Source organism: Grus americana, chromosome 6 (assembly GCF_028858705.1).
Source record: "Grus americana isolate bGruAme1 chromosome 6, bGruAme1.mat, whole genome shotgun sequence".
In the NCBI taxonomy this organism is placed as follows: domain Eukaryota; kingdom Metazoa; phylum Chordata; class Aves; order Gruiformes; family Gruidae; genus Grus; species Grus americana.
The window spans coordinates 3,005,243-3,554,167 of record NC_072857.1 but is presented as its reverse complement, the minus strand read 5'-3'; the positions used below and the strand labels follow the sequence as shown (position 1 = coordinate 3,554,167).

Sequence of the window (548,925 nt, the reverse complement as noted above, 5' to 3'; positions counted from 1 at the left end):
AAATTTTCATATGTAAATTACATGTATTAAGATCAAGATACTTATGTAAATGTCACTTGCCTTAATGTTTTGTGTTACTGTTATTAACATCTAACCATCAGCTTGTAATCTTCTTGTATTGCATTACGCTGGCATGCACTACATGACTAAAATAAGTAGATTTATATCTTAATAACAAACAAGTTTTTAAAAGGAACATCTTACTATGTAATTGAGATGTAGATAAAAAATAAAAAATAAACTGTCGAGTGTGAACCGCTGTAAATTTGAGAACCTCGTTGGTTTGAGCCATGTCCGTTGAATGCCTCCCATCTGTCAGCAAACAACTGCTTGAATAGAAGTTCACTGGGAGCAGCGTTTTTAGCTACAAGGGCCAAGCACAGACCCCAGGGGCAAGTGTGCTACTTACACTGCTGGGAGAGAACTGCATAGGTTCATCGCACGCGCCCTGAGACCAAACCAGATTTTACCTGGCCATCAAGGATCTATACGTCCACTTAGAATAACTCTCCCATCTACCTTTTAGCAACTGAGGGCATAAAGTTTTATTTTCTATTGTCACTGTCAAATAAAACCCAGAATACTATTATATTTCTGATATTAACACTTTCTAAACAGCAACAAAAAAGATTTACATTTCAAGAAGAAAAAAATGCTCAAGAGTCACCCACATCTATTTCCAACAACCGAAAGAAACCCTTAACAGATCACAAATGTTTCTTTAGCAACAGTACTTTAAAAGCCTGGATCGTATAGAGAGTCAACGAAAAAAATCGCTGGGAGTTCCCATTTGCTAGATTTTCCACATTTTTTCCTACTTTTTCTGTACACTTATAAGTATTATTCTCATTCCCTTTGATGATAAAGATTAGCAACAACTTGGAGTGAAGAAATAGGAAGATCTGCCTTCTGATCATAGTTATTAGAGAGAGGGAAGTTCTTAATATAAAAACATGCAACTCCAATGTAAAAAAGACTTTTCATTATGCCAGTCATGCTTGGAGCCTACCGAAAGGCAGACACTCATTGAGAGCAGGAAATCAAATTCATCATTTGCAAAAACAAATTAAGAGACCAAATTGCAGTAGGCAATACACAGAAAATGAGATAAAAATGGTTAGGATTAATTTCTTTTGAGGACTCTATAGGTTATATATGATCTCAGAGTTTGCATTTGTTTGTGTGATGTGTAGGAAGAAAGGAAAAGATCATTGGGAGGTGGGGGCTTCATTTTCTTACATTGTCATCCAGGAGGCATGCCACTATCAAACGAGAGTACATTATCTCAATGATCTACTCAAAAGCAATGAAACACTTTGAAGATGCCCCAAATAATTGTATGGATGCTCTGATGGGCAAATTGAAGATGAGCATTGTCTAGGGGCTTAGAATAAGTTCAATAACTCTCTCAGCAACACGATGAGCTTTGAAGAAAGTGCAGTCAGCTAGTTTGGCAGCATAAGAAATTAGCAGTTATTTTAATGGGTACGATCCCTCCGTGCTAATAACTTCATCAGATGACAGTCTGACTTTGTACTCATAGGGTGTCATGTAGGCATCCTCCTCAGCTGCTGTAATCTGCAAATTCATTCTGAGTTTCCTTTTTATTTTAGAGGCTTAAATTACATTCCAAACACTCTTTTGGGATTAATTCAATTTACTTACAAAATTTTCTATTTCCAAATTAAAAATACCCAATATATCTCCTTTAAATCTAGTCACACATTAAACTGTTAGAAAAGTGCTTATTCTTTTTCCCAGCACCATATTTCAGGTCTTTACAGAGGACGCTTGCAACGTTCAAATTCTCCTAAAGTCTGTGTCAGTGGTTTGGGTTTGATTGCTCCCGGACATCTCAGCTGCTCTCCTCTACCTCTGACACCTTATTCCATGAGTCCTACCTTCACTTGTTAAGCTAACGAGCTGGGAGTAACATTTTAGAGAGTTCCTACCTTCCTTTAAGAAATGTGGTAAATTCGAGGAAGAGGTGTCCAGGAGGAATTGGTGCCGCAAGGCGTTTCACTCACTCATTTACTCTGAGGTCCATTGCAAATTTACCCTTACAAATTTCTTTTTCAAATTACAATAACTCAAATTCCAACAATTTTTTTTTTCCAATGAAATAAAGTCAGATTACATCAACTTCTGGGTTTGCAACTACTCCTTCCCTTGGAAAATCCATCGTGGCAGAAAAATAAATCTTTGCAACTTTTATAGACAGTCACATCTCCAATTGATTGGGAATACAATTTCTGGATATTGTAACAGTTTGGGTTTGGGGTTTTTTTTAATCTACTGTTTTTAAAACTGCTTCTCAGCAATGCAATGCTATTGACAGCAGCTTTTCTCTCCTGCGCTGAGCACACATCTTTGATGAGAAACTGCAACCCGCGACACTTTACTGGCTGAAATGGGATAGCATTTTTACGGCAGCTGAAAGACCTAATACGGAGAAGGAAAGCTGCTGGCACGCTCCAGAGTGCCGCCTCCAACGTGAGAACCCAAGTCTCGCAGGCTACCAAGGGGAAGGACAAAGACCACAAGCTCGTTTCTCAGACCCATCTTCACCGGCAGCTCCTGACTTGGGTGGATTTCTTGGGCAATGAAGTGTCATTCAGCCTAAGTGAAGGATTCCTCCTTGCATGCATAAGTGGATGAGTTTTCTACTGCTAAGATGTTTGCAGCAGCTCGGTCTGGAGTGTCTCGGTTTATCACTATTACAGCCACCACCATGGTATAAAAAATGGAGTGTGGGACCATAAAAAGACAGAGAAAAGAGGGCCAGGATAATTGTAAGGGAGAAAGCTTGTACTTCCTCACGCGAATCTCACTAATCATCAACAATCAGGGACAAAGAGTGAAATACTGTTTATAGGGGGTTTGTAAATTACTGCATTATCATAAAGATTGCCTGAATCTCTCAGCAGCTCTTAAACACAAACAGATCATGATGAAGTTCACCAAGAGGCATTTCTCTTCAACATGAAAACCTTCTCGTGCTATTTAAGTTTAGTTTGCCATAAAACTTCCTATATTCATTGGCTGACTGTCTACTGAAAATAATAACCCTGAATAATGATCATAGCCAGGATAGTTGGCAGCAGATCCACTACAATTACCAAAAGTTAATTAGAATTATTAAAATAACAAACACAAGGCCACCGATATTATAAATCTACATTTAATAATGGAATCCAACAGTGCATCTGATTCATGAACTACATTATATTATTTTAAAGCCTTTTCTTTCTTACCAAATTAAATATTGATGGATTATCCTCTCCAAATCAGTCGGTGGATTGAATTCTATTTATACAGGCCCTAAAAATTAAGCTATAGAGCAGAACTATAAAGAGCCTGTTGTCTCTCTGAACAGTAAAATAACTTGCAGTGCTTTTTTGCTGCTTGTTTCCCTGTCCACAGTAAATGTTTGGAAAAAGAAATTCCAGACTTAAAAGCAATTGGTCAGGCAATTTCATCAAACACAGTTTCACCTCCTATTGCTGATTTAATATAAATTTATTTAAGGCCATGCCTAAATAAATTTCAAGTTTGTCAACATCTTTGCACCCACATGAACGCTAATAATTTTAACACGCCGTATATATGCACGATGTCTCACAGCTTTAATTTTCACGAGCATTACAACAGCCCTTTGCTCTCAGAAACCCTCGCCTGTGGCCCCCCTGCCTTCTTCCTTCACACTAAGATTATTTTAGTCGGAGACCTCAGAGCAGATCTAACACGTGTTTACTTCACTTCTGCATGTGCACAGCATTGTAAAGAACCTCGCTTTATTTATAGATCCTAAACTGAATTATGCAGCACACGTTATCAGAAGAGAACTTTTGAGCTTTTATATTGGCAAATTTGAAGAGGAATTGCTGACACATATAATGCTGCTTTACGCAAACAAGCGTTGCCAAGGCCACACATAGTCCTATTTTCTGTTCACTTTTTCAACAAAATCAACACCATTTCAGGCCACTGTTCTCCTTGGTCATTTGGCAAAATGCAAACATCAGGTTTATTGCTGTAATTGAAAAGATATGGAGCTCCCTGAGCTGCTCAGAGGGTTTTCTTTCAAGTCACAAGAAAAAGTGCAATTCTGTCCCTAACCAGCTATCTTAGCCATCAGCCCTCCCAACTCTGCCATCCTGCATATATACAAAGAAAATATATAAAGAGTTTTAATATTTTAAAGCAAAATATTCCCAAAGGCCATTAGGAACATAAGCAAGAAACCAAATATTGTCTATTAGGATAAAAAAAAATTACAAGCCAGGTAATGGATTTGCATGTACTCTCCCCTCTGTTAGTTATCATGGGTTTAAATGACACCAATTGTTTAAGAAAGAAAGAATATAAGATTCCACAGAATCCTTAAAAATGCTCAGACGTCTTCTGGCTGTAAATTGCTTTTCTGAACTTCACATATATAGCAGGAGTGAAAGTGTGGCAGAGGTTGGAGATGCAGCTCCACTACAATCACTTGAAAGTAAAGATTGCCACTTCCTATATGAGTGCCTTCTCTCCAAATTATTTTCAGATCTTTAATTCTAAGTAGTTGCAAGGTTATGAACCCAAATTTCCCTTGTGATGCTGTACTGATGATTGCTTTGAAAAAATCCTTTGAACAATAACCACAAGCTTAAGTTACAGTTAAACTGTCCTGCAGCAATTGTAGTTTAGGAAAAAACAGTGAAACATAACCCAGTCATGTCCAGATTTTGACGGTAAAATGTAACAATTCTGTAAAGTACTATTACTCTATGAACAAATCCTACAGCATATTAGATGAAACATAATCAAATGTATCAACTGCTGCATTTAATACAGGTACAAAAAAATAAGATGTATATTTTAAGTGACTTAACGTAGATTAATTAAAAGCAAAGCCATAAGCATTGAAATAAGATTTGTACGTATTGTGACTATGTCTCCTCTTTCATTTGCTATTGCAGCCACAAGAATATGGAAAATCAAAGCGGTTACCTGGCAAATCAGCCAAAGAGAATTTAAATAAGGTGACCAACTCAAGCTATCTAATCACATTTCCTTCCTCACGGTCCAGGTGATGAAAAGACTGAAATAAAAGTGCAGCGTTGTATATTAAAGGTTAAAAGTAACAGAGGAAGAAAAGAGCAAGAGGGAAGAGCTTTCTCTGCTGCTGGAACTTGAACCACATTTTAATGCCAAATATAGTCTAACCAACCCATCCAGGCGGCTGGTAGAGCAAAACACACTAACCACTTGAGAACCCGTCAAGCTTCTACCTGTATTCTGAGAGGAAATACATATGAGCCTGAGCAACAGGTTGCTGCGAGGACAAGTTAGAAACTCTCAATCTTAAAAAAAATTAATGGAGAGCTCATCAACAACTTACCATAGCCTTATCTGTAGAAGCCCTAATAAAGATCAGCCTCTAAACAGCAGCTCTCCAAAATGAGTAACAGATGAAAAATTATAAAATTGCCAATAACAACCGTAAAGCATAGGAATAATGTAGACATAGCATCAGGTGCTGGGGAAAGGGAGATGTCAGGAAGGGCTGATAGCCTGGTCCAGCACAGGAGATGCGCCTGCGGTGCGCATGGACACCCAGCTGTACAGACGTATCGTTGTACCTGCGTGCCAATTCCTCACCATGCACGTACAACGCAGTGAACGTGACTCCAGCTCACCAGAGGACAAAATTTGCCCTTTTTCTCACTCCCTGAGTAACAATATGAAGCCATGGAGACTCCCTCACTCATCTCCTTGACCACCTCGACATTGCTTCTCTTCCAATCTGCTCCTTTTTGTTTCCCAGAACATCTAGGGATTTTTACTAATTAAATAATTTCACACCGTATTATCTATAGTTAACATGAAACCAGGCTTTACTAATTTGATCTCCATATGTCTAGCACCATTTATTCATGCTGTATCACCATCTCTGAACACAGATTACAAGTGACCTCTTGGTCTCTGTTCTAAAGCTTTCACAACACTCACAGCTATGGAAAGTCAAAAGGGTTGAACATAACCCCGTGAAGCCAGGATCGGGAGTTAGCTAAATATCTAGCTGAATTGCAGATTTAGAAGCTAGATGTATTTTTTGTTAATAAATTTACATAAATTTTCCAGGAAGTTTGTCCTTCAAGTGGGGCACTGGAAAAGGAGCAATTTGGGGACTTCTTTCTCCTGCCTTTTCCCCTCCCTCTCTCTCTTCCATGCTCTCCATTTCTCTTTCCTTGTTTCAAATCTTGGCCATTGTTAGTGACCATTTCTTTTGCCTTTTATTATTGTGAAAAGACCTTTTTGATTTCCATGCCATCGTGAATTTTTCATTTTTTCCCCGCTGTATGCGCAGTGTCCCCTCCCCTGTACGGCATGAGGATGTGCACATCCAACATGGGCTCCCCTCCATGTAGGGAATGACCCAATTTATTCAGCTTTTGCCTCAAGTGGACATGTGGATTCCCTTCCTCTTACTTTTAAAATGTCCCTTTCTAAATTTTCAAGTGGTGGTATTGGTTTTTGGTATCATCATTCCCTGAGGATGCTAAATTTAATTATATTGTTTTTACTTATCTCTAATTAAAAAAGCCACTCTGCATTTCCAAGAGAGCTGTTCTCTCTTGGAAAACAATTAAACGGTACTTGAAACATGTCCAAACTGTGTTTGGGGCGTCATGGTTTAAACAGTTGAGAAGTTTTAAAAGTTGGATCCCTCATTAAATCCTGCACAGTGAGTTTTCTGAAGACCTAAAATAACAAGCCGCTGAAACTTTAAGGGGAAATGTCATTTTTAACATTGATTTCCACTGCTACGACTGAGTCAAAAGGAGTCTTGTCACTGACTCAGAAGCTTTGATGAAGCCAGGCCTTCATGTACCAGTTACTGAATCAAAATTCCACCCAACAGAAGTGTGAAAATATTTTCAGCATATTTATCAGCACCTCCTCTCGCTCAGAACGAAAACAAAACGAGTAGATTATAGGGGAGTGAAAGAATATTAGTTGCCTGTGCTGCCAGTGCCCCCAGATTTCTGCCAATACTTGTCACTCCCAGCCAGAGCGACCTCATGCTATTTTATTTAATCAGCCCATTTCCAAATTCTTAAAAAAACCCAAATGAAGTTAAATAACAAATAGCATAAATATTTTAATAGGCCTTCACATTACCAACTGCCAGACCAGCTGTCTAAATTGCAAGAGTTTTGGTGGCTTTTTTTCTTTTTTTTTTTCTTTTTTTCTTTTTTTTTTTTAATAAATCAGAAACACATACGTCTGCGTCGCGAAAGGCATCTGTCTCGGGAGTGATCCCTGGCCCCAGGCGGAGCAGCACAGATGGATCCGTGTGGATGCGGTGCTGGGTCCCATCCCTGCATCTGTACCAGCATCCCTCCCCGGCCTCCCTCCGCTCTCATGCCGAGGAGGGAAGAGGACAAAAAAGAGTCCTGGTCTCAGCACATCAAGCTCAGCTTCCTTCTCAAATAATTTCCAACTCTACAGAGAAAACAAAATGGAATAAATCATTGTAATACTGTGTATTTACCTGCAAACCATAGGACAGCGGTCTCTTACGGGGCCAATAAAAAGCAGTTCTGCTCATGGTTCTCCACTTGGGGAAAATCTTGTTTTGCACAGCCATCCTCCAAAAGAGCAGGCTCGGCTTCCTCCAGCTAATATTTTGGGAATGTGATGGCTTTTGACACAGATGCTTCTTTATTTGGAGTATTTTACAACATGCTGTTGGAAAACACGAGGAAGACGATGCTTGGAACACTATACCCCAAAGCTCAGATCAGGAGGCGAGTTAAGTATCTACGGCTGCATATGTAATGGTATGTGCATAGAGACAAACATGCTTTGAATCTGTAAGTGAAATACCTCTGATATTGCATTAAAAAAATATTTTAAAATCTTAATTTAACACTCCCAGTCTAGTCTTTTTTAAGGTAAAAGTAACTTCATGTATTCATGAAACTAGGAGAGGAAACATTAATTTCCCAAAAGCAGAAAAGAACTATCATTAAAAAACCAGATGATACAAACATTGGCTATGAAATACGAAGAAGAACACACACACACATACACACACACCCCCCCATGACACTTCACACGGATGATGATGACAATTCACTCGCCCCTGTGTGTGTCGTGTAGGCTAACCTCCAAAGCAAGGTCAGTTTTTAAAGACAGGCATAATGCCCACTGAATGTAAAAGAGAGGCTCACTAGCTGAATTTTAAGGAAAAATAGCTGAAATTTTTTTCCACTACAGAAACTGGAACTCTCACGGAGGCAATGCAAGAGCAGCACTGCACACCGACTGGCTCCGACTTGCATAGCATGCAGGTGTGCATGCACACCCACACCACAGGTTTCATTCTGAACTTTGTATTCGATTACTTAATAAATAGACCAAAGCTATATACTGATTTCATTTAACTAAGTTATATACTGATTTCATTTAATTAATATTTACTAAGCTACAGTAGTTGACTGTAAAATTTTGGACTATTCTGAGGATACTGATTTTCATTAGGAATACTGATTCTCCTGTAACACCGTACTAATAACATGCTCTCTATTTTCGACAACTTAACATTAAGATAAAAACTTATCTGGAGCCTCAGGAACAGTTTACATTCAGCTAAAAATATGCTTACTATTGCTTACCCTCAGTGTTCCCTAGACTTCCGTATACTACCACGACTATTTTATTTATTTATGATTTTCCTGCTCAGCTAAATTACTCCCCTGCCCGCCGGTAAAGCACTGCACTAATAACCGCTCTGAACATGGAATCCCCAATAGCGAGGTTTCCCAGCAGGTTCATGCAGTGAGATTGTTCATCGTGCTTTAACAAGAACTTTATGGTCGGGTTTGCACCTCTTTCTCAAATGCGAGTGATGGATGAGACGATGGCCCTGAGCCCAACAGAGGAATACAGGAGTCCAGCAAGGTTGCTCTCCTCAGCCTCTCGAGCAGTGGAAAAGGTCCCTATGTGGCTGGGTTAAAACTGTTATCATGGTAAAAAAGAATAATTTTGGGTTTTCTTTCAAGGGGAAGCGGGAGATGAGGTTTGTGTGCTGTCACCACACGAGGGAGCCATCTCCTCAAAAATTCACAAGTTTAGAAGAGTTGAACCCAAGGCAAGCACAACCCTGCAGGTCCTGGGTGACCCCAAGGGGAAAGCCATGGAGAGATGAAATCCTCAGCTGGGGAGAAAAAAACATTTTTTTGCACTATTCTCATTCAATACGAGTGAACGCAGAGAAAGTTTATAGTAATAATCGTAAGAGTGAGGTACATTATTTCTGCCCAAAAAGCAAGCTCAAGATGATAACAGCAGTGATCAAATTCACAGGCAATGCATGGCAAAGAGTAACACAAATCTGACCCTAGAAATCTGAGATGAGAGGCATGAAACTTTTCTGGTTTGCCCCATAAATTGTGCCGCCATGGCCGCTGTGCCCCCAGTGAGGCAGCTGGCCGGCAGCTTTCCCTTGCCATCATCTCACACCACCTCCAGCATCGCTGGCAGCTTCAGTGCTGCCATCTCCTCATTTTTAATTGTATTTTTTAAGTATTTTTTAAGAAGCGCTTAACCACACAGCCTGAATCTCTCCTGCCATCCTGTTACTGACATAATTCATTACCAAGTAGGCACTAAAGCGGCCAAGGTGATTTCTCACTCCAAATTGCACAAAGCTTGTATGCATACAGAAACATTTAAAACATTTAAATCACAAATTCGAATGATTTGAATTGAGCTTGCTTCAGTATCTTCATCCTCCCCTCGCTGCTGCTGTCATGTGCACCGAATATGACTGGGTTCCCATGGAGAAGGTGTAATTACAGACTACATCACACCACGTGCAGAGAAGGGAGCTGGATGAAGTTCACACAGCCTTGAATCCAGTCCTTCCTGCTGTCGAATGCTTAATTTGAAAACTAAATAACAGTGCTTTCCTACAATCCAGTTCTGTTTCCACTGCAGAAGACCCCGCAATCAACTTCTGAGTATTCATCCACCACCGTCACCACACAGATGGCAAGAGTCACGGAAAGAAAAGGTTATCACCACTCAACTGACGGACACGACGTGGTGCAGAGATGCGGCATCTCCCCAGTTTGAGGGCACCCCCCTCCCAAATGTCAGACCCCCAAGGCCAGAAGAGGCAAGACCCAGAAACCAGAGTGAACGCCCGTAATGGAAGGTGCTGCTGTGGTCCGTCCTGGTTCCTCTTAGAGGAATTAAAGCAGGTTATAGGGGAGAAGCATTTTGAAACAGAAAATCATCATGAAGTAAAGGTATAATTTGTCAAGACTCTTCTTAAAATATTAAAATACAAGGACGTTTCTCCTACTTTATATTCCTTTATAGCAGCTTCACATAACTTTACATGTTTTGCAAACTTTAAGTATAACGATTAGCTTAAAGAAGGTGCCTTCACATGGTAAGCCAAAATATTAGGAAACGTTATTACGTATCTGTCCTCAGTCTCTCACTGATTGCAAGGCCATGTGATCTGAAAGCTTAAAGACAAAACTTCTGAGACACAACTTCCACCTACATGGAACTCAGCTGCTCCCTTATTTAAAACTGTGTATACAAACGCGTATCATGGAATGAGGGTGGCAGAACGGTGAAGCACCACACTATTGTACCTACTAATTACATTACATGGGAAAAAATTTGACAGGATAGTGTATGCTTCTCAGAAGAGGTCTCATTTTCTTTACTTTTATTAACTAGCGCGGTCTATAATTAAAAGAACAGCTTGAATCCTTGTGATAAAGCCACACGACTGCTTTACTGTTCACTTTTGCGTTGATGCGTTGCATGCATTGTACCATGCATGATGTACTGTTGTATTTCCTAATCAACAGAGGATCAAAGAGCATTTCAGCTGGGTTCAGCAGCAAGAAATCCTGCACTTCTCCTCTGCCTTACCTACAAATCTTGTGCTGTGGTGATGTGCACAGCAAGCAGACTTGGCAATGGGACTTTCGTAGCTCCGGGCAGAGCCCAGGCAAGCCAAGGATGCCTTCACAGGAGCAGTGCTGTGGGTCTGCAGACGTTTAGCTGTTTATGTGAATTAAACATCTTGTGAAGTCAGCACTGCATACACATGAAGGAATGGAAAGCAAAGCTTTCCCGAGATCAGCTAGGCTCCTTTCCTCCACACACACACATTTAATTACAGCAGTTGGATCAAGCTTGGGTGTTGATTGATGAGAAGCTCAACATGAGCCGGCAGTGTGCTCTTGCAGCCCAGAAAGCCAACCATGTCCTGGGCTGCACCAAAAGAGGTGTGACCAGCAGGTCGAGGGAGGGGATCCTGCCCCTCTACTCCACTCTTGTGAGACCCCACCTGGAGTACTGCGCCCAGCTCTGGGGGCCCCAGTACAGGAGAGACATGGAGCTGTTGGAGAGAGTCCAGAGGAGGGCCACAAAGCTGATCGGAGGGATGGAGCACCTCTCCTATGAGGACAGGCTGAGAGAGCTGGGATTGTTCAGCCTGGAGAAAAGGCGGCTCCGGGGAGATCTAATTGCGGCTTACCAGTATCCGAAGGGGGCCTACAGGAAAGCTGGTGAGGGACTGTTTATCAGGGAGTGTAGTGACAGGACAAGGGGGAATGGGTTCAAGCTGAAGGAGGGTCGATTTCGATTAGATGTTAGAAAGAAATTCTTCCCTGTGAGGGTGGTGAGGCCCTGGCACAGGTTGCCCAGAGAGGTTGTGGAGGCCCCCAGATCCCTGGCAGTGTTTAAGGCCAGGCTGGATGGGGCTTTGGGCAACGTGGTCTAGTGGAGGGTGTCCCTGTCCGCAGCAGGGGGGTTGGAACTAGATGATCTTTGAGGTCCCTTCCAACCCAAACCATTCTATGATTCTATGATAAGCTGTCAGTGCCTTGTGCTCTTTTTCTCCCCATACATGATATGGAAAAAGACTGGACAAAGAAACATCCTCTTGGTTTTCTAAAAGATAATTTTTTCATTTTTCTAAATTAACCATTAAATACATTGTTGTCATCTCATCAATCTTTACCTTTCATGTTAGACTCTCAGTCTCAGGATGCAACGTGAACTTTGCAGGAAGCTTTCATAATGCTGCCCATCCTTGACCACATTGTTTGGGAGAGGATGCTGCTCACGCCATCGCATTGAATTCCTGCGGTTTCACCCTGAGTAAGAGTTATTTGCAAACTCTTCCTTGAATGCAAACGGGGAACTGAGCAGATTTATGTATGCCTGTAGGTATGTACATATGCACACAAATCATATGCTATATTTTACCTCCCTTTAATCTTCCTCATTCTATTAATTCAGCATGTGCTCTCAGGATGGGACTACCGGAGGGAGGATGGGTGTGCTGAAGTCCTGGCAATGCAACTGGCCTCACCGCACTCCCATTGTAGGCAACACATCATAAATCAAAATTTCATAAGCGGATGATGAACTGCCATTGCTACCTGAAACTGCCTTCCAAAAGCAGGAGTGGAATGAATGAGCAAGGAAGCCTTCTCTAATTCATGCACTTCTATAATGTCAGAAATGATGTAGTTGACGCTTCCATTCATCTGAATTTGCCTGGCAATAAGTCAGGCTGCCCACAGACTTTTCTTTTAACAATTACACATGCACGGCTGCAATTACGGCTTTGCCCACGCTGTTCACCTAGTGCTGGATAGTGCCAAAATAACTCTGTGTGTATAGACGTAAACATCCATTTTTCAAGCACAGCATAAAATTTCATCACTTTATCCTGAAATCACTACTAAAATTAAATTTTTAAGGTCATCTAATCTGCTCTTGTATCTCATGCACTTTGGTAGCTCTTCCTGCTTCAGGAAAAATGAAAGTAGGTTTAACAGACCTCACGGACAGGGATCCTTTCTTAATTTCATCCTATTACTCTGAAGTCCTTTTACTCTGCCATGCAGACTAGCCAAGTATTTCTCTAAATATTTGCTTAGCATAAGGCCTACAAATTCATATCTAACACCTAGGAATAGGAAGCCAAGACTGGAGAACTCTCAGATAACTGATAAATACCAGTGACATCTATCTTTCACAAGACCAGTGATGTAGATACTTAACTACCAATGATAAGTTTCCAGAAATTTCATTTACACATTTGTCCAGGACTCACATTTGTCTGGGAGCTAAAAGTAAATGGCTTTGTTGACATTAATGGATAATGACTGCTTGAGTAAAGAGTTTTGGATATGAAACATCTTGATTTTACGGAAAGGGTCCCAGTACCATCGCCTGGCACAATTTACATGGATTTATCATTTGCCTATCAGAAACAAAATTTACAATTTGAAAAATAAGTAGAAAGAAAACAAAAATTTAGCCCATCCTAAAGACAACGTAATTACAAACATCATTTCATTGTTCACTTTTTAATAAAACGTAAGGGTTGTGATTGCAGCAGATTTCGCACAGTATTTGGAGAAGTATCATTTATCTTTAGGTCAAGTGGTTTTTTTACATCTCTTAAGACACCACACCAAGAGAAAAAAAAACCAACTAGGAGTGAAACATCATCATTCATGGGCAAGAACATAAATTTCTAGATACCCAAAATGTTCTTTTAAATCACCTATTCTTCACCTACTAATACAGTTGCCAGGTCTTCCTCCTCTTTATAAAAGAGAATGCCTTCTACATCAGCAATTAATTTGGCCTTGTCTTCATCCACCGCAAAAAGAAAACAAACAGTAACAAAAATATTTCCCGATCCAAAATTAATGCCTTTACCCTGAAAAGAAAGTAAATATTGGTTTGCACCAGAAGTCACTGCAGGGTGGACATGAGCAACCCCAGTCTGACCAGGAGAGACTCGGTGCCCCAATGCAATGCAGTGACTTGCACAATGACAAATGTCATGCAGATAAACACTAATTATGGTTATGCTGGACTTTAAGGGAAAGCGTTCAGTACAATCACTGCACTGCTGCAGCTCAGATTAAAAGTTGTTTCTCTTAATCAACCAACTCTACTAATTCCAAAGATGACCTTTTTGGAGAATATTTTTATTTTAATTTTTTTCATTAATTGCTGTCTGAATAGTCAGCTTCGAAAATAAAAGACAAACAACTCTTCCCTCCCCCTGTAACAATTAGCAGAGACGATAAAGCTCAAATTTCTAACTTAGTTAATTTAGCATGTCAAAAACCAATCTTTCCCTGGTAATTTCAATACACTGAATGTCACAGAAAGGCTAAGTGACAGATTGCTGCATTTCAGTCAGAACACTCATCCTACTAAAAATGTAATCACTGATGTTCAGATTTCATTTGACTATGCACTGTACAATATTTGCTCTGTGGGTAGCCTTTGGCACCTTCTTTCCTCCCCCCCTCTCATATAATACAAAACTGAATTAATGTTGCACACGGAGTTCCAACATAAGTTTTGAGAACTATATGGACAGGTAAGCCTAGACCATGATACTTTAAGTTAATTCCAAGTTCAGATTTGGCACTGATTAATACCGAGTTTGGTATTATTACTGAGTAATACTGAGTTCAGAGTCAACAATGTTGGTGAGAACTGGAAGTATGTTTCCAATTCATACTCAAGAGACTACAAAGTCCATCAAAAATAAATTAAAATCCTTTACCAATCATTATCATGTCCTGTGTTTAATCACATTCCTACAACTGCCTGAACTTCATTACTGCAGTATGAATAGGCTCCAGCTGTAAGCTGAATTTCAGGGCTCTCTCATCTTTATTGTGCCCCATCTTTCAACAAGCCCTCCATGCATCTATTTGCTACAAATGATTTTGATGTACAGGAAATGTATTTGTATTCTTTTCCAAGAATGGTTTCATAACCTCACTATGTTCCAAAGCTAAATAACACATATGGTTCGTGTTTAACAACCTCCATTTGGTGCTTCATATGTGTACGTTTCCTTTTTGCTTCCAAGTGTATGGCTGCAGAGCACTGAGGATCAGGCACCAGCGTGGGTGAACGCTCTCTGAATAGGCTTGCTTTTCAATTGTCAGACAGCAATTGACTGAAATCAGGGAAAAAAATGATTATTCTGACAGCCTTTGATAAGTCATTGGCTCAAAACCTCTTTCTGTTCAAAGTCTCCTATGTCTATCAGATATTCAGCGAGGCATATGGCATCTTCTTGATGCGATACCCATTGTTGATATGAGATGGTAACCTCTATGTTCTTGAACAAGCCTCCCATAGCTCTGCCCATGCTTTACTTTCCGTAACAGCTTCCTCCAACCAGTCTGTGCAAACAGGCCTGAGGCCACCCTCATCTGCCATGCACACTGATGTTTGTCATTTTAATTTGCACTTCAGGTGTGCCGAAAGTTTGATAAATAATTGACTTTTTGGCCCAAACTGAAGGTATTCCAGCTGAAGCTATTGTCAACATGCAAGTGCCGGAGGTAGAAAAAGGAGCCACAATGGAGGATGAAGAGCTACAACAGTGAGAACATAAGACGTGGTCTTTTATGCAACACCTTGTTCTAACTGTTTTTTAATATTTACATTAAAATATAGGTCAGCTGAAATGATGGGCAGGAGATCAATCCTTCGAGGAAGGGCTAACTGCGTGTCAGAACCTGTACACAGGAAAGTGGCACGGCCAAATTATCCCTCTTCAGGCTCTGCTTTACACATGTCTTATCTTTCCCAGTTTCCCTACATGACCTTGCATACCCGTGCAACCCCACCAGAAAACTAATTAAGCATTAAGATGAGTCCTGGATGGAGCAGTATTAGACAGGACCACTTCCAGCCTCTAGACACCAATGTACGCAGTAGCATTGGAAACAGGCGCTTTTCATTACAGCCCTTGTTAATAGCCTAAGGAAGTGCCTCCTGCAAAGTATCAGATCATAAGTTGTAATGAGCATTTTAATTAATACTGTCCCACTGCCAGGGAAAAATATTCTATGTAAATTCAATAAATTATTTGCACTGGGGAATTGTGGCTGTTTCTTCACAGGCAGTGTCAACGCAACCTGAGGACCAAAAACGTTGGTGTGTCTCAAACACGTTAGTTCCCCACAGTGTAAACACGTATGTGCATCAAAATTTCGAGATACCTTCACAACTGGCTTCTGAATCCAGATCTCCTCATGTATAGTCATTTTTACTCATATGTTCACAATAAAAGAGTTCAAGGGTCAAGGGGAAACAATAAGAAAAAAGGAAAGAATGGAGGAATTGCCATAATACCCTAAGATTCATGGCGAAAGCTTCCTAGATAGGTTATTTTACAAGAGACAGCAGCCATAAATGCATATTAAGTTTTGTATCCTTTCTTGTTGGGTAGAAAGAACTGCACCTCTAAGTAATATGAAAAACTTTAGTTCATTAAACAAACCTTGAGGGGAAGCATAAATGAGAAGTGTTTTATATTCAGTGTCATCAATTCAGCTGAAAACATGTTTGTACCACTCCATGAAATGAATGCTTTTTATAGTGCCTTTCCTGCCAACGTTGCCTCATGAACATAATAAAATTAAACATGTAAAACCAACTCTGGAGCTGGCAGTTAGCAAATAAATTCCCGAGAAACAGTAATACACATTTCTAAACAAACAACTCTTCAAATAGGAGGGGAAAATATAGGGAAACTGAGGAAAGCATAATGCAGAGGGTGTGTTGAATATAAATATAGGTCAGAGGAAAGGGAAAGAGATTCTTTAGCAGAAGAAGAAACTTTCTCCCCAGATGCCACAAATAACCGCTTTAGTCCCTGGGGTCAGTCTTTCCACACGTATTTCCGAAGCCGCCTGTGTTACAGCATTGGCAGCAACACCATAGCCCACAACAGTGATTAATGTGCAGATGTTTCTGCAATAGATCCACCAACGGAGGTCAGTTACTGTGGAAGCAAGCTCAACTCGAGCCCCCGAAGCTTGGCTTCCCATCACCACCACAGAAGTGACCCTGATGGCCACTGAAGGGACCCTTGTCCCAAGGGACCATGTGCATCACACCGTGCAGGCAAGGCCACGGCCAAGGGAAGGGCTCAGCCCCTGCTGCCCTTGCTCATGGACATCCTGATGGCGATGCAGGTGAGGACCTTATGCTCCCTTCCTGATGCTGAGCAGCCACCCTTGATGTCCCACAGAAATTGGGACATAATTCTCCTCTTGCTGTTTTCTATTCCTTAGCAAAACAAAAAACTCTAGGCTAAAAGGAGGAGGGGGTGGTTTTGTTTTAGGTTTTCTGTGGATGCTTTTTGGCATAGAAAAAGCCCACCTTCCCTCCATCCCCTTCCACTCCAGCAACAAACCCTCCGAAGGCAGCGAAGCTTGAAGGACGCTGCCCTCAACTGCCACCCTTTCACATCAGTTGATCTCAAAACAGCTGAAAGGAGGAATATAAAGCTCTCAAAGATTTCCAAAGTTATGCCACAGTCATCAAATACCAGAAGCATTTGGAAACCACTCTTGTGGCCCCGAGTAGGAGCAAACTTCTCCAAATAAGGAAGCATTTCTCCTCCAATGTGCAGAAATTGGCAGCTTCCCTCCTGGAGTTTATGTAAGATTTCTCAAACAGATTAGCCAACAAACAAATGTCAAATAGCCTCCTTTCTGGCTTCGGAGCAAAATCAGCAGGCTTTCATCTGCAGAAATGGATTCTGATAAGATTTCAAGTTAGGACACAAGTTTCCATGTTGCCATGATGGAGTTTAAGGAAATTGCCAACGACGCTATAATGAGCAACCGACGATGAACTGATGAGGAATTGCCACGCTGCCATTCTGAAGTGCCCCCTCGCGCATCCCCGTAAGGGTAATGCGCATTTACAGAAAAATGTGGGTTCACGGTCACGTTACAGCAACACTACGTTAAACAGCAATAGGATCAAAAATAGCATGGCATGACAAATATGAAATACTAATGGAAAAAAGTTATTATGTAGACAAAATGTTCCAGAGCGCTCTCAGAGGGGTCAAATAATGCTGTATTTTTAATACCTGGCTATACCTATTTCTCTCAGAAGGCTGACTAAGTAAATGCCGCTTCACTTTCCAGTAAAAGGCTGCAGGACAGCTATTGAAAACCTTTTGGAGAGGAGATCTTAAAACCAGGCTATCCTGGGTGCTGGTTAACCAAGAGATGATATGGCAAGTGCTTAGCAACGATCTTTCCCATTTTTTTTTTTAACCTCCACCAGCCTCCCACAGAGAATGACAAGGAGTTATTACCTACTGACAATGAGCTCTTTCTTCTGCTTCTTGTCCCATTAGGCCCTGATCTTTGATGCTGCTGCACAGAAGTTACTCTGAATATCTAAATACCTAAAAGACGTGATTGTGTGCACAAAAGGCTCTTCACAACGGTGAGAATTTGGGGCTACTGAATACAAAATCTCAGGATAAGGGATCCAGCTTGTTTTGCCTGTAAAGTGCTCAGCAGTGATGGTGGCACTGAAAAATATCGTTTCAGTTATTTATTAAACTGGCTATCAGAATTAGTGATGTTTATATACACATGCACTTACATATTTTCACTTTCTGAACAGCAACTAAAAATAAGCAATGGATCACTCATAAAGTCCAATAAAATAGAGAGAAATTCCTTCCTTTGAGGCAAAATCCAGTTTTGTGGGCTTTGAAACCTCGCAGTGTATCTATTGCTTTTTCTTTCAAAATATAAAGCAAGTAACACAGAGGCCAGGCCAGCATCTGTTTCACTGACAAACCTCAATCCTGACAAAATATTCACACACAGACAGCAAAGAAAAAAGGTACCAAAGATAATCAGGCATTTGGAGGCACTGAATAAAACAGGCTTTGATCCACGTTCACCGAAGAAAGCTACGATGGGCATTTACCAGTGTTTAAAGGAACTAAACACAGAGAAGCGAAATCCGGAGGATAGGTTTAATTCTGCTTTTGCCACTTAAAAGCTTTTTCCACGCCCTGCATTAAGACAAACACACAGCTGATGGCAAAACCGGGCATGGAAAAATACATCTGGGAAATGCATGAAAAAGTGGGGTTTTTTTCTGATAGCGTTCTCTGCAAACTCCACTCTGCTCTGATCATCCCTTCCACCCGCATGATGTCAGTCCCAAGTTCTTTTATGTGGGCAATTAAGAACTCTTATCCATTACTTGATTTATCTTTCTTTAACATGTGTAGATCACATGGAGATGAACTGTGTGAATTATTACTCTGTGGAGGCAAGCAAAGAATTTTGTTTTTACTCTCCTGAAGTACTTATTTCTTAACTTGAATGAATAAGAAATGCCATATTTATATATTTCAAGAGGGACACAAGAAACTTCCTTGCCTAAACACATGCTTTTCTCTTGATTTATTATTCAGATTTATAAATGTACTCTCTTCAGTGTTTGAGTTACAGAATTTTCCTCTGTTAAAAAACAAGGATTAAATCTTAACCACAGTGCCTTGATTTAAGCTTAATTTTCCTGAGCACCATTTTCTTCCTTGCTTTTCTGCCTCCTGCAAATCAGAGGTTACATGACTAAGTTCTTCCTGCTGCCACAAACTGATTTTTCAAACACAAGATTTCTCTTGTTTGGCTCATGCATAGAATACCATAAAATCCAATCATAGTGTCTGCATTGACTAAACCTTTGTTTAAAACTAACTATGGAGGCTCAGCATGCCCTTTTCCTCCAGAGCACACTGGAGACAGCTCTGAGGGAGGCAAAAACTGACAGGATTCCTCCAAGGACATTTCTAAATCAGCCCCAGAAAAGGGGCACTGAGCAAGCAGGGACTTCAAAAGCTCAGCATTCAATCTTTCAGTTACACTTTATGAAAAACAAGTTCTCATCCCAATATAGCACAATCAATCACTACATAGCATGGAGGAGTTTTCAGGTCAAAGGTGCCTTTCCCGTACGGCTGGCAAAGATAAATGTGAGAATCAATCTCGGATACCTTCTCACTTTCATGACCCTGGATCTTCACCTTTGCCTTCAAGTCCAGAGAGAGCTGATTACAGAGCCACGATGCCAAGGAGGCCTGAGCAGTATTTCTCCTTACGTGGCTGTGGCAAGTACATTGAGTCTAGTTTATTAATTAAAAGCCATCAATGAATGCAAACTCCAAACTGTGAAGGTTTCTTTAGCTCTACTTCCAAAATGGAGTTAGGCCTCACAAGGTCAAATAAAAATGCAAGAGTAGAAGTTCTACATTAAATTTATCAATGTTATTCCCTATCTAGACTACAGCAGCTGTAGCCAGCAGCAATTTCATTCAGATTGTATCCACAAGGTATTACTGCTTCAGAGTCACTCTGACATCTTCAGAAATTTTCATTGTCATTTACTCAGATAAAACTGAGAATATCACAATGGCAAGCCCCAGGGCTCTCTGAATTTGATTTTTTTTTTTTAAGTTGAAGGACTGGCAGTGAGTCTGTCCATGAGGGTCAGCATTGACAATATTAGAACAAACTGATCTTCCCAGATCTGCATGAAGCCAGAACCATCCTCACTAGAAACTCTTTATCATTCCAGACCAAGTCCTTTCTCAGTGGAGCTTCAGTTGGACTGTCAGGTTTAAAAGCCCAAAGCGTTGCAGACTAATACCCTAGTATGGTTTGCATAGATTTAAGAAAGGTACCAAATTCAAACTCACACCTGAAGGAGCCTGCGGTTCGTGGAGGAAACGCACTCCGGTTACTAATTACACCGAGTTAGATAACCCTCCTTTGGTCACCAAAGCTGGTTAGAGGGCAGAAGGCTTTTGAAAAACTCTGCATGTTGAAGAGAATCTATGCCCTCTGGAGAAAGGGGCATCTGGTCCATCAGATATAAAGATATATTTTCATTGTAGTCAACATTTAGCCTTTTCCGGGCTTTATTTTCCATCTAGTCAAACTGACCTGCAATGATTAATAAGCCATAAGAAAAATGGAGAACAAAGAATAAAAGTGCACTCACACTTAAGCCCATATGTAAAATTAGAGATGGTGCTTGTATCTGTAAACTTAGAAATTAATCTGAGCTTATAGAAAAGCCCATGTTAAATTTAATACCTCGATTACAATTTCACAGGAGTAGAAACAGCCAATTGAACATATGCCATAGTGCCTTTCTGTAACGGACACAGCTTCCAGCATGAACCTGATATACAAATTGTGCAATGACAGCCTGCTCAGCAAACAGCGTTTTCTTTGTGATAATTTCTGTACCAACATACTTTTCAGGGAGATGGTTTGATGTTTCCCACAGACCTTTTTTTAAGAGAATGCTGAACAACATGGTAATTAACAAAAGTATTTTTAAAAAGCAATAGAAACTATGCTAACCGAAGACACATAACGTGTAAAGCTTTTCTGTGCTACAATAATCTTGTGGCTATATGAGCTAGTGGATAATATAAACAGAACAACCCTGATAAGCTGAAGAACTGGATAGAGATTAATTAAATCAGAAACAATAAAGACATATTAAAAAGATTTCTAGAAAGAAGAAATCAAATCACAAATACATTATTACAGAACCTGGGGTCAGCAATAATATTATTGGAAAGGATCTTTGTATTAGTCTCTCCTTGCTTATTATCTAAGCAATTATATGGTTCACATCACTGAAGTATCTGAGTAGCTCCCAGCTGCTAGTAGATCGTCCTTCCTAATGCCCTTACACAATTGGGAGAGTAGCATTTGCTCTTTACAGGTGGAAAACAAACAAATGAAGGGTTAAATCACTTGTCCAAAGATACACAGGATCTGAGAGAGTAGGATATTCAGGAAAGAAATTAGCTCTTCTGCATCCTATTTAGCAAAGTGCTTGCCAGTGTAAATAAATCTTGTAAAATTAGCTTTGCCAAATTGGTCTCTTTTCCAAGTTCACGTCTCTCTGTGCTTCCCCAAGCTTGGGTTATTCACTTGCGATGACCTACTCACACAGCTTCATGGGAGTGAGAAAAAAAATGGCCTAAAAGCCTTATCCGCCATACAAGCAGTAATGTCCTGACTAAATTGGTTTGGTACCTTCTCTGATATTTGGTTGACATGTTTTATCGTAGTCGTTTTCATTACTAAAACCACTTCACCTTCTCGGCATAAAAGATCGTGTGTCAAGCATTAAAAGTACACGACACCCCATAAAAAGACCAGAATCCTTCCTAAGCAAGCGCTAACCCCAGATCGATGCCTAAGACAGGTAGATATTATCAGAACATCTTAGCTTGAAGTGTTAATTTTGTTTTCAAGTGAAATTCCTGAAAGACTTTCTGACATTCACAGTGAAAAGATCCCAGGTCAAGACTTTGCTCAGCAATTTCATTCAGCTTGCTTTGTTGTATCAGTTGTTTGTTCCGTATTTATTCCCGGGTTTTATTTTCATCTCACCTCCATACCCACTCTGCTGCCCTTGTTTATCACATGGGTTTCTACGCACCCGTAATTCTTTGAGTTTCCTTTCAAGTAGCTTGAAAAAAAAAAAAGAAAAATCTCAGTATGAGTTCATTAAACAATGCATGAATAAGTCATTTCCTGCTTTAAATACACCTCTGAGTAAATGATACAGAGACTTTTCAAGAACCATTTACATAACAGTTGCTGATACAGTCTTCAAATTTTCATGTCAATCTCAAAATGGCATTTTAAATCACCCCATTTTCCTAAATGAGGTGAACAAATTTTAAGAGAAGATTTTCCAACTTCTAGAGCTCTTCTTTTAGTTACAAATCTTTAAATGTTGAATTCCCCTCTTCTTTCTTCATTAGGGGTAGTGCAGAAATGTCAGAAATGCTCTGTAGGCATAACCTATAATCCAAATGCAGTAGGGGTGCTACTTCAAATAGTACATTTTCTTTTACAGCTACAAATGCCATAAATTTCAGAAACTGTCAATCCCACTTCACAGTCTGCAGTTTGAAAATAAAATTCAGAGCCTTTGCTAGATGTGAATAACCATCTTCTGCAATACTACTGGGAAGACACCTATGAATCACAAGCCGCTCAGCTAGTTACAAATAAATTTAGGTAATTTCCAGGCATAATTCATAGACAAGTAAATAAGAGAGAGGAATTTGGCTTCCACATGGATTTCTGAAGTACTGTAAGAACACCTGTGCTTCACAGAATCATAGAGTCACAGAATCACAGAATGGTTTGGGTTGGGAGGGACCTCACAGCCCACCCAGTGCCACCCCTGCCATAGGCAGGGACACCCTCCACTAGCCCAGGTTGCCCAAAGCCCCATCCAACCTGGCCTTGAACACTGCCAGGGAGCCAGGGGCAGCCACAGCTTCTCTGGGCACCCTGTGCCAGGGCCTCAGCACCCTCACAGGGAAGGATTTCTGCCTCACATCTCATCTCCATCTCCCCTCCTGCAGCTTCAGGCCATTCCCCTTGGCCTGTCACTCCCTGCCCTTGGCACCAGCCCCTCTCCAGCTTTCCTGGAGCCCCTGTAGGGACTGGAAGGGGCTCTAAGGTCTCCCCGCAGCCTTCTCTTCTCCAGGCTGAACAAGCCCAACTCTCTCAGCCTGTCTCCATAGCAGAGGTGCTCCAGCCCTCGGATCATCTCCATGGCCTCCTCTGGACTCACTCCAACAGCTCCATGTCCTTCTTGTCCTGGGGACCCCTGAGCTGGATGCAGCACTGCAGGGGGGTCTCACAAGAGTGGAGGAGAGGGGCAGAATCCCCTCCCTCGACCTGCTGGTCATGCTGCTGGGGATGCAGCCCAGGACACGGTTGGCTTTCTGGGCTGCCAGTGCACATTGCCTGTTGAGCTTCTCGTCCCCCAACACCCCCTGAAGTCCTTCTCCTCAGGGCTGCTCTTCATCCATTCCTTGCCCAGCCTGTGGTTGTGCTTGGGATTGCCCTGACCCACGTGCAGGACCTTGCACTTGGCCTTGTTGACCCTCATGCAGTTTGTCCAGGTCCCTCTGGATGGCATCCCTTCCCTCCACCGTGTTGACCCACCACACACCTTGATGTCGTCGGCAAACTTGCTGAGGGTGCATTCGATCCCAGTGCCCATGTCGCCGACAAAGGTGTTAAACAGCGCCGGTCCCAGTACCGGCCCCTGAGGAACAGCACTCTTCATTGATCTCCACCAAGAACAGGCTCAAAGCCGAATCTCTCCCTCAAACCTTGTTGGAGTGGGAATAGCAGTAAGGAAGGTCAAACACCAGTTCCTGCAACAGCGTGATTGCTCCAAAGACACACAAAGGGATGCATGCTAATTCATAAAGCGGATCATCAAGGGGTCACAAGCTTCATGTGCTAAGTCCATACAGGGTGCTACAGGGCATTACTTAAAAGGGTTTTTTTGCCTCAGGGTGGTACAGGGCTGTGCTGAAGAGCTTCTCTTTCCCTTTGATTACACAGATGGAGTCAAGGACTTCTGCTGCCAGTCTGAGAACAGAAAGTCAGTGTTCAGATGGGTTTCTCTTGAAATGTCTTTGCGCTCAAAGGTCTTGGAGCACAAAAGAAAGGGCAGAGATAGAGATTGTGATCTCTGGCACTTTGAGAATCTCTTTGGAGACTAGCCTCTACATCTGCAACAGTCCTGATTAATTTTTTTGCTGAGCCAGGAGTTTAAGAGATGGAGGCATAAAAGAGCACATCCATAGCAGTTGGCACTTTCGTTTGATTGACCTAAAAGAACTCATGGGTTGGGAGACATAAATTCCCAAAGATACAGCCACATTTCTTTTTCTTTTGGCTTCAAGTCTGAATGCCAAAAAATAGGGCAGTTGACTTTGATGTGCCCTACTCCCAGACAGCAGAGGCAGCAGTTGTGACCCTGAGAGACTAAAACCCACAGAATAGCCTATTCTTCAAGTTCACGGAAGAGGTCATAGCCTTGTAGGTGTTGAATCCAGAAATACAATGTGATTTAAAACAGACCTAAATGGGAAGACAAAGCAACTGGGGGAAGGGAAGTTGCCAGAAGGCTAAGTCCAGGCTGAAGCATAAAAAGAAAAAGAAAAAGGCAGTGCAAGTTCACAATGATATTAAAAGGGAATCTGCAAAGAGTCAGAGGGTGAGGACCTGTGACCCTATCCTAATACAGCTGAGCATGAGCCCTGGGTCACCTCAGCATCTGAAAGGACCTGAGGAGAAGAGGTGCAATCCATTATTTTTATTACCAGTTACGCCGTGCACAGGGAGGAAGAGAAGCTTAGAGTGACCCCCGTGCTGGGTAATACTGGTAGGAATTCTCAGACAACATTCACACACAAGGCTTAGAAAAAGGGCAATACTGCCAGAGAAGAGGAAATGAAGAAAGACGATGACAAAATTAGAAAAAGGGGAAAGCAGTGGAAAAGCCAGCAGAAATCAGATGAAAAACTGCTTATTGGTTTTGTTACAGTAATCTCAGAACTGCCTCTTTCTGGTAGAAGTCATGATTTTATCAAATTTCAACAGGTAGTGGTGCCAACGCTGTTGCACAATAAACACTGGAGAAGAGAGTTTAGAGAACATATCAGTCATAACTACATGACATGTTAGTGATGCATGTTTCTTAGAGCGAGAACAAACAGTATAATTCAACTTCTAATGAAGTCAAACAACCCAAAAAGTGAAACAGCAAAAGGAAACACTCTCTCTCTCTCTCTCCTCCATCACAAAACACATTAGCAAAATGGAGTGTTCATGATTAATTCACATTCCTTTCCGATCGCCTATCTTGCTAAAGCAGCATAAAATTCAACTCATTGTTTCTTCTCTCTGAAGATATAGGAGACATGACATCATGGCATCTCATGTAACAGTCAAACCAGAAAGCACAGCTGAGAGGTTTTGAGGTTTCCTGGCAAATATCAGGATGTCTGCAGCAATTTTACCTATTTGGTGAGAACTTCAAACTGCCTCCACAAGGAAAGGATTTATTAGACACTTTGCAAAGAGCACAGCATTTGCTGCCCCCGCTGTGTGTTGATGGACAGAAAATTCTACAACATCACATTCTTTTAGGACTCAAGGCTCCTAAATGAGGCCATAAAAATGCAGAGAGTGGAGATCTCTACAACTAGAGAGAGAGACAGGGATACACGGAGATGGACTCCCTGGCTGGATAGAGAGATAATTAGAAGTTAGTGACAATTTGTACAATATACAAGGAGAGAAAAGGTTTTTCTTTTATAAAGAAGAAAGCTAAAACACTTCAAGTATACCATACTTCTTCATAAGAGCAAGCTTTTTGAAGTTATTTCAATTAAGCCTAGCAAACTCTTCAAAATCTTTCAGATTGTTCCAGATCTCACCTGACTCTGTTCTACATTTTCATGCAAGAAAAAGTTATTTTACTTTGAAAAATCTGCATAATTAAAAACGGTACTGTCTTCTGATTGATAAAGTTTCAAGTGACAGCTTTGCAGCAAGCTGCCTCCCACACAGAAGCAATTTGTAAAAGCCTTTCAGAGTTTTATGTAACTGAAAAATCCGAGTTGCTTTCATCCAGGTCTTTCTTTCCAGCACCAGTTTAAATGTGACTGCAAAGAACTGCAACAAATATATGCCTGAATATAAGATTAATTTAGATACCAATAATTTTGCCTGATTATGAGGCACCGGCTGACAGCAAAGGCTTTTTCTCATTCCTATTTTGTATTTGGCAAATTTTGAAACAATTTTCTATTTAAAGCCCAACTTAACCCTCATTTTTCAAGTGCATCTGGACACACAACACACATTTGCTATCAGCTCGAACGGGCTTTGCGAGTCCCAGGAGAGCAAACCCTAAAGGAACGTAAGCAAGAAAAAAAGAAAAATTACATTAATTCTTTCACTGGGTTTGGGTGAATGCAAATCTGTATTTGTTTTCTATTGTCAGTCATGTAGTACATTAAACACTAGAGGGAGTACAGAAGAAAGTCGAATATTTCCTTCGGACAAAAGTGGAGTACGATCAAAATTTGACCAAGAGTTGTAAAGGTTTCATCTGAATCCGTATATCTCAAAAGTTCCCAGGGATCTTGAAAGCTGGTAGGGGTAGTACAATTGCCCAGGTTAGATATAAATTTACCTGATGTCTGACAGGAATTCTACCTCTTAGATATAATCTAAAACCCAAACCAATAATTTGGATATCGGTATCTGCCTTCCCAAGCACATCTTTAGCTTTAAAGTAAAGTGCAAATGATGCACTTTGCACGGCAAAAAACCAGAAAGCAATGCAGCTGGATCAAAGTTTGCCCAATATAACTCAGTAAAACACATTTTTACTAAAAGAAAACATCACTAGTGGGTTTTTTTCTTTGTTTAATAAACTGATCTAGTTCCTATAACCAAATAATTGTGATATTTACAGAACAACCACTGTAACGTTACACAAATGTAGCAGAAACGGAGTGAAAAAATTAGCTTGAGTGTCTGTATTGAAAGATAAGAGAAAAAAGGTATTAATAAGAGTAAAATATAAAGAAAATTTAAAGATATTTCTATTTTAGTACTGTTAGATACGCCTAGTAAATTATTTTAATGCTTTAAAATTATAGTCAGCTCTTTCCTAAGGTTCGCAATAAGTATATCTCCAATCATCACGAATATGAATTTTAATTTACTTTGTATTTTGATCGTTCAACAGAAACAGGCTAAAATTAATAAAACAGAATTCATACCTTGGATGAGACTATTAGGACTAAAAGTCAAGTCAGAAGAAGAGCTGCCTGTATGTTATATTTTGCTTTATATTTTTCCTTTCCTTTGTGACAAAGAACCAAGACCAAAATTCAGTGCAATTTCAAAAAGGTCACAGTCAGATAACAACATAAAGGAAGTGTCAGGAGAAGACAGCTCTACAAACCATCTAACAGAGAAGCAAATCCGCAGGACAAAAATTTTGACCTCATAAAATAAAACTCTAGCAATTTCCCATTTTGGTACAGAACCGAGAAATCAGAGACTCACAGAACAATCTCATCTCTAAGACCTCTGGAGGTCTCTGGTCCAAACATCTGCTCAAAAGAGAGCCAACTTCAAAGCCAGATCAAGTCACTCGAGGCCTCATCCCCCTCCTGACTTCCCACAGCCTTTTAAATGCTTGAAGTGCTATTATCCCGAGGTCACTGAGCCAGGGCTGCCATTGACTTGCACATCCCCAGCCAGTTCCTTCTCATTCTTCTCTAGCAGATCCAGCAGAGCAGCTCCCCTAAGCAACCAGTCTGGGGGGCACATGAATAAGTTGTCCCTAACGCTCTCCAGAAATCTTCTACATTGCTTCTACCCTAACCAGTCGTCCTTGCAGCAGGTTCAACAGGAATTATGAGGCTTCCTCCAGCTGTTTGAAGACACCTTGGTCCACCTATACCTCAGCACCACATGCATCCCATGCTGTGCCCTCCAGCAGCTTCTCCACTTCTCCTGCCCCAGACCCTCTCAGCCAGCTCCATGCCTGCTCCCCAGCACAGCTCTGAGCTGCTCCTTTGAGCATGAACTCCCCTGTCCTCACCTCAAACTTCACTCCCAATCACCTGAAATGCCCTGTTAACACACAAATTCATGAGCAAAATGGAAGAAGAAAGATTTGTTTCATATTGATTTCCTGCCCTTATGCAAAGAAGACACCAGCCAATTAGCTGTACCCCGTGCCTGCAAGTCTGAAGGCTTTTGTTTCATACAGAAGATGACAGCAGCCTGGATGATGAGGTAAAAATGCTCAAGACAGCAAACCCAGCATACCCTTTTTGCCAGGCACATTTGAATGACTTGCTTTTTTACAGTCAGTAGACTTCTCTCTTTTGTTCCAGCTCTGTTGTGATCTTTCAATATCCAAGTATTACTTAATTCAGGAGTTTGTCAGATAAAAGAAGATTTTTTTCGAGGAGGTTTTCATTTATGAGTGATTTGTTCTTCCTGGGGAGTATTCTTAACAGCAAATCTGTATTAACTGTTGTATTATGCAAACCAGAGTGCTAAATACTTACTTCGAGCATATTTTTTGCTAGTTACTTGCAAGTGTAACTTGCTTTTTTGAACCTGCCCAGTAAAACAGGAATCAACCACTTACCTTCCATATCTTTGGGCTATACAGAGTCCAAATTCCCTTACACGAGAGACAGAAGGAGGAATTTTGACTCTCGTCCTGTACAATTTTGCTGCAAACTTTGTTGTGTGTGATTCCTTCAAAGAGTGAATGTGGAAAAAGAAAATATTTGTATCGTAGTAATGGTCTCATCTATCTGTAGCACTTGACACCACAGCTGCCAGCTGTACGGATAAATATCATGTTGCAGATAGATTGTGTCTGCAAAGCAGCGAAAATGGAATGTTAATTTAGGCTCAGCCGTGCTAAAACCAGGCAGGGCTCCGAGCGTGCTTGGGGTAAACAAGGTCTCCATGAAAGCCTGTGCCTTGTTCTGCGCCAAGGGCCTTAAACAACTTTAAATTACTAATTTCTCTAACTAACTTGACTACTGAGTCTGATAGCTATTAGAGATAGAAGCACACATACAGATTCATCAAGAGAATCACTCTTAGAAAATCCTTTTCATTATTTTGTCCATGTTCCTTGTTTCTTTTTGGCATCCCCTTTCTTGCTGGCTTGTCTTTTATAGTTTCCTAGAATGTATTCTCTGTCCTCATCCATCCTCTTTATCTCTTTGGAGATGAGGTTCTGCAATGGAGGGAATGACCCATCCTCATTACCCGACACTGCACAACACCTGCGTTGCTATTCCTCTGCACCCTCAGTGATCTTCATTGTGCCACAGAGAGACAAGACTTGACCAGAGCTCTGACCAGGTCAGAAGACCCATGACAATAGTGGGACCACCATATCATGGCAGTGAAGTTTGCAGCAGGACCTTTTGGTGCTCACTAGACATCCACAGAGCGCCGACCACTGGCAAATTCAGCATCATCGGTGCCTGCCCACAACAGCACCCTGGCATACGCTTTAAGCATTGCCTCCACCACGGATTGCCTGTTGGAGCCCAAAGGTGACCTACTATTCCTCCCTCTACTGTTACAACTTTCAAAGCCAAAGCTATGTTTGAAACCTTTTCCTTTTCTTCTAACCCAAGTGAAAATATTTTCCTTTCATCCAGTTGGCTGTCCATCCATCTGTGTGATTACGGGGATAGACCAAAGATAGCATCTACCACACCAACAACTAGAGCTCCATCGCTGTTTTCAAAGTGCAATACATCCAGCCCAGCACTGTTTTGCTTGGATTCATGCAGGCAAGTAGATTTCTGTGGCTTAATGAACCAATGTAATCCACCCGAACCAAAGTAAGTCCCTGCATGGGTTCTTGGCCATCAGAAGGTGAAGTGCAGTAATTGGTTACACTACAATAAGAAAATTGGGTATCTAAGCCCTCAGAAGTCATAACAATTATTCCAAATTAAGCCAAAAATAAGAGGGAGAAATACTCAACAGCTCCAGAAAGAAACCTGTTGTCAAAATGAACTACTGATGTCATCCTCACACCCAGCATCTAGGAGGAAAAAAATTAAAAAAAAGGGAAGTCAGCTCAACCTCGATATTTTAATTGCTTATGCTTCCCAACAGCTCTGAGCTAGTGTGCTTTCTGTTCTTCACGTGGCCAGACTTTGCTCTTCCCGAACAGCATCTCCTATTGCACTTTCAGTGACAGAAGGTTGGACCAAGATGAGCACTGGCCTGTTCCAGTAGGTCATTTCTTATTTTCTTATCTACTTGCATATACAAAACTAAAGCAACTGTTACTTGCACACTAAAATATGCAGCCAGAGAATGCACTTGTGTTGGGACAGGTTCCAATACATTACTGCTGACCATTAGAGCAAAAAAAAAATTGGACTTGCTTGCTGTCCTCCAGACTCCGCCACCGATCTACTGCACTTGCTTATGCAAACCCTCTCTGCAATCTCTGATTTCATCAAGATATATAAAATTGCCTCTGACCTTCAATGAGAAGCTCCCAGATGCTTTTCAAAACTTTGTCTTCATCAAACAAGCTTGCAAACTCATTGACTTTATCCACCTGAGGTCAGGCACTTAACTGAGACGCCCATGTGGAAAGGCAACTTATTCTAGACTAAATGAACTAATTTAAATTTCTGGTAAGTTCTTAGAGTGTCGGGACTAAATTAGGCTATATGGACCTCAGGAATTATTCACGTGCCTTCACAGAAGAAGTTAGGACTAAAACTACAATGAACTTAATGTTCTTCCTAAGTGCTCCAGGCTAGATGAGATGAATCTGGTCAGGTTGTATAAAACAAACACTTGGTTGAGACGGTGTCTGAACAGCATCAGGGTATCTGGGCACTACAACACTGCAAGAAATTAGAAGAATTATCCAAAGCACAAAAAAATAAAGCAGTAGCAGGGAAGGAGAGTAAGAAAGAGCATTGAAATGAGCAATGAGGATATGAGCAAGTCCTTCTTAAAGGACTGTTGTGGTAAAGTCCTTTCTATTATCTTTGCTGGGTTTTAAATCAATTCTGTCAAGTAAAGAAAGAGACTTTGCTCTCGGGTTACAGGCAGTGAATATCCTTGTTGTCAGTCAACTGTTACAGAACTTCTACTAAGCAGTGTTAATTATCTAATATCTAGGCACTTTTTCTACTTCATAGTAATTTTCCACCCTATTAGTTTTTATATCAGAAGTCATGCAGAACTGACTCTATTTATCTTTTGCACACTGGTATAGTTAGAGTTTCTTAAAATGCAGACCTGAATAAAATGGTAATATCCCTGTTAATTTGTCACTAATCTGAAAACTGAACTTGAAATACTTTGCAGAATCTCTTCCACACAGGTCTTTTGTTTTAATTGAACTTTTCTTTTTCCCACAGGAAAGCTAATTTTGTATGACTTGCCAGTAGTAAAATTGAAATTCTTTGGCTAATTAATTTTTGTACCTGAAACTGAACATAGCTGACATTTTTTTCCCCCCAGTTTTTAATATCTACCTCTCAAAAATTCAATCGTTGGCTCATGAAACCAAAAGAGAGTTAGAAAAGTTTTCAGAAATTAGAAGAGTTTACTGGAATTAAGGTTTAACAGGGAATACTTTATAGGGTTATAAAAGTTTTTCATCTCTACAGAGGAAATAGCTAAAATACATGCAAAGTCTGGAGCCAGTATGGGCTTCCATTATAGAAAAGTTGCATGGTAAGACAGGAACCCATGAACTTTTCAACCTCGCTTCCACCAGTAAAAAACAGGAGACAGGAGATGAGACACATTGGTTATATGATTAGATAAACCCCTAAGAGCTAAACGAAACAACTTTGATGTCCTTATACCCTAAAGGGTTAAATTTCACCCCAGGAGTACCACTGGAGGTGAACATGGTTTCAGGCATCAGGAGGGTTGCTGACCTTAGGCTTTTATACTAAAATGTTTGTATTGCACCAGGTTAGGCCATCTGCAATTCTCTATTTAAATACTGCCACGCCTTTAACACTCAAAAATCACCCCATCTTTTACACTAATGCTTACAGATATTTCTAACCATTCTACATCTTTTAGCAAATGTTCTTCGCTTTGGACCTTTTCCTAGCTGATAGAATAATATCTTACTGACTTATATTTGCCGATGGCAGAGTTAAGATCAACTCCGGTAATTGCAGCAAGACCGGTAATACGTTTAAGCCACTTACATTACGCATACAAATGCTTCTGTGCAATGCCTAGAATACATAAAAGGTCACATTTCACACCCAGGTGGGACACGGCACTTCTTCAGCAGCACAAAGGACCAGGGCTGAAGGCTCTCTCCCACCACACAGGACTCCCCGGTGTGCATCCAGCAGAATTCGCCTCCCCACCCTTGTTTTGCTTTCCTTAACGCACCGTGCAAGACCCTAGCAGGGCAATATAAGGAACTGATACACCCCGAGGCAGATGGCATCCTCGAGAACAAATGCGCCCAATAAGCTGCATGACAGTTGTTTTCTTTCTCATACACAGGTCTGGAAGCAGAAAAATCACTGTGTTTTCTTTTCCCTTTCCCTTTTCCCTTGTACATCTTTCTACCCCACTGGTGATCTGGCTGAAAGCTTTCAAAGAATTAATTTGAGACTTTGGAAGAGACAAAGAAGCACCTGCTGAATGCATGTTGGCGACGCTGTGCTGCACTTTGCTTCTTCATGGCTTCTTGACCAGTCACACCTTCATCCCACAGGTTTTGAGACTACAGCCACGGAAACCCCTACACTGCAAAATATGCACCTTTAACACTGCGCTGGTCCCCCACCAAAGTAATTCGTGTGCAATATCGCACAGGTTTACAAGGATAACAATGTCAGCTGCATATTTTACAAATCATCACTATATATTTGAACCTTTTGAACCTTCACAAATGAGGGCCAGCCCTCGGGACTGCTGCGATGCAGGTGGGCTAGCTCGGTTTTACAGGGTGAGACACGGAAATTCCTCCTGGAGACACTTGTCACTCTGGAGCAGACCCTCCAGAGCCGCCTCTCCAACCAAATGCAGCAGCCTGGAAGGTGATGCAAACAAGACATGACGGCAACACCCTTCACAGGCTTAGTTATCTTGAAATGCTAACTTAAAGAATGAGCAGGTGTCTGTTAAGTCTAGGCTTGCATTGCTTCAGATATGTGGGGAAGTGTCAGCATTACGCTCGCATTGATCTGGTTTTGGCTAGCAGGACAAGTTTGGAAGGAGAGAGCGGTCCTCTGTACATGCCCGAACATCCATCACCCGCAAAGCACAGTTCTCCCCTTCATCTCACCCTCCTTTGAAGGCTTCTTCTCTCTTTCACACAGCCCAAGTAGAGACCCCAACCCCTCCCAAGCATGCCCACAAACCAATGCTGATTCCCAGCAAACCAAAACACTCACCGAACTCACTTTTCAAACTCGTTTCCCAGTTTGGGAGCTCTGCTTATGCATTTGAATGCGTACATGGCCAACATACAAAGCATGATATTTATGCAGCTCAGGACATTTGAAGAAGCAACAGATAAATACGACTTCTTCACCTCACACTTCAAAGTCATCTTTTCACACGTGCATACTTGAGGGAAAGAAATGCCATTTTTTATAAGTGCATCCTATGCAGGAAACTACACGTGAAGTGCCTCATCGGTTGTGACCGTAAACATGCATTGCAACCAATAAAGCACTTCATCTGTTGTGCTTTCACAGGGAACATTCACCCGTGACTTATCACCTTCCTCAATCATTATGTCTATAGTAGAAAACACCTTTCTGAATCTAAGTGGTATCATAAGTACAGTACTGCATGAAATAATGAAAGTTACACTTATTAAATTAATCTGAATTCACAATATATCAATGTCCTGGCAAAAAGACATCTTTCAAGACATGTCACAAAATGCAAGTATTTAATGAAAATGGGAAGGAAAGTTTTGGAGTTTTTTTCTTCTAATGAAGCACCAGGAGGACTTTGCAGGGCTGTGAACTCACTCTGGTGCAGATACGTTACAATAACTTCAGCTTTTCTCCTGGATTCTGGGTTAAGAACAGACTTTTGGCAAAACATTAATATTTTTGAATTCTGCATAACTGAATTATGTTTTCTGTTGCATACTGTAAGCCTTTTTATCTAAATCTCACCAAAACTGAGGTGGCTTTGTCTTAGAGAGAGACTTAGATTTCAAGAGACATTCATCAAGTGGTACGTCACGTGTCAAACATAAATCAGCTAACCTCTGCTGAGGGATTGTTTTTTAATTACTTGAAAAGCAAAACCTTTAGAGGTATACATGCGACTTTTGGGGGTTTTAATAAGACACTCTTTTGCTATTTATATTTTTATCGTGGTCAGAAGCCTGGTGGTTTGCACGTGTGGGTTTGGACCTTATAAATAATCAATACTAAATAGCTAGATGCCTATAATTCAAGGATAGCACAGAATCCTGTCACTACTATGCCTGAGCAATATTTTAAAATGCAGCAGAGCGATACTTCTGTTATTTTCCAACCTGCAAGGGGAAGAAGTGACACCTAAGGCTATGTCTACATTATTTATACCACTTTGATAGATTAAATCTTTACCACAAGGATGAGCTTTTAAAACATGCCCGAAAATGTTTAAAGATTCCACAGGTGCTCTTCCTGAGTGCAAACAAAGGCTTCTCTTTGTAGTACGAAAACAAAATTAAAATGTAAGTCCTGGGAGCTATAGTTTCTGCTTAAAACAAATCCTTGATTGGACATGTTGGATATATTTATTTTTAACTAACATATCTTTGGAACTCACCAGAGTAATATCTATATACATATGGGGGGTGGGCATGTGTGTGTATATACATGCATGTATATGTTTGTGTATATATATGTATGTATATACGTATATATATTTGCAAAAAACTTTCAGAGATCCAGTCAAACTACTTGCTCTGATATCTTTTTTCTCTCCGTGTGACAGTCCTTGAAGACACCGGATTCTAGTATTAGAAATATTTGCTTTTTTAGCAATGTTCTTTGCACTTAGTAAAAGCCACTGTAGATAACGATAACACAGTATGGAGACTGATAAAGACCTTCACTAATAATTGATTAACCCTGGTACATTTAGTTTAATTGTTACGTATGTAGAACTGTGAAAACAAACTTCACACTCTTAGCTGAACCTCTCTTGTCTAGAAAGGCAGAGATGGTAACTTCATCTGAGATCTCGCGTACCAATTCTTTGGGCGAATTTCAGTTTAACAGCCCTACGTGGTATTACCAAAGACTCAACAGTATTACTACAGGAAGAAAGTATTTTTCAAATATTATGAAATACAGCTCACGGGTGAATATACAGCATAGAGATACCCAGGCAATATTTTTTAAGTTCATTTTTATATGTCTAAAAACCGTGTGCTTCCCCCTTATCCCTTATTTTGGAAGGAATTCAGTACTGGAAGAAAGTTCTAGTGAAGTATTCTTCCATCATAAAACTCCTCATCTACATTACCGTAGATGTCCGATGTCATTAGAGATCATGACAACACAACATGCTGCCCTCTGATTTAAAGGCCTTTAAGTTTTTGTCAAATCGTTAATGAATTACATTTCTCTGACAACATTAGCTTACACTGTAACGCCATCTACAGACAACAAGCTGCTTGAAATATAGCTGGAAACAAAGTAAATCAGTCCGTTTGAAATTTCAGGACATTTCATAAGCTGTCAAAAATATGTAAAATAAGAAATGAGATGTGGTGAGGCTCCTGTGTGGGACTGTGAAGCTAACAGAGAGACGAACATGAATGTCTCTGAAATCTGATTTATTCAAATATATTTCTTCAGTATTGCTGACATTATTTATACATATGGGGATTTCAAAGTGGCAAAAATTGTTACAATTAATGTACAAATATTTAGAGTAATTAGCAGGACCACAACTTCTGCTGTTTATGACCATGGATTACAGCAAGCAATGCAGAACTCAACGATGCAGTAAAAACTTTCTAGAGTGTCAACTTCTGTTGGCTCTTCAGAATATTAAATTTTCTAATTGCCACAAATATATCATTCATGCCATAGCTCTCCCAGTAGTGTAAAGAATTAGGTAACATGAAGATGAGACTGATGGAATGACTTTTGCCGTATCATACAACAGGCCCCATAGAAACCTGACTTCAAATAGTTCATCTCCAAAGAGAGTAGAAAATTTCTTCGATGTTAATTACAAAGGCCAGAAATCATCAGCTTCCCTAGTGACGCTTTTCTTGTTACGGAAACGAAACGCTTTGGGTTTTTTATGAGGAAGACTCGTTGAAATGGCATTTTCTTAATTATATAAAATAAGTAATATAATCATTATATTCTTCCAACTGCACATTTTGAATATTTGTATTTTTATAGTACACGGGTTTGGATCTAATTGCCCGAGATCTTAAAAAGAGCAAGAAATTTTTATAACATCTCTTGACTGATGTGAAAGCTGGACCAAGGGAGAACATGAGAAGTGATACAAATTCCACCACTACAAATGGCTCTGGACTCCTCCTGCCAAATCTTAAGCCTAGTTTTAATAGATATATACCCCAAAATATTAAGCACTTCTTTTTAATAAAGTATAGCTATTGTACCACTGACATTGATTTTGTTTCTTATTCTTAGGCTATTTAATCATTTCCAAATTTGGAGGCAAGCAAGAATTAAAAGATTAAAAACCTATAAACCATATCTGAATCTGCCATTAGAGCTAGAGCTGTCTTAAACAAATTACCTGTTAACTAGCTCCACAAATTACAGTGGTATTAATGGAACAAAATTTGGTCCTTGAATTTGCAAATGAAGAAAGATGCTGAGTTCCATTAAAGTCAGTAAAAGCTCAAGTAGAAGGAAGATCTGAAAATGTTCTTTATTCGGATCACTGTAACCTAAGGATGATCACCGGCTTCTCTTTCCTTATGCCTCCATGACAAAGAACAAAAGGCCAGAATTTTAGGACTCATTTCAGTATAAAATTGCTTTAAAATGTGCTTTCTGAAATAGATTTCTTCTTTCTAATTCCCAAGGAGTTCATAACCATATTTTTTAGAAAGGCAATTTGGAATTTAACAAATACAGATTCTTGGAAATGTCTTTGTGCTTTCTTACTTAAGGTAATTTTTTTTTTTTCCCCCCAAAAGTGGAGATTACTTTTGAGTGGTCGTAACCATGGCTACCAAATTCGGAACCAAATAAAACTGCTGAAATTGGAACCCAGCAAGATGTATATAATGCACATGATTTGATCCACAATAATTGTGACTCAAAACTATGGAAAACCTTCTCAGTGGCTATTGCAAGCATTCCCACATAGGGAAGAGGAGAGACCGACACCGCACCAGATTCATTAATGGATCTGCTAGCCCATTTTGTAACATCCACTCCAACGTTACTATCACCCCCACCCCTACTTTTTGTTTGATTTGAGGCTTCCCTGATCTGCCCTATAGTCTAAGGTCTTCAGTTTGGTTATCAGCTTGTTCTGCCCTCAGCGGAAGGACCATGAACTTCAGGCACCAGGAATCTGGTTCATTTAGTTCAAACTAAGTAAGTAGAAATGAGACAATCGGATGTCATCTGAGTTATTTAGAGAAAAAGGTACACTGCCCTTTTACATACTTTGTTCTATCGGCTTTCCTCTTATTTCAAAAAGATTCTTCTGTTACAGGATTCAGGACTCTTCAAAGTATGGCAAAGACTGAGACTTAAAGGAATAATAGGGGTGAGCTGACAGGTATATTCGTTTTCAAAGAGTGATGACACTGTTTTAAATATTTAATGCACTGGAAAACATATGGAAAGAAAAATAATGTGAAGTTGGCTTTTGCGCGATAATGTAACACCATATTTTCTGTATCTTTCTATGTTGCAGCCACATTATACAGAACTGTAAAAAGGAAAATGGCAGATTTCAAATCAGTTATCATGGTGCTATCAGCTTTAAAAAAATTAATCTTTTTTTCCCTTTTTTTTTTTTCATTTTTCCAGTGCAATCAATAAACAAGACATTGCTATAAATCTCCACACTATGTAGCAATATTTTATTTTCAAGCTGATAGCTTCACATGATGAATTATAGTCATTAGAAAGCACGATAGTCTGCTACAGTAGCTTCAGCACACTTGGAAGTGTTGCTGACAGAATAAAGTGGGAGGTTTTGCTTATTATTATTATCTGCATTTGAGATGTAAATATTACCCCGAATATGCACCATTCTTGACAGCCCATCAAAGCCAAATTTAAATTTTTCCAAACATTTGAAACGACATTTCAAGGCTATTTCCCCAATAAATATTTTGTACTTGCAACATCTGAATGCAGTTTTATGGTCAAATATTTGGATAGCTAACCATTTATGCTAGCAAAATGTGAAAAGAAAAAATAAAAATCACGTAAAGCATTTATCTGCTATCCAGGTACATTAAAATGTCCACAAAGACTGGGTTGTGACTGCAAAGTGAATTGTAACTAGGCACCTCTGACTTAGAAAGCGAGGCAAAGAATACTTTTAGTAAATAATTATGCACGTAGCGTAATAGAAGTCATCTCAGCAACATGGAGCTCCTGCGTTATGCAGCTTAACAAGCTGCCAAAAGTCTGAACTGAACTAGCAAAAGAGACTCTCTGTGCCAGTAAAACAGAACAGCTTTACCATCTTTGAGACCTTTCCTCTAAATCTTTTCTACGTAAAAGCATTTTTGCTCCTGCGCTGGTAGCAGCCAACATAAAAGCGAGGCGTCTTCAGATGGAGTGAGGGACTAGAAATTAAAATAGGTCTCTCCAATGCCTTTAATGTCACCAAAAAACGCCCTGACAGGAGGCACACTTGAAGGACAGACAGTGGAAATGGGTTTTGCGGCTGGCGAATTCGCTCTCTGGAGCCGCGGGATCGGCAGGGGGGAGAGGCGAGGTGGGAGGGTGAACAGCCGGACCAGGGGAGCTGGGGAGCAGAGCGGGATAAAAGCGCCGGGATAAAGCCTGGGAGAAAACTTAGGGAAGGCACTAGAAGTGGAGAAGAGGAAGGAAGGGAAAACCCCCCCCTCCCTTTTAGTTACAAGCCATCCGGAGCTGAGATTAGAGCTACATTAGATGAAAAAGCTTCCACTGTCAAACTTACTGGGCTTCAGATCCAAGACGTATCTGGACACCACGTTGTGCTCCTGGATCTGCTAATAAATAACATGTACAAAGATGATAGCTACAAAATCTGAGCACACGCTGCTTAGACGACTCTTACGCAATTATTATTGTTTTCTGTTACGTGATCTGCAGAGGATTTTGTGAACCTCAAGAAATGCCAGGAACATCTGAAAACAGGGGAAGAGGTTGAATTTAAAAAAAAAAAAAAAAAAAAACCAAAACACAAGAAGAAAACAAACCCACAACAACTTAACAAAAAAAACCAGGAGAGGAATGAAACATCAATTTTAATTTTGCACTAAAAAGAACGAGGATGCCCTGGCTAATGACAGGAATTCAGAGGTCTATTTTCTAGCTGGCTGCTGGGAGGGGGTCCAGGATTGCCACTGAAAGATGGATCAGTCACCCCCAAACCCAGGACACTGATTCCAGGTGAGATATTTGGAAACAATCAAAGCGGCAGCTTTTGACGAATTAACTGGGACTGAATTGTTTCTCTTGCAAAATCTTGCAACAAACACCAGCTTTGAAACTCTCCCCGATAGTTTTGCTAAGCTATGTTAAATAAACTCGTGCTCTGCGAAGGAGGCCAAAACCAGTCGGGCTCAAATGCAGTTTTTTGTGCCGAAACAACAGCCTTGTGCAAGCGGGAGCTGTGTTCAAAGGGACTGGCTTTGGGGGAGATATCGGGGAGCCTGAACGGGCCGTATCCTGCTAGTTCGCAGGGGTTTATCCAGAAACGCTGGCTTTACGGGAAACTTCCCACTGGCAAGAGCAAACAAGCACCATGCCCAGAAGAATGGAGAATAAAAAATTACTTCTTATCTCCAGGTAAACCTCTATGGCATCACAAACCTTTTAGCAGTGTCCAGTATTTATGTGAAGCACTAGTGGAGTGTCATAAATGAACGTTAGGAGTGTTAGGTATCAGTACTGTAACTGGGATAACTTTTTGGACATGAATAATAAAGAAATGTTCATGGAATTGATTTTAGCTGATTGATTCTAATTCTTACAAAAGTGACTTTCAAATGTCTATCTGCTAGTCAGAGGAACGAGAATCAAGCCTAATTGCTTCAATTTATAAGATAAGATATAAATATTCTTAAGTTTCAAGTATGTCCTCATCTGAAAAGTAAACATCTGGCATATTAAATTCCTAAGTGAGCACTGAGGCTTTCTGTCTTTTTACAGCAGGTTATGTTATATCCTACCTACCTCATGTTATACCAGTAGGTGATATGATAACCAATAGGTTACACTACGGCCTACTGTAAATGTAAAAATTACGTAGTACCATGAGCAGTATTTACAAACACAGTTATTACATCCTTACATAATGGATAACTAGTATCTACATTAAGTCATACATTCCCGGAATGCCTTCTGCACCTACAAAAGCCAACTAACTTTGCCCCATCTATGTCTAAAAAACGCTTAATGCCTCCATTGCATTTGCGTTCTCTGACACCAGCAAGAGCCAGACTAGGAGAGGCTGCAGATCCCAGCACAGAACTGCACCACTTCATCCGTTTCCCTCTCTCTGGTTCAAGAAGCGACTAGTTAAAAAGATAGAAATAACACAGCAGCTGTCAGCCATTGCCATAGTCTCATCTCCTTTTTTCCTTTACGTTTCCAGCTAGATGCAATGATCCACCTGTCTGTCCCTACTCCAGAATTCTGCTCTGGGCACTTCTTCTAAGTCTGCTACAGCCAATACTGAAGATTTCTATAACAAGCACAGCAGAAGTGTATTCAGCTCTGATACAGGCCAATATTAAGATCACTCCTGTTCCAGAACCTTGCTGCATTCACGCAGCAACGGCTCTAAGCCTATTGCACATTTTTTCATTACATGCAAGCTGCCATCTTGTAAGAAAGGAGGAATAAACATATGGATATGAAATATGTTGGAATAATCACTTGCTGCACTGATACTTGTCTGTCTGTGTAGACATCAGAGAACACATAATATCTAGCTTTCTACATGTTGTGTTATTTCACACCGCCTCCCATTTCACACGGAAAAGGCATTTGACTTGGTCTAATACAAGCTCGGTTTCTCATAGATTTACCACCAAGAAGAATCCAACTATCTACAGTCGTCCTATTTATTTCATCAACAAATATTGTAAATTTAAGGCATGAAATGTTAAAAGAGCATCAACATTAAAATGACTAATGAAGAAAGGTCACATAACTTGCTTGAGTGCACAGTTCACTACTTTTTCAAGGGAAGAAGAAAAAAATGGGTCTAGTGTGCAGCAGCTACAAAGCTGTTGACTAACACATTTAAGACTTACACTGTTCAGACTCAAAATTATATAAATTTAGAAACACTACTGACGTAACTTTATTAGAAACCACAAAAACATAGAATAACTAAGCACAACATTTAAGAAACTCATCTTGCTTTTCTAAAGACAACATGGAGTCAGTTAGACAGGAAACAACGATGCAGAGATTTATATCCTAAGTGATGCAGGTATTCAGGCAAGAAAGAACTTGGGGAGATGGAGAGAAGTAAGTGAGGAGCAGAGACATTACTCTGTCTGTTCTCCTATATGATTAATAAGCAAATTATACATCATCACTTCTCCTCCAACATTTCAGAAGCGTATCTGGTCTTTTTGGGAATCTATCTTAGTATGCCAAGTAGCTGCCAAGACTTCCACACTCTCCATGCAGATGATTAAACTGGTCAAAATATTGTTATGTGAAAAATGAGTAAGTCAGACTATAATGAATCTCTGGATTTTGAGTTGTCTGAAAAACCTCAGAAGAAATTTGGCAGCGTGGAACGTGCTCAGGATGAGACGGAGCAGAGGAGAAGACAGGCACAAGGTCTCAAAACCCAGTCCTGCACCAGAGTGCTCAGAGGTTTGTACCACTTTGTAGCTTGAACTTGCTCTGTTTTCTTCCTGTTTACTCTGTCTCCATTGAATAAATGTGGATACGAAGCAACAAAACAAACCTTTTCTAAAAAGCTACCCCTGCAACTGAGTGAGCTGACCAGTTTGGTAGCATCTAGCTACCACCAAGAGTTAGCGTTTGCACTTACTGCGCGCCCTGTCTGGAAGGAGCAAGTCAGGAACTTCACTTACCGTTCCCCCCATGCCACATGGTACGTGCATGGCACATCCACTTTGCTGCTCATCTCACCTTTTCTCACATGGAGAATGGATAAGATCTGCTGGCATCACAAGGATCTCGTTTTAATTAATTACCTCTTCTTGCAGCAGAGTGTTCAGCTCGCAATGCTATTATTATTATTGAAGTACAGATCCTTCACGCTAATGAGTATCCTGGAAACACGTGCAACTAAATGGCTGGATATACTTAATGTCCTCAGATGTTTTAATGAAAAACATAAAAGTTTTGAGTCGTCCTTTGACCTGGGTGTGCTTTCATTAATTAGAGCGAAGTATTGTGAAAGCCATGGAGGGTGGGGTGCAGCAGCTCGGCTCTCGGTCTGATGCTCTTCATGGTAGAGGGATGGCCACAGCTAATGTTTGCAGCTCCGCTGGTCAAAGAGCAAAGCTAGTAATTTCAATATTCATGGGCAATACTTTTCAAGTATTTTAATTTTTCCGAGTGTCCTCCTTCTCAAACCAATTAAACGCCCTCTCTAGAGAGCCAAGCCAAGCTTTGTCATTTATAGTACCTTGGAAATAGATGCACAAAATTCACCTGTTTCCCTTTTGTATTTGGAAGAGCGTTCCCCAGGACTGCTCAGTCTTTACAGGGATTTAAAAGCAAGCAATCTTCCAGAATGCAGAGTCACCGGAAACACATTTTGATCTGTAAATACTATCCTTAAAAACAAAATCCTCCAAACCTACATTTATAGGCTTATTTTCATGATGACAGTTTCGCTACATTTGTTGAATTGTAAACCATGTAAAGCTCAGCAATAAAACGTCTGCAATCTGTAGCAGTAATGGGAGGCATGTCTCATAAACAAGATAAGTTGTTTCTTGCCAATATTGTTACACTTCATAAATACGAACTCAAGTCTGTTTTGCGTTTCCTAGATCAGTAGCAGACTTTTATTTTAATTAAACACAACATATAAAATATTCATTTAAAAAACAAACATCATTGTTTTAAAGGCATTATACTAAATTAAATTATAGTGCTTTTGCCATAAAGTTCTTGCACAAAAGAACAATTCTGAATTCTGAGCGGACTGAGACAGCACAAGTGTCCATCAAAACCTATAGTAGGAAGATGGTAGCTGCCCTATGAATAAATAAACTATTTATATTTCCTGATAATGTAAGTGCTTGTATGAACTCATTCCAATTCTCAAAGACTACTCATTTCAGCTTTGGTTGTAATTAAGAAACTATATTACATGGCAGCAAGGAAGATGCTGCCAGTCCCACTTTATGCAGCAGAACTACTAAGTGTTTCACTTCACGCTGACATAATTTATAGTCTCATTTCATTAGACTAATGCTGGATATCTTTGATAGAGCCGTCTTTGACAGTCTCTATCCCAAAAGTACTTTAGTTTTTGAAATCTACGCTCTTGAGTACAGATTGACCAGGATCCCAGAATACGATCACAATACACAGCAGCTAGAGCCTCATTCAATAAAAATGCTATTTCTCATTTAGTAACACAAATCCAGCTTCTGGATTTAGAGTGGAATCCAAACACATTTCTTCTGACATGAGCCGCAGAGATGGTATAAATTACAGAAACCAAGTTTTTAAATTGTCAGTAAAGAGGAATTTTAGGAATTGAGAAGAAACTAGCCAGAAACATCCAAATACTGATTTGTCCTATAGAACCAGCAACGAATAACCATGACCTGAGAGGCAGCAGCCATCTACAAAGAGTTTCCTGCATGGTCAGCATAGCAGAATGCATCGCTCAGTTGCAAACCTACCAAAACAGTCAGCACCAGGAATTCAGTGTGTTACAGGAATAGGCAGGAGTTTACTTCAGGAACTCCTTAGCTGATAGCAGTAGCTTGGTCACATCACATCTCCCTCCTGCACCTTTAAACAAAAGTTTTAAAATAACTGAAATTACTTGATTACGGTTGCACATCACTGTTGGGCTGTCAACATCTGTACCAAGTTCATAATCTTCTCAGGTCACTGCCTGAAACGACTTTGCAAAACAGACCCGGAGCCAGAGCTTGTTCCAGACTGGCCAAAGCTGTATGTTGATTTAATTCCATCCTTCTACTCCGGGAGGAAACTGGAGGGAAAAGAATAGGCAAGAAGCAGCATTAATGTACTGCGAAAATTTCAGGCTTCTTAGGAATTTCAGCAGAGCAGAAATGGAAATATGAAATAATAGGAAAAATTAAAGTCTTGAGACGTGCCTGTGTCTTGGGTCACTGAAAAACAAGATATGCCTCAAACACATATTCTACTAGTAATTTTCCAGAAAGGAAGTTCTCAAACAGCCCCAAATTCAAGAAGATGAAGAAAAGATGCAATAAAATCCCTGTCCTGTCAGGGTAGACAACCTGGAACCTCGTGCAGTCCGGGAGTTTTCCAGCTTTGGTGCAAGATATGCGAGCTATTTATTTTTCAATGGTAAAATAAACACAACAGTCAATGGACTGAATGTGGAGCAGATTCTCAACAGGGATCTTCAGACCCTTCCTCAGGCCACCCTTCTCTAGGATTTGCCACGTTTCAAGCATGGCAAAAGATGAAAAGATGATGAAAATGGAAAAAGATAAAAAAGGTGGGTTTAAGGCTTGAAACCTGTCATTTTCACAAAGTAAAAAGATGAATAAGAAAATGCATAAAACCCTGACCATCACCTTTACTCTAAGTCTGATGGCTGATAAGCTAGATTCATTTCTCACAGCCATATGCCCCAAAAGAGCATAAACCATCCTTTCCTTTGTATGCTCATCGACAGCATGATTCACCTCAGCTCATTTTTTTCAGTTTATAATTTCTGAAGTTTTAATGACTGTTTCTAATAAGCAAGGTTGCAGTTTTTCAATTTTTTAAAAAATCCTTTCCTTTCAGATTTCTTCCTATTTTCTACAAATGAACTGTTTTTATTAAAAGCAGAACGGACAATTGCTGTTTGGCAACAGGCTTGATGCTTTTAGCTCATATATACTTTCCCTAATCTCTTAATTTGGCAAGGCATATAGTTTCATTCCAAATTGCTGCTAGTACCTCTACTGAGTCATTACACACAGATACGGTGCAAAAGTGAAGTCATTTTAGCAGGTTTCGGGTTTTATAATATTGTGGCATTCCTACGTTAAGTAGTCAGTTCTAAAAGACAAACCACATTGGGAATATTTCTGTTCCTAGTTGATTTACATTAAAATAAACAGGAGGTAATTGATATAAATGAACTGCAGTAATAAACAACTGGCACTAATCAAACCAACTATTGCATGGGGTGGGGATGGGGAGAAGGGATTAATTGTACTTCCAGATTGAGACGGAATCTGTGAAGTAGGATTCCTGCCTGTCTCCTATACTTAAAGCTTACCAAGAAGCAACTTTAACCCTGGCACAAACCCTTCAAACTCCTCAAGAGAGATCTGGACAAGTATTCAGTGAATTAATTTGGTCACTGCTTCCGGTAAGCCTGAGTTATCAGACTTGAAGTTTTAATCACACAGTCATTTATTTCTATAAAAAGTGTAAAATTTAAAATTACTAAATGAGACTGGTACTCAGTATAGCAACAAACTGGTCAGTAATTGCTGCTCATATGGATTCCCAGTTCAGGCTGTTTACTGATCAGTATTTTCCTCTAATGGAAAACTTCTAATGTTTTCAGATTTCGAGACAACAGAGCTATAAAAGCTGTCAATTCTGTCCCTTCCGTAGTCCGTGAGCTGTAAAATCACCAGATGGATCTTCTTTGTTTCCCCCAAAACCTGAACAAGATTTCTTCCACATAAATCACGAGCCATGCTGGCTCTGAAAGGACATCAATTCATTTTGCACTTCACCAAATCCATGTTTTCTCTCTCCTCCTTTTCAACACATCCAAAGCTGGTGCCGGTGGAGGGGAGCGGCGATGGATAACCCCGCTGGCTGGTAAGCTGTACGAGCAGGGACTGCAAAGGGCAGGAGATCTGATCTTCTCATAGGACCACACCATGAGCAAGGCAATATTAAACTTGTGTTTGGCTGAGAAATGCAGAATTTCAGGCCCGGTAGCTCCAAAGAGGGACTAATACGTCGCAATGCAAAGCGGCAGAGTCCAGATGCCTAATACTTCTGCACATTTTTTTCAACTCGCAGAGCTTTAGAGAGTCACCACCTTCTGAACAAAAGCTGGGCTTCTTAAAGCAAGGATTTGGGTTGGTTTTGGAGGACATTTTGTATCATCAAAGTCTTTCTGTTCTCCTAAGCAAATATGATCTCCCCAGTTTCTCATTCTCGGATGTCTAGCCTTTTCCACGCTAACCAGAAAAGTCTGTTTCTTGATTGGATATCATATTCTTTACAAGCCGTAAATATTTGCATCATGTGAAAGAAGCGACTCACCAGAGATATTTAATTACAGAGCAAACTGAGAGGATTATTCTTTATATTGCCACATGTAGTACAGATGCAGGTCTCCTCCACAGCACAGACTGTGGCCATCGCCACCTTAATTCACATCTTCAGCAAAGCAAGAGTTTGACCCTTACTGCCTTCACTGCAGAGTTTGATGTTTTCTTTCTGCGGCCTAAAATAAAACTGAAGCTACTGTGAGGATGTGTGCAAGAACTGGACCACATGCCGCTCAACAAGACCGAACAGAAGCCCAGCTGAACGCAACTCTGTGACCATACCCAGACAACAAAAAATTCCTCTGTATTTTTGCAATACAAAAGGTGCAGTTACGCCACATGACAGCTAAGGCACATTCTGCCGATCTCAGTATTAAGAAAACGGAGCAATGTGTTAGCAGGAAGACAGTACGCTGAACTGTAGGGTGGCTGTCCCATAAATGCTGATACAACCCAGGGCAATGTTAACACTTCTGCTAAAAGAGTTTGGCAGAGACAGCTACAATGAAGTGCTACAGAGCCTTCAGTTTTCCCTATTCAGTCCAGCACTATTGTGCTTATGCTGATATAATCAAATCGGAATAAATGACTCCTTCTTTAGTGGGTGTTATTCATCTTGAGTGGCTGTGTACTATGCTTTTGCTGATCTGAATGAATTGCTATTCTAAATAACAACTAAATTAACTTTTCGATTAGCATGGCGAGAGCCTTGAGCTGTTTATTTTATAATCATCCAAATAACATTTTCACTCAACAGCTTTATCATAACATTTTCATAAGCTGGAACTTGCATAGCATTTAGCAAATTGTGAATAGCTACCAACATCAATACCTACAGCAGGACACAATCAGTAGCTACAAATGCAAAGTTACCCCATTTTACAGATGGCAATGCAAGCAGTACGACGCAAAACTTCTGCACAGCCACATAGAAAGTTATTAGCTGAATGTATATAGCAATTATTTCTGTAAAAGTTAAGGATATGTTTAATAGGGAATATATAAAGCACCTACATGAAATTAAGCATGTTCACAATTACTGTGATGACTCAAGGAATGTTTCAGCAGGTGTGGAAGCAGAGTCACACCTACTGAATAGGAACGGGAATTTGCAATTGCCTTTTTATTATCATACTAGTTAGGCAAACAGCCATTTAGAAAAATACATACTAAAAGTTTCTGCCAAGTGAAATACTTTCTAGCATATTAACTATTATTAAAAATGCTTAAGCAAATCCCCAGGTACCTTTATTTTTCCCAAACGTGTACAATACGCCTCCAACACACTGTACATTCCTAATAAACGGTTACGTACCTTCTGTTACAAATATATTAAAGCACGGAGCCTACAACAGGATGTATCTGGGTGTAGGATTCTGTGTACGTATTCGGGAGAGGAAGGAGCGTGTCTCACGATTGCTTCGCTCTGCAGTTAGGAACGATGCAAACCTCTCGCAGGCTTTGGCTGGGGTCCCTGGAGCCAGTAATTCTCTACACCGTAGAGGTGGGATCAAGAAGCACCACTGATATTTTTCAGCTGGACCAAAGTCCAGCTCAGCAACATTTTCCAAAGTTAAAAAATTTACTTCCATCAATTCTAAATATATGTAGAGCTAAATATAGTAAACCTCAACTTGAAAAATCATGGCTAAAGCTAACATACACTCAGTCTCAGTCTGTGCACCAGCTGTGGATAAAAATGTGCTGAAAAGTAGAACATTTTGTCTCTTTTCATTTATCAAACATTCAGTTGCAAACACACAGTCATCTGTTTAAGAAGAGCTGAGAATCTGTTAAAATTATTCATTTGATGGTTTTGTGAATTTAAATCACAATTTTCTCTGGAATTTAAATTCTCAGGTAACTTTTTATGGGTAATGCTTTCAATCAAAAAACTTTCGTTACCGGGGGTCTTGTTTTTTAAAGGTACTTACACAATTTGGCAACAATTTTTCATTTATTTGTTCAAATAAGGAATTAATTAATATAAGCAATGTCATTTTGTTAGACAGCCGTAAAACACATATCTGCATCGTGCTTGCAGATTAATAAATCAACCTAACTGCTAGTATAAATTCAGATAGTATTTTATTTCTTTTTTCTATATGTTATCGCATATGACTGGCCAAAAATCATAGGTAGTGTGGATTGCTACTATGTTGTCAACTTTGACATTTCCATCTTTCACAGAGAAGGATTTACATGTTTAAACAATTAATTAAGTCCCTAAATGAATCTGTGTCATCAGGAAAAAAGCAACACAGGACCCAAGTGGACTCCAGGTTTTAAGCAGACCTAGGATTTTATTTCCTTTTCAAACCTGTAAGAATACTAAAGAAGGGTTCAGGGGTCCATCAAACTGGTGATTCTTTGAAAACCAAATCAAATTTTCACTGTCTAGAACACAGTTGTCTGTATCTGAGCCAATTCTGTATGCTCTCTTTAAGGCCATTAGATGATAGAAATATTTATTTCTCCACCTTGAACACTCCTATTTCCTTGCTGGCTGTGTCCCATTCGAGCCGCAATCCTAATCCTCCTCCTGATCACTCTTCTTCTCTTTTTTTCTTGCAAATTTCCATTTCTCCTTTTTTCTCCTTTCTCCTTTTGTCTCCTTTTGTCTCCTTTTTTCTGAGTTCTCTGGAGCTGCTTTGCCATCTCTCCCTGGTGTGCCTTCCCCCTAATTCTCTCCCACATCACCTCCCTCCACTTCCCTCCCCTAGGACTTCTTCAGCTCTGCTAAAGAACCACCTTCCAAGAACAGGAACGTTGCAGATCCCCCTTACCTCTTCTTAAACTCAAAAACCAGCATGACTTCATCTTTTTTTTAAACCACCAATTGCCTAATTTCCTTGCTAGTTTTTTTGGTTTTGGTTTTTTTCCTGACCTTAGCTTCCAAGGCTCCACCACCTTTTTTCTCCTCTCCACTCTCTGTCGGGGAGGATGAGGCTTCAGGACACCCCTACATTACATTTTCCGTAAGCAGCTTTGACGTAACTTTACATTTGAGGACACCATCCCACTCAACTACCTCCTCATCCTCTCTCAAATGCTTCCTAAAATCTCATGGTGTTCCTGGTGACAGGAAAAGAGTTCATCAAAGTGCTGGCACCAAACTGCTCTGCGAGTGAACCTCCTACGCCCTGGGATAAAAATAAACAACAACAGTCAGAAATATTGCTAAGAAACCATATGCTTCAAATTTTTGGCTATCACGAAAAGAATGGGAATCGTTGGTACTCTAGGTCCCTGAGAATCAAACCACACATAAAGTAAAAATAATAATAAATCTTTCAGATAAGTTTGAAGTATAGACAATCTGATGAAGTGCATTGGCTCTATTTTTTAATTCTTACCAAACTATTTTAGATTGTTAAAGTGTCTGTTATGTTATTTTTCCTCCCAACTCAGAGCTCCAGACAGCTGGAGGTGTTTAAAGAAAAAAGCAATCTGCATTTTTTCCACAATATGTAGAATTCCTATTCTTATATTAGTTTTTATTCTTAGACGCTCGAGCTGAAATTTGAGTTCCAATGCAATGCTCCCACTAATTGCCTTGAATAATTCAAATTTTACCACTCTCAAGGGCACAACTGGAGCCAGACTGTTATAAGCCATATTTGTTACTCTGGAGCCAACAAAATAAGTATGCTTTATGCTATAGAGCACGCTGAGCTTAAGTTACGTTATTTTGTTTGTTTCGAAATTAGACAAGTGAAAAAAAAAATCACAGTGGATTGGCTTGTCAAAGGAGCCTACCAATAAACACAGAAGCAGCCAAATTTTACTTTTAAAGCAGCAGGAATACGTCAAAAATCACAGTGTAACCCTGAAAATTGTACTTTGCCGAACAAAATTAGAAAAGGCCTAAACTGTGGGATCTCTCTATTTTTGGCTCAAGAGAGAAATTTTGAAGCTGCTGATGATTTGAAATGGGTCCTGAAGAGAAGGAAGGAAGGAAATTAGAATTTTTTTTAACTTACAAAATTGTCTTGCCTGTGTAATAACACTGAGCATGACTGTCACTCTGAAGACATATTAGCTCATTTAGGTAATTAGTGTGAGCAGCATGTTTCCCTGCTTATTCCATTCAATTATAGGGTGCTCACTTTGTCATTACTGGAGTATCTTAATGTGACTTGTAATTAGTGTAATTACAATCCAATGTTAATTATATCTGCCACTTAGACATAATTTTATATAGTAATGGTCTTATTCTCAATAACCTTATTATGTTGTTTATTCAAACAGGAATTTAGCCTTCTTTCATGCGTCAAATATGGAGATTACAAAAAGTACTGCCTGTCATTTTTGTAGTTATGACTAGGGGATCTTTGCATTGCAAAATCACATTTGGGGCAATCAATGAATGGAGAAAACCAAATTATAGAGACTGATTATTAGAGACATGCTGAACTAACAAAAATAATTTGCACAGGAGGCACATTAAGACATACGCTGGTTCATGAGCGCTGCAGAGAGAGAGGTCGGCGTCCATAAGTTAACAAGAGAACAAGAGACTGCAATATATAAAGTATACGTGGTGGTGCCTGTACTTCTAGCGGTGGTATCACTGTTTCTCTTATTAGCAGGGCAGTAAAATAGCAAGAAGAGATGTGCCAAACGACGCCCTGGGAAAAGCTTCTCAGTGGCAGTGACACCTTTTAGCACAGGGCTCAGGCGTTTGATAAGGGGGTTTATTTTATCACAGGCTTCCTTTCTCTGATCAACGGCGGTTTTGGGGGTACAGCCACACCATGGGTTTAATTCCGACAAGGAGTGGGGTTTTGCACAGCCTTCCCTGCTTCCTGAGCTTCACCTTGCGGCGCTGGACTTCTGGAGGAAGCAAAACTGAAAGGCATGTCCCAGAGAACCCCCGATGCTCTGGCAAAGGGTGCTCTCCCGTGGCACCAGACCACGACGAGTCAGAATAAAAAGCCACCAAACGCAGCCGGCGGGTTCTCAGCACCATCTTTACAGATCTGCTCCCACTGGGCCTCGCCGCTTCCTGTTACAGCTGTAAGCTCATTAGATAGTAAAGACAGAGTCGTTCCATAAAATAAAGTTTTCTAGGAATTAGCCCCGAACTGGAATAAACTCTTTGTGCAAGAGTGCTCCAGACCCAAATCACACTCTACCCTATGTGTTCTTACCTGCTATCTCTAACATATTTAGATTAAAAAACCCCCAAACAGCCAGTCAAAACAATGCACATATTTCTCCCTCCACTGGGGCCCGAAAGGACAAGTAACACATGACAAATATTAGTCATGTTATTTAATGCACTATGTTGAAGAGCGGCATAAGAACCGGAGGAGCGGAGAAGGGAATTTGGCAGCTCTCTGGGAGATGGAAACCGAGATCCTCCCTAATCCATGTCTTTACTGAGACTCTGAAAAGGGTTTCAAGCTTTGAGCTCACTCTTCGGAGGCTAATGAATCATTCAGATTTCCATGGCTCAGGGTGATGTCCCAAGACAGCTGGCAGCTTTCTTTGAGCTTAAGAAAATCAAGAAGTTTCAAAATGAAAGCAAAGACTCAGTGAAAATAAAAGTAAAGCAGGGGTATGTATACCAAAGAATGGTGTTATCGCTAACCCAGCTGGATAACCAGGAAACATTCTCCAGTACTGAAGAGAGGCTTAAGGAGCAAAATCCTATGTTGTGAGCTAAGCCCACTCTGCTCTCTGCTGCCGAGAAGCCTTTCTCCCAGGTCCGGGCGGTTCTCCATGCCACCGATCTCTGCCTGTTACCAGACACGCGATGCAAATTCAAAGGTTTGTTCTTGTTCGTCTTCCCAGCTATCGCCTTTTGGAAAACATGTGTGCACAGGAACGTTCCTGCATGGGCTACTGGAAGGAAACACTGCTTCTGCCTTAGGCTCCTTGGAATGGCTTTATTTCTCTGGGTCGTGCATAGCTTTTGAACTATTTTAGCAGTCTCACATGCAAGACATCACCTTAGCCCCTTTATGTTTCTTCCACATAAAACAGAATTATTTTTACTACTAAATCTGTTGCATTAAGTGGGTATGAAATCTGCTTAGATTTACTGTCTTTAAAACTTTCAGGCATTCCAGAATCACTCTATTGAAAAAATAAATCAAATTCAAGATACTTATTGACATTTTTAAAATGACCCAAAGGAAAAACAAAAATACTACTTCGTTGTTGTTTGAGTGGTTGCAAAGAACACATCTAGATTATCACAATTCTATAATCTTATTTTAACAAGATAGTTCCTATTAACCGTGACTGAAGTTCATATATAGAATCATAGAATCGTGAAAGTATCTCAAATGCTACAACTAACTTAGTGCACAACATTGCTTAGGAAGATACCTTGGCATTACACAATCAAATATATCGCTCAGTTATTGTATAACTGGAATCTATCCTTCATGCAGTATAAATTCTACTGGTACTTCTGCATAAATAGTGATTTCTCACTGGCTGCCAATTCAGTCGTGGTTTGCCAATAACGCAGAACCTTGCTGTCCTGCTAAAACAGTGCAAAGTTATGTGTGATAAGAGGTTAGCTCCCTACCTTCAGTATTTTTATAAACAAAGCACTGTTACTGGCCACTACAGCTATAGGTAAAATACATCTGAAAATGAATTCAAGATGATTGGAAAAAGAGAAGTCTGTACTAGCTCTTCATTCATTTTCTTAACCCTAGGACAGACTGGGAGCTGGTTACACCTCCAGGAAGTATTTCCTACCTGGATTCATTTGTTTCCCCTGGAGAGGTCAGGGGTGACCACATATGTGGGTGATCACATTGCACTGGTTACGTTGCCTGCTCAGGAGGAATTTCCCAGGCAATCGCCAGGATGGGTTTCTGTCTTCCAGATGATAGCCACCCAAATAGCAGGGTTTGCCCACCTGGAGTCAGAGGAATCAGGCTGGAGGAGGTGGCCAATTCAGCTCCATTCACCTGGTCCAAGGAGGGATGAAGCTCCATCATGGTGCTTCTCAGAAAGGTTTCCTCACATACTGTCCTGAGACTTCCAGGGAAGAATGTTTCACAGTCTCTGTAGGGAATTTATTCCAGTACTTAACTACCTTAGTATTAGAAACTGTTTCCTCATTTTTAACCGACTCTTCCCTGCTGTGATTTTTTGAAATCATTACTCTTCTATCACAAGGGGCATGGAGAACAGATTGGTTTTTTTCTTCTCACAGCAGCCCTTTCCATAACTGAAGACTGTATTACTGTCATTGAGTGTCCTGAAGCTAGAGGAGAAAACAGTGCAAGGACTAGATCTGGGAAATATGCTCAGCCTCTTCTTTCTTAGGCTCTTCCCATTCATAGAATCATAGAATCACAGAATGGTTTGGGTTGGAAGGGACCTCAAAGCCCATCCAGTTCCAACCCCCCTGCCACGGGCAGGGACACCCTCCACTAGCCCAGGTTGCCCAAAGCCCCATCCAACCTGGCCTTGAACACTGCCAGGGAGCCAGGGGCAGCCACAGCTTCTCTGGGCAACCTGTGCCAGGGCCTCACCACCCTGACACCACTCATTCCTTCAGGCTTCCCTCTCAGTCACCTTCTGCACCCAGTACACTTCTACAGGAACAGGGTGCAATGCCGCAGTCCTTGTTTCAGCAAAGATTGCATTGCTTTGTCTCCTCAGCAGCACGACAGCTCCTGAGCCACCCATACCCCTGATCCCACAGCTAGAGACGGAGTATCACCGGCAGGACATCTGTGAGGGCATCCAGCACATACACTGAGAGCTACCAGGGAGCTCACGGGCCATCAGTACAACATGACCTAGTGCACAACTGCAACTCTGGAGCTGGGCTGTGATGAAGACAAATGACAGCTATGCTCCATCAGTGGTCAGACATCCTGTCAGTCTGCATCTGAGCACCAAATTGCTGTCTTCTCGTACAGCTTCACAGCAACCACAATATCAAGTCTGAAACGAGTGATGAATTACGGCAATTACTGTATTGCAGACATACAAGTCACACTAATGCACAGCAAATACAGCACTCCTTTAATTACAGTTACAGACATGTACATTTGTTTTTCTTAGTAATTAAAATGTTCTATTGTACTTAATACTGTTATCTGTATTCTTTGGTTAAGTGCAATTTAATTTGCTTTCTTAAGAAAGCTGGGTATAATTTAAAATGAAAAATATATCTCTTTTGCTGATACTCTTTTTCTAATGATATTGCTTTCCATGACTGCAGATACAGAATGCGGTCACTCCTCCTGAGTTTGTTCACAAAGTTTCTAGAAGTTAATGCCGTCCTAAAGCCGAAGAAAAAATTTATTTGTGATCGGCTCAGGAAATTTCTGGTTTCTAAAGCACTTAATGCAATAAATGAGGTACCTGAAGCATTTGCAAGGCAAAGGCGCCTTCACAAGGAAAGCAGAGGTTGCAGTAGGGTACTCCCTTGAGTGCACTGTTCATAGCTGATGTGCTGTAATTAATTCAAGAACAGCTGTAGGAACTCCCCTTAAGCCCTCTAAGATGAAAAGTTCCCCTACAAAAGGGGGAAACATTTTAGGATGTTCCACAGTTGAGAAAAAAAATCGCAGTGGTGATGGAGGCAGTGCAGTCCCGCATCCACCTGCACAGGGAACCGGAGACTCTTTTTACTCATTATTTCTGTAATGCAGCTCACAACCGCACATGGGAAGGTCTGCAAATATAAATTGCGTCTGCCATTAATATTATTGTTATTTGACTTGTCACAGCACATAAAGAATTTCTTCCCTGCGGGAAATTGTTATATTCCTTCTCTGCATACCGTCCTCTCTGCGGCCACAACCCATCCTTAATCAGCTCGCCCAGAATGATCAAGGATGGAAAAAGTTACAGGAAGGAAAAGTATTTCAGCACACATCCAGGGATGAAACACTGCAGAGTGTAGTACTGACTACCATACATCCTACACAAACCAGGAAGATATCCAGACCAAGAGCTTTAAACCACAGTTTGGCTGACTTGCATTTCTAGAGAAAAGAGATTTTTTGTAAACACCATGAGCGAACAGCGGGCTCTTACAGACTCTCGAAGAATGTCCTCACTCGTGTTTGCTGTACAGGGAACAATTCATTTTGAAACGCGCTCTCCCCGACGGCTTGCCAACAGCAGACTTTCTCTATCTTACGGTGTCACAGAAACGGGGATATTGTGAAAGCGTTCACAAGAGATGACCTGTTTTAATCTCAGCTGTCATTTCCAATACTGTTTAAGTTTACACAGACTCTCTAGGAAGGATGGAGCAATGTTTAAACATTATCCACTCCCTTCCTGTAAATTCTTAAAACATTTTTATTCTTTATCTCAAGCTGGAGAATCTCAAACCAAATCTGAGATCCCATTCTCCCTGTATGACTCATTATCAGAACACAGAAATAATAATGCCAATATTCACCTAAAAGAGGTGATGGTCCGGTCCAGATTCACAAACTTCCATGTTTTCTGAGTTCAAGAACTGGAATTCCCCCAGCCCAATTTTCATGCACAGGCTTGATTTTGTCAGACTATGGAAATACTCTTCCAAAGTAGATTTTTGCTTAATATGAAACACAATGCTGTTCAAACCCAAATACCGATACCAATATTATCGCATACCAAACAGATTCAGACATTATGTCAGAAACCAGCTATCTTCCAGGATTACCAACTTACAGGCTGGGAAAGAGTCACCTCAAGCATTCAAAGAGCAGCAGCAAGTCATGGAGAAGTTGCTCCTGGCCCTTGGCTTTGAGCTTGAGACCTAGGCTGCATCATCTCCCCCGCCACCAGCTGAGTTCGTATTGCCCTGGAAAGACAGATCCCGCCCTGGTCTGCAGTTTTTTCTTGGATTCAAGGAAACCCAAGCCTTGCAAAATAATAATAATAAACATCATAAAGCCTCATGGTACAGAAATGGAAAATTGAGGGAGGAAGGCAGTGCTGTTAATTCAGAATAAACCCTCCTCCTCCCACAAAAGGTATCAAAACCCACACAGTTAATGAATTAAGTCTGTTAAATTAAGCAAGTTAAGGTCACTACTATGAACATTTCCCACTAAAGACAAAAAGGTAAACTTTCAAATGGAAAACTTGCAAATGGCATTAGGATATGTAACTGCCATTAACTAAGAGTTTCAGGTACCTAAAAATCTTTGCAAATCTCTTACAATAGTAATTTTTAGCCAAACAGTTGGAAAGGGAATTTACTTCATTACCAAATCTTTTGCTTTGCATGTTGAGAAGCCAGTTTTCATACAGGTATCGTAGCTGCACATGGTTAACAGGCCTTAATAATCTAAAACCACCAAAGAGATGACGATATCCTACGTAGGTGTCAGTCTAGTGTAATGTGAAGAACCTAAAGCGCTGCACTATGCTGTCCTTTACACCAGTAGTTGCATTTACGATGCCTCGGCCAGCCTAGCAGGGCTTTGTATTTCATCAAAACCTCACGGTGTTCCCAGGGGACTGCAGCCCAAAATCCACTGCCTACATCAACGGCCATAACGCCACATGTTAAGGACGTGTGGCTCACAAGGATGGACCCTTTCTGAATACGCCACGAGCAACTTACTCTTTCAGTTTTGTTTTTATACTAAGATCTTCCTCGTCTTGTGTGCTTAAGCTCCAAGCAATTCATCTACATTTCTCCACGACAACTCCCCAACTCTTCAGAGAGCACACCTTGGCAAACGCTATCACAGCCAAGGGAGAATGCAGCACTCTGATTTTAAAGCAGCGTAGTTTAAGCCCTCTAGCAAACAGGACGTCAGCTGCAGGCTCTCCTCTGCCTCGCTGCTTCCCGGCCATCGCCACCCTCACGTGAAAAAGCCCCTCCTGCCACGGGTGAATGTGACTCCTTTGACTCAAGTAGCTCTGAACCCATTTGCGCAGCTGGTGAATTTGCTCCACTTGCTATTATCTAAACCTAAACAAGAAAGGCACAGACACAGAATTCATTTCTTTTTTGTTGTTTTCTCTTTTCTCCTGGCAAACAAAACACTGCCAGAATACTATATTGCTGCAATACTCTAACTCAGCCAGTTGACACATACTAAAATTACAACTTGTATTCTCGGCATCAGGAATTTAACATGTGCTAATTAACCTCTGTTAAAAAAAATCTCCTGTTTTCCCCTGTGGCTGCAGGGACATATGTTTTCCCACAATGTGCAGTCACGGTATAAAAGTAAGAGCCCTCCTGGTCTGCAGACCATCCACCTGAACTGCCCGCGTGAATCCTTTTCTCTGGCCTAAGAGGAAGGGATAATATAATTAATATATACACAGTTATGTATAATTAATAATATAAAAAAAGCTTTCTCCTCTGAAAAGCAACAGTTAGATACCCAAGCTCTCTGTCAGGCCACATAATATACTTTGTAAAGCACTTTGCAATATGTACAGTTTCAATTTTCCAGCAGAGACCAAAACAAATTAGCAGCTTGTATTCCGTTGTGCTTCGATAATAATTTGCTTCCAGTTCTGTGTCGGTGATCAGGGTTAGTGTAATGAGGGGCAGGAAATAGTAATATCCTAATTAAACTGGAGTGTGTAGGAAGTAAACCATAAATCAGCTAGTTAGCTGGAGCTCAGTGGCAGTATTCCTCCCATGTGCCGAAAAGAAATGAATTAAAAAAAAAATAAAAAAATAAAGGCCAAAGCAGAAACAGAAAGAGAATTGCTTTGACCTGAATTGTATTTGCCCAAGTTATTTTTCAAAATCTTGTCCAAGACTGCATGCTATTACTTAGTACATACAGGTTCCCAGATGCCACAGAGAACAGTATATTCATCCCCAAACTTAAAGATCTACTTTCTTGCTTGGGGGACCAGAAAGATGATGCAAAAGTTGCATTCTCCTTTATGAAATTAAGCTAGTTTAAATTTACAATAACCCATGTACATTTATGGATCAAGAAATAACTGGCCTCAGCAGCAATACCAGAGATACAGAACCTACAACCAAGAAGAGCAGCATCAGCAAAACTACTTTTCACTAAGTTCACCTGCAGCACTTATAGAAAAATACTATATAAATTATGCCTCACCTGCACAAGGAAGTCTCTGTACTCTCCTATAGTTACATATACAGAGCCCTCAGAGTAGAAGCAGCATATGCTTATGGAAGGACTTTTTCTGCTGGCTCAGTAACATCAGCTTTTAAGTGAAGAGGAAAGGAGTTCCTTGGTCAGGGTAGCTGCATTCACGTCACAGACTTTGGCACAGTGATATCATCTAGAGGCATGAATTCTTCACAGTTGGAGCAAACACAGCTATGCCAGCAAAACTTTGCAATGAGGCCACATTTCAGTCTTCTCGCACCGCAAGGCAAACCTGTGCATGCCTATCAATGGGAGGGAGAGAGGAACAAACCCAAAGTGCCAAAATGTTTCAGGAGAATCAGTCCCTTATATGCTGAGATTTCCAGCTGCCTGGCCAGAGAAAATTTTGATTTTCTTAAGATTATTTCCACAGGAAAAGTTATCAGGCAAGCCCCAGATCCTGAACTGTACATGCATTCATGCAGCACTTTTGGCAAACACGGATCAGGACTTCATCACTGCCACATTGAGGCTTTTCCCATATTGCCTCCAGTTATTACACTGCTTGTTTTATTTGGATATAAACATGCTTAGGTGGCTTACATCAAAAATTGTGCTGAAATAACTGTCCATAGTATCAGCAGGAATACACCAAATGTCAATAGGAATATCATATATCTTCACAGCCACTGAAGAGAAAAAAAAAAAAAGAAGATACATTTAAAACCACATTGAAAACATTATCTCCTTCCACCACAGAAAGACTTTTGGGGGGACCTGCAGAACATTGAGCGTTTTTCCAGGTTGACTCAATAACTCCCATGTGACACTGAGACCTTCACATGAGGACTGCTGTGCCCATGCCATTTCACAGCCATAACCGGCTTCTCTTCATCCTTACCTAAGCTTTCAGCCTTATCAGTGAACAAAATCGGTTCAAGTTTTTGAAGCTACTTGAACATGAAAAAGAGCTAAGTGTATTTAAGTAAACACAAGAAGGGCTGAAATATCTCAAAGTCCAGAAGACCTCTGTAATGAGACTCCAGAAGCCCAATGTATCACTGCTCTACATGACAGAGATTGGAGATGATATCCTAAAAATCCCCTGCTGTGCTGCATTAACATTAAATCTCCAGCAGAGCATTTGCCCTGATCTGTCAGGGAGCTGGTCTGAACTTAGCCTTCATCCATCATTTATCTGATATTAAGATCTATTTATTTCAAAACTGATTTTGTAGCTTCAAGTATTACATGGTATTTTTTCCAAATAAATAGCACATCTGGTGGTAATAAATCCCCTGGGTTGCAGGCATTGGCATTGGCACAGCAGGTCTAATATACGATGTAAATAATACATACAAGATGTTCTCTTAAATCAAGTGTTAGACCATGATATTAAGACTTCTGCCTGAGGGCTCTAAACCCCTATGTAATATTCATTATAATTACTTCATTAAGCCTGCTTCTTTAGTACCTTTACAGCAACATGATATCACTGAAGGAATTTGAAGGAATCGCCTAATAACACTAAGGTAAGTCACGGTAGGGTCGGGACCTCTGTTTCTGAGGCATCCCAGTAAACGCCCCTCAGCAACACTTAAAGACAAACCCCAGTCCCAACAAGCTGAAAACTTGGGGTTCCAGACCCCGTCCATTACATGAGGTTTGTGATCAGAGACCGATGGTGTGAAGTTCCAAACATTCATTTAAAATGGCTTCACGTTGAGCTCCTGCGGTGGGCTCCCAGCAGAGGCAGGAGGACTTACTCAAACTAAGGAATGCTGCTCACAGCTTCACTGTCTCTTATATTAAACTTGTGCTTTACAACATTCACAGAAAAAGCATAACTATAAAAGTTAAGACAAGTGACCATTACCATGGCCTGTGTCACGCTGCCTGCAACGCTGCTCATCCTAAACATCAGGAGTACAAACACAACTCCAATAGCTGCCCTGGTTTGGCCAGACCTGGGGTATATTGCCTGCATCAAAGCTAGGAGCAAATAAAGCAAAGTTTATTACTGCATATAATATTAACAGTGCATAATATTATTTCTTTTTACTGTTTTGTTCCAAAAATTTGTATTTTTAAGAAAATATCTTCTTAAACATGTCTTAGATCTGTGGTGAAGCTGACACCATCTGTCAAAATATAATATCACTTCTAAGGTAGTAAATCCAAAAAGATCAGATAATTCATTATCTGCTGGGAAATTCCTAAAATGTCTGCTGTCTAGCAAGTTGCGGGATTCCCAAAAGTGGGGCAGTCGTGCCTAAACAGCAGAGGTCTAACCACGGGTGGTAACGTAGGCTGCCATGGTGCAAAACAGCACCTCTCCCAGCTGGCCTTGCCCCGAGCCTCTTGTTAACCCACAGGCTGAGACCTGGAAGTCAACACGATGCAAGTTTCATGTTTGGATGGCTGAAAAAAAACCCAAGAATGCTGTTTTATGAAGAGTCCTGTGTTTCTGACAGTTTTTTTCCCCTTCTATGTCAGTTCAGTCCCATGTCAGACAAGAGGGATCCTTCAGAGCTGTGGGGAATGTCCTGAAGATCTGGCTAGGAGTTATTCACTCCCTCTCGTCAGATACATACCAGTACATAGGAAGAAAAATACAGGTCTCATTGCTCTTCTATCCCCAGTTTTAAACTAAAGAGGAAAAATGGGTTGATCAGGAGAATTTGGACTATTACAGAAATTCTTACATCCACAAACTACCTGAGAACATTGGTTGGCAGAAAATATAGCTGGTATTTCAAACACATTAAACAGCAGTGACAGATTTGAACAGCGTTTAGCCTTCAGGTAATGCAGATAAGTTCAAGATGTAAAGCATGCTTTTCCAGAAGAAATCAACAGGAGTTACCTACCTAATCTGCTTAAACTCTCCATAGGACTCCTTATTTGCATATATGTTTAAAGTCTTTTTGAAAACAGAGCCCTTATTCTGCCACGGCCCCAGTCAGGATTGGCACTCCAGGGGCCATGCTTCATTTATACAACAGTTCACAAACATTCCCGTGCGGTTGTACCCCAAATGGCAAGTTACAGGTAATGAACATGGGAGAGAGACACAAAGCCATATAGGATCTGATACACGTTATCTAACTCTTAATATTTTTTTTTCCATTCCAGTCTTCGTTTTTCTCTAATCTGGTTTCAGACAAGCATCGTGCTGGCCTGGGTTGAAGTTAAAATAAGAAGCATTAGTAGCCCCAGGGTTCAGACCAAGACACAAAATGCCAGCCTGAAAAGCCACAGAGATATTTGAGAGGCCACCAGGTAAAGCCTGAACAAAAAGGCCTTCTCATAACATGCAGCAATCACCACAAAGAGGACAGACGTTGTCAAGACAGACCTGTTCAAGCCCAACGTAAACGTTAACAAAATCACATATTTTAATTCCCTTCTCTTCGTCACAGATCTCTTTTTAGGATCTTTGTGGTATTACTTGAGTTATCACGTACCTGTCAGAGATTCAGCTCTTCAGGTCTGGCACATATTCCAGCATTGACCTTGAAAACTTTTCATACTTATCAATCTATACACATAAAATACACGCATGCACATATATATAAATAAATACAATTATGGCACTATTCTGATAGATGAGCTTTTTGTAATACATTGCGAAGTCTTACAAGCGTCTTATCGAACGATGTTTTGAAAAAAAGTTGAATACTCAGCTCTGAACCAAGCTGTGTCAAACTTATTGCCAACTATAACAAAGGACTACTGTGAAACATAACTCTTCTGCGGAATATACTATAATTGTACTTTTTGAAAGCAATGTCAAATCATTGACATTGACTTGGTATTCTACGGTATGAGAAATGCAGAAAAGTTACAATATATATAAGCCGTAAATTAGATCCTAATCCAAACTTATCACTTTGATAGTTGTTAGACAGACTATTTGGGTGAGTATTTAGCTCTGTGAATTTTCTATTCCTTTTTCAAGCTGTTGTCTTTTTCTCAGATTTTCAGAATCAGATTTTTCAATAATCTTTAAAATAAATTGCATTACAGTTACAACAAAATACAGTTTAAATAAAGTTAAACTCAAGCCAAATCACAAACACAAACTCACCTAAGATTTACGAAGAGAAAAATCAGAGTCTGGCAGATGAAATCCAGAATGCCGTATTTGGGGCAAGTATTTATTAGTTGCCAAGCATATTCCTGAAGGTAAACATCTGAAAAACAAAATTCACTTAGGCTCAGAAGTGAGCGGTTATCCCATTTAGCATATACACTAGCATCTCTCTTTAAAATTCATCTTGTCTAATTGACACTTTGTCATTCACGATGCATGATGCAAGGAACAACCTAAGCTATGTCTGCATTAGTGAGCACCGGCAGCCAACAGGATCATCTCAATAGAGCAAAAGAATTGGTGCTGTGGGTCTCCAAGGTGCAAACGTAAGTGCAGAAATGTGGAGAGTCACACTCCCAACCCAGTCTAAAATACTCATGTAAACCTTCCTTTGAAAGTAGGAGAAATCCTGGAAGGATTCAGGCTGAGCAGACATTGGCGTGTAATGGATTTACATACACATATTCCTCCATGTGATAAACCAAGATCCTAAAAGTATCTTGTTAATCATCAGAAGATGTTTAATGTGTTCATTATCACCTACTTGGATGCTATTTCATAAAGCTACAACAAAGATTTCAGATGAAGATTGTACCTTCCAGATGGAAATGAAAACATAACAACACTTATGTGCAAATATAGGAGAAAAAAAGAAAGAAAAGCATATTTTCCAGAGAAAACAAGTTCTTGTTCTCTTGAGGATCCTCCCTCAACTGCCAAAACGATGACAACAAAACCCACTTTGGAGATAGATTTTAGAGAGATTTTAAAAAGATGTTTTGGTGGCATTTTTCTTATTCTGCCATTCCTCATAAAGTCATGTAGCATAATTAGCTACAGGCCAAACACAAACAGAAGTATGAAGCCCAACCTATATTTCCTATGCACTGTCATATCCTAGAACTTCTCAAACTGATGATACAGCATATTTAAGGCTTGCCCTGCAAATTTACATAGCATATTTACTCCTGCCCTGCCAACTACCTAAAGTCTACGGGACGCATTGAGAGTGCCGTGCCTGCTGACATCTTACTGGACTTGCTAGGTCTTACTGGAAGCTGGAGATGTCCTCCTTCTAGCTAAAAACAGCTTTCCTGTCCTGCCTTCTGGAAAAAGTCCCCTCAGGTCCCTCAGTATTTTTGCACCTCACACGCCCAATGTTTTACATTGGGTGTCTGCTGAGATCATCAAGACATGGTTTTAAATTGGGAAACTGGAAATACTCTGACATCTTGGTTATTTTTTAATATTTGAAGTTTTGAAATTGGTGACTAGAATGTGAAGTCTCTTACTGAGTTAAACACCAAATCCAGACGGAAATAGAACAGCGGACTGAGAACAAGTGAGATGAGTAAAGGTGCCCAACAAATTAATTTATCACAGTTTTGCAAGCTGTCACCTGAATCCCTCCTTAAATGACCATGATGTTTGTGCAACAGATCTTTCACACAGTTTTACAATACATCATGCACCTTTAACTGCTTGCTTTGCCTCCCTCCACCCACCATTCGATCTCTGCCTTGACTACTTCTAACATTTTGAACATCTGAAGAGCTGCCAAATTTTTGAAGCAACCTATTTCCAGAAATGTTTCTTTACCGCAAGATATGTAATTTCTCCCAAAACACTCCTCTGGAGCAAAGCCCAGGACTGCCAATATGTTACCCAGGATCAGTGAAAGGTTTACGTTTCAATACCTATTGCACCTGTCATGATAATACCAGGCATTTTCCACCCACGAGGCAGGAGAGAATCCAAACTTCCTGTGGGATGTGCAAAACTAGCACTCAGCCTTGGGAGCCATCCAGGCATGGTTATCAGGAAGAGAAAAGCTATTTCTGCTGGCTTGCAGGAATTGATGGCACCATTTAATGTCTTGTCTTTATATGCAAGTGTGTATAACCCAGTTTTTCCACAGCTGCTGTGACGTAAATAAATTCAGTATTATCTCCATTTTACATTGTAGGATGCAATATAAATAGTACTGGAATTTATGTTGGGCATAATTCAATATTTAAGACATTTACCCTTTTCAAGTACAAGCCACCCATATAGCTGCCTAACACTTACACAAAATATTTGACCTGCTTAAGGTTCGGTAAGGAGAAAAATATTATATGTATTCTGTAGATATATCTCCCTAAGTAGGATAATATTTCTGGAAATAACATCATTGTGGCAATCATTTTTTATCATTGGAAACTCAGACTTCACTCAAGGACTCTTTTTGAACAGTACATCTATACTGTACTGATCAATAAATATTAGTATATGTGATACATGAAGAAACTCTGAAATATCTACAGTTAGACACTTGCTTTACAGTATTAGCGACACTTGAATAGTACCTATGTATAAAATCCTGAATTTTTGCACATCCTATTACCTAATCAGACAAAATAATTTGCTTCATCTAAATTTAATAGACTGAAAATGTATCTCTTGGTACCTATATTTTTCTCCAGGCTTTCCCTTTTAAGGTAGCAGTACTTCAACTGCAGACTGCAGTGAGACCCCACCATTCCCAGAAAAATCTAATCCACCCTTAGAAATACCTAACACACAAAAGTAGACACAAACTGATAGTTTTCTTCACAAGAAATACAGCTATGGGCAGCAAAATGCCTTCTGTTTTGTTTCAGTAATAAATCACTTCCCTGACTTGAGTTAGTAATGAGATTTTTAATCATGTGGATTGAACATATCCTCAAGTTAATAAAAAAGTATGGCTTCCTCTTTATCTTTAATAAAAGATTTGTACACTGCTCAAATGATTAGTATTACATTTTTAAAGAACCTGAGATTGATGCTTTTCAATTCTCCTTCCTATTTTTCAAAGGTAATACAGGGAATAGTTAATAATTCATAAGGTAATTTTAAGTCTTTTATTCAGAAACCTTTTGCCTATTGACTTAAGGATGTGCCATAAAATATCCAGGTATTACAATCTTAGCAATTTGCAGATCTATACATATGAAATCTCTGAATTTATGCAAGTCAGGATTCGTGTTTAAGAATCAGAGCATATCATTACAGCCTCGGAAGGGTACAGGGGGAGGAAATAGCTTTACAGGACTATTTAAACCCGTATATTTCATGTCTTCACACAGTTCTGCTTTTTCGCCCTTGTTTGCAGGTTTATTCTTGATGGAGTTATTTTTGCAGTTGCCTAAGAGACAAAGGAGCTAGCTGCATTTTTTAAAAAGGTAAACTCCGCTGCACGAGTCCTCTGCTCCCCACCTGCATGAGATCCAGACCAAAACCGCCGCTCTGGGAAAGCTCAGCTGGACAAAACCCAGATTCTCATATTCTCTTAAAGCAACAACCAAAAAAATGGACTTGTTTGAGACAAAAACATCAAAACTGGCTACCGCTTAATACAATCCAAGTATATCCCATTTCAGTGCCTAATGGATGCAAAGTTGATGCCGTGTGTTGGCAGGGCCCTCGCTGCCTTCGGGAGGGGACGGCAATACCCACGCGGCCCCCAAAGCGGTGCAGCTGCCACCCAGCGCTCCCCAGCCTCTTGCGCACGGAGCAGCCTCCTCCGAACGGCTGGTAAATGAGCTGACTAAAGATTTCCCATCCAAGTATTTTTCAGAAAAGTGGCATTTTTGATTGAGCCCGTTTCTAGTTCAGAATGAAGAACGGAAGTCAAAATCAGATTGGGGGGTGTCAGTATTCGATCCTTGAAAATGAATTTTTTTCTATTTACTTTAACAAAATCTCACTTTAACTTCCTGTTTCCCTCAAGCAAGAATTTAATCTTCTTTCTGAGTTGCTCATCAGACGGTATTTGGCTGTCTCCACAAAATACGCAATTAACGGCAGTCAAGTTTCAATATATTTGGGTATAGCTTTTTTACCTACTTAAACGAAACAAAGCTTTTTTACCAGTGTGTGTCCTACTTTGGCGTACGTGCATAACAGCTCCTGCAAAGGAATCGCCCATCTCAGGCAAGCTTTCAGGTACTGCTAAGAAAGTAGTGAATTAGAGAGTAATGAAAATTGACAGTAGTTATTAATTCCACATCTAACAAAGAAAATGGAGTTGAGCTGTGCACATAGCCATCATTTATTGCCATGACAAAGTTAATAGCACCACCGCCTATATTAGCATTTCCTTACATATAAATCTGTGAGATCCTGCTGCCCATTGCTCTTAAGTTTGCCAAATGTTAGTACTTTAGGTAAGCGATTTTGCCGTTATCCGAGGGACACAAGTTTTACCATCCCAAGGAAAATGGTGTCTCTATGAAGAAATAGTAACGCTAACTAGATTATACTTAATTTCAGGCCAGCTCTGAGCACATCCTTTGTGCTTCATCTAATTACCATCTCTGCTAGAGCAGCTCTGAACTCCTCCTCTTGGTTTGACCTCCGAGTCCCAAAAACTCCTGACTAAAGCTTGCTGCCTCTATTCTCCAGCTCAAAAAATGCAAACTGCTGTCGGGTTCTTCAATTCCCTCTGCAAGACAGGCAGCATATGTCATGTGCATTATTCAGAGCCTTGCATTGCTTCCTCTCCGTGGAGGTTTAAAAATGTATAGCAAAATGTGTTATCAAAATCAAACCCTTTGCAACAATAACGATTATCATGAAATGAAGTCTAAAACTAGACAAGGGTAGGGTTTTACTTCTAAAGTAAGGGGATAGCAACACAATAAATTTACTTCTTTTTAGACGGACAGGTCTGAAGGTATACTTTACACAGTCCCAAACTGCTGAGGTCTTTTGCAGATGAAAACTTTGACTCAGGAAATAGTCCAAGAGGAACGACATGGAAAATATAGTTCACATTACCTTGAGGAGCAGGAAAACCATAGCAGCAAAGCACGATGAAAGGAGTTTCCTTTGTACTCAGCTAAAACAATAAATGCATGTACCCTGTAATGAGTGGTCTTCAAAATCCTGAGAGCATCTCTAGGCTCACGCACTAGAGAGGATCAGAGAGTTCAGAGGAATATCATGGTGGGCAAACAAAGTTTGCTAGCTACTAAACATTATTTGTCTTGGTCACCCATAGGCTTCTCTACTCTGCTTAAAGAAATACCCAGGAGGACCCAGACTAACAGAAACACCCCAAGAAGACCCATCCTTACAGGGACTCTCACTGGAATTTCTCCCTCCTGCATTTCCATGACAAAGAGAGACAAATAAAATGCTAAGGCTTTATGCAAAACTACAGTAATAACGATTCAGTACACAACAGCAGCTAAGCAAGCAACCTGTATAGGCACGGTAAGTATTACTACTACGATATTTGTTTATCTTCGCAGAAATGCAGACTCTGTGCAAGTGTTGAATGCTATTAGAAGCAGCCCAGCCAAATACCAAACCCCAAATCCTACCCCAACTAATATTTAAAAAAAAAAAAAAAAAAGCCCAAAACTTTGACTGACTCCTAGCACTCAGTCTACTAGTGCCTGCCAGGAAAAAGGGAATTTTGGAGATGGCATACCATCAATTTTCTTCATTTGTGTCAGAAGTTGAGCAGCTGTCTTCTTACCAGACTGAAGTGGAGCCAAAAACCTTGTCAGGCAGCCGAAGAAAAAGCACTTCAGAGGAACTAATCTCAAAGACCCAAAAGTATGTATCACATTTTTGAACAGGCATGTGTTAATATTACTACTACTTTATCAATTGGCAATGTTTTGCAGAAGTAGTGGGAAAAAAAAGACTGCTTTGTTTGTTTACACTGCTTGCTAAGGAAAAGCAAGATGCCACACATATTTGAACTCTGGACTTTGTTTATTTATTTACTTATGGCTAGCAAAAGATTTTTAGCGTTATCTTCCTCTAAGTTGGTGAGGAAAGTGAAATAAGATTCACCTCCATGGAAGAAAGGAGATGCACCTGGACTCTGTGTGGCAAACAGCTCTCGGTTCCAGCAAGCTCTGTTACTCCCCAGGCACTGCAGCAAGGGATAAATAATCCCATCGAGAGCCGCGTTTGAATCAGCTCATTGCTCCGGCAGCCGCGGATTGTGACAGACCGGGAAAACCCAGTTCACAATTTGTTTCTTTTCCAGTGTTGCTCCAGTAACTGTGTGCTGGGCTGAAGGATCCTTCAGGACAACCCTAAGAGAAACTTTGAACTTACCAGCACCAAGGATGTGATGAAGAAAGCAATCACATTACAAGAGTTATTTCACAAGGAGCTTTCCCAGGTGGGATTTATTACTGTAAGGCACGGTTTGGTCAAACCGAGAGTACTGCACTTACTGATCTTAATTCAGCCCAGAAGGCAAGGCAGAGAAGGTTGTGGCCTCCTCCCAATGGTGCGTCACCATCCAAAGCTCTGGGATCCCAACCACCCACTCACCATAATTCATATTGGTGTCTGACTTCTCACAAGACGTGTTTTGCGATCACGTTAACCTAAAAAATCACAAATCGCCCCTCTGTGTGTGACAACACCTGTGAAGCAGATCTCACTTGGCACAGGTTGGGGGAAGGCTTGCTCTTGGGAGCAGACAGCAACACCGTGGTAATTCCTACTCTCTCTTGGTGACATGGGTGCTTCTTCAGACCACGTTTTAGAGCGGGAAGAGCTGGAATTTGCAGCCATAGCAGGGCATTCTTTAATTGTATTTCGATTCTGGTGGATGAACCTGTCATTTGCCAACCATATAGATATAGGTGCCATAGACGAGGACAGAATTAAAGTGAATAAATAAATGAATAAATAGACATTCAAGATCCTACTTGGCTAGCCATCTTCTTTCAGCCAAAATGTTTATTTACTACACAGCTAGGCTCCTGGCAGCGTTCCCACTGCAAAATGTGCTGCCCAGATATTACAAAGTGAATTCTAAACAAGACCTTTTTTCTTAGGGCTCCCCTTCTCCCCCACAGATATCCCTTTACTTCAGAACTGTGCCTTTAAGGCACAGTTTTGCCCAGAATTTCTAGAATACTCGGTTTGAGAGAGATGCATTTATAGACCATTGCTAAAAATGAGATTTCAGCAAACTACTTTAAACAGACATTTTTGCTTCCTCCATTTACCAAAGAAATGCTTCCTTACTTTTCAGAGGTCTCCAAATGCAAACAAATTAATGTACATGAAAAATCACTGCTGTTGTATTTTTAACATGTTTAAATAAAAGAAAAAAATCAATTGTATAATAGCCCAACATTCTGCTATTCTGGTATTGCATGCTGGGGGATGAGGTTTCCTTAGAGCTAAACACAAAAAAGCAAAGAATAGAAAATAATGGTATTGTGAGTGGATGACATTCTCCTATTTCTGTATATATATTCAACGACTTTTCACAATGAGGTTCCAGTCATGATTAAGAGCTCTGGAAAATGAAGAAATATTAATGCAAACCAGTAAGAAAAAATTGTGTCTTAGATACTTTTACTATGGTCCAGCAGAGATTCTCTGATTAGCATTTGCAGACTGTACTAAGCATATCTAATAGAAAGGCAATACATATTGCACAGCTCTCAACAAATATTATCAAGATGGAAATGCCTACTGACAAATTCACAAGCTGCAAATGTACAGTCATGAAATTCAATAGCCTCACAGCTGCACACTTGTAACTTGTGAATGCAGAAAAATGTATGAATTGGCAGCAGGCTTTCTGGCAGATGATATCATTTTACAGATGACACTGTAGAGTCTGCCAGTTTGACGTTGAACTCTCCTCTTGCTTTTTGTTGTTGTTGTTGTTGTTGTTGTCATTTCATAGCTCTTTCTCTGAGATCTACTAGGATCACGGTGGCTGTTCTCATAAGAGTACGCTATTTACTTTTCTGACTCTTGCAAAGTGCTGTAATTGCTCAGCTCGGTTCCCTCGTCTCTGCTTATGTGTAGCTGACGTTGAACAGTGTTTATTCTGGAAAAACTTTGCCTTTCTCTACAGTATTTCAGATGCACAAACTGCACTATTCCATAGACATGTCCTAGGGTTTTTTCCCCTTATTCAGAATAGCTTGGATTTCACTGCGAGTGACCGCCTTTCATAAACAGTTGAAATGATTGTGCCTTGATACTTGTAATCTGCATATTTTCAGACCACTTAGAGAGAAGGAAGCATTCCGTAGAAAAGAAAAAAGGTCTCTACACGACCTGCGGTGTTGTCCAGTCAGGGCACTAAGTGCCAAGCTGGCCTGATTCCATCCAAAGCTTGATGACATAGGAGGCTTGTAAAAAAAAAAAAAAAAAAAAAAAAACCAGCTCAGAAAAAAATTTTAGCTGCTTTTTGTTTTTCCCCGCTCTGAGCCTTGTGCAATCATCACTGTCAGACTGGGATCTGTGACCAGATTCAAGCAAGACGTGTAAGCAGGGCACCCCTAAAATGAAGTGGTTCTTCATACCTTGAAGTCACACCTATACAGCAAAGGAATTCCTGAAGAGCCAGTAAGATGACATCATGGTGAACTGGGCTGCCTGGGGTTTTTTCATGCGTTTCAACTCTGAGGTTTTTATCTGCTGGCGCTGTGCTTCTCTTGCTGCCTCCATCCTGCTGGAAGGGGTGATCTCTGCACCTGCACGGTTTGCACTCTTTGACAGGTCACATCACAAAATGTGATGTGAGTACTTCAGTAGAACTGCATCAGATTTGCTTTAAAAAGCCAAATTTTAAGACATTTTATGAAAGGTTCAACATGCATGGCTCCATCATTGAACACCAAGGCCCTCCTTTCTGTAAACTTGTGCACTTAGCAAAATAAAGTACAGGAACCTGGGGGGGGGAAAAACCAAAAAACCCCAAACAAACACCACAAACACATAGGTGTGGGTAATCTCCAAAGAAGCTGAGAGAAAACTTAGCTTTTTTTCTTATGGTTGTTTTTTCTGATGCTGCTCCAAAAAGCATCTGAGATTTCAGACAAGGCTCTGCACCGCAGTTATCAGGGCTAGCCAAACTCTTCCCATTTATCTTGCCAGATGCTTGTTCGTATAGTCTGAACCACAAAAGCCTGTGAGCCACAGCAGCCTTTTTTTTTCAACACAACTCTAAGAGCAGTTTCCCTGGTTTACACCTATGCCACTCTCCTCTGAACTTATTATAACAGCAGTAACTCCCCAGTAACCTACACACAACCCATTAGTACTTTATCTATTGCTGCAGTACTTGTACTATTTTTCTTTAGATATTCATATTCAAGAAGTACAGGGCAAAAATCTCCAGCCTGTAGTGATATATATACCTAACATATTTATTGTGCCAGAAAAATATATTATTGGCATTTTAGCAAAGGTTGATTGAGATATTAACTGGTGTCCCTGTACAGATTTTTAATGTGAGAAATGTCTCATACATGCAAAGCTGCCTTTAATCACTAGACCTTGGGGCCTCACTTCTGAAAGCATTCACAACCCAGTAGCTTTCACTGTTCTGCTTAGAAAAAAAAAAGTGGATTTTTTTCCTTGAAAAACTCAGACTCTTTATATAAAGAATGAAATATTATTTACTGCGTTCTTTGAAGAACAGACACCATCCCCTTGGAAAAAAGTTCAAATTCAATACCTGTAACAGTTGGAATCGTTCACAAAATATTTTCACGGGAAGCCTTCAGGTTATTGCTGATGGTAAGAAATGTAGAGGGAAGAAAACTATCTGAACTCCCAAAATAACACGCTCTCTTTTGGTGTCTCTGATCTTTGAGAGAGTAATAAAATTGTTTTGCAATGCATGAATCACATCACCACAGTCACATTTGGAGCCACGATTAGGGGGCATTTCCTGCACGCCGCTTGCTTCGCTGCAGGAGAGAAACGTGAATTGGCCCCATGGAGCCCGTCTCAGCCTACGTGCAGTGAGAAGCGCATGGGAAAAAACCAGGGAAATGTTTTCCCTGTGTCCTACTCTCTGCACCAGAAGGAAGAACAGGCCAGAAACTACATTAAAATTGAAATAGCTAATAATTAACCTAAATCATTCTCCACTTTCCCTATTATTTCGAATGGACAAGAATCACATTTCACAGCACCTTCCTCACCCTTCTTTTGGGTTTTGATGCTCTTGAACAGGATGGAAAAATTTGCCTTGAAAGTGGGTTGAAGATATACACAATAAGCATTTGCTTAACAAGAGATTACGGACCGAACCAGAGAACAGTTCATTCCTAGCCTATTTCTTAAGACAGCAAACATACAGAAGCATTACTTATCCCCCTCCCTTTTTATCTTTCGAGAACTGTTGCTCAATCTGCTGTTTCACAGGATTTCAGCAAGAAGTATTCACCATTTTTAGGGCTTGTTTTTTATTCACCCTAAAAGCTTTAACTTTCCCTTCAAACTTTGTACGTCATCCTCATCAAATCATACACAGAAATGTGCGTTAAGTGTTTTGTTTACTCATAACTTGGCAGATCCACAAGAAAGAACAGAATGTAAAGAATGAATTCCCTTTGCAAAAGTCATTCATATCGAAATAAAAGACTTTACCTGCCTGAAACAGATTTTCTAAGCAGGCCTCCTATATTTCTGAATCGCCCAGCATTACAGTGACCTCTCAGATAGCTAAGAAACATTTGAAAGCCAATCTAAAAACAGAAGGAATGAGAAAGTTCTCCTGGCTCTGATTTTTCATTAAAAAAGCATTAAGAAAATATGGGCTTTTCAACACTGCAATCTGAACAAGCAACCGCTTTTCATGTAACATGTAGAAACCTGCTGAATTCAGACTATTTCTAACTTCCCCTCGGCTGCAGCACCTGGATAGATTTGTTTCCACCTGCTTTTACCATTTGTCATTACTGAGGTATGTTTCAGAAAGCCAATTTAGCTCTGAACTGTTAGTTTGGCTAAAGCCAAACAATTCATTTTTACTATTTGATCACCTTCCTTCCGAGCGTCTCACGTTCCTTTAATTCCCAGCTCCCCACACCTCTGCACCCAAAGCAAATATAGATGTTGTATGGGGTGTTTTAAACCAAAATGCCCTTTTCGAAAGCACTCGGAGTGCCACACGCGGTTGACGCTACGCACGTGCTCCACCGTTTGCTCCAGGAGCTGCAAACTTCTGTGGTCACTAGAGAAAAGACCACCCAAACGCAGCTTCAGATAGCAAATGGCTTCTGAAACAGATTAAGCTATTACCAAAAAAATTAAAACCCTTCTCCCCAAAACCCTGTCGAAGGCTGGCTGCCTCCATCTCCTGTGCCAGTGTTGGAAATAAGGCTGCCAGATATGTCTTCTACCATTCCCCCAGAATTTCAGGGGATAGGAGAGAGTGGGTGTGGGGAGGGAAGGTATCTCGAGTACAAGAAAGGATGATTATCAAGTCTAAAGAGAGCACGTCATAAAACGAAGAAATATAAGACTATTTTTAAAGCAATTATTTTGTTTTCAAGATTAAAATGTGCTGCAGTATTCCCCTCTGCTTGGCATTCCAGAGGAGGTGTTGCATTTAGCTAGCAACATTAATTCATTTGAATAAAAGAAAATTGAACCACTGGAAGCAAAATATAAAAACACATAAGATGAGAATTTTGTTTCCTACATTTCGAATAGGAAAGAAATTATGTTTTCAAAACTTGATTAACTCCAAGGCTCAGTTCTGCAATAACAACCACAATGATTCACTGAGACTGCTCATGTGCATAAACTCCCCCTGGTACAACTGCAGGAGTAGGACATAAATGTGTGAGTTCAGATGAATCTCTTAACCATACTATCTGCATAATTTATCTGGAGATATTTTGAAAGTTAACAAAACTCTCCAATAAGTTAGAAAGAGCTAGGAACTTTTGAAAAATGTGACCTGTTACATAAACCTGTATTTTAAGAAGTGAACTAGAGACAGGAGGAAGGATCACAGGGGTTGGACACATAACCAGCTGTCCCAATTTGGCTGAGCTGTTTTAGCTGTCAGCGTGTGAATTCTTAATGTGTGATGATTATAAAGTACGGAGAGATAGCTCAGCTCTCTCATTTGAATTATTTTGCCTTTGCCTCAGAATAACAGCACATACATGTGCTGCTACCCTAAAGCTAATGCTGGTGACTTCTACGTCTGAGACCCACATGCCTAAGCCACTTGCAAAGCTTAGACCTCAGAATATTTATCTATTAAGATCTAAAGTGATAAAAACATGCTTATCCCAGGCTCAAAATTTTCCTGACACCTTCACTAATTACACAATATAATGAAATCCCAGCAGCACTGAAATAATTGTTCCAGCAGGAACTCAGCCAGCAAAACACCTATGGAAGCTTCTTTCTATTCATTCATCGCTATGGGAAGCAATCTCACAGTCCTCTCCAAAAAACCTCCTCAAACAGATGTCTTGCAGCATATCAAGAAATTATCAAATTCAGACTTGGAGGGAGCATGTTCCAAAATCTCAAAGCCTTCTGAGGGAGTGTTTTGCCAGACACCCCTTATCATCAATAGGAAAGACAGCGGCATCCAGGGTGGGCACCTTCACCCAGATGGGAAGGCACAGGGAAGAGCAGGTATTTTGCCAGCCCGAGGCCAGGTATGACCAAATAACACCTCAAACCTACATAACATCACAAGTGGTGCTTCCCAGGGCTCAGTACTGGGGCCAGTTCTCTTTAATATCTTTATCAATGATCTGGATGAGGGGATCGACTGCACCCTCAGTAAGTTTGCAGATGACACCAAGTTGGGCGAGTAGGAAGGTTCTACAGAGGGATCTGGACAGGTTGTATCGATGGGCTGAGGCCAACTGTGTGATGTTCAACAAGGCTCAGTGCTGGGTCCTGCACTTGGGTCACAACAACCCCAGGCAACACTACAGGCTTGGGGAAGAGTGGCTGGAAAGTTGCCCGGTGGAAAAGGACCTGGGGGTGTTGGTCGACAGCCAGCCGAGTATGAGCCTGCAGCGTGCCCAGGTGGCCAAGAAAGCCAACAACATCCTGGCTTGTATCAGAAATGGTGTGGCCAGCAGGACCAGGGCAGTGATCGTCCCCCTGTACTCGGCACTGGTGAGGCCACACCTTGAGTGCTGGGTTCAGTTTTGGGCCCCTCACTACAAGAATGACATTGAGGTGCTGGAGTGTGTCCAGAGAAGGACAACCAAGTGTTAAAGGGTCTAGAGAGCAAGTCTTATAAGGAGCAGCTGAGGGAACTGGGGTTGTTTAGCCTGGAGAAAAGGAGGCTCAGGGGACACCTGATCACTCTCTACAACTACCTGAAAGGAGGTTGTGGCAAGATGGGTGTGGGTCTCTTCTCCTAAGTAACAAGTGATAGGACAAGAGGAAATAGCCTTAAGTTGTGCCAGGGGAGGTTTAGATTGGATATTCGGAAAAATTTCTTCACCGAAAGGGTTGTCAAGCACTGAACAGGCTGCCCAGAGAAGTGGTTGAGTCACCATCCCTGGGGGTATTTAAAAGACACGTAGATGTGGTGCTTAGGGACATGGTTTAGTGGTGGACGTGGCAGTGCTAGGGTAACAGTTGGACTCGATGATCTTAAAGGCTTTTTCCAACCTAAACAATTCTATGATTCAATGATTCTATCACAACCTCTATCTACAGATGAAATATCAGGCAAGATACAGCTCAGAAGGAGCCGCAGGGTGACTTCTAGATGATCACGAAGCTGAGATGATGGATGCTACATGTCATTACTCTCATTTGATAGCCTGAGTGGGTCACCCAAAGTGCCTGTGCTGAGAACATCCAGGAGAGATGACCCAGTCCCGGAGCAGGTATCTGTAGATGTCCATAACGAATGATCACAGCAGTCGCTGATCGGGCACTGACGTCCCCAGCAGCTCTGCTGAGCATGCAGCATCAGCGTGGGGGCCGTCGGCAGCAATATCCTTGCAAGGGGAGATGTACCATGCTCCTACTGAATGGGTGCCCATATCTATTACCAGGAAATACTAAGATAGGTTCTCAGCTTTCTCAAGAAAATATTTTCAACTGGGATTGATTTTTACTGTTTTAAAACTAACATTAACAAATGTGATTGCACGGTGCACAGATCTGTCAAATTTGTTCTCAGCTGCAATCCTGAAACATATCATTATCGTGTGCTGTGAGAGCAAAGCTGGGCTTGGCTTCCATGTGACTGAGCTCTAAATTAGTTTATGGATAATGTTCCTTTACAATGCATTCAATCTTTTGCTCCATCTTATCTTAATGAGTACTTAACCTCTTAAAAATAGGTTACTGCTAGAGAGACTAAATACAGCGTATTAAAGTCTCCAAGAAAACCACAGGAATGAATGTCCCTGCTCAGGTGGCTCTGTCCTCCTTGAACACAACTTCTTAGCATGAACTTTGCAGAATTTTTAACTGCACTGGAAAAAACAATCTCCCTGCATCCATTTTAAAACTCATTTCTAATTACGAGGTAGCACTATTTTTTATAAATACACGTGGAAAATGATAGACTGAAAAATGTACCTTTCTTCTGGAAAACTCCATGGTTCCTGCACTTGCAACCTCAACATTTTTGGTTTGGATACCTTTTAAAAATTGCCCATTTTTAGAACCCTTTAAAAATGAAAGTGTTAGTTTTTATAAAGTAGATAACATCTAAACCCTACGTTGGCAGGTTTCTGGCTTTTGGTTAGTTCACATGCACTACATCCCACAGAAGGATTTTAGCAGCTGACTGTGACTTTGGCACAGGATCACTGCCTGAACCCTCGCTATAACCCACAACAACCCCTCTCACCAGCCACTTCTGCTGGAAGGACATAAATCTCACGAAACATCACCCTGTTTGGCCTGAAAGTCCTCCAGATACCTACCGGAGTGGATCTGAGCGCACGCAGAGGTGTTGCAGGAATGGCAGGGAGAGGGCTCAGCGACCCGCTGGCGTCCAGCGCAGTCACTACCACAATTAACACATTGCAACGGGAGCAGCCGCTCTCCTAATTGGAACTGAAGCAGCTTCCATTTTAAAATTCAGCCAGAGCTGCAGCACACGTTACATAAAATAATTATATCATTTAATCCCCTCATATCCCTGGATAAAACTTCTATTTGAGAAACCGAGGAGCAGGCTATGGACCAGACGGTTCGCTGGATTTGTGCCACTCCAGCAAAAACTTATAAAACTTTTGAGCAGAAAGACAGCAAACAAGAAGGTGTGCAATTCTGGACTTCCTCTGTGAGGGTACCGAAACACGTGCTACTCCCATTCTGCGTGCATTTAATGGGAGTGTGTCGCTGGATTAGAAAAAGAAAAATGATGTTAGAATTTCCTTTTAAAACCCCTACTTTCTTCTGCTTCTCGTCTGGCCTATAATTCATGTTGGGAATTGCAAGAAGTGGAGAACAGACAAACTGTCCCCCACACCCTGTCTCCTCAGGAAATGCTCTGTCATGTGGAATTAATGACTTACCTTTTTTTTTTTTTTTAAATACATATAATTTCAAGTTCATGGTCCAGCATCTCTGATTCATAGTAATAAAAGTTGCACAACAGCAGCATTGTGTAGAACAAAGGTTAATTTGAGGGTAAAATATCCCTCCTAATGAAACACAACTGGAAACATATGCTGGTTTCAGAGACAGCAAATACCTGCAGCACTACTGATCTTTAATTTCTGATTTCAAGATTTAGAAATTCGGTGCGTTTAGACTGTGTAAGGGGAGGCAGGGGAAAAAAGCAGAGAGCTATTCAAACCCTGCAGTTTCTGGCCTGTGAGTCTCTTGAGATGTTCCAGGCTAATTCTTCTATGTCACATAACAGCTTTATGACACCTACATCTTCTTCACTTAAACGTTAGAGGTTTTAGGCAATATCAAAACCCAAAGATCAGAACACAGGTCTCTGTGCCAGCCTCAGATATTTAGAAACCAGAGCTAGCTCTTTCTCTAACTCCAAAACTAGGAGACAGTTTTAAAATAACACTTTTTAACTACTAGGTTTTATATTTTTGGATTCTCTCTCAAACCAGCGAGGACTGGAAGCGTCCTTTCTCCTTCAGTTCAGACTGAGAGCCTGACGCACTCGCAGGGCTGTGGCTTTGGAAAGAATACCATATATGATGAGACTCTGAACAACATTATGAGATCTGGCAGCCGCGAGATCATGCTCGAAAACATAAATGAAGCAAGAAAAAAGCAACAGAGAAGCAGAGGAAAGGACAGAAAAGCGACAGGAGAGTAAAGAATGGCATTTTCTAACCATGAAAAATTATTACTGCGGTCAAAACTCAAGCTGTTCCAGGAGTTTCTGATTAAATTCTGCTTTGTTGAAAAATGCTGACGTGCTGAAATCAAAATGATTTCGGGAACATATCAGTCTGATCGGACTTGTTCCTTTCGGGCCATTTGCCTACTTGTTTTACTAGAAATCTTGGCTCCTAGACAGCCTCTCAGATGGGCTATTGGGAAAGCCAGATTCCCAGGCTCCCCAGAATCTCACTATTAAAAGAAATTAATTATTGATACAAGTCTATGTTATGCATGTTTGCCTTATCAAATTATCTGTAGCTGTGCCCGTAGCATGGGAGTAGCACATCTGATATGCTTTAATGATGCAAAAATCTCATTCGAGTGGCAGGGAAGCCAAGCCGAGTAATGCTCCCGCTCTGTGCTCCCTCTCACTAAAAATGTTAAAATAAGGAGAGAAATAAGAAGCGCAATGCTTCCCTCCAAACATTATATAGAAGTTTTAAACAGTTAAAGCTTCCCCGTTTCTATTAGGCAAATCATTTGAGCCAAGCACTCTGTCTGCTGCTATGAATGGTTACTTTGTAGTATAATGCATTTACACGGTGAAATCATAATATCCTGGGCATTTGGAGCTGTATTATGCTATAAAAACGAAGGCTAACTCCCTCCAGCTATTACATTTTTGGACTGGTATTTGATCTATTAAGTTCTGCAGCTTTCTTCTGCTCGGAGCGATCGGCGGCGGAACAACGGGCAGCTGTTGCGTGGGGATGCGCGCTCTGCATTTTGCACCGATGCCATTAGGTGGTGCTTGAAACAGAAGATTGCAAGAAAGAAAAGCAAGGTCTTGTGTGCTGCCCAGGCAGCCTGCTTAATAAATATTTTATTCTAGCAATTTAAAAAAAAAAAAAAAAAAGAGAGAGAGAGAGAAAGAGGGAGGGGAAAAAAAGCTGCTTCTAGGATTCAGTTTATAAATCTAGCTGATTTCTAGGCTTTGGCAGAGCTGAGTAATTAAATAAATAAATAGTCAACTCTTCCTCCTGCCTCAAGCATCTCTGCTGACACACACACACTCCTTTAAATAAGCCTCCGATACCTCAGTGCTCAGCCAAACTTCTGCTCATCATGCCCTAGATCTCTATCTCTCTCCTAGGTTGATAACTGGATTTCCAGTAAGTTTTGAGTCAGAGATTAAAATACTATTTAATGTACCAGCTCCAACAGGGGTTTCCAGGAAAAACTGTCCAAGTGCAGAGCAGCATGAATACTTTTTACATATGGAAGATCTCACCAGCAATTATGAAGAAGTCCTGCTTTTGTCTGGAAAAGCAATAGCTTACTCCCTTTTTCCTTTATCAGCAAACACCTATAGACAGTCCTGATTCATAAAATGCTCTCCTCAGATATATTTATGAAGTTTCATGGTTTCCCTTTAACATTACATTCACGGAAACTGCCCTGTGATATGCACTAAGAAGAGGCCATCAATTAAGTAATTGCATCCTACTAGGGACAGCACACAACCCACCAGTCTAACCTTGGGTTCCCATTTTGTTCTTCCTTCCTTCCTTAACCAATCCTTCAATCATTGGCATTCACCTCTCTCGCAATGACCCGTAAATATCTCACAGCACTTTACCTCCATTTTCCCAAGTTCAGCAAAAAAATTCCTCCAACACTTTGGTTTCAAAGGTTGGAAGATCCCCAAAGAGCTGTAGTAGATATGGTCACAGGTTTGGTCCAACCTCATGCTGCACCTCGCACGGGACCAGTTCTGGGGCTCACGGAACGCACAGAGCACAGTGACTCTCCTCTTGTGTCCTTCCAGCCAGTGTAGGGACTGCCTGAGCAATCCACTATATCCAGATCACCATGTTCAGTACCCACAAATAAACTCAAATTTTGCCCAACCCTCTAGGCAACTCCTGACTTTCACCCTGTCGCGCTGAGATCCACAGTTCATTATAACTTCAATTCCTGTATTATTGAATTATCATGAAATAATGACTAATCATTCTTTATTCATGTTCTCTGTGCCACCCATGATTTTATAGTGACTATAGCGACCCAGCGAAAGACAAAAAGGCTGAAGGTAAAAAAAAAAATAATAACCTTCCAGTAATTGTTTATGATGCTATTTAGAAACCTATGCTTTGCTCACATACTACACAGAATGCTTAAAAAATAAATAGAGAGAAATACGGAGTTGAATATTGTACTTAACAAAGGAAGAACTGCTTGTCGCATTTGTATGAGGGCTCCGAGTTCACAAGTCCCTGGAAGTGGACCAAGCAGCTTTCTCACCTCTTCAGAAGTTATCTTAAATACCAGGAGGTGGGAGGTAGTTGGACAAAAGATATAAAGGCAGGCAGCTGATCCATTTTAAAGCCTCTCTCATTCCTTTTAGGCTTTGGATTTCACATAAATATTTCTTTAAATGCATACATCTATGTACCAAAACTAACATTTGAGAAGCTTCCAAAACTTGGCTTTTAATTAAACCCATGAAAGTATAATGCTCACACTGAATAAGTATCAAAAATAGAGACAAAACTGAGAAAATATGCAGGCATTTTTCTTGGTTTTTGTCAGGCACTGCAAAGACAATTAAGTTTCTTTTCTCCACTATACATATAATACTCAGAAGTGAAAGCTTAATTAACTTGTCAGAAACTATGGCATCTCTTTTCTTGAGCTGCTCAACCCACCTTCCCAAAAGACTTGAAAGGAAAATAAAAAAACTAAATGCTCTAGCTGAAATACCTGATCATGCATGACATTCCTGCCCTGTAACACAGTTTGTCTGTCATTACCAGGGGCTTTGTTATCCATCTGGGTGAGCACACTCTTTTTTCCATTTCTCTGGGAACATCTCAGCGCAGAATTGCAATTGCTCCGAGACGATGGATGTTGTGTGATGTGCTGAAGGAGCAGGGCACAGTGGCACTAATTGCATCGTACGGCACACACGTTTATCAGGCAAAGCCAGCAAAATATCTTTCACGACGTGGTTTTTCATGCCAATTAAAGGCCCTGAGCTGTTCTGTTAGGGGCAGTTGTGAAAGCAAAACTTTTTTTTACCCCTAAATACAATTTCCCCACTTTGCTGGGGAGACCGAGAGGGTTTCAGATGCATGGAGAAGCGGAGCCCAAAAAGTGAGGAGATTTATTTACGCTGCAGCAGCCAACGCAACGGGCCTGGGACTGCACTATTCTCTGCTGGCTGGCCTCTGTTTTTCTGCAGATTTTTTGCATTTCTTCTTGCTGAGTCCAGTGGCAGCTGTGGCAAATAAGTCCCTGTCAGCAAGCGTTGCCTGGAATTGTGCTCGCAGCAGCTGGAAGAGCCCCGGAGCGACTCCTGACCCTGCTTCCAAGAACCAGGAGGGTTTCGAATGAGGGTTTTAGTGAGAAGCGTGGGCTCAGCCCGGGGAGCCTGCAGAGCGTGCAACACCTCGCAGCGAACGCCTTTGCCCTGACCAGCGGATCCACTTCAGCAACAGACAGAAGGTCCTTCGTTTAGCAAAGGTTAAGTTAACAAACCTAACATCAACACTTAAATTTGGCAAGTGTAATAAGTGGCTTTCACATTTTTAGTTTTTTAATGCAGTCTATCAACCCGAGCTCACTTAAGTCTGAAAAATATTGTACTTTATCCTCCCGTAATCTCCTCTCCAAGATATGCATGTTTAAACAAAGTGCAAAGGTCCAGGTGCTTTACTGCATTAGTAATGACCCAACATCTCCTCTTTAATAATGCAACACAAAACAGAGCACAGCAGTCTTTTGCTTTCTCATTTTAAAAATGTATTAAAACTTTTCTCTGTGGGGCCGGGTGACAGTACGAAGGAACAGAAATTGTGGGTTTTTTTCAAGTCAGAAAATATTGCTGAGGCATTCATGGGATTATTTTTCACTTCCCATTAAATCACTATCTTTACTTCTCTTCTAACTTTGCTACTGCCTTTCCAGCACTATATCAGATTTTAGTGAGCTCTGGGATTTGGTGGATGTAACTCTCTGCTCAGCAGACCCAAAGCCTGTGCGAGTAATTCCGAGCCCATGCAATCCTACCTAACACATGATATTGAGAACCCTCTTCTCTTCTGATAGATATTAAAAACAAACACATACAATTATTAACCACTCAACATGAATTCATGCTTCAGGTCTTTCTTTAAATTAAGGTTTCAAGTTTTCTCTGTGACAGAGCGCTCCAGAGACTCACGCAGACGCAACCATACGAGTTTTCAGAGCAATCTTCATTAAGGTATTTCTCTTGATACAAAAGGAAGCTTTTCTGCCATGCATCATTATATTATCTGGCCTCTTTGGGCACTCCTGGTGACAAAAGATACGATAGCCTATTGGAGAATATATGTTATAAGCTCCTGTCTCTATCGTTTCATATCTACAATGACTCATAGTTCTTTGGTTAGCTGTGTAGCAGCTCACAGCTCTGGCTTTGCAGATACCTGATTCAGGTCTCTGTATCCCAGCCAGGACAGGAGTACAAGCACTGGCTACACGTCTGTATTTATCAGCTTAAACCAAAACCAGTCAATGGGATGAATTTATTGCTGGGAGAATCAGCGGCAATAAAACCTACAGGGCAGACCCCCAGCAACTGGAGCTGCTATGCGAGCTGAGTTAAAGACGGGAAGCATGCTTGAAGGCAGAAGGTCCTCCAGGAAAAGGGCAGCTCCTCCAACTCCCATGCGTGGGCCTCAGATGTGAAAACTGCAGCCGTACCTTTACTATGTGCACAGCAGGCCACACCTTTCTAACTATCATTTTATCTGCAAAATCCAAACAGAAGAATGACCCGGTTTCCCAGACGAGCATAAACACCGTAAAGCCCTGGATGGTAGTAGGGAATTTTCCCCCGACGTACATGCTCGCATAGGGCAATAATCCTTCTCCCCATAACAGATTTAGATTAGTAATGCCAGCAGTATTAAAAGAGGCCTTTTGAGCAGGGAAACATGTGCTGGTAGTCTGGGAAGGGTGTTTACAACATGTGTTTTGCAGGTATTAATGCTAGTGAGGCACAGTGGTTTGTAAAGGCATAATACATCCTGCCGTTTCCCTGGGGCCACCGCTCTCCTCCCCACCTCTCTGTCCCTTCTCTCTCTCCAGAGGCACAATTGAATCCTTAATTGTTCTGCCACAGGTACAGGCAAAGCCGTAAAATACACCAGTTGGGACACAATTAGCGTTCTAAAATACGGGAAAACCACATCTGGCAAACAAGTATGAGAGCCCAGGGATCGCTTTATTCAAAATCGAACTCTCCAAGGGGGAGAAATATGTTCTTAAGCATGTCTAAGCTTTCCAGTTGTGTTTTGGGCTCTCACTCTCCCTTCCAGGCTGCTGTCTTTTTTTGATAAAATAAACAAATCTCTTCTCACCAAGATGCTGCATAAATCCTGGTCACATTAAGGTTGGCTCTCATCCCATGCAGACAAATGCCAATACCAGCGAGGTTGCTGTGGTCACCACCGAGGCTTTTCCAAACAAGCCTAAAGGTGTTTGTTCATCAAAGCTGAAACCTCCAGCGAGGCCCTGCTGTAGCACTGGAAACGCATGTTTCCTAATATTTAACGCACCCAAAACATTGAAACTTAACCAAAGTAAACTTGGAAGTGGAAAGGGAAAATGGTCAAGGTTTGATACTGAAATGAACTGTCCTGAAGTTACTGCTTCATATTTTATGAAGATGTAGATTCTTCTGTCTGTTGACACTGCAGTTATGCCACTGGTAGGTATATATATCTATCTATCTCATAAAGCTTTCCTGTTTCTATCTACACCTTCCAGCATTTGCTATGACCTCAAAGGATATATTTGTCCTAGAAAAAAATGTACATTGAGGAAAGAAGGTAGAATCAAGTGGCCGATACTGAAGTGGACTGACAGACTTGTACGACAGACACCTCCCATTCACCTTGCGCTGCTTTGGGTGCCAAACTCCAGAAATTCAATCCCCAAACATTCTAATTTAGGGTTACTGTACTTGTGATCTGCCGTCTTACTGACAATGAAAATATACACACACCTTAAACTGCAGCTTATTTGGGTCCATAGTTACAAGTCTATAAAAAGAGCTGTTGACGGAAATAATCGATACCTTTGTGCCCAGATTCAGAGGAGAACGGCTTTTCGTTGATTTTTGTGATTCAGAGGAGGAACAGGAAGTTATTTATAAGAATTATGCAAAACATTGGCGCAAACAATTTCACCAACTGATCTTTCAAGTTTCTGTGTTGTTACTGTTTAACTTCATATGTGATTATATGTATGCACCACCTATAAGCAGAGTCAGGACCTGGTCCCTCAGCTGTAACTCAAGTGCCTCTCTCACATTAGTAACTAAACCCAGAAAATAAAATGCAAACAAGATGGATCTCTCTTAGAGTTATTCACACGTACAATCACTAGCAGAGCGCCTATCGTGTGCCTATATAAAGAACAAAATATCCCTCCTAGCATCTCGCTGAGGAAATAGCAAGTTTATGTTACTATCACACATGAAATCTGCCCATCAGAATATTAAAACCATATAGCCTATAGGGCCCACACTATACTGGGGGGGAGAGGAAACCCAACAAGCCTTTAAACCCCACAAGTATTTTAAAGAATGTGTCAAAAAAACCCCTAATTTCAAATTAAATTAGCCATTATAATTAATCTGAACTATGGTTATTCATTGACGCGAGCAGCACGCTGGTCTCATGGATGTGGTTAAGGATCACACAAAAAGCTATGATGTGATTTACAGTTTTTGCTGTTGGTACTGACATCAGCAGAAAAGCCCAAGAAGAGCCAAAAGTGTAGAAATGTCTTTTGTCTTTTTTCTACCATTCTTTAACAGATATGTCATTGAGATTCTCCCCTATGGTTCAAGCAGTTACACTTTGGTTTTCTGTCATTAATTAGAACAGCAGAAATCTTGCAAAATATGCTGGTAAGTATCTAAAAATCTTGGTGACTCACAATGAACATAAAAGTTTGATCAGTTCCCTTCACTTACTGATTCATTAAAAATAACTGTAAAGAATGGACTTGAATAGTTTTGGGCAGCAAAAATAGTTTAAATATGACTTTGATTAAATTGTTAGAAGTGATGACTGCACCTAAGTACTCTGAAATACTGGTGATAAGATGTTTGACATTGCCTCCCACAGAACTTGTTACAAAACACGTACCAGCCAGATATACACTGAATTAGTGCCAGTGGAGATTTACGATAAACAATTAATCCGCAGAGTTACGGGTCTAAAAGGACTGTTTCCATCATTCCTTTCACTGGTAACGAGCAAGTCTTCAGTGTTCAGCAGTTTCACACTCCTTACCACCTTTATATACCCCTATAGCCCTTACATACATTTATTTATGTATATATACATATGTACACAGTTTGTCTCTTACAATAAGTCTTCCACAGTAGCGGTGCAATGTTACTCAATAGCACCAGGGTCCACCAGCCACAATATTTACATCCGACTTCTCAGTTATTTTCTATCTTGCAAATAAAGATATTTGAATGGAATGGTGCAAGAGAATAAACTCCACCTCTTTTGTACATAAATTTATCTCTTTTTGCTTCAGTGGGTATTGTTGATAAAGAGCTCTGGTTTTCTAGGGAATGTTTTTTAGCAGGAGAAGGCTATTTTTCCGTGACAATGTTTAATTTGTGTCCCTATCTCCAAGTTATTAGTGTGCATGCATAGAGTGGTCCTGGATGAGCCGTGCTGTGCAAGAGGGAAGGGAGATGATAAACTTGCAGAAATATCTCATAGTAAAGAAATACTTGTGTAAGCTTGTATATTTTCTCCAGAATAAAAGCCTTTTGACCAAGTCAGTAGAAATAAGAATTCCAAACAGCACGCACTGTATAGATAAATAAGAGTATTGTTCACATTTGTCTACAAAACATGTTGCAAAATGCATTTAAAATGCAATTTGTGTGTTGAAGGAACACCAGCAGTTTATGTTTGTTATTTCAGAAAATTCTCAATGAAACTGTCAGTTCCAAGAGGAGGCTGAAGAAATCTACTTCAGACTCATGAAGATGACTGAACCAACAGTTTTTAATTGAATCTCAAACGACTGTAACTGTGTTTTGCTCAGTAGTCAGCACCCCATTCCATGTAGATACAGTTGGTTATAGGTAATAAGATTACTTCTGGGTTACTGCCTGTAGCCTCTAAAACACTGCCAAGAGTGAATACGCAACATGTTCTAGGGTTAAGGAAGCCTAACACGGTGCCAACATCATACTGTGACATTGCCTGCAGAGTGTGAAAGGATTATATCCTGTCTTAACATACCATTTCACCCATGCCAGAAAATGGAAAAGAGTCTAATCACTGAGTAAGTATGCAAGTCACTAAATATAAATCGAAACCGGTTTCTGCTGCTATAATATCAAGTTTCCCTTAAGAGCAGCTCTCCTCTGAAAAGTGGCTCTGAAAAGTTTATGCTGTAGGTTCTCATGTTTATGGTATCTTGGTAATTTCCAGTTGAAATCAAATCACACTATAAGTAAAGAAGAGGATTGGTGGTTTGGTTTTTTTTTTAATACGAGCTGTGCAAACTTACTCCAGTTCTGGATTCTTTCCAAGTCACGCATTACTAAACAACAAAGATTTGGCAGCCAGATTTTACAGCTAATTTTTTCTTCTGGCTGCCTGAGTCAGAACTGAATCCTAACTCCGCTCCCCTTCATATATACTGGGTCTGCAGAGGGAAAAAGTAGGTCATGAAAGATAAAAACAAGTAAAACCAGAACAAAACCGTGGCACTGCCAAAGTAAATGGCAAAGCACTAACTTCACTGGGGCAAGGGATTCGCTGGCAATATGTAAGGACTACATGATACAAAAGCAGCTCGAGTGAGTTACACTGAGGCCATCTTTCTACATTTCAGCACAGCATCGTACTTACTATCAAATATTTTAATTTTGGCATCGTAAGTCATGCGGAGCTGCCTTTCCCCCCTTCTCAAAGGGATGATTCGTAGCACCAGAGAGACCTCCTGACAAACCATGCCTAATCTTGCCACGGCCCAGAATGACTCCAACAGATCCTGAAAACTGTCCTAAGGAGCCAGGCGGCCATGCTGCCCCAGGCTAAGGAGATAATGCAGGATCATTTAGGATCTTCTCATGAATGTGCAGGGAATGGGACCATGGGTTCACCATGCCAAAGGGCAGAGAAATGGCAGGGCATCACGTGGGAAACCGTAACGTCGGGGAAATACCGCAGCAACCGAATCAGGGCTACAGTCGTACATCGATCGGAGTGGTTTAGCAGAAGACAGCTCTTTGGAGGACTGCTGAGGTTCACCTACCTTGCATCATTAAAAAAAAAACCCAACCAAAAACCTGTTATTAAAATAGCAGAGAAAAGAGTAGAGTTTGTATGCCTTTTTATACTGGTAAAAATATTTGGCTATGCTACGTAATTCTCTGCATCTTGATTTACTTAAAATCAAAATGTGGTGACCTTTAAAAACGTAAACAAAATGTGCTAGGGAAGTTTTATTGTTATATTATAAAATGATCAAAAATATGATTGGGAAGAAGAAAGGAGACACCTTTTTTTCTAAGTAACCATTAACTCTCATGACCTTTAATTCTAGTTATAATTCTTAGAGTCTTTTAATTTTCTCCTTAAGCCTATCTAATCAATGTTTTGCTTTCTTCTGTATTTTTTTTGTTTTCAAGAGTTAATCAAGTTAATGTTCCTCAAAAAGGTGCAAATTTGTACTCAGTTATACTGTAGCTGCTTCTGATAATGTCGTTTCATTTTCTTCTGACCTCTGATAAGGAAAACAATTTTAAACAATGTCAAGGAATATATATTGTAGCACAAAAAAAAAAAAAGCAATCATAATTAGAAACTAAAGATTTAAGATCTCCAAAATTGCATCAGACATTTTTCCGCTTAACAGTAAATCAAAACAATGTTTACCAATCAGACTTTAAAGTCAAGTTGAAATATCTTCAATAATTTGCACTTCTCAGAAAGATTTAAGTTTACCCACAAAAGAAAGTAAAAACAACCAACAGCTGCAGCAGAATACAATGCCTGAAAAAGAAACCACAAGATCATGTCTGAATGAAAGTGGAAAAGGCGAATTAATGAACAGACAGAATAAAGACAGAATAGACAGAGTAAAGATTATTGGTAACCTGAAAAGGCAAATATACTAGAAGATATCTATTGATTGATGTAAGTTGTTAGTAAATTTAGATTGCTGGTAAATAAAGATTGCTAGTAAACAAAGAAATCTCGATAAGGGTGTTTTCAGTTTTTGTGAGGTTTTCAAGGATGCCATAGATTTTTCTCATGTGAAAGTTCCACATTTCCCCTACATAATACTTGCAATCCAAATTTTGTTCTGATAATCAGAGTGAGTTACTGATGCATATGAAGAAAAATTTGCAGTTGATAATTTCGGTAAGATTAGGCAAGACTGTGTTCTATGGACTAGATCCAAAATGGAATTTGGATCTTTTGATACTAACCCAAAAGGCTACTACTTTCTTGCTTCAAAAGAGGTTTTCCAGATGTCTTAGCTGATCTACAAGCAGGTCCACCAGAATGGGACAGTCCTGCTCCCCTCCTCTTACTCCAGCTGTGTGTCCCCACTGCTTCCCTCTAACATTTATCTGACCCCCTCCATGAGCCAGTTAAGTTCACTAAACTGGCAGGAAACTAACACAGCAAAAAAAGGAACCATTTCCTACCAGTCCCTGTCCTCAAGCAGAATCAACTTATCAAGGGGAAAAAAAGACAGTTTTCACACCGACTAGAGAAGAAGGCATGGCAGGGAAAGGTCTTTGGTGGCCCTGATGCTGTGTGTCGGCTTCCCACACTCCATATACTGCTTTCAGCATGACTCTTGGGCAGGCTGACACTCAAACAGAACAGAACAATAATTTAAGGGTGATTTCACATTACACATTCTCGGCTATAAGTATTTTATCCTTGCATTGTAGGAAATCTGCTTGATATTTGCCAATTTTTGACTTCTGTTTCCTTTTTTAATACAACACACAACCAGAGTGGTGGGATCAGCTCTTACCACCCCAGTGAAACTTCATCTCTGAAACCATCCCTGAAACGAACCCTTTCTCTCTTCGGAGACAGAGGCAGCTATTCTTTTATTTCCATGAAACCAATGACTCAGGCACTGAAATACAGACAAGCCAAATGTAAACAATAAATTCAGTATTAATTAAAATATCAATAGTAATAACAGTAACTTGCAGTAACATTTATCATTTTCATGGTCTTTTTACATCAAAAGTTTTAAAGTTCTTTATAATAACTCTTAAAGACTATGAGGAACAGCCAGATCCTTGTGCAAACTATGGCAGCCCGCAAACACACAGAACGCCACAAAATTTAAAATCTAATTTCAGATTAAATTACTTCGGAACGAGTAAGAGACATGAGAAACGACACGGCTTGCAACTCAATGCTCACGCAAGTTATGCCAGTAGGAGCAATAGGAACTACACATTACTTAAGCTGTTTCCCTTTATGTCCACTATTACCATTGACAAGCGGTGCTTGGATTTTGATTTTCTTTCTAGGTGAAGGTGACGGAGGAAAGAGTATGGAAATGCGGCGGTAGTTAGGGATCCAGGAAATAGCAGGTGTTTGATCAGGGACAGCTTTGAGGTGGAAAAGGCAGACGTACCGAGCGGGGGGATGAGGAAAAGAAGTCATGCCTACGAGCAGGTGGTCCCCGGGGCCTGTCAAGTGACGGGATGGATGTGGACGTGATTGACAGCTTCTGTGCTGGCTGTCAGGGGGGCTTGCTTCAGCTGAAGGAAGTTGCCAGGGACATATGGCAGGAAAGGGACAGCCAAATTTTAGGAGCACGTTGACAATGTAGTCTATAAAAATACCTTCTCTGGAGCTTCTGGTGCCTGGAGGAGCTGCAGGAGGGGAGCGGAGAGGGCAGAATACCTCCCACCCCTGCGCCCTGACTACAGCGCGAGCCTCAGGTGAGCTCCCGCGAGAGGAAAACCAAGCTGGCTGTTCCCAGAGTCACGGCAGTGACTGCCCTGCTCTCAGGGCAGCCCACACACGCACCTACGCCACCGCCGCCACAGTACAGGCCTGTGAAAGATCCTCATCTTGTGATTAAAATCTGCCTGAGATAAGCCTGTAGGTAGCAGGAAGACAGACGCAGCTGAGGGTTTCCTGCTCTTGGGGAGCCTTGAGAAAATCTCCATCTCAAAGGGCAGGTGACTCTGGAGGGCTGCAGCAAATCTGGCGGGACACAGCACCACAGGGGACACAGCACCACAGGAGACACAGCCCCACAGGAGACATAGCCTTACAGGGGACACAGCCCCACACGGGACACAGCCCCACAGGGGACACAGCTCTGCAGGGGATACAGCCCTGCACAGGACACAGCCCCACAGGGGACACAGCCCCACAGGGGACACAGCCCCACACAGGACACAGCCCCACAGGGGACACAGCCCCACAGGAGACACAGCCTTACAGGGGACACAGCCCCACACAGGACACAGCCCCACAGGGGACACAGCTCTGCAGGGGACACAGCCCTGCACAGGACACAGCCCCACAGGCAACACAGCCCCACAGGGGACACAGCCCTGCACAGGACACAGCCCCACACAGGACACAGCCCTGCACAGGACACAGCCCCACACAGGACACAGCCCCACAGGGGACACAGCTCTGCAGGGGATACAGCCCTGCACAGGACACAGCCCCACACAGGACACAAACCAGGCCCGGAGCTGAGGCCGTGCCACGGCTGCAAGTTGGCATGGGGAAATCAAAGGTGTCCTGGCCTGTGGCCAACCTCACAGCAGTCCTGCAAACGGCACATATACACGCACACCACACTAGGCCATCTACCCCCACGCACTGAAACTCCCATGGAAGCAGAGACCCACAGAGTTTCCTTTTTCTTTTAATTAATAGAATTTGCCTACAGGCGTTTTGGAAGTATTCAGACAACCAGCGCTGCTCGTGTTCCCACACTTTCCCTTCCTCTGCTGCTTCTCTGCTGTTGCAAAACTCAGAGGCAATGACACAAAACAATGTAAGTTCAAAAAACTTAAGGAATGTCATCGTTTGTCCCAGAAGCTGGCTCAGGCCTCTCAGACTCTGCATAGACAGCACCTCAAAGCTTGCAAATGTCGACGCAGAGGCCAGCACTCAACTGGCTGCTGACAGATTAAATTCCTGTTCTTTCAATATATATTCTGCATAGATTTTGAATGCTTTATCAATCACATAGAAGATAACATCCAAACAAACAAGAAACGGGTTTAATGATAAACCCTATCGGAAGATATTATTTTCCAGATGTTAAGTAAATGCCTCAATGTTTGGCCAAAGCAAATGGAGACAAAGAAATACTTACATTAGCTTGATTACAGCGATCTCAATGGATGACTTGCATATGACTATGACAATCCTGTGAATACGGAAATTATCTTGCGGGGATGGATTATACATTATCACAGTCCATTAGGTTCATCTTCTAAGTCTTACCATTTTAATGGCACATTTAACATCAAGCAAATATTGGGAGAAAATACCAGTTTTCTCACTCTTCTCTCAGCATTTTGGATCCAAGACCAGCCTCAGAAAATTTGTATTTAAGTTAAATGAGATTCTACAATTCATTTCACTAGTGCAAAGAAAGCTATCGCATGACCCTATCAAAAAAACCTCCATGTACTGGGATATTTCACCACCAGAGTACAGAAGCTGATGGAGCAGCAGTGGCTCAGCTTGATAGATTTATTATAATCCTGCAGTTGAAGAACTGAAGGGTCTTTCCACCCATAAATACTGGTTAAAATATTAACTACAAATAATGGGAGAGAAGAGCCTCTGTAAAGCTGAGCACCAAAGCAAAGAACCCTGCTGCCTTCCAAAGCTGCTGGCAGACAACGGAGTAGAAAACTACCAAATTTCTCCCTACAGGGTGTTCTGAAAATACTTCCTCCAGTTTCACTCCATGAGAAAGTTAGTTGAAGTCCCCAAGTCTCTCCTGGTTTCTGGTTAAAGCCATGCAAAAATACAACTGTTGCCTGATTTCAACATATAATATGAGACAGACTTGATAAATACCAGGCTCAAGTTCATAGGCTTTAGAAAGCCGTTTCATTGCATGTTTAAAGGGCTTGATCCTGTTCCAGCTGAAGTCAATGGACGTTCTCCCATTTACCGCAGATCAAGGTCCCAAAGCCTTGAAGGAATCCAGCCTTGCAGTTATAGAACACTGTCTCTCGTGGACAGAAAAGTCACAGGCTCATGAAAAAGCTTCACTGACTGACTGACTGACAAAATGCAAATCAGTTACTTGGTGCAAAACCATTTTACAGTACAGTGCAAAATATGTAATTCCATTTGGATTTGGTTTGGCTCGCTCTGGTTTATCTCTTCTTGGATTAAGCATTCCCACCATTCTCACTATACTGTTCTTTAACGTCCTGCAGCTGGATCTGCTGGAAAGGACTGTCAAGCCCTTGTGCACAAACCTAACGTAACAAAAGCAACTTCTGAAGACAGGCTCAGGTACTAAGCACAGCAATGTGGCCTCAGTGGTTTATATTTGGTTGTACTTGAAGGGATAGTTTTAAAAGTTTAAAAAAAACAGATGCAAACTTGAACTGAAGCTAGTTTGAGCTCATTAAAGTTTCTATTCTGTAATATAAACCCATCACTTAACAAATTTAATTTTAGGCTAAAATTTGTTGTAGAATTCCTTATGAAGGTTCCCCCTAATGGGATGTAAACAAAATAAAACTCTTGGACCTGAACTTTTAGGACACTTATGTCAAGTTAGTACAAATTCATCACAGCTTACTGTGCTGTGTTCTCATAATTGAGAAATGGAATCTCTAAAATTTGGATTACTGCTAACATATGGTTCAAATAACAACTTTTGCTACAAAGCACAGAAAAGTTCATGAGAGAGTCAAGGCCAAGCAGCTCCTGAGTACAGGACCTTGACTCATGGGTGTGCTGCTTCCTAAAGGTGACAAGATATAAAGATGGATTTCTAGAGTACTGAATACCTGAGTCATACATTACAAATGCAGTTCTTCAGATGCAATGAAAGCAACAGCAGCCCGGGCAAATGCAGAAGGAGGGGTAAACGTGTTTCTGTAACTAGGGGTGGGTCTACTAAAAATAAGCATTTATGTTCCAAACTCTGACATCTTACTACTACCTTATCTTGTAAGTCACGCCATGAAAATGAAGAACTCAGATATAGAGGCATAATCTGATCCTCAAAAAGTGCAGCATACAGATGTTGAAAGGTCAGCACGTTACTCAACAGCTATCCCAATTTCTGTTCCTTCTTTAAAGAGAAGACCAACAAACCCCAAGTTTCTGATGACAAATGTCATCCTTTGGGAGAAATCTCTTCCTACTGCCATGGCACAATCCATGAATATGACAGGAAATCAATCACTACCACTGCAAGAGCATTTTAAAGAAAATCCCTATTGAATTCTCTAAGAAACTAAAGAGCATACCAAAAGAATCAAAAATCCCTAGCCCGAATTTCTTCTAAATGTACAACCTTCCAATGCTTTCTTTCGAAAATCAGAAACATCTTTGATAATTAATCAGATATTTCTCACCCATCAGCACTCTCCTCCCCCAGTAACGATAAGGACACTTAGCATTATGGGGATACACGTTGCTTTCCAATGTGCTCTGAATCTCCCACTGTGCAATTTGTCCAAACCTCTCAGCCCAGGAGATATCCTGCAGACACCATAGCTTTACAGATATGACCGTATTGAGATTTGGTCTTCCTTGATGAGTTGACACTTGACTTGTTGACACTTCAGACAAAAAGTAGTTGCAGTGATTTCAGCAGGACTATCTGGCAAGTAACAACTGGCGGGGGGAGATGGACAGTGCTGTCCTCAGGGAGAGCCAAGGGTGTTTTTAAAATCCTGCAGATCCTCAGACACCTAAAAGATCACAAGCACACAGCTTCTGGGCACATTATTCAGGGAGGTAGCAGGAATCAACACTTTTTAGATAATAACCAAGTCATCAGAGATGCTACATAGTATGTAGATGCTGACATCCTTCAAAGGCGGAAGGAGCTCAAAGTCCCCTTTGCAATGGAGTGCCTGAATCACTGTACCACCGACCTGGTGGTGAGAGGACTTTCTCTGCTTTTCCTTGTCCATTGTGATGCCATGTAACAAAAACAGAGGCGTCGTGGGACTGGAAGGAGAAAGGTTACGAAGAAAGCTAACTCTGTGGCATCAAGTCTTCAATAGCAGGTCCCAGGGTCTAACCTTGCTGCCAAGACGCGATGCATTTAACATACACATTTAACATCAAAAAGTTCTTAAAGTTTGAAGTCCAGTCTGCAGGATTTGCCTGTTGTGCCCACACATGGTAAAGATTAAGCTACAGACACATTCTTTTTTTTATTATTATTTTTTCAGTCTCTGCTGCAATACATCTTGTATTAATTCCGACACAGTGGTAAAACTCCCAACGAAAGCTTTAGAGTATCAATTCACCCAGTCTCGTCCACAGCCTACTGCTCTGACTGCTCATCCTGAAGATGGGCAATGCAGTGGTGACCTCCATGAAGATAAGAACAAGCTGGGTTACCTGCTTCTTGGCTGAATTTCTCTAAAAGCCTGGCTAGAGGGTATAGAAAAGGCAGCGCCACGACCATCTCTTCCATCAGTAACATTTGAAAAAAAAGAGAGTTACGGCAATCGAAGTCTGTGGGGACCGAGGCCTGCCAGCGTGTGGGAGGATGTGCTCTGAGGATCTACGTGCCGTTCCTCTTCCTTTCTGGCTTCCAGCGAGAGCCAGACATCTCGCAGTCAGGCTGAGGCAGCTGGGCACACAGGGAAGCTGAAAAACAGTGAAATTTCTGAGTAAAGGGGGGACGGCCAGTACATTTTCATTACTTCCACAGTTGAGCTGATGATATTTTGGTAGTGCAGTTTTGGATTTAGGCACTGAAGTCTGCCTCACTGCTAAATCCTTTTTTGGATTTGGCCTTAAAACCTTATGTTCAGCAGCATTTGTTTTATCTTCGAGACTTAGAACACAAGGAGAATTTGGCTTGACTATTTTCTTTCTTCATTCACACTAGGAATCCTGTGAATTCATGTGGATGGATATATGATAATAATCTCTCCTTTAAATTCATCGCCATTATAGGACACTGAAGCTGCACAGCCATACAGAGCAGAAAGTAAGCGATTAGCAGTTAAGGATGTAAAATATATCTCCAGATTTCTTGGTTTTCACTATAATATTTAACTAGACTTTTGGTAGCAGAATGTAAGCTCTTTTAAAAATAGTTTAGACAAGCCATTTTGTAGAAAATGTTAAAGCATATTAGCTAGTGAATAAAAACTAACATGGAATAATGTATTTTCTAAGCTATGTAGTTACTGAAGTCATGGCTGTGAGACCTGTAACTCAGTCTCAAAAGACTTAAACAAATTATATGCAATGGGCCAGGAAATTCTTAATAATAGGAACATTTCTGTTTTGTTTTATACTTTTCTTTTTAATTCATTGCGTAAGTGCAACAAAGCAGAAGTTAATGCTGTATGCTTCTGTTATTTAAGTGCTCATTAAAGAGTAAGAAAAATTCAGACTAAAAATACATTTCTAAAAGTAACTTAATAGTAAATATTACTGGCAGAGCTTTATCCCATGGCTGCTGAAATAACAGACCTGAAATTAGGACCACTTTGTTGATTAGAATACTTTTTTTTTTAAAAGCTTTGGAGTAAAATAAGTAATCATCAATGTGTAAGTATTTGCATTGAGTCACTGCATATAAAACCATACAATTTTCTACAGCATGGAGCTGCAACTGGAGCATGCATCCAATTGTGACTGTTATTCTGCAGGAATCTTTACATATTACAAGGACAGGCAGAATATACACGTTTAGTGAATTTAAATGATTTTTGTTTTTAGACAAACTGTCATAGATTTTCACCGAAGCGTAGTACGACAAAATAAATATAGTATGTTCAGCACTTTCATAAAATACTGTGATTGGGTGTCCCCAAGACAGATAGAGAGTACAGTAAAAGGTAATTAAGAGAGGAGTGGACAAATACTGTAAGAGATGGGTAAAGATAAAACAAGTTTCTGAAGTGCGATGGAAAGTCTCTTCAGTGAAGTGATGTCGTACAAGAAGAGAGTACCAGATGGCAAACTGGCAGAGTGTGCTCCTCTGCCAAAATGAGTGTGTCAGTAGAAGGAGAAAAGTAGAATTAGACGAACGGAAGGAGATAAGAAGTGATTTGATTTGGAACCACTAGAGCTGTCAGAAGATGAGGAGGAGTTTGGCTGAACTTTGTGAAAGTGAGAAGCATCCTGCAAAGCAGGGCAATGAGTTTATGCTCCTTCAGTAAAATCTAGTGCTGCGTGTGCTCCCAAGGTAGTCTGAATGTGCTTAGCTACCAGAAGAACTACACTGATGTTATAAGGGCATGAGAGAGTACGTCCTGCGTCATAACGGGACTAATTAACTTGTGTGTGCTCTGAATGGACATGGCTGCAATTGCAGCTCAGTGCAGGTACCGTTACCCAATACTTTCCTCTGCTGTGGAAGCCAGGAAAGCCACAACGGAAGGAAATGTTTCTGTCAGTGTAGCAGGAGATGGTGATGTAAAAGGGAATGCCAGTGAGGTCAAGGTGACGCAGTGATGGGCAATTCGGTGAAAAGTGATCCATAAACTTCAATCATGAGCTGAGATCCTCACACTTATGAATTAAATATTACTAACTATAAATATAAACTAGATCTTTCATTGCCCTCATTGTTGATCTAAATACATAGACTAAGTCTGGTATAGATGCCAGACAGGGAACATAATCGTTAAGTTCAATAACGAGGAGAGTATTTTTAGCGTTCTGCATCAATTCAATTCAACAAGGGCGATGCCACCCGTTCCAGTTAGCACAGAAGCCACACGACAGTCATACTCCAACATGCACCATCTATTACTCAGTATCAAAACCTTATGAAATACGTGAGCATTCACCCACTTTATTTCAGTTAATAATCTCTTTCCAATATTAGATTGTATTGGGCGATTAATCGGCATATTAATAGGCATAATAGACATTAATAACTATGTATACATGAAGCTTATGAGATGAAACCAAAACAATATCTTAATGAGGTTTACTGGAAGAAAGTACAGAGTAAGGATATCAAACCTTAAAAAATAATTAAATGATTGTCGAGTCCTAAATTCTCAACTGCTTGAAATAAACATATATGCAACCTTCAGAAATCTATCTCATGTTTGTATTTTAATTTTCTTATTCTTCTAAATGGTGATCATTTTTTCTAAATAGAAGGTAGCTCAAAGAATTTTTTTAAAGAAACAGAAAATTCCCTTTCAGGACAGATGTCATGAGATGAACAAACTGTCTTGTAATAAGAATTTGATGAAAAAGTGTATTTAGAAAGGAAGTGAGAACAATGGTGAAAGTGTAATATACATGATTTTAAACAAATTTTAGTATATGTTAATAGAAATTACGTTTGAAATACAAATGGCCTTTATTTTTGCAGCAGTGCTTTGGTGGAGTTACACATCTCTCAAGAACCGTTTCCTAGCTGTTTCTGCAAGCGGCTGCTTGCTCCCTTCCCTGGCTGCAAAATGGCATGTGGCTCGAGGGAAAGCTGACTATTCTGCAGACTTTAAGGAGGCCCTTTTCAATGTGAAAAAATAGAGAGAAATGGCAATGAGAAGAATGAAGTCAAACATTGCTCAACAAAACCTCACTCCAGAGCCCAGACAGTGAGGAAAGTCTCCTTTCTGCCACTATAAATGCAAGAAAACATCTACTAATAATTTGTATCTATGGCTAACGGTCAGCTTAGGGGCACGCAACAAATATTTCAAACGGGGTTTTCTAAGGTTTATTCTACAATCCTATTTACATAATCCTGTGCCAAAACTGATAATTACAACTGGTTTAGAACAGCGGGATCAAATCCTCACAAAACCATCCCAGTTTTCATGTTGAAAGAAATAATAAACTCTCTGGTACATAAACCATAAAGAAAAGTCTTACTTTTAGTTAGCATAAAACTCATGCATGTGCATGCCGCATTACCTACTGATTTATAACCCAACAGTCTTTAGTTCACTTAATATATGTTACTAACATCATAATCTTCCAAATTTCATTTCACCTGGAAAACAACACTGTGAGGCAACAAGGAATAAGCAGTTGGACTGTTTGGGATAAATACCAGCATGTGCATTGCTGTGGCTCCCGCTTCATCACAGTCATTAAATTCACCAGATTTGAATGTGGGTCTTAGAGCATTTTTAAAAAGGTGAAAAACATACCTTCTCTCCCCTTAGAAAAACCTCAAGTCTTTTTCTTAGTTCTATTTTAGACCATGCAAGTTCATACACAGTATGTATCTGAAAGATCTAGAAGGAAAAACCTTTAATCAGTATCATTGTAGATGACAGAGTAAAGATTTCTTTAATTAATGGTCCTTTCTGGCAACCTGTGCCACTGTAAAATTAGCTCCAAATTTGTTCTGCCATGTTTATGGGCTCCAGTTCAAAAATCTATGAAGTGTGGAGTATTTTACAAGCTCCTACAGCAACACAAAAAAGCAGGTGGTTGGACGCAGTATGAGAAGAAAATAAATGCAACCATTTATCTAGAACAATTTGCAACCCACCGGGACAGCTCAGATACCAAAGGAGTGACAACTTCAGGATATCCATCTAGCAGCACAGCTATGGATTGAGAAGAAATCTGCAAAACAATTATGCTGCCAAGGAGAAAGAAATGTGCATTGCACACGCACACTCTACTGCATCCATTACTCCCAGGTCTGTACATGAATTTACACATCGCATAACCTTAGTTTTCTTGCCAGGTTTTCATCAAGCTCTCTGCTTTTGACACTGGTACTCAAGTCTGTCAGTAACTCCGCAATAGTTAAGTAACTAATTAATTGCTTTGCATGCCTGAGTGGCAAGGAAAGCATCGCCAAGGCTGACTTTCTTTATATTGTGGAATATATAGCCATGGTCTGAGATGAGCATTAGTGCTCATTAGAAGCTGCTATCTACATACGGACCAGGCACCGCAACGGGAGGGAAAGCATTCGGGAGGGTAAGCTGCTCCCCGTCTTCCCCAAATAATTTCCTGTCCACAGAAGCCTGTTCAAAGCCCAGAGCCACTGAAATCATTGAACTACTGGGCTGCTCCATTGTGAGGCACTGTAAGGGCAGAGGGATGCCAAGGTTTTAGGGCAAAACGGGACTTACTTGCCTGTTCCTGCTCCCCAGCTCTTAGACTGACGACCAGAGGCTGCCAGTCTTCCCATCGCATGCTGAAGTTTTGTGGATTTAGGTTTTTCTGTTTCAAACACCACAGCTGCCTGGAGTTTATTCTGATGCTTTTCTCCGCTATTACATTTTCCCCCATGAAATAAAGCATTTTGCCTGCTTCAGATAGCACTTTGAAAAGCTAAATTTAGGCTGCCCCCGATACAGGTTCACACATCACTATTATCCCTCCGCATGCTGTGCAGGTGCCTTTGCGAGGATATTAGTCAACAAGATGGGACCTCAAAGCGGCAGTTTGAAATCCGTGACACCGTTCTCCAGAAATCACTAGGTACAGATGCAGGTGCAGATGCAAGTCCATCAGGCACAACTGAAAAATCCTTCAAGGCTTATAAAACACGCAGTACATCTGTTCCTAACATGGCTTCGTGCCTTTGCCTCCGCATCTGTGTAAAACCACACAACAACGAGGCACAGATCTATTTTATTTCTCTAGGCACACATCTTTTTCTTTTTTTTTCCTTTTTTTTTTTTTTTTGAAGTAGTTCTGAATGCAAAATCAATTTACACTACTCTATTGTTCGATCTTCTAAGCAAGTTGACTTGATGGTTCGGTATTGCCCTGGCGTAACCTATAACTTCTGAAGGGTAGATTCTTCTCAGAATACTTAAAATTCATTACCATGAGTCTACTCCATGCTTTGCTCCAACGTGAAGCACCACATGGAAGTTGCGCTACTGAACTTCTGTATTTGCTTCTAATAACGGAACATTGCAGGTGAAGTTGGGGCAGAAGAGTTACGTATTTCTAGCCCCTCGGTAAGATCGGCCATCCCTGCTTTGCTCTACTTTTGTGTCTTATTAGGCTCCTCCTATTAGAAGCTGTCACCTCTCTGCTACACTATTTTTTTGTTTTAATGCAAGCAGCTTGTTTCTGGGCAAATAATCAGATTAGGAAGTAAAACCACCATGTTTTGAGCTCACCACTTGTAAGATCCTTCAGCTCGGATGTGTCGTTCACCTCCCTATTACTCATTTTATGCATCTATAATAATACATGTCGTGATGCTCACATTGCTGTGTAAGCACAGCCAAGCAGCAGTACGTGGGAGATAAAGGTTATTTCCATGATTTTCTGCCCTAAGTGGAGAACAATTTTTCTCTGTCACTAGAAAGCCCCTCCCCAGGCTGGCTCTCAGCAGGAGGGACAGCAAATTTCTTGTGTTGTGGGACACGTTCCCTGAAGGATACTATGAAAAGTTCAGTGAACATAAACTTCAACAGGTTCATTAATAATTAGTTCGTTTAATGTCCTTTACATACTAAATGAACAAGTAGGTCATTGATACAGCCTCAAGTGACTTACTTGGCATAAGCAAACAACATTCATTTCGGCACACTGAAATTTAGGGTGTACTTCCAGGAACAAAGAACGCAGTCCATATTTATAGGATGGGGGATTCCTAGGAAACAGGGACTCTGAAAACAGTCTGCCAGACACCGTGGGCGTGAAGTTGAATAAGAGCTCCCAGTTCAGTGCTCTCTCTGAAAAGACCATCCCTCTGTTTTTGAATGCATAAGAAGAGAACATCCTTTGTAACCCAGGACTCTTTCCCACCATCAGGTCTGACCTGGCCACGTCTCCTGGAGAAATTGTACAGTGAAACAATTTGCAGAATAAATGTGTCAAGAGCATGACTTGCCTGTGGGTTTTTTGTTTAAAACCATCTTCCAGAGACTATTCTTACCATAGTTTAAAAAAAAATGCTTTCCTAATATAAAAACAGCTTATAAAACGAGACTAGCATACAAAAAATCATGGAAAGGAAGTAATGATACAATTTATCTATAATTAGAAAGACACTAACACTTCTTTCGTATATCTTGAAGAATAACAGAGATTGTAATCAACAACCTGGTTAAAATAAAGCTAGCCTTGTGCTGTTTACTAAATTTTCATCCTCCACGAGATTAGCTTTACTTCTCCCTATTCAAAACTTTGCTATGAGCTTGAGATAATGTCTTCACTTCAATAAACAGTTCTGTTTTTACTCAGGACTCCCATGTAACTCTCGTCTTTTTCTACTACTTATCAGAGGATGAAAAAAAAAAGCACCTAGATCGTACTTTGTGATTACTAATGTTTAGAAATCTGAATATACATCCCTCGAGCTTATGAACTAGGTTTTTCTGCATTGGGAAATAGACCAAGACCTCAGTCATTGAAGTATAAGAAAGCAAGGATTAAATACGTTCCTGTATACAGAACTATCTATCAAACTATCTACATGCATATGCACACACACACAATATATATTTCAGTCTCGCGTGCTAGTGCTAACAAGTTTTGTAGCCAAGCCACATTCCATTTCAAAGGGTTAGTTTTATAGATCCACATTCAGTGTCCCCTCTCAGGAATTTAGTTTTCAATTAAATCCAAGTACTTTGAAACTCCTCAGCTTTTTTTTTTTATAAAAAGGAGAAAACTTTCCTCAAAGACTACCACCAGCCTTTTTTACATGACTTGTACGAAATGGCACATTTGGGACTTTTGTCATGGTGCTCTGAAACACAATATGCTGTTCTTTAAGGCCTTGGGTGGGGAAAGTAGGGATTGAGAGCCAAGATAATGTATCCGGGGAATTTGGCAGTGTACAAAGACGTAGGAAAAACGAAGCAGATGTAGGGGATGCAGGATAATGCTGGACACAGGGTCTTGTCGTTTAAACTCGATACCGTTTTCAAACAAAATTTACCAACATCAGCTTTGAAGGGCCCAGGACGTGAGCAAACTACTTATTCTGAGTATAACATGCCAGTGAAAAAGAAGAGGAAAAAGAAAAGCACGATATCCACTACACATTGCTTATAAAAGCTTATATATTACTTCAGTTATTAATTACATTTGGTACTTAAACAGAAAAGGCACTTGGATGATTCCCTTAATTCTGATAAAACTCGCATTCATTGTATTCTTCTGTATTTATGCATTTATATTGCATTCCAAGAATAAAAAAATGTAATAATAATAAAGACATCACTTCAAAGGTTTGCAAACATTGCTAACTTGGACTCACATGAGAGCACATCATTTTTCCAGTGCCTTATTAAACATATTTTTAAAACAAAAAAGAATAATTCCCTTAAGAAAATGCATTGTTCAACATTCAGAAAATGAAAAATCTTGCGGGCGTTAAAAGCCAACATCTTTACTTGATGAAACTCCACTCGTGCTCTCTGTTCCTTGTAACAAACTGATGCAGTAAACCGCCCTGGATTGGGAGCATAAATATTACACAGACTTTCATTCATTTTCAACTTCTTGAGCTTTTCTTTTCCCCTGGGTCTAGAGGAAAATTCTCCTTTCTTACTTGAGAAATCGCACAGGTAGCATCTCCCCCCCTCTCCCTGGAAATGCCCCCTGCTCTTAGAAAGTTCTCGAATTAAATATTTGTCACAGCTGTTCCGCAGACACAGTATGTCTGCTGTCTACCCCGGAGTGAAAACAAATCGCAGCCAGTTTGCTGGCCACACGTTCCAACTGGGATTTTGCCATCTGTCATTGTGTTTGCAGAGCTATTTAGATTTCCAGCTCATACCAAACAAATTCCACCTCCAGTACCAGGAGGACTTCAAAAGGCGGCCGGAGAGATCATGTAGATGGGGAAACGTGCCCGAGAGTCGGGGGGCCCGCATCTGTTCGCAGCTTTAAATATTGTTCACCATAATTGCATTAAAGGCTCCTAGAGCGGGGTCGGATCGACGCGACCAGCTACAACGGCGCGATAAAAGTAAAAACGCCCTCGCCCGCTCGTTTCCTGGGCTATTAGCAGTCTACTCTCTGTTTAGGTACGTTAAACTGCGTTAGGCAGCTCACAGCTTTATACGCAATATAAAATTCTAATAAAAACATACTGATCTTAAATACCATTAGTTAAAGGTATTTTTAGTTAATTATGCCTGAAAATGGAGAATCTCAAAACATTTTACAGACATCTAAATTCTCTAAGGGTTTTAGTGTGAAGGAGATTAGAAAGCGAGGTTCTTTCCCCTTTCCTAGGGCTCTCTCAACAATACTTCATTTTCCAGACGGTGCCTATGGACCCTGGGCAGAGGAGAATTTTGCTGTTTTGACAAAAAGCCAACAGGGGCTGATTTGACGCCTATTTAATCTCACCAGCCCTCGCTGAAGAGGGAACTTCAGCCCTTGGTTGTTCCTCCTCCTCCCCCAAAAGCAAAGCTTGTGTGAAGCTGCCAACTCTCATTCTTTCGGAATGAGACACTCTCATTTATTGTCTCAATTTCAATCTGCCCAAGGCCGAAAATAAAGACAGTCACCATTGATTTCAGGCGGATATTTAGAAACACATTCGGATTCTTTCTAAGTCAATTAAATGATCATAAATTGGCAACTCAATAAATTTCCTGCTGGGGATTAGGTCGTTGCACCAAAACCTCCTACTCCCTTCACCCAAACTTTCACAGTTTTTCATAAAACAGTGTGCAGAGGGGGTGGCACTGAGTGGTAAATGGAATAAGGAAAGCTCCCTGCCCTTCAGAGCAAACTCTCCGACACGTCCCACCAGGTAATGGGACTGCTTCCTATGACCTAAAAAATGTAAAATTTTCCTAATTATATTTTGGACTGACTTCCCCTGCGAAGAGCTTGGCCTTGGAACTCGTCAGGAAGCAAAAAGCAGAACAAAATAATAAATCCGGATCCACCAGGGACAGAACTTCTGACCGTTTAAATACTTTGATGTGTACACAAACAAGTGGCACGCAGATGCTTGGCTTTTTCACTTGCCAGCTAGCTGGGAGCAGATGGGTTTGAAGGAGGATTCCAAAACTGCTGCACATAAGGACAGAGATCCCCAGAGGTGCTAATAATACTAATTTTCCTCCATAAGATGCTGTGCTTCAGCCACAACTACTGCTCCCAACGCTGTTTGATCAATAACTTTACATCTGAGAAACATTTAAAATCTAGGATGCAAAGTAGCTTCTGCTCGTGCAACTGGCTCATATTTAAAATGCAGCACAAATAAACGCACTGGTACAACAGGACTGAAGAAGAGAGCTGTGTTACAAGATGAAGCGTACTGTGAGATAGCATCACCTTAGCAAACACGGAGTCAAAAAAGCCAAGAAAAGAAAACAACCCCCAAAAAAGGACAAGCATTTGGAGAAGCTGCCCCAAACCACCCCACTCCGTATTTTTTCCATCTAGTAAGAAGAGTGCAAAGGGTTGCAGGCACGGATACCCAGCTTTGTACGCAAACAATAAAGCCCGATTCTCTTTATACGGTGCTGCTGCTCAGAGGGAAGCGCTAGCAAACGATTGCACCTTCAGCAATTACAGCTATGGCACACTCGTGTTATAAGCGAAGAAATGAAAGCAGTTTAACAAACAGTCATACTCACCTTTCCCTTGGCCATTTACAGTTTAACTTCCAACAGTGCTTTCAGATCTTCAGGTCAGTGAGTTTAAAGTTTGGGAAGACCCCAGCAATGTCGCATCTATTCTCCCTGCCCCGGGAGCGGACGGCAGTTTGCAAGGCAATGCCTCCCCAGCCCCTCGCCCAAACCGAGGAGGCGGCTGCGGGGAAAGAACTTTTGGGCAGGGCAGGTTTTATAACCGCTGATACCCCACTGCTTCCTCGGACACTCAGTAACAAGTTCGGTACACCAAACTGATCCCGCTCCGGTTCCAGAGTACCAGCTGGGCACATAAATCTGGACACAAATCATAACAACTCGTACAGGTACTTCATACATATCACATGCAAAAACAAAGAAAGAAAAGAGATGTTTCATTTGTTGTTCAAGTCCTACAAGCATTTTTCTTTGCTATTTTAATCATGTTTACTACAGTATTGCCTAAACGGCCAACCACGTATAGACTCATTTGATTATATTGAGGCATAGATAGTCCCTGCTTATTTTCTAAGCAGATGCTGCTCATGATTTTCCTGTTCATATTTGATCATTTCTTCAAATAACAGTTATAACTGAGAAAAGAATTGAGAAAACATTCTGTGACAGATTTTCATGTTCTGGATTAACTGAAAAGCATAATCTGATATTCAAGTTGTGCTGTCGAGGAGTGATTTGACACATAACTTGCATCTAAGTGTTTTATTTCCTGCCTGGATGAGTGAGCAAACATTTCTAAGTGGACATAATCACATACGAATGCCATCCACTGCTGTGCACAGGCTATCAGGCAGAAATTGCATTCTACGGGCTTGTGGCACTGAGGATTCTCACCCAAGGACGTACTTCAGATGCAGCATGCCTAAACAAATGCAAGTTAATTTTCCACCAACATTTATGTCTGTACATTTGGAAAGTATCGGTACACATGGAAAGTGGTTAGCAGGGTGCTCAGAGCTCACCGCGAGAGCACCGGGTAAGTTATGCATCAGATAGATATCGTCTGTGTCTTTTTGGTATTCGTTTAAAAAAAAAAATCTATACTGATGACAGTAGCAGAGAAGATCTGATTTCAAAGATGACAAACCCATTCCAAAAGGGTTGATACAGTGATTAAAATAGCTCTTAAAATAAATAAAACCAAAACAAACCCCAAAAATTAGCTTAAGATTTATGTTACATCTTACTCTGAGCTTTTTCCTTTAGCACATTAATCAAGCTAAAAGCAGGGCAAGAAGCATTGTTTGCATAAGTGGAGTCAAATATATTTCAGTAGTTTCTGTTGAAAGCAAAAAAATATTTTGCAGGGACTGAAGCTAAAACATTATAATACATGGCAAAAAAAAAAAAAAAAAAAAAGACCCCCAATTAGATTCCTTTATCCCTAGCATATGGTATAGAGGTATATGCTCTGTACTAATGTCTTTTCAGTGCTATTTTAAGATCATATGGGGCTGCAATCTGAGAGGAGTGGTGACAGATGCACAGGCACAACTGGGTTACATTCATCATGTATGCGACTTGATAACTCCTTGCAGAAAGGAATTTCACAGAAAGGATAATAAACTTCCCTCTTCAGCCCTGAAGTCTGTATTCCTAACGTTTTCTGGAAAATAAGAGGACAGGAGCAACGTTTAGTGGACAGAGAACTTCACGGTGAAAAAGTGTGACCAGTTCATTGGCACTTCATACACTCAGATGTGACAAAAGGATCGGTGACAAACGATGCTATGAGATGTCTCTTTATCTTTTTACAGCCTTTTTTCTGTAATCAGTTTATGTATTCAGGCTTAAATATGCAACTTTTTCATGCATTAATGTATCTGCTTTAGTCTAAACTTAGTTTAAACTTTAATCAGCAGAGTGAGCATATTGAACCCTCTTAGCATCAGTGTTACTTCTAACTGTTCATAGCTTGCACCAGTCTGACAGCACAGTAATATAAATATCTGAGGTATGTATGTTCCACTTACACAAAAGTAAACAGGTCCTTTTAGAGAAGCAACTTCAAAGCCTTGTAAAAACCTGCAAAGAAATCCGAGTTCCTCTGAAAACAACGGCAAAATTCCCAGTGATTTCAACAGGGACAGGATTTCGCAGTGATTTTAGCAGATGAGCTCAGAGGCTGAGCTATATATTCTGTTGGCTAATAACCTCCGGGACAGACCTAATTTTGTTATGGCAAATTTATTTTTGATGGAGGGAAGAAGAGGTCAGGTTCTCAGCAACGGCGAGAAGAGGACTGCAAGCAGTAATGGGCTTGCTGGTCTTTTCTTCATGATGGATACACAGCAGTGGGTTTTACCTCTTTCTATATTATTCTTTTTCCTGATTACCTTGGCAAAGGCAGAACTTTCCCCTGCTCCCTTATTACTTTTTTTCAATAGGGGAAGTCATACCCCATCGCAGGTCTCCATCTCTTTGGTTAGGAACACATTAGAAAGCAAAATAAATAGATCCTATTTCATCCGTAAACGTTTGGGTTTAAATACCTTTAGACCTCAGAGCACTGGAATGCCATCCAGCTTACAGGAGCTTACAATAGAGGAGGGGGAGAATATCTGCAGGAGTATGTATGGGGAACGAAATACCAACCTTTCCCCACGGCTTCCCAAGGTCTGGAAGCATGCACTGTTTACGAAACAGGTTCTGTCCCTCCCAGAGCAGCAGCTGCGCCCAAACGCATACCGATGGGATTTTATAGTCCGTGGGCAAGGTTATGGAGGGGAAAATAAGGAGGGATCGCACGCTGCCAGGTACCGAGCGCCGCCTGTTCCCGTTGGGTTCAATATGAGATGAGAATATCAGCGGCAGCGGGACTGTGTTTAAAAGATTAATAACATCCCCAGATAAATTTGCATAATATTTCATATACAATAAGAATGCATAAATCCCATTTGCCTCTATTAAATAACTTGATATTTATTCTACCTGATACAAGCTTGAGAACATACTCCCTGGGGAACAGCTACATCAGCCAGGACGCCCCTACGCCGCGTACACGGGCCTCTTCCAGATTTGTAAGCAAATATAAAAAAAGTCAAAATGTGAACCAATACTATATTGGGGAGTTCGGAGGAAGAGAATTGCTTTTTTATTACTAAATGCAAACCCCTACTTTATCTGTTATTGATGCCAGCTAGTCACTATCTGTGCATCCGTTTTATAAAAACATCACAACTTTAATTGCAAAATAATCTTTTAAAAGGCAGGGTTATTACGGCTGCTGAGTTATCTCTCTCACTTCAGCTCCTCAGAGGGTACTTTCTGGAACAACTTGCATGGCAGTCAAAGCATGCAAAAATTTATAAATACCAACACAGATGCCAACATGTCGGGAGAAATGTAGTTACAACATTTGAAAGCTAGGAAGAAATTAATGTTGATCCTGATTGGAACAGTCACTGTATTTGCAGTGTCTAGTAATTAAAAAAAACCCCAACAACATAAATTTGGTTTGTAGAACATACTCCATGTCCCAAACTCCATTTCTTGGCCCCAGCATGCCAGTGTTACAGGAAGAGAAGAATGGTTTATTTAAAACAGTTCCAGGATTTAAGGCTGAGCTGACATAACTAATTTTTCCATCCAAACATTGTGGGCTCTGATGTAGGCATCAGCTCCAAATAAGACATCCTGGAAGTTAAGCCTACGCTAAGAGTAGACAGTACTCCTGCTAGTACTGGTGTGATGGCACGAATGACCACACGCTGAAGAAAAGCATATCCTCACCCGAAGACTAAACGGTGTGGCTGCCTCCATTCTTTTAGCCTGTAAATAAGACACGGAGTACCTGAGGCTACGGAAGCTTCCTGGTATATAAACAAAAGTCTGTCTGTGTATGCAGGTTGAAGGCAAGGGAACTTTTTGGTAGAGCAATTCACTCAGAAGATCTCAAATACTTCATAGCTATTAATTAATTTCCTAGCAGAGCACTTAGTGGTAGGCAAAGCGATGAGTCGATGAAGGGATGAAGTTACGGGATTTACTTACAGAGCCCAAGGCAAATTTTTATTGAGTCCCTTAGAAGGTACGGCAAAATCCAGCATCATGCAGAAACAAGTTTCTGTCCCAAAATAAGTGCAGCACTTTCCTCAGTTTAACTAAGTTTATTTCAGCATTTCTAAACCCTTCCATGAGAACTGTTCACCTTGCTTGTTTGTTAAAGAACGTGTACGTAGAGTTGCACAGCCACACATCTGGAAAAAGGAATGCGAATCTTGACCCCCAGTTTTCCTCCCAGATACATAAAGTGCTCCTTGTTGTCAGTGCTCTGACATTTCTTCTCCTAGTTGAGTCAGCAGGACCTTCACCCTTGGCTCTGCTGCCCCAAAGACCTCTCATACCGATGGCAATGCTATTCTGCAAGTAATGCGACAACGTATGCTGGGTAAAGTTGGCCGGATCGTGCCTCCCACACACATCGAAAAACAAAGTGGAACAATAGTTTGCCTTTTTTCATTAATCCAGTCCTTATTGTCTGTAATAAGCGGAGGAAGCGGAGGCCAGCTGAGCCAGAGGAGTGTCAGGACGCATTAGGGCTCATTAGGACAGCTTAGACTACGAGCCTGGAGGACTTTGTTTTGCTGAGTCGGTAGCAAAGGTGAAAAACTAGTTTTGCTTCTAATTACTTATTATTCATCCAATAGAAGTCCCCTGGGTTAAACAGAAAAAAGAGATGCCAAACACAGAAATTTCGGAGTTTGTTTCTTTTTCCATTTCATCTTCGCCATCAACACTGTCCCTCTACAATCTTAAATACGGCTTTCACGGCACGCGCTAAGAGGCAATTCTGATTTATCGGATTAAAGCAAAAACGCATCAAAATCTCTCTGCTTCGAAGAATGGTTTCATGTATTTTGGAAAACCTGTAAGTTTAGGTGTAAATACTTTGAAATCATTCTGATGAACAGATTTAGATAACACATTATTCTGCATAGCAGGCTGAGATACAGTATCTATTTTCTCTCTCATTTCTGTGAGAACTGTTAAGAAAGTTAAATTATAAAACAGCTGATAAACAGCTTAAATTAGATTTGCAATCTTGGAGCTCAGACCTTTGAAACCTCATGAATGTAAATTGCTTTTCTATTTCGCCCTGGGCTTTGGGGACCTCTGTGGGGATGGGGACATCAGCCCGCGACATCGCACTGCATCGCCGGGGCAGGGACTGACGGCCACGGCTGGGCTAAAACAGGGTCCCAGGCCATGGGCAGGAGTTGTGGGGAGCCCGCTCAGGGCCGTTAGGACCTCTTAGTGTTGGTGACAGCATGATATCCCTTTAAAAGATGGGGCCTTGAGCTGGCATACTTGTCAACTAGTTGTCACACTGGCAGGAGAAGAGGGATGACAGGACAGTTCCACATGCCTAATGCCACGGTCCCTCTAACGATATTTCTTAATAAAAATCTTTATAAAAACTAAAATGCAATTTCTACAGTTAGTGCCAGACAAAATGTGCAAGCGGCTCTGTGCAGCTTTAGTCACTTGTTGCAGAGCCACGCTACCAAGGAGTTTGTTCGGCAATTCAGTTTGTCCAAAAACATGAACATCTACAGGCTCTTTGTTAAATTAAACACGCAACTAGAATAGCGCATACAAAACAAAACCAGAGATTTCTGATAAATGGGTTCCAAAAGCCATTCATAAACATTATGACTCACATATTTTCATCAATACATAAATTGCTGTGTTTAAATTTAAAAAGCTTGTGAAGTAATGGACTCTATATCTTACTTTGAAGATGTGTCAAAACAGAAATGAACTTCGGTATGCAATATCAAGGGTTTACTATATTGATTTTGGAAGCCAGTCTATATATACTTTTCTACAAACGTCACATATTTCACAAAGCAACTGCTTTATGCTATTTACACTGCATTAGAGACAGACAAATCGGTTTGGACAGACTGTGCCAAAGCTAAAACAAATTTAAGGTCTGAAAAAAGTTCAGTTAATTTTTACCTCACACATTTCTTGCCTGTGTCCGGTTCCAGGTACTAACCCAGAACACCGAAATACCATGAAGGTCTGTGTCTCCTTCTCGTTTGATGCTCAGCCCCTTCTGGCTGCCCTGAGAAGTTTAGTGACTTTGAAAAGGCAGTCAGACTTTTGGGATCTTGTCCACGTCACCGAAGTTAGCAGAAACGATCTGTTGGATGAAGTCCATCTTTACAATCACACAGTATTTCCCTTTAAAGAGCATCATCGCATCACTAAGCCATTGATTGTTTTCTAGCTGCCAAATAGTCAAAGGGATATACTCAAACCCTAAAAGGAATCGGAAAATCTCACCACCCCCCTAGCTGCAGTTTTCCAAATGGCTTTTTTTGATAAAACTCTAAAGTTCAGCTTTTCCTCAGAAACATCTCTGGTGCTTGGAGGATGATGGCATGTCCGAACAGCGCATCCACGCACCTCATCGTCAACTTCTTACAGTCCTGGCTGCTCTGAACTCAGAAGACAGTTTAACGTATCCACACCTGCATGTGTCCCTGCCCAGCGCTCCAGGGACAATCCAGACCAAGGCAACATCTCCAGCAGGCAGTCCAGCCGACACGGGCCTGCTGAAAGGTTATTAAAAAGCACCTGCTGACCATGGGGAGACATCACAGGGAAACCACGGTTTGTAGATCAGGTCAACCTAGCCAGTAAAGTTCCTCTTCTGGCTAAGACCATGAAATCCTTGCTATCCTCTAAATAAAGTTTTCATCTCAACAGTTTAAAACCATAGTACCATATGCTAAATGACACAAATAGCTTGTTCATCTTTATAATTAACTTTAACTCGCTTGAATTGTCTGCCTGCTTAGTTGTCTTTGGCTGCTACACTCCCGCCTTGTGTGATTAGCACTGTGCAAACCTATTTTGAAATTTCACCTTCACCAAGGTCATCCACATTCACGATTAATCAGAAAAAAGGCCCACGGTAGTGACCCCACTTGTTTCCCCTCCTCACTCTGAATTTTCTCTTTCACTGACACTCTCGGTTTCATCTCCGTAAGCCAGTTCATAATCCATTTCAATGGCTCTTCTCCGAAGCTATTTTTAATCTTAAAAAGCCCCATCAGTCTGCATCACAGGGTGTCTATTGCTCCTTTGAAATGAGGCAGCACTCCCCCTCTTATCTAGAGAGTTGGTATTTTCAAAGACATTGGGGGGGATTAATTAATTATTTATGCTTTTTTTTATTTCCTCCCTTTCGCTCCAGTGAAGCCACACACAAATACCTGATTTATGTCTTTCTTCTCTCTTTCATCTTCATGGTTTCTCTGAGCTAATGCTGCCGGTGGGAAAGCCCTAGTTCTCCAACTGCCCGTGGCTCTGCCTTCAGCTCCTTCATGGACCGGCCCCAGTTCTCCCAAAATACATTGGTGGTGCTCCTGGGTTTAGCTGCTGAGCCACAGGGAGGTCCTCAGGACAAGGCAGAACCGTGCCCACCGCAAGCATCCCTCCCACTCCTCAAAACCACGTCTGAAGGAAGCAAGCACAGAAAACATGTTGGACTTTGTACTGCCTCCCTTCTCTTCAGTCCTCCTAAAGATTTTGCAAAGCTTTGTCACTGAAAATGCTCATCTTCAAGACACAATCTTCCATTTTATCATTTACTTTGAAATAAACTGCATTGCAGGTTTTCTCCTTCGCTCTCTTCCTACTTTCCCCTCGGTCCTCATTCCCCATTGCTGAACTTTCTCCTCTTTTCAGTGGCAAATATGGGAAGAAGGAGAAAAAAGAGGTGAAGTAGTGGCAAACCAAACGTTTGGAATATTTTCCCCTTAAAATATCCAAAAATAAAAGCATTCTCCCCATTCAGCAAGAACAACAGAAAGAAAAGCAATTGAAAATGTTCAAGAATTGTCACAATTTCCTCATTTTTAACCATCCCTAGAAAATAAACGGGAGCTATTCAGCCATGAGCACATTTCACTGAAGTGACACTTAACAATCCAAAAATACGGCATTTAGTTTTGCATTTCTCTGAGCAGTAGATAATTTTATGGGTGGGTGCTGCAGCAGCTGCACTGGTCCACAAAAATTCATTGTTTGAGAGGAAAAAGGGGGTTAAAATCATAAATTGTGCTGGATTTCTGATTAATTTGTGTGGAAGTCAGACTTTCACATTAAAAAGATTATGAAAATTAATTTTCACAGACAAATGCTATCAAAATACAAATTCTATTTTCTTTTTACCTCTGACACTGAGGATGGATGATATTTGACACAAAACTGGAATCTGTGGCCTAACATTGCTCTGAAATTGCTCAGTAAGTGCTGGACACTGATAATTTCTGCTGACTCTGCATTTAAAGGTTACGATCCAAGTTTAATCAGTCTACTGAGAACAATGACCAGATCCAAGTTCAACTGCTGTTCTGCCAGGGGCATGAATCATTTTACCTGGTCCATAGTAGATTTTACGTAATATTAAATCCTCCGCTTTTGTTTCAGAGGATTTCGTGGGCAAAGAAGGGAAAGACGGGCGAAATCTCAAAGCAGGCACGGCATCTTGCTGGCACAGCAAAGGATGGATTTGTGGGCTGGCAATACAGCAGGGCAGCTAACTGGTGCTCTGCAAGGGAACGTATGTGTTTTCCCCAAAACCAGCACGCAATATATCCCAGTTGGCCAAAAAACATAAAAGGATTCTTATCGCCTAGTCATTGGCATCGGGGCTAATCAGTGCTGGCAAACACAGGAGACACATCTCCTGTCACCGTCCCTGGATGGGACCGGTGGCCAAGCGTTCCTGTTAACATTTTTAGCTACATATTAAAAGAATAAATAAATAAATACTGACGGGGGGTGGCAGGGTGGGGGGAAGGAAGGGGGAGGTCACAGTGACTGTACACAAGAAATATCCAATCGTTTATCCGAGCTGCAGCAGCTCTAACAAGGGCAATGAGAAGATCCCAGGCTAGAGTAGCCAGCACCCTGGTTCTTTAGGTGGTTACCAACTCCATGAAGGACTGAACTTCCACTGTCTGTTCTAAATGAAGTACATTGGGAAACAGAAGTGTTTCCTATACATCCTAAGAATGCAGCCAGGTAGATCCTTCTGTTTTTCTGATCCCATCCTAAACCATATTTTGTGGGTTTTCGGGCATTGTTTCTTTGTGCAAAGGTCTCACCTGCAATTTGAAGGCCAAAAGCACCTGGCAAAATTAAAATGGTTATTTTAATCCCATGGGGTTTTAATCTGGGGACTGACTTATGGTGTTTGTATGGCTAAAATTTAAAAATGGGCCACGCTTTCTTATGGTTCTCGAGTCCAGAAGTGAGATGGAGAGGGGCAGCAGCGTTGTGCTGGTTTGCAGTCATCTGAAAAAGAACAACTCCACCCCACCTCCATTGGCCTGAACAGCATGGTTCATCTCAAGGTCTTTTACAGAAAAAAAGCTGCATATATCAGTAAAACAAAACCCTCAGCAAAGAAGTAAGTATTTTCCTTACCAGTTTATTAAATTTTATGTAGTATTAATAAGAATCTCAGTGCCACAAAGCAGCAAGGTTAAACAGAACCTGTAGCCTCAACCTTTCTTGTGTGCTAAAAAATAACCCCCTTTAACTTTGGAAAACATAGTATATTTTAATAGCATAAGAGATGAGCCACAAAGTTTTATTTTAACCTTGAACCCTTACATATGATTTTTTTATTTACTTAGATAATATTAAATATTTGATGTCATAAACTGTGTTCTTGACATAATAGATGATTAAAGCATCTCCCTTTTCTGACCGATGTATGTATCCCAGTACACCGGCCAAGTTCAAAGACAGTCTAAACAACTTCCTGGCTCTGCCGCGCATTAAGACAGCTGCCAGCCCTGGTTTTTTTGCTCTATTTCACAGTTCCAACTTAAATTTCCAGTCATGTATGGTAGCTAGGATGTAAATAGTAAAATGTTCCATAGTATAGAGACATCTATACTTTTTTTTTTTTGCCTTATTGTCTAAATACTTTGCTAAATGGAGCAATCCATTCAATTTCTAGTAGAAAATGGCAGCAATGTGCATTATTTTTGAGCAAGAGTATATCTTTATGCTCTATTTAAGCAAAGATGGCTGCATGAAGATTATTTCCTGGAAATCAATATTCCACCAGGGAGAGCTGATGGTCTCAGATACATGGGAGAATCATTGACTCCAGCTGCATGTGACATGGAAAATAGTCTACATGGAGGCTGTCAGGGCTAAAAATAAAAGTATAGGCATATGGATTTTTATATGCATTATGCAGTTCACAATTGCAATACACTGCATGAGACAGTACCAGAAAATTAATGTTCTATATATTACTCAAATGACTCAAAATCTGTTCCGTGTATACTATTTCTCAATCACTCGTATTTCCGTAAAATATTGGTAATGTTTGCCAATATCATTTACATAAGATGAGAGGCTAAATTCGAGCAGTAGGTGTAAGCAAATTGTCAGGTTGCTCTCCTCCGTACCGCTTGCATCACGCGCTGAAATAAAGGCGATGAGACGGTGACCGGGTCCCAGAGTCAGGTATAAGATGGAACGACCCAAGGCCAACTCTAAATTACACGCTAATTTTTTTCTTTTTTTTAATTACAAATGTTTCTGTATTGGGAAAGCGGGACGCAGCACGTGTAATTAACTCGTTTGGGCAAGTTACAGACCTTCGCTAAAAAACTCCACCTACTTTATCTGATGTGTCCACACCCTTGTGTGCCTCCAGCGCTGCATGGGATGCGTGGGATTTCTCTCATGGCAGATTCCCAATTTTACATAATGTAAACAAAACGGCTACGTTCAGCAACTCTTTGGCTCCTCTTTAAAATTGCTTTAAGACCCAGGAGTGCAAGGGAAATCAAGCTGTGGCCTACGAGCCAGAGAAAGCGAAATTAAATCACTTTTAAAAGAGAACGTCTCTGGGGTGAGGGCAACACCTAGGAAGCAGAGCAAATTCCAAGAAAGAGATTTTATGCTGTTTAAAAATAACAACAAACTCAGCCGGCTGAACGCAAAATCCTCCGGCGTCGTGCGCACTGCCTGGGAAGGCAGCCTGAAGCCACAACGGGTTTACTAGGAGTGGAAATAACGTTTGTCCCTCGCTCTCCAGCCGAGCAGGAAATTACACTTGGGATATCGCTCGGGAATTTGAAAGTTTTTAAGATGCTTTAAAACTGCAATTAGGCATTCTGAATATCCACTGCTGGCAAGGACCCTCCATCGCTTTTCTCCGTTCGAGAAGAGGGGGGGCCACGGAAATCGAGATCGGCAAAGGCAGAAGGCCAGAAATCCCGGGCACGAAGCTAATTTAATATCTTCGCAGCCGCTCGGCAGCTCCAACCAGAAGTAAAGATAGGACAGGAAAAGTAATAACAAAATTCCAGTGAGAATCTGCTGCTGAAGGGCTGAAAATGAGGGCCTTTGCAGGGATACTCCCTCTGCAAAGCCAGGCTCGTTTTAATTAGGTAGGTGTTAAGGCGCCCGAGTAGGAAATACAGTCACGGCTCTCGACCGGTCTCCAAAGCAAAGCGGAGGGGGTTTTGCTTTCCTTCCCCCTCCTCCCGGTCTAATGAGTTAAAACCGGGTGAAGCGGCTCCTTCCTTATTAAACCAGCTAACACCAGATGGCTTGACACCTGGCTGGAGCTGGCTTTGGTGACCTTTGGAGCGACAGCAGGTTGATAGATTTCAAAGAGAGAGTCCTTGGGGGGATGCGGTGGGACACAAAGGATTTGAGACAGCAGTCGCAGAGGGTTTGGTGGGAAAGACACGCCGCTTCTTGCAAACGGGAGCCGACTTGCTCTGCTAAATCTCTCAAAGCCAGAGCGTGCACGCTCGTGCCGTTTTATCTAATCTTTACAGAAACGTTAATAGGAACTGTGCGAAATCTATAAATGACGAACGGATTAGGAAATGTCCGCAGCTGATTACCATTCACTTATCGCACAGGATTGATCCCCCTGGTACTGCTTCCATGTTTTTATGCCACTGCTTTGGCACTCTAACATTTGTCTTTGGCACTTCAGATATTTCTGACTGCTTTCTCAGCCTCTAGTGCTGGAAGAATTTTACCTAAAGAGTGGATAGAAATTCATTTTTTCTTTCCTTTTTTAACTTTCCATAGTCTTGGCAGCAAACTGTGTCATGATGATGTTGGCAACAACATATTTGTGGCAGAAGGAAGAAAGAGAATCATAAAATATATGAAAGAAAAAGTTGACATTTTAATGAAATACCTTGTAACTTCTTGGAAAAAGTTATTAAAATGCATTCAGTTTATAGCTGTTTGTACAGATAGGAGGAGTAGAATACTTTCTCCTGAAGTCTTTAATAAAGATTGCTTGTTAACAAAAAGTAATAGTGGCTAGAAGTCATTTTCAAAATTCATTGCTGGAGTGAATTTTAGGTTTGGGACATTCTGGGCTTTTCTGAGTGTACATGAAGATTGCTGGCACATGCCGAGTGAGTTTCTGGGAGTGCAGCATGACTTGTTCCCGCGAAGAGCGAGCAGAATGATGGAGCATCTCATGTTCCTTTCAACCGGCTACCAAAGCTGGCACTTACTTCTCGCGCAGATACAAATAAATGAATTAGTTTCTCTTAAATTCTACTTGGTTAGATTATAGTGCCCGGTATTCCCAGCCCCTGCAAAGGTTTTGTCTGCCTTTGAACCAGGAGCGATGGTTGCAGACCCCCTCAAGCCCAGGTCGGCGAGCCGGGATCCCGACACAGCTACGGCCGCGGAGGCTGCAGCAAAGGTCTCTCCGGGTGCTACGCAGCAGCGAGGGATCCACTCTTCAGCTCCTTAGTGCCAAAGAAGAGAGAAATGAAAAGCATTTTTCCTGTTGCATGCCGCCATCGCACCTAACCTCTGCCATTACGCATCTCATTTTAATATGACATAAATCTGAGGAAAAGCCTCCTACCGCAAAGCACGGTAAAGGCAGTACCACCGGCATCAGCTGCACGAGAGCGAGGGTAACAGATCGGCCGTACCTGGGAGTTCTTCACGCACCACCAGAGGAGGGAGGGAAAACATTCACAGCCAGCCATGGATTTACCAGGGTGAAAGAAGAAAGAGTTGAGGACTGTAGGAGCTTTGCTCCCCTGTCTTTTTTTCCCCCAAAACTGTATTTTTCCCTGACAATAACGGCATAAGAAAAAAATAAAGGGAAAATACTGACCACCCAACTGTCGAATACATTGGACTACCATCATTTAACATTTCTCCACAAAAAAATGTGCAAAGCAGGAACTTGGGACAAGAATACCAGACCTCCCTGTATGAAAAAGTGATTTCCAGACCCAAATAACCCGTCTGGTTCTGTGTCTCCTGTTCCACCTTTTCAAAATGTAAACTTGAATTACAGGTAAATCTTGGAAAATTATACTCCCAGTTGGTTTCAGCTACAGCTGTAGGAAGGACAGGTGTTGCATTTCTGGAAGGATTCTGACATTTTGATTCAGTTCCAAACCAAATAAACTTCCTCCATCTAACCAGACTCCATGATGAAAAAAGAACCTTCTTTACAGGAAGAGCTGAGACATCTCTGACATGGTTTGATATCATAAAGCAAAAAAAAAGTTTCAAATGGAAGAGTCATTTCATGAGCAGAATAGCAGGCACGACTGAAAAAAAATTGTAGAAATACAGAGCTTTATCGCAGCTGAAAATTCCCTTCTCCTCTTCTCCAGAATTAGCCTTCAGCCTCTGCCCAAGCAAAATATCATCAAATCATAGAATTGTTTTAGTTGGAAAAGACCTTTAAGATCATGGAGTCCAACTGTTAACCCAGCAGTGCCAAGTCCACCACTGAACCATGTCCCCAAGCACCACATCCACACGTCTTTTAGATACCTCCAGGGACGGTGACTCCAGCACTTCCCTGGGCAGCCTGTTCAGTGCTTGACAGCCCTTTCAGTGAAGAAATTTTTCCGAATATCCAACCTAAACCTCCCCTGGCACAACCTGAGGCCATTTATCCTTCCCTTGCACTAGCACTCACATTTGTGTAACACAGACTGGGGAGCTGATCCATGTTAAATGCAAACCCCACTAAAAAAATAGAGAGAAACACCAACAAAAGCCGAGTTTGCAGCATTGCTGGCTGCCTGAACCATCCCACTGCAGATGCCCGAGCAGCTCCCGGGCAGACACGTGAGTCCTGACCCACAGCAGCTCCCACCACCACGTAACGCTGCTCTCATTATTTTTAATTAGCTTTAGTTTCAGCTCTGACAGAGAAATTGTAATCTTAGCTGTGTCACACAATAACCAGGTTCGTTGGGTCTCCCTACCAATCTGGCACACGTTAAACTCCGGGCAGGTTAATTAACCGCGACTCACCGGGATGAGCGCTGCTGGTGGGACTCCACCTGGAGCGCTCCGGGGTGAGAGTGGGACACCAGGCTCGGCTCGCCACCGGATGGTCGGAGCGGGGAGAAAAAGCTGCTGTCGTTGAGGGTGTTATTTTTACAACTCACTTTTTCTGGTTAGTTAAACAAGACGCTACTACAAAAGATCTGATTCTGTGGCCCGCTTCCCTCACGCAAGGTCTAGATTTCAAATTCCCCGGCGATTGTCCCTCATCGCGTGTCTGCTCAGTGGTGAGTAGAAAAGGTCCCCGGCCTCACTGGGGGTACCACGACACCCACAACTGCCTCTGTACTGTATCAGCTTCCGCCACGAGACTCTGACGGACAAGGATTTGTTCTTACTATTATTATTAGGAGACAGCCATTCCAAAAATTATCATTAAAGATTTCAGGGGTAATACTTCTTCTACAATCAATGCAATTGAACATACCAGACATATAGATACTATACACTAGAATGATATATACCGTACGCTAGTATACCAAAGTGCATACCAAGCACAGATATACTTACGGGATTCTGTTGATATTGGTCCTGATTTAAGTCGTAAAAATGAAACAGAAATAGCACGTAAAAAGTAGAAGACAACTCTGATCAATTATTGGCCCTGAAGAATACAGACTGTTTTGGCAGATCATTTGAAAAATTCACAGCTTGGAGAAAAGCCTTGGTAACAAAATAAATTTTCTTCTATTGGCAACTACTTATAAAGATTTCAGACACTGGAGCGGTTAGCAGTGAATTTAAATGCATATTGACAATTAAAACTCTAGGTCACAATCACTGCGTACTAATGCCAATTTGGGAACGCTTCTGTTATTTTTATGTTATTTATGTTCTGTTTAAGAACGTCGTTATTAATTATTATACAAACTCCAGTTAATAATCAATTCATGCCACAATTATCGTATCAGTTATATTGTCTAATTAAGAACTGGTGAGTGATTGGAATTCCAATACAGTAATACAGGCACAGGCAGCAATCCTAAACAAATACAAGTATTACTGAACAAAAGATTATCTAAGATTTAATATCTACTGGCAAAACTCTTTCACTCTGGATCATTAGCTTCCAGTCCTATTATTACATACAAATGACCAATTTCTGCTAATTCCTAAAGCTAATTCCTTTAAACCATTATTTTGTATACATTGTGTTAAGGCTTTTCAGTTGTTTAAATTTGCATAATTATAGCAATTGTCTTCTAAGCTTACTGAAATCATTCTAAATTGGGATTTAGCCTATTTTTAAAGATTAGTCAGCTTCTAGAGAGCGATGTATCTGGAATTGGTATTGCCTAGATCTTCCGTAATTCAGCCCAACTACAAGGAGGCAGTTTGGAAGGGCCAGGAAAGGGTCAGAGTGGAGGACCAATATGTACATTGGTCAGCAAAAGATAGGCGAGTACAACGTAAGAAACAAAGCGTACATAGGATAACCTTTCTTTTATGGATGTACTATCCCGGTGTCTGTCATTAATGGAATTCTGGACCAGAAGTTGCTTCTCAGCTATCACCTCTGCTGAAAAGGTAGCATGTCTACTCTGGTTTGGAAATCATTTGTTGTTTTGCCGCTCTCTCCTAAGAGGACAGAGGTTGGCCGCAGGTATAGAGCTCCGCATAAGGAGAGGCTGGTCAAACCAAAGATGGTAGCTCTTGCTTCGAGAGCTCTGGAGTGATCAGACCAAGGTTCAGAGGCTCTCCCTGTAACTCAGGTGGGAAGGAGCCCCCAGAGTCTCTGCCCTGACCTCCTGTCCCAGCAGGACCAGCTCTGGGCTCTTCGATTTGAGACTGTTCCTTAAACGTGTCCCTCCCGAGGCGCAGCTCCAGCACAGAGCCGTCCTCAACCACCGCTGCAGCAAACAGCAGTCCAAACTCACCTCGCTTCCCCGCCATGGCCTTATCTTCCCTTAATGGTCCTCTTATGCCTTGATCATCTATCAGTCTGACTGCTTCTCTGGCAAGCTTCCTGCCTCTGATGTGTTCAAAAAAGTTTTTTGTTATTAGCTTTTCCACATTCAGTAAGTGCTCAAAATCTGTTTGGCTTGCCTTTTACATTTAAATTGAGAGCTGACTCTTTTTCCTTCAAAAAAACCCAAACCAAACCAAACCAAACCCCCAAATCTAATACTCCTTTGTATGTTGGTTTATATTTTATTTTTGGTGGATTTTCTTTAAAATTAGGATGTTATGCATATTTGTGCTGAGTAGTAAAATAAGTTGTTGCCTTTAAAGCATCTAAGCCACCTACAAACATATTCCCCTCTTAGCTGCTCCTTTAATTTCCTTTTAATTATCTTCCTCATTATTAGGCAGTTCCTCTGTAGGTACATTGATTTTTTTTTTTCCCCTCCTACAAGGATGTTCAATGTTGTTACGACTATTCCAAATTGGCTCTTTCACACATACTGATTGAAGTAGATGAAGAACTGCAGTGCTCAGAAGGAACTGAAGAATTATTCTTCCTCATGCCAACTGTTTTACTGTCAAAATGCGTTTCTGGGAGGGGGGACCCAGTGGTGGCATTGTCAGTCTGAACAGGAATAAACCAACTTACTCTTACTGTGCTTTTGAGTAATCCCATGGCAGTTTTATCACCAGGGCCATGTATTCTCCCACTCCTGGGGAACTTATGTTCTGGTATTCTGGTGATTACTTTCTCTGCCCCTCTACTCCACTCTGGTGAGACCCCCCTGCAGTGCTGCGTCCAGCTCAGGGGTCCCCAGGACAAGAAGGACATGGAGCTGCTGGAGCGAGGCCAGAGGAGGCCACCAAGATGATCCGAGGGCTGGAGCACCTCTGCTATGGAGACAGGCTGAGAGAGTTGGGCTTGTTCAGCCTGGAGAAGAGAAGGCTGCGGGGAGACCTTAGAGCCCCTTCCAGTCCCTACAGGGGCTCCAGGAAAGCTGGAGAGGGGCTGGTGCCAAGGGCAGGGAGTGACAGGCCAAGGGGAATGGCCTGAAGCTGCAGGAGGGGAGATGGAGATGGGATGTGAGGCAGAAATCCTTCCCTGTGAGGGTGCTGAGGCCCTGGCACAGGGTGCCCAGAGAAGCTGTGGCTGCCCCTGGCTCCCTGGCAGTGTTCAAGGCCAGGTTGGATGGGGCTTTGGGCAACCTGGGCTAGTGGAGGGTGTCCCTGCCTATGGCAGGGGGTGGAACTAGATGGGCTTTGAGGTCCCTTCCAACCCAAACCATTCTAGGATTCTATAAAACCCGTTGCAACATCTCCTGAGCTTTCAGACTTCTGCTGTTCATATAAAAGCACTCACATGGCTGGTTTTGATCTTATTGTCTACATCCCCAAGTTTGTCACAAACATGTTCTTTATGATTTCCTACCTGAGCTTCATCTGACTTTTTTCCAGAAGAAAATTTCCACAGCTTCGTCTTTCCAGGATGGTTTATCCTGAACTTTGTCCGTATCTCCTGGCTTCCTTTCACTCTACCCTCTTATCTGTCTAATTATTAGTGCCAGAAGAACAGAGCCCATCTCTGCTGTAGGTTATCTATATTTCAAAAGCTTCTCATCCCAATACCTAACAGACCCTTTTCTCTGTCTTCTGCCTGTCTGTCTGGCCTTTGAAGCATTTCATCTCACTTTCATCTGCTGCCAATACAACTTACTCCTTCCATACCTATGTTCAGAAATATGCTGTTGTACACATACAGATGAGATAGTACGCTACTTATTAAAACTAAAGCTATCAAAAGACAATCAGCAGCGCTCAATAACACAAGGCAGAGTCCCCAAAATTTTATGCAAATGAGATATTAAGAAGTTGTTCCTTTGAGAAAAAGGATAAAGTACTGCTTGGGTTATGATCTGTTCTGGGTAGGACGCACTTAAGAAAAACCCAACCAAACAAAAAACCCGTAGAGTTATATATTAAGTATGAAAACCCATGTTGCTGTCTAAGAATTCATAGTCATGTAAATAGCCATTTTCTTCATAAAAACTAGTAGCAATAAGTGTCATTTTCCCTTCCCACGCTATAACAAATTGCAGCATTAAACTCTGTCGTATTAGTGTCCTAAGTTTTCTTTGCCGATTTCTTCTTTTCAAAAGAACGGAAAAATTACTATTGCCCATTTCAGTTACCTTCTTCTCACCAAAACATCTGCCACACACTAGAAACAGGGTAAAACAATTAGGCTATATCCACATGAGGTTTATTTTATCTTATTTCAGGAGGAGAAGGAAAAAAAGGGATTTAACTTTGTGCTAGCTGCCCATCCCTACATTGAGTAAATCAAAAGAACGACTTTTGACAGCACCGATAAGCCCTGCTACGCATTGCTACGCGTTCTCACCGTGTATCATAGCATCTTTTTAAAGATCTTTATAAGATTTAAATGTAGTACCTCCGATAACCGTAATTTCAGTTATCTAAGACTCAGAGGCAAGAAAAGAATAGAAGACTTTTTGCATACAAAACAGTCCTCAATAATTTTTCAAAACAAAACATCAAATAACTCGGTTCCTTCAGATGTTGCAGATGAACGCAGCTTGTCACACTGCCAGCGTGGGAGTTTCGCCTCCCCAAGCCTCTGTATAAGCAGAACAAGGAGAATGAGCCCTCTTCAGCCATTTTTAAACAACTTTGCGCTGTTTATGTTGTACCAAGTTGACTGATCAGAGGATCTGTCCCCCTGCTTCTAGCCCTGCAGGGCCATAGGACATCAGACTTTAAAAGCCACGCTATTTGTCATTCATCAGGATTTTTGCTTCTCTTCAGCTTCAGGCAGTGGCAATTTGTGAGGCTGAGGAAGGGGAAAAAAAAAACCTCTAATGGATTTCTGCAGTGGGTTAATTTTTTTTAAATTAGTATCTTTCGAAAATAAGTGGCTGGGAGAGATCGATAACGGGCAGAGGACGAGGAAGCGCTCCAAGGTACATGACAGGCACATGTCCCACACAGCCCGAAAGTTTGTCATCATTTCCATATGAAAAGAAAAAAAAAAGTGAGCCAAATAATTTGTTCTTTTTGAGTTTTTCCACGTGAATTAACAAAACCAAAATTCTCTCCTAAAGACTCTCTTGTTAAAAATTCCCATTTCAGGAGAGGTACATCATTTTAAAAATATGGCTGAATAGGGACCAAAAAATAGTATCTTATTTGGTTTCTTTTTTAGTTTCCTCAGCTATAAAGATGAGTTCTAGGAGTTACCTCTCTGATTCTACCAGAAGTCTTTTCCTCACGATCAGAAAATTATTTCTGAAAAAGTATATAACGATGCAAATGAATCAATTTGCAAAAGGTCTGCTCTGATACAGAATGTACACGGCAGTAAAATATACATGAGGTACTCTGAATAGTAACTATGCAGTTAGTGAAGCAAGAAGTATAATTATCATCCTGAATTACTTCAAATACAAATTGCCATAAAATTCCAACAGCCAATACAAGTATAATGACAATTTTGTTTAGACACAATACTTTTTTGCCTTTGAATGGAAGATAACAAATACATGCAAAATGCAAAACCTCCTGGTATGAAGTAACTTCTAATTTAAATATCATATGTGGGAGTCCGGCTCACGTTGCTTTTAGACTTAGGGGTACCATTCACTTTCCTATTGCTTTTGTGGAAGAAGAGGAAGGCAAATAAATTTGGAATTAATTTGTATTGATTTTGTTAGATCTCTAACATTTGTTTGTATAAAATATCTTAGAACAGCTAAAATAATTTCCAGGACAAGCAATTAAATAGAAAATCTAAAAGTATACTTCTCCCCCATCCTTGCATTTGCTTAATGTACACAATGGCCAGATTTTAAACTGGGAAAATAGGTAAAGCTGAGTGATACGACTTTAAAATTCAGTCTTAAACTCATGGTTTCATGGAAGGTGCATATTAAAGAACAACTTAGGGATTTCTTTCATTATTCTTCCGATTTGTAACAAGCAAAGTCCTTTTGCTTTAATAAGTGTTAGCAAAGACAAAGCTAACCACGAAGTATTGAGCCCTGTCATCGCCTTGTGAGGACTTACGTTTTTGAGAAGGAGCTTCAGGACACCAAAGCCAAAACACCTAGTGAGACTTATGGATTCTGTGCACCTTCTTTCAAAAGATGCAGTCAAAGGTATTGTTAAGGAAATGCTTGCTACAAAAAATCGTCATGAAGCAATTTCAATTATTTCATTTATTGTCATGTGCTTTTCTGTTGCACAGATTGCTCCTCAGTTTTGGGGTTCAAGGATATCACCAGTCTCGATGCCCTGGGATACAGTCTGTTTTGTTTCCTCAGGAAAACAGAATTCCGCAATTTCCAGTTAGATACCAAATACAAAAATGATGGTTTTATGGAAAAGCTGACCTGACGTTAAAGTTGAATGGATCAGTACCAGTCTGAAGGGTAAAACTTTCTCGATCCCAGATGTGTGCTGTTCAGAGACCTTCATGCTTTGAACAGAATACTCTACAGAGGTTACTCTAAAACCTTTTTATTTTTTTAATTTTAAACCTAGTATATGCAATATGAAACGACTAGCTGCTTGGATTTAACAAAGCCACTTGAAACACATGCCAGAATTGCATTTGATATTAATAACCTTTTGATTATGAGCAGACAGTTTAAAAGATTTCTCTTTTTTTCTCATGTATTTGGGTGATTTGGTATGAAAAGTCCTTGCAAAGATTAGAATGTACTTTTATGGTTTATAATTTGGGACATTCCCAAGCAATTTTTTTTCTACTGATTATTTATGCTTTGTTTAGTGTCATATAACAGCACATACTTCTATGTTGTCTTTCTTGTTTGGGAAAACAGAACTATTGTTAGTACAAACACTCCACACATTTCTCTCATTGTCTGTGTAAAAATGCAAAATCGTTAAAATATTTTTTTCAGGTTATTGGCCAAAATTTCCCCTGAAGTGGGACATTTTAGCAATACATGTAACCTTCTCTTCAAGTGAAAAATCACGTTCATCATTGTCTTCAGGAATTAAAAAGTTAGCAGCAGTCATGCAACATGCATCTGCAAGCTATATACCCCCGCAAAAACACATCGTAGAAGGAGAAAAAATTAGAACAACAGAGTAATTGCAGTGAGAAGGGTCCCAGGAGGTCTCTGGCCAGACGTCCTGCCAGCAGGGCCAGCTCTGGGGTCCAACCCCATTGCTCAGGGCTTGGTCCTCTCCCGTCCTGCAGCCCTCCAAGGATGGAGATGGCACAACCTGGAGGCACGACTCCCATCCAGCCTGGACCTCTCTACCTCCAATTCAGGTCTGTTGTCCCTTTTCCTCCCACCCCGCACCGAGCTGGGTGAAGGGGGATAAATAACTGTGTCCCTCGACCTGTGGCCACGTCCCTGCTCCGGCAGCCCAGGATGCTGCTGGCTTTTCCCCGGGGCTGCTCTACGCACCCAAGAGACGTTTCGGAAGCAGCCAGACCCTTGCTGCCCTTGGCGATTTGAGCTTTCAGGGCCGAGCTGGCTGCCTGCAGGGCTGATGGCATGGGCAGTGATGCTCTGCCACCACCCGCCATCCTCCTCATCGAGCTACTCATTTGCCTGCCAGTGCAGCACAGTTTTAGCTATTATTAAATGAAGCTGCATTGTTCATTTACATATAGATTCGGAAGTCCTGCTAGTATCCTTAGGATGGCGGATAATAGCACTATATAATGACACGAGAAAGAGGAGCTATACTGCGACTGTGTGAGCAAGGGCAATGCTGACGAGAGTGATCGCTGACTTGTAGCTGACATCTTCCAAACAGCCATCCACAGAAAGTAATGATCTGGCTAACATGGATAATTACCAGAGAATAGAAAAAGGTTAAAACGGCATGATAAAGCAGGATTTGATCTGCAACATTCATGTTTCAGATTCCAAATGCAGAAACAGAAACTGCAGTAAGCTGTATCCTGCGAACGGCTGTTACCGTAGATAAATATTATGATCCGTAATTATTATTTGTTGTACACCTCTACAGTTATAGCATCTACGTAGCGTGCACTTCCATACGATTCCTCTGAGTTGAGGAGAAAATATTACTGCAATATTAATTACTTGCAAATTGTACTATACGAATTGTGCCGAGATAACACTTTACCTTCTAAACAGAAGTCATATATAACGCCACTGCTGGCTGCACCAGGGACAAGCCAGGATTTGTAACGAGAACCATGCACAGGTTGTACAAAATACAGCTGGGGAGCGCAATTTCTTGTCAACCCTTCTGCCAGCTAAAGAAATCAAGAAGTATATCCGACTCTGGAGGGCTTCATACTGAGTTACAATTTAAATGAAAATCCTTCCTACAACACACAGGCTGGGAGAGTTGCACAGATTTTAAACCATCAGGCTGATCTCAATTTAGGAAAGTTCTGCCCCTCCCACCTCAAAGTAAAATATGAGGAATCGCAGAATCTGAAAATGGGAAGGATCTGAGATGGGTAACAGCAAGTCTTAAATTTCTAAAATGCATCAACACAAGCTTGTATTAACTGAGCCTTTTTTGAGACACGAGAAAATTACCTCCATTTCACACACTGCAACTTTCTAGAGGTTGGCCTTGGGAATGACTGATAACTTGGGCTGAAACAGCTCTGCTGTGAAACACTGGGTTAGATCAGCTTCAACTGGTGACCCGCTCATAGGCCGCTCAACTTCACGTCTAACTATACCAAGACAACGTTCAGGGTCCACGGCAACTCAAACCCAAACACGAAGTTTTGAGAGGATTAAATGTGGCCCCAAGTGACACCGCAGGGCCAGGCTGGGAGGTGGTGGTCAGCTCAGCAGCCGAACATCCCCCAAAGGGACGGGTTTGTCCCAGAAAGCAAATCCTTTCTTAGCACCACGGGCCACAGGCACTACCTGGTGCAATTAGCTCTGTTCAGTTTAGGTTTTTGACAGTAAAGTAGTAGTTTAGCCGTTACGTACACAAACAGAATGACCCCAGAAGGCAGGATGGTCATTCCTTAGGGATTTCTGCTGCTGTTCTTTCTGCTTCTGCCCATGTCTCAGCAATATGGAAATTCTGATGGGAAATGGATGAAATTCATTACATGTCTTATAAATCATGTATTGTTTTGGATGACTGAGTATGCTAAAGAAGTTAAAAAATAAATGAGTGTACTTTGGCAAGACTGCATACAGGTATCACCTAGTTCTGAATAATATTTACATGGTTTAAGAATAGGCCATTCCATTGAACTGAAAATGTGAGTTTATTGTTGAATTAAAGAGGGTGGAAAATAATTAATGCAGACATACTGAAACAACAGGATGAAGGGCTAATCCTGCCGTATTTGGAATTATAAAAAAGTGAATAATTTCATGTAGCTGCCAAACTAGCTGACTCAGGAGACTGAAAAAAAGGCTGATTTATTTTTCAATTCTATGCTTTTAATCTGAATATAGATCAGATATTTGAATGCATAATACCAGATGATTAGAAAACCGGTTGTTTTCTAAGTCAAAATTCAGGCAGTAGGAAAGGTTACAAACTGTAAATCTTTTTGTGAGTGTACGGTGCTCCTTTTCTCAACATTAGCTCAAATATTATTCAGGTTCCTGCTTCTTACCAGGACTTCCCAGGCAACTATGGGAATGTATGGAGCATATTTCCTGCTCTTCTGTCGGCAACTCCCAAGTTTTACTGATCCCTGGACCTTTGTGCTGCTCCTGTTGACGCTGATATTGCAAGTTCAGGCCTGTAGATGATTGTTGCCATCAGAAGAGATCTGTTCTACCAGTTACACAACAGCTTGGGTCACGATGCTGTTATAATGGGCCTGAATGAGAATGACCTGGTAAATATATTTTTATTTAAAGAAAAAAGAAATCTTAGAAAATTGAAAGAAAATCTTTCATTTTGCACGAAATAGAGATTTTTCTGATTGGGCAGATAACTCCAATTTCCAACTTCTTTTATCTTGAAAAAAAAAACCAACCAAAAAACCAGTTTCAGCGACCACAGAGGAACAATGTTTTGTTCTCAGTCAAATGAATCCTCTGCAAACTGCCCTCCTCCCAAGTCGCCTCTCAAACTTGCACTCCACAACCAAATGCTTTTACAATCTGATAAAATTGTGCAAGGTGGACACCTAAACGACTCGCTACGTACGAAGCCCAAACCGAAGCCTTGCTTTGCGAAGGACAACGGATCATTTTGGATGAAGTATCAAATACCACAATCAAGTGGGATATTACTCATCCAGAAACATTAAATGCAATCTTATTATACGTGCGTGGTGTGCCATCTGGCACTGGAGTCAACGCGCGCTACAGCTGGGTAACGCGGAGAGCGAGCCAATTGTCATCACCTGAGATGCCAACTTTCAGCAAAAACTAGTCTTACTATTTCCAGCCAGCAGGCATATTTGTATACTCTATGGAAGGGAAAACATAACAAGCAATCTCTGAGGAAAGTCTAAAGCAGAAAATTAAGAAAACCCCTTTGACTACACACATGTATCGAAAAGGAGAGAACACAAGACTCGGAACATAAAAATATTTCATGAAAACTAGTATGTGCACATGATGTAAAGAATAAATACATTTCTTGAGTTGGTAATGGGAAAACGTAATAGGGAACTGTAACCTCCCCATACAGTAATTCAGGTGTTGCAGCTGCAGCTTCCCTTAAAAAAAAAGTAAAGTACTCACTAAAGGGGAGAAAGGTTTCAGCTTCTCATACAATAGCTGATAGATACGTGAGCTGCTTTGTCGGTTTTATGTTGTAACCGAAAAGATAAGCACCTGTTGCCTGAGGAAATACATCCCATTTCTTAACGCAAGGACATTCCACGCTTACTGAAATGAGCAGCAAAGAAGAAAAAAGTAAATGAAAAATGAACGTGCTAGCCAGGGGCTTGTTGACTGGCTGGTAAAAAAACCTGGAAAATACCAGAACGTCTTTTGCGTAAATGAGGAAACGAAGACAAACACAGAAAATGATCTTACTTTCATATCATAAAAATAACCAACAGAAAGATGAAAGGTGATTGCTAAAAGATACATATTTTAAAATGCTGCTTATGTTTCTGCCCATCTGAAACGATCGCTCTTGATTTATTGGTGCAGAATATATTGTTGCAGCAACTGAACTGATGATAATAGCCCAGGAAAAACGTTGATGCTGTTAGTTTGATGATCGATTGAAGCACTACTGAACGAGCGAGGGGATTTATCAATGTGCCTCTGAACTTTGTAAGTGACGCTTCTGGAAGTCCGTAAACAAACTAACCTGGAGGAGAACTGCCAGCGCCTCCCACCGCTGAGACGCACAAGGACTCATTTGGAGTATTGTTTCAATTAGGGATGATTAACTGTACAAACGATCTACACATTGCTACGCGGAGGCCGACGGGGCCAGTCAAACATGAGAGAGCTGATGCAAGAACATCAGAACGGGTTCGTGCGGCCAGTCCGCCCGTGGCAGTGAGCAAGGCTGGACGGACACAAGGAGGCACCTGAGGTGTTTTGAAAAGGTCAGCCTGGCCGTAACCGCCACGTAACCCCATCGCCCAGTCTGATTTTTCTAGTTACTTACTCTCCCAGTTTACTTGATCTTCTAAAAATGTTTTGGGCCTTCGCATCTCCCAAAGCAAAAACTCTCCAGTCAGCATGGCTACTTCACTTTTGTGTGCTAAATGTTGCATGAAAGGAAACAAAAATTTTCACTAAAAATTAGTAAAGAAAGATCGTTGTCTTGCCACCCGTTCGTCCACTACATGGAGTGGGAGTTACTTGCTTTGTTACTCAGTATCCATAGAAAGTTCACGCAATTGTAAAGCCCTTTACTAGAGGTGCAGAAATGAAAAAACAGAGACAAACCAGCACATTTACCAAGAGAAAGGTAAAAAAATTGCAGCCACGTGATGATCCTTGAGGACTTAGAAGCCAAGGCCCTTGTCAATCTGCATTTCTGAAATTTTTGCCCTTCTTGTCAATTGAAGACGAAGACTTTAAATACACAGCCTGTGCTGCAGCTAACGGCCAACGACTCCGCTGAACACCACTACAGAGGGAGGGCTAACTCCCAGCTTCTAGATTCATGTCAGAATGTGTGAGTCTCAGTTTTTGTTTTTATTGATACTGGCAGATAAAAGGATAAAAATAATCATCAGAAGTGTTAGAACAAGACAACAAATAAAAGAATCCCAGGAATTTTAGAATTGTGGGTAGACCTGTCAGATGAATGCTCGAGCTGACAACAGATGAATGCTGTATGTCAATACACAGAGATCCTTCGCATGTTGTCAAACTTCATAACAATGCAGATTCAAACAAATTAACGAGGCAACGGAATCCCGTGCTTCTAACTGCTCCCGTGGTGCTTTGTTTTAAACTTCTGTGTTCAAGGCACAGGAAGAGAAGCTGGAGCATCGAGGTGTTTGGTCGGTGTCGAGGGAGCTCCACCACTGACCTGTGCAAATGACTCCACACCACACAAGGCAGCAGAATGGTTGGACACGAGCTCAGGTCCCAGCAGCAACAAGCAGTAATTGCTCCTTCCTTGGCTAATGAGTCCTGCTGCGATGTAAGAGCAACGCTGATCTTGCAGATTCGTGCTGCTGAAACATAGAGCTCCCCGGTCCTCCTCATCCCTCCCTTCCCTGCAGCCTCCTGGACTTCTCCCAGGAACCAGGTCAACGCACAAGGCAGTGGAGAACTGAAGAGGAAACAGCTCTCTGCCAGGTTAAAACCACAAGCGAAGGATCTGACAAGCGCTGGAGCAGGGAAGGTGGAGAAGAAAGAGGAAGAGAAGGGGAAGCAAACAGGACCTTTTCTTCCTGCAGGGACAAGCTGTAGGATTCACGTTTCCTTGGCGCGGGCAGACCTCGGGGCTGACCTGACCTGCTGTAACACATCTCATCCAAGACTTGCTTGTTTGTTGCCACTCAGGTGTCTGTAAATAGTGTTCAGTGCGCAGAAAAAAACATAAATTCAACTGACCCATCTGTATCTTGGCTTATGAGAAAGATAAATACATTTCACCTGCTTAAAAGGAGCAAATTTCTGTTACCAGCAGTTTTTAAGCAATGACTGTGGCAGCCAAATGGATTAGCAGAATGGATAGCAGAAAGCCCCAAGAAGGATTTTTTTAGGGTGGAGAGGAGAACTGGAGAATCAGCAGAATTTTTTATATACATCAAATAAAATCGTACATTCAGATAATTGAAGCAGAGCAATTAAGTTACACTGTAAAAACGTGGGAAGGAAACACAGAGGAGCTCTCTCTTTCAGACGAAAGTAGGACGGGAAACAACCTGTTCTGTGATTTTTGCTCCCCAAGTGTACGTTCTCCCATTAGCAAAGGGAAAAGCACTCCAGCTTGCCGTAAAGTGTTCTGTCGGGTCACATTTTGCCGCACTCGAACACGTTGCATAGGACGTGACAGGACAAATGCCGTGACATAACACGACTAAACAAAGCGCAGCACTTCAGCGATCAGACGCCGGCCTTCCTTCCCCGGCCACTAACGATTGTCACTCTGGGTAGGAAACAGCTCACCTGGATTGTAAAGTGGCGTTGACTGGAAAGTGCTGGGAGGTTGGCTGGCGGAGCTGCTGCCCACAGACTGTCAGAAACCCCCCCGTTCACTTCTGGTACCTAAAGGTCCCTGCCGAGAAGAAGGGCAAACTCTCAGGCTGTTGACCCGAAAAAACCTATTTGCAGGCCTAAACGGCTGCAGAGTTACTCCAGGATTTTCATAGTCACAGATCGCAATCTTTTGCTTCTATTTTAGAAAAACAAAATGAAAATAATGATGAATTAATTTGAAAGGAAAAGCAGCCACCATTTACATATTACCTGACATTCAGGAAATGGCTGTTTCTACTGCAGGGACCTGAGAGCCTGAGGATAAATAAACAAATGGGCACAAGTAAAGAGACAAGATTTTTCTCTATATACATACAAATGACTTCTAGGAGGCGCCATGAGAGAAGTACGCTTTTTCATTTGAGTCCACGGTGCGCAATTAACCCAGGTGACTGGCACCTCAACGACACCCAGTGACACCAGGGTCACCCAAGGCGGGCATGAGGATCCTCATGGCTCCCATCTCACTGCATCCTCCCGGAGGCATCTCGGAGGCATCTGCACTCCCTTGCTGTGCCAAGATGCCTTGGCATTCCTCTGCAAATCAATGGCAAGAAAAGACTCGAAGAAAGGAGCGGAGGAGGTGGAAGGTGCTTGAGGTGAAGAGGAGAAGATGAAAGAAAAACGGGATTGGAGCACAGTTCAGATCAGAAAAAGTCCAGCAAAAACAAAAGAGGCTTCTCCAGGTGTCTTAGGGAGCTGCTCCCACTGGCAGAAATCTCTGCTGGCTTCACCCCGAAGATTTTTTTTTGTTAGTTTGTTTTAGGGTTTGGGATTTTTGAGGGGTTTGGGTTTTGTTTTTTGGTTGGGGTTTTTTTTTGGCCAGAGCTGAGGGGGTAGAAGGTAGCAGAAAGGAAGACAGCACTTTTTAAGATGACCTTAAAGTAGGGATGGATGTGTGGGCTCGGTTTCAGGGGTGATGGAAGTAGGGGTGACCTAAGCCACTCCCCACAGCTGTCACTTGTCATCGCTTTCCCCCTTCACCCCTAACAAATCCCAAGCTCTTTGGCTTCAGATGAGGGCCTGGCTCCTTAATGGTATTGAGGTTCCCTATAGACCACTTTATCTACAAAGTAATAAAGGTATTTGGTTCTTTAAATGTGTTGCGTTACTGAAAAATGTTTTATTTTGTAATGCATTGAACTCTAACTTTTAGACTTTATGCCGATAAGGAAAGCTCTTCACTGCCTGGAGGTCGAGCGTTAACATACGTGTTCATACTTTGCAATGGACTTGCTTGAGAAGAACTAAAATGTTAAGCCTTGATGTACACGAGAGTCAAGCATCCAAGATTTTTTTAAGGATCTGCCCTGATTTCTTTAGGATGTGGAATTTCTATGCGCTCTTACAGAGCCTACCCGGGCAGAACTTTAATCAACATTAAGACTTCTGCATATTCCATAGAATAAAACATTATTGACAGGAACAGCAATTTCACCAGAAAAAAACAAAACAAAACAAAACCAAAACCAAAACCTATTTAGTGTTCAATGAAGGAATACATTAAACTCAAGCCTCTGGATTTTTCTATCATTTCAATTTGGAAACATTAAAAGCCTCAAGTAAACCCGAAACAACTGTCAGTAATCTACCACACTTTCCCTCCCTGACAACTTAGGAGTTGAGTTGAAAAGTAGTGCGGTTTTTTCTATGCTGAACAAATTTCCCAACTTCAGAAGTTACCGAGCATATGTTTAAAAACTGGCACCTACGGAGGCGCACCAGGTTCTGCTATCTTTACCCTGCTGCACTGCGGCGAAGCCCGCAAATCCACGATACGCGGTGCGCCGGTGCTCAAGGGGTTAAAGTAACACGGTTGAACTTGTCAAGATATTTTTGCACTGTCTAGCAAAGTTGTTTGGTCTGTGGTAGATGCTGCAGGGTATCAGTCACTTTGAAGGAGAGGATGTCCAAGCAGTCCCAGAGTTAGACAGTGACTGGCACTGTCAGTAAATCGTTTTGGCAAGGATTCGTTTTGCAGCAATGCAGAGGAAATTGTGGGATTGTTTGAAACGAACTGAAGCATTTTGTATTTATCAGCATGCTGAGTCCACAACAAAATGATCAATTACGGCCTGTTAATACCAGTCAATAACAGTTTGGACAGGAGCTTTCGGACTTGCTTTGCTGTGGGTAGTTTCACAGTACAGCAGATCCTCCCTCATTTCGAAGTGGAACAGCGGTATCCTTTCTGCTCTGGGATATTTTCGGTACAAAGCAGAGAAGTAAAATGGTTTTCCACATACTTGTCTTCCTTCAACAGCTAGCATCTTCTGTCACATAGCTCTACACACACAGTATGAGCAATTTCTGAAAACGGGAGAGAAGCTGAGGCGCAGTGGGCGTGTTTTTGTGATTCCGGCCAGGTCCTGTACAAAATAACCAGAGGTAACAGGCTACAGACTATAAAGCTCTTAAAGAGTGTTGGGATCTCTGAATGTCAGTTTGCAGAGAAAGCAGGGTTTTGGTGCAATAGAAAGCTATCGCACATTTTGCTGGCCAGAGGTCGCACTTTTAAACTGTCATAGACATCCACGTACAACCAAAGTTATCTGCCACCAGATACCAAAGCATAAATATAAACTAGATCAGCTTGCAGAGCATTCAGCCCTTAACTATTATTTCCCAATCGGTATTTGTAAAATGTTTTCATACCACCTGTAGCACTTATTTCTAATTTACTGACTGACAAGTCCTCTGGGGCTTGAGGTATGCTAGAACTGCGTGAGGAGTTGGCCGAGTCCTATGCCGCGTTGAGTCCAGCTCTCCAGCTTCCCTCTGACAAGGTCCGCTAAAGCCAACGGAAGGCAGGGAGCAGATGAACGGCGACAATGAAATAAACTGGTTTTTCTATTAATTGGCTTTAGATAGCAGTAGGGTAACCTTCCTAGATCTCCCTCTAGGCAAAGAGGAAAAAGAGGAATATGAGACCAAAAATCAGCTTAACATGTAGAAGCTGGTGCCGCGGCTAAAGCTGTGCAATGGCAGTGATTCAAACTGTATTAACAGAGAGATTTCAACCCACTTTGAAAACTTTCAGTGAGAGACTTTCATTTTAGCCCATAAACACTCCAAATGACAATCCACAGACAAGTCAGAAGACTATGAAAACAGAAGTGAGGATAATTATTTCAGATATACACCAAAGCTCTGCAAGGGTTTAGAAAATTACAGTTATCAGTTCATGCTGATAATGAATGTGGCCTCCTTCCCTTGCTCTGGTTTTCCCAAAACTTGGGCATCGAACACACTTTAGGAAATAATTTTAACCAGCAAGCTACTGGCAAACTAGGCACAGAAAAAGAAAAGTCAAAGAAAAACATAGCAGCGGCTGTAGAGGTGGATACGGGGGAAATAATTAGAAGCATTTCAATTAAATACACATAGTCAAGCCAAGCAATACCTATGGGCAATATATCTGTCAACACACACATGAAGGATGTAAACAGAAAGAATGGCAAGGAAAGATTTAGTGCAACTCACTGGGCATAGCTAGGAGTGATGTGATTAAATTAAGAAAGATAATTCAGGTTGAATCTGAAGAACAACTTCCTGACAGTGAAATGTTTCAGCTTCAAACAATCTCCCAAGTAAGCAGTTAATCCCCATTCCTTAAAACATGACTGGGCAAGAGCTGTCGTACTTGCAGAATAGGGAACACTGCTGCTTTTGCCAAAAGATGGATTGGAAAATGAAGTCAGCCTCTAATTGCTTTGATATCTGTGAATCTACCATCCCAGTGGGGAGAGCATAATGGTGAAACGGAGGAAAAAGAGATGGAGGGGAGGCAGAGCTGTCCTAAACTCATAGTTAACCAGATTTCTTGGAGCAAATGCTTTAACGTTAATATAGAAGAAATAAAAGCTGATGTTAGGGAGGGGGGGTGAAAGCCCTGGGTGGGAGCTCAGCATACCCCCAGCAATGCATTACGGCAGATTCCCCAAAGTTTCCAAACAGCTGCCCCTCAGCCTGTGGCAGCACAGCTCTCCCTGGTTCCTGCTGTTTCACAGGCTTTCTTCTTCAGGCTGCCCTCAAACACAGGGTCCAGCAGCACAACGGCATGAAGACTAGGTCTGCATAACGCGCTTTTCTGGAGTGGGCTCCGTTGCGAGGTGAGGAGCCCGGTTCCTGCCCTGCTCGCCTCCGGCACGCTGCCAGCTGGGGCGCACGCTCCCATCTCCATCCCCCAGCCGCCCAGCCGGCTTCTCCTGATCCCCTCCACCAACACCCTAGCAAAAAAAAAAAAAAAAAAAAAAAAAAAAAAAGGATGATACTAGCTAAGTCTCATTATCCTGCTACACAAATTAAATCAACTAAGGAGAGGCAAACTTAAGAGCTTTGCCCAAGGTTACAATCATATTCAGAGGCAAAGCCAAGACTAGATCTGGAATCCTGCTTTCTCCTGTAATGTTTAGACTACAGCTCCTGCAGCAAATGCTTTCACACTTTATAGTGTTTACTAACTTCATAATGTCTGCTAACATACTGCTCTGCCTGAAGAAGCTACACAAGAAAGAATTTAATCAATGGAAAATAAATGCAGTTATTAGGAATTCCGCGAGACAGCACTTAACACAACACCTTGGATCAGTCGGACAATTTCTATTGTTTCAGGAGATGGCCAACAGTTTCGGTATTGCAGTAAGGAAGAAAATCACAGGGATTATTCAGGCTTCACTTGGAAGGTACTAGAAGTGCAAAGCACCATCCATCATCTTTATGGCACATCGCATCACCTGAGGCATGAAGTAATCATCTAAAAATGCACTGCCTGACGTGACCATCGTGTATAATCGATAGCCTCTACGATCAGAGAATATTAAGAAAAATCTTTTATTCTATTGATGTCTTGTTTTTATACAAAGATGTCCATTATCAGAATGGCACAACTGGAGAACTTACCTGACGTAGATTGAAAAGTACTCATTTTAGAAATAAAAGTGCATGGCTCAATAAATCTGTAAATCATCACCGAGAAGCTCCGGTTGGCTCTGTACATCACAATTAACTCCTGCAGTACAGAAAAGCTAGCTTCAAAAATCAGCTCGCTCTATGTCTCCATATAATGTTTGCCAATTTCATTCTTATAGATGTGCACTCAACAATACATTAAAAGAAAATGAAAAATGCCGCATTCCACACAAGTGGTGATCTCAAGGACCAGCCAACGTGCGCTCACAGATGATGCCGGCCGGCCAGCGCAGCCCAGGAAGGCCGGTGAACTGAACTGGCTGAAAGAAGGACTGACGCTGAAGTTTAAGCATATTTTTCTGTCTCTGTAATTCAGTTCACACGAACCAGAAGCTGTTTCTCAAACGGACAGTCTTGGAAACTGGTAGTTTTAAAGGACGTGAAACACCACTTTAATGACCCATTCGATACAGGTTCCTGGGAACGTCATGCCCAGAGTTCCTCAGGTTCGTGACTGAATTGCCACAGACTGTGACTTAGGGAGAAAAACGAAGTATTTTGGAATATATAGAAAACTATTCTCCACATAGGTCTAACGCACATGCAGTTCAGGCTACACACGTAAGTTAAAAACACTAAAAGACTAATGTCTCTTCCATCTGAAGCAAATGTTGTGTATACGTGGCTGTGTATGTGCGTGTTCTGATTTTTTTAAGGGAGGGGGCTTAATCGCTGTTCTTCGAGAAATGAGGCGAGCAGCAGGGAGATGAGATGGGCTGGGGGTGTGCCGGGGGACTATACAGACAGTGAAAATACACACTGGGCCTGGGACGGGAGGTCGTGGGGCTCCTCTCCTCTGGTTCTGGTTTCTAAAGGTAACAGTCGCTTCGTATTCAAGCTGCTGGGCGACGCAGGCTGCGAAGCGAAGTTTCCTGAGCAGCACCATTCAGCAGTCTGACCTGCTGCTACAAAGAAAAGAGCAGTCATTCAAAGTCTGACCAATGCTGGAAAACTCTTTGGCCCTCTGAACTTCTCTTCGTACTACTACAGCTCGCCAGAGAGCGTCCAAACGCAGGTGACCTGGATCCAGGCTGCACGTGGCTCCAGAAAACTTATGTCAGCCAGCCACGAACATTACAGACTGGTGTTTCCCTCCTCTAACTTTTTTACACATGATCAGACTTTCTCGCTCGCTCGCTCTCATTCTTTTTTCACTCTTGCAAAATACTCCCGGTTTAAATTGCAGTCTTTGGAGCCAACACGTCTGGCTGTAGCTGCTCTGTCATTCATAACCTTATTATGCAAATAAAACATAGACAAGCTGTAAGTTCCAATTGAATCCAAACACCCCGGAGCATCCAATAAATGGAGACATCTAAAAAACATAACTCCACGGATGACACACATTTGTCATCCAGCTGAGAAATCTTAGATAGAAAGATGAATAAGAGTGAATTTACAAATGTCAAGAAGCTTCAGGATCCTTTTCCCCATTTCTGTTGCCCCAGGGAAGAGTCGAGACCCAGAAAAAACAAAAAAATCCCTCTCATGAAATGAAATGGCAAGCTGTGTTTGCGCTTACTACTCTCCCTGAAAGCAGATCTAGGGAACAACAGGCTTAACTTGGGATTTACTGTTTTTGCAAATATTTCTTAGATTCCTAAATCAGAGATGAAGAACTTCAACAGGCCTGTTTCAAACGACACTTCTGCTGCTTTTCAAAAGGAAACAAAAAAATTAACAAAAAAAAAGTTGACAAGAGTTAAATATGTAAACATTTTCTTAATGTTTTGAAAGCATAACAGGTCATGGACTGAGACCTATGCAACAATAACTAATATTTTAGACAATGTATTTTGCTGATCACAAGCAAAATGGAAAAGAACGTGAGTCACAAAATATCAATTAACATTACTGGCCAATGGAAGAGATTCTAATCAATATCCTTAATTTAGCAATAATTTATTGTTAATATTGGCAATATTAACAAGGAAATCCCCAATTTCTAATTGGCAATATTAACGAGGTCATAGGGCCTACAAACAATTAAAGACACTGATTAAGCATGTCGATATTCCTACCGGCTTATGGAAAAGTCACGTTAAATTTCTGGATTTCTTTGCCCTCTGTCTGGCATTTCTGTTATTATATCAGGGATGAAATGAGTGTTTAGAAACCCAGCGAAACAATCTAAGGTTTGAAATGCAACCTTTTCATATTGCAACGTGTTTGAAAATTGCTGGGATGTCTTACTAGTACAGATTGGTCCATAAATACCATTGATTACAATCATGGAGATGTGATTCCAAATGCTGCTTCAGATAACCAGAAGGCTGTAGAGTAGGTAAGGATGTAGCGCTGAGAAGCGATAGTGATGATGGCTGCCATGAAATGAGTGTTTATAGAGGTTTGCAATTGCTTTTGGATCAAAGTCAATGGATCTATCAGTCACTTTCCAGTGCAGCGGATGGAACATTTGTGCCTCTTATGGAGGCAAAATAGCAGCGGAGATGAGCAAGCCAGGACTAACCCAAGAGTACTGAAAGATTTCAGGCAAATGCAGTGATTTGGTTTTTATTACACGTGTACTGGGACGTATTCACCGCACTGCTGGTATCCGGGTTAGCCCAACCGGGGTGTGAGTAGCCGCCTCCGTAGGTCTGTCCAGCTGCTCCGATGCCAGGGGTGCGGGGCTGGCAGGGCCCCCCGGATCCCGGGGCACTGGGGCTCCTCACCTCCCAGGAGCCTCCCTTATTCTTCTCCAGAGATGAAAGCATCTTATTAAGAAACTCATATATACTAGTTTGTTCCTGCCGGTCAGAGTAACATTATAAATGATTAAAAACATTAAGAACTACAATTTCCAGATCCTCAGCTGCTACGATAAATCAGCACAGCTCCAAATGCTTTAGTGCTGTCAGATCAGTTTACACCGAATGACAGCGTGGCTTTGTCTGCATTTAGTTTAGTGCCTGTAAGGCTACTTGCACTGGCAAAGTCACAGGTCAGCAATTAGCTGAAGGAATTGTTTTACACATTTGTCGTTAGCATATACTGTCACCCGAGTTGTTGCTAGCACTGCTTCCTACAAATACAAAATGAGAGCCATAATATAAATACGGAGGTGAGAGAAAATCAGATTCTAAGATTATTCACTGTCTCCAGCGGTTTACGGCAGGTTTACCACCGAAGCAAGTCTGTTGATACCCACTGACCAGGGCTGGTGTACATTCCGTCGGCAGGAGTGGTACCAGAATCAGATGCGCTTTGCAGCGTTACTTAGACCAAGTGTCCATAACGAGCATTAAAACCAAGGGGGTTTTCAAGCATATTCCACCATGTAAAGATGCAGACAGGGAAGTCGAAGTCTCTTGCATTTACTTTTACTGGAAAAGCATGACGGACGGGTCCTGACATCACTTTGTTTTACAAAGGCTAAGCTTAGCTATAATTACAGCGACAAAGCTACCCATCCCTTGGACGGGCTCCGTCACACTCCCCGGGAACTCAGGGATGCCTACGCTTCTGCCAGAAGATTTTTACAGATTACAGAGTAGTTTGAACTTGCACCCCGTGCAGCGGGGCTAACGCCACTACCCCAGCTCCCTACAAGGGCTAACCACGTCTGTTAGCGCTGCAAAGTCCGTCAGACCGTTGCTTCGGAAAAGAGACCTAGAGGTTTGTATTCAGCAGCACACCCTGAGAACTGCATGTCCGATCGCGGTCACTTATTTTCCAAAAGAGATCATTTAAACTACCAGTGGCTGAGTAATATGCTGTAGTAAAACTACGCTTAGAGCTGCAAGCTGCATTGCAACTAGTATAAATTGTTGCTTTTAATAATAGCAATTCTAAGTAAATTTAATCAATTTCATTGCTTCAAAGAAGGGACAGATTGAAGAGAGGGACTGAAAGGGGCATCTCCTGGAGAAGACCACCCGTATTCCCCTCAAGAGAGGAGGAAACCTCTTGTTCCTTCTCTGACGTAGTGAGCAGTGCAAGGACCCCAGGCGATGCTGTGTCCTGTGGCCGCACCAGAAGGGTCCTTTTTCTTCTTCTTCTTTCCCTCCTGTCTGCCCTTCATCTACTGCTCTTTTCCTTCTACTAACCGGTACCTTCATGAATGAGTTAGGACCTTTTCTCCCCCAAGCCCACACAAACCATCTCACTGTTGCTCCCTCATTCTTCACTCCACCTTTCCGCTGCCTCATCCCCGTAAGCCATTCGTTTTTCCATGACGGGGAACGTTTGTTACTCTGTGTTTGCACAGTCCTCAGCAAACAGGGACTTCCTTCTGGATAATTTGTAGGTTATTGTAATAACATGAACATTAAGGAATTATGACAGCATTAGGACTCAGCTGAGTGCTCACTGAGGTATGACTTAATGCTGTTGCCATTTTGGTTAGTATTAGATTATCCCGTTAGCTTCACGGAGTATCAAATAAGGTCCTGGCAACAGAAATGTACCAAAAAAGGTTAAGAAAAATCTTTAAAATGCTGAATGAAATTCATTAAAAATGTGTTTTATAAAAAAAATCATCTTCTCTTTGATTTCGTCACCATGTCATTTAATGAACTCAGAACATTTCCCAAAGCACTTGGTGAATCTTAGATTCCTGAGATCCTTCAGCCACAAAAAACTCTACCTGTGATTGACAAAATCTGAACAACTTCCTTGTATCACGAATGGGCTCGATGAAGGTTTCTGCCATTGCGTAGAGTCCTGAGTTTTTAGGCTTTCTCTTTTTTTTCTTTGTTGTTTGGTTTTTTTCCCCAAGAATGCTGACTTCCATGAACTCATGTTTCCCAAAAATATCACGTTTCCCAAAAGCAGCTATTTATTGCATCTGTTTGCCCTTTATTACTCAAAAAATAGAAAGCTTGTGTTTTCTTTTGCTGGGTAAAGGTGCTTCATAAGTAATCTAGGAAGCTACTTTCATGTTTGTTCAATAAGTATTTCAAGATGCTGCTATTTTGATAATGTGCTGACTGATACATAATTCACAGCAATGCACAGTTTAATAATATCTTCAAACTCAAATTCAAAATGAGCTCTCAATTCTGTCATGCTAAATCTAGTTCTAACGCATACTATTTCTCATTTGCTTTGTAAAAGGATATAGAACCGCTGTCACTCAATGTAATGCATGTGTTTCTCACACCAATGCATTAAAAAAAAAAAATTCACTTAATTCCTGAATATGTATATAAACATACTTCCTAGAAAGTGAAGCAGATGAAATGGTAATCACTCACGGAGAAGACCTCTGTCCATTACACGATGAACACTCACTGAAGAATGAATTGCTCAAGACACCATTCCCTCCCACGAATCCATTTACCAATTAATTCTCCCATCAGTAAGAATTTTGACAAGGAAGCTTGACCTGACCTCCGCAAGGAAATATGTTAAAAAACAAGAATCACAAATGACAATGTCATTGCCCGAGTTTCTTGGAGACTGTGCGGTCAGTAGATGTTTGCCTTTTGCCACCGGTTATGGTTCTTAAGCCTGCTGGAAGGGATTTATCTACCTTTAAACAGTTGCCATTAGATAGAGCCTACTTAAAATATATCTGAGGCGATGCCCCCCATCTTCCCTATTACTTCAGCTTCTGAGCTTCTCCGAGCCTTTTGTGCGCTTTTTCTCACAGTACACCACGCGGTAGGAAGGTATCGCTCTCCACATTTAATAGAGAAAAAGCTGAAATTTGGGAAATTTGCCACTTCCACGAAATGAGAACATTTCACAGGCAACGTTCAATTTTTGCCAAGTACAACCAGAACCCAGGAGGGTTTCTGAAGGAATCCTGCCTCATTTCCAACCATCTTCTCCTCCTGGAGGCTTGATAACTCCCAGGCAGGACAACAGAGACTCCTTTACCTCGTACGAGACTAAACCACATTTCAGCATCTGATGTTCTTCCACAAGAGGAGCAAAATTCTAGCACAGAAAAGATAAAAACTTGTCTAATGTTGTAGATCTTGTCAGCTCCTTATTCCCTGCCGCCCTCCTCCCCGCGACACAGCCGCGCTGAAGTTGCACACAGAAGCACCAAGGATCAGCAACAGCCGCAGGCATGACTTCATCTTGTTCCTGACTTAGCTTTGCCCTAACACGTGTAACTGCGGTGTGGGTTCAGGGCTGGGAAGGATCTGGGAGAGACGAGATGTTCTAGGTTCGGCAACGTCGCCGCGCGTGGCTTTTGCCTCTCTGCTCAAGTCATGAAACCCCATCTGTGTCTCAGAGTCCCCATCTGTCAAGCGGAGACGATTCTTCCCCGCCTCACGCAGATCTCTGTGACGATCACTTTATAAGCGCTCCCAGATCCATGGGAAACGCAGCACAGAGAAGCGAAAGGCATTACTGAGGCATTAAAAACATACGACGATTTATTTTGCAATATGTATTTGTAAAAAATCTATTCACTTATGAGGTGAAGGTGGGGGAAGAAATAAAGATACAAAACTAGAGTCCCGGTGCTCTTCCTTGCTCCTGTCTGTAATTCATCTCGTGCTGCTTTCAAGGGACTTGGATGTCCTGTCATCTACCCTCAAATTAAATATTTTCATTGGTGGGCAGATGAATGAATCAGAATGGGCTTTGCCTGACTGCTACAGCGCCTTTCTCCTTATTCCACTTGCCTCCTCTCCAATCCTCCGACTGCCTTTTATCAATCGCATTATAACACAGCTTAAAGAAAAACAGAAGCTAGACCACCTCATAGCAGGGATCGCGTCCTTTACCTAATTTGAAGCACTATGGCATTTGTAGTCCAGCACAAAATGCGGCAGTCGATGGAAGTACGGCGATTTACACAAGTGAGTCTGCTCCATCAAATACATTTTTCACTTTTTAAACTCATGGCGTGTAATGGACCTTCCCGAACACTCCTGATTGCTCCATCATAACCTAAACATTGCAGTCTCTAATGCTCCACAAGAGCTCCTCACCCATGAGCCTTCAGAAACTATTTATATGGTATCAATCTCTCCCTAGCTTTACATTATGAATGAGCAAGATGTAACAAATTAGAGAATGTTTTAAGAAAATTAAAATGCCAAACATATTTTTCTTCTTTGAAAAATGCTAAACAAAAATCTGGGTCTTCTGCCTCTCTGCATGCATCACTGCCAACAACTACAACCTGATCTGTAACACCAGAAAATTACAAACAGTAGAAAGAAAAAAAACCCCAAAACCTGCCTTGAATGAGAACCGCTCTCACTCTGCTGCTACAGGAATAAGCACATTAAAAATGTAAATAGGACTAGCATAAGGACAGGGTTATGAGGAAAAGAAACGATGACAGAGACTTCAATCATTCATATAACAAGTATTTCAGAGCATCACAACTAAATAAAACCTAGTTTTCCAGCCGTTCCAGCAATCATTTACACTAAACAAACCTTCATACTTGATACCTAAAACTACATAAAATTACCGAATTCTATTACAGATGGGAGAACCTATCTATAGTGCGGAAGGAAGAAGCGAGCCCTGCGTGCCCTCACCAGACTGTGCTTCGTTGGCAGTGCTGTGTGGGATAAATCTCTTCGGATATCTCTCTTTCCTTCCTGTGCTTATCTTATGCAATAAACACTAAAATAAGAGAGGTTGCTCGCCCTTTCCCAGCTGTCTTTTCACAAAGACACTGAACTGTTGGGTAATATCTGCCTTCTTGTAAACTTCATTAAAAGCAAAGAAATAAAAATGGAAAACGTTTTCGCCCCGCTGCCAGGATTTAGTTACGTGGAGGGTCCTGCGCCTGGACTCCGGTGCGGCTCCCCTGGCTCTACACGCTCCATCTGTTGGCGCAGACGGGTGGGACCAGTGAACGGCAGGGATGTATCTGCTTCTGTATAACACAGAGACATTGAAAACCCAACCGACAGGATTTTCAGACATGGGAAGAACCCAAAGCTTTCATTGGACACGTGAGTTCGAAAAATGGTTTGTATAAAGCCAGACAGAAAATCTACGGCAACAGCAGAAATTGAATCCAACTGATCAGAACCCTTGGCCAACATCTGACCACCTTTTATCTCGTGCAAAATGCACGATGATGTTAATTTTTCTATTTGCATTTAAATACAACGTATATACAGGGCCATTGTGCCTCCTCTACATGTTCCGGGGAACAGGTAGAAACCTCCCCAGAAAGAGGAGGGCTTTTGCAGCTGTTGGCCATCGCCGCAGCCGTGGCAGCTGAGGCAGAGTACAGGCAGCTGCCTGCTCAGCAGTCAGTTCAATCACCAGACACAAAAAGGTCTAGACATCTTAGCTGAGCCAGCCATTCCTAATATTCCTGCATGGGTCTTTCAGACCCCAGGATAAGTGATTTCTCTCCTTATCCTTCTCAAATATATAAAGCCAACCTGGAAATTGATGGCAAGGAAAATAAAGGAAACGAATTGGTTAGTCAGCTCTTGCACAACACCAAAATCCCATTGTTATTTATAATAACAAATGTTTGTTTATATTTAGGCTTGTTTCCCCTCTCTTTAGGTCTCTGCAGTTTCTGCTGCCAAAATAAAGCCCAGATGCTTCTTCCCTTTGTTACTACTGATGAATCTGCATTTCTAACTGCAAATTCCTGTACAAGAACCATTTGCTGTTTCATTTATTGAAACAAAACGAAAACTTCTTGAGGGAGCAAGAAAACCGGTGACCTTGGGTAACACCTGGCGCTGCCGAACATCACCGATGAAGAGCGACCCCAGAAAGCCTGACCCCCATGAGATGTGCTGCCGCTCCCCACCACTGGCACAGCCCAGAGCTTGCCCTGCCCTTCTCAGCCTATTCCAGAAGATCCCTGGGAACCCTCTGCTTACTGCAGAACAGCCTGTCCGTTCCGATACGGTATGTATTTCTAAATCTGTTCCCCGAAGGGACCTTAGAGGCAGCGTACTGATAAAGCCATATTCTTCTCAAGCCAAGCACGGGGGGAACCGACAGCTCACCAAGCAGCACGCCATCCGCTCATCTTCTCCAAACCAAAATGCTGTTTCAGACCGCACAGCACCACCTACTTACGATTACCCAAAGAAAGAGACTGTAGACGTGTACCTCTCATCATTTAATAACATCAGGGTGAACAATATTTGGCTAAATCAGGAAGAAAGCACTTTCAGTGCCGGGCGGCGTAAAGCGTATCCACGGTAGACTCCGATCACCCCGCGCTTACACAATTAACAAACAGCAACTTTTGGGAGAAAGCCGAGCACTGTTGTTGCAAACTAATAATGATGGACTTTCAGGAGGGCAGCTGCCGCACGTCTAAGTGCCTCATTCATAAACTCTCTTTTTATTTTGAAGATAGAACAACGTACTTAGCAACACTGCTGTACAGGCTAATGATAAACAGGACTCATCGTACATTTTGGTTTTCTGGAGCAATTGCTCTGTGTTAATGCTGCATCATGGTGCTCAGCACTTGCCTCTACAATCAGGTACTCCAGAGCCCCGAATAAATCTCAGCCGCACAACTGAATGCTTCGAAATGGCACATTATCCAAAGATCAGACCTGGATCTAAATCTTGAGGGTGCATTGTGAATCATGATAAAAATATGCTCCCTAGAGACCTGTGAATGCTTCAAGTGGGAGGAGGGGGAGGATAAGACATTCGGTTTAGAAAAAAATTCACTATGTGTAGTGAATTTTCTGTCTTGTTTTCCTTTCCCATTTTTATGACTTAGTAAGCATTCAGGAAAACTGGATCTTTGCTTTTGAGATATTCTGCACCTGCTGTCTAGCCTATAAAAATGCTGTTTTCAATTCAAAGCAATAAAACACTGCAATTAATCTAAATCACATCACTACTGTTGGAGCCTAGACTCACAAAACTGGCTCCCTCCACCTCAGCGTATACCACTTATTTTCAAAAATATTTCCAAAATTTATTTTGTTATTCTTACCTCTTTTAGCTTAATGTTATTACTCTTTATTTTATTGTTTGTAGTAGGACTCACAGGCTCCATTTAAGATTAGATGGCCTGAAGTGCACAGTAAGCATGAAGCACAGATCCCTGCCGTACCGGTTCAGATGCAGATATTCTCCAGTGCACCAAGCAAGTATCAGCCAGCAGGAGAATTAAAAACTGGAAGAAATACCGTGAGTACCCAGTTTCTACAAGACTGTGATGGTCAGAAGTTGTACCAGGGGCTTCCAGGCATGCGTGGGCTAACCATGCTGCCAAACGTTACAGAGGGGACCACTGCACTGTGCCGTAATAAATCCTTGCAGCAGTGGAAAAGCAACAGCCACCCTAAGCGCTGACAAGGGACAGTGCAGGAGTAGGCTGGATGTAGCTACGGTATTTCCACTGCCATGCCTGAGCAGCCGCGTATTCTCTCAACATGTTAAGTTACGTGCTACAAACCCAAAATATAAGCGGCTGCATCCAAATAGCTGATCCCATGGTGGTATTCAGCAAGAACGTTACATCACGTTCCATTAAAAAATACATGCGCCAAATAAAATGACCTTGTTTAGCCATTCTCGTGAATTGGTAATTCAAACCAGAAGTCAAATCAGAGGTAGCTTTTGCTTATATTTACTAACTCTGGAATTTCATACATAATAGTTTTGCTTTTTTTCAGTAAATTAATTTATTAACTTCCACATTCTCCATTCTTTAAGTCACGCATTACAAACTCTGGTTCCTGCTGTTACTAAGATACAAAAGCTGACCAACATCAACACGTGGTTCCACAATGTACAGGGACAGGAAAGAAATATGACAAGATTTCACAGGAGTTTCCACCGAACTTCACAAACAGGACTTCTCTCCAGGGGTTTACAGTGCCGGAGCGTAAGATATTACACCTGAAGCCATACAAATGAACAGGTAACAAAGATGCTTCTTGGGGCTACAGCAGAGGATGAATCATTCATTTTATCAGATTTCCTATCCTTACTTTGAATAAAGTTTGCCAGATTGTCTGGACTCAGATACACATATAAATTTTTATGCCGCACTTTCTGACATTAGCAGGAATGAAGAAGTTGGAAATTTGTATTAATAAGCTTAAAAGCAGAAGCAAGAGGTAGACTATTCAGTGGAAGGTCAATTGAGTAATGTCCAAGGAAAATAATTCAATTCCTCTTCTTTCCAGTACATGCAGGACTAGGACATAGCTGTGCCCCAAAAGATGACTTTTATTAATTATCAAGCAAGTTGAACATTGACCTGCGTCTGTGGCAAAGCCACTAACAGCTTAGACCACCGTACACCCACAAATAAGCAAAGCTTTCCAGACTTCAGTTTCAAATACTGTTATTAAGATACAAAAGCTTCTGACTTCTGTCTATATTTCACGTGGTATCTTCCAAAAGTCCCCAGGTGGTACAACTCTGTCTCCCAAGGCAATTTTACCATGGGTTTGGATAACTTAGCCTTTGCTAAGTGACTTTCAGAAGCCTGTTACACTTCTTCCATCACCGTGACAATTCTGACACTTGTTATTGCAAGTAACTTCTTAGGTCTCTTTTCTAGGTCTAACACATTTTGCATTGTTTTTCCCATAATGAACAGAGTTATCAGGATGATTTCCAGTTTGGATATAAAATGCTCTCACTACTAAGGAAATTGCTCTATGTGCATTGCCAAAATGGGGGTATAAATAAAGTGCTGAAGTGTATGAGATGAGACGCCTCACAGTGACGCAGAGGAAATTAAGTTGTCTCAGTTGCCCGTATTTCGTCTGATAGTCCATGTTGACACCTTGTCGTGAGACCTCCACACTCTCCAGAAGTATACGATACGAGTCTTCTCTCATTTTCTCTCTACTTTCTTCCTTTAATGATGTCATGATTCTTCTATTATTTCCTCTGTTTTCCAAATTAAGTTCTTTCCCCACTCTCGCAGGTCTCTGAACCGAGCCTCTCCTATTCAGAGGAGAGCCCATGAGAGATCATGATTTCCAAAATATTAGGGGAGAGCTTCCCTGGCCTAAAGGCTGCACAAGGTATTTGGGAGGAAGAAGTGCATCATGCTTAAAAGAGGAAGGCTGGAGTGCTGCAGAGGAGTCAGCTTCCCAGTTGTACAAAATTTGACGCTCGTTTTGAACTATCAAGATGAAACCAAGGCCAAAATGTCAAAAAACCGGGACTTCAGCAAATTTACAGGAGCTGGTAGCTGAGGGGTTCCTCAAGGCAGTCAGGAAAGAGCAGATCGTTTAAGCCGTAACTTTCCATGTTCAAAACAAGTCCTTTATTGGGCTACTGCCTGCACTAACAAACAGTAGGCTGTATTATTTTGGGGGAAAAATATGTTGTAGAAGCCAAAACTCAAACAAGAAGCCTTTAGCTACATTTTTTATAGAGCTTGCAGATTTTTTGGAGTGAGATGCTGTGGAAGTGTAATCTGGGGATTTTTTTTGAAGAAATATCATAGTCCTATTTATTTTTTCTCTGGATCTTTACATTATCAAGAACAAAGAATGCTAGAGGGACATTTTTATTTCCAAAATAACCAAGGTTCTCTTTACTACAGACCAAAAAGTTAGGAGAAGTTATTATAGAAATAAGTCCATCTGAAGCACAAAGTCTAATGCATTTCTTTCCCATCATATCTGTACGCTCAGGCCTAACTCAGAAGATTGCCAAACAGATTTTATACACATATTTGCTTCTGGTTTCTGAGATTTTTTTTCTGGCTGAACTCTCCTTGGCACTAGATCAGAGGATGGGAAATTCAGACTAGGTGGCTTTAAACTACTCGTTTCTCTGCAGTCTCAGGAACGCTAATGCGTGCTCTGTCCAGAGTGTGATGGACATCTGTACAGCTGCTGGTTACTGTGAGACAACAGAAAATACAAGACAGCCTCCGTATTCTGGGGAATTGAGGACAAAACAGATTAAACTGCTATGATGCATGTCAGTGGAAATACAGTAATCAAATGATACGTTCTCTCCCAAGTCTGAGCTCGACTTAGAACAAGCCAGAAGACACAAAAGAAGACAGTGAGAGAAGCAAACCGCAGTCAAGTATTTTGGCCTTAACATTCCTTTTTTGGTTAAAACGAAGACCAGAAATAGGAGCTGTGAGAAACTGAAGTATTTTAGAAAGAAAAAAAAAAAAAAAAAACCAACCAAAAACAAATCCAGGAAATTATTCCCATATCATATTCAATTTCTAAAAACATGAATGAGACTCTGATATAGGATAGGTAGGTTATTTTTTTCTTTTCTGTTAAGAGTCTTTCAAAAGGGCTTTCCAGAAACCCAAAGTCTCATAAATAGAACTATGCCAGCTTGAGTTTCTTGGCATTTAGCTACACTAATTGTCCCTTTTTTCCTTGCTGCTCTTTGCCATATTTCTTGGAAAACAACAGCTGTGTTTATTCAAATAGCAGTATCCTGATGACTCGATGATAGGCTAATCTGCAGGAATTTCAAGTGTGACTGTCCTGCAGGAATATTTGCAGAGCACCACACAATGGCCTTTGGATGACACAAATCCTTGGAAAGACTTCCATACTTTTGGCCACTCTGGAAAGTTACTCTTATCTTGGTTAGCTCACTGAATTTCTTACAGCATGCACCACGTTTTTCAGGTTTTGTGGAACAATTTCCTCATGCATCAATGTCAGAAAGCAATTCCACAACATAAACAGTTTCCCTGCCGTACGCTCTAAGCAGAGGGCTGTAGGCAGTACGCTGAATTACAATTGAAGCGAGCCTCAGCATTCGTCTGGAAATCGTGGCTATAAATTCAGCAGGACTGTCAGAGTTCTCCATGAAACAATGCAAGCTTCAGACTACATGATATCTTAGTAAGCAGTTTACATAATATATCAAATGATCCAGAAGAAAAGCAACCGTATGAGAGCAGCTGAATTAATCACATGTATTCAAAGAAGCAGCTTTCAGACAAGCGCTCAGCCAGCCAGACGCGTGTCTACTCTTTGTATCGGAGGGGGATGCCCGATGCCCAGCCAATAACTGATCACAAAATGTTGTTTACTCAGCACTTTTGCTAAGGAGGGGAAACTAGAGGACCAGAAAATTTTCTCCCCACCTAAATCCTGTGTTACTGGATTTCTATTTCAAAAATAAACTGTTAATATATATACATCAAATAGGAATGAGAATGAGGAGTGAGGTAGATAAAGAACAGGAATAGCGGCGCACGGGGCAGGATGGGTCCGTTGGGTACCGACATGCAGCAACACACAGCAGGACAGCAAGGGAGACAGGACACACACGAGATGGTCCCGCTAGCCCAGCTTCCCAGAAAAGCAGGTAGTCTTTATATATGTCAAAAACCAAACATGGCCTTTTTAAAAGATGGAACACATTCAGACCCATTCCCAGACAGAAGGCATCCTAGCTTCATTAGCTGCGTTTTAGGTAATTTGGGCAAACGTTCATTTATTCATCATTTATTGTGGAGTCGTTCCCTGATCTGTCCATCAGGATTACTGGTTTCTACAAAACTGCACCTCTCCGGCTGGTCCATTCAAAACTCTTCGGGGAACTCCAGAGACTCCCTGAGCGCAGCAAGAACGTGCCTGGAAAAGCCTTTTGCAACCCAGCGAAGCAGGGAGGTTTACAGATGTGGAACGGAGACCGCTGTCCTCCTTTAGCTTAACTTCCGGAATAACTCGGAGCACAGCTTCACAATGTATTTAATTTGATATAACCATACGCGGTCACCAAGAGGTCTGGGAACACAAGCAGATCTTTAAAACCAGACAGCAGTTAGATAAAAATCAGAAGTAATGTGGCACTGCACCCATAGACCATAAGAATAATGATTAATCACAGCCATTTGTAAAAAGCACACCCTTCATGCAGGCAAGTTTGCCTAGTTTCAGCTTCTAGTCCTGGATCCCTCTATACCTTTGTCTGCTAAATGATGTTTTATACACCACATAGTTTATTACGGATGAGGTCATTGCACAATTTTTAGTTTGGTAAGACCAATACATCATATTCTCCACATAAAGAGAATATATACTGGCTGGCTATAAAGCCATTTGCCAGCATCTTAGTGATGCTCTTAGATCTTCTGAACTCTTGTGAATAAGGACAGTGAATTTGAGGACTGAAACCGCACAGTCAGAGAGTTCACATCAGGGCCAAACACAAATCACCCAGTAACTGTGGTTGGAACGGGCCTCTGGAGGCCTCTGGTCCAAGCTCCTGCTCCAGGAGGTCTGGTTAGCTCCAGCTGCTCAGCTGCTGTCTGCAGGCAGCCGCCAGACCTGTCCTCGGCCTTCGCTGCCCTCCCGGCTCACGATGGCTCTCGGCATCTCCATGTGCCTCCCATGCTCCAGCCCCATCCGTGCCTGTCCCGGACTGGGGAACCCAAAGTGGACACACTCAAAGTCAATGAGCTGGCCTCTTCAACTGCGTGTTACTCCCCCGTTCTCTGTCGTACATGTGTGAGACCACGATACACACTTTGACGTAGAATATCTCCGCTCCATATGTATCAATATGCCATCAGAAATGATTTCTTGTCTCCTCCTAGGTCATTGATAGAAACGTGAAACAGCCGTGGGTCTAGAACAAATCTAGAAGTCTCTCTACTAGAAACTTACTTCTCAGTTACTATCTGTTTAAGCTACCCTTTGAAGCCAGGCAGTTAGTTAGCTCAACTTATTTAATGTGTGCCAGATAATGATTTATATTTCTTAATCAACATTTCATATAAGACTCATTTCAAATGTTTTATTTAAGTTTAGGTTTATTACATTCTCTTTTTCAGCCTAACCTGCAGTCTCAGAAAAACTCAAAATAGAATAAAAGATCAGGTTAGCTCGACCTTCTCTAATTCCATAAAACCCTATTGACTGGCCATTTATTGCTTCCATTTATTTCTGTATTCATGCCATTCTAGATTCTCTCCTATTATTTTTCTCTGAACTGAGGAAGCAATTTCATTTCTGCTTTTGTCTGTAAGTACGTATTTAATTACGTAGCCCCAATCTGCATAGAAATAGAGTCACTTAATCATTTCCTTGCCCATCTTCAAGACGTGATAATTCCGATTGTTTTCACATGTACACTGAATCCCCAACCAACTAAGGATTTTAAAACAAAGCTGATGTGCCCTTCTTGTTTTCCAGTATTACAGACCGGTCCTTATCTTACCTCTCCTAAAACAACAGCAAAAAAATAAATCACAAATACCCCTAAAAAGCACAAATCTCCCCAAGTGGTGATTCAGGAAAAAATGGCATGATTTACGTGTAGTTGTACATAAATACTATCTCATCGATGCAGATGGTTCTCTACAAGTGCATTATCAGTGCTGATGGCCTGAGTAAAATTGGTGTCGTTTTCCTTCACATGGCTGAGTTTCTCTTTGCTGGAAAATTAACTACAAGTAACATCTTTGAGCTTTCCAGATTAAAAAATAGGCAAGAGATCTCTCTTGCATTTAGAATACGCAGCCAAAAAAGTTTGCAAGCTTACAGAACCAAAGTATAAAACACCTTAGCTCTTAAAATAAATAAATAAGATCTTTTAACTCAGTTAGTAAATTTCTATGCTCGTGGTCCAGCCCTCCAGCATGTGTCCATCTAAAGTATTCATTTCAAGAAAGTTATTAGTTTAATAGTTTTACCATATATTGCCTTATATTAACCACAACTAGTAGTGGTTTTGTCAAAATGAAAAAAATGAAAAAAGCACTTTTTTGCTCCAGTATTGTCTGCGATGCCATCACGTAAGCAGCCAGTCAGCAAAACAAACTGCTCTAAAGGGCAGGATAAGTATATTTAATTATTATTAATGCACTGAACATAGCTGAAGTTCTCAGAATCGTAACTACGTTAAGATACATATTCTGCATGTATTCATTCCTTTCTTCTACTTCTTTTTCCCTACCAAACTTGCTCACACTCAGTTCAAACAGCAATTGGCCCCGAGCATCAGAGCTCACCTGCAAGAGCACAAAGCAGCGCTGCGTTCCAAAAGCACGAGCAGCAGTATGTTCTCTTTCCTGGAGAATCTATTTTCATATAAATGGTTTTAAACCGAGCTGCTGCCTGGCTTTGAAGAAATGAGTTATCTTGTGAGAGTACCAGCAAATGCTCTAGACTGTCCCCTCTGCTTTTAAGCCAGGGTTCCCATGCCGGCCACAGGATTTGCCTCGTACCTCACGGAGACGCAGAGGACAAAGTCCACTTTGGAGCCCTCTAGGTACATAAATCAACTCGAAAGTTTAAATCTAAACCAGAAGGGGATCAGTTACAAACTTAGAGTGCAACCAAGGCCTCAAGAACGTGCACAAAGAGAAGCAAGGATCCCACAACATGATACCCTACAGCTCTCGGCAGCAAAGCCCGTCCCGCTCTCCGGCCTGGCTCCAGGCATCCATCTCCCAGGAATGCCACAGCCCTGGGACTCCTGTGCCACTCCTACGCTGTGCTCACGGAGCTGATCACGTCTGCCTCTACCTTCTCTGACGATTTCTGAAGTTTCTCGTTCCTTTCTGAAATCCATCAAGCCTGGATTTCCAGGGAAGCAAGGGGGCTTTGGTAGCCCCGACAACTCCCATCTCCTGCGCCAGCCCGACGCCGAGGCCCAGGTCAGCCGCCTCCGCAGGCAGAAGGCTTCTCACTCTCTCTGAAAGAGTGAATGCAGATAATTAGATAATTTACAACCCACTCTATAATTAAAATACAGAATGACCTTAATGCCACAGTTCATGTTCACAGTTCATTATTCACCAGGCAGCACTCGAACAATGTCAGCCATCTATTTTTTATATTTCCAGTCTATTCAGGAGCCCACACCGGGCACTCCGCAGGGTCTAGGGCCTCCAGCTGAATTGCTGTTGCTTCTGAATTGGGATCTTCTCCTACTCTTCTCCAGATATCTTCCTAAGCAGGAAACACTACAACTAGTCAGGCCGCATTTTTTCCAAGGGAATTAATTGTTGCACAATTCTCAGGTGCTTCCCATCCATTCAAATAAACCGAGGCTCCGTGCTGTAGGAGCTGCCTCAGTAGTTTCGCCTGCGGCAGAGTTTGCAACAGCTTAATATACTGAAGTGGTTATCTGAGAAGCCACACTAATACCACAGCATCTCTCCTAACCAGGAGAGATGTGAGCGAGACTTCCCCTGCAGAGATCCAGCATCTCTGCAACCCAGCGACTGGGGACTGTGCCAAGCGCTTGGGTCAAACGCCTGCGCTTGGAGGACATCACACGCATGTCAGAAATGTCACCGGACAGTGTCTGGAAGGCAAGGAGGGTATTATCCTTAAATAACTTGTGTATCTATCTGCTTCACAATGGATCCATTCAATTATTTTTCCTGCTGGGGTATTCATTTTTTCTTGCAAGTTTAACATTAATGACTCCAAAACCATTTTTTTTTTCACATTGATAGTAAATAACAACATAAAGTCATACCAAGTGAGAAGAAGAGCAGCATGTAGTATGATGGGATTCAAAAAGCACATATAAAACTCTTTCAGCATCAGATTCTAAAAGATGGTTAATGTTTCTTAACGTCACTGAGGCCTGGGTTTCTTACCGCTCCTGTATAAAGCCCCAGTTGTTACAGCTGACATCTATGCTGAAGGCTCTTTTGCAGTATTGTAATACAAATGAGAATAACAAGTAATACAATGTATATTTATGCTATAATTTGAATCATTAAATAAAATGTCACTGCATACACACAGCTGCTTTTTGGAGAGCAACAGTAATTTTCTGCTTTTCAATGACTTGAACAAATGTGGTAAGTTTTATTTAAAAGTCTTTTTGCTTGTTTCTTAATTGGTGAATTCTTGTGTCAAAGCACCCAAACAATTCAGAGAATTGAAAAAAAAAAAACCAAAAAACAAAAAACCCCAAAAAACAACTGAATTTTAGCTTTGAAACACTTACTGGCAGAATACATCTATAGAAGTTGGAAAACCACAAGTACATGCAATAATCTCCTGCGTTACTTCTTGCTACTGATCCTAGGCTGGCTTGGAAAGGGTTGTCACACTTTTAGTGTAACAAACAGTTGACTAGAGCCCAGTTATCTGTGTGTTCTCTTCAAGATGATGTGATCACATTGTCAATGCCAGAACAGACTTTCCCATTTTGTCATATTTCCTAATCCTAAAATACCTGTTTTCTTTGCAAAGAGCAAAAAAAAAACCCTTTATGGAAAGTGACAGTGCTGAAAAGAGTAAACATTTCTTAGTGATACCGCATTCATGAAATACGCAGAGGCGACAAGGACCATTTTCCACGAGAATCAGAGTTTCACATGTTCACTACTTAAACACTGTTCAGTTTGGCTGCGAAAACATGAGAAAGGAATTGCCAAACTGTAGTTTAAGGAGATCATTATCTGACCCCATAGTCACGGACAAACACCTGGAGAACGAGGTTTTACTTGAAAGATGGAGTGGGGTTGGTAATTCCTGAAGGACCTCAGTCATTTGCCCTTCGCCGCCGATGAGGTTGGGTCCACCTGGAGGAATCGGCCAAAAGGCCACTCCACATCATTTGGACCCAGCAACTCTATGTAGATATATCACCAAGTTGTACCTAAACACAGCTCGATGAAGAACACAGCGTGCGTTCCCCACCATCAGGGAGACAGCACATTTTGTCGGAGAGAAACGGGACAGTAAAGCGGGACCTTGTAGTCCTGTCCCAGTATGAATCCCCAGGACGTACAGATGAGGCAGAGATCAAAACTGTAGTGACTACATCATGTCTCTAGCCTTCAGAGTCACCTGAAATTTATAAAAATCCTTGACACAAGTTTACAAATCAGTCTGAATAAGACATGAGTATCTATTAATGTTCAAAAAAGGAACATTCATAATTAAATTATTAACCTTAGTTTACTTGCCTTCTCTCAATTCCACACTGAAGGCTTAACTTCTGTTTAATACCCATAATAGGTAACTTTCATTCTCTATAGAGATTTACATTTGATCTCCAGAACAGTACAAAGGATTTCGCACAAATCTTCCTAATTTACTGTGCATACATCACTGCCACCACTCTTCAAAGCTACTATTTTGTCTGCTACTTGCAGTACTCTTTAGATAACACGTACACACACATATATATGTATGTATGTATGTAAAATATGTGGAGTTCCTCCCAGATTCCTAAAAATAAAACTCCATCAAAAAAGTTGGTCCTACGGGAAACACAGATACCTGGACAGGGCAGGTAGAAGGGAAGATTTAATGACATTTTTCTTTATACAGTTAAAATTTTGACATCTGACAAGTTTAGTCCAATGCAGGTCAAACCTGGCAATGCATACGGTCATGGAAATTTCCTGATTTTTTTTTCTGGTTTTGAAATTTCAAGATGCATCATTTCAAATTCTGAAAGATTTCATATCCTTTGGGACTGAATTAATTTATAGGCCAGCCAATGAAATCTGGATTTGAGTAAAAAAATAATCCTAGTGAATACTGACAAGAATGTTATGGGTTTGTCCTGGCAAGGAGACCAAGGACTTGGAAAGAAAACGTAGGTATGCGAAGACCTACACTACTTATTTCCTACAATATTTTGTTAGTGAGATCATTTGCAACCAAAAGGTTCAAGCGAATGAAAGCCTGGCGCTTGTGCTGAAAGTGTAGGTTGAGGTTATCACAAAATACATCCGAGGAGGAAAATGAGCACCAAATGAAGAAAGAAAGACCAAATTTCTGCTGTCATTATTTATGCCCATTTTGCTTCTTTATTCTGATTCCTCAGCCATCCAGTAAGACTCTGAATAAAATAATTGAATCTTATTAATTATGCACAGACAAGTTTGTGTTGTTTCATTAATATGTATAGGACTCTGTGTCACCACGTAACGTCAAAATGAAGAAGGAACTATTATTATTTCAGTTCTAGGAACTGGTCACAGTGATGTATGGAGAAGGACATATGTATGTGCATGCATATACATCCACATACCCACACGTATGGGCATGCAAACCACATGTTTTCAGCATCTGGCTACCAAAGTTGAAAACTGCCAGTCAAAAGAGAGCGTACGAACAACAGAAGCCTTGTGGAAAGCAATGCTATTCCTTTCTGAGGAAAGAATGGTATTTAGTAGTCAACCCAAACGCATGCTAACAAAACCAGCGTGCCATCAAACGTGCTGTCCACGGATGAACCTATCAATATAAGCAACGAGATGAACTACCTTTAATTGATATTTTCAATCAAACACAATGGAGGTGAAATCCTATCCCTGAAAAGCTGATGAAGTTTGTGACTTCGGCAAGGCCAGAATGTTACTCAAAGATGTCTCATGACAGAGTCTACAACAACAACGCAGGTGGTTTTGTATGGTCAAGGACTCTGCCAAAACAACGCGCATACCTTTGTTCTAGCTGGAATTTGCTTTTTTTCAACCAACCTCAGCTTCAATTTCTGAGGGTTACAACTCGGATCAGATAAAGACTGGACACGAGCCAGCACACCGCATCTCGGCTGAGAAGGACAACGTGGCAATGGCATGATGCATCACAAGGATGCCAGGACCCTGCTCTGCTGTGAGTGATCTGCTCGCTGTTTGGGGAGAAGATGCATCGTACTTACACGCTTACAGACCTTCACATGCTCAAGCCTTGGGCAGCTTGATTAGCCGACAGGAATTAATTTATGAATTTTTGCTAGTAAATGCAGTGTGGAACAAACAGCACGATTTTCTTTTCAGGTAGCAACGTGTGCTGAATTTCTTCTCTCTCGGGTCCTTTTTTGCAGAGGAGAGCAGAGAAGGGCCACTGTGCCCAGGCAGGAGGGCAGCTTCCCCCCAAGCTGAGAGCAAGGGCTCTTTGGTACCACAAGGTGTTACTGCAACACACTTACTCACAGCAATCGTGTTTCCAACTGCTAACCTGGTAAAACGTGTGCTCCTCTCCGTCGCTGTGGTTTGGGGAGGGGAGAGGAAAGCTGAGGGACGACCCACCCCTCTGAATTTCTCTTCTATTTATTGACTTCAGACAGCTATAATTTATTAAGTAAACTACCTGGCACCAGTAGACAAAGCCTATGCTTTCCATTACCACTCAGAGGAGAAAGTATCTAAGATATATGCCACAGGCACATAGGTAAAGTAATCAATATGGCGAGGAGGAGAGCAGATTAATCACACGTTATGTAAGGCTGTACCCTGAAAGCCATTCGATTTAATCTCCGCCACTTGTAGCTATTTCTAATCTAGTACCATACAGGTGTTCGCAGTCAGTTTTGTGCTAGCCTTGTATGACCCGAGTCTGGTTTTAATTGCTTAACAAACGTAATTTTATTAGCGAGATAAAGATATAGCTAACACTAATAAGCTGACTTCAAAATATAAAGAGCCTTTCAAGATTGGATTTTTAGTTAGCTTGCTGCTCTTTCTTTAGTATCTAATTGATTTTCTTGACATCTCTTTAGCCTGGCATACTGCCTGCCTAAGTACTTTATCTGACCTTCAGGCTCTTTGCCAGGTATTGATCCAATCCCTACAATGGCTGGGTTGTAGCTGCTCTTCCAACTCTGATAAGGGCTAATGTACCAGCACCAGCGAGACAGGAAGTCAATGGTCACCAAATTTCTATCATCCTGCTCTCCCTATCTACTTACGTGAGTATTCTGAGCAATGCTGAAATAAGATCCTAAGCAGGCCATATGTGCTTGTATTCCAAATTTCTCTTCCAGGAAATATTTAAAAAAAACCCCAAACCAACAAACCCTTAAATAAAAGTGTTTTGATAGAATTTTCATCACGGAGCTAAAATAAAGCTTTTCTGATTTGATGAGCAGAAATAGAAGCAAACTTGAGCTTTGAAATAAAGTATCAAAACAATACAAAAAGATGGAAAAAAAGGAAGTCAGCTTTTTCAGTAGCATCTCATACACAATGTTAATACATAATATTTTGGACATTATAGGACCTTAAAGGAAAATAAAAGAAAGTTAGTTGTATTTTTAATAACACTTCCAAGTCAGAAATTTATTGTAAATTACTAACAGCAAAATACAGCACAAATTTAAAACGGGAAAGAAGAAAAGAACATAAAACTTGCTAACATTCTTGGAATAGCAACAGTCAAGGTTACGTTTTCCCAAATCCCGCTTCACTCGGGGAAGGCCTTGGAGCCACATTATTAGAGCCATTAAGCAATCTGAAGATAAGACTAATACAAGCCGTTTCCACCAGATGTTATACTACATAAGGGGCTACAACATAAGGCAGAGGAAGCTAACGGATCATCTCCTCAATGCAGACTCCTTAAACCACTGCATCTGATTAAACTGGCAGCACGCTATACAAGATTTTGGTTTGTTCAAAAAGCTTTACAGGGCAAATGCCCTTTACAACTCACACCATGTGCACAAGAGCAATGCTCCACGAGAGCAGCAGGCAAAGCCCTGAGATGGACAACTGAGTCTGCAGACGCATTCTGAAGAAGTGTTCGAGTTTTTCCGGTGGAGTCTTTTAAATGTTTTTTGGTTGGTTCATTGGTTTTATACCCCAACAAAGATGCAGTGAGGAACTGTGGTTTCATGATGAGACTCCAGACGTGGCAAGTATTGGTTGAATCCTAACACTGTTAAAAACACTCTTCACAACTATTGAATCCTTCAGTCTCCGTAAAACATTGATAATGGATGCACAAGGAACGCTGCCAGATAAATACATTAAAAATTGTATTCAAAGACAACTGTTATAGAGCAACACAAATACCACAGACAGACAAGAGCTGTGTTCAGAAGATACTGCTGCCCTGAGGCTCCTGCTGCTCCAGAATGAAATCCAACTTAGACATAATTGCCAGTTACTCCGGATGGAAAAAATGCATTAAAAGGTTCTGCGTTTATATGCTCTTTATATTTGCTCGAAACAGTTAAAAAGACCACATTTTAAAAGTTAGGCTTACCAGCCCCCCACCGAAAGGTAGGGATTAGCAGGAGAGTAAATAGAACCACTTCAATCCCAAATTCTTGTAAAGAGAAAGAAAGAATAAAGTTAGCCAAGGGGAAAACTTCAGCAGGGAAAATGACGGATTTTTCAAGTGACAAAGAAAATATTGCAAACAGAGCATCACATTAAGGGCTTTTTTCAATGCACAAGAAAATCTCTTGCATAATATCTTGCCCTCAGCTATTCAGGAAACATCATATCCTTCACCTGCTCTGCAAACTGTTGTGCCTCCCTACCTTGTTGGTACCAGCCTGGAAAGAGGCTTAAGAAGTCCTGTCATTTTAGCAAAGACTCATCTGTCCCTCTCCAAACCAAAAAAAATCTAAGTTATAAATTAAGATTTTGTAGATTGATCCACTATTTAAATTTACTTGGCCTCGCATAAGTGCTATGATGCTTCATATATAAGTAGAAGAGGAAGACGCCTCCCAGACGGTTTGGCACAGCACCAGCAGACCGTCAGCAAAGAGGCAGCTGAAAGATCTGCTCTTGCAAAGTGTATGTGGAAGGGCAGAAGAGCTCTCGCTGCTTTGTCTAAGACTGGCTGAAGTCCTGGCTCGTAAAATACGTGCATCTGACAGTAAGTCAGCAAGTTAACAGAATCAGCATAACTGAAACACTGATGTATCGAGCTTTTCATCTGTTTTTTGGTGCTAAAATAAAATGACTGAACTAAAGGTACACCTCTCTACTTACGTCTCTCAATTTGCTTGCGCTGCAGAAATTTTCTGCTGTGGTTTCTCAATGTCTGCTCAGATGAGCGATGCTCCACATGCTTTGGAGAAGGCTCTGGGGAGACCTTGGAGCCCTGAAGGGGCTCCAGGAAAGCTGGAGAGGGACTGGTGCCAAGGGCAGGGAGTGACAGGCCAAGGGGAATGGCCTGAAGCTGCAGGAGGGGAGATGGAGATGGGATGTGAGGCAGAAATCCTTCCCTGTGAGGGTGCTGAGGCCCTGGCACAGGGTGCCCAGAGAAGCTGTGGCTGCCCCTGGCTCCCTGGCAGTGTTCAAGGCCAGGTTGGATGGGGCTTTGGGCAACCTGGGCTAGTGGAGGGTGTCCCTGCCCATGGCAGGGGTGGCACTGGGTGGGCTGGGAGGTCCCTTCCAACCCAAACCAGTCTGGGACTCTGTGACTCTATGAATGCGTTGAAAAGGAGGAAGGTGGGGGAGGATCCTACTGCACCGACAAAGGGCTGCAGAAGTGCCCACGGCTCCACCTGGAAGGGGAAAGTCCTGCAGGCTCTGCCATGGGAAGGTCCCCAGGCAGGAGGCTCTGCTGGCTATGACCCCCCAGCCTCCCCACGGAAGCATCCAAGGAATGGGGAGGGGAAGAGTGGAGAGGGCTGCAGGAAAGCTTAGAGGAAGTTCTGAAAAGAGGACAAACAGGGAATGTCACTCAGAAGAAATCTGGATTAGGGAACATGATTAAGCGGGACATGGGGCTGGGGATGAGAGAGAGATACAGGATCTGGTTTCCTTATCTTTAGGGGAAGGACTAATTTGCTTTAGTTGCAATTAGCCTTTTTACCTTGTAAGTGCTGACATTTAGTCCAGATTTATCTGTTTCTGTGTGTATATCTGGGAACAGTCTGTGTATTTGGAGCCAGTGATTTTTCTTTATTATTATTGCTAATGACACAGGCTGAACAAATGTGGCATGGGAACTACTAAATTCTACAGAAACTTCGCTAGGTCTGGAAAATTTCTTTGTTGTCAATGACCACGATACTTAGTGGCAAACCTTCAGCTACAGAGATGTGGGCAGACAAGCTCCTGGTTTTTTGTTTGTTTTTTTTTTTTTCTTTCAGGAAAGGAACAGAGTCATGATCGGTACAGTTCAAACTGGCTGATCATCAGAAAAAAGGCGCAAGGCATACGCTTCTCCAAGCTTTTGCTAAATTGTTTCATTGAGAGGTTTGAGAACTTAGATATAGAAGCGTATTTTGTTGGCCAGTTTATATTTCATAACCATATTCTCAAGGGGGTATTTGTCCTCTCATAATTTTTTACCTTTGGTTTAGTGAATTTTTAAGTTTAGGCTGAACATGCTTTTTAACAGAGATATTACTTAAGGGAACTTAACAACATTGAAAATATGGTCATTAACTCTACATCACACAAATGTAGAGTGAATTTTCAAACTGAGAGATCAGTTATATTCTGTTCTTAGACAATCGGCTCCTACTTCTAATTATTTATCTTCTCTGAGTAATTCCTGACTTTCCAGGTTTCATTTTTATTGTAATTCCATCCTATCTCGATTCCCTGTTATCACCAACCCTGTTTGAATAACACTATTTATTTCCTGACCTGATACACTTGCTTTTCTGTATTTATCATCCCTTAATTTCTGATCTCCTTTATTTCTCCTCTTTATGAACTTCTTTTACATAACTTGCTCTACTAATGTTACCCGTAACTTGGAAATGTTAAAATATTTTACTTTCAGTAAAGCTCACATCTTCCACAGAAGAACACTTCTAGGTACTATTCCTTTCTTTTCCTATTTCAGGACCTACTGTATATTTGAGTATTATAACTTTTAGTAAAAACAAAAATATCTGCTGATGCAATACAGTGACGGGTTCTTACCAAGTAAGAAAAAGTACATAGGTCTGCAGCAACTGTCTCAGGTATGCAGAGTTTTGAAACTTAACCCCACAAACCCAAGCAAAACTGCATTATTTACTTTTAATGAGGGCTGAAGTTTACTACACAGAAAATGAAGCAGCTTAATATTAACATGAGAATACACTTAATAACTTAATTACATTCTCACTTCTTTAGAATTTGGTTCAAATTGGGCTGAAACCACATGGGTGAACTAAGCGTCTCCTTGTGAAGTGAGTGTCGTGTTGCAAAGGCACAACAGGATTTTTCCACAATATCCACTGGGGACTGTGGAGAGGACTAGAAGGGGGTTCCAGGTTAGATGTGATGGCAGAGATTTATTGAAAAGCCTGCTTAGTTCCTGCTTCTATTGAAGCGTCCTCAAAATATATGTCTGTATCTCTTTCAGGATGACTAAATTTCTCCCAGAAGAGAGTTTGATCCATAAAAGTGCTGGTTTAACCATCATTGACTTAATGATTCTTTTGCAATGTCAATTAAATGGTATGAAAAATTAAACCATTTACAGAACACGAGGACCTTTTAAATTACACATTTCAAAAATATTATTTAAAATTCTAGTTATATAATCCTTTTAGAACTGTCAAAGAATAATGCTGCTCTAACATTTGACTCATTACTCATGCCAATGCTTGTTGGAATTCACAGAGTTGGCAGATATTTAAAAACCAAACTCACTAGAAATGAAGAAATTAGCAAAGTGTAACAGCAAAATTAGCCGGTGTTCTGTGGGGCGGGGGGGGGCATACACACCATTCAGGTGATAAAGCCAGTTAAACGTTAAGTTTTACACTGTTAATGTCATGGTAAAGCTCCAATTATATAACAATTTAAAACTTCTATAAATTAAATCACATCTCCAACGTGGGTTTCTACTTTTGTTCTTTGAAAACATCGAGCCATTTTGCTGGGAACATTTCTCTTCCTTTCAGCTGGTTTTACCCTTTCCATCTGTCCCTCCCCACACCCACGCCGCAGTGCACCCCTCAATGGGTGTTTTACTCTTGACTCTTTCATTTCGTTCTCTTCGAAAGTTGCCTCGATACCGCTGACTCCCTCAAGCAGCTTCCTAACGCTGTTTTTTCAACTCCAATGTACTGAGGAGCATTTATTTTAGCACCCAGCAGTAGCAGTGACAGTCATCAAGCGGGAAACTGCCACGGCTCACTTTTCGGGGACTAACTGCTGTTGCCTCTCGTATGGGAAATGAAATAAGAAATTTTATCTGGGACCTGCATCAATGTGGGATTTTCCCTCAAGGGAAACACATTCAAATGAGCCCAAACACGTACAAGAAAGACTCCTTTTGCTTCTCCTAACGCAAGAGATATGCACTACAGGTCACAGTGTTTGTCATGTGAATATCAGGGGTAAGCATTAGAATTAAGGAAACTAAATAAAACCTGACAGCTACATTTGGAACAAAAGACACCATTCATGAAGCTGCCTGTGTTCCGAACAACCATCATGCAATACCGTACATAAATTAGCAAAAGACAGTAAAAGAATGGCAGGCAGCCAAATTACCGTGATAATTTCTGGCTTCAGTGTCCATCGCAATCTCCAGTGATTTTTATCAGCATGTAAAGTCTCACGGTTGTTGTTGAGCATGCACCACCAAAACTCACTTCTCTTTCAGTCCTGCTAAATCATAAATACATTCTGGAAATGAGTCTGCCCCTTCTCTCACTCCACCTTTTATATATATTCATTTAAAAAAAAAAAAACAAAACCAAACCAAAGGACGAAACACCAGAGAGGCTCAAGAAAGATTAAAAAAACCCCAAAAACAACTAGTCCAAAAACACTTTCAAGGGATGAACTTTCCTTGTAGCACACAGATTCCTGCAAAGACCCTCGCTAACAGGATTCTTGTAGCCCATCTATCACCACAGGCTCAGTAGCTGTCATGACGTTAGGACGGACATCCAGAAGATATTCAGGCCAATTAGGTAAAAAACCTTCGCACAAATTCCAAACTCTGAGTCAACATACTTGTACATTTATTAATCACTACTGACACAAGCAAATAGACTCTTGGCTTTTCTTCACCTGGATTCCCACACTGTGCAAATACGGTTACCTTGCCCACACCTACACCGCAGTATTCGCTATTCTTTATGCATAAAGAGGTCAAATCATCCTGTCTCCTCCACCGAGGAGAAACAAGACTTGTGCGACCAGTCAGACAGCACAGAGAGTCAAAGATCACAATCCTCACGCTGAAATGTTACTGTCCGAAATCCCAGCAGCCAACCTCACACTCCAAACCACAACACTCCCTTTCCCTGACGAATAATTCCTAATAGCCATTTGTACTACTCCTCGTTACACGACTGTAAACCTGGTCAAGTGATAGCACTGATAATGGTGAGAATATTCTGGAAAAAATATTTTTAAAAGTCTGTCCCTAACACTGATGAACTTTGAAAGAAATTTTGAAGGCACGGGACGTTTTTGTTTCCATGGGGTAATGAGTTATTCTGTAGCTGCCTGTGTTCCATACACTTCTCATAACCTGAAGCTAAGGCTGTGTAAATGGAGCGTATCTGTCCTGTCCAGACCTCGGCAGTCATTAACATTTTGTGTTCGAAAGGTTATTCTCCACATGACCCTATTTTGATTTTTGAAAGAGAATCTAATGGAAACTTCTCTCATGTTAGTAACTTCCGTTACGCTTTCTCTTGGCAATGCCAATTGAAGGAAGAAAGTAGAAGCTGGGAAGCTTGAAGTCCTACACCAATTTTAATGTCATTTTGTGACCCTTCACCTCAATTTCCACACTTCTCACATGAGCGTACCGTTCAGTTAGATTAAGTAAACTACAACATCACTGAAACGTTGCAAAGCACAGAAGGATATAGAGATAATTTCTCTTTTGTACTTATAACCTAATAATCTGCGGATGTTTACTAATAAAAATAAAGGGAATTTGTCCCTCTGTGATAAGTAATTATCATTGCTTCACTTTGCAGTTCCAGATCACGATGAGAAGACAGTCGCTTGTGTCTTCATGATATGGAAAATACTGGCTAACTGGTTGCTTGTGGGGTGTCCCTGAAGTTTGTCTTCAGGCTTCTAATAATTTAGGATGTGATTACCTGAGATATCATCTCCTAAGGACGTAGGCAGGAGTGACACAGACACATTGGAATTTGTTTGCAGCTTTCTCCTCCCCAAACTAGACTTTCTTACCTTCTGAACATACTGCAAAATGTCAGCAGTGAGGACTGGTGTTCCAAAGTTCTTAAGCTGGAGAAACGTTTTGGTTGCTGCTGGATGAAGACTCAATATTTTGGGGCACTTGGACCAGAGGAGAGGTACCGCCTAGGTGGGATTCATTTTCGCAGGAAATTTCCCTAAAGCAGACCATCTCTTCTTTACTCAGACACAAGGGGATTAACAAACCATTTCCGTAAATCGACTCAAAATACTGGAATTTGATAATCCAACATTCAATAGCAGCTGGAGCATACACTCTGATCATGACAGAGGGAAAAAGAAAGGGATGAGCTGTGTTAACCACAGATTATTTCTTATTAGTCATCAATACCCTTTTTTTCCCCGCAGTCACATTTTACAAGACAAGGTACGGGATCTTTATAAGACACTAAAAAGAGAAAAAAGCCTGCTCAATATTACACACATCTGCAAAACACTGGGAAGATGTACAAAAGGCAGCTCAGCACAAGTAAGATATAACCAGGAATTTCCCACACATACACACAAATTGGGTTTTTTTTTGAGTAGAATCTGGAAGGTTAAATAAGGGGAAGGCTCCAAATAGTCCTGTAAATAATTTCGTAACTATCACAGGCATATTTAAACAAGAGGATGGTACGAAGCAATTTCTCAGAAAAGAATGATAGTAATTTCTGATGTTATCACAATTATCATGCCATTATTACGAGATAAACAACCTAATACATTAAGCCATGTTGCAGCTCAGCTCTGCATAGCATCCTGCTGTGTAACACAGTTACTTCTGTATTCCAGACAAACAGTATTGGCATTGAGTAGCTCAATTTTTTAAAATGTTCTGAAACCCTGTTATGTGCTGAGATCCCATCTGAGTAGCAACAGCCTAGGACCATTTTCTCAGCAAAATTCAGCGACTTATTTTGGAACTTTGGGACAATATTCTCAACTATAATTACCAGGTTTTACGGAAAGAAAGAAGAGAAGAAAAATAAATATCACACCAATTATTTACTAGCCTAACTACAGATTTTACAGATGATGGTTACCTGAAACAAGATATCTGAGAACCCTTGCAGTGGCGGTTTATTATGACTACTTATCATTCACCCGGCTATCCTCTGCGAGGGACAACATCTCCAAGAGAGGCAAAACACCAGAAGGTGTGTGATGTCTCGGCTAACCCTGTTCACAGAGTGGCACTTTGGTTTAAATTGCTGATGAGAGTGGGTTTGAGCCAAGGCTCCAGTTGTGGCAGAAGCGTGTTTTCCCTCCTGGCACGGGCTGGTGAGCTCTGGCAGAAAAGCAGGGCAGACTTCTGGGGCCAGGAGATCTAACCACCTCAAAGCAAGATTAGCTGGAACTGGTTTGTCAAAGCTCTTGTGCACCACCAACTTGAAAGCGTTTATTCTAATGCCCTACTGAATGAAAGAAAGCCAGTTTAGAGGAACACCACCAAAATTTAACTCTTGTCAGCGTGGTATTAAAAGTACATCACAACATTCACACCATGGGAGCTCCATCCTCCATTTAGGTAGATTTCTGGGCAGGTTTCCACAGCAGTTTGGAGGATTATCATCCTTCTCCAATGGCTGAGGAAACCTGCTGATGTGCACTTGCAGTAAGGGATTTCTACCGTGTACTTCATGCCGTGGATGAGGCAGGGAAGGAAAAGTGTGTTACAAGCAATAATTCCTTTTAGCCATAATTTGGCAGCTGTAAATAGGCAGGCACTGCCATCCAGCAAAGAACCAAGGAGCTGGCACAGACTGACAGAGAGGCTTTTTAATATTACAGCTGCCTTGTACCGGCTCTCAGATGGGTAACCCCAAAGATGGTCAAAGAGAAGATGCTTCAGCAGCGATGCCTCCTGAGAGAAGGGCTGGAGAGGAGCTGGGTACCCACAGGGATGTCCAGGTGAGGACACCAGAACGGCCGCAGCGCGGAGCAGGGGAAGCTTCGGCTGGGCTGGGCAGCAGAGCACACCAAGCAGCATCTGGGAGTTACCGAGCAAGATCGACTTTGCACTGCTAATCACTTCCTCCGTTTATGCTTTGGAACACTAACCCAGATAGCCTGGATAATGAGACTAGAGAACTGCTTTCCAGGTCATTGATGATTAAAAGGATAGAGTTAGCACTGATAACAAACTGTTGCTCTATTTCATAAATGACTATCGGCACTCGGGTATGACTAACCAGAACCCATCGTCTTCTCTGTGTATGAAACACTGGATATTTTTTTCCCAGCTATTTTAATCAATCTCATTATATATGAATTAACAGAATATTGCTTAAGGAAATTACAGCTTGTTTTGCCAAATGGATATTTTAGTTGTATTCCTGTTATCTAGCATAATCTAATGCATTATATGTTTCCAAACCAAATACTTGGTAGGTCAAGATACGTAATTCACCCCATTCAAATTGTCAACACACACACTACTTTTGACGGCAGTTAATGGAATTAATGTCACTTGTTTCAGTCAAGTCGTATTCCAAAGCCTATGTCTAATCTATGACGTATATAGATAAACAGATTTACAAAGCAATAGCTTACACGGCACCTTTTCTTTCAAGGTCACAGGTTACACTGCAAAGCCAACTTCAAGACACCCTTACGTATGTACTTACCCCAAGCGTAATAACATATATTGATGTATATATTCATATAGCCTGTAGACATGCTCAAAATATCAGTAGGGATTAGATATTTATTAAATTGCATTTACTATAAATTTTGTCTATATTACCACACCTTTGTCTGTGAGGGAGGACACCAAACAATTCCAATAGATATAAAAAAATTTTTTTCCTTAAATATATAATCACTTCTTTTTCAAGAATTCAAATTAAAAAACAAACAGAACAAAATTAAATCTAATACTCATTCTGTTAGGCTAATTAGGCTGCATCTAAAACATGTTTTATGGGAAACCACTATTTCATATATCAAATTTCTTCCTGGATTGAACAAAAGAAGTTATTTCTTTCAGGTACCATGGTCTTATATGTGGAAATATAACACACGGACATAGCCTAACTTCTGCCAGACTATACTTCCCGTCAGAATACATTGGCCTTCAGTGAGCTGCTTACAAGACACAAAAAATGAGATTAACAACTCACCATGAGATAACACGAGTACTGCATCTTGGAAGACTTTTCTAGCATTTGTATGTTAATGAACACCTGCCTGTAGAGTTGTATTTTTCCCGGACATTTGCAGCAACTTAAATTAACAGAAGGAAAAGAAACAAATTTTGTGGCTATCCTCAGATAGTGTCTTAGAGCAAGGAGCTACAACTCAATTTCCTAAACCAGTTTAAAAACTCTATTACAACAAATTTCCTTGTTAAAAATAAATAAATAAACCAGTATGTATAAGCTGAAGCCATTTTACAAGCTCTTAAAAACTGTGCTATGGGCTAGATCTTAGATTAATGTTTGTGATGCACACTGAAAACCTGTAAAGCATTTATGTAATTGCTAAGCATTATTATTTTTATTACTGTAACAGATGGAACCAATCCATCTTCGTAGATAATATCTCATAAATGATTCATTACTATTCCTTTAACCTAAAGTCTTTTGTATTTTGCAGATCCATGAGAAATAACTATTAGGAGGCTCCGTACATAAAATAGTACGAAAACTCCCTAATGTCTTCCAAATGTAGTAGCCATGCTAACACTTGGGCCTGACAATTTTCACATCGTTTCTCTTCCTCTCAGAATCTGTTACTTCTGCAAGATACTCCTCATTTTCCATCACCGGTTTTCAGGTGATTTAAATATCACTGCAAACTACTGGTAATGTTTATAGCTTATATGGCTGCCAATAATTGCAAATATGGACTAGATAAACGCTTTATAGAGATAGAAGCATCTCCCAGAAATGCATGGCGCAGTTTTATAATGCGGCATTCTTGGCTTCAGTCGCTAATGAAAAAGAGTTATGATCACGCTGTCCGTCTTTCCTTCGTCCAATAACTTTTTGACCAATTTTAATCAAATTGAAAAGCCAGGTAGACATCTCACAGATATGAGTTTCTATATCAGCTTAATGAGAACTGATGGCTGGAAGAGAAAAGACATACACAAATTAGTACTGTCACTGGTAAAAAGCCTTAAATGGGAGCCCATCAGCCATCCCCCATGCCTGGGCTGCCTCTGGCCATTCAGACACGGCTAGTCCAGAAGCAGACACAGCAGATGCCATCTCCTGCCCACTTTACGGCTGACAGACAGACCGTGACAACGTTTGGAATGAAGAAAGCTTGTCTAAAAATGTATTGAAGGCTGACACAAGCTAAGTAATCATAATATCAGCGACTAATGAATACTCCAACCTTTGAAATGTGAAAAAATGCTCATTTACACACACACACACAACAACAACTAAGAGCATTTCTTGGATTGTTAGAAGAACATGCAGGGGAAGAAGCTAAATCCACCACACCTAGCTTACTATTTTGATACTCGGCCTTGCGAGCATCATTAGCACCACAGATCCCAGAGCCCGACCTGTTAACCACTGGGCTTGTAGGCCTATGTGCAGGATTATTTGCGTTACTCGATCTGCTCTTTACATACAGAACAATTAGCCATTTTCAGTAGACTTCAACGTAACGGTAAAAGCTAATTGAAAGTGATGAGCCCTAATACGGTATGTGAAATCTTTATGGGTTTTATCAATGAAAAAACAAATTACATTCTCCACGTAATCATACAGACATTGAGATTTGAATACGAACAAAAGGATCCGTGTTATTCTGCTTACATTATGCACGGTGTGATAAATTAAGGCATTCTCTTTTTTTGGGTGAGTGGTTTTAGACTCAACTGTGATGTCACTTCCTTATCTAGTCACATGAACTAAGGGTTTGGGGTAAGGATGCCGTATGCGGCTTGATTTTCAATAAGTGGTCACCACCCATACAGTAGAAGTTAAGCCTCTTAGAAATATACTGGAAATCTCCTTAAACATGGGGACCAGAAGTAAAAACTATTGTGAAAGTTTAAGCCATTTTATTTAAAATACCACCAATTACAAGAATAAAAATGAACAAGACCCTCCAAGACAAACAAAACCCAATAGGCGAGATAAGGGTCTGTGCCACAAAGAGCACACAGAGCACACAGTATCGCTGTGTACAGAGAACGAGACTCCCAACACCTTTGTGCTTAGCTCTGTAACTTCAAATTCTGGGGGCCTGGTGCAACCAGAGAAGTGCTTGAGCAGCTGGAGAAGGCAGCAGCCCCAAGAAGAGTCCCGAGTGAAAGCTCTACAGCCCAGGGCTGGCCAGAGACTGTAGCGCTTCCCTCCTTGACTCAATCCATCACGATGTACTACGGCATGACAAGTCTTCATGGGCAACCTGCGACCCTACCTGCTAATTCTTCCCACCTCACTAAGGTGTAGCAGAGGAGGTTGTGCTGGGGAAATCATCTGTGGATTACACAAAACTCCCAACCTTTAAAACCTCCTGCTCAACCCACCTCTTACAAAGGTGTTTTATTCATCACCAACACATATTTACTTCAGCGGGAAAATGGGTTTGGAGGCTGAAATAATGGAACTTTGCCACCAGCCACCTTGACACTGGTTGTCTTCTAAACAGTTCATAAGAAGTTACTATTCCCCTTGAGAAACCACATGAAAGCATTGCTTGAATAAATGGAGCTGTCTTTGACTTGAAAAGTATCATGTGATCTCAGCCATTCTACTTGCAACTAGTTTCAAACTGATTTTGACTCACAAAATAGTAAGTTGCCTTGAAAGCTTCCCCTTAAAAATCTAAATTCATCTAAAATTTTCACGAAAATTCATGTAAAAACACAGTTTGCAATACCCAAAAAGGGAAAGTCAAATGTAGAATAACATGTTTTCCAAGCAGCTTCAAATTCCACATCGAAACGCAAGAGTGTGGAGCCAGATTCTCCTCTGGTCGAGGATGACAAGCAGAACAGGCAGGCAGAGCTGTCAGTCTCACTGCTCGGGATGATGATGCCCTCCTAAAAATCCTTCACAAAAGGGAACCCTACAAAGTGCAGGGTAGAGGCATCACAGTGAAAAGCCAAGACCTGAATCCTTCATCTCTGATTGAGCTTTTCAACATCCCACTAGAAGGATTGGCATTTATAAACTGCCCTTTTGAAAATAATTTCGTTTCCTGTCCTCTTATCACATAAAAGATACATTCCATACAAAACCAGCCAGAGATTTGTTCTTTTTGCTAATACTTCCGTTAAATACGATGAACCACAGTTTACTCCACTGTGAAGTGCATTCACTTAAATGAAATGACATTGCTGTAAGCAGGAGAAAAAAATTTGCTCCAATTCAAGAAAATCCCTCTAATGCACACCATTTTTTAAATCTCTTACGAGTGGTACTATATGATTTTTAACAACCTAGGTTTGGCAAGTGCTTAAAATAAGTCATGCTTATGAGAACAACGTGCAAGAAGCAAAACTCCACTTTTTTCCTAGACATATTTTCACTTGTACTCAGCTGTTCTTGCTAAGACACGAGTGGCTCTGTTACCACTCTGGTCTCCCACTGTACAGATTTTAACTTTGTTACTTAGTTAATTCATTTGCTTTAACATGAGATTTTTAAATACAACTACCAGCTGTTCAACACAACGAGGTTTCATTTACAATTTTCTAATGACCATGAGGGTAGACAGAAAAGAATAATCTCAGCTTTAAAACACACATTATTTTATACCAAGGGAGAGAACAGCAAGCGTTCATCTGAAGTGACTAGTTAGGATGATGGTTTTGCAGTGCAATATATTTTCATTTCGAGATCCCCACAGCTACTCTGAATTAGATTGCATGAAAGACCACCAAGGCTTCTTTCTCAAACACAAATCAAAAGCGTATCACCAAAGAAACAACTATTACATGCAGGAAACCAATCTTTAGTTTCTAATACGTTGAAATGTTTCAAAAGGAACCAAAAGGCGAAAAATTACAGGAAGCATAACTTTCAAATGTGCATCGAACCGGGGTTAGACGTTTTGACAACTGGAAAAGTTAACAAATTCAGCCGTTAGCGGGGCACAGAGCTGTACAGGACTAACGTGCTCTTAACCCAAACGGTAAGGGACAAGCGGGCACAACAGGAAAATCCCTCTTTCTGTGTCAGTGGGGAGTGGAACCGAGAGTTGAAAGCCTGCAACGTACACCTGAGTGCCCAGCATCGCCTCACCTCCGGGGAGCCGGGCACCGGGGACGGGGATCATCGGGTTTAAAGAAATGTCGCAACCGCCAAAGAGAAAGATGGTTGTTCTGTTTTGCAGGTCGATTGGGGTATGTTTTGAAACAATAGGCTGTATGTAAAAAAAGAGATGAGATGATTGTAAATGAATTCTGCAATATTTAATACAGGAAAGTTCCCCCCTACTTGGTCACAGTAGAGGAAGCTGAATATTTTATAGCTAGGCAGCAGAGAATGGCTGAACAAATGGCAAAGTGTCAGATATAGACAGGTAATAATGGGTTTGTTCTGTAGATAACCTACTCCAGAGAAAACATGTTAAATTAGAAATGCTGAACTAGGGGGAAGTAAACAAAAGTTACTAAATTGTGCTACTCTAACACTTCCCATTCTGAGAGAACACATGAATCATAGATAAGGCTGAATATTTGTCACAGCTGTGATTTCAGCATCAAAAAGAAATAATTTTAGCCCAGATTTTAGGGGAGTTTCCAGAAAATTTGTCAGTTCAGCCAACCGGATACTAGACTTCTCCGTAATCTTCCTCAAGTTTAGCTTTCTTTGGGTTTGAACCCGCAAAGCAACAAGCCCTCACTTTTGAAACCGCTGTGATGACTAACAGGGTAAGTGTCTTGGTGTCATCTTGGATGAGGCCACAGCTCTCGGCACCCTGAGATACCGAGCTGTAGTTGGATGGGTTTCGGTGCTTTTAAACTGATGTGTGCACTGAATATTTTTAATTTGAAAGATGAAGAAACGTCAGCAATACAAAAATACGAAAACGCTGAACCGCTGTTTTTCCCTTTTTATGATAAAAAATGATGCCCTTAAGTTTTCTGCTCGGATAAAGCAGTGTGTTTTTATTCTTGGCAATGACAAAACTCAAGTTCCACCCGCAGTCCTGACTCACTGACAGCGTATGGTAGGGGAAGTGGCCTAGCTTCATAAGCCTGCATTAGAAGCTATAGCTGGCAGCAAAAATGCATAGTTTATATTAAAAAAAAAAAGGATTCTGGAGTAAACAAAGTATTTGCAAGTTCAGATTGAATTTTATAGCAGAGCAGAGGAGATCTGAAACTTGGAAAGTATTTAAAAGCTCAAACCAAAATATTTTATGTGAAACAAAATATTGCATTCAATTCTAAGTTAATTGTTTCTACATTTTCAGTTTAGGCACTGAACTGTAAAAATACCAACAATTCTGATTTTATTTTTGAAAAAGAACTCCTGTACATTGATGTTCTCACAAACCCTGCCAAAACGCAGGCGCACGCATAAGTATATTCAAACTTTAACCCCCGTGAGTTCGGTTAGACTTTTCATACTTATTCGGACAATTAGCCGATGAAGAAACCTGTATTTTCACAGACTCATGCTATCACCCAAAATTAAAAAATGGCTTTAACGCACTAGAAAAATGTAAGAAGGAGATTTTAGCTTAGGGTGAAGGCAACCTAAAAGCTAGCTGCAGCTGAAAGGTGGTGTCCTGCGGGCTCCCCTCCGCTGCTGCTCTGCCCACACTCTGCTTCTCCTCTCCTGGCTTTGCAGTTTGTCTCACTTTGCGGTGAATCAGTGCAGAAAATGAGACAGCAAAGAACTAACTAAACAAAACACCAGCAAGTACTTTTCTGCCAATTTAGCTCCCTGAATCAGCTCACCACAGGGCAAACGAGCCACAGAGCCTGCACCGGGATCATATGGTTAGGAGAACAGGAGAAAAATAGATGACTCTACATAAATATGTATTTTTTTTACATCAGCTAATTTTTTGGATTGTCTTAGGTCTAATGTAAGACCTTACAGCAAGTTCTAGCAGCCCTGTGTTTCATATCTTCTGGGCTGAGCTCTCTCCTTTCAGGTACAAATAATCTATTCTTAAGCCCACTGACGGAAAAAAAACAAACCCCAAACTACTTATAGTTTTAAAATATATTAAAAAATTTAAAAAGTATATTTAAGCATTACATGGCGATTTATGCAGGTTTTATATCTCAGAAATAAAGAAGTCTGATATTATTCTCATATGTGTTTTTTGAACATCTCATGGTTCCAGTCAATCTCTTATTATTGCACCTTTACTTATCAGGACTTGCACATTCAGAGAAAAAAACAGCATTTTATTGACAAAGACATCCTCTGCCTCGGATACGTGCTACAGGCTCCCTCTGGGCTCCCGCAGCTCGGCGGAGGCAGGGGCGAGCCCGCTTTGTGCTTCAGCCGCGCTGGAATCTCAACTGGCAGTGCAGAAAGACATCTCCAGCTTTCATCCTCGGGGCAAACTGCTCAGGGATCAGGATATGCTTTAAACATCTAATATCCCGCAGGATGATTTTCAGGCATATCGTTGGGGATTGATCCGTCAGCTGCTTCACAACTTGTGTTTAGCAAATACATTTTTTCCTGTGGAAATCCTGGCTAACAGGTTAAAAGGGAATTTTCCATTTTTCTGTATCAGCCATACAACCTGCAGCAAAAACGGCAGCGCAATTGCACGAGCAGCTAAAGTTGACCTGAGACCCCCCTGTTGCCCCCAGTCCTTCTTTTCATCTCCAGCTGCACATCCTCACCACCTTCCCTGCGGCAGAGGGGACTCGGGATCAGACCCAAGAGCTCCGCTCAGCAAAGCTCAGCCTGAAGGACGGAGAAAGAAAATTACCGTTCAGCTAAACCACCCCCCCCCCCCCACCGGAGCTGATCCACTGTACGGGTGCGGGACCCCGGCCCCCACCCGAGGGGAGGTGCGGGAGGGTGGATTAGTGCAGGGGGGGAGGACAGGACTGGCCCCTTCAACAGTTTCCGACTGCAGCTTCAGGGTAGAGCTGGTCCGAGACAAGTACGTTCACAGGAAATCTTCCGCCTAAAATAGGCGTTGTTCTTCTACACCTCCTACTGAACAGTGGGTACAATTCATGAATATAGACTTTTGAAACTGATTCAGAAGAGATCTGAGGAATGTATCAAAAAGTCCATATGGTTTTGCCAAATCAAGTATGCAGAACTGGGTAAATTTAGCCATGCACTTAAGATCTAAAATTTGTCTAGTTTGACCCAACTGGAAGGAACATAGTCATGAGCCACTTATACACACATCGATCTGACTAATTCTTCATCTCGGTGAGCACAAAAATTGATGAGTAACACATTATTTAATGTGTGGAAACAAAAGGACACCTCAGTTACCAATGAAGTGCAGTGGAATATGAAAGCACTACTCAGGTCTAAATAATGCTATTTTCTCTAACATATTTAGGTAGTGAAATTACAAGTGACAAGTGGTTGGCGCTTTGACAGCTGGGCCTACGTTTCCAAGTTTTTCCCTCTTGTAACTCAGAAGAGTGAGAGCTTTGTTTTAAATGAAGGCTGAAATTCTTACAATAAAACAGGAGGTGGAGGCCCTAAGAAATATTACACGTTGTTCGTTGTAAAAACCACAGGTGTTTGTTAGAGTGAGGTGTCAAGCACACAAGGAAAGGCTGCCCAAACCTCTCTACACCATCATATTTCCATTTGCGTCGGGATAGCTTAGCCTAGCACTGTTCAACGCCACGCGCCTGGAAGACCGTGCAGCTAGCTTTCAAATTTCCCTTCCATCTCTGTAGCCCTCAGAAGCTGCGCTCAAGGTCGGACTCAAATTCCCCAAAGTTCAAGCGACTGAGCTTTCGCATGCCTATACTTATAGGAGTAAATCTTGAACATGAACTAGTTCTTCTCCCCCTTCCTGTTCTCCCCTCTGTGATCAGAGGCTTTAGCAATAGTTCCTTATATTCCCCTAAGAAACGGGGGAATTAGGGTGCCTACCAAAACCCCCTATTTTCTGGCACACTTGCCATATCAAAAGAGTGGAGAGTAATCGAGCCGCGCACACAACAGAGTCCACCAAATTCACACAGCAACACAAGGTGCAACTAGAAAAGGACTACTTTAAGCACCAATACTATTTTCAAGATAAGCGTACAAAAGGCAACTATTTATAAAACTGAAGATGAAATATTGAAATGCAATGCTTTTGTAATGGGAAATACATGTAATAATATAGCTACGTGCAAAAGAAACAAATGGGAGTCTTTTGGTGATTGAACTCGTAGATTTATCTAGAAAAATTTTAAAGATTTATAGCTCATGTTTTCGTCACATTAGCCCAGCCCTTTTAATATACACAGAAATGCAGGCTCCTGGCAGCTGAAACGTTCTGAGAACAGTGAAATCCCAGAATCCAGGAACCTGCAGGTGAATCCTGGCAGTGAACGAGAAGGTAGTTTTACCTTCCAAGCCTGCACTTTTACAAGTCCTGTACAATTTAAAAAATATGATATGGCTTTTCCAAACTATCAGTCTATGGTTATAAAACTCTCACCATCCTATTTTCTCCCTTGAATCTTTAATTATGTCTCCACACTGCTTTGAAGCAGCAGCAGTCTAATGGGTTCAGAATATTTTCTTACAAATAAACCGTTCAAAACATAGACTCGCCACGAGTTGTAGTATTTGAACACAAGCTTCTTAAATAATCCCTCCTATTTTTATTTATTTTTCAAAATATCAGATTCTAATCCTCTCTAGCCATGTACACTACCAGTACTAAAAAAAAAATTGCATAGCTCTTTGGAATTTTTTTTCTTTTTTGCTGTTTTTGTGATGAATACACGTATAACTATGCAGGATTTCCCACATGAAAAGTGTTCACAGCCGCAAAAGAAAGCATGAAAATGGTTTTCATCAGCAGATCTCAAAGGACTTTTACAAAGCACTATTCTTTAACAGATGGGGAACCCGAGACTCAGGCAGATAAAGTAACTTGCCTAAAGTCACCCGACAAGGTACTACACGTCGGGTTTCTGCTGTGCTAGCAGTTTGCTCTTGTGACTCTTTAGGACTATCTGCAATAAATCCATTACAGGTTAGACCTTCCAGAATGATTTTATGGCATCAGATTACAAGTTTTCTTTGACAGGAGTGATACACACCCTTAAAAATGACACCCTGGGAAGCTCAGAGGGAAGGAGAGAGGCCAACATTGTGCTAAGGGGGAAGGGATAAGAGTGCCATGACCACAAAAGTCGGGATCCACCTGTCCCGGTGGCTACAGCGCTCTCCCTACCAACACGGTGTAAAAATAAAGCGCCAATGAAAGAAGGGAACTATAGGTCTTTGCTTCACTAGCCCGATCTGGTGGTGTGAAACCTATAAATCTGCCACGATGAGTTTTAAATTGCGTGTCCTGCGCAATAAAACATCACCTCTTTTGTTGGGGATGCTTGGGGTCTCTGCACGTTAGCCTGGAAAACTTGTATTGGATTTCTGGCCAAAGCGGGTATTTAGTCTAAACCCATCACTACGGTATGTCCATACCAGCAGACGTTCACTCTGAGCTATGGTGTCACCCTGCAAAGGGGCCTCTACAGCCGAATTCAGGCTGTTTGGCAGCGAGAAAAGAACAGAACTATTTGTATAATTTAATATCATGTAGTTGTGCTAGCAACAAAATACCTGGACTGTGTATCTAGACAGACACATGATTGTTTTTATCACATCCCATGCAAAATACAATGAATTTCTGCGCCTGTATGAATCATCCTATAGTTTGCTGCTAAACAAACAGCTGAAAGATCATACTGCAGAGAAAATGCATTTGGATGATCCATTTGGATGGATCTCTTACAACACCTTCATAAGCAAACCTTAGCTTCCTCTTTAGAGGGAAACTGTGGTTTTGAGCAGCTGAAGATTAATACATAAAAGTTGTGCTTTTATTTACTGTTAGTAGAGTGATGCTTCACTTTTTCTTTTCTGGTAGTTTTCAAAAAATCTGCACTTAGTCTGCCTGTACTGCCCTGCTTACTTAAGATTCCCATGATACATTAATATAGCAGCGCACGCAGAGCCTGCTCTGAATGCAAGACACATTTTCCCACAGAATTGTTCGAAACATAAATTCAGTGCTCAGTTTGCTAAACATTTGTTTTCTTCACATTTCGATATTTGGAAAGAAAATAGATAGCTTATGATTAGTAAAACATTCATTGCAGAGCGAAATAACCAACAGTCCCTTTAATCTGTTGCTCAGAAGTCTGCCATACCTGTATCTCTGTAAATAAATTTCTGCTTGCTCTTTTATATTTGTACCAGCAGCAAGACACTCTTGACTCTAACTTGATAACAAAGACTTTAGCACTATGTTCTTGAGGTGTGAAGCAACAATGAAAGCTATTATTTTTTATTACTTGCCCTTTTAAACAAAAGAAGACAAAGTCTACGATATTCAGATTTGCAACATCAAAGTAAACTTTGCTACTTGACAGATATTTAATAAAGTATCACAAGTCATGCATGGAAAACATGAAGACTACGCTGCTGTAAACATTAGCTGGCATGCCTAATATTTCTTGGTGGTCTGAGTTCAGAGTTTTATATTTCAAAGGCTATGAATGAAGACAGCTTTACAGTTGCACGTGTCTTCTTGCCTGAAAGAGCTCTTTAACAGTTCTGAAAGTAGTAACTTTAACGTTCTACCCACCTCATCTTACCAGAGACTAACGACGAACATTTATAGTGGTATTTCGGATGGGAATAGCCCAACATTTTCCAGCTCGAACATACGTGTCACTCAGAACTGCACGATTCTTTTCATATATCTTAGTGGGTTTGTTCAGCTAGAAGTGTGCGGAGCATATATTCTAAATCACGTCAGCTTGCAGCAAGTGTTAATGTGCAGCAGTGTAACAGCCTGTGAAAATGAAAGCTTTGAAATAATTGTCCACTTTACTTTGATACAACCCAATTCCCACTGTTCAGACGTTTTCGAACAAAGTCCCAGTGACAGACCAGAGTGCAACACTTAAAAATTGCTATTTCAGCAAATGGAAACCTATGTTAACTAGATGTTAGGGAGCGATCGTGGAAAACACAAAACCTTCAGCTTTGCAAGTTCAACAGAATAATCTGCTACTCAAGACCTACTTGAACACCTCAGCTGAAGAATAAATATTGAATCGACAGATCTGGGAACTGACTTGCTGGTACTTTATTTTTTGGAGGACAGGAAAGGCTTGACGCTATTCACATTTAAGTTCTGTATCCGAGTCAAACAAATTGCAGCAAAATTCTTAAAGCTTATGAAGCAATTATTTTTTTTTTCACCCTCTATCAAGCTTGTAACTTATCAGTGCCAAAACAAGGTAATACTGTTGTGAAGGCCACAGGAGGTACGCATTACGTACACGTTGCAGTGTGGAAGAGCTTAGGCTGACCACGTTACTCACGCACAGCGAAGCCGTAAGTCAGTTATGTACGTCCCCTCTAACTACCACCCAAACAAAACTACACCACGGCAGAGCACCACGTGTGCTGAGCAACTCAACTGAGCACTACAGAAATGTCACAGAAAATTGTCAGCCATTTTTACTGGGACCGCGGTTCTCTAGCGGTAGCAGCAGATGCTGTATGCACTCATTTTGAGAAGTGTTGAACATCCAGAATACGAAGGGAAGTCAACAGCAGCTGTATGCACTCAGCACCTCTGAAAATAGCAGCTACACAGCCTTGAGGTCTTAGGTGGTAGGAGATCAATTAGAGGAAAATTAAAACAGTTCCATTATGAAGCTACTTTAAAAGCTGTTTAGACCAAAGATGTTTAACTCCAAATATGCTTATTTTTAAATTCCTACAGACTTAGAAGTAAACACTAGGTAGCATATTTTGAAATTAGAAGTTTCCACAGTTTCAGTAATATAAATGATTAGTATGTTGTCTTGGCATTTATGCACAAGGTATGTTTTCTTTCAAAAAGATGGGTTTAGGGGTCAGTCAACTCATAACACTACTAACTACCCAAGTTACTAACTGAGAGATAATTTCTGGTCTGTATTAAACAGTACACATTAATTCCATATAGAATTTTGCATAAAGAATGCATGTCAATTTATATTATTTATGTGAAATTATAACACTAAGGGTGCAAAATGTCTTCAGACTTGAGATTTAGCTGCTGCCTCACTAAGTAATTTGCTATTTGGATAAATGACTTGCTAATATTTCAATCAAGCGTCAGAGGTGCTTGCACGTGCCCTGCCAAAGAGGTTTTAGTGGCTCCAAAAACTGAGGGCAGCCAGAGAAGTATCCAAACTACGTTCTCCTAGAGGCAAGGAATTACATACGCTAGGAGCACGGCGAGGTTCACGCTAAAGCTCACACCAACTAGCAGGATGTGGCATTCAGCGTGCCTCTCCTGCCTAACACCGGACAGGTGCTAGGACTCGATTACTGTTCAAGCAATAAATAACGGCAGACAGCTAGTGAGCCAGATTTATAAGGGATGACTTTTGGGATTTGATAGGTTTGGAAATGTAGAGGAAATGTAGAGGGTTTCTTTTCTGTCATCCCTATTGTGACAAGCTTCCACAACTGGGTTCATGTGTTTGGGATTTTGCAAAAAGTCTGATTTTCTTTTATCAGGCTAAGGTAAAGGCATTTCAGTCCTTCAAAACAGCAATTTTTGAAACAGGATCATGACAGCACTCTAGCAATCCTGAGAGCCATAAGCTCACGAGGGTACACAACTTCTGCGCTGCATGGCCGGTCTGAGGAGCAAGTGGGAGAACTGTCTTGCAGTGCTTGTCATCAGCTTTCTAGAAACATTGCTCACACAGGACAAAGACCTTCTGAATCCCAAGCAATTTTTTAATATGTCACCTGATAGACAGTATTACACATCACAGCTTTCAGAGCAATCATTTCAAATCTTGGATTTTGCAAAAGACTGGACAAAAAGGGAAGAAACCTTTTTCTTGCGTTTTGCTTTACGTGATGACTACCTGAAGCTAACGAAAGGGTCAACACATTGGAACTAGCACCGTGATGTGGGCTGTAGAGAGCAAGACTAAACATCCACAGTCTTCACCGCATGTTCAGTGTCTTCACTTGTACACAAAATACGTTTCCAGAGCACCCTGAGAGATGATGCCATTTCCTATCAGTTTAGTGCAGACAGATAAACTGGAACAAATAGACACTGTGACACCTCCACCCCCTTTCCGCATCCTGATCTCAGGTCACCGAGCACACGTTGCTGAGACACACGGGTACTCTGAGCCACGTCTACTATGTGGCTTAGCGCAGGCTTCCAAAGCTCCATACCAGGACTAATGTATTATGAAAAAGATTTCTTTCTCAGGCCTAAGCTGAACCAACTTTTACCAACCTTAAAGATATTTACCTGAAAAAGCACAGGGTCCACCCAGTAGACTGGAATGGAATAAGAATATTCAGTGTACTGGCACAAGGCTACTTCGCAAACCAGTTGGTTCTGTGGAATTCGTGTGCAATGCTAGGTAACGAGGTGAAAGCACCACGGTCCGTGATCAAAAGCAGAACAAATAGCTTCAACACAAAGCACAACGAGGGTGGCTCAGCCTCGCGCCATTCGATCCCATCTTCTGCATTAGGCCATCCTCTGATACCAGAAAGCAACAACTCACGGTGGAAAAGCTGCATCCATCAGTACACGAATTTGTACAGTACTTTAACTTAGCTTTCAGGAGAAAACTTAAGTGGGAGTAGCAGTATTTTCACACATACAGAAGAAGCCCTACTTAAAAAAAAAAAAAAAAAAGAAAGAAAAAAAAAAAGAAAAGGCTAAAGAACCAGGAAGTGGAGGAGTAAATGACAGTGGTAGAGAGATGTCTCCTTCCATTTAGACAAGCAGACATACTCTTGCAATTTAATGGATTATAAGGACTCAAAGATATTTACTGTCTAGCCACGTAAGTACATTCCAGCTCTTGATTTGCTTTTAGCATTGAAACCAGTCATATATTACATCAATGTGATTCTTGTTTGTTGAAATAAGTGAATAATTTGGGGAGTATATTCAATTCACTGTTTTTACATTCCCTTGTTTCATCTGTTCTCAATTTCCACAATATGCTGTTTGGAAAACTACAGCTGGAAGCACATGGCCAGTCAGACAGAGTGGTCAAGAACGCTGACATCTTAACTAATTTGCCCAACTCCATGTTAAATTAATAACATTCAGGCTAAGTTGTTGTGAACATGATATACATCACTTTTTGGGTTTTGGTATGCAGAGTTCAAGCAATTTGAGGATGCAAATTCAGTTAAGCCAATTTAATGGCTCGCTTCTGCCAAAAGGTGTTACTCCATCCCCCCGCCCCTGCATGCACAGCCTCCCCATCCTCTTCCTCGCACTGCCACTTGCCTGCCAGTACTGGTCTGATTTCAACACGGGGGAACTAAACTGGCAGAAATCACCCACTTTTTTGGTAGCATTGATTTTCTGCTGGTGTAAGGCTCTCAGCTGGCTCCCTGAAAGGTCAAGAAAGCAGCACCAAAAAAAAAAAACAAGCCACCAACCACCACAAGCATGCAGCCAGGGAAAAGATGAAGGAGAAGACTATCGTATCATAAAATGCCACCATCAGAGCGTATCTGGCCATGGCTTCACCCTTGTTCTTCTCATGTGAAAAAATAGGTAGAAAAATTGTTTGTATTGCTAAAGACTGTAAACTATGAAGTAACTAGCTTCTGATGTTCTGCGGAGTAACCACTAAGGCAATTTTCCACAAAATCTTTTAAACAATAATTTTTTTTCTATTGTAGGGCTTAAGATTCAGCTAGTCAGAGATAGCCAGTGAAAACAGAAACATCAGCCATCTAAATTCCCGTAATATTGACTTGAAACAAAATACAACAATGTTTACTCTATTGCTTTGGCGTGGGTTGGTTTGTTTGCAATCAAACCGTAATTTATACTGGCTCCTCACATATTGATATGTTGAGGAAATAAACAGTAAATACTATTTCCAATCCATCTGTTTAACTTGTTAGAAAAACAACAGTCAGAGGCTTTTCAGAATTGTATTTTTTCTGTACAAAACCAAATAAGGAACTAGGGTTTTGTTACATTTAAAGTACTCTGTGTGTGAGTTTGGATGGAGTATCCAGCCTGACTTTCCATCTCTGCCTCCAGCCCTGGTCCTGGCAGACGTTTGCAGAGTTTGCAGCGAGCGAGCGACAATCATCTGGAGGAGACCCACCACATCTGCGAGCCTGGCGAGAGCCGTCCCAAGCTGCGGTCGGCTCTCCTCGCTGTTTTTCTTTGTCTGACCCATGACTATGCATTTGAGAGCAAACATCACCCGCCTAACAAGGAGCTTCCTATGAAAGGTGCTGCAAAGAGAATCAGCTCGGCTCCGTCGTTACTCACCTGCTGGCTGTGGAGTGGAAGACACTCGGCTGGTGCATAAGAAAGAAGATGTTTGCCTCGTAATCTTCAATTCTTCACAGACAGAAAAATGAAGATACTTATCTAACATTTATTCTTGAAAACTCATTGAGTGCTGACCAGCTTATGCAGATTGCCTCATGTGCGTCCTGTTGCCAGGCTGTAGTGCTGCTGCAAGCGTTTAACCCAGGCAGCAATTCTTCCGAGGAACGTAGCCTGGTTAACTCCATTCAACTCCAGTAGTCTCATTCGGTTTAAACAAGCATAAAACTGAAGTAAAACAGCCTCACAGTGTCTTACCTAGCCACATTTTGTTGGCACTCAGCAATACTGTCTTATAGTATGGACCATGCAAAGGCCTAAAACGAAAAGTTATGTTTAAATATAAAGCCAACATAGTGCAGTTAAAATGTTTTAGCAAGTTGTCTAGCAGGTCACAGACACCAAAGGGGGGCAATGGTGCTTCTTTGGCCTGTTAAGCTAATCTGTTCACTAAGCCAAAAGAAAGCCTTGTTTAAAAAAAAGAGAAGAATCATAGAACCCCAGCCTGGTTTGGGTTGGAAGGGACCTCAAAGCCATCTAGTTCCACCCCCCTGCCATGAGCAGGGACACCCTCCACTAGCCCAGGTTGCCCAAAGCCCCATCCAACCTGGCCTTGAACACTGCCAGGGAGCCAGGGGCAGCCACAGCTTCTCTGGGCACCCTGTGCCAGGGCCTCAGCACCCTCACAGGGAAGGATTTCTGCCTCACATCTCATCTCCATCTCCCCTCCTGCAGCTTCAGGCCATTCCCCTTGGCCTGTCACTCCCTGCCCTTGTCACCAGCCCCTCTCCAGCTTTCCTGGAGCCCCTTCAGGGACTGGAAGGCCACAGAAGAAGGAAACAAAAATACCCAGCTTGCAGTGGCTCAGGTGGGTGCCAGAGCTGGTAGGAAGGAGCACCCACCCGGTTGCCCCTGAGCGAAGGTGGAGTGGAGAGAAAAGGGTAGGAGACAAGGCAGTGGCGTCCAACTGCATCTGTTAGGATTCATGTTCTGCTGAAAGACGGAATAGTCTGGGGAAAAAAATTCGTTCTCTTCAGACTGTCATTTTCTGAGTCTAAGTAATTCACTGCCAATGAACTAGAGAGGGGAAAAAAAAAGTATTTGTTGACTCCTGTAAAATGAGATGGAACTAGCAGCTTTTAAGTGTTCAATTATGCCGCTTTCAAGATGTAGGCCAGCAAGTTAGTACCTTTTTTTAATATTAAAAATGTTGAGATGGATATGAGTTTTACGCTCGAACCCTGAGGTAGGTAATTTAAACCATCTGAACTGCAGAGCTGTTGCTGAAGCCAATAAAAATATTTCATAATTACTTTTTGCTTCCTATTTCCCCAGTATCAAATATCATCATTGTTAAAGTTCAGAAACATGCCACTTTTCAACAATTTGAGAAAAAATGCTTACCTAACTAGCCAGATCAGTACTTGAAACAATTGTCGACAGTAGGAATATTCTCAGGTGGAAGTTATGGGCTTTGGAACAGCAGGTTTCAGACACTCACCAGATTTCTGATACCGTGAGATTTCTGAATGATTTTATTTTCATTCTGTGATCGTGAGTGTTTTCCTACAACACCCACTCAGAAGAATCTTTCAATGTATTTTAGATAGATTCCATAAAAATCTAAAACTACTGACAAATTTTGCATTTCTTTTTGTGGCCTGTCTTGGTCAACTGCAGATCTTTTTCTAAAAGGATTTAACATGCTCTTGGTTTTTTTATTTAATTTCCAGTCCTCTAACAATGGATTAAAATACATAAACAGGCTACAGATGTTTAGCCTTCTAAATTCTGACACCTCCTTCCTCCATTTGGGACTAAAGTCTCTTTTTCTTTTTGTCTTTGACTTTTTGTAGACTGAAATGCAATACTTTTGTCTGCATCTGCTGCTAAAAGCCATTTCTCCCCAGCCACAGACCAGTCCCCTTGCGTCTCATTAAGCACATTTACATTTGGCTCTTATAATCCTAAACGGAGCATTTCATGCCTAGCAATAGAGCACTGATGAAAGAAGCACTCTACTCATGGCTTCTCTAATGACACGTGGCATTACCCCATTATTTGAGGGGACTCAAACAGAATCTGATTTAAAAAAATGACTGCCTTGTTACCAACTTCTTTTTTTTTTTTAAATAATTAGTACTTTTCTATAGCATGCAATGATTAAATTTAATTAAAAGGCATATAAAACGTAAAATTTTGCATTGTGGATTAAGTCAGCGGGGTGGGTATTTTGAGGAAGGTCCTCCTAAAGTCAGTCAAGAAGGGTTACTTCCTCAAGAAGGTTTTAGCAACACTGAGAGTCCCAAGGTACGCAAGCCATTTGGTACCATCAGCCTTCTCAAAGTCACAGGATTCGATTGGGAATGGCAGGCATACTAGATCACCACAATGTAATTAACTACAATTAATCAACCCTGAACCAATTCCTTCCAGAAGTGCCCACTGAAACTTTTCAGGTGGCAGGAATGTCAGGAATCCATGATTCTGGCACACAGCAGCAGGAAGTAATTCCAGACTGGCTCCTACCAGTCATATTGGCTTCAGTTCAAGGCTTCTATTGACCATTCCTGTGGTAGCATAAAATAAACAAAACCAAAAGAAAACAAACCAAAACAAAACAAGAAGGAAGCAAGCATTCAGGAACCCAGCCCTGAATCACTTGGGATTTAACACAAACAAATGAAAACTTGCATCATACTACAAGCCAACAAGTAGAACAACCTGTAGGCCACAGGTGCAGTGTGCTCACCACAAGAAGATATCTTTAATCACCTGGCTGTGCTAGCTGAACTAACTGTGTATTCTATGCAGCTCCTACGTGTAGCTCCAAGAAAAATGAGTAGCATCAGCCTAATCTAAAGCTAATGAAGGAAGTCAGGTCTGTCCCCAGAGTGAATTGTCACATTTACCTTTGCAAAAGCAGATGGGGAAAGCAGGCTTTTGGATGCTTCTGTAGGAGTTTACAGCCAACAGCTCAAGGTCTAGGAGACCTTGAGCTTTCAAAACATGGCTTTCAAAGAATGGACAGCTATCGTCATCTCCAGCTGACATAACTAAACAGTGCTCTAATTCCTTCATAAAACTGACACTACTGGCAAGTGTCAGTTTTAGCTGGATTATGCCGCAAGGCACAGCACCACCAGAAGACATTGTGTCAGCCACTCTAGCGATCACAAAAGCACAACGGAGACCTCTCCACTATAACATGGACAGTATCAGAATGGGCTCAAAGTCTTTTCCTATACTTTGGAGGATGTCGTTAATTCAACAGCGTTAGCATTGATTCGACTTCAAAGGCAGAATAAAATCAAGGAACTATGAAGAACATTAAGGTTGCTTAGACAAAACCAACAATCTAACAATTAGTAAATATGATCTATCACGTAAAAAATGTGAGATCGTTAAACACCAGAGACCTTAAATGAATATGATCTCAAGAAAATCTGGAAAGGAGTCCCAACTAGCTCCATGATGGCTGGTCCTTACAAGCCAAGAGACATAGTGAGACCATTATACAAGTAGTAGCCTGAAGTACCCTCCTTCCGTTCAGAGTCACAAGCCAGAAGAAGGCTCAGTTTAGCCCTTTGAAACATTCTTCTCCGCCCACAGAAACTGCAAATTTTATCTGAGAAATTCTGCCTGTGGTACAACCAGCGAATTCCTCAGCTGGAAACAAAGGAGCTTTGCTGTCATCCAGCAGTCGTGGGCTGAGGAACTTCCTGCCCCCAGCCAACAGAAGAACTCTCCTGTTAGTGCTGCAATCAGCAGTTACCAACCTACTTCCCATTCTCTATTCTGTGGCCAAACTTGCCTCTAGCCAGAAGGAAAAGTAGGCAGCCTTCTGCCTGCATTTCCCCTTTACTACGCTCACACATGCACACAGAAGATAAGAACTCAGAAAGAATAAATACTCAGACAAGGTCAAATGTAAGAGCCGTCTGACCTCTTTTTCTTTTAAATCCTTATTCTGATTTCATTTGCTTCTGTTGTTCCCATTTGCTATCGTCTCTGCAGAATCCCTGGTATAAAGACATTCTCTATCACATAAATCACCCTCAAAAACCTCTGGTACCTCTTCTCAGGCCTTTGTTTTCTGCAAGACAAGAGTTTGAAGCACCAACACTTTTCTCTGGAGATCTCAAGAGTCTCCTGTTCTAAAAAAATCTGTAACCTTCATCACATGCATCCATATAACTCTCAGTTAAAAGAAACGAGCCCATCCCTGCTACTTAAAGTAATGAAAATACTGCAATATACTATTTTCAGCTGGCTATGCATAGGCAAGCAGAAGGAAAGCTCTTCCTTCTTTGACCCAGACAGACTTCAAACTGTAATAGGTATTTGAGTCGGTGTTATACTTTCTGAGCAGAGCCTCCCAGCTGTGCCTAACTGATGTGAATAACAGTATCTGGTAGACTATTTGAGCCATTTTTCCTTCAAATGGCTTTACTTCTGAACTGCAAAATACAAAGAAGCAATAAAGTGCTCTTACGTATCACTAACAATAGAGTACTGAACAGAACCAATCTCAGAACTCAGTCTGAGCTTTACTCAAATTCCTTCTTAAAATTTATTTCTTCTGTTGATGCGTACAGAAAGTTGGGCAGCAAATTATGATTGGTAAAAGGCAAAAGATTAAAAAATCTTGTACGCATTAAGTTCTGTTTTACCCTGACTGCTGCAAACATGACTCAAGAGTTGTGATACGGCACTAGAGAGATCCAGATTCAAGTAAATTCATTGCTGCAGAGTCTTTAAAGTCCTCTTGGATAACCAGGAAAACCACAAAGAATTTATAAACTTCCTCAGTTATTCCAGATTTTTCAATGGTCACAAAAGTACCAAATATTCAGCCACTGGCAGGGGTTCCTCAGAAATCGATATAATTTAATTATTTCAATTTAATATCCAATTATCATTCACATATATAGGTGCTTCATTTTAGAAACAGAATTCTTTCCAAAAGTTCAGAGAAAGAAAAACTAGAGGTACATGCCTAAGGTAGGACTAAATATTGTAATCACTTTTCATGCATTTTTAAATGTTAATTTTGTTTGAAATATTTAGATGATTTCCTCACACCTATGAATAAATAATCCCATGCCTGTGTGTATATTAGTTGTATGCACAGGAAAAAATACAGCAATGAATCTGAATTCTTTTCTGCATCATCCAGCAGGCTACAGCCACCCAGTACACAGGAGAAAAAGGATGTGAAATGGAATAGATCTTACTTGTGAGAAACGACAACGTTTTGAAAAGTCCAGGTGATAGATAGTTGATGCCACCACACGGAGTTTTAGAGGCTGCTACTAAGGGAAATAAATTTACTCTCCTGGGAGGGGTTAATTAGACTTGTAAGAAAGTTTCTTAAATTTTCACTTCAGAGAGACTCAGAACAAGAGAAGCTTCTTAGAGCAAGCAGTCAATGTGAACCACGGTAAAAGTTACTACTTGGGCAGTGCAAGAAAAAATAGGAGCCACGGGGTCTCAATACTATATAAAAATGAGCAAAAGGCGCAGGGAAAGCTTCTCACACTGTTCATAATGATCAAAAAAAGACAAGAAGTGTTGAGCTATTTAAGAAACCATTAGGTACTGTATATAATGGTGCCACTTTTGACCAAAATCAAACTTTGAAAATTAGAAGTCCAGTTTTCAAGGCCCTGCAAGATAAAAGACTGAGGAAAAAATTGGTAGATCGGATGCAGACTTCCTTATTAAAATAAATTTACAAGTGCCGTTTCTCCTAAATAAAGGAGAAGCAAGAGCTTTATGTTCTTTCAACTTTGCCAAAAAGGTGTGTGAATGCAAGTTCTCCCGCGATTGTCTTCCCTCATCTCCTTTTTCTGCTCAGGTTCTTGCTCAGCAGCGCTTCAGGGTCTCTGGAGCCTCTCTGACAACTCCCTTGTTTGGGTAAGAGGTTAAATGACAAAAGAACGTCTCCTCTTGCATGCACATCCTCACTTCTTTTTTAAAAACTGCATTTAGCAATAGCATGTATGAAAAGTTTTGTATGTTTTCACATGAAACGCAGTCAGTGGCCCTGTAGTCTGTTGCACATCTGTATTAGGTGAGATTAATCTTTTTGTCCCTCAAACGTCGTATTTCAGCAATAGATCACTGTATTCCACCGGCTAGGAAGCCTGTGCTTTGCTAACACATCCTCAAATTTCTGTTCTTCCAAATGATACAGTTACTTAGCAATTCATAGTAATTCTTTGCCTGATGAGGTTCTACTGAAATCAGTGGGGACCCTTCTACCAGTTTTCATGGGCGTGAAGTATAGATACTCATCTCATAATGTTGCTCCTGTAGCAATACAAGCTAGGCATAGGTAAGAAGCAGCCACAGTACAGCCTGCATAAAAACAGAACAGAAAAAAAAAATAGATTCTGAGCTGTCTGGGGGACAGAGTAAATTTAGCACAAGAGCCAAGCAAAGGAGAAAAACTGTAACAGTTGGACTGCTGATGTCTCTGCTTAATCTCTCTCGTGCTGGCCGTTACTGCCTTATTCTTCCTGAAGGCATTGTTGGGAAAAGAAGAATGAGCAACAACATTTATATAAGGCTCTTCTCAAGGGGGAAAGGGAGTACGCGAGAAGCGTGGAATGTTGATTTCCTGGGGGTGGAAGAGGCAGCCCTAACATCAGCGCTGATTTTATTAACATCACCTGGTTTTTCATGTGTCATGGGATGCAGTCCCAGGTCCCACCACCTTTCAGGTTGCAGTGTGGGCTATGGCATCTGTTAAAAAATGTCATAGATATGTAGCAGCGACTGGCTTAAAAAGTAAGAGACTATCATTAAGGATATGTTACTACTGTTTTCAGTCCAGGAAGCCAGGTCATTCTGGGTTCCCATAAATAGAAAGTGGCAAGCCAGTAAAAAAAGACTCAGATTCTTGTTGCACAATTTTTCTCCTCCTGTTCTTGATTTAATGCCAATGTAACCAAAAGATTGACCTACAAGAGCTCAGATTTCCTTCCTGTTTCTTCCCTCCCATCTCCAAGTTTCAAACTAATAACTTTTTGTTATCTGTAAACCCTGCTATAGTTCTCTTCAACAAAGTTAAACACTTAAAGTATGAGCTAACCCCATCCAAACACCACCAAAGGTTATATCAACATAGTGATGGCTTTTTAGCATGGTTTCCTAAGAAAACACGGCTTATGTAAATCCATTAGTTACCAGTCTGCCTATGGCCCTGTTCTTCCACCCCGCCAATAATTTTTGAACCATCGGCCAGTTGCAACTGTATTTAATGAAAGGAGGGAAATCTCAGTGCCGTGAAGGGGGGTTGGAAGGGAAACCAGAGATACCCGAAACAGTGCTCCTGCTGTGGGCATCAGACTCAAGTGGGGGGTGCTGAGATTCCTAAATCTCATCTGCAATCGGTTCTTACTCTGTTTCAGAGAAAGTCACAAGTTCGATCTTATCCTGAAACGGACCAAAAGCACTCAGGGACTTGTGCGGTTTCATGATGGAGCCACGACAAAGAGGTGAGAGGCCACAAGGAACAACTTCTGCTCTAGTCTCAGGACTAAAACCTGTGCTTATTTCCTTTGCTGTCACAAAGCAAGAACAGGAGATCCACATGCAAGTCTTCAGCTCTGGTGGATTTTATCTAGTGATGTACTTCATTCACCTCAAGCTCCACGGTATCTTGCACCAGAGCATTTGCAATTCCTAAGACACTAATCCTCAAGCAAAGAGTCAGCGGCACACGGATGCGTTCACACAGATGTGTCCTGAGCAAAGGACTGCGTCTGGGAGTCCACATTAGGGTTCTTGATCAAGTCTGAGTTCCCGGACAACATCAAGACAGGCACTGGTACAAGCAAATCCCGAGGCAGTCGCAGCTCAGGAGGGCTAGTTTTCCCCTGACACCACAAAGACTACTTCTCATTTAGTTCTTGACAAAACAGGGTTCCCTTTTTGAAGCTTTTACAGTCAATATGATCTCTCTCCCTCCCCTGTAATCACACCCAGCTCGCTAACAGTAAAAGAGCCCATCTCGTCAGCTGCTCAGTGTGGCAATAGTGCTGCCTTTTGACTTCTTTCTGCGGAGTGGAAAGATATTATATTATTAACTGCTAATGGCAAGCCCTCGCTGCATATTAATAAGCCAGCCAATGAACAGCATGTACTTTATTATTCGTATTACAGCTAGCACAACAAGCTGAGGTGACAGACAAGTACTGAAAAAAAAAAGCTAAAAGGTATCAAAAAACGTACATATGCTCCAAGTTGCTGAAAAACATGTTATATCCAGGGAGATATTTTTAGGCTTCCATAAACCGACAGGTGCCTACGTTATGCTCAAAGTCTTTAATCTATAAAATTGGATTTACAGCCAGTGCTTCAAGAAGAACGAATGCACCTAACAGCCACAAAGACCTACATTCTCTGTACATTTAACTGGCACAAATTTGTAGGGCTCGCTTAGAACTGTAAAGAAGTGTACACATGCTCTTTCTAAATTTTCTTCAAGTTTTAATGGCCACAAAGTAGAAGGTTTTGTTTTGATTTTTTTATTATTGTTTTAGGTGAGCTTTCACTTAAGCAAAGCTTTAACGATACATAACTTTTTCCTTGGAAAGCTGGCCTGCAATCAGCATTTTAAAATAGCAAACGGTTTATTGTTAACAACAGAATCTAACAGCTAATGACTCAAGCATGGGTTAAAGAAAACCATTACCGATGGCTTCCCTAGTCAATACATCTGTTTTGACTGTAAAAACAAAAACTCACCAGCCGTACAGAAAGGATTTTTCCTCCAGTCTCCAAACAGGGCAGATTATTTCCCCACAAATGCTGTCAAGTGTTTGTCTGGTGGGCAGGATTCCTTTCCTGGTCAGATCTCTTCACCACTGACCTGTTAACAGAAAGCATTTGGAAGGTTTTACTGGTTACACGTAGAGTATGTGTTGTATTAAATCACTGTAAATAACTGTTAAGTTCCTATAACCCTGGGCACTTGATTATTGCATCAGGATGACCCCCAAAACCAACTGTGGAACTCAAAACTAGGTGTTTCACTACCAGTTGCCGATGTAATCCAAACTACCAAGTATCCTTCAGTATGCGGACTTCCGCATATCCTCCTTCAGACCCTAAAACACACTCAGCAAAACAATGACTTTTCAGCAGTGTGATAACCTTGTTTACTGTCTAGCTACGTACTTCTAAATCTTACTTTACAGTAAGTGCTAGGAATTTGTTCTTTAGCCTTTAGTCAAATTCCTAGCACTTACTGCAAAATAGGAGTTACTGGAGTTACGACAAGGAATGGGTATTTTGAACACCATTCTACCAGTTACAAACCTAAGTAATCCTCGTATGCCAAGATGCTTCTATTCACACGGCTCCAGTGATTCAGACAGTATTTATTTATTTAGCCACGAGCAAAAAGTTTCTTCCGTTTAAAATGAATTAATGACCTTTCAACTCTAACAGATGCCTCTACACGTGAAACTCATAAATGTTACACGAAAACCTCGAATTGCCTTCCCTCTCCTGGCGATGCAACAGAAACCCCTAGGCAGTTTGAACGGGCAGTTTGTCAGATCTATAGCTGCCCGTGATGCAAAAACGTGATCGCTGATGATTTTGTGCTTCTGAGAGCATCCTGAATTGACTGGTTTCATTGTTTGCCTTCGATCAGCGTATTCTGTCATCCTTATTTTCTCGAAGCACTACCATCTTAGTCCTTCCACGATTTCATTTAAGTCAATTACATTCTTATGGACTGAGAAGTTATTCGAAGTGAGAAAATAACTATAGTTAAAGCAGGATATGAGTAATTTTTTTTTATACCTTCAACAATGTAATTTGATTTCACATTAATAACATCTAGTTTTAATGCCTTACTCTTAACTCCAGTTCAAAATAGGGAAGCTGAGTCACTGAAAAGTTGAATAGCTTGCCCAGAAAAATTCAGCAAATTAGATTCCCAGCCCAGACACCGACCACCAGAGTAGCCTGCCCTCCAATAGCTTCTCTAGGAAGATTCTCTCACTATTATTGACTGTTATGAATTTCTACATGTCTGTCCTACATAAATGCCAATGGTGAACAAAGAAGAAATCACAAGTGCTATAATAAACACTTGGCAAACTTCTCAATGGAAGATATTTCTCCTCTCTGACCTTATTGTCCCTGAACTAGAATGACACTGGGATTTAGCAATCAAAAAAAAAAAAAAAAGAAAAAAAAAAGCTTTAAAGATATTCTAGCAAAAGCATTAATCCTTTCTGCCCTTTTAGGAACTGGTTATTTATTTTTCCTGAGCAACTGAGCAATAAATATAAATTGTGCAATTCTAAGCAATGGAAAGAAAATGTTATTGTGGTTTTAGTAGGACATAGGAGTTACCATAAAAGCAAATCACTAAGATCAGTTCCTTATTCCACAAATACGGAATAAAAGGGATGCATCCTTCACCAGATTCGTTTGAAGACTAAAAAGGGGAAAAAAAAACCCTAGAGAAAAAATATGCAGCCAAACAGCTCACAAATCTCTGGGACAGAAATAGAGATTCCAGATACAGCAGAATCTGCAAGTGAGAATCAATATACAAATAACGTGTGTCCAGCACACGCAAAATGTTTTTCTTAAAATTCTAAAGGAAAACAAATGGCAAATGACTGAGGAATCTCTGAAATCAAAGAAGTCTTCTGCCTGTGTGAATCCTTCCAGAAACACAAGACTGTGCTCTTAAACGCTAGAAGACAGCACTCATTCTGGTGTCGGAGGTCAGCCTTTGAGGAGGAGTAATGCGCTGAAGAAGATGGTGATGTCAGCTCCAAACATGAGATGGAAAGGATCCAGGAAACTTGTTAGTTCTGCAGCCATTCAGGAACAAATATTTTACTTGGGAATTAGCAAGGAGACCAACTTGGAACTGGCAAGGGTTCTCAGTAAAGAAGCAAAGCAGGAATTATATAAGAAATGCAGGTCAGAGTCTGCAAGGAGCAGGTCCTGTTCTGCTCGTTCCTCCAGCTGTTCCACCCAGACCGAAGCATTTGCATCAGTCAGGCATCTGTATTTTGCATCAACTTTACCGAGGCTGGAAGCATCCACGCTACCTTACGTGGTGGCTGGGATGCCTTGAAAATGGAGAACTCCTGCCTGGTGGGGAAAAAAATAACTTCAATGAAATTACTGTGTCTGGGAATAAAAAAGTCACTTTTTTCGAACCTGCCATGGTCTGATACTCTTCTCACATCAGTCCAAGGCTGGAAGAACCGGTTTTATAAGTCCACTAATTTCCACCTTTTTCTGCCCATACAAGCAAGGCTGACAAGCCCTCCTGTGAGCAGATAACGCCTGATACACAAGTTCACGAAACCACAACTCCAGCTTCTCTCAGACAATGAAAACTTCTTTAGCTACCTACGCCTCATTTCTCTCTCATGCAATATTTTCATGCCTGTCTTAATTTTTTTCTGGAATTTCTGCATCACTAACTATACCTTGCTCCAAATACCTAGGTATTTATTAAATGTTTTTGTCTTCTCTGCAAGTCGAAGTGAAATATCCCCCTAGCAGCAGCAAGAGCAGTTCTAGGCTCTGCCCACCTGCAGGCTTTGGCATTTTGAAGCCAGTCAGCACGTGTACGTGCCTGGCCCGAGAGGCCGAGCAGGAACCATCACAGGTGGTTTGCAGAGAATGAGCTTAAGAAAAGGCAGTATAATTCAAAGGATGGAGACAGAGATTTGAGCCCTGCTTTAAAGAGCTGAAAAACAGAACAGGAAGGAACCACGCTGGTGTGGGAAGCTGCAGCGCACGGTCTGGGAAGTCCAGACCTGCTGCTGCTGCCGCCACAGCCATAAAACCTGGGAACTCACAATACGCCACCGATCCCTCTGACTTTCCCTACAAATGTTCTCATCTGATATTCGCTGCCATTTACTTCCTCTTTCCTATTCTTTATTCAGTGCACTGTTGTTTGTTCTACTGCCAATTATTTTCCTATTTTTCTTAAGTGGTTTACTTCTTGACCAATTTTTTTTTATGTCTGTGGAGCCACAAGTTTTTGATATCCCAGATGATACTTTCAGATAATTCCCAGTTTCCAATAGTATTCCCCACACCAAGCTACGTTCCCAAATGCATTCTGTAACTGTATGCATCAGTATAACTTTGGAAAACTATTCTTATTGCTGTGGTGTATGTATGTATATGCAAGCACATGAGTGCATGTGCGCATACGTTTGTGTGCATAAACCATAGATAAGGAACTGGAGCCATGTCCTTGTTTACAGACGGTAAGTGCAACCAGATTGCGATTAGTACATAAGGATACATAAGGAAATACTCTGTTTTAGAGTGACAAAGAAGCATTCTTCTTTGTCCCTCAGAATTAGATTACTCTATGTGATAACAAGCTTTCTGTGTTAAGAAAAAACATTTATATTTTTAGATGACTGGCCTTCAATAGTTCATTATCTACATGCAACAATTTTCTAACCAGAAAATCTTTTCAGAGCTATAAAAAAGCATATTCATGCAGGACTGTAAGAAGAATTCTGGCCCAGAATTCACTCAACAGTGAACACCAATCTTAAATTTGAGGAGATAAGAGGACCTGGTAACAAGTTCTATTATGCTCAAAAGAAAACTGAATATAAAACTCATGTCTTAGCAATTTCAGTGAAAGTGTTGCCCTTCTGCATGGCTGAAAGCTTCACACTGTGCTGAGAATAAACTTGCAGACAGCAATGACAGCTGTGGGAATGATGCCACATATTAAAATGTTTAAACTTTCCTCACAGATGACAACAGGAGTAGTCACCCAACAGAGCATCATTCTGCTCAGGTACAGGTCAGCTGAGATAAGGAGCAACACTTTGGAGAAGGCTATAACTTGAAAAGAAAAATAAAGCCAAAATAAGTTTTTGAAGATAAACCTAAGGACGAATGCTTAAAAACATAGATTAAAACTAAGGAATTATTACATTCTGCATCAAGCTAATTCATTTAGTCCATAAGCAGACATATAGCTTGCTGGAAAAAATGGAAAGCTCCAAACTGATCTCAAGAAATTATGAAAAAATGCAAGAGTAGGTAAATAAGTGTATGTTAGGCATCTCTTGCTCCCATCATCGATGCAAGGCAAACATCTACACTGAGCCATGTCCAGTTGCATTAAAATAAAAGTTAGCATATAGCATACGTAACAATCTTTTCATTAATTCACTTAAAATCATGTGAAAGATACTGCATTGTGACAGCCCCTGGGATTCCTTCTCACCATCACATCTGGCAATTGCAGGTTTTTAATAAGATTAGAGACAGACGAAAGGAAGAAGCCATATTTTGGAACTCCTAATTTGCACATCGCTACTTGTACCTAAGCATTAGGAGCCTCAACCAGGCACAAAATCAGAAACCACGCCTAGAACGCACGTCAAAGCTGTGGCCCGCTGTAGGAGAAAGTTCTTTCTCATAACCCGAGTCTTTGCAGAATCGCCAAAAAGAGCATGAAAAGCCAAAGCGCCGTCCATGAGAACAGCAGTTCTCTGCGGCTGTAGCATGAATCACTGCGATGGCTTTCAGTAGCCCTTTCTGTAGCCATCGAGTCCAACGGTCACATAGGCAGCAGTCAGGTTAAATGACATGACTCGGGGAGCGCCTTCCCCGGCTCTGTGACACAGCCAGCCGAAAGACGTCGGCAGGGTCCCCTTCTCTGCCGGGAAAAGCAGCCCAGGGACAAACGATGCTGCCTTATCCCGGACTGCATTTTCGCCCCCTCTGCCTATATTGCCTTAGCCAAGAGTAGAAAGATGTTTGCATATGAAGCAAGGAATTAATTTTCTCAGCCGGGTACGGAGCCAGCGTTTGCAGCCTTTCGAGGCCTGAAGGCTGCTCCAGAGGCTAATTCACAAAACGAGGATAAACATCCCGAGCTTTACAGAACGACACAAAGTGCACATTTGACAACGCGCTGTGTGCATTTGTTTACTTTTCGCTGCAAAAGCTGCCATGATGTAAGCTTCCCTGGCACTTTCCCTTCCGGTGCCTCCCCTTAACTCCGGGCAGGAGAATGGTGGGTGAAGGAATGGCTGGAATGTGTTTGTTGTAGCACAGATTTCTGCTCTGCAATCACTTGCCGCTTCCTGTCAGACTGCAGGGAAAAAAAAAAAAACAAACCAGGCTTCTTTTAATATCCCCACTTCAAAATGTAGCTAATGCTCCATTTTCTTGGGATAAAAGAATATTTTATTAATGGAAATTATGCAAATAAAAATATGCTTAATTCTTTTTTTCCATTAATTTGCTCCTTTTTATACCAGGACTCAAGCATGTAGGTCTCCATATCTTATCCATTATCTATTCTTAGGCACATATTTTGCAGAACAAAGACATGGAAATTGTGAATCCAGTTCTCCAATCTAGGCGCTTCGTACTGTCACAGCCACATAAAGAGGCACTGAAGCTAGCAGAACAAGATTCACGAAGAATAACCTCAGGACGAGGGAGTTTCCCAGCTGTCATCGAGCCAATGGAGTAACTCTGCGAAGTTTCTCCCTGAGCCCTTGTAACCAGGGCAAAAAGTGCTCAGAGATACTTCTGCTGGAATTGTTCAGCGGGAATAAACCCCCCTGGCCTTCACACCTCAGCGTCAACCTCCCCGCACAAGATCCAAAAGCTCGTTCGCCTCTTCAGCCTCCCTGAATAGGCTGCAGCAAGCAGAAGAAATCCAGCTTCAGTTCGTCTGGTACCACCAAAATCCTCACATCAACTATATACGTTTCAAAGTTTGGATTCTTGTTCCTCAAAGGAACTATTATTTTTTTTTTAAAAAATCTTCCAGTCTGCTACAATTAATACAAGATTTTTAATAGCAGTAGTAGTTAAATATTTATATCCAGTATAATATCAGAGCAGCTGCCCTCAGCTGTTTAGCTTTAAAAAACAGTTTCTTATTGCAAGCTTTACAGTTGCTTCATATACAGCATTTTCATCTGTTAGATGACATCTGAAATTCGTTACTGGTTTACAAGACTCCAGTTTGCATTTTTAGATATATTCCTTAAATGTCATTTACAGAGGTTAGTGCCTTTGAATATCTAAAAGCAACTGCAGCTGTATCTACCTAAAAAAAGAAAACGAGTTCCATTTATATTGTATTCACGATGCTAGAACCAAAAGCATCTATGGATTCCAAATTATTGAAGTACGTATCTATTTTTGCTTCCACTATAATTGTGAGGAAAATAACCACCAAAAAATAGTAACATATTTCATAACAAGCAGTACAGTTTTAAAAACCCATCCTATTTCTTGTTGATATTTCATCCGGATTTTTCAAAACATGAAGGCATGAATCTGTAGATTTTTATTCTGGCGTGTTTATACCATAAATTAAAAGTCACAAGACTTACAAAGTGCTGCCCTCATATATTCATACCCCAAATTGCTCTTTGCTGGTAAGTACTCAGAGGGGAGCGGGCGGTGAGGCTTAGCACATCTCTCTATCCCTGCTGGAAACTTCCCCTTGGAGTATTTTCACTAGATCACAAGAAAGAAAGGGAGACATCCACTATGACATTATTCTAGCCAGTTCCATACCGGCTCTTTTCTACAGTATAGTTTTTGGTATGGTTTTATTATGAATTGAAGTTTAAAAAAAAAAAAAAAAAAAAAAAGAACTGCCACCAGTTCTCGACCGCTGCCGTCCCTCCCAGTGGTTTTACCCGTGCTCTCTGTGCAGCTCCACGCCATTACTGCTAGCTACGGTCCTCGCTGCTCTTTGCAGGCTTGAAATATTTGCAACTAGAAGGCAAATCTCCACAAATTATAAAGAGAAAAACCAGCCACGGAAAAGTGTTAAATAATGGCACTTTTAAGCTACAACAGCAACACAAGACACTTTCACAAGTACATTTTTGAAAGCAATAATATAGAGTGTTAGTTAAACAAAGATGTTGGCACCAAAGGGACTGCAAAATTATTCAAAATGAGTGTTCGTAAAGGCTAATGTATGGAGTGCACTTAGTAGTAAGTTTTGTTTTATTGAAAAGTTTGGTATCTTTAAACTACAAGTTAGTAAGAAGCAGTTTGTGCAGGTATCGGTGCACTAGACCCAACTGTTTATCAAACGCGTGCTCTGAACTCCCACTGACTCCGGCGCGTTCCACATGGCATCAGGCCCGTGACTGTTGGCGGTTAAGATTTTATGATGAAATTGGAGAGCCAAAAACAAAGATCCCACCACTGCAAATTGCATCAGGCCATTGCTCAACTAATCATGGCAACATATTTCCTCCTCGTAGCGACTGAACTCATTAAATCACATCATCAGAGCAGCTACAATAACATTTTGCCTTTATCGTTTAAGGCTATTTTGCACAATTTTGTATCAAAAGCAAAATAGCTGAGTTTTAAAGATTTATTTTGCAGAATAATTCAGTTTTTCCTAATGTAACTTTTTTTTAACGGCCAATATTTCCATCTCTGGAAGCTGCCCTGTCTAAGCATGCTTAATTGCTCCCCGTGCAAAATAAATCTCCCCTTTTCCTTCCAGGGATTGCTACCTTACCCACTTATCTTAAAGGAGCATAACGTAATTAGGCATAAAGCAAAGAACCAAACGTTACTGGTCCTGACACCATACTTCTATTTGCAGCGTTGCTAAGCAGAGCACACTATATTTATTTGCAGAAGACTTCTCAATACAGACAAAGTTCATACTAGCAGGAAGAGAGAGCTCCAGAGAAGAACCCTTCAGATCTCAGGACAGAGAAGTGCTACAGGTGACCGTCAACTCGAAAGACTGGCTTTTCAGCAACAGTTTTTCTTTAAAACAGTAACAACATTCAACACTCCAGTAGCGGAAACTGGGTTTTCTCCTCCACCGCCAGAGCAGAGCAAACCCAAGGACAAAGCCCAGCGACCGGCTGCGTTCCCTCGGCATGAATTACGTCTGGAGCTATGAAGGAGGCAGCCCTTTGTGAAAATGCTGGAGGAAGTAAGAGACACCAAATACCAAAGGTGTGACAAGGTAAACAATATACCTTTACAGCTCCCCTATACATTTAGGATATGTATATTAGAACAAATGAGATGAAGAAAGGAAAAGAATCTCAGTGAACTGGAAAGGATACCTGGGGACCAATGCTGCCAGGCAAGGACTTGCACATTTAGCACCCCTTTCACAAGAGGCTTAAAGATCTCTACAAGCAGCAGCAGACTTTTGATTTTAAGATCTTCAGCGAGAAACCTATTTCCATGCAGGTCGATACAGCTGTTGCTGCGTAGGCAGCGAGGACGAGCGGCGGTGAGCACTGAAGCACAGCCTGGTTTTCAGTCCAACCGTCGGACGGCAGCCGTCCCCAGGCAGTGGCGATGTCTCTCCTGGAAAGGGGGTCAGGGTGGACGAGTTCTCGCTGCATTTGTGTGCCTCCACATCTCCAGTTTAACATCAGCTGGGAACCTCCCAAAAAACAAGAAACACTTTAGGGGAGGTGGTGGGCATTGTCGTCCCCGCCATGTACTAACCCTTTCCAACACCAAACGATTGTGGGAAATGAAGTAAAATGGGATTAAATTGCAGAAAGTATGGGAGCCACTAATGCTACATCAAAAATGCATGGGATACTGAAGTGATGTTTTCTTTAAAATGTGCTAAAAAACCTTTTTTCTTAAACGATACGTCTGTAATGCAATTTCATTAAAGCCTTGGGATACATTCTTTACAGTGTGGAATTAATGCAGGAAAGTATTTTGAGTTAAAAAAAAAATCTGTAGATTCTCATATGAAATATGAACAGCAACTAGTTTCTTAAGTGGGAAACATTTGTTTCTTCAAGCAACAAGAAAAATAACATGTTAAATACTAATCCTGAGCCCTCCGACAGGAGCCTTTGCCCATTCTCAGCCCGTGCTCTGCTCTGGTACTGCTGGGATTAGGCCAGTTGATAACTAAAGCACGTTTACTCATCCTCTGCATTCTGGCAGGCAAAAATTAAAGTAATCCCAAAGACAAAACTCTAATTGAAACATTACCCTGTTGGGCAGCTACACGTTGCATCTAATTCAGAGTAAAGACAAAATAACTCTACTGACTCTAGGTTCATTATCAGTGTTCATCTCATTTATCCTTGATAGAATCTCATCCTAAAAAAAGGTTGGTCCAAAATATCAGATTTCCTATTTTTCCTACATTCTATAATGACCTACTGGGGATTTTATTGTTTGGATTTTAAGGTTAAATTCCACAATATTTAATACTTTTATTCATTTGTGCCATTACTTATATTTCAAAAAAGGCCATTTATAGCCAGAGTTAAAAAAAAAAGATAAAAATCCTCTGCATTAATAAAATATGCAATAAAATATGTAGGTAAGCATCTCTTAAAGCATCTATGTATCAATGTATTTTCAATTTATTTTAATCAATTGAAGAAAGGCTGCGCAGGTAACTCTAAACTGGAATCCCACCATAAGGTTTAGAAAAAAAATCTAATTCATCTACCACATTACAAAAGTTCTTGAATGTCTCCAGAAAATTAGATAGTCATATAGATCAGTGAACTGCTGTTGCAAATAATCATACCTATACACAGAATAAAAGAAGATAAAACCTCTGTCTAACTTTTAGGGCAAGTAAAACTTGTGGTGTTCTCAGCATACATATTTCCAAATCTTGTATTTTTGGTTGGAACTAGATGATCTTTAAGGTCCCTTCCAACCCAAACCATTCTAGGATTCTAGGATTCTATGACTTAATGCTCTTATAGGCTTCCTCCTGCTGCGTCAGCATGCAACTGGTTAAGCTTTGACCCTCAGACTTCTCACCATCCTTAAAAGAAAAGAAAGACTGCTTCCAAAAGAGCAGGCTTTTCACATCTACAAGTGAGTAAGTAGTAAGTATCAGTACTGAACCAGAAAGCAAAGAGCTCATAAACAATTTAGATCCTGTCCTTTGTCTTCAAAAAGTAGTTTTCTGGAGGAAAAGAAGAAACTAGCACAATTTATGTGTGAAAAGGTGTGCTTCCTAGTATGCAATGACACTTCTGCTGTTCGAGAAGTGCATCCCAAAGATGGATCTTTATCCTCCAGTACTGGCAGTTGCCACCGTTGGCTCTGGGTGCTACTCTGAGAAAGCCCCACTGCATCTAAGCCCAGCTGCTTACACTCCATGCATTTATAGACAGAAATAACTTTTTTCCCAGGATCATATCTGATTTCGACATTCAAGTATTTTTCTCATGCTACTACATGTCCAGTAAAGTGTTGAAATTTAATTTAAACACAGTACAATACCCAACTCCCACATCAGCATTATTTGTAACAGCCTTTCTTCCATTTGGCCTAGGAAAGAAGTACAAACAGAAGAGTTACGAACTCAAAATTTTGATGTTGAGGGAAAGTTCCTGAGAGAAGACTGAAGCATTTAAAATTGGCGTTACGCATTTCTAGAACAAAAATCTTTAAGAATCTGTAAGCATTCAGCAAAAGTACACAGTGATACAGAGAACAGGAATTGGAACATTAACAGCTTCGCTGTGACGAGCGTGAGGATTTCAGTATGACAGCCGGGGTCTCCAAATCCACAAATGTAGACCCTCCACGTTAAGTAGTTTGCCATGACATTAGGTGCGGCTCTGACTATGGGATGTACGGCGCATATTTCTATTACACGTCATTGAGGAAATCTGTGGGTTCCACTGACCACTCTCGTTAGCTACTGAATGAAGAATAAGCTTTCTAATTGGAGACGAATTCTGAGATGAGACAGAGGGTACAGTAAGGTCCTATGCTCTCTGTGAATTTTACTGCAAATAGGGATGGGAAAGAAGGAAAGGAGTAAAGGAGTAGGAGAATAAGGAATTCACAGACTATCTAACGTTTCTAATACCTTGTGTTCAAAGGCAGAGTCAGAGTTAGAGCCACTCTGTTTCTGTGTGAGTGATACAGAAATCACTCCGAGGAAAATGCCCTGAGAAAGAATCGCTCCCAGAGTGTGCGCTTGAGCGTACCAATGCTGTGTAACGCCAACCGGTGCACAACACTGCTGCCACCACCTCCTCTGAAGGAAGTCCTTAAGGGGGCAGTTCCTCATCTAACTGCTCCAGAGGGATCCAGCCCAAGCCCACTGCTTCTGCAGAACTCCAGGAGAGAAGAGCTGCCGTCAGACAGGACACGAATACACGGGGATGTTGTATCGCCATTCACAGGGTTAAATACAGGAGAGTACAATTGCACAGGAGTTCTTGGCTTCTCTGCAGAGGATCCACTCTCCATGTGAGGATCATCAGACAAACCGAGTTGGGAGGGTCTCCAGTCTGACCTTCCTCTCCAGGCAGGGCCACCTAAGAGTTCACACCAACTTACTCAGGGCTTTAAGTAGTCAGGCCTTGAAAACCTCCGGGGGACTGCACAAGGTCTCTGGGCAACCTATTCCCCAGCTTGACCATCTAAAGAGGAAAAAGGATTTTTTAAAATATCCATTACACCATTAGTTAAGGTTTGGCTTGGCTTTTGTAAATAAACAGAAGAACCAAATCATTTTATGTTAGATTAGTTAATAGATTCCTGAATGTAGAAGAACACCACCTACGGATGCACACAGCATATGTAACTTGCTGTAGAAAGAAGATGCATTACCATCCTCCCCAATAACAAAGTAAATAAGAGCTATAAATACTTACATTTTTGTGACATATTTGGGTTTTTGCTTTTTGTAATTCAGAAGGTGGTAGAATCTAAACAAGTGTGGTACAACTTGGAAAGCCCATGCATACGTAGCATGACTGAATTTTACCACAACATTATGCAGACATGTTTACATACATCCACGCTCACAAGTCTGCACAGATTTTTGCATATACCTACTGTCATCCATGACCCCAGAATTGAAACTATATATTTGAGCAATATAAGCCAAAGCGCAAAGCGTTCTCCTACTAACTCTGCTGAACATCCAGCTTCCCAGCTGGTTACAAACACCTTTTAATTGATGTTAAGTCCACACACATATACGTACACTAACCTCTTCTATAAAGACAACAACCGAGAAAGTCAGTATTCTGTGAAAAGCAAAAGATACAAGTTTCTGCATTCGACACTTAAAAAATAAACTACTGATGTGAATAAGCTACCAGGAACTTTAAGCCAGATAAACACATAGGCTTTTATTTTTCTCTTACGACTTCACCTCCTATCCAAAACAGGTGGCAGCTTTCCACGCCGCCGTCGATCAGCTCTTATTCACAGCTAAGTGCACGCGTAAGCAGTTACTCAAAGATTCAGCTTTCCATGTAATTTTCTGTACACCACCCTTTAGGACAGCTAATGTTCTTTATGTACCTGCACTTGCTGGCACTGCACACTCACTAAAACATCATTTCTTTTTTTTTTAATATATTTTAATATCGTTTCTCACACAGTTATAAGGCTAAGATAGACCAGGCCCCATACTCTGTTTAATAGAAGACTGGTTTACAGAACATTATTTTTGCCATATATGTATTTAATAAACAATGAGAAAAAGGAGAAAAATGGGTAGTTTTTAGTGGGACCGTTATTGACAATGATGTTGTACGTAGTGATCATATTCCACAACACGCAGCTCTTCTAGCATCATTACACCAACCTCGCAGGAAAGCACTAAAGGGTATTTTCTTCCATAAATCCAATTAGAATTAATTGGAGCTACATCCACATTTTGAAAGAGAAACACACGCTAAAAGTGACTTATCCTAGTAGGGTAACTCACCTATATCGACTGTCAGAATGTAAGAATGGTGATAAATACAAGTCAATCAGCTGCACATTGGGATCATTACTCAGGGAAACCCACTGTCGAACTCCCTGTGCACTCAGAGCCTCATGACGAGAGCCATCAGAAGTTGCTCTTGCCCTTGAAATGATCTCTTTATAGAAAAACTTATTTCAGTGATCATCAGATTTTCTTATCTTTTCTCTAATCAGCATATGCTGCTGGAAAACTAATTTGGGGAAAAATACGTGTATACACACACACATTAAAATACACCTGCTCACTATATATAGATATACTTAACATTTCAAAGTAAATGATACAGCAACATACAAGAATCTCTTCATATATTTCATATCCTGTTTGCTAATAAATCACTTATTCAGAAACTTTATTCGTGAAAAACAGAAAGGGAAAGAAAATGAATTTGGTTTATTTTAGGAAATGTAAAGAGAATGTAAAGAACAGCGGCTCAGGAATGGCTCCCTGTCTTTCAGGAACGATGCATTGCAGTCTTTGGTGAAAATCAGAGTCAACTGTGCTTTGTGGCAGAGTGTTTGGTATGAACTAACATTCACTTTTTATTTTTTTAAGCTGATATTTATTAGAAAACTATTAGTAGGGTAGGTAAATGTTCAACCAAGTTACTATAACATTGGCTACTTTGCTTTTAAATGTTGCTAGCACAACACGGAATAAAAAAAAGTAACAAAAATCATAGAATCATCAAATCGTTTAGGTTGGAAAAGAGCTTTAAGATCATGGAGTCCAACCGTTAACCTAGCAGTGCCATGTCCCTAAGCACCACGTCTACACGTAAAGACGGAGAACAGAAAAACTTTGCACAAACCACAGAGTAAGAACAGAAAGTCTACAAAGAAAACCTAGGACAATCAGTTCAAACTACAACCTGTTCACGGGTAATTCCTGAGGGAAACAGCTAAAGTTGGCAAATACTGATTCTTTATCGATTACTTGCTCATCCTTCACAGAGGTAATCTGAAAAGACTGCAAATGTAAGTGCTAAGTGAAATGCGTCCTCCTAAGATTACCAGGTAGTGGAACTGTAAGCGCAGTAACTAGATTTTCACATCTGTTTTGAACCCCACACCCAAAGGTTATATGATAATGATGAAGCTCTATAAAATTCCACTTCCTTCTATGTGGTGCCACAAACAGAAGAGATACAAAGAATAAGATTTTGGAAAGGAGTATCAGGGTATTTTTATTTCTCAAGAGAAAGAACATAACTGTAACTACAAACTGACTCCATAAGCCTTGAATTTTTTCAAGCCACAGAACTCTTTCCAAAGATATTTGTCCAGCAGTAGAATCAGTAATTACTTCTAGCAGAGAAATTATTAATCTGGCAGAGATACAGTTTAAGGGGAGGTAGGAAGAGAGAAAGAGAGACATTCATTCTTTGAACTAAAACGTGATCCTAAACACAGAACATGTAGGGTATGTTTCAAATTTAGAACAGATTTTATAGCAGAGATAAATTAAAAATTCTTTTTTATAATGGAAATGCTGACAGACCCTAAAATACAGTGACACTAGAGGGTGTCACTATAATAAAGTGGCATTTAAGATTTTTTTTTCCCTAGACTTTGATTTCTGCAAAGGTCACATTTGAATAAAACTCTGTATCGGTAAACCTCATTAAAAGTATTCCCTTTGCCTGAAAGGCACTTTTTTTTTTTTTTTTCTACCTGACTTGCATAGTTTTAAAGCACAAATGATTGTCTATATCAAATCTTCTCTCATGTATCTTTATTGATAGAAGTCCTCTAAGAGGTAAAAGGAGGATGAAGGACTTCACTCTCGAGCTGAATTCCCCGCTGACGGAGCGCTGGGGCTGTGACACAGCAGCAAGGGAAACACTCTTGGCTCTTTCCCAAGCTTCTTTTCTCTTTGATTATATCCCCAAGGGGTGCTTAGGAAGCTTAAATACTATACAGGATTTTAAAGCAAAAGAAGGGAGTGCAAGAGGTTCAACAACAAAAATTCACAATTAGCTTTGCAGAAAAAGAAACCAGACTTCAGGTCAAACCTACTTTTTGTTGTATTTTAACTTGCTAGCTCTGGCTAGACCAGGCAAACCTTAGCTGTGGCAAAAAGACACTGCGAAACAGCTTTTACGCTCTTATTTATTACTAGCTGAAATACCAAACGAGCACAATGTGGTAAATTTAGAAATATTCCCTGGTTAGAATCTCCCCCAAGGCTTAAGGAATTCTTACTGCTTCGCTTCCTTTACACCAGTATTTGTTAATCTATGGAAAAGTTATTAAAAGGTCGTTTTAATCGTATGAAGAACTGACAGCACTGCCTACAATTAAGGTTGACTAGCATTCTCAGCTGTAAAATTCAGCAAAATGTTGAAGGCACACACAGGCATTAGGACCTCAAGTTCCATTTCCTAAGAGGGTTTCAACACTTAGCTGAACCACGAAGAGATTTAACTGCGGTGATACAGGACTGCTAAAATGAGCATCTATTTTGGGATGCCTTACTCCAGGGATGAAATCCACAGCCCCGCATTACAGTCTTCAGCTCCCTCACCATCTGAAGGAGAGAAACATCAGGGAGTGGATGCCTAGGAGCTGGTGTGCTGAACATGAGCCTCACAGGGCTCGTACAGGGCTTCAGAGGACTTAAACAAAAAACAAAATAAAACAAAAAACCCCCCACAAAACTCCACCATATAAAACTACTACACAAATTCGGGTTGGACTCTTTGGTTTTCTCTTCTAGGGAATTTAATATCTAATACCAGTTTAGTAAAAAATTAACGCTGGCCATTACTGCTGATGAACTATAGAGAATTTTATTTAAAAAAAAAAAAAGGAGGATAACAAATAGAGGAAAGAAAATAATTTAAATTCTGGTCTCCTGTGCAGGGAAAATGCACTTTACCTTCAAAACATTCTGCCCTATTCATTTAGCCAGCCTATGGCATAGATATCCAACTCAATTAGTATAGCCAATGCAATGAAAAATATCTTACTTTAACACTGGAAACTAGAGAGTATCTGATAAACTGCAATGAGGAAATGCACAAAAAGTGTTTCTCTTATCACTTCTGCATGGGCCACCTCCACAACACATCCTCAAAAGCAGCAATGCTACAGCTATTTGAAAGGAGGATTCACAAATGCAAAACCAGAGGATTTAGGAATCAGGTGTGAAAAAGATACCATATTTATGTAGGTTGAATTCAAATTCACTGCATACAAAATTATTAAAAAGTGGAGTAGCATCAGTTGCTAACATAAATTATCTGAATCTAAAACCTCATGTCTGTCCTTAGCTGGCTCATAACATTGCTGAGTTATCCCACTCAGCAAAGTGTGATAAAAGATTCACGATTTATCTTTGCACACAGAAGTTTCATCTGAGTCACATTCGGATGTACAGAACCTTAGTTTTGTAAGGTGTGATGGGCTTACAAAAGCCTTACAAAAAGAGAAGAAAGAAATCCCGTCTCCAAGATAAATCAGAGGTCATGAGATTATTTCTTTGATTAATAAAGGAATACATCGAAGCTGTCTTCCTCCCACATTAGTAAGTCCTGACGGTTTTGCCGATTTTGCACAGCACATATCCTTTTATGCTGTCCTGGAGCAGTAATTATATCGCTCTGTGCTCTGCTGTTTTACTTGCTGTAAACATCACTGCTCGGTTTTGATCCACTTCCTTTGCAAAACTAAGCTGCTTTTTTCCCATGCCTCAGGGGAACTCTGCTGACCATATCAAAGCGACTTCATTATCTGTAAAGGGGTCAACTTCCTCCTCCCTCTCTTCTCTCCCGTTTGCCCTCGCGCGCAGAGAGACGGAAGTTTGTAGCGCTGGCAGCTCCCTAACGACGACCGGTTCTTGATGGTATTGAGAACGGGCCTGGAGAGCAAAATGGACCAAGTGCCAGAAGACTTCAGTGAGAACTAAGAAATCAGCATCTCGCTGGATCATACTCAGAGTCTTCTAAAATGGGAATGAGAAATCACTAACAGTCTGGAAATCCCATATAGAAAATTCTTCTCCACTATGGATATAACTGCAAAAGGAGATTCTGCTATCTTATCCTTATCTCATCCCCTCCATTAGCAGGAGGTTAAAGTTTAGTTACATCCCGTTTATTATCGGTTTGGGTTTTTTTTACTTAAGCACCCACATTTATGTATAAGTTTGAGACTATTTCCGTATTTCATCTGCATGATATATAAGTAATTTCAAAATTAAATTAACAGTGCTTCCAGAACATATACCCTTTTTTCACGTATAAAATTTTCTGTGCATATTTTTCCTTTAATATCTTTGCTTAAAAGGTTCTCTTTTGCAACTAGAGTCCATCTGCATTAGGCTATTTTTTCTCTTACTTTTTTTAGTTAATAAACATTTGTCTACAATGGCTGAGTGACTTCATTTTATTATTTCTTGCTTTTCTTTTAATTTGTACAATTTCCTACTTTATATAATCTTCTCAATGTAATTAGTTGCATAGAACATCTACTGAAAAGCATTTTCCAGGGATAGGTACAGAAAGCCTGTTCCTGTCTCATATTTGCTCTTTCATAGAACTATCTACTTGTGCAAAAGACACCATGAGAGAAAAGAGGTTCCTCTTTCTCCTGTCCGCTCACAATCCCCTTTTTTTTTTTTGCCTAAATAATATTTCATAGTCCAATGATTTTCTAACTCAATGCTGAAATCACAAAAACCTCATTATTCACTTAGACCCCTCGCTGGAAGAAGGAATTGGAAATTGCTTCAATTAAGCAGCGACCAAATTAAAAGCGAAAGGCCCGTTTCTTACGCAGCGTTATTTTTGCCGCGTTGACGCTGGCCCGAGTTACGGCAAAGTTGGTGCAGTCTGAAGATGCCACTGAAAACTCTGCGTGCCCGTACAGCAAACCACCTAACGCGGAGCGATGCTTCGCTCGGGCGGGTGCTGAGCAGCTTGCGGGAGGAAGCCTGGCAGCCCTCGAGCCCCTGCCGTTCTGCCACATGGACGCCTTCAGCTGGCAACTCAGCTGAGGAGGAGACTTAACAGCTAAAAAGTAGTTTAGGAAATTGCCTGCCTCTCCTGTGCTAATTACTGGTTTACGAATGAGGCCTCGTAACCAACTTTATAATTGGTTCTAGTCAGGACGAAATCAGACAAGTTAGCTCCCGCCATTCCCAGGATCGGAGCCACAAATGACTACCTGAGAGGAGGCAGCTGATACCAGCTCTCATGGGTTCAAGATATGATGCTCAACGTTGCACTGGGGCCGTGAAGAGACAGAGAAATCCCACGATGACATGCCAGGCTTCTCTCACACACAGCAACCTAACGACAGTATGAAGGCCCAGCTGCTGAATCGAGCTGCCAAGCTGCTGAGTGCAGAGCCAGGGCACAGCTCACACGGCAGCCTGGGCAGAGCTTGAGGAATCAGATTTATGGAAGCAAAGGGTTTTGTGAGGAGACCACCAGAATCGCTTGGACAGTGTACGACGGAGTTACAGGGCACACACATGCCATGCCAGGAGAGAGTGCTCCTCAAGCACTTCAGCACCAACCAACCCAGGACTAGCAGATCTGGGCCATTTTCTGCACCAAAACACCAAATTTCAGCTGTGCCAATATATATCCTTCCCCCTCCCCCCCCTTAAAATCTCCTCCACGAAGAGCCCAGGACCATTACTTTCAATAGCACATATGCTTTGGATTTCCCTGTTTTCTGAAAGACCGAAGAACAACTGCAGGTAATCAGTGACATTCAATAATCCCTACCACTCACCCCGAGTGAAATTCAGCTATTCCATTAAAAATGCACATCCTTGTAAATGTTTCCGGATTGCTACTGCAACGGAGCTTTTAATAAATCGACTCCCAATAGCTGTGAATGCTAATAAAAATAATCAATTCAGCGCTTAACACTTCAATCACCATGTATATTTTTAGCCTATTACTGATAGCCATGTTATAAAAACAGTAGTCTGTTATGCTCAATGCTATTCTTGTGAAACTCATGTAACAGCGCCAGAAACAAGCAAATAGCTTAAGCATTTTCCTCTTACATACTCATTATATCTCAGACTAAAATAATAACACAGAATCTCAGTTAACTTTGGCTCCACTATTATCTGGGTGACTATTCAGTACGTCAAGCAGGCAACAAAGTTTTATATTTAGTAATTACCTGGATTCTTCTTCAGCAGTGATATCCTCTGAATTTAATTTTTTAGGGAATATTTGACTGAAATTGTTTACGTTTCTTCAAATCCAGCTTGAAGTTTTATTCTAGCATGTCTAACCTTTGCTATTGTTTTTTCCAGTTCTTCTTCTTGAAAAAAAAATTCAAACTAACATGAGAAAGCCACAAGAGACCAAAGATGGTTTTGTTTTCTGGAGGTTGTTTAACATCTCTTTCCACACATAAATACATACATGAATATGTCACTTTAATATGTCATTTTAATTAGGAGAGCTTACTATTCAGGAAAGCTAAATTGCCTTGCGCAAGGAAATTACTATTGCAGCAACCGTTTATACCCTCTGCAAGCCCCAGATGCATCTACATCTTGATTCTAACCATAAGCTTAATTATAAGCACGTGACTCGTTGCACTGAAGTCAGGGAGATCTGGACAATCCACAGTTTGTCTCACTAGGGAGTTCAATGCGATGTAGGGTGTTTAAGTTTCATGTAAGAACATATTCTGGAGTACCAGCAGTACCTAGAATCAATTCCCATTGATTTTAAACTCCTTTATGCTTACACATATACTAATGGTCTCCATCCGACCAGCTCCATGCACAGGTCCTGCTGATCTTCATGAAAAACTACTCAGCAGTTTGAGGAGGAGAATTTCGTCGAGAAGAAGCAAGTGCTGCGGTCAGAACTGCTGTTCTGATGAAGTCCCGTCATCCTTGCAAAGGGCCTCTTGAAGAAAGGCAACTTCTGATGTTTAACTCACACTTTTGGTTTGAAATGTCTCATGAGAAAAATGCAAAACAATCACATGTGATTCACATTGAACAGAAGCTTCGAGGCATTATCTTTCTGTCACTGACTTATCATCTTCACTTTACATAATGATCCTGAACCCAAACTAAAGAGCTAGCCTAAGGAACAAAAGCATTACAGCACTTGAATTGCAGAGACGCACACCTGACTCCTGAAGAAACCTTTCAAAGCCGGTACCAATGGGTGGTGTTAGGACCTGGTCCAAACGTTGTGAGGGCCAGAACGGCCACAGCCCCCTCTCTTCGTGTCTGGGGAGGTCCACGGGCTCTGCAGCACCCTGAGAAATGCACCGTTTCACTCCCAAAGCAGCAGAGACGTGTCTCCAACTACACCAGGGTGGAGGCCAAAACCCAGAGACTCTTCTGAGAAAGCAGCGAGATTGATTATCACAGGGATACTGTCTTCCTCATCTCCGATATATTCTTATTGATTACTGTAAGTGAACAGCTAAAACCAATTGATACTGATATTCTAACCACTAATGAATAAAACTGCAAGGGAAATAAATTTAAATAACCTTAAACTAGAACAGACTTATCTTTTTTGATCTTCAGTTGTTATCGAATGTGCTGAAGCAATGCCTGAAATAACTCCTAGTGCACCAGAAGGCCCAAAGATTGAGAGCAGTGAAAACCTTTCCAACTGACATACATACACACGTACACACGCACAAACGCATTCCCACTCTCGCTCTGTCTTGTGGCGTCAGGAGTCTGACTCACAGCCTTTAAGTGCAGTAAGGTCAATGTTCCAGCTCACCAGTATCTTTAGACACTATCCCAGACATTTTAATGTATCTATTAGATTTCCGTTTTATTAAGCTTAGCTGAAATGTATAGTAATAACACTACCTCAATTAAAGCATCCTGGTTCCATCATTCCTAGACAAAATTAAAAAAGAAAAAAAAAACCAAACCCTGACACATTTGCTTATTTTCTAAGCATTAGTGTTATCTAAAATGAAAGAACAAGCAACCTGAGATCATGATAATGCTATGAAGACAATAAGAAACTCACAGAGCTGCCTTGTGGAAAGATCTCTGAGCCACAAGCCCGAAGGTACAAAACAGAGACCACCACACACCAGAAAAGCATGCCCTGAATTGAAATAGCATTCATATTTCTACCTTACAACAGCTTTAGTTTGAAACAAGTTCTGATACCTTGTTATCAGTGAGAACAATTCATTATCATATATAGTCCAGTTTTTGCGTTAGTTGGAATATGCTGTTTTCTACAGCATTGCTATTTCAAGTGATCCTGCAAAAATCTGTTCTGCGCAAGGAATGACACTGCCGGAGGAGACTGGTATGGACATATGTTACACGGGATTTCCAAGTGCCCCAAAGCTCCCATTGCTTTAGGAATGCAGGAATCCAAGATTCAGTCTGCAGCTTGATATTTGCCATATCTTAGAAATAGCAAATGTCACATTAGGAAACAGTACGTCAGATAATATCACTTATTTTTATTACAGTTGGTTACACTTGATTGTCATAATAAACTCCTGTGGCCCACATGCACAAAGCAAATGTTCATTACATTATGATCAAATCATGGAGTGATGGACATTTTCTATGCACTAAGCTTCTGTAAAAGTCTCACTGGCCTACAGTTTATCTAATCTTCGCTCCCTGCTGACTCTGAGAAAGATGGGCTGCTATACAGTGGGGTTATTTGCACAAGCCTGTTATTGATCAGCAGAAATGATCTGTGCAGTTTATCTCTGCTGATTTGATTTTTACTGTTCCCTATCCTCGCATAATGAGGACCTCCAGGCTAATTCTGGTAGATTTTTATCCACTGAAGTCATCACCGTGTCCTAATTCCAAATACTTTTTTTGTTGGTTGGAGTTTAAAGGCACAGCCCAGCATGACGATGCTCTGCCCCACAATCCCTCCCAGCAGAACGGCTGAGTCAGGCAGATGGCCCCACTCCCATCTCCCCTTTTGCACAAAGAAAAAGCTGCTAGAAGACCTAGTCTTGCTTAATCTCCTTTTACCTACACAAAAGAAAACCTTTCACAGAGGGTGAAAAGTCAGGAAGACGTTTGCTGCATGTTTCCTTTGTCATTTACCTTGCCTTGCGCTGACTGCAATCTCGGCCTCAGATTAAAAAATACCAGTAAAGGAGTACTAAGGAGGATCTCAGCTCATGATATGAGGAAACACCCCACTTGACAAGAAAGTCTGGGGATGTATTTCTTCTCCTCTTCATTCTTTTCTGTGGAGGTATCACCTTTTGCAATTGCTAGTCTGGCTAAAATAGAATTTTGACCTGGCAACTGTTTAACAAAAGTTACTAGGATTATAAAGAATTTATATTGTCCCGCATGATATCCTTGCCTTTAAATTGGAGAGACATGGATTTAACGGATGGACCACTCGATGGATAATGAATTGGCTGTACAGTCGCACTCAAAGGTCGCACTTTTCTGGTTGGCCCAGAAAGCCAACCGTGTCCTGGGCTGCATCCCCAGCAGCATGACCAGCAGGTCGAGGGAGGGGATTCTGCCCCTCTACTCCGCTCTGGTGAGACCCCCCTGCAGTGCTGCGTCCAGCTCGGGGGTCCCCAGGACAAGAAGGACATGGAGCTGTTGGAGTGAGGCCAGAGGAGGCCACCAAGATGCTCAGAGGGCTGGAACACCTCTGCTGTGGAGACAGGCTGAGAGAGTTGGGCTTGTTCAGCCTGGAGAAGAGAAGGCTCCGGGGACACCTTAGAGCCCCTTCCAGTCCCTAAAGGGGCTCCAGGAAAGCTGGAGAGGGGCTGGTGACAAGGGCAGGGAGTGACAGGCCAAGGGGAATGGCCTGAAGCTGCAGGAGGGGAGATGGAGATGGGATGTGAGGCAGAAATCCTTCCCTGTGAGGGTGCTGAGGCCCTGGCACAGGGTGCCCAGAGAAGCTGTGGCTGCCCCTGGCTCCCTGGCAGTGTTCAAGGCCAGGTTGGATGGGGCTTTGGGCAACCTGGGCTAGTGGAGGGTGTCCCTGCCCATGGCAGCGGAGTTGGAACTGGATGGGCTGGGAGGTCCCTTCCAACCCAAACCAGTCTGGGATTCTATTAAATTATTATGATTACACTTTGGGCATGAAATTTACCCCACAGAATGGTGAAAAATCACTCTGCTGCTAAGTCTTTTCTTTCCAGAAGAGTGTATGTGAAGGAAAAAAGAGACTGGATTAAAGGACAACAGAAAAAAGAAGACAAGAGTTTGTTATGGACAATATTCTATCTATAAACTTTCACACAGGCCTTGAAATGTTCCCCTTCTAAATACAACTAGCAGTATAATACCTATAACATCTGGAATGATTTATTTATGAATAATAATTTTTACTCTTGCTATTTAAAGAACCTCTCTGTAAATTCAGGAAATTGTATACATATGCATAGGTCCTCTAAAAAAATAAGAAAATCACTTTGTAAATTACTGGGAACCTTTACTGCTGATTTTCCAGTCCCAGATGTAGGCTAGATTTCTGTTTCACCCAATTCCTTTGCCAACAGTCAATACTCCATTTTCTGTAAACTTTCCAGTAATTCCAGTGCGGTTTAATGACTGATTTCCAAATTGCAACAGACACTCCATGGAAGATTTGATTTTACTCAGAATTATCGGATAAGCAGGTATGAAAAATCAACAATTGGTTATTATTCTCATGTAAAGAAGCTACTTCCAAGAATAATCATGAAAAACCAGAAACTTGATAGGTAATGTTAACTGTAAGTACCTCTTTCACCTCTGAAAGAAACTATATGGACCATTTAAATGCATATGCTTGCTGGCTAAGTACTCAAAGAAAGAGTAAAAAGACTAAAAAAAGAAAATTCCTGAAGTCAATACAAAACTAAATTATGCCCCTATGACAAGAAAACTTGCCTGAGGCATAGCAGGTTTAATCAAAGGAGGCCCTAACCCACCCTTTTTCTCAAAGTCACGTATCTAATCAAGGGTGCAGCCCTCAAGGAGTTTCAAAATTCTCCTCTGTTAAATAAGGTCTCTGCCAAGATGTCACAGACACTTTGCGGTGCTTAGGCCCCAGCCCTCCACCACTACCGCCTCGTCTCTCCGGAATAAACAGCCCATCAAATATGCTCAAAAGTATGGTAAAGATTAAAGGACCATCCAAATACCAAGGGCTTGTTCAAACTGCAAAGTATGTACAACTTTCAAATTATAATGAAAGCTGGGAGAGACATTTCTTAATACTCCTAAGATCAAACTACTTCTCCCTCTCACACACTGAATTTAATCACAATTTTAAAATAAGATCTGGAGAATCTCAAGCCACAATTTTTTTTTTCTTAAAATCACTGCAAAAAAACATTCTAATTTAACAGGCAACAGAGTTTTGGTGTTCCACTTCATGATCAGTAGCAATAATCACTCATACTCTGTGCAAGAGAAAACAATTCATGACTTTCAGAGAGATGCAATAACAACAGAATCAATAAAAAAAAATTGTAACCCCTCTCCTTTCCTCACATTTGTTATAACAAACCTACAATTCTGAGTTTCAGTAAGTCCTTCACTTTTAAACACATGCCTCATGACTTCCAGAAAGAGCGAGCCAGGGAAGTGAAGCACCAAGAGCTAGCAAAGCACACACTGGTGTGGACACTTGAGTTCCTACTGCTGCCTCAGGACGGGCTGGCAGAGACGTGCTTCTGGATCCTGCAAGCTGCTGCTCCACGTGATGCCCGGCCAAACACCAAAACCCTAATTTAAGGAGCTATGAAAATAAAATAAGAAAATCCTATACCTGATATCACTACATACCTTTAAGCAACAGTACGGATGACAAAAAAAAACCCCACACACACTACCTTTTTTTTTTTAATTTAACAAGTGAATCAGAAACAGTCAGACTCAGCACTCTAATTTCCTCATTTCCTATAATTAACTGAGCTTTCAACACCTCTTCTAATTTACTGATGATTATCTTTTTATTCACCAATCTAGATTAGAACATAACTGACATTCTTTGCTACCCACTGGTTCAGATGTTCTCATCTTTCTGCCTCTAAAGATAAGAAGTAGTTGTTCTCTGGTGGATTTATTTTCTTTTCCTTCGCCCATTGCAGACTGCCAGGCACATTATGGAGAACTAGAAATCCTTCAAAACCATCCGAGGTTGCCTTGTTCTGATCACTGCGCTCTACTTGTTTCAAGAATCAGCTCTTTGTTCTTTAAATTATATTTCGTCTTGCAAAGAGGTGTCTAGTTTATTAATCTCTTTGGTCCTCCCTCCTGCATAGTACATGGAGCAAATTTTTTATGCTTTGATACAGCAACATACACATGTGCTCAAAAAAAATCATGGTACCAGAAACAGGAATTGTCCAGCTAATTCTCACAGCTCTGGGTGATGAGAATGTATCTTAAGAATGCAAGAAGGAACAAGAATGTAAGAAACTCATATTAGAAATAGAAAACAAAATATTTCTTAGAATTATCCGGAGGTTTTGCCTTGTTCTTCAAATGTACCAGATATTATCTGATTTTCTTTTCTCTGCTTTCAAATAATGCATAGAATCTTCTTTGTCACAATTTTTTTAAGTAACAGTAGCTGGGTGACTATCACACAGTAACCCACCAAACTGCGAGATGTGTTCTCTAACTGCCTAGTCAGTATTTCTGCAGACATGAGCTAACATGCGAGTATCAACTCTTTGAATTGTTTTTAATCTAACAGTATAATCAATTGAAAACAAAGAATCTGGTCTCACAAGATCCTGTCCCAGCCTACTCCAAAACTGATCATTCCCACCTCTGCTTTTCTAGCTTCCCTTTGCTATTTTTATACTTCCATTCTTTTAGGACGGCTTACAAATGTTGCTCCCCAAAATATTTTTTAGGCAACAGAAACCATCTAAGAATACTGGATGATAACTACAGTCTTCTGTAATACAGGAGATTTTCACCTGGAGTAAATTCTGAAGAACTACAAACTGCTTTAATAGGAAATTCCTGAGAAGCAATAAGCAGATAATTTTCCAAGTTTCTGAAACAATCTTCCAAGCAACCATAATCCACTTCGTCAAAAACAAAAGATGAATAGAAAAGCACATATGACATTCATAGAGAACAAATATTCAATGCTTTTGACAAGTATCAGATTTATACTCTATATCCACAGAACAAGTATCAAAGGGACTTTTGCAGCATGAACCTTCCCAAACTTTTTATTTCACCTGGGAAATACATATCGGCAAATGTGATCACACTTCTATCTCCAATCTGATCTCCATGCGCTTGCCTGACTTCTTACGAATCAGATCACTTACTGTTATTTCTCACCTAATTTAACCTACCCTGTTCTGTAGTCCATAATTACCATATTCTTGTAAGACACATTCACTGGAAAAATTAACATGCTTTGTAAGAATTACTGACAATCGGCTCTATAGATCCTTTCTCTTCCCATTGTACAGTGTTTGTCTAGCAGTCCACAAACAGAAATACAGGCGCTATATTAATGACTCATAGATCTATTTATTTCCTAGCTCACTGATCTCAGAATTCAGTTCAGCCTGTCTCTCCTAAACCTCCTTGTGAATGACAAGGAATGAAACTTCAGGTGCTTCACACGAGCGATTAACACTCTACATTGCCCTGCACTCTCCAACCTTCTTTACCACCACAGACAATACCAACAGTTGGAATGGCTGTCGTCATTAACATTCACCTTTTTTTAAAGCCTTCCCACCTAAGAGGTATCTAAGGTCAGTAGCTATTTCTGCATCAAATCTCTGCACTGCAGTCATTACAGCTGCCATCACCTGGGGCTTTGCTCACCGCCTTTCCCTGTGCCATCCTCACCCATCACTCTGACTGCAATCTCCGGTCCACGCAGCTCCTCCTAAGCGCCTTCCTCGAAGTTACTCACCTTCACTCTCTCTCCCCAAATCTACCTCTTATTCAGTACTTAGAAGACTGACTTCCAACTCAGAGCAGCCTATGAGCCAGAATTTATCTGCCTTTCACATTTTTCAAATACATATTTTATATTTTCTCTGTTGCTATTCCTCACGTGTGAAAATTATTTCCTGCAAACATGCAAATGTTACCCAGTTGCCCTCTTTCGCATCCCAGTTGAAGACTGTCCTTTGGATGTTACCTATTAAAAAAAATGATGTTTTGCTTAGATCACTGCCTGCCAAATGGATCCCTTTCATCCTTACGTCGTCAGGAGCTTCCCTGTTTTACTGACTTCATACTTAAATTGTCTCTTAAAACTGAATTGTCACATCTAGGGGACACTTTTAATCCAAAATCTGAATAAAACGTTGCAGAGCAGACCATGTTCCATAACTTCACTCTCTAGGCACTATAGCTCTGCAAACACCAGTGAACAATAAAAAGTGTGTGTTTGGGGTTTTTAAAAACCAGTTTTCTAAGCAGAAATACAAATATAACAAGAAGCTAAAGGATTTTCAGTCTCAGAAACAAATTAACGTTACAGCCACGTAAAGTGCCAGAGAATTCAGTCTAGGGTTCTTGATATTGCTCTGCTTTTGCTTCTCCCGCTTTGAACAGATTTATTCCTAGGATGGCCACACCATCCCCTTCTAGGCACCTAACTTAAGGGTGCAAACCACGAGTCGGTTGGGAGCATACTACTCCAGTGACCTGTGGGGAGCCCCAGCTACGCACTGAGGTATATAAATTACACTCATAGATGGTGTGAAAACCCGATCTTCCATCGTACGACTGTGCAAATGCTGAAATGAACAATGGCCTTGATGTGGAAACCAGAAGCCCACCCAAGCGGTAGGTTTAACAGTACTTTGCTGCGTTCACCGAGAATATTTTCAGGATTTTGGGGGTGGTGGTATTTTACACTTTCAGTTCTGAGCTGCAGGTTTTTTTCTGCTTTAGGTAATTAGTAATGCGGGTCCCTCAGATGTGTGTAAACTCAAGTAACAATAACAAAACAATGTGTCTCAATTTATGACTAAAGGAAATTCTTGGCACCGTGAGCACACTGCTGTATTTACTGATTTACAGTGTAAACACATATGTTGCAAGACAGATGGACCTTTCCCCCCCAGCTTTCAGCAATGGGTGTCTCATCAGGGAAGGGATTAAGAAGATCTTAAAATCTTTAAACAAGGTTTCACAGCCCTTGTCATGGACAGCCATCTCCGAAGGCGAGGATTATTAGAAACAAAGGGGGTGCTTTCGGGGAGCAGCCGGGCCGCACTAAACAGATAATTCAGCAGTGTTTTAATTATATTACAGAAAAGGGGTTAACAATAGATTTTACTATCAATTGCAGCCATGTGGCTTTCCAAGACAAAATTTTGGCTTTTTAGTCCATATTCTGAACCACAGTGGGGTCTGTGATGATAAACAGACTAGCTCTCATCTCAAACTGCTTTTGCAACACAGCCACACCATCAAATTATTTTTGACACATTTTCTATGACAATATAGTGGATTTCATATAAACATAAACCACGGGTCTGGGGGCAAAACCAACTTCGCATCGAGGCACTCAGAGATTTGCCAGAGCATAAACTTTTTTCCCTTCATCTTTGTTTGCTCAAAGGTCTATTAGAATATTTGTAGGATGAAAGTCCATGTTATAATAATCAACTTTCTTTTTTATCTGATGAAAACTCAGATGAGCAGAACACACTCAGTCTACAAACAAAAGAGCCAGATACACCCAGAGAACACGACCCGTGTGCGGCAGCTTCAGTAAAGCATCCCTATTTACAGCCGTATCTCCCTCTGCCCTCTCTATTATTCTTCGCAGCATAATCACAAGGTTTTTTCTCAAAGAATTGCAGGAGCCATCATAGTTCATATTTCTTCTTAAAATTCTTTAACTGGTATGAATGTATTTCTCCGTGTTTAGCTAAGGAAGGCTTGACACAAACCTCCCCATCCCTGCTGTGGAACAGCACCACTTTATCACTGGCTCCGTGAGAGAATTACACAGAGATTTTTTTATTGCTGGTTTTTGGGTTATTTTGAGGTGGGTTTTCTTGCTACTAGCAGACTATATAGCTAGTTCCAGAGACAGAAGCTTTAAAATTACATATGGTAGAACCAAAAAGCCTCTGTCTTTTTATTAAGTTATGAAATTTGCCTCGAATAGAGTACAAACCACACACAAACAGCAAAGCAAAGCCGTGCGATGACTGGAAAGATGATACGCGTAAGGCTTTTGTTTCGTATTTTAGAAGTTATTAATTTTCTTCTGCAAGACTGAGTAAGGGAAGGTAGTGAGAACGGATGTGTAAATAGGTTTGAGAGAAAAGGAAACAAGCGGGCAAGGAGGAAGAGATAAGCATGAAGGGCAATACAACAATCTTTTTTTACAGCTAGTAAAAACTGACAGGAGTAAGAAATTAGCTATTTCCTGAAGGAAAACAAGCTGCTATATTCAATTTAGGTTATGGGTTCAGATGAAAGTTCTTTTAACAAAATAAGATGCTGTACAAACAATACCTTCCAGCTTTCTCTCGTACACTGACTGCCCCCATCCTATGACCTTGCATAAAACTGTACAACGCTCGCACTAGTTGTGCCATGATGGTCTTGCGTACGAGACTTCAAACTTGTTTTGAAGTGCTCTTTATAAAGGTTGGTCATCTACCAGTGTGAGATGGCTTCTTCCTCCCCACAAGCATCTCGTCTTCCTCTTCCTAATTTATACTGTCAGTCTGATTTTGAATACTAACTGTTTTTCAATTCACAACAACCCTTGCCAGCAAAGTCTTCATGGAATCAAATCTCATTTTTCAGCACAGTAACCTGGAAAACAGCAAACATTTTGTAAAAGGTAGGTGATAAGAACTGCCTGGCGTTCTCATATGTTATGGATGAACACACACTCTAATGCTACTTAAAAGATTTAACGTCTGATATTCTCCTAATGAGATTAAGGGGACAAAGAATTGAAAACAAGGGATGTTTACAATTACTGGCACCTGAAGAGCAGTGATGTCACATGGAAAAATAAACTTTCCACCACAGATGAATTTCCTTGACAATGTAAACGTACTCATCCCTAATTTATCTTCTTGTACCTAAGACCATTTCAACGCTGTGACCAAGAATAGAAATGAATGCAACAAAGTGTAACCGTCAATCATCAGCAATTAAAAGATGAGCATGTTTAAGTTACGGCAAAAATCCACGTGTAACTGAGTAAGTGAAAGAATGAAACTATCATTGCAAATATCTAATGCCCACTGCAGGTCGGCAGAGGCCTCACCACTCAACCGTGTCACAGTTTACAGAATGACGTTTTCTTCGCCTTTGGACTGAGCTACTTGTACTTGGACAACACCTTTAAAGTTAGCTTTATCATTATTATCTTGCTATAGTTTCAAGACAGTTACAATGTTAAGGAATGTAAGCTGGAACAATGTTTGGATCGTCGTCGTTGTGAAAGATTGGTCTTACTAAAATCAGAATTAGATTTCCATCTTCCTTCAGGAGAGCAGTATTTCATTCCTCACCTTCACCACTAAAACACTGTAGAACTTTGCCCCTTCTGACAAACCTTTTTTCTTGTCTCTTTTCGCTTTCCCTGTCATTCCACATAGCCTGCTAATTGGTCTTGACCTGTTGCTATTTTAGAGTCTGATCCAAAGTCCTCTGAAATATTTAAAAAAAAATAATAATCCTATTTATCTCGGTGCTGAGAAACATTATTTTATCTTTATGACTTACTAAAATCTCTTGTCCTCATTGTAGCCATTAAATTTGCCAATTCATACTGTCTGCATCTCTAGTCTTCCTTCAATTCTCCACTCTTACTCTGGTGTGTTATTTTCAAAAGGCAAATTTTGAAAGGGATAAAATTTCAAATTCCCTAAGTGACAGGAAAAGGGGCAATAAAGTTTAAAAAAATAGCCATTTGCCTGAATAAACATTACAAAACTCAACTGAAAAGTTGGATAAAATTGTTTCACTTATTTCTGTTTACTCAGCTGTACCCTACAAATATGTATCTGACTTTTACTCAATGGTACAGTCCCACCAAGTTTCTGAGAGGATGAAAATGGGCCCTTCATCAGCAAGCTGTAAATTTATTTATTTGTTGGATATGCGTAACACAATAGTTTGAGCTTGGATCCCGTTTGTCCCGGATGAGTACTCCGGGTTGCAGAATACAGCACATTCAGCCCTCACAGCTCTGCCTCGGGAGCCTTGCGGTGCCCTGGGATTTGTATTTGAGATCTTTCAGATCTTTAAGGAGGGACGAACGCTTCAACGTACCCCTTCACAGGTGAGTGCTCTGTCAGCCTCTCTCACACACACACACACACACAAAAAAAAAAAAAAAAAAAAAAAAGATGAACTACTCTGACTGTTTTAAAAAGGAGAACTTCCACAGCCTTTAGTTATGAGTCTGCTAGTGATCCCGAGTGAATGGAGCCCGAGATAGGCACCAAGGTCCAGAGGAGGGTTCCTCTGTATCTCTAGATATTTCTCTAAACTTCCTAGGTACTTCTGACAACACCTAATTCTCTGCGCTGACTGCACTTGAAGCCGAAGCACCCGAGTGGGACACAGCGGGTGACCTTCCCACCGCCATACCTCTGTACTCCACACCCTGCCGTCCCAACGCAGTAGGTGCTTAAGCCAGCACTCTTAACATCCCAGATATTTTAAAGATCTAGAACAGAGTTTTGTTTCTGTTAAGGCCATTGAAAGCTCAGACCTCGTACTATTGAATTAAAAAAAAAAAAGTAAACCAAACAAAATCCTTATTTATTTCTGGAGCCTTGATCCATGCAGTACTTATTCTTGAAAACCTCTTATCAGCTTCTAGAAGGTAAAATACTATGATAAGATATGCAGATCTCATTAAGCTAATTTTTATCTAATGTTATCTATGCTTTTAAAAGAGAATCTAGTAAAAATACTGAAGGCAAGGAATCTCTCTTACTTTCTGGTAGGTTTTTTTTTAAGTTGGGGACTTTTGAGGTCATATTTGGAGGCTTCTCCAGGGTTTTGTTTGCACAGCAAACACCAGGGTTTTTATTCTTCAGAGGTATGTAAGACTGCCAAACTAAAATTTACTTTCGAACCTAGTTTTTAATAAAAATATTGAACTAGAGATACAGTGTCTGGCAAGAATGAAAAACAAAAACAAGCACACAAGAAAATGACACCTTTCTTGAAGGGACAAACTAGAATCTCATCTCCTGAAAATACAAAAACTGCTTTCAAAAGCAGTTTTCAAACTGCTTTAAAAAAAAAAAAAGGCAGTCTTTCAACTTTTTAATACACATTTTAGCTGCTGTGTTTAAATATCTGCTTCACTGATTATATGGAAATGAAACAGCTCAAACCTTTAAATTAGTCATACTAAGCTTCTACCCGTTAGTGATGCGTCATACCACTGATATATGTCACAATTTCCTCAAATCAAAATGTACTTTCAAAAAGCAGAAAGTTCTGAAATGCAAATATAAAATGGAAGATGGGCTTAAAAGAAGTGTAACATTTTTAGATAACATGAACTGTTTATTTTCTACTCCTGTACTTTTTGCTCCAGCTAAGGGAGGCTGAACATTTTCAAGAGATGTTCTTCAAAATTCAGAGCTGCCATTCTGCCACTTACCCTACACTTTCCCTAATCCAGCGCAGTCAGGACCTCTTACCGTGTTAATGTTTTCCTTCCATGATCTTTATAATGAACCACCATAATTAATAAATAATACATTTCCTTTGTTTCCTTTTGTTCTGCAGGGACGATTCAGTCTCAAAATATCATGTATGACAGAAAAGAATCATAATTTTAAAAGATATAAAAATATTTAAGCATCAGATTATTTTTTCCATATAATAGTATATTTTTGCATTAACTTAAATATTTAGTATAATGCAAATTTGTTATAAAATACTCATGCTTTACTGGTCTCAAGCTCTTTTAGGTGCTTTCTGAAAACAACTAGACACATTTTGCCTCTTATACAGCCATTTCAAGAACTGTCATTATTCTCTAGCTGTAACCCATAACTTCAGTATAGTTGTCGGCCTGCTCCTTCAATACTCTAGGATTTTCTTTCACTTCAGTGGCATAGAGGGATGAAGATGAAATACAGACTTTTTCTTCACCTTGTGTTTTATATTGTGAGGGCTTCATTCAGGAATATATGCCTAATTTAAACAGTCCGCTTAATCCTAAATACACAAATAGTCCTACTGGCTTGAAAGATGCTTGCAATTATTTAAGCAGATATTTATTTAAGTTGATGAATCACTATTTATTTCTGCCCCACTCACTTGAAAAGACAGTGTGCATGTTTACATCTTGTTCAAAACATACTGATCTGTATCCAAGAATTCTTCTCAAAACAAAAATCTAGGACTGCCCATAAATTGCAACAGCGTGGATGTCCAAAGCTACAAGTAAATACACAGAAAGATGGGGCTATATTCATTGCAAGCAGGATCAGACATTATCTTTCACCATCACAAATAAGGACAGTAGCCAGAAACTGAGACAAGAAGCATTTACATATGCTAACACCAGTAGGCAAAATATAAAAAAAAAAAGTAAGATTAATAGTCAGGAGAATCGAAGTGTGATCTGGTATAAAACAGTGGTGAACATTTAAGCTACATAATACCAAATTTCCACTTTCAGCTGTCTGTTTGTCTTGTCTGATATATCTAAACCATACCTGTGTTCCCACTCAGATTTTGATGGAATTGAAGAAGATAAAAGCACATCTAAAAGCAAAAAATAATTAAAGATGGAACTGCAATAAATATAGATGTTCCCATGCTGGCTTCATTCTACCATGGTCAGGTTAACAATTGCAAACCTGGCTTCAACAAAGTGACTTAATGATATATTTAGTAATTGGTAACAAAAAAAAAATCTAAATAAAGTTATGTGTATGTTTCTAGAGCCATCTGCTATTTGTAAAGAGCTGGATGTTAGAAGCATTTTCCCAGAGCGATCTCATCTGTCTTGTTGTCTGTGGAGTTAAAGAGTTTGATGACTAAAATCAAAACCTATAAATAAAGATTTTGTATAGTTTTTAAATTTATACTCCGGAGCCTTCCATAAAATACAGCTTTTCTGTATTCTGTAGCTTCCTACATTCTGCTTCCATACGAATTCTTTCTGTTCATACAGCTTTTCTGTAATGGGCAGCCTTTTGGTCTGAATCCCTTTCAGACAGATGAGAAGAAGGGGAGAAGACAACTCTCTGCAGACATTCATCACGATCCCCCTTCCCCTCCTCTCTGGGGTGCTGAGGATGTGTAGTCTCAGGAAAATGATCTCCCACGGCCTCACGTGTGGACTCCAGACCGGAGCCAGCCCTGTGAGCAGCCGCTGAGCACACACGACCCCGGGGGTTTTCCTTTCTGCCCAAGGCACCATGTCACCGTTCCGTTTGGATCCCCCCGCAGCTGCTGGACACATAAAGGCAGCGGGTTTGGAGAGAACATTGGTTCAGTGTAAAGTTTCAGATGCTGAGAGACGAGAGGAGCACCCACCTCTCCTCATTACCAGAACGAATTCTCAAAGCAAGTGCTTGCGCTGACAAGTCTCCCCACAGGATACGAAGAGCTGGATCCCTTACCGCAAACAAGTCTGTATTGATTCAAACTCGCTGATAACCTAGTCCCCGGCACTGGAAGTGATTTCAGTAAATAGCTTGAGTAAAAATGAAATAAGTTACATGGAAAACGTGTTTGTTTTCAAAAGCACAAGTGTGCTTACTGCACCTTGGGAGAGAGTCTACCCCGGCAAGCTACAAAGAAGGTATTTTTGGCACTCCTGAAGCACTGCTTGTGTAGAATGACATAAGCTTGGCCAGCAGAGCGAATGACCAGAGGGAAACTCTGGAGCGCTCTACTTTCCCTGGCTAAACAGATTAGCAGGCCAATCCCACACTCCTTAGGCAGACAAGTCAGCATTAGCTCAATGGCATCCATTGGTGACCAGAGCCCAGCCCCGCTCATGACGGGCTTTGTCCTGGTCTCCCCAACTTCCGCAGAAGCCAGAGCATGTGCCGCTCTAACTGCATCCCCGCTCGGAGGGTGGAGATCACGCAAGAAACTTCTCCGGAATGCCTGAAGAGCACAGAAGTTATTGCTTCTGCAAACACCCAGCATGAACATTCCCCCAAAACAACCAGAAGAGATCCCGAGTACCAGCAGCAGGCATCGCTCTTCCGGGTGCAGCTCATGGACAACACAACTTTCCAGCTGCTTTTGAGCAATAAACCACAGCAGGGAAAAGACCTTCCTTGCAACTTTTTTTGGATGGATACTGTTCCACAGTGAACATCATAACATTAGTAAAGGCTAAATATCCAAAATCAGATGAGCACACATAAAAGTCATTCCTAACCTTTTAGTTGCAATGGCTAAGGTAAGATTTACGAGCCTTTAGGTTTTTTTCCTGATCATGAGAGAAAGCTGCTGATGGAGGCAGCTATTTCTTTGATGCCGCCCGGTTTGTTTACAAGAACACAGGAACACCTTTTCCCCTGAGCGCAGAAGGAATTAAACATCGGAGCTGGTTTCTCTGCTCGCAGTTCCCTTCCCAGGCTGCTCACACTACAGGAGTTTCTGGGGCTGCACCTCCTTTCCGCTTCCCCCCCCTCCTACTTAAGTAACCCTCCAAAACACGCTGCTCTAACTAGCAAGACCTGATGAACTCCTTCGCTCACACAATTCTAATTAGCCCTGCCTAGACTGTTTAGCAGTGACTAGGTTTTAAACTATCTATCTACTCTATAAATTAGGGGGGAGGTTGGCATGAGTAAGAAGCAGGGCCCACTAATTAACTTTTACTCAAACCCTGGCATCAGAGATGATTTTAGAAAAACTAATCATCACAGTTATTAATCAATAGTGCATTGATACTATTAACTATAGATAATCTATTGTAGTGAATCAATGTTATTTTTAAGTTCAGATTACTGTATCAGTAACTTTAACGGTATTCTCTCTCAAATCAAGAACTTTACAGTCAGGTTATTAATACCTACTTAAATTATTAAATTATATGATCTCACTGAGGGGCAGTGGGAATTCCTTTCCTTCTTTCTTTCTTTTTTTCTATTATTTGGATGCCACATATTTTGGGAATACCTCTAGAGTTAATATCATATGTAATAAAAGAGTTTTTCTCTCAGATTTCTCATACAGATTCTACCTACTTCCATAATATCCATAAGAGCTTTTCTACTGACTTCATGTTAGATCAAAGCACAAAGACTGATTTCAAACATGGTGTTTTGTTTCCTTTTTTCAAGAGCTCTATGGAAAGTGCCAAAGAAATGACGATTTGGATCACAAATAACACCCCTTTTTTTCAAGTTCTGAAATTCACCCATAAATAAATATATCAGAATAAATGCACAGTATTTTTCTTTTTACTTAAAAAGCTGTTCTAACACAGTGTGTTTCCATTCTGTCCCTTCTAACTTCTGCTGCAGTGGAAGCTCATGTAGAGGTCTATTTTTTTTTTTTTAAATGGACTTCACTGTGCAAACTTCATTCCCACCCACAAAGTGGCTGTTTTGTGAATTATAAAGCACTAATACATGAATATCAGATTATTATAAAGTTCCTATAGCATACTCTGTAAAGAATACAACCTGCTTGTACAGAATAATCAAGATACAATATTTGCTTTGAAAGAAGCCAACTCCCGAGCAAATAAACAACACCCTTCCACTATTTAGAAAGGTCATACGTGAAAATACTAGCATTGCCAGAAGTAATGCTGATGCTTGGAAGTAGGAAAATTATCATACCTTCTTTGCATGTGATTAATAATGTTTTATCTCTTTACATAAAACACAAGACTAAAGATACCACAATAATCTCTAGAAAGCTGTTCTTGAATTCTATGGCAATGTCACTCCTCATCAATGTACAGCAATAGTATTTTTACTGAACTTACAAATAATTTATCATTTTCTGTATTTCAATATAATACAAACCAAATGTGGGCTGGCTGTTCAAAACAAGCTTTTAGTATAATGGTGTAGACCTGTTCTAGAAAGTTATGTATCCTTCAAAACTACCTAAAAACTAATCACTGCAAATAAAGGTAGTGAAAAGCCAACCAGCAAAACTGAAGGCTGGATTGCACTTGCTATCTCACCAATAAGAATCTGACCCAGTAGGTCATTAAAAAAAAAAAAAGTCACAAGTTGCTGATGTTTTCTGCTAACAGCAAAATTCAACGAATGCTGGCACCTGCTTCCACCAGGTCTCCTTGACCCGTCCCTATTTCGTAAGGCTGATCCAAGGCACAGTGATAGAAAAGCAACAACTGAAAATTCTGCATTAGTACTCTAAGAGGGAATTGCAAGAGGGAATTTTTCAACATAAAAGTTTATACCTCATAGAAATGTAAAAAACAAATTATCATAAATTACTTCCCTAAAAATAATCTCTGATGTTTTGAAACTTTCCCATGGATTAAAGTCTTAAATGATGCCCTTCCCCTGGCAGTGAAACTCTGCTAGAGAAGTATTAAACATTCTGTTCTCCGGAAACGGATGCTGTCAAGAAACTTTAGTTTGAACAAATTCCCTGTGTTTCCTAGAAGAAAATGTAAGTAAAATCTTAATCTGGGCCATCTGTCCAGCAACGTATTCATCATTTGAATCTGGATCTGATTTTAACATGATCTTGTATCTAGCATTATTTAAAAAATACAAATTCTTAATTTCCAACTGCAAACCAAATATCACAAACAAGTCTGTCATGGACCTATGAAACAGCCTTTAAAAATAAATGTCAAAATCATGACTATCAATCCACTACCAAAGGACTGGGAAATTCAGCAGTAATCTGGGTTTAACTATAAAAGAAAATATTCCATGTGCTGGTGGGATACTCGTGAGCAACTGTTTCTGAAGGCAGCTTTAAATGACTGTGTTTCATTTTTTGGGTTATTATTATTGTATGTATTGCATATGCCAATTTGATGGTTGCAATCGATGTATTGGTTGTAGTCAAAACCATCAGAAAGCCCTTGCAGTAAAATGCCTCATATGTTCAACCCTCATTGCTCGATAAATAATTTCTAGCAAAACTGATGATCTGCCTGGGCTCTGAGCAACCCTGAATTTCTTGTTGCTTCGAAAATACACTGTGATTACTCAACTATGATAAATATGTTGAGATTAAAGCCACATGAATGTCCTGAGACCCACTCTGATATTTTTAACTTTAGCCACAAAATGAACATAGTTTTAGGGCATGATTCTCATTAACAGGATATATAGTCAACTCTAAAATGTCACTGAGAGCTTGTGCTGTTTTTATTTTGGTTCCCCAGGGAATCCACCAGGCTGAAATAATAATAAAAAATAAACATTCAACCCTACTAAGTTAACCTAACCAACTGTCCCTGTAAGCAAGAAAAATATACAAATGTTCAATGAGATACACAGGTTAGTTTTTGTGTTTGGCTTATCCAAATAGAAAAGAGCTACTTGTAAAATGAGAATCAATGGTTATAGTAATTAAATGCTATTCTAGCTCTCTCCATCGTTTTGCTTCTCAAATATAGTGACAGATGTTGCATCTAGTCTAGCCCACAGAACACCGAGTCAGTATGTGACACTACCACAGGACTCAATTTCCAGATCCAGATCACGAAGGCTGAAGATCCAAAATCACAAGGGGACTTTGTTTTTCAGGTTACATATGTGGAGCAGGTGCGAACTGTCTAATGTCAGGTGAATAAGTACATTACAAGAAATCATGTAACTTGTTCGCAGATTTTAGAATGAAGCAGTAACAGAACTTGGTAAGTTCAAAGACCTGACAAAAATGAATGTGGAAGACCAGGAGAGATTTTCACACCGATAGCTTGTGTCAAACAACGCAGTCAACTTACAGATCTGATACAGTTTCAGTGCTGAAATCCGATCAAACTGGTACCTGCTGTAATTAAAACATTTCTAAATTTCAGAACAAAACTGGTATTTTATTCAGTAAACATCATTCAGCCATGTAGGTCTAATTTTGGGGATGCAAATACACAATAGAACTGGCTAATAATAATGAGTAGAAATAATCTTTCACTGAGTCTGAACTAGCTGAACACCTGTAAGGATTTTTTTATCTTTTTAATAGCTCGTTTGGTTATGAGGAGCTTACAATTAGCTGTGGACTTTAACGTACAAGCTACCAGTTCAGATGAAACAAGTAGAGCATACTTACACAGCTGCTGACCAAATTTCTGCCAAATTTGAATGAAGGAAAACGGCCTGAAATACATGAGGTTTGTAACAGTTTGCTTAAACATTGGAAGCTGGGACTGAGTAACCAAGGAGTAGGCAGTGAAGAAGTTCAGGTCCATAACTTATTCACTCCGTAACTTATTTGCTTTTGAAACACAGACTGAAACTACAGAAAACATTTCATTTTGAAAGCAAAACCAGTAATGATTAATTCGGTATTGAAGTGTTTTATTCACCAAATTTGGGGAATAAGAGTCACTTTAATTTCGTAAGTGAAGGCTCAAGCAGTTTGAATTAGATAAATTCAGGTTTTTTAACATTTCAATACACATGCACATTTGTATCTTTTTAATGAGTTTATAGGATTTTACGGTCTTTGAGCCTGCTTCTACTTAGGTCAGTGTCAAAACTTTGGCTGAGTTCAGTGAAAGCAAATCAATCCACTGGCAGGAAAAAAAAAATCATACTTCTCATAATGATCTGCTTTTTTCTCTGATTATTGAAAGAAAACATAGAAACAAGGCTAAGAAAAATTGCTCTCCTCATTGTCACTCACTTAGTACTTCATTTGCAGCCATTCACAAATACTTTTTCGATTATCATTTTTCTTAACTTGACACTTATCATCCCATTTTAGTGGCTGCCCCAGGACTGGATCCCAATTAAGGCTGCAGCCGTACCAGTGGAAAGCTGCGTTTGCTGTTTAATCACAGTTACACACGCTTTAGGCTAAAACCCTTTGTAAAACTGCTATGCCCGATTTACAGTCCAGACAAACTGTTTGAACGGGACCTAAGAGGATTCTGCCTTAATACTCAGAAGGTTTAAGGCTCTTTAATGCAGAAAAAGCCTCCTAATGGAGTCTGCAACTAAGTCTTCACTACTACACAAGCATGACGGAGGTACCTGGCAGTCTTTTACACCAACACTCTTAACCTGCAAATGCTCACGGCTGTGACTTTCAAATGGCTAATGCTTACAGAAATGCTGAAGTTCAACACTTTAATGTTTTTTTCTTAGTGAGTAATGCTTTCTCACCACACAAAGTGCTAGACGGCAAATTAAAATTGGAACTGTTCCTTTCAAACTTCCCAGTTCCCACAATAAGTGTTGTCTCATAAAGTTTGTATTACAAGGGAAAGGTTCAAAGACCGAGTGTTTGATCGCACAAAGAAGCCTTCTGTACTGCAAGTTCACAAAATCATCCATTTTATTTAATGCCTAACTATTTGGTAATTGCTCATATTCAGTCTCACACCAGCTTGAATGATTTCAGCTTTTAATGTGCCTCATCTCATTCTGAGGCACATCAATCCATGAGAGATCGCAGCACCTTGAAATACTAATGCTTGTCACATACTTTAATATCCTCTAAAAGGTCTTCTTCGTTGTGTGGTGAAATCTCTTAATAGCTTTTTCTTCTCCTTAGGTTTTTACTTTTGTGGCAACTGATTCTAGTTAGGATGAAGTTTGTTTAATTTTCATTTTTGTGAAGTGTAGGAGCAATAATCTAAAAGCCTGAATTATTACTGTATTAATAGAAGGGTAAAATTGCTCTTTCTTAAAAATTACTTTTTTCCCCAAGCATGAAACTCTCTCAAAAATGTATCTATAGTAATAAAATAAACTTTTCAGAATGTAAGACGACATGCAAGAACTTATACTTGATCATGTACGAGGATCACTCAGACGTGCACAACTGGATATCACAGTGAAATTTCTAACTTTATTGTATAGCACAAAGGCTGGGAATGGCTGACGCTGTGCTGCAAAACACCTCTTACAATAATGACATTATTCTTTTATTCCAGACTCATTCTTATTCTACTGTCTATTTAACTAGAAACTTGTACTTGCTGTTATCTCCTTACACATTCCTCAGAGGCCGGTACTGGGACCAGCGCTGTTTAACACCTTTGTCGGTGACATGGGCACTGGGATCGAGTGCACCCTCAGCAAGTTTGCTGAAGACACCAAGCTGTGCAGTGGGTCGACACGCTGGAGGGAAGGTATGCCATCCAGAGGGACCTGGACAGGCTGGAGAGGTGGGCCCGTGCAAATCACATGAAGTTCAACAAGGCCAAGTGCAAGGTCCTGCACGTGGGTCGGCACAATCCCAAGCACAACTACAGACTGGGTGAGGAATGGATGAAGAGCAGCCCTGAGGAGAAGGACTTTGGGGGTGTTGGGGGACAAGTAGCTCAACATGAGCCAGCAATGTGCGCCAACTGTGTCCTGGGCTGCATCCCCAGCAGCATGCCCAGCAGGTCGAGGGAGGGGATTCTGCCCCTCTACTCCGCTCTGGTGAGACCCCCCTGCAGTGCTGCGTCCAGCTCGGGGGTCCCCAGGACAAGAAGGACATGGAGCTGCTGGAACGAGTCCAGAGGAGGCCACCAAGATGCTCAGAGGGCTGGAGCACCTCTGCCATGGAGACAGGCTGAGAGAGTTGGGCTTGTTCAGCCTGGAGAAGAGAAGGCTCCGGGGACACCTTAGAGCCCCTTCCAGTCCCTAAAGGGGCTCCAGGAAAGCTGGAGAGGGGCTGGTGACAAGGGCAGGGAGTGACAGGCCAAGGGGAATGGCCTGAAGCTGCAGGAGGGGAGATGGAGATGGGATGTGAGGCAGAAATCCTTCCCTGTGAGGGTGCTGAGGCCCTGGCACAGGTTGCCCAGAGAAGCTGTGGCTGCCCCTGGCTCCCTGGCAGTGTTCAAGGCCAGGTTGGATGGGGCTTTGGGCAACCTGGGCTAGTGGAGGGTGTCCCTGCCCATGGCAGCGGAGTTGGAACTAGATGGGCTTTGAGGTCCCTCCCAACCCAAACCATTCTAAGATTCAAATTCTGGATGCCCTGCTACTTGCCCTCCCACGCCAGCCCCTGTAAAGGACTCGTCTTCATAGCTGCGGTGAGGTTGGATGCATGCTGGAGGCTGATGCTGCAGCACTGCAAGATTCCCACACAACATTCCATGTTGTGTCAGCTCTGGGCTCAGGCTGCTGCAGGAGTTGAGTCACAACCTCACATCATATCAGCCCTTTTGACAACTCTTCCTTACAAATCTAACTACAGCATAACTGATTTCTGTCGTTTTCCTTCCAATATTCAAACAGAAATCTAATGAAAAAGAATTGCTCAACTGAGCAAACTTGTAGGACTTTCCCCAAACCCTTTGGAGAACAGCCACATCTCTTAGGAGAGCAGTTTAAGGCTAAATTAATACCATCTGGACAATAACAACAGCTCTTAAAATGATGCTCCTCTGAAAAGTGGCTGCTGTCACATACGCATTTTTTTAATCCTTTACTGACTGCTTATTTCAGACCATGTGAAGACATAGCAGAAAATTACCTAGTCTCATTATTCAGTCCACAGTTTCAGACTCATCAATGTTCATACAGCCCTTCAGCCATCTCTAGTATATACATAAAGTACTCTGCTAGTCAGTATGATTAGGGACCTGCTGCGTGATAAATGAAAAACAAAATCTAATAAATAAATAAATAATTCTATCTTCTCTGTGGAAATATTAAGCAATCTTTGGTGTTCGGGGCTTTTTTCCGCTCACTGTTATCCAATATGCTTAATAATAATTGTCCTGAATCTTGAAGATGGCTATATTTCAGTCATCTTTATTTTTAAATGAATGCTACTTGATGATCTGAAGTGCTCTTACATCACAGTTCCTACTTAAACACTGTTTTAGCAGTAATAGTACCAGGGATGGGGCAGGGTTAAAATATTTTCTTGTTTAAGTCTGTCAAAACACTCGTTGAAACTAACATATCTGATACATTAAAATATTTATGTGAAATCTGTCTGTTCAGCACTCAAGCACAGAACTGATAAGTATAGTCAAATTCTTACTGGATGTCAATCAACTTACGGATGAATGGAACCATTCAATTAAAGAGCAATGATACAGAAGCAGACACGCATTTACACCTTGCGATCCAGTCAATCCCGCCCATTTTCACTTCATGCTGGACAATGCTGTTGTCCAACGCTTCTCCGCAGTTCTTCCTACTTTCTTTCAAAACTACAAGGCAAAGGAGATTAGAATCAACATATGAATTGTTTATGAAATGTCACTTGGGCAGTCTAGGAATCTCACTCTATTCATCAAAGATGATACTTCATTTATCTGTAAAAATGTTTACTCAAAAACGGGTCACCTGCAAAGGTGTTAGCACAGTTCAAACTTTACTCCCATTTTGTTACAATTTCCAAACAGTTTTTCAATTGGGCTGCTGGGGATTTTTGTTTGTTTGACCTCTGTATATGACCTCTGTACTTGAGGAAGACACCACCAGCCAGTAAAGTGCAGGTCAACAGCCATCCTGTTGCCTAGACTGAGTTCAGGTAGCACCTGAACTTCCACATTCTTCTTCCAAACCCAAAGATATGCAGTTCCGGAGCAAAAACTGTTTTCTCTCAACAGCTCTCATATTTTGGGGGAGGGAAGTTCAGCATTTCCTGAATGTACGTTTCCCACACCCTAATAATACACCTCATGTCTCTCTCCTGCTCTCAGTGTTCAAAGAGCAAACAGGGCAATGCCAGGGCCTTACGAAGTAGCTGTCAATGCCTACCTCGCTGCCAGGGGATGAAACGCCCGCTTATTTGGCGCTGTGTGCACGAGATTTCAACAGAGCTAGCATGGAGCAACACGCTGGGGACCAAATGAGTGTCAAGTGTGACACTTGGCAGGGCTGTCTGCCAGGATTTGAACCTGTGGTTCCAGAGAGTCTAGATGTTAGTCTAGGAAATCCAACCTGCTGCTTAGATGATGAAACCATCCCCAATTTAAAACTTGCAGCCTTATTCCTCTGGAATGTCCGTTCAGATGAATGGAATATCCAACCATGCTGGATAAGCACATTAACTGGATGCTTTTACTAAAATGATCAGAAGTAAAATAACTCTGTTGACATTTAAATCGCCATAATCTGTCTGCAAAGCTAGCGCTCCATTGAGATGAACAGGAACATTTATTACTTCGGTTTGTATCCATATACAGTATGATTGCACAATATCCACTTATTTTCAAGAGGTTACCTTTGCAGTCAGAGGGCAGTTAAATTCAAGAATTGAAGGAGATGTCTGTTGCATGGTCATACAGTCAAGATAAACATGAATATCATTCCACATATTCTTTAACAATTAATGAGAAATATTGCATCCACAACAAACAGAACTGCAGCGGCTGCCTGATCAGAAAATGAACAATCTATCTCAAACATCTTTAAAAAATTGTCAAGTGTTGATTTTTATGAAGACTATTGAAGATTGCAATGATGAATTTCAACAAAAAGATTTCACTCATTTTCCCAAATACTAAATGCCTATCTTTAAATTACTGGTGCTTAACAGCTACAAAAACTATAATTGGGTCACTACAGCTTTAATCCCCACTTTCACAGTTGCATCTTGAATCTAAATAGCTGAAAATAAAATCAGAAATGAAGTAGCAAAACACACCTTAAATTTCTGAAGCAGTAGCACTATTCTAACACTCCAGAGGTAATTATTATCCTTAATAACACCAGATATGATTGAGGCTTTTAACAAAAGGAATGCTGCCTTGAAACCGTCTGCTACTACTCAGAATTCGACTGCTATGAAAAATTGTCAGCTGAGGAATAAATGTGCATTATTAATGATAGATACGTGATGGGATGTGCAAACTCTCTGCCCAGAAAGGGTTGGGAAGGTTAAATTCCTTTACTGTTAGAAGGAAAAAGTTGCACAATATGCCTTAGCCAAGGCTAACAGGAAGACCTTCTAAACATGGTATCAAAACCAACAGGTTTGAAAGAAGAGGGTTTAGATCAGGATGTACTTGTGGGTAGGAAGGAATTTCCTAAATATTGAGCACCGTTGCTTCTAAACAGTTATTGTTTCAATAATGGTTCTTTTCACATACAGTGTTGTTAGATGCTGCAACCAATGATCAAAGTATTTCTTAATATAAAGTTTTGTTACTGAAATTACTCAAATCAGGCACAATTTAGCGGGTAAGACAATCCCATTTTCCATACATTATCAATTCTAACACTTTCTGTCGAATAACTCCTGAAACTGTGTGCATATTCATTTCAGTACTGTGTGGTATTTGCTTTGAAGAAACCAGGGATGTTAATACATGCTCGAAATAACAGAGCATAGTTTTTTGTGAACTTTCCCCAAAGGATTTTGTGTAACTCGGAACCAGACTGGTCTTCTCTTTTTAAGATATGGAGCAAACCAAAATCACATGTTGCCTGCTGAACCTGCAGCTCAGATTCAAAGTAGTATTTCAGCAATTACTCCAAATCATGTTGCCTACAGAGGGTAGTTTGTGCAAGCACAGTACATCTGTACGTATGCGATTAATACAGTGACACCACTCTCAAATGCACAAGTAGGTACATTGCTATGTTCAGGTAACAGTCTCAAAATGAAAATACACCTGATCTTGAGACATGCTGCATAGATTACTTTGTATTTTGAACTTCTGATGCAAGACGCAAAAGTGATTATGAACCTGCTATTGACTTTACCATGTATTCTTTTAAACTCTGCTTAAAAAGGTAGTGTTAAAAGTTTGAACAGATCTTTGAGAAACATTAGTTTGACTGAGATACGTTCACTTGAATTTTTAAAGGCGTATTTTTTAGGAGAAGAATATTAGCAAATAATAAAGAGTCTGAAAATTAACCTTGCACAAAATTCTGATGAAAATTATGCCCATTAGGATAAGCCTGTGCCAAGACCAACACTGGAGAGTGCTCTCGAGGGAGCCATCAGTTGCAAGGGCTGGAACTGTACAAGCTGGCCTTTCATTGCGATGGTGTTCAGATGTGTAGAACATACATGAAAAATCCAGATGGATTTATGTAGGTTGAAGGAATATTATGCTATGCTATTATTTATTATGCTACAATGCTTTCCTCTTTCTTGTAATACTCCTGACCAGTGCTGTTCACTGGAATGAAAGATGAAGCCATGGCCTCTAGCCATTCTTGCCTTTCTTATATTTACATATTTTAAATAACTATTCCTAAATACTACAATAGGCACTATGAAAAATACCTTTATATTTTTATATACCGAAACATAGGGAGCCTTCTCTTAAATTATAAAGGAAGTCAAACTGGGAAGAGAATTGGTATTTTCTGAATCTGTAAAGCACCAAAAGCATCCAGAATTTGTCCCAAATTCACCTTTTCTATCTTAAAAAGCGATAAGAAGACAGGAAAGCTCTTTGACGCATAAGATACCTGGATCAATATCAGAAAGCAGGACTTATGAGAAAAAGCAGTGATAAGAATGTGAGGACAGAGGAAAGTTCAAGAACATGGGCCAGAATATGCAGAAATACCGGCAAAGTTGTATGAGAAGTGAAAGAGAAGGACCGAGAGCGTAGATAAAGCACTGACGAAGGGAAGAAGTCCTCTGGCAAGCAGAGATCATCACACTAGTAAGGAAAGGCAATACTGACAGAGCTCCGCTGTTCGAATTCATATTCCTCCTCTGTCTACGCATTCACAGATAAGCAATATATATTGTATATACACCAAGTATCTACCAAGTGTAGCAGTACAGGTCACAAGTGTTCACCACTGCAACAGGGTAAAATTCCATTAAACGAAAATTAAATTTTTATCTTGAAATCAACAAAACCCAGTAATTGCTGTGCCTGAAAGTTTGAACTAACGGTCAGTATGAATTCTTAGTAATTGTCCTATTCTAGCTCTTTCAACGGCCTTAGGTTCCATTACGAATTGTGTGATTATAAAAAGTGGCTTCAGAAGTTTTCGGTTAAGAGGGCTTTTTGACATCAGGAAAACGCCAGCAATCACCATGCTTTTTCACAAGGAATTCAGCTCAAGTCAAGATAGATTTCAACTTTGACACAAAAAGCAGAGAAACAGATTAGCTGACAGCTTTTTAAGCAGTTGGCAGGGAATAACTATAAATTCACTTCTCCCACTGGCTTAAAAAGAAATTTGCTATACTTATTACTGGAAAGAGACTCATACAGGAGATTGTTCCAATCAGAACATTACATGGTACAGCAGCATTTGAGTTCAGAGTTTCAAAAATATTTGTACTGAGATTTTGAAGTCATGTGAACAGTACCTTATTTTCTAATTATTCCTTTGATACTTAGCACTGAGTTGTTTCAAAAGGTATAAACTTAGTTGCCCACATTTACTGGGTGTCTTCAGAAGTCTCACCTTTTTCTTTCTTACTAAAATTGTTTTCTCCAAAGACAAAACATTGTCTGGTACACAGACACAAGAGTGTGATTTTCAGTTTCTCACTGCAAGACATGATGGCAAATTGTTTAATTTTAACTTCACAGATTGTAAGGTGTGTGAATACAACATCTATACCTCCAATGAAAAAAACATGAACAGAAAGACGCGCTGAACTACTAATCTGCCTTATACTGCCAAGGTCACGGAGGGCACACCAGGTCAATGCGTTAAGTCCTGAGTGCTAGTAATAGCTGCTCTTCCTTTAACATGTCACTTTGCATTTGTCTAGAGAAATCAAGAAAGGAGTTAAATACTCTGTAATGTAGGTGACAGGCAGAGTATGCAATTTTTAATCAGTAAATTGATTTACAGAAGCAAACTTTCTGTTAAATCGGTTTCCAACATTAGAGCAATATACAATATACTTTTACCACAGAATGATTCTATTCGTGAAGAACTTACCTCATATAGGACCCTCCTTTTTTTTTGTTTCCCTGAATTCAGATGTGTAGCTGATCCATGGTGTGGGCTTCATCTCAGATACAGAGTTATAAGAAAACACTACAACTGCAGGTAAACTCATACTGCCACATTAAGATGGCCTGGCCAGGCAGCCCAACCCCTTCTATAATTTTCAAAAGTAGACAATGGGAGTGCTTATGTCTCCTTTTCCTATGAACATTCAATATGATTCGGACATGTAAATATCTCTTGGGCTCCTTTAAATCACAAAATTATCAGAAGGCCTCAAAATATATCTTAATAAGGTAAAATTTTTTTGTGGTTTTCTTTTTTTTTAAACCATCATTGTTGTGCAATGTGGCAAAATGTCAGAATTCCCAGCATTTCTTTCAAAGTATTTTCTTCATGGGAATGTACATAAGAGGTGAAAGAATGGAAAGAACTGTAGTATCTCTGGTCGTTGTATAATCTAAAGGCCTCAGTAGTGGACATTTTGACTATAACCAGATAGCTGCAGGCTGCCAAACTATTCCCATCTTGAGCATGAATAATATTTTAGTAACTCTTGTTTTTCTCAGCAGCATTACACAGATTAGTCTGTGCCCCCTACTTTAGTCAAGTGTCTAAACCAAGGCTGCACAGTGGCTTCCAACCTTTTGTAAGTAAGCCTTACAGTCATTACCTTCTGCCCTTCATCTCATCCCCACTTCCAGACTACTGCCTCTTCACTACTCCAAGCCTTTTACCCACTTGATTACAAACCTTAGAACCTTAGAATGGACACAATTTTACTAGTAGAAAAGTATTTAATTAAGTCATCATCTTGGGCTACTTGTATGGAAATACAGCACAGCAGTGTAAGGCCTCAAAAAAGAGATGTACAGCTTTAAAACCACAGAATCTTTTTTATTAACTCAGACCGCAGCACAGGCATTTTATGACAGTTATAACAGCCTATTAAATAATACTCTAAGACATGAAAAGTTTGTGGTGTCCAGCATGCAGAGGCAGACCTACAAAGAAGTCAACGCTCCAATGCCCTCATGCCCTGTCCCTTCAGGTGTGCGCTGCAGCCCTGGGTTACCTACTATCGACAGTCCTGCAATGTTTCACAGCTACCCGGGTCTCTGCCCGAGAGCTGCTGCCTAACCAGAGCCGTAACTCCCCCGCTATCTGCTGTTCCCTCCCACGCTCCAAGCCATGCAGGAACATCAGCGGCCGTTCCTGTCCAACGCACACACAGCGCTCGGCGTTGGCTTTGGGCACTTGGTTAGTTGGTGCTGCACTGCAGCTGATCGCTGCTGCCTGCTTGTTATGCCTGTGCTCCAGGCGTCTCCACTGCACCCAAATTCCTCCCCACGACCTCCACTGCCCCGTGACCCTCCTCCTCCCAGCCCCGTACCTCTCCACCGCCTCTTCTCTAACTCCCTGAGTGCCTTTGGGTCCGCGTCGTCATCTCTGGTTCTCCAGCTCCCAGATCCCTCTCCCGCTTCTCCTCTCTCCATTTCCCATATTTTTCAAACTCCTTCCATGTTTCCAGAATCTACACTGGCCAGAGCTTGCCTGCAAGCTTGGTCACTTTTGGAGTAAAATTCTATCCATAAACATAACTGTTTGGGAGGTCACATCAGTTCAGTTTGTAATATCCTGGCTAGTAGAACTATTCATTGTAGAAGACAAGCTCTGTGTGACAGCCTTGACTATCAAATACTACTTCCATGTTGTAGAAGCCAGCCCAAGTTACAGCCTTCTGCGGAAGGCTGTAAATCATCCCACTTCAACAGCTAACTGAGAGAAACTGAATCATTTTTCTGATTGTCCGCATTTCTCCTACAGAAAATACTGGGGAGAAAAGGTGATTAGCATTCCAGCTAATAGAGCCCAAAGCTATTAATAATGAATCCATTAGAACTTTTAATTAAAACCCTGAAACTAGTCACACAAAATCCACCCCATATAATAAAATAAATCTATAATATCAGTAATAATTAGCAATGTATCCTGTAGGATTAAAAATAATTAAAATAATTACATTTTGAAGTATTTTTAAATAGGTAATAGACTGCTTCAAATAAGCTAATAAAATTATATTCAGAACCTGTAGGCTACTGTCCTGGCAGGATATACTTTGAGTATAGTCTAAAATAATGAATTTACAAGTAATTAAGAAGTATCAGGCACTGGATAATTATTTTTAATGATTTTGCCTTCCTTCTTGAAAATAACAAAGATTTGTAGCCCCTTTTTGCAAAATTTTGTACCAGTCATACTTAGTGTGTTGCCCACTGTTCACAACATCCAAGAGGCATCAAACTCAAAACTCCTATGTAGGCACCAAAATAAATAGTCAGTTGTCAAGGGTGGTAAGAACTGGCTTTACTAACAATTGGCAAAATAATTGCTAATAATCTGAAGATTTTTTTCTGGGGCAGCTGACGTGAAAAAGGGCGGTGAGTAAGGACAAGCAAAGTTAAGAAGCCAGAGCAGCACAAAGAGGAAGAACTGCATATGCCACGATAAAGCTAAGGGAAATTTAGAGTGGGCGTAGAGTAGAGGGGGAAAAAACAACCAAAACTCCCCTATTTGTCTTGCATTATATAAAGACTCAATGAACTTTGTCAAAATTTGACCAAAGAAGGCATCCTCCAAAGCACTACAGGGAAAATTAAATATGCAGTATGAATTCAGTAGTTGACTAGAAGTTTAAGTGATCTTACTTGTCAGAGGTTTTCTGCTTACAGGCACTACAGAATTTTTGCAGATAATATGCAAAAGCACGAAGAACATGGGAGAAAGGGAAAGAGAGTTATACAATTTCCATGAGGCCTGACAAGTTTAGGCATATAGCTTAAGATTTTAAAAAGCAGTTCTACTATACATAATTGGCTCTTACCCAACAATTTAGCTAAGTAAGATTTATGTAAACTCCTGTTTCTCAAGACAGATATCTAAACTGCACTCCACCCATACAGAATCTGCCAAACTTTTTTGTTCATAAACAACCCCATTTAGAGCTGTACGGAGCTTAGGGAAAGAGAAAAGGAAAGCTCTGTGGTAAAAATCCCCCAGTAAGAAACATCTTCCTGGAAAAATTATCAGATGCAGAGCAGTTTAAGTAGCTTAACAAAATTAAAAATGTGTATGAAGAACAGGCCAGCATTACATGGACAAACTGAGTTCTCATACTACAACCTTAGACGAAATTATCACACTTACAAAACAACCTCTTTGTGTAGCACAAAAAATCAAAAGCCAGAAGCAATGCAATTCTTTGTCCAAAATATTTGTTTCAAAATTAAATGTTTTTTTAAAAGAGGTCTAGAACTATTAATTTCTAAATTTCAATTAAAAATTACAGAATAACATAATAGCACTGACAAAGCAAGCCAAACAACAGCTGTGGTAGATTAAATGTCATGCATCTATACATTGAAGACTCAAAATCTAAATTTCCCCATACGCAAAATTGATGGAACACTTCTGGGTATTCATTCCTCTTTGAATTGTAAAATGAATTTTTAACCTCTGTTGCTAAATTCCTCAGGTAATATTATCAATACTTCCCTCAGAGAAGAGATAACTATGCATAGGTTTGGGGTTGTGTTTTTTGTTTTGTTTTTTTTTTCTAAGTTGGCTTAGCTCTTCAGCCATGATATAAATAATAAATATCTTGAAAGGATATGAATGAAAATAAGGGAGAATGAATTAGAAGCAGAAAGTACTTTGTAAGAGAAGGTGATTTGGACGGCAAGAGCAGAAAAAGCATATAACTGTGGCATCAAATTTAGTATCATAACAAAGTGAAGTTATGCATAATAAAAGAAATTTCCATGTTAGACAGTAATGTATTTAATCATGTAGACAAGAACTTTTCCTTTAAACATCTAATATTCCACAGCTAGAAGTCCAGGCTACATACAGTTCTGGAGTTTACAGTCCCCTCCTCCTCAAGTAATGAGAGTGGTGGTTCAGAGAAAAGATGCACAAGAATTCTGATGTCTACAGATTGCCAAAAAATTCACTAAGTTACCATTTTCCAAGCAGGGTACTGCGTCTTCCTCTTGCTCCCTTCCCTCCTAGATTGGTTTCCATAATATGAGAGACTCTGGCAAAGCCCTTCCTCACTCATATATGCTAGAGAGGCCATAGATGAGATTCAATAAAAATTATTGCTGCATCAGTTGATTTTGAAATAAAAATTCTGTTAGGTCCTAAGGGACCCACAGAAACAAGGATGACCTAGAACTTGAAATTTAACCAAGGTCTGGTGCAAAAAGCTATGCATAGGATCTCAGAGAGAGGGGATGGAGAAAAGTCAGGAGTTGTGATCAAGTGTTTTCTGTCTTTTTAAATATGGGCTGATGACATAAAGCCTAGCTTTATGGATGTGCCTGTACTGCCATATTCCAGTGTAAGCACAAGCACTGTACCTCGCTCGCCCACATTGCTTAATCCTTCTCTAGATCTGCCTTTGAAGAGATTCAACTAGATTTCTCCAGGACAAAGCTGGGCCACGGCTCTGGGCATAGTTCTCTTCAGTAACTGCTGTAAGAGTCAGCGACGAAAAGACTTCATCAGCACTGGCTCCCTGCACCCAAAACGGTCCATCTGCACAGTCCTAGAAGTTTTTGTCCTCAGTCTCCCCTAAATGTCTTCATAAGACAGACGCAGAATCTAACTTTGATGGCATGCAATTAAAGCACCATTCTGGTGTACTGCAGCAAAGATGGCAGTTTCCAGACTGTGAACTGAACCCCGTCCCCTCCTCAAAACTCTTGTCTTCGGTGTACAGAGCTGCCACATGCTGCCCAGCGGAGATGGATGGGATGGGATGGACGTGACCAACCTGGTTTAGAGGTAGCCATCCAAAGCCTTTGCACCATCTGGACTTGAGGCCAGGGACTGCTGCCTAACTTTCTTTAATTCAGCAGTATAGGTGTGCCAAATCAGTACACTCTCAAGTCATGTTGGTTATTCCCTTTTATTAACTGCATTTTTAAACTGTGAACTACATCACTGAGTGTGGGTTAAACATTCTCATATGTTCATCAAAATAGCTTTGTTCCCTTTCTCATTTGGATTATGCATAACCACACCATTAGGTGAGATTGTCAGATGTTATGGACTAATGTGCTGACAACATGTCAGAAATGCACAGCCCTTACTCTTCTTATCACAAGTGCATAATGCTGTCATTTAGCTAACCAAGCATCTGAAGTCATAAGCAGCTGGCTGCTACTTACCTGGTTAAGACACTAGTAGAGAACAGAAAGCAACTTGATAAATGGGCACTTGCCTGTTCCTGTTACTGAAGGCATTTGTCTCTAAGCAGCGAGCAGACTTGGAAACTTCCTTGATATCATCTTTGCTTGGTATCAAATCAACAAATATGCCAAGAATTAAAATTTTCCAGTGATGAACAGAAAGTCTCACAGACGCATATCATCTTTGCTAACTTTATAACTGAAATGCAGCAATCCTTCTATACCCTGGAACGGCCACGAATGCCAGGTAAGAGTTCTCCCATGCCACACAGTTAAACACCTCCAGTCTCAACTGCATTGAGAAATCCCATCCTACTGGTGTTTGCTGGACATCCATCCAATGCCAGGTTCATAGTCCGCACATCTTTCTAAAGTCCACAGGTACACACACACACAGAAACTGAAAATAAATGCATGGTGCTAATAAATAGAATGCAAAAATGCAGTAATTAAAAGCAATGAACTGTTACGTCTAGACTATTCCATAAAGACTGGCGATAGGCTAGATTTCTAGTTCTTTTATTATGTGTCCTAGAATAAAAAGTAACCAACATGAAAATGAAAACTAAGAAAAAAATCCCTCAGAAGATGTTGCAGTTTTAAGGAAGAATGATAAAAACATTTTAAAAAGGAATCAGAGAGAAGGCAAACTGACAGAACAGGATGAAAAAAACCCTTCAGCTTAGAAAATTTGCAAAGAGTCAAAAGCAGAGAAAATTATCTGAAATGCTTTTGCAGTAGAAAAAAAAAAAACCCAAACCATTTAGCAAGGTAAAGGTGAATAGCAGCTCTATGAGTTAGCAATTGAGCTTGGCAGTAAAAATAAAAGCTGAAGTGATACACACTTGCACATGCTGAGACTCCAACCGAGGTTTTTCATTACCAGAAAGATTTAAATTAGTGACAGGAGATTCATGGAAGAATAATAAAAATGGTAAGTGAACGGAGACAAATGAAAAATCATTAGAACTTTGAAAAAACCCTCAGATATAGACACCATAGTTTAACACAATTATGAATAAATTGGGGTGAAATGAGTACTGCCTACACATTTTTAAATGGTATAAATATTAGTGCTGGAATTGCTGTATTTAACTCAATGGGAGTTTTGCCATTGTCTTCATGGGGGCAATGAGTTGACAGAGAGGTAGGAAGGGAGAAATATAAGATACAATCAGAAACTAGCTTTAAGTTAGACTTGTTAAATTTGTTGAAAGTAGGGTATTTTGAACTGAGAAAGCTACTTCAAAGAAACGATGGAAGCTTCAACACATGCAGTACTTAAAGTTGCCTGGAAAACACATAGCAGGTATAGCCCGATGCTGTCAGCTGAATTAAATGTTCTTAGCAAATTTCTGCGGCTTGCAAATTCACCAATACAGCAGCAATACTTTAAAAAGTCATTAGAGAGACTGTCCAGAGACAAAGAAAGTTCGTATCCACCAGCACTAATTCTAAGAATACTCGCAGTCCCATAATAGGCTCTGTGCTTGTGTCAGTCCCTATTCTATATTCCTCTGACTCTGAGTCACCATCAGATTCTGTTTCTATATCCTCCTGCTTAACTTGGATGTAGATTGAGCTGGTATTAGACAGCAACACATGGTACAACCTGATGGAAACTCTTAAATGCTTGTTAGTTCTGCATCAGACTTCTGTAAGATCTTAGTCTCTTACCAGGACATGTCTACACATCACAAGAAAGCACGGTGCATAGGCCTTCCAGGTAATATTGACCAAAGTACTGTCACAGCTTGAGTTTGGGCCCCTGAAGCAATGCAACTGCGTGCTCAGACGGCTGTGTTCAAGGTAACTTGCTCTACAAGGAGCTCTTGCTATGAAGGCATGAAGGCATAGCTACCTCGCTTGCAACACTGGAGCTAACTCAAGTGGGACTCAAGTCCTCATCGTAGCCTACTCTTCAGAACAGATGTGCTCTAATTACTCTTTTTCAACAGAGAAACAAAATTAGAATCTGAGATATCTATGATGATGTTTGGTATCATTGCGCTTTCACCCTAAAATTAGCAACAAAACTCATAAAATAGAAGTCCATGAGCTCTATGCAAATAATTTACAAGTCTCCCCCTCCCACTCAGAAGAGGATGTGTCAGTGTGAGTAGAAGGGAAACCAGCTATCTGCAGAAGCAAGCTTGAGGAAAGTGGCAAGCTTTAAGCGGTCTGATGCACTGAACACAGAACAAAAGCTCTAACAATTACACTTACAAACATATGCAGAGCTAAATTCACAAGAAGCTAAACCCTACAGAGCTATGTTATCTCTTTTATAGGTAAAGGATGCCGATGTCCTTTCTAAGATGCACAACAATTTATGTTTTGTGTCACTACTGTCATTGGATCAAGTCTGGCCATTTCAGGGACTGCAGAAAAACAGACAGTAATTGAGCTCAATGCGGGATTTTTATACTTAAAGTAGAATTACATGTACTTACATCACCTCTTCACCTGAACCCGGCTCATATTTACAATCATGGTGTGAAAGACACCCTGCCATCTGTGATTTTTATTGAAAGAAAATACCAAGCCATAAGAAGCAGCTAATACTAACTGCAGCAGCTGTGCACTGTCTCCAAAGAGAATTATGGGACATGCATTGAATGCATGGCATTGCTTTGTAAGGATTTGATTAGATACAGTTTGGTAAGAAAAAATGTTATCCATCAGATAAACAGCCTGCTATTTTAGAAGTTAACTTCTGTATGTACAACCTAACACATTTTCTTTCCTATACTTCAAATGTCGGGTAATTCCAAAAACTACTTCACTAGTGATAGAAGTAATTAATTCTGTCTTTAGAATAGGGAGTGAAGCTAATTACAGATAAAAAAGTATCTATAAAATGAATTAAAATTCACAAGAAAACATTACTAAAGGCAGTTGACCATTTATTTTTAATGCTTTTAGGAGCATCTACTCTTGAAATGAAGAGCATAACAGCATCTAGCAAAAAGTTCTCTTTTGAAGAATATAATTTTTAGAAGGGAAATACACAGTGTAACTGCATTTAAGATGTTATCCTACAAGTTCTCAAGCTACTACTGACACATATGGTACAAATTCTGCTGTCTTTGAAGTCATAAGCTGACTATAACACAGTGGAAGTATACGGAGGATTTAATTACATTTTAGCTCTACTTACATAAAATACTAGAAAATACTGGTTACTTCTGACTTTTGTTAATTATTTATGTGTTTTTAAGGGGTTTTAACAGAAAATAAATAAACGTGCCACTGGAATAAAATTCTCATCTACTCTAAGTGCTACACTTAACTCCTACACAACTGTTGCAACTGTATACTAGGAAAAATTATGTTACACCTCTTAGGATGTAGTTGAAAACTCAGCCCCATTTCTTTAACAGCTGTCAGTGACCCAGTCTACACATTCTGACTTTCCATAATCTACAAACCTTTTTTGATGTAATATTTCATGCACCTGTAAAACTTAATGAATGAACACAAAAATAATGTGCGTAAATTTTCATTGCTTTCATGGAATTCTACCTGCCTCATTTTTTTTCTGTGAATAAAGTGAGATTCTGTGAGATTGCTCCTGCAAGTTTTTGAGAACTGTCCTGTTCTAATGGACAGATCACAACTTGTAAGAATCAAGGATGCAGAGCTTTGCTGTTTTGTTCAATCACAATACAGAAGGGAAGAATAATAGTCATTCTCATTTACATACTCAACCGTAATTTTTTGGTACGTGAGAATGCCTGATGCTTACAAATTATCTTGAATAGTAATTTTTGTTCATGTGAGACTTTTCTAAAATTTAATAATAAACAAATGTGAGAAAACGACATGCAATAAACAAGTGGCCGTTCTTTTCTTACACAGATTTTATACATCAGTGGCTTGAAATAATATGGATGCTATTTCCATCCACTTAAAAATAACTCATAGTGCAGTATTTTCTTGTTACTATTGGGAGTGGGAGCAAAAATAGCTTTCCAAAAGAATATCTGGCATAGGAACAGTGTGCTATATTTTTTTAAATAAAAGATCTCATGACACCCAGGCATTTGCAACTCAAGAACATGAAAAATCAGCTGGAACTTTCACACCAAGGAACATAACAAAATGCACCTTACATTCCCCAAAATTCTTGATATGCCAAGAAGCACATTACAATGATGTGGGATTATAAATATTAAACATACTGCAACAAGTTGATTTATAGTAGCAAATAAAGACATACTATCAGGCAATTAACATGCTATTAAGTGTAGTGTTTACTACCATGAGGCATCCATCAGTGTAAATAAACTTCTTCCATTGCCTCTATATTGGGGCCTGCCAGTATCCTTCTACTTCAAGCTCTCTTAACTGAAGGATATTGTTTAAATCCTCACCTGGTGCAGAATGAAAGAACTCACCCACAGTATGTCTCTACAGCAAGCTCATAGCATCAGAAGGAAAACAAACTGTCCTGGCATTAATTTATTAGTTAATGATCCATCCCGAGCGAAGTGCTTTCTGCCACATTTCATTCTTATCCCAGTACTGGATTCTTCCCAAGGATGTGAGCAAATCACTGTTGAACCCTCTGATACACCATAAAGCTAAAAATATTGTCTTAGGTTATCAAAGTGACTCAAACGAGCATGGTGAAGCACAGTAAACAGCTGGTCACATGGTTCCACGCAGCAACCCAGGAGGTCATTCTGTAAGGACAGCGTGAGCTTAAAAAAGATCTCGAAAGAAATAGGAAACTGAACCAATAACCAAAATGCTGCTATGATCTCATCCTTCATTTTAAGAGATACTGTAGTAGCAGTAAAGAGAATATTAGGACTATTTTGGCTTCAGCTATGCACCGATGATTTGTTAGCTGTCTACAGGGAAATACTGTTCTTTAAAAATGGCCACATGGCTTTTGAAGTGAAACTGTATCATGGTAAGCAAGTAACGGCACTCATTCAGGACCCCCCTTTCAGACAGCTGACAGGATCATCTCCCGACGATCTTACCTGGAACACATTGCAATGAAAACACAGAAAGTTTTCAAAAAATGTAAAAAAGCAGCTATGTTCACAGTTCCTCAGTCTCCCCCATACACACACACAATTTGTCATTTAAAACTATCATTAGCTAAATTGTTTCATCGAAGTAGTGCATTCACCAGCTACATTTTATTACAGAAACTGTTAAGTATTTTATTTGCGCCTATGCTGTGAACTGTATCTTAAGCTGGGCTTGGTGCAGCTCAGTGGCAGGGAGCTAGGCCAGGGAACTTACACCTCCATTACTGCACCTCCCTCGCTCTGGGCAAGGCGAATCCCACCATAACGCTGACTCAGGTGTGCTGTAATGTACATGAGTTACATGAAGTATTTATTACGCTTATATGCAGGGATCCAGGGGATATGGACCCTCTATCCTCCTTTCGTTGCTTCTAGGTCCTGGATGGATGGAGGTACCGAACTTGGGTCCACGCTCCTGGCTCAGGAACTCCTTCCACACTTTGACAAATCAGCCCTCCAAGATGACTCGAATAGCACAGCATCAGTAAAGTATTATTTTTATCGTCATATTATCTGTTCCCAAGTTCTATCTATAACCTCAGGAAGGACTGGCCAATTCTAAAATGAAACAAAACAAACCATCCACAATATCAAATGTTCGATGCAAAGTCTTGACTGGGGAATTGCAGCAAAGTTGTTCAGTCAGTTTCTCGCATTTATGTCAATACTCAAGAATGCAAAGCAACAACACCTGCATTGTCATTATTTCATATTCCTCCTCCTACGCTAGATTTCTGTAGGGCAACAGTTTCCACTTCTCAATTATTCATATAAATGTCTTCTCACTTTGTTCCACACCTCCATTGCTACAGATAAAATACCTTACTTGTAACCTGAAAGCCCTTTTTTCTTCAAATTCTCCCTTAAAACCCACTTCTATGATGCCCACAAGAAACTGCCAGCTGATAATGTTTAGAAAGCTCAGAGAATGGAGGCTTTCTGGCTCTGCTGAGTTAATGGGATTTTTGTACTACACAAAGGAAAACTGCCAGTATCATGATCTAGTTTTAGTATGAGGAAGTGCAGAAAAAAGAAATATCCCAAAGGATCGCAGAGAATACTGCTTCTGGCAACCCGACACTTTTTTTTTGTTGTTTACCGTACTGCCAACAGATTATAGATACTATCAATTATAGAACAGGGTCCATATGGCAAAAGTTTGCCCTATTTTGTAATTGACACCTCAGAAAATATTCATAGCTGCATGGCCATGACTAGAGTTTTTGTTGACTATAAGGGGATTTCCAAACTATACATTTAGGGAATCTAAATGGGAGTACCTGCCATACCACCACTAACTCAACACGTTATAACAAATGTCACAACAATAAGCACATCTTCCCTAAATCTGCAAATCCCGGAGTCACGGGATTATGAGAGAATTTGAGGTGAAAAGAGAGTTTGTGTTTCCAAAGCAATTTTTTCCAAAGTAAATAGCTCAGGAAAAAATAAAGGAAAAAAAATTCACATACTTGGTCATTAACACAAGGTAATTTCCTCCAGCCGCACTCAATGCACGGCGGATTGGCGTGCACTGCACATACTGAGTGCTGCTCCTCGCCACTGATGTTTCCTGTGCCAACAGTGACAGGTTTCATGGTGGAAAACGTACAGGACAGCCTGGTCTGCTGTGAGACCCTGACATAACCTTTTTTTTTTTCCCCCCCTTTTTTAAACTGTGAACTCTTTCTACAGACACAGCTTTTCAAATGTCTGTGATATCAAACACAAAATGAAACCCAAGATCAAATGATGCTTTTGTAAAGAACTCAACAGGCAGCAGCTCCTGTACAAGTACTTGAATTTTCCCTTTGCAGATCTTTCTTCCCAAACGAAGGTGGAATACTCATTAATTTCTACAGTAACTACAAGAGCATACAGTGGACACATGAAAAATGTTCTGATGGAAGGTTAACTCTATGAAAACAGAAAAAGCCATGATAAAGAGAAAAGCTTTGTTACATGGTTATAGCAGAATTTATCTGCCGTTTTCTAAGCGTTACTGACAGATGTAGAGTGGTACAGTACTCTTATCTAAATCTAATGGAAGGAAAAAAATGATGCTGTGGACTTAAAATTTCTTCCTATAAGACAGCTCTGACTTCATATTCTATTCTTAACCCCTATTTAATAATTCAAAATAATTATTAGATAATAATTCATAATAATTATGCTAATTCTCAATGATTCAAAGACATTTTCCTATTTAACTATTTGCATCCTGTATCTAGTAAGTATCATTTTCAGTTACTCTAGATTCCTCATTAAAAAAAGCTAGACAGAATTTGCAAGGAAGAGAATCTATGTCACATCAACTGATGTAATTCAGACAAGAGAGACAGCTTTTTTGGGCACAAAGCCCTTCCTCAGGTCAGGAGAAAAACTGCCGTAGAACTTTTTATATAGCTACAAGTGTATTTTTCTGATTTATGGCAATTAAGAAGAGATTTTTAAGTTTGAAAGAATTAACAATTCGAAAGTTGACAAATTCTGACAAATTACTTATCAGGTATGACACTATATGTTGTAAAATGATAAAAGTGGAGGACTAAACTACTATCTTACCCTGATTAGTAAAGTACTGCGTGTATGCGAATCACTAACAAGTGTGCACGCTACAGGCAGATGTAACAAGTCCTGTGCTAAGATGTTTGCAAGTAAAGAAAAACTTGGACAGCTAGTAAAAGTGAAATTCAGATGTCCCGCCTCTTAATTCAAAACTGTATCAATGGAGCTTTATTAATTAGGTAGACACAGCACTCAAAAAATCCTTAGCGGGGAACAGCAGAATCTACTGCAGTTGTGCTTATAGCAATGTTCCTGGACCAGCTCTTGGAATCCATTCTCCACAGACCAACAGAACTTCCCATTTCAAGACCTCATGAAAAAGACAGTGGACCACCACTCCAACTATAGGATCAGGAGTTTTCTTCATCGTTTTAGAATAATGAAACTTAATTTCTTGCCTAGAAGGAAAGAAAGGACATCTACAAAAAACAGTAGGCTATTCAATTAGTTAGGACTGGCAGCAAAACTGTAGCATAAGCCTAAAGATTATCAAAAACTCAGCTCAAAAGCAGGCTTTTTAATCCTGATTTATAGGATTTCTTGAGGCACAAAGCTTTGACCTTTTTTTTTAATATCACAATAAATTGAGAGGTCTTGTGAAATGTGTATGATAGGTCATGTGGGCTGTACATCAACACAGCAAACACATGTTCCCCTCTAACCTACCAGACTGCTTGCTGTTACACTCAGACCCAAGAAAGAAATCAGTGCATATACAAACACTCTGCAAATGTTTCCACCAATCCATCGCCAATCTCAACAACAGAGGCACTATCAAAACCAAAACAAAAATACTAAATTTTCTACAATTTTTAAAACAAACACTGACAAACTTTATATAATATTTAGGCACACTACCCTTTGAATAGTAATCGGGGGCTTATAAATTACTAAATTCTCACCAACTAAGCAATAGCAGACTTCGGCATAAATACATGTATCAAGAAAGTCCCCCGATAATTTGAAGTACAACAAAACCTCGGTTTGAACTGTCACGGACTATTACACAACCGCTGCACTCAGTGCCAAAGGTGGCTGCATTTCAGCAACGAGAGAGTGACTCATAGTTTGCACAATTGGAAAAACTCTCGGGATGAAAAGTACTGTACAAGTCATTCATAGTATCACTAGTGTTCCAGTACCGAAATTGGCTACACGCATGAAAACACTCCCACTTACTGAAAAAACAAAGCACGACTGTCAAGTGTTTGGCTATACATCCTATATCTACTTACACCTGTTATCTTTGTTATTTTTGGCAACAGTGGCGTAGGAGTCCAGTTTAAGGATAGATTTCACTACAGCTACAGCATACGATTCAACCTGTTGGCAAATTCAATCAAGTGGGGTTCTCCACGCTTGGTGTCACAGACAGTGAAGTGCAATACAAAAGAAAACATGAAAATTGGAGGCGTGAGCCGCTGTTATGACACTTCCTCCCAGGATGATGTAAAGGAAGTAAACAAGGGGATGAATTCTGCAGTGCACCCATGCTATTTGTATTCTCTGATCTCTCCCAGTCCTGCTGCTACTTTGGAGTTATTGCCCCTTGGCTATGTTTAAGTAGGCAAAGAACAGCTTGAACAGAGAATACAAACACTGAACTGAAGACCAAGGACTTTGGGTAGATTTTTACAATATGGACTGTAACCAACAAAATTCAATTTTTTTATAGTTCTAGTGATGCAAGCAAAGACAAGCCATGAAATGATTATGTCGCTGACGGACAACCACTTGGGTCTGAATAACGTTCATCTAACACATTATCCTGTCTCTGGGGGTCACCAGGGCCCGTAACACCTCTGTCTCCTGCAATCAGCTGTTTAGGATCTTCCTGAACAGGAGTTTGTACCCTGAACAGTTGTTTTGTGTGGTTTTTTAGGGTTTTTGTTTCACTTCAATAACCACTGATGGCGATTTAAAAATCTATTCACACTTTTGGCCTCCGCAATCTCCTGTAGTAGCACATTCCAAAATTTAATTCTGTGCTATTTAAGAACACTTCACGTTTGTATACTGCCTATTTCTTGTATTATGAAAAATGATGAAAAATTATGTTCTGTGTACCCTTCTCACACTATTCATAAATTTATAGGCCCTCTCCATAACTCTCCATTTAATATTCGCTTTGCAAAGTGGAAAAATCCTAAACAATTCAATCTTTCTTCATGAAGCAGTTGTTTCATAATTTTGATAGATTCGATATATCTCCTCACTGTATCTTCTCAAGTTACTGTCTGATCTTTGTAAGATCATGGTGCTGTTTTAAATAAAACATTGTTTTGCTAGTCACAGTTAAAAATCACTGTTACAATTAAAAATAAATGATAATCACAGTTAAAAAACCCAGCTAAAAGTTCTCTCATGCATAAACGTAGGGAAAAATGAGCACTCACAAGTGACCAACAGCACTATATCACTTACATGTGATATGTTGGTCCAAAGATCTCTCATATAAAAGTTTTAGGCCTTGGGGCACTGCCTTAAAATGAAAAATCATAATTAATGTTGAACAGAAAATATGCTTCCTAACCTATACAAAGGTTTCAACTTTAAATTTGTGGGAGTCAGCCTTGCCATGAACCCTCCCCATTAGCCCGGAGTCAGCATCGGAGGAGCAATGCAAAGGGAAGCAGATAATTTCTTTGTAGCTACCAAGTAGATTTCCTACTGCATGAGAGAGTAAAAACACTGTTCTGGTTGCCTCTTCTCCTGTCCTCTCAGAGAACCCAAGTGGAACAGAATGAAAACTCTTACCACTATCACCCCAGAGGAGCAGAGAATCTAACAGTTATAAAAAGACAGCTTCTATCTATCGCACAGAGACTGCATGAGAATGATGCTGACCGTATCTGTAATTAGAGAAAAGCAGCAGTTATCTACAGGTAAACCCTCAGCAGTATAAGGTTATCACTCTGGGTAGATATATACTGTGGAGAAATACCAAAGAGAGCATATGGGGTAGTAAATCAGCCATTGTGCCTAAGAAGATCTCAGACAGGCAAAAAACCAGAGCAAGCTGAAACAGCTGTGCCTCAGGAAACAGCAGAACGAATGGATTTACTACTCCTGACTGCAGTGATACCAATACCTCTGCAGAGAACAGCAGGGCAAGTAAGGGAAACTGAAAACTCCAAGTTAATTTATTCGATAAACAAGTTATAAATATCCCAAATGCTGCTTCATTTCAGTATTTAACATTGTGTTTTGCTCAGAAAGGAAAATGTAGGTGACTAACATTAACAGGATAACTCAGACATTGAAAATCGGGTGCTAAGTTTCACATAAGCTTAGGTTACACAGTACTGACCAGTTCCAGCAAAGACAGAAGCGTCTGCCTTTCTGTAGTTCTATTTACACTAAACACTGCGGTGCAACTTTAAGATACACGACTTCTAGACCCTGAATGAGGTTGTATTTTTACATGGCAAAGAGCATTGCTGTGCGCAGATACCAGGGCAGGTCTTTAATGCAGTACAGCTGCTTCAGGGTAACTTAAGCTAGGTCATGAGAAACAAGATAATCCTAATGCTGCTTGCAGTTCTGGAGAGGACTTTAACATCAATCTGGGTAGCTCAACTTGGCACTGCATTGCACAATAAGGACATGCCATGACAGATTCTCTGTTCTCAGTAATTTCTGTACCATAAAACAGATAGGATGGTCCTTTATCATGGAATTTGCAGGCGAGAGGTGCATAGGCAGAATGACTTTCCACCAGAACGATTAACCGAACACGGCCAGTGCACATCCCATAAGACTCTCTGCAAATTCAGTGTGGAACTGTGCAATAAGCAGAACCAGGGTCTTAATTCAGACTAACTGTACAAACGCATAGCCTATAATAAGATATATTTTGGATTCAGCTGACTGGATTAAAAGATCACTGTCTCTGGCTGGAGGCATCTACATTACCATGTTTAGAGGTTACCAGCCTCTTCGATCAGGTTCTCTGATCCACCTGTATCAAAAAGATACAACCTACCATATAGTAAGTACACTGTATGTTAATAGTTCACTTCAATTTAACCTCAGCCATTTTGAGAGAACCGGATTAAGAAACTACTACACGTGCCGTTTTGTCAGCAGCTTTGCTAGCTTCTGGCTCAAAGGGAGGGATGAAGAAGTGTGGAAGTACCTTTTAGTAAGTCTCAGTTGCAGCTTCAATGGTACATCTGGCCACAGCAGTACGTTTTTGCTGCTTTTACAAAAGTAAAAGAAAATTAAATATATCTTGATTTACAATGCATCCACCCAAATTCATTACTGAATTCTATTTTTCTGTATGCTGTAGGATAGGTATTTCATTCTAGGCATCACCTTGATACCTGACCATTTGGTGAAGATATCTGATTAGGTTTTAATTAATTCTTCCAGACTGTTTGACAAAGGCCTGGCCTACAGAATAATTATAATACAGAGACTTGTTGGTATGCAGTGAGAATATTTATATTATTTTATTTCTGTAGGAGGAAATAAAGCAATAGATTAATTTTAGCTTTCAAAAACATAAATGAAAGCCATAAAAAATGGAGAAGAGAACAAGAGAGGTAAGTCTCAAAACCCGTAATGAACTAAAGCTGCTTACTACAAAAATAGCCAAGATACTATACAGTGTATTTCAAAAACCTGTAATTAACTGTGCAATTTTCAGTTGTAAATGACACTGGGTTACTGTGTCCCTACATATAACTCAAGGCCCAAACTGTCATTTTTTGCTAAGTTAGAACTTCTTTTCATTCCAAAGAAAATTTTTCCTGAAAAACTACCAAAAAAAGAAAAGCTTTCTTACAGTTGGAAAAATATAAAATGGTATTTTTAGATCATGACACAAAAGACTCAGAAGACCCTGAACAAACAGTTCAAATTAATAAACTGAACTAGATTTTGAAAATGCACGTGGGAATTTATTCCAGATTGGCACATACATTACAGGAAATTAAGATTTATTTATAATAATGAAATTGATATGACAAGCATTTCTTCTGAAAGAATAAGCTAGAGAAGAAAAAAAAGAAAAGAAAATTAGTACTAAAGACTAAGTTTACTAACAGATGAGAGCTCCATGGCACATAAAAAGAAAATTGCATCTCCCATGCATTTTGTTCCCAGAATTGTTTATTAACAACAAACAAAGAAACTCAAGTTAGCGAGGAATGCTATCTTCTCTACCACCATCTGCAGTGGGAAACCGTTCACCAAAAATATTCCCCTGAAAAATATCTAAATAGTATTGGATATCATTCTCAGAAAATTCCAAATGCTGCTGAACACCATCAAACGCTTTCTTGCATTAGCTGAATTAGTAACGCTACACAAATCCTTCGATTGGCTCATGACAAGCCAAACCCAAATCAGCCCTACAGTCTTCAAGAGCCGTTACCATCCGATTAAATGCCTTATGGCCTGTGCGAAAGGAAAGGCAGGTGTGCTAACAAAAACCGGTAACACGACTGGCTTACCACCATTCTCAACAAGGAGGCAGAAACTGAACTGAGGTGAATATTGCAATTGTCTCACCTCTACAGTTCAAGGCAGAAACACACTCACCACTTAAATTTTTTTTCTATATTAAAGATGTTTCCTGTTAGGAGGTATAGCTACACGGGAAAGTAGTTGATATTCAACAGATCATCTATGTTCCATAAGGCTTGGGATGTGGTCGAACATGTTTTGATCAGCAACACGAGCAAGTGTGCTGTGGAACTAGGAAAGAACACGAACAGACAGTAATAAGGATGGCCTTAATGTTTCTGTCGTTTTAGAACAAAAGTACTTAGTTTTACCATCAAAAGAACAAACTGCCACCTACTTTGTTAATCCAGGATTTACTGTTCCGTTATTAAGCTTCATCCTAACATTTAAGGCAAAAGATAGCCATTATTTCATCTATTTAACATTCTGTAACAGAAATCATAAAGTTTCAATCTATTACACTGGAACTGACCTCATAAAGAATACTTGATGAGTGTAACTACATTTAGGCACAAAAAAAATTATTTATTTCCATATTTATCAAAAATAATCTTAAGGATTTAACAAGTCTCCAAGATAGTGTGTAGAGTCATTTAAACATTAAATTCATCATAAAATGTTTTAACACAAAGTTTATTAATTTGCAGTTATAATTGGGAAAAGGGATTAAAATTAATTAGCTTAAATACATTTCAAAATCTTCCCTAGCCCAGCCATTAAAACAATATTTTAATGCAACTAAAAGACCGTAAATATTACGATATGCCAAAAAGAATTCAAACTGAGTACTTCTGTATACCAGCACTACATATTTCAGAACTGATTTTTTCTTCTACTGTTCTATTAACCCATTTTAAGCAGAAAACACAGTTGAAAATAACCAAGTCAAATATAATAAATGACGCTCCATGGATATTTTATTTGGTCTGTAATGAACATTTTTGAATGCTTAACTGAATGTGGATAATAAAGTACCATGTAAATAAGAGTTCTGAATTTCAAGCTGACTTTTCAATATTTATGTGAATCACGTGACGTTATCTTTTATATCAGGTGCTAACTATCAAAAATGACTGAGGAAGATTAGCAACACAGCAAGGTTTCTTGATTCTGTGTTTTTTGAGTTCAGGTGAAGTTGAATCCTTAAATGTTACCAAGCTCTCCCAGTTTACTTTGAAATCTAAGCAACCAAAAAATAAGCTAAAATTTCTGTAAGAAGAAAAGTGTATAACAAACTTATCACAAACCAAAATCTTCACAGTAGAACAAATAATCTCTCAGACAGAAGATGATGGATGTGAAAAAGGATGATCTGACATTAAAAAAGCTCTATTTTATAACAGACTGTGTATCTTTTAAAAATATGTAAAAAGACCTTTTTCTTGTTTAAAGAAACAGCAATTAAAAACAATCTGTTCTGCCAATGATAACCTGTCTTTAAACTACAATCTATTTACTTCCTGTACATGGTATCATTGTTTACTTAAAGTGGCTTGTAAAGATGCATAACAAAAAAATAGCATTAAAATATTAAATTACCAACTGTTCAGTAGATGCACTGCATTTTCTTTTCCTCAAATTATCACTGACTTTTAACAAGATACAGTTGTACTACTGCATTTATTACAGCAAAGATTGTGGGAACTCTGAGGTCCCAAGAGCCTTCCACAATGATGGGAGAAGAGGAAACAGCAGAGTTCTGTGTCACCATGTACCTGAACCAGCCGGGTGCAGAAGAGGAAGTACTTTGTGTCTCTAAAGGATGCATCTTAATTCAGTGGGAGATGACTACACCCGTGGTACCATCCTATTAATTTCACTAGCTGTTTTCTCATTTCTTGGGGTGAGAATTATTGCTGTGCTTTCCCAGTTATAGTAGTTCCTTCCTAAATAATACCACAGAGGCAGGCAAAGGAAAGAAATGCAGCATTAATAAGAGTGTTTGAGATAAAATGAGTAGAATTAGCACAAAATAGTCCAAAATAGAAAAGCAGTAGACCACAAGATGAGACTTGTTTCATTATCTATAAGTAGCACGATGTGTAGGAGCATATAAAGTGTGGCTACATTTCAAATATAAAAATATTACCATGAGGCTTCTCCCTCCCACTCTATTATACTCTCCAAGAGAAAAGAGAGTAGGTAGACAATGAAATTCTTAGTTCACTGCCAAGAATTCCAGTGCAAACAAATTATCAAGAGAATCAGATAAGAATAATGATGTGATATTGATAGAGAAAGCAGAAGCTCGGTATAAATTAAAGTTTAAAATAAACTGTAGGAGTGACAGAAGGAAAAGGTAAAAAGGCAGGCAGAGAAAAAGATCTGTATTTTGATAGAGAAAAGGGTACGTACATCCTGTACATACTACTGGTAACAGCATGAACAAACAGATCTCACATTGTAGGCAGTCTCCCCCTTGGATAACAAGAGCATCAGCAACGCTAGACACTACTTATGTAAAAAAGCAGTATGTTCAGCGGAAAATAGTTCCTGATTGTCAAAGCCACAAGAGTCACTTGGAAAATAACCTGCACAAGGCTGTACTTGTATCTGTACTAAACAATGAAGAGCAAATGGGTTTATTGTTTCAAAGTAAGTTTAAGGTTTTAGTAGCTCTGTCCGTTTTGCTTAGCTTGTGTGAATATTACCATAGTCTCCTGAACTGCAACATGCAAGTAAAAATATTTTTCCCCTGCCTGGCTTACTTTCCAAGGTTATCTAGTCTGAAGTGATCAGGTATGAAATCAGAAATCTCCTTCACAGGCCTTCTTTAACAGTCTCGGTGATCATTTCGATTGACCTAGTTTTCCTCCTTCTACTCATGCTTCATGGTATCTTACTCTGATGTATTTGATATAATTCTGTGGGGAATTCCCAGAAAGATACATCCCCACTCAAGGACATACATTCATTTAGTCTGCTGTAAATGTACGTACCAAGAAATGTTGATAATTCTGACAAAAACAGAGATAAGAAATGGTATATGGAAACCTGCAAAATTATAAATTATGATAAGATGATTTTGTTTGGTTGCAAGTCAAATGCAATCAGTTCAATGAATTGGTAAGAGTATTGTATGGAATCAAAGAATCAGCATTAACTGAAAATTGTATCAGAAGATCTAAGGGAATTCAGATGAATGATCTTTGAAAGGTAGAGTAACTTTAAGAAAATGAAAAAATTAAGGTAGAATAGGACAATATGCCAACATATGGGAATGCCTAAAAACTTACAAAATAGAAATGCTATAAAAGGCAGAAGAGCTCACAGGCAGACACCTGCAGCCACCACCAAGGTAACCCAATGCTCATTCAGCTGACAATTGCCTAGAGAACTGACCATACAGAATGAACAAAACACACATAGTAAAGAACATCTATACTGAATGTGCTGCCACTTAACGTAAAGATGCTCTCAGATGAAAAGTCAAGGAGTTAAACAAAATAGATATCACCCAAACTTCTGAAGATACGAACAGAATTGATTAAAACATTTTAATTTTTTTTCCACACAAAGGAAAATTCTGCCTATAGAAATTATGTGCTTTCCAGCTCTAGAACTGGTTTATTATATGGAGCAAAGTAAAATTGCAGTATAGCTCTGTCATTCATTCTTAACCAAGATAAGTGATTTGAACTGAAATTAAGCTATTAACGTGGAGACTTTTGAATGTTGTCTTAAGACAAGAAGTGGCAAATTAAAAAAAATTATTGCTTTGTATATAGTAATGAATCACATCTAACCTAAAGAAAAATCCATTATAATCTGAGGAAAAAATATTTTAAAATAGTGATAACTCTCTCACATTTTACACACATTAACACAAAAAAGCATACTATGCAGCAATGAGTAATTCACAAAAGCAAAATTTCTGTTACTCAAAGAAGAGGTGAACTAGATTTCATAAAGCCAGGAAGGTCTTTGCTACCATTTATTTCCCTATGTTTTATTTTATATATACTATTTTATTGCATATGAGGGGCAGTATATGCTTTGAGATACAATGATAAGGTGCATATATGCATACAGGTTGAAGTATACTACCGAGTTATGTATTTCAACAAAAAGAAACCTTAGGAACTGAATTGTTTGACATCTTTGTCAACGACACGAGCACTGGGATCGAGTGCACCCTCAGCAAGTTTGCCAACGACACCAAGTTGTGTGGTAGGTCGACACGCTGGAGGGAAGGGATGCCATCCAGAGGGACCTGGACAGGCTGGAGAGGTGGGTCCGTGTGAACTGCATGAAGTTCAACAAGGTCAAGTGCAAGGTCCTGCATGTTGGGGTTGTTCAGCCTGGAGAAGAGAAGGCTCCGGGGACACCTTAGAGCCCCTTCCAGTCCCTAAAGGGGCTACCGGAAAGCTGGAGAGGGGCTGGTGACAAGGGCAGGGAGTGACAGGACAAGGGGGAATGGCCTGAAGCTGCAGGAGGGATTTACTTCTTAATATAGCTACAGATACTCAACAAAACTTGAAATTAAGGGAATAGCAGATCTACAAATCAGTCACAGATTATTCTCTTTAAAGAAGTAATAATTGCAATATGAGAAAACATTACTCTTAGCGTCAGGGTAAGAATAAATCCAAAGATCTCTGAAGTAAAGCCTCAAGTCTACAGACTTGGTGGGTGCAGAACATGACTACGGTCAGAAGTCCTTGGATGTGCCAGTAATCATATAGATACAATGGTTCATAGAAAGAACATATTGAAAAGCATCTTATATAAAGTATTTGTCATTATTGTATACATAGAATTTCTTGGAGCTGCATGAGTTGGGCATCAGGTCCTATTCTATTGCAATAGGTTCGCTCTGCAAGTACCACAGGACAGGGTACCCACATTAAAGCTGATGGAATCTCACACCTATCTTGGCCCAAGCTTGTGCCTAGTTTTATTTGAAGTATTCAGCAATTGCCTTTCCCCACATAATGCAATTAAATCTGAATAACCTAACTATAGTCAGATGCCCATGGAAGGTAAAGATTTTATGCTAGCTGTTTCTCAGAAGAAAAAAAAAAAAAGGACAAAAAGTTCTGAATCACCTGTGTCAGCAGTCAACCATATCAATAAAGTTTGACATAAATGTTTTGGAACTCACAGAAATTAATGCTATAAACAGTCGTTCTAATAACAGCTATAGAGTCCGTATAATTTTAATGTGACATGTATTTGTAAAAATAAAGTTATTCTTTAGTACTTAAAGTACTATTGCACTTATAAAAAATGTAACATATTACTAATGTTTTACACCTATATACTACTTAAATGCAGAAGTTATTATACAATTAGAGAGTAGTACTGTAAGCAGTACAGTAGTACAAGACTTTGACTCTTTCTATTGAACGGCACCAGAAATTTGAATTGTTTTTCGGAAGTGTCTGTATTACATTAAAGCATGTTTAGGCAAAGTTTTTAAGCATTGTGTTTATTACATAATTTGTTTTGAAGGAGTTATACTTTTTCTGATTCTTTAAGCTCTTTATAACTCCCTCATTTGCACTGCTGGAGATCTTTAAACCCACTCTCTTCATAGTTAAAAACAACGTAACAAGATTAGGCTTAGAGCCAACAAAATCAACTGTGTGCCAACCAGTCTTCTGAATTCTAATTAGAACATCATTTGTATTAACCTCTGTTTTTCTAACATAAGGCCAATACTACTATTTCTATGATTATATCAGTGAAGTAATGATCTATTCCAGGAATATATTGCAAGATAGAAACAATAAAATGTAATACTAATACGACAACTTGTAGAAAGTTATTAATAAGCAATTATTCCAGAATGCTATATATTAATCTAAAAATGTTTAATAGAAATGCAGTAAGGAGATAGCCATTCATACTCAAGAAGAATTTGATAAACAAGAGTACATACAGGAGTATATATGTTCTAATCTAGTGAAAATCTTTCTAGCTGGCCAAGGAGTTACTCTGCTTTCACCTTTTCTGACTTGCTTTACCATATATATTGCAACTTACTCCGAAGAGAGAATAGCTTTTTTCAGTCAGCCTTGAAAAATACTTGATTTTCAGCCTCTGACTTAAGAATGACAAGCACTGGGGGTTTTTTATTCAGTTGTTAGTACGAATCAGATTACCTAGTTTGCGTGTGCTTACTATATGTGCACATTACTAAAATAAACGATCACAACTATTCTATATATAAAATAAATATGTATCATCTCTTATCATTTTTGTTTAAATAAGACATTAAATACCTTTCATTAACAAAATAAAATTTTAAAAATTTTATTAAAAACACACACAAAGATTGGAAATGTGGTCTAGAAATGGAATGAAAAGCTTTTTAGATATATGTTGTATATAAATTCACTAAACCCCAAAAATCTATTTAGCGACCAACTAAACACATTCAATGCTTAAAAATGCTTTCCTTTCATCAGATCAAGTACGCAATCTCTATTCCAAGTGCCGGTAATGCTGCTCTCTCCTGTCACTTTGCATGTCATTCCATGAAGTATTCTTTTTCTAATATTTCACAATCAATCTCGGTGTCAGGCGTCTGCTCTGCTCTAACCCGTCTCCCTGCCACAAGAAGATCTCCAGAGGCCCCTTCCAACCTCAACCATTCTGCACAATTCTGTGATTCCCTCGTACTCTACATGTACCTCTCCAAATTCCTCCTCTGTTTTCGCTGTCGTACTTTTGGGGTTAATCTTATAAACTGTATTGAGACTGCTTACCCAATATGTTTGTTATGAATTTGGCTTGAAATAGACCAATTTGGAATTTGGTCAAATTTTAGGATATTTCATATTACCATGTGATCCATAACACTGAGACATTAAGTAAAGAGTTTTTAGTACAAGGTAAATTTTGCAGAAGGATATTATTCGGTGAGTGATCTCTTCAAAATCCAACAAAGCCCCCTAGAAATCTATCCAGAACACTTTTTCATATAAAAGAGTAAATTTTAAAAACAAAAGCATAATGCAAAAACTGCAATATCTTAATGAACTTACAAGAAAATCCTGTCATTTAAATCACAGATACTATTGTCACTCTCTTGTAGTGAAGAGAACTTGAAAAGCATACATTTAAATAAATATTATAAATACACTTACAACAATAGTTTACCTAACTACCACTGGTGAAATTAAAATAACATTCATATTTTAAACAGAAAAACTACCTAAATATGTGTATTATCAATGGGTATATATACTCACTGAAACCTATGGCACTCTTTGTGCAAAATAAACCCAACACAAAACCAACATAAACTGGGGATGTATGGAATGCATGTGTTTATCACAATACATTTACCACAGCAGTATCATATAGTAACATGAAACTCAAAGTGTGCAAACATGGTGCATGGTTTAGCAGTTGTTTTTTTAATGAAGATGCTATTTTTGTATCTATATAAAAACAGACACAAAAAAATAAATAAAGAAATTACAAAAATCCTTTTAGGTGCACTATCTTAGAAAAAATCAGCTAAACTTCTAACAAGACAGGTCAAAACTTTCAAGAGATTATTAATTGTGCCTCAAGTTATGGGTGGACAGATTGAATCATATTTCCACATGGTAGTGATAAATACTGCCTGAAAAAATATTAAGTTCTTCACAGGACATCTCAAGTTGAGCACAACAATTATTTATCATCTACAAGAATATAAGTACATATCTTCTTTGCAGACAGAGCAGATAAAAGTATTTTGTGCCAGGAAGGACACTTCCTACAAAAAATCATGAAAATACCTTTGAGTATTATATAAACTCATTTATCTATCCTGTAATTTATTATATAATAAAAACTCATTTATATAACCATAACAATTGTGCTATGCAATTGTTTATACAAAAGTATAAGAATATAATACCTGAAAAACTAAAATACAAAAATTGGTTTCAAAATCTCCACACCTGATCTGTCAATAAAGCTATTACATGTTTAATGATTTTGATCTAGGATATTAAAAAAAATTCCTCGTTTATTTTCATTATACCAGTCAATGTTTGCTCTCTGAGGTGGTAGCAGCTCTACTGAGAAGTAGCATGAACAGAAGCAATGGCAGCAAAAGAATGGCACATTTTTACTTTTAAAAAAAAAAAAATTAGTTAGCAAAGCAAGGCTATAATACAGTTCCTTTATTCTAATACCATGAAAGCCAGGATTACCAAATATCATTACAGAATCACCTCTTTAAGATTGGTAGTCCTATACTTTAAAAAGTGACTATGTTGTCTTCTGAAATGCGTACCGCAAGACAAGGGGTACTGTAATAAATATGCAGAGACAGGTATTGAAATCATTCTCTCTTAGCACTGGTCCTCATTCACTTCAGTGAGAAATAAGGCACAGAGTAAGGAGCAGCCACCTCCGGTACTACGAGTAAATCAAAGCAACTTCGGTATTTCCAAGGGGCCTCTTAGCAATTTTGCTGGTTCTTGCTAAAGGCCTGTCTCTTATATTATACACAGTGTCTGAGGTCAAGAAGCAACAAATACCTCTGATATATCTAAGTTTCTCAGAAAGTAGTTTGGGAATCAATCTAGTAAAAATTCACAGTTTCTTTATCTTGCTCCTACTTTTTGCACATTTTATTTCCTCGGGAATTTTTCACAGGAATTAGGAGAACAAAAACACTGGAATGACACCATCGGGAAGGAAAGAACATTAGGGAAAAGAAATGTTAGGAAAATGAAGAGTTCAAGTTGCAGGCTTAATAAGACCGAGAGGAGGGGCTGCAAAGAAGAAAGGTAGGATGCCATCGCAGACGAACCAACCCTGTTCTACAGATTGCTGTGGAGAACCTCAGAGATACTGTCAGCCAAGCGGGAAATGCATATGGGAGCTTATTGCTTAAGGCTTAATCAAGCTCAGCTGGAACAAAAACTTTCTCAATTATTCTTAAAGCCTTTCAGAATTTATAATGCTTTGGTTGGTGTTTTACAAGTCACTGGGCTCAATTTCATTTAAGAAGTTAATTTCTAGTTTTGAATAGTCCTAAAGACAACCATATGACTGGAACTTCCACTTGATTCTCCCCAAAAGTATATTGCCTCTGCAGCTCCTTTTAACACCAAGCAGAGCAATCTTACATTTTAATGCATTCAGAACTAGGTAAAGTTCCTTCCACAAGAAAATATGATTGATTGTTACAATGACAGTAATTACATTTCAGTAAAAGTAACCATTATGGTAATTTTCCTCTAGAAAGAGACATTTAACTAACTTAAGTAACTTGTTACTTTTCAACACATTAACTTTGGCAAATTTAACATTACAAACGTACAGAGTTCACAGACACAACAACGTGCATCGCTTAGGGAGCGTGCACACTTTTTTCATTCTATATATCAAGTAGTGTTTCCAAATAGTGTAAGTTAAAAAAATGTGCATACATTACACAGCATTAATTAAACTGATAAGAGCAGCTACAGTACATCTATTGTCAAGTCTTCTGTTTAAAAATTCTGACTTCAAGTAGCAAACTTCAGATCCTTATGAGATATTAATTCCTAAGCATCTACAAAGATAAAATGCCAACTCTGAGAAAACCATAATAAAAGATCCCGGTAAAGCAAAGCAGATCAACAGTAACTCATGACACACCACTAAGAGAGGTAGGCGGGTGACTGCCAGTCACAGAAAAGCATTCATAGCGCAAAAATCCTGTACAGAACCCTATAGCTATAGATCGCGACACAGGAGGGAAAGCAATTTCTGTGATAGACTACCTGTTTCATCACACTAATACCTAGAAGTTACTAAACCTCAATGTTAGCAATTAATTTCATGTAGTGCTTCCAAGCACCACGCAAACACTAGTCAGAAACTAACCGCTAAGAAGTCTGTAGCGCTGCATATATGAAAGAGGTGCATTATTTTTTCCAACCTGCTATTTATAAACATTCAAGGCAACTTAGGTTGTAGTAACTTCTTATTTAAAGTGTAGTTTCTGATAATTAAGAACTACATCATAAAATAATTTAAGCATCCAGGTTTTGTTTCATACTACTTCACATGAGTTAAAATAAAAAAACCCTCCACCTTTACTCTGAAGTTGTTTAAGATAATAATCATTCCGTATGCTTTAAAGGCATTCTAAATTGGAGCTGGTTGAATTTCCATACTACTGAACATTTTTACACTAGAAAAGAGCTGAAATAATTAGTCTGCATTGAAATTTTAAGAAATTTCCTTTAAACGGAAATATTAAAAATTTGAATTTCAATAAATTAGATTTAAAATTTTCACTTCTACTTTCCTACCTTCTCTGAAGAAACAGTCTTTGTATCTCTGGCTCCTTCTACCTCCTATACCCTCTTTGAATTGCATATAATGTTTACAGTGCAGAATTATGTGTTTGCAATTTGAGTTTTCATATGTGATGTTGCGAAGAGAAGCAAATCCTTTGTCTTTCCAATATTTTTTCCTCAGCCCAGTACCCTCTTGGAAAACTAATCTTCTCCTCTAGTTTTTCACACCTTGCAAATGAAATACCATTAGCTAACTCGACATAAGGCGGCTTTCCCCCCCCCCTAGTCAAAGGAGTACTATTAGAGAGGAGGCTATGCTTCCACGCTCACAGTATCTTGGCTGGCAGGTCCAGACTAACAGGTTTCATCCCCCATATCATCAGTGGTGGTACACACTCCTCCCTTCTGAAAACTGCTGACCTTTCAGGTATGTTAATTCAACTATTTCAATGTGAAATAGTCTATTATGTATTTTAAGAAGATTTTTTTTTAATTGATTTAGATTAAGGAGCTTCAGTTTAAACTGTGATTTAAGTATTTACCTGGAACAGTCAATGGTTTTATGTTCCTCTTATTTAAAGATCCCAGTTATACTTTTAAGTTAAAATAACATACATGCTATAAGGTGGAGGAGAGACTAGAGGAAATTACAGAGAAGAGGTCTAAGAATAAAAAATTATATTACTCTGAATTATCTCAAAGTCTGCTGAACTGCTTTTTCAGTAGCAGCCTTCCAGATAATTTTAGATAAACTCTTAATTTTTTTCTTTTTTTTTATTTTTTTAAGAAATTAGACCTGTAAATTGGTTAATGATTTTTTTCTCTTATAATTGAAAGCAACTATTAGGTTGCAAACTCTTAGTGAAAGAAAAGCCAAAACTCTTGAAAAATCAGAAGGAACTGGAAATTCATATAGTTTGAGAAATCTTTCTTTCAAATATTTTCAAAATTAAAATCTTACCACTACCATTTATCTTCTACTAATTTATAAATTAGAAAATTTCAAAAATAGTTTGGTTGTTCAAAGATAAAGTGAGGTTAGAAATAAATCAGTGACTGACACAAACAGCAATAACCTAAGGCACATGTTAAGAGCTTACTAACACCCATTCCACCATGGAATTCTGTGAGACTATTTTTATAATGCAATGTCCTAGTTACTTCTGAGAAGAGAGGGAAACTTCCAGTTTAAACAGAATTGGCAGTCGACCTCTATAATTAGTCCTTTATCTTTTCCATATCTTCTAAATGTCACATGGCAAGCTACATTCCTGAATTTTGCTTTGCAGAGTGTAGGAGCTAATTCTTCGATATTAGCTGAAGCAATTAACGATTGTGTAGTGTCTTTGCAGTTCCAGAGTTGATGTGCTTTACTGGATGCAACTCAGAATGATTTCTTGATCTTTGACCAAGTTTAGGTTAACAGTTTAGGTTAACTCTAAAAAACCCAAACGAACAGTTTAGGTTAACTCTAAAAAACCAAACAAAACCACTGATCGGCAGTGTAGTGCAGCTCTTCCCTGCTAATACCCAAACGCTGCCTATGGCAGGACCTCCAAAGAGAGACTGCAGCTTCTCTGGGAAGAGAAGACCTTCCAGCGGAGCTCCGCTGAGTAAAGGGACACCTTTTTACAGCTAAGCAGTCTGCCTCTTTCTATCCTTTGCTTCAAGCATCCGAGGTCAGAGAGAAACAGCAGCTGTGGTGCAGGCTCGCAATGTATCAGATAAAAGTGCCAAGCAGGCAAATACAAATTGGGGCTTATATGAATAACTCTTGCACATAATGCATTAAATTTGGCAGGCTTGTAGTGGAAAGATGGGAAAAAAAATAACATAACTAGTATGTGCATTGTACTAAAAGATTACTTAAATTAAGAAGAATTTCTCTCAAAAAAGGCATTTAATTTTTATTGAACTAGCTGTAATTGTCTCAGAAATTCCAAGAAATACAGAAGTATGCATAAGTACTATGTAAGGCTGGTAAGACTAACGAAAGGAGTTGGTGCAACTAACCATGATCCGTAATTTTATTCTGATGTCCAACAATGTAATAAATGAGACGTGAATACGTCTTCTAGTATGTAATTTGGGATGAGTGAAACTCTGTAATTCTTTGTAATCCAAATATAAAACTTATGAAATACATAAATTATCTTAGCACAGTTTTGGAGAAAAGGAATGAGTTACTTAAACTGTCAGATTGTAATATTGACAAGCACAATTCATCTAAGTCCCATATTTTTCTCGAATTGTTTTGTTGCATAAATACTAAATACAACTACCTAATATAGAAAATATCTGTTGTGAGACGTTGTTAATGGGTAGAAAAATATTTTAGTGGGTGTGGAAATGTGCTTTGGTTATACACAGTTTGGATCACAAAAGATACAACTTGAAGTTCTTTAGAGAAAAATGGTTAAAGGCAGACAGGTCATATAGACAGATGTAGTCCAAGTCACACCCTGAGGTCTATCCAAGGTGTGGCTGACATAACTTGGGAGTCAGGGTGTAAAAAGATGACCATTAAGCCTCCTCTAGAACGTATGGCTGTTTAGTAAGGAGCCACAATTTAAACTGCGATCCCACAAGCCCTTTAAACCAGCCCTTGCATCAAAAAAGTGGCTCCTGGTTTTCTTCACACACTTGTGGTCTTAACACCAGGAGGATGAAGACCTCCAAGCCAACATAAATATTTGTGAGGCTAGGAAAGAAGTGAGTTCAGAAACGAGCTTAAAGCTAACGTTTTGGTTTGGTTTGGTTTGGTTTGTTTGCTGGGCTAGTTTTAACCCAAATCAGTTCCCCAATCAATTAAGTGTACAGCTGCAAGAACATTTGTGCAGGGCAGGGCAGCATCTCTTGGCTTATGCTGGCTTAAAGTGTTCGCGGAAGTACAGCGCAAGTGTAACTAAAGATCTGCTATAGTCTAACACTGCTAATAATCCACAAATGCCATTCCAGAACACAGGAATAGTTAAAGCATATAAATGGCCTTGCCATGTGCCTTGCATAGGGGCCTACCAGAGGAGAGCTAAGAAATTCCTGTAACAGTTTGAAAAATACGTTTGAGGTAACTGTATGTTCCAACAGCAAGGACAAAAATCTGATTCCCAAGTCACTTGCATCGCCGTGTGATTGATGATAACATGATAAATGTACTTACCAGATTTCTCACAACGCAGCTTCTGTGAGAAGGCTGATGACACAGTGCGTTCGTCCCATCTAACCCTAGCCTGTCCTGCTATCATTTGTTCCTCTTCAAATCCATCTGTAGTCTGCAACTTTCCTTCTCTATAATAAGGCCACTCTTAAGCCTTTCAAGATCTGCTTAAAATTTTCAGTAATACTCCAAAGGTAACAGAGAATCAAACTGAAGTAACAGCAGAAGTACCAGAAGAATCAAGATGGAAATGACACTCCAATTTTCCCATTACTACTTCAGCGTAATATAAAGATTAGTGACAGACAATCTGAATGTTTTTATTGCATGATTTCACAAAAAGCTGGGCTGGATATGTGCATATCCATAAGCACTGTCTTTACTTGGAACCACAAGCTTACTGCATCAGAATATTCTACAGTGTCTAGTCTGTTTGAACAGTTTATCTTCATTGCTATATTGACATAGCAATTCTACCAAAAGTATTAGCTATTCCAAGTATTAGGAGCTATCTATTAGAACACGCATAAAAAAAATGATTTCATATTGACTGATTTGCCACCTGTTTTACGTAATATTTTCATTTTATCTACCTATTTTTAAGAAACTTTTGATAAAAAGCTTGCAATTATAATCTAGTTAAAAAAAAAGATCTTCACCAAAAAAGCACGCCTTTATCTGGTACAAAACTTAAGTAGAATTTCAGCAAAGCAATAATGTAGAATAATCACCTTCTAACATACATACACAGACATAGATGATAGATTATGCATATTCCACCAAGTTCTCCTCAGGAGGGAATTAGCTAATAGGACTTAAAGATAACTGCATGCTATCATTTAAAAATAATACTTTAAAAAAAAGGTTCTTTCAATATTTTGAAGCTTGTTTGCTAAATATTTGACAGTAAGTCTTCACTAGAGTCAACACTCTAGAAAGCAAATTTTGTGCATAAGAGCAGTTTTTCTTCAACTATCATATACAACTGATATTAGGCTGCTAGAAGATGTAGTGTAATGCTGATGATCCTAAGAAGATCCACAAGTAAAGCAGTTATTTATACAATTCCTAAATATACCTGGATAATTTCCACTATGAAATTATGAAAAAGCACAATGATCAATTGACAGCGTACTATATACATTACACTGAGTTGAAAAATGTTCCGCAGTTGCACAAAGTTACTGCAGTTCAGTTGTATTAACTTCATTAAACTTGCTTTGGAAACTATGATTAAGTGCACGCTTCCGTATTATGTAGTTGGAAAATGAGAGGGAGAGAGTCTGTTCTTACACTCTAATTTGGTTTCTCCCATCACTGCTACAAGAGACAGCATGGCTCTATAAAATTCTTCCATGCGAGCTAATGCAGATGAAACATCCAACCACATCTTAGTCCTCTCCAGCAGCACAGCTGTTTACATGACTCAGTGAATTGCCTGATATTTTAATGACAATAAAACTTGTAAACCAATACAGATTGGGACTATTGGTTGTAACAGATCATTAAAAAAGAAACATGAAGCAAACAAGAAAAAAACCTGCCTCTTTCCTTTCACTTGCCTTAGCCACTGCCTGAAAACTTTCCCAGCAATGTTTGCTAAACTTGGCAAGAAGTGTTGCCTGAGCTTTCTCAAATGTAAAGCACTCAGCATGACCTGAACATTCAAACTGTGAATATGCTCAATAAAAAAAAGTAAAACTAGGCAGTGCCATGCACAATTCCAGGAGAAAAAAACCTCATCTTTCAACCCAACTTGCAGCCAAGCAACCGTTCCAGTGGAATAAGCCCTCAAAACCACGAGAATCTCTCTCCTGAGAGCTGTTTAAGCTTCCTTAATGCTCTTAATCCACCTTGATATTGAAATGCTAGACACACTGGCACCCACCATCCGACTCCCAAATAGCTAGTCAAGTGTCTGAGAGTTTCTGTGCTCTCAATGTAGATCCTGACAGGCTTTAGGACATGGGCTAACTTCAGTTTTCCACAACTGTGCTTGCGGCCTTCAAGAAACACCTCACTGGAAGTGAAAACCTCTCATTTTTGAGAAAAAACAGACTATGATAATTGTGGAACAACTAAATAAACCTCTCTGGAAAAGAAAGACATTATTTAGGAAACAGCACAGAAAGAGGGACCTCTAAACTACACTGCCAGCTCTACTGGCTATGCCATTTAGTTCATCAGTAATCATGGTATAAAGAGGAATGATGGTCTTCTGGCTGAGGCAATCCCTGTCTCTCTATGAATTCGAGGCCAAAAAGGTCTCACTTTCATTTCACACCTTTAGAAACTTATCATGCCGACAAATGTACATGCCACCAATACAGTCATTATCAGACATGACCAATAGCTTCAAAATGGTGGTGTTCAAATGGAATCATTCGAATGGAATTGTTCAAATGTTTGGGGGCAAGTATGTACATGAGTGGAGCTCACTAGCCAGCATTTTTTAAAAAATCTAGTATCCGTGTGTGTGCACTTCAGCTTCCCTACCTCTCCATATAAAACAAAAATACTTTCCTCTCAGTAGTTTTATGAAAGTTAATTCCTTAATGTTCCTAAAAGAGGGTGTGCGCACTATGTATCACTAAAAAACAACCTTAGAAGTATGCTCTTATTGCCTAAAGAATTTGAAGGCAAAAAATGAGCCTTCATATTAGAAAGGCTGACTGCTATGTAGAAAACTTTCTAGTTAAATGGAAAAAAGGTTAGCATTTATTCATTTTAAAATAGCCTGAACTGAAAGAACTTCTCACTATAAGGAGTAAATGGAATTTTGTCATCTCAGACATTAAAATGTTATTTGTTCAATGTCTGAATCGTAATTGTTATAAAATAATTTGTAGATGAATCTACCCCACAACTATTCAGCAGTAGAAGCTGGAGAAGGATTTAGCTACCCGGTGAGGTGGACAACAACTAAGCATATGTAACCGTAGTAGGCTGGGATCTTATGTTGGTTGTAGAAGCAAGATTATAGGTTTTAACGTACAGAACTTTAAATGGCTTTGGATTGGCTCACCCCATCCATCTTGCCAAATGCACAATCATCAGAAAGAAATGTTACAGTTGGATTCTCTTCTTTATAAAAAAGTGGACAGCTAGTAGGTGTTCCTTGAGAGATTTCTAAGACTATAAACTTGCTCCGTCCTTCTTTAGATCCGAAATAGGTTAAATTTGGGAATCTTCCATACTCTTTACAAGGAAACCTGTAATGTGCTAGATTTTTGGGAATTACAGCACTTGGGAAATGGTATGTTTTTCCTAACAGTGAACAGGAACTAATGGGTGTCTGCAGGCTGAGCTCCTGTTGGCAGGATTATTTTAATGCTACTTAAATTCTGTGCAGAAATTATGAAATCCCTAAATCACTGATTATGGGCTGAAACCAAAACACATTAACTTAGACCAGTTCATATCTATTAGGCAACACTGTCCCAGAGTCGCACTTCTGACTTCCTCAGGGTTTCTGCTACATTTCTACACAGCTACCTTTAATTAAAAGCAGTGTTGTTTACTTGGTAGATCAGAGAAGTGAGACACTATCATAGGCCCGAGGAAGATGCAATTTCAGATGAAGCACTGAGAGACAACAGTAACTCTCACCTTTAATGTTGCCAGGTCTCATTTCTCAGGCACTGATGTAATAGATTTTTCTGCTACCCATCATTTAGAAATATTTCACTGTGCTACAAAAAATACAACCCACAACAAATACAACAGAAGGTCCAGAACCTCCCCTTCTCTTGTTAATTTTACTCTGTACCAGCATTTATTAGATGTACTTGTTCTTCTTTCACAACAGGAATTCTAACAGTCACTATTCGCTACTTGGACTCAAGTATTCACATAACAGCAGGAGCATCAGCAGCAAATTTCTTTCAAGAAAACGAGTCTCATATTCCAACCATTTTCCTTCGCAGGAAGGCTTTATTAGCCTATAACTGCTGCCTCTAGAAGCAGGACAACTTCTTCTGCCACATAATATATTTATAAGGGTTAATTCTATATTCTTCAGCTATTAGCCACAATAAACCACAAAATTATTAGTAGCTTGTTCATTACCATGGATCTTCACATTTCTTTTCTAAAATTCCAAATGACCAAGTTTCAAAAGCCATATCCACAGAATTTTTGATAGATAACTTGACTCCCAGTTGCCACAAAAAGTTCACCTCCCATTATTGTTCTTTAACAATGCTGTTGGGAACTTTATTATTAAGTTATCCGTTCAACCAAAAACTGGCACTCATTTGTCTTCCCCAGCACTCATCTTGCCTATGACATCAAACTGAATCAAAGAATATTCCCAGGAACGTTATACTTACTGAGGTTTTATATTACTAAAGTGGGCCAACAGCACCTCTCTGACGGACAGACTCAGAAACAACGGTGAACACGTAGTATCATCCAAGGCCTCTCACTCCTCCTCTTCCTCCAAGCAGCTAACTTCCATTCAGACCAACAAACCTTTGATTCACTTCTCCAAGTGTTTCTTCAGCTAACTACCACCGCTCATCTCTGCTAGCAAACTCTAAAATTCACAAATACATATCTTGAGTTTCCTCTACTTCCTGAAAATCTGGCCTGTGACAATTCAGCTCCTTGTAACCTGGCTGGCTCACCTGATCATTCCTAACTGCAATTATCACAATGTGATTAACTAACCTATTCAGACCTCCTAATTTGTTGTTCCAAGAGAGACTTCCAGAAGTCATATTTTTTATGGTTTGCAGCTCAATCTTTGGAAATTTTATTCTTTTTAATGTAAGTTGGTCAACTATTAAGATCCTATAAGCTTTACTGCTACAAAAGAACTCAATATTTTAAGGTTCAGGGCTGAAATGAAAAGTCAAAGAACAAGCTCTGCAGTCAATTCTTTAAAAAACTACTATGCATGTATGCAGTTTGTTGCTAAACCTTGAACCCAAACTGCATGTCACAGCACTGATAACTAGCCCACTCTCCTGAAGTTCTCCACCCCCACCCCTGGGGGCACTTTTCTATGTGTTTTGTTTTGATTCAATGAGCAAAACTGATCTAATTTTCTCTAGAACCTAGGGTGTATGCCTGACACTAGCACTATGCTTTTCATCAAGCTCCCATAAATTGTTTCTGCTACTAAGAAATAGATGGAGACTTCAGGTGCGCTTTTGATAAAATGTCTTTGGCTTATGAAAAACATACACGCGTTACCTGTGACAGTGTATTTGACTTTCTTGTGCTCCTCTAATACTGTTTAACAAAAACAATATATATTTACATGATTTGTGATTAAAATCTGATGTTAAACCACACATCACAGCTTGGAAAATTAGCCAACTCTCCTGATCCTACTCTTCAGTCATTACAGAAAGCTTCTAGTATATTTTGAATGGTATCATAACTAATTACATGTATTTGAGTATTTTCCTTGTTTCAGAAGAACCAAAAGTTATTTTAACAAAATAATTCTAAAGAGCATACAATTTAATACTCTAAACATCTGACAATCTCTCCCCACTTGGCCACTTTGCCCTTCTATTTCTCATGACAATTTAATTACAAATTGTCAGTCTAGAATATGTAATTCTTTACTAATGAATATATATACATATAAAGACTTTCTAAGTAAGTGTGAAAGATATATTCTTTAAAATCTAGTATCATTGTAAGGACACTGTAGCAAAAGAAAACACTTGTCACACATTTTAAGAATTCATCCAAAAATAATGGTGAAAACATTACAATGTTGTAGCACTTTTGCTTTCTGTGATGAACACGGAGTTTGTTTATGAAGGGTTATATAAATTATCATACTATATTCTGAGAAGGAAAATCTCTACACAGACCTGAAGAACCTTGTTTTCATAATACAGATTAGGGTTTTAAGAATTCATCTTGGACTCTTCATGGCACTTCAAGAAAAGGATTGTATAGCATAAATGAGGACTATAGTACAATATCTTAATTTTACTATGAAGTATGCATGAAATCATACACAATAAATGCACAGTAATAAAAAATTGTGATACAACAAACTGCCTGTAAGAGACCACGCAGTGTCTGAAAGCAACAGGAAGCTCTAGTTGGGTGATCTTTTCTGACAAGACAGTGCAAATCCTAGAAAGAAACATCACTCTGTCCTCTAAGAAAATAGGTTAGTTATTTTTGAATCTCTGCACATGTATTTTAAGGAAACAAAAGTCTGGAAAGCTGATCAAAAAAGAAAAATAATCACTGTTATAAATCTGGCCTTTAATGAAAATGACTTGATGGAGATTGTACCTAAGTGTTGGGTACCCATGAAAAGTTGAAGCAGGGAAACATTCATCTTCATGTGGGTCTACAGGCTCCATCTGATTACATTAAAAAGGAATTTGTCACACATACAAACTCGCTATAGAAATAGCTTTACATAACATGATACAGGCCAAATCCTATTCATTTGTAGTTATTAGTGCTGCTCAAATGAATAAAATGAGCATACTTTAGCCAAACACCAAAGTACCTGAATCCAAAATAGGACTATGATTTTACTTTGTGGATATCAGCTGGCTTCAACAACCGCATGTAAAATTTATAAGTTTGATTACAAGCCCAATCCAAAAGCATACCAGAGGCATGCTTTTGATTTCATTTCAGTTCATCAACATTTAAAAGGTTGATTAAATCTACATTTTCTCAGGCTTTAGAGATGTATTATCCATGTAACTGTAAAGCACCTCACTAGTTTTGGAACAGAATAAAAAAAGCAAAATAATACATAACTTGTAGTAATTTTGTTATCTGTCCACTGCACTAAAACCGAAAATTTGTATTAAAATTCTTCTATATATTAAGAGTTTCAGATAAGTTATGCATACTCATATGAAATTAAAAATAACTTCAAGGCAGGTATTTACCTTTTTTTTTTTTTTTTTTTTTTTTTTAACTAGGCTGTCCTCCAGTATCTGCCCTTTTTCCAACAGCATGGAAAGTTAAGCTGGCTGGTAAAGAGGAGATCCCTGAGAAAGATTAATTTGCTGTTTTGGTCATTTTTGTTTTGTTTATGTAAGGACAGTGTCTGAACATGGTCCTCTCTTCCTTCAGCATTTCAAACGGAGAATTACTTAGACCATGAGGGAAGATTAATGAGATAATGACAAGGGTTATATCTGTTGATGTTACTCCTGATATTATAAACCCCATGTCTCCCACTCTGCATTTTAAAAGTGCTTGTATAGACACTATGAATGAGTCTTGTACAATAGCTTCTTACCTATAATGCTGTTTCTGCGTAAACAGTATTGATTCAGTGGTAAGTGTGGAAATAGCAAAGGCACAGCTGAAATCCTCTGTTCCTAGCAGTGCTCTGAAGAGAAAAATGAGACATTGCTGGGTTTTAATTCTTCTCATTATTCCCTAGAAGGAAAGTTATATTTGTGCTGCCTCTAGGCAAAGTACCATCCCACATGAACAAAAGAATGAAACTAAGATCGCATCAATTTCATCTTCCTGCTGCTACTCCTGCATAGAAGCTCTCCGCAGATGCAGAAGTCCCCGATACTGTATCTTCAGTGCTCATATGTCATAGTAAATGATTCATTAAAAATGCATAGACAGATTGATCTTAGAAGAGGGGAAAAAAGATCTGGCGTTTAAGGCGAAAGGAAAATAGAAATGAAAACCCAAAAGGTAGAAAAGAGAAACAGCCCCAAAATTCACATGAGAAAGGCATGCAAAAAGACATCTGAAAAGAAAGACGAGACAGCAACTATATTGACATTTAATATGCCTACTTGGGATAAAACTCATCCTTTTACTAGCAATGAAAGCAACAGCCCAGAGAAAGCCCAAAGCCCTTAAAGCATTTTATATCAAGAACCTCACAAAAACAGTAGGCAATTTCTGCTAAGGTCTGTACCATATTTGCAATGAACTAGCTAATTTAGTTTTTAAAAATGTCATTAAATGGGAACAAATCCCTTATGCAGCTATAGCCATATTGGTATTGTGCTTATAATGACACAACCAGTATTAAGGTGCTGCATCCATGCACAAAACTGTTTATTATTGTTTGCATACCAAAAATGAGCATATTTGGACCTCTCATCTTTGTTTCTTTTCAGGTTACATTAGGTAGGTCTGCAAAGGATGCAAGGCTGTGGTGCAGCACCAGTGGGGTTGAAAACAGACTGACTCCCATAATAATGCAGACGCTTCTGGAGTGGTATGACAGTCTGAGTGGGCTCACTGATCCTAGGTACCCAAAGTCAGCCGAATTCATATACCACTTCCCATGGCCCCTTTAGGCCTTACAACTGGGAAGGAAAAGAGCGAAAGATTTGTTTCATTTGCGATTCCTCTGGTCCTGATAAACATGTGAGTGCCACAACCAATCCTATACTACTCCTGTTTTTGTAATATTTACTGGGTGGCCAGAAGCCCTTACTCTGCTAAAGGGATCCTGCAAGCAAAAACCCACCCATGCTTTAGAATAATAAGCTACTTGAGTAAGAGACACCTGCTTACTAAGACAGCCATGCAAATTGTGGTATATAGATGACATATTTATTCTATTTTTATTAAAAATAATTGGTAAAATACAAATATGGACCATAATTTACATTCTGTCAGTAAAAAAAAAGCCAAATACCTACAATGGGAAGTATATATATATATTCACACACACACGTACAATAGCAATATTTTTAGCTATAATTTCCTACTCATGTGGCAACATGACGAGCATTTTGAAGAAGCTGAGCCAAGTGAAAACACAACCTGCAGAACAGGTCACGTTTAAATATTCTGCTATTGAAGAATATTAAAAACTACAGATTAAGTAGGAGTGTTGTAATACTTACATTAATTAACTCTTGTAAATCATTCTGAAATACTTGGATAAAAGATGGCATAAAAAGTGTTGCCACATGTCTTGATGCTTCTAGATGTGCACAATCCCATACATCTTGTTTTGCTTTTGGATGTCTCAAATCATCAAAAACATCGTCAGTGGATGAATTTAGTGTCAGTAAGCATCTGAACTCAGCAGAGAAACACCAAGGATGCCCAAATCCTGATTAAGAACTCTAGCAGACACCTCAATGTAAATAGGCTGAAATACCTACATTTCTTTTGAATCCAAGTGCTAGTGGTGCTCACCAGGTCTAGTTCCTGAACGCCTCTGTTGACCAGTGAATCAGCACAGCTCAGAGAGCTTGGCAATGTTACTCAGCCCTGACTTGGCTGTATATTCACGTATGTATGATATCTTATTCATAATATTCCTTCCAATCTGGTACCACCTAGTATTCACATCCAAAATAAACTTAAGACCATGCCATCAAGCAGTCTGAAAAGGAAGGTATCTGGAATCGCTCAACACCTATCTGGGTTAGTGAACAACATAACCAGTTTTCAGAGAACTTGGTACTTCTTGCTTATGCAAGCACAGGTATTTATAAAATACAGAAATTAAAGGCCAGCATTAAGGCCCTTATGCTTTCTCACATTGATCTAAGAGACATGTCTTCCTTTTTATTCAGAGACAAGTAATGTATTTTATCGTATCGATTTAAAAAAAAAAAGTGCAGGGAGTCTCACCAAACTCACAGAGCAGAACCGCTGTTCGTAAGGGGGATAATCTAGTGCAAAAGTGTTTTATCTTGGAGTGACAAAAAGTACGACCAATATATACCTCTTCCCCAAAAGGTGAAACTGGAAATTATTCATCCTGCTCTCTCCCTCCTCTATTCCAAACTGAGCACACGTGCTGCTTCATACTCACGTTCTGGAGCACAGACCATTTGTTCTGATCTTGCACAGTATGTAAAACAATGTAGTGTTGTGCCCGTCTCAGGAACTTCTAAAGGCTATCTCACTACAAATAAATACTGCAAGCTGCTGGTCTGCAGCAGCCAAAGGACAAACAATGATAGGAAACAGAAGTTTGTTGCGATTTGGAGGGAGGCTAAGCAAGCTGCCAGTGGCAGGAAGCGTGGCCACCACACGAGCAGAGCACCCTGTTCTTCAGGGCGACCAACACAAACATATTTAATTGCACGGGATACGTTGTGTAGGTACAACCACCTATTAACGTAGTATCTCGGCGTGACAGCGCCTGAAAGGAAGTCTCTAAAACACACTGGATGTTGCGGCAGCAGCAATTACCCTAAGGAGCATGCCCGCCATGGGGGCCACCCCACGGCCCATCTCCAGCCAGGGTTCCCTGTCGGTGGCATCTCAAGCTGGGGGAGGCAGAGGGCCGGGAAAGCAGCGTTTGGCACCATTAGTAGCAACTCAGTTTTACACCAGGTCTCACAGCGGTTTTTACGGTAGTTTAGTCTTTTCTATCACCTGAAAAGGGCCCCGATCAGGGAGAGAAGCTCCAGAACACCAAGAACAAGCCCCGAAAAGGTGAATTAATAATAACGGGGGGGTGGGACCGGGAGGCGCCAGCTCGCCTCCTCCGGCGCCGGCAGGGCCGGGCGCAGCGAGCAGGTGCCGGCGGGCGGCGCAGCCAGGCCCGTCCCTCACACCTGCCGGCCGGCACGGCGGCCTCCTCAGGGCGAGCGCCAGCAGCACCCCCGCTGCGTTACCGAGGCGAGAGACGACAGAGTCCGACTCCCACCGACCTTCGCTCTGGCAAAGCGGGCAGGACACCTCCGGGGCGGGGGCAGCGGCCGAGCGCGGAGCACCGGGACGGGCGGGCGGCGCCGGGCGAAGGCACCCAACGGCCGCGGCGCGAGGGCCGCGCCCAGGGGCGGGCGGGCAGGCGGGCGGGGGCGCGCGCGCGCGGGCACGTGTGTGCGCGCCTGCAAGGCGGCGCGCGGGCAGGTAGGGGCGGAGGGAGCGCGGCGGCGGCCGAGCTCCGCCCCTCAGGAGGAGGGAGGGGCAGAGTAGGCGGGGCCAAGCGGCGGTCGCTGGGTCGTGAGTGGGCAGGGCGGTTGTCAATCCGGGGCGGCGCGCGGCCGCCCGGCGTCGCGCGACGGGCTGCCGTGATTGTGGGAAAGGAGGGGAGGGTGGGGGAGGGGGAGGAGGAGAGGAAACAAAAACAATCGTCCGGGCGCCGCCATCTTGGGTCCGTTCTCCACGCCACACAAGTGAATGGGTAGATATGAAATTACCACAGGGGAGCAGCAACGGCAGCAGGGTACGGAGGGCTGTTCCGAGCTGCCAGCTGGACTCGGGAGACTCTAGAGACGGCTCCTGCCGCCGCCCAGAGAAAATCTCCGGGCTCGGCCTTTTCTCCTCGCCAACCCCTAAGCTGCACTCCTGGAGGGACAAAGTTGGTTTCAGCCGCGCTGCCTCCGCCGCCCGGGAGACGAGAGAGTTGCGTTCAGCAGCGGCTTCCTCGGAGCCGGGAGTGAGCCGGGGTCAGAGTTAGGGGAGAGGGTGCCGAGGGGATTCTTCCCCCCTCCACCCTCCGGCCAGGGCTCGCCTGGTGTGCTGTGTGGGAGGCACGAGGAAAAGACAGCGGGAGTCCGGCAGCCTTTTCCTTTCCACCCCTGCTATTTCTTATTCCTTTCTCCTAAAAGGAAAAAAAAAAAAGGCAAGAACTGAATTGAGGGGGGTGTGTGTGGCGGGAGGGGGGGGGGGCTGTCTCGGGTCTCCGTGTGAGCGGCAGCGGGGCGGGCGGAGGTGCGGCGAGAAAGAAATGTGTCCGTGAGGAGTTGGAGTGTGCATCAGGCAGAGGAGCCACACGCCTGCTGCGCGGGAGGAAGAGACCTGCCGCCCCTCAAACAGCTCGGAGGGAGCCGCTGCATCCTCCCCGGTGCCCGCAGCCTCGCTCGCCTCCTCGCTCCCAAAGAAGCTGAATTCTCCTAGAAGCACGGCAATCAAGGAAAGAAGGATTTGCCACAAAGAATATATCACCCTCCTCCCCAGCGGCTGGATACTGCATTTTTTTAAAATTTTTTTTCCAGTCACTCTTCTGTGTTTAAATACCAAATATAGCCTCTTGGGGGGGAGGGGATGGAAATCTCTTAGAAGAATTCGAAATCTTGCTCGGATTCCGGACTGCTGGTATTGCACGGCCCGGAAGAAGGACCGCGGAGAAGGGGAGATGTGCGGCTCTCGCTGACTAGAGATTTGCCACTTTTCGGGAAGCCCGAAGGTTGGTTTGTTATCAGACTGTTGGGTTTTTTCCCCTTTTCCTTTTCTGGGTGACGCTAAATCCCTCAGCATTATTAAAGAAAACCGAAGTGTTGCCCACGCGTAGCTGCTGGCTTTTCTTTTTCACGGTAGTTTTCATCAAGAAACGGACAAAACTTCCTCCCTTCACCCGGAGGCTTTTGAGGTTTGAAACTGAAATGGAGTTACTTTTCTCCCAAACACTACGTGTTGTATAAGGGGAGCCAGGACGAAAAACATCGTGTTTACTGATTTCGAGAGGACTCCTCGACACTCGGCACCCACGAGGGATGATGCTTCACGGAGCTTGATGTGGAAAAGCAGAGTCGGAGTGTGCTCAGAGACTTCCTCGTGTCCGGCGGCTTAATTGTTGACTTTTTTTTTAGAAGTGGATTCGTAGCATACTTTTATGAATTGAATTTTGCCACCGTTTGTACAGAAGCCAAATGACACGTGTGTTTTGAAACACGGTTCCAAATATATCCATCCCTCAACCCGGATTCTCACTAGAAAGAGCCGGAGGGAGATTGTCAGTGTCTAAAGAAATTTGATTTTACTGTTTTATGAACACTTATCTGCTGCAGAAATGTTGCTATAGATTGCTTTATAACGGTTCAGCAAGAAGGGAGATTTTCTAGCTTGCAGGACCTAAGAAACTGGATACTTAAAGTCACTTAAATGTTTTAACAGCATTGGAAAATGGGAGCTGCTACTAAGTTGGCGTTCGCTGTTTTTCTTATCTCTTGTTCTTCAGGTAAGTGAATGTTCTTGGTTTTGTCGCTTTAAATGTAAGGCTTTGGGGTCAGCACTTGAAAGGTTAAGGTAACTTTGTCGATTAGTATGAATGAGGAGAAATCTTCCCTTTTTTCAGATGACAAATGTTTGGGGACGGCAGTGACTGTAAGGGCAGAAGCTATTTTCATCGTTATTCTTAAAAATGTAGAACATGAGCATTTCAAATCGGTGCAGCGCTTGGATTTCAGATCAATTGTGTGGAACAAATGTGGAGATATAACCACCTAGTGTCACATACAGTAATCTGGCAATGCAATTATTAGTGTTTCATGGTGGTTTTTTAAATAAGAATAACCCAACTGAAATACTCGTAACTTCAGTTAGATCTCTTATTCGGGACCATTCACTGGTGAATGGCAGCCTTCGTTAATGCTTCATTAGTTTGGAATAGGTACTACTCTGAAAGCATTAGCTCGTCCTTTAATGATAGGAGGGGTGTGTGCATGTGTAGATGTATGCACAGAATTAGGCTGAAAAAGCAGGCTTTCAGTTTCTAAACAATAACTTGTAACGCTTTGTATTGTGCTGCTCAATACGTCACTGCCTTGTTGTACAAAAAAGCTACTACTTTTCTCTTCAAAACATCAGAAGTTGGGTTTCAAACGCCAGCTCTGAGTCCCGAGAAGCCACCGGGGTGTGAGGACTTCCCCACGCTTCTTTAGGAGGAAAATGGTTATGGTAGCAACCAGTGGTTGGGGGAACTGTTGGTACTTCTGCTTGAAGCTCCATCAGTTTCCAAAAAAACCCCTGTTGTGAGCTGTGTAACGGATCTAATATTTGTTTACATGGCAAGCCAGGGACTTTTTGCTTAGCTTTGAATGTGTATATACTCCTCTGTGTAGGTTTAGCTGCACTCTTAGCATTCTTGCAGGGTGTGCAAAGGTGTACTTGCTTATCAGTCTGAAAGCTGGCAGACAAGTGCTCAGCTTTTCAGTGTAACTGGTGTAAGGGAGTAATGAGATCCGTATAGCAATGCCTTTTAAAATTTCAGTGTTATAATGCACAGGATTTTGCTGAACAGGACGTTTTCTTGTGGTTGGTAAATGGATAGTCTAGTCTTATGTCTGTAGCGGTATTGATCAATTCCGTGTGAGCTAAATGTGCTGTGAAATGGCGAGCGCTGCCAGAAATAAACCAAAAAAATCCTTCTGTTTTAATCAGAGAAATAACAGAGCAGGTTAAGGATAGAGGGTTTGGGCTTTATTTTTTTTTATTAGTGTATACCATTTATTCCTCTATTGCAACAAAACCAGATTTCTTCTGACAGTTTCGTCTTGCGGTAGATGTCTTTCATCTTTTCCTAATACTTTGGTTTTAAGTTACTTAAGCAACATTCCTTTCAATTCAGGAATATTTTCTGTAGGGAAACTTTTCTTTTCCCCCCTCTCTCACTGACAGTTTCTGAAAGACTTGGTGCCATCTGCTCTTCGTCTCTATCTCTCTTCCATGTCCTTCTCTTAAAATCCTTTTGCCTAGAGCACAGAATAGAGATCGTGTTGACATTGTCTATCTTACTTACTAAAAAGAACAGTTAAACAACAAAAGCCGTCTTTTCTTTAGCATTTCCTGCTCAGGTTGTTCTTGGTAAGGCAAAATGAGCGTTTCTCTTGCCTGTGAAGATGGAATTAATCTTTGCTAAATGGGCAGGAAACTGGCTGCAGTTCGGACTGCTTCTGATGTTAATGACATTGTTTTGGTGGTTATTCCAGTATTACATATTAAGTGTTCCGGTATTTAACAATTATTAAACTATTTTCTACTCACCTAAAATTTTAGAGTATCTGCAGTCCCGGTATAGGCCTAAAAATAAATAAATTCAACAGTAAGCTTTTGTTTTTACGATCAAAACTATAAGATTATGTAAGCTTTTAGCACGAAGTACAGGTATTTTGATAAGCGATGTTTCTTCTCTTCACTGTGACTAGTTTTGGTTTAAAATCATACCTGATCAATTTATTCTAACACTGTGGTCAGAAGTTCTTTCCTTTCCAGTCTTTAGTCTGAAAAAAAGTCTCCCCAGGTCTAAAGATGTCTGGTTTGTCTTTCTCTGGTTTGCAGTCTCCAGCTACTCGTGTGTGTCTCGGGGAGTGGGGGTGTTCGTTTACTGTATTTATTAATTTATTTTTATATGCAACTATTTTCTGCAGTTGTTTACATGGCCAATTAATACTAGTGATCTTTAAATAGGTGAAAATGTTATGGGATTTTTTTTTTCTAGGTGGTGGGTGTGGAAGTGGTCTTTAGGTTGAAGGCATTTTATTTTACTATCTATAAACTGCTGTATGAAATCCTGTAAATGTACTTCAGATGGATAGGAATTTCCAGGGAATTCAATCTAATAATCTTTGCTAAGGGAGTGAAAAATATTTCCCCTTTCTGACTAAGATATTTGCAAAAGAGCATCTGTGTTGTGTTATTAGGCTTTAAAATATTTGTAGATGCTTGGATAAAAGTGGGTGTAGGTTTGCACCCTTTTGTACTAATTCAAGAGAATGAGATGAGTGCATATTAACTAAAGATGAAAAGAAAGTGCCCGGGTCAAGGTTCTCCATGTGCCCTCTAATATACTCTTTTTTTATGTAAACCTCTGTGTATTTTTGATAAAGAACAGAAGATCCTGAAGTAGTAATAAAATACTTATGAACAATTGAATATGCTTCCTGTGCCTCTCCTGTAGGTGAGGCAAGATTGTAGGTGAGCTTAAAAAAGAAAAATAGTAAATAAAATAGCTTGTTCATCAAAGAACACTTATCTTTAGATATTATCTATGTTCTCCCCTCCCCCAAGGAAGTGTGCTTCTGTGTCCTCTAGTTTTTATGATTGCTCAGTTGTACTTCATGAAATTTCAGGAGCAGAGAATGTGTATACTTTTATAGCTTTCTGTGATGTTTCAGGATATATACCCTATGCAGCTGAAAATGCAGGAGATGTTGAAGTAGTGGATTGTCTTTAACCAAAATCTTCTGTTGTGGGTGCTATAGTTTTTAACATCTCCTCGTTCCTTTTGCTACTCTTAAACTCAATGTCTCCCAAACCATCATTTCATCTCTTCTGAGCTACCTGCTCTATCTTTGGTACCTGGGCAGTCTGTCATCAAAGTAGTTCTGCAGCTATAAGTCTCTTGCAGGGGACAAGGCTCATATTTGTTAAAACTCACTTAAGCTCAATTCATGCTAAAAATCGCCTAAGCAAAAGGAAGCACATCAGAAAAGTCTTGGTCTCTTTTTTTTTTTTCCTAATACTAGATCTTTCTCAAGCCACTCAGAAGGTCTTGAGTAATTTTGCTAAAGAAAATGGCATGTCAAATATACCTTTGTAGTTGATGTAGCATTCTGCATGGGGAATGTTTTATTCTTTGATTTTTAATTTATTAATTTCCTGTCTCACATTGATTATTATCAGAAGGAATGATCTTTTGAAATCCCCCCCCCCCCCAAAAAAAAAATCTAGATAGAACTGTGCAGCCCAAGATACTGGAAGCTGGATGGTTAGGTGTTCTGAAGGAATTGAGGGGTGGGAGGTGAGACTTCTCTTTAATTTTACTAGTGTAACATTTTTTTGACTGTCCTTTACTATTAATTTGAAAAACCTGCCAAAGGTTTAGGACTATTGTTTGTGAAAGAGTCTCTGTTGGTATGTTCTTTGCAAGCAGACCATGATTGTGGTTGAACTCTAATCATTTTATCGCACAGACAGAGCAATAAAACACTTCAGACTTAGTACTGCTTTTAAAATTGTGCTCAAGATTCCTTTTGTATAAGAGTGTACACTTTTTTGTATTAAGTATGTTATTGGGCAATACCCTCGTACTTTTGATATTGCTGTTGAAAGCAGGACTTGTAAACCTACTTAATACCGTTTTAAAGCATAGATACGTTTACATAGATGTAAATGTTAGGTAGTTTACAAAACTTCATGGGTCCAGGTTGATGTTAACTTTTATTACAGATCAAAATTCTGTTACTAATTCTATGTAATCTGTTAATACTTAACAACAGTTACAAACACCAAATCTTCTGGGTTATGAAAAATAGCTGTACTTGTGCTAATGCAGTATTAGAACATGTAAGCGTAGTTCTAGTAGAACTCTGCTTGACAAATGTTTCTGGAGAGATGCTGCTGTCATGGATTTATTTGCATGTCTACCCTTAAGACAAATCTTTTCTCAAAGAAAAAGCTTAAATAAATGTGTCTTCAAATGCTGGATGCTATGTAAGTTGGTGGAGGGGAGGTGTTCTGTGTGAGGGGAAAGCTGTTTTCTGCTGTATGAGAGTGTAAGAAGATAATCACTGCTATCAGAATAATAGTTTTCAGCTGGTTTTAATGGAGAGTATTTGAATGTCACTTCTTTTTTCTCCCCCCCCCCCCCCCCCCCCCACCTTTCTGGAATTTGGGAGCAAAAGTCCTTAGGTGATGAGTTCAGATGATTTGCAAATGAGGATAGACAAATACATAATTTTTTCCCCCCCCTTTGTTTAACTACAGAGGTTTATTTTTGTTGTATCATTAGTTTTAGGTAGGGGAAAAAATAACATTAACTCCAGTGCTTTTCATTCTTACTGATCTACCTTCTCTTCCAATTCCCATAGCTTATTTCTCTTTGAAATTGGAACACAGTTCTATTTCAAATCATTGTTATGAAGTTTATATGTACAGTGTCTAGATCTCTTAAGAGATGACTCATAAAAGACGGTAGCAACGTTTTCTTTATTCACAGACAAATGTGGTGGATCCTATATGCAAAAGTGGTCTTTTGGAGACCTATATGATTCGTAGGTAAGATATAGCAAGTTCTGGGTACTTATCCTTGGAAAATTATCTGGAGAATAATCATTATAACATGGGCTGCAAAGCAATAGAGGATGACAAGGAATCTGATTGTCGAAGAGACTTCTTGGTGAAGGGGAGATGCATTTCCACTGCTTAATTAACAGAAAGCAGATTAATGCAAATGTCTGCTTTAGCTGGTTGGTAGAATACATGGTCTGTTAGCTATCTGATGTTCCTGAAAATGAGAACTCTTTAAAAAGATCAAGAAAATTACAAATTTTACAGCCAAGTTCTTGTGTGATGAAATCTTAATGTGTTTTTGTTGCCTTGGTGCTTAAAATTCAGCACATCTTATTTCCTTTTATTTCCATATGGAAATTGAAGTGTTATTGGATGCCAGTGACTTTATGTGGCATCTCTTATATTCTCTCCCCTACACTGTCTGTGTGGTGGTGGAGGGTTTTTTTTTCTTAGAAACAGTTTGTGACTACGCTGCCAAACAGCAGAGCATATTTAGGCTTAATCCCACAGAAAATGAATATTTACTGCCATATTGTTTACATTGCATATCTTTGTGGCTAAGAATCCCGAATGTACATTAGATACATCAAATACTTCAATTGTTGGTGGAAAGAAAGCAGAGAATGGTTTATCCACTGCAGTAATTATTGCTAAGGCACCATTCCTTAATACTTTCACAGTAACCTTTACAGAGAAAGGTCAACATTCATGGGTTTCTTCTGAATTTTTTAGTTAAAACTGTAACTGGAAGCAGGTAGTCTGGCTAGGAAAAAATACACAATTCACTTACTAACTGGAGGCATAAATCTTTGGTTATGTGGTTAGAGGTGTTTGAAAAACACTTGGAAATGAGAGAAGCATTTGTGGGAAGACTTACCTGTTCCTGCAGCCAGCAGGAACTGGAAGTAGCGCTAGTATTGTTGTTAGGATGGGATCTATTGAGGCTGGGCATTGGAGGTGTGAAGTACTACTTTGCACCCACCTCTAGGTAGGTGCTGTCACAAAACGCTGAATAACTTTAGATAGTTCAGTGAAAGAATGTACCTTTTTATCTTTTCTTTCTTAATTTCTGTTCCACAGTTCTCCCGAATTAATTCAATTTTCAGACTTGCAGTCAAAGAAGGATGAGCAGGATGGTAGCTTTTACCTCCGTCTTTAGAACCTTTTTTGTGATGGTCCTCCTAATGAACTGTGCTGCTGTTGCTTTCAGGCAGAAACCTTGTTATGGAGAAAATGAGCAAGTGACATACTTAAAATTGTATTGATGCCAAAAAAAGGTCCCAATGAAGGCTGTGTGACCTAAAATCTTGGTGACTTTACAATGTAGCAGTGGAAGAACAGGAATGCTTGTGTGTATTGCCAATTCAGTGTGTCATTGGTTTTTCTGAGGGTAAATTAAGTATTGCCGAATTCTAAAAACTTGCCTTGTAGAAGTACTGTTATTCTGTATTTTACTGGTATTTCTGGTTAAATTGGTGCAAGATAATCTGTGTCAATCAAGATGCAGAGTCAGTCCAAAATTGTAATTAATTTCAGTGTTACTGTTGAATTACTCACTGAGAAGGCTTATTAGTAACTATTGAACTACATTGACTTGGCCTTCATATGTCATAGAGTACCTTTAGTTGTTAAGAAGGCTACGTGTTGTTGAAGTAATTTAAATGGCTAGATATCACCTTTTGAGATTCCTTATTTTGTTAAGGTATAATTTCTATTTTTAAGGGTTTATATAAATATATGTATTTATATTATAATTTATAATTAGGTGGTAATTCACTTCAAAATGCCAAAACCAGAATGTAATTAAAAAACTGAACCCCTATATACTCTTAACTGTGGTGGGCATGTAAGAAATGCCAGAATACGTTTTTTGCTTTTATAACTCTTTTATTGCATAAGGGAAACATTGCCTGTAGTTAGTGAATTGAACCGACTGAAAGGCAAGCTACTTGGGAAGAATCAACGTTTTATAAATGCTAGATCTTGACTAAAAGGAAAAATAAGACTATTTCTCAAATTCTTTTGTTTTCTGAACTTTGAGATAGTTGTTAACTAAGCTGGAATTAAGAAAACAAGCATTGTATTTTGCATTTACAAATGGTGGGTATTGCTTTCTAACCTAATTTTGTTGGGCACCTAAATGATGTTGGGAAGATTGTACTGTCTCTGTAAGGATGAAGGCAAATGAGTTAAGTTTTACAGTTTTAATTCTTAACACTGACACAGTCTAAAGCTAATACCTGAAAGGTTACTTGACAGGTCCAATTTCATGTAAAGGTTTTGTTTTCAGAAAGTGTCTGTACAATTATTTTTAAAACTGGGAATAAGAATCTATATTGCTCAGAATGTTGTTGCTTTTCTGTAGCTTTAACTCTTTGCATCTTCCATTCCTAAATGGAACGGATTCAACGTATTGTCATTTCACTAGAGAAGAATTATATTTTATAACTGAAGTTGCAGAGTTTCTTGGGGCAGATCAACTTTTTGAAATTACTTTTTAAAAACATAGGAGCATAGATTCATTTGGATCATCAGGTGATCTTCTCCAGCATCATGCTCAAAGCAGTATTGTCCACCAAACCTCCAGGTTCTTGTCGCAGAGCTGCTGCCTAGGGGTGCTCTGCCCACAGGTGCAGGACTGCACATTGTGCCTGTTGAATTTCATGAGGTTCCTGTTGGCGCACCCCTCTGGTCTGGCTAGGTCCTCCTGAGTGACATCCCTGCCATTGAGCGCCCCACCTCTGGCATTGTCTGCAGACTCACTGAGATGCCTTACACCACCTCCTCCAGCCAGGTATGGGACAGGATGGGTCCCAATGTAGGCCCTTGGGGGACTCTGCTGGTGATACTTTGCATCCCACTATGGACGTGTTCCTTATGTGAGTGGTTCTATTCCAAACACATGCTGGCTCTATCTCAAGCTTTATTTACTACCTCACATATCTGATTTTAACTCTGTTTCTTTAGCTTGCTTCCTTTTGGTGGCTTACAAACTTGTGATTTGGAGGTTTTTTGTAACTGAAGCTGTGATAACATGACCTTATTTTTTCAGGTTCAGAGTTCTTATCTAGGTAATGCTAATCTCTAGTCTTTAAATTCTGCCTAAATGATCATAGTGATCTTTATTCTGTCAGCTGTATTTCAAATACTTGGATTTCATTATCAAGGTGTAAGTTGAAATTTAATCTGTTTTTTAAAGCTATTTTTAAATATAACCAGTCATTTTACCAAGGCTTCTAACATGAAAAACTGTTTCCTTCTAAGAATTTTGGGGAAGATCCACATAAACAGGGAAGTGGTTTAATTTTGTTGTTAAGTTAGTGTTAAGTGTATGAGACAAAATTAAACTTTGCAGTAAGTAACTGTTAATTTTAGAAACTTCTGGTAGTGTTTGTCAGTACAAGGTACAGATAGTTCTCTTTAGCTCATAGCGATTACATGAGGGAAGAGTTTTCTTTAAATATTTCCATGTTTCAGGGTTGAAAAACATTTAGACTGTGAAAGTTGTGAAAACTTAAAATTGCACACAATGGTTTGAATTACTGTACTTTTAATAATAAATTAGATTGTCTATTTTTCGTCCTTTATGAAGCTGCTTTTTATGTAGCATAGAGAAGACCACTGGTTAAATATTTGCATTTTAATTCTCTGATCTTTAATTTTGGAAAGGGTCTGTTTTGCAAGTTATCCCTAGGTATAATTGTATTTCATTAAATGTAACACAAAGCCTGTCAAAAAGGTTGTCTTAAATGGTTCTTAAAAATGTTATGGTTTGATTACATTTTGTTTAACTTCAGGTTGTGTATAACTTCATACTGTGAGGGGACAGACCCCAACAAACAAAACCTCATCTAATCTTGCCCATTTAGAGTAATAGAAATCAGTAGTGAGGTCTTAATTTGCATGTGCCATATATATACACACACTAAGAGCAAGATTTGGAACCATGAATAATTTGTGAGAAGGTTAATTAAAACCATAAGAGGGTTTTGGTCCCATTCCTGGCCCCAAGTAAATTCCACCCCTCCCCAAATAAAACAACAACCCCAGACTCAGTAGTGAGGAGTGAATTACCAATGTTCTGGAAAATGCCCTATGGAAAACAACCCCAAACATTGATGGATGACAAATAAAGTAAAATTAATTTCAGTTGGCTTTTGTCCCCTCTAAATGAGGGCACTGTTCTTCTGACAAGTTTAACTTAAATGCCTGTTTTGTCTCCCCCAAATGATGTGCAATTATCTCTGTAAAGGATTACTTTTTAAAAGATTTTTTACAATTTTCTTTTAATAGTTTAAGATAGTTGGAATGAATGCATTTGAATGCTGTTAGGACCAATGGCAACAGGTGCTCTGGAGGTTTTGTTTGAGGAAGGGAGAAATTTTTCTCCCATGCCCTACCCTGTTGTGTCATGCCCTGTGAGAGCGGAAACTTTTGTTTCCTAGCATCCCTTGATATACTAACTAATGCTTTTGAGAACGCTTGCACAGAGGCTGTATAGTAGATAATTTGCAGAAAAACCCACCAGTAATCCAGGAAGAATTATGATTGGAAGAATAATCATCTATGGCATATCCTAAGGAGAACCATTTTCTAATGACCTGTCATAATGATTCAGCCATAAAACAAATTCAGTTTTTGTTGTTTGGGTGTTTGGTTTTTTATTTTAGTCTTGAGTCTAAAGAGTGATGGGAATATGCACCAAAAGTGATGGGGTTTATATTATTCTAACAATGTGTGAGAACAGAAATGGAATAATCCTTGGATTTTATGTAATCATTGATCAGTAAAGATTAGAATTTGGTGAAACATCTTATGGTTTTGAAGGAGGATGGTGCCTGGTACAGTGGGATGAGCTTTTTAGGTGGTGATTCATAGAATCATAGGATGGTGTGGGTTGGAAGGGACCTCAAAGATCATCTAGTTCCAACCCCCCTGCTGTGGGCAGGGACACCCTCCACTAGACCACGTTGCCCAAAGCCTCATCCAACCTGGTCTTAAACACTGCCAGGGATCTGGGGGCCTCCACAACCTCTGGGCAACCTGTGCCAGGGCCTCACCACCCTCACAGGGAAGAATTTCTTTCTAACATCTAATCGAAATCGACCCTCCTTCAGCTTGAACCCATTCCCCCTTGTCCTGTCACTACACTCCCTGATAAACAGTCCCTCACCAGCTTTCCTGTAGGCCCCCTTCGGATACTGGTAAGCCGCAATTAGATCTCCCCGGAGCCGCCTTTTCTCCAGGCTGAACAATCCCAGCTCTCTCAGCCTGTCCTCATAGGAGAGGTGCTCCATCCCTCCGATCAGCTTCGTGGCCTCCTCTGGACTCTCTCCAACAGCTCGATGTCTCTCCTGTACTGGGGCCCCCAGAGCTGGGCGCAGTACTCCAGGTGGGGTCTCACAAGAGCGGAGTAGAGGGGCAGGATCCCCTCCCTCGACCTGCTGGTCACACCTCTTTTGGTGCAGCCCAGGACATGGTTGGCTTTCTGGGCTGCAAGCGCACACTGCCGGCTCCTGTGTTGAGCTTCTCATCAATCAACACCCCCCAAGTCCTTCTCCTCAGGGCTGCTTTCAATCCATTCCTCACCCAGCCTATAGCTTGATGAAGATTTTTCTAGAACTTTGCCAAAATATTTCTTATGAAATTTAATAACCCCAGAAGTCTTTCTCTGACCACTATTATAAATGTTTTGGTGTTGGAAGCTTTCAATCAAAGTGAAGATGAGGAATGGTATCTATGTAGAAAACCTATTGGCATTTTTTTACTTCAGCATAATCATCTTGGTCAAAGTATGAAGCTTGTTTCAACAAGGGATGTAGAGCACATCAACTCAGGTAGTTAAAATCTTCCCAGCTGAGTGCTAGCAGACTTCAGTATGTGAGAGGCCAATAACAAGTTCCCATTTCTTCATATGTAAGAGTAAAAAATGTCTGAATTTGCTTTCAGTAGACTTTTGGGATATTTACATGCTGACAAAGTATGTTCTAGGGGAACATCAGTTGACCATCTGAACTCTTCTCCTCACTGGCATCCTTCTAAGCCAAAGTTAGTCTAACATTTTTCTAAGAGAAGCTTGCTTGCAGCCTCAATGCTTGTTTGAGAAATCCATTATTCAAGCATGGACTGACACATTCACCATGCAGTGAGTTGTAGACTTTGATAGGAACTCTTGGAACGTTACTAATAAAATGCAAAATCCTTGTTGTGGAAAACAAACAAGTTGTGTCTAGCATGTGTCAGATTTTGCTTCATCGATGGCATCATTAGAGAGGATATTTGAATAGAAAAAGTAATTTTGGAACAGAGGTTCAGTAATGAAATAAAGTTTTAGAAGTAAGCCAACAAAGTACATGCTTTTTAATTGTTCCTTCAGTAGTTCAACCAGCTTCATAAAACAGCTAATTAGCTTCTACTTGTCCAAAAGGGTTACTTCAGTTAAATATTGTTAAATATATTGTCACCTATTGTTAAAGGTGACAGCTGATGTCTCCTTTGAGTGTAGCCATTCAGGGCAGCTTGTCCTTCAATCAAAAATGGGGGTTTTCTTCTGTCGAGAAGTCCCTGGTGTTCTCCATGAGGTAGAAAGTTAGGTATGGTAAGAAGTTAAGTCTTTCCTTTCCCAAGCATCTTTAAGTGTCATTACTTAAAAATTCTGTTGTGGGGCACTTTTAGATTCTATTTCTAGCTTTAAGCTAGCTTCTCTTTGATGTATTGTGAAGAAGATTTTACAAATTATACAGAATGAAAAATATTACATCATAGACCCCTTTCAGTGTTGGTGTCTTGTAGTACTGTCAGCTTCGATTTATGTGGGATATTTAAGAAAAACTGGTTGGAGAACTGGGAGACTGACAGTTCCTCTTCTCCGTATCCCTTTCCTCATCCACATAACCACTTCATGGCGAAGTTGCACTTCACTGTTGGTTCAGCCCTCCCTCATGGGGTGTGTCTGATGTTGTGCTGGGCTGATTGAATTTGCTAAACCAGCAAAAGTGACTTGAGAAAACAGCAAGTAGCTTTCTGCAAGAAGTATCAAATGAGGACAAGAGTTGTGTTAAAAGATGACAGGAGCAAGGAAAGAGATGGGTGGAATAAGGGCTGGCAGTGAGTCTGCATGAATTGACTTAGGAAATGAATTATCAAGGGAAAATGATGCATCAGAGTTGGTGAATAGAGCTGTTCTGTATACATATTGGGTAAGAAAGGAACAATAACAAAATTAATTACCATTTTTAATAATCTCCATCTTCAAAAAGAACTTCTCTTTTTCAGAGTGGTTCTGAGGATCTCAGTGCATGTCTGTTGTAGGATTTCTTTTTCTTCCCTTGCTTTTTAAATATCTTCATGTCACGTTATTCTCTAGGGGCCCTAGATAAAGCATTTCGAGGTAGAACAGCAGGCCACTACCTGTTGCAACGTTGCTCTAGACAACACTTTTGCTCATCCTCCATTTTGCTGGTACAGAACTAGTGTTTTTTTATATGGACGTATAAGGCTTGCATATGAGAGAGAGTGAATTTAGTGGTGAAGAGTTTACATTGTCATTATTGGCTTGAGCAGCACCCTCTTCCTTGCACTTGTGGATATTTCACAGGCAGCAGAAGGCAAAGTTCCCGTACTTATGGAGAGCATGTCAAAAACTGGTAGAGCTGCAACCTCCATCTGTGGAACCTAGTTCAAAGGAATAGGGGGAAAAAATTCACTTCTCTCTCCCAGGTTCATCCAATTACTTCCCAAGTTTAAAAATACGATTTGGAAAGACTATTTGCAACAAAATCTTGTTAGTGTCTTATTTGTGGTGCTCAAATTTTAACCACAAGTTGTCTTAGAAACTTACTCTGAGCAGGTAGGCATAACACTTTGTGCAAAAACTCTGGAAAAATTTAGATCCAGGCAGAGACTAGACAGCTCTCACAGCTCTAGAAATGATGGGGGAAGAAAGTAGAAGTCCCTTAAAATAATGAACCTCATTTGATAATGCCTGAATGTACTGAATTCTAAACACTAAGCACTGCATCAATAATCATGTTTACAGAAAATAGCTGACCTGGTGATTTTTGTATATCAGCTAAACAGCCATGTAGCAATTATGTCCAGGATCCCCATCTCCCCAGTCTGAGAGGACTCCGTCTCATAAGCATCTTCCAGTTTCCAAGGGAGCATGTAAGAACCAGGTTACCTGTCAGGAGCTTTTTGTTTTGTTACCATTACAAATATGAACGTCTCTAAGCCAGATGAGTCAGCCACTGGAACCAGGGCAGTCAGGAGTGCAGAGCTTTTACAAAGTGTCATTAAATTGACAAAAGCCATAAACCAGGGAAGTCTTCCAGACAGCAGGGCACACTTCCTGAAAGAAAAGGTGCAGCTCTCTTGACAAGTCGGGGTGAGATTGTGGTACAGCTGCTAAGCAAGTCTTTGGGGCACCTACCTAAACTCATCAGCCTTTTGTTACGCTCTAGTGTGAAGTAAGCCTCAGGCTTTGTTCAGGCATCATGTTGCTTTAACCTTCCCTGAAACCCTACATGAGGAGTACTTCTGTACTAAAATCCAAACATGGGCAGCAAAAGTGAGATGTTAGTGCCCAGTAGCAGTGTTCTGAAATTCTGAATAAAGCATCCAGAAGTCCAAATCCGCTTCAGAAGCATGGAGGAATCTCACCTTAGGTGTTATGTGAAACCTATCGTCTTTCTATTTCTTCCCAGCCATGGTCTTCTCCAGCTCAGCCCAAAACCTACCTCCCCTTTAGGGAAGAAAGAAGCTAATGTTCCAGGCCCTGGCTGCTATTTCCAGCATCCTCTTCCTTTGGCCGCTTCCAGTTAGCTATGATGTTTAAGTTGCTTTCTACTTAAGCAAAGCAGAATTTTTAAACCCTTTCTTCCCTGAGGTGATGGCTTCTGCTGAGGGCATCTAGGTTAACACAATGACTTAGTGCCACCAGAAAGTAGAGGCCTAAATCTACATGGTTTTTTGTCCACCTTCCCTCTGGTGAGACTGTTCATTCTTCTCCTGAGAGCCTAATATTCCTTTCTTATTTACCTTTGCTATTAGACCTTTCTATTCAACTCAACAAAGTCTTCACCCACCCCCCAGTCCCCAAAAAGTGTTTGTTTATTTGTTGCTGGAGGAGTTTTCTGGAATTCTAGGAACTAAAACGTCTTACGGAAAAGTCTGGAAAGTTACAGAGGAAGGACAAGATAATGGCAGTGGAAGCAGAGAGACAGGTAAAGTGCTAGTGAGACCTCTGGTGCTCTCAATCTTCATATCCTTTTCCAAGCAGATTGAGAACATTACACACAGAAAGCTTATTACCTCTTTTGTTAAACTTCAGCCAGCTTGGCACGTTGGAACAGCTTATTTGTACAAGAAGGGAGGCAGAGCCTGGGTGGGATTGATGTGGGCTGCCACAGAATTGCAGCCACAGAGAGGCTGAGGCAAATGGAAGCGAATGACTGTAAAATTCCCCAGTCAGATGATCTTCAGCCCATTGTGGAATCTAACTGGTCTGAGGCCGTCAAGAGTAATTGAAGCCTGGGCCCCCTCTTCTAGCTGCTGCGCTTGTACGCATAAAGCTTCTATGCAGAATTTCCAGTAGCTGCCTTCTACTGGAGAGTCAGCTCTTCCCTAGTATGTGCGTTCCTTAGACTACCAATTTTTATTTTTTTTAAATGGATGGCCTCAAGCCTAGGAAGGATGGACTGGATGGAGGCATCAAGTCTAGAAGTCTAACTTCAGTGGGCAGGAACTTCTGTTCATGCTCTGGGTTCCCTACTGATTTGCTTAGGGCAGCTCTCTGCTCTATAGTTAGGAGTCCCGTATTTCTCCGCTGACTGTACAGGGAACCCAGGTACCTAAGTTCATGGCATTATCGATCCTGGTATCTCTGCATAAATAATACTATAGCCAAATAACCAATGTAAGAGAAGAAACAAAGGCAGTTTGGTTGTTAACGTCCACCTTAAGTATAAAATATTACTGTCCCACCTTAACTTGGAACATTACTATTAAGTACACTCAAAATGAAGGTAGGTGTCCATCTCCTGTTGTTCAATTTTTTTTTTTTCAAGGAAGGTTTTGTTATAAGGAAGGTAGCTCCAAAAATCCTAGAATTCCCTGTATTGTCTCTAAAACACCAGTCTTGCCACTCCTGATAGGACGGAATAAACCACACTTAGGAGTGCTAAACAGAAGAGTTGAGTCGCTGTTTGGCCACTGATTTACCAAATATCTGTTGACTGTGTTGACTACCTGTAGGTAATCATTGTCTGAGGGGGGGACGGGAAGTAAACATTTTCATCTCATTTGACAAGGCTATTCTCCTGTCAGTCTTAGTGATATGACTTCTTATGTACTCGTTTAAATACTCATTGACTACTGCAGAAGAAACACCTTGAACAGGCAAGACATGAGAATTTTCCCATAAGTTTTTCTTTGCAATTGTGAAGTTTTGGCAGTGTTCTGAACTGCAGGGAGAATTTATTGCTGAATGAATTCCTCACTTGTCACAAGAGAAACACCTGTTTCTGCCTGAGTAAAAGCACTCCTCTGTCAAAGATAACATGTGGTAGTATAAGCCCTTAAACTTCTGTTTATGACTGCCCTGTCTGTGCAAGATACTCCAAATACAACTTTGGAAGTTCTCTTGAGAAAGTAAGCATTGGTGTAATGGCAATTGCTGGCTATCTTAAAGAAAATACAGCACTAGAAATCCATCATTATTCAGTCCATTACCTTAATACCTGAAGAGGCTTTATTTTACTATTAGAAATGCATTCTTTTGAATGGTGATTTTTTTTCAATAACTAGGAATAGCAAGTTACATATGAGTGCATAGATATAATTTAATCTAAACTAAATGTAAATAACTTGAAATCTGCTTAGTTGTTTTCTGTTCTTTCAGAAGTGTCCTAAGAATTTCAAACATCAGACAGGAGGATTCAGCTTTTAAGAATTGTTCTCTTTTAAATCAGGTTGGGAATTTGAAGTTAATAGCCTAGATACAAGTACTTAGCAGTAATTTCTCCATCCCAATCCACGCCAATGTGCTACCTCTGTCTGATAACCGTGGAAATGCATTAGGGTTGGTTTTTGGGGCTGAGTACCTTGATAACTTGTCTTTTCTTCCTGTTCAGTCTGCTGGCCAGCTGCTTCACATCAAATCCGGTGAAGTGATTGATGAAGGTACTTTAAACAGAAAAAGTACATTTACTGATGATGGTAATGATGGGTAATTAAACTGTAGAACACACTGTTTCGGAACATGTGGAAATAAAAAATAGTCTCGCAGATGGACAAATTCAGGGAGAATGGTTTGTTCAGAGGTGCTTAAACTTGGTCTGGATGGAACCTCTAGATCAAGTAATTTCTGATAGCTGAATACTCCTGCCAAAAGCCTTTAGTTAGGCCTACAGTTAATGTTGTCGTCTGCTTTTGAAACATTCTTCTCCAAAGGATATTTCTGATGAAAATTAGGCAAACCTGCTGGGTTTTTTTCTCTCTATGTTCTTACGCTAAGCTGGCACCTTAATACCAAAATGCTTTACAACAGTTCATGAAAGATGACTACTGTTTGAACACATTTGTTTTCTCATCTCTTCCAAACAGGGGAGAAGTTCTAGCCTCAGTGTTTGCACTTAGGAATTTTTTTTAGATACATGTCTTTGGGAGGGCAAGGTTAAAGAAGTATTCCTTGCACTTGAGATTCCCTTTCGCTTCATACCTGATCTTGTGTAACTTCTGACTCCTGCTGAGAAGGGAGTGGTCCTTCCCCTCCCTAGGACAGGCTTCCACAGCCTGTCTTGCACTGGGCCCAGCAATTGTGTGGCAGGAGGGAGGGAGTTGAATCAGCAGTTGCAATCTTGTGCAAAGTTCACTTTGCTTCCATTTACCATATGTTTTTGAAAAGTTAAACTGTAGCTTATGTTGTAGTTGTGATTCTGTAGTTGCTTATTTTGCATAGTCCTGAAAGAGTATTCTTTAGGGCATGAAGGGGATCAGAGGGTGCAAGTAAGGCAGGTTCTGAACAGTGAAGGCTGTGGTGGTAGGTTCATAGGAAGTGCTGGGTAGTTCATCTGCGTCTGTGAGTTTGTGTTATCGATCCTAGGCAAGGTTAACATCTGAATTCTCTTCAGGCTCCGCGTGACTGAAATACACAGTGTCAGCATATTCAGTATACCTGATACAATGCTGTTTGCTTTAAACTTGCTTATTCTGGGTGACGTTAGTCATAGTGGCAATGAAGACACTGCAAATGATACAGGCTGATCCAAAGTACCTGGGTTCTTTTTAAGTTGCTTTTGTGTTGAATCTTCTGCTGCTTCTTTATCATCAATGTTGCTTGAGCAAAATAGATCAAAACTAGTTTGTGTATAGTAACGCAGTCTGTGACTTGTACTTTTGATTCAAATACAGATATTTTTCCCTGGTCCTAAGAATCACGCATTTTAGAACCTGTGGTTAAAAATTCTGGTTTTTTAGGTACTTCACCTAGATCATTGATGGTCTGAAAAGATTCTTCATCCTTTGTACTGTGTGCAGCTGTTGAGGTGGATATTCAAGGAATTCTGTTACTAGCTTTGTCAAAGCCTTAGTTGACACAGGGTAGTCTAGGCTAGTCTTATTTTCCAAAATGCCATGAAACCAGAAACTTGGGATAATTACTTAGTCCATGAAGGCATACTGCTTTGCCTCTTTCTTACCTGCCTCCATGTGCAGTGGGTGGAATGCTTGTGAGGAATCTTGTGAGAAACTGGCATTGTTGTAAGCAACCATGTAACTTCTACCATGGTTTAAGGTATGGATTGGGAAGTTCTGGGGAATTTATGCTTATTAGAGAGTGACATTGATAGGCAGAATTATAACTTAGAAGATTATAAAAAACAAGTTTATGCAGCATACCTGAAAAATTGTTGTTTTCCTCTCTGATTGCAAGTGTCTGAGATTCTGATAATTTCTTAGGAGTGTTGAAGACATCTTAGCAGATAATCTGTCTGGCAGGTGCTCTCAGAAATAAACTAGTGGAGTATACCTCTGGTCATCTTTGTCCTCTTGTATTTGATAGGCAGGAGAGATTGGTACCATTGCCTCTGGGCAGAGGCAGTATGTATGGAGAATGTGTTTAAGGAACCCTGCTTGAGACTTATTGGTGTAGAACTTGGAGTTTTAATCATCAAATTTCAGACTGTTATTTTGTCAAAGCGTGAAGAGGCTTTTTAATGTAGTACAACATTCATGTTCTGGCTTTCACTGTGTTCTTGAATAAGAAGAGTAAGGTCAAAATCACATCCTGAAGTGCCTTCAGGATTTCAGGTCAAGAGATGTCATTTTCTTAATTGTTGTCTAAATTTAGAAGACAAATTAATTTCTAGTAGCAATTGCAGTACTTCCACCTGAAAGCTTTTGTTTGTGGTGGCATTTTCTTCTATCACATCCATCCCTGATTCATCCACGGACATCTGGATTTCTTTTTTCTGCTCAGAGCTGGACGAGAAATGTCAAAGCCTGAGTTCTCTTTATGTAGCCACAGTGTTATTTCTTCTACGCTATGTGGTTAATAGCAGAATAGTAATTCTTACCTTGGGAGAGAAGCTAGCTTTGCTAGGTGAATTTGCACAAAAAGTGCATCCATGAGATTCTTTTAGTGAACTGCAGTACTTTTATGTCAGGCTCCTTAGATGGAAGGGGCATGTACTCCACGTTAGATATCTGTAGACTGTTAAGAGTGTCCAAACAGCAAAGCTTGTCTTCTGAAGGGAACAGCAATTCCCATAGCAGAGAGGTTGCATAGGTCTGGGGGAAGAAGCCAGAATGACAGCCTTGAATTTGACATGGCCAAGGGAGCAGATAGCTCTAAGTTACATAGGCTGGCTGGTTGGTAGTGGTCATGGGCTGTTGGGTAGAACTACTACCAAATATGCTCGAGTTGATCCATACTTTACATAAATAGATTGCCATGCAGTTCCTGTCAAAAAGAATGAGCCTTTCCTTCATTTCAGAAACTTTCAAAGATTAAAATGTTCTTTAGATTTCTGGGGATACATATTAGTGGCATAGCCATATATTCCTTCTCACATGGGGAGGGGGGAAAGACCAGACAATAAAATTTGAAGTTTTTATAGGTGCAGTATGATAGAAAGTAAATTTTGTTTGCTAGGTGCAAACTAAAAGTAGTCTGTCTACTTTTAGTTATTCTATCAAATTTACCTAATTAAACACAGTAAAAACTTTCACAGTCAAAACCAATGCCATGTTTTTGAAGATAAACAGCTAAGCTCTGAGAGAGTTTCTGCATGATCTTTCAGTACTTCAGAATTTCCTACTCTAAATACTTTTTTAAAAAACCACTTAAAAATATCGTGGTGGAATACATCAGATAAGCAAATTGAACAATTAGCTAGAAAATAGATTGCCTCGATGTGGCACTATGGGGTGGCCCAGTTAAATAACAAAATAACACCGTGCTTTATATTCTTGTATACTCATTGCATATACCAGTCTAATCTCCTTTTGTTTCATGCTTTTTGCCACCAGCCTGCTGCCCTGGCAGCTCTGCAAAACTTTCCTGCTAACTCCGTCTTCCTGAGGTAGTGATTTTTAAACCATGTTATATTAGGATATTTCACAGAGCACTCTGTTTTCCACAGGTGTAGAAGTCTCAAAAGCTGTGCAGAATATCCCTTTGTTAAACTGCATTTTTAAGGAGGTTAAAGTTAGCATTAAAAAAAAAAGTCAACAGGACTTAAGATAGGTAATTCTCCAAATAGATTGGAGGCAAATGAATTACAGACATACTGCAGAGCTTTAGGATGCCACTGCTCCTGCATGTGCAAGAAGAACAAAACACAGGTGCTTGCCATATTCACTTCAATGAAATGTTCACTGGTGTTAGATAGTATTACTGTAGCATTGGTGAGATTATTGCTGAAAAATGTATATTTTGAAGCTTTGACTTTAAAAAAGAAGTCGACAGATTGGAAGAATTTTCTTGAAGGTCTTCCTTCTGAAATCTTTTTGTCTACAAGTCTTGTTGAGGGGCTAAGAAATCTCAATCAATATAGTTTAAGAAATGGCGTGATGGCTGGCAATTATCTACAATGAGAAGGGATTTCTGACCTCAAAGGTGTTAGAAAGTATAAATATTAAAAAATCAGTATTTTCAGTGAATCCTGATGAAGGTGAGATTACAGTGTTTATTTTTAACTGAGAAATTTCACACTGAAATTTTGAATAAGACTCATAAATTTTGAATTGGCTGCTGCATTTCATTAGATTTCCTGTGGGATGTGGGCTTGTTTAAAAAATTGTGAGCTTGATGCAAGAGTTATTGGTTGCAGTTCTTTGTTCCTATGGATTTAAAGTGTTGTAAATTCTCACAGCTATTGCCCCAGGTTTATAAGGTGGTGGATTTTTTTGTGGGTATGTCTCTCCCAGGCTCTTGTTGAAGGATAGATCATATGTAAATTTTGGCAGAAGGGAAAACTTTAATGCAAGACACTTTTAATAGAATAAATGATTGCTATTGAGTATCCAAAATTTTAAGTGAGAACTGAACAGAATAAACGAATGTGTACAAGGTGTAGATTATTTTTGTATTAAAGGATATGTATTATCACATAAAAATTCTATATGCAGATATGCACCATCTCTCCAATTCTTAATTCCCCTTAAAATTATAGGAGCAAGATAATTTTTAACACAAAAATCAGAAGGAATCTGATTATTTATATTCTCAAGTAATTTCCCAAAACTAGTTTAAGAAAACTGTGTATAGAAAATATCTTACATTTTATTACTGCCTACTGAGTTATAGTTGTAAATGCCGAAGAGCAAATCAGAACTTAATTCAATATTTAGATAATTCCCATTTTTATACCAGCAGTGCAAAAATAATTCTGTTGCTGTTCCTAGGTTTCCTTACCAATGCTTTCTTCTGTCCTTTACGTTCCCAAATCCTTTATCGAGGGAACTATGCAAGTGTATTTAAAATTACATTAGTGTATTTCAAAGTCAATATAATAGCTTTGTAATCAGTGATAAATATCTAATTTAAAGATAATTAAAATGCTTGTCATATATAAGCATATGTTTTTTTTTAAGTAAAAGTTGTTTCTGCTTGCTTAGGAGGTGATAAGATTGTAGACTAAATGTGATTAATGTGCTTTGCAGATGTTGCTTTATATGCTTAGGCTTTCAGAAGTAAAGCAGTCTAGACTGTCTGTCTGCATTCTCCTACAGCTTTGATCTTGATTAAAACTGGTTGTATTACATTTATCATCTTCCTTTCTTGAATGCCAGAAAGTATCTTAACTGGTTTTTGTATGTATATATGTTTATATAGAAAGATACTTCTTTGAGTACTGCAAAAATTACATATTTGGATACGTTCAGCAAGTAGCAAAAATTGGTATTTTTGTATGTTGAAAGTGTTAAAACTATTGTTTGACGTATTTCAGATACAGCAGATGTTACTCAAAATGTTAGTTTAAACTCACAGGGAGTGAATCAGGTTAACATTAAGTGTTCTTTTCCATCCTGTTGGATATACATCTAAAGATAGGTGGTGGGTTCTTTGATCTTCTTGCTGCAGTTGTCTGATATTAGTGATCTGTTAGTATCTGTTTCATTCTACTAAACCAAGATTTTTCTTCTGACGACCACCCTTGCAACTCAGAGTGATTGAACTGGACTGCTTCAAGTTGTGAAAAAGGGTCAAACACAGCAGTGACATGTAGAGTACCTGAATAGGATAAAATTTATCAGGGACGGGTCTGTGACCGCTATGTGGCAGAGCAAAAGATCTGAAAGCTTTGAGTTTCTCAAATCGTAGAATCCCAGACTGGTTTGGGTTGGGAGGGACCTCAAAGCCCATCCAGTGCCACCCCGGGCCATGGGCAGGGACACCCTCCACTAGCCTAGGTTGCCCAAAGCCCCATCCAACCTGGCCTTGAACACTGCCAGGGAGCCAGGGGCAGCCACAGCTTCTCTGGGCACCCTGTGCCAGGGCCTCAGCACCCTCACAGGGAAGGATTTCTGCCTCACATCCCATCTCCATCTCCCCTCCTGCAGCTTCAGGCCATTCCCCTTGGCCTGTCACTCCCTGCCCTTGGCACCAGCCCCTCTCCAGCTTTCCTGGAGCCCCTTCAGGGACTGGAAGGGGCTCTAAGGTGTCCCCGGAGCCTTCTCTTCTCCAGGCTGAACAAGCCCAACTCTCTCAGCCTGTCTCCATAGCAGAGGTGCTCCAGCCCTCTGAGCATCTTGGTGGCCTCCTCTGGCCTCACTCCAATAGCTCCATGTCCTTCTTGTGCTGGGGACCCCCGAGCTGGACGCAGTAATCTTTGTTTTGATATTAAATCTTTCACTGCTTTGGGAATTAATCAGTTCCTCGCTTCTGCACACCAAATACAACTGGAATGATTTTTCAAGATTTGGAGTAATCACATTTTCTGTTCATTTGCTTATTTATCAATTGAAGATTGTACAGGACTGTTTTGAGAACTTGATATATTTTGTGGGGAAGTTTTAAGTGAAGGGAATCCTTTTAATCCTAATAAACTATTTGATGGTCAGTCAGTAAAACATTTTGGGTAGTGCTATTAAATATTAAAGTAGATGGGGTTTATTTTCTATTATAACTTCTGTTGTTGCCGCCACTGAGTGCCTTGTGTAAGTCTGTTGGTTAGAGTTGTTTATGAAATGTTTGTAGCTTCTAGACCACAGTGGTGTCTTAAAACCAAGTTCAGGAGCGTGGTTCCATGTACTCATCAAGTATACAAAATGGATGGAGAAGTAATTAGATGGTAAGTTAAATAACATTTAGCCGTTATAAAACACTTGTAAATCCATTATAGGAAGTAGCAAGTTGTCCGTTGCTCTGTACTTTGCCATAACCTAATTTTTTTCCAATCTGTAGCTATACAGTGCCAAAACTATTTTGGTTTTGATGTATCTTGGCAATGGTGTGAATTTTTTTTTTTACTTTATTATTATTTTTTAAAATTTAGTAACAATCTAATATTTTTATATTAGAGCATGGTTATAATTTTTATTTATGTTTATATTAGAGCATGGTTATCATTATGGAGATGTAATTTTGCCTCAACGTTGACATAGCTATCTGGGGAAAATTAATTAAAAAATTTGAATACAAGTCTCACACAGCAAATCTGGATTCCCCCTGTTTTAAAAGCATTACCCAGTGCATAATTGATGTGCTGGCTGAACTGGAGTTGCTGTTCTACATGTAGATACTTAAGTAGCTGAGAACTGTGTAGGGCTCTCTTACATAGATCTGGGCTCCCTGAGAGTAATTTCTTAATAAAATTCTAGTAAATTATCTTAGTACTTTGAATTAACATATTGAAAAGTTAACACTAAAGATTTTATACAATGTTTTGTAACAAACAGATTTTTAAGGCTTTCTTGCAAAGTTAAATGAAGTAAAACTAGCTTAATTGAATACTTTGTAGCATGCAAATCAATGAAAAAATTGCCTTAAACTTCTTTAAATAGTTTAGGATTATTGTACTGTGGCTGTACAATTGGGATATGTAGTACCAAAATTCAGCTTGATCATGTGTTATTGAATATGTGATTGGCTAAAAAACCCAAAAAAATCTAGTAGCAGTAAGTTTTTAGAGTGGTTTTGAAACATACAGTGAAGCACGGTCCTCTTGACTTCAGTTTTACTGAGCATATGTGCATGGTTCTTTAATGAGAATTTAATTTGATGAATTAATTATTAAATGTTTAGACATTTAAAGCCTTTTAAACATGCCTTCAGTATCTTCATACTTAGACATAATTTCAGCAGTAATCTTGAGTTTCTAAAAGATATTTTGTACTTTTAAGTGAGACATTGCAGATTGACATCAAGTTTTTGTTATTCGTACATAACCACAAATAAGAATATTTTGCTCTTTTTTTCCTTAGTTGGATTTTTTAAAATTACTTGATGTTGGTATATTATATATATAATCTTACAAATATTTTTATTTGTGCATTTTAGGGAATAGGGAGATGACTTACAGATTACTTACAGAATTGAACTGGTATTCATTCTAATAAGGCAAAAGATGGGTGATTCCATACTGTTCTCCTAGATTTCCCAGTGTATGGGTTAAATTACAGCAATTCAGAAGCATTTTTCTGTGGAAGAATAACAGCAATTTTCATCCACTTCAGAATTTCTTTTGAGAAGACTTTCTGGAAAGATTAATGTTTCTTTTGCCACTTTCTGAGGCCACACTTTAGAAGCATGTGCATAGTTACCTTTTTGAACACAAGAAACTGTTGTAGTATTTATTTGGAGGTAGCTCATGTATCATTGAGCTCTGACAATATTTTCAAATGTCTGCTTGCCTTGCTTCATACTGAACATCTAACAGCCTTGGAAAAGGTGGGGTTTTTTTCCCCTTAAGAAAACCACTGCACACAAAAACGTAGACTATTTGTAAGTGCTTGTAGGCAGGTAAGAGAAATAAAAGCTGCTGTCTTGGGTTACTTTTGGATTGATTTGATTCTCATGTTAGATCAGTGCTGATATATTTAAGACAGCTGTCGTAGCGGTTGCTCCATTTAACTTTCTAATGACAATAAATGTGCTGGTTGTCCAATGTGTAGCATATTCTTAAAGTCACTACAGGAGAGTTATGCTCTACAACACCATTAAGAGTTTTATGAAAAAAAAAAAAAAATCGGTCCTTTTTCAAGTCACTTATTCTTAAAGCTTTGACGACAAATACAAAATGAGTTAAGTATATAGTATCCTGACTTTAACCTCCTTTTGGTTTTGAAATATTTCCTTTTTGGATTTGTTCTTTTAGTTGTCAGTCTTCCTTTTCTGGATACAATTAGTAATAATAGCAAAAAAAGACCAGTGGATAGCAAAGTCTGCTTCATGGCAATCCATAAAGATTTAAAAAATGGAGCAGAAGAATAGACTAGTATTGGGGTACATTAGGAAATTGCTTTGTTGTTCCATTGCTTTTTTCATCTTATTGTGAGTCTTAAATACTTTAAGTTTTTGACAGTTTACCAGTCACTTGTATCAGAATTTATTCTACATAAAACCTGGCATAATAATGATTTCTAGGGAAATTCTGTCAGCTCTCACTTCCTGAGGGAAATCTCACTTTGTGTGCTATGTTTTTAGAGCATGGGAAGCTGATGTTGGGGGTTAAAAGTAATGAGAGTACTTAAACTGTAAGCATTACATATGGTGAAAATGTTTATTTAATGAAGGCTCCACGAGATAGTTGGACTCTGGATTTCCCCATCTTCTCTAGAAAAGAAGTCCGGAATGAGGTACTTAAAAAAAAAAAAAAATACAACAACAACAAACAAAACTTGGTATGCTTCCATCCTCTTAGTTGAAGATGAGTATTGTGGTTGACAAAGAGTTGAGCTGCAGTTGAGGTTTTGTGGAGCTGGAACTGCCTGTGGTGTTTGGAGCCTGAGACAGTGAGAGTTGACTTAAGAGCTTGAAAGTAAGAAGAGTATGTGCTTGCCATATCAACAGTGTTCTTGTCCATAAAAATACAAGTTGTTTCAAGCTATGTGAGTGGGAATTTTTATATAATCTTCAGATTTACAGTCTGATACGACGACCAAAATGAGGCAGCCTGAGAGGGGACAAGTAGAAAATCCATTTCAAGTGACAGCCAGTTTAGCTAGAGGTAGAGGGGCAGTTTTGCTGGATCTTTTAATATAATCAATACCCGTTTCAGAAGATAAGGACACAAATTTTTAAAATTCTTCCAATGTAGGTTTGGAATTTTATATAAATAGGACTGGATGGTAGAAATGGAATTAAACATTAAAAAATTAAAGTTTGAGGTTATGCAGATTTTTTTGCTTTAGGAAGAAGGTTCAGCAGTCAAAAACATATTAGCATTTTTATGATGATAGGTATTTACTCAGATGTGTAATGCTGCAATCTGACATTTATTTAAGTTTAGTGGCTGAAGGAAAGAATTACTTCCACTCATTTGTGCCAGTTCAGCTGTTTGTGAGGCTGTACAGCAGAGTCTGCTTTTTTGATTGCACTACAACTTAAAAATGTATTTCAAACTGTGGGCTTGCATTAAAACAGATACTATGAGCTACTAATGTGATTTGGCTGTGATGCATGCAATCCTAAAATGTTTCTGAAGGAGTATTTCCTAGCGAGCAAAACCAATATTGATATCAGACAAGTCTTTGGAAGCGTCTGAAGTACTGAATGTAGTTCTGGCCAACCTGTGTAAGAAAGATGAGCTTGGAAAGGCCTGCTGTTGTGATGAGGTAGTGAAAAGGAGAATGAAAATACAAAAAAGCCCCTGGATAATTGACTATGTGGAATGAAGACTGAAGCTAAACTTGATTCTCCATAAATATGTTGGAGAGTTAAGGGAGGGGTAAAGAAGGCTTTCCACCTCAGTTGAATGGGTGAACCTTTAAAGGCTTGGGTTTTTCAATACTGGATCCTGCTTTTTTCCCCACCATGTTATTCTGTTTGCCTGCATGTCCAAGGTAATCCCTCTCTCTGTTTACGCAAATCTGGAACCTGTCTTTCATACTGTTTAGCTGCCATCTGGACAAGGGCAGCTGTAGCTTGTCTGGATCTGCTGGTCAGTGTATGTGTACTCATCAGCCAGCCACCTAGCTACTGCCAGTCAGCTGCTGGCTTAGCCAGGTCAGACAAATAGCTTAGCATTTTATATGTTTTCAGGGCCAGTTTTAAGCAAAAGAAAACAGCTGATGCTTTAAAAAAAAAAAATAAAATTGAAAATTGGTTATAGGTATGCTTAGGCTGGGATCTTGTTTGTAACCGTAGGAAAAAAGTGAAGTATAGCAATGGCAAAAGAATTTTAATTTAAATCAGAAGCTTGATCAGCATATGAAGGATAACTGTGTAGTGTTTTTTCTTGCAGTACCACAGAGTGGAACACAGCACTCGGAGAGACTTGTTTGAGATCTGAGTTTAAGACAGAATCACACTGGTCCTATTGCCTTTTACATAGTTATATAGTTACATAGTTATATAAGGTCCTGAAAGACAGAAAAAGAAGTGGGGGTAGGATGCATCACATGGAGGAAACATCAAATGTGAAGTTGGATGCTTGCCTCATAGATGTCTTTCCTCATAGATGTTTGACACTTGGTGTGTGATTCTGTTTTCTTTGCAGTCAAACTGTTAAATTTGCATTGAACCTGACTGATTTGGAAGGTGAAAGATACAGTATTTTTTTGTAATTAGCCTGATTTAGCTCTTCTGTGGATGCTTTTTGAGGGGTCAGAAAGGATTCTACTTGCAGGGAAGAGATATTCCTTGTTTCTCATTGTATATATTGGTGAAACGTTGAAGCTGATCATATTCAACAGGATTCTGGAAGCACGAAATAAACACTACAGGAAAAGAGTTGGAGAAAATTTCATTTACTGATCTTGTCTGTCAGATGAGGAAATTTAAACACAAATAGAATTCCTGTGAAACTTTTTTTTATGCTTTTTCATTAAGTGATTAATATGCCAGAATTTCCCATCTCCATGAGGCTGTAGGAATTTCAAACTTTCATTTTAGAAAGTTCTTAAAAATGTTTCGTAGTTCACAGTTGGGAAGTTCTTACAAAGTTTCATAGCTCAGAGAACTTCTACAGATACCAACCCTGAGACAGGATCATTTTGATCAGAAATACCATGGAGATTGACAGCCAGGTATTATCAAGGTATTGCTCTGACCAGTGTGCGAAGCAGACTAAAGCTATTGGACGTTGGCAGTAGAGGCAGGATGCCATCCGTGAGAAGTCCCCGCTTTTATACAGCTATCTGCAGACTGGTTCCCTTTTGCTGTATGGAGAATTTAGATTGTTCAGTGCAGTCTGTAGAGAGGGTGGAAGTTTGCTTATCTGGTGTGCTGCAGCACGTGCACTGCAGCGAAGCACTGCAAGATTCCGCTTGCTTTGGGACTCTCAAATCAGATGAACAGCTATGACAGGTATCTGAGATCATTGCTGGGAAACTCACTGTCAGGCCTCAAAATAGAAATTCTGCTAGTTGCCACCACCAGCATGATAGTCATCCTTTGAAACAATTCATATCTTCCTAATCTAGGTTTGATATCCTTAGGTGGTTTGTTTAGGCTTTAGTCTGTGAGTGTGCCTACTAGGGAAGTGCCTTTTTTAAATTTAATAACATTCTAAGACTCTATGTGGAAATGGTGTTACTCGCACGCGTGCGAAGGGAAAGCATCCCCAGCTACTTCATGAGTAGCTAGCTGCCTTACCTGAGCTTCATCCGGAGGCAGTTGTAGATGATACCACCTAGACAGGGTACAGCAGAACCCCAGTCTTCAAGTTTTTAATCTCAAAAACTGAGTTAAGTTTTAGTTGAGTTTTGTTTATACATTCAAACCTGCATACTGTATCGAGGACCAGTATTCTTGGGGGGAGTGGTGGGAGGGACCCGTTAAGGCGAGCATTGTCCCTTTCATCTGTGCCGTGTTCCTTTTTCTCACTTCCTCTTAAATCTTGGCTGACTTGAAACAGCTTTTCCTTTGAGGTCAGCTACTGTGATTATTTTCTGTAGTGATTGATTTTGTTGTTGTTTGGGGTTTGGGGTTTTGTGCTGGGGAGAGGAGGGTAATCCTAACTGGAAACTATGTCTATTTCTAGCATTAGTGTCTGTTTGGCCCTGATCTGGTTTATTCATCCTCTGAATCTTGAAGATTTTAAACTTTGCTGGTATTGAGCCCTGTGTTACTTATTGTGGTAGATTTTTATCATCTTGTAATACCTTGTCTGTTGTGTTGGGGAAGGGACGTTTGACCAGTACCGTCTATAAAAGCTACCAGCATGTATGAGGCGAGTGTAGTCCTAAGGCTGTGTTTTGAAAAACCAAACAATTTATGGACTCTTTCAAGCTTTTCTCCCCTACAAAATCACTAGACAGTAGATGAGAGTTTTTCTGTTTTGTGCTTCTCACACCTTGCAGTGACAGCAATGGCATGTTTGAACTTGAAAACATCATCCTGTGTTTTAGTGTGTTCCCTTGAAGTCAGGAAGTGTGAAAAATAGCACTTAACTTGAAATTTCCAGAGATTCCCGAGGATGACAGTCTGTATTTCAGAGGTAGCCAGCTGATGCTATAGATACCAGTTGTGCCATTACTGGCACCTTAATTTCTACCTAAAGAACATAGATGTCACCTGACCCTTTTTCTCCATTCTCTGCACGTGCTTTGCTCTGAAATGATTTTGGAAAACTTGGATACCAGAGGTTTGCGTTTTTTCCACTTCCTTAAATCCAGTCTTAAGATACTCGGAAGTACGAGACAGGAAATGGAAGTTCTCTACAAAATGCTATTAGATTTTATTAATAATTTCTTCTAACAATCAGGCAAACTGCTTGGAGGGACTGCAGGGAGGAACACATATTGCAAAAGTAATTTCAGCTTCTTTTTTCAGTGAGCAAGAGCTCAGTGAAATTTACATGCCATTGTTATGCCTCCTGCAGTGGCCTCTTCCAGAGTACTCCCAAGTATCATGACTGCCCCCTTAATCCCATCTTTTTTAATCATTCAGATGGAGATGTTACTTTGGATAGTACTGTGGAGTCTCTCAAACTAACAATTGGACTAAAGAGGTTCCTCATCTTGCATCCTTTTCCTTGAATTGCAGCCTTACCCTTTAAGGATGCTTTCCATTAGTTCTGCCACCACCATTTCTAAAACCCCAGGTCTCTGAATTCTGTAGCTTTTTGTTTAAATGAATAAAAAGTTTAACAGCCTCTCTTAAATATGCTGGAGAAGTCATTAGAATGAGTTCACAGTTTTATAGATGCATGGGTTTCTTCAACATGGCTAATTACTGACCTTGAACTTTGAAGTGGCCACTTTTGCATAGGGATTCACAGGTAGAGAGTTTCTTCTAATTTGGATGTTCAGCATGTTTTAAGGGCATCTCTTCTACAGATTCTTTCATTTGATAGTATCTAATTTTGTGGGGCAGTTATGCATGGATAGAATTTTGTAGTCTGAAGTGGTGCTTCTGTTCAAAAAAAATGGCATAAGTTGTGTGATACTTAAGTCTGCCAAATCTCTTCTACTAGAACTACAATATTGCAGTGCCTTTAAATATTGAGTAGAACTTAACTGTAAAAATGAAGTGTTGATGAGATTAAGAATGTCAGAATGTTTTGGCCCATGGCTTGCACCCTGAAGAGAAACAGTGCTCTACTGAAGCCACGTACAGAGTTCTTCAAGTATGTATTATTTCTGTAGCTCACCTCAGAAAGACTAATGCAATTAGCGCTGGCTGTTTAATGTCAGAAAAAAAGCTAATGAATGGTCCAACTCCACCTTCCATTTGCCAGAGCACCAGCTTTTGTATCTGTGACAAAAAGAGAGATCAAATACCATGCATGCTACCTGGTCATTTGTTTCCAAGTTAAAATATAGTATTACCTGATTCTGATCTAGAAGCTCTCTTGGATCCAGGAGTGATACCTAACAGTGTTTGAGTTGTCTAACTTAAGAGGCAGAAGAATAGTTTGATACATTGTTTATGCTGAGTAGAATCTGTATTCACACTAAATTTATATATATAAAGTTTTTATAAAAAAAATATACATTGAAGTGGTTATAGCAGCTGACTTTTAAAATTTTTTTCTGTACTGATATCTGTAAATCCAGAAGACACATTTCTAGCTTTCTAGCAAACAAGGGCTTGCAAGGATTTTTTTTAACAGTATAGCAGTGGAGTGATGATGGATTCCCCCCCCTTCTCAGTTGTATTTATTATTTGTAGATGACATCATCCTCCATAGTTTCCACTATATTTAGGAGCATATGCTTTTAAGGCTTAATGTAGTGCCGTTAGATAGCTCATTCTTCAGTTTTTCAGCACTGGATTCTTTCTCTGGAAAGCTCTTTTTCAGAAGTGTTCATCTCCACTTGAAAATTTCATACTTCCAGGGTAGTACAAGTTTTCCATTTTGGCAGGGTGTGAACTGCAAAAAAATTTAAATATTTTTGAAGTATGCAATGAGATATCTAAGCAAATACAGCTTTCTTGATATTCGTCCTGTCCCGTCCCCCCCCATCATACTATAATCCTGGAGAACTGAAGTTTAATATAGCTATTGCTATACAAAAAGCTACACTAAAACTTCCAGGCTTATTGTAGGACCCATGTTGAGTTGCAAACTCATTTATTTTTTTATTTTTAAATTTTGTTCTAGGAAAATAAGCCTCTTAGAATATCAGGCCAATTTTTAAGATTAACCTTTTAGCCTTTTAAAAAGATATTAAGTCTTGCAGACTTCTGCGCAGAGGTGCAGCACATTGATGGCATTTCTCCATTCTTCCCAGTGACTTTTTGATTAACTACAATGCAGGCTTGGTGGAACATGCTGAAAAGGAGAACGATAATGAGAAATTCTAGTCTGAAAAGATATGCATCTCCTGTATAAGGCAGTGTGACAACAGTTCAGGTGATTTGTTACTTTACTGCCTTGTTCATCTTTTTCCTGATTATTGCATTGCTTAAGTTAATTGCTGTTGTGTTTGGATTTAATGAATGTACTTTGGCTCAGTTATATATAAAGTACAGTCCTTGTTTGACTTGCGAGCATTGAGAACAATGATAATAGGACTAATACTTGTCTAAAGATGAACAAAATATGTTTTGGGACATGTTGATATGTATAAGGAGGACAGAATAGGTCCTTTCTGTTGTAACTCGGTTTGTTTTATTAGGTTGAAAATAACCTTTTTATTTTTCCTTTGAGAAACGTTCCCCTTGGGTGTTATCAGAAAAACTACAGAATGATAAAAGTCTACTTCCTGCTTGCGGAAACATCAAAGCTGGGCCTTTTCACTATGTATTTGTTGTCTGTTCTTAGATATGTTTGTGGGTCTAAAAGGTGTATATGAGATCACCGTGGAAACAAATAGAGTAAGATATATGGACAAGTACTTGAAAAAGATACCTATACAGTAACTGAAGTTTTTTCAAGATGCTATTTCTATTTATGCTACATTTTCTGTCCTTTTTTGTTCCCCTACAACAGCACATTACAATTCACATCTTTTAGCGAATAGGCCATTCTGTTTGCTAAGTAACTCACAATGTCCAGTCCCTGTGGTGCTTCAGGCCATTCTGCTCAACTAATTCTAATAAACTACTTAATTCCTTAGTTATTTGTCAATCTCAGTGCTCAGAATGAGTTCAAATTTATCTCAAACATAAAACAATTTAAGTAACCTTTCTACTATAAGTATAGGTAGCTGCCACACTAAACTTCACCCTTTCATTCTTTAATATACTAGGTTTTCTAGGAAACAGCAGAAAAAAAAAATTCCTTTTCTATCACATGAGTATTCCTGCATATAAATCCTTACCAATACTGTCATTAGTGCTTATAATAAAATCAAGTTCAAGTACAGCATCATGGACATGTCTTGGTCGGTTGTGCCGCCATGAAATGCAGATGTGATTACTCTTTCCAGACTTCAGTGTTGCTCTTTTTATCTCAAACATATTAGATGGAAAAGAAGTCTGTAGTTCTGTCTAGTGATGGAAGACATACAGAAGTAAGTTTGAAATTTTGAGTTCCCTTCTAGTTAAGGATGTGTTAAGTGCGTGTTGGGAGCACCATCAGAGCAATCTGCATACCTAGACTGGCTTTCAGAAGACTTTTTTCCATGCTCATGTTCTAGATCTCGGTGCCATTGAACTAATCTTTCTAGCCTTTTCACCAGTTTTCATTACTTCAGCTTAAAAATTTTGCTAGATTTCATACCAGCAAGGAATCACAGATTTATCTTCCCTTTGACTGGAACAGCCTTTGTGTCTTTACGTGTTGTCACCAACCAAGTCTGCTGCAAGAGCAGGATTTGGAGGCTGGGGGGCTCTGTTGTGAAGCCTTCTTAGGAAATGAGGGAGATAAAAAGTCTGAAATGTGACCATCATTACAAATATCATGAAATCATTCCTACATTACAGAACAATATGGCTATGTTGCTTGGTTTGAGGTTTACTAAATAAAGCTAGATGATAAACTCCCAGAAGCTGGTATTTCTCTTTTTTTTTTTTCCCTCTGAGTGTAATGGAGTGGTGTCTGTAATAAATAATTCATATTTCATCCAGTATGTTTTTCCAGTAATCTCCTCCTAAATTAGCGCTGTGTTAGTATAGTCCTCCTTATTAGCTATGCATAGGTTTCATTGTTTGCCCCTTTTTTTAATTAAAAAAAACTGGCTAGATTTTTTTTTAGGAATTCATATAGTCTTTCTACTTGAAAAAATGGTAGCCAGTCCTTCAGATTCCTACTAAGATGAGGTTTTCCAGACTGCATTTGTGCACTTTAATAAAATTGTTTTCTGTACTGCTAACAATTACAGTGTATTCTGTATTAACAGCAGTTCAGAAGTTCACTAGCAAATGTTGGTTTTCTTTTCTTACTGCAGCTGTTGTGGATGAACACAAATGTATAGTGATACAGCAGCACACTAACTGCAGTACGATAACAGCATATATTAAATGTGATCTGTCTTAACATGCTGAAACTAAACTCTGTTATGTACTTGAATATTCTTTGCTTTTCAATGTGTTTTCCTCTCAGAAGCTTTCAGACTTTAAGTTCAGTCCATAGGATACTGCTGTTGCTTTGCTGATGGCATCTTTCAACAGTGGCATTTTGCCTTTTGAGATTCAGTAATAGATTCCCTGAGAACCTGACAATTTCATATGAAAACAATTTGTCATTACTCAAAATGGGTATAGGAGTTTCATTGTAGACATACTATGGCTAAACTGGGACCCAAATAAATTTGCTTTTGTTACAAGCGCCAGCTGCCCTTCTCCTCTAAGAGTTTGATTCCTGTGGAGGGGATGACAGAGCTGGTTATAAGCAGATGCTTCCTTTGTGCAGTGGGCTCAGGGCTGCCTTCTTTGTGTGGTTCCCCTTCTCTTCTTCCCTTGCTTCCACCATGTTCCTACTTTTCTACTTTGAAAGATTAAGCCAAGATTGTCCTGGGATGTCTATACATCAGTTTAGTCTGGCCAGACCTATTGTGAATGTCGACTTAGCTGCTAGAGAAGGTATTGTGCTTGGATGCTCCAGTCAGATCCAAAGTCACTAAAGGAAGGGTGTGATTGCCGGCCAGTTGGATAGCCTGAACTGATTGAGAGCATTAATGAATAAGAAAACCTGACTATAACGAAGACATATATAAGGAGGATATTCATGTAAAGTTAATTTTACTGTAGTTTCTGAATTTTATCAGATTCAGTTTGTCTATGGTCCTTCAAAGCTAGGCTTGGCAGCAGAAGAAAAGGAATGGCACGTATGAGAGAAATCCAGGACTTCTGCTTTATTGCACTGACAGAACCAAATTGTTCAATCTGTTGCCTCATCTGTTTCTTGCCATAGCTGGGAGTTGTAAAGGTCAGGCCATCGCAGCACAAAGAATATAATAGTTAACATGCTGCATCTCGCAGTGTTACCAGCTGGCTAGTGCATTTCTCTCGTTGAACATCCAGGCTCTTTCCCAAAAAGCATAAGCAGCATCCTCTGCCTATTTTGGGAATGCGTCAAAGTCAAAAGTTTCTGAAGGTGGTAATGTGGGATGCCCAGTATGGTCAGTGCTATGCTCGACTCTGATGTCCAGTGCTGCACTTCAAGAGGGCTGCAGCAATCTTCAGTTTGAAATAATTCTCATCACCCTGAGAGCTGCAACTTTTTTGGTCCCTGTACAGTCGGGTCTGTTTACTGAGGAAGATTACCTTATTGTCAGTTGTGTGGGTTTGAGGAGGTGTTATGTGATGGAAGCTTGTACCAGTCACCTCGACCCCCACCTCCTACCAGTGCCTGAGTGACAAAGATTTCATCCCACGAAAAGTCAGGGTTATATCTTCTCTGCTTGTTATACCCTTGTGTAGGAGAAGTATGGGTATGGCTACAAGGCAATAGCTGATGTATCAAAATTATTGTGAATACATGTGAATAAAGGAGGTAATGAGTGATACAAATAAATATGTATGAAACTGCCATGGAAGACCTTTTCTCTTTAAATCTGATCTTCAGCATGATGTGTAATGTAACCATCTCTTGAAAATATCGGATGGGTGCACAGGCAAAGTAAATGTGCTTTGTCATCCTCCTGACCCTTCCTCAATTTTGAAGTGAGTTCTGTGATTCTTTAGCTCTTCTTCTCCCCCTCTGTTTTTCCATGGTTTTAATACGTGTTAAATGATGAAAAATTAATGACATGCTCTTGGTGGTATTTGACAAGATAAAAAGTAAAAGCCAGTTATTAACTTCCTTCCAGTGTGGTGTTAATGGTTTTGCATCCTAACAACCCTTTACCTTGGCAGAAACCAGACTGGTACTTCATATCACATTAGAACTTATCAAGTTATCTCCACTTAGAGGTGCCTCAGTCTTCATATTTGCTGGTTTTTGCTGTAGGTTGTCAGTAGGCATTGATGAATCAATTATATTTGTTATTTAAAGGACACAAATTCAAAAGGTCAGAAACTTTTACTTTACTGGGATGACAAAAGCCCACCAATCACATACCAGGAAAGGTTAAGCCAGTCTGCTAGTCTGTTCTGGTCCACCAGCATGTTTAATACAGTCTAACTGCACCAGTGCTTTGGCCTCCGAACATCACTTGGCTTTTATTGTCGGAAGCCTGACCATCAGCCATCGTGGGTGATCCCACTGTGCATATCAGGCACGTGCTGTGGACAGGGGAGACATGCCCCTGGGCCTTCTGAGAGTGGAAGCACTTGGTTGTTGAGTTATGGCAAAGTCCTAATGTCTTTTACATTACAGTTGATGGGTGGGATTGCACAGCAAAAAAACAGTGCTGTGCTGGGAGGTGAGGGACAGTTGCCTCACACCTATTGGTCTCAATTCCAGTTGCTCACTTGGCAAATCAGAATGACATAAAACATACTATTTTAGCATAGTGTGTCTTATGCTTTAGTGTTTTGTGTTAATAAGCTACATAGCAGATGAAAGCTAGGGGAGAAGGTGTTGATGGTTTAAAACCGAATTTATTAGTTGGGTTTAGGTTTCTAAGATGTACTGCTCTTTTGATGCATGTAACAAGATGAGACAAAAATACCTTTTGGCAAATTCTACTAGCTAAAACTTCTTGTTTGGCTAATATTATAGCTAAATCTTTACTGTTCAGTATTTTAAACTTTCTCTACTATTGCTATTCAGGGAAAAGTGTTGCATTAACCTGTTCTATATTTCTTCAAATTTTGATAAGTTATCCAAGTCACTGTTTGAGTCAACAGAAGACCTTCGTTTTATGTTCAACGCTTACTTAGAAAACTTTTAAAGTTCACAAGTATTCCTTTTTTATTAAAAAAAGGAGGGCAGAGGGCATATTGACGCAAGAGGTATACGATATTTTAGTTTTGACTGTTCATATATCTCGTCCTTCAGAATAATTTAATTGTGATTTTCTTTTCATTCCTAAAAGGTGCCATACTTGGCAGATCAGAAACACAAGAGTGTATCTACTACAACGCTAATTGGGAAAAAGATAAAACAAATCGCAGTGGTATTGAACCTTGTTATGGTGATAAAGATAAAAGACGACACTGTTTTGCTACATGGAAGAATATTTCTGGATCAATTGAAATTGTGAAGCAAGGTTGCTGGCTAGATGATATCAATTGTTATGACAGGTAAGTAAGTTTTCCTATAAATTTTAAAATTATTTGTAATTTTAAACTATTTTGCCTGTCCATAATTTATATAATCTCCCCTCTGCAAACAGTACTTGAGACAAATGATAATACAGTAGTCTATGAGTAGTTATCTTGGTTTTAGATGTGCACACGCATGGTTTTTTTCCTCATTTACCTGTATTTAGGGACCCAACTGCATTTAAGTATTTTGACTTGTTTGCAGAATTGCATGTTTTACCTTCTCTTATTTACTTAATGTACATTAAAAAACAGGCATTTAATTTATTTAGGCTGTTAATAATAGATTTTTCCGATCACTTGTTATTGCCAAACAATGCAAATATAGTTACTGAAACCAGAATGCAAAATTCTGTAGTTCACTTTGGAGGAGGAAAGTCAGTGCATTGTGTCTGCTCTTTACTTAAGTGTGGAAGTACTTTGCCGATTTATTAAAAAGCTTACCTCAGTGGCAGCTCTGAGACACATATAATATTCTAAAATTCCAGTCTTTTTTTTTTTATAACAGATGGTCTAGCAAGTACCCGTCAGCAGTAACAGCAGGACTTGGGGTTTGTTAGATACTGGCTGAATAAAGGTCATGACTCTCTTTAAGAAATGGTATTACAGTTCTTTGAAGTACTGCAGTAAGTTTTATTTGAACAAAACATTAATTATTTGCAAAGGGAGAGAATTAAGAAAATGAATGCATAATAGATCTTCATTAAAATGTATTTAGAAATTATTTTTAGACCTATTTTAGAAAATTTTCCTTTTGTGTTTCTTAAATATTGAATGAGCAGAAGAAATCATTATAGTAATTTCTACCAAATAAAGTTTCCCCACAGACTAGGATGTTTTCTCCTTTAATGACAGTTTAAAGCTAAGTTAAACAGTAGTTCTGATTTATCTGTTTCTTGGAGAAGCAGCAAAGCATCTGCAAGTTTGCTTGCACAGCATGATTTGAAATTTGGCTATGCTGGAAGGCAAAGGACAATTTTAAAGAAATCTTATTTGTTGCTATTAGTATCTAGTAACTGTAAGTCACTAGATACAGGATGGGAACAAAAGTACTTTGATATTTTAATTTTTTTTTCAATCTGCTCTTAGTTGTAGCTTTGCAGACATAGTGGAGATATTTACAATTTCTGGACTAAGGTTGCTTCTACTAAATGTTAAACTTTTAGGATGGAAATAGAATTTTTCAATTTGGAAATAGAAATAGGTTCTGTAGCATTGTTATCCCACTAGTTCCACATGTATCTTTGAACAGTCTAAAAAAAAAAACCAACCACCTGGTATTAAATTCTCCCTTGAGCAAAGAAAAGAAATTGGAAGAAGAAATAAAATGCAGGAAGGACGGCAAGGAAATAGATGGAAACTGAGTAAAAGCTTGTCTGGCTCTAAGACCTCATTAACTGTAACATCATAAGAATTCATGGTGCTGTGTTTGTCTGAATTATCCATTAAACAAAATCTTATCTCTGGGACTGAAGAGTGTTTTACTAAACAGGGAGTTACAGTAGGATGAACTCCAAACAGCAGATTAAGAACATCAAAGAATAAATGTTTGATGGAAGTTACAGTACAGTGTAATTGTAACAGCTGGTTCTGAAAAATAACCTACTTCTTGAACATGAACCAAAAACTTTTTTGACAATCTTCAGCTGTATTTAAAATCCTCAACTATTTCTGCACGATTTTCAAATTCTTCTCTTTCTGCTGTTGTCTCCTGCATGACTCCTGTATTTCTTTCCTGACTTAGTTTCAGCTTATTTGTTAATAGAATTCCTTTCCTGCAGTTAATTCATTGAGTAAAATAAGCCCAGTCCCTGAGCATAATGTAGGCAGGGGAAATTGTAGAAATTTTATCTTTTCTGAGAGGGGAAAGAAAAAAAATTCTCCTTTACACTTATCTCCAACCCATGCAACCCTGTGCTGTGAGTTTATGATTAAACACTAGCCATTTGATCACTTGTTTGTCCCGATTAAATCTAGATCATGAACTGTTCTTCAGTATTTTTGTCAGCTTTTCAAATGCATCCTGTTGGTGGTGGTGTTTAACTTTATCTTAAGAATAGCAAAAATGTGCTGTTTCAGTTTTAATATTAATGATCTTTCATTGTAATAGGAAATAACAAAATTTTACTTTATTTCTTCAGATTTAACTCTTGGGTAATGTGTTATCCTGGATGATTTATTGAAGTTCACCTCAAATTTTAAATATGAGCATATGTTTTCTCTTGAACAAAAAACCTTCAAAAACCAAAAAATGTATTAATCTTGAGTTTTTCATTATTATCTTTTCTAGGAATGATTGCATAGAGAAGAAAGACAGCCCTGAAGTGTTTTTCTGTTGTTGTGAAGGCAACATGTGTAATGAACGCTTTTTCTATTTTCCAGAAATGGAGGTCACCCAACGTGAGTTAGTCTAACACATTTATGAAGGAATGGCTTAGTAGAGTTCAGATATATTTAATATCATGCATGTTCAGGACATAAGACTTTTCAAAATGTCGTAGTCTGTTTTTTCTGCCAGAAGGTTTCTGATTCCTGAGTGATAGAGTGCTGTGTGTGTTCCCATAAAGAGCCTAGATAATTGCAAGTTAATTTTTTTCAATTTTGAAAGGTCTCTATACTAGAAGTAACTTAAATTGATAAAAGGTATTTGAGCCCTTTTCTAAGGGTGAGAAGGAAGGATAACCTGAAATAATTGGCCGTTTTAAGATATGGGAGTTACCACCAAATTTTAACCTTAATTGTATAGTTAAGCTTCTGTGTCTATAAGTCATTGGGCTAAAAGCCACATCATCCTTATATGTACGTACCAGCCTATGAATGCTGCTCCTCTTGAAACAATTCTCTCACTACTTCTTTAAACTAATTGGACCTTTCAGTGTCTCTGTATATTGACACAGTAACCTTTAAAAAGGGGGAAAGAATTTCCTCCCAGGTTACAAAGAAAATCAGATAGCCAGACATAACAAATAATTGTTTTAAAAAACAATAACTAAAAGATTATTGGATTATTCTTGCATCTCTTCTTCCAGTCAAGAATCTAATCTTTGTTGGAAAACTGAATAATGTTAATAACTGAACTGAAAACAGCAAATGTCTTGTGTACCAAATAGCCAGAGGAAGTTGTTTATGAAATTAAGTAATATTTTCTATGAGATTAAAATAGGCTTTGACCCAAGAGATATTCTTGTCATTTTTGTCAGTGATACTGCTAACGCAATAATTGACATACTTCTTCACTCTCATGAAACCTCTTTTGCCCCAGGGGTCTATGGCTGCCCCTGCACCAGCTGCCTCAATGGCAGGGCTTCTCTGGAGCCTTTCTGGAGGTCCTGGGGAAGTGTCTTCAGCTAGAGAAACCTTACTTTCAGCAATGCAACAGTGCATAGAAATGTTGGCAGATTATTTCTGGCCTGTTCTACTTATTAATGACATCTTATTGTGTACATACCAAAGATTAAAGTCTGTATTGATTCATTTTTCATTCATTAGGTGATAGCATTCATGCGGTCTTTTTAAAATACACCTCTTATGTGCTATTGATAATGTGAGCTTAGAAGGACAACAAAGTTAGATGTGTAAATATGGGGATCTAAGTTATTTCTGTGCTTTTCAAAATGCTGCCTTTTAAAACATGTCCGTTTCTAGTAGAGTGTGCTATTTGAGTATTGCTAGCCTTGTTGTGCTGATTGTAAGAATTTTTAGAAAATCAGGATGCTAAACATTTCAAGCACTGGATGACTCTTGTTTCTTAAAAGCTGTGTCTTTTTTTTTTTTTCTTCAGCAACTTCCAATCCTGTTACACCTAAGCCACCTCTATTCAATACTTTGCTTTATTCATTGGTGCCTATAATGGGAATTGCAGTGATTGTGCTCTTTTCATTTTGGATGTACAGACATCACAAGCTAGCGTATCCTCCAGTGCTCGTTCCAACCCAAGTAAGTCACTGCATTATGATTTTTGGTTTTTGAATGGTAAAACCACTTTCTGAAGAGGAGAGGAGAGAAAGGGGTGTGCATCTGTCACATGGCTGAAGTCTTCGGTTACTTTCCTTCTTTCGAGGTGCTAATGCTTGCTAGATGCAAAAGCAGAAAATTAAGCTTTACTTAAATAAAGTATGAGCAACTACTTAATGTTTTCACACGTCTGTGTGTTCGGGAGGAGAAAAACTAAATGTAAAACTTCAGATGGCAAAGATGTAGTATTGGTGGACAGCTGTAGGAAGTTTGTATTCCACGTGGTTAGAAGGACTACTGGTCTGAAAGCTGTGTACAGCTGCTCTCAGGTACTTACGATTGAGCTTTATGTAATGCTTAGCTTATGAAGGAGACGTGTTAATTCATAATGGCAATTTGCAGCGAATAGAAAATAGTACCTAGTAGAAGCTTAGCTATTTTCTAAAAAGCATGGAACTGGGATAACAGGTATCAGCTAAAGAGAATGTAAAGAAAATCTTCAACTGAAACATAGTTCCAGGGCTTAGTTCAGCCCATGGCCTTGTCTTTTTCCTCTTCCATGTTTATGCATTTTGTGTTTTGTCTTAAAATGTTTCAGTTTAAGCAGTGTTTGTGTTTTACATAGAAAATATTATGAGATTATGGTCTCCAAATTTGAAATGTAAACTGAGTTGCATCAAAACAAACCTTTTTGGCTGCATGTGCATAGTTCCTGCTGTTGTCAGGCTCCAGCTGAATCTGTAGGTCTAATTAATACTAGAATTTCTCTTCCTTCAGTTATGTGTAGAGATTTAATTGAGATTAAAGGCCTCTATGACAATACTTAAGACAGCAAATTCTTCAGACCAAAGTAGGAAAGATGAACAAAATGTGGTAGTGGAAATGGAGAGAGAAAAACAACTTGCCCAGGGTCCCACAACACTTGGGTTTTTACAGTGACCACTCGGAATACATTGCATCTCGTACTATGATGATATGGTGGTGGTTTTTATGATTAAATAAAATTAAAACACTTGTTATTTTTGGTAGGATCACATTTAAAATGGATTTACATGTATTTGCTTCGGTCTGTGATATTTTCAGTGTTACTGCTTGACTTCGGGGTGTTCCAGGATGCAGTATTGCCTGTGGTTGATAAATAAAATGGGTTTGTTTCAGTTTTGTAGTAATAGTTAAGAAAAAAATTGGGGGAAGCAGTGGACATATGTTCTTGCCAAATGAAAAGAACATAATTTAGAAGAAAAAAGTATGTTTTCTGTCCTTGCAGAAAGTATGCAGATCCTCAAACTTGATGCAATCTGTTAGCATAATTATTTCATCCATCTCAATTTTTATGTATTTGTGACTTTACATCAACCTAGTAGTCTTCACTGTAGGATCAAATTCATAACTGCTAGTTGTGTGAATAATTTCAGCATGTCATTTCCTTTCTAGACTTAAATTAAGTAATGGAGAAAGTGATATAAAAGCAAGCAAATATTAAATATGTGCAAGATATCAAGAGCTTGAATGTTTATATTGTTTGTCCTTTTTATTGCAGTTCTTGCATGGTTTGGGTTTGGTACAGGAGTGGACACGTCACAAATTTTTAATAAATAGGGTAATAACCTGTTTTGTTAATACTCAGATTATATCTCCTGGGGTAAGTGTATGTTGGTGCTTGAGCTAGTTATAGTGTAATAACATTTTCTTATCTTGTGGTGAATAGGCATTAAGGTTTGTGGAAAGTCAGGAAAAGCTACTTCTGCCTGAAAAACTAAATTAAATTATTATGGAAAATGAATATATAAATATTCTCCCATAAGCAGCAGAGCAGTATTTCCCACTTTAAATTTGATTAGAGCTGATTTGAACAGGAGGCAGAGGAAGCAGGAAGAGAGGGAAAAGTATTAGTAATTTTATAACCACTAAACAAACATTTAAATATTTATGCAATTAATATATTAAATATTAATATTATATTTAATAATTAGGGCATGAGTAGAGTTTGTAGGTGAATGGATTCTTTTCTAAATCTTTCAGTAGCAAATGGTATAATGGATAGCTCAGATACATAGCAGATACTAGAAAACAGGGATCTCTGTATGAGATGCAGATAAACCAAGTGAAATGAGATAACCTTATTCCTGGAAGGCGATGGGGATACTTAGGTGCAGTATGCCCTGGCACTAATCTTTCTTTCAGTAGGAATTAAAGGATACATGAGGAATAAGCACCAGATAAAAATGAGGAAACACTGAAGAATGACATATTTTGGAAGAACTAGGAGAAGAAGGGATAAGTAAATAAAAAATCAAAGGACAAAAGGGAAAGAAATTGTTTGGAATGTTTCAAAAAAGGAAGACATCCTAGAAGAAATTTTTGAACCTGTAGTGAAATATGAAGGACAAATATCTGAGAATCATAGAATGGTTTGGGTTGGAAGGGACCTCAAAGATCATCTAGTTCCAACCCCCCTGCTGTGGGCAGGGACACCCTCCACTAGACCACGTTGCCCAAAGCTTCATCCAACCTGGTCTTAAACGCTGCCAGGGATCTGGGGGCCTCCACAACCTCTGGGCAACCTGTGCCAGGGCCTCACCACTCTAACAGTGAAGAATTTCTTTCTAACATCTAATCGAAATCGACCCTCCTTCAGCTTGAACCCATTCCCCCTTGTCCTGTCACTACACTCCCTGATAAACAGTCCCTCACCAGCTTTCCTGTAGGCCCCCTTCGGATACTGGTAAGCCGCAATTAGATCTCCCCGGAGCCCCCTTTTCTCCAGGCTGAACAACTCCAACTCTCTCAGCCTGTCCTCATAGGAGAGGTGCTCCATCCCTCCGATCAGCTTCGTGGCCTCCTCTGGACTCTCTCCAACAGCTCGATGTCTCTCCTGTACTGGGGCCCCTAGAGCTGGACGCAGTACTCCAGGTGGGGTCTCACAAGAGCGGAGTAGAGGGGCAGGATCCCCTCCCTCGACCTGCTGGTCACACCTCTTTTGGTGCAGCCCAGGACATGGTTGGCAAATGCAAACAACCTCATTTTTCTTTTGAAAGTAAAATTGCTTCACGGTACGTGTGCCTATCAGGCACGCAGTTCCCAAGCTCAGTTCACAGCTACATGGATTAACTTATCTTTATATTCCCTCTGAATGTACAGATAAATATTTTAAAATTTAATGTAGCAGAATTAGTTTATGTATTTGGTTTAAGATTGGAAAGCAGTGGCTGTTTTTGTTTGCTCCTTATCTGTTTCATTCTTACTTTCTTTCAGGTATTTGGATAGAGAGTTCAAGGGGGTTGCTAGAGTAGGTAACTGCCAAGGTGCTCCTTGCCAGTATCCGAGTTGGAAGCACTCAGCGGGTCCCGAGGTGTGTGCCTGGGACAGGCACGGCAGAGCTGTGTGCTCTGAGGTGCTGCTGCCAGGGGTGCTATCTAGTTAAAGCTGTCAAATTTTATAAGATCTGTTGCTCTTTAAAGTCTTAAAATGAGTTATTAACAAGTGTAAGTTTGCTAAATACATATGTGTATATTTAAAATGGTTTGAAAGAACTATTTCATTTTCTTATTTATATTTGATTTAATCATGCAGCAAACATATGCACGTGTCTGGTCAAATTCACAAAAAAAATGGATTAGTACTTTAAATATTTGAATCTTGTGTATTTCTGTATAGAAGGGTATTCTGACCTGGTTAACTTTCGCTCATGAGCACACAGAAAGTGAAACTCTACTGTCTTTGCGGACAAAGACATTCCACAAAATCAGGTGTAGCTTAGATTTTCCCACACCATCCTACTAATAATCCTGGTAGAACTATGAATGCGGATGGCAAGGAGTTGATATGTTATGCTCACTTATTTTTTACATCTCTTGAGTTTGGGCCAGAGTTGTCAGTCAATGCTAATTACAACTGTAGTGTTACCACTCTGTCATCTGATAGATAGGACCATAACCTATTTTATAGCATAACTGACACAAGTAACACTTTTGGGTTTTTTTATCAGTTCACAGAGCTGTGGTTCCCAAGATTTTACATCCCTACTGTGCAAAGAGAGATTAACCTCTTGTACTTTCTGTTGAGTGCCCAAGTTGTGAATATCTTACTGGATCACAGAGTTGCTTTTTTTGTGTTGTGTTGTTTTTAAAATAAGAGTCATATGTTGAGAGGGTTGAAAAAAAGCTTTACAGATTCACATAATGTCATTTTTCTTCATAACCTATTTTTGTGCTTGCTTCTGAAATATTTAAAATTTACTTGGGTCAAAGATGATGCTTCATGTTTTTAATCACTAAGCACAAGAAAGTCCTGATCTAGGCATATCTGGTGTTGCCAGAAGTTGAAAAGATGAAATGGACAGATCCTGTCTATTGGAGTGTCCATAAAAGCAAGTTTAGTTGCTAGGAATTACCATTTCTTTCTCTCCGTAGCGGAGGATTACATAGTTGAAAAAAATAAGACTACATCTTTTGGTTTTAACCTCCTATATATCACTTCCTTTAAACTTTTCACCCAGTATTCCCTATATGGGACACAACAATCTCTTATGTGCTACATTTTGGGCTGGGTTTTTTACCCCATATGTATGAACCTCACTGGCCCTATGTATATATGGAGAATAGCCGTTGTCTTCCAAGTCATGTGTTATGCGACCCAAGAATTAAGAATAATTGAAGCACATATATCAAATACAAAGATATATTGATCTTATCCCTCTGGTCTAAGAAGGTTTTTTTAAAGCATTAAAAAATACTCTGATTTTGGTTAATAACAACTTTGGTATGGCTCCGTTCACTACTGTACCATGATAGACTTTCTTCAGTGTATCTTTTCCTGAAGACACCTAAGTAGGAATAGATCTTTGTAGCTATGTCATGGGTTTAATATTTCAGTTTCAGCTGTAAGATATTAGAATTGAAAACAGTATCACATAATGTGAGGTGAATAACGATGGAGAAAATATCTAGCAGTGGCAGATGCAAGACGTATTCTAAACTACTGACTGCAGGTCCAACTGCATGCATAGCAGTGGAAAAACAAATTCTTTGTTGGAAACTAGTAGGAAAAGAGCATACAAAAAAAAAAAACCAAAACTCTGCTCTTTGCTGCAGTTTTTGACCTCAGACATCTGGTCTAGGCCACCAGACCTGTGCCAAGGAGTTTGAGTGTGTGCATGTGTATGACTTGAATGGTTTGCTTTCAAAAAGTAGTTAGTAATGGGGAGATTTTTATGGCTGGCATTGGAAAAGATTTTCATTTGTTGTTTTTATTCTCTAAATTAACTTTTAGCATATGAAGTAGTCTACCTGGTGCACTTAGAATTTCTGGGATAATCTTTGTCCCTTTGTGACACTAGGAAAATTACAGTTGGCTGCTGAAGAAGAATGAAGAAATGAAATCAAGTATTCAGGTTTCTTCCATTTTTGTCTTCCAGCCACGTTTTTTTTTCTTGTTGTTGTTATAGATATTTTAATAGAAGCATTATAACACTTGAAAAATGAAGAATGAGAGAGGTGTTTTTACAAGCACTTGTTCCAAACCTAGGAAGATTAATAGCTACTTGAAAAATATATGGAGGAGAAGCCAGGTGCTTATATGAAATGGAAAGAGAGATTTATCAGCAAGGAGAAGCTGGAGTTCAGAAAGAGGAAGAATTTAAAAAAAAAATTAATAAACAGTAAAGACTGAGTTAGAGCTTGTGGCTAGCTAGGAAGGAGTTAAGGTTGGGCATGTATCAGTGGTTAATGAATGATTATGGCAATGTTGGTTTTAAAAGGAATAGCTGCATGAGCTCAAGATTCAGACTGCTAGATGTGTGCATGATTTCACATTCTCTAGTGCTGCGTATCATATCCTCAGGACTAATAAGAATTTCTTCTGTAATGCATTCCAGTCAATAGCTGGGATGACAGAGGAGAAGGATCTGGTGCTATCGTGGTACTGTGAGGCACAACCTTGATACAGTTGTTTAAGGGAGGGGATCCCACAAATATAGGGGTACTGTGAGAATGTAGTAGGAGAGTTATAGATAAGCAGTCCTTAATGTGTGGTAGGTAAATAGGTTGTAACTGTCTTTTTTTTAAGAATTCATGGGTTACTACAATAGAAGTAGTTCCTTTAAATCTTTAACAGAGGGAAGAATTGGTATGACAAATAATTGAAAACCAAGTACATAAAGTGATTTTTCAATGCTCAGTATACAACCAGACATATAAAACTTTGGTTCTAAATCTTGATAGCCTTTAAAATTTGTTTTAAAAGTACTTTCCTGAATTCTCAATTTGCTTTCAGAATGAGCTGTCTCCATTTTAATAAACCCTAAGTGCAGCCTTTTTTTTCTTTTTTTTTTTTTTTTTTTTAAATCTTCAAGAGGTAAGAAAATACAAATCCAAACTTAGGTTATCTTATCCTGAATGGCAGCCTAAAGGGAACTTTCTAATTAAGGTACATTTGAAACTTTTTTTAAAATTTTAACTGTATTTCTGCAGTGAACTTCAAGTTACCTTGTGCTTTTGCATTGATTCAAGCAGAGCATTGTCTTATAGTGTTTTCAGTACTCTACATTATTCCTGGGTTATTAAAAAGTTGGCTCAGTTTTAGGAGTAGGCCTGTATAGAGTAGGTCTGAGAGGCTGGTGCAAGATGATGTGTATCTCTCTGATAAGGCTGGATGTAGGCTGTACTTTGTGCCTTAGTCTCACAGACGTTGACTTGGCATATATGCATTTAACAACTGACAAGACATTAAAGGCTTTTGCAACACTATATTTAATTTACCTTGAAGAACGTGTCTCTTATTCATTCATTATAAACAGTAATATTCAAAATAATCTATATTATCAAGACCGCATTTAGATTATAGTCAGTGCTTTGGAACAATCATAGGAAGGCTGTATTACTGATCTCAGTGAGGTCTGTAATTGGGTGCTCTACCTTCAGAAGCTTTTTAATAATTTTCCATAATAAAGTCCAGCCTGCATATCCTCAGATATGGTCTCCTGAATGTTTTAGATTGACATCTTTCAGGTAATCTTTTGTATCATTAAGTGGATGAGAATTACACGGTTCACAAGGCATACAAAAGTAATTCATCTTACCTAACATCCTCCAAAGAGATTGAGGGGCTGTGGGTGAATACACAGAAGTCATATTTAGGGTACTAGTTAGGAACAAATGAAGGAATCAGCGCAGTTAATTTGTAATACAAATAATTTGTATTTATTTTTAACATCATGTTTATAAAGATTTTTGTGACATGTTTGAAGTTTAGGATATGATTGTGGCTAGCCCAGATTTTGGAAAAGACCACACTGCTTGTTTTTCTTGGTCTAATTGGTTACAAATATCACAATCGTTTCCCCTAATCCCTGATAAACCTTCAGAAGTAGTTTTCAGGCAGTATAAATAGGAAGTTAGTGTGTAGATGATGGCTATTTTGAGGGGGGGTTGATTGCTCTCAGTTTTTATTTATAAGAGTTGCATTAATTCCCAACAGAAGCACATATTTGCATTTCTGTAATAGCCTGATACTGCTTAAACTGGTGATACTTGCATTTCTAATGAAAAGTCTGAGGTGGTGGTCTGTAGTCTGAAGAGAAGGACAATGATTTAAGATGAGAAGGTCAATGATCTGCATAAATCTCTCTGAAAATTTTCGTGCATGTCTAATTTATTAGTGTTTGGGGGAAGCTGATCCCCTGAAGAGAGTAGTGAGAGGCCTGGGAGAGGACTCAGTTCTCAGTTTCATGTTTGCAGTTTCTCATTAGGGTAAGAGCAAAAAAGGTTGCATTCATGTATCCCTTATTTCTGAAAAATTTACATAATCCTCAGGAGCTGGAGAATTTTAATAGCAAATAGGCCTGGAAAATGACTAATAAATTTTTTGCAGCCACAGGAAAGATGTTTGAATAACTATTTCATATGAGCAATGCTTTTTAAATTTTTTTAACAGTTATTGTCTGTTCTTTGACTACTTGAGTTAGTAGAAATATGAGTACATGGAGATATTTCTATTACTCTGTTCAGTAGCCGTTCCCTATCAGATTCACAGATTGAGTAATACTTTTTTTTTTTTTCTTGGCTGCTGTTTCTGGCAAAGGAATATGGGGGGCTTGGAGGAGGAACTTCTTTCAGTACCTGTGCTCATGGGTTGTGGAGTTTGTGCTGCGTAATCTTACTTGTTTTTCTAAATGTACATGGAATAGCTGACACACTTCTGGAACTACAAGCTCACAGAGATTTGAAGGTGAAGGTGATTGAAAACCTGTTAAAGGTGGTGGGTTTTTCTGTCGAGGGGGGGTGCTTTTTTTGCCTTCTGAAGTGCCCCAAAATATTTGCAGGCCGTACAGGTCCTGCAAGAATCTGTTTCAGACTCCTGGTGTGGGTGTTATTCTCGTCTCTGCTGGTCTGCTGACCAACAAGAGGAGGAGGAGAGATCCTGTTGGGCTCCAAGTGTTCCTCAGTGCTCTCTCAGTGGCAGCAAGCTCTGCTACAGTATTTATAAATCTGACTCCCAACTAATCTAGCCTTCAAGAAGTACTTCAGCCCTTCCATTATTAATTAGTTAGATAATGCTAAGTGTGTGCTAGACAGTTTTCAAGCGCAGAGAAAAGCCTCTTGTTGGCCCTACGCTTTGTAGCGTCCTAAGAAGGTAAAGACAAAGGGTGAAAAGGATGATTGCTGTTACGTGGCAGCTGAGTACTTCAAGCATTTGAATTTCATGCTCTTGCAACATCTATCTGATCAAATTATAAAGGACAAAGAAAATGGCTGAGGCAAAAGTACAGGAGGAGGAATGAAGGTGTCTCAGTGCTTCTCAGCTTGAGTGGCAATAAGATTTTTCAATTAAAAAAAAGATGAAAGTAGCACAAACAAGCTTGTGTCATTAAAATGTGCTGTAAGTTTCAGTAACAGTGCTCTGGGACTTAGGTTTTTATAATAGATTTCATTCCACAGTCTGAACTCGTGACTTGTTTGAAAGAATCTTTAATATTGTAATCTCCCTATATATATGCTGGATTTAGTATTTTCAAGTTCACTTGTTCTAGTTACACCTTTGGCATACCAGCTTATTGATTAAATTTAGTAATATAGACCTAATATTTGATGACCTATTTGTTTATAAGGTTTAGCTATAACTTGGACATTAAAAATTTTTCATTTTCCACAGACAGCTACTAATTGCAGTGAATTTTAAACAATACAACGCTGCCCTCTACTGTACAGTTGTGAGCATAACAAGAAATACGTTTGCATAACTTGTGGTTGTATATTTAATTTTCTGCATGTGTTTATATGCTGTTTTGTAGTAACATGACTGTTTATACACCTATAATGGACAATTCTGGTTTTAATAATAAGGTCAATTCAGGTGATGATCTGTATAATAATCTTTTTTTGCCCATTTTTCTTTGCTAACATATCAATGAAGGATTTTTTTTATTTTAAATGATCTGTTATTAGCACAAAGTATTGCTATCCTCATGAATATTTTAGTTGTTAATTCACAAACAATTATTTTGTCTCTTTTCTTATAAGCTGTTTTTTCATCCCATTCTTGGTATAAATAGTAATTTCTTTTGCCTGTGTTTTTTTCCCCTCTCTACAAGCACGCCTTTCATATAATGATTGAGGTAAGATGCATTGATGTTTGTTCATGGTTATGGAACTTTCTGTGGACATATAAGAAGTTATTTTGGTATGAATTACATTTTTTCAGTATTTTGGACAAGAAATTTGTAAGCATGCGTGGTTTAAAAATACAGATTTAGTCTGCTGTTGCTAGCTTTCTTAAAATTTACTATAATTTCTCAGGCTATGGAGTTTAAATGTCTGCAGGGATTGATGATGAAATACACCAGGCATAGTTGGTTTGTGGTTCTTCAGCTACAGACTAGCTCGTTCGTGTCACTTCCACCCAAGTGCCGCATCGCATGGGCGGCAGTACAGGCTCTGCTGGTCCAGCAGTTGCTGGTAACCTCGGCCTCGGGCTGTGGGAGCAGCCCAGCTGGCAGGGACGGTGACTCTCACCGTGATGGGTTGTCCTGGAAGGAAACAGCACGTCCTGCCCACCTCCGTCCTGTCTTCGGGTATCTGTTGTCATCTTCCGCCTGTGAACTGCCTGTAACTGTTTGAGGTGTGTGGTCTCTTCATGTTGTGATTCTGAGTGGTGTGATGGAGTTTTTATGTGATTCAGGAGCTCAGAGAAATACATCACCTGAAGAAAAATATTATTTCATTGTTTAGTCTCCGCTTTGACTTTTTCACTTGCCAGAAGGTTTTTTTACGTGTAGTTTCACATGAAATATCAGTAATTTAATACAAGTAACTGAAAGCTGTTAATTCAGAAACTTGGTTATTATTGCTAGGCTTTTAAATGGAATATTGAAAAAGCCAAGATTTGACTTGTACCATGGATGCTCAATTTCCATTGTGTGTATGGGTCTTTAATTAATAGCTAAAATGTCTTCTAAATGTCATTTAGAAAAAAATAGAATGTTGCTATTTAAATATTTTCCTAAATATCTTGCATCTGCAAAGTTATCAGCATTCCTTCTATTTGTATTACTGTTTTGCTTCAAATGCCCTAATTTCAGTTAGGGAAGAAGGCGAAGTATCCTGCCTACAAGTAACTACTTTGTTTATATTACTTTGGGGAATATGTTTGCAATGTACAATAAAATAGAGGATTTTGTGGGGTGAGAGAAAAATTGTCGGCATTTAAAAGAAACGTAGTTTGGTACAAATCGTAGAGTCAGTTCTGGAATAATTAAAACATTTAAGAATTCTGACTCCTTTTATTGTATTTGGATCTTAACTTTACAGATCATCTGGTTGAAAATGACCCAGTCCCAAACTAGAAAGGGAGGAAACAACCAAGATAGTCACCAGACTCTTTCCATGAGAACTTGCCAACCGTATTCACAATTTAAACTGCAGAATAAAAGTAACCAAGGGGAAATATTGCACCATTTAACAAAGAAAACTTGCATGTGCTCTGGAAGTTTGAGAGCTTGTTTATCTTTTGAAGTCAGGAAAGAGAAATGCGTCTATGTACAACCCCGTTTGGATAATTGGTCTTTTTTTCCCTTTGTTGTACATGATGAATCACCTGACTCAGTTCCATATGAGACGTGTACAACATAACTAGATGTCCAAGATTTTGAGATCACCATACAACCCAAAGTTACGTGTTTATTGATTAATGGCTTTCCGCTAGAAGAAGAGTAAAGCCTAGTTGGCTGAGTACTTATGCATCGTGTGACCCAGGCAGTTCAAGTACTTTTTGCTGACGTAGCTGCTTCTGCGTTTTATCTGGCAGTAGATCGTTGTGCAGCAGGAACGCTCCTGTTCCTGTGGCCCTTACTAACCGCCCTGGGGTCAGGACAGAGCGTGTCTTTGAGAAGGCTGGGTTGAAGCTTACGTGGGCCAGTGGCTCACTGCTCCCGAAAGAGAAAGCCCTGCTTCCCTCTTCCTTGCAGTGCTGCCTGTGTTAACCGGGACCTTGTTGCAAACTGACTCAATTTGCTAAACTACCAGAAAACTAACCTGATTTTTTCCAATAAATGAATAGCACATTGCTTTGTTTTGCTGTGTGGTCATACAAGTACCAGAATCAGCCCAAGGGAAGGGACAGGGAAAGCTCAGGAGCAGGAAATTGGGCCCTTATTTTTTGACAGCTGTGGCAAGCTGTTAGACTAATATATCCACATTATATCTTTACTCACGTTATATCATCATTCTTGGCGCCACTGAGATGATTTTAAAAAGCCGTACAAAAATAATTATGCCTGTGGCATGTTAAACATTTTTGCTTAGAAGTTGACCAAGTTGAAAATATTGTCAAGGAATGTTTCTGTATAAAAATAGTACCTGTAGTTTTCAAGTAAACGCCTGTTGATTTTAACAAAGTTGTTGAGAAGAAAAAGAAATTCAGAAAAAAATGGAAAACTATTCTTTTTAGTTATGTTAACAGAAGGCAATTATACTTTCCATTTTAAATCAGGATTTGTTTTGATTTGTGCGTGGGGGTGTCTGTTGCTTCATAAGAACACCGGCAGTTTTGACTTTATAGAAATGTTTCAACACGAAAAGGAAATGTTCAGGGAACCACAGGAGGTTGCTATATAAGGTAGCAGGAAAATATCTTGAAATGCCAGGATTTTCTAGAAAATATGAAGTTCAGGTATATGAAAAGTGTCATTGTCTAGTGTGACAGTAAGAAGCACCAGTATTTGCTGGCCACTATTTACTGAGGTGTTACTGCCTTCTCATGTGACAGATGCTGTAATTTTTTTCATCAAATCTTTGAGAAGTATTAAGTGGTCATTTGCTTGATGGTCAAGAAAAAAATTCATACAGTGTCCTTCAAAATACCAGCAGATTTTTTTGGGTGGAGAGTATGGAAAGGAAGAGGACTTCTAGCCACTGAAGTGGGATTTGGGATTATTTCCCACAAACCATTCTCTTAATTTAGGCAAGTCACTAGGTTTGAAACTTTAAAAAGTTACCTAATTAAGTGATGTTAAAGCCTCAGATACTACACAGTGCTCAGGATTCTTAAAAATAACAGGGTTTCTTTACAAGTTAAAGTAGGCTTCTTGTTTTGCTTGTAACTGTTAACTATTACAAATGGAGGACAGTGATTTCCTGGTGCCTGAAATACTCATAAAGGGCTTTGGCATTGAACAGAAGGCAGCATGGGAGGGAATACTTAACTCTTAAACTTCATTTTCTGTGGTCTTTGTCCAGTTTAAACCCAGCAATTTTTATGTAACACCTTTTAATCATCTGTTGCTGTCATATTTGTGAAAGGATTTCATACTTTTTTGACGATATATTGTAATGTGTCTCTAGTTTGAATTTCAAATGTTGTATTTTCTTTTACAGTTATTGTGAATTAGGGTACAGTTTCTTTAAATTCCTATAAATCTGTCTGTCTGAAACTTGTTCTTTCTGAAGGATTTATTTGTTGCTTAATAAGAAACGAGAATGGATATTTATTCCTGCGCTTAAACTACTCAAAACTTGTGTTGGATACAGAACGACTTGTCTCCATTCTCACAATAGTAAAATATACTTAAACCCACAGTTGTTCTGAAAATGTGTCTTTAACATGCATAAGATTTTTATGTTGCAAACTGAAGCGCTCTAATTACCTAACTGTGGAGTACTCTCATTTGTTTTGTAGACACAACTACTCTAGTGTATTTCATTTTTTCCCTTTAAAACAGCATTACAGCTGTGACTGGGAAAAAATAGAGAAGCCAAGTGCATGTTTTGGAGGTTTTCTTGAACAGTAGGCTTTAGGGTTTTTTCGTTGTATTCTGCAGGGTGGATATCATTTAAAAGCAATACTTAACTTTCATTTGTACATTTTTCTTTCATATATAATATTGAGACTTGTGGCACGACTTTGTGGTCTCCATAGACCTGCCCTGCCACTAAAAGCAGCCGTTCACCCTCTTCCTGTCCGTGATCTAGCAGTCTGCCCCACGCTGTCATCGCTGCCATTGACATCTGCAATCCTCTCTAGTAGTTTGGACTGAGGAACAAATCGTGGCTTATACTAATTTGAAAGGGGAGGGAAGGGGGACGTGAAAAGAAGGTGGAGCTGTATGTCGTGGTGACAGTATTGGTAATTCTGCTTTGTGACCACTGCACACCAAAACTTGACTTATTTTCTTGCAGAAAACAGGGACCAGAAAAAAGAGATGAAGTTTCTCTGGTTCTGTGCATAGGCTAATTGTCTTTGATGCAGAGGCACATCTAAATGGGTCTGATGCATTTGTTCATGGTAGGGATGAAGCTTATGTAGGTACAAACTGATCTAACATGGTAGATTGGAGAGGACAGTCAGAAAGAAGCACATCTTTGGCAATTTGAAAATCTACTTCTTGTATTCAGATGATGTGTATGCTACAGAATATGTAAAAGATGTCTAAAGTATAAAATACAAGCTATTTGATAAGCTGTCATGTTTTCTTTCCCAGAAAGGCAAATTGTTGAAATGTGTAGTAAGATAGGTGGTTATATGGATAGCTGTATGGAAGCTCTATCTCACTTGCAATTGTACTTGCCAGCTTGTGGGGTCATATTTGAAGAGGAATTGTTGGGCTAGCCCCTCAGTAAAGTACAAATACTTAAGATATTACAAGATAATATCTTAAATTCCAGTTCTCTTTCTGGGGTGCAGCCACTTACTGACATTTCAGTAATGTACTGGCTATCCACATTAGCAAAAGTTGGGAGCAGCAGGAGTGGATCAGCAGGTTGCAGCATCGGTGCTGTGGTTCCTCGCACCGCCATCGGTGTGGTTTGGAGGGCTGATGGCAGAGGATGGTGTTTGGTTCCCTGTGCCAAACGTCCACGCTGTGCATGTGGTTCAATGGTTTCCGGGTAAAGAAAGATTAGTTACAGCCTGGAAGACCTTGTAATGGCATAGCCTGCCTACATATTGGTTTGCAACCTTGTGTCCCCAGTAAGCAGTGGAATTTTTGAAGTAGAGCTGTGCTGGTATCATCTCAGTGGCTTGTAAGGGCTGAACCCTGTTGGGTGGTAATTGCAGACAGTGAGGGGATTCACTTCAGCTCTGCACTGCTGCCCCCAACCGAATTGCTAATGTAGACATCTTCCCGGCTGATGGCTGCAGTGTTCGTCATGTGGAAAGGGACATGGTGGCTGCGTAGAGTCAAGTCACCAGGCCCTTGAACTAAAGAATTAAACAGTATGTCAAACAAAATGCCTTAAATGTATCAAAGGTGCTCATTTTAATTCTGTCACTTAAAGTGACAAGTAAAGTTTGATTATCTTTGTTCCTTAATTTCTGCTGTGCTTTTACACCTGGTTAGGCAGAGTTACACTGTAACTGTTGTTAAGCTGTTGCTTGCACATTAATTCTGAGCATGTTTTACAATCTCAGTTTCCTGCGGAGAAGGGTTGCTGTTTTGTTGCTGGTTTGTTTGGGGGAATTTGTTGGAAGGGGGTCGGGTATATGATACCAAGTCTCTTTCAGTTTACAAGCCTTTATTTCTAGTGCTGTCTTCATAGATAGCACATATAATGCAAAATTAATGGGTTTAACCTGATTTCAGGATCCTGGACCACCACCACCTTCACCGTTGATGGGTTTGAAGCCATTGCAGTTACTAGAGATCAAAGCTAGGGGAAGATTTGGATGTGTATGGAAAGCTCAACTACTAAATGAGTATGTTGCAGTCAAAATATTCCCTATTCAGGTAAGCAGAAGTTCTTAGTGTCCTGTGTTGCTTCTAATATCAAAGTTAAACTAGCTTTTCTAGTCATAATAAAAGGCTTGTATTTTAGAGAATTTTCAATATATGCTGTAAATCTAGATAGTTCAAAGAAATTCTGAAATGCAGGAAATGTGAGCTGAAAAATGTGCAGGTATTATGGAATTAAAATAAATATTTTAATGCAGCAAGCATATATTATTGACTTAAACTCTGTGAATGTATACATTTCTAGTCATAAAAATACATATTTGGCATGAATAGTTTTAAGCAGCTCTCACACATCTCTCAATCAGTTGAGAAGACTTTGTTTATATTTTTCAAACTAAATTGTACTTGGAAGGAGTGTCCTGAAATGCAAACCCATAAGGTGATTGTTCCAATTAAATATGCCTTAACTGAAATAATATTCACTTCCTAGCAAGTACCCTCTGTTTTAGAATAGGTCGTGGTTTAAAAGCCATGTTTTAGAATAGATCATGCTCATAGTTTGAAGATCCAATCTAGTTAAAGAATACAAGTGATCATATACAATGATATTAGGATAGATTTTACGTTAATTAAAACCACCCACTGCTACTTGAGGTGAAATGTACTTGTATTTTCTGGTGATTAACCAAGTGTTGACTTGCTGAATAAATACATCTGTGGGTTTTTATCCTTCTAGGAGAAATGGCATATATTTATGCTGGTTTCAGCCATCAGCACAACTTAAATTAAATTCGAGGTTTTGTTATTTTTAATGAAGGAAAACCTATTTCTAATTCTTTATGAGGTTCTTATAGATTAATAAAATATAAACATTGAACCATGCTCTTAATCTTAAAGTAATTGTAATTATTTGCAGTATGTAGATTCCAATCCTAATCTACAGTTTTGTGTTTCCATGTTCATATCTCTGATAGTTGACGTTGTTCTCAACAGTTGACGTTTAAGTTTTTGAGACAATTTTGCACTGTATGTGATTATGTAACATACGTGAAGACAGTTTTTCATATTTTTGTATATGTTATGTCAGTATTTTGTAGCACAAATATTGTTATTTAAAAATTACAAATGTATAGAGTAATAATCAGCCTCATAATATTAATAGCATACGTTGTACTTTCTTTCCTTCAGGTAGTAAACCCTGTCTTGCCAAAAACCAAAAAATAAAGCCAAACCAAACCCAAAAAAATGGGTTTAGTCACTTTGACAGATACACAGTAAATTACAGGAAGAAACCTCTGTCAGGGAAAGTACCTCTTATTCTCATTATTATGGTATTAACTTGGTGTGATGTGTTGTTTTGTTTAAAGGACAAACAGTCATGGCAGAACGAATATGAAATTTACAGTTTACCTGGAATGAAGCATGACAATATTTTGCAGTTCATTGGTGCAGAGAAACGAGGCACGAGCATTGATGTTGATCTCTGGTTAATTACAGCATTTCATGAAAAGGTATGTTTAGTTCTCAATGTATTTTGGGTTTTTTTTTTTTATGATTATGATAGAGGAAGGACAACCTTAGATATCTGTCACAAATATGAACGTTGGATAGTTAAGAAATAAAATTTAAAATAGTTGTTGCTTATTCTTAGCTTGTCTCTTTGCATTGGATATGAATTTACTTAAATTTATTTCCAGCCAGCTGAGAAAGTTGTCATCAGTCTTTACTTAATAGAGGAGTTGTTTTAGAAAACAAACAAAACCTTATTCTACCTTTTTGCTTTTTAGAATCTGTATTTTTGAATATTCCCCCATCTAAATCTGCCTAACTTAAATAAACTCTATCTTGCAAAGATTGTGGTGTTTTATTTTTTACTTGTGTTAGCTGATTTGTGTCTATAAGAATATATCAGTTGTATTGTGATAACCACAATAAAAAACATAAATATATGTAATTAGGCATATGTTCACTGTTTTATTTTGTCCACTTAGATTTTTTTTTTTTATAACTGCGTGTAACTGTCACAGATGTAAGTACAAAGAGTGAAAAAAGCCCCAAACTTAAGCTTAGCACCAGCACAGGCAAAGAGGCATTAGGAAGATGTTACCTGTAGCAGATTTGAGGAAATATAAATCTGCATAATATGGATATGCTCATGCATTACGGCTAGGTCATAGATCACATTCCTACTATTGAATATTACATTCTTCATTCTGGCATTTTTGTCCCACTTATGCCTCTGCTTCAATCATTTAGGGGGCTAAAACTGCCCAACTATTTAAATTTTTTGACAGATCTTCACGATCAAGTAGATAATTTCAAACTAATTTGCCTTTCTGAAAGGTTATTGTTTGGTTTTTTGTCTAAGAGTTTTCAAAATCTTGGTACCGTTGGAAAGGTGGTATCTGAGATGACTCTGGAAAACTTGAATTTTTAATTTTATTTTTAAAGTGCAGCCTCTACACTTTTCAGCACTTTGTTCATTTTACCCTTTTGTGTTGGCTTTTCACGTGGTAACAGGTGACATGGTGACATCTCACAAACTGGATAATACGCAAATCCGTGAAAATGTGTTTATAGAGTGGGCTGTAGAAGTGAGTTTGAAGAGAAGTGCTTTATGCTGACTAGATTTTTACTTAATCTCTTTGTATTTATTGTGAAACTGGAGTTTACTGTTGCTGGTCTGTAAGAAAAGAAACACTTAGGCTGTCAATTAAAGGTCTTAAAAGAACGGACATACACAGTTCAGCAGGATTCCTGAAGGTGAATCTAACCTGTAATTTCCTGTGCCTGGAAGAATATAAATCACCCTTGTAGAACACGAACTTAAATATCTTGAGTCTAGCTCCCATTTCTGACACAGTTCAGTGCAGTTTGTTGGTGAGTGTGCCACAGAATGTGAGTTCATTGTGCTGTTTGCTTGTTGAGGTGATGTGTAGATGCATCTCGGTTTTATTCATGGACTAGAGATGATGCAGAGGTTAATTTTTTGTTGTTCAAACTGGCAGTCGATCACGTATGTATGTGTATAATTATATGGTCTATCAGAAAACAGAGAAAGGCAGACAGGCATATCGTGTTCTTTAATGACGGAGGCCATCTAGAAGTTTTCTTTATGAGTAGATGAGAATGAAACTGATCTTGTAATTGTTTTTGTGTTTTGCTGTGCAGGGTTCATTAACAGACTTTCTCAAGGCTAACGTGGTCTCCTGGAATGAGCTATGTCACATTGCTCAAACTATGGCTAGAGGCTTGGCTTATCTTCACGAGGATATACCAGGACTGAAAGATGGACATAAACCTGCCATCTCGCATAGGTATAGTATAGATAAAATATTTTCAGGCGATTGTTCATATTTAACTTGGAGCTAAAGGATATGAAACCTGGACAGATAGGAAATATTCAAATCACTGCTCTGTGATATCTTCCTTCCAGATCAAGAGCCTCCTAAGAAAAATCTGCTCAGCCTAAGCAGAACTCTAGCTGATGGTCTATAGAACTTGCTGTGATGATTGTGGCTAATGTCATAAATTCTTTTTTATACAGTTAATTATTTAAGTACCCTCTGCAGTATGTGAAGTAATTGGCATTATAGCTATTTGAAACAACCACATATATAACTTTTAAGTCATACTGAATGCCTTTAGACAGAAACACTTACTGTAAGTGGTGTTATGCCTATTGTTGAGTATAATTGTTGGTTGTTTGGGTTGTTGTAATGAGGCAGGTATAGAAAGGTGTTAATAGAAGTAGGGAGCTGAGATGATAGTGGTAGCCAAAATAAACAATAGGGATATAGAGTAAGAGAAATACAGATTCTGCAGAGTTTGGAATTCCAGGAGCAAAACTGCTTGACGGATGGTAAAATGGGAGAGTGGAGAGATACACACAGGACAGCTGGGAATCCCTGGATCGAGGCCATCGTCTCTTGTTTCTGCAGAAAATCACGTATCTCCTTGTTAGAAACAATCAAGATTTATTTTTCAGGGTGCTTTGTTTCCTATTATTTAAATAACTGAAATGTAGTTGTAATTTAAGTATGCAGTAACTACATTTTTATTCTATTTTTGTATCATACATGCTTATAAATCTGTATGTATTTTAAAACTAAGCATAAAATGATAGTTCCAGTTGCAGTCTTAGATATTTCCATAAGAATATAGGTAAGCAAGTGTACTCCCACAGGTTTTATTATTATTCTTTTGTTGTTCAAATGGACTGCTTCTTTATAATATGGAAGGCAAGAAAGTTACAAGGTTCCTTGTTTTGTTATATTCCTTTTTCCTTAGAACTTTAGATGGTATTTCACGTTATTGATTTCTATTTTTTTTTTTTTTCCTTAACTTGAAAGGGACATCAAAAGCAAGAATGTGCTGCTGAAAAATAACCTTACAGCTTGTATTGCTGATTTCGGTCTAGCTTTAAAGTTTGAGGCTGGAAAGTCTGCAGGGGATACACATGGACAGGTAAATACCGATTTATTTACATAAACGATACAACTGTGAACTGTACGTGAATGGAAATCCATAGTTTAGGCATTCTTCATGCACAAGATAGTATATCATCAACCCCATTTTTGGTGACCTTTAAGGAAAACGGCATTTTGTGCTTTCTTCTCACAGGCTAAAAATTAAACAATCCTTTAGATAATTACAACTCACAGCCTTCCCCCCTTCTCCCACATCTCATTACATGGCCTCCCTCCCCTCTTATTTTTATTTTTACTAGAGGACTTGGATGACAAAGAGTTGTCTTGCTATATTTTATTAATTGCTTGGAGATACTGTTCAGAAACTGAGGAATTACACTGGCAGCCAGTTTTTAACTTTCTGACCTAACAACAGTCTCTTCTCCGAAATAACAACGGTACTAATCAAGCAGTTGTCGTACAACAGGGAACCTTTTTAGTACCATGTACTTTTAACATAACAAGTTTGGGCTTAGAGCACTATGGTTTCTGGAAAACAAATGTATTTAATTTTAGGCAGAATGTCACAGTTTATGGTTAAATAAATGGCAAAAATAAAATCCATACAATAGGATTATAAAACCTCAGTAACAACTGCTTAAGAAAATATAGCTATTACCATGAAGGTTTAAATAACGGAGTAGATCTTGTTCAGACATCATCTAAGTTCTGATTTATTCAGATGACGTAATTTCATGAGTGACTGTGGTCAAAAAGAATGGATATCCCCAAAGTTTTCATTTAATGGCCTGTTTTGTGCAAGTAATTCTGTATAACTTTCTCAGTATAAATTGCACTTTGGTAGCTAGTTTTCCTTTGGTAGTTTTATTATTGCTCCTGTCGTGGGGAGAAACATAAGCACGTTTCACATCCTTGTGACACGAAGAAATAACAACAGTGACCTTCCTGTAAGCTGGAAGAAAATCACAGAATCATCAAATGGCTTGGGTTGCAAGGGACCTTTCAAGGTCATCTAGTCCAACCCCCTGCGATGAGCAGGGACTTTGTAAGGAATGATGGTGACAAATATGTTAAATCTTTATGCAAATGTGTTATTTTAAAATATATTCAGATATTCTTGCTTCATAAGCATCCTTTATAGGGCCCAGTCTATACGATTGTTTCTAGTTCTTCTTACGTACTATTGGATATAAGAATACAAGAAACTTCCAAAATTTTGTTCTAAGCAAGGATAACCATGGCTATATTTAATCTTTGACAAAAAGTACTGCTGGTCTATGGTGGTATTGTAATTGGCACCAGCTAGAATGGTAATTGTGGTCATGTTGATTCTTAGTGTACAAATGTTTATGCTTTCCTGTCTCTCAAGGTTGGTACACGAAGGTATATGGCTCCTGAGGTACTAGAAGGTGCTATAAACTTCCAAAGGGATGCATTTCTGAGAATAGATATGTATGCCATGGGACTAGTCCTCTGGGAATTGGCATCACGCTGTACTGCCGCAGATGGTAAGCAACATATTTAATTTACGGAAATATTGAATGAATTGACGAGACGTGTATTGAAAGCAAGGAATGGGAAGGTAGACTATGTAATAAAATTTAATAAGGCTGGTAGTCTTGTGGGGAAATGAACGAACCACCGACATGGTGTATCACTTCATAATTTAGTCCCTCCAGTGTTTGGCATCCCAGGTAGAAGTTTTCTGATACCTGGGTACCTGTTGTGTCTCTTATGGTCATGGTGAGGAAGAGAGAGCTCCTAACCTAATATGTTTGACTACTTCTGAGTTTAGCCTGACAGTCTCAGTGCCAATCAGTTTATGTTAAAAATATTGCTGCTTTTCATAAGGAAAAGCTTAGATTAACCTTGGGAACAAAGATATCCCGCCCACACCTGCTGAGAAATTGATGTCTTCTGCTGTACACCCTGGCATCGGACACCGACCTGTCTTTTAGTACTGCCTGTGGAAGATGCGCGTAGACTAATGTCAGAGATCTATTCCCAATGTAGTAAGGGAATACAAGGCTAAAAGACATGAAGAATTTTTGTAGGTCAACATATATTTTATTACAAAGAGCATCGATGCAGTTAATTTTCTAGCCGCTTATATGCGGCAGGGGTGTCTTCCTGAATCACAGTGAATGCTCATCAGGAAGTCTCTGCAATGAGACATAGAAAAGTCTCTGGTTTAGCCGCAGGTGCCAGACTGAGACTGGGCCATGTAAGTCCAGTGCCTCCCTACCCTCTCTTTGTTGTCACTAACGTGGCATTAGTTCAGCTCCTATAGATGTCAGAACTTCTGATTAATTGTTGATAGCTTAGAGATTGAAAATACGGTAATGTCTGAGAAATCTGCAGCTGGTACTTTCTTAGCTATGGATCCATCACAGTTGTTTGCTTCAAAGCAAACCGCTGGATCCAATTTTTAAGCTCTCAAGGAAAGATATCAGATACCCTGTTTTGAGTGTGAATACTATTCTTTAGATTTTGTAAATAGAGACCTGGTTTTGGCTGTCCAGAGTAAGTCAGGACTAATCAAGAACAAGACAAAAGGCTCAAAAATGTTTGGGAGAAAGTTGCATTTTCAGTACAGTCTTTAAAGCAGCTGAGTTCAGCTAAGTAAATGCGATGGTTTCACTTGGGGTAGTGATGTCGTTTGTCATAAAGCTCTGCTGTGAGAGCCCAGTGCAGGTGACAGATACTCAGATGAAAAGCCCGGACCTATTGGAGATCTCAGCAGATCAGTGCGTGGCCACGCAGTGCTCTCTGCTCCAGGCAGTGCTTTTCTGCTGCAGACGTTCCTCCTAGAGTGGAAGCCACTAGGGAGATTTTACCCTTTTAAAAATGTTAAGCTGTTTACTAACAGGATCCACACAATCTTGCACAAGTCGCTGAGGCAGCCCCACATTCCATACTGATTCTTTGTGCCTCTGTGTACTGTGCAACATTTGTACCTAAATCTTACTGAGGTGTGTCGTAGGTGTGTCTGGCAGGTGTGGGTGTTATTCCAGAAAGCAAAGGAGACATCATGAAGGCAAGCAGCCTTCCTGAGTCGCAGCTCTGCAGTCACTCTGCTGTCTTTCTCTCTGCAAATTTCTTATTTTTATTTTCTAGAAGGTACCCAGTCCTTTTCACTAAGCCTCATCGGCCTTGTTGTTACCACACTGTTCATTTCTTCTGTCTTCCCCTTCTTCCTTTTCTCAGGCTTTTGATCTGAAAGCACAAAAATATGTCTTACAATAACATATATAATCTATAGCTATGTAATCTGTAGTTCAGCATATAAAGCTAGTCCCTTTGGTTGAGCTCAGGATGAATATTATGCTTAGCTTTCAACATCAGTACTTTTTTGTCCGGGGCTGTGTGGATTGGAGGAGGAGATACCTGACATGTGCAGAGGGATGCAGCAGTCGCTGTCAAGAGTTTGCCTTCTGCAGCACACGTGGTACCAAAAACATTCAGGAGTGGCTGTCAGGCACCTGCTTGGCCCTCCGATACCGAGAGCACCAGTGAACTTGAAAGGAGGAGGAGGATTTATCTTAGCCAGGCTGTGGAGTGCGGAGGAGGCAGGGAGCAGCTGTGGATCCCAGAACTGCCCGCCACCCTTGTGTCGAAGCTTTTGGTTGCGAGGGAGCTGGGCGGGAGCTGCGCTTGGCTTCTGCACAGGAGAGCAAAGGTTATAGCTCCTCAAAGTGCCCCTGCTGCTGCTGTAACATCTTAGTCACCGCTGGCTGCTAACGTCTCGCAGGGAGAGCTTGTACTGGCAACAGAAAGTAAACTGCTCTGTCAGATCCCAATAATGGAATACCAGTCCTTTTTTTTTTGTCTTTTTTTTTCTTCCTTTTTTAAAGCAAATTTGGTGGGTTAACTTCTTTCTTTGTCTGCAGGCCCAGTAGATGAGTACATGTTGCCATTTGAAGAAGAAATTGGCCAGCATCCCTCCCTTGAAGACATGCAGGAAGTTGTAGTTCATAAAAAGAAGAGACCTGTTTTGAGAGAGTGTTGGCAAAAACACTCGGTAAGTAGTTATGTGACCAAGTTCTTCAAAGTTCTGTTATGATTTCAGTTTCAAATTTTGTCAGTCCTGTGTTGTGTTCGTAATACTGTCTTTTAGGAAGAATTTAGGTTTAATAATTCTGGTAAGAATTAAGTGAGCAGTAAACTAACATGTTCTTAATCTTAAAATATTATCTCATCAAAAGTGATTTTCTTTTTTTGGTGAAAGCATTCTTGAGAGTTACTTTTGAATGCACACCTTAGATATACTTAAGAAATAATAGTCTTGATTTATTACAGGAGTGCTACAAACTGGACATAACATCAAAGGATAAGCAGGGTCGTATGAGAAACTTCTGGGATCAGTTGGGAAGGAATAGCTGCTTTCCCGATCTGATTGATGGCTGGAGACTTGCAGTAACCCCACTGCTTATCCCTAGCACTGTTTGTTTTTCAAAAAATAGTTTGTTAGAGACAATTGATGACACTGTCTGTGAGAAAAATGAGCGTACGTTACCATCTGCTCCTTGCAATTAGCATATTGCTGCATTAGCTCGCTGTTACTTGCTGTCAGATATAAATCCCCTCTTGTACCACTTGATTTTTTTTTTAAATTGAGGTTTCATTTGCTTACTGAAGAACTTAACCTTTCTTAAAATACCACGATGACTTTACTAGCACGCTACAACATTGTACGTTGAAAAGGATTTGTTCACTCTTGCGTATATTGTTTAAATAGTGCAAAATAAATAAGACACAAGGCCCCATATGACACGCTAGGTTTCAAAACAAATACAGCATAGCTTCCTGGTTGACAGAAGGGTTAAAATAGGGCAGGTGCACCTTAAATCGCAGTTTGCTATTAGAGTTGCTTCCTCAAACTTGCTGCTAACTCCGTATGCCGTCGGTTTTAACTCCCACTTTCTTTGCTCACAGGGCATGGCGATGCTTTGTGAAACAATAGAGGAGTGCTGGGATCACGACGCGGAAGCCAGGTTGTCAGCAGGTTGTGTAGAAGAACGGATTATTCAGATGCAAAAATTAACTAACATTATAACAACAGAGGACATTGTGACTGTGGTCACAATGGTGACAAACGTTGACTTTCCTCCCAAAGAATCCAGTCTATGATAGTTGCACTGGTCACGTAACTGACCGCCAGGACTCTTCACTGGAGCTGCTAAAGCGAATGGGACTGCCCACGCCGTTACCGTTTTCTGCCTGAGAAGAATGGTAAGTCTCTCTGGAGCGTCAAGAGGTGGTTTTCCTTTATTTTCCCCTCCCGAACGTGGATCCATGAGACTTTGTGCATTCCCTGCTTACACCCGAAGGACGCGTGACTGCGAAACGATAACATGCTGTTAAGGAACTTAAATGAAGAATATGGACCTGTACTGGCTAATCAAGCGTTTTAAAAACTGACATCAGATTTCTTAATACCTGTCAGAAGACACTAATTCCTTAAATGAACTACTGTTATTTTTTTTAAATCAAACATTTCATTTCAGATTTAAAAAAAAAAAGGGTAACTTGTTTTTATTGCATTTGCTGTTGTTTATAAAAATGACTATTGTAATGCCAATATGACACAGCTTGTGAATGTTTAGTGTGCTGCTGTTCAGTGTACATAAACAAAAGTAATCAAGTGGGATATAGCAAAGAGGCTTCCAAGTATTACTTAACCTCCCTCAACAAGGTATACCTCAGTTCCACCTCTGCTAAATTATGAGATTGACAACACTAACAAAATTTGAATAATAAATTGATCCATGTTTTGTAAATGATGTATTTCAAATTCACTGTGTTATTTAAAAAAGGGTAAGCTATGCTTCATGCCAACAGTAAATGGCCATTCCTAAAGCAGTGTTTTTAGCTTTTTCTTGTACTAGCTTGTTGTGTATAAAAAAAAAACCAGTGCTGTTTATTGAAACAAAATTTTCCTTCCTCTCTTAGTTTAAAGCTTTTCTCTTACCTCCATTTCCCAGAATATCTCATACATTTATTTAACTGAATACTATTTAGGTTTGCTGTGTCTGAGGAATATTTGAAAACTTAAGCATGACTTTTTTTAATTTTCTGTGAGCTAGGACACTGGAAAGCTCTGAATTCTTGTTCTTTTTTAAAAAAAGTCTTTTTCCTATTTATGTTTGTGACAAGGTCTGCCTAGCGCGTGTTCTGTTTCACTAAACAGTATGCAGTGGGTTCTGTATCCCTGTTTCAGGGTCACCTCAGGAAGCTCAGTTACCCCCAGTTCCTTTCTCTCTGCTTTGATTTGCAACTTCGCTCTACGTAAAGCTCGGTGCCATTTCAGTGGAGAGCTGTTAACGTCCGTGATGCGTAGGGTTAGCCTAGAACCGTACGAAAAATTCGAGCCACAGGTTTCAGATTATGAATGCTTACAAATTTCAGGGATCATTTAGTTACGCTTACAACTTAAAATATGCAACGACTATGTAGAGGTAACGAATACCAATGGCCGTAGCACAGACTCCCAGAAAAAGAGGAAAAACATCGAAATTGCTTTCACAACTCCACCGTTCTTTTCAAGTTTAGGAAGTCACGCCTTATATTCAAAGGAGGAAGTGACTGGTAGCTAGGTGCCAAAGTGCTTCTCAGAAGTACTGCTTCACTCCCCTTACGTGATCCTTTACACCACCTTCCCCCTAAAACAAACGTTCTGAACCTCCGGAGTACAGAACCGAGCACAGCGAGTAGTGTGCTCTGTCATTCAGCCTTGTTTCCTTTGTTTTCACACCGTGTGGTCACTGTCTTTTGAAAGGAGCTTTTGATGTTGCAATTAGGAGCTCGCTGTGAGTGTTATCTTGAAAACTGATCTGTACAGCCACAAGCTACTCTGTTTTATGTGGACATGAACTTAATTTCTGGGAACAACGAGACGTTATGGATAGACAAGGCCCAAAAGGGTCTAAAATACCACCCAGCTCTATCACATCCTTGGGAGGGTTGGGCGCAGCCCGGAGGTGGTCAGTTTGGCTATAAAAAGCAAGAAATCTAGTTTGAGGCTGCTTCTGCCATTGCCACTTTAATTTTGCTTCCATTTTTTAATCCAGCGGAGGTTATTTTATGCACACAGCAGGATCTGAACATAGCTGCTGAGTTCTGAACAAATAAGAATCCATTTGTGACAGACCTCTGTGCTCCCAATGAGTTCTTACCCCTTTCCTAGCAAAAAACGAGTAAATACAGTCAGTTTAATAATGTGTTATTCAAGATCTGATGCAAAAATTGGTCATGTATAAAACATGCATCATCTGTGTTACCCTTTAACCTCCAGCTGCTGGGGACTGGTGTCGCAAACAGCGCAGGGTGCTCGCGAAGCCTCGCATCAGGAAAAGGGCGATAACTTCTCTTGGTGTTTTAAACCCAAGTTTCCTGATTTTTAACAGCGTAATGTAGTGTCGCTGTGAAAAGGATGGTTGTAGTATAAATGCTTTTTAAGTGGCAGCATTGCTGTCCTCAGAGCTGCTCGGTGACACCTGTCCTTGCAGGGATTCCCGTGTGTTTTTTGCTTTGTTGAGAGCATTAAATGCGCAAGCTGAGACCTGCCTGAGCCAGCAGCGCTTCGCAGGTGTACGTGAGGGCAGGATTCCCTGAGGCTGCTGCTGGTGGACATGTCTTGCCTGGATTTACTTGCAGGTGGTGACCATTGTCCCTTCATGTCCTGCAGCGATGGGCACCTCACCCTGTCCTGGTTTAAGCCCCTTTTCTGTTGTGGTGGAGGGTGGGAGGGTGTCACTACACGTACTGTAGTGGCTGTTGGAGCAGTTGAAGTAGCGCTGTCACTCGTGGTGGTCTGAAACTGCCATCCACTGCTTCCACCCTTCCCTGGGAGGTTTGAAAAGGTCGGTGTGGTTGTCAAATACTAACTCTCGGTGTGCAAACTAAACTGTAACTAGACAGTAATAAGGAATTTCCTGGTCATATTAGCATTTGACAGAATAAATAGGGTTACCAGTTTGCTCTTTTTCCAGCTTCTCTTTTTTTAACCTTTTTTAATACATTTATTAGGAACACTTGGTACAAAACGCAGAAAGCTGCAATATATGTTCACGGGCAAAATGATTCAAGTAGCATCCTTGATGGAACATCATTTACCTCAGATACTCAACCAGCAGTACTTTTTTTTTTTCCTTGCTTTTATTTTTTTAATGCTGTTTCAGTCCATATACTATTCGTTACCTCTCAAGATTTTGGTAAGCAATTATTTTACCTTTACTCTTTGTATTTGTCAGTGTTTTGGGCACAGGTTGTTGTACTACTGTCAAAAAAGTACTTGCTGTTTTTCTGCAAGTGCTGAAAACAAACCAATCCCCCCTCGCCCTCAATAAAGTGATTGTTAAATATTGTACAAATAAAAATGTATACTCTTTCTCCCCTATGCCCCCCAAAAAGTTAAAATAAAAAATGTGACTACTATGACTTGTGGTCTGCCTTTTTTTTTTACACTGTGGGAGAAGAGAGATATTGCTATTTCTCAAGCTGCAGGGCAAGTTTTGCTGCAAAGAAAAAAAAAAAAAAAAGGGAAAGACCTTGCAGGTTAAATGTAGCAGGAAGCAAAGGCAGAACCTGCATCTCCTCTCCCTGTCCTTCCCTGCCACAAAGGGAACCTCACCCTGCCAGAGTCTGTCCTTTTCTTCCCTGGTTGTGAAAGCTGAACTTCAAAGGGGTCTGTGGTGTGGCAGCGTTGGGAATTGGCCTTTCCCTGCCTGCTGGTTCCAAGGTTAAACCTCCCTTCCCTGGGCTGGGCCAAGCCTCCTCTCCCTCCCTGCTCTCCCTGGCCCTGTCCTGCACCCAGCTGCTGACAAGAATGAGCAAAGGCACAGTAATTGATTTAATTGTATGTACTGATGCACTTTCCTCATCACATTGGTGAGTGACGGGGCTTTGGGAAACACACTGATCCCCTATGGAGCCCTTCTTTCCCACCTCTAGTGGGAGGTGGGACCACCACCACCACCCCAGCAGTGAGTGACCTTGAATTCCAGAGAGGTGTGTTGGCTGAATAACAACTTCCCTTGCTGGAGAAGTACTGCTGCCAAAAATCTTGCAACAACTTTTTTATTTATAGTTTGCAATAGTGTTCCATTCCAATAGGCCATGGAGTTGTTTGAGCCATCAATTACAGGACCTCCATCATAAAGTTATCACAATCCTGTTCGTTAGTTATTGTGCTGCTTTTCAAAGTACTGCTCTCCTCTTTGAGCTGTGTGGTTGTGAAGACAGCACTGTTAGTGACACAGCAAAGAGAGCAAATAAATAAAACAGCCCTTGGAGTGAAAAGAAGGGTTTCCCAGTAAAAGCAGAGCAAAAACCTGAAATTTCTTAGGCTTTTTGACAGCAAAGCCACCAGGCTGCTAAAAAATGCACATGACAGCGCACAGGCTTTGAGACAAGACTTGCCTTTGAGTTGCACTGACTTACTGGACTCAGGGCAGCCAAAGCCATCGGCCCTTCTGACACACGACAGGAGCGTTCAAGTTCAGCATGTCCCTCACCACATACAGCCACTGCATGAGCAGGGTGACGTGCCTCTAGCGACCAGGCTTTACACAGCCCTTCCTTAATGTTCTAGTACCAAACCAACGGAACTCTAACCGGGAAAGGAACATACTTCTGATACATACAGACTTCCAACATGTAGTAGTCTATACCTTCATACAGCTCCTGGACAGCCAGGTTGCCAGGTGACACCACACGCCACGCACTGCTCCTTCCATCAAGAAGCACAAGCACAGCACGCAGGAGCTGTGACCTGGCCATGGGCCTGCACCTAAAGCACTCTGCAGCTGAGCCTGAGAAAGGCAGAAGAGCTTTGATTCCTACAAAGCAGAAACATCACCGCTGAACTGAGCTAAACAGCCTGAGCAGTTCAGTGAGTCACATTTCACAACTTAACCCCTTAAAAACCCAAAATCCCACATCAATCAAAGCAACCTTCTTCCAAAAATTTATTCATTTGAACACCCTGCTGTGGGTAAACATTACATCCTCTGGAGTTTACCATTAACTCCAAAAGCCTGGATGATGTAGAAAGTGACATCATAAGTTCCAAAAAAGTTCACAGCCAACTGAGCGATGACGCTGCCCACTGTTTAACATCTGTGGGGCAGTTTGGATATGCTTGCAAAGCATCCATGATCTGATTATTGTCCAAAAGCAGTTTCATTAGGAGGTACTCTTTCTGTGCACGTACAGATGGTCTTTCAATTGGTTTTACTAATTCCAGTTGTAGTAAGTGCTCAAATGCCTAAAAAAAACAAAAGAAAAAAACAGGAAGTGGAAGATTACATCATTATGGGCTGCTCTGCTCATTTTGAATGAACTATGAGACACTGTTTTGACAGAAACCTGTGATGTGCAATCTCCAGATATTCAGTTCCAGCTCAATTTTACCTTGCTTTTCTTCTTAAACAGCCTTCAAACTCTGGTGTACATGTAACTGCCTGGGAACGATGTCATTATTCTGGGATACAGACTGGCATAGTGCATTACAGGGGTACAGACGGCATTACGCAATTTCCAGTTCAAGCGTTGAACCAGAAACCAAGGCTGCTCAGCTCAGAAGCTTTGACCACTGAACTGGGGCCCTTGGGCTGAGCTCGCAAACCAAAAACCTGCAGAGCGCCAGCCCCGCGTCAGCCCGGCTCACTCGGCAGCCAGCTCTCGCGCTGGTACTGAACTCTTCCGTATCCTTATTTACCAGCTCGGCACAGCCTGGAGCTCCCCGCCCCTGGAAGGGCAGTGCCCAAACCCAGCACCCTGGGTGCCTGCTCCAAGTGCAGGGGGTTCTCACCGCCCTGAAGCACCCAGTCTCGGTTCTAGGGCTGCACGTGACTACTCAAACCTGTGCACTAGGAAATAAAATCATCTAAATACTTTACAATTAAAAAAATATTACATTTCAGGCTTACCTTCATGACAACTGGCTTTTCAAAGTTGTACATACAATGTGCCTTCCTTTGTATGAACTTCTGGAATTCTGTAATGGGGGGGGAAAAGTTACTTAGGGGAAGTAAGTGATTTAGTGTATGTACAGGTCATGCATTTCTCTCACCGTTGTAAACCATCTGGAAGTTAAATGGTTCTCCTTCATAAACATCATTTAAGTGTTTCATAGCTATAATTAGGCAGATTTCCAGGACAGACAAACCTAGAGGGAAAGACAAGAGTTCTAAATATTTCTCTTGAACAGTTCAGACACTCTTTTTACTCCTCTATTTCCAAATGCTGTAGGCCTCATATATTTGTGTTACATATCTTCCTCATGTAAAATACTTCCAGAATCGGAGAGACTAGATAAGAGAACATTTGTTTTCCAGATACTTGAAGCAAGAATGAACGGGCTGCTCCCATCAAAAAGCAAGACATTTCAGTATAAAGAAAAGCCATCACTGCAGATTGTAAGGCATGACAAAGAATTTTGAGCAGCACCAAGACAGTTTCCATGCTACTGTACTGCACATCATGAAATGAGAGTTTGAAGCAGTTGTTCGCTGTTCAGAGCTAAAGCAGCGAGACAGGGAATTAGTTCCACAGTGCTACGGGGACTTTGAGAATTGCAGGGCCAAGCCAAAGCAAAGCCTGTCAAGTCTGGGAGCCACAAAGTAGCAGTGGGTAAGTAAGTGAACTTTTCCTCATCAGGGAAGCAATTCCTCCCGTAACTATATTTGAGCTTAGTATCATCACCAGAAGTTTGTTTCTTCTCGCTGTTTGCACAGTTCCAAAGTGCTTACCAAAGAAAACTTAAGCACAGTGCTCAGTTCGTCCCATCTGCTGAGGTACAGAACAGGAGAACCCCCAGCCCTGCAGAGCAGCGGCAGCACGCAGAAACACTACAGGAGTCAGTGCAGCAGTAACACAAGCTCAGTTCAACAGGAGTAAGCACAGCCCCTGTAGTTCTGCGAGTACAGAATTCAATTGCACACTCGAATTTGTACATATCCACGCACAGACTATTGCGGTTCAGAGGGTTACGGCAACAGCTCCCAGCGAAAGTGTCCTCAGTTTCCTCCAGCTCCCGGCACTGGCAGAAGAGGTCAGCATCTCCCCTTCCTCCGCCACTTGCATGGGACAGAACCGCTGCCCAGAGCGGCTCCTTCGCCCAGGCCACCGGTGCTTTCCCCAGCGAGCGCTGCACAACCACACAGCGTACTTGGTACTGACAGCTGTAAGCCTTCACCGAGCTCCCCTGTGGTGGGATTTGCCTCAATTACTCTAACTCAATTTCTGGTTTATTCAGCATTATCTCCACACTTAGGTATGAACGCAAATCAGCAGGGAGCAGAGGTATTCCCTGTGCAGCTCATAGCAACAGGGGACACAGCACTATGTGGTATCCCTTACACCAGGGGAGTTTCAGGGACATTCCGTACTCCTAAGAACCATTTGGGGGGAAACAGCAGAGCTTTACCATGTACAATATTTGCTTTTGAGTCCATTCTGTACTGCTTGCTTGCCTCATGAAGATCCGATGCAGCGATAAGTGGGTGATGCACAGTAACGTTACTTACAACGAGCATCTAAAAATAAAGCAGAAGATATTTTTCATTTGATTACTAATTACCAGACACATTTTCTACTTGGAGATGGAATGCAGAAGAACACATTTCCCCTGGAGTCACCTGCTGGAAACATTAACGAATAACCCTACACACAGTAGGCTCATACTGAAAACCTTGTCAATAGCTTGTAGCTACATTTTGCCAGGAAGGTTTTCCAGGCTTAAAACTTTAAAGCCTCCTCACTAGAGGACATAAACACCCATTAACTTCTTTGTATTAATTTCAATAGATTAGCATACTTCAGTGATTGCTGTAAGAATGACTTACAGCTATTTTAAACGCGCATTTGTACACAGAGCCACAGCGCGCTCACGTCACTGAAATGGCTAAGAAAGGGTCTGAAGGTGCCTCTCCGGTCCCAGAACACCAGTTACCCTTTCAGAATAGCGGCTGAAGTCTCACTTGGTCACAGTTTGAATCATCTTCAAAACTCACGTTCTGTGACAGGTATTTGAACAAATAAGTAAGTTACTAACTGCATAGTTAACTGACCTCTTCCAAAGCTATCGATTATCCACAAGCCTTTATACAGCAGGAGGCACACTCCAGCAACCTCTGCTTTTCTCTTTAGGGCTTTAAGTATCTGCCTTGTAAATACTTTGTACTATAATATTCATCAACAGAAAAAATGGCTTTTAGTGACTGCCTCCTACTATTGCAGGTCTGTATGATGAAAAAAGGTTCACTTCAACCATTTAATTGAGGTCTTTCACTGAGAACATCCAATGCTATCTACCACCAGTCTTTTCCAGCCCTCTTTCTCTCCTTATAGATGTGATTGTAACAGCCTCAAAAAGCTGCGTGATCATCCAGGCTTCCAAAGGTACAGAATGAGGTCTTACACTATAAAGGTTAAAGGGAATTCAGATAGGGAAGAAGGGGAGGGGTGAAGAAACAACAGCCCTAAGTCACTAAAAGGCATGCAAAATGCAAAGAAGTAAACACAGCAGTACCTCTTGTAAGTCACTGCCCTCTCTGCTTCATGGCCAGTGAAACCTGTGAGTAACAGTAACTACACCAAACAGAACCTAAAGCACTGGGCGTCCTCTGGTTTACCAGGCTCAGAAGCAGACAAGCAGCTGATTGCATGAAGTCACCCACACGAGAGAAACCATGGGGACACAGCATATACCAAAAGCAAAATTGGATTTTACCAGCTCAGTTGTGAGCTATCTAGTTCCACTTACTTAAAAAAATTACTTATTTTACCTAGCTAAAAACCTCAACTTGTTCAATTTTTGCAAGGTTTAGGGTACCGCCAGGTGAAACAGATACTGAGTTTCCATTGAAAACCCATGAGTTCATCTGACAATGCACAGTGATAGGAAGCACTAAATGTCATGTAAAAATAGCTGGTCATTGGAAACAAACCCTTGCTACCAAACAGCAGGTAACCAGGAAGAGCAGCTCAAATTTTCACCACCACCACACTGCCCATCACAAAGCTGCTCTCACCAACTCAAATGGCAGACTCCTCCAGATTTTCAAAATTAAACAAAAATTCATCCTGCAGGGCAATTAATCCACACTTCAGCTAATACAAAAAGCATTACAGAAGCGCTAGAATCTGTATTATGTACTTTTATGAGCAAGATGACTTCACAGAGTGAAAAAGCCCCTTTCTAAACAGAGGATGACCAAAAAGAAGACTGATCACGCTCTGTGTTTCAGAACTAGAGCAGGAAGTCTGTGGTCTAGTTTTCAGAGTGGCTATAAACCCAGCATTGGGAAAAGCTGTCAGCACTAGAGAGTCCAAGAACAGCCCACTACAGAGCTGAAGGTTAAAATCTGAATATTTGCACAACACAAGCAGGTAAGTTTAGTAGGCTTTTCACACTGACAGAAGCACATAGATATTTTAAGACGGTTAAATAAGTGTTACTTATCTTCTGTAATGAATGCTGTTGCGTTCATATTAACTGTGTTAAAAAACAGAGGTGAGGCAGATTAACAAAAAAAAGGACCCTCCAAGAGAGCCTGGCCACGCATTAAGCTTCAGCTCATTTGTCATGATGGGAGGAAGTTCACTCTCAGTATTGCCTCCTACTTACAGAATATAGAAGTCTTCTCTCAGAGTTAACAGGGAGGCACCAGCCTTATTTTTCTCCCTGCAGTGAGGAGGCACTCCTTCTCTAAGAACTGGGGAAGGGTGAAGCTACCAAGTAAAATTCTGAAAGCTTCTTCAGGCCCTTGATGCCAGATGATGTGGTCATTCTGAAGATCAGAAGTAACTTCCATCTCAGTATTTCTAGGGATTAGTAGCCTCAAGCTTCCAGCACCTCAAGATTTAAAAGATTAAGATCACATTTCCTGGACTAGCATCACAGTAAAAGACGAATTCAGGACAGCATCTGAGCTACCTGAACTGCTCCATATACGAAACCAGCTCTGGAAAACAAAGCGGTGCCTAATCATACAGTTCATAAAGTGATTTTATCTGCATAAGAAGAAATTGGAAGTGATAGAAGAAAACAAAAGCATGTCCTCTGCATGAAAAACAAGACTGCAGATATATGGGAATGCTCTTACTGAAGAGCTATCAGGAGCAACTAGTCCATAAATGCAAGTAATCTGTGCTCAGGAGCATCGTAGCAAGAGCAACAGTTTAGGAAGGAGGAATGGAAACAGGGATGAAACACAACAAATATTTTAGCTCTGACAGTTATTCCAAACACAGCACCGTGTACTTTTATGTCAAAAGTGCGTATACCTACATGGAGTTATTCAGGAGTAGCTCAAGAAACAGGCCAGGAACACAGACAAACCCTAACAGTGTCAGAAGGACGAAGCGGAGAGCGTAAGATGATGCAAGAATACAGTAAGAGACCATAGTAAAAAAACTGGCACCAAAATTCATCGATCTTTGAAGACGACAGACATTGATGAAGAGAAGCAGGCTTAGTATAGTGACAGATTTAGTAAAAGAAAGGGAATGGAAGAATACTTGGCTGCAACAACAGACTTAAAGGTAGAAAAAGCAGGTTTCAGTACAAGCCGTTTCCTGGACTCACCAGCAACCAAAAAGAATCCCAGAAAGGAAAAAAAATAGTTTGAAAGTATTGCACCTACAGTTTTGCTTTATAAATGGAAAGACTTGGCAAAAGTTATTTTAAATACCAAAAACTCACCATCATTTTAATTAAAGAGTACACTCTCACAATGCAACTGCTACAGAAATTGGAACTACTCAAATTCATTAATAAAGCATGGACTGATAAAACATGCAAGAAACCAATATTGTCAAAAACCCACTCAATAAAAAGATGTTTCAAATAAAGCTCGGATAACTGGCTTCAAAAACACAAGAGTTGTTTACAGATTATTGTAAATCAAGAAGATATCATATACATATCCAAATACATACCAACAGCAAATGAAGTGAGCGCAGATCTTTGGTGTAGTGAAAAAGGTTCTGCAGTGCACCTTGCACAGTTTTATCATCTGAAAGATGCTAAAAAAAAAATTAAGTGATATTTTAATCATCTCAGCAAATCATTTCATACTCACTTGAAAAAAATACCAGTTAGCTAACTTTCAGAAAGAGCTCAGATTATGCTTGACAATACAATTCTTCATGCCTAACCTTAACTTTTTTGTGACGTTTATAATTCAATAAGCAAAGATTCTCTATCACAATTTGATTTATTCCATATCAAACTCAAATAGTGAAAGGAAATACTAATCTTAGGTAAAGGCTTTACACTTATAAACTGGTCTTACCTTAAAAGTTTACTAAAACCAAGTATGAAGAGCTTTAAATACCTGGACATTATTATTCCATTGTTGTGCAAAAGACTCATCAGGAAATTCAGCAGGAAGAGAAAGCTGTTCCTTGAATATCCTAATGTATTGTTTAAAATCAAAGGAATTCATCAAATATATCTGTCGGTGAGAGAACCTTGATTTTACTCTCTTCTCCAAGAGCTCCAGGATATCCTTGTAAAAAAAAAAAAAAAAATTAAAAAAGCAGGCACATCTAGCCTATTCTTTGCTACAGTAAAAACTACAAAAGAAAATACCAGAGTAAATCGTGTTGAAAAAAGAAGAATTATTAAATTCTCAGGCTTACAGTGTTCTAACAAGACCTTTGCTAATTATTATAATTGATGTGCCTCGAAATGCCTAACAACTAGCCATTTACCCAAATCATGTGATGCACTACATCATACAGGATAATTAGTTGCTAGGATACCCAGTAAAATTTCTCCATAGATTATGTAAATATTTCAGTTACTTAAGTCTGCATTCAAGATGTTTCAGCCTATCATGGCTCTAGACAAGTTGTCTATTTAGTAGATACGTAGGTTGGCACCTGTCAGTTCACATGCCTTTTGTCAGACTGAAAGAATCCAGCTTTAAAAAAAAAAAGAAAAAACAACAAAACACTTTAAGAGCCAATATTTATCTTCTAAGATTGTCACACAGAACTAAGCAAGTCTGTTGTCAAGTTGTTGGTTGAAGATAATAGAGAAAAGCTTACTTTTCTCAGAACGCGTAGGAACAGATCGGCATCGCATACCAGCTCTGGGATTCATCCATTTAGAGAAACACAGTACTGATCCCTTAGACCGGGACAGAATGATTGTACTCCTCGTTTCTAAGAATTTTGGGTGTGTCTTTTTGGTTTTTTAAGGGTTTCTTGTGTGTTGGTTTTGGTGTTTCTACTTGCACTAAAAAAAGGCTTTAATAACACTGAAATTCCTCACCAAAAAAAAAAAAAAAGCAGTAACAGTAGAGAGCCAACAGCACAAAATATAAAGACCCCTTTTGATGGAGAAGGCACACGCAACAGGGACCAATGATTTAAAAGAAACTCAGAGGCAACACCAATCACCACAACCACAGTACAGCCTCTGAAGACTCTACCTTAGTTACAGTCAAAAGTAGAGCAACACGGGGCTCTAAATAATGGGTGATGAGGATACCAGACTCAGGGCAGTAATGAAGCAAAAGAAAAGACTGTAATTTACTAAATCAACTATTAACTATTCTACTAACTTCCAGAAACTTGCCTAGCTAAATATCACTTAAACCAAATCCTCCTCAGATTCAGGCTTCGATGAAAGATTTTCATTACTATTCTTGTCATAACCCAGCTAACTTCATCACCAATCCAGTCTACTGAGAAAAACAGTAACATTTTTATAAGGTATCAGCTTCCACGGTGTTAGAAAGTAATTATTTCACAGTATACACATAATCTGTCCACAGTTCCCTACAATGTCATTGCAAAAATTACAGTAACTTTAACATAGAACCTAAATCCATTTTGAACATGATAATTTTATGGCAAAAGTGCCCAACTGAAGTGTTTGCTTAAAAAAAAAATAATTAATTGTCCTCAGAACAATGATGTAGACACTGCAGGTGAATACAAGTCTATTCTTACCAACTGCTGACCAAGAAACTGAAATGCCCAGGAGCCTCTCCAAAGAGTGAATGATAGTATAATATAAAACAGCCACATGGATAAATATGGCTCTTCTGTGGAAATATAGGTAAGTCTTGTGTCTCCTTACAAATGTAAGCCTGCTTCTTTAGCAGTAAAACCGAAGGCTTTGCAGTTTTTTGGTCACCTAAGTTTGCTCTCAGCACAAATTATTATTATTATTTTTTATCCCTCCTGCCTCCCTCCCCAATTCAGAAGTCAGAAAATTGGATAATTGAGAAAAGTCTCTTAGTAAATTAACTAAAGTTACAGGAGAGGAGAAAACATTCCAACTAAGACAAAAGTCTCTTTAAAACAGCTAAGAACTTTGAATGAGAAAGTGCAATTTCTTACCTGTCTACATGTAAGTCCAATAACTGTTACTGGAGTCTGTGCTGACTGGGATATATCAAAGAGGTTATAGAGCAGTGTCTGATTCTTGTGATGAACAAACAAGTCAAATTCATCCAGTATAAACAAGACTGGGCAACTGCTAGCTCTATCTCCTGAGACAGCAATTTTAAAAGTTAGTACGGTAACATCATCATCAGACTTCCATCTCTACAGCTTTCGCAAATTCTGCTTTTAACGATTTAGATATTTTCTTTTAGCTTTTTATTAAGTTTTCCTTTCACATATGTACTGCTACAACAGTAAAAAGAAAAATACACTGAAAAATAGGTAAGGTTTTGTAGCATTCTGCCAAGCAGCATATCTGGTTACAAGGGAAGACAGACTTCTATAGCAAATTTATTTTTAAAAACCGCTATTTTTAATAGCTTCAACCTGGATGAAAGAATCTGTCCTGCATCCCTGACCATCATATGCAAGACTTTACAGCATCAGTTATGTTAGTATCTTTAGTATTATTTATTTCTTCATATTCTTTTGTAACCATGACACATTCTTTGCCTAGATTTCTTCATACCACTTGTACAAGCAGATGAAAAACCTATATGCTAACTTTTCGGTCAAGTGACAAACACACACACACACACTGTTTTAGGGCAGGGGCTACTAGCGTTTACCTTTCCTTAAAGCTTCAAGAAGGAACGCAAGATTTTCAGCAAAACTGCCCTACACGGAGAAGAAAAAAGTTTCACAATAGATTTTCAATGTCATTCTCAGAATTGTGTAACTACATCAAGTTCAGGCATGTAATGAAGCCCATTTCCTTCTAAAACCCGGCTTTCAAAACCAGCGCATATTCGAAAATACGTTACTTCACGTTGTACAATCATAACCTCTCCAGGACAAGAAAACTGATAGTTATCTCTACATTGATCCACTTTTTTTCCAGTCTGAAAACCCCAAACTCATTGCCTCATACAGGCAAAAATTAGTGATCAGAAGAATGTTTAGGATAAATTTACAAATGGCTTTTTCTTTCCTTAAAGAGCTATTGCATACTCATTTTTCATCTACACACATGCAAAAACTGCCACCTAACGTGTTCCACTGAGAATGATCCGCATGCAGTTTTTTAATTTGCAATTTTATTAGATAGACGAAAGCATCAAACATTCATGACAGAAAACAATGAATTGCTATGACCATCCTGTATCAGTTGCACACACATTTACAGACTCTGAAACACATAAGTTGTGAGATGGGAAATAACTATAACTGAAGACCACAAGCCCTATTAAAGAAGGCAGAAAAGCCAATTTACTCTATGAATGTGAGTTGCAGAAGCTAAGAAAGGAAAAGTTTCTATGGACATAAGTAAGGACACTCCTGCAAATCAGTACGTTTCCATGTGCCACTGAAGGGATTAGATGGCTAAGAGTTTAAAGCAGTACTCCACGATAATTTAACGGGGAAAGTTATAGGGGAATTAAGCATATTTAAGTCCAGTTTAGCCTCCAGCATTTTTGGTAGTGGAACTGTGGACCTTGAAAGGTCGTTCTAGTTCTCTGTTGAAAAGATAACTCATTTAAATGGCTATGCTGAAATTAAATACTTGCTATTTCCTTTTATTACTGCAGCTGTATTTGGGAAAATTTTAGCTCACCACGAGAAAGGGTTTTCCATTCTCTGTATCTAAAATTGTTTGGGATAAGTAGGAAACCAAAGCACAGCCTAAGCGGCAAGCATTTCCAAAACAGAATAAAGCCTAATAACTACAATCTACACTTCATCTTGTATTCCACACTGCCTCTAACCTAGTTCTCTGGTTTCTCTTAACTAAGGCAGTAACATCTTATCTCTTTAGCTTTCCAAATGCAACTGATGAAAATAAACCTCATCTACTGAGATTTCACCTTTCTCCCCTCTCATAATTCTGCTTTAGCCACTTGGATCAGTATTTCACGTGACTCACAAATATAAACTCTGCCAATGTCAAAGGCCCCGTCTGGGAGCAAAGGAGGAGATGATACTGAGAAGAACGTTCTGTCGTACCAGAAGATGGCCTCTCAAGAACACTCGCTGAGTAACAGGCAACAACCAGGGTAGCTATGATCACTAGCCCAACTTATTTCACACTCAAACAAGTGAAATTTAATCTGAAGCACTTCAGTTCTTCTTATTACTGACTTTAGTACTAATGTAAATGAGTTTCTTTCTTTGGGAAAAGGTTAATAGAAGCAAATATTTTAATAGAAATTCTATGCAAAATGAAAGGCTCTAAGAAGCCTGGATAGATTTCCCTATGAGTTAGAAAAGGTTTCAAATATACTAAAGATACTGCTTTTTGGCTGATAAACTTGCTTAGTCTTTGTCTTGAAATGTTAAAGCTGATGTTTCCAAAATATTCTACTCCTCTGAACAAAGTCTCTTTGGAATGCTTAATGCTTCTTTCATTTAGAGAGCCTTTCCATTCTTCCTCCTTCTCTAAATCAAAGTTGATGTTTTTTGAAAAAGTATCAGGTTGCATTGATATTGCTCAACTAGCAAAATGTAACATTTGGCACTCCTGTGCTGAACACAAGTATTTCTTGGCATGCTTGAAGTGTTTGTAAACCAGGATCTTCGCAGGTAAATGCTGCCACAGTTCATTACTGCCATCAATTATTAAATATTTAAAAAGAAAAAGCTTTGAGAAAGCTGAGTCACCCCACAGGAATTTTGCTAATAAACTCTCAAAGTCCATTCAGTCTCAACAAGCTGCATTCTATAAAGGTAGTTTTCTAGGTAAGGATTTTTGAGGGAGATAACTGAAGAGTATAATAAAGCTGATACTTACAAAAACTTTATCCCCAACCACATTTTCCAGCTGCAACTGCCTGGTGATCTCCTTCAGGGCCACTTTATCATTAGTCTGCAGAAGCCCTGAAAGAAAAATGATTTTAATGATGAACTGGCAGTTGTGCTTCACTCCAAGAGGCTATGTCTACAGTCACTAGAAACTTACCCAGAAGCTTCTCTCCATTTCCAGCCTCACAAAGCTAGGCCTTTTTTTTTAAATTAAGACTAGACAGTAATTTTCCATATGTAATAAAGAAGTTGCCTAAAACAATTCCTTCACAACTGATTTTTAACATTTTGAAAGGTCAACAAAAGCACAAAAGTTCTCTTTATAGAGAGAGATACAGAGAAAGGAAGGCATTTTGGAGCTCACAGACAAATGTGTCTCTAATCAAGGCTAGATTATAACTGCTGAAACCAAAATTTCTGTTCAGTACATACAATATATAGCAACTGAATATAACAAAAAATTTTAAGAATGCTGTATTACTTGCCATTCAGATGAACTTCCAAGAGGTTGTCTCTAACCTGTCTCATTTCCGTTATCTCTTTTAAGACATGATTTAATAACTAGAAAAAAAAACCCATAAAAACAATTTCTTTAAAAGAAGATTGATGTATCAACAGTAAGAAAAGTGTACAAATGGATATTATCAGACAGGAAAAAGTGTGTGCAATTTCATTACATAACATTGGTTTTTAGTATTTTCAAGACTAAGATACCAAACCGACAACTTCGCATTCACTATCATAACTAGCAATTATGTTTGTTCATTCTGCTGAATCATTAGGGAAAGAATTATAAAAATACTGGAGGTATTTTAGACACTGAATTTTTGATGTAACATCTAGGGCTTTTGCCTTAACCAAAAAAAGCTTTAAGACTTTGAGATGTGACAGAATATTTCTCTTGAGTTAGGACAGTATTCAGCTTCATTAGATGCTGTAGAACAAAAATCTTTGCTCTGAATATTTAAAGACATTATTCTTTTCATCTTAAAGTTAGGAAGCATGAGACACAATTAAATTGCACATCATTACATCAATTACTATTTATAAAAAGTAGGGGTCCCACATTTACAGTCCATCAAGAACTCGTTCTTGGTAAAAGTCATGAGGAATTTGTATTAAAATACGTGTAAGTAGATGAAATGTTAACTTCTCATTCACTTGCTGCTACTTTGCTTTTGCTTCCTCAGCTGAGAATTTGAAGCTCCCATCTATGTCTATGTATACATATATACACACATACAATGTTCTCATCCTCAGCAGTCTTTTTTAAGAACTAACATCTTTCATTTGATGTAGAATAATTCATTTCTCATACGTGATTTGCTTACTTATATTCTGGCAGGAAGGATCACAAATTTTCATCTTCACTATCCTTATGTAAAAGATTTGGAAGATAATTTAATCTTTAATTAAATCATAAAAATAGTTTGAATTTTGGCGATTGGAGGGGGCACATGGTGTTTGAGGGATCATTCTGTTGTTTGGTTTTTTTTTTTTTTTTAAAACTTTCCCATTTACTCCAATTTTCTGGCAGTACAGAGCTCATCTATGCTTTTCTGTTGACGTTGTGTTTAGAAGCAGATACAGTTAGACTCCTACTACAGGTGCCAACATTTACTACATAGATACTTGGAACAAAAAAGCTTATCCCTTGGTTTCTCAAGTTTATGCCCAATAAGCAGATGCGATTCATTTTGGCTAACCCTTTATCCAACAAGCTCAATTGTACCTTGAAAATCTATATTGCAAATACAAGAAAATTTAAAAACTATTGTCTGCACTATGAGAGTGCTTGTTGCTTACTTATAAATCAGTAAATCCAAGAAAGGAAAACTAAACTCCAGTTCAAGACTAGCAGGAAGCACGTAGGTGGAGGAAACCTTATTTGCCACTGGTTTATGAACTCTTTCCCCACCACCACCCCATCGTATTTTGGCAATTATCCCTCTTCTGAGGCATTATGGGTAACAGAAGGTGGTAACAATACTGACTGTTGTTGAAATGCAAAAAAAGGAAGCTATCAACAAATTGGCAGAATGACTGGTGTCAGCTGTATCACAGATATTTTTACCATCTATTAATTTATTTCTATTCAACTGTATTTAAAAGCTTCAAGTGCTTTAACACTTCGGAAGACATCCAAAGTAATTTTTGTAATTTTTCAATCTTGAATACTTTTTGCAGTAACAGTAACATTTACCACATTATATACTCATGTAAATATAAAAGACTTAAGTGTTTGCATAATATTAAAGTATCTGACACTTAAGTTAGATGTCAACCCTCCACATGCCTCAACTAAAAAGAGTTCCTTTAAAATACAAAACCTACACTTGTAAACTAGAACTACAATACAATAATCTACCTCCTAGCAATTTAAGTAACAATATTCTCTGACAGGATTAAGACACCTTACCATTCCCTACATATAAACAGCTATGTAGCAATCTAACCCTTAGTCTACTCATTTTACAGCTTTTGGATGCCTTTTCAGTCGTTTTTACAGCAGACACCCAATAGCAATAGCAGGTTAACTTTTAAAGAGTATGCAAAATGTGGTTTTAGTCATTACAGAACTGTAATAGGAGAAGCACTGAAAGAAGGCAGAATCTATGAGGTGGGCAAATCACTGAACAAGAAACGCAACTTGTTCTGATCAAATTGGTTCCATTTTACACGTTTTGGGCACCTGTAGCATGTCATGAAACCTGGTGAAGTACACAGGAAGAATTCCAAAACCACTCATACTTCTGCAAGTCATTGTGAGGATGGGCAGGTACATGTTTTTGTCAGCCGCACATGAAGCTATTCTATTTTACAAAATCAATAGGAACTCAGCATTCGAAAAATTTCATAAGACTGTTAGGAAACCAATTTCTCCACGTTGTTATTCAACAAAATTAGCTTACAAGAAGTCCTAGAATGTTTTGAAATTCTATGTAAACAATTAGCAATTCTCTCTTTAAAACCAGGCAGTGATGAAAATTTAGCTCCAAAAGCTCCCAGGACTTCAGTGAGGTTATCTACCTCATGCTTAATTTGATCTTTTATAAAGTTTTAATACATGTTTATACCGCAGTCTTTCCTGATCCTCGGGGTCCAATAATGAGGGCAGAATTACTTTCTCCATGAATTGTAGTTCGTTTCAGCAGTTCCAGTAGATGTCTGTGTTGACAACAGCAATAGGTTAAAAATTTCAAACCAGAAAACATTGAAACTATGGAAAATTCAAAGAATCTTTAGAACATACAAGAAAACTTGATACATTTCAGCTTGCTTTCAGAGCCAACCATCAGGGCATGCAAAATGTAACAGAATAAACTGCAAAAGCCTAAGTGATTAGATCTCTGAAAATATTTTAAAATATTGAAAATTGCAGAAATCAGGAGTATCACTGATTCAGAGTTCTACAATTCTCCACCATGAAAGGACAGACTTCAATAATGGGGGAGAGCAAGGGAGAGAAAGAGAGATTGCTTTCTGTGATACCACTGTAGCTCAAAAAAGGAAGACTGACAAACATGTTGAAGGAAGCCCTTGACACCAGTTAAAAAAAAAATTAGTGGAATATATTCATTTTGACAACCTTCATAAAACTGATTATATGCTAAATTTAGGCACTCAAGGCTTGTGAATGGTAACAACAATAACGAGCTTCAAGTTCATATTCTATTCCCATCCAAAAGAAGGAACAACTCTAAATTATCTTCAGATAGACTTATCACCTAGTACCACATTTAAAACTACTAAAAACTACTGACACTTCCAATTCCCAAATAGTTGCAAATGCATACATTTAATATGCTTTTTTTTTTTTTTTTTTTACTTAACATATCAACGTCATGCAATTGCTTCTAAAGGAGTGACAGAGTCATCATGGAACAGTTGTAGCAAATGCATGTGGGTTTGTTCACTATTTGAGAGCTAACTATAGCCAAGAGCCCTGATACCCCTTGGGAAAGACAAATGAAGAGTTGGGAAGTTCATAGTGTTTTCTCTCCAGTATAATTCATCAACAGTGGCATATTAAGTAGAAGACAATTTATAAACCGTTTTTCAGAATTCCAATATAAAGAGGGGAGGCTCGTTTTGTAGAATACTACCATCAGAGAAATACATTTTCTCACAACAACAATAAACATGTCTATGTGAGCTCTGCATGTATATTACACTACATTTTTTTTAATAACAGAAATGTTATTTTCCTTCCTGTAGGAAATGAATGCTTACATCAGGAGATGCAACTTGCATAAAGTTACTCTTGGAAAAATTGACTAAAACAAGTTCTTCAGATACACATTTGTTACTTTCAGAATTTGACCTGCATCTGTAAAAGTATTAGTATTAGGATAGTATTGTCACAGTAAGTCTCTTCTTCCTAACTTCCTCATCTGAACGGCCCCAAGAAACGCTTGTTTTAAATATGGGTCCCTACTTCAAGAACATGATGTTGGCATCCAGGGTTAAAGATTTACTTTTAAACACAGCTCACCAATAAACAGGAGAAAATCTGAAGTAAGAATAAAGATTCACAACAAGAGAATTTAACTTTTTGCTTAGTCAGGTCATTAAACATAGCCTTAGAATATGCACTAAAAGTATCTTTCAGGCTCAAAAAAGTGTTTCAGGAACTACAGATTTGAAAGAAGGACAAGAAATCCAAAACTCAGAGCCTGACAAACAGCAAGCAACTGTTGTATGAAAACTCTTAAAATCTGAAGCAAACAAATTTTAGAAGCATTGTGCTGTGAGTCATTTAAGCCTGTATAATTTAGAAAAGCAGAGGCAGCAGAAAATTCTGACTTCACCTGATTATTTTTCTACTGTGGTTAAAATAGAAATTCTTTAGTGTTTGAGTCTGCTCACTCACCTGTACTGATGTTCAATCCCAAACAGTTTTCCAGTTGCATAATTGTGACAGAATCTTTCACGTAAAATTTTTTGCACCTGTGGATAGAACACAAGACTGAAAGAATGCTTGATGCTGCAAACAGCAGAATGTATCAATTATGTAGTGATTGCAGTAAAATAACAGTAAAATAGGCATGTTTCTGTGGTGTTACAACTACTCTGTAACGCATAAGATTTAACTGTCACCAATGATATGGGGCCTTGAAAGTAAGAACAAAGTTGCAGTAGGCAGAATATTTAACAGACACTTTTGTAGCAGAAAAGAGAAAATTCAATTAAATGTCAGTGATACACATCTTTGGTCCCTCCTGCTACAGTTTCTTTCCTTCACCCTCAAAGGGATGTTATACTTGTCACCAAAATTAGGTCAGTAGTTCATCTAATTCATAGTTCTAACTTATTATGTAATACAGGCAAGAAAACGTTTACTAGTTGACTTAAAAAAAACCCCAACCACTTAGTTATTACCCCAAATCCTCCGTGCATACCCTTTTGCACCACCCACAACAACTTGCAGCCTACCTACCACCTTCAACCATTAGAAAGTATCAAATTTAGTTTCTTTGAGGATTCAGTTCAGATACCTTGTTCCTAAATGTTGGGGGTGGGGGGCAGGAAGTAGTATGAAACTGAAGCTGAGGTATTGCTCACAAGGGATGGAATAAAGTCTGTCCAGCTTGATTATTAGTCCTGAAGCCCTTCAGGACTTCACAGCAAATACAGTTATTTTAATTATTAATTTGGATGTATTGCTTGTGATATCTTTCGATATACATCTGCAATGACTTCTGTTTTCCACATTAAGAACTGTTACCTCAAAGTGTACCTTCAATTCCCAAACAGCCAACCTTCAGCATCATAGCGGATTTCTTCCTACCACTTGACTAGCAGCACACAAATTGGACAATCCTTATTCTTTTAGAATTTACAGACTCTATACTACTACATCTCCCTGTCCCTCATTTAAGCTATCCTAAAATACCCGCATACCCCATCCTTTTGTAACGCTTGGTGTCCAATTTAAGTGCTCATTGTCAAAGAGTTTCAGAGATTAAATCGCAAACCATGAATGAAGTGATTTTCCTTTAAAATCACTTTTGAGCGCCTTGCCTTTCAGTCTAAGCGAATGTCCATTGACCTTAAAAACTAAGGTCAAAATATCATGCACATCATTGTCATTGCTTTTCCACTCTAAATCAGATTTGGCTTATCTCCCCCGCCCCCGGTTTTCCTCTACAATCTTCAGTTGCAACTCTTGAATCCACTTTCATTTCGGCTGAATCCTAAGAAATAAGGACCAAGTGTAGTGTTCTATCCCAGGTAAACATAAACTGAGGCAATACTGTACCACAAGTGTTTTGCTTTTCTCTCACCTTAGGTAGTAATTACTCGTCCACGTCTGGTTTAGCTGACCAGTCACTGTCACGGGGTACATCACTAACAGCCTTTTAGTATCTTGAAAATACGTCATCTTCTAACACTTAGCTAATTTATAATGCAATTATCACCATCAGCTCTAGGTGTATTTATTTTTAAACCAAACATATGGATGCATCTTTGTGAAGGACTCCTCAGCAAGTCTAAATAATGGATACAAGAGCAATAGAAATCTATTTTGCTAGTAATTCCACTCTCTGAAAGGAATTATTTTTAATGAGCTGCATTTGTCTACCTCATTTTTCAGTTACTTTTTCTTCTGCTAAAGTCTTACTGATTTAATTTCCAGATTTATTCTGTTTTAGTAAGCAATCTATCTGAACAGTCAGCATTGTCCATTCACAAGCGAAGTTTTCCTCCTATAAAGGGATTTTATGGGTAAATGAAGGAAAGATATTAAAATATAAGAAATCGCTGAACCAGAGGTAATTCACTACAATATGCATCACAGTTTGTAAGTAGCCACTTTGAGAAAACAGAGTAATAAAGCTTAAAAAAAATAAACCTGAAAACTGATTTGGCAGCTGCTGTCCTGCCTAACCCAGGCTGTTAAAAAAAAAAAAGAGTCACCTAGACTCTGATTCACCCTACAAACTGGAAGATAAAGAATCTGATTAGATAAAAATAGGTTTATGCAAAACTGTTGCCATAAATGGCTGTAAAAGCATGAGACCATCCTTTACCACTTTTATTAATACTCCAAAAAGTAGATCATTACTATAACATTTGAAGTAAGCAAAGATCAGGTGAGAAGCTGAAAGAATTAAGAACATAAATACAAAAGCCATTTACAGCCCTAGAAATTACATCAAGAATCTGTACATGCCTTTTTAACTGGTCTAGTAAAAAACTAGAGAGTTACATGGATGGCAAAGTTTCATAACTTAAAAATTAAGTCAGCTAAGAAAGATGTTACTAACCTGTGAAATGCATTCTGCACTTGTTCCACTGCTCTCCTTTGACTTACGTTTACTCATTGCAGAAGTTTTTACCTTTAAATAAAAGAATATAAAAGTTATACTAGATTACTCTTTTTTCCAAATAATTATGTTAGTCAGAAATGCAACTCAAATGTTAGTAAACTAAATGTAGTACAGCAAACACAAGACAGTTGCTCATTTGTAAGAACTTCAGTTGCAATGAACATCATTTCTTAACTGATAAAGATGTAGTAGTTCACCTTACTACTAAAAAAAAAACCTGAAATATTTTTAGTTCATTTCTGATTAGATGAAATCCATGTTTACATACAACTTCTGAACAGCATCTGCTTTCAGATGCTTTCGAACACAACGCAAACAGTACCTAATGCAACTGATAAGAAAGTTTTTCTCCGAGTTTTCTTCCAAATTTTTCTAGCAAGTTCTTAACGGCAATGATGACACTCACAAGTCTGTGAGTGGCATGCCAAGTTCCACTAAGACAGCACAGCTACGCACAAGGTGATCTCGCACAGAACCCAGAGTGACACAGCTCACACGCTTACACTTCAGACACATTATCGTGAACAACCAAATCAATGCTCTTCGAGTAAGTTGGACTAACAAGTGGCATTTGTACACCTTCTCTGACCAACCACCAAGTGCAATTTGTTCATTTTAATTGCCTTGAAGATAGTTTGAAACAATGTATTTACATTTCTGGAGCTGGAACAAGCCACAGGCAAACAGTAACATGTTAAGTCAGGGACAATTACGTTTTCAAATGAACCATTGGCTGTCCATGTTTATACTGGTGCAGTGTATAGCAACAACTACCACAGTGCCTCTCCAGATAAGCACGAGTAAAAACCAATTCTCCTTCTCTGTGCTAACAGAAAGCCTTCAAGACTTGCTCTGCAACTATTTACGCTTATTTTATCATAGTCGTTTCCCTCTTCTTCCAATGTTGCTCCTTCTATTGTAAGGCCAGCGTCACTCAGTCCCCTGGCATAGTAGCTATGGCTGCAAAGGACGAGATTGGCTGCTAAAAAATGCATAAATATAGTCACTATGGAAGCAAACGCAAAGGAGTGCGAGGCACGAGAACCCAGAGCTGGAGAAGCTCAAGCGAAGCCATTACATTAATTAAATTGGAGTGCAATAGCAACAAGACTACCGGACGAGGAGCGTGTCCGTTCCTGTTTTTTATCCGGGGCTCGGAAATTTATACCGAAGCACCACAGCCATCAGGTGCCGTCCACAGCCGCCGCTTCCAACCGAAAAATCGCACCGGCCGCGCCGAACGCCTTGCGCGCTCCCAGGGGGAAGCGCCGCTCCCGCCTCGCCCCCCACACTGCGGCAGCAGCTCTCCGGCCTCCAGAGACCTGCCGGTGGGGCGGCCCGGAGACGCTGGCCTACGGCAACGGACAAGCAGCATCCCTTACCCGCCCCGCAAGCCAAGCCCCCGAGACCCGCAGCACTGCCGGAGCTCGGGGGAAGGGCGAGGGGGCGCATCCTCCCCTTCCCGACACCCTCCGCACCAGGGGCGCCCAGCTGAGGCGGTGAGCGGCGCGGCGCGGCCCGACCCGCCCCACACGCGCCGCTCCCTCACCTGAGGCGGCAGCAGCCGCACAACCGCCACCCTCGCGCCGCGCCCTCACCCCCGCCCAACTGCCGCACTCCCGGCAGCACCCGCGCCACCCGCCCCGCCCTTCTCACATGACCGCGGGTATTTCCCCGCCCGCCCAGCCGCCCCCTCACTTCCGCCCCGGCCCTCCCCGCCACTTCCTTCCGCTCCGCAGCCGGATCTTCTTCCGGGTGTGCGCGGCGCGCGCGGCCCTGTGGGAAGGCACGTCCCTCCCTCTGCCCCCCCCCGCGGCCTCCCGAGCTCCCCCGGGGCGCATGCGCAGTGGCTGCCTCCCCTCTTCCTCCCCGGCAGCGCCGGAGCCCCAGCAGCCGGAGCAGCAGCAGCAGCTGATGATGAGGAGCGCGGGGGGGGGCGGGGGGGCCCGTTATTTATACCGTTAAAGGGACAGGGCGCTAATTCCGCTCGGCATCGGCGCGGGGGCGGGGGGCCGGTGCTAGGCGCCCCGAGTTTCTCCCCCCCACCCCCCAGCCCCGCCGGAGGAGCCCGGGGAGTTTCTTCTCCCCCCCCCCCCCCTCCCCCGCCGCGGCCGTCGGCGGAGGGAGAGCGAACCCGAGAGGCGGCCCCGGCGGGAGGCACCTCGGCGGGGGAGCGGCAGGCAGTTGGGCAGCCCCCACCCCCCGCGCTCCCCTCCTCCCCCTTTATTACCCTTTGTGTGCGTCTCCGCCTGCGCCGCTCCGGGGCCGGCCGGGCGCCGGGGGGCCGCTGAGGTGAGTGCGGGGCGGCGGCGGGGCGGGGGGGAGCGGCGGCGGGGCCGCCCGCTTGTTTACCTCAGGGAGGGAGCGGGAGGGGGGGCCCGGCGCTCGGCCGCGCTGGGCCGCGGGCGGCGGGGAGGGGGCGCCGGGCTCCCGCCTGTCACTTTCTGCCCCCTCTCAGCGCCGGGGGCTCCCCCCGGCACGGTCCTGCCGGAGCTTTGTTGTCGCCGGGGCGCGGGTGATGCTCCGGGCCCGGCCGCGCTCCTCTGCCCGCCGCCCCGGGGGCTGCTTGTTCAGACCCCCCTGCCCGGGTCCGGGGTTGGGGGGGGAAGGTAATGCCGGCGGGGGCGGCCCTCGGCTGAAGGCGCGGTGTTGTGAGGAAAGTTCGGGGTGGCTCCGGTGGGTGCTGAGCCCCGGCTCGTCCCGAAAGTGTTTACCTCGGTGGCTGAAATAACACCAGGGTGCTGGCGAGCCCTCGGGGTTTGCTCCCCCCGGTTGGGCTCTCTGCGGTGGTTTCATGCCGTTATTTGACTTATCAAGCCCCTGCGGTCGTTAAGGCCCCGGTTGTACAAAGACCCGCTGGCGAGCTTAACTTCCAGGGATAGTCCAAGAACTGGACTCCTGACGAACGTCAACGCTTGCAAGATCGGGATCGGTGTTGCGCGTTTGATGGCAGTGCGTGGTTATCGTTGGTGGCTGGCTATATTTGGTCAATGGTTTGTTCAAATATATATGTGTCGTGATCTGTTTTTCTATGGCCTTCTGCTGGGAAGGCCAAATGTCTCCATCCACGCTTACGATGTTGCTGGTTTGTTAGGTCAGGTACCACTGGTAGGCTAATCTGACCATTTTTTCTGCTGATTAAAAGGAAAGTTATGTGTCAAGATGTCTGAAATAGATTAAGATGTAAAGGGGCGAACTAAATGCCTAACTCAAGGAAATATTGGAAGAAGCCTTCTAGAGATTTGCAAGAATCCAGAAGTAAGAGTTTGGGCGTTAATGTCAAGTTGAAATAAGAGTCCTCTACATAAGTAGAATGTTTATATTAAAATTGCTGTTGTCTGCTTATTTCTGGAGCTTAATTATGCCCTCCGTAATTTTAAAAAGACGGTTTGAGTGCTTAGTTTGTTAAGTACTGTGGAGCATGCTGAACCATGAAGTAGGCCATGAGTACGTATTTCGATGGGGCATCACGGTTAAATGGTGGTCAGCAGAGAGCATGTGTCATCTCTGCCTCACGCTGGAAGGATACCCGCAAAAAAGAGCTCTCCTGAAAGCTTTGGTGTCTCCCATTGCTAATTTGTATGTACGTGTCTTGTGTGAAGCAGCAATTTTGTGATCAAACTGGAAAGAGTTTGAGAAAGCCGTAATTTGATGGGTTGGAAAGAATGACAGAAAAACGTAGTGGGACTTAGCAATATTGTGAAGAAGAATTGAAGGTAGCAGGCATAACTGTAGTTCTTTCTAATAGTTTGCCATTAGTTTTCTGTTAGCTAGTAAAACCAAGATTACTTCTGTTTTAAACACGTGAAAAAATTCCACGGCAATAATCATTGTCAACATTGGCAGATACATGTATAAAAACCCATTTGTTAAACGCATGACTCTCCTTTTAGTTTACTATGGGCAAGAGTTGGACAGCAAAAGACCATCCAGGAGTAAAGGACACAGTTCTCTTTTTTTTTTTTTCTTCATGACAATGCTTCCTTTCTCAACCTGAGATACCATTGATACTTTCATCTGTACATGGAAACCTATAGTGGCTTCAGGATTACGCTCTCAATGTATGTAGAGCTGCGCATCTGCCTGCAACTTTCATGGCCTACAGCTAATGAGATGTATTATTTATTACGGGGATTTAACACTTTAATTTCTTTGTGTTTTAGTGTTAAAAATAGGTATGATTTGATTTAATATGATTGCTCAGTGAAATACCCTAACAGAATTCTAGAGCTGGGCAGAATAATTCAGGATCTTCTCTTACTTTAAATCCTAGAGATAAAATTACTAATAAAACCTTCATTTCCATAGGCTAGTTTGGGGGGATTGGGTAGGGAAGGCTTCTGGCTGCTCTCGCAACAGCCTTCCAAGAACTGAAAGGATTGACTCAACCTGTGTTAAGGAAGACTGTGCGTTATCAACAGCTATAGCTAAAGGACAATACATTTTTATTTGGGATTTTGAGCCAAAATTAATAATTACTTTTGTGTATTCTAGGTTAGTGGCTTCCCAGGCTCTAGGTCAGAGAAATTATTTCGAATTAGCAAGGAACCTACCATGGCAAAATGTAGGCTATGCTAGACATACAGATACTGTTCAGGCTAGGCTTATATTTGTCTTTAACGGTCTTTGCTTGCTGTTTGCCGTCTTACGTTTCCTTGTAGATGAATGTGTTAGTTTCTATTTAGACTAGGTAGGCGGATGTTTGAGGAGAATCTTTATGATGCAATACTTTCAATACTTTAACTTCTCTTCGCTTGTAGTCCTTTCGTTTGTCTTTGGCTGTGGGGGGATCAGTCTTTCTCCTTGTTAAAAAGCACTGAAGATCTTGGCATAAGTAACAGTCTACTCAAAAATGGTATGCCTTGGTTTTCAGCTGGGTTATTTAATTTGGTTTGTCAGCAGATTTTTTTAATTTTATTTTTTTTTCCTACCGTTATTCACGGCAATTCCTTGTATGTGGAAGATCAGTACCTTGAGTATGGTCTGTAACTACAAAATTAGTTTCTGAATCAGCAGTGAGTGCTTATCATGGATGTCCCTTCTGGAAAGCAGTGGACCAGGTGGGTGGCCCCTCGTGCCCATCTGGAGCCTCACTAATGTCAGTGTGTCTTTCTATGGGCTTAAGAAACCGCATGCACAAAGCAGCTTGCAAGAGAAGAATCTCATCTATTACTGGCTTGGGACACAAATTTTGAAAGTGACTGAGCTTCCTTTTCAAAAATACTGTTAAAACTTTTGAAAAGTGAGGAGTCCTCTTTCTTTTGGGAGTGGTTGGTTGGTTGTATGCTTGGTTTTGTTTGGTTGTTTTTTAAGGACCCTGTATTGGTTTCTGGTTTATCCCAGTGGAAGTATCAAAGTTACCATTGATTTCAGCAATAAAAAGATACAGGATACATTTTTGAATGCTCTTATGTCATTAAGGACCTGCTTATTCTTTTTAAGAGTTATTTGAATGTTTGAAACCACAGGCTTTCACTGCCTTTTCTTTGTAATTATTTTTGGAACTATTAGGTGGAATAATACTGCTCAATCAGTTTCAAATAGGACTGCACAGGAACCAAGGCCTATATTAGGATTAAAATTTTGGAAGAGCATTGGAGACAGATAAAAATTAAAGCTAGAGTTAAACCAAGTGGGATGCTAATAAAAAGCAGCAGTTAAGAAATTAAGAAGTGCTGACTCCTTTCCTCTATTCAAATTCCAAATACCTAATTTTTTTGATGAATCGTCTAGAAAGGAGTTCAGACTTTGCACTATTTTTAAATCGAGGTAAAATTTGTCAAAACCACTTAGACTACAAAGTTATAAAGTGTACAAGTACATATGCAAATATGTTTAGCTATATGGACAAATGCGTGTGTGTATATACAAACAGGAGTATATAAAAGAAGTGTAAAAATTAGATACTTTAAAACAGTACTTAAAATTGACTATGTGACTCCGAAGATCTGTATTTCGAGCCCTTTACCTCTTAGTTGTTGTTTTGATCTGGCACATGGCAGCAGGAATCTGTCATTACCGTGAGGTGGCTATTCATAGACCTTTGTGAAAGAAGTTGATCGTCTCAGTTTATCTGCAGCTTGACAGGTGTTCCCATTGCAAAAAATCTTCATTACCTCCTATCCTTCCCATGGGAATGACTACGGAACAAATCGTGGAGGGTGGCTTTGAGTGTTGGTTCATTGGGTTGGAGCAGAGAAACATTGTAGAGGACAAATACAGAGAGATGGAGATGCCCAAGATAAATTTATCACTTTGTTCTTTGGGTTGGTTTTTTTGTTTGGTTGGGTTTTTTGTGTGTGTTTGGGTTTTTTCCCCTCCTAAAATGCTATGTTTCAGGAGCTTTACATTTACTTAAAAAAATGAAACAGTAAAATGTCTGGTAATTCTTTTTAGGTTTCCAGTAACTTTCTTTATCAAAGAAAAAAGAAAGGATTTACTTTAATACTCTGGTTAAATTCTTCAATGTGCTGTTTTCTTTTTTCTTAATTCTAGAGAAAATATTTTAAAATAAAGTCAGCAAACAGTATGTTAAAAATTCTTATCTTGTCACAATATCTGGTAACTAAGACCTATAGAAGCAATATGCTAATTACATTATTCCTATATGAGGTAAAATTGAAGCCCAGGATTAAAAAAAATATATCTAATCTCATAATTTTTGATTAGTCTACATTTTCAGTGACATTATATCCAAAATTATTTTGGTGACTTACTGAAGAAGGAGTAATCTGAAATGTAAATAGCTTCTTAAATATTGGGGCCCTTGGTTTGCACATCAGTAGCATGGCCTTGCTAAGAAAAATTCCCAAGTCAGGGAACCAGAACAGTTGTCAATTGTTTGCACAACAAATCCTGTTGGATCAAATGGTGATATTCTCAACATTTAGATAAAGAGAGGCTTGCAATAATGTTGCCTTGTACCCCGCTGCCAAAGGGTAACAAATGCGGCCTAAGTTAGGAGAAAAGTAAAGTGGCCAAACAGAAGGTAGGCCTACATCTCATAAATCCATATAGGCTATTTTTTCCACTCCGACTGCCTAATGTTTCAAAAACATGTAAATGAAATTTCAATTTGCCAATTTTAGACTTTATTTTTAAGCTTTGGTAGATCATTGCCAACACATTATTTAGGATTATCTGTTGTGGCAAACTGAACTCTTCATAAAAATGTGTAAAACATTTGGGTTTGTCTTCATCCTTTAAGCTTTTACCTGTATAACTCACATATATTTTTATATACACATACCTATACACATGCACACATATTTATAGACACGTGTATATTTATGCATACATGATTTTTTTAGAACAGAACTTCCTTTTTTCTTTTACGGGTTTGGGAGTGGAAGGGGGGATACATTGTGCCCTTGCCGTCTTTATGGGAAAGAAGCTCAGCTAAAGCAAATTATGAGAAGGATCAGGTGTAAGAGGTAGACATGTTGGTATAACCTGGTGATGCAACATGGGTTTGTTATGTTGTTCTTGAGCATGGCTACTTGAAATGTGAAATGATATAAGATCTGCTAGTATTTCAAAGTTCAATAACTTTTCTTGCTTCATTTTGAAGTCTTAAGAGAAAAAGCCTTTGGAAAATATATTTCTGTTTTGCAACCAATTGTTTTAAAGTTTTCTGGCTTTTTATTTTTTCTTGAAGGATCAGACCATGTTTCTCAAGGATAGCCCCCTTTGAAAACTTAAAGTCATTTTCCTCAGAAGACTCCCATTCATACTATCTTAGCAAAGGTTAGGCTTTTTAAAGATACTCTTTCAAAACATTTTTCCTCCTTTAACATTTTGTCACACAGGAGTTCTTGCCGAAGGGTTTCTTGGCCGTTTTAGAAACTGTAATCTAGTTAAAAGGTTTGTTTATGCTTCCCATCTCTGTTCTGCTGATGGTATTAGAGTGCGGGCCAGAGCCAGGCAGCTAACTGTTTATAACAGTCAAACTTCAATTAAAGCTGCAGCCTTCAGTTTACTAAATATCAATATGTTCGTGGCAGCTGCAAATAATTGCAGAAAGGGTGAAAGTAGAGTGGTGGCCTATGATTTCTCTCTTTCTCAAGAAATTCTTTTTCACTTGTTGTTCTCTTCATATTTAGAATCCCGCATACACGTTCAGATTCAGAAATGCTTTGCACTTTGAAAGAAGCTATGAAAGATGGAGATCTATATTTGGGACTGTATCTTCTTAAGGCAAAACATTCATTGCTTTCAGGGGAAGTTTTGTCCTAAATAAAGGCTGTAGAGTATGTTCCTCTGTATCGAACCAGATATCAAAATTCTTCTACCACAACCGTTGCATAGGCTGTGGTCCAAACTCAAAATACCATTGACTTTTCTCTACTAAGATAATGTAAATGTTGAAGGCTGTGAAGTCCCACCTTCTCAGGGTAGCAAGAATGTGCTATATTTAGTTGACAATAACTCAAGAATTTGTGTGTTGGAAAAAAAATGCTAACTAATAACATAGCTTTCATTTACTACTTTAAACTTAAGGCTGACATTTGGGTTTAAGGATTATGTATTTAAAAATATGTGAATTGTTGGAGCCTTTTAAAACAAGCGTGGTTTTTCTTGAAGTCTGCCTTGATGTTATTAAGTAATAAAGCATGTATGTGTCTGTAGGCCATCTGAACTGAAGAAGCAAACCATATCTGGCCTGTGGGCTATTGGTTCCTCACCTCTGTTTTAAAATTAGTAAAATCATTTGCAGCGTGATTCATTTCTAAAAATTACTTGTCCATCTGTGCAGAGCGTACTAGCTATAAAGTTGCAGTGCTCACTGTGGTAGTGTTGATGTTTTTTCTGAAAGTTGCATTACTCTTGTAACATTTGTTGTAACTTTTGTAGCATGCTTTGGGCCAGTTATTATTCTTTGATAAATAGGTTTGTATTAGGCATGTAATTTGGGGTATTATAGCATTGCTGTGTGAGGTGATTTTAATTTTTTTGAACTATCAATACAATATTTGTACTCTTGATATTTTTTTATTAAAAATCCATTTAGGAAATCTTTACATTAAGGAAAAAATATAGGAGGTCTAATCTGTTTTCACTGATGTCAGTGCTAAAATATTTATTCACTTCCATGGGTGCTGGATCAAGCCCTAAACCTGAGTTTCTCATGAGTTCTAACTTCACAAAGGTATTAGGGAATGAGCAGTTCTAACCATGTCATGATCCCAAAAGCTGGCTGTTAGGCACTTTCTTAATCAGCTGGTATGTGGATTCCTGGTGGATCACCTTACATATTTAGCTTTCTTCCTGTGCTTGTGGGTTTTGCCAGTCCTTTTCCCATGCTCCTTTTCTTAAAAACTTCACAGTTATGAATCAGTCTTAATCATTTTTTGTAACTCGAGTCATTATCTGATGTAAGAGTTCTGCTAAGAATCTGCAGACACATGGTGAGGTAGAACTTAAGAAGCATATCCCTGGAACTACAAAATAAAGAGCAAATTAAAAGATAATAGCTTTTAAGTCATTTTTATGTAAAAGGAATACTAAATACTTTATGCCAGTAAAGGTATTCCTGTGTGTAGGAACTGCATTGTTTTTCTTAAAAAATAACCGTCAGAGCAATAGCTGTTGTTTTGTCAGAGAATGAGTATATGTACAACTTTGTAGAACCTGTTGTTTGCAATTTTTTTCTTTTGTTTGAAAACAGTTAATTGACTTTCTCCAGATATTGACCTATGCTGAATAAAAATAAGTTTAACTTTATTCAGTGGTTTTTTGAAGTTATGGGTTTGATACAACAACCTGAGACATGCTTTTCCCATAGTGGAACTGTTGGAAGTATATTAATTTGATTTTGAATATTATTGCATTTAACAAAACAGTAAAAAAAGTGGTAATATTCAGCTTTTGCTAATTATTACAAATAATTAGAGTACTTTGTGTGCACTGGAATTTATAGTATCTGTATGTCTAGAATGTTTCTGAGCTTCTAGTATAGAAAAAATGAAGTACTTTTTTTCTGTTTTGGTAGATAGTAGTCAAAATTCATACATAATGTATGAAAATGTTGATTATAATGGTGGTGAATGTAAACTTATTCATTGGTCATGACTGGTGAACCTTAAATTGAAAATATCTTAAAGCATTTCCAGTTATCATTGTCTTGAAAGAAAACTCTTTTTAGAGATTTCTATTTAATGTCCTGAAAAAAGTTGGTTAGCATGTGTACTAGAGGTCTCCTCAGACAGGTGGTATTTTAGGATTAGGTTACATGAATCTGTATGTTGATCAAAAATTTGCAAATAATTACTACTTTTTTACTCTCTGCATTAATCCTGTCCAGTGTAATCCGTAATTGTCTGTCCTCAATTTGCATAGACTCTCTTCTTGTTTACTTTTGCTTTACTCACATACTTTATTTTGCCTTAATAGAAATACCTAAGATCTTACGAACTGTTAGTTGGTCTAAGCAGTAATGTTTGATGCTCAGCTTGGTGGTGTTTTTCTGTGTGTCAGTAGTGCAGTGAGTTTGGAATGCCACAAATAAACTTGTAACTTCAGAGAACGCATCGCTAGGTAGAAATATTTTTATTTTTGTGCAAACAAAGGATGGTGAAGCCTGTTTCACTGGAGAGGCAAGTTCCCTGAAGCTGCAAGGTGCTGCCCTTGGATAAGTCTTCCTGCTCTTCGCTGTGGTATTCAACATTAGGTACACTTATTTTAAGGGAAGATAGTGTTTTGCGCTCTATAAGAGAAAGGATTATAACTGAAAGCTTCTGGAGAGGCCTTGTGGTATGGGAGTAGGAAGGAAATGAGTAGTAAGACGTTAGGAAGTAGCAGACTCTGGGGATAGAGGTCGGTGGTCAGGAGCGAAGCAGTGTGGCGGGGGTGTGAATGGCAGCAGGGAGAGAAGGGGGATGCAGCGAGGAGGGAAGTGGATGGAGGCAAAGGAAGCGTTAAGAGAAGAGATGAAGGCCGGGGGGCTGCTACGGAGGTAATCAGGGCTGTAACGAAAATTGGGAGGCGTTTGGGGAGCAGGGGCCATGTGGTTGTGCATAAAAGTATTTGCCGTGGCGGAGGGGAGGAGATCAGCAACAGGCGTGCTGGGAAGGGAAGATGGTCGAAAAACCTGGTAACCACTCCAAAGACACCATATGAAGCCCTGTGGCTTATATTTTCACACACAGCATCAACTAGAAAGTGCTGCTTATTCACAGTCTTTACATACAATAGAGTCTCGGGATGATTTGGAAAGGGAAATAAACAGGCATCCGACTACTGTCAGGCATATAAAGAATTTCATAATGTTGTCACTGTTGCTACCTAGACTTGGACGAGCTTAAAGTTTTTACAGCCTAGATCATCAGGTGTATTTGGACACCAAGCCCCACTGTTTTCAAATGATAACTGGTATCAGTAGAAAGAAGTGCTTAAATATCTTTGAGGACTTTGGCCTAGATGTTTAGGTTTCCACGACTTAAGTCTCTAGGCAACTAAATACATGACTTGAGTTCAGCTTTTTCTTCTTTGTCCTACTTCAGTTCCGTCTTGTGGCTGCAAACTCCACATCTTGGTTGGAAGAAAGCATCGGAGAATTCTGCCATTCCTGTAGCATAAACAGATCTCTTTGTCAAAGACCTACATGTTTAAGTTTTCATTAGGAAAAGCATCCCGTCGTTATATTCTGAAAAGGGTGGCTGAAATGCTCAGCATGCCTTCTCTGGCTCGCCATTATTTTGTTTACTTTGACTATATTCTTTCTTACTTGTCTCTTGAGTAAACAATTCTAATCCACTGCTGTACATGCAGGTCATTTTTGTTATTTATTTCTGAACCTCTCTATTTTTTTATGCATCCTTTTGACATCAGATGACCAGAACTAAACACAGTATTCCTAGTGAGGGGAAACCACTGATTTATATGGATTATTCTAATCCAACATCGTGCAAGCAAAATCAAAAAATAGTTTGACTACCTAATGATTCAGAAATGCGGAAGTGTTGCCAAAATTTTTAGCATTTGTTAGCTTTACACTTGAGCAAATGCATTCTGGTAGAGAATTTAACTTCTTTTTTTAAACTCTTATCTTCAGAGTTTTCAGGATATGAATTTATTCCACAAAACCAGAAGTGTGTGTTTTACAATTAATAAAAATATGAAAATTATTTTTTAAATCGCTTGCATCTTCCTTTTTTGATTAATATTTCTAGAGTCACGTATACAGGGACAAACATTCTGCCATTAAATACAGCCAGAAACGTTTTTCATTGAACGGGAGCTTTAATATGTTTTAGCATTTTCTAGTTTGAGATAATGGTCTGAAGTATGGCTTGTGCCATAGGAAATAAATTCAGTATACTTTAGTGAGGAAAGCAGTATCTTTTAAATAACATCAGTTTCTGTGTATTTTGAGTGCTTAAGTATTTCAACAGAAATAGGAACAAAAATTTTTGAGGAACCTGAGCAGAAGTAGGAACCAGATGTGTTGATTTGGTAAGCATTGAACAGTCTGCATTTTAAGAATTATTCTCTGATCCCTTTGAATTCAATGACTCACTAAATTATTTTATGTGCCTCTTCTGGACAGTGTTTTTCTGTTTATTTGTCAATCAGAACTGGAGCCCTGGTATTACTGTAGTATAGAATAATAGTAATAATGAGGGATTTTATTATTTTTTTTTCATTGACTTCTGTGAAAATTATTTTGGACCTCATACAGGGGGATGATTTTACATAGTTCAGTAAAGAATAAAAAAAAGTGATAATTTAGGTTGAACAGTAGAAGAGATTTCTTATAATGAGAAAAACTTGATTTCTAAATTTAATTTCTATTGGATAGCTTAAATTCTAATTACTGATGCTATTCTATGTTAGCTTCTTAGCTTGGCTACAAAGGAATATCTTTGCACATACAAGAAAAGAACTTAATTTTTCATTCCTTTTCTTTTCAAGACTTTTTTTTTAAAAAAAATAGAAAAACAGCAAACCCCAAACCTGTCCCAAAATACTTAAATGTATGTTTTTCTCTAGACTACAACAGCTGTACAACAATGTTTTAAATAAATACTCTGATACAGTTCTGCCAAAAACAAGAAAAAGGGATTTGTTCAATCAGCTGAAATAAAATTATCTGCAAAGTAGCAATGAGTTACTTATGCATTTTCCCCATGATTCAGCATTTGATGAATAATATGTTAATAAATAATTGCTTTAAATTAGAAAAACAGATTTTAGAGGATTTGGGGGGGTTTATTTAGATTTTATACAGTAATACATGGGTCAATTGACTGTTTGACTTCAGAGGGGTTGGGGGAAAATCTAACAAAATGAAAATGCCTGTTCTGCATGAAATATAAATACATGCTCAGCAGCTAGATTATCAGAGATTAATCCTTCTTGTTTGATGATTTTCTCACTATTAGAAAATACAAAAATTTAAAATCAAACTTAATTGTTCTGGATGAAGATGAAGAAAATAACAAATTTCTGCAACATTCCAGTATGAATAAGAAATACATGGAGATGTTAAATGTGCTAGCCTCATTTTCATTTATAGTCAGGGAACTTTACATTACTTTTACATGACTTTCACCATGACTTTTTACTTTATCTTAAAGTAGAATGCCTTTTCTACATAGAAAAGTAACAGTCATACATTTTGTCATCTATTAATTTTTTAAATTTTTTTTTTTAATTGAGTACTGTGATTTGGTGCTACCATTACAATATTAAGTGTTAATAACACATTTTGGGTTAGAGAACTTTAAAACAATGTCTGGAGGGAACACTGTGTGTTTCTGTAGAGAAAATAGTTGCTCTCCTAAATTTGAATAGCGTATGTTTGCGTGCATGTATGTATATGGCTTTTTTTTTTTAGTTTTGAGGCTACTTCATTTGCTGGTATTATCTCAGGCACTACTTTCCTTTGAGATAGATGGGACTCGTACCTCTCTGAGAGGTGAGCTTATGTCTAGCAGTGGAGTGCATCATGTTTTAATCTGTGCCATGGAAAAAGAAGTTTATGACTTGGGCAAAACACTTTCCCCATTTCTGTAGAGAATTGTGTGTTTAGTGTCCAAAAACTTTTTCATAAATACAGCTATAGAATACCTAAGGCTATTCAATTCATCTTTTCAAGGGTAAAGCCTTTTTTTTTCTTTTCTTTCTTTTTTTGATTAAATTTTTTGAGAAAGGGAGCCGTCAGAACTAACTTTATAGTTTTTCCTTTGTTGAATTGACACTCTATAAAATTTTATTTTAGCAGATTTAATACAAGAAGGAAGAAAACGATAGACTACAAGTAGGGCACAGAAGAAAGTTGTAGGTTATTCAATCTCTTCAAGGAGAAAAGGAAGTAGTTCAGTGTGCTCACAGAGGTTCCTGTGTCAGCATTTGAGAAGCCTGGAAGAGATTATCTTTAGCCAACAGTAGGTAACGAAGGACAGGATGTAAAGGGAACGCTAACTACCAGCATGAAGGAAATTTGAGATATTAGCCTGTTTCAACACTGGTTTTGCTTTAGATGTCGTCTTGCTCTTGAGCTACAGTGTGTCAGAGAGTTTTGAGCATGCAGATTAAAAAGTGAGTGCTAATGTCTGGAAATAGACATTTTAATAGGCTTTTGGATTTATTTTTTTGAGTGAATTTATCATTAAGGAGAAACGATAGCAACGCAACAGACAAATTGGAGCAATTTAACACTTCACACACCTGTTTGGTTTTGGGGAGTGTTTTTCATCCCCAATGCTGCTATCCACATCCATGTACATTTTACTGAGAATTGGCTCCTTTCTTGAGGGCATGGGCAGTATTAATAGAATTAGTTAAGGGTCATTTGGCCAAAGGGTTCACGTCATAATCTGACAGCTCAGTTCTCTCTGGCAGGTGAGTTGGGTATTTAGCCGTGTGTATTACCCCACCTGTAGCACTGGTGGTGTGCTCTGCACCTCATTGAGATTTCTCAACTGGATTTTACTTTGTCTCCAGCAGTTAATTTGTCAAAAGGACATCAAGGTGGTTTGTTGGTTTGGTTCTTTTTTTTTTTTTAAATATATATATATATATGTATGTATGTGTAAATATATATATATTAGCTGTCCTCCCAGCCCTGTGGATTGGTAATGCTTCTGGAACGTACACTAGAGAAAGTGGGGTGTGTACATATTGAAGAGTAGAGCAGGTGGAGCCAGGTAAGTCATGCTGAAGCTATCACGTCTGTAAGATCAGTTGTGTCCTTGCCAGTTGAGACTTGTGTTAGACTTGCATGTATCGTGAGCATAATCCTTCTCTCAGATGCCATTCTCACAGAAAATTGCTTGTTATTTTAGGTGTGTGGGATTGGCTTGGCTAGGTGCTTGACTGATACTGACCCCCTCTGATAATGAGGGTCGGTATCAGCATATAATAACGTTACAGAAAATGCCTATGCAAAGATTTACACAAGTGTGAACACGTACAAATCCTGCTTGCAGAGCCCAGTACCTTAGCAGTGCCGTCTGTAACCCAGATGTGTACAACTGTATCTTGCAGTTGCACTTTATTGTTGTCAACTTTCTGAAGTTGTAACTGCTGTAGCCAGCCTGTGAAGTATTACACTGTAAAAGATTATGTTTGTCCTCCTTAGGCCCTCTTGCATGAGTATTTGCCATCACCTTTTTTAAGCCAAGGTACAGCTGATTCGATTATGTTCTTCGCTTTTGCCTTTTCCTAGCCAGTGCCAAACACCAATTCTGCCACTGCAGGATGGGCTGCATCCGCTTGGGGCTGAACTGTTGTTTCAGCAGGTTGCAACCAGAGATTTGGAGAGAATTATGGACAGCTTTCCACCAACCCCTTCTGACTTCTAGGAGGCACTGGCTCCTCTCAGAGGGCAGTTCTTGTGGCAGATTGGAGAGCTCTGTAGATTCTGTAACTGGCTTCTGATGCAAGGCAATTGAAATGAGATGAAAACATACAGATACGAATACTTGAGAACTTCTATAAAGTCAGTCAGTCATACATGGAACTTTTCTGAGAGTATGCCACTTGTCCTGTGTCTAGCCAGGGAAATGAGAAATACTACAACAGCCTGAAAGCAGGTGGATGTTACCGAGACTGCAATAGTTTGGGAATCAGACCTTATGTTTTGGGAACTTGTCATTTCTGCGGTCATGGAGACGCTCATTAAATATGTCACATTCAATACGCAATTTGTTGAGCAGTTTACTGACAAATGACAAATAGAACAAATATATCTTGAGTCATAGCTGGTTTTGGAGAGGATGGTCTTCTCTGGGTTAATCGTGTTCTTATCTCTTTGTGAAATTTCACTTGTGAAGATTACTATTCGGTAACAGTTCTCGGTTAGCCCTCTTAACTCTCTTCCAGTAGCAAATATAACAAGTGTTGGCATAGTGTACAACTTCACGCAGCTGGGAAAACCTACGACTGATTTATTTAGGCAGTGGTAGACCTATACTTTCTGAACAACGTGATTCTTAACAGGAATATTCCAGTGTTCTTTCAGAAAATTTTGCTTGCTTCACACTTAAGCAAGTACTGCAGAGTTCCTGGTATGGCCATGCTTTTATTACAAACCTAGCAGTCACAGGATGACGTGCATTTCATATTTCAAGATAAAAACCTGCCATTTGAATGCTGTTAAGCCAGTGTGATCTTTGCTGTGTCATGCTGTGCTCTGCACCGCAGAAAGTGTATAGGTAATTGTTTTAATCTGAAGTGGACAGAAGATGCTGCTGTACGCAGGCACGTTTCAGGCGGGTGCAACTGTGGGATGGATCGAGGTGAGCAAGTAACACTGCTTTAGATTTGTATCTTTGCCTTGCATGAAGATCTAGAAGGAAGAAACCCAGTATGGTGATAAGGAGATTGTGCTGTTATCTTGTATAGCCTTTGGTTTATTTTGTTGTGTGCTGGTATGACAAGCCCGTAGACCTTTCAATAATGACATGAGAAGTTTGGGTGCAGTTTCCTGATTCTTCTTACAAAACTTAATGACATTGTATTTTCCAAAAAGCCAATTAAAATATAACAAAGCATTAAACTTACCAAAAGTACACAGAAAAGTATTCCAGTTTCTTGTCCACTGGTGAGTTCATAGTTAGAACAATGTAATAAAACAAAACTGGATGTAAAATTGTGCCCTTGGAGAAATTCTACAAGGAGTCTAGAACAGTGACTTTTTCTGCACTGAGACTTCCATGAGGTTTATATATTCTACAGCTTTTCTAGCACAGATAAAAGGGCCCAGATCAATGATACAATCTACCAATTTAGACCTTAGTTTCTATTTTTAAGTAAGTGATATCTTAAATTTTTGCCGTAGGGGTTTGGGAGCATCTTGTGAAGGACCATTTGTCCTCTGACCATTTTGGATTATAAGGCCAGAATAAATACGGAAGGGAGAGCGTACCGAATTTATAAAATATCAATCTGAGCAGAACAAAAGGATTCCTTTTATCTCCAAACTGAAAAATACTCTGATTCTTCCCCACCCCCAACAGAAGGAATAAATGAACAAAGAATTCAACTGAACTAAGACACCAACAGAAGCAGAAAAGGTGAAAAGCTGCAACCAGTGAGGGAAGACAAAAAGGAGGGTCATAAATGATTTGTTGTGTGATACACAGATTGTTAATGCTGTTAATGATTGAACTGTTTATTGGGGATTACAAAGGGTTAGTAAACTCCTCTGCTTAGGAATTTCACTGAATCTAACAGAAATGAGCAAAAGTAAGGTTAGCAGGATGCCAAACAAGGACTTGGAGATATGCCAGCAGAAGTCATTCTCCCTGCTGAAGCTCCCCAAGCCTGGTGAGGCTGCTCAGGGTGAGGAGCCCAAACACAGATGGCTTAAGGGTCCTTCCTCACTTAATTCTGCGACTGAACGTATTCAGTCTGAGACGCTCCTCTGATGCTAATAACTATATACCACTATTAAGTTACCAGTGTGATAGAGTTACAAGGAGTGTGGAAGTTTACAGAAATATGTGGTAATACTTGCTAGACCTGTAAATGTAGTTTGTGGGTTGTTTTTTTCTTTTTGTTTTCTAGGGGTTTTTAATAAATGCAAACTTCCTAAAATCAACTAATAGTAATGTATTTGTTATTTGCCCTTGCTTTGAGTCCACCATAGTTGCTACAGAGAAAATCAGGAAAACAGTGTTATTAATACCTTGCAGTTAAGGACATCTGACTTGATATGTGTAAGATCCCTCATAACTGTTTATAGTTCAAGAACTGGAAGTCATTTCCCCTATTTTACCCCATCGTAATAAAGATTACAGCTACCACTTGCTCATTTGCAGCTTTGACTGCATCTGTTCTGGTTGTTCTTTAGGCTCAATGACTCAGTTTCTTGGGTTGTGTCCCCATGGGTGGTGACCTTAAAGAGGACTCAGAGGAGTACTGTGACTTGCTCTGTGTTTTGTTTTGCTGTTCCAGTCTGAAATTGTACTGCTCCTGTTCATAAACATATCAAGCTGAATCTGATCATGAAGTCTATATTTAGAAATCAAGGAGGAATCTCTCAAACTGCCCGTAGTAGTGGTGGGAAGAGGAGGAATATCCAGACTTGCCATTTCCGCACGGAAGAGGCTCTTCGGTTTCTAGAAGCATTTCTGGTGTTGTACAGCAGTATGATCAGCCTGTGTTTGTGTTTTAAGTAAACAAATATATATTTCTGATGTTTCTCCCAAAGTCATAGACTCATCTTTACTCTTACTAGCTCTTGGGCATGTTACTGTCAATGGTTGGCTGTAGAATAGACAATTGGGAGTTCAGTTGATTCATATAGATCATGCAAAATGGTGAAAAGGTGTATTTAAGCAGTGCTAGTTTTCAACATAAGAAGATTAGGGGAATAATGAGCAGATAGGAAGGTTGGAACATCTTGGCCATTGTAGGAATACTTTAATGTATCAAATTACACACACTCATTTGCGCAAATATCGTTAATACAAACCACGTGTTTGTACATGCTTTGATTTTTCCTGTTGATGATATGAAGTCTGGGGCAAAACACGACTGTGAGTAAAGCTATTGACATATTCTAAATGGGAATTCAACCACAAGCGCTGTATCAAGTTAGCACGATTTACATTTATTAGCAAAATTCATCAGCTGCCAGTCAAACTACTCTGAGCTCCAATTTTTGACTCTATGCTTACTGGGGCTAACCTGAGTATTGTAACTCAAGTGAAGGAACTGTTAGCTGCTTGCTGTTGCAGTAATTTGAGCTGACTCTTGCTGTGAAGGTGAGCAATTGCTTGCAAGGAAGCTCCTGATGCTTGAAAGTTGTTCCTGCAGCAAACTGACAGTATTTGGTATGCATGCTTTCTGCTCTTGGCACGTTATCTTCTTGGGGTTGCTTTGTTCCTTCATAATATAATGTGCAGTGTAGTAAATATAGAAGTATAATAATACAGTGATGAATCCATCATTTAAGGATAAATGTAACTTGGGTTTGGTTTATTCTCACAAGTTATTCAAAACTTGATGTAAAATGTTACATTAAACCTTAGTGTACAAAAGCAGAGATCAACATACCGCTTTGCTGTGTAAGTTTAGGTTCATCTGTAAACAGGATTTTGGGGAAATAATGGAAACAATGCCTATCCTCTCCATTCCCCCAGAAAACACTGAAATCTTCCTCTAAAAACTTGAATTTTTGCAGCTGTTTCTGGACACTGGGAAGAAGGGAGAGAGGATATGGGATATTTCATGGTTCAATTGTGTGTTGCAAAAGTCATAATATCCATACTCATCAATAATTTGTGCTTTTCCTGAACTGTCCTCCTTTAGAACCTGCTTTGTTAGCAGTAATTTCAGAATGAAACCTCACTTCCTAAACCTGGGTTTAGTAGTTGATTGACAAGGACTTAGAGGACCTGGCTCCTAACCTAAGCCGCAGCCTTTCTCCATCCATCAGCTCTTAGGGAGAGTGGTCTCCACGTTGCCATCCATGCGTCTCAAACCAGGCCCTGCAGGTACCTCCTTGGTACTTCTCCCTCTAGCTGCCCTGTATTCCGGGACATCCTTAGCCTGTTCCAGAAGATAGCCAAAGCTTCTGGCATGTCTCGCCACTCAGCAGGGTGCAAGGAAGATGCCCCAGGCTGCTCTGGACCTGGAAGAATGTGCTCTGTTAGCATGTACCCAGGATAATGAACCTTACCGGCGTCACCCGAACACCTCCTGGGCTTCAGTGGTCAAGTCTGAGTGTATCTGTGTTGCCCCAGTCATGGAGGAGATGAGTGGTAGTATCACATTTTCTTATTTTATTGACGGATATTTACAAACAGTAGATTACTCATCTCTGCCTTTTTTCTGTACAGTGCAAGAAGTTTTTCTGGCATTAAAGTAGGTTGTCTCAATTTGGATTTTTTCCTTCTAAAACCAAAGCTTTTTACTGCAGAAGAAGCATTAGGGGAAAGTTTTCTTAAATCAGGATACATGTACAAAATGATGTCCGGGTACCCACCCACAGTTTAAAAAATTACTGCCCAGGGTAGTGCTGTTCAGATACAGCAAAACAGTTGTGTCGAGATTATAAGTGGTAGGAAGTTGCTGTTGCCTGTTCTAAGAAAATGCAGAGGAGAACACATGTCTGACTTTAGAACTTGAATTACAAAGTACTGAGAAAGCAGGAGGGAAGTTTTCCAGCCTAGTATTTATTATCCAGCATACGTATTTGTGTTACTCTCTTTAAGAGACTCTGCAAGACTGTTTGTGTCTGAAGTTCACCTACCTGTGAAGTCTTTGATGTTTCTGATAGAGGATGAAGTAGGTTCTTCTGACTTGTGATGGCTGTAAATTCATAGGTAAAGAAGGCTTAGCTTTCTGTGTCAGTCAGGTTTGCCTAAGGTGCTTGAAAAGACCTCTTCACGTGCATCTTGGTGAACGCTAACATTGCAGAAAACACGACAGTGGGCTGTGCTCCAGCTTAATGAGGAACACAGTTACGTTGTGGGTGCTGCACGGAATCCTGTGTGCGTTGCCCTCCTTTCCCCAGCAAAGCCCAGATGCAAACGTGGCACAATGCTGTTGTGGATGGTAAATAACTTCACCTCTGAACACCTTGAGTCATAACGTAATGTAATTGCCTGACAAGATACATTTAGATCTTGACAAGACTTTTCAGTTACCAGTCATGTGTTCAGTACTGTGTAACACACAAATACAAATTTGTCATAAAGACCCAACAATTTGGAAAGGAAAGAGACATTGTAAGTGTGTCTGGAAGATGAGTCTGTAAAGCCCGAAAAGTTTTGTGCCAGAACCTTTCTGAAACTGAAGGTGTGGCGGCTACTTTTTATTACCTGGTGTGTCTGATTCTTAACCATAGCCATACTTCTAATTAAACTAAAAAGTTGTTACCTGGTATCGTGTTGTGGTCCCTTATTAAGCTGGAAACTTACCACTGCATGAACGACTGAATGGAGACTTTTTGTAAATACAGCTGACATTGAGATGAAGTATACCTGAGCAGGTTTCTCTTGTCTGTCTAAGGAATAAAGTTGGAGGGATTTTGCTGTTTGGTAGTTTGTATATTTTCCTCTTGGAGGAAAGGTTCAGACGTGTTAGTGAAGTAATCCTCATTGATCCACCTTCTGGTTTTATTAAATACCTTATGAAAATTCCTCTGGATCACTTACCTAAAGCTGTCTTTTTCGAATGCTCAAATGAATACTACCGTCATTACTGGAATCAAGTGTCCTTACTCTTTTGTACTGCTGCTGCAAGTACTTTTTCAGTCCACGTGGACAAGAATAGCTGCTGGGTTTATTGTGAATCATTTACTTGAAAACTGGCTTGTTCCCCTAGTCCGTGTATTGCTGGCTTGTTAACATGGCAGTTCCCTGTCAATCTATCGCACAACTGTTGTCTCAGATTTGTCCCGTGTGAAATTTCTTCTGGCTGTTGTAACCTCCAAGAGAGATGCCCTAGACAGACACGCTTCCTAAGGCTTTGGTGTAACAGCACATCAGCCCAGTTTTGGTTTTTTCCATGGTGGTATTAAGATGACAGAACAAGTAAACTGGGAGAGCTTTGTCCCAAACAACCGATAATGTCTTCAGGAACAGTGAAGTTTGCATTGCACAAATTTTAATTTTCGCTATATAAACTTACCAAACTTTAAAGGGAGACAGGGGCTTCTTCCTCCCCTGTTATCTTTCCTTCTCTTAGTTGCATGACTTTCCTGGCCCAGAAACTTGAACATTGTACTAATACTTTAAGGGAAGGGCTTAAGCATCTTGGCATTCTTTACCATTTGTCAGTACGCAATTTATCAGTAGGAGATAGCAATTACATGTTTTGTGCATGGGATCATTGCTGGGGATGGGAGAGAAGAAGAAGAAAAAAAATAAAAAAAGCTGCCAGTTACTTTCTGCTTTTGTCAGTGCTCTAGCTGGTTCATGGAGAGAAGAGCCATGTCTCAAAAGGAAATAGGAAGAGAAAAGCTCTGACATGAGCCTTTAGGAGACAGATCTCCTATTTTCAGTCAAGTGCTCAAGTGACTTTAAGAAGCGTGCCAGCCTGGAAATGTGTAGCTTGCCTTGTGCGTCTGCCAGAAGTCCACCTCTGCAGTGCTTCTGTGGGGTCTGTATTTCTTTAATGGTCATCTGCTTACTGGGAGAAGAGACAGCAACAGATAACTCGGTTGTGGGCCTGCGAGGTGTGACTGCAGCATATTTAGACATACTCAAACTAGCTTGGGTACAAAAAGGAGTAAAGCTGCAGCAGAACAGGCTTCAACATGCTCTAGCCACTCTCAGAGGCGCTTTTGCTTCTGCCTTTTTCATTGCTATTTGTACCCAAGCTAGTGAGACTAAAACTAGGTCACGTCTGTCTGTCTGTCTGTCTGTCTGCAGTTACACCCTTGTGTTAGCAGTGTAGGCATACCTGAAGTTTGATTTCCTCTACCCAGTGAGTCCTCCCTCTTCTCCTTTCCTGCTCCAAAGAAGGGACAGTAAATGTGAATGCAGTGTTAGATCAGAGGAAAATGCTTTTTGCTGCTTTTTCTGATAACACTGGGAATTTATTGCTGCGATTCTTCCTGAGTTTAGGAAGTAGAAGAAATAGGGCTTTTCTGGTTTTAGGAAACTGGAAAATTAGTGTGAATGCATGTGTTCATAAAGTATTTAATTACAAGATGTCAATTATGCCATTATCTTAGCACATGTCCATCTGTCTGAAAGCCTGAGCTGTCCTGGTTTATATAGTCAGGATTGTTATATCCCTGCATGGTCTTCTCGTAAGACTGGGTGTGAGTCCCAAGCCTAAGAATGCCTTTCTCGTGCCCATGCGTATAATCCACGGTAATTCTAGGGTATGGTAACTATGTCCTAAACAGAAAAAACATTTCTAGGCAAAAATAACTAAGTTTTACTGAAGTCCATTCATATTCATGGTGGCAAATATCCAGACATCCTTCTTTTTGCCTACTTCCTTTCCCATCCTCCAGTCTGCACATTTTTTTTCCTTAAAGAAAATAAACTCTCGCTTCCAGATTCAAATGCATTTCTATTGCTGTAAATCTCAAAATAAGCAAATAAGAAGGGAAGACCTTCATGTAAAAATCATAACCTAAAACCTAATTCTGTCCTGCTTGGGGTATTCATTCTTTATTTGTAACATCCATTTAAAATAGACAGGTTTTAATTTTTTTTTTTTTTCTGCTAAAGGTACTTCACAGAGGAAATGTCTGAGCAGAGGTGTTTTATACCTGTATAGTTTTTTGTGTGTAATTCAGTATAGCTGTAAGATATGTTTTAAACAGATAGGAATCTTGAAAATGTATAGGTCTTTCAGGAATGCATAGTTCATGTTGTCATAATTTTTCAATTTACCATGATACAAACTTTGTTTTAGATAATGCAAGCCAGATGGGTTATTGTTAGTTTTGTACACTAATACTTGTATTTAGGATTTTTTAATGATTTGTACTAATACTGCTGAGGCAGTATGCGTTATATAATAATGATTAAGGATTTTTTTTTTACTTCAGTTGTTTGTTTTTCAATGTTACTTATGAATCAGGTGTTATGAAGATTTGATTATTTTGTATTTCACTAGGAAAAAGGTTGCTTAAAAAAGGGTTTCTGGTATGCTCTGGAAGAAAGATGAAGAATAGTTTATACCAATGCAATGAATAAATAAATAAATAAATCTAGAAAAATGTATGCAAGTACAATACTGCAGGAAACATGAGACAGCATAAAAACAGCCTTCTTTGCAGAAATATTTGTTCAAGTCTGCCTCTTCCCTGAGAAGTAAAATTTAGATTAATAATTGTGACAGTTGTCAACTTCTAAATATGATCAATTTTATAAGCTGACTTACAATTTATTTTCTTTGTAGATCATAATTTCAGATAAATATCACTAAAAGGCAATTCTGACCTGAAGAGACAAAGGCAATTAAATTCTATATTAATTTGTTTACCAGTGTCACATGGAATAAATTGACTGTAAGTTTTCATAAATTATCTAGATGTGCCAGTAGAAGAATAATTTTGTAGAATATGGGAATGGGGAAATCTCAATTCTTGTCTGTAGTCACATGTTTAATTAAACATTATGTAGATGATATTTTATATTACAAAAATCATACTAAAACAGTGCTAATGTTAAAATTCATAGTGGCCAAATTATATTGGGATGCCAGGGCAAAAAAAATGGGGGATAGGAAGCCGGGGCAAGTGAGTAGAAGCTCTATGAGCTCAAAACCAGTACTTGCTTATTCCCTCTTTTCAGATAGTGGAATTTCTCCTGAGCTTAAGCCCTATCCATGAAGGAGTATATATTAGCTTGTAAAGATCAATTTTGAACTCTTTTGGTTTTAAAGATAACCTTTAAAATGTGAGCCAATGCAATGTAGAGTTTCCAGGAATACAAACAGAATCATTGCTTCTGCTTCAAACCTCACTGAATGGAAAAGGAACAGCAGGAAAAAAAAAAACCTCTAACAGTTTTGAGGGTTTTTTTTTTTTTCCTTCTTCAGGCACTGCAGGCAAAATGAAAATTAAGACAAACATCTCAATTTCATACTGTTTGGAAAAATCTATGAGTAGGTATAGCAGCTTCACTTCCTCACTGACTAATGCCTACACTTTTCTAGATGTCATGATTTTTGCTAGTGCTTTTAAGATAGATGATAGAATTCTAAAATATCCTGAGTTGGAAGGGACTTGCAAGAGTCGAGTCCAACTCCTGTCTCTACACAGGGCAACCCAAAAGTTAAGCCATGTATCTAAGAGTATTACCCCAACACTACTTGAACACCGACAGAGTTGGGGCCATGACCACTTCCCAGGGGAGCCTGTTCCAGTTCTTGCTTGACTGGGATAGATGAGGTATTAGTTGCTAGTGTTGACCATAATACCTTGCTTGTAAGTGTTTCTTACACTTAATTCTCTAGATCTTTTGTCTTCTTTGTGGTATCTTTGGCTGAAATGAGAAGCAACTTCCATGTTTTTTGTCATTTATAATGGGTTTCTCTTTGTTACCTGAAAAAATATAGATAAAGGTTTGTTCCTGGTGTTAGCTGTGAGAGCCAAGCACGCTCACTTTGTTCTTTTTTTTTATTATTATTTTTAAACACAAATACAAGATAGCAACAGTGATTAAAGTCTGTTTTATGGATTTTTTTCCAGTTCCCATCCTGATATGCTTAGTTTGTTAACCTTTGCTGTAATTATTTTATTTTATGATACCTTCCAAGTGTCTAATTTGGTTTTTATCTTTTATAGATTATTTTTTAACGGTTTCAAAGTCGGATCTATTTGTGCAGCCTCATAGTGACTTAAGAGTCAAAGAAAAAAAATGTCATTTGATAAGTGATGGCTGAGAGAGATTAAATAACTTGTTCAAGTCAGTGTTAGAGTTGGGATTAGAAGTCTGTTCCTGCAGTAGTCTCTGAACACTAGATTATACTGTTATTTCTGTCCTGAACTATAGTCTAATAAAAGAAATTTTAGAAGGTACTATGGTAAGTGTGTCCTCTTGCTGTTATAAATATCTAATTTAATCTTTGAAGAGTGGGATTTATCAGCCGTGTCTAGCCATTGTACAATCATCCTTCATTGTTCAGCAATTAATTTTTTTGGTCTACATATGTAACAACTGTTTATGAAGATATCAGTTTAAAAAATACTTAAGTAATTGTCATATACCAATTTTCACTTTGGGACTAGTTACATGACTGAAGGAATGAGTGTTGTCTGCGTGCAATGAGAAATAAGTACGGCAAGTACGTATATCATAATTACGCACATCATGGTATTCATGAGAAGAATTAACAGCAAAAAATCCTAAGGCTAACTTTTGCTGTTCTTTATCATTTCTGTGCTACAAATAGAGTAAGGAAGGACAATTCAGGACTTTTTTTAATGAATGGAATCTAAATCTAAGCAAAAGACTTTCAAAGCTGAATACATTTTGCATGGTTGTCACTGGGCTGTCTAAATAATATCAGATATCAACATAGTTTGAAAAAAAAATTAGTCTCAAAGTAAGATTATTTACATATCTGGAAATTAATGCTTTAATGAATACTGCTTTTTTGGTACTTAGGATACTGGAGTAGACCACTGTTTTTTATTTTAACATATTTTCAATCTTGGTCTTCACTGAGTAATTTCACAAGTAATCTTGTACACCAATAAATACAACTCATTTAAAAGGACAAAAATATGAAATCCCAGTATCAAAATAGAGGTTGGTCAATGTAGGTTGCAAAAAAAAACCCAAAAAAACCCCAACAACCCAACCCAAATGCATGTTGGTTTACTTTTTCAATGCACAGAGAATTGGTCGTATTTTGAATGGACTTTGAGTTTGTCAGAAGAGTTGAACGGTCATCAGATGAAGAACTTTAATCTCCACAAGTTTGTCTGCCTGCCTTTGAGAGCAGTGCTAATTGTTACCTTACAGTAGATAATAAAACACATCTGTTCTTTAAAAAGGAAAAAAAAAAGTTTTCTGCCTTTTCTTCAAGTCTTGAGAAGCCAACTCATCCTTTACAAATGTGTACTATGCACACTTATCCTAGCCTGAGAATAACTTTTTAAAAAAATAAAAATTTGTCATCTGAACGGTGTCCACACCTCACTAGAGGGCAATGGATCCCTGTCACATCTCCATGACTTTGCTAGGAATAGCGGAGCCTTCAGTCTTCCTTTGGAGAGGGACGGAAGTTCTTTCTCTTTGATTCTTCTTGAAAGCCACTGCTGTGTGATCTGCAGCACTGGGCGCATTTGTTGGGCTGTGAACAGCTTTTTTTGTGGTCCTTTCTGATGTCAGTGGGCATGAGCAGACAGGGCAGCGTGCAAGAGGAATGGTGTTTCATGATGCACGAGGCTCAGAGGACTTAATGTGAGAGATAACGATGCAAATTCCTTCTGAGCATTTTCCTCCGTGTTGCTGCAACCCACAAGCTTGACTGGATCTTCCAGAAGGAAGAGTCTTTTTGAGTTTTCAGCCCTTTTCTTCAGCACGTCATTAACAGACATCAGGGGCCTGTGACCACTTTCTCATGTTTGTGTGGCTAATTGAAAAAAGGAGGTGTGTTTGGAGCAGTCTGGCTAAACAAAATTAGTGTGGGAAAAGGTTGTCTGGTTGTTAAAGACGTGTTGGGATGCCAGGGGAGCATATGGTCTGTGGTGAAAGGTCCAGGGCTCAAATGGCTGAGCTGTATTCTCAACGCTGTCACTTACTTCCTATGCGCTGTTGTATTGATCACGCTCTTCTGCATCTGTGCTTTAAAAAGTGACTGATGGTAGCCTTGCGTCACTCTTAATATAATGTTAAATTTATTCACGTTGGTCGAGGGCTCAGGATTACAGTAACTGAATACATGAAGAAGCCGAAAATAAGTATTCCTGACAAGGTTTATGGTGGTATAATTTCAAAGTTATTTAGTGAAATTTCAGCCATGTAAATTATGTCTGACTCATGCTCACAGTATTCAAAGTCAGCTTTTAAAATGCACTTTTCAAAGTTTTCAGTGTTGCATACGCACTGTTGAGGCAGAGAGAACATACAAGTAATAAACAGAAGATTAATAGGCTCTGAGCATTCTTGGCAGTTGTGTAACTCCCAATATAAATTTGCATTCCTTTATTTTGTTCTGTCTTTAAGTGGCCTTTTCATGATATCTTTACTTTTCCCATTTATAATGAGGGAAAAATTAACTGCTATCAAAGCTAAAATGTGCCAAAAAGGGTAGAAGCTCATCACTTCTGAACTTGCATAATGATTTTCTGTCATTTTCGGTGTGTAGTGCAGAAGTTCATCACTGCAAATACTGAAAATGTCACAGTAAAAATTTCATGTTTGATTATGTAATTAGAGAAGCCCCAACATGATTTGTTTGGGGTTTCTTTAGATTAAAGGAAGACAAAATTCAATTAGATTTGCAGTACCTTGCTTTGAGAAGAAAAGTTTGGATTTGTCCTCCAGCTTTGGATAACTTTGCAAATAATAAATTCCCTAAACGTTAGCATGGAGCAGTCCCCCATCACGTATGTTAAGGGGACCAGTAATCTGGTAGCAGAGACCTGTGTAACAGGTACGCTGGGAAGAACCGAGGGAAGGAAGGAGATCCTTCAGTGCTGTCAGCAAAGGAAACTGGGCATGCCGCAGATCTACCAAAAACTCGGCGTGCTTCCCCCCAGCCCGTCCCCCGGAATTGTGTGTCGCTCGGCCCCGTGACAGGTGGCCTCTGAATCTGCTAATTGCAGCCTAGCACAGCATGTGCAAAATGCTTCCTGCCTTCTGGCCTGCCTATGTGGGAGCCCTTTTGGTGCTATCCTGTCAGAAGCCACAGCAACAGATGTGTTCAGAAAAGGCAAGAGCTTGCATTTCATTCAGTTCGGTTCCACGTTTTCACAGGACCATATGGTTTATATAGATGTTTTGTATACATCTTATCTAGCAGACGATTAGAAGTTAAGGATTAAATACGGAATTGAGCCTCCACTAAAATCTATGAAAAGTAACATTATCAAAAACATGATCAATCCCTAAAAGTGACTGACCTGCCCAGACATCTTTATGTTCGAGAATATAGAGGTAAATGTCCATTTAAACATATTTTAATACTCTATTTAAGATGACATAGCTCTTGCAAACCACTTTGAATTTCTAACATCCGCATACAAAATGTTAGGTTTTCTTTACAAAATTATTGTCACGTACAAAGAAGAAAGATGTGGGGTTTTTGTTGTTTTGAGGTTTGGGGGGGGGGCATTGGTTTGGGTTTTTTTGTGGGGTTCTTTTTGGGTAGTGGGATATGGAATCGAAAGACACATTCAGGTGCCTGGTTGTAAGCAGGTATTGCTTTTTAATGTCTGTCTGTTGCCTGGCCTCTAGCTGCTGCTGCATGTGCTCTTCAGTTGGTCTTTACGTGCCAGGAACAGCAGAGATCACAGAATCACAGACTGGTTTGGGTTGGAAGGGACCTTAAAGCCCATCCAATTCCAACGCCCTGCCGTGGGCAGGGACACCCTCTGCTAACCCAGGTTGCCCAAAGCTTCGTCCAGCCTGGCCTTGAACACTTCTAGGGATCTTGGACTTGTCACCAGTCTCTCTCCAGCTTTCCTGTAGCCCCTGCAGGGACTGGAAGGGGCTCTAAGGTCTCCCCAGAGCCTTCTGTTCTCCAGGCTGAACAAGCCCAACTCTCTCAGTCTGTCTCCATAGCAGAGGAAATCATAGAATCATGTCATAGAATGATTTTGGTTGGAAGGGACCTCACAGCCCATCCAGTGCCACCCCCTGCCATGGGCAGGGACACCCTCCACTAGCCCAGGTTGCCCAAAGCCCCATCCAACCTGGCCTTGAACACTGCCAGGGAGCCAGGGGCAGCCACAGCTTCTCTGGGCACCCTGTGCCAGGGCCTCAGCACCCTCACAGGGAAGGATTTCTGCCTCACATCCCATCTCCATCTCCCCTCCTGCAGCTTCAGGCCATTCCCCTTGGCCTGTCACTCCCTGCCCTTGTCACCAGCCCCTCTCCAGCTTTCCTGGAGCCCCTGTAGGGACTGGAAGGGGCTCTAAGGTCTCCCCGCAGCCTTCTCTTCTCCAGGCTGAACAAGCCCAACTCTCTCAGCCTGTCTCCATAGCAGAGGTGCTCCAGCCCTCGGATCATCCCCATGGCCTCCTCTGGACTCACTCCAACAGCTCCATGTCCTTCTTGTCCTGGGGACCCCCGAGCTGGACGCAGCACTGCAGGGGGGTCTCACCAGAGTGGAGTAGAGGGGCAGAATCCCCTCCCTCGACCTGCTGGTCATGCTGCTGGGGATGCAGCCCAGGACACAGTTGGCTTTCTGGGCTGCCAGCGCACGTTACCAGCTCATATTGAGCTACTTGTCCCCAAACAACCCCAAGTCCTTCTCCTCAGGGCTGCTCTCCAGATGACGTTGGATGCTTACGTTTAAGCTGAATCCCACTCTGACTAGTTGTGATATGCTTAGAGATGACAGGGAATTGTTATCACAGCTGGGATACCAAATTTGGGCTTTTCCAGCACCCAAACTTGTTACTGAAAAGCAGTATTCAAGACTTGGTCTAAGATGGCTCTGTTATCATAGCATATTATTATTTTAGGGAATACTGGTGGGTTAAAAAGTAAAAAATGTAAGTACGAATATACTGAGCTTCTATAAGTTTATATTCAGTCTAGTTGAATTCAGAAAAAGGAACTGTTTGCAAGGGCAGGGAGTGACAGGCCAAGGGGAATGGCCTGAAGCTGCAGGAGGGGAGATGGAGATGGGATGTGAGGCAGAAATCCTTCCCTGTGAGGGTGCTGAGGCCCTGGCACAGGGTGCCCAGAGAAGCTGTGGCTGCCCCTGGCTCCCTGGCAGTGTTCAAGGCCAGGTTGGATGGGGCTTTGGGCAACCTGGGCTAGTGGAGGGTGTCCCTGCCCATGGCAGCGGAGTTGGAACTAGATGGGCTTTGAGGTCCCTCCCAACCCAAACCAGTCTGTGACTCTATAGAGAGCTATGGCAGCTGGGTTGCCCAGAGTCAACTGCAAAGACAGTAGCAAAAAAAGTGTGCAGTCAATGGCTGCTTCTTATCCTGCGTTGTCTGAAGACTGCATTTTCCTTCCAGCTTCTCCTCAGTATGCTTGGACAAATTAAAATGGGGCATTTTCCAGAACTCATTGATGATTTAATCAAACCTGCTAAGATATACCTTTATATAATGAGTATCCATCCTAGCTCAGGGCAGAAAGCCCAGTCAGCACTCAGCAGGCCAAGAGAGATTTAGCCTACAGATATCACCTCGGTTCTCCTGCTTAACTCTTTGTTAAAAGTAATTAAAACATTCAATGATAAAAGAAAAATCTGTAATTAAAATCATAGGGATGCATCCAGCCATTTACAAGGCAGAACCACTTGTGTCCTTCCATTGCCTCATACAAAACCACGTTATTTGCGGGGAGGGAGTCTTAAGTTTTGACCCATAGTATTATGATGGGATATTTTTAGTTCCATAGGACCTTCATCCTTTTCTGGATAAAATAAAATTTGAGCCTTCAGATTTTTATGTGAAGGCTGTTCTGCTTCACAGAATTGAATGATTTTAATTGTGGTTTAATATCAGAATAAATGGTATATGATGCATCTGTGTAAACGTCATTTCCATTTTTATAAATATGAATCAGTGTTTCTTTCATGTTTATAATAACCATGTACTTAATTTCTCACATATGATGACATTTGAAAAGTGGCAATGTTAAAGAATATTGGAGCAATCTAATAAAAGATATATGAGGTATCTAAATATGGTCAGATGACTTTGTACATTAAAAGGTGGGGGGAACAAACTGCAACCAAACAAATGTGACCTGTGAGGATTTTGGCTAAAGCAAATTTAAGTCTTTTATAATTTCCAATGCTTTCAGTAAGTTCTCAGACCCTTATTTTCATAACTTGGGTGGGAAAAAAATGGCTGAAAACTTACGATTAAAATTCACATATTTTCAACATTTGAAAGTTAAATAGAGTATTGGGTTCATGGAATTGGAGGTGTATTGATGCAGAAGAGAGTATATCTGGGTTAGCATCCTGAAAACTTGCACAGTTTCTACGTGGCTTTTGAAAGCAAGGTGGGTTTCCTGCAGAATGGAAATAATGTTTTGCCAGTCACAAATTGATTATCAAATTTCAAATATTTACTTAGAAGAAATCTATTTGTTAATTCCTTTGAATTTTTCATTGACTAAAGTAAGAATTCTTGTACAGCCAAAGCATTTTTAGATTCATTTTTAAATTGTTAAATTAAGAAGCTTTAGAAATAAGGTAATTCCCTATATTATGGTATTTCTGGTATTAGGTTATGAATATGCTAATATAAATTAGTATATTCTGACATTTGCAAGTGTTAGAGATTGCATTTAAATAAAGTACAAGGAGTCACTCCATCTGCATTCACTATAAACCTGTCTCTGTGGAGTGATGAGCGCTCTCTTTATACTTCCCTCCACATGTAAATGATGCTGAGTGTGAGATTGCTGATAGGGGATCCTTCAGACCTTATAAAACCTTCTGAAAATAAGGAATAGTTGCAGCTTACTGCTGCTAGTAGTCTTGGTTTTTTTGTGAAAAGTTTCAGATTTTTCAAAACAGCTATGGACTCTGACTACGTAGTTCAGACGTTCTCAGATTGCTTTCTCTTGCACAAAGCTATTATGCTACTGAATAATAGGAAATGTTGATGAATGAAAATTCTCCAGTCTCCTTGCTATAGGTGCATACGCTGTTGCCTGGATATATATATCTCTCTTTTCCCTTCACGCAGAACTGCTTCAGATGTGCTGTTGTGAAGCTTCCAGCCTTCTTAACCTAGTTGAAGCTATAATTTATTTAAATACTATGAAAGTAATGTTCCGCTCCTCTTGACAGTTTGCAGTGACTGATCTCACTGTGTGATCTCGAAGTAGCACAAACTGTAGTTCAAGGTGGAATTACAGTTACCAGTATTCCTTCGGTGGCAGCGAAGGGTTCCTAAGTGAAAAGAGCTTGGAGTTGCACGGGACTGATCGTCGTCATTGCCAGTCGAATTCCGTGCCCGTCAGAGAGCAGTTCTGCCAATCCCGTGTGCCATTCTAGGGTCAGCAGCAGATGGTAAAGGGGTTTGCTGTGTGTTTTTTGTTGTCTTCTGATGTAATTGTCATGGACTGTTACTTCAAGGATTTAACTCCTTTTGAAAAACAAGGGTAGTGGAAACGCAACAGAAGTTGCACTTTGTCATCTCTTGAAGTTGTCTTTTATAGTTCTTCGTGTGTGATTTCCCATGGGGGTTTGTCCCTGGAGTTCACGCTTTGAAATTTTCTTAGGAGGCATTTCTGAAGAACAATTCTATTTCTAGGGTTTTGGCAGCTTTTTAGTAGTTGATGAATGGCTGCTCTGTGATTTTGGTTGGGGAATGTTTGCCTTTTTCCTGATGTCTTTCCTGCCATGCATGTTCTTGCAGCCTTTTATGAAACTTCTTTGATCATTCTGGTACTACGGTTTCTTCTCACTGAAAAGCCCATTTTAAAGATATTTGGTGCCTATATAGCATCTGCCTGTAGTCTCTGAAGCTTTTATAAAAATAATAAATAGTTACTCTATCTAGACTTGTCAGTCAGTTGTGGTTCTGTGCTCTCAATTCAGTATCAGTACTAGATAATCTTTATTGTGGCCTATTTGTAACCTTTTTTCCTCCTTTACCCAATGTGCCACACTCACTTTATGTTCAAAGCCTTGACATTGAACATACTCATTTCCCAATTTTAACACCTCAGTTACATTTTTGCCTATTCTTTGATATACCAGATAATACTAATAAATATTTCATCTTTATTTCCATTAATTGACTCTTATTTACAAATTTAAGCATGCGTTTTACAACATACATATTTACATATTTTAAACAACTTTGTTATCGCTCAAAATACTAATTAATGCAATTACTAGTCCGCATAAAAGTTGTAACAAATCCTTTCTTTGCCATTTTTTTTCTTTTGTGGACTTAAATTTATGTTTACATCAGACTTTACCTTACTATTTACATCAAACAGTCATGAAGATGGAAGTTCTTTTCCCAAATGCAGTGGTAGTTTGTGATTTCTTAGCCAAATTGTCAGATATCCCTAAAAGAGGGGTACTGGAAGTATTAATCAACTTTAAAACAGTATCTGTGGGATCTAAACTTTGTGTCTACTTTTCTCTGTGTATTCTTTTTACTCCCCTAAAGTCTGTTACAGTTTAACTGAGGAAATAGTTCCAATTTTAAAATTTAGTAGTCTAACTACTCAGACTCTGAGACTGAAGTTTGTGACTCCCATCTCGAGAGGGATGAAACTTGTTTTAACTGATGAAGTAGTAACTATATTGGGCTTTAAACAAGAATGATTTTGACAAGCAAATGTTTTATTTATGTTGAATACTTTTACACTTTACACATGTAATTGTAAACTTTTAATTTAAAATTGTATTATTCTATGTCATGTTTATTTCTGTGGGATTTAGTCAGCCTTACGAGAAGGCTGGTATTGAACTATGGCTGTAAAATCTTAAGGTGGAGCAGAAACTTCAAAGTGCTATGACATTCTTGGGCTTATTGTCTCAAAACTTGTCCTGTTTTATCAGGGAGTAGGGGGTAAATCATGAGCTAAGCTTCTGCCTATTAAAACGTAAAGAAATAGCCCACTGTTTCTCGAACATTTTTTCATTTTTAGAGAATTTTCTGTTCTTTGTTTATAGCTGGGGTCAGGGCTTGCTTTCATCATCTATCAATCTCAGCTTTGCAAAATTTCTGCCAGCTAAGTGTACAGACCTTTAACTAAGCAACATTGAAGTTACCAATGAAAGAGTTTTATTCTTCTGAGCAATATTTACCAAACACTTTGCCTAGGAGATTAAAATAAACATGTGAAGGAAAATTTGGCTGAAGGTTTTGCAGGCAGACAGGCAATCGTACTGACTTGAACTGTCCGTACTGGCCATTCAGGCTTTATCCCTGCAGTGGACTGTGTGTATCACATTCTTTTGTTTGTTCTTTTGCAGTTACTTGTTCATACTTTTTGTGAGAAACCAGTGTCTGTTTGATGCAAGCTTGCCCACAGTTTTGTGGAAGAAAATAAATGATGTATGTACTATGTTGACATGCAAGAGGAGTGATGGAGCATACTTCCTTCAGCTTTTCCACCTGTGGCACAACTGGTTAAGTGTAGAGAAGACGAAAGTCAGAAGATATAATCATATTGGACATGAGAATTGAAAGTGCATTTAGGCCAAGAGGTTCCCAATGTGAGGAATTATTACCAGACTAAAATGAGGTAGTTGTGATATTTTTTTTTTAGTTTATGAGATTGTTATTGATGGAAAATAGGGGTTGAAGAGGAGAAATCACATCAACAGAGGGAATACACTGGTGAAAATGAATGTGATTTAATTTGGGGGTTGGATGGATGAAGTTGTTTCAGGAGCCTGAACTGTCGTCAGAGATAAGAGATCGATTTGGGGCTGTAGTGGCAGGAAAGCAAAGCTTGAAGAAGAGGGAGGAGATTAGGGAGAAAAGTCATTAAAATAATTAAATTAATAAGGTGTCTAATTTTTAATATAAACAAAAATCTCAGTCTCATGTTGTCAGGCTTTGTGTCTGACCATGGATTTGCGTGGAGGGGAAGGGGCAGCAGCCTGTGTTTGTCCTCACTGTCCCGTGGTTGTCCTGTGGCCTGAAGAGGTCTGTTAGTCTCTTCAGGCGAGCCGTGTGGGGTCAGGTCTGTGGCCCTTCCTGCATCCCATCCGCCACACCGGATGGCTCAGGGGCTTAGCAAAAGTGGATGTATAGAGATAGGCTTTATTGATTATCAGAATCTCAGATACCATCAGGCATCTAGAAATGAAGCTTGGACTCACACCATGTGCTTTTAATAGTTACTAATGGATCTGTAGTCCATAACTACTATTTCCTTTTTGAAGGCATTTATACTTCTGTCCTCCACAACCTCCTATGGCAGCATTAGGGATGCTCTAATCATTCCGTATATTGTTTTTAAGAGTATAGGAGCATCTTCCAACCCAAACCATTCTATGATCTTCCTCTTTATAATCATTAAATCACACAGGAGGGTTTAAGTATCCAGACAAGTGTGTCAGCAATCCCTTCATACAGGAGGCAAGGTTTGGGAGGCTCTGCGCTTGTGGCCGCCCCTGGCTTCTCTTGCCTCCCTCCAGCATGCGCATCCTTGCATGAGATCCTGCTAGAGCCACCACGTATTCTAGGAAGATAAGTCAACATTCTTGAGACATTCAGGAAATATCTGATGGGAATTGTTGGGGAAGAAGCTAGGGAGGGGCATTCAGGGAATCTAGAGTGGGTTCAGTATGTGCTGGTGATGTAGAAGGAGGCAGATGAGAGCACCCAGGGAGACAAATGAGAGATTTACATCTTGGAGCTATTTTAGACTCTGTTATTCTCCATGGGGAATTCCCATTCAGCTAAGAATGGTGCCATTCTTGTAAAGTATTTCAGTGAAGCTTTGCGATATAATTTTATATTTGAAACTATAGTTAAACTGTTGAATGTAGAAAATACTACAAGAATTATCCATCTCGTCGAGGCTTTTAAAAATAACTGACTGTTAGTACTGCAGAAAGGGGAACTGTCAAGGTAGCATGAAGTTAACATAGGAGTTTAAGGACAGCCTTAACACTGATTTTAAGTGTTTGTATTAATGACTTTGACACCAATGAAAAGGCAGTCCTGACAAACAAGGTTTGCAGGCGTCACTACAGGGGCAGAGCACATACAGAAAGAGCCAGCCGCCTGTGTCCCTACTGCTTCCTTTTGCATTAGCGCTAACATTTATATAATGAGAAAATGAGTAAAAGCTCCTATCTTACCCTCCTCCGCTCTCCCCCAAAGCAGGTTTGGGTCAGATCGGGTGCTCAGCTTGGCTTGCTGTGGTTCATTACATGGCCTCATAAATGCCAGCGCTAGCAGCGGGAGGTGGTGGGAATGAAGGAGTGGGTTTGTGGAAGAGCAAGACTGCCCTATTCAGAAGGAGGATAGGATTACATCCAGTGAAGTAAGGGACTGTGGAAACATTGCCTAACATAAAATGAGCTGGATCTTGGATGGCAGTTCATCCCAAGGTGTTTGAACCTGACTGTTGGGCCAGAAGCCCTTTAAAAGGAAGAGACATCTGAAGAGTGTTTTAGTGCCCAACCAGGTCGGTGATGACTAGAGACCAGCTAAGCACCATACCTTCTGAGCACCTCGTAATATGGAAGAAATCAAGGTGGTGGTGGGAGGACAATGTCCTTCTGGTAATTTGTGGTTACAGGGTGAGTGGCAACAGAAAAAGAGGGTTTTTTTGTGTTACTGTAATCTGCTGTAAAGCAGTCAAGATTTGGGAACATGTGTACTTCTGTAGGTTGTTTTTTGTCCTCCTTAATACGGAAGCAACTTCACCTTCTAAGTATATTAAACCAAAGATTGTTACGATGATTTAATTATAATATTATTTACAGTAAGTGGTAGAAGACCTAAGAAATCCATAGCATCTGTACCTTTTGCTAATGACAACAGCGTGACTCAACAACAAACTGACATTGTAACTCAGCTGCCTAAAAGGACCCATCTTACTTTCAAAAATATTTCCTTATGTTTCAAAAGAAGAAAGAAAAACTTGCTGAGGTATTGAGATTGGTTGGCAGTATCTCTTTCTCTTACAGTACACAGAATTCAGAATATCTCAGACCTTGACAACCAAGAAATGAAAAGTTATGGTACAAGAAAATCCGGATTTAAATCTTTCCCTGCTGAGCTGGCAGTAGCAACTTTAAATTATTTGCATGCTAAGGTGTAGTTGCATTGAATACTGGAAGGAGCAGTTGAGATAGCTAAATGGAGCTGTGGGTTGGATTTAAGGAGATTTATTAAACTTTCCCCGTTCACCTCTTGTACAGTCTTTCTGTGTGTTTATGCTTCATTTCTACAGTAAATGAGGCTCATTTTCTATCTGTAAGATGAATAGGAGATAGGCTTGTGAGTTTACTGGTATTCAGTCAAAGTACAGAGTTGGATGTCGTCCAGGGAGAGGGAATTACAAAAGTGCATTTCCACCTGGTTGGATGTTATGAAGAAAGCAAGGGCAGACTTGTCCTGGAGGTACACAGTGAGAAGCAATGGACACAAGTGGGAAAAAAGGAGATTCCAGTTAGAAGTAAGGAAAATTAAATCACCGTGAAGGTGGTTGGTTACTGGCGAGGTTGTAAAATTGCAGAGGTACGTGAAACTCAGGTCAGTGGCCTGAGCATCCTGATCTAGTTGGACCTCCTTTGAGCAAGAAGTTGGACTGGAGACCTCCAGACGTCCTTTCCAACCGGTGTGTTTCTGCAATTCTAACCTATAGTAAGTGTAGGCTGTCTGTGGAATAAGTGAGATGAGGTTATAGACCAGGTGTATTGTCCTAGGTCCACATGCATTTAGTATGGGTAGCTCTGGCTTGTGGCCGTGATGACTCCAGTATTTACAGGCCTCCGCCTCTCTTCTCCTCCATATGGCCTTATTTCTCTGTAGTTACCTTCTTGTGCTCTGCTTATGATAAACTACCAAAAGAAGCTCATTTCTATTACCATGTTGTCATGGCCTGCCTTTTGCCAGCATGAGTGTTTCTATGATGAAGTACATCAAGAAGCTAATCCAAAATAAAATAAGTACAGCGAGAAAACAGGTTAGTTTTAAGGTCAGCTCCTGGTGCAGTTGGTTGGTTGTGTTCGTGCTAGGGGAAGGGTGAAGTGTAGGGCGGAAATAGATAAAGGCAGAAAAAGTAGGACCGCTTCCTTCAGCAGTTGAACATGAAAATGCCAAAATCCGGTATCAATTTCTGATACATCATAAAGTTACATTTACTCTGTGCTAATTGTTTCTTCTTGATCCAAAACGTTGAGTTTGCCTTAACACTGTTTTCAAATGGCCAGGATTATCTATGAACATACAGACACTTGTTTAGGTTGATTTCATATTAAACTGTATCATTGAATATTTACTTTGCACAGCAAAAATGTTTAGAGCTTCTGTGAATAGAGTTTTAGTTTGGGGTTTTTTGGGTTGATGACATTATTTTGTGTATGTTTTCAGGTTTGCATTTATTTGCAATGCATAGGTTACCGAAATCAGAGGGTTTCAGGAAATAGCCGAGTTCTTAGAATTTTGTACCAAAGCCTCATGCATCATGGCGTGTGAGAGCTAGGCACAAATATCAAATTTTAGGACCTTGGTGCAATCCACTGAAAAGGATGTAACTGGTTGTGTGACTTATAGCTATGTCTGTGTGGACGCTTGCTCCAAGGGATTCCAGCCAGATGATTTAGTAGTACTACTTTTGGGCTAAAACAGTGGTTCACCTTATTTATCGGAGACACCTGAATGTGCCTTTGTCTGGTCTCTTAAGGAAGTAATGTTATGGAAAGACTAAGAAAACAGTCAAGACAAGACTTAACCGCCTACGTATATCTAAAATTGTAAACAACTGAAGATAAAAAGGAAATATTTGGGCTAGTGTAGGGGCTTAAAGCTAGAAATAAAGCAGTGAAATGAAGAAAGAGAAGATTAAGGCTAAATGTCATGAAAGAGCATTCTGCAATAGTAGTGGGTTTTTAGATGACTCTTCCAAAGCAAGCAAAGGAAAAAAAAAAACCTGTTTCAGGACAAAGGCCCTTTTTTCCTTTTTCTTTTTTTTTTTTTTCTTTTTTCCCATTTCTTTCCTTCAGTTTAACCACTCAATGTAAAATAATCTGATATGGGTATATAAAAGAACGTATTAGATTTTTGAGTCATGAATGTGAATCTCTGCATCCTTGGGAGCTGCTGCGGTGATGCCTGAATGCTGCACTGCTTTACAGAGCTGAAGGTGCAGCCTTTGCCATTGGGATCTCGCCGTAGAAATTTCTGATCTCGTAAATGAGTCGATGGTAGCAGGTCTGCGCAGAGCATGCACTTCGCTAACTGCAGTGGGACTTTGTGGCAACGGGGAGATCTGGGTAGTGCAGGATTTAGTTTTAGGTAAGTTGAACAAAGTGAGAGTACAAACTGTTTGGGCTGAAGTGGGTAGAGATGGAGGGAGGAAAATGGGAAGAAATTATTAAACTTTTATAGGAGCTTTTTTGGGTTCTTTTTTGAATGCATATAAATGCTGCTGCTTTGTGTACCATCGGTAGGAATTCTGCTAGTAATTTGTACTATCTCATTTGAGATTAGAATCATTCTAAAAGAGCAAGAAAGGGTTATACATTTGTGGTCAGTTAACCACTAACAGGAGGTAAAGGAATAACAAACCAAAATCCTGAATTTAAACTTTGAACTGGGTTAAATAGATGAGAATTTTTAACAATATCATTACTTTGGCATGGATACTTTTAGCTAAGCTTTTGAAAGTTATTGATGTCTTTCCTTAAAAAACTTATAGAATTATCTCCAGTGTCATAAAATTCTTGCAGATCAAAATTGCTTTGGTGGTTTAAACTGGTGATTTAACCTGGCATTAGCAATGCTGCCATAAAAAAGATGCTTCTGCCGTTTTCTCCAGCAGCCGTGCTGGTTGGAGAAATTTCTGCCCACTTCCTCTCGGCTGTTCATTCCTTCTCCACGTGAAGGTTTTCTCCCCTTTTTCCCTTACACTAATGAAAGTGCTTGCAGTGGTGTTTCTGTGGGCTGATGAAATGATGCAGATATGGCAATTTTGTGTGTGGTTTTGTTGGGAAGGTGGTTAGCTGAATTCTGCAAAATTTCTTCCCGATAGGTTCAATTTTTGTTTCTTTGAGGGTTTTTGTTTGTTTCTTTTATTTGTTCGTTGTTTGCTGTAAGCCCAAATAATTTCAGTGTTTTGGTTTTCAGTGGTGTGGCTCTGTAAATATTTGTCTCAGCACATTGGGGTAGTTGAAGCACTGGAAGGGCCGGGTGGGAAACACGCAGCTGAGGACCAAGCAGCGATTCTGTAACAGGCCTGGTGCTGGAGAAGATATACATGCAAAAGTGCCCTTGGATTTTTCTTTTTCCCACATATATATTTCCAGACTTCTACATATTCCAAATAACCATTAGAAACTGATTAAGAAATCTGTTAAAATACGCAGTGCTTCTAAGAAACTTTCAAGTGCTGTAGCTGAAGATGAAAGTTGTTTCTAAAATTGTTTGAAATTATTAGAGCTATCAACATCACCTTATTCTCATTTTCAGTAATATAACAGTAAATTTAGTGGTTTTTTCCTTTACTTTCTGCACTTGTCAGAATTTGAGCAGTGTTCCAGCTGAACTCTAGTAGTCACTTCCAACCTGGTAATGAAGTGTCACCTGGGTGAAACTGGAGACTAACCTGGCTCCAGACTGCTTATGTATTTTGCTTCGCATTTAAGGAAGAGATGTTATGTGATATTTTGTCCGACGTAACAGAAAGAGTTAAATCTCTCCTTAAGATTTAAAACACAACTTTTCCCTGGGCTCAAATGCCTCCTTGCTTCCCTGAGAGGGTCTTATTGAAATGCAGACACTCAATCTTTCCCTTTCTTAGAGAGCAACCTGTCTTATCAATTATTTCCATAAAACAGCATTTACTACAAATATCGTTTCTGCTGGTAGACTGTGAAGAGACAAACCACATACCTGGGATGTCTGGATACTAAGGAAGTTAAGCAACACAATCCTTGCAATTCCTCCTGACGACAGTGAAACAGGGATCTGATGATTATCGTTCTCCTGGGAGATGTCTTAAAAAAATTAACAAGGTCATTTTCTTAACAAAAATTTCCAAACCTCATTTCAACCAAGTAGGAAGGAATACTGCTTTTATCTGCTTCTGACTTAATTGTCCGTGTGCCTGTTGTGGAGATGTCATCATGTGATAGCGGTGCCGCTAGCACATAGAGGTGCCTCTCGAACCCCTGGGAGGAATAAGGCAGTTTCCCTGAAAGGTTTTCTTTTTAGTAAAGATAAGATAGAAAGAGTAATGATGGAGACAAAACTGATAAAAGGCAGAAATATCAGAAGGGATGGCAGGGTAAAGCCAGAATTTTTAAAGCTGCATTAGATGCATCTTCAGAGCTGGAAAGGCCATTCAGAAGAAGTTACTACATCACCAAGTCCTTTAATAGCAGGTGATCTTGTCTCTGCAGAAGAATAAAGAGCGCTGAGTTCTTAACTGAATGTGTCTTTAAACGGGGACGTCTGGCAGCATGAGTCAGGCTGGCCTCCTGAGCCCCGGGAAGCGCAGGTGACCTGGGGAAGCTTGGTACCGCGGATGCCGGAAGGTTGGACGTGGGATTCAAGAGCCGTACTGAAACCAGTAGTCCTTGCCTGATGCCGAAGTCCACTTTGTTAATAGCGCAAAATTACAATTGAACTAAGCTGATTAAATGGCACAGTAGATTTGACACACAGAAACAGTGTTGTTAATCTGGCAGCCAAATATATTGGAGGGGAAATGAGGTAAAACACCCAACAAAGTCCATCCAGAACAATGATTTTCCTTATTGTAGATAGATAATTTATAAAGGCAAAAAACTACTAAGGCTTTTCTTTTTTTGTGTGTCTAGAAAGTCTGTTTTTCAAGAAGGCAGCACAGTGAACTGGGAGGAAATAGGATTTTACCTTTTATTTAACCAAGGAAGGAATACAGGCATAGCTTCAAATAAATTTGCTATTAAAAAAAAATTACATTATTACATTTGAGGAGTATTCTGAAATTTCTTGGAGTGATTTGCAGGTTCCACGGGACTGATCTGTATGTACTGCACACATAGCTGAAAAAGGAGATAAATTCCTTTCTGTTAGTAATGCAATCATCTCACAAAGTATTTTTTTATTAAATTAGACCCATGTAACTAAATTCCTCCTGATGCCTTTTGTGGATGCTCCGAAATCATCAGCTAAAGAGCAGCTGATCTAAGTTTGGCAAAAGGAAGGAATGAAGTTTTGGAGGATTATATTTGTTGTTCCTGATAGTAATCAATCAGAATATGATACTGGTATACAGACTTGTTTTAAAAGCATTGTAATTATGGCAGTGCTACAAATGTTAGGTTAATGGAGGAGAAAAAAAAAATAGTAAATATGACCCATACTTTGAGCTTAAACATTCTGTGGATGTTACTTGTAGAATGAGAACCGTTTCCCTTAGTTAATATAAATAGCAGGATTAAAAAGATCAGTTTCCCGACTTTTTTCTAGTACCATTAGAAGCAAAAGCAAAGCATATACTGGCTTACCTGAATTAGCAAATTGTTTTCTTCTGTTATTTCCTGTTTAATTCATGCTTTTGATAACTATTCTTTGCCTTTAGAAAAATCTTTCCTGTGTTCTAGGGGTCTTTTTCAAAGCAACACTCAGACAATGAGAGATGTTGGTATTTAGGGCATGTCCCCAGCTTTCATCTGCTTTTCCTTACCTTTCATGTTTGTTTTTTCCCATTGTCAGAACCTGCGGTGCCTCCTCCCTGCTATCCCTGGCAGCAGTTGGTTGTGTATTTGTTTCAGGAGGTGGGTGGCCCTTCAGTCCTGCTCTCTTCCAGACACCAGGGTGAAAGGAAAGCAAGGAATAGATATATCTGAGCGTAAAGCCTGAAAAAGTGGGTGTCAAGCTTACATATTCAGATACATACCTTAAAAACATTTTAATCGTACATAAAAGGTCTTACTAGATTTCAGTTTGGTGAGCATGCACTGCTAATATAAAGAAATATTCCTCTGTTTAATCTTATGGGATTTGGGGACATTTGTGAATTATTTTTTTTGAGTTCCATCAAGAAAGAAATCCTTTGTAAAACTACAGTTGTTAAATTACAGACAAAAAATGCTGCTTGTTCTGGGAAATTATATGCCGTTATTAGCAGTCGAATATTGAAGTTCAAATGCAGAAAAGACCCCTGAAACCTTCTAACTATGATTCTACAACTTCAGAGATGCACTTTTCCTAGACCTTCTTTCTGGTTCCTTTCCTTAAAAATTAATAAGATATTTACGAATTCATGGAAATATCCATATAGTTTGACTTACAATTTCACCAAGACTTACTGTTTAAACATTAATAGAAGTAAATTACAGTGACCGGGAGAACACGGACTGGTGCAGACACAGGGGAGGTCCCCAGCCGTGGTAGTTCCCATTCCCAGGCAGAACAGCTCGCCCTTTCATACTGCTATGAATACATCACTACAGTTGGAAATCCAGCAATTGCAGATGAGTTTTCATTTTAAGTCTTCTACCTAAAATGATTTTTGAGGCTTTAGCACTGTCCTGTTCTGAGTCTCCTGCCACAGGGCAGGAGCTGTGTACGCACATAGACACCCACTCTGGTCCAGCAGTGGTTGCCATCTTATGTCTTGTAGTGCCATGACTCCATGTGCCTCTTCTTCTCGTGTTTGGGTGGATTTGTTAGTGTTTTTTTCTTTTTTTCTGCTGGGTAAGAAAGTCATCTGGCACAACAGGATATTGAACTCTTCTGAGAGTCTGGCCAAAGGTAAAAAACAAAAGACTATTGCCACGTATAATTGTGCTATCGGACATCTGGCTAACCTGGTAGCAGATATTAAGGTATGACTCTGCTGAACAGATAACAGGGGCTGTAGTGATGTCCCTGTGTCCTTCCTCTTTTGGTGCACTGTTTTCTACCAAGCAGTAGCATTCTGCCTGTTGGTATTTGAAACACGGTATAAAACTATGCGGTTTGGGCTGAATAATTATGCTTCAGCTAAATGAATGGAAAAATACTGTTGAATGGAAACCATCACAAGATCAGCCAATTAATACAAATTTTCTCTTGCATTTGATTGCCTTTTCTGTTCTTTAAAGACGACAGAAAATAAAACAAGAGACATATCTGAAGAGATGCATTTTTTTTCTTTTGCAGTATAATCATCACAGATTCATACGTTCTTAAATTTACAGCATTTTGTGCTTCTAAATGTTTCTAATTTAATTTTGGAGGAGAAGAATATTTCCTCAAACAATTGAGGCTCAACACTGTGCCATTTTTTCCATTTTAAAAGAAAGTCTCTGAAGAGATGTCAGTGTTTTATCTGCTGTGTAGTGTCCTCTTTTCAGTTTTTTATTCAGTGTCATGATTTCTGGTATTCAGTGTTTGAAAGCACAAGAACACTAATTATTTTATAATAGCAAATGTCAGTACGCAGTTTTCTCAAAATCAACCAAAAATAGAACTTTAGTCCAACTTATAACATCTTTGCAGGTTTTAAATGCAAGTATTGATAGGAAATAACCATTCAGACACTAAAGCTTTGTATCTACAGTTCTATAATGCAGTTCTTTCAGTCTTTAGTTCTATGTTTAGAAAAATTATTACTATGACATCAGTTCTCTACAGATTTGTTATAGACATAGACTGCCCTGGAGCTAGAAAATGCTGCTAGGATGATAGCAACTGCCACAAATCGGAGGTGAATATTTTTGGAACCATCTAAACAACAGAGGAAGAATGTCGTGTTATAAAGCATGGTGATACTTGCACAATTGTTAAAATATTTTTCTGTTTACTGTCTTCAAAAATAAACACTAGGTAGTATTCCTAATCCTTTCATTCATTTTTCTTGATTTACACATTTTCCCATTTTCAAAAGAATTTCAACTGTCTTTGTGGTGTTTTAACAAGATAACAGTTGACAGAAATTTTATATTTTGTTTCCACCTGTGCCACCAACATGCCAAAAATTTGAAGGTGGTCACTAAATCACTCCGCCACAGTTTTCTGTTAGTAACCTAAGAACTCTGTCATCTTCACATGACTTGGGAAATAAATTTCATTTGAGAGTATATTTTGAGATACATTAGGTGTTTGAATGAATGGTGGTAGAGATGCAAATTGTTTTCTTTTGTGTATGAAAATTCTTTGTATATGAGAGAGTCTTCAAGTTTGCTGATGCCTCATCTTCAGTGGGGTATGTGTGGCTGATCATTTAGCTGTTATTTAGTAAGTCAAACTACAGAAAAGTACTTAGGTGAAATGTGAGTAAATCACGTTACTTTGGCAGTAGTCACCTAACTACAAATGAAGTATATATTTAGTAAATCCTACTCACTTCTATGACCTAGTTTGCTGTGGATGATCATTTTCTTAGGGCAGCATTCGGCTTGCTTTTCCCCCATTTTCCTGCTGTTTAACTTATATGAATGAGGGATTCTTCCCATCTGTCATCTTAATTTCTGGGCTCCTCATAGCAAAGCAAAGCTCTTCCCGTTGGTGTCCATAGTAACTCCTGGTTCCCCCTCCAGCTTCGCTTTGATCTGCTCCCGGTCCTCATCCTGTTCTCATGGAAGTGCTCAGTTTCCTGGTTTGTCGTTCCTCCCTGATAAACTAAGAGGTTAAACCCTACGTTCTTCATCTTCATGGTATAGATACTGGTTGGGCAGCCTGACTCAGAGGCTGAGATGTGAAAAAAACTGATGCTATAGCTTCTGTGTACTCAGTTGAATGAGTCATAACTTGTGTACTCACATAAAGCGCTCTAGCTGTAAGAGCGTGCTCTGCTGTTAAGGTAGTACCAAATTAGTGAGAATAAGAAAGAAAAGTCTAGATGCCACATTCACGTGTTGGTGGATATAATGCGTGGCGGGGATTGAAGTGAGGGGAAGCTTGCTTCCTTGGTGGTTAGATTGAGAAAGGGGTTTGGGGGAAGGGGTTTTAGTTTGTTCTACCTTTTATGTAGGCTCAAGTGTAGTTTTAGCTTCCTAAGATGTACAGCTTAAAGTCCTGTGGTGCTCCAGGAGATGGTCACATGTTAGACAATTTGCATGATGAATTTTGCTTTTGCTAATTGTAGAAGAAGAAGTTATCCTGTTCAACTTTAAAGAGAGATTAGCTGCTAAAAAAGTATTTTAGAAGAAATCTAGAAAGGAAGGAAATGTATAGATACTCGTGTTTGGAATAGAAATGGGATTTCTTTGTAATGTAGTTTGTGTCTCATTGAGGGCTGTTTTATTATTCTTCCAGAAATATTGTTTTGTTTCTCAGAACTTTTAATAGTACTGGGATTTTGACTATATTAAAAAATAAAGTATCAGTTCTCTAAATACATAGAGAAAATACATTTTTGTATTTTATCTATGCTTACAAACATAATATTTTTATGTACGCACATATGGTCTAGACTTAAATATTGCTATATACATATATGTAGGCAAGTATCTGTTAGAGAAATAATGCCCAAATCACAGCAGCCCCACACCGCAGCGTTTTGCCCTGAGGAGTGCGGTGAGTGGCATCGCCAAGTCCTGCTTTGCTCGGCGCAATGACAAGGGAAGTTTTGTTAATGACGTGGGCCCAAGTGCTGCTGGAGAATGCTTGAGAGCTGCAAAGACCAGCCTCAGCCAGCCTACTAGTGATAAAATTAGTGAAGCTTTCATACTTTGAGTTAAAATGTCTTTTTCTTTTTTTTCCTAATGCTAATTAGAAAGTTCAGTTATCTTGGTGTTAATAAAATGGTAAATAACAGTTAAAAACAGGATGAAATTCTTAGAACAATATTGGAGCAGAGTCATCTGTCATGCGATCTCATTAGTCCTTGCTTGCTTGCCTGACAAAAACAAGACAGACCTGGTTTATTTATTTCTCGCTTAAAACTATTAATTTTAAAAAATATTGAGGCTGCCTTTTCTACATTATCATGGAACAGGAAAAAAAAAAAAACAAACTGGAGTGGTTTTCCTCCTACTTCTTTTACGGTGGTATGCCTTTGCAGTGGAGTTGAATCGTCCCGCAGATTCTGAAACGGGAGGAGAAGGTAGCCTTGGTAGGGACAGTGGTAGTTCTGTTGCTTTTGTCCTCTTCCACTGCAGGCATCAGGTGTGATCACCACCGTGCAACACGTGTGTGTTTATGGGTGCAAAAATAGCTGGAAAGCAAAGATCTGTTCAGTGTTTTTCAAATCTACTAGTCCTTTAAATTTATCACTTAAACACTTAGAAAAGACTTTCAGTTACCCTTGCATAGCTGTATGCAGATATTCTATTAATGCATACTAAAATTTCTAACATTTTCTCTATACATTTATCTTAGTGTGAAATAGCCTTCCTACGACTCTATAGGGTTTTTTTCTCACAACTAAGAAAAACATGCCTGCCAGAGGCAAATCACTGGATGGACATTGCAAGCCTTTGTAGTACTTCTGTGGTAGTGCCTCTCACGTATATTCCCTTATCTAAAAGAAGATGGTCTGAAATTTTGCTAATGTGTCTTTTTTAATACCTGAACATCTATATGAAGCTCAGGCATGTTTTTCACCCGTGTGATTTGAAGTAACACGTGTAACTTCATCAAAGTTACTTTTGATATATGCCTGTGTGGAAGTTGGCTCTTTCAAGAAGCTAATTTGCTGAAGATAATGCAAATAGTTCATTCCTGAGATTAGAGTGTCTTCTGTTTGCGTTTGTGAGATTCTAATAAAAAGCAAAGCCCCGGTGTGGAGTGGGTGCGGACAGTTACCATAAGTCACGGAAAAATGAGGTTTCACCATCAGAGCTCTGGACGGGCCCAGAGACTCATCTAAAGGACCGCAGTCGTGGGGTCAGGGTGGTCTACGCGCTATCATTTTCTGCATTCGAGTTATTTTTGTTAAACGTTTGAACAATACTTTGTGCCGTGGTGTCAATAATAGCGGAAAAATCAACCTTCTCCCAAATAATACAAAAATAGAGTACGTGAGCTATTTACAGTGGGAACAAATGGAAAGCTAATGACATTAGAAAAAACGTATTGATGTTTTTACATAGCTGTGCAATAAAATATTTAGGTTAAAAATAAATCTGATGGTTTTAAGACTTAGTAGCACCCACGAGTGTAAAAGAAAAAAATGTCTAAAACCAATTTATTATTTTTCTCCAATGATTTTTGTGCATTTACTTTGAATGATTGTTGTCGTGTTCAGATGGTTTAGCTTCTTCTAAGTTGCTGTTTGGGAATAAATTAACGAAAATATATTCAGGATTTAGAAAGTTTCATATCTCAAAAGATACTAAATGTTGAGTTGTATCTAAATAAATGTTTTGTCCCCAGTCCAGAGAGAAATTTGGAAAAAAAAAAAAAAAATCAAAACAGATTCTTACATCTGAGCAGAGACATATGTTTTGTGGGTTGGCACCAGACTAGGATGCAGAATCTTGTAGAACCAACTCTTCATACTCTAGGATATTTAGAGGAACAACATTCAAAACAAGGTGCTAGAAATTTATAAAAAAAAAAAAAAAAAAAAAAGAGAAATAGACTTTCTTTAAGAGGGAAAATGTCTGTTTTGAGTCTCTTTATGACTGTCCCTTTATTTCTAATGCCATCTAACTGTCTTTTTTTGTGTCAGCATCAAATGACATACCAGAATCAGATACTCTAAATAAGATAATATGTTATAAAAAAGGAAATGTTTTAATTTCATTGGTAAATTCACGTTAATTGAAGATGACATCATAGTGACTCCTTCTGGCTGTTAGGATGATGATGATAAAACCATATGAAGAAAAAATAATGAAACACTTGGGTGCCGTTCAGCAAAATGAACAAGTCCCAAGAGGTTTAGAAGATTCCCCTGAAATGTGTGGTTTAGCACAGAAGAAACTTTTTCCCTGTGATGCTCAAACTCCTTCAAGAAGGCTTAGAGATTTTGAGAACAAAATTAATGATACTCTTACAATTATTGCAGTTGCTACGTATGAGAGAAGGATGATTAAATCTGATCAGAAATAACATCTGCAATTGGAGCAGAGTTTAAATATCTGGATTTTGGTCGTGCAGTTTGGTGCCAACAAAAAGAAAGGAAATATCATCTATTAACACAGAAGGCAAAGTGAGAATGATTTACTTGTCAGGCAAAAAAAAAAATCTTTTCAGTGGCACTTAAAAAATCTGGGGAGATTTGGGTATGATTCAACTTCTTAAGAAAATTGAATGTTAAGTTTGAAGGGCAATTGATAGAAAGTCTCAACGCCAAATTACGTGCAGAAACTTACTTTTAGGGGAAAAAAGTCACAGTCTCTGAACCAGTTTGAAAAACAATTATTTAAAATGGTACAATGAAATGTTGCATTCACTTCCCTGCAGTTGCTCCATATTACATGAGTTCCCTTTAAAAAAAAAGGAGACTTTTTACTCCAGTTCTCAATGCATCTTCAATTTTAAGATCTCCCTGTCAGCAGGTGTGCTTTCTGGCTTGTAACCATGCCTAAGTATCTTCCACGCTGAACTTATTAGACAAATCTGTTGATGGATCCTGCTTTGGCTTCCGTACCAGTTTATTCCTCTGACTTTATTGGTTTGGCATATAAAACAAGTAAAGTACAGCCAAAGCCAAGCATAGCTAACAAAAGAAGCATATGTCATGACTGCACAAGATGTAGATCTGTTGAATTCAAAGTAATTGGTTTGGGTTTCATGTTTACATGGCCTACCTTAATGCAGCACCGTTTGGTATCTTAGATTGGGTTGTTTAGTGACTTTGCGTAACTTATCAGCAGAACTTGTTGTTGGCGGGCTTGTTTCACAGACTGCTTCTGTGCACTTCAAGGTATTTTGTCAGCCTTTAGATTATTTGAAACACTTTTTTCCATTCCTCTCCTGCCCCTCAACCCTGTCTTGAACCATATCTGGAAGTGCAATGGCAATCTGCCGGGGCAGCGTCGCTCTCAGTTCCTACACAGCAGCTTTTTAATACTTTAATAGGGTCATTTTGTATCTGGAATTCTTTCCCCATACCAATCCATCAACTCGCAGTTTGGCAAGCATCAAGGCACAGTATAAATCCAATTTCTTCTTCAGATTTTTCATTAGGAAAAGAGAGTTAGCATAATCATGGTAGCCTATGCAATTTTATTTCAGAGACTGACCTGACAGTTCTCTTTTCTACAAGGATTTTAAATTTTTGGAGGTAGCAGAAGGAGCAGAGAGTATCTGTTTAAGTATTCAATAACTTGCTTTTTTGCAGAAGTCATCGATTTGAAAGGTGTTTATTCTCAGGTGGGGAAGTTGGGCGGGATTGGACTTACTTCAGAAGAAACAACATTGACAATTCAGATAAAATGTTATCATAAAGCTGAGATGAAATAATTTTTCCATTGATATAGGTAAACTGCAAAAACTTAGCAGTTTTGCTATTAGAGGTATTTAACTATTATGGCTTTAAGGAGCAATGAATTATCTACAGAGCCTGCTAAGTAATCTGATCACCTTTCCACACGTCCTGACTGCTGGCAGTCAGACGTTCCAGGCCTGCAAATACATAAATGAGTAAATAGATAAATCACATTTAAAGAAATAGATATTCAAGATAAATGAGTTGCTTGTGTTAAGTTTCGCTGCTGCTGTGCTTGTACACTGTCAGGAGTCAGCAAAAGGTTTTCCTTTGCCTTCACTCAAAGTTGGATTCCTTCTTAAGCTGAGAAAGGATAAACCAAGAGGAATCAACTGAGCAGAGGGAAAAATCATTTACAAGATGAAAGATTTTTGACTTGGTTAGTCTTCTAGCTAATGCCATCTGTTGCTAAATGAGGACTGAAAGCTTTCAAAAGTATTGCAGTATATGTTAGGTTATACGGGGACCAGTGTGGCTTAATTTTATGTGTACCACCCAGCATATACCTAAGGGTAGGTTATACTGACTTAAGCCTGTTATCAAACTTCGTGCCTCGTGTTACACAGCTCTGCTTTGAACTTCCTTCCTTAAGGGAACATTGGGCACATCAGAGAACAGCATGACATTCTGAACATCAGGAACCACCTTTTTACTGTGAGGGTGGTTGACCACTGACTGGACCAGGTTGCTAGTGGAGCCTCTATCTGTGGAGATGTTCAGAGTCCAACTGGACACAGTCCTGGGCCACCAGCTTGAGGCTGCTTTGCTTGAGCAGGTGTTGTCGACCAAATGTTCTCCAAAGGTCCCTGGCAACCTCAACTACTCTGGAAATTTTATCGTTGTTATGATAGACAAGTGGTTTCTCTTTCAATGAAAGAAGTTGAGACCTGAAAATTAAAAAAAAGTTGTAGCTATTGGGCATTTTAGCATAAGTTGATTCCAAAGGAAGTAGTTCATTTGATGCTTACCTTACCATAAGTATAGTAATTTTTTTTAATTCATCTTTCCATAGTTACAGTACTGAAATACGAAAGCAGCAATAATAAATGATACTGTATGGCTATACTGTTGAATAATGTGAGGTTTTTAAACCATAACTGGTATTTTTAGGGGCATCGTCTTAAGGTTACCTTTAATTTGGCTTTTCAAAGTTTAGGGATGTGGTTTAACTTTTCGTAATCTATTAGTGCTTATAACATAGCACTCTTCAATACTAATTTGTCATTTTGACTTTTTTAATCTTTAACTCATGGAAATGATTACTACTGTTGTTATTTTGGTATGATAACAGTGAGTTTCCCAAGTTTGGTGTATTCAGTCTTAAACATACTAATGCAGACTAATTGTTATGTGCCTCAAGTAGATGAATGCTTTCCCATGTAATGGCTCTGGTGCTTAGCAATTTGTTTTTAACAGTAGCTAATAAATTCATGTATTGTATGAAATGCACAATTTTATTTTGTGCCTTCTTAATAAATAAATAAAATTTTAAAAAATCCTCAGTCTATTTGCAACTAGCCTGGCTTACGTACTGCTTTGTGGTGTTTTTCTTCAGATCCTTATTGACGATGGTGGTCATTGGAGGCATAAATATTGAAGAATATATCATTTACAGACAAGATCTTTGAAATCTGTTTCCTTCAGACAGCAAAGGTAAGTCAAATAATCTATATTAAGCATTTGTATATAAGTATTAAGTTAGATAGTTGTATATAAGTAGTACGTTAGATAGTGTTTGTCCTCAAAAATAACCAAAATTGAACAGCAGCTGAAGTTCAGGAGCCTGGCTTCACTTCTAAAAGTTTTAACTTTTTTTTTTAGTAAGTTTATTTATCCTACTAATGTGAAAAATAAGCTATATGGAAGGAGCTCAGTTTCTTTTCCTCCTTTTAGTTACAATACTATGAGTCTGTATTTAATATTATTCCTTATTGTTTCCTTCTTATGAGTTTTTCGTACCGTGAGATCAGTTGCAATATCTGTGTGTGATACTGATGATAACCAGGAATCCCTTATATATCAAAATCTGAAGAGTACTTGGGCATGAGGATTACTACTCAAAAAAACCAAAAGTTATGCAGAAAAGAAATAGCCAGCAACACACAAGTAAAATAGTGGGCAATGTCTTGAGGTTTTCTGTAGGAGTTTAAGAATTTGACTTCTTTTTAACAGGATATCAGAGACACGAACCTGATGAGCACTCTGCTTGTACTATTTATTTTGGATATGTGGACTTTTGATCAAAATAAATGTTAGTTATTCAGGAGAGTTTTGTGTATTATATTTTCTATTTTGAAACTAACTATATAAAACACTCTAGGTAACATGGGAAGAATTTTTTCTGTTGTGGAAATAGAGCTAATTTTCCCACTCATTATCTGCTGCTAATTTAATGTGTAGCAATATCTGAAATTTAGCGATGATTATATGGCTGTAGATTTTTGGTTTGCTGTACAGCTCATCTATGAGCAAACCAATTAAGACGTAATTTTGGAATATAATTGAACTTCTGATGGGGCACTTTAATTCACTAGAAATTTACATATTTGCCTTTCTTTGTTTCAGTAGACAGGTCCAAAATGAGGGTACAGCTTCATTTTTGAACTTCTGAATACAGCAACTTCATCTGAGACGTTTCAAAATGAAGCATGCAAAATGCTGTTGAATAAGAGGATGGATAAGTTCCTGAATAAGCTACTTAGTTCTCAGATCTGAACTTTGAATAGCTCTCATTAGCTGTTTATTTGAAGAATAAAACTGACTGTGGTGTTAGGATGCTGTGGTCCTATCGATATTCTTTTCATCTGCAGCGCAACAGCGTGCGACGCAACACAGTGAAAACCGATCTACTTAGTACAAAGTTTGTTCAGTGTTCGTAACTAATTTTCTTCCATCTGGGCAGTCTTGGTCTGCTGGGAAAGGGCTTTTTCTGCAGATCTTTATAACTGATTTTTCAAGCAGTATGAATAGACAATTATTGGAACTGCATAGTTAGCTCGGACTCAGCCTGATGGAGCATCTGGGCTGGGACACACAGGGTCAGGGTTCTGTCTCTCACTTCTGTGTTACAAAAGTGAAGTATCTCATTTATGTAGTGTTTGTAACGTGTTTCTGGTTTACTGCCCCTTCAACATCTTTCCTTTGAAACTCTCTTTTTACTTTTTTGAGGGTTTTTCCAGCCCAAGTTTAACTGCAGGGGTTCTAAAACGTGATATTACTTGTGTATATCGCCATATGCAGTGGACACTGGCAGATGTATCCGGGCTAACGCAGCCCTGGGTCCATCAGGTTTTGCATCATTCTAGGTTTTCACAGCTCCCAGATGATGCTGGAAGAGAACAGCAGATGGGAAAGAGTTAAAAAGTGCGGCACGCATAACTGAATTACATGACCTAAAATAAGGAAACAAACAGTAGCTGTTTGTTAGAGGAAAGCTCAAATTAAGAAAGAAATGAAGGCAGTTCTCTTTTCTTTTTTTCTTTTTCCTTTTTGTTTTTTTGTTTTGATTTGTTTACCCCCAGAACGGAAGACCTCTTTCATTTAAAAGATAAAACGCTACTCAGCTGAGAGAGGTTATTTACACTTCTGCCACATTGAGGTTAAATTTTTGAGTTTGTTTTGTTGTTACCATTTCCTTCAAGGATAGATAGACCTTTGCGTATATTTTTGCTTGTTCTAAAATGGGGACCTACAATGTTTGGTAAAGGAAAACCAAATGTTTGGGGGAATAATTATCAAAGTTTGCATTTGAGTAAAAAACAAACAGGTTTTGTATGTGAAAAACTGGGACAGGGAAAGTATTTCTTTCTGTGAGGTTAATGTTTTACTGGCTATTTCCTTAAAGTTTTAATATGTACGTGTGGATAAACCTCAGAATGCTTCTACAAAATCCAAAAAAACATTTAGCTCTTATTCCCAGCATCTTAGCCTTTATTTTGCACTTTTTTTGGCTACCGATACTAAAATGTTCACAGCTGTATAGGTATGTGCAGACACTGTTTCTATTCTATTTGATCTATTTTTAAATGCAAGGGCTTTTTGTGTTTAATACGCATTACTGTGCTTGCAGTCTAATACTTCAAAACCTTAGTGACCTTGGTTCACCCACTTGTACCTTTTCCATTATCATACAGTCTTTAATTGTACGATAACATGCTATTTTTCTCCATAGAAGGAAATCCTTGAATTAAATAGATGACATTTAATCAGTATGCAGCTATCTAGTAGTTTTAATTGTTCAGTGTGTGGTTCCAGATTTTCTGCACTATATAATTTTCAAGCCTTGGTCTGCAGATAAAGCATAAAGGCAAATTCTTAATTTTACAGTACCTTTGAGCAACAGGTTTAATCTAAGACTTTCTGGCAAAACCCCATCTCTGAAGCCCAGGTTATTTTGCAGAAACATTTTCAGTGCTAGGAGCTTCTGTTGCCAGCTCTTTTGATGGGCTGCCGGGGTTTGTATACTTTTTACAGTAGCTGCAGAACTGGGATACTCACTCCATGAAGATTCTTTCAAGCCAGAAAAGCAAGAGCAGTGATCCTCAATGAAAAGCAGAGGAATTGAAAGGAGTGTTGGCATAGGCATCGTTTTTTGAAGTCATGATTTCATTCTTGGTTCTCAGTTTCACAGTCAGCCATTCTTACTTGTATCCTAGTTCCTTGTATGTCTCATGTTCTGCGTCTTTGTTTTCATTCTCCCTCATCCAAGTAATTCCTAACGTCAGTCATTTTCTATTTCAAGTTCATTATCCATTCTCACACAGTACCAGTCTTCCCTCATTTCACTTACTTTCCAGGATTACAGTTCTGTTCTGGCTCCAGATCTGCACCCCTTTTTCTCAGGGTGAGTCTGCACAGATGAGTATTGAAGGTTTGCACATCCTTCTACCCATGTTCCACGTCAGCTGATGCAAGTCAACTTCTGTACAACAGCCCCATAGCTACTTCAGCGTGACTCTGAAGTGCTGCGGAGAAGCTCGGTCTGCCTGTGCTGTGCTAGGAAGGTTACACACAACCGTAACGCAAAGATCAGCCGTCTGCCAAATGGTGTCCTTGCTATAGTGCGTATGTACATTGAAATTTTGCCTTTCCAAAACTGCATGTTTCAAAAAGCTTTGAACACCGTGGATTTTCCTTATCCATAAACTGAGATGGCACTTACTGATTTGTATTATTTATTTCAGTATGTGAGAGAAACCAGAATGATACAAGTCCTCATAATATTTTTTTCTTGTTAAATCACTTTAGAAGGGTGCAAAATATATCAGAGAAATATAGCATTAATAAAATAGAATACTGGTTATGCAGACTTGAGGATGTGTGAGGTTTACATCTGTTTCTTGTGCTTTATCTGTTTAAGCAGTACATGGAAAATTCTAGTAGCTAGATAGAATTTTACACTGTGCGATAAAATGATAGACATGTTTAGTCCCCTGTGCCATCTCCAGCTGCAAGCCGTGTAGTCTTTGAGAACTTTCTGAACTGTGTAATTCTGGGACTCATGATACATCACAGCACAAAATCAGGCCTCTCGCTATCCAAACTTCAGAATTTATAAGGCTGTTTAATTATACTGAAGTATATAACATATGACTTGGCGCTGCATACACAGTGCTTCTCTAAATAGTTTGTCTTAGAACTGTGTCATTACTAATGTTTTGATTGTAGTTATTCTAAGACAGAGAAGGAACAGTGTCATGTTGCATCATTTTTCTCCCTAGAGCAGTCTGCAGTCTGGATTGACGGACAATTTTTCCTGAATTGTCATTAAAACCAAGGAGCCCAATTGTCTTTTCTGAAGCCCTAATGTTTTTCTGAGAACAGTCAATTCTCTGTCTCTCTCTCATCTTTTAATATGAAAGGGTTGGGTTTTGTGAAATCCCGAGTTACTTTCTCTAATGCAAGATATAAACTAATTCTACCTTCTTAAATTTAATAAGGAGAAACCTACTTAATTTGAAAGTTACTTCTACAGAAATTATTTAAAGGATTTTTTGGGGAAAAAAGATCTCCCTATAATGTTGCTCTACTTTTAGGTACATTTTAGAGCTAGATTTTAGAGTACGTTTTAAATAGAATAGATTTGATGGGTCAATTCTTTGCCTTAACAGAAAATCTTATACCTCTTCTGCCAAGTTTTTCACATTTCACCAGAGCAAGAAGTTTGTTTTCAGTGGTCCACATTCCTTTTCCAGCTGATCCTTCTGAAACAATTTTCAAATAAAATATGGGCTGGTGTTTTGAACTTTTTCTGGAAACAGATACTATAAATAAATATTGCAAACTACAAGGGCATTCCATTTTGAAAAATTGGAACAACGGGCACCCTGAACAAAAGTAAATATTCCCAACACTTTTTTATTGTTACCAAATTAATCAAGCTCAGTGATTTAATTGTCATTTCATAGTTAAATATTTAAGTAATACAACTTTTTCTGATATTGCAGTGCATCTCTTTAAAATCAATAACATCATAGCAAAACTGTTAAAATTCACGTTTTTAATATATAATTTTTCTTAGCAAAGCTAAGCATACATGTACACAGCTTCTGAATTAGTTGCCTAAGGGTTGGCTTTGTACAATCACAGTAACCTGGATGTCACCAGAAAGTTTTAGGGTTTTTTATTATTTCAGTCTGTGATGTTAGAAAGTTTTACAAATATCCATACTTACGTTTTTCTGTAATACATCAAGAAATTTCTGTGAAGTAAAAGCCACATTATCTTTCTTTTTTATTAAAGAGCTATGGGTTTAAAATAACAGATAAGAGCTACTGTCATTACTTGTTAATTACACAAAATATTTAAAGGAAGAATGTAGTTAGAATGTAGTATCTAAAATTAAGCAAATTATTCTCTTCTCTTGTAGCACCAAACCAAATTCAGCTCTTTGATTTTTGCTTTTTATAATGCTGTCTGAAAAAAACAGTGCTCTAAAAATAAACTCAAGAGTAGCAAAATTAAAATTAGCTCTTAATAAAAACCTAAGAAACCATTGTTTTTCTTTATATGAAGATGACCTGAAAGCTTGTAGAGGTGTTTTGGTTTCCATTTTGCTGTTTTGTTTTGTTTTATTTTCCCCTTGCTATAAATTCACATCCTTGGAGGCTTACTATCACGATGAAAATCTATCTAAATGGTTAAAGAAAGTCAAAATACAGAAAAAGAGAGATGTGTCTGCTGTGGTTCTTCACCCAGTGGTTGGTTTGGATAACTGGTGCTGGTGATTCTGACCAGTGGGTTCTTGTTCCAGGTACGAGTGTCCCCAGGGCAAAAGGCCTGGCCAGTTGGCCTTTCTCCTCGTTTCTGTCCTCGTTGTAATGTTCAGGGAGAGGGCACAGGAGCTTTCCTTGACTGTGTTGAGCTGTTTGCAGTCATCTCCAGTTAAGCAAGGACTTGATTCTGTACAGGGACTGGTGGGAAGGGATGAGCTCTTGGTGCTCCCACGGCTTTGCATACAGCCCTGGTTTGAAGTTGGCACGTTCAGCTGGGATCGTTGGCATTTATCCACAGCTGATCTGGCCTTGCACCACCAGGAGCTGCAATTTATATGTGTATAGCCACAACAGCTTTTCTACAATGAGAAATAAGGGCTTTGAAAGTTACCTCATTCTCGGTTTTGTTTGTTTGTCTTTAAACAAGGCGTCATAATTTTTCAGATTCTTAGCTGGCCTCAGTAAGCATATTTTTGCTAAAGGGTCATCCCTACCACAGTTAGTTTCTGCCAGTCCAGCTCAGTGAATCTCCAACATCTTTGTTCCTTGTCCTAGAAGGATCCCAGTTTAGTGAAACACTTTGAAATTTAAACCAGTGATGCTTTTAAATTCAAGCCCATACAAAGTTTCTAAAGAAAAGAGCCACTCTTCCTCTGAAAACCTGTGGTGATAGGCCAGAGCTGTCATTCAAAATAGGATTTTTATTTTTCGCCACATCCTTGACAGCCATTAATGAGAGGTAAGACTTTCACTGAGATGGTTTGGTAATTGCCACAGTTTGCTTTAACTTAGTCTCCCAAACTGAGATTGCATCACTTCAAAGGATTCATTACATTTATTTTGGCTTTTAATCCTTGGTATATGAAAGGCCTTAGGTACCATTCTGAGAGTGACGGCAAAACCACTTGAGCTTAGGCAAAGGATAGGTGAACTAAACTTTCTGTTTAAAAGATATCATGAAAAGTCAAAATATCTCATCTTTCTTGACCAGCTCCATCCATCTGTTGAGTTCTTAATACAGGAACTAAAACTATTTAGGACATAGATCCCAGCATGAATTTTCCAAAGAAACTGTAGTGTCTTTGAGATGCATGTTGTTTAGATGTTAGAAAACAAAATGCTATTACTTTTATATTGTTGATTGATAAATGGAAATGTTCATTGTTAAATCTTGTGTAGAATCTGATAATAGTTTGAGCTACACGACAGAATTCTCATTTAATTTAAAGGGAGCAGCAAATAGAGAAAGAAATTTGGCCACAGGTGCACCTTCAATAAAAGGCAGAAGAGGAAAAACTGTTTAATGTATATTATACATATTATAATGTAGATAATTTGACCTCACCTAGATAATTCTAACACGGCATTTTTGCTTATGCTACTAATTCTTGTTTGGAAGTTTTATATGTTTTCCAGTGTAGATATTTATATTTGTTCAGGTACGTATCTCTTTTTCCTTTAGTTTTCTTGTTATCTGAAGCATAGTTGAAGCATTTGAGTGACAGCAAGTGACATTTTCATAGGATAGATTCTGTGGGCAAATGAACAGTTGACAGTAGGCACAATGGCAGCCTGGAATAATCTGACATGTAGGTGTTCTGACTGGAAGATACTCATTGTGTTGAATGAAGTTCTCATATAGTAACTTTCAGTTTATATTGTATTCTCATAGTATAGAATTAAATATATACCCAAGACACATATGCTTCAGCTGTTATTTTATATGCTTTCATCTCTTGAAGAAGAAATAGTATTACATAATCTGAAAGGAAATTCAACAGGTAGATGCTGGCATTAGTCAAAGTCCTTGGATTTTGCATTCTGTAGATGTGAAAGAGTGTGACATTTTCCAAAGTGAATAAATACACTGTAGGTTCCCATAGAACATCTCTGCAATTAGTTAAGAACAACTATTATTAAGGTCTTGATTTTTTTTTTTTTTTCAGAAAGGAGTGAGAGCACTTGATTGTTAGTTGCATGCCCACTTTTGGCCTCTCTGTGGACTTATAAACCCCAAATATTCATATTCAAACAATCTTGGTAGAGTTACCAAGTGAATACTTGTGAATAGTATGAAATTTCACAGCTGGAGACAGTAAGAAAACTTTACCTGATTAAAGTTTCATATCAGTATTTCCATTTGCTTGGAGAAGATTAGATAACTACTGCTAGCTGAAAAAACATAATGAATTCAACGTTAACTTAAATGATACTACTATATTATTTTGTCTGTATGGAACATTGATCAGTAGATCATTTTACTCAAATATCATTCTAACTTCTATTAGACCATTTAAAGAGTAAAAATCTTAGTAAACTGTCTTTAACTGTTATATCAATGGAAATTTATGCACATGCCTTGATCAAGTTAATAGTTATTAAAATTGGTTGTGATCCTTGGAAAACAATACTTTGGAACCGGTGATGCTGGAGAAATCACTGTTGTTCCTGCACAGGGGCATTTTAAAACACATGGCAAATTCATTAATATTGGGAAACTGCAAAATGTATCTTCCAGTGTAGCAAGTTAACAAATAGCTGATTCAGATGATGTTGCTTAAAAAATGCCACGTTGCCAATATTTAGCTGATTTCGCCATCTGTAATTAATAATATTAAGACTCTGGATAGCCCTGCATACCTTAAATGCTGTAAAAACCATTTGGTTTAGTGTGTCTTCTTTTAGAAAGAATTGAGGAGAGTAAAAACTGAGCCAAGCACCTTCCTCAGGATGAGGGCGTAAAATGTGTTTCAACATACTACCAAATGTGTTTCCCTGATTCAATTGGTTTTGTCTGTTTGCTTTGTAATTAATAGACTTCTAATATCTTTTTCAGTGGAAGTTATTATGAAGAATTAGTACACACGTGAAAATGATGATTTTCATTGATTTTTCTTAAATTGGATTTTGTTGATGATTTAAAATTTAAAATACATTTCAAATCTCTAAAAATAGGTATGCTATTTCAAATGACAAAACACATTCACTTCTTGCCTACCTGTTTAAGATGGTGGGAGTACCATCCTAAACACACCTATTTTTTAAGTCCCTTTCCTTAAAAAAAGAAGAGCCTTGTGTTCACAGTGTGACCAGAATACTGATATTTCATTTTGGCGGCACAAAAGATCTTGTAAAATGGGACCTTTTTTGGCTTTCTAGGGCATAAGAAAGTTCTTTCTAGGTTCTTGTCAGCAAAATGGGTCACTGTTTTAGGATGATCTACCGGTACGTTTAACCAACAAGCTTGTCATTCCCAGTTTAACTGAAGAAAAATAAGTCAAATGTTCACTGTAACACTGTGTGGGCCTCTGTCATTCAGCTGTACGATACGGTGTTTTGAAATACTCTCGTGTGAGAGGACGTGTCACTGGTTTGACACAGATGTTTCGATGCCCTCAGATTATCACGATTGTCCCATTTAAACATATAAAATTACACATTCTTTATGAATAGTTTTGATTTGGGCTAGAGGAATGCAAAGCTAAAATTCCTTCTGAGACAGTAAAAGATGGTTTATAATTACAAATGAACCAGCCTGGCTGCAGCTGCAGGGAGGGGGTAGGGAACAAGCTGATGAGACTGAAAGAGCGAGGTCCAGAGATGTCGACCACCCACCGCATCAGATGGTGCTCGTTTGGGGAGCAGGGTGAAGAGAGGCAAGCTGCATTTCCCATAGCTGCTGCCTCGTTCCCTGGTGAAGCAGACTCTATGAACACATGCTTAATGGACAAAGTTATCATAGAAGTCCTTTTGCAAAAGAGTAAAGTGCAGTTAATCAATGATAAAATGCTTTCAAATTAGAAATACTTGTTGTAAAAGCATATCTTTGAGTGAAGATGGGAGCGGGGCATTCAGTTGGACATAGATTCTTCGATTGTGCCTTCTGTCTTTATATCTACTCTGCTTCTTTTCCTTTCCTGCCCAAGACAGGTCTTTTTTTTGTTTTCCTGGGAGAGTGAAGGACCTTAAAAACCCAAAGGCCAGAAGAGACCACAGTGACGGTTTTCTGACTTCCTTCAGTGTGCAGACTATCACTTTTCGCAGAACCTGGATTAAAGCTCGCCCATTCGGAAGCTACCTGATCTTGTTTCGAAGCCTTGAAGCGATAGTGAGCTAACCATTTCACCTAGAAAATGTTTCCATATTTAATTACCTGTAAGAGAAATAGCATTTTATATAAAATTAATACTGCTCTACATTTAATCTGGAAGGACTTAAATATTTTCTCTTTGTTTAGACATACTAAATCTTTCATAATTGAATCGTTGCTTCTTGTTGTTACGGTGTGGTATACTTTCTTCATCTCCCTTAGCTATACATGTGCTTCAGCATTTTCTTCCACTATTTGCAAAAAGGAAAAATGATGCCAATTGGGAAAAGTTTGTGAAAGCCATTTATGTGAAAATGATCCGCCAAACAGTGTGCTAAGAAACACCACCTAGCATACTTTTGCTGTGGCTCTCTAGCATAAAAGTGATACATAGCATACTAAGTTTGCAGCCGTACTGCTGACACGCTTTATTGCTTTATTCCCTAAATTGCCGATAGAAACCACGTGGTAGATGTTAAATAGAATTTAGAGATTTTTTTGGAGGGTAAAACATTTATTAAGACTTGTGTTGCCCCAAATATATAGTTAAACACAAAATTCTGTGATGGGGAAAAATTGCATTGCTGTATATTTAGAGCCTACACTCCAGGTACAGAGTTAGGCAGGACCCCTCCTGCTCTGTGACCTTTCCCGTTACCAAGCTCTGTTGGAGGAGCAGCTAAGGCCGTAAGGGACATTTGGGTTCCGTTCAGGAACTGGAAGGAAGGAAGGGTCTGACTTCCTCCTCCATGATCAGTTCCTAAATCCAGAACAAAGTATATAAGAAGCTAAAACCAGTTTAGCCCCTCAGCCTGGGAGCTGAACTCGGTGGCGTTGCTGGCAAGTGGGCTGAAGGGAAGGGAGGCAAGGAGAGGTTGCAGGGGAATACAGATTCTTCTTTATGAGTCGGAATAGCAGGGCTGTGTTCCTTAGAGTAAGTTTTAGCTTGGATTCAAGTTCATATAATATTTACAATAATGGGACATACTTGGTGAAAGGGAGGAGAGAAAAAAAAACATACAAAATATCTACTGGACTGACATAACAGTAAATTATTTGTTTAGGTAGAAATAGAAATTTCTAAAACATGAATCTAGGATTGAAGTATATGTTTTAGCATTGAACTAAGTATGATCATTTAGTGATGATTAAAAGGTGATTTTAAAGCAGACAGATTTGAGGATACGGTCAGCATTCATACGCAATTACTGGAGTCTGACTTAGGTCCTGGCTCCATGGAAATAGGTGGCAGAACTGAAAAAGCATTTCAGTTATGTTTGCAAAGTATAGTGCTGTATTGATTGAAGTGTGTTTCACTGCTACATTTTGGATAGACATCTCATTTGAGATACCCGGCCCTTCTGGATTTGGCACTTTTAGGTATTTTTGTAGCATGTTTTGAAATACAAGCTCTAGGCTACAGATTCTGTATCAGTTAAATTTTTCTTATCTGTCCTTGAACTCATCAAGTATTTTGTCCTATCTAAAAACCCTCCATTGGCAACATTAAGGAATGCTGTCTGAATGATGAAACCATCTCTGTCGTCCGTTTCCATGATTCTTTTGCTCTAATAATAGGTAAAAAAATAGATTTTGGAGGAGTATTGAAGATGTTCCTAATGAGGTTCTCTTGTGAAGATTTTCTAGAGACAATAAACATGGAATAAAATAAACTTAAAGCACCCATTTTCAGGTGGGTTCCACTTATCTGTCTTGGTGCACTGCTTCCTCCTGACCAGTCGTCCCTGTGGAGGCAGCGTACCCTGAGCTTCTCCTTGTCCACTGCAGTTCAAGGCTTGACAGGAAAACAAAATACAGAAGTATTTCTGAAAGCCTAAGGCAGAGAACACTGAGTTAATACTTTTGAGACTTTGGAGACTTGAAAACTACAAATCTAATCTGTGCTTCTAAAGAAAATATGCTAAAATAGCTAAAAACATCCTACACCTTCAAGGCAGTCTTTGAACATTAGAAGAACTTGCTTTTTATCTAATTTTCACTCGCCTCACCCTCAAATACATGGTCTTGGTGTAGTTTCAAATGCAAATGTTGCTGATCTCCAGAGCCTGTGTGCTTTTTACCTTTGACATTTCATAACTACTTCATAAAGAATGTAAGGTTAGCTCTCCACCGAATTAGGTTGATTTAATTTTTTAACACTTGTCTTTCATATGACATCTTTGGATGTATTTTGACAGGAGTACAAAATTTAAGGCCTTTGGCCAGTCCTTTTCAGGAACCAAACTGTCTCTTCATCTGTTGTTGTTTCAGTGCTTCATGCGCACAAGTCCAAAAATGGCTTTAGAGATTTAGGATGCAGGAGGAGAGCTTTCCTGTATGTCTGTTAATTTACTCTGTTAATTTACTCTGATCTGTGCTGGTGCCAAAAAAAAAAAAAATTCCTGATGACTCACCAGGAGAAGGTTTCCATTCTGTGTGAAGGACTGTTCGGATGTTTCACTAGTCTGGTGGTGAGTATAGCATTTGATAGTAGGACATCAAGAGCTAGTGCTTTTAGGATGGACACTTGCATGGTATGGGCAGTGGTTCTCAATGCTCCAAGTCTCGGATTATGCCGAGACTTTTGACAGAAGCTCTGTGTTTCCATTGTGCAATATATCAGCATGTATCCGCGAGGAGATAAAACGGAGTAAATCAGTTTGGGAAAACTTGTACCCATTAGGTGTTTAAACAATACCAGGTTTTGCAGCCTTCCAAAGAATGCTTCCAGAAAGAAACTTAATAGCCAATAACTTCACCCTTTTAAAGGTAGGGTACCTCAACAGTTGGGTACCCATAGGTCGCGTACAGGACAATCAGGGAAGCAGGAGGAAGCATCACACCTGGACTGCAGGACTCGGAGTGATACCTGCCCAGTGGTAACAGCACGTGGTGAGTTTTGCATAATATATGTGATGCTAAAACAAGGTAATTACTGATGAGTAAGTTAGAAGTAGTAGACTTTCAGCTCATTTTGCACAGTTTGAGGAATTGTTTCCTATGCTAAGGGAGGCGGGGCTGGCAGCGGGGAGAGCGGGAGGAGATGGAATGAGCCTTTACTGAGGAGCATAGAGAAATCTGATGTATGACATAGGCACTTAGAAAATATTTTACCTTAGCATCATATACTGTCAGTTCTTGTTGCTTTCATAATTTCATCCTACTTTTTCATTTTGTAAACTATTTATGCTTAACATGTTTCTGTTGAAATAAAATCAACATTCCAGAAAGCTCTCTGGCAGCTTTTAGCATGCACCTGAACAGCAGTATCACTGTCTGTGGGGAAAAAAAAAAAAAAAAAATATGTTTAGTATCACTGTTCAAACAAAAAGATAACAAAAATAAATCAGATGCCAATCAGATGCCTGTTCTTTTTTGTCCCTTCTGAAAAACAAAAACTACACCCAGAGTAACGTATCCCTGGCACTTTATTAAATCAAAAAATATAACAACTACTTAATAAAACAAAAGGCAGTTCAGAGAATGTGTGAGTTGATAATTAGAAAACAAAAAAAGCCCCCTGCTAAACAGCATCAAGCATCTGGGGTTGCTCAGACATGCAAAGAGCAGATAGCTTGTCCTCAACACAGTCCTGCAGCTTTCTGTGTGCTCTGAGGTGTATGAAACTGCTGGGAAATACTGTCCGTCCTCAGGGAGAGCAGTGAAGGCGAGATGTCTTTAGGGATGGGAGAGTGGGGTGAGTCCTCATGCCCCGTGCTTACAGTTCAATCTCAAGATCAGAATTTGTCTGCAGAAATGATCTTGGGTGCAGCAGGCATCTGTGGTTTAACCAGGACAAAAATCTGATCCCTCTTGTGTCCAAAATATGTGCATGTCTTTGTACAGTACTCACAGTTCTCTCTCATAGGTTCACGTGCTTCTCTTTCTTCCTCTCTCATCATTTTCTGTGAACAGTATTCTTAAATCCCTGTTCTTTGGCTCGATGTTGGTTGGGCAGGGGTGCAGATCATTTGGTCTCAGCCATAAATTTGAGCAGCACCTCATGTTGTTCACTCCTAGTGCTTCAACTTCACCCCAGGGTGCTGGTGGGTGAAAGCAGCCATCAGCTTTTGAGAGAAGGAGAGCACTACGTTGTAAAAACCCAGACCTGAGCTGTGGTCTGAGAGCTCTGAGCTGCCAGACCAGGGAGCCTGGGGAGGCAGAGAGAGAGAGAGGTGAAAGAGGTTTTGAAATCTTGTGTACTTTCCAATACAGGAAGCAGATAGCTGGCTGTCCGTCCAGCCAACAGAAACAAATGTTGTGCTTTGCCATGGAGACATCTCAGGTTATCCATGCTTATGGTGTGTACAGGACAGAGAGGAGAGGAGGCCCAGTGCCTCTAGGAAGTCCTGTTACACTTGTCAGTGATTTGAGAGAGAAAAAGTCACTTTAATATATCATGGAAAGAGAAAATAAGCCATGTGCTAGGGTGATGGAAATCATAGAATCATGTCATAGAATGATTTTGGTTGGAAGGGACCTCACAGCCCACCCAGTGCCACCCCTGCCATAGGCAGGGACACCCTCCACTAGCCCAGGTTGCCCAAAGCCCCATCCAACCTGGCCTTGAACACTGCCAGGGAGCCAGGGGCAGCCACAGCTTCTCTGGGCACCCTGTGCCAGGGCCTCAGCACCCTCACAGGGAAGGATTTCTGCCTCACATCCCATCTCCATCTCCCCTCCTGCAGCTTCAGGCCATTCCCCTTGGCCTGTCACTCCCTGTCCTTGTCACCAGCCCCTCTCCAGCTTTCCTGGAGCCCCTTTAGGGACTGGAAGGGGCTCTAAGGTCTCCCCGCAGCCTTCTCTTCTCCAGGCTGAACAAGCCCAACTCTCTCAGCCTGTCTCCATAGCAGAGGTGCTCCAGCCCTCTGAGCATCTCCGTGGCCTCCTCTGGCCTCACTCCAACAGGTCCATGTCCTTCTTGTCCTGGGGACCCCCGAGCTGGACACAGCACTGCAGGGGGGTCTCAGCAGAGTGGAGTAGAGGGGCAGAATCCCCTCCCTCGACCTGCTGGTCATGCTGCTGGGGATGCAGCCCAGGACATGGTTGGCTTTCTCCTCAGGGCTGCTCTCCATCCATTCTCCACCCAGCCTGTAGTTGCGCTTGGGATTGCGCCGACCCACGTGCCGTTACTGGTACAAGAAATCTTTGTGGCCCTCTTGTAAATCTTGCTCAGTTAAAGGGAACATGGCAATTTTAAATCAGCTGTCCCAGAAAATCAGCACTCGTTTGAAATGTGTGGAAACTGAAAATAATCTATGCCAGAACTTTTTATGCTAGTGCCAGCTAAAAAGAAGAAAGAAAAAAAAATCAAATTGATAGGTTTCAAAGTTAATAATTGTGCTTAAGTGCTATGCCTGTAAATCACTGAATAACTTTTCCGTTGATATAACAGTTACTGTATGTAAATGTACATGTAGTGCTTTTGCAATAATACAAAATACCTGAAAGCCTGAATTGCTTGCTAAGCTTGCAGCATTGCAATTACTAAAATACAACCTGATGCAATGTATTGCCATTTGACTTAACCTGAGACGATTTCATGAATGTCAAATAACATAATGCTAAGGATATTAAAAATTCATGCAAAACATGATGTTAGTATGAGCGACCTCAACACCATAGTATCATAATGTGTTAAATTATCTTGTTACGCTTCCAAAAACCTTCATGGATTTAATTTTTAAAAAGTGCTACTCTTTAACAGTGGGAAACTTAAAAAAAAAATATTAAAAATTCTACCTCTTCAGCTTTTCATTTTACCTTAGCTTCTCAGAATTCCTGTATGTCAAACTGTCTTTGTAGTGTGGCAGTCCCTGCTTGTGTCTGTAGTCGTTTTGGGCAGAGAAAATCTTTGCTCCGAAGGTGTGTTGGATTGACAGCCTTATGACTTTTGTAGTTATGTTCATATTCTGTATCATGACATTTCATATTATAACCACACATTTGGAGGCTAATTTTAATAGTGCTTGTGTTGGCTTTTTGAAAATACATCAGGCTTTCTTTCTAAAGCTCATGTTTTGTGTGTAAGGTGAGGTACTTTCTCTAGCATCGAAACTTTTGATGAGGTCCATGTCACTAGAAGTATTCAAGAACATAACCCTCAAAAAGATTGTAGCTACTGGAGTTGAGGAAAGACTCAAACACTGTTACTTGCACGTGGTAAAGCAGAATGTCAAGAAGAGTATGCTGATGTATTCTCCATTTATTGTATTTTGAGGCTACTAGAAACTTTGGGTGATGCCATAGAGGAGAAAACTCTTTTGGCTGTTTAAATTCTTACCACTAATGATTGGGGTGTTAAACTAGCCACATCAGGTTGCACAGATCTCAGTTCACTGGGAGATAAAGGCATTCTTACCTGGTTTTCAGGCTATCTTGATATTATTAAGAAATTATTAAATTATTAAGAAGTAATACTTGTTGCCCAAACTTTAAAAATTTCCATCTGTTCTCTGAAACTGATCAGTAGCTAAAATAGATATTTCCTAATGCACTAGTGTACATTGCTATTTTATATAATAGCTTAATTTTGTGTCTTTAGGGTTGACCATGTTTCATTGAGATCCTCTTACACTAAGATGAGACTGCAAGACTTTAGTTCCTCAAGTGAAGATCCTGTTCATTGTGCTTGTTCATCATCTTGTTAATCCAAAGTGAGGGTGAAAGTAGAATTTTACACGGTTATTTTAAGTCCCGACTTTTGTTTAGGTGTGTGTGCCACATGTTTATGAACATTCGCATGTTCATAAAAGCTGACTGAAAATTTCTCCATTGGCACAGCTATGTACTGCCATCCCCTGAAAGATATTTTTAAAATCCAATCAAATTTTTTGTGTATGCAACTACTTTCAGCCATGAGTGCTTTCTGAAGGCAGCGGAACCATTCAGTTACTTTGTCAGGCATGCACCTGCTTGGTTTGGATCAGTTTGCAGTAGTTAGAGCACAAAAATACTGAAATGCAGAGGAGGCTGTCTCAAGGAGCATCAACTTATACATTTTATAAGGTAAGGAAGTTTCTACATGAAGTACGTGTCCTGACATCTGTAGTTTCTGTTTTCCTGATGAGAGAGACAGCCTATAGGTCCCACAGGTGCCTTAAGTTCCATCTGCCGTACGCTGCTGTCTCCCTGCTCTGCTCCATACAAGGCTTTAGGTGAAGGCAGTTGGCAGATCAAGCGCTCCAAACGGCTTATACGTGTCAGACCACGGCCACTGAGCGCTGCTTCCAAACATTTGAGAAGTGTATTCTTACAGCTGTCATATTTAAAGGTGAAGATGCGCTTTGGTCCTTAGACTTCAACTCACCGTTAGTATCTCAGCACTTGGTTTGAATAGAAATCGTTTCATCTACCAGATTTGTAGTTGCCAGGGGATCTGATTGTCCCATCAATTTCAATTTAGTGTAATTCAGTAGGAATTTAAAGTTTTTCTCCTTGAACGGATGTCTCCGTACTCTCTTTGGGAAATGAATTCTGTCATCTGGAAGCTCCCATTAACCCTTTCCTACCAGCTGTCATACCTTCGAATTAGAGAGGTTTGTAAGTACAGGAGAGGAAACAAAAGCTTCAGGGGTCGGAAACTTTCTCTTGTATTAAGCCTAAATCCAGATAGCGTAAAAGCATGTGAAGAATGAAGGAACTGGGACACTTAGCTTGTGGTTCTGTGAAAAAGAAAAAAAATCCAGTCATTAAATTAGACCAGTTGACACTTGTGTAATTCACTGTTCTTAGATCCATACAAAATTGTAAGGCTATACTGCTATTACACTTACATTTTTTAATTACTCAATTAAGATAACTTGCCCAACAAAGTGTGTAACTTCTTGTTAATGACTGGAGGTCTTAAACAGTTTAAGTTTTTGCATTATATATTAGAAGTTTCTTTGGCTTGAAATGGAGATTTTTTTGGTGGTAGAGAGAATTTTGCCTAAAATCTTGTCATAAAAAACCAAACTTACGTGTAACCAAGTTGTCTGTTGACTGTTACTAAAAGTCTTATTCTTGGATCCTTTTTCTGTGTGCTCCACTGATGTGAAAAGCTGGCTAATGTGGAGCCAGCAAAATTCATTTGTTAGCTGCTCTAACGCATGAAACACTTTTTGTGATTTCTGTATGACAGCATTAATACAGCCATTCATTGAATTGCTTCCTGAAAAACATTTTAAAAACAAGAAACCTAACGCACTTTATATTTTGAATTTACATTGTATATTTGGAATATAACAATCTTAGAGAAAAGAGCTAAATCTATGATTATTTTTTAAAGGAGTTGTTGTTGTTGCAACAGCTTTCTGTCTTTAATCCTTCAACATATATTTGTGTATTTAACTTAAAAAATCTGATTTTTACCTACTCCTACTGTTGATATACTGTCAAAAGCCTTGACAACTCTAAATGCTTGTTTTTACTGTCCCCTCTTTTTCTTCTCTAATAATAATGCTTATAGAGCAGATGTGGGATAAAAAATTGCATCTGGGTTTGTGGAAGTGTTGGGGGGAAAGTTACTAAGGCAATCCTTTCTAGTTTTGTTTTTATCCTTTTCCCTCAGAAGCTATTTGGTTATCTCAACAAACCGAAGGGATGGTAAATTTATGATGCGGTGTAATAAGTTTTTTCAGAAAAATTATTATAAGTTTTTAATAACATGATGTTTCCTCTGGTTTTTCATTTGCAGTTTGACTTGCTGACATTTTGTCATACATTGGCAGATTTTACCTCAGGAACCCGCCTTGTTCTTTCTTGTTGATGAATTGCTCAGAGTAAAAACAACGTGGAATTTTATCAAATAGAAATTATCACTTGTTTTGCGTAATAAAGTGTGCAAACCAGACCAATAAACCAGTGACATGCCTCTGTCCACTCATCATTCTTGAGCCTGCACAATTCTGTATTGCAAAGTACTTCATTAAAATAGGAATTGGAAGATGAAAAACTTTTTATTTGTAGTGATCTGCAAATTTAAAAAAAGGTTAAAAACCAGACAAACAGCTGTTTTTTAGTTCACAGGTATCAGTAGCCATTTATGTGATGGTCTGGGAATTACTCTTTTTTTCCTGGTGATTAATAACTGTGTAGCAGAGGTTCTTATTGCCTCCCCGGTAGTTTTGCACCAACTCTCTTTCAGTATTGCAAATGCTGAGTACATGCTTGAGTATCTTTGTTAGGATATCGAACTAAGTATCAGAATCCAATTAATTTACCACTGTCGGATGATTCTTATGATCAACTTGCTGTAGGAGATGTTTAATGCAATGCTTTGTCTATGTCAGCTGTAGCTAATACTGCAATCATTGACACTGAATTTGATTTATTTTTTTTTCCAATTACAAGCAACCGCAATGAGAGAGCCTGCCAGAGAGTGAGAGTGGCCTGCTGTGCCACAAAATACCACTGATGCCCAAGTCCCAAGGCAGCCCTACCTGCTACCTTCCTAAAACTCTTCCATTAGTACTTGCAACCTCGCAGCTCACTGAATACAGTGGGATGGCATCCTGCTTTAGGAAATAGGCTTGATTTGGGTCATCCTGATAGTTGTGACATCAGGAAATCCGACCAGTGACCCAGGCTAAGTCTGCCAGCGAGACCATTGTGGATTGCTTGGTCATTTACGTAGAAATACTCTCTAATCTTTCATGTGGCTGAAATCTTACGTCTAGGGAGGAGGTTCTTAATGTTGATGGGGAGATGGATGTGCTTCTGGCCACAGGAAGGCAGTGGGACTGCTGAGGTCCAGTCTGCTTCTAGGGAGAACAGTTCCTTAGTGCCAGCCTGGAAAGAAGCAGGGAATAGAATCATAGAATCGTTTCAGTTGGAAAAGACCCTTAAGATCATGGAGTCCAACCGTTAACCTAACACTGCCAAGTCCACCACTAAACCATGTCCCTAAGCACTACATCTACGTGTCTTTTAAATACCTCCAGGGATGGTGACTCAACTACTTCTCTGGGCAGCCTGTTCAGTGTTTGACAACCCTTTTGGTGAAGAAGTTTTTCCTAATATCCAATCTAAACCTCTCCTGGTGCAACTTGAGGTCATTTCCTCTTGTCCTAGTAGGTGTGGATTAGGAGAACTGTCCTCATTCTTGCTTTACATGCCCAAACTACCAGCTTAGGTATTTGTCTATTTTTAGATTTTTAACTGAAAAAGTCTTATGTGACTAGAAATGCTTCCATATCCATCACTTGCTTGAACCAGCCTATGACCGTACCTGTCAGTGATGTTCTCCGCCAGCTCTCTCTAGTTAGCTCTAACGTCATCAGCAGCCTCCCTGGAGGAAGGTGCCTGCTTTCCATATTGTGCTTCTCAAAACTAGGTGAGGGCTGAGGAGGTACACTGGGACAAGTTTTCCCCTGATGAGGCTCCACAGAGAGATACTAAAGAAATGGAGAATCATATCTGGGGGATGAGTAGCAAGAGAGACCAATTTCAGCTGGTGTCAGGGTGAGGTGTGGATGAGGTGCGTTACCATGTTTAGGAGAGGACTTGAGCAGGAGATGAGGAAGAGTTTCAGGACTGTATTAAGCCCAGGTTGTCTACTTGATGTGTGTGTGGGATTGGATCCAAGAGTGAAAGTGTGGTGAGGAGAGGAAAAGGAAAAGGAGTGAGAGCCAGCAATGTGCCCTTGTGGCCAAGAAGGCCAGTGATGTCTGGGGGCGCATTAAGAAGAGCGTGGCCAGTAGGTTGAGGGAGATTATGCTCCCTCTCTACTCTGCCCTGGTGAGGCCGCATCTGGAGTTCTGTGTCCAGTTCTGGGCTCCCCAGTTCAGGAAAGAGAACTACTGGAGAGAGTCCGGTGGAGGGCTACGAGGATGATGAGGGGACTGGAGCATCTCTTGTATGAGGAAAGGCTGAGAGAGCTGGGTCTGTTTAGCCTGGAGAAGACTGAGAGGGGATCTTATTAATGCTTATAAATATCTAAAGGGTGGATGTCTATAGAGGATGGGGCCAGACTCTCTTCAGTGGTGCCCAGTGGCAGGGCAAAGGACAATGAGCACAAACTGGAACACAGGAAGTTCCATCTAAATATGAGGAAAAACTTCTTTACTCTGAGGATGACTGAGCACTGGAACAGAGAGGTTGTAGAGTCTCCTTCTCTGGAGATATTCAAAACCCACCTGGACATCCTGTGCAACCTTCTCTACGTGATCCTGCTGTAGCAGGGGGGTTGGACTAGATCATGGCCAGAGGTCCCTTCCAACCCCTACCAGTCTGGGATTCTGTGAGAGTTGTTGGTGAGAGGGGTGACATGCAAGAGGATACTTTACTCCCATGTCAGAAACAACCTGGAGGAACTGAGTTGTACCCACCAAGTTCTATGTGTTCTGTAGACATCCCTTCATCACGTGCCCGAGAGCAAGGTTCTCATGGCCTGTCCAGCACGACCTTCTCAGCGTCAGGAGCTGGAAGGGTTCTGGCAGGTTTGCAGTGCTGACTGCTCTCCTGCTTGGCAGGAACCTTCCTGGGGGCAGTCCGGAGTTTGCATTTATGAATGGCTTTCTCATTGCCCTCAGGATGTTTCTGGGCACTGTAGTCATCGGCTATTGTCAAATTGCTTTTCTGTGGAAAAAAAAGTCAAAAAATTTTGCTTTAGTAATAATCAGATTTAAATTACGTTTTCCTCTACTGCCAGCTTTCTGCACCTTTTTATTTGAGTCTTGGAGTAGGATTTGTTTTTCTTTTGTATACGTTATATAATGTGCATATTATGTATTTATATACAACATTATATAGATATTAATATTTTTGTATTTCAGTGTGGGTTGGTGTTCAAAGTGGGCTTTCGGGAAAAATGCAGCTCTGTCAAATTCTACAGCAAGGATAATTATTTTTATGATCACAGTAGTGGCCAGAACAATACATGATGTATGTATCAATAATGGCCCAAGGTCACCATAAAGCTTCCAAATTGGTAAACTCATTAAGGCATCATGAGGTCTTAAATATGTTTATATATTAACTACTGTCTCAGGCATTTTTCTCATCTCTGGCCTTTTCACAAACTCATAAGGCTTCAGAAAACCTTGCAACAAAGAAGTGAGTTTTATTAGCCTTGTAAGAGGATGGGTACTGTTTTCCCCAGTGACATGTGGTATGTTTGTCATTAAAGCAGCTTAATAATCTCTCACATGTCTGTTTGGCCTTAATGCTACTTGCAGCAGGTGAAAAATCAGAGGAACATTAGATGATTTAGTAGCATGGTACTTAGAAATACCGTAAAAACCGACTTGATAAAAATCTATCGAAGCTTTCTGAAAAATCATGCGATCCTAGGCTAAATTTTTAGAGAATTTTGATCTCTATCTATGAATAAATAAGATGGAGACTTTTTAAATTATCAGAGAGTTTCAAATACTAGGACATTTTATATAAATATAGACTCAGTAGTGATCCAGTGTGAATTATATTAAACTCAGTGGAAAACCATCTATTAACCTTAGCAAGAACAGAATTAGAATTCCAGAAACTGAATTCTACTTTAGGAGTCCTGTGTCAGGGGATTATTAAAATACCATCCTGATACTTTATGAATGAATTGGACAATTAGTAGTGCTAATTAGTGGCAACGTCAGTTTGAAAGAACTACTTAGAGGAAACTCAGTGACGAATATTCCTCAATGGTGAAGGAGGTGGCTTTCGTCAGCAGCGTGGCACGTGCTGGGTAGTGCAATGAATTTCCTTCACTATGTAAATTTATTTGGAAGTTTCTCAGCCTTCCCAATTTCAAGCCGGATACTTGCTGTAGTACGCACTGTCCGGGCTTAAGTGTGAGTGCTACGGTGAAGTTGGTCACGTCACTAAATAAGCGAAGAGTAAAGCTCAACATGTTAAAACCATTGGCATTACAGTCAGTAGTGGTTAAAGCTAGTCCCTGACCTTCCTTCAGATACCTCCTCTTTAAAATGTTTTTCTCACGAGAGGATTGTGAAGCAGCAACCTTTTTTGATATTTTCTTCTCTTTTTTTTCTTAGCTTCTTTAAGAATTTCCAATTATCTCATACCAGAGCAGTAACAACAAAAAACCCCTTTGTATGTGATGGTGTTCATGTACCTGGGTGGGGTGATTCCTTTCTATGTGAGATACGTAGTATTTCAGAAATACATAGTATTTCAGATTTAGGAGAAAATGGATTTCTCTGCCACCAGCATGGGCTGTAGCCTGAGTCCGGACCAGAAGAAAGCTGATGCAGAGAGTCTGTGCTGGACCCCAGGCACTGAGTCCTCAATGCCGTGGCAGCGTTTGGCCTACATGAGAGTTGAAAATAATCAAGATTTGCCAGTTAGGGAGAATTGTGCCAAGAATTTTTAAATAAGGAATAACACAGTTTAGAAAAGTTTATGTTCTTTTCGTTTGGGAGGATTTAATTTTAAACAATGGCATAATATCATGTCTAAAAGAAGGCATTTTATTATGTGATGATAAAGTGTCATGAGGCAAAAATATAAACTGTTGGTGTGCTTGCTGCATTAAATTTCTTCTTTCCTAATGAGTTTGAGGCTTTGGATAACAGTTTAATCTTAAAGTCCAGGTATCCTTTTCTTCTGCTTCTTACGCTGTTGGTACATTTATTCAAATATTTATACAGTGTTTCTCTGCTTATGCCGCATTCTTAGAGGAATGGAAAAGCTTACAGTCTTGGTATCAACACAAATATTTTTATATAAAATAGTCTGAATCATAACCGGTGGGTTCACTTAGGCCTTATCTGTGAGAGAAGAGCTCCAGCACGGCATGAAAGCACACGAGCAGCTGGAGGGACGGCAGGAAAGCTGGGCAGGAGGAAAGGCTGCTTCAGCTGACTTCAGGGCAACGTTTGTGTGTTGCCTTATCCGTGGCAAGCATTGCAAAAAGAATGTGTCTTAATGTAAAGACAATGCATAGAACGTTTGTTATTGGCCTTTAGGCAATTTGTAAATATGCTTTTGAGACTCTGTTTCTGCAAGTCGTATACATTACGAAGCACAGGAGAGGTTAAAAGTCATAATCTAGGACTACTGACCCCACTGTCAAATTCTCCTTATTAGTTTCTGATACCAAGATATGATGCAACAAACAAATGAAGCCATGTACAAATTCTTTCTTTTCATGTGAGGGAAAGAAAAGGGTCTGTGTGCACTTGCCAATGGTAGAAACAACATTCCTAGCAAAAGAAAAAGATTTTTTCTTTTTTGTCTTAAAAAAAAAAAAAAAAGGCGTATGACTGTTGCCAAGTTTTGTCGTGGATCTTTCTGTCGGTGGATGGCATCTGAGTTTGCAGTTGGTCCGGAGGGGATGCCTGGGCTGGGAAGAGGACTGTATCTCTCTCCTGTTGGGGTTATTTTATCACGTGTGTTCTCTTTGGGGTGTTTGTATTTGGTGTGTTAAGGCTTTGTGTTAGCCATAGAAATCAAGAAGAAAATGGATTAACATTGTCCTCTCCTCGTTAGAGTGACTCTTGTGCTGATAGCTGGCTCTTATGCTCCTTTTGAAATACCACTGTGGTTCAGGTAGAGACAGCTACAGAAAGACATTTGGTTATATGTTAGTGTACGGTAGTAATGAGTAAAGAAATTTTTTGACTAATTCATTCTTTTGTACCGCTAAAATATTTGTTTAGGAAAAAAAAAAGGAGGGGAAAAGACAAACTGGTATTATACGGAACTGAAATTATTTGCTTATCATCTCTGTTCTCATCAGTATCACAGTTATCTCTTTATTAAATTAAAGATCAGTGAAGGAGAAAAGTAGATTACATTTTCATTGTGAGCTAGAAAATAGAAATGCATGTACAACAGGTATGCAAAGTAGCTAATGGAAATAAATCACAACTTTTTAAAATGCTGTGTTACAGATAAATGCAAATAATTTTTAAATTATTCATTAATTTTTAATTCTAAGATGTTTTCACAAACGTAAAATAAATTGGAATGCGTGATTATCTGAGAGAGCCTTTAGTTTCCATACCTTACAGGTCCAAGTCTCAAGTATTAACTTTATCAAAATATCAAGAACAAGGAAGCAGAAAACATATCACTGTTTAATGTACAAAATACAGGCAAATGCTTGCCATAGCAACCGGCAGTTAGGTACGACGAGTGCTATGGTACATGGGCCTGCACTGTGCTTACCTCTTTATTACCCAGGGTTGTACTTGGCAGTGATTTTCTTTATAGTCAGAAACTGATCTATTTGTCAATTTGATTGTTTTCGTTCAGTTTTTAAATTGCCGGGTGAAGATTGCATGTATGCTGTTTCTGAATAGTGGCGTGCACCTTTCCTGTCAAAACCAAGGCTTTCTGTAAAATAAAAGTCTTTTCACGGTTGTAAGATACATTATTAGTACTTGTCACTTTCTTTATGAAAGTATCAGATATGTAGGATTTATAGGATCGAGACTGTTGACTAAATTGATGTCTCTGATTTTCTCCTCTTGCAAATTAAAACTCCATTTCTTCTTTTCTTTCCCCTGTAACTGGAGACAAAAAATTAGATAGCATCCCTTTTTACATCTTCGCTGTTCAAAGCTACATCCACTCAAATGACACCGTTGCCAAATCTGTGAAAAATGTTAGTATGTTAGCCTTGTAGCTATATATCAAATACATAAAACAAATATGTTAGTATGTTAGCCTTACAGCTATATATCACATACGTAAAACAAATGTGTTAGTATGTTAGTCTTGTAGCTATAGCTAATTTTTAAACTAGCTTCTCTGAAAGACCTGCCTGTTGTTAACGTATTTCTTTTAGCTTTAATGTTTTTCACTTGGTGTATTGTGGTGTTAGGCAGTTAAAATGCATTTTTGAAGTTATATTAATATGGCCAACTTGTTGTCTTGCAAAAGAACAGTACATTTGGAAAAGACCATATGTTCATGCAAAGGTAGTCCTGGAAGATAGAATATTTGCTTCTTATTTTCTGATGTCATCTGTTACATTTTACCTTCATTTTCTCCAGATACCATGTATTCCAAATGTTCAGATAACAGACGTGAATTCTAATCAGTAAGGAAGCAAGATTATTATTTCCAACAGCTTTATGGTGACTTTAGTCAGTTACTCAGAAGAAATCTTTCTTTTTTTTTTTTTTAGACATGCCTACCTGCTCTTTGGTATTATAACAGTTAAAATTCAGAATTAGGACCATACATTTGAAAATGTAGACAGCTAAATATTACGTTTATTTAAACAATGAAATATACTGAGGTCCTATGAAAACAGGAGGTGAGGAGATATTTTTAATACTGCAGTACTCTAAAATAAAGTAAATGAGCAAACATACTGAATTTCCCCAAGCACTTTGGTCTGGCACTGAACCCACCTCGGGTTATTCATTCCTGTACATGTGCTGCTCCTTCCTTAGCATGTAGTCCAGCACAAGCATCCCTCCAGCCACAGAGATTAGGGGAACTGATCTAGGTTAAGACTAATCCAGCAGAAATACACAAATCGGCTCCCTTATCGGAATTAACTGGACCAGTGTTGGCCTCTGCGGAGGAGAGGGAGCAGCACCGAACTGCAGCGCCTGGCCTCGGGCAGGAGGAGCCTTTTAGCAGAGGGCTGAGTTGTGCCTTCTAACATTGAGTAAGGAGCTACATATAGGGGATTTCCTCCACGAGAAGGGTCCCAGGAAAACGAAGAAGTAAGGAAAAAATCTGGTGGCCCCATAGTTTTCAAGCTTTCTGCTGAGGAGCTACCAGAGCCCTGATTTAAGGCAGGTCTTCTGGATCGATTGAGGTTCCAGGTCTGCATTGGGGAAACTTGAAAATTCTGTGCTCCCTGTAGTTAGTCCAAGCGTAATCATGCCAAGATATTTTCACCAGCTGTTTAAGCTGGTTATAAGAATAAAATTAAATACAAGGCTCTGCTTAGGCTGAGTTCATGATTCTTCATCACACGTTCAAGTCACAGAATTAGTTGTAGCTGTGTTTGTTTTAGGCAAAAAATCTGCAAGGCATTCTAGGGGAAAATGCCTCCAAGTCTAAAACCTACTTTCAATGGTATCTAAGCTACTTTGGGATTTTTATACCTGATTTCTAGATATGTGTACGTGTGTGAGTGTATATATAGAGAGAGGTATGTATATAAATCAGATACAAAAAAGCAAAGCTGGACATCTTTTTTACAGTATTAGTTCTCTGAAGTTTTAAGGTAGATCTCCTCAAGAATATCTCATTAAAAAGTCCTTTTATCCATTCTCCAGTGTGTAGCCTTTATTTCTATCGCCTTAAATTCTGTGGAAGTGTAAAGCAGTGGAGGATGTATCCAGAGTCGGACCCTGTCCTCGCACAGTAGAGTGTTCTGATTTTGCGTTCATTGACAATGAAGAAAGAGAGATCCTTCCAGAAGGCAGTTCAGAATACAGCTGTATGCAGGATCAGATTAGGTAAATTTATCTTAAATCACACTTTGGACTCTGCCTTTCTTTACTGACTACTGAGAGCACCTAGGTAAACTCCCCAGTTTTGTTCGATGTTTGCTTTTCTGCATGCGCCCGTGGTTTTTGTGTTGCGAAGCAGTCTGTTAGAGAAGCCATGCAGTCTACGTGAAGCGCAGGTATTGACAGCTTGTCTTTCTGCAATTCTTGTTTTAGTACAACGTGTATTTTATTGCAGGAAGAAGAGGCTTTATCGCAACAAAACAGACAAAGAAACATAGACTTGAAGAAACAACACTTCCCTAATTCTTTCCAAAAGTTCAGAGACCCACCAAAACCTGGTGGATTACCTCTACCAGTCTTCCTGATTTGAGGTAGGTGAATTCTCTCTTTGCCACTCTTTCTCTTCCTGTCTATCCATATATGTATGGGTAGTAAACACAGTGATTTCAAATTTTAAAATTGTTTCTTCTGTTTTCTTTGATGTGTCACAAAATAATGGTGGGCATTCAGTAGGCTGGTGTTGTCGGCAGTGTTGTTTATCTGGTAGTAATGCAGTGCCACCACTAGAAATTAATGATATTGGGTTTTATTCTTAAATATTTTTAGTATTATGGGAGATGATGCAATTACTAAACATCATTTTGTGTGACTTTTCCACTTAACAAAATAAAAATAGCAATTATTGAAAATAAAATCAGACAAAATCAGACCGGATGCTTGTAAACAGGTCTCTGAGGTTTTGCCAGATTTTTCTAGCATGGAGCCCACGGCTCTGATTTGGAATAAACTCTTTTGGAGGAGCGTTTTTCAGTTATGCTGCAGGGTAAATGGGAAGAATAACCTGAGAAACAGCCAATAATCAAGTTGATTGGTTTAGAAGAAATAAATTTCAAACCTACCTGAAGAAGAAAGAGAACTGGCTGACTGCCATTCTCTTTCACTACTCATTTGTGACAGCGCACAATTGGAAAGTTATTGAGTTTGTTTCTGTTACTGGAAGATCATTTTTTGGCATTTTTCATTTTTTCGTATGAAAAGTAGAGTATCTTTAATTTTAGATACATCAAATACCATAGTTGTAAGAATATTGTATGTATCTTAAGAGATTAGATGGGGACAGGATTTTTTTAATCTGTTAGCACAGACTTGTTATGTAAATAGAAAGCTCACAAAGCAAACCAGACAGCACATGCACTGAAAAAACAGATGTCTCTTCCCCAGAAATACATTCACCATTAGATTCCTGCAACTTGGTGAGAACTCATTGGGAAGTTTATCATTATGGATATGTACGCAATCAAAAAATAAACTTATTGTAGTCACTAAGTCCTGTACTGATCTCTGAAAGATAAAAATAAATTGGTCTTTTCACACATTGCACGGTGCTGTTTAATAACAGCTAGGACAGTCTGTGACAATCACCTTCTTATGTTAAATAGCAGACTTCAGCAGTATAAGTGCTTTTTTCAAAGTCAACTGTCCATTTTTTTTAACCGAAAAAAAATCCTTTGTGATTTTTTTAGAAATGCTTATTTTCAGTTCTTTATTACAGTAATTGGTAGTTCCTAATAGGTAAAGGAAGATAAAAGGGTTAAAAGGGGAAGGAGCACAAGACTTTCAGGAGAGGAAGAGCCTATGGAATTAGTCACGAAAATTCTCTTGACTTGCCACATAGGAGCCTTTTGTTTATCACCTGTAGTCTGTGCTTGGTATTTATAGAACTGTATTCTGTAGCTGGTCATCTGTCTCTGTGATGCTAGTAAGTTTGGAAATGGCATATGCATAATTAAGGTGATGTCTATTTTTTCAGCAGGAACTTTAATTACATCTTTGCTTACATGTTTCCATTTCTGTATGCTCAGTATGGACAATTTTTGTCGTCAATTTGTTGTTACTCTTTTATTTAGACATTACAAGTTAAAAATCAGGTTATTTATTTGAATTCATTTTAATAACACTTTTCTGTAGATTTCTTGAGGCCTTTACTAGAAGCTTCTTTTACTGATGCTACTTCAATCCTTAGTACTGTCCACGTGACTTAGTTATTTTAAGCCCCAGTATGACTTAGGTTTCATTCCTGGGCTATTTCATCCATCTATTGAAATTGTTTCCAGTAAATTAGTTTTACAGTGTTTGCTGTGATTAGCATTACACACTCAAGGGAAGTTCTTCATAAAAATGTCTCTTATCGATACCTTTCAATGTGTTTAAACATTAATAAATAATTTTATCTGAAGAATGTAATATCCATAGTGAAATTAGGATCAAAAATATATTTGTATGCAAATTCTTTAATGGTAGGTTATCTCATCTATTTGTTTTGTTACTGTAAAGATAAGCTATGTCATGAAGCCATGGATTCTTATTTATCTATAATTTTGTGAATATACTCTGTAGAATGTTCATTCTTTGAAATATTTCATGCAGCTTAGATACAGCAGAAACAAGTTTAAAATTTCTGTCATTTCTACAATTGAAGAAGAAATTTTTATGTTTAAATTATGCTATTTATACATTAGATTTTAAGATTTAGAATTTCTGGAGTAATTTAGAAAACATTGGCATTCAGTTTCTTGATAAGCTGAAGCTCATTGGTGAGAGCTCGATCTTGTGAGTCCTGTGGATAACCCAAGTCCATTGAATACCCCAATTCTTTACCTGCTAAAAGGCAGGATTTTTTTTTTTCAGTCATGTATATTCGGTATTTAGAGCCCTATGACTCCTTGCATTAATAAACTCACAGTTTTGTTTGTTCCACAAAGTTGTTTAACCCTTTCAGCTAAGGGGAAGAGGCTTTATTATACTAATAGCAATAACATTAATTTTGTTGTTATGTATGGGGTTTTTAATTTTATTTTATTTTTATCATTTTAATAATATCTGTGCACTGGATGTAGCTTGTTTAGTATTCTAGATACATAAAAAATTCATCATTAAGAACAGGTAAGCCCTGTAATGTTCAGGACTTAAATGTGTAATGCTTAAACACAGAAGCTGTCTAGTGCCCCAGTCTTTAAGAAAATCTAAGCATATATTCATAATTTTATAGAGGCATAATTTTCAAAGTGATATGGGTTGAGGAAGAGCTTTAGTGAGTTAATAATTTTTCTTCTATGTAGTTTGCACATGAAAAAACCTGTTTGCTGCAAGGCTCTACTGGGTTGGTAAATGCAGGCTGAAACAGCCTGGCCTCTTTGGTACCCATTTTTACAAAATGCTATGCCCCAATTTTGCCCTTTAATTGGGAAGATGCTGATCAACTGATAACTCAGTTAAATTAGCGGTGCTAATAAAGTCAGTGAAAGCCAAACAGGGGGTCATCACCAAGAAAGCAAAAAAGTTTTGCTTATAAACTTAAATATTTTAATAATCATAGTAAATGCTGTATTTGGTATTTGCAGCCAATGTACTTTATGTGACTTATGGGCTTATACCCTGTTTGTTTGGCTTATCTGAAATTTTTTGTTCACATTTTTTATCAACGGGTTTTCTGTTTTTACAGGTTTTAACAACAGCCAAGCCCTTTACTGTGATGACAAATGGCTTTAAAAGAGATTCCAAATACGTGAACTCAAAAAGCACTGATTGGATGTGTTGCATCTATTTTAATCAAAGATTTATTTTTTTTAAAAAACGTAAAATCCCCAATAATTCTGAATTTGTTAAATGTGTATTTTTAACCCCTAACTGTGCCCTTACTCAGTCCACAGGCTTTTTTAAAGACCTACATTAACTCTTTTGGATATGTCTTTAACCTAATGAGCTCCAATCCATTTCACCTCTAAAAGAACTAATTAATTGACTTAAAGTCCTGCAAAGACTGTTAACTCCTTTCAGCGTCAGGGAAATTGAAGCTGGCACAATCAAAGCCTAACTAACTCTGAGCCTGCAGGTACATTTGGGTGGTGATTCTGAAGGAAACGGCTCAAGAACAGGCAGATGTTACAGAATAACCCAGGTTCTGTTTCAGCTGGGGGTTCACCGGTGTCCGTGTACCTGTGCAAAGACTGATTTAATAGCTCATCAGCAATACTGGTGGAACCTTTTACATAACCAAGGCTGTTTGCAGTATTGTAACTCTTTAAAGCCCAGACTTCTTGCCTTTGTAGTCAAAGGTTTTTAGCACGCATCAGTACAACTCAAGTCGTCTGAAGATGTGACCTTTTTTTGTATGCATATTAGTTCCATCATAAAAATTCATCTACTCATTTTAATAGAAAACTACTCACTCTTCTGGACAGTGAACCACCATATTGTAGTAAAAGGTACCGTTTTTTATCAGTTCCAGTCAGAGCCACCCTACCCTTCTTTAAAAGCAAATATTATTAGAGTTTATACTAAAAAGTGATTGGATAAGAGCTTAGACAGCAATGAAGAAAAGTGAAATAAAACCATTTGGCTCATTCTTTAATTTAAATCATGCAACTGTCTCAACAGATGTAACGTGGGGTGCGAGAGTTCCTCAGATGAGGGGTGTAGTAAGACAAGGAGCCAGCCTCAATGGACATAGCCCATTATCGAGATCTAAAGCAAAACTGAAAGTGCATCAAGAATTTTCAGAAGCCTAAAGATCCCCAAGGTAACTAGAAGCAAGACCATGAGGAGTAATGTAGGTAAGTATTCAAAAATAAATCGAAGCTGAGAAACTTTTGATTTTATTTCGATAGTTTTATGCTATGGTAGTAAAGTTTGTTACAAAATGAATTTCAAGTAGTATAATACAAAAGATTTGAGCCAACGTTAAACTAATCAGAGGAACAGCAGACATCTTCGACATTTAATGGTGCTGAAGTCGAAAAGTAAACAATTTAGCAATTCATATCTTGTACAAAGATAGGCAGTGCACCCATACGTGGACCTTTTTGATAACAGAACAAAGAAGAAAAAAGCATTCTTGACCTAGATTTAACGGATTCTATTGAAACAGCATATGAAGAATAATATTTTAGTGGTAAAAAACCTACCATTTTGTGACAGTGTGATTCATATGGAGTATTAGTCATAATTGGTAGTAATATATTTTGACATAATTAAACAATAGAACTCCCGTTATCTGTATCAGAAAATATGCAGCACCATTCTTGACCTAGATTATATTGTAGTAGCAAAGCGTAGCTGCTTTGCCCTGAGATGAAGCCAGAACTTTACAGTAAAACGTAAAATGAAATGCTCTTATTCTTATACATTTTCATAATCAAAATATAAGGTTATACCATGTCAACAACCAGCAGATGGAGAAAAAGAACGTCCTGGGAAGCTCAAAGAACACACTAGGAAACTGAGCTATAAATACCAGGCTAATTCCATAGCTTTAAGATTTCTCCAAAGCTTTTTTAAATCCCTCCAGAAAAGACTGAAGAGATCCCTAATCTGAAGTGCCCCAGTTGAAGAAATGTGTACATTTTTATTTTTAAATAAAATTATGTTAATCTACAATAGATTGTTTGGACATCTTAATGAGTCAGTGTAGTATCTGTACTATATTTGTTGCTTCAAAATAACGTTTTTAAACACATTGGTACGCTTTCATTCTTTTCAATACTTTCTTCAGAGAAAATACAGAATTCTGTCTGATCACCTCTGAACTAGTATGTATAGTATTCCCATAGAATATTTGATGTTCACAACTCATTTTGAATCTCTATTTTTTAGAGAGCTGCCCCTTTCAGTAGAGAGAGCTAACAGAACAGCAGTCTTCTTGGGTAGGATGTTATGAACATTTGGAAGATCTTTTGATATTTTTTTTTTTCCTTTGCATTTGTAAATTATACCTATGGAATCTAACATTGTGGATACATTTAGAAATATTTGTTTTTCTGGCTTCCATACTTCATATTCTAAATTCTTGAAAGCAGGCTTTCAGATTTCATGCCGTTCCAAGGAGGATGTTATTCTCATGTTGTAATTGAATTTGGTGAATCTGTGATGTGAACAGGTTCTAAGACAAGTGTCTGTAAGAAAACCTGGATCATGAGATAAGTGAATTGTTGAGTCTATAAGTGAAGGGATTCTTTTCTCCGTAATGATGGATGAAAAGATGTATACACTTGTATTACTGAAGCACTGTGTAATGTTTCCTGTGGAAGTTAGCAAAAGTTAGCTGGGGATGTCATGAGACAGAATTATCATGTAACCGTAGGGTGATAGCAGTTGGAAGGGATATCTAGAGGTCATACAGAATGGCTGAGGTTGGAGGGACCTCTGGAGGTCATCGTGTCCAACCCCCCTGGTCAAGCAGGATCACCTAGAGCCAGTTGCCCAGGATCATGTCCAGGCAGTTTTTTAAGATCTCCATGGATGGAGACTGCACCACGTCTCTGGGCAACCTGTGCCAGTGCTCCATCACTGTCACAGTGAAAAAGTGTTTCCTGATGTTCGGGGGAACCTCCTGTGTTTCCGTCTGTGCCTGTTACCTGTGTCCTGTCACTGGACATCAAAGCCTGGCCCCTTCTTCTTTGCACCCTTCTTTCAGGTATTCATATGCATTGAGAAGATCCTCCTAGTGCCTTAATTTTCCTAGTATGTATTTAAAACTTTCCATGTTGCACATGTGTCTGCTGCTTGTCCTTTAACTGTGGACGTCAGAGGAGATTCTGGCTCCATTGTCTCCATAACTACATGTAAGCCAGTTGAAGACAATAGTAAGATTTCCCCTTTACCTTCTTTTCTTGAGCTTCTCCTTCCATAAGAATCTCTTCGCTCCTTAGAAATGTCTCTTTCTTTCTGCACTCATGTTTTCCTTGAGAAAATACATTAAAAATAATACCTTTTTCAGAAACGTCTGACTTTTCATTGCATGTTCCTTCTATAAGAGGAAGACAATTGGAGAGCTTGAAAAAAGTAAAAATCACAGATCTTCATATCTAGAGTGCTGGGAATTTTTACAAACAGTGTATAGTTCTGGTGCCTGACACAGGACTCGGTATGTGCTCGCTGTCAGTGAGACCTTAGGTAGAATGTATTTTGTAGGATGCTGCCCTTTAAAGAAAATGTGCACTAGCCAGAAGAAGGCAAAGCAGAGAAACAAGCTAGTGACAGATTTAGAAAGCACGACTGTTAAAGAACAGCTGAAAGGATTGGGTTTGTTTATTCTAGGAAAAAAGAGAACACTGTAGGATGGGCATAAGGCTTTAAAAAGATAAGAGGTTTTTATAAAAGCAATGGTGGCAGTTGCTTTGTAGATTTAAAAAAAAATTAATTTGCAGGAAGGATAATTTAGGATAAATGTAAAGAGAAAACAGTGCCAACGGTTTTGTTTCACCTCATATCTGACTGCAAATATGGATGGAAGACTGGGATATTTTACCTATAACTGTCATGAAATCTATGATAGGAAATTTTTAAAAATGCATAAAGCAGCAGCGTTCAGAGGCGATCTTGGTAATTTTGACCTTCCGTCACTGGCAGTGGGCTGAGCGGATTGCTCTCCTGAGATCCCTTTTCACATCCTCAGTTTCTGTAATTCTGTCACTTTAATTGTAGGATTAACTTTGTTTTATTTCCCTGCAAAATTTTTCTTACTGTTAATATACTTCAGTTTGAAGTATATGATATTTATAGTTTTTACTTACGGAAGTTCTCATTACAACAAAATGAGCCAAAGGACCTTTTTTCTTAAATAAAATGCTTTGAAATGCTTTGAAAAGCTCTTATTTAAAATTGAGTGAAATTCAGGTTTGTCAGCCTTTGGAATCTTGCCACTGATTTCCTTGAATTCAGATTTCCATTGAGATGGTAGACTGAAGTATAATGTAAGAAATAAATACATGCAAAACAAATGTGGGAAGCTATGGTACCTGTCTGTAGCTTGAATTCATATTTCTTAGATTTTTCTGCCAAGAGGTTATGGCATTTGTTCACCACACTAATGGCTTTGTTTATGGAAGTTTCTTTGTGACAGAATATATTTGTGTTAGTAAATTAATTTCTTTTGATCAAGCTTTAAGTAAGTCGTGATGAAGAGCTGACTAAATGGTTCTTTGCCCACATTTTTTCCAATAGCTCACTATTTGGAGCATGGTGCCAGAACATGCGAAATATCTGTGTTACAAACCTACCGTCTGCACTTCCAGAGACATTTTTCAAGCCTATTCAAAGAATAAAGGACTGTTTGAGTTTTAACAGAGTATCTGGCACAACCCGTTGTCCTTCAATTGGGATGAAGTCGTGCGTTTTCTAGGTTCTCGGGTTTTTTTGGAGCTTTGTTCTTAAACTCTTGCATGTACTGCATCCTTAAAGGGAGACATGGTTTAATTTCTGGGTGCCTGTGGTCCTCACTCTCATTTTTCTTTCCTCTGCTTTGACAAGCTGGTGCAATTCTCTTTTACTTGTCAAGCTTGAATGTGATTCACCCTTTTGTTTAGTTCCTTCTGAAGAGAATCAAACCTTTTTTGTCTAGCTTAGCGTATGCGCAGTCTATTGCACAAGCAGTAAAATCAGGTTTTATAGTGCATCAAGTGAGCAAAGCCATGGATACCTGGCAGGACAGAGTTGAGCATCGTTACCAGGTACCATCTTGCTCTACATTAAGCCTAACGATGTCATGTTTGGATGGCAAAATACCTCTGAGGAGACTTTCACAACCCCTGTACTGAAGTAGAGAATAGAATGCTTTTTATTATCATAAAAACAAATGTTTCATTTTCTAGGAGCCAGACTGCAGTCTTCACAGTTTATTGGACAATGAAATTTATCTTTATTAAGGTGTCAGTGTGAATACGTCTGATAATTGTTATAGAAAAAGTCAACCCAAAAATACACAGACACTAACATTGAGGTACTTACTTTGCTCATTTTAGTAGGCTAAAAATACCTTGGCTTTCTTAACAGTAAATCTCTGAGTGAAGGGGATGGGACAGCCAGGCAGGAAACAGCTTTTTCACTCGTGAAGCACAAAATATTTGGAACTAGTGGCGTATGCGCACTCGAGAACTTTATCATCTTTGTTGCCAGAATATGGATTAAACTTTAGTAGAGTAAATTTTTAAAAAAGAAGTTGTACATTAGCATTTTCTTAAATACTAGGTTATTTTTTTCTGTGCTCGTAATGTTTTATGGAAATGAAGTGTGTACAAAATATGAAGTGGAAACAGTTATTCCAGAGTTTCAAAGGAGGAATAATATTTTAAGAAACCTCTCTGATTAAGTGTTTATAAATATGAAGAAATAGTTAAGAATCATTAAATATTGAAATCTTAACATCATAAGTGGACTGTATTGCTTACTATTGCTTATCTTCTGTTTCAACGGATTCTTTATTTTTCAGCTTGGAATGAACAAGATGAACATATCCACCTTCAATCTAATGCTTAACGAGGAAAAAGGTCAGGCTTTTTTTTTTTTTTTATCCTGTGCCCTACTGTTAATTAGTATATTAGAAAGTACTTTATATTTGCATTACTTATTTCATATATCTTAAATAACAAACCACATGTGAAGTTTTAATATGAGGGTGAGAGAGAGTATTTTTAAATTGAATGGTGTATTCATAAAACAGCTGACTCAGACCAGTGTAAGTAGAAAAAGAAGCTATAGAAGGAAAGGTCATGTATACAGATCTTCATAGAGATTCATTTACAAATGATTAAGCTTATAATTAATGGACCTCTTGTATATCAAGAAAGAAATATTTATCATGATTTTCATGGAGTGAAAGCATTTAAAAGGATTAAAATCACCCACTTTTTTTTTAAATATCCTTGAACTTCTGAGTCCTCTTTTAGAAACAGAGAGAACTGTCTAGCTCTTAAATAAAACAGCGGGGCCAAATTCTCCAAATACTTACACATTCAATTAGCATATCACTGCAAGACAGTGAGTAATAATTTACTAATGCTAGTGATTCATCTATCATATTGTACAGGTTTGTAGCATACCAGATCTCAGAGAGGCAGCCAAGGCTCTCAAACACTGTTACGTTTATGCCACATAAGGCTGTAGAGTTTGCATTAAGGTGTCTGAATAGCTGATTTTTATGTTATCATATTTTTTTAATATCTTGAGAGTATTTTCATGAGGGAAATCCCTGAGTAGAGATACATAATTCAGTAAACAATTTAAAAAATAGCACTTGGAGAAAAAAATCCGTGTGTCTAAAAATAGTAGTCATGTGACTTATTACTTTGGCACAAAAGCATAATTTACAGGTTTAATTTGCAATCCTACTATGTTTCTGACGTTCTCTTGCACAGAAACTCAGTCTGAATTATTCAAATGATTTAAATATTGCTGTGTCCTGAACTTCAGATGTCTAATACAGAGGAGGTTTATATAGTTTATTGAGGCCTTTGCATTTGAGATATGGGAGTATGATTTTCACTTTTACCATTTATTGCTTAATTTCTGATATCGCAGTGCACAGTTAATGGAGATGTGGGACTAATCCGGTAATTGTTATGCCAGCAGCTCGGAGCCTTTCACCATATTGCCAGCAATCTGATTTTTTCCTTTTTTTAACTGCTTATCTAAAATCCAATTGAATTTTCATATGCAAGTTTTGAAATTTAAATATTCTTTTAATTCTTTTAAATATTCTTTTCTTTTAAAATTACCTTTTTTGTTTTCACAAATTTATATTTCCCTAGTAACTGGTTAGGTAAATAACGTACAGCAAAGCTGTCAATTAGAACTGAACACCTACAAACAGTTATTACCTCTTTATTTTCTGCATTAATAACATTCTGTATCAAATGTTCCTGAAATTCATATAACCTTCATTATCAAACCATTATAAAACCATATTTAATAATTTCAGATTTTTGGAAGCCTGAAACATGAGAATTGATCCCACTGTGACAAAGCAGATTTTTTCTCTATTAATATCCCCTTCTGTTGTGGCAGTTGGTCTTGGAAAGTCTGAATTCTCTCTCTTCTAGGAACAGATCGGGTTTTTTTCTTCCACATTTTGCAGTCATCTTTTTTCTTGACGTGGAATCATGGTAGCTTTCCGTGATAGACTCTTCCAGAGCTTGATAGTTTCTTACAGAGCTAACAGAATGACAATTGGTCTAGAAAAGTTTCAATGTTATAATGATGAAAGATACGTGGAGCCACAGAGAATTAAGATTTGCTCATGCTTATTCCAAAATACTACATTCTGGAAAAGCATTACATCAACAAAATCACAATACTGTAGGAATCGTGGCCTTGTTATGGGAAGATGGGTTTTGGAGGAGGCAGAAATTCCTATTCCAACAAAACTGTAAGGGGATCCAGAAACAGTGGCTTTCCCAGTTGCAGAACTGAGACATACTGATGATGCATCATCACTGTGTGATGGAGAAAGAAGAACTGAAAAAAAGCTATTCAGAAAAAGACTTCAAGTATACTTTCTTTTTATATTGTAGAAAACCTAGTCCTTCAAAATCCTCAGGTAGGAACCTTGCTTGCAACTCTTCTCTGCTATAAAATACTTTACTTGCTGTCCTGTTTCAGAAAATAAAAAAATAACCAGTTTGTTTAAGATTTTTAAAGCTTTATGCCTGCAGATTGAAACAAGACTATTGAAAAGTAAATGTATGAATGGCTTTTGGCCATTAAAAGAAAAAAAGGGGAAAGAAAGGATAAAACATCCGAGTCCAGGTTTGTTTTTCCTGGATTTGGAGGTTGCTGAAGATGGACATTGTATATTATTCAAGTTCCTTATTTTGTTACGTGAGTTCCCCTAAAGTGACAAAGTGGATGTAAAAAGGTTTCTTCACTTCTTATTAACATATAGGTTAGTAATATTCCATTTCATAATATTCCCTAAGAAAGGTTTTGATAATGGTGACGTGATTCTTATCTACAGAATAACTTGGTTGATTTAAATTGCATATCAAATATTAGTCTTAATTTTTAAAAAATCGGAGTGCTTACATTAACTTGATAGTAAAGTCTCACATGTACACAGTTTTGACCTATTTCCTTTGTAAAGAAAACAGTTAATGTGGTGGAAGGCTTGAAAGAGCATTATGACTCTTCTGTATGCTTCTATGGACTCTATTGGGTGACCATTATACTTATTAAATTCTTATTGAGTAGACAAAGCCGAGATTTAAAAAGAAAATTCTTTTGCTTCCTGCCATCTTTTTGGATTGTCATGTAGCTCAGTTTTGCTTTTTGTCAAAACTCTTTGAGAGATGTCGTGTGTATGCGTACGTGCACATGTGTACACAAAGGAAGTTCTTGAAAGGATGTACCTTCTCCATTCGTTCATTGGAAGGAAAACCTCCATTGCTCCCAACTCTGGGAGTTACACAGATCGATGTGCTAAAAGGCAGTCATACTTAGAGAAAGCTTCAGGGTTTGGTACACTAAAAACACTAAATAAAGAATGTTGAAAGAATCGTGCTCTTTCCCGGTTCAGCCATTGCCTTGGACAACTGCAATGACACAGTTAAATCTCCTAAATCGAGGATACATTGCAGCTCAGTGAACTCTTAATTTTTACCTGCACTATGAACATTGGTAGGATTTGGGATGTATGATTAGTTAACAGCACGCTGGTCCAAAATGCTCCAAGAGTAGAGATTCATATTTTGTGCTCTTGATGATCAGCTAGAATCCATGAACATCAATCAGTCGTTCTCCGTGAGAATCTTTTCCTTATTGTTTTATTAGTGTAGGTTCTTAAACAGTAGGTCTGAAGTGATGGCTTTGGTCATCCAGTCTGGCAGCATAGCAAACGAAATACTAAAGGGTTCTATCGGTCCACGTGCAGGTAAGCAAGGCTGGCTGAGCTGGGGCATGCCTAGTGGGCTACTGGTGCAGGTCTTTGGCTGTGGATGTAGAGACAGGTACAGTGGCCTGGACTCTTAATGGGTTTTTTTGCTGTTTATGAGTGAATTCATCCAGATAGCTATCATTTTATAGAGTGGTTAAATTGGAGTCTTCCCATCCTTAAAAGTTCTACAGCATCGAAAGTAGTATAAATTAGGAATACATAAGCCTTGTTATAGTACCTTATACAGCTGTCCTTTATACATTTCAGACTAATTCAATCTCAAAGACAGTTGGACTGGTATAAACTGATTCAGCACTAGGGCAATTTAAAATGTATCATTTTAATAAGTCATTCGGTGCAGATCAATTTTCTAGTTGTTGCAATGTATTCTTAATTCTCTGTATTTATGAGTAAGATGAAGATGTCTTTCTCGAACCAAAGGCCCAAGTATATCATGTATACAGCTGTATTATAGTCCTGGATACCAATACAATGAGATAAGATTGAAGGAAGAAAGGTTTCCTTTATACTTCAGGCACAGTTGTTTGTTGAATCACTTGCCTAAAAATAGGGCTTCATAAAGTATTCAATACCAATCTAATTAGTCAAGAGAATGCTTCTTTTCAAAATGGAAAAGCATTCCCAAAAAGTGATGCAACATTTGTATCTAATTAGATGATACAGGAGAATCTTAACTAATTGCTTTGATAGACTTAAACAGATTAATAATGTGCAAGTGATAACTAAATAAAAACTCATTTTAACTCTGCATGGTTTGAAAATAATGCTTTTTAAGAAGCTAAGACTTCCTGTTAGTTCTAAAACCCCAAGACTGTGATTTGAGGGCGTTTCTATTTCAGAATGTATTTTGTAGGTTTTTTCCGGAATCAAAAGGAAAGCCTGGGAAGTGAGACTGCGTCTATAAGCAGTGCTTCGTCTACGTCCTAAGTGTTTGCAAAACTTTATACCCAAAATCTGGTCATTCCATAAGTAAGCACTGGGTTTTGTGCATCAGGGAGGCAGTCGTTGATTGTAGACCTCTAAGTAGCCTTTGTGATACATGGAATTGTTGGGCACACTTAAAAGTTCATGTAAGAAAAAAGTAATGGAGCACCTTTGCGATATTAGACTGTCAAAATTTGTCTTAACTGGCTTTATGTCCACTTATTAATAAAACAAATGTCATATTGGTAGTTATATCATATGTGATAGATCTGAATCCAGAGTATTAGGGTCTAATTTGAATTTCTTTTTACTTTGTGCCAAGTTTTTTATTTGACCACTTGACTAAAAAATTGTTAAAGTAAACGTTAACAGCTCAGTGTGCAAAGAGGCTTCCTAAAATGCAACATTTCAAAAAGTGAGACAGTTGCATTAAAAATTGAAAACATACTTTCAGCACATGAAAATTAAGGAGAAATTTTCCAGGGTTTGAGGGGTAAAGGGGGGAAACAATTCAGTGTAGTTTTGCATAGTTCTCCAATGAAATATTTTTAAGCATATTGTAATGAAACTGGACTGCAAAACAAATCTAAACAGCATGTCTTGGCGCACAGAAAAAAGAAGTAATTGATTTAGATGTGGAAAGTTGTGTTACTCGTGGTGAGATAACATGAGTTGTCTGGAGTTGTTATGAGATTACAGAGAAGAGGTATTTATTACATGGGTTGATGAAAATCAGGCCTTTGGATAGAATCCAGTGTCCAAAATACTTTGGATTTGCTCCAAAATCCAAGTATTTTCTATCCCAGTCCAAAGTACTTCAGACAGAATACTTTGATGGAGAAGGGGAGAATGGTACATCAAAAGAGACAGGATTTTTCTGGGAGATTCTGGACTGGTAAGAAATGTAGAGGTTTGAGTAGTCGAAGGGATGCTCTGTATGTCAGAGCGTTCACGGTCAGGCTGATCCCTACCGGGATTTAAATGTCTTTTTTTCAATCACAGAGCAGTTTACCGGACCCATTGTTCCCTCCAGTTGTCCCCTTAAACTTGCAGCTTCTCGTCTAGGCTGCCTTATCGTATAAAATGTGTTATAAAATCAGCCTATGCCCGTGGTAGGGTGAAAAAGAGCCAGACCCAGCCTGGTTTAAGTGACTCTCATCCTCTTTTTCACTGCTATCTTCCTTAGCTCCGTTTTCTTTCTTTGGCTGATAACCAGGTACTGGGAGAATGCAAAGGGTGTCCTTTGTTTAAACCAGATTTGAGATGTCTAACTCTCCTTGGAGAGACCTGAACTATGCTTAACTTTTCAATGGTGTTATGCAGTTAAATAAAATAATGCACAGCAACTCTGCACGTGCAGTTTAGTGAAGGATTTCTGTACCAAAACATCAGTGGCAACCTCTTACTTCTGCCATTCGTGCCTAACAGAAAAGTGCAATGGTTACGGTAGGTACTTGGTATTTTATTGCCTGCAGTTTGTGGAAATCCACACAGAACTGCGCTGGGGTTTAGTGGAAAAATCTCACTTGCATGAGTGGTTTCCTATAAAACATGGCTAGTTACACACTGATTAGCTGTGTACTTCTACATGGCTAGTTACACACTGATTAGACATGTACTAAGAAGCTTCCAGGGAGTTTGAAGTATTTTTGTAACTGGGGTAAAATGGAAAACAGATCATCATACCTGTGCTCTGATTCATTTTTGTTACACCACTCAAATCCTTGAGTTAGTTTACAGTCCTTTAGTCTCTACTACTTCTCAAGAAAAAGTCATATAAATAATAAACTTTGACTGAGGTATATGATTGAAGCAGCCATTTTATTCCAATTCACTGTACTGCATTAAAACATTTAAATATTTTCCACAGACGAAGCAGTTACATGAATTCCTTGGCTTCTCATGGTACTATTTCAAGCTATGTGCAGTACAGAAAAATGGTTTATCTGATTAGATGATGATAAGTATTACGGTGGTGATGGAATGGGACGTTAGCTGAGGCAGGGCATTGCAGAACCAGTAGAAATATAAGGTTACTTCAAAGTGTCTCTTGCTGCTTGTGCAAAAAAGAAATTGATGGCTATTATTTTCCTGTAATGGATCCAGTGCAATTGCCCTAAATAGCAGCGTGAGCCACAGCAAGGCTGCGCTAAGAGATGAGCAATCTTCTCTGCACTATGTGCCTCCGGTATTTTAAATATGTATTTTCTGATTCCGATTTTACTGTATTACGGAAAGTTAATTCTCATTAAAAATAATAGGGGAACTATTTACCTGTTTTAGCCTTACACAAGACCTGTAATAAAAATGGCAATGCAGCATTCAGCAAGAATGCTGAAACATGAAGGTAAATTCTGCCTTGGTTTTGATGAAACATCATATGCTGCCTTCTTAATCAGGATAAAACCAATCAAACACCAACCCTTCTAAACGGAAAACCTGAGAGGAGTGTTCTCCAAATCCTACTCCTGTTTACCAGATTTAGAGATTAAAGGATAGATGGTTTTCATATGAGAGATGGCAAGGTGTTCCATGTGACATTCACTCTACCCTTGGGTTCCTCATCCCTTCCCCAATTTTGGCCGGCCAAGGATTACATCCTGTTGGAGTTCTCCAGAGTGTGGAAAGTTGAAACAGATTCCTGCAAAACAGTACTAGGCTACGTGAGAAGGCTTCGTCCCGCAGAAAATCGCACTCCTTGGCCGATTGTTCCTTAGATTTCAGCACCTTAGTGAAGGGCGGATGGCCAGCCAGCTCCTTTCTAAGTCCACGTCCTTCTTGTAAATACCATGAGTGTGTTTTTTTCTTTATGTAGCATTTTAAACTTTACATTTATAAGTAGCACATCTAAAGAAAATGTACTGCATAAGTGTACTTAAGGGAATATTTTCAAGGACTATATTTATGCCTCTGTAGTCCTCCTTTAGTGGTCTTGAAGGAAGGCGCCGTTGTTGCTGTTAAATATAGAGGTAATGTGTTGTTGGTACTGTTGTTGCAGAAATGTTGTAAGATCCTAAGTCTTTATGTTCCACTTCTATCTCAAAAGAACTTTTCTTATTAAAATGAGTCAAGTGTATGGTAACATTTACTATGTTTTAAAATGTTAGCATAACATTAGTATTAGGAATAAGGCCAAATTGACACGTCATTCCAAATAAAACCTGTCAGCATTGTTACTACAGTAGTCATCGATCCCATCTTACATGTGAGTTCTAGGATTGTTGTTTTTTCTGACATATTTGCTATTTGAATCACATATTCCATGTTTGTCTCACCTTAATAAAACATCCAATCTCACGAGTTAAGTCTCACCTGATCAACTTGAAAAACTATTTTGGGGAAATAACACAGTTTACCTCATTCTGAACTTTCATGAAGATTTGCTCATGCAGCATAATCATATGGGGGAATTATTACTTAGAATATTCAAATTGTTTCATAGGTATTCTGAGATCAGTGCATTGATGCTGGCTTTTCTCTTTTTATTCTACTTTTTTTTGTAAGATGATTATTTTAAGTTAGTCTAAATGCAGGGGGTTTCCATTTTTATGGATATTATCAACCCTAGAAGTAGCTTTCTTCACATTCAATTCATTCAGTTCCATAAACAATTTTCAAAGGACATTAATTGACCTCATCATCAGAAGCATGTGTGAAACTATTCAGTTAAAAGATACATCCCCTAATTCACCCAAACTGTACATTAACTGTTTAATAACAGTTACACTCTCGTAGCTTTTAAGATGTAGCTCCATTGCATCCACATATAAATAGAATATACTAGCAGGATTATATTTACCCTAAGCCTTATTTTGATGGTTCCATTGACATTTAAATTGTTGATTCTAAGCTCTTTAAATGGATGCAGCCGTATACATCTTCATGACTTACTAAACTGGGCTGGAAGATTTCAGAAAATGGCTCATGTGTTTTCTATATCTGTATTTTTCAGGCTGTTTTATTGGAGCCAGGGAGTCATGAAAGAAACTCAAGAAGACAACTTGGATAATGAACGGAAGATAAAAAGAAAACAAAAAGAATGTGGCATATAAAGGGTATAATACCTGGAGGTATTAGATCTGACTCATATTTATAAAAATGAGACGAGCTTTCACAAAATACAAGTTATCTTAGACAGTCATCAAGCTTGGAGCCATGCTGTTGAACTAGAAATTCTCCTTTTCCCCATTCTCCTTTCTGACAGGTAACAAAGGATTGGTGAATTATGATTTTCCCAAGTTGGAAGCACTAATTTTTATCTATATAGTTCATCCTTATGAATATATAAGGAGTTAAACATTGCATATTTAATGTGGATTATAATGGGAAACTGACTCATTAACAAAAATGGCCACTTTTAAGGACTTGGTTTCAAACTGAGCTGGAGCCTCCCAATGCACTTTGTACAATTTGGGGAAAAGTGTACTGAATGGCCTTCTTTGGGAGGCCATGATGACATGTAGTAAAAGGATATCATCTTACTGTTGATATCTTTGAAGACTCATAAACAGAAACAGAAAAATGAATGGTGGAAAGGAGTGTGACGGAGGGGACACGGATGGAGGGCCACCAGCAGTGCAAGTTCCCGTTGGTTGGCAGCGACGGGTGGACCAAAGTGGAGTGCTGTATATCAGGTAAGATACCTGAGGTGGTCACTGGGTTTGTTTTCCTTGTAGTTTTGCCGGACCACATGGTAAATTAGTGACTCGGCTAATCTTTTGTACTCAAAAACTTCAAGGTCTTTGTCTTTTGGAAGTCCAAGATCATTTTTTCTGCTGATATCAGTGGAGTTCACATAAGTCAGTTGTATGGTTTGCATGCCCTTAACGTACTCCAAATCTAATATTGCTTGGTCTTGAAAATTTTATAATCCTTACTATACATTTTGCTGTAGGCATGAATAGTTCTTTATTACTTATTATTGTCATATGGATTTTAAAGCTGAGCAGTAGCAAATTTTACCTTACTTAATGTCTTTATTATTCAAACCTTTTACAATGAAACAAACCTGAGATTTAATTATATGCCACACCTGAGATGGTGAGAAATCTGCTGTCTTTTGCCTACTCCCAGATGCGTAGGCATTGCCTTTTCCTTGCACCAGCAAGGGCTTTTCATAGGAGCCTTTGCTGGTGGAATCCAAAGCAGTGATCAGGCACGCAGACGGTTCCGGGCAGGTAAGGTAGAGTGGGACTTTGTGCTTCTGTCAGCAACAAGCCTTCAGCTCAGCTCATGCAGCGCCATGCAGCTTTATCCTGATGTTCTGTAGCTCCTCTTCCCTAAATCTTTTCTGGGTTTGTGTTTCAGATCTCCATTATACTTCTGTGTTTTACTTAGTCTCTTTTGAAAGGAAATTTAAGTGGTGTAACTACTTAATAGCTGCAGAAAACATCAAGTTTTATATGCCCTAGGAAGGTTCTGTGTTCGGTATTGCTGATGTTCTCCAGCAAGATTTACTTCTGTGGATTCCTCACGTTTCTCTTGTAGAAAAAACAGGAACTCAAGCCTAAATACAAAATTTTAGGTATTTTATTTGTTTATTTTGTTCATTTATTGGATTTTTTTGCTTCACCCTGGAACAGTCACAAAGAAATCTATTGAAATTACTATTAGAAGAATGTGTTCAGACAAACAAACTACAAATTAAATGTTATTGGTAAAAAAATCAAAGTTAGCTTTAACAAAATATGGGTACATCAGGCTTACACCACAGAAGTTTAAATGATTATCAGTCTGTTACTTGCTTAATCTCATTCCACTATTCTGTGATTAAAATAACCACTTCTTCACAACATTTTATGTATTACCAATACAAAATTCTTTAATGAGTCAGAGCATAGTCCAATTTTATGCTAAACTACCATAAAAGATCAAATGCATTCCAGGATTTCTTGTTTGTATTCTCAATTAGCAGAATCAAACAAAATCCATGTCAGCGATACGCATGTCAAGGATAAATCGCCTTCCCCTTGTATTTCTCATTAAAGCTATAATTTACTCGGCCTCTGCCTTAGTTAAAAATCAATGACAAAGAAAAAGTTGTGGGTGGTTGGGTTTTTTTCCCTATCATCTCTGTATCCAGGCATCAGAACATATAATGTTTTGGCATTTTCATGTACCTGATGATCTTACCTGCTTTTGAACTTCATTTTGTATGGCTGTAAGAAGCAGGCCACGAAGTTTGTGCTGCTGCTTCAAGCATGTGTCTTTGATGTTTATAAACTAGTAAATGTTGGTATAATTCTGACAGTTACTTGCATCTCTATCTTCTTTTTATATATGTTCTCTTTGGTCAGAGGGACTTTCTTAATATTTCTGTTCTGAATTGCCTTACGCAAAACGCTGGTTTTATTCTAGTTGCCCCTATTAATCAACTTGACCAGTTGCCTTTTTCAGCTTGGGGAGGCTAGTATTATTTCTACCCTCTTCTCAAATTTTGCACGGTTTTTTTTTTCTCTTTAATCCAATGGTTAATTTTCTAATTGCCTTCTCTAAGCTGTTCCGATGAAAGGGAAGTCTAGACAACACACTTGGTATGATCCACGGCTCTTACATTCTTATTTGGAGGAAAGGCATGGGGTAGGACATGTTGGTTGGGAAGAACGGAAGTCAAATAGTCCAACCTCCTGCTTGACATGGAGCATCCACAGCCCTCAGTCAGGTCAGCCCTTGGTTTCACCAGCAGCGTCTTCAAGGATTGAGTTTCCGCAACCTGTCTGGGTAACCCACTCTAGTGCTGCACTGCTCTTCTGAAGGAACAACCACCCTGAAAATACACACAGCATTTATTGAGAGAATGAAAGGTCAAACAATATTGACTCAAAAGCTATCCAAGGGAAAATTAGTGTATATATTAAGATCTGACAGGATTTAACTAGAATAGATGATCCCAGCTGAATAAGGACTCATTGTATTTGTGCTTCTTTGTAAAGCACGCATGCTTTTCTATCAACTGTCAGCAGTTGCTTTGGATTAAATCCATTAATTAACTAGTTTTTATTACCTGGTAAAAGCACTGAGTTGAGTCTCAGTGCTTTTCGAAGTAAAACAGTGCTGCTGCCTTAAAGTAGGACCTAAATCTCCTCTTGAGCTCACTGTTCATGAATAGTCATCAGTAGAATAAACTGAGAAAAGCTCTTTAATAATGAGCTTCCAGACCCAACTCTACACCCACTGATTGTCGGTGCAGCATGTATGTGCCTTACAGGTCTGGTGTTTCCGGGCTCCAGCATCTCCTTGAACCTGAACTGGATACACGTGCCCAGATTTCCCAGGCAAACTGTATGCCAAGGAAGGTTACCTAAAATTGCTTCATTCTAGAAATAGGAAAAAAAATGAACTCTGATGATATAGCTTTACTCTTGCTGCTCCGTAGGCGTTTTTTACCAATGCAAATAAAATAGCATCCTGACTTCAGAGCATGTTCCCGCAGATGCCATTTAACGTGAGCTTTTTAAGCATCGCAGAAATTGTCCGTAGAGATTTTGCACATAGATGAGGTAGTGTGGAGCACAAGCCTATCTGAGTTTCTCCTGTGTGAAGCTGTTACATCTTCAAGTGTGGACCTTGCCTGGTGTGAGCAATCACTCCTCTGTAGTCAGGACAGGTTGGGAAAGTCCAACGCGATGGGCCGGCACTGGAGATGCAGAGCCAAAGTAGAGAACGAGTGATACTCGCTGAGTTAAAATGTGGTAATGGTAGCATTGTGGTTCAACCAGCCTCTAGCTGAAATGTAAATAAATAAATAAATAAAACTGAAGAGCCGTTTTCCCTGCTCCCCAAGTATTTCAATTTAAGACAGGGAAGGTTTGACTTTCTGACCTATCTATCGCTTCATACCTGTACCATTATTTTTAGATTGCTCTTTTATCTTGCTTACCCTCAGAACTGTCACTGTTACACATATTCGACCAGGCAGTTCTCTCTAAAATAACTATTTCAGGGCAAGTCTGGCAAATAAATTACTTCTTTAAACCGTCAGCATAACTTTAAATATCACTTGCAGATGTTGCTTTATATGTGACTTAGTTCTTGTGCAGAATTAGGTGTTTATACATTGAGTTTTAAGTATGAAAGTTCATCATAGTTTGGAATTTTGACTCGTGGCTGTTTTCATGATCCAAACTATTTCATGTAAGTTGTTTTTGTTAAATATTCCACTTAAGTTGTTTTTGTTAAAATAAGGGCTATTTACAGCTGCCATTAAGAACCAGTGTCTTAGCCAGTCCTCGTAAATTATTGTATTCTTTCCCTGATAAACAGTTTAGATGGCTAAGTAATAAAGAGCAATCTGGAAGGCAGAGGCTTGTGACATGAGAACTTTTTCATTTTATGAATTAGTGATTTTGCCGTAACAGAATTTCCAATGTCCTATTTTTGGATATGGAGATAATGATTTTCTGGTGGGAGTCAGAGAAATCCGAGTGCAGTTTATCAGAAACTCACTGGACTGGCTTCTTGGTGTAATATTTCTCACTTTCAGTGAGAAGGTTGATATTTTAGCTGCATGAAACCAAATTGTTTAGGTAACTAAGAGACCCAGCCTCAACAGTTTCGTTACTGTTCCTCCTTTTCTGTATGGGTTTTCTCGTACTTCTTGAAACACACTTTTGTGGGTTTTTTTCTTTTTAAATTAGGTCCCAATCCTAAAAGGTACAGTTGACTATCGTGCCTGCATGGAACGCTGTGATGTGATGTGATGGAGGGGGCGGAGGTCCGCAGGGACTGCACTCTGCCTGTGTGTTACACTTTAGAGGAGAGGGGAGGGAGCAAAATAATCTTAGCGTTGTTAGGCAGTACTTAAGGCTTTCAAGCAGGACTGTAATGTGAATAGTAAATATCAGTAATCTCAGTTACTTTCTTTTGTCTGCACTTGCTGTGTTTGTTTTTCTGTAGGAAAATCCTCCTTTAAAATGAGTTTTTGATTGTTTTTGATAAGTATCATCTCAGTTCTTGACTAAAAGCAAGAAGTACTATGAAACCAAATATGAAATCTTAGCTATGTTATTTTAAACACTCTCTGTGTGAGCTGCTGGAATGGTAGATTGAAGTGATGACCTATCAAATAGCTTGTATTCATCTTTTCTGTTGCTTTACAGTCCCAGTGGGTCTTTATTATCCTGCTTGGAGCAGGTGAAGACTTACTTGCTGACTGATGGAACATGCAAGTGTGGCCTAGAATGTCCTCTTGTTCTTCCCAAGGTAAAGAAAAGCATCATTTGGGATCTCTGTGCTATAATCCTTATCAGTTATGTCAGCTGATGTGCTCAGCCACGACTTAATCTCTGTTCAGATCACATATAGAAAATAAGTGGTATACACCCAAAGATTTACCATAAAATACAAAATAAATATCCCTTCTGCCTTCTCCCCTTCTGGAAAAGATCTGACTCAGTTTTTACAGTGTTTCAACATTTCTCTATTAAAACGGAAACCTACCATCAACAGCACCACATTAACATGTGAGAATCCACACAAGACACTGACATATGTGATTGCTTCAGTATCAGCTTCAAGATTTTATCATCTATACACAAAGTATAAACTTTTCTTTTTAATCAGAGAGCAATCTCAAACACACATGGTCCTTTTTCCTTTTTTTCTTCCTTCCCTTTATACTGAGGGGTGTTAAACTTCTCTCGCTAGATGACAACTTCCATGGCTGTTTACTTATTAGAAATATATTCACTATTTATAATTTGGAAACATACTTGGGCAATCTAGGAGCAGTCAGATAGCTCTAAGGAACAGAGGCAAATTTAATTCTATGTAAAATTTCTGATTTAGGTGTACTTGTTGAATTTGCTGCCTATAATCATTATTTTAAATGTTGGAATTTTTACTCTCAGGTCTTTAATTTTGATCCTGGAGCTGCTGTGAAGCAGAGAACTGCTGAAGATGTTAAAGCGGACGAAGATGTCACCAAACTATGCATACATAAAAGGAAAATTATTGCTGTGGCTACACTTCATAAAAGCATGGAAGCACCACATCCTTCACTAGTTCTAACTAGTCCTGGTGGTGGAACAAGTGAGTAAAATCATGCAGAATCATTTAATGACCTAATTTTAAATATATATCATTACTATACAAAAAGACCCCCAAAAGCCTTGTATATCTACGACTACAATAGTAAATAGAGTCAAGGAAAAAATGGAGGTAGTAATGAGAGAGATGTAGGTAGATAGAAAATGAGTCTAAAAAGCAGGTCATCCCAGACTAAGAGCATGATTGTCTTGGAAAGGATATCAGATTGTTCTAGACAAAGAAAATAGCTCTCATCTTTTGGAACTGTAGTAATATGTCTGATATTCTGTCACATGGGAAATTAGAGAAGCAGAATAAAGTGATTATAAAGGGATTAGAATGTGGCTGAGTACTTGGCTAAATGGGAAATTGTATTGCAAGGCAGAATATACAACAAGAGGAGATCTCCACTGTAATTTCTCAGGGATTATTTTTGGGGACCAGCCTGGTTTAGCATTTTAATTATCCGTATCAAGAGAAAATGAGGTAATTTGTTGATGGATGAAGTTGACAAGTATTATCAAAACAAGAGAAGATCAAAACATGTTGAAAAACTGGGGGATCATTGAGACCTGGAGTGAAAGAAAAGATATAGCAACAAATCCTGTTAATTGTAAGGTTATTCACCTGGGGACTCGTGAAAAAAAGCTATTAGCTGTAAATTATTGAGAAAGAAGACCTAGATATAGTAGCTGATCAAAGATGCCTGTGAGCAGTAGCAGATGGCAGTATGGTGCAGATCAATGTGGGTCTAAGAGAGAGAAGTACAGATGCCGTTGTTGCATGTTTACTGCCTTCCTGCTCCCCTGTTCTTGCTAGCGGCACTCAAGCTGAAATAGAGCAGAGGCTTTTCTCTTAGTGAACTGCAAAACCTATTTTATGAAAGTCATCTAAAAGTGTTTAGCTTGTTCAACCTAGCAAAATGGTGGCTGAAAGGAGGTACAATCGCTGTTGATAAAGACATCAGGAGGATTGGCACCAGAAAATAAAGCTACTGAAGCTAAAGGACAAAGCACTGAAAGAAACAGCTGCAAAAACAGAATTGCATAGAAACTTAAACTGAAAATTAGGTACTTTCTAGGGATTGCAAGAAAAGGTTCTGAAGTAGTCTTACAAATCGAAATGGTTAGGACAAAGGAGAGAAGTTACTTTTAAGACAGAGCTTAGTAAATTTATGGCTATATACTGTGATGCATGCAACTTCTGGGAAATGGCCCTTGATAATCTGAGAGCGCTTTTGCACCCCTATATTGCTGTAATAATAGCTGGCGAATTACTAATCCCTCTGCAGCATGACTTCAAAGTGGAAAATTTCAAATAAGTAGACAATGCTAAGATACCGATCTGCTCTTGCATTTTCAAATTGCTATGTATTATTTTAAAGCTTTAAATTGTTTTTTGCAATGTAACATGTTTATAAAGCAAATAGTGCTATTTCCCAAATTACTATGCATTTTCCTTATTTTTTTTAATTCATTAGTAGTATTTAAATTACATTTCTGTTTTCAAAAAATTAGCAAAATGAAGGAGATGAAACCAACTAAATATTAAAGATACAATCACACTTACGTGTTCTTACCTTCTCTGTTGATCAGAATTTTGTCCACTAAACAAAGAAAATTTCCCAATAAATTGCCTTTGTAAACGAAATTTCATTTGTGCACAGTTATATTTGACTATTTGCTTAGGTCCAGCATTCAAGGTAAGGGTTCATAAAACTGTAGAATGGTTTGGGTGGGAAGGGACCTCACAGTCCATCCTGTCCCACCCCCTGCCATGGGCAGGGACACCCTCCACTAGCCCAGGTTGCCCAAAGCCCCATCCAACCTGGCCTTGAACACTGCCAGGGAGCCAGGGGCAGCCACAACTAACTGTTCTCGTACATATTTCGTTTTGCAGCTCAGTCTTGAGATTTGTCCCCTAAATGAGACTTTGGTTGTATTTTGGGAAAGGTAATATGTTTGTTTCTGTCATGAGGTAGCTGGTTGAGGAAATAGGATGAAGGCAGGATTGTCAGTGCTGTCTGTCTCCTGTGCCAGGCTGAAGGGAAGAAGAGAATTGGGTTCTTGTGAGTAGGAGAATTTGAAGGCACCTCTGAATTCATTTGAACATGAAATCTTTAGCTCATTATTCAAGTTTGCATATTCAGAGGCTGCATGCCAGGCACTCCAAGCTGAATTACAAATTCCCAGAGCAGCAAAACAGGCAGATAGTCTGCCAGACTTGGAGGTGCTTGTGATAGTATTCTTATATTAAAACATTGAAAAAGAAATCTTTTAAAATAAAATTGATATCAATGGGCAGAAAAGGAAAGTGGTCTTGTGCTTGTAGGAAGTTCTAGTCTCAAAACTTAGATTTCCTGTACATTTTTCCATCACAGAGAGGTTCACATGTGTGCATATGCAAATATCCCCAGGGCCTTTATCCTGAAACCAACATATAAGGTTGAGTCCCTTAAATTTAGCATCTTCACCCCAAGCAAAGCGTGTTGCAGAAGCTGCAGTTAGAGCTTTAATTCGGTAAAGTAATACAGGACAGCTCCCAGGAACAGATTAACTCAGAGGACTGGAACTCAGTGCCCTTGGTGCCAGCGAGTGATGCGGAGCAGTCGGAGAAGCTGCATCCTGCCTTGCCCAGCCATGGTCTCTTAGGGCTTTGCAATTAAGTGCTTGGCTGAAGAGAAATCCAGGCCAAAGTCATATGGCACATCTCCCCATTCATCCTCATCAGAGACAGCTTTGGGGCAGGACCCTTTTCTCTGTAGGGCTTTTCTCTTGTTGGGCTTTGTTCCTCCTGTACTCAATAGATGGTGCCAGAGACTTCTTTTCCCTGCGACAGCGAGAGCCTGCTCCTCCTGCCAGCTCTTCTAGCGGTAGCCAAAGTGGTGATGCTGGAGATTCAGGAGTAGGACGCTGGAGATGATGGTTAGAAAGAAAAGACAAAAGGGAAGGAAAAAGATTTAAAGTTGTTCATATTTATGCAGTCTTTATATGGGATATTGAGTTACAGTCTGTACAACTGCACTATGTAGTAGGGCAGCATGCACCATTCCAGCAACTACTTGGTGATTTCGGTATTATTTCTGTTGAGGCAAAAGTTTTGCCAAAAGGCTTTTTAGCTTTTATGCGTATTTTCACACGCAGTAGTTTTGCACTGAAATGTGTGATATTGGATTTCAAAACAGTAACTGTTGTGTTTTTAATATCAGGTGCAACTCCAGTAGTTCCTACTCGAGCGGCAACTCCAAGATCAATGAGGAATAAATCACATGAAGGAATTACAAATTCTGTGATGCCAGAATGTAAGACTCCTTTCAAGTTGATGATAGGGGCATCTAATGCCATGGGTAGGCTTTACGTGCAAGAAATGGCTGGAAGCCAGCAACAAGAACTTCATTCTGTCTATCCTAGGCAGAGATTGGGTAGTAATGAACTTGGACAGAAGTCTCCATATCGTGGCAGTCATGGTGGGATGCCCAGTCCAGCTTCATCAGGATCACAGATATACGGAGATGGCTCAATCTCTCCTAGGACTGACCCACTTGGAAGCCCTGATGTTTTCACAAGGAACAATCCCAATTTTCATGGAGCACCCAACTCTAGTCCTATTCACATGAACAGGACACCTCTATCTCCACCATCAGTAATGCTACATGGTTCTCCCATACAGTCATCCTGTGCAATGGCTGGAAGGACTAATATACCTCTTTCCCCAACCTTGACCACAAAAAGCCCAGTAATGAAAAAACCCATGTGTAATTTTTCGACTGGTATGGAAATACCACGAGCAGTGTTTCACCATAAACCGCCCCAAGGTCCACCCCCACCTCCTCCACCGCCTTCTTGTGCTCTTCAGAAAAAGCCATTAACATCAGAAAAGGATCCACTTGGCATACTTGACCCTATTCCTAGCAAACCAGTGAATCAGAATCCCGTTATCATTAACCCAACTACTTTCCATTCAAATGTCCACTCTCAGGTACCCGTGATGAATGTAAGCATGCCTCCTGCTGTCGTCCCTTTGCCAAGTAATCTTCCTTTGCCAACTGTAAAACCTGGTCACATGAACCACGGAAGTCATGTTCAAAGAGTTCAGCATTCTGCTTCAACTTCCCTCTCTCCTTCACCAGTGACATCCCCGGTTCATATGATGGGATCCGGGATTGGAAGGATCGAGGCTTCTCCCCAAAGATCACGTTCTTCTTCCACGTCATCAGATCATGGGAATTTCCTGCTGCCTCCAGTAGGACCGCAGTCATCCTGTAGTGGTATTAAAGTTCCTCCCAGGTCCCCAAGGTCAACGATAGGGTCACCGAGACCATCTATGCCATCTAGCCCTTCCACCAAGCACGATGGACTTAATCAATACAAGGACATCCCTAACCCATTAATTGCTGGAATGAGTAATGTATTAAATCCTCCAAACAATGCAGTTTTTTCTACTGCATCGGCTGGAAGTGGTTCCTTGAAGAGTCAGCCTGGTTTGCTGGGAATGCCTTTAAATCAGATCTTGAACCAGCACAATGCTGCCTCTTTTCCAGCAAGTAGTTTACTCTCAGCAGCAGCCAAAGCACAGCTAGCAAATCAAAATAAACTTGCTGGTAACAACAATAACAGCAGTAGCAATTCTGGACCTGTTGCCAGCGGTGGCAACAACGAAGGACATAGCACTTTAAATACCATGTTCCCTCCTGCTGCCAATGTGCTTCTTCCAACGACTGAAGGGCAAAGTGGCCGAGCAGCACTGAGAGATAAATTGATGTCTCAGCAAAAAGATCCTCTGAGAAAAAGAAAGCAGCCGACCACCACGGTGTTGAGTTTGCTGAGACAGTCTCAGTTGGACAGTTCCGGAGTTTCCAAAGCTGGATCTGATTTGATAAGAAAGCAAAGTCAAAGCTCCTTTCCCATCAGTTCTATGTCCCAGCTACTTCAGTCCATGAGTTGTCAAAGCTCTCACATGAGCAGCAATAGTACCACCAGTTGTGGGAGCTCAAATACTGCTTTACCTTGCTCTGGTAACCAGATGCATTTTGCAGACACCAGTATGAACTCTGGCAGTCTCCAGAACTCACTGGCACAGAGTTTACCCTTGCGAGGGGAAGGTGTGCACTGCCAGAACACAAACACTAACTTTGTCCACGGTACTAGCCCGGGCACAACCAACCATCTTGCAGGTTTAATAAATCAGATGCAGGCTAGCGGGAACTGTGGGATGCTCAGTCAGTCAGGAATGGCTTTAGGAAATTCATTACATCCGAACCCACCTCAGTCGAGAATCCAGGCATCCTCCACTCCAGTGATACCAAACAGCATTGTTAGCAGCTGTAATCAAACAAGTCCTGAAGCAGGTACGTTTCCTCCTAAAAGGATACCCCTATGTTTGACTGCTTGGAAATATATGATGGCTATTTTTAAATGGGTTCCTTTTACGTATCTACTTTTTAAATTTGAGTTTGCCAATCAGAAATAAAACAAATGAGAAAAATACAGTGGTAGACTAAAATATATCTACCTTTGCCTGAACAAAATCATCTTGGCCTCCTTCCTGCGACAGTTCTTGCTTTTATTAACTTCCACACACTCTGCATAAATAAAATCCATGCACCTTTGTACATACCCAGACCTCAGCTTTTGTCACTTGCTCAAATAAATTGGGGTTTTTCTGCAGCATGCCCTGCTACTTCAACCCTAGAATGCTACGGCTAACCTGGCAGTGTCTGTCCAGGCTGTACATGTGGTCTTTACTGCTTGCATTAAAGAGTTGGTGTTACCAGAGATTGGAGCAGATACTACCAGTACAAAAGTTTACAAAATAACCTTTTTTCAGGGACAGCACAGGGGGAGTGCCAAGTCTGTGTTTGCCTTTATCGTGAGAGTTTTACTAAGCTGGTAATTAAATGGTTGAATAAACTGTATATTCAGTTGGAAGAGTGTAGAGAGATGTCCTGGTTTATTCATCAGTAAAGACTTGGAGAGGAAACAGGTATGATGCTGTTCCTATCTCTGTGCTGTTTAAAGATAAAAGGGAGACAGCTCAAAAATGTTTATCTCGTTTAACTACTACTGGGTGAACAAAGTATGCAGTTTTGAAAGATGGTACTACGTTAATTCCTTAAGCAGAAAGAAAACTTTCCATTTGATATTTCAGTCTTTCAGCTTGGTTAACCTTCAAAGCGTGTGTTTGATACAATCGTGGCTAAACTACATCAGGTCAAATGGAAGTGACTGTACGCGTGCAAGCGGTTGCTCTCATTAACCCAAGAAAGAACCTGATCTGTATTCCTGAGCTTCCTCCAAGAGAGCTGTTTATTCTTTAAAATACAGAACTATATAAAAACTGAGTTATATAAAAATAATTTTCTAATATCGTGCTGGTCACAGCTTCCAATGACTTTTAAGGGTTCCTCTCCATTCCTGGGGAAAAAAGGCATTTTTTTTCCTTAGCTATATTGGTCATTTGTGTCACAAGCAAGCAGCTATTAATCCTTGCATGGCTGTTTTGCCTTGTCATGCTGATAAAGAGGAGCATTTCCTGATGCAGTCTGTCTCTTCTGAGACTTTGTACTCTCTTCTGAGCAAAGGTCTGGTTTTGCCTTAGGAGCTCGCTTCCCTGTCCCACTACGTTATCTCTTTAGAGGGAACTCTGGGTTTCCGCCTCTGCTGAGTTCAGTGCGGACCAGTGGTGTGTATGGGTTCTTCTGAATTGTCACTGTCCGCATAGCTGAAAAAAGCTGCCGAGTTATTGCAGCATTGGACTACGTTAACTTGCCCTCCAGAGAACAGAAACGACGGAACGTTACGTGAGATAAGAGCCTGCGTGCCGGTGGTTACTGTCAAGAAGCTGAGCAGTGTGTGAAGTAAGAGTTGAAAAGGTTCGAGATTCCTGCACAGAATTCAGACTGGAACCGATTAACAGAAGTTTTACATGACATAAGAGTTATCAATCAAATGTTGCTTAAAGACTATTGAAGTGGCCTTCGAAGAACAAGAACCCAAGTTCATCCCCATGCAGAATCTTCGTGTTCCTTCTCCATCGCTTTGACCCAGCCCCCAGCCTTAGGCTGTTGCCATGCTCTTCTTTGCGCTGGTGGTGGCCGGGACCACTCGTACCAGCTGCCTTCGGGTTGATGGCGCGGCTTGTCGTCGTTCCTGTGTTAGTTAATCGGAGCCTTTCCTCGTCTTCAGGCAAGCTGAATTTCTTCCCGAGAAGACATATGTTTCAATGAGGGAGAAACAATCGTGGTATCAGCTATCAAACTCCTGTGGGACAGCAGCAACAGAAGAAATCTGTGCGTGTGTCAAAGCCCCATGAAGAAGGGTTTCAGCATAAACAGCCAATTCAGTTCTCATCAGTAGAGGAATAGTAATATGTATATAACCCTGCCTGGGAACTTCTGCTGTGGTGTTTCTACAGAATGGTATTTCTAATACCCTGGAGATAATGGATAGAATTATAGCAATATAATTATAGGGCCTTAAACTGACACTTTTTTCGTATCTAAATGATAAGAAGTAGTTCTGTGTAGGCAAAGACTAGAAAGATTTGAATATGTTCTGTTCCTCACTGCCGAAGGGGTTTGTTTCTTTAGTTTTGATGCTTGCAAACTACACAAAACCTGCATTTAATTATTTTCTTAAATATCCATGATGGCTAGAAGCCTAGAGACCTGTTCTCTTCTTTAAGATGAAATTTCAGATTCTGTTATCTTTGTGTTATTCCCAGGGGCAAGGCCCTAAAATGGTGCATGAAACTTCATCCAACCTCCTGCCTGAGTCGTCACAGCAGCATGGAGCTCAGGCATAAGATTTAAATCGAATCCATAGCTGGAAAAATCCAGATAGAGGCATTTTGTTGTATTTGCAGGAGAATGGAAGCATTCTTTCCGTAAAACAAGTGTGAAACATTGAGTATGTTGCATTAATAATAACCTTTAAAAATAAAAGTTAGCTACCAGTCTGCATTCAGTTATGTGGACAAAACTGATATGAGATATATTGTGAATTATTCTGTACAGAGGCGTAGCGGGTTGATAGTTTTAGTGGATGGAGTGGAGCTGTGTCAAACATGCGGTGTGAACTGCTAAGATGTCTGCAGGAAACTCTTGTGTTCATATTTGAGTTTGTGGCTTTTTTTTTTTGCTTTGTTTTTGAGTATATTAATTGCTAAATCTGTTTGCTGTTTGTGTGCCAGCATGCAGAATAGCTACTAATCAGAAAATAGTTCCTGAGAGAAAAAATACTGAGAATCACCACAATTAGATAGCTGGTTATTGTCTAAGCTTTTAATTATATTTTAACCACATGGACCAAGTTTTATTATTCTAGCTTTTGTTTTCTTCTTGCGCAGGTAGAAGAAGCTATCTTTAGTTTCCAGGTAATTTTCAGTATAAGTGTGATGGAATTAAAACCGAATAAATACAAAACTAAAACTCTCTGTTTATGCAGTAGAAAGCTTTTGCAGTTTTCCAAGTTGGAGCCCTTGAAACCAGTTATGCTCAATTAATTTTTATTAACAATTTCAGTCCCTCAGCTCTGTAGTATTTGGGTTGCAAACCCTGTTAAAACGGCTGTATTACAGGAGGAGCTAGCAGCAGATCTGTATAGTTTATTTAGGTCTATTCCTTGGAAAAGAGTCCATTTTCTGCCAGGAGACTGCATTCTAGACTGATTTTTTGTAATGAGTGGTGTTAATATTTCTGTTAACCTTTGACGCTGTATTTCTCATGAATCAAGCCCTTGGACTTCTGATACAAACTGAAGATAGAAGCCAGTTTGCCACTTTGGCAGCTTAAAGATTTATTCATTAAGCCACTTTGCCTCTCTTTGGATTTGTCTGTTCTTTTCGTGAAATGGGACTGTGTCACTGTGTGATATATTTTATTGTAGAGTCGGGTTCATTTATTTTTTTTCTTGCCATTAGTCCAGAAGTTCACAGTGTAGAAAATACGTGTGTGAGCGTTGAACATTCACCTTGCAAATCCTGCTAAGAATGCAACATGCATAAATGATGGGATAGATGAAAACAAGTGAAAAATATTTGGGAGTAAAAGCTATATACAGCTGATAAGGGAAATCGAGGGAACAAATATAATAACCATAGCGAATAGAAATAAAGATGATAAGTTGTCTCAAATATCGAAACATCAGAAATGTGAGAAACTAGGTCTAGAAGTTTCATAGTGACAAATAAAGGGCAGATTTGGCAAACAAAGGCTATATCCCTTCTGTAGACTCAGAACAGGAAATTTTACTGGTGAAATTTAGAGAATAAAAAATAGTAAAATATAATTAAATAGAGAGAAGCGCACAGGACCAGTACCAATCAGTGAAGAGCTTCTACCCCAGTCAAACAGAATTTATTTTAATATAGCCAAGTACAGTGTAATATAATTGGGAATGGAACATTGCCTTGGAAAAGAGTGACGCAAAGAAGGGTTTTAGGAGGCTGTGATTTAATAGACATAATGCAAACTGTCAGATCAGTGATGTTGCAAAAAAAACCCAAAACAAAATAAACCTCCAGAAAACCCTCAAAACCAGAAGCTGGGTGGATCCTTGGAAACATAAAAATGGGAATACTCAGTGTAACTGGGGATGCTCCTGGCTCTGTGTATACCTGAGAAAACCAGAGTCAGGATGCGGTGTTCTGCCTAGTGGTCACTCCTCGTGGAAGGTACAGAAATACCAGAGATTTCAGGGCCGCAAAGTTGGTGTGGATGGTTGTCGATCAGACCTTGGGATGTAAGGCAACATCTGTACTCCTGAAGTCAGGCTCACCTCCCGCACTGTGAGCTTGTCAGCAGACCAGATGCCAGGGGGTCGAGCTGGATGCGAGGTATTCCAGCACTCGGGAATTCCCTGAAATCTGCTCTTTCAAGGAAGTCACCAAGAAATAGTATCACTTCCCATAAGTATTCATACTCGGGCAGTATCTGAAAAGGTGGAGGGCTGGTAAATTCAGCATCAAAGAAGAGAGTGGTTTCCTTTTTGTGAGAATACTAAACGTTGAAATACTCTAGTAGAGGGCATGTAGAGTGCATGAACAGAAAAGAGCCTTAAAGAAATTTCACAACCCAAGTGCGCATAGGATCATTCTGAATGATGATGGTGGTCGCTTCTGACCTCAGCATCTGCTCAGCTCAGGTCCCCTCTTGCTGCCCTCCCACACTGACCTGTGCAGCTTTCACGCTGACTGCTCAGAATACTTAATCTCTGTGTAACCCATTGTAATGTAACCTCATTGTCAGGATTTCATCCCGATATAACCTAAAGGACCCATGAAAGACTCTTTTCCTGCCTAGTCAAAATGGAGCAATCAGGGATTGCCTTCTCTTTGCAGAATCAGAAACTATCTTGTTGATAATGAGATTACAGCTCAGAGAAAAATTACCTTCGAATCAGACCAGCCTTTGTTTTTTTCCTCTTCAGCAGCATGGAGTATGATCCTCGGGACATGTCCCACTTCTCTGCCATTTGTAAAACTTCAGTTTCTCTTGCTTTTTTACCTGTAGCACAAAGCTCTGTCTCCTGAGGAATGAATTGCTTTAGTCTAACTAAAAGATTTGTCCTTAATATAGGTGAAAAACGCTGTTCCATGATATAAACAGTATCGCTTCAGATTTTAATTTCTGTGAGCATGGGGTTTTTTTGGTAGTTTGGGGTAAGTATTCTCCCTTAGCTTCTGGGAGAGCTGTGAATGTAAATGCTTTAGATGGCAAGGAATGATGCTACAGTCACATCCGTATTTTGATGATGTGAGGAACCTAAAGCATAAAGTGTGACATGAATAAAAGGTTAAATGTACTATTGGATGTAGCAGTAGTCATCAACATAATGTAGGCCCTTGCTTCTCTGCAAATGATCTTTCCTGTGCATCAAAGAAGATGGGGTATTTTAGATTATATCACATTAAACGTGTACAAAGTGGCGTATTTTCTAGTAGGTGAGCCTCTGGATTTGCTCCCCCCAAATTACTTTTATATATCATGGAATTATTAAATCAGTAGAACTTTTTGACTTTACATTCAGAAGAGTATCTGGCTGGCATCCTTTATGGGCCTTGTTATGTCTGAGAAAAGTTTCTTATTAAACTTAAATAACCCCTAGACAGAATGCCATCAGCTACTCTTCTAATTAGAAAGCCAGTTGAAATCTTCTATTGATTTTGAGTTTCAGTGTTTATATAAACATACAGAGGGACTTTTCTCTGGTGGGGGTGCAGAGGGTTGTTATTATAAGGAATTACTCATTGAAAATTTGGCACTATTTTTCAACATTCTTCCCTATTTTCCTTTGTTATTATTTTGGGGAAACCAAAGCGATTATTTTCCTATTCAAATGAGAACTGTAAAGAATGGGGAAAATATTCTACATGAAGAAAAAGATTTCCAAGTATGAGACATGCATATGGTAGGTCAAGTCTGCTCCCTACCCTGCCATTGAAATGAATGTTCTCATTTATTTGGTCTTTTTAATTTTTGATAGAAGATTTATGCACAAAACCGCTCTCATTCTCTGAACATAAAGGAATCAGTGACTTAGCAGGCATCAGCAATCGTAATAGGTAAAACTTAATTGTTAACGTGATAGACTTTTATACAGTCGGTGTAAACATACTTGCTACCATGAGGTTTAGAATAGAGGAAAAATTTGGAAGCAAAATAGATTTTCTTTTCGAATTACCTCTATTTATGAATGTTTATTGTTAGCAAGTGCTAGCAAATTGGAAAAACTTGGGAATCGGCTCAATCTCTACTTAATTAACTCCATTGTTTAGTACAGGGAGCTGAAATGAGTAAGCCTCTAATTTTAGTAGAAGTGGAAAAAGGAAACGTAGGACCAAGTTATTTACAGCTGTATCAGGCACGTTATGCGGGTTGAGTTTTGGTGAGTGAAGAGCAGAAATGGTAATGCTAACTGAGCGCTGGCTTGTCGAGGATTATAACAGGATCTGGTACCACTTCATCCTGGGGCACGTGCTCCAACTGCGAGGCTCTTTTGTGAAGGGTGTGCAGTTACGTAGACTTCAACGTTGCCACTGCGTCCTTCATCCTGGTCTTTGAGCTTGATACCGTCAGTGTATATTACCTATACTCTGACCTCACCTCCTTTTTGGGGCCCTTCAGGCACTGCCGAACCCAGTGAATCGCAGTGGCGTTACCTCTGAGATAAATACAAAGATGAAAAGCTCAGCTCTGTTGAGCTCTGCTTACCGAGCACATCACTACTCAGACACACAGCTTGGGTTTTTCTTGTGTTGTTTTGTTTCTTATAATTTGAATTTGCTGGTAACTCAGTCTTGTAGTTAACCAGACCCTTACCTGGTTAGTGTTTTAACTGCCATACGTTTTTATATGAATTTATATTAACAAATGTTAGAGGACTTGTAAGAAATAATAATAATAAAATAATGCAGAAATATGAGTCTTATTTTATTAGATATGATTGTGAAGAAGAACTGAGTTATATGAGAATTCCCATACATACTTAGCTCTCCACATCTTCTGAAAATATTCTGAAGCAGAACCAGTGGGCAACTCCAGAACTTGCTAGAGGGTGGAGTGGGGACTGTTGAAAGAAATGATGCTTTTTATTGAATTTTTAGTTTCCCAAATTTGCAATACAATATTTTACCTCATCTGTAATGCATCTGTGAATGGGGGAATGAGACAGGATGAGATCAGACTAAGTGCCAACGCTGAGAAGATACTGAAAGATTGTTCCTTCATTTGCATGCTGTTGTCTTGACAGGTTTTTACTAGAAGACTGCGTCTGCTTTCTGTTAACAGCTAAGCACGTTAGAATAGTTTTCCCAAAGTAATTTTAAAAACAGCAGTGATGGTAAAATGCAGAAGTTGGAAGAGGTAGGGTCAAGGAGAAGAACCAAGACTGAAATTCAGTGAGGTATTTTAAAAAAAAAAAAAAAAAAAAGCCTAATTTCAAGCATTTCTGTTGTCTTCAAAACTGCTTTGGGCTTTTTGCCCTTTCCCAAAAATTTTGACAGACTCATTCTTGGCTAAGTCACTTTTCAGAAGATGCAGAGACTGCCTCAGTGGTTTTCATCCTTAAAATCTATTAAAGCAAGAGTTTGAAGAACACTATTAAGAACAAGGCCAACATTACAGCTGTTTTGTTGTAAGTAAAAAAAAAAAAGATCATGCAGCGTTATGGCATTGGTAGTCATAGTAATGCGCTCAGCTGCTACAGTGAGAAGCGTGATATTATGGATAGGCAGTTAAATCTGTGTCACAGAAGAGCACGTTCTGTGCGGACGGAGTGTTGTATATGAAGGGAGTTCATGATTGTAACTGGTTCTGCTGGGCTGAGAAGGATGTTTTATTTATTGGTCAGTTGTTCGTGATTTCAGTGTTGTCTCGAGGGACCGCGTGATCGCGATAAGGAGAACAACTGACAGTAGTTTGCGGTTAACTGCTGAATTATGGTTTCTTTGGAATTGAAAGCACTATAATAAATGTGATGCCAGATAAATATCTTAAATGTTTTCCATTCCAAAAAGAAAACAGAGAATATAATTATAAAAATGTATAGCTCTTGATTTTAAGTTTATAGGTAAGTGATGGAGTCTGCAGTTAAAATAGCAACATGGTGTCTCAAATTTTTAAGGAGTATGAGTCCATATCACTTCCATTCAGCAATTACACTAATTTAAAAATATTGCCACTGATGCAAACTATGTGTTCTTATCTCTAAGTTGATATTAATTCTTATTTCATAATAGTGTTGCAGTAGCCTCTGGAGGTCTTGAGCATGGATTGGTGACCCTGTGCGGTAGAATTTGCACAAACCATTTGAGATATAGTAATAATTTCAATGCCTAAGTGATCTTCTGTACTTTCACACCTTCATCATCTCAGGGTAGGGCATGCAGTGAAACTTTCCTCTCTCCAATCTTGCTGGATCTTTTTGAAAGGAATCTTGCAGATTGCTTCTGAAAAAGCAACTGAGTTGTACCTTAGGAGGTGATGGAAGTGGTGGAGCTTTGGGCAAGAAGCTCATTACATGACCAAGGAGTCGAGCGTGAGTTTCTGACAAGGCTTGCAAAGATTTGAAATGTTCTAAATCTAAAAAGCAATAAAGAAAATATAAAGCTAGCTGCATTTTTATTGAATATGCCTAAAAGTAAGAATTGAGAAAGTGGTATGTATAACATTTATTTGTTTTCAACTCTTAAAATGTTTTAGATATTAATGCCAAATGAGCAAGTTCTGCACTTTTAGTTTCCTAAGTACGTAATAAACCTTATCGTCTTATTGGTTCTTTTTATTCTACAAATTCCAGCAGTGTACTGTTGAGACTATTGAAAAATTAGAATACCTAACAGATAGTTTTTTACAGAGATGCATTGTAAAATATTATTGCCATTATAATTTTCTAATTGGTGTATTTAACTGCAATTTTTAAGGAAAATACATATATAGTGAATGTTCTTTAATTTGGTAGAAGTATTTTTAGTATCTATGAAGACTACAATAGTTTGCTTTCAGTTTGAATTGTTTGGTTTATAAGGAAGCAGAGCATTATTCACAGTATGTGAAGTCATTACTGTTCCTACATATTTTTGGAGACACAATTGGTCTTCCGCTGCAGAAATGATCTATGGTTTTGGACTCTTCCCTTTTGTTTAGTTTGAAATCAGCAGCTCATCCCCAACTTCTTTTTCTGAGGACAGCCGTTGAAGCTTGCTGTACAAGTCTTCGTATTGTTCAAATCTTAATAGTGTTTAACATCAGGACTCGAAACAAGATAGACCTCTGGCTGTATCCTGCCATCCCAACAGCAGCATATGTACATGTGTCTTCCTGTCTTTTCGTGGTAGGACGATGCTGAGATAGGAATGATAAATGTCTTCCACTCTAATTTCTTTATTTTAAGTGAGCAGGGAGAGTGAATCTTCTCGAACACAGACTGATTTCATAATACCCATTATTTTATTGCATCTGCTTAAGAATACCTGTCAAGCAATACTTTAAAAAAAGGAACATGGATAAAATCCACACAAGAAAATAATCCTACTTTGAAAAGAAAACAAAATAAAAACACTCATAAATAAAATACTATAGCCCACAAAGTAATAATTTTAAAAAGGTATATCCTATTCAATTTCCATTTATTTACTCCCAAAACATACATTTCACCCTCTAAGAGAATAATCAATCTACTTTTTCAGCATTCTGGGTATTTCTTCTCCTCACTGCATTACAAAGACAGTTCCTTCTTCTCAAAAACTGGCAAAAGAACTTTTGGCAGACGTTTCTGTCTGCAGGAGCTGGAAGCCAGCGTTTGTCTTTTCTGGCTCTTGGTCTAACTCCTTCATCTTTTTTTTTTTTATTCTACTTTTACTCCTAAGAGCTTCTGATTATCAAGAACGGTTGTTTACAGAGCTAACATGTACAATGCCTTGGGTTTCCAGGATTCAAAACACCATGTTTTTATGAAACTTGGAATCAAACTTGTGATTTCCTTTTAGCTTTCAACTCCCATTCGCATTTCTTGTCAAAAGCCTCCTAACTGTCATCTTGGAGCCTGGATACAGCAATAATGAACCATTTCATGGTGGAGTTTTGGGTGAGCTAACACACTGTCGAAACTCTTTGGTGCTGCCGCACATCTCTTCTTCTGCCTTCTCCAGGGCTGAGGGAAATGCAAGTGGTCAGAACTGCAGTCCTGCTTTCCTTACACCACTGCTGGCCAAGGCAGCTTGTTCGCGTAGCGATCTTTTTTCAGCTGACATCCACCATCTGGCTTCCACTGTCATCCTGCCCTCTTTGAAAACTCTAGTAAATACAGTGTATGGGTCTAGATAGCACTTTGAATACAATGCGGACTTCAAAGGATATCCAAAGTCGGTTCCAGATCACGGCTGCTACGCTTTGGTGCTACAGCCTGATTTGAAAGGATGGGCCTCTTACTAGGACTTTTCTTCTCTTGTACTCACAGTGTAGCTTAGACCATTGCTTTGATGAGGTATGTTGCATTTTTCCGTGCTGTTGCAGAGAACTCTTCGCATCTTCACGCTACTGATGCTGGGCATCACTTTCTTCTCGTCACACCTCATCTCCTCCTGAGTCAAAAAGATAGAGCTGCTCACATTCGTCCTCAATCTTGAAGATGTCATTTTGAAACTGGGGAAGGACAGTTCAGAGGGCTCTCTGAGGGCTCTTGTGGTCTTCCCAGAGGAAGATGGTGTTCTGATGCAGCACTATAAATCACAATTATGGAAATCTTTTATAAAGGGGAAGAAATAAACAATTGAGATTTTGTCTTTTGGATCGGGGCCAAACATTCAGAAGATGTCTAGCAGCTCTATATTTTAACAAGAATGAGCGTGCATGCATTTCTTCATCTGGAATATTGACTTGTTGGAAATGGTATTTTGGAAGAGATCCAGAAATCAAATTCTGGCAGTTCAGTCCATTGCTGGAGACAGATTTGTCCCAGAATGCAGTTGTAAATATTGTATTAGCTGCTACCCAGCTCAGGACTTTTCTACACCAATCCTACTGTGTCTTTCTGTGAGACAGGTTTAACAGAAGCTGGCGGACGATATTTGCCCATTTTTTCTTTTCCTGCTGAAGTCTGGCTGCTCATCACTTCTTCAGCTCCCAAACTTCTCAAGTCTGGATTGAAATAAGGACACGTTTTCTTCCTCCTACTCAGAATCCGTCGAGATTTATTTTTTCCCCAGTAGCAATTAATTAATTGCCCAATTATTCTAGAGAAAGAGCGAGTGTTGGATGTGCTCTAGACCTCTCAGGTTAGATCTCCAGAAGTGGTGTTTGATGAGGGACAGGAAACAGAGCAGTGTTTGACAAAAACCTAGCAACAATTTTACAAATTCACACCAAATACTCTTCTGTGGGGTCATTTACCTGAGTGGAATGGAAAATAGGATCATAAATAAACTAGAAACAGAGATTAGGTCCACTTGAAAATACCAAAATTAGGTTTTATATTCATGAGAGCTCTCTGTATAGAATACTTTGCTCATGCCTGAATTAAAAATCTATCCGTGTGCCGCCTCACACATCAAATGTGATTTCTACTAGCGAGGGAAGCCTTTCTTAGCCACCAAGGAAAAAGCTTTATATCTGTCTTTTCCCTATTGCTGGAGTAAAGAGTTTCCAAACAAAATATTGCCTGACATGAACTCATGCCTTAGAAATCCAGTATATCAGACTATTGAAGCAGGACAGACTAAGCTGCTGGTAGCCTGTTTTTATCTGTGTGACAATAAGGTTTTATGTGGAAGGTCATTGACAAGTGGGAGGAATAGGCATCTGAAGATGCTCAGGTATTACCTGGTCCATCTTAAACTGGATTACAACTAGAGAGACTAACGTTAAGTGTGCCTCAAAGTGCAGTGACAGAGTTGTGCTTCGGTGAGCAATTTTTCAACCAACGTCGTTTCAGAGACCCTATGTATTTTTAAGTAAGGTAGGCATCCATCTTGTGTCGTTTGAGTGGTACAGCCGATTCCTCTGTGAAAACCATATAGCAATGACTTTGTAATGGTATTTCTGAAATCTGTCATTTGGAGTGTCGGTTCTGGATACTGATTTAAACAAAACAAAATTTTAAAAAATTGAAAATTTCCTTTTTTTGTGAGCAAACAGGTACCTGTTAATTATAACGTGTATCTCTGTGGGCTCTGTAACTTACTGATCCATACAAGCCTGGCATGAGTCTGAAACTGTTACAAGTGGGTGTGTTTTCTTCTCTCCAGTGAAACAAAAAAAAATTGCATTTAGCCACAAAGATTGTAAAGACTTTTCTGTTACTTTTCTAAAAAGGCAGTTTGAAATATTTCAGAGATTAGTACAAAAAAAAGGAAGATGTGCAGTTATATTTTAGTTTAGGTTCTCTGGGATTTGTGTAATTGAATTTGAGTAGTCAGAGTTTATGGTTGTGTGATACAAGTAAATAGTAAACATACATGTTGAATTTAATTTCTGTTACACCGCTCGTTTCTATGAACTATGTTTTACTCTTGGTTTATTTACAAAAATAGCAAAATACTCAAAAAAAGAAAAAGTGCACAGACATGAAAAATCTTTTTAACGTGTCATCTCATTAGGTCACGTACACCTTGATGTGTGAACACGTGCTTGAGAGAATTTTTTTTTTTTTCTGTTATTTTCCATGGTGGAGACATTGCCGGAGGCTTTTTATCTCCAGAATTAGGTGACCAGTAGGACAGGTACATTGGCAGAAAACAACCTCACTTGCTATAGCTATCTTCATCTCAGTTTTGAATAACTTCTGAGCAAACTTGTCTGTTTAGCAGCTTTTCATCGATTTTCATTGGGAAGGTGTCTATAATTTGGAAGTCTGCATTTCGGAGCTAGAAAGCCGGGAGGGCGCGGGTGCCACTAGTTTCCCAGGTATGCACGAGGCATTTGCTAGGTCTGAGGGTGTCAAGACGTAGAGCATTTGCTATTCCTGCCTAATCCAAAATGTTGAACACAAAACTGTAAGTGGAAATCCAATGGGGCATCTGTTTTCAGTGCATGGTTGCATTTTTCCTCAAGTGCTTGTCTGGGGTTTTTTTTGTTCCAAAGTGCTGCCTAGAGAAATGCACTTGTCATGAAACCACTTTTACTGCTTTGTTAACATAGTTCTCATCAAAGCAGAACAAGATTTCCTCTGCTTTATGATTACAATTTGTCCTTACTTTATCTTTTGTTAATTTATTATCTTATTTGTGTACTGAAATGTGATAATGGTACCTGGGAGAGAGGGTGTGATCTTTCGAGTTCAATGCAGTGCCTCATGTACTGTGTTAATTTTGTACTTTTTTGAGTTGTCATAACGTTACAGTTCTTGAAAAATGGTATTTTAAGTGAAAAATTATGTAAAGATTTGCTTCAGTTCTTACCAGTTAAGAGTGCCGTTGCATATCCCTTTTCAAATAGCATTTGTTTAGAAAAATGGTAATTGATACTTTCTGATAATCGATACCTTCCGATCTCTTATCATGAGCTATATTTGCAGGGCACTCGAGAATGGAAAATTATTTTATTGCATCAAAACCGCATTTAAATACACTTATAATTATACAGTTTTATATACATGCAGTATATAATTTTAATACTTGAATGTTCTCCAATGAATTGCTATGAATAAAGTAGAAAGGCATAGTTCAAAGCAATTTCCCTTGCTTTAATTCTAGTCTCCTCTCATATGGTTTTTGTGTATGACCACTATCAGTTCAAGACTCTGCCTTAAGTAAAAGACAATAATTTATTTTATACTTCAGATTTGGTAAAGGAGTATAAAAATACCTGAATAAACTTTATAATTCTCTCCCTCTTTCCATGTAAACCCCTCACAGTAAATCTACCCAGTCAGTCTTTTCTTTTCATGCTAAGTGATGGATATGACTAGACCACCCCAATTATTTACATTTTTTTTCTTTATAAATTGTTGGGGGTTTTTTTGTCTACTAACCTCCCTTGACCATAATATATTTTGCTTATTAGATTTTATCATAGGCATCATCACGATATGTAATCATCGTCATTGTATTTTTTCTTCAGGAGTCCAAAATAATACTTTAAATAATAATTCTCCAAAACCCATGAATGGAATCGAGCTGGTAGTAGAAGAGCAGAAGGTTCAGATCTACATTTGGGTCATGTACTCACACTCTTTCACCCAACATCATTCATGTCTCCCATTGATCCTTCTTCCTAGTAGATAATTTTATACTGGTCCACAACTAACTGTATTAAGTTCTGGTTGCTTTTCAGTTTATGCTAATCAAAATATGTGATGAATGAAATCCTATTATATCCCCACTCAAAGAAATTTAAGGGAAATACAAGTGTATGGTTAAATAATTTCCGACAAGCTGTGGCACAGCACGTAGTGTCTGAAGTAGCTGATGGCAGATGTATTCATATTTAAAAAGTACTTGAGTCTGGATGCTCAAAAGATTTTCTTTCCTGTGCATGGGTACCAAACATTACTGTTTTGGATTAACCTAGTTACTTTTTAACGTTGATGACTGCCTCCCAATAGGCAGTATACTATTAATAGTTTTGTTCTTTTGCGTTGCAGGGGGTTCAGGACCATCATCATCAATAGCCATAGCTGGCACCAGCCAACCTGCCATCACAAAGACAACATCTGTGCTTCAAGATGGTGTTATAGTCACTACTGCAGCTGGAAACCCACTTCAGAACCAGCTGCCCATTGGGAGCGATTTCCCTTTTGCTGGCCACGAACACTCGCTTCATTTTCCGCAGAACAGCTCTTCAAACAACAATCTTCCACATTCTTTGAATCAAAACCTCCTCAATTCTCTACCTATCTCTTTGCCAGTGAATCAGCAACATCTCCTAAACCAGAATCTATTAAATATACTACAGCCTTCGGCAGGAGAAGGCAAGTCTGAGGTCAACCTCAACCCTTTAGGTTTTCTCAACCCGAATGTAAATGCTGCTTTAGCTTTTCTCTCCAGTGACGTGGATGGGCAGGTATTACAACCTGTTCATTTTCAGCTTCTAGCAACCCTCCTTCAGAACCAAGCCCAAGCAGCTGCCATGCTTCCCTTACCATCTTTCAATCTGACCATCTCAGATTTGTTGCAACAGCAAACTAACCCTTTACCCTCAGTAACACAGATGACAGCCCCTCCTGACCATTTGCCCAGCAATCAGTCAGAAAGCAGCAGGGTGGAGACCCTTTTAACCAACCCCCTGGGCAACCCTATTCCGAGCTTTTCAGGCACTGACACTACTTCTAACCCCCTGCTCCTCCCAGCTGTCTCTGGGGCCTCAGCATTAATGGCCCTGAACCCCCAGCTGGTGGGAGGTGTCCTGAACTCTGCATCGGGCAACACCGCTAATCATCCAGAGGTTTCCATAGCCACCTCCTCCCAAGCAACCACTACCACAACCACTACATCATCAGCAGTGGCAGCACTGTCTGTCTCAACCCTGGGTGGTGGGACAGCAGTGGTGTCAATGGCAGAAACATTGCTGAACATATCTAATAATGCTGGGAATACATCTGGTCCAGCTAAACTCAACAATAACTCTGTGGTGCCACAGCTACTTAACCCTCTACTGGGGACAGGTCTGCTTGGTAAGTTCAATTTCTTCACAGATATAAAAGGAAAAAAAAAAAAAAAAAAAAGGAAGAGGGTTGGGGAGGGGGAATAATTTTGGATTCTAGTTTCTATTTTTAAAGACTCCACTTTATCATACTTCTTTTTGTAAGGCTTTTGTATGTTACAGCTTGTTTATTTCTATTGAGAAAAACATAACTGTTATTGTAAGAGATTTAAAATACATTCTAATTTAATTCAGTAACATTTAATACTGGTTTTGGAAATTATTTTATATTCCATTCTTAATTCTGATGCCACCTAGACCTACTCTATACACCTTAAAATTCTGTAAGCAATTGGACTTGTTTCATTTTTCAAGTAATAAACGCACAGGTGCATCTCTGGGATGCAGTGTTTCATTTCAAGTGCATGTGGCATCACAGGGTTAGTACGAGTAGCTGTGCAGTAGATGAAAAATGGCCAAGTGCATTTTTCCAAATGAATCAAAAGTGCCAAAACCATAAGCAGACTCCCCGTAAAGTAATCGTAAAGCACTCGAAGTAGGTCCTTGCACAAGTTCAAAGAGGAAGGTTGCCCTTCGAGCCCTTTATTGTGGATTTATATTTTCTAATTGCTCTGGTTTTGGGGTTTTTTTTTTGCTTTAGCTTGTAGTTTAGAAACGCAGGGTATCTTCCTTGACAAACACCTACATCCCAAAACAAGTGATTAAAAAGCCCTTAAGTACAAGTTTTTTCTCCTGTGCCTTTTGATGATTTTTACCAAGAATACGTAATACAGTTATTACTCCTCTGTTGTTTGGACTATGTAATCTAATAAATAGAGTAGGAGGAGGAATTAAACAGTGGCAAAGAGCTGATAAGTATTTTAACGTAATACCTCATACTTACCTACTAAATGGCTATCGTGAACTCAACCGTACTTTACATTTTCCATGTAAAATACAACTAACCAATGATTCTGCAAATGGAAATTTTAAGAAAAACATGAGCTTAAAAAAACCAACCAAACAAAAAACCCTAGGAAATGGATATATTTTTAAGCTTTATTATTCCATAAAGTCAGGCTCAACAGCATATTTATTTTACTAGAACTAGAATTTTCATGTAAAGTGAGATTTTCACGTAATACAAACTGTTAATACAATTGTTTCTTTAGAATATAAAAAAAAGCCTGTTTATAGAGTGTTGGCTGACGTGTCTGTGAGCCAAAAAGCCTTCATTTGCAGTTAGCTCACATTATTTTGTCATAGTTAATGAAAAACTCGGTTTGTTGGGTTTTTTAAATTATTTTCTCTTTCTCTCTCTCTCTCTCCTCCTCCCCCTCACCACCCCAGTACTGTTTGAAGCACTTACTCTTTGGAAACTAAGAGTAAGATTCCAAGACACCGAATATCATAGAAGCTCATTCTGCCATACTTGGCTGTGTACCGTTCCAAAGGCAAAGACAGTCATGTCAGAAACCTTTAGAAAGAGTCCAGATAGATGTGACATGCACAAGAAGCAATACTGAAGAAATAAAGGAATAAAGAGTAGGAGACACATGCCTTGAGGACCAGTGCATAGAAGATTGAAGGGGAAAAGTGTTGTTTTACAGAGGCGTTTGCTTAGCAGTCAGTTAAAATTTGAGTCAAGGAAATTCCTCCTGACTGTTGAAAACTATACTGACTTATGTTTCCCTGTGTTTGAATTACAGGTGACATGTCATCTATAAACACTACTTTGAATAACCATCAGCTGAGTCATCTCCAGTCGCTATTAAACAACAATCAGATGTTTCCTTCAAATCAGCAGCAACAGCACCTTCTCCAGGGCTATCAGAACATGCAGGGCTTTCAAGGGCAGCCCCCCATTCCTGGCCCAGCTAACAACCCAAACCCCATGGCATGTCTGTTCCAAAACTTCCAGGTAGAAAGCAAAATGAAATCAATATTCAAACAAATGTGCAACTCTCAGTAGGTAAAATTATATCCTCCGTAGTTTGATTGATTTGGGGTTTTTTGCTGAGTGATTAAGACAATATGATACATAATATTGCTTGCCTCTTCCAGTAGTTTTTGGATTTTGCAAATCAGTAACATTCGTTACTGAAATTTTATACCTTCTTCCTTAGACACTGGGTATAGTTTCTTTGGAAAGAGTTATGCTGCTTGTACTGAAAAAAATATGCTATGTATTGTTCTGACATTTACTATGCATTTTTAGCAAAACTATTTTCCATTCCACAGAAATGATCATAAATTCCCATTTAGACCACTCTAAGATTTCAGTGGTGAGAAATAAATATTGATACCACTTTGCAGTAATTAGAAACTTAATAAATGAATATAGGTGACTGTGTCCTCTTATATTCCCACTGAAAGAGCTAGCTGTGACGTGGATTGTATAGACTGAAGAAAACAGGCATTAGAACGACTTTACAATGACAAACTGTGCAAAAATGATACCTCCCTGCTGGCCACCTAAATAGACAATTCTTCATAATGCAAGTTGAACTATCAAACTAACATACTGACAGGAAGCATAGCAACCAAATTAGATAATCCAACCGGAGTTAAAATACCTATTTATTATTATTCAGTAGTACCCTGGTTGCTGTAGAACTCAAGATGTGAAGACAGAAGCATGCAGATAGTGCCCGAAAGCGCTTTTACCCTTTAAGAAGGAAAAAGAAGACGTGTCGTTTTCTCAGCGTAGATGTTTCACTGCTGCTGCAAAATCACAGTCCTCTAACTGCCTATTACCTCTCTTTGTTTTTGTATGAATTTTGGTAGCTTTATCTCAGTATTTTTTGCTTCAGATTCTCAGTTTTATAAATAGTAATGGTAAGTATTAAAAGGAGCTTTTGGAAATATTTTATCCTTTTTTTTTTTAGTTTTTTGTTATAGCACTGTTATTGACATCGTCTTCACTGCCTACCTATGTGATGAGAAATACAAAAAGCAGTTACTTTAATCTGAAGGTTATAGTTTACCGAAGCAGTGCCTGACATTACAGCTGCAATGCAAAGGGATGCAGGCATGGTTTACAAGGGACTGAAGTCCAAAGAGATCCCACGAGAGAAGCGCATAACCGAAAGGGGAAAAATAGAAAAGTTAGCCAATTCCAAAGGGACAGTGATGGCCTACATTCCCGAAATTGAGTGAGGAGCTTACAAGGAGCCCAGAAGAACAGTTGGTAGGGAGGAAAGAAGCAAAATTAGGGTCTGAGAAGGAATGAAAGAGAATAGTTGAGAACAAAAATATTGACCTTGGTGGAGATGTTTAGGACTTGTGAGAAAAAAGGAGGGTGCTATACTTCAATCGAAGAGGAAATCCCTGAAAAGACTCTGAAAGAGATGATAATGTAGTCTCAGCAGTGCATGGTAGGTTGTATCATTTCATGTAAGGCATCTGTTGTGATCCATGAGGCAAAGTCTAGATCCAGTGTTTTTGTTTTCCTCTAAATTATGCTTTTGTTGTTGTTGTTGTTTTCTATCTAGCTTGTTCAGCAGTAAATTTCATAACTGATGTATAACCAAAATAAAATTATGTAAAATTACGTAACAAACATCACCCTGGCCACCATCCTGATTTTTTTATTAAAATGAAACAAAGTTTGTCTGTTGAAAGGGAACTTTAGGCAGAATAGCAATTTCCATCTTTTTTCTCTACTTTTTCCAGGTGAGAATGCAGGAAGATGCTGCTGTCCTAAACAAAAGAATGATCACTCAAATGGGAATGGCACCAGTTCCTGAGAGCTCCAACACTATGCTTCCTCCTTTCCAAGAAACATCTTGTGATTTGCAGCAAAGAACTGAACCATCTCTTGGTCAACAGGCAAAGGATAACCTCAATGTCACTGCTCAGGGTGATACATCGGTGGACGCCATCTACAAAGCAGTTGTAGATGCTGCAAGCAAAGGAATGCAAGTAGTAATCACCACTGCTGTTAGCAGTACAACACAAATGAGTCCCATTCCAGCTTTGAGTGCCATGAGTGCCTTCACAGCCTCAATTGGTGACCCATTAAATCTTTCTAGTGCTGTCAGTGCAGTAATCCATGGAAGAAACATTGCCGTTTCTGATCATGAAGGTAGGATAAGGAATACTAGAGGAACACGAATACTGAAGAATTCAGAGCACGGTAAAAATTCAAGTGAAGGGGATGGGTATGAATATTACAAGTCAACAAGCTGTAACACACCCAAAAAACAGTGGGAAGGGGAGCAAAGTCCTGTCAGTGAGATAAATAGATGGAAATGCGACGAGTTTCTAGACCACTCGACCCATATCCGTAGTAGTCCTTGTCACGAAAGGCCCAATAACATCTCCACACTGCCATTATTACAAGGCGAGCAGCATCAGATACTGTTATCACAGCGAAACTGTCAAAGTGATAAAATGTTGGAGGAGAATTTCAGGTATAACAATTACAAAAGAACTATGATGAGTTTTAAGGAAAGACTGGAGAACACTGTGGAACGATGTGCACACATAAACGGAAATAGGCCTCAGCAGAACAGAGGATTTGGGGAGTTGCTGAACACTTCTAAACAAGACCTGATTCTGGAAGAGCAATCTCCAAGTTCCTCAAATAGTTTGGAAAGTTCGTTAGTTAAAGACTATATCCATTACAATGGAGATTTTAATGCCAAAAGCATTAACGGGTGTGTGCCTAGCCCTTCAGATGCTAAAAGCATCAGTAGTGAAGATGACCTAAGGAACCCAGACTCCCCTTCTTCAAATGAGCTGATACATTACAGACCGAGGACGTTTAATGTTGGCGACTTGGTCTGGGGCCAAATCAAAGGACTGACTTCGTGGCCTGGAAAACTAGTTAGAGAAGAGGAAGTTCACAATTCATGTCAACAAAACGCTGAGGAGGGGAAGGTATATTTATATATATATGCACATATCTATCTATCTCTATCTACACATTGGCCTATGCCCATACAAATGTTTATCAAAACTATCTCAGTGCATTCTTTATTTTTTTTTCTTTGTCTCTTATTTTAGTAATACCAAATGGGGTTTTTTTCATAACTATAGCGTGCAGAACTGAATTTTTCCCATTGGTAGAAGTTTCTCATTAGATAACTATGCCATGAAAGAGATTCTGTTATGGCGTGATTATGCTTTACTGACTAATTTGTGCACAAAAACTTGCTACACAAAAAATGTTGTTAACAAAAAATTGTTTAACTTACATTGTGTATGTAGTTGAACTTCTGGCTGTGTCCAAAGAAACTGGTATGGAGATATCTGTGTTGAAAACTGCAAAAAGGAAAACTGATCTAATCATATTGAGGAGTCTGTAATAAGTAAATATTAATAAGTAAGAGCTTGCTGATTGACACACTCTTTAAAAGGAAATGCATGTGCATTTTCACCTTGAAAGGAGGTTTTGACTATCTTTGAATAGTGAGGAGAGCATTCCAATTTGCTCTTTCATACTAAAATCAATTTTCTGGTGTCAACAAATCATATGCTTGTTGGGGAATATACAGAAAATCCAGTTATCGAGGAGTTATTGGTTATTTTATTATGATAAATATTTCAAATTCTGATCTCCACTACTTGTATCATATTATATTTTTGTAGTTCTTGTAAAACATTTCACATCTTCCATATATATAAATATTTTTAAGTGCCATTTTATAAAAAGCAAATTTTAAAAATATGTAAGCAGAAAGGAAAGATCTAATGAAATAACATTTTCCCTCTGACACAAAGAAATCAAACTACTTAAAAATTACATCTTTTTTCCCCGTATATCTACCTAGTACATTCCATGACAAGTCATCAGAATGTAAGAACGATGATAGCAGGTTGGACCAAAGTATTTCTTTCCCCAAAATTTGGCCAAGAGTAGATATCCACAGTAGAGAGAGTACAAGAACATGTTGAGGAGCGCGTCTTCACCAACAGCCTCCGACTCCCACCAGTGTGTAGCTCAGGAGCTTCTTGAGCTGGAACTGGTGTATCTACATGTAACCACTGCTGGTCTTACTGGAGTTTCATACTCATAGAGTTATCTGAGGTTGATGCGCAAATGTCATTTCCCCAAACAGCCCAACAGGTCTTTGATGAATTGGTGCTATAAGTAACTGGGGTGATGTTTGGCCAGAATGGTTTCAACCCTAGTTGGAGAGAACTTTGGTCTCTCTTTACAGGTGGTTCCTCTGTTGACCTCCTTAGCCACAAAGGTTTCAAGGAGCTGAAAAAAGGATTTACTTTAAAGAAATCAACATGCTTTAGTAACAATATTTGAATACGTAAGGCGTCCTTCCTTATAAAGGTTAGATCCCCCAGTTACAAGTCAGTTTATAAATTATAGGCAAATGAGAGAGACCACAAACTATAAAACATTAAACAAACCTGGAAAAATTAGATTTATACTATCACTGTCCCCTACGAATTACAAATACAGTAATTACACTGCACATGTGTTCCCAGTTGCATTTATGTATGAACTTCACAAAATTGTGTATCCATATCTATATAACTGCTTTGATACATTTTTAAGAGCGTATTTTTTATAACTTTTGTAAAGGGGTGACATTTTTTTCATTTACATTCCTTAGCAATTTTATACGTTTACTCCCCAATTTGTGGATACCAGAATGTATAGTTGCTTTTGTGCAAACCCGCCGCCTTTAATTTTGTGTCTCTTATGTACATTGTATAAGCATTGTGTAACATTATATTCAGTGGCACAGATTTTATTGTAAACTGAAGCACAAACAAGAGGGAAGCAACCTGTGGAAATGCATACATTGCTGCTCATGCGGTACCGTCAAGGTATTCTCTTCATCAGAAAGTCCCACGTAATGGATCACCTCTCACATCAGATGGCCTTTAATTTAATAATTTTAATTTTTTTTTAAAAAAAGTATGTCTAATTTTTTCCAACAAGAAGTACAGAGTGAACAAGGTCAAGGGCTGAGGTTGAAAGGTGGGATACAGGGGAATGTGAAAGATGTGAAAATGTGCATGTGCTGTCTAATAGTTCTGTTTCTAGTTGAAAATAGGCAGCAACTCCCATGCACAGTGGCAATCTATACACATCTTCAAACACTCCCGTAACATGTTGTACAGCTGCATTCTTCAGATGTTTGGGCAGCTCGGTCTGAAGAAAAAGGGGAAAAAAAACCTCAACAACCTTGAAAACCAAAAAGAAATGACCTTGAAAACCAAATGGTCTTCAGAAATTCTGCGCATCAAAACATCTTGAAAGGTTACAAGTCACGGTGGGAGTCATTAGCAGTAGTTCCGAATATTGTGTTTTCTGCAGAGCTTTCTTAAAACATCTTTTAAAGTATTTGTATAATGAAATGTTGACCTCCTATATTGTAACATTAGTTTTGCTATGCTGTCGGGATTTCATGGTACTTTGTATATACTCTGTTCTTTATATCATACATAATTTGACTTTTATTTCCATTTAAAAGACTTTGGGTATTAAATGTAATAATGCTTCTGTTTGAAGAGCAGCCAGAATGGCGTTTCCCTAACAGGAGAAGGGAGGAATATTCCACCTTTGTTTCCTAATGAACGCTCACTTTTTGGCTATTGGAAAATTAAAGAGGAACCCGAGGGAAGTGCAGCAGTAGCAGCAGAAATTTCTGAAAAGGAAAGAAGCAAGCCTGAAGCTACATGCTTCCAAAAAAGGAGGATGTGTATTTCACTAAGTAATTAATTTGGTTATTATCCAAATCCAATCACCTAAAGAGGAACAAGGTTTTGAGAGCAACAAAGTGGAAGTCAAAGGGCATCTGTGAGCAGCGGTTATCTGTTGTTAGTGCCTAGTGATTCTTACAGGACAAGTATTGCTCTCAGTAGGACTTCCCATCAGTTAAACTGTTGTGGCTTTTTTTAAAACTGAGCTTTTATTGTTCTATAGGTAATAATGGGTGTGATTTATCAGTGTCCTGAAAATCCCATTTGAATGTATTGTCTAGTGTTGCGATGGCTTATTGTAAATGAAGGCGTATGATATTATTAATTCAAATATATCTGTTATAGTTGCCTCCAATACCGTGTTATGTTAGCAATTTGGTACTACTTCTTCAAAAAAACACTAGCAGGTTTTTTTACTGTTCCACCATCACAAAATTCCAATAATGAAGATACCGATTCCTTTTTGTTACTTAACAGAAGTCCCTTCTTACCCAAACGTGATATTAGTTCTTCATAAAAATATTTACTACTGAACTTTCTTATGTATCTCATGGCAGGCATTTACAACCGTTTGCAAAGTTTGATCCTTATATACACATATATATTACGGATAATGTACAATTTAGCATTCGTGACAACTCTGTCGCTTAGTAAAGTATCCAAAGTAAAGGATCAAGCTGATTATGTTACTGCCCTTTAATTCCGTTCAGTTTGAAAAATACAAGTTTCTCCTTCAGCTGTTTTTCAAACACGCCATAAAATGAAAGCTTGAGCTATAGTGTATTGCAGACAGAGTCATGTTGCCTCCGTTAAGACATTTTAATATAGGAGATGGAACGTATAAGCTTCTGAAGGCGGTTTGCTCATTCTGTGGTGTTGCGTGCCTTTTCTTCTGAGGTTTATCCTTAGAAAAGCTCCGCAGGTTTTAAGTAGAGAGTATTTCTTACGTATGCATTTGTATTTTTCCAAACTGCGATTAGGAGAGGAATTATTTGAAGTATTTGCAGTCTTACATTGAAAGTCAGCACAGTTTTAAGGGAAAAGTGCTACAATCTGTGGCATAATTGAATCTATTTCATGAAAATAGAAATCTTGCCTCCCCGTGTGCAGATCGCACCATTAATGACTCTTGTCTCGTGAGTTCCTGAAACTGCAGAATTCCCCAGTTTCATTATCAGATGCATAAGTTCAAGACGTGAAATTTGGTCTAAATATTTATTATATTGGGCCTTATTTCTAGAGATTTTGACAACTTGCTCATTCATTAACTTCACATTGTCACGTCTAAAATTCAGTTTCATTGTGAAAATAAATTATGCAGTAATTGAAAGGCTGGGTTTAGGGGGAATTTGCATTTAAATTTATTTTTCGGATTGTATATAGGCATGCTTAATAAATTTGTATTTATAGAATTAATTTTCCTTGTCTCAGAATACAAGCTGTACTTTTTAATGAAACAAATGCTATATAAGGTTCTTGTTAAGTTATGCAAAGCTTAAAAAATGAGTCAAGCAAAATGTGGCAATACTGACAAAGAAAAAGGAATTTATCCATTCATTTTCTTTAAACTGATGTGTTTAAATACCTTTTTTGTTTTTACAAGCAGAAATGACTGAGCCAAATCAAAATAATATGCAGAGTTATGTGGACTAATGTTTTGAGAATGCAAATGATAAAATCATACAGATGATACAATTAATTTTATTTCGTGTTTGTATTGTTTGTACTTGTACTAACGGGTACCTGTGCAGTGGTGCCAGTGATTCTGTGCAGTGGTTCATATACAGATTGCTTAAAAGATTGTATTTCTGGTTGATTTTAAGAGAACTTAAATTTCCAGTTAAAGTACATTAAATACCAGCTCAGCATCTCCGTTGAGCACATGCTCAAATTAATTCCTGACTCAGCAGATTGCTAAAGTATATGCTTAAGTAAAAAAAAAAAAAAAAATCAAAAATACCTTTCTCAGGACCAATAAATTAGCTGCTAAAGCCAGCTCCAGTTAAGACTCATAGATTCATAATGCATAAATAAAGCTTATCACCCTGCCCGCACCCCTGTAAAGGTCTTAAGCCTTTTAACTTAAGTACGTACTGTGGCTCTTCTGAAATAGGAATGAATTTGGCCATGCCATTCGCTGCCTTGTTTAACACTTTATCCAGGAATCTGAGGTGATGTGAAAAGTTTTTGTGTTGATGGCATCTGTAAAAATTGTGTCATGTGTACGAGGCAACTTGGTATTTTAATGCATTCCATGTGGTCTCAAAGGCATAAAATACATTTGTAAAATGTGAGTACAGAACGTGAGACTTTGCCAACAGTGTTCATATTAGTAATATAAAGGCAAACAAGGTTTGAAAAATACTCTTTTCCTTCTTAGTTTTGTTTTCCTAACTGTCATGGGTTTGTTTTTTGTATTTCTATCGCTAGTGGTGTGGACGTCTAGAGAAATTGTAATCCATACATATATGTATGAGGGGGTGTATATAGCCATACATTAGTTTATCCTTTGCTGGGAAGGTTAGTGTCTTATGGATGCAGTGAAAATTAGGCTCCGTAATAATGCATGTCTAGCAGTAAAGTAAAAGCAGTGTTTAATAATTGCAGGTCTGGGTAATGTGGTTTGGTGTTCATACCTTCACTCAGGTGGAGCCAGAGAAGTTGAAGACACTAACAGAAGGTCTAGAAGCTTACAACCGAGCCAGAAAAAGGAACAGAAAGTAAGTAAATGCTCATTTATTTCCTACTGAAATGGAATAATTAAATTCTTTTCCTTCCTAAGATTCTTATTTTGGGGAGCTTAGCAGATTGGCCAAACTGAAGAGTTAATTTTCTGACTTCCTTGTGTTGGTTATGATAATCATCTGAGATCATTGATATCTGCATTTTTATTGCATCTTCTGATATTTACAGTAGCCTTTGTAAAATGTCAGCCTACTTGTTTGAGCTTTCATGTGTAGGATTTCTAATTTACAGCAAAAAAAGTTATTACATCAAAACTATTCTGACCAAATACAGTTTTTTAACAAGATCTGCCCTTCTTATCTTTTCCTTCTCCCTCTGGCAGCTGCTGCTGCAGGCAGAGCACAGGTTTATTCAGATAAATCCAGTTTATTTCCCATAGCTGAGAGGCGTTTCAGAATTTGTGAAATCTGACTGTATTTGACCAGACAAGGGGCTCACTGCAGAGCTTTTCTACTCTTTGTGTCAGACATGTGTGAACTGTTTGGTTTTATCTTGTCTTTTAGCTTTTATCATAGAACCATAGCATGGTTTGGGTTGGAAGGGACCAACCAGTGCCACCCCCCGGCCATGGGCAGGGACACCCTCCACTAGCCCAGGTTGCCCAAAGCCCCATCCAACCTGGCCTTGAACACTGCCAGGGAGCCAGGGGCAGCCACAGCTTCTCTGGGCACCCTGTGCCAGGGCCTCAGCACCCTCACAGGGAAGGATTTCTGCCTCACATCCCATCTCCATCTCCCCTCCTGCAGCTTCAGGCCATTCCCCTTGGCCTGTCACTCCCTGCCCTTGTCACCAGCCCCTCTCCAGCTTTCCTGGAGCCCCTTTAGGGACTGGAAGGGGCTCTAAGGTCTCCCCGGAGCCTTCTCTTCTCCAGGCTGAACAAGCCCAACTCTCTCAGCCTGTCTCCATAGCAGAGGTGCTCCAGCCCTCGGATCATCTTGGTGGCCTCCTCTGGACTCGCTCCAACAGCTCCATGTCCTCCTTGTCCTGGGGACCCCCGAGCTGGACGCAGCACTGCAGGGGGGTCTCAGCAGAGCGGAGCAGAGGGGCAGAATCCCCTCTGTCAATCTGCTGGTCACGCTGCTGGGGATGCAGCCCAGGACACGGTTGGCTTTATTTACAAATATACAAGGATAGAAACACCATGAAACAGTAACCAGTAGAACAGGAACCATCAACGTAGACAAAAAAGAGGAAAATGGTTGACTTTAGGAGAAAAAAAAACATTTGGAGAGCTATAAAAGGATAGAAAACTAGAAATTATACTAAGATTGGATTTGTTCTAGGATTCTGTTGCTTATTTACAGTGAAAATACATTACTTTGAATCTGTGTGAGAATTTAAAGTCAGCTTGCCATACTTGTCTTTAGCACAATAAACACAGGTTTAAAGGAATTAAATAATTATTTGTCTTCAACTCCTTTTAAGGTGTATGCTTTTCTTCTATTTGTGTGTCATGCAGTGCTAAAGAGAAATATTTTTTATGCCAATGAGACAATGTTGGTGGTTGTTTTTCCCAAGATAATCCTCAAAATATCTTAGTGGAGTTTAAGGGTGTGTGCTAAGAACATAGAAGGGCTTTTGGCAACTCCCCAGTTATTTGCTCGTGTCCCTGAAGCAAAATACGTGACTCAAGTAAGGTGACACCAGGAGCAAATTTAAAGAAGTGTTAAAGTTGAAATAAACAGTACAATTTAAGAAAAACTCCCTTTTCTAATTTGCATTTGTATATTTAGCAGACTGCGAGGATTGTCTGCAGTTCCACTGAATCCAGGGGCCTTTTTCTGTGGCGTGTCTGGTTCTGCCCCATTGTTGCCCGTAAGCAAACACGAGATATCAAATATCCCGGATGCTCTGAGGCACCTGGTCGCCCCTTTCATAGGGTTGCTTTACAGCCCTTACGGGTTTTTCCTCCATATGTCTACTTGTACTTATTTCATATTTCAAATCTTTTGGTATTTCTTCATGGACCCTTTCTCTTTTACCTGAGTACTGCTTTAAATTTATTTGAAAAGTCATTAATCTCCTTATGGCTTTCTCTCTGGTATATGTCTCTGTAGTATCTTCTTACACACAGGTCCAGATTTTTAAAAACATTTAGCATTAGATACAATTGCTACTTGTAGAGTCCTCCTATTTCTGTTTCCTGCCTGTGTAAGTACTCCGCACTTAGGCATATGACGTGCTGGCATCAAGTTGAACACTTCTGTAGTAAAGAAGATATGGGTAAAGAAACCCGCGAGGCATTTATGTTGAGAGAGCATGGACCAGCACCACATAGGTCCAGCGTGTTTAGCAGAGCAGGGTTAGCATCCAGGTCCTCAAAGTGACATTCAGATACCTTAAGCCCATAAATTATTCTTTGTGTTCCTGCAGTTCTTGTCTCAGCCCTAGTATATTGTCCAATTTTGGCAACAGATGTTGCTTACAGGACTACTACAGTAGTCTCCGCTGCACACAGTCTTGACTCTGTCTCCAATAATATTTATTATTTATATTCTATATTAAAATGAAATTAAAGATGAAAAATGTCTGCAAAGCTAAAAGCTGTCTTGTAATAAGGATGTAATAGGATGCAATTCAACTTGCACCCTCAATTCAGTTTTAATTTTTAAAAGGGGAATGTTTTGTGTATTCAGTTTCTTAAGTTTCTAAACAAGACACTAGAAAAAACAGTCTTTGTTGCACATTTGATCAGCATAGTCAAATGTGTTAGCTGTACTGCACACAGCTTTGTAACTTCAACTAATAGCATGGCCTGAAGCACTTTGTGTGGCACTTCACTAGAAAATGGAAAGGTGTTTTGCTTGGGGATATCTCAGAGGCACGGTGCGACTCCTACACCGTCATATTTATTCTGGGCCTTGGAGGAAAATGCGCTGTGGTGCAAACCGCTGAGCCATCCCAGCGTGTCTCAGTTCCATCTCGTCTTAGCCGTTCTGTCCTTTTCCGAGCCATGTCTCTCCCTGCTTCCAGCTTCCACGACACAGCAGCTTCCTCACCTATCTGGTCGTAGTCTCTAGAAGGTTATCTGCTGGAGGCCCAGTCTTCCCTTATCAAAGCCTCATCTGAGCCAATCTTTGCTCTCCACAAGCTTCATAGTTATCTGCATTCCCCTGTCCACTCTTGTTCTCCTGTCCCACTGCATGCAGAGCACCTTCCACGGGTCATACCCCATACCAGTGCCGCCGCCTCCTGTGGTTTTCTGTTCCTCTGTGTGTTATTTCCCACACCACACTTCTCTTTTGCCAGGAACGTGCCATTTACCATCCCTACCGTCACCATCTCTGCCATCCGTACTAAGTTATTTCAAAATGAAGTTTGAACATGGCTTCTTAGCGTTCAACAGTTAAGTCTCTGATGTCTCTCCGTGTTCAAAGCTGAACAGGACTCCAGTGAGGGAAGAAATAATGCATCTCTTCCACCACCTTTTGAACTTCCAGCTCCAGTCAGTCTCCATCCTGACACAGTCTAAGTCTCTGTCTTCTCTAGATGTGAGCCTTGTAGCGGCTTGCCCCACGCTGTTAGAGACAGGCAAGGTGGACGCACTCAGACAGCCCCTATTGTCGCTGCAGGAGCTGCACAGGGCAGCGATTGCAAGTCAAGTCTGGAGTACGTCCACTATGGGAGGAACTTCAACATGACACGTGCTCGGACTTCGTTCTGGTGGTACAATTTGGTAAAATGTGAAGGGGTCCTAGTAGGGAGGAGGATTAAAGGAACACTTCTGACAAAAAGGTTATCCTCCCTTCCCAAGGGAAGGAATCTAAATCCTTCTCCAAAGCCTGATGGCCATGAGAAGTTTTCTAAGAGATGCTGTGCTGCTTTTTCATGAGAGGAAGAAACTGTTGCTAGGATCTTTTAAATGTAATTTGACCAAAATTGTGATGTTTACAGGTTGGTTTGCATCACTAGAGACCTGATGCGTATGTTTATCTGATGTCAAATTCTCAGGTTTTTAGCTGCAGCGTTTTGTCTGCAGTAGATGGATATTTCAGTGATGGACACTTCTGAAACTTTGATTTGCTCAGGGGCAAATTTTTACTCTTCGTAGTAAAAGGAAGATGATAACGCTGTCCAAAGACTACAATTCAAATGATCACTTGTACCTTAACTACTTTCAAATGGTTGTTTTGACTAATAGCAATAATTTCATAGATACTGTAACACGGGTGGATTGCTGACAGAGCATAATGTTGATTAAATAACTTTACATCACATATAGGTAACTTGACATCAGAAATCTGCTTCTAAATGACCTGCAAGTCAGCAACGTTATCAATTATTAATATATCTGCATTATAAATAGAGTTATAGTACCTTTCTAGGAAGTTATGCTGCCACTAAACAATTCTGTTCATCACTTATAATATCTATGGGCGCCTTTGCTTGTCCAAGTTGCGTAGCTTAAACTTGTTTTTGCAAGCAGTCTGGCTCAAGCAGCTCAGATACCCAGGTGGACGTCAGGCTTTGCACGAGAATCTTTATTTCAGTTTATCTTATCATTTCTCTGGTTGATTTAAGCTAAAACAGGATACATAATTTTAAAGTTGCACAAAACTCCTTTACCACTGTTTTAACTAATTCATTCAAAGCCTTAGTTAAACTTGTGCAACTTCCTCAGCGTATGAAGTCCTGTTATACCTCACTTTTGTGCAGCAAGGTCAGCAAGGCTTCTAGCTTTTTTAATTTTTTGTGCAATTCATGCCCTGGTATAGCGCAGATAACCAATGCAAAATGGCGTTAGGGAATATCTTTTTTGAATAATGGATAACAGACCCTCTGATCTCCTATCTTCGATCTCCCAGCTGTACTGATGGGTATGAAAATCATTTTGCTGAACTAGGGGGATGGAATTACTGTACAGCAATGCTGGTCATATAGTTTGTCTGTGCTACTTCCTTGTCAGTCTTGTGCCAATGCTTTTAGTTACTATAAATGTTTAAGTCCCAGGGAAGAATGTCCCAGGTGACATGATGATATTTCTTTATTAAAAGGGAAGATTTTTTTTTAGAAAGTGTCTCCTTCTGTGAGGGCCAGTCCTAGTGACCCAACTGTCCTTGCCAGCTTGGGACGAGCTGTTCTCTTACCTGTCTCTGCCATTATCTTCCCTCGTGGGACAGACAGCTCTGCTCCTCCTCCTCCCCTCATTCCTGCATCTCCAAAGCAAGGATAACAGAACTTTCTTACTTCCTGAGGATATTGTGATGGATGCTCATAACAACATCTCTCATCTTCAGGATGATCTCTCTCTCATCTCTTATTCAGCCATTTCTCTTCATGCTCATTACTCATCTAAATGTACCTATTGAGTTGAAATCATGAATGAACCAGCCTATCTAAATATACATGTATATGTGCCTGCTTTTAAGCACAGATCCTCAAAAAGCTGTTGATAAACGATGATAACACGTGCTCAGGTACTGTTTACTAGCTTAAAACTCTCAAGTGTGAACACGGAGGCACAGAAGTATGACCTGTTGTGCAGAGCATGGTGTTCCAGTGGGAAACTTCGTTAAAGAAATGTACAGAAATCAAAAATGTCACTGTAAAATCAGATGTGTATGGAGCTGCCCAATAACTTGGGGTAACTTTTGGTTTGGAAGAAGAAAGTCCTCTCCTTACCTTTACTATAGCCCTCAGTGCGCTGTCATTCCGGGGTAAAACCAGCAATGTTTTAGAGGACTAATACGACCTATTTTCCTCTGGCTATTTAAAGTTAGAAGAGATATTTAACTTTGAGCTTTGTGCTTTGGGTAAGAGGAAAACTTTGCAGCTCACGCACTGTTTTTTCCAGAAGACGGCAGTGTACGTATTTAGTCCTTCACAAAGGTATTGCTGAAATGTAACCACGTTTACAGACTAAATGCAGCGTGTAACATGGAGTGGGAAGCAGGCAGAGGCAAACTGGTGGTAGAGGGTTAGTAAGACTTGAAGACTTTGAGAAAGTCCAGAGTAGCTGGAGTACTCCTTGTCTGCTCCTGATCAAAACCCGTGAGAGTCTGGCCCTTTGCTAATGATTTTAAAAAGAAAAGATCACACAAAATGCTACGTTACCGTGAAGTACTCTTGCTTTAGTATGATTATTCATGGATGATCCGTCTTGTGGATATTGCAACTAACCAAACAACTCATTGAAGTGCTGGCTTTATTTTTTTCTTCTGTAATTACAACACAGGCCTTTAATTTGCATAATATTGCGTATAGGTCTGGTCTTGCTATTTGTGCTATAACAACCTGGGAGGCTCTACAGGTAGTAGAATATGTCCAGTGAGTTAATGTGTTTATTATTAATTTTGTTAAATTTTTTTTCTGTTACTAGGAATTACTAACGGCATTATTTTTTTCTTCCTAGAAGTGGAAAGCTAAATAACCATTTAGAAGCTGCTATACACGAGGCCATGAGTGAACTAGACAAAATGTCTGGGAATGTAAGTTTCTTTTCACGTTGGCAATAATCTCCTTTTGCTGTGTTTCTGCATGTGTGTCAGTTGAAGACTGGGGGTGTTGGTTTGGGTTGCTTTCTAATTTTGTTTCTGTTTTCTTAAATAATGTGGAATTTTCAATATTTCTCCTGCATTGAAAAGCCGTTTGCAATGTCTGATCGTTCTGAAAAATGGGAAAAGCTGTAGAATTTTAGTTGCGTTGCCAATGATGTTATTTTTTTACAAAGGTAGATTCCTGGTCATACTTTTACACGTGCAGCCTGATAATATTTGGATCGGTTCCAGTCCCCCTCATATTCCATGGGTTTTCTCTGACTAGTGACACAAAATCAGGCTCACTTGCTTTTCAGTTTGAGCAGCAAGATATTGAAACCACATTTAAAAGCATCATTCTTTTGAATGTAAAACTCTTTGAATAAAGTTTTCCTCATGTGAAGTGAAATATATTGTCATGAACGGTAAGTTAAAAAGAAATGAGTATTCCTAATATCAAATCTAACAGTGTTCTTTCTGCAGTAATTACACTGTTATTATATAAGCCCAAGATCTTTCTAACATAAAATTTGGTTTATATAAAGTACTCATTTTCATGTTTAAAACACGGCTGTAATTTCATGAAGCACACTTAGAAATGCAAAAAAGTCTATCACAGCACATGTAACCTCCCATATCTTATCAGTGGTATTATTCAAATTATTACTTATAAAACATTTGAATACAGAAAAAAGAGTCCTTTTCCCTGGTATTCGATCCCAGTACTGGAGATGCTTGTACATGTGCGTATGTAGAAAGAGGAGTAAAAGTTCAGGGGAGCTTCTGGCTTATATAAAAGGAACTGTATACAGAACTGCAGACTTAAAGCTAGTTTCTGAACCACCAAGAAATATTAAATAAGTTATTCAGTAGCTTTTAATGGCTGCCATAAGTAATAACAAAATCAAATCTTTTGGTTAAACTTCTGAATTTTACAAAATGAGATTGAGTTTTGATTTAAAACGACGTGTGTTTTTCTCTTGCCTTTCGAAGGAGAGCAGGGTCTGATTGTAGGCCTGTTACAAATAAATACGAGATATGTGTTTGACACACGCATCTTCCGGGTCGGTTACACCACCACTTAAATGTTTAGACTGGACCACTCTGCCGATACTTTTTTTTTTTCCCCCCACTTATAAATCCAGTAATAGTAAAAACCGTATGCTATGTGCTTTTTAACTATGATATAAACTGGCTCAGGGGAAACTGCTGTAATTGGATTTGCTGATCTAGTTGTTTCGTAACGCAGACAAGCTGATGTACCAGCCTGCATGTCATTACATAGTCTTGATTTATATTTTAATTATCTGGTCACAAAATTTGTGATCAGGTTGTATTTCCATAAAGATTATGATTCCTAGAAACACTCATAGGGAATCAACGACGCTCTTTTTAGTGACTTGCATTTTTTTCAGCTACCGCTGTTCAGGCATCAGTTCATTTTCGATGAAAAGCATGTGCAAATAAGATAATTAGCTAAAGCACTATTGCTAAGAGCCAGTAAATACGTAGTAAATGTTAGCAGTCTGAAGGAATTCAGGACGGACCCAAGGAAATAATTAGCACATTTGTTGCTGTTGCCTGGCTGCTGTTCAGAAGCTGCAAACCGCTCTTCCCAGAACAGCAGCTCGCTTCCACCGACAGATGGTGGTGGTATTCCGCGCTAGACACGAGCGCCTTCCTCCACGTCTCTCCTTCCAATTAGGTTGTGTTTTTCACGGAGCAGTCAGTGATGAAAAACTGTTTCACACTCAAATTAACCTAGCATTTAGCTTGAAATTGAATATTTCCTTTTAATAATTAGATGAAGACAGAGTTTGCTAAACACAGCTTGTTCCTTCATAATGCTACCGCAGACCTGCATTTGACTTCTTTTTCCCTGTCAGCACTATTTTCTCACCACCTACTTCCTACTTTATTGCTCTTGGCACGATGAGGTATAGAGGTTTGTCTCCGAGAATTTGACAAAATTGCAGCTTGGGGTTCAGTTCCCGATTATGTGGTTTCACAATTACTGTAGCTGGTACCTTTCTCCAGCATAGGAGAGATTCGAGATGTACAGCGGCATCCAGCATCAACCTTTTTTCTCCCCAGTGCCTTAAAGTTCTTGAAGTTCCTTTTAATTCGGGCTTCCGTGTAGACCTGAGATAATAAGAACCGTTTCATAGCAGCGCCTCAAGCAATCCTGTAGCTCGTTTATTACTGGCTCGTTACTTTGACCAATATTCTTTGCTAACTTCTTAATATACTTATTTTTAGGTCCACCAAATCCCACAGGGAGACAGACAAGTGAAGCCTCCAAAACCCAAGAGGAGGAAGATCTCTAGATAACATTGAATGTCTTTGTTACTGGTCCAGTACTTATCAAAGTGAACGTGCACATAAGTCTATGTGTAGGTATTGATATAGACGTGGTTATATCAATATTTATATGAAGACAGATAGATACCATCACAGGGTGCTACGCGGATTAGTGGTACAATATTTTTGATGATTAGGAGGGATAGCGGTTGCTGGATAAGCCAATCAGAAATCTCGAAAGGTTGCAGTAACAATGTCAGATGATTACTGAAATTTTTTTCTATAATACTAAAATTGTGATTATAAGAAATAGTCCAAATGTTTCTGAGAAATTTTCATTGTGTATATAGATAATACAGAATTTCATGGTGATATCTGAAATGTAAATATTGTACAATATTGTCATGTACAAGCGTACCTAATGCACACTTTATCTTTTATTGTACAAAAAATAGTGTACAAAATTCTTTGGTTTCTATTGAGTACACATACAAGAGACTACCAGTGTAAAGTGATAAATAAAAATACAGCCTAAATGCTTTTATATGATAATGTAAAAGATGCTGTTTTTGTATTTAACAGCAGAGAGAAGGCATGATTATGTAATACCTTAATTATGACATACACTTCACGCCACTGAGTGTTCATTGATACTGTCTGTTTGGAATGAACCTTGCCTGGAAGTACTGTACTCCATTTCAGGTCTCTGTAGGAGAGTGCAACCTTGCAGATTCCTAACGGGATGTGGGATCACAGCTCTAATTAATAACTCAAAGGCTGCAACTGTCGGTTGCGTTTTTATTTACTTAACTTTTAAAGTAGAATGCTGTAGATTTTATTAAAAAGAAAAAAAGTAGATGGACTATTTTAGTCAACCATTTCTGTAGTTAAAGTTTCATAGCCACCTGATAAACTAAACAGTTTATATCCCCCGTAACGTTGACCCCTCAAAACCCCTAGAGTTATTAGCTTAAATTATCTAACGTCATTAACCATCGTGTTTACTTTTAAGGGGGCAGAGGCCCTGCTTTAATAATGTGATCGGTATTGATTACGGTTTGGTCTTGCAGTAGAATGAAAGGGCATGCTCCGCAGCGTTCGTAAAAGGAATTCCAGTATCCATCTCGCAGTATTAAAACAAAAACTTAAGGGTGGCTTACAAAACTATTAGCAACAGTAATTTTTATCAGTATTATGTAACATATCAGATTTATTTTATTTAAAAAGAATTATTTATACCATTAACAGATTCTTATATATATTAATGTGGCTGAAATGTGCAGGTTAAATCTATTAACCAAATTATTTATGTTATATTAAGTGAGAAATGTGAAACATATGTAGAAAAAATTAATACGCTACAGATTTAAAAGTCTAAAGCTATGAGCCATTATAAAATTAACGAACGGAAGTGTAGCACAACATTATTTCCATTTTATTTCATTTTTCTTTTTAACACGGATGGTGGTGATGGTGACGGAAGCAATGACATCCTCTGTCTTCAAGGCTTCCCGAAATAACTCTCAGTTCACCATTCCCGGTCCCGGGGTTGGAGTCCGTAACCCCTACCTCTTCGTCCGGGACCACCACTTACCTCAGATTTCCATTTTTTTTTTTCCCCCCCCCTCCTGAATTCCCGAATCTCACTCTCTAGCTAAGGTCTGGCAGTGATCAGCATCCTGGGAAGCTGGCGGTATCGCCGCTCTCCAGATACCCGGCACTCGGCGCCAGGATCACGAGTCAGTGCTCCTCTTCCCATCCGCCTTGCCCAAGTCCCAAACTCCTCTCTCTGAAGGACGTGACCGAGACCAGCCGTCCCCGAGGACAACGGGACCCGGCGGCTTTCCCAGCCTCGGCTCTCGCGTGCCAGAGCACGCAGCACTACCTCTGGGCTCGGCCCCGGGCTTTCTCGTGGCTGGCAAAACGGCTCTCGCTCCTCCTTCCCCCAGCCCGAGGGATCGCAATAGCTACACTGGCTACAGGGGCCTGGAGGCAGGAGCCCTTCCTTCCGCGGGGTAGGTTCATTTGTCTTCTCTGTAACGCCACCGTCCTCCATGCGAGCTCGTGTGAAGTGATTGAGTTTATTCATTTTTTCTTTTTAAACAAAAAAAAAGTGGGTTTTTTTGCTTTTCGGGGACGTAGCTTAGCTCACGTTTTTCCGTTCCGAGTTGATGTGTTCGTTTCAAGAGTCGATGTTGTCCGTTTTCCACGCCAGCCCGCTTTCCTGCTGTCTGTCCGCACCCGCATGGGTTTTCATTCGTCACGACGTGCGTGCGTGTGTGCGTGTGCGAGCGCCTGTCTCGATTTAGTTCCTTTCCCCCTTTGCTTTCTGTCCTAGAACCGAGTTTGTATTGACCGACCCTTCTTTTGGCATTTTAACTAATTAGGTTTGTACTTTCTCACCAATGTATACTTTACATCAGTAGACTATGTAAAGTATTTTTGTGCACTTGATTTCATTGGTTAATAATGGCATTGATGTGGGTGCTAGGAGTAGTTTGTTTCAGTCCATACCAATTTTTTTCTCTTTTAGAGTTTTTATGGTTTCATGTAAGCAGTTAATGTAAATATTGTGAGCATTACAGGTCATGCAGTGTTGTAACATTTTAAAAAATGTTGCACCTACTTTACGATTAAAAAACTGGTCACTCATACTTGAATTTTGCCCATAGAGCCATTTCTTTCTCTTTGCATTAAAGCATAATATACTTTTTTGATGGAGGCCCAACCCTTCTTTCTACCTTATTATTTTTTGTTTAATAAATCTATATTTTTTCTAATAGAAGACTTAAAAATGAAAATTTAAAAAATACTTTTTGCCTACTTTCTAATTTAAGAGAGAATTCCTATATTTAAAGGTGGAAAAAAAAAAAATACTCCATTGTGGAAAGTGGAACAACACTTTATTTGTCATTAATATGGCACAATCACACGAAACTGAACTGGCTGAGTAAAGCGAGCCCACGACGTCAATCAGTATCTCGGTAGATTAGGGAACTACGTGATTCTCTGAGGATGTAAAGTGTTACATATTCTTGTCTATTTATTTATTTATTTATTATGCTTTCTTTTGCGAAGTGGGTGACAATGTGGTTGAGTCATTCAGATGACATTCAAATTAAAGGAAATATTCCTCTTTCTATTATGGTGCATTTTGTGAACACCATAAAAAAATATTTTCATTTATTTCAATGGATTTTCTTCATATTTTCACTTCAGACAGAAAACGTTTGGCTGGTATCAGCTGCAAAAATAATATCCACATAGTTTTAAAAAAAAAAAAAAATCAAAAAACCCCACCTCTGATGTCCCAGGTCTATCATCCTCACAGTCTAAGGTTTTAGGGGTTAAAAAGAACTTAAAATTTAAAGGTATTTCCTAAATCAGCTTTGCAGAAGGTTTATAAGTAATGTGATATCCTTTTGGAGTCCCTGAGTTTGATGGTATAGAGGTATTAGAGGGCTCGTGGTGGACTGAATTACCTTAGGACTGCTACCTTTCTTAGCTACAGTTTGTATTTTGCTATGTAGGGTTGTAATGTGAGAATTCCAGAAGAGCAGTAGCATAAAAGTGCTTTTCTATTTTTTAAAAAAACCCATTCTAGTCTTACTAAGAATTAGAGATTTTTTTAATATCAGTTTTGTAATTTTTGATAAAGTTGTCAATATTATGATTAAATCACCAGAAAAAAAAGTCACTGTGATGTTCTCTTCGGGGCAGGGACTATGTCTTCCTATGTATTTGTGAGATGCCACGATGGGACGCCCAGTCTTAAATGGGGCCACGGGCACTGCTAGCAAATTAAATAGCAACCGCCAGCGTTGAGGTTGATTTAAATGCATAAAAGCCAAGAGAATTCACAGTTAAGACCGCAAATCCGATTACCTGTCCTTAGTTTGCCTGCCGTGTCCTCCGTGAAGGCAACGTCGTCGGGTGCGACGTCCAACGGGTAAGTGGAGGAAGCCGATGGCTGTTGAAGTTTTTGCTCACAAAACCCGGGACCTTCTCGTCCAAGTCAGACCAGATGCACTCAGTTAACACCGCACTCATCCCCACCTCTCTCTGCTGTTTTATTTACCGGTACTAACTGAGCCAGTTGACGTTCACCTTTCAAGATTCCCAGAAGACCCGCCATTACCCCAGTGGTTTAAGCGCATTACCGATTTACAAAATCCCAAACACATAAACGCATCATTTACTTCAAAAGTCACTGCAAGCGCAGTTCAAATGGGTCTCAGATTTGTTGACCCCCAGGACACGAGCCCGGGGGCTCCCTGGGGACCCCCGAGCCCGCAGCCCACCGCACCGAGCACTTCTGCCCGCCGCTGGCGTCTCTGCGCCGGTTCGCACGCCTTTGTGCTACGGAGGACTAGAGGCTGACTGTAAAAGAGCGAGCCTGCGCTCCTGTATTTCAAACAATTTTGCTCAAACGCAGAGGTTATGTTGGGGGCTGGCTTCATACGGCTGTAATAAATGCTGCCCGAGCATATGTACCCCAAAAATTCCCGCCAGCCTCTTGCGACCCTGCGTTGCGGGCTGCTATCTAAACTAGCGTGCAAAAAGGAGTACAAACAGTAATATATTATATTTGCTAAGCAGTGGGAAGTCGGGTCTCCGTACATCATTTCTCTCTGCCAGGTTTTATAGTTTATTTATTGGCTGTGAAGACTTAAAAGCAATTTTTGTTGTTGCTTTAAAAAAAAAAAATCCGAGATTTGATTTGAAATATCCCCTGCGAAAGCAAGTTCTGGAGAGATTTCATCTTTCATGTTTTTACCTGCTGTGAGATACCTATGTGTAATTGAGTGACATCCCAACACAAGATAAGGGGTTAGGACTTAGAAGAGAAAAAAGACATTCGTATGTATATACATACACATATATATATGGGTTCTTTCTGGAAATTTCTGTTCTGGAGAAGCTGGGAAATGGGAAGAGTTTTGACGTACTCACCCTGGACAAAGCGGAGTGGAGAAGGCAGGGTAAGAGCATCCCCACCTACTCCTGCCTACAAACCCCAGGAAAGCAGTAGCGTAGGTTGCCGCAAGTCAAAGAAAACAACTGCGCACCCGCGGTGTCGGCCGGCGCTTTGAAATCACGGGCAGAAACCGATAGCAGCGAGTGGGGGAGCTGGGTCTGAGCCACAGTTTGAGTCCGGCTTTGAGCGGTGCTAAACCAGTTACGATGTGGGATGGGAGGACAAAGTCTGTTACGGCCACGTCCGCATCCAGGTCTGGTGGTGCGGAACGTCTGCAGGTAAGTTCTCCTGCGGGCGTTAATGATCTCATTTAGCTAATGATGTTAATAGCTGTTAACTGTCATTTAAAACCAGCGATCGTGAGAGGCTGTACGGACAAGGGAAAATAAGCGTTCTTGCCCTGAGGAAATGTCGGGTACCAAAAGGAAGGTGCAACGCAAAGAAAGGAAAGAAATAGTATCCTAAAAATGTGGAAGAATAAATGCTTTGGGTTCAAAAAAACATATATAACTTCTACTCAGCTGATTTCTGATCCACACGTGAATGTGGGCAGGGGTTGTCGCCGAGTCTGCGCTGTGGGAACCCCCCAGCTGACTGCGGAGCAGCTCGGATGCCTCAGTTGAGGAAACGGGTTTATAGAAAAGATGGTTTTTAATCCTGCTTCAGAAGTTTCCATCTCATCAAATCGCAATCATCTTAGGCCTTTTTGAAAGAGAAGCAATCCCTAACTCCCAGTAGAAATGCCGCTCTTTTTCAGTTCCAGGAAAAGGATTTGTTGCTCCTCTCACTGATTTTTCTCTAGGAAGAGAAAAAGTCGGAAAAATAACAGAAAGTATTGGGGTTTGCCATTGTCTGTTCTCAATGGTGGGAGCTGCTCTCTGCTTCTGAGGAAAAAAGGGAAGATTTACCCCTGAAAAATGAGGGAAAACTTTTTTCCATTCCATTCCAACCAAAAGGAGAATCTGTAGTTCCCTGACGGGGTCTCACACGTGTTAAGAGTTTTGGACAAACAAAGTAACAGAGAGGAGAACTTGTAATTCTTCCTCCCAACGTCTCTACAGAAGGACGTCCACAAATGCCAGCCTGACAGAGCAAAACTGTTGTCCTGGCCCCAAAGGTGTCATCACAGCATTAAAAATAGATCTGCCGGTGGCACGCCGCTCCGTTGCCTCATTAATTAACTGTGTGCCAGTCATCTCAAGCCTGCTCTTCGTTTTCCAGATATTCAAAAATGTATTTTACAAAAAATGAAGTTAATATAAATGATGATGTTTTTGGCTTTTGGCATTTCAGGTAACATCATGACGGCCTTTCTGTTAATTTGCTCTTTAAGTTATGAAGACAGTTGTACCCTCTGAGCCAGGTATCGACGTCCTTCTTGCACCCTCTTGATTGGCAGGAACCTCCAAAATTAGTGATACTACAGCAAGGAGCGTCACTGACATCCTCCCCTACTCCAGTTAGTAAAGAGAAGATTTTTACGTTCCCATCCCATAGTCCCAGGGCTGCATTGGGTTGCTCTGCAAGGACTTCTTTTGCCTAATTAAAGCCTGCTCATCTATGTGATATTTTAAGCGGAAGTTGAACTAAAAGCAGTATAAACTATGTAGAATGGAAAAGAGAGTTTTAAATTTAAAACAAAAAACAAACCCCAAAACACGTTGAAAGACTTGGTGGATGCCCGTGTTTTGAGTTTGTGGATGTTGGTCCATCACGTGAAGGCCTCGGGATGGTGCAGAGCAGCGCTCTGTCGCCAGGTGAGGGAAGCGAGCTTGTCCACCGGTGAGGGAAAAGAATAAATTAATTCAAAACCTATCAATTTGAATTAAAATTTTAGATTATTTATATTAAAAAAAAAAAAGGTGCAAAACCGTCTGGAACCCTCCAAGGCTGCTCGGCAAGTTTTAGAAGGAGGTTACCCCTGGGAAATCTCCTCTGCGGAGAAGCACCATGGTGCAAAGTTTTTAGGCCTGTCAGCACGTGCGATGGTCGGGAGATGAATTTGCGTTGTGCTGTTTGATCCGTTAGTCTGAATGAATAAACTACGCAACTGCTCCCTGAGAAACAGGCAGGAAAGCGCCGGACGGGGGAGGAGAGCCCGCAGGTCCGCACAAGCACCGACGGCGTCTCTCACGATGGCAGAGTACGCGGCAGGAAAAACCTGATACTGCCTAAATCTTTGTAATTAATAACTCGGTTACGACGGAAGGGTTAAAAGAGGCAAGTGTTGGAATTAAAATAAAAACATAAATGCAATTTTAAAAAAATACATTTTAAAAATAAGTACAAAATTTAGGAGAATTATGAAAGTAGAAGCGTGGTATTTGCAACCCTGCAACGGGGCACTAACTTTTACAGAAGTGACGTAGTAAGTCCTGCTGTAGCACCCACTTTGACAAGTTTCCATACAGGCGCTGAATCCAGGTGTCTCTCCAAGCGTTTATTACACCTTTATCCTCGGGTCAGAGAGCGGTGGGAGACGGATGGCTCTAAGGGAGAAGGTCTCCATAGCCTGGTGGAAGAGCCCTGACAGCAACCTCGTCTGCGTCCGTACAAAGAGTTAGGTGGAATGAGTTTGTCCTAAAACGAGCCACATGTAGGCATGGAAACGCACGGCCAAACTACATGTGATTCTGGTTAAAATACTTGGAATAGTTGTGGGAGAATTAGGCTGAAGCCCAGTAATGGTGCGAATTAAATCTCTACAGAACATTTCTATTATAGGCGAAGAGTTCTTCCTGGGGAAGTTTTCACAGGGGTTTAGCTAAATACGTGTTCACGTTTTGCAGGGTAACAACAAAATATCTGCCTTTGTTAGAACCGATCTACTTCTCTAACAGCAGAGCTAATATTACTTAGGAATATAAGAAAGGCAGCAAAGCGCAGCAAGCAACAAATTATGAATTATTCAAGGCAAATGTCAAGTTTTAGTAGTGAACGTGGATGTAAATCTTTTTTCGAAAGGCTAAGCATTGCCATTAAGCAAGTCCATATGACACTACATCTGTTGGTGCTCTTTTATATTTATATCATTTTATTTTTATGTATGGGGAAAAGTATTGGGAATTTCCACATTAGAATTTTAATAACATCATTTCCCCAACTTCTGCTGGCTGTTGATTTAATGTTTGATGAAGGGATGATTTTTCTGGCAGAGGTTAAATCCGTAACCACATCATTAGCTACCCAAGCTGAAAGTCTGCAAATGAAAATTTGCTTTTGAGGACAAATTTTAGTTTTCCGCACATTGAACCCAAGCAGTCAGATAAATTTAACTAGCTGCCATTTTCAGAGCATCACCTCCTGATGTGGCGCTTTTCAGTGATCTTACACTGGGTATCACTTTGAGCCACTCCATAAGGAATTCTTCCACGTGTGCGGGGAGAGCGCAGTCTGGATGGAAATCTGCTTAATCCCCTCCTTGAATCGGAAATTGCTGATGTCTCCAAGTTTTGATTTTGCATTTCATTGCTCTTGGCCACGTAAGACATGAGCAATTCTGTCCAATTTGTCCGCTCTCTTCTGTGTTTCTTTATTTCAACATCGTCACGTTTGTCCCCCAGTAGCTGCATTCAGACAAAGCCAGTTTAATTTCTTGCAAAAATGGGGAGCGGTGACGTACACCAGAAGAGCGAGGAGGTATCCATTACTCTGCAAATGCATGAGAAGCCGGTGCCGGGGGGACTCCTATCTGCTCGATACAATCCATCTTGCCAAGTATTTCTATAGCTCTCATTATCCTGCGTGCCTCCAGGATAAGAAGCCGAGAACAATCGCCCATTGTCAGTTTATGAAGCAACTTTTTCATCTTCCTTCCCCAAAGACTAAATACTTAATTAAGTAAATTAAAATTAATTACGGAATCTGTACAACAAGATGTTATCACGTCTGTCCCCCAAACTGAGCTCTCTCTGCTCTTCCTGCACGCTCTCCCTCGTAATCACAGAACCCCAGCCTGGTTTGGGTTGGAAGGGACCTCCCAGCCCATCCAGTTCCAACTCCGCTGCCATGGGCAGGGACACCCTCCACTAGCCCAGGTTGCCCAAAGCCCCATCCAACCTGGCCTTGAACACTGCCAGGGAGCCAGGGGCAGCCACAGCTTCTCTGGGCAACCTGTGCCAGGGCCTCAGCACCCTCATCATAAAAAATTTCTTCCTTAGGTCTAGTCTGAACCCACCCTAAGATGGCAGGTGCCCAGCAGAGCAGCTCAGGTGAGCGGGTGGCTTTGTTCAGCAGGTCCCACCTGGAGGTGGGGTCCCACCTGGAGGTGGGAGCGTTCCCATCGCCTGGCCAGGGCCTCAGCCTTGTAAAAACATCTCTCTGCATTTGAGGTCGAGTGCTGTGAACCAGCATGTGTGATTAAAAATATGCATTCCTCTTCCAGAGCTGAGGCCAAAAGGCTTTCACTTTTGAAAAGCTCGTTTCATATTAAGCAATACTGAAATATACAATGGGCAAAGTCCGTTTCTAACAGACCTCAAAGGATCTCTGCATATTTTTTAATGATTTCTTGTGCTTTGTTAGCAAGAGGTTTAAACCGAGCCAAATTCTAAAGGACGTGAATGTTGCATTTCTATTAATTAGTTTTCAGATGAAGATGTTGTCATTAACTATCTACAGTGATCCTCTTATTAACTGTCTGATAAGGGTGACTTAAGTATCTAATAAAATAATGGATTAAATGGCAAGAGTGAATGAAGCGTATCACGAGGATAGTTGAACCTGCAGCAAAATGAACACAATTATTTACCAAATGAAAGGAAAGTGTAATAGGTTTCTGATTTTGATCTTAAAACTTTTAGGAGATGAACATCTTGAAGAAGTCAAGCATTTCTAGAAGAGCAAATGTACCCGTTCCGCAAGCTGGTCAGAACCAGGAGAAGACATCTCAGCAACGTGTGCGAGTACAAGCTGGGCCAGGCCAAGGAGGGACCGTTCCACCCTGGGGGAGGGGGGTGGAGAACAAGTAGACAACCAAGAGGGAGCGGTGGGGATGGCTGGGAGCGGTGCCTCTCCCCAAAACAGCTACCGACGCACGGCGGCAGCAGCAGCAAGCCCAGCACGGGAGCAGGCACAGAGGCTCTTCTGCTCTTGGCCACCGTCCTGCTGCCCCGAGCTGCTGCCTATGCTTAGATCTTGTTTTCAAAAAGGCTCAATGACAATGAATTAAAGGAGCTGTACGAAGAGCCTCGTGATTCGGATGCTCGTGCTTCGGGGGTGTGTTTGGAGCAGTCGCAGGGAAGCGCAAATACTGGTGGCCGCTGCAGGCTCGCGAGTGCGTGATGGTGTGGGTTTAACCTCTGGGTCTTGCGGGCTTGGGGTACACAGCGTGCAGCGGTGAAACTGCTGGGGTGCTCGTTACAAAGCTGGGGTCGTAGAGTAAACGACGCTCAGAAAGCAGCGGGCTCCAGGAGAACAGGCAGTGAAGGAGTACGTCCCACGGCACGCACAGTAACTCCAAGTAACCTCTCAGTCGCTCTGCAGTAGCAGGGTGGTCCAGGAGCCAGGCTGCTTCGCCGCTTTTCTCACCTGCTGAAAAAGTATCGCCAGTGGAAGAAAAGATGCTTTTTGTGCTCCCTTCCTTCAGCCCCGCGCTGTTCCCGGTGGCAGGGAAAGCAGATGTTATCACTGCGTTTCAGACATCAGCGTGTATCCCCCTGTGTCCAGCTGTTAGGGCATCGCTGAGGTGATCTGAATGGGTAAAATACTCAGGGTCTTCCCAAAACGTGATTAATAACGTCTGGTACGGAGCTCTAATTATATGGCCTTTAACTATCAGGCCCACAGAGTTGTTTGTGGGGGTTTTTAATGATCCTTAAAAGATGGAATGAGATTTCTGCTTGAAAATTTCCACAAGTTAGAGGCCTCCTAAATCTAAGAGGTTTGTTTCAACTTTGTTCTTCAATAAAACCAACCCCAGGTAAAGCACACCTCCTGATCAGAAGTTTGCCTTCTCTTCTACTTCTTTCTGGAACCAAAGAATAAGTAAAACATCTTGAAGTTTACATTTCTCAGAAAAAGGAAAGTTAGAAATCAAGGCTGCTTTTAAACCTCTGGTGTTACTGCTGCAGAAAGGCATCGGGGCACTTTGTTTCCAGGTAAATAACCGTGAATCTCAAAGTTTTCTTGTCTGTCATGCTCAGAAATAGCTGCTTTTAACAAGAAAATAATTTCTTGACCTGCACGCGTGACTTTCTTACCGAGAAATCCACCCAGCAGCACAGCGTGCGTTACTTACTCTCTAGTTGTTTAATGCCAAAACAGAGAACCTAGTTTGAGGCGAAAAAACCCTGTGCTTAAAACCAAAACCCCTAGTCCCAAAATCGTGGTGCAAGGGCTCTGCCTGGGGAAAGCCTAAGCCAGCGCTAAGCAGAGCATCACGTAACCCTCAGCAGTTTTTAAGCTCCATCAGGCCGTATTTGAGTCTTTCCTCCCGTTGTTCTGATTGGGACATCATCCCGCAGTAGCAATCATCTCCTGATTTCCAACCTACGTTTGCTCAAAGTTTCTTTTCATCCATTTGCTCTTGTTCCAGCACACTTGTTCAGCTTCTCTCTCCAGATATTCCATCGCTGCTACCTCTACAGCCAGCCATCGCGTCCCTCCTCAGCCTTCACGCCGCACGCCTCTCATCTCTTTCCATATGATTGTTTCTCCAATCACTTGTTCATTTTGGCAGCCTTTTGCCGCCACATTAGGTGATCAGTTGTACCTGGTATGTAAGAAGCCCTCTCAGCAATGTGCTGGAGGATAACACCAGCACGTAGCTGTTTCTCCCCTAAATACCTTTAAATCATCAGAGCCATCCTTGGAGCTTGTGCTCACGTTGGAATCAACTAACGTATGTAGCTGGTTGTCCATTGTTCCCAGTTAATTTTATTTTATTAGCCACACCTTTTTTTTTTTTTTTAGAACTAGAATTAGTATGTGACACTTGATTTCAGACTGAAAAGTATTAATACAAAAAAAATTAAGACAAAATTTAACATTGCTGTAGAAGAAGGCACGTAACGCAGAGCTGTGCCGCACGGTTTGTGCCGTGAAGCCCGTAATTAAGGCAGCCACCAGACTGGGGATTGACTTGCTCGTGCTGTTCATATTCCCAGTCCTAGCACAGCGGCAGAAACCCGACATCTCCATGCAGGAACATGCCCCTCGTTAAGCGTGTGAATTTGCCCTCGGTAACGAGAGAAATATATTTGTAGGCACGTCTTTCAGAACAGCTCCAGCTGGTTCTTAACAAACTGCGTCGTACGGTCCGTTTTGCCCCTGAGAAACATGGTACGTCTACTTCCCTCATTCACATTTTCCGTCTTTGGAGGCTCCAACTGTCTTTTTGTTCTGAACAGAATCTTTTACACAGCACAGAGCCCTGATCCGAAACTGGATCTGCTGTACACCAAAAGCAATTGGCGACGGTATTTCTCAACCAAAGCCAAATGGACTTGATTTATTTTCTCAGCCATTTGCTTTGTTGTGTGATTTGTTCAAGTAAAAGCACAATCGGAAAATGAGACGATGCCAATGAGCTGATTTTTGGTCTTGCTTATGTTGCCGGAGGTATTGACTCTACCACATCACAGCCTCTTCTCGTGCTGCCGTCCAGCACTTTACCAGTAGGAGCTTTTCTGCATCTCTTTCTCTAAAGTAGCAATGCCTCATTGTGTTTGATTTTTTTTTTTTTTTTCCTAATTGTCCATTCTGGTTAGTCTGGCACTGAAGAAAACTTGCTCCCTGGTGAGGAGGCTCCCAGCAAAAGCTGAACTCATCTCCTTGAAGCAGACGCTTGCAAGGAAGAATGAGATGACCCGGTGTCGTCTTCCATTTGTCCTCTTCATTTGCTTGCTAATTCACAGCTAAATCCTCTTTATGGTCGGGAGGTCCTAATCGTCTTCAGCTATAGGGTTTTATGAACTGTAGGAGAAAAGTAGGCTGTCCCAAGATGGTAGGACTTACAAATCCATAGGGGTTTTTTGGTTGATAAAAGAAATGAAAGTACAAAACAATATGTTTTTTTCAACTTCTGATGTGTAAATGTTGTAATTCTGAATATAGCATTAAAAATATTGCCTAAATCCTTCTTTTAATTTCCAGAGGACTTTACATCTGGCAGCAAATTGCAATACATTGCAGAATATTCTGGAAAAAAAGAAAGTCTGTCGAAGCTTCATCTTCTACTAGAATGTGATTTAGCAGAAATATTCTGTAACAGATTGAGTTATGTTTTCTGCTAGCACAGTAATTGGCTTCATGTTTCAAAATATGAACCACTACAAATGATGTTTCTCTCATGTATCCAGAGGTATCTCATATTTATATCCCAATAAGCTTATAATATTGAAGAAATATGTTGGGTTTCAGGCCGTGCATGACAGCTGTAGCTCCTTCAATCATTATTACTAAGAAATATTTGCACAAGTTGCCATCTCTGTCATTTTAGAAAAAAATTTTTGCAATTCTGCAAAACAATTTGCCTCCCTTGATCTCTGCACGCACCGTGAAGACTCCACTTATTGAGCTCAGCAAATGTCACTTGTTGACTGCGTATTTCTTCTCGGTTCAGCTGTAAATTAGCTTAGGCAGAAGTTTCGCAGAAAATTAGAGTCTTTGTTTTAAGAAAGTTAATTGTTGCTGCAGCTCTGCTCTCTTCTGCTTTTATTTCAGACAAATATACGTTCACTCGGTTTGCTGGAATCGATGAGTGAGGGTATATATTGGGAAGCGGTGTGGGTTTGAAGTGGGATTTGCTTTGATATTTCTGTACAAATCCATGTGATAGCTCACTGACTCATATAGCTGAAAATAGGTAGTTATCAACCACAGAATTCTTTACAGATTTTTTTTTTTCCTTTTCTTGCTTAGCTAGCTGCTCTTCCAAAAAATCCAGGTCATTATTCAAATCTGCACTTAGATTAAAACTCCAGATAGCATCACTCTTACTCATTGATGAATCACACTAGAGCAAATTTTGGTCCTACTGAACAAACTCTGTGTTGCCTTAGTCATAAGTTTGTTTAGCAAATCACATGTCGGGCTTAAATTAAGCATTTGCTTAAAGCGGATGCTTTTTGAATATATTCTGGAAAGTTTGCGTGTAAGATTTATACTGATTTATATAGATAAGATTCATAATAAAAACTTCTGAAAGCAAAACTAATGAATGAAAAACTCTGTCCAAGATATGGGCCCCATCTTTAGCCCCAAAACACACCAGTTCAGCTTGCATCATTCGGAGAGAAATAAAATGAGTTCCAACTATTAATCATAAGACTATTGATCTATTCTTTTAGAATACAATTAACCGCTGAAAAACAGGAGTTGCAAGTCAAACGAACCTATTCTAGGCTGTTTCACATTAAGGAAATCCAAATCCTTCCCTTTACCGTTCTTTGCCAGTGATATTACTCTGCAGATAAATACAGTATTTCGCGGCACCGTGAGGCACGGGGCCATCACGCTGAGCTGCGGCACAAGAGCGAAGGCGTCAGAGCGGCGGCGAGACTGCAAAGCCGGGTGCTAGAGGAAGGAGAGGCCAATTCTCAGGCAAGTCCTTCCATACCCGACACAAGCAAATTTCAGGAGCAAAACAGAGAGGAGAAGCAACGTCGTGGATTAAAATACGAACGGATGTTGTTAGCAACATACCTCAATGGACTGCTGCATATACCTGAAATTAAAATTGTTTTCTGAAGTCTATTTCTAAATTAATTTTAAATATTGGCTTTTGGAAGCGTTTGGGAAGCAGCAAAACCCCACCGTGGTGCGGCGATGCCAGCCTGGCTGCTGCCACCAACCACACCTAGGGGAGAGGAGCGCGCTCGGCATCGCCACAGCCTCTGCTCGGTCCCTGCTGACAGCAAACTGACCTTTCTCGAATATTTTTTACATTGCTTGACCCTATCCTTACGCCAATATCAAATTTGGACTGAAACTTTTAAGCTATCACCAAATGGCTTTTTACATTAACAGGGCCATTCTGCCCAGCCATGAACGAGGATAACAGGAATTTACCTGAAATTATAATTTAAAAGCTAAACACACGTTAGGTAACCTAAATAAAACCGTTTCCAAAATTACTTCTCTCAGAACAGAGCACCTGCAAAATTTTATTGAAAGGAAGAGCAGGGACTGAGGCAGTAATGTTCAGATTACAAATCTGGCAGATGGAAATGGGGTTTGGTTGGATCCATCCATGGCTCCGGCTCCTACGTGCCACGTGCAGAAATGTGAAAGCAGAAACGAACTCTGGAAGTGTATTTGCTAACGGACTAAAGGGATGGTTAAAGAGGGGGAAAAAATCCTTTAGAATTTCATATATTCAAAGCGTATCCTGAATGGTGCTGTGTCCATGGGAATAGGATAAATGCAGAAATGAGATTGGGAGGTTACGGCTAAACCACAGCATGATCCGTCGGAAAAAATATCATCAAATCTTCTGGTGGGGTAGCAGACAAGGGCTCCACTCTTGTTCTGAGCTGGAGAAAAAGAGAAAGCCTTCATGGAGCTGGTTAAACATGACCAAGTCTCTGCCCACAGTGGAATGAAGACTCAAGGAACTGTTTGTCAGAAAATTAATAACCCCAACAATGTGCCAAGACCTACGTTCCTTGTTGTGGTTGTCTTGTCATACGGAGAATCTGTTCCCTTTCAGACTGGTAATAGAGCAGCACAAAACACGCTATTAAAGAGGTGCCAGCAGGAAAGGAAAGCTGCGTCCATGGAACCATAACTTCCCAGTTTAGATATTTTCATATGTCGCGGGTGACATATGAGGTCGCTGTTTTATTAATAATCTTGAGTTGGTCATCCAGATATCTGAAGTTAGGGTGAAACTCATGAGTCTGAAACACTCCATCGCATAAACTCAAGGGTGAACAAGTCAGCTCATACGAATCTCGCTGCAGGACTGGGAGAGCCCCGTTCTCCCCCGAGAAAAGGGGGTGTTCATTGAAACCCCCCGATGGCCAGGAGCCTGGGGAGCTGAGCACGTAACGCTGCTGCCTTCGGCGCTGCTTCAGCCTGGGTTCCTACCACACATTGACCACAGATACCGCTGAAGACAGAAAATAAAAAAGAAAAGCTTAAACCAGTGGTAACGACTCCCTCAACAGCTGTGAGGAGAAGGTACGTTGCTTCAGCAGCGCTGCGCATATCACACTTACACGCAACTGGTGTGTAACCAAAGGGTAAGACTGATGTCCTACTGTCTGGTCAAACTCAGCTGCGTTTTTACTACTTTTTAGAATGGGTAAACCAGACCTGGAGGTACAGACAGCGTAGGTTTTCCTGATCCATCGTACAGTAGGTAGGCAGTACCTGCCACTCCTGGGTGGGCAGATCGGAGCTCTACGTCCAGCTACAACTCACAGGGAGGACGCCAGTAAAAGGCGATCATCTCCTCGAGTTAAACAAGGTACAGCAAGGTGCACCTGCGCCTCGGATACCGAGTGGTAAGGATATGTATTTCAATAAGGCCAAATTCCCTCAGCCACACCTGACAGCGTGAAATCGCCGAGTGGCTGAAAGAAGGAGAATTAGCTAAAAATTAGAGGAAGCTTTAGAACCCTTCAAAACCAAAACAATAATTAATCTTTCTCGCTTCCTGCTTCAAATTCGTCATATAAAAGAATGAAAAAAATTTAAATATTACTTGCTTGTCTGAGTTTTTATGAATATTTTCTATTTCTATTTCAATAGATGTGCTGTTGTGCATATCTGTTCTAAAGTGATACTGTCTATTAAAAATGTAATGAGGCCTAGGGAAGCCTTTTGTTAAAAGCAGATGATAAGAAAATTCTCTTTAAGCTTAGCTAAGATCCATATTCCCCACATTTGGGGAGTAAATCTAAGATTTTACAGAAATATCCCAAAGTTTGATACCAAATCTCTGTGAAAAGATTTTCTAACGTATTTTTCTCCTTCCCCAAGAAATTCAGGAAACTAAACTGATTTGATATTTACAATTGATTTCATGTTAATAAATTTCTGCTTTGAGAGCCTCTAAAAATGCATCATTAAGGTCTTGGACCCTCTTTTGCCAATTTGACGTTAGTTGTGCCTATGCTAAAAGGAAAAAAAAAAAAAGGCACCTAAGTTATCACAGACGAAGCCATTGAAAACAGATTTTTAAATCGTAGAAGCTGTTTGACACGTCAGGAGCCGCAGTTCCCAGTCCCTGGAGATCAGCATGACTGAGAAGTCAACCTTAGTCACTTCTGAAACTAATGTCATTTATTGCGAGAGGATCACAGTTGGGTTTGATTTTGCAGGGATTGGGGGGCTGGAGAAAGAAAGGAAGCTCCACCCTTCGGTGTAAAGCTAACGTGTATTGTGTCTTGAAAACAAGATACGTACTCCCTTTTTTTCAAGTTTCATGGTTAGGATTTTTTGATGGAAATATTCTCTCTGTTCCCATTTGTCAGTATAAAACAGAGGTAATCTCTGAGAGCCTGAGCAGTTAATTTTCCTTCTGCGTTGCAACACATTTTAGGATCACAGAATAATTGAGATTGGAAGTGGCTCCTGGAGCTCATCGGCTCTGCCCCCTACTCAAAGCCAGGCCACGGTGGAAGCGAGGTTAAGTTGCTCCAAGCTTTGGTCAGCAGGTTTTTACATATTTCCCATGGAAAAGATTCCTCAGCTTCTCTGGGACACTGCATCAGTGTTTAACCAAACTTCCTGTGAATTTTTTTTCCTTATGCTGAATCAGTTTCCCTTGCTGCCACTCTTTCCTCCTCCTTTCATGGTGGACCTCCAAGAAGAACCAGCAATCAGATCCCTGCTAAGCCTTCTCTCCCCACACGGAGCAAACCCAGCTTTCTCAGATGTTCCTCATATATTAGGTGCTCCAGCTCCCAACCATCTTGAAAGCCCTCTGGAGTTGGCTCCCGTATGTCAAAATTCTCCAGATGGAGCATCACAGCGCAGAATACAGGGGAAGAATCGCTTTCATACTTAGTTTGCATCAAATACATACACTCAGTCTTTCAAATTGACTTCAGCTTGGTACTGCCAACCTCCACTTTGACCTACACTATGTCCACATGAGGATTTTGAACCAGAAATGGGATTTTCCAAGCCCCATTTTTCTAAAAGAGGAACCGTGGAGGAGCTGGCATGGCTATCGGTGGGTCCATGCAGAAGCTCAGCAGCTCTTCCCGGAAGGGCACCAGGTGGCCCAGCAGAGCAGAAGGATTATGCCTTAGATAGCGTTGCAGCTATTTGAGGTCCTGCAAGCCAGGCACCAGCTGCATTTCATCGTGCCCCACTGAAGCAGTATCACTGGCAAGAGCTCTTTCACCTGGAGCTTAGCTGTGACTTAGCAGACCTCACTGCATTTCAATATTCAGCTTTGTGGCCAAGAGGAAAAGGGGAGTTACAACACACAGCTGGTGTGACTTGCAGGTGATGAGTTGATGCTGCTGGGCAGACTGGGATGTTCCTGGAGACACATTGCTCCTGCTTTTACATTAAAATATTTTTCCTGGGATGTAGCTCATGGCTTGAAGAGTTGAGCCATCTGGCCCCTTCAACCTTTCAATATTCTCTTATAAGGTTCGTAAATAAAAGGTTTCCTGCCACAATTAGTTTCTCCAGGGGAAGACAGCCACCAGAAAGGCCATCTTAGAGCAAGAAGAAAAGGCTTCTAGAATTCCTGTGAAGTGCTCCGGTAAAGAACAACTTTCCTGACACATCCCAGACCTGCTGGTTCTTGAGATCATGGGGACAATGCAGCGCAGATCAAATACAGTGACAGGTAGATTAATTTCACTAATTACCACCACGACCTGAGAATACATCTTCTCCCCACACCGTGGTGATCCTCAGTGTCAAACCGTTGTTCCTGTGTTGTTCTTCCCCTTACCCAGCACTCCCTCTCTACTTCTTCTGTTAACAGCAATTTAGAACAACCATTTCATTTTCCAAATGATTTTTTCCTGATTTTGCCACGCGGTATTACATTTTGCTGGAAAGTGGCAAAACAGTACAGGAAAAGCTTGATAATGTTCTTATAACCTTAGGAGGCTACAATAAACCTGAAGCTTTAAACAAAGAAATTGCCATTGGGCTAAATCTATGCATTTGTTTTTCTGCTTTGACAGTAATACACTTTTTCCTGCTACAACCACCATATAAAATTTTTATTGGCTCAGTGGTGAATATAACAAGAAATTGATTAGAAAGTGTTTTCATTTCCTTTACGGGTTGCTGTGGGTCAGTGGTAGACAATACTTTGCGTGCATTTATTATTATTTATATTTTGAGTACAAGCAGTTCATCAAGTTCCCGAGTGGGTAACATCTCAGAAGAATGGGTACACGAACTACAAAGAAATCTGTCTTTATATCTGCTATTGCAGTCACTGTAAAAGCATACTGTCTGAGAGTTAAGGCGAGAGGGGAAGGTATCCCTCGCTTCATTATATTTTGCTTTTAAGGAAAACTTAAATCTCATTCTTTTTGATCAAAGAAAGCGTAGCCCATCTTGTATTATAGTTTCAGTGAGAGGAAAAAGCTTGGTAGCTTACAAATGTATTTTGGATAATCCAGACAGGTTGGGATTACAGCTCCTTGCCACTCCTAGGCTTTGTGGATCATTTTCTTCTAAAGGATTAACCTGTGACTTCAGGAAAAGCTCACAGAAATATCAGGAAAGATCTGTGCAAAGAAATTCATTAACAACCACCAAATACTTGGGGGAAAATGGGAATGGATTAATTTGAGCTCCTTGGAAATATAACTATTGTGCTGGCCTTTTGTTTTGGGTTTGCATGGCAAGGTTTTGGTAGCGGGGCAGCTACAGGGGTGGCTTCTGCGAGAAGCTGCTAGAAGCTCCCCCCATGTCCGACAGAGCCAACGCCAGCCAGCTCCAAGACGGACCCGCTGCTGGCCAAGGCCGAGCCCACCAGTGACAGCGGCAGCGCCTCTGGGATAACAGAGATAAGAAGGGGGGGAAAAAAAAAAAAAAAAAGGAGCAGCAGCTTTTGCAGCCAGAGAGAGGAGTGAGAAGATGTGAGAAACTCTGCAGACACCAAGGTCAGTGCAGATGGAGGGGGAGGAGGTGCTCCAGGCACCGGAGCAGAGATTCCCCATGGAGAAGACCATGGTGAGGCAGGCTGTGCCCCTGCAGCCCATGGAGGTCCATGGTGGAGCAGAGATTCCACCTGCAGCCCGTGGAGGACCCCACGCCAGAGCAGGTGGAGACATCTGAAGGAGGCTGTGACCCCGTGGGAAGCCCACGCTGGAGCAAGCTCCTGGCAGGACCTGTGGTCCCGTGGAGAGAGGAGCCCATGGTGGAGCCGGTTTGCTGGCAGGACTTGTGACCCCGTGGGGGACCCACGCTGGAGCAGTTGGTGAAGAACCGCAGGCTGTGGGAAGGACTCACGTTGGACAAGTTGGTGGAGGACTGTCTCCTGTGGGAGGGCCCCCAGGCTGGAGCAGGGGCAGAGTGTGAGGATTCCTCCCTCTGAGGAGGAAGGAGCGGCAGAGACACCGTGTGATGAACTGACCACAACCCCCATTCCCTGTCCACCTGTGCTGCTGGGGGCGACGGAGAGAAATGGGGAGTAAAGTTTAGGATTTGGGATTATTTCTCATTCCTCTACTCTGTTTTCTTGGTAATAAAGTGGATTAATTTTTTTCTACGTTGAGACTGTTTTGCCCGTGACAGTAATTAGTGAACAATCTCTCTCTCTCCTTATCTCAAGCCACGAGCCTGTTGTTGTATTTTCTCTCCCCTGTCCCATTGAGGATGCACAGTGACAGAGCGGTTTTGGGGCCACCAGGGTCAACCCACCACAGCTTTTTTTCAGTTGAAGATTTATACTAAAACTCTGGTGTAATTTTCTTTTCATATAATGGCAGTATTTTCCACTCCTTTAGTCCTCCTTTGTTTCTAAGAATGATTAATTAGTGACACTGTTCAGGTACCTGCAGAAACATTACCAGACCAAGTCATTCTTTTGTCTTACAAGATTTTTGCTCCACCTGGAGTAGCCAGAAGCACTTGATGTCCTGATTTTTAATCTCATAGCCATTATTCAGGATTTCAGGGTTTGAAATTCCCATCACGCCTGCGACATTCCTTGATTTTCCCATGAACGAGCATGGGACGTAATGCATAAATGTTACTTTTGAAGCCTCAGTAGCAAGGAGCCAAGCTTGCCAGAAGTTTGTCTTGCATTGACTCATCGTGGGGTGAAATGGTTGCAACTGGTTTTCTAGTACGGTTTAACAACGCCTGTGCAGGCTCTGCAGAAATTGTCCCACGTGGTTTGTTTGCCTCTTCCGTTCTCTTCGTCTTTTGAGCTGTTTTCAGCTGCTCCTCTGTGCACTGGCTCTCCGGTAAATCCTGTCTCTTCCCCAATGAGCTGTGCTTGCTGGAAGCTGGGTGTCTGCAGTGCCCTGAGATGTCTCCTGCCCAGGAGCCACCCTAGGAGACCCTGGGTGGCTACCTGGGCATTTCTGAGCCTCCTTGGTGATTCGATTCACTGGGGAGAAGGCAGTCTTACTGCACTTCCACACAGACTGAAATTTCTACTTAAAATATTTATGACAAGACCGTCTTTTCTCATGCTTTCCCATTCCTATTTGACTACGTATCTTCATTGTAGTTCCACAAATATTACCTTGAGTTATCCACAATTTGCATTTGCAAGCTTCAAAGGCTTCCGTGTGAAAACTCAAACTTGAAGGCATCACCTTTCTCTCACTTTCACCACAAGTGTCCTCTTACCCTGTCTGCTCTATCCCACACCCACAATTCAGTTCCCACTTTTAACTCTTTTCTTCCTTTTTTTCGTAGTGAAGTTCAGAGAAATGTTGTGAACACGTTCTGCTCTGTCTGTACTCCAAATCTGAGTCTGGGACACGAGGAGAAGGCTCTACACATCCAGCTTCAAGTCCAGCCTGACAGGAATATGTAGTTAGACTCAGCGGTGTGAAAATATCCTCTAAAGATCAATTCAACATGAAACAAAAGCTCTCAGAGGTGCGAACGGCATGATTCATACAGTGAGAGTGCCTGCGGATCTGTATTCACACCAAACTTCCTTCTTCTTGATCGCTCAGCTTTCTCACAGCATTGAGCTGGTGCGCACTCCACACTGGCCTTCTCTCAGCTCTACGTTGCACCCAAAACACAGAGCGCCTGCACCGTGCCCTCGGTGTGTACGGGTCACCCCTTGCCACCGCACGCCCTGGGCGGCCAGCCCAGCCCAGCACTCAGCGACTCGTGCACGTACGAACCATGGGCCGGACGCGGCTCCTCATCTGAGTCCTCCCAGTTCATACTGGCTGAACACACCATGTGGGGGTGACGGCAAGGGAAGGGCTGACTGAATACACATGAACATCTACAACTGGTACCTCACTTGCATTTTTTACTACAGCTAGTTCCTGCTCTCTTCTCCCTGTCTGCTCCCACCTCTCCCATCACTTGAGTTCAAATCCCTAAAGTGGGGCTTTCCCAGACTGGACCTGGCAACGGGTACAAGGCATTGAGGTCCACCACAAATGTGAACACACCGCTCCTCCTTCCAAAAAGAGTTTGGCTGTGAACCAGAAGCACAAGAGTGAAGAAGCTGAAGAAGCAAACTTCTTCCATCTTCTCAGGGAGCAATGTTGAATCATTAGTCACTTAAATAAGAACAAATTGCTCAGCTGAGCGTAGCTCGCAACATTGCTCCTGAGGAAGCAGTAGCTGGTATAAATGTGTGACTTCCCTGGAAGCAGGTCTTCTAAAGCGTTTGTGTATTGATCACGGTATGGTTGTATACGTAGCAAGATGTTTCTGAAGTGGTCAATGAACAGTGATCAATAGCAATTTGGAAGAGGCAATACTCTATCAGATTTGCTATGACTGATAAATGCATAATAAAAGTGTTTATTTTCTTTAAAAAACCTCTTTGGCAAGGAAGTACAGACATTTGAAGCTTGAATACCCCTTTGAATCTGTATGTTGATTGTATAACTTACAACAGAAGACTCAAAACTTTCTTTCTTTATTATGAATTCATGCGCTGAGGGTGTACTACAAACAATATCGGTACTGCACTATTCATTGCCAACAACATGCTTTCATTTTCCTTTTGACTTTCCTGGCAATCAAGCTAATATTTTTGTTTCTTGATGCATAGCAACATCATTGAGAGGCTTTTGTTTTTCTGTGATTGCTTTCGGTCCCGTTTTCCAGAAAATTTGGGGAAGTACAGAACACACGACGACAGCACTCCGATACAAGTGATGATGAACTTAGCATCGCAGTCGAATAAAAGTGCAATCTTTCCTCTGAGGGAAACGCCTCTGGACTACAACTGACAGCAGCGACTTGGGGGAATTGTTGCGAAGAGCGAGACCTGGGTTATTTCTGCGCAGCAGCTATCATCGGCGAGAGGGGATGAGCAGGAAATCGTTCTCACAAAGCAGCCTTTTGCAAGCATCGGTCAAAGGGGGTCGTGCCATCCTTCCCTTGCCTCAGCCTGGCAATTCTTGATGGAGAGCACAAGTGGCCTGCGCTACCGGGGCTGCTGATGGGATCCGGATCGGTGGTAACCTACAGAGGCATGCAGAGGAACAGCGTGGCACGGAAAGAGGTCACTGAAGCAAGGGGAGGAGTAGCAACCACAGGCATCGTACTGCTCCAGAGGTGGGGTGGCTGCCTGGTTCTACCCTGGCTGTAGAGAAGCAATGAACAGATTTTCTTTTTTGAGGGGTTATGGAAGGACTTAAGAGTTTGAGAAGGGGAAAAAACCCTGAGATCTGACAGTGTGAATGCTAAAGGTCTGGTATATATGCAGAGAAAAAACAAACCATGCTAGAGAAGGTAGAGTTTTGCTGGTAAGAGCATTTACAGCAGAGGCTTTCTGCCCGGACCCCTTGAGAAGCCTCGGACTGTGCCCACACCTGAATTCACAAAACCCAGAGGGTCACCCCAGCACCCAGGGTCACCTTGGTTCAGCCAGGCTCCCCGACATCAGGCTCCCGCCACGGTGGAAAAATCAGCGCGCTGCATCGGCAAAGGTGTCTTTCTGCGGGGAGACTGCTGCCAGCTGCACCGTGGTTCCTATTTTCGCGGTGTTAAGCCAGCAAACATGCCCTTCCCGTGCCGGCGAGGACTGCTACTCCAGGTCACGCCGAAGCACATCATATCAGCCTCAGAACTAGGCGGGCAGGGAAAACGTTGCCATTATTAATCAGTAAGAAAAATTGTTATATCTGGGCCACTATTCCAGAAGACAGTAATTATCAAGTTTTGTCTTTGTTTTTTTTTGGGTAAGCATGTGGCTTTTAGGGTATTTATAAAAAGTTATGCTTTGTGTATTTCTTGATTTCTTATTTTTACACTTGCCTGCAAATTTACTTTTAGAAAGCAGACCCACTTCTAACCTTGCACTAAAATTCAGAATTATGAAGCTCTGAAGAGGAAAGGGAGTATCTCTTACTGCTGGGGCAGAGCTTTTTACAGAGTCCACTTTAGGGAAATGCCTTCACTCTGGGTTCTGAACACTGAATAAAAATGCTAAGAGTTTTTAATACTCTCTGATTCTTACTTTATTGGCACTTTAAGTGGCAGGCTGGGGTTTATTTTTTATTTTTTTTAACATAAGCTAGGGAGCTCCCAGTTTCTCAAAACACATTGATTTAAAAATAAAAATTAAAAAAAAATAAAAATCTTGTATTTGCCTCCTGAGGTGTGAGAATTTGGGATAAATTTTGTTTTGGGGTTGCATGGCAAGGTTTTGGTAGCGGGGCAGCTACAGGGGTGGCTTCTGCGAGAAGCTGCTAGAAGCTCCCCCCATGTCTGACAGAGCCAACGCCAGCCGGCTCCAAGACGGACCCGCTGCTGGCCAAGGCCGAGCCCACCAGTGACAGCGGCAGCGCCTCTGGATAACAGAGATAAGAAGGGGAAAAAAAAAGGAGCAGCAGCTTCTGCAGCCAGAGAGAGGAGTGAGAAGATGTGAGAAACTCTGCAGACACCAAGGTCAGTGCAGAAGGAGGGGGAGGAGGTGCTCCAGGCACCGGAGCAGAGATTCCCCATGGAGAAGACCATGGTGAGGCAGGCTGTCCCCCTGCAGCCCATGGAGGTCCATGGTGGAGCAGAGATCCCCCTGCAGCCCGTGGTGAAGGCCATGGTGAAGCAGGCTGTCCCCCTGCAGCCCATGGAGGAAGGATGAGGGGGTGTAGAGATTCCACCTGCAGCCCATGGAGGACCCCACGCCGGAGCAGGTGGAGACATCTGAAGGAGGCTGTGACCCCGTGGGAAGCCCACGCTGGAGCAAGCTCCTGGCAGGACCTGTGGCCCCGTGGGGAACCCGAGGCTGGAGCAGGGGCAGAGTGTGAGGATTCCTCCCCCTGAGGAGGAAGGAGCGGCAGAGACACCGTGTGATGAACTGACCACAACCCCCGTTCCCCGTCCCCCTGTGCTGCTGGGGGCGAGGGAGAGAATTCAGGAGTGAGGTTAAGCCCGGGAAGAAGGGAGGGGTGGGGGGAGGTGTTTTAAGATTTAGGTTTATTTCTCATTGGTCTACTCTGTTTCACTTGGTAATGAATTGGATTATTTTTTTTTTCCTAAGTTGAGTCTGTTTTGCCCATGACAGTAATTAGTGAATGACCTCTCCCTGTCCTTATCTCAAGCCACAAGTCTTTCATTATATTTTCTCTCCCCTGTGCTGTTGAGGATGGACAGTGACAGAGCAGTTTTTGGGGATCACCTGGCCTCCAGCCAAGGTCAACCCACCACAAATTTGTGTATATTTTAAATTTGGGTTTGATGGTTTCTCTGCTAGATTTTTCTAAACAACAGGTGAGTATATCTCTCTCTTTTTAAAGCCTACTGGTATTTTCCAAAACTTAATAGTATAAATACAATCCTTACTATGTACCAATTTAAACAGTAGTTTTCTAGCTCCAGCTACAACCTTTCTTTTCCTCTTTACTGGTCACTGCGTTGTAAAGCTACCTTCCTCCTGATGGTAAAACAAATGAACGTGCAACATTTACACAAGTCAGCTGTGGAAGCTGCAGCGCTCTTCAGAATGACCAGGAAGGGACCAGCCCATGCCACGTCGAGCATCATCTGGTTCTATTTACTGCAAAGGGCTTTTTTTTGGTTGAGGGGGAAGAGGAGAGACTAGGAAAGAGTATCTGTTTGTCTTTCAGCCAGTCTGCCAAACCCATGCGTGAGTAAATCACTTCACAGCTTTACGGCAAGCTGTGCAAGAGCACACCGTGTGATGTCGATGCAGCTGCGCTGGGTCTCCTGTCAAATCCCAGAAGAACCACCGATTCCCTCCATGCCAACCATTTTCAGCATTAAGTGATGTCCAATAGGTTCAAAATGCTTTTGGTAGACTTTCTAATGTTCATGATTTTCAGTGGGTTTGTCTCTTGAGACACGGTGATTTCTTTAACATGAATTCATGTATCATATTTAAGCTATCAATATCCTTATTATTAAATTGGTGAAAAAGTATTGCTGTTTTAGAACACCGCTTTGTTTTCAAATGCATCAGTTTTGCTTCACATTCTATCCTGCCTGTGTTAAAAATCAACCCCAGATTTCTGGGTTTCTGAGCTGCACTCGTACAGGTGGTTAATGGCTTTACTTGATGTTCTACATATGCTCAATTTAAATACTAACAGTGAGAGATATAAATATAGACGTGCATGCACATCTACATCGAAGGAGAACAAATTGCAGCCTACAAAGGTAAAACTTAATAGCTTTATAAGCACCTACAAATGACCTCTCAAAATGAAAGCTTTTATAACCTTGGTGACTGGTATCTGTTGGGCAAACGCGTTCTATAAGGAAGTAGTGTGTCATATAAATGTGCAGGTTTACGGAATATAATGCTAAAACAAATGCATCTGGTTTCATAACTGCACTGTTGTTAACTTGGTGAATTGTGTCATAGAAGAGCACAGTCACGGTCAAGAGTAGATTTATCTTTTGACTAAGAATCCAAGATTTTACACAATGGGAAACAGCTGCACCAGGTTTCTTTACGGAGCTGATGTCCGCTCCCAATGCCTGCGTTAACCTTCGGACATAAAGCACGTTTTCCTTTAACTTTAAACCTATTGCTTGGTTGGGATATTTTTGGTATAAAACTCTTAAATCCGGAGCTTCCTGCTGCTTCCCAGCTCAAGCATCTTTCATCGTTTTACCTTCTTGTGATAATTTTGGGAATGAGCTATTTTCATAGCTGCCTTTTTATTTCATTTTATCTTGTGTCTGTTGCAGTCAGGCTTGAGATTTTACCTTAATTTTTAACTTTTATAATTTTCATCCAGAGCTTTAAATCTTCCAAGAAGCTATTCCATACTAGAGTTCAGGTTTTGGCTGATAGGTTTTGGTGACCTTAAAGAGGAAAACGCGCAGGCTGCCAATCCCCAAACCCCTTTGAATAATTTGAAATAGAAATGGTTTGGAACAGCTGATACATTTAACTCTGAACATTAGCCACTAAGCATGCTTAGTAGCTACTTTGATCAAGCTCTTTTTCCTGACAAAACCCCCTTTGAAATGAATAGGACAGAGGTTCCTTTCACTTCAATAGGAGTTCTCAGACGTAGGGAGAAAGGAGGACTTCATAACCTTTAAAAAGACTCCCCTAGTCCATTCATCTATCTCCTGGAAAGCTCAGCACTTTCCCTTGTGCTGAAGTTACTAAGCCAGCCTCCTGGCTACTTTTAGGCTCCCTTCTAGTGAAGCTTTGCTTAAACACGAGATCAAAACACTCTGTAACAAGGCTGCCGCTACCGAGGCAGGAATCCTGAATGTACAATGGCCGTATCAGGGACATCGGAAATATTTGTTAGCGTAGATTCGTCAGCATCGCGTTCCTAATCGCATCTGCCAACCCTCATGTAGTGTGTACCTGGGACGTTGCAGAAGACAAAGACAATTTTTTTATATGCTTTGTATCTTAATGATACTGTTGTGTAATTACATTAGCACCCTAAAATTCTAGTTATCTTTTAACGCCATACAATCAATTAAGGTTTCAAACACCCCATGAGGCTGAATGACACCATTAACCACTTCTGGAATTTCTGTCTCTATACTGTCCGTGCTTTTTTTTTTTTAATACTTCTTGTACTTATAAGGAAACATCACACAAAACAAAGAACTATTACATGCTCATAACATATTACATTGCAATAACATACATTGCAACTTCTTGACAGAATCATCCATAAGTGACGCTTCTGCTTGGTGTAAGACTAACGCAGTGAGGTATATGTTATTAGCAAAACCAAAAAACCCAACAACAACAAAAAAACAAACCAGAAAAAATTTGCAAAAAGACCACCAGAAATGACCCAGG

General features: G+C 39.8%; 3 protein-coding genes and 1 long non-coding RNA gene across 24 annotated transcripts; 2 read left to right on the top strand and 2 right to left on the bottom strand.

Moving 5' to 3' along the window:
- Nucleotides 1-195,830: 195,830 nt before the first annotated feature.
- LOC129207964 (uncharacterized) lies at nt 195,831-286,175 on the bottom strand. Its single transcript, XR_008577634.1, has 3 exons — nt 286,055-286,175; nt 282,697-282,789; nt 195,831-195,932 (listed from the first exon to the last, which is right to left on the bottom strand). It is a non-coding gene; the product is annotated as an uncharacterized LOC129207964 (long non-coding RNA).
- A 293-nt stretch (nt 286,176-286,468) lies between these two features.
- ACVR2A (activin A receptor type 2A) lies at nt 286,469-356,826 on the top strand. Of its 2 annotated transcripts, XM_054829855.1 has the most exons (12): nt 286,469-288,306; nt 324,615-324,822; nt 327,134-327,243; nt 328,625-328,779; nt 338,387-338,410; nt 343,871-344,014; nt 345,328-345,471; nt 347,132-347,277; nt 348,313-348,427; nt 349,760-349,898; nt 352,281-352,411; nt 353,326-356,826. In XM_054829855.1, exons 1-12 carry the CDS (start codon nt 288,252-288,254, stop codon nt 353,518-353,520), a joined length of 1,566 nt encoding a protein of 521 aa, XP_054685830.1. In that variant the 5' UTR covers nt 286,469-288,251; the 3' UTR covers nt 353,521-356,826. The 2 variants fall into 2 exon arrangements, with proteins under 2 accessions (XP_054685830.1, XP_054685831.1); XM_054829856.1 differs by lacking the exon at nt 338,387-338,410.
- Nucleotides 356,827-357,452: 626 nt separating this feature from the next.
- Nucleotides 357,453-379,840, bottom strand: ORC4 (origin recognition complex subunit 4). 8 transcript variants are annotated; one of them, XM_054829860.1, is made up of 14 exons: nt 379,646-379,840; nt 376,869-376,940; nt 374,471-374,547; nt 372,675-372,765; nt 370,083-370,158; nt 369,587-369,672; nt 367,428-367,476; nt 366,754-366,905; nt 364,734-364,907; nt 364,336-364,422; nt 360,821-360,929; nt 359,465-359,560; nt 359,322-359,389; nt 357,453-358,657 (listed from the first exon to the last, which is right to left on the bottom strand). In XM_054829860.1, exons 2-14 carry the CDS (start codon nt 376,923-376,925, stop codon nt 358,469-358,471), a joined length of 1,311 nt encoding a protein of 436 aa, XP_054685835.1. In that variant the 5' UTR covers nt 376,926-376,940; nt 379,646-379,840; the 3' UTR covers nt 357,453-358,468. The 8 variants fall into 8 exon arrangements, 7 of the variants coding, with proteins under 7 accessions (XP_054685835.1, XP_054685834.1, XP_054685832.1 ...); XM_054829859.1 differs by lacking the exon at nt 379,646-379,840 and adding an exon at nt 379,162-379,268; XM_054829857.1 differs by lacking the exon at nt 379,646-379,840 and adding an exon at nt 378,481-378,564.
- MBD5 (methyl-CpG binding domain protein 5) lies at nt 378,792-524,294 on the top strand. Of its 13 annotated transcripts, XM_054829844.1 has the most exons (17): nt 378,792-379,223; nt 429,561-429,658; nt 432,802-432,848; nt 432,938-433,065; nt 456,905-457,040; nt 461,107-461,282; nt 465,935-465,992; nt 474,270-474,951; nt 479,416-479,518; nt 480,166-480,346; nt 483,552-485,690; nt 500,422-501,450; nt 503,129-503,340; nt 505,095-506,303; nt 511,701-511,813; nt 518,191-518,266; nt 520,574-524,294. In XM_054829844.1, exons 8-17 carry the CDS (start codon nt 474,839-474,841, stop codon nt 520,643-520,645), a joined length of 5,247 nt encoding a protein of 1,748 aa, XP_054685819.1. In that variant the 5' UTR covers nt 378,792-379,223; nt 429,561-429,658; nt 432,802-432,848; nt 432,938-433,065; nt 456,905-457,040; nt 461,107-461,282; nt 465,935-465,992; nt 474,270-474,838; the 3' UTR covers nt 520,646-524,294. The 13 variants fall into 13 exon arrangements, with proteins under 13 accessions (XP_054685819.1, XP_054685826.1, XP_054685823.1 ...); XM_054829851.1 differs by lacking the exons at nt 432,802-432,848; nt 432,938-433,065 and having other exon boundaries at nt 474,270-474,372; nt 474,817-474,951; XM_054829848.1 differs by lacking the exons at nt 432,802-432,848; nt 432,938-433,065 and having other exon boundaries at nt 474,270-474,387; nt 474,817-474,951.
- Nucleotides 524,295-548,925: the final 24,631 nt, after the last annotated feature.

What these genes read in the sequence shown, in the direction of transcription:
- ACVR2A (XM_054829855.1), top strand. Translation starts at nt 288,252, where the DNA reads ATGGGAGCTGCTACTAAGTTGGCGTTCGCTGTTTTTCTTATCTCTTGT. An exon ending in TCAAAATATTCCCTATTCAG is followed by an intron (nt 344,015 to 345,327) that starts GTAAGCAGAAGT and finishes TTTTGTTTAAAG; the next exon opens with GACAAACAGTCATGGCAGAA. An exon ending in AGTGTTGGCAAAAACACTCG is followed by an intron (nt 352,412 to 353,325) that starts GTAAGTAGTTAT and finishes CTTTGCTCACAG; the next exon opens with GGCATGGCGATGCTTTGTGA.
- ORC4 (XM_054829860.1), bottom strand. Translation starts at nt 376,925, where the DNA reads ATGAGTAAACGTAAGTCAAAGGAGAGCAGTGGAACAAGTGCAGAATGC. An exon ending in TCTTGAAGCTTTAAGGAAAG is followed by an intron (nt 366,906 to 367,427) that starts GTAAACGCTAGT and finishes TTGCTGTCTCAG; the next exon opens with GAGATAGAGCTAGCAGTTGC. An exon ending in AAAAGCAAATATTGTACATG is followed by an intron (nt 359,561 to 360,820) that starts GTAAAGCTCTGC and finishes CTTTCCCTCTAG; the next exon opens with GTTTGTCTGTCCTGGAAATC.
- MBD5 (XM_054829849.1), top strand. Translation starts at nt 474,839, where the DNA reads ATGAATGGTGGAAAGGAGTGTGACGGAGGGGACACGGATGGAGGGCCA. An exon ending in TAGTCCTGGTGGTGGAACAA is followed by an intron (nt 480,347 to 483,551) that starts GTGAGTAAAATC and finishes TTTTAATATCAG; the next exon opens with GTGCAACTCCAGTAGTTCCT. An exon ending in AAAACGCTGAGGAGGGGAAG is followed by an intron (nt 506,304 to 511,700) that starts GTATATTTATAT and finishes TAATAATTGCAG; the next exon opens with GTCTGGGTAATGTGGTTTGG.